Source organism: Anabrus simplex, chromosome 3, assembly GCF_040414725.1.
Source record: "Anabrus simplex isolate iqAnaSimp1 chromosome 3, ASM4041472v1, whole genome shotgun sequence".
Lineage (NCBI taxonomy): Eukaryota > Metazoa > Arthropoda > Insecta > Orthoptera > Tettigoniidae > Anabrus > Anabrus simplex.
Window position 1 is genome coordinate 329,836,768 of NC_090267.1, and position 495,345 is coordinate 330,332,112.

The 495,345-nt window shown below is 40.2% G+C and overlaps 1 protein-coding gene across 1 annotated transcript; it reads left to right on the forward strand.

Annotated features, from left to right (window-relative positions):
• Nucleotides 1–104,631: 104,631 nt before the first annotated feature.
• Nucleotides 104,632–486,941, forward strand: LOC136866796 (uncharacterized). Its single transcript, XM_068226847.1, has 30 exons — nt 104,632–104,775; nt 137,943–138,105; nt 196,941–197,147; nt 253,817–253,881; nt 264,247–264,250; nt 270,889–270,939; nt 284,065–284,151; nt 293,594–293,847; nt 309,203–309,431; nt 309,789–309,889; nt 318,590–318,668; nt 320,601–320,758; nt 331,722–331,852; nt 341,270–341,448; nt 354,951–355,259; nt 364,054–364,154; nt 364,235–364,400; nt 381,210–381,414; nt 385,102–385,127; nt 404,021–404,248; nt 404,370–404,519; nt 419,978–420,128; nt 420,237–420,377; nt 438,360–438,502; nt 459,613–459,810; nt 460,095–460,301; nt 467,331–467,590; nt 476,002–476,116; nt 486,332–486,491; nt 486,606–486,941. Exons 1-30 carry the CDS (start codon nt 104,632–104,634, stop codon nt 486,640–486,642), a joined length of 4,449 nt encoding a protein of 1,482 aa, XP_068082948.1. The 3' UTR covers nt 486,643–486,941.
• Nucleotides 486,942–495,345: the final 8,404 nt, after the last annotated feature.

Genomic DNA, 495,345 nt, shown 5'->3' on the forward strand with positions numbered 1-495,345 from the left:
CGCGTGACTTGCCTGTTGTCAACGGAAAGCTATTCATTCGCAGAACGAGGCATACTACCTATTCTAAAAACATCATATCACTTTGCTCTCGAAAATAACTTCCGCGGATTACTAAAAGTTTGATATATAGTGGTTCGTCACATCGTTCTCTATTGCTACAAGAAATATCTGCACGTATACACCTAACACCCTGTATAACTTCTCAGCCATTACAATGTATGGTAAGAATATATCTATTAAATTACTTAATTCTATTCCTTTCTTTACAATACTTCTACCGTTCAACACTAACATTTTTATGTCATCTCTATTTGACTTCCAGATCTCTGTACCCTTATCAACGCTCCCTACACCACCCCTTTTCCCTGATGTATCTCCCTATTACCCTTCCAAACAAATTCCCTAACTTATACGTACCACTGCGGTTTAAGTGAAGGCCATCTGAGCGCAGATTCCTATCTCCTACCCACCCAATAGGATCTAGAAATCTCACTAAAATTTTCCCACATACCTACTCCATAGACTCATTTAATTCACCAATCAACCTCCAGTCAGTATCCCTCCTACACAAAATTCCACTGATAACAATCTTTGCTTCCTTAAACTTCACCCGTGCTGCATTTACCAGTATCCACACATCCCCCAGTATGTTGGTACTTATACCAGCTTGCCTTACGTTATTTGTACCAACATGAAACACTACCACCTTCTCCTTCTCCTCATCCTTCTCTTTTACTTTCCTCAAGATCTGCCTCTACCTAATTCCTGGATAACACTCTACCCTGGTTCCCTTTCCTCCATACACTTTCCTCACGTGTCTAACGATGGAATTCCCCATGACCAGAGCCTCAACCCTACCCACCACATTTGATCATTTCCCCTCCTGGTCAGCCCTATCTTTCCTGATAGCTGCAGAAGCTACTTCCTCCCCCCCTTTCCCCCTCCCCCCGTACCCTGTTCCACCTGTCTTTTCCTATCCTCTACTCTACATTTCCCTTTCCTACCTTTTCCCTTCCTCCTACTTCCACACATCTCAGCAACAGTTCCCTGTTCCTCATCATCCCTCTGTTGTTCTACCTGGAGTGACTCGTACCGACTTCTCACAGACGCCTGTCCTGAATTCTGATCCTGAATAGAGCCCTTAGCCTGCAATCTCCTTCGCCTTAGAACATCAGACCACCTGTTTTCTACAGTTCCCTCCTTTCCTTCCCATCCCTCTTTTACACCAACTCTAACCTGTACATTGTTTGAGGGAGGCCTACTTTCCTTTTTTGTTGCAGAAAACTTGGCGGGCTTTATTGGACTAAAAGTTCGCACAACGTATTCACTCTGAAGGTTTCCGAATGCAAAGATTTCCCGTTTTACTGTACCGTTTTTAAAGTCACGTGCTCTCCTGATTATCTAGCATGATCATACAGTGTGAAAGGGAATGTTGCACCCCGATCATACGGGATAGCGTGGAGTGATATTTGCAAGACACATATGAGAACCATTTTTAATTTACGAACTTACTGTAGGCACTGTAATGTACGTTTTATAACACAGTGCTTTTATATAAGGTAATACAATTGGTAAGAACGGACGCCGTAGGACAGTGACTTGCTTCTGTATGTTGTGAGTCACTTCAGTCACAAGAGTAAGCGACCTGTTGTGACAAACGCAACACACCTGGACGAAGGTCAGAGTAGTAGAATGAATGGCAACAATCACACGAACCGGTTATGCAACTTGATGTTTACAAACACTCGCTGTGATTCATAGACAAAGACACCAGTGCCGTGATTGTCTGACGGTCGGCCGTGTACAGTGAGTAGGCCTACATGTGTGTTTACAAACACTCGCCACGTGTCCGACGTAAAGCAAAATGGAAAACATTCACTTTTGTCCTTCTGGACAATAACAGAACGTTGGCAATGATACCATATTTTAACAAATATACTCCCTAAACATCCCCTCATATTTCCAGCATAACTAACTCATACACACTGTATATATAGCCTAAGAAATGAAATGGTGTATGGTTTTCAGTGCCTGGAGGTATCCGAGGACTTCGGCTCGCGAGGTGCATGTCTTTTGATTTGATTCCCGTAGGCGACCTGCGCGTCGTGAAGACGACACATACACCCAGTCACCGTGCCAGGGGAATTAACCAATTATGGTTAACATTCCCGACCCTGCCGGGAATCGAACCAGGGACCCCTGTAACCAACGGCCAGCACACTAACCATTTAGCCATGGAACCGGACTATATGCCCTACAATCATCTGGAAGACATAAGCCCTGCAATAATGAAATAATTACTGAAATCGGTTGAGTGGTTCCCGAGGTTACCCTCCCAAACAAACAAGCGTTTCTCTATTTGCAATATTAGTATAGATTTTCACCATGTAATAGAAAACAACGTTCAAGAATATGAATCATTCTGAACTCATTTTGAATCAAGCTGTGATTTATTATTGTCTACTCTTTTCATCTGAGGCTATCTCAAGTCTCTGATCTACAAGCAGTCGCGGTTATGTTCCGCAATATAAGTTTACATTCCAAACCAAATGGTACAACGCTTCCGATAAAAAGGACAACTGGCTCTTAAAAGACCATTGTATTTACGAGCACATTTATAGCCAGCATTGCAGTAGCTTTTCTGATAACTGTTAAAACTCTGAGCTAAGGACGTCACTCACTGCAAGTTTCAACTGTACCAAGGGGGAGAATCAAAGCAGACATTCCCGGATTGAAATAAGTCGGATGATTTCGACGTTTGGACTTTAAAAGCAATAACCATCAAATTTAGACAACAAAGTTGCCTTTTCATTCAGTGAATATGATACTCACAGTATTACGGAGAGTGAATTCATCCCAGAATACCACGTGTCAAATTGTGAACCTTGTGTTCGAACACAAAACCAATGAAGGGCATCACATAAATGTGAAATAATTTCATGTCATCGGGCTCGCTACAAGTATTATTTCGTTCCTCGCTGTATTTTTCAACATCTTTCGTTACAGGAAGGATCATTTTGTTGTATATATTGAAACCGTACAGCAGCCTGTACAGCTCATTGAAATCATAGGTGCCTTTCTACCCTATTAAAATCAGTTCAAAAGTCGCGTCATTTGTAGGATGATGGGCGAGGGGATCGAGGAGCGTGTGGCCAGAACAAAACCCGCGAAAGATCGCCTGGAAAACAAAGGAAAGTTTGCGCTGGAACCAAGCCCTCGTGAAAAAGCCCTCTCAACTTGCAGACAGAGTTGGAGATACGACGCGATGCTACGGTAGTCTAATACGCCCGGAGGTGTGTCCTAGTTTCCCAGGGTTCCACCCTAACAGAAGGAACTTCCGGTTTTTATGCACGTTCCACGGATGCCAACGTCGGATTTTGGTGCGTAAAAATGATATGATATTTTGATCCAGACATGGGAAAATTATGGGAGGCACACCAATGAATAGAGGTGAATTTTCTGCGTATCCCAGACTGAAAATATGGAATACTTTATTCAAGGGGCGAAATGGATTTCCAGCTGTAATGTATTACTAACACATGCGAATGTAGAGCGTCACCTAAGTTAAGAGTCGCGCTCAAAGATGACTCCACCCACCAAGGGACGCTAATGAAATAATTAATGGTGGGAGCCTAATTACGTGAGAACTGCCGATCACAGTTCGATCACACCTGGCTCAAATGAAAGATGGAATAGAGGGTTACAATACGCACCATTTAAATGTCTTGAATTCCCGGGATGAAAGGAGCTGTTGTCCTTAATGAACCGTGACATGTATACGCCCCCAGTCTTCCGGCGTGAAAATAATAAAGGCTGGGCTGGCCCTCGCTTAAGACAGTTCCTAGAGGGTCGTTGAGAGAGGACAGTGTGTTACATTGTGTTCCAGTTTTTATAGTTACCGTCCGCAATCTATTGACCGCTTACTAAGACAGAGTTATTGTGTCCGTCGCGGCCGTGAATTATAAAAGCCTTGTGAAGTGTGGATGGGAAGTCAAGTAATAGCCAAGCGAGCCTAGGAAAATGTACCAGTGCCGCGTGTCAATTAATTAAGCTGCGAGCATAATTTATGAACGAGTAGTGAGAGTCGGCTATGAACAATGCCGGCCTAAATGAGTACGTGGTATCAATAAATTGGTATCATTCAGATCGCTACTCTGAGTCAGGATTCTCAAGTACTGTGAGCCGCCCGATTCATGCTGTGAACGCGCGCCGCGTGTGATTAGAATGACCTGCCTGTTTAAGAAAATACATTGTGCAAATTCTGTCTGTGTCGCTGTAAACAGAGGAACGTGTGACGAGTTGTGGAGTTACACCCTTTTGGATTACTTTAAGATTGTAGCAGTGAACGAGCCACCCAGGATGACGGACTTATGCAGACCAGGGTCGAAGGACAATACGCTCGTCCCCAGCGCCGAGGGCATGCAGCAGTAAGCTCCAACATGGGTCTCCCGGTGGAAGAAAAAACACGACGACCAGAGAAATGAGTTGATGTCATATATAATTTCTTAGCACAATAATGTATAACCGGGGTCATGCGATAAGCTTTTCTTTCGTAATACCTAAATGTTGTAAATAATGCATGTCCTAATATGGAATTTTTCTTGTTCTTTATCATCATAACGTAAATTCAAGGGAGCTAACTCCCCGGACGACCCATTTCCTCCTTAGTGATTAGTTTTTCGTGAGGAGTTATTATTAGTAATATGTATAATATCCTAGCAAGTATGGGAAGCAAGGATAGAAGAGTATTTCGAGTTCCCCTTGGGGTGGTTGGAACAATAGTGCGATGAGCAGGGAAGACCATGTCAAAAGGTTGTTAGTTAATGTCCAATATGGCTATTGTATATGCTGGCGGAGCTCATGGGTCAGTTAGACGATGCATGTGTAGCTTATACGTATAATTACGGCATGTGCAGCAAGAGAGAAGAAGTCCCGACTGGGAGAGGTACAGAACTGTGTTATTTAGGTAAATTGTGTGAGGGACAATTTGCAAGTTTCCCGTGATTCTTGATTATTTGACCGGAATTGTCTGAAGTGTTTTTTTTCTAATCTGTAAACTGGGTGAGATACAGAGAGGCCGGGGTCTTTAATGTATGGTCAAAATATAAAATATACATACTTTTTTTGCGATGAGCGAAGAGAATGAGAAGGGTCGACAGAGGAATCATGAGAGTCCTATGCCCAAGGAAAGAAGATACGCGATATGAGACGTAATGAGAGGGCCGAATGCCTAGGTAGTTTTACGATGAGATAATTCGGATGTGATGTTGCCCCATGCGATAAGAATGAGAGGGTAGAGAATAAATGAGTATTTCTTGGGAATTCTCCGGGAAATGAGAGCTTGTCGTTGTAATTGAGAGGGGTCAGGAATCCTCCGTAGCCAATGAATGAGTGACAGTAGTAGCGCGAATGACCTTCCCTTTTTATGCTTCTCTCCCCTCGCAACAAAGCGGCCTTGCCGTGTTACAGTAGTTAAAGACTCGGGGCTCTGGGTTTCACACCGTGCCTGTTTGTTTTAAATGGTTCGGCTAAGAAGACTTGTGTAAATGATAATATCACGGTGATTTAGAAGGTAGTTAATAAGTGGTTATGGATCCTCCCCAATATCCGGTAGTATGAGACCGTAGATAATTTAGGGATTTGCAGACATGTACCTCTCAGTCGGAAGGCGTCCAGTTCGAGCCCAGGTCAGAGTACGCCGCCTTGTGCGAGCTTCTATTAAGCTTGCGCTGGGGCAGAAGATGTTGATAACTATGTTTTTCTTGCAGGAATGGCCCCATTTTATACATGATGTGTATATATGATTGTGTTTAATTTTAGTGTGTATTACTTTGAATTTAAATAGAACGGACGTCCAACGTTGTCGTCTTGGTGCCAGATTAGGGAGTCCGGGAGTTCAGCTCAGTGGTATGTGTGTTTTTGTCTGTGTGTTATGTAAATCTCTGTTTTATATGTCAATTATGTAGCGTAGGGACCGGTTAATTACGTGCTAAGAATATAATGTATTATGTAGGGGGACATCAGCTCATATTACACGGTGTGATCGACAGAAGAATAAAATTAACGACAAAGGCACGAAACTAATGAGGGAAAGATAGACGATATTGGTCGCAAAACCTCAATTATACCTTTGTGCAGATGACACCCTCAGGCGAGTCAATTTGAAGTGTTAATTCCTTTCTTTTCCTCCCGTATGCGGAGAATTTATTGTATAAGGTTGTTTTCTTTATGTTATAGTTCTGAATAAATTAGTCTTTGTACCCCCATTACATGATTCTTGATATTTGTAGTAGTGCTTAGCAGTATCCAGTAGATTTGAACCCAGAGATCCTACTTTCGTATTATATAAGGCTCCATCTTAAGTATTTGTTTTTCTTCTTGCGAACGTACCACCCCTCAAGTGCTCGAGTTGCCGAGGCCAGCACAGAAAGTAGGAGGGGAGCGGTTCGAAACTCATTATGCAATTCGGGTCGCTCTTCACTCTAGTCTCATCCGTGGTTGTTACCAGGTTACGCGGAGGCATTATTATGCGTGGGTCGTCCATTCGAGGCTCGCACGGGTACAATAGGGAGAATAGTCCAGCACTTGTTTATATTTTTTGACTGTGTTTATTTCTTGCATGTTGATGAAGTGCTCATGGCACTGATGAGGGTCATGCCAGAATACAGTTAGTATTTTAAATTAGAGAATAAGTTATTAGGCGCAGGTCCTACCTGTTTAATCATTTTCAGAGAGTTAGGTAAGACCCTTAGTAGATGTACCAATACGTACCTTTATGTACACGTTCTGGGAGTGAAGAGAAAAATTTCATGCTCTGCCAAAATTCGACGGATCCAAATACATTGATGGTTCTTAGGGTCCATACTGCTCTGCTTGCTATCTATCTGTCAGCAACATAAAAGGAGCCCACCCTGCACAGGAAAAACGATTAGATGCAATCTTCGCGCCAAAGATAACGGCCCATTCCACAAACATGTCATTTATTAAAAGCATTCAACTTTCTTTTTTGTGCGATTGGTTTTACGTCGCACCGACACTGATAGGTCTTATGGTGACGGAGGGAGAGGATAAGGCTAGGAGTGGGAAGGAGGCGAGCGTGGCCTTAATTAACGTACAGACCCAGCATTTGCCTGGTGTTGAAATGGGAAACCACGGAAAACCATCTTCAGGGCTGCCGAAGTGGGGTTCGAACCCACTATCTCCCGAATGCAAGCTCACAGCACGGCCAACTCGCTAGGTATTCAACTCTTTAGGCCTTTTCAAACGTGCAGGTCGAGGACACAAACACCTGTGTTATTGAAGTAAGGCAAGGCTATGTTCTATCTCCACTCCTCTTCAATATCTACTCCGAAAAGGTATTTTCTGAAGCACTGGAAGGGAAACAGGAAAGCATCGGGATCACAATAAATAATCTGCGATATGCAGATGATACTGTTCCGCTCGCAACAATTACTGAGGATCTGCAGACATTACTTAACTATATGGTCAAACACAGTGCTGCAGCAGGTCTGCGTTTAAACACGAAAAAAGGCCAAAGTATTGGTCATAAGCATTTACCATAAGAAACTTCATCTTGATTTACCCGTATTGAACTGAGATTACAATTATAAAATCTTACAGGTTCCACCTTTTTCAGTACTAAAACAATGTTGTCAGATGTTTTACAACATATCTTTAATTGCAGTGCTAGTTTCGGCGCTAATTACGGCGCCATCCTCAGCTGCGTGACAGTAAAGGGGTGTAGAGAGAAACTTGGCAATGCACATATTCATACAAATAACTCCTTAATATCTTGTGTTAAATTGTGTTAAAAATTACCCCAGATTAGTACAAGTTAACAACTTGTGGGTCAAAACATTAAAAATATAAGTGAAAAATCTCATATCAAGATGATGAGTTGGTTTGCATTATTTAGTAATACTTAATACTGTTTACGCTCTGTATATCAGTTCGTTTGGATTGAACACCAAGGTCAAATACAACATTAGAGTTAAACAGGATAGATCTAAATTCAAATTTATGGTTTTAAAATGTTCATTCCACGGGTATAATACTTTAAAAATCTTATGCCTATGAAACTCGTTGTGTTTCGTTATTTGTGTTATAAATAGTCATAAGTAAACATGTCATTCAACAGAGCAAGTCCACCGCTTTAAGTATCTCGGCAGTGTACGTGATCACAGCTGGAAGAATGCTGTTGAAATTAGGTCCCGGATTGAGCAGGCAATGACTGCATTCAAGCGAATGAGCAAACCTCTCTGTAACAAGGAATTTAAGATCGATCTCCCTTTCCGTTTACTTCGGCGTTATGTATTTTCTGTCTTACTTTATGGTGCCGAGACTTGGACCCTAAAAGAGAACACCACCAAGAAACTTCGATCCTTTGAAATGTGGTGCCACCGTCGCCTGCTCAGAATATCATGGGTTGACAGAATTCGTAACACTGAAGTACTCCAACGATTTAACAAAGAGCTACAAGTCATGCACAACATCCAAAGGGGATGTACTTTGACCATACCATTGGAAATGATAAATATAGACTCCTTCTGCTTATCTTATAAGGTAAAACTGAAGGAGGGAGGAGTAAGGTAAAGAAGGAGACTATCTTGGCTACGGAATCTACGAGCCTGGCACGCGCGCAGTACCCCCACTCTTTCCCGAGTTGCTGAGAAAAGAATCACTTCGTTTTGATTACAGCCGACATCCGATGGTGATATGGTAGGTCTACAAAAAAGAAGAATCATCACCGTGGAATTGTCAGGGTTGTGCCTCAGTAGACCTAGAGTGTGAATGCTTTTAATATTTACAATTAATGAAATTATTAAGCCTCCGTGGCCTCTCACCGCTGGATACCGCGGTTCAAATCCCGGTTACTCCATGTGAGATTTGTGCTGGACGAAGCGGAGGTGGGACAGGTTTTTCTCCTTGTACTCCGGTTTTCCCTGTTATCTTTCATTCAAGCAACACTCTCCACTCTCATTTCATCGTACTAATAGCCTATATATGATTCATTTCATTACATCCCTGACCCGGTCAATGACTGGAAAACAGGTTGTAGGTTTTCATTTTCAATGAAATTATTGTCTTCTTCTGAGAATTTATTTTGTTGATACAAATGCTATTTACTGCTAGCTATAATAATACATGTCCAAGTAATGCGGTCAAGTGAATAAGTTGTGCGAAGTAATATATTGCGGCAGTGCTAAATAAACGTTATAAACCACGAAACAGACGTATAATACGGAACATTAAAAGTCAAGGTTGAAGGAACATGCGTTTTACTGTAGCTCTTGTACCCTTAAGTGTGTTGGTGGTGGTGATTATTGTTTTAAGAGGAAGTACAACTACGCAACCATCCTCTATATAACACTAATCAGAGAGAAAAATGGAAAGGATTCGATAATTCGATAAATGAAGGTATCGGTCAAAGAAATACAAGGGCCACGAAGGGCGTGAAAATGAAAGACTCCGTAGCCCTCGTGAACCTAATAGCGTCGGGGTCGGAAAAGAACGAGTTGACCAAGGGAGGTCGGATAGGCTAGATGAAAGTGAGATGCCTGGCACAAGTAAGTGGAAGCAATGCCAGGACTCAGCTGAGGGCCCCGTGGTCGCCAACCTACGCTCCAAAGTTCAGAGCCCCTGGGGCATTAAGTGTGTTGCCTTTGTAGCGGGATATGTATGTCACCGCTCGTCTTTGAGATATGAATATCGATCATCAGTTCTATCCTATGCAGGAACTTTGGTAGGAATTCATAGTTTCATTGGACAGATGTATGACAGAGCACAAACCACTGAAACGATAAAGCCAAAATTTTTGTTATTTTATGTTACATTAGACTATCTTATTAAGTTTTGTATTTATTTATCGGATGGCTTTTAGTGCCAGAAGTGTCAGAGGACATGTTCGGCTCTCTTGGTGCCGATCTTTCTATCTGACTCCCATGGGTGACCTGCGCATATGGGTGTGAGATGATAAGGTTAATAAGGTGGGGAGAGGTTGAAATCCGGTGTCAGAATATAGCCTACTCTTGTCGAATAAAACCAAGGGCTTTGCTCAAGGCCTAACCTCTTTATCCGGCGGATGAATCACCATCAAATGTCATCATTCCATATGAAATGTCGTATGGCTTTTAGTGCCGGGATATTCCAGGACGGGTTCGGCTCGCCAGGTGCAGGTCTTTCTATTTGACACCCGTGGGCGACCTGCGCGTCGTGATGAGGATGAAATGATGATGAATACAACACATACACCCAGCCCCCGTGCCATTGGAATTAACCAATTAAGGTTAAAATCCCCGACCCGGCCGGGACTCGAACCCGGGACCCTCTGAACCGAAGGCCAGTACGCTGACCATGCAGCCAACGAGTCGGACATCATTCCATATGAACACTGTGGAGAGATTGGAAATGAATCCAGGCTTTTGGCACGAATCTAGTGATGAGACATTGTAAACCACCACCTGCCTTACCCTGTCGGCTAAAATTTCGATGGAGAAAATACTTTCCACGAACGGGACTCGAACCGGCTAACCAACTTTTCCGACCAGAGAGACTTGACGCCTTAACGATCATGGTCACGAGACGTTACGTTACGTTGCGTTGCGTTACGTTACGTTACGTCACGCGATATGAACTCCACACGTTCGAATAAAGTTCGCAACACAAAACTTATTCACTCATTCATTTAAGCAGTGGAAGGCAAAATACGTAAGTGAGGAGTGTCTGCTCAAAAGGTGCTATTTACACTTCAATTTTCTTTCTTTCTTTCTTTTCCTTTTTAGTATTTCGTCCACATGCATTACAGTAGTTGATTTTTTTGCTAGTGGCTTTACGTCGCACCGACACAGATCGGTCTTATGGCGACGATGGGACAGGAAAGGCCTAGGAGTTGGAAGGAAGCTGCCGTGGCCTTAATTAAGGTTCAGCCCCAGCATTTGCTGGTGTGAAATAGTAGTTGAATACAATACTATCGAATGCCATGAGAAAGCCAAACCAGAAACATGTAATTACTTAAAAGTAGTACCATACCAGAACATGGGTACGTTCCATGTGCCTTTTATTATACGTTTCCTTGCGTTTTTCCACAACTTGTTTAGGATAGAAATAGCGCCTTTTGAATAGACACTCCTTAAATATTGAAGCTTAGAAACAAGTATAAATAAATGGTGATACCACATCCACAGCAGCAGAGGGTAACAAAAAGCTCGTCACTCGAATATGCCCGTGAACGGCCTGGTTTCGAACTCCTAGTGGTGCATGCTTTAGAACTGGCATGGAGTCAGAATTTCGCTATGTTGTATCTGTTCGTAGTCTTGATGTGCCTTCCTGAAGTAACGTAAGTGTTATTAGTGGAGATCGGATTTTTAGACAGTAATAGGTTAGAATGCAAACTTATTGAGGCGAGGAACACGTATAGTCTAGCCTGCACAATGATTATGCTATAACTGCTACTAAATGCTTGTATTCCTTCCCTGAAGGGGGAGGCGGGCCTACTAGAAGGTGACGCCATCTCTCAGGTCAGAAAATGTGTATCGGAGAAGAAGTGCGGAGAATGTGAAAGGGTTGGTGACCGTGACCTGTACTAGAAACTGTCCCGGCATTCGCCTTAATTCAAAAGAATGGAAAACCACGGCAAACCATTCTGAGGACAGCCGACGGTGGGGGCCAGTCCCTCTCCGTCTCCACGGTAGAGCCACGGTAGAGCCCTGGCCACCCGTGCTCTGCTCGGTTGACCGGTCGGAGCGCGGAGCTGTCGGACCACGATCCACCCGTGGCCACTTTTGGGCCGAGAGCCACTCTGCATCCACCAACCCTATGCTATGATTTTAGGGGTAAAGCCCATCACAACCCCTACTCTCGCCACATTATGGAAGAGCGAACTAGACGACACTTCCTAATAATTAAGTTTGCAATCTAACCTTTTACTGCCTAAACATCCGGGGTCTAGTTATTGGCAGCTGTGGTCGCTTCATAAAGGAACATGCACAACGAAATCCGTACCTGCATAGACTCAGATTGCTATATACCGAGTTTTTCCGTGCTGATGATGATGAAACAGACCTTCAGGGGTGCTGGAGAAGAGCACACCTATTAATTTTAGATAGGAAACCCCGGACCGGAAACACCATAGTCACATAGTTTGAGTAAAATGAAATGGCATATGGCTTTTAGTGCCGGGAGTGTCTGAGGACAAGTTCGGCTCGCCAGGTACAGGTCTTTTGAATTGACACCCGTAGGCGACCTGCGCGTCGTGATGAGGATGAAATGATGAAGATGACACACACACCCAGCCCCCGTGCCAGCGAAATTAACCAGTTAGGGTTAAAATTCCCCACCCTGCCAGGAATCGAACCCGGTACCCCTGTGACCAAAGGCCAGCACGCTAATCATTTAGCCATGGAGACGAACATATGAACGTTGGATGATACAGATGATATGGAGGACTGCATCAAACCAAGCTATGGACTGATGACTTAAACAACAACAACAACAACAACAACAACAACAACAACAACCTGCACTGCATACGAATGCTACGAAGATATTTACAAAAGCTGTTCAGAACGGCGAGATCTAGCTTCCATGCAGGCATGACAATGTTGCAGTAAGTTCTAGGACTTTACGAATCTTTGTGTGGAGATTAGGAAGTGCAGTCTTAAAGGAAGTAGAAGAGTATTGTGCTTGCGTAGTAAAATTACTAATGATGGTAGATGTAAGGAGGACATACAATGCAGACTAGCACAAGCAAGGAAGGCCTTTCTTAGGAAAATACATTTATTCACTTCGAACATTGATATAGTTTTTGAAGACTTTCGTCTGGAGCGCGGCATTGTATGGAAGTGAAACAGGGTCGATAACTAGCTCAGAGAGAAAGAAAACAGAAGCTTTAAATGTAGTGTTACAGAAGAATGCTGAAGGTGAGATGGGTAGATAGAATCAAAAATGAAGAGATACTGAATCGAACTGGTGAGAGGAGATCGATTTGGCTCAATTCGACCAGAAGAAGAAATAATAATATAATTTCGTGTGGCTATTTCTAGCCGGGTGTAGCCCTTGTAAGGCAGACCCTCCGATGAGGGTGGGCGGCATCTGCCATGTGTAGGTAACTGCGTGTTATTGTGGTGGAGGATAGTGTTATGTGTAGTGTGTGAGTTGCAGGAATGTTGGGGACAGCACAAACACCCAGCCTCCGAGCCATTGGAATTAACCAATGATGGTTAAAATCCCCGACCTCCGGGAATCGAACCCGGGACCCTCTGAACCAAAGACCAGTACGCTGACCATTCAGCCAACGAGTCAGACACAGAAGAAGAGATAAAATGATAGGACGCATATTAAGGCACCCAAGACTCACACAGCTGGTTTTTGAGGGAAGTGTAGGTGGTAAGAACGGTAGGGGTAGACCAAGGTACGAATATGACACGCAGATTAGAGCAGATGTGGGATGTAGTAGTTGTGTAGAAATGTAAAGGTTAGCACTGAATAGGGTGTTATGGAGTGCTGGATCAAACCAATACATGGACTGATGATTCAAACAACAACAACAACAACCTGCACTGCATAAAAATGCTACGAAGATATTTACAAAAGCTGTTCAGAACGGCGACATCTAGCTTCCATGCAGGCATGGCAATGTCGCAGTAAGTTCTAGGACAACCGGTCGGAAACCATGACGTTCTTCTGGCGATGTCACAGTTAGTGGGAATTCTTGGGACGAGCTCTTCTCTCTTTACAGTTGTCTCATATACACTATTTTTCACATGACCCATTAAAAGGAAATTAAATGGGGCCAGATCAGGCGAACGAGCTGGCCACAAAACAGGATCTCCTCTTCATATCCGCATGTTCAGTAGCGTCTGATGAAGGTGTTCACAAGCAGCATATGAAAAGTTCGCTGGGTTTCCATCATGTTGAACCCACGTGCGTTGATAAACCTGCACCTACAGAAAATGACTTTGGCATGAAAGGTGTGACTGAATCGTTTCCGGACCGGGATTTGCTATCACAGTTTGTTACATGTGCCCTTCTCCAGCATCCATGAAAATCTGTATCCCCATTACGGGAACATCCTGCATACGGAGAAGAGTAGAATGGTTCATCAATTGGAATATAATCATTCTCCAAGGAAACTCGCTTCAGTTTGAAGTTCTGACGTTAGCTGCCAGTCAAAGAAAGTCTGGAAACGGTTGCAACAGTGCTGTACAAGAGTTCGATACCGGTCACATCAATGATTTTTGCCGAAATCTGAGGTCCGCTCAACCTGTGTAAAAATAATTGAGGAGCTATTTGACAGGGAGATAAGGGCGCCAATAATAGCAGCCGAGAGGATTCATCACTCTGACCACGTGTCACCTCGTAATCTGCAGGCCTTCGGGCTGAACGGTGGTCGCTTGTAGGAAGGCCGATCAGGAATGTAGCGCCATGGCCTGGGTGCATAGAAGAGCTGCATAGGAGCTATATTCATTTCACGGATGTTCTCTCCTTGGGAAAGCAATACTTGTGCAAAATGTGCATCTTGTATTTGACCCCAAAGACAGATATACTTTCAAGTCAGACAGTTGGAGCTCAGAAACCAATCCTGATTTATATTTCGTTAGAAGTGACGATCAGTGTAACAGACCCTGTTATACGTAGTGTTCGCAAGATTCTCACCCAGTCAACACCGCCCGGTTCTTCTAAAAACTGGAATGCAAATACCCGTCATCAGATCTTCACCACTCCGTCGCTGGAACTCCATAAGACTAACTGAGACAACTTGACAGTAATATACGAAGGATCCCTCCACTTGTCAATAACTACTGCGGATTCGAATTACGAGGAAACATATTTCCCAGGGAGTGAGAAAAGAATGTATGCCAGAGTGCAATGAAGCATGTGTGAAGCTCTACAACGACTGTCAGCAGAATGGTGGAATTGACGTAGCTGATGAACTCCTTCATCAATTAATTGAAGCCAGACGAAAGAAATGGACAGAAACTGTGGAGATCCTGAACTTCAAACACTCCGACAGAAAGGCTTTGACCGAGCGAGTGGCTGCGCGGATTGGGTCACATAACTGTCAGCTTGTATTCGGGAAATAGTGTGTTATAATAGGCGCAGCAAAGTTAAAATTCTAAATAAATGTCTCCCTTAAAGTTCTTCTTAATCTGTTTACCCTCCAGGGTTGGTTTTTTTCCCTCGGACTCGGCGAGGGATCCCACCTCTACCACCTCACGGGCAGTGTCCTGGAGCGTGAGACATTGGGTCGGGGGATACAACTGGGGACATTGACCAGCACTTCGCCCAGGTAGCTTCACCGCCTATGCTGTACAGGGGGCGTTAGTGGGGGATGGGAAGACTGGAAGGGATAGACATGGAAGAGGGAAAGAAGCGAGCGTGTCCTTAAGTAGCATCCCGGCATTTGCCTGGAGAAGTAGGAAACTTCCAGGATGGCTGAAGTGGGAATCGAACCCACCTCTAATCAGTTGACTTCCCGAGGCTGAGTGGACCCCTTTCCAGCCCTCGTACCACTTTGTAAATTTCGTGGCATAGCCGGGAATCGAACCGGGCCTCCGGGGGTGGCAGCTAATCACACTAACCACTACACAACAAGGGCGGACCTGCCTTAAAGTTAAAATTCTAAACAAAGGTCTCCCTCAACGATCAGAGCTATATCCGCTGCTGTTAACCTCTACTGTATATTGCAGATATGCCTAACACCATCTCCCGAAAGTTTGCTTATGCTGACGATCTAGAATTAGTCACTCAACACACTTGTAAGAATGTGATAGAGGAAAACTTAAATACAGATCTTGCATCTCTAATTGAGTACTTCAGAAAGTGGTGCTTAACACTGCGCCGTTCCCGCGTCCAGGTCGAGTCACAAAAAGATCCAGACTAGCTCAATGTTATCATCAACCATCAATTTAATATCGATTTGGGGTCGTAAGTTCTAAGAAAAAGTCATCGGATGTGTCAAACGGATAAATTTGTATCATATCAGCGCGTTGGACGTCTCCATCTCGCGAATATTTCATATCATCATACATTTCTATCATTCTTAACCTATGGATACTTACAAGTACTTATCTAACCTAAGATACTATTAAAACATAATTAAATAAATTCATCTAACATCTCTTTATTACATTAAAAGGTCTTGAAAACAGTGTGAAAATTGAATACCTTGAAGAAAATCTAGTTATCTCATCACCTAACTAACCCAATTAATATGTATATGGAATATTTAAAGACCTTTGATATCAACGAAAAATATAAGTCCTTGCTATATACATCATTTCTCTTGAATATAGAAAATGATTCATAGATACTCATCGTTTAAGATAAATTATTATATTAAAATCACGTTTCTCACTCTTTCTTTGCTTATACACAACATAATTCCTTACTTCTTCTCCTAAAATTTCTATACAATACATTGCAGATCTATTCACAAGTTTTCAGTTTCTTTAGCCTGCATCTATCCGTCAACATTTCATAATTGCAATCATATCACGTTTATTAACCTTTCGTATAAGGAAAGCATTCGTTTTCTCATTCATTTTTGTATCGAGTATTTCAAATTATATATTTTTTATTTATTCATGTACACAAGGAAGAAAATATAAAGATAAGTCATTGAAACATTACTTCATTCTCAAATAATAGAAAATTATCATTACTGATCATTATTTAAGTAATTCGTCAAAAATAAAATATAAATTTCCAAAGTTAATTTAAGTGCCAATTATATTTACCATATGTGATCTGATATCTAATTCCCTCCATGGGAATTTAGAATTTTCCATCTGTCATCAATAACACCTGATATCTTATTTAAGGTTATTTCTGGAAATTCTGTGGTCTGACATCTAAGAAGACTCTAATAACCAATGTCATCATCCAATTACGGAGAACCTCTTTAGTGATACCATTTAATATGAGCAAGCAAGCCTCCTAACTCTATTCATTTGAATAAACACATTTGTGATTAAGAATTCAGGATAATATGGGCTAATTTCACTTTCACTTCCTTATATGATTTCGTTTTTGATGATCTACAGGTATCTAACCGACATATGCAAGTTACATGTATCCTATTTAGTGTTAAATATGGAATACTGAAGGATTAATATACGTTATGGAATCAAATACATTTACTCTTAACCTCCATTTACTCTTAACCTTAAATCGCGTCAACTAAATATCATCAATAAAATATATCCATCTCTTCCATCTCGATGAAAAAATGATCACCACCATCATTCTTCTTATTATTATACGACCATTATTCATATATATATCATCTGCTTCACATTTCTCATATCATATCTCATCCTTCATTAAAATAACCGTAATAATCTATCATATCTCATCCTTCATTAAAATAACCGTAATAATCTATCTTAACTTGACGCATATGACTTCATAATTATTATTCATCGACTTATATATTCCATTTCCTTCTCAATTTTCTTCAGATTCCTCTCATATTCTTCATATGTCTTCCTGTGATCTCGACATAACCTGTATATGGCATTACATTATCTCTATTTCGTGGTATAACATCCTAATATAATCATAACACTAACCACAATGTCGTATCATATTAGCAACTGAACCTCTCTATTCAATATAGACAGCATTACGAACGCATAACCTGGTTATCACTGATTAAATACATCCTAATCCAAAGGATTTGTCATTCTGGTTAGATGACTACCTATCATCCTCCTATGTTGTTAAATCAATTGCCTTTCCACGTGTAACATCACCTCTCTTGAATATAAATTCATGACAGCACTGCACATACATATTACATACAAATAGAAAACGGCACTTTTCAAAAACATGTTAATTAAATTATTTACGGTAATGTTATTTCAATAAACTTATCTTTTCTTCCCTGTATTCCCTCGCTGGTGTGTGTGCCCAAATGCTTAGGACATCTCGTCAATACGACTGTAACATCGTGCTAGTCTTTGGGAAACATCTGGGTAGGTCTTTCCTCCTTCTCCGTCATCTGGGGATAGGTTTGCCGGCTTCAGGTTGCCATCTGCAGACAGCCTTGCCTCGGCCTTCTTAGTGCAAGGTGCTGACCTTTTCTTGCGCAGTTAGAAAAGAAATATAAATTAACACGGTCAGTTTCGTCATCTTAGTATTCAAAGCCTTCTATGATTTATAAGTACAGTAAATTGAGAATAATGCTTCTTCATTTGAATTGTGCTTATGTCTTGCAGACTACTAATATGGCTATAAAGATTCCAAAGATTTCAATTATAATCTGATTTAAGTTCCTATAGTTTGTTTCCTAATTGCTGTAGTATTTCTTATTTTCTTGCGAGTAGCTTATGATGCTATGTGTTTCTCTCGCTTGGTATCTCGTGAAGTAGCTGGTTACGTCACGATTCTGACCAGTCGTTCTAATTCTTCAGCTTATTAATACGCGAGTATGCAGTATTTCCGTGGTCTCGCTCAATTTTCTTGACGTTATTTCTGTTTTCTTTTCAATTTAAACCTTCTTATATGAACGTCGTCTCCTTTACGTGTTAAATATATCGTAACGATCTGCTTGCATTGGTTTCTTCTGGAATGATTTTTTGTAATAATAAATTTGTAACAATCTTCTATCTTTCATTCTTTTTCACCGCCTTCTAGATGGTATTTTTCGGCTTATCCCTGATGAAAATATAATCTTCTCGACATTTACGGTTAGATTTGCGTCTTGTTTTTGATGTTCCCGCGGCATAGCGTCTATTTTTATTCCACTATGTTCACTGCTAACTGTGAAATGGCACAACTCCAAGTACCAGTAAAACAGAAACCTAATTTTTCCACCTGGACAATAGACAAGCATATCCTAAACTAGTTGTTTCACTCAGCGCCATTTCTCTGCCCCATAACACCAGTCCCAGGTACGTTGGAATAATTCTTGATAGGAAGTTTGTCTTTCAACTAGTATCTTTCTAACAGCGCTGCTAAACTAAGGACAAGAAAGAATACACTACATAAATTTGCTGATTCCACAGGGGGAGTTCCTGCATCCGCCCTACGTACATCAGCTTTGTGTTTGGTATATTCCTCAGCAGAGTATTGCTCTTCAGTCTGACTAAAAAGCCCTTTGATATAGTTTTCAACCAGATCGTGCGCATGATGTCTGGCTCCTTCGCTAAATGGTTAGCGTTCTGGCCTTTGGAAACAGGAGTCCCGGGTTCGATCCCCGGCAGGGTCGGGAGTTTTAACCATCATTAGTTAATTTCGCTTGCATGGGGGCTGGGTGTATGTGTTGTCTTCATCATCATTTCGTCCTCATCACGACGTTCAGGTCGCCTACGGGAGTCAAATCGAAAGACCTGCACCTGGCGAGCCGAACATGTCCTCGGACACTCAAAACCATACGCCATTTCATTTTCATCGGTGGTACTGTTAAAACCACCCTTCCCCACTGGCTACCTGCGCTGTGTCACACACCGTAGTACCCCCAATCTGGTGCGGTAGTATGGTAAAATATCAATGAATCGGGTTTTCCCATTCCCGGTGATATGGCTGTGGGGTTTCAGCGACTGAAATCTATCAGTCCGAATAGCATAAGAATTGATCTCCAGAGATTTCAGTGCGGTAGCTCAGTGGCGTTTGGAATGGCGCAGTGAGAGTTCTCAGGACAATCTCTGTATGCCCAAAGGATTTGCCCTCAAAAGAGTCTGAACAAGTCATGAAAGTTGTGGCTCTTTACTACATTAATGAGCCATGCGACCTTTCCTTACATGTGACTGTGTGACGCGAATCAAACAATCCAACATATTGTTATGAATTGTACGAACAGGTCATTTTCAGAATTTCAGAGAGCTTCGTGAGAGCTTCTGAACAGGCTATACAGTGGCTGGACAACTTAGATTTGATATTCTGACTCTCCAGTGATTTGCTGGATGTCAGTTATGACGTATCTGTTTATATAGATGTCTGTAAATGTAAATATTTCTAAATGCTCATCTGCATTTATGTGGTGCAATGATCTAAACAGAAGAAGAAGAAGCACCTCTGTGATGTAGCAGCTAGTGTGATTAGCTGCCACCCCTGGAGGCCCCGGTTCGATTCCTGGATCTTCCACGAATTTTGAAAAGTGGTATGAGGGCTGGAACGGGGTCCACTCAGCCTCGGGAGGTCAACTGAGTAGAGGGGATTCGATTCCCACTTCAGCCATCCTCGAAATCGTTTACCACGGTTTCCCAATTCTCCAAGCACATGCCGGGATGGTACCACGACCGCTTCCTTCCCTCTTCCTTGTCTATCCCTTCCAATCTTCCCATCCCCCACAAGGCTCCTGTTCACCACAGCAGGTGAGGCCGCCTGGACAAGATCTAGTCCTCCTCCCCACTTGTACCTCTCGACCCTAAGTCTCACGTTCGAGGACACTGCCCTTGAGGCAGTAGAGGTGAGATGCCTCGCTGATTCCGAAGGTAAAACCAACCCTGGAGGATAAACCTCTCAATCTGTCGTCGCCAGAAATGCCCGTTTCTACCCCACCTACAAAGGAGATGAATTTGGCCACGTGGAAGCAAAAACCTCTCCACGGGAAATATCCCCATGAAGTGGATCAGCCTCATATCGACAAACCTACATCGCACGCTTGGCTGACCTACTCTGGTCTTTTCCCAGAAACAGAAGAATTTGTTCTGGTCATCCAAGATCAAGTAATTGCTACACGGAACTACCGTAGATTTATCATGGATCCAATAGTTTTCTCAGACAACTGCCACCGCTGTTCCGGAACTACAAAGAGCATACAGCACGTCATCTCTGGCTGCCCATACTTGGCCAACACCGATTATAAGCACCGACATGATCAGGTAGCAAAAATCATTCACCCGAAACTTTCTGTAAAATGTGGATTTCTTCAAACATCAACTGCATATTGGAAATATACACCTCAACCCGTTCTCGAAAACTCTTCATACAAACTACTATGGGACCGAGAAGTCATAACCGATGTCACGCCCAGCAAAAATAGGCCAGATATTATTCTAATCGATAAATCAAAAAGGTCCGCATCCCTTATAGAAATTGCTTGTCCAAACACCTCCAATCTGCAAACAACAATAGCCACAAATATATCAAAATACACAGAACTGGCAATAGAAATACAACGCCTGTGGAAACTAGAATCAGTCACCACAGTTCCAATAGTGATATCATGTACCAGTGTTATTCCAAAAATTTTGCACAGCTCTCTGGCCGCATTAAACCTGCATCATCACACATACGTTGAACAACAGAAAGCTACCCTCCTGGGTACCTGCCACATTGTGAGAAAGTTCCTAGGAACGACTTTTCCTCTGACTCACGACAAACAGCATGAAGTTCCAGGCCGCAGTTCCAGTAATACTGAAGAACAGATTCCCAAAACGGGTAGATAAGAAGTTGTTTGAAGTTGTTTGTATTTATTGTATAAATGTATATGCTGTAATTATTTCTGTTGTAAATATTTGTAGATGTATGAACCTATAGTTTCATAATCAAGAGGGTTACTCCTTGCTTAAGCCGAGTCAGCCCATTATGTTACCGGCACAAGCCGAGCCTTCCTAAATTGATATTATAATAATAATAATAATAATAATAATAATAATAATAATAATAATAATAATAATAATAATAATAATAATAATAATAATAATAATAATAATAATAATAATAATAATAATTGTACCGGGCGGTACACCTCCACGCCGCTAATTCAAAAGGTGCGCCAGTTGAAACTCCTCTGCTGGAGGAAACCTGAACTTTATTGACGGTATTAATTTTCTACTTCCTCAGAAGATGTCACTACCTGTAAATTTCGGAGTTTTAGAACTGTGTCATTTTTGATGTGTTTTTGTTTTGCTTGAAGTAAGAAGTGTGAACTTTCTCTTCTAGAGGACACTACTGAAGAACTACAATAGTGCACCCTAGTGCGAAGAAAAAGAACTGTTCTTTGGAGAAATTTTTATTTCAAAAGTTTGTTTCTTGTTAAATTTCCTTCTGTTATGGTTTAAGTTGGCTGTATACCCCTCTCTTTCTCCTTGTATTGTATTCAACCAATCCCGAATTTCTTAACTTAATTATCCACCAATAATGTGTTTCTTCTTCATCTTGTGTAGGGGTTTCTCTTTATTCTCCAATAAAGTGATTGTGGGCGGGTGTTCTCATTCCCCTAACGCCTAGAACCTTCCGCGAGAGTATATAAACTGCTGATTTTAGGGTCTCTGCGCCACTTCTGTTCCATCTTTCAGTGTGTAAAGTACATAGCAGGGGGCGGGAAGCGCCTCTTTCTTCGGCAGCGGTCAACAACAAGGTAATGGCCAATTAATAACTTCTTTCTTTGCTAGCTCAGCAGTTTAACTCTCGGGGCGGGTCCGAAGTTTTTCCGTTATGTAACCTTCCTTAAAAATGTAAAGAATCTGGTATCTATTTTACCTTTTAAACTACGTATTGGGATAGAGAGTGCTTAACCCTCTCGATCTCCCACTCATATTGTTTTGAGGTGAACTTTTTTCTCAACCTATTCTTCCTTAACATTATGTAAATTTGTTTCTTTTCTAAAGTCACCTCCGTAGTATGGGATTAGCCCTTGCATCAGTGGCCTAAGAGCCAAATTAGGTTTTAAAAACAAAGTGTATTAGGAGTGCCGATCGCCTCCTCTCAAATTGTTATTTTGGAGGTCATGTAATCAACCTTCTTTTCATTTAATAGACCTCAGTAGGTTGGGTATTTTACCCCTGTGTCTATGTCCAGTGAGGACAACTCGAAGGTGGAGTTTGGTGTGGCCTTTGAGAGGCTTAAAGTTGAGAGCGAGTGGCTCTTTTTGAAAATTGAGTGTTGTATGCCTCGTGGAGGCTTTTCAGTGTAATTTGGAGCAAGGGCTCCTAGGCATGAATGGGGTTTTCTGCCCCTCTGTTGAAACTTGTGTTTGGGGTAAAACTGAGCTGATTGCCCAAGCATTGTGAAGTCAGGGCGCGAAGCCCAAATCCTGTAAATATTGTAACTACCCTTTTGACTTGCTACTTTGTACCTGCCATGCTTGTTATTTCCTTATTTTGAAAAGAAAATATAACCTTGTTAAATTTTAAATTAATTTTACTTTCGTAGTTTGAGACCCGTTCACGCCCGCACCTTCTTTCACCTCTACCTACCACTAAAACACGGTAACAAGTGGTAGCAGAGCGTGGTTGAATGGGTCTCATTTTAGCCCCTTTTGACGGCTAAATATTGTTCTGTTCCGAACTCTAACCATTTTCTCAGTTGCTGGAATTTTTTGAGGTTTTCAAAATTGATCTGTCACCATGCCCGGCCCTCGCGATATTCTCCATCTTAACTATTTGCGCAAGGAGGAGTTGATCTATGAGTTAACTATCATAAATGTACAATCTGGAGGCACGGTTGCAGTAGACACAAACAAGCTTAGAGAGTCCCTAGATTTGCCCATTTCCATCCCCAATTTGGGAGAGAAAGAAATTGACGACTCTCTTTCCACGATCACGGAGAATATTACTGGGCTAGCTTCTGTAGTTAGTTTTTTTGATGAAAATGATCCTTCTCCTAATCAAATTAAGCGTGTGCAAGCTAGGCTGTTTCATTTTTCAAATAAAGTTAACGATCTGTTGTCTCTAAAGTTGAATGACGTTCAGAAGAAGGAAGCTAGTACGCTGCTTGAAAATATGTCTGAATTATCTAGCAAGGTCACTCAATTGTTAACTGGGGAAGTTCCTCCCAAAACTGATCAACCCGCCACGATGAATGCTGGGAGTGAGGAAGAGCCCCCTAAGGGAGAAGTCAAAAGGATAACCGTTGCTGCTCAAACTATCTCTGCCCCATTAGACAACGAGTCTGAACGTCGTAACTCATTGACTAATGTACGTTCTGAATTAACTTCTTTGCCACTTAAACCTTTACCGACTATGTCACCCGGGTTTAGCAGCTTGCCTCATCCATTGGCAATGTTGATCAGAGGTATCTCTAAGTTTTCCGTTAATACCACCAGTGAAGTAATTTCATTTTTAAGATTTCTAGTTGAATTTCAGGATCATGCCCTTGTGTTTTCTCTTTCTCCATGTCAAATTTTGCAAATTATCTATCCTTATGCAATTGGTATTCTCTCTGACAAAATAGTAAGAGCCATAGCCGAACAGTCATCTATTGAAGATTTTCATGCACACCTGCTTGCAAATTTTATTCCCGCCCGCGCGAGGTCATCTCTGATTCAGAAGTACTATTATCGTGTACAGCGTTTGGATGAAAACCTGGCTGACTTCATCCAAGATATTAAATTCTATACTAGGGTGTTTGCTCTTCACTTTCCGGAGGATCAGATTGTACAGGCTATTGTAGAGGGAATTTCACCTCCCTATAGGTCATATTTGTGTTTCGCGGCGTGCCCGCAAACTTTCTCTGAACTTGAAGCATTGGCCGTCTCAGCAGAAGGAGTTAGATACGCCGATTCTTTGCGTGTAGCGAAAGAACCCCCGCCTTCCTTTAGTAATACTCGGCCTCCACCTCGCCGATCAGTCACCCCTCGTAAATGTTATGCTTGTGGGTCGCCTGACCACCTGCGCAATAAGTGTCCACTGATCAAGTCGAGTGGGACAAGGAATGGGGCTGGTTCATCACAAGGCTGTTTTAAATGTGGGGCTTTCTCACATATCGCCAAGAATTGCCCAAACTCAAATAGCACCACCTCCTGCTCAACTTCTGGTGCAAATTCCACCTATGCCAATAATAAAAAGTGACTAGTGGCTTCGGCTGAGTCGACTAATCCATCTTCCCGAGACTCAGCCCCTGGTAAACAGGTTGTAAATTCAGGGAACGAGCAGTCTTCAAATTCATCTTCTGAATGCCCTAAAGAATGTCTTAGGATTGCGGCGGATACCCCCGCACCTATTCCTTTTCTTAAGATTGAGTTAAATAACGAGCCTATAACCGCTCTATTAGATTCAGGTAGTGTTTGTTCAATTATTTCGGACCAATGGTATTCAAAATTTAAGTCTGTTTGTAAACTACCTGACTATGTCTCCTCTCCTGTTCAATATGTTTCGGCTAATTCATCCCCATTAGAAATTCTAGGTTCCTTACTGGTCAAAATTCGTATTTTTAAATTTACATGGAAAACCAAACTGTTTGTGGCTAAGCACTTGTCTTGCCCCATCATACTGGGAGCGGACTTCATTTCTCACACTGGTCTTGTGCTCGATCTTCAGAGTGAGTCGTACACATTCAAATTTGCGTCCAAATGTAAAATTCCCTTGTTAAAGTGTAATTCTGTGTCATGTTCATCTATTTCGCCTACCCAGGATGAGATGTTGTTAGACCTTAGACATCTACCTGAGGAGCAGGCTGATAGTATTCGTAAATTATGTCAGTCATTTCCAGAGGTGTTCTCTGATACTCTTGGTGTTACTGACCTTATTGAATACAAAATTGAGGTCACGGATTCGATTCCTGTCCGTTTTCCACCATATAGGCTATCTCCACCTAAAATGAAGGCATTGAAAGAAATCATCGATCAAATGTTGAAGGATGGTATTATTAGGCCCTCTAAGTCGGCGTATTCTTCGCCTATTTTTCTAGTCCCGAAGCCCCAAGGAGGCTTCAGGCCTGTCATTGATTATAGGGCTCTCAATCGGAAGGTGGTGTTACAATCTGTGCCCCTTCCCGACCTTCATTCTTGTTTTTCATGGTTCCGTAAGGCCAAGTTCTTTACTATCTTGGACCTGAATCAGGCCTATAATCAAATTCCCCTTGCCGAAGAGTCTAAACACCTCACAGCGTTTGCCACGGACTGGAACTTATACGAATACAACCGCGTGCCTTTCGGGCTCCCCACGGGAGCAGCTGTACTCACTAGGCTACTAGATAGGGTCTTCTCCGACATCAAATTTGAGTACTTATATCACTACTTGGATGATGTCGTCGTATTTTCAGAGACTTTTGAAGAACATCTAGATCATCTGCGAGAAGTTCTCAATCGCCTTCGTAAGGCTGGGTTAACTGTTAAGTTATCCAAGGTTGCCTTTGCTAAGCCCTCTATGTCATTCCTAGGGCATATTGTATCACCTGATGGTGTAGCAGTCGATCATTCTAGAACACAGGCCATCCGTGATTTTAAACCTCCCAAGGACATTAAAGGTATCGCCAGGTTCATTGGTATGGTGAATTTCTTCAGGAAGTTTATTGCTAACTTCGCTAATAGAGCGGCGCCCTTAAACCTTCTTCGTAGGAAAGGCATCAAATTCGAGTGGGGACCTTCTCAACAAGCCGCTTTTGAAGATCTTAAATTAGCTCTCTGTAATGCCCCTGTACTTGCTATGCCTGATTTCCCGAAGAAATTCATCGTCCAAACCGACGCGTCGTCGTCAGCAGTAGCTGCAGTCCTTCTTCAAGAGACTGAACTAGGGAGGCGACCCATCGCCTATGCATCTAGGACTCTATCGGCTCAAGAAGCCAAGTATTCCATCTATGAGCTCGAAGGTTTGGCAGTCTTATTCGCCTTAGAGAAGTTCCGTCTCTATCTGGAACACGTCAAATTTGACCTGGAGACAGATAATCAAGCCTTAAGCTGGGTCTTAGGTAGGCCGCGTCGTACTGGTCGTATAGCCCGTTGGGCCATCCGTATTTCTGCCTTCCAATTCGATGTCAGGCATATCAGAGGTACCGAAAATATTGTTGCTGATGGACTCAGCCGTATGTTTTCCAACGACGTCGAGACCCATGAACCGGTCGATAGTTCATCACCTTCCGAGTCCATACTATCTGATGTTAATGCCATCTTAACAGATGTTCCCATGCTCTTTAGGGATATTGAGAAATACCAACGTGAAGATCCGACGCTGGCTCCGATAATGGAAACCCTTTCTTCTGGGGAACATGTCGTCCCTTATGTTCTGAGGAATGGTGTTCTATGTTGCCCCTCGAGGCATGATAAGATGATGAAAGTTGTCGTTCCAGCTGTTCTTGTACCTATGATCTTCAAGTATTATCATGAGACCCCATTAGGAGGGCATCTTGGAATCTTTAAAACTCGTGAGAAGATTCGTGAAATGCTCATCTGGAAAGGTATGGACGGTGAAATCCGTGAACTAGTGAAGGCTTGCAAACCCTGTTTGCTCAGTAAACCAACCATGTCCACCAAGGTAGGCCTTTTGTCTTCTCATCAAGCGTCGCGCCCCATGGAACGCCTGTATATTGATTATGTAGGACCCTTCCCCCAGTCTAAGGGAAATGCCAACAAGTTTATCTTGGTATGCGTAGACGGCTTTACTAGATTTTCCTGGTTATTTCCGACTAAGCTGGCTACCGCTCAGTCTACCATTACTTGCTTAAATTCTATTTTTGCCTCTTTTGGTCCGTGCCAATATATTGTGTCTGATAATGCTAAGGCGTTCACATCTAATCTTTTTCGTAAATTCTGTTTCGACTTGTCCATCTCTCATGTAACTACTTCTGCTTATTACCCTCAACCATCTCTGGCTGAACGGGTTAACCGTAATCTCAGGTCCGCGCTTATTGCCTATCATCATGAAGATCATTCCAGGTGGGATACGTCCCTGCATTGGTTAGCTTTTGCTTTGAATTCGGCGGTTCATGAATCACATAAATTTACTCCAGCCTCTTTGATGTTCAAGTTTGTTCCCAACACGCCGCTCTCTAACCTCTGGTCTCTGAGTGACATTCTACCCGAGACAATAGATCCGGACATCATTAAAGATCTTTGGAAGAAGGCTAAAGCCAATCTTAAAGTCTCTCATGAAAAGGTTAGGGAAAGGTATGATCGTGGACGGAGACCCACCCCTTTGAAAGTAGGTGACCTAGTTATGGTCAAGAATTTTGTTCCCGCGGGCAAGCTTGCCCCCAGATTTCATGGGCCATGTGTCATTCTCGATTTTCTTACGCCGGTTACGTTGTTATTAAGTAATCCAGCCACCGAGAGGATATTTAGGGTTCACCTGTCACAGGTGAAACCAGTGTAAATTTTGTGTCAACTTGCTTCATATAATCGTGAAAGGAATATGAAGGTTATATTTTTTTGAGTTTCACCTTTAAGGCTTTCTGCCCCTTCTATAAAATTTAGTTTCATATGTAAGTATTTTTGTAAACCCTCCCCGCACCGTTAAACTGCCATTCTGTCCTTACCACGGCCATTACCACGCTCCCGTCTCCTGCTATACACACTGTGGCTTGATTATATTAAATGTCATGGATATCTGCACGCCGCTGGCCCCTCAACCTCTCCACCAAGCCTGTGCCCTCAAAAAATGATGATGGTCCAACAATATTCTGCCGCCTAGCTTTAATGTTTCAGTGCCCCCGCAGCCGCGCGGCGCTGTGCCGCGACTGGGCTTGAGGAAGGGCCCCCTCGACCCCAGCGAGGACGACATGTGCACGGCGAGCCGGAGCTCTCCTCCCGGCCAAGGCTGATGTGCGGCGCACGACCTGCTACTTGCCCGCAGCCTGTATATGTTCACCGCGGGCGCGGCGTGTTTCAACACCACTGCTCCCCTCATAGTGCGGGCGAGCGGTATCTCAGGGTACTTGAGGGGTCCGAGCGGCCTCCTCTGGACGCAAGCTGCAACGGCCGGTCTGGCCATCCAACTTAATCAACATCAACTACATGGACAGTTACTATAAGAGATGACTACACTTGGGAATTCAACAACAAAATCTGGTGGACTTAGAAAATTTTTTCCTCGATTCTAAAACTAAAGTTTTCCTTCTTAATTCAACTTCTACAAACATAAAAACTTTACTTCTCCAGTTACAACAAAAATGTTGAAACTGAATCAAACCACATTAAGAAAATCTTATAAATTTTTCGGCAATTAATCTCCACATCTACATCAAAACTTGGACCTAGTTTTCAAACAAATTTCATGTGTCACCCCTGGAGGAACATTTGGGGGGGGGGGGGGAGGTCTGTACCGGGCGGTACACCTCCACGCCGCTAATTCAAAAGGTGCGCCAGTTGAAACTCCTCTGCTGGAGGAAACCTGAACTTTATTGACGGTATTAATTTTCTACTTCCTCAGAAGATGTCACTACCTGTAAATTTCGGAGTTTTAGAACTGTGTCATTTTTGATGTGTTTTTGTTTTGCTTGAAGTAAGAAGTGTGAACTTTCTCTTCTAGAGGACACTACTGAAGAACTACAATAGTGCACCCTAGTGCGAAGAAAAAGAACTGTTCTTTGGAGAAATTTTTATTTCAAAAGTTTGTTTCTTGTTAAATTTCCTTCTGTTATGGTTTAAGTTGGCTGTATACCCCTCTCTTTCTCCTTGTTTTGTATTCAACCAATCCCGAATTTCTTAACTTAATTTTCCACCAATAATGTGTTTCTTCTTCATCTTGTGTAGGGGTTTCTCTTTATTCTCCAATAAAGTGATTGTGGGCGGGTGTTCTCATTCCCCTAACGCCTAGAACCTTCCGCGAGAGTATATAAACTGCTGATTTTAGGGTCTCTGCGCCACTTCTGTTCCATCTTTCAGTGTTTAAAGTACATAGCAGGGGGCGGGAAGCGCCTCTTTCTTCGGCAGCGGTCAACAACAAGGTAATGGCCAATTAATAACTTCTTTCTTTGCTAGCTCAGCAGTTTAACTCTCGGGGCGGGTCCGAAGTTTTTCCGTTATGTAACCTTCCTTAAAAATGTAAAGAATCTGGTATCTATTTTACCTTTTAAACTACGTATTGGGATAGAGAGTGCTTAACCCTCTCGATCTCCCACTCATATTGTTTTGAGGTGAACTTTTTTCTCAACCTATTCTTCCTTAACATTATGTAAATTTGTTTCTTTTCTAAAGTCACCTCCGTAGTATGGGATTAGCCCTTGCATCAGTGGCCTAAGAGCCAAATTAGGTTTTAAAAACAAAGTGTATTAGGAGTGCCGATCGCCTCCTCTCAAATTGTTATTTTGGAGGTCATGTAATCAACCTTCTTTTCATTTAATAGACCTCAGTAGGTTGGGTATTTTACCCCTGTGTCTATGTCCAGTGAGGACAACTCGAAGGTGGAGTTTGGTGTGGCCTTTGAGAGGCTTAAAGTTGAGAGCGAGTGGCTCTTTTTGAAAATTGAGTGTTGTATGCCTCGTGGAGGCTTTTCAGTGTAATTTGGAGCAAGGGCTCCTAGGCATGAATGGGGTTTTCTGCCCCTCTGTTGAAACTTGTGTTTGGGGTAAAACTGAGCTGATTGCCCAAGCATTGTGAAGTCAGGGCGCGAAGCCCAAATCCTGTAAATATTGTAACTACCCTTTTGACTTGCTACTTTGTACCTGCCATGCTTGTTATTTCCTTATTTTGAAAAGAAAATATAACCTTGTTAAATTTTAAATTAATTTTACTTTCGTAGTTTGAGACCCGTTCACGCCCGCACCTTCTTTCACCTCTACCTACCACTAAAACACGGTAACAATAATAATAATAATAATAATAATAATAATAATAATAATAATAATAATAATAATAATAACTTGTGCCGAGCTCCTGCTTTTCTTATTTCTGTCACATTTTCAATCAATCAATCAATCAATCAATCAATCAATCAATCAATCAATCAATCAATCAATCAATCAATCAATCAATCAATCAATCAATCAATCAATCAATCAATCACTACTGATCTGCATTTAGGGCAGTCGCCCAGGTGGCAGATTCCCTATCGGTTGTTTTCCTATCCTTTTCTTAAATAATCGCAAAGAAATTGGATAATTATTGAACATATCCCTTGGTAAGTTATTCCAATCCCTAACTCCCCTTCCTATAAACGAATATTTCCCCAATGTGTCCTCTTGAATTCCAACTTTATCTTCATATTGTGATCTTTCCTTACTTTTAAAGACACCGCTCAAACTTATTCGTCTACTGATGTCCTCCCACACCATCTCTCCACTTGGAACGTACCACTTAATCGAGCAGCTCGTCCCCTTTCTCCCAAGTCTTCCCAGCCCAAACTTTGCAACATTTTTGTAACGCTATTCTTTTGTTGGAAATCACCCAGAACAAATCGAGCTGCTTTTCTTTAGATTTTTTTTCAGTTCTTGAATCAAGTAATCCTGGTGAGGGTCGGATACACTGGAACCATACTCTAGTTGGAGTCTTACCAGAGACTTATATGCCCTCTCCTTTACATCCTTACTACAACCCCTAAATACCCTTGGAACCATGTGCAGAGATCTGTACCCTTTGTTAACAATCATATTTATGTGATTACCCCAATGAAGGTCTTTTCCTATATTAACATCTAGGTACTTACAATGATCCCCAAAAGGAACTTTCACCCCATCAACACAGTAATTAAAACTGAGAGGACTTTTGCTATTTGTGAAACTCACAACCTGATTTTTAACACCGTTTATCATCATACCATTTCCCACCGTCCATCTCACAACACTATCCAGGTTACCCTGCAGCCGTTCACAATCGTGTAAATTATTTATTACTCCGTACAAAATAACATCATCTGCAAACAGCCTTATCTCTGATTCCACTTGTTTACACATATCATTGATATATATATGAAAACATGAATGTCCAATAATGCTGCCTTGAGGAATTCCCCTCTTAATTATTACAGGGTCTGATAAAGCTTCGCCTGCTCTAATTCTTTTAGTTCTATTTTCTACAAATATAGCCACCCATTCAGTCACTCTTTTTTCTAGTCCAATAGCACTCATTTTTGCCAGTAGTCTTCCATGACCTACCCTATCAAATGCCAGTCCATTTGGCCTCCTGAATCTAGGATATCTGCTATATCTTGCTGAAATCCTACAAGCTGAGCTTCAGTAGAGTAACCTTTTCTAAACCCAAACTGCCTTCTGTCAAACCAGTTTTTAATTTCGCAAACATGTCTAATATAATCAGAAAGAATGCTTTCCCAAAGCTTACATGCAATGCATGTCAAACTGACTGGCCTGTCATTTTCAACTGTATGTCTGTCACCCTTTCCTTTATACACGAGGGCTACTATAGCAACTCTCCATTCGTTCGGTATAGCTCCTTCAACCAAACAATAATCAAATAAGTATTTCAGATATGGTAATATATCCCATCCCATTGCCTTTAGTATATCCCCAGAAATCTTATCAATCCCAGCTGCTTTTCTAGTTTTCAACTTTTGTATCTTACTGTAAATGTCATTGTTATCATAGGTAATTTTCCTTGGCCAGTTCTTTTTTATTTCTGACCCCGTCAGTGTTGCGTCACGAGGCTTGGGGTTTCGTTAATCTCCAGGAATACCGAGCTCGATAGCTGCAGTCGCTTAAGTGTGGCCAGTATCCAGTATTCGGGAGATAGTGGGTTCGAACTTCACTGTCGGCAGCCCTGAATATGGTTTTCCTTGGTTTCCCATTTTCACACCAGGCAAATTCTGAAGTTGTACCTTAATTAAGGCCACGGCCGCTTCCCTCCCACTCCTAGCCTCTTCCTATCCCATCGTCGCCATAAGACCTATCTGTGTCGGTGCAGCGTAAAGCAACTTATAAAAAAAAAAAAATCTCCAGGAGTCAAATAGTTTTTCTTGTCTTTTCTTTTCTTTACTTCAGAAGGATGATATTCACTTCGTTTTCCCCCTTAACATATAAATTATCATCATCGCCACCACCAGACTCGACAGTGAAACATCTCGAAGATTGATTATGTTGACGAATGCCATGGCTCGAATCCGGTCAGGAAGGATGGAGAATCTCATATCGCTCATCTAGCACCGTCACAAGGTTTCACTCTAGTCGTACGAGACGAGCACGAACCTTCACCAGTGATCTCCGACCTACAGCAACCTTCTCAAAAATGGGGCGCTCCTCAGTGTGACGCGATAACGATGGCCCGACAAGGTCACCGTCGTTTTGAGATATGGTTAAGAAATAAATATAAGACTATGAATAATGAATTTTCACGACCGCGTTGTAATCGAAACCGACTTTCAACCTATTAGGTCGCGTTACGTACATTTAGTACGTGTTGAAGTGATGTTAAGTACAGAACAAAAATGGCCAACCAGACACCAGTGAGATCCGACGCGAAATCGGGAGATTGTGGGTTCGGATCCCACTGGTGTCTGATTGGCCATTTTTGTTCTGAACTTAACATCTGTTCAACACGTACTAAATGTACGTAACACGACCTAATAGGTTCAAAGTCGGTTTCAAATATAAGACTATTTCCGACATTTTAGGATTATTTAATCTGTCAAAGTCGCATTGGTAATAGGATTGAACGCAAACAGATCATCCTTGGGGGAAGCCACTCACGTTCCCTAAATTTTATCGGATTTATGGAAATGTTAACGTACTACTTGCACATGTTTTCTTGGGCTATCGAAATGTGGAGAGCTGTATGTTAATGTTCACTGCCTACGGTGGAACCAACCATCAAATTTCGTAGGTATTTACTTAATATGGTAATATAAGATAAAGGAGGATAAATATAATTTCATATACCCAAATCATTTGGTAAATATTTGTTTATTTATATATACCGAACGATTTGGCCGTGCGGTTAGGGTCACGCAGCTGTGAACTTATATTCGAGAGATAGTGGGTTCGAACCCCGCTGTCGACAGCCCTAAGATGGTTTTCTGTGGTTTCCCACGTTCACACCAGGCAAATGCTGAGGCTGTACCTTAATTAAGGCCACGGCCGCTTCCTTCCCGCTCCTATCTGTCCCAGGGGCTCTGAACTTTGGAGCGTGGGTTGGCAACCACGGGGCCCTTAACCGAGTCCTGGCATTGCTTCCACTTACTTGTGCCAGGCTCCTCACTTTCATCTATCCTATCCGACCTCTCTTGGTCAACTCTTGTTCTTTTCCGACCCCGACGCTATTAGGTTTGCGAGGGCTAGGGAGTCTTTAATTTTCACGCCCTTCGTGGCACTTCTCTTACTTTGGTCGATATCTTCATTTTTCGAAGTGTCGGATGCCTCCCATTTTTCCCTCTGATTAGTGTTACATAGAGGATGGATGCCTAGTTGTACTTCCTCTTAAAACCATAATCACCACCACCACCACCCGCTTCTATCCTATCGTCACCATAAGACCTATCTGTGTCGGTGCGACGTAAAGCAAATTGTAATTTATTTATTGTTTTGCTACTGATTTAACGTCGCATATAGAAGATTTTTCGGCGGTGCAGGGATAGGAAAGGGCTAGGATCGAAAATATAGCGGCCGTGGCCTTAATTAAGGTACAGCCCTAGCATTTTCCTGTTGTGAAAATGGAAAAAGGTGGACAACCATCTTCAGGGTTGCCGACGATGGGATTCGAACTCATCATCTCCCTGATGCAAGCTCACAGCTATGCGACTCTAACCACACGACCAATTCGTTCGATCTAAACATTAACAGTCTTACTCAATATTTGAATTCACTATAAATTCACTAGGCCATCCCCGTTGCGTAGGGGTAGCGTGCCTGTCCCTCACCTGGAGGCCCATGTTCGATTCCCGTCCAGTCCAGGGATTTTTAATTCTGGACTGAGGACTAGCGCTTCATTTTAACCATTTCTTCTTCTCTTACCTTATCTGAATTTGTCTTCGTTTTTACGAACTGAGAAGTGAAGAGATTACATTTAAACTGTGCCACAAACTGTTTTTGTGTGTAATCAATCATATTAGGTGCCGCGGATATCCTTTCCAAATTTATATATGGTTGTAAAAATGGTCTTGATGTCCGCCTCTGTGGTGTGGCGGTTAATGTGATTAGCTGCCACCCCCGGAGACTCGGGTTCGATTCCCGGCTCTGCCACGAAATTTGAAAAGTGGTACGAGGGCTGGAACGGGGTCAACTCAGCCTCGTGAGGTCAACTGAGTAGAGGGGGGATTCCCACCTCAGCCATCTTGGAAGTGGTTTTCCGTGGTTTCCCACTTCCCCTCCACGCAAATGCCTATTTCGGGCATTTTAGGATTATTTAATCTGTCAAAGTCGCATTGGTAATAGGATTGGACGCAAACAGATCATCCTTGGGGAAAGCCACTCACGTTCCCTGAATTTTATCGGATTTATGGAAATATTAACGTACTACTTCAACATGTTTTCGGGCTATCGAAATGTGGAGAGCTGTATGTTATTCACTTAACTTAAGGCCACGGCAGCTTCCTTCCCTCTTCCTTGTATATCCCTTCCAATCTTCCCATCCCTCCGCAAGGCCCCTGCTCAGCATAGCAGGTGAGGCCGCCTGGGCGAGGTACTGGTCACCCTCCTCAGTTGTATCTCCCGACCCAGAGTCTGAAGCTCTAGGACATTGCCCTTGAAGCGGTAGAGGTGGGATCCCTCGTTGAGTCCGAGGGATACACCAACCCTGGAGTGTAAACAGATCAAGAAGAAGAAGAAGAAAAATGGTCTTGAAGTAGAAGATAAAGCATTTTGTAAATTTCAGTTTTGCGGCAACTGTAATTGTGACCAAGTGTTTGTGCGCGCGCGTATGTTGGCAATAGCTATGGTTATGTATGCAAGCACGTGTTACGGCACCGTTCTTATTAGTTCATTTGAAGGTGTCGTTCGAGGGTTTTGGAACAAATACTTTTGATTAGTAGGCCCTACATACGTTTTCTTCATAATATTTTTGTCTGAGAGGTTGTTAGCCTAATTTAAAGATAAAAATTTCATAATGTTCCGTATTGAACTGTATCACAATTAAATTGAAACAAGAAATTAAGTGGTCCAACCTATTCAATACAAGTAAGTACGAAATGTAGTGTTACATTCTTAATTGGTTAAAAGCGGTACCGGTTTCGACCACCGATCTGGGTCATCATCAGCCGATTAAAATACAAAAACAATGCATAGGAAAACAAAAAATTAAAGAATATTTCTTTCACAAAAGCAGTTCAAGGAGCAATATAAGACAATAGGGGTTAGCACTGCGCGATTTTAAATCATAAAATCCAGAAGAAGTCGAAGATTAGTCACTTATATGCGGCAAGTCGCAAGTCCCTAAAGAGTAGCACAACATACGCAATGTCCGGCACTGTTGGGCTGATCTTCAGGAACCAGCGTCTTACTTTATTTAAGCGACTTGTCTTCGACTTCTACACCATTTTAGGACTTCAAATTTATTAAATCGTGTTGTGACTTCGCGCCAGGCAGTGTTTGCAGGCTTGTTCAATGAGCTGTTCGCCTCTTCTCGTAAATATTTTAAGGCACAGTGCCGGACATTGCGTGTGTTGTGCTACTCTTCACGGACTTGCGCCTTGCCACATATAAGTGACTGATCTTCGACTTTTTCTGGATTTTATGATTTAAAATCGCGCAGTGCTAACCCCTATTGTCTTATATTGCTCATTGAACTGCTTTTGTGAAAGATATATCCTTTATTTTTTTGTTTTCCTATGCATTGCTTTTGTATTTGTAATCGGCTGATGATGACCCAGATTGGTGGTCGAAACAGGTACCGCTTTTAACCAAATAAGAATGTAACACTATATTTCTTATTTACTTGTACTGAATAGGTTGAACCACTTCATTTCTTGTTTCAATTTAATTGGTTGTTAATTTGTTCAATAATCTTCTTAAACCTAGAATTTTAAGAAGAACTCATGTGGATGTAAGTAAATATTTATATTAGTTTCCCAATGTATACATTCATTTCAATTGATACTTCATTAAAAGAACGGTCTTGTACAATAGCACAGTTACATAATGTGATTATCATGTAACCTATAGCATAGTAAAATGTACACTCTCTGTACTTGCAACTTCGAAAGATTTGTTTACAAATTTTGAATTTGCTGGCACCACATATAGAATAAACACCATACGCTGCTCCCTTTCATCATGATAGTTTTCCTTCCCGAGATTTCACTACTGGCAAACAGTACATCGAAGTCTCTTTCTCGTAAAAGAAGCGGCCTGTCTGATATCTACAAGTAGCAGATTTTCTTGGGAAGTTCGAAGACCTTGGCTGTGAAAAGCTTTGTTTCTTCATATGTCATAACACCTTCATTCTTTGACTGGTGTCTAAGGGCTGCCACATTACGGTTTTATTTGACAGTGCAAAGTGCCAGTCAGGTAGATTTATTTTTCTGGTGGAACTTTTTAATCACATACACTGTCGGAAACAAACCACATGTAACATCCTCAAGGACAAGGTCATTTTATCACAAGCGATGTGACAGGAAGTTCATCATTGCAGGAGTATATGATAACACATTCAGACCAAATGAAACACACATGTCACAGTAAAGGGTGTCCAAACAGTCACATCAGTACACACTGTAAACCCGCCCCCCCCCCCTTCCCAAGGTGGCAATGCAGGCGTGTATTCGCGCATGCTAAGGATCATAAAACTGCCAAATGGCATCCTGCGATAGATTGTCCCAAGCATCTTGCATCTTTTGATGCAATTGAACTATGGTTCTTGCAGACTCTGGAGAACGCGTAAGTTCTCGCTTCATCATGTCCCATACGTGTTCAGTTGGTGAGAGATCCGGTGGTTTTGCTGGCCATGGCAGTTATTGTACACCACGTAGAGCACGTTGTATCACAGCAGCTGTATATAAACGTAACTGATGAAGTCTGGAGTGGGACCTGGGTGTCGTGGGCGAATGCACTTTGGAATAGGCCATTTACCAGGTCTACGCCGTACACGTTTACGTACGTCCATCGCTTGCATACAGACAGAACCTACTCTAGTCACTGAAGACAACAGAGCATCATTCCCCTCTCCAGTCGACTGTTTCACGACACCAGAGTAGCCATGCTTAGTGCTGTCGAGGTGGCAGTGGTAGCTTGGTCAGAGGCGCACGTGATCGTAAGCAGACGATTCCCAATGGTCCTTGGTGACACAGCAGGTACAACATGTGACCGGATTTCATTCCTAGATGATGTTCGGTCCACTCACACATGCGTCGATCTTGACGTGCGTCTGTACTACATGGACGTCCGGAGCCTCGTCTACGGGCGTGGGAATGTTCCACAGACCACTGTTAAAAGCAGCGACACACCACCGATACATTATGCCTAACACGTGCAGCAGCTTCCCCCAGGCCCACAATGCGACCCTGTTCAACAGGAACACTTACTCGTCGGCGGGGTAAGATTGTACCCTAGAATGAACGTTGAAAACAGAGTTCACTTCTAACCTCAGCACATTTACTGCCTGCAGAGTCAAAACAGAGTGCTCACGGACAGGCCTCTTGAGTGCCATCTGATCGCCGATGTCCGTGACAAATGAACACAACAAGTGATTGTAGGATAGCTCTATAAAGACTATGAGACAAAAGTAAGCACTAATGTAACTTAGGGAAGGTAAAATACAGGTTTTTCCTGGACTGTATAAATCTGTTAATGTCTAGGAATTTTTAAAAAAAGAAAACACCTACAATTTAGAAACTTGATTGTAATAGTTAATAAGTTTAATTGTATTGTTGAATGTAGTGGTAGGGAAAAGAAGGCATGTATCAACACACATTTTGGATTACAATAAATAATTACTCCCTCCCCGATTTCAGGTGATCCGAATCTGGGGAATAGGAGTATTCTATTCTATTCTGTTGACTACCACAACAACCTCTCAGCATGCACATATTATATCCTGATGCCACTGAACACAGTCATAGAGGATGTTGCATGGTTTTTCTTTTTGGCAGTGTATGGATATTAAAGAGAACGGTTTCTTATTTGCAGCACACAGAGCGTGTTAGCGCGAGGATGCATGTAGACGATGATCCCTAAATGGTTGTGACGACGAATTTATAACATTTAACAATCTTAAATTAATCTAAAGTTGCTGTAGTTACGGTAAATATGTACGTTAGGATTCTTCTCCAAACACGACGCAACAATGCTTAAAACATTCAACGAGCAAGTTCAAACAGAGTAATTAGACATTTAACCCTCAAACACACGCGTATGGGGTGGAATCCACCCCAGGTCATTTTATTTCCTAATGAAATGTACAAATAACTTTTCTGTGCTCTCCCCGCTCTTGTACCTTTCTGGCTGGATCCCTGCATAAAAAGTTATTCTTACATAATCTATCTTAAAATCTCCAATTAATACAGTAATTCATATTTTACAATACAATGATATGCGGGGTGGAAAGTACCCCTACGCGTGTGTCTGCGTCCTAAGATCTGGCGCGTGTGCTTGAGGGTTAAGTTAATGCACGAAAAATCCGTGTCCACAATCAAAGATTTCTCCTTACAACAGATCATGGGTTTTACAATATACCCCCTCCCCTCTGGTCAGTTATCTACTGCATGCGTATTTGTACCCACCCGTCGGTTCAAAACTATATCTAATCCACACTGATTCATAGTTGTTACAATTCGATATTCCAGGTGTAGAAATAAAAAAACAAAAAGCCATAAATCTTTGCAAAATTGCACGATTCACCCATCGAACCACGCTTTGAGAAAAGGCGTCATTCTAAGCCGCTATCTCACCGTCAGATAGCTCCTCAATTGCAGGCTTAATGTTGAAGTTCTCCCTATGGTTGCACACCGGTTTCTCACAAACAAGTCTGCAGTGCAGACTGTATAACACCAGCATTATTTTAGAGGCTTGTGAAGCTATTTATCAGTCAATGAAAGATGAATTTGTAAAGAGGTAAGGTAAGGGTTATTCTGTCCGAAGGCAGGTCCGAACCTCCGCAGAGGTATTCCTGAGCCGGAGTTTACGTGCGGTAGGGTGGCCAGTTCCTTTCCGCTCCACCAACAGCGCGTGGCAACCCATCCAACTCCTGACCACGCCCAATGTTGCTTAACTTTGGAGATCTCACGGGATCCGGTGTTTCAACACGGCTACGGCCGTTGGCAATTTGTAAAGAAATTCCATTAAATTTGTTATATTTTCCTCCTTTTAAAATAGAGTAAAATTATAACTCATACTCTTAAATAAGCAATTTGATTATATAACAACATACCAGCTAATGCTGAAGCTGTACCTTAATTAAGGCCACGGCCGCTTACTTCCCATTCCTAGGCCTTTCCTATCCCATCGTCGCCATAAGACCTACCTGAGTCGGTGCGACGTAAAGCAAAATAGCAAAGAATAAAAAACAATATTCCAGCTGAAGAAATTTTATAGAAGTAGGCCTAACGTTCATATACTGTCATATATTTTACAAAAAGCTCTTTATCATTTTACTTTTATTGTGTATTTGCAATTGCAACAGTAAGGGGTTGGAATAATAATTTATCAAGGGAAATTTCAATAAATTTCGAAGTTGTTTGAAAACATTTAAGGATACCCTAGGTTAATAACTGACACGAAATCTGCCACCTGGGTGACAGCCTTAAATGCATATTATTGATTGATTGATTGATTGATTGATGGCAGCATATAGGGACAAAGCAAACCTCAATTAACAGCAATAGTCCATCAGTAACTTATAACTTTGTTGTTGGTATGTTTTAGACCATCATACGTTTTCTTTCGGCCCACACACCTCTTTTATGATTTTTTCCTTCATTCTACGAGAGATCGTTCCATCCCGCCTTCCTTCTCATTTCGATAGTTATCTTCCTGATGAATAGAGGCTAATGACCGCAATCACGACAATAATCACCTTCGCCAGTTAACTAGTTACCAGGGCGACTAAACAATATTTCGACGTGAGTGATGTTCGATGTTGATGGATTTGGAAATAAAAGTCTAAATTCGTGAATATCTCCATTATTGTAGCTTTTACGACACAAAATTTTCATTATGAGGATTAGAAAAGATTTTCTGTAATATTTGTTATGTACAGCCGCTCAGGGAAGGATGAGTACATGGTACTCTGTAAGTTCCTCGCAGATACACTTTTCTCAGAAACAATTGAACCCAATTGTTTGTTGTGGGTATGCATAGGGTTTATCATGAGAGGCGAGTTGTAACACACAATACTATGTACTCATTCTTTTTTAGTGACTATACACTTTTAAAACTAATATTTCCGGAGATATATCTTTGTGAAAAGTAACAATCACAAATACCTCTGTTATTATGCCTTGTACGTTAAAAACATATCAAGCATAAAGAATCGAAAATAATGTTTTACAAAGATTTTGTTATGTTCAGTTTTTCGATACAGCTAATATTTATTTATTTCTTAATCCGTTTACCCTCCACGATTGGTTTTTCCCTCGTTTTCAGCGAAGGATCCCAGCTCTACCCCCTCAAGGGCAGTGTCTAACAGACTTTGGCTCGGGGGATACAACTGAGCAGCACGACCGTACATCGCTCAGGCGGCCTCACCCATTATGCTGAACAGGGGCCTTGTGGAGGAATGGGAAGATTGGAAGGGATAGACAAGGAAAGGAAGGAAGCGGCCGTGGCCTAAACTTACGTACCATCCCGGGTTTTTCCCGGGGGGGGGGGGGCGGCCGAAGCCCGCTCACCCTGCGTGACCATCAACTCAATCTACATGGCCTCCGACATGCTATTATTTCTAAGAAGAAAGATATAGCAGGGAAGAGTGGGAAGTGATACAAGGAGTATCTGCCGGTTTCCGAGTTAGACTCGATACCACGGCAAAAGTTTGTGCTGGTATTGAAGAGTCAGGGAAAAACCACATAGGCAGAAAAGAAAAGAGCCTACATGTAAAACCTGACATCTTATGATAGCACATGCAAAGATGTGGGCTGGATAGGTCCAGTGGTAGTGTTAGTTGAGAAGAGGTATCATGCACCACCCATGATCCATCGTCTCGCCATTCCATCTGCCAGGGGATCAGTCCGTCTGGGCACTGCCGTGACTAGCGCGGGCCTTGCCGGCTGCGGAGCCATGCATCGAATACCACTAGGGCCCGCCGCACAGCGCCACATCCTTGGAGTCCCTCGTACTCAGTCTTCGATCCCGAAGAATGAGGCCAAGCCCGCCGGGGTGGGGGTCTCCTGAAAGGGGGTGGGTCATGACGCCGGGCCTCCTTCCTCTCTGCCCGCGCCTCTTTACGTGCTGCGCAGGCCGTGTAGTGGTGATCACCCCCACAACGGTTGCACCTTACTAAGAGCCCACAACTCTCCCGCCGGTGGCTCCACCTAAAACAGCGGAAACACTGCAAGAGCTGTTGAGGGGGACGTTTAGATCTCACCTGATAGCCGCTGAGGTCCTCTCCTGATTGGCTCCTCGCTCGGCTGCTGTCCTGGGAGCAGTCCTGGGTTGCGGCTGGGCGGCCCTCTCTTGGTGGGCCAGCGTCTTCTTCTTCTTCCTCCTAGTCCTGGGGCGGCGTCTTCTTTCCCTCGGGGATCTCTTCTCGGCAGGGGAAGAGGCCTCTTCCTGGTGGCCCTCCTCCCGCCTGGTGATCCCGGGGTAGCGGGTGGTTCCACTGCGTAGCCGTCTTCTTCCTTCTCCTGGCTGGCGGCGGCGGCGTTCGTCGGTGCTAACACTCAACTGCGTTCCCTGTCCTGTGGAGCGGACGTCGACGTCTGCAGCTAGACAGTCGCACTAGCAGGCTGGGCCTGGACAGCAGCCTCTGAACGCCAGGGGGCGTCCTCCTCCACTGCTGTGCAGCCGTCCACCGTCCCGGGCGCTTTCCTGGATTGTACCCGGGTAACAGGCCCTTTCTGGTAGGCCTGCGTCTGCGTCCACTTCGCCCTGGCAGGTGGTCGACGATCCTGGTTGGCGGCCTTGTTGGTCTGCGTGTACTTCGTGAAGTACAGCGGACCAACTGGGGGCGCGCCGTCGCGGAAGACCACTGCCCAGCCAGGGATCACCTCGCCGATGAGCTCCATGATCGACTCCTGTCCGATGGACTACGCGATCGCAGTTAGGACATCGAGTATGCGGAGTGTCTCACGTTAGGTGTCCTCCCCCCATCGGTTGTACACCCTCAGCGCCGGGAGTCTAACATCCGGGGCGGGGACGACCATCGAACTCAGCACCCTTTGTAGTCCCTCGATGGCTCCCTCGCAGTCGCAGTCGGCCAGCTTCTCCGGCATGTTTGGCTTCTTCATCCTGGTCCTCCTGAAAAGAAATCCTGAAAGAGAACTGAAAGCGAGCACTGAGAAGTGCTCATCTCTGACAAATGCTCCTTCGGAAAAGTACTAATAAGTACAGTTGCCTGGCTTGCACTTAAGAAGAACAGATCTCCTGGCAAGGAGAGGGACAGCGGAGCGAGAGACACGTACGTGTTCTCGCTAGCACAGTCAACCTCGTCCTCTACCATCCCGACATTTACCTGGAGAAGAAGCGGGAAAGCGCCGAAAACCACTATGAGGATGGCTGAGGTGGGAATGGAACCCCCTCTACTCAGTTGATCTTCCGAGGCTGACTGGACCCCGTTCCAGCCCTCGTACCACTTTTCCAATGTCGTGGCAGTGCCGGGAGTTGAACGCGGGCCTACAGGGGTGGCAGCTAATCACACTAACTACAACACTACAGAGACGGACACAGCTAATATTAACGGATACATTTGATATTTCCTGGTTTTGCTACCTTCATATTACTACGCCACTGCAAACTATACTGTATAGCCTACAAGCCGACACCCTCTTATCTAACAGATTCTTCTCAATTGCTCTCAACCATTCATAACACCCCGACCAGAGCTGCAGCTAACGTAACCCTCAAAATACCAAATCACAGATCCACCCTCTCCAATATTTTCTTTCTTTTTTTTTTTTTTTTTTTTTTTTTTTGTCAGTACAATTCGAACATGGAATTCGTTGCCCAATGACCTGAGGGACACCCTATCTGAACCAGTATTTAAAAAGAAATGTTGGCAGCGGTACTTGGACGGATCAAGGTGAGTGTAAATACATGAATTCTACCTTTCTGTTTTATTATTTCATTCCGTGTGACACTTTTACTAATTTTTTTTATTGATGCATAAGGCCAATTTTATTTATTCTGGATTATTTTAGATACTTTTATTTTTCTTTACTTTAAGTTTGTAAAACCATGTGTACAGACATGTTATAGGCTTTTGAGTTTATGCCGTGTCAAGAAAATAAGGTGAAATTCTTTACGTTTCGCAGAGAACTGTGCTCTGCGTCATCAGAAGAAAATCTCGACTGTCCACGAGAAAGGCTCTCTGCGAAAGTTCTCTGCGAAACGTAAAGAATTTCACCTTATTTTCTTGACACGGCATAAGCCCAAAAGCCTGTAACATGTCTATAAGTACGGGCCGTGAAAGCTCAATGGCAACCATGTGTACAGTTTAGTATTATAGTGACCGAGCTCGATAGCTGCAGTCGCTTAAGTGCGGCCAGTATCCAGTATTCGGGAGATAGTAGGTTCGAACCCCTCTGTCGGTAGCCCTGAAAATGGTTTTCCGTTGTTTCCCATTTTCACACCAGGCAAATGCTGGGGCTGTACCTTAATTAAAGCCACGGCCGCTTCCTTCCCACTCCTAGCCCTTCCCTGTCCCATCGTCGCCATAAGACCTATGTGTGTCGGTGCGACGTAAAGCAACTAGCATAAAAAAGTATTATAGTGTGTGTGTTTGTGTGTGTAATATATTGTGAACTGTATGTACATTGTAAGATAGGGTCTAGCAGAATAGCAGGTTTCATAGTCTGAGTTACGCCATGGAAATAAATAAATAAATAAATAAATAAATAAATAAATAAATAATATGTACCCCAATGCACAGTTCGGCTTTTCAGAACCTAAAAACCGAGTTTCGAAAAATGCCGTTCAGCAGGCTTTCCGTGATGACGACAAGACCGACCGACCGACATGCATATAAACAAAAATTGAACGGAATATATTTTCAACTCTTCGTACCTAAGCCGAGAGACGGTGTATGACGCAAACATTTGGAATGCACAGACTTAATTATATTTATAAGTTACCTGCCTAAGGAGCTGGACAGCCCTCTCCTTATCTCTGTATTTTTAAGCGTGTTAAGGTGTTCGTTTGAGTAATTATTTAAGCCCAGGATTAGAATAAATCTTGACCCGCCTGTGGTGGGGGCAGTAGAATACATCCACGGCATCACCTGCGTCTTTAAGAGGCGACTAAGATTGAGTTCTTTATTTATTTGTTTATTTATTTATTTATTTATTTATTTATTTATTTATTTATTTATTTATTTATTTATTTAAGCCTTTGTGTGTGGCAAAGTTACAGTTCACGGCCATCTCTTACACTTAACCATAACATGTAGTACACAGTCACATAATTTGAAAAACAACACTGTATATAGTCTCCAAAAACTACCTAAATCGATGGAGTAAAAGAGTATTATAATAGTTATTTTGTAAATTATTAATATTATCTACCTGCATTACCTAACAATAGATCTAATTCATACTTGCACTCATTCACTTTAAAATTCATATAAGCTATTCACGTATTTAAGAAGAAATCTCGACAGGACCGTTTAAATGAGGCTATTGAAGTACTATTACGTATACTGATAGGGAAAGTGTTCCATAGCCTCTCAAATTGGGAGCATGGTTTGGCGACCATAGACCTCTAGCTGAACCGGGCATTGTTTCACCCTACCTGTGTCAGGCCCCTCACTTTAATCTTTTCTATCCGACCTTCCTTGGTCCACTCTTGCGACATCCACGATATTAGGTTTACGAGGCCTAGGGAGTCATTTTCACGTCCTTCGTGGCCTTTCCATTTATTTTACCGATGCCTAGATTTATCGAAGGATTGTACTCACTTTCCTCTCTAGTGTTAATAAGAGGATGGTTGCCCAAAAATACTTCCTCTTAAAACAATAATCACCACTCACCCATTTTGGTATGAAGTAATTATCAAAATGTTTGTGGAGTGAATGCGAAGAAATGCTGCAGAGGGCTATTCCATACACATCTGGTTCAATAATAATAATAATAATAATAATAATAATAATAATAATAATAATAATAATAATAATAATAATAATAATAATAATAATAATGTTATTTTTACGCCCCAATAACTACTTTTGACGGTTTTTGGAGACGCCGAGGTGCCAGAATTTTCTCCCACAGGAGTTCTTTTACGTGTCAGTAAATCTACCAATACGAGGCAGACGTATTTGAACACCTTCAAATACAGTACCACTGGACTGAGCCAGGAACAAACGTTCCAAGTTGGAGTCAGAAGACCAGTGCCTCAACCGTCACAGTCACTCAGGCTGGCACATCTGGTTCACTGGGTAGCGAATCAAACAACTCTGACCTCTCTCGTCGAACAGAGGGACATACCCTGGCGCGCTCAATAATGCAAAGAGTAACATAGAATCATAAACAATGAATAAATGCCTCATTACTCATCTGAGTCATCATCTTGGTCTTCAATTTATATCTCCATAATCTGCTTGGCAGCTGAATTATTCCTCCTTATAGAGTAAGCCTAATGACGTTATAACAGAGCTTCTTTCGGGGACAGGTGGTGTGTGTGTTCGTGTGTCCGTCTGACTGTATGACATCATGCTGGGGGTTCCCCAGTATTGAAACTGGTAAGCAGGAAATCCCATAGCACTCGTTATGCACAACTGACGCTTCCCTTCAGGTGCTGGGGATTATTCTAACCTTATTATAATTCTACATCAATCTTCAACCTGCCAGGAAGGTACTACTACCATACCCAATAATAATAATAATAATAATAATAATAATAATAATAATAATAATAATAATAATAATAATAATAATAATAATAATAATAATAATAATAATAATAATAATAATAATGTATGTGTATGTTCAGTCTTCAGCCCGAAGGCTGGTTGGATCCTCTCCACCTCCACCATTAGCTGTCATAATCATAGATGGCCTAGGTATCACTGAAGATGCGTTTTAGGGAAATGAGGAGTGATGTAATTTCTCGTTGCTTACCTCACTGAGCCAGAAGTTGCTATCGCATATCAGTCTACCAAGCCCACTGACGGACCCTATGAGCAACATTTTCACACGATTCATAGCAGGGACTGGCTGCGTAAGGAATAAGTCCGAGTCCGAGGGAAAAAACAACACTGGTGGGTAAACGGATTAAGAAAGAAAGAAAGAAAGATATTGTTGTTATTATTATTAAGTGCTTTTTATGGTGGTATGCAATGGTACGCATTACCGGCAGCTTTCTTTTCGAAAAAAAAAAGGTATTGGATATTATTCGGAATATTCCGATCACAATTTCTATAAGCTTTCATTCTTAATCTGTTTACCCTCCAGGGTTGGTTTTTCCCTCGGACTCAGCGAGGAATCCCACCTCTACCGCCTCAAGGGCAGTGTCCTGGAGCGTGAGACATAGGGTCGGGGGATACAACTGGGGAGAATGACCAGTACTTCGCCCAGGCGGCCTCACCTGCTATGCTGAACAGGGGCCTTGCGGAGGATGGCAAGATTGGAAGGGATAGACAAGGAAGAGGAAAGGAAGCGGCCGTGGCTTTAAGTTAGGCACCATCCCGGCATTTGCCTGGAGGAGAAGTGGGAAACCACGGAAAACCATTTCCAGAATGGCTGAGGTGGGAATCGAACCCACCTCTACTCAGTTAACCTCCCGAGGCTGAGTGGACCCCGTTCCAGCCCTCGTTCCACTTGTCAAATTTCGTGGCAGAGCCGGGAATCGAACCCAGTCCTCCGGGGGTGGCAGCTAATCACACTAACAACTACACCACAGAGGCGGACTTCTATAAGCATATGGATCAAAATCAAGCTTCTTTGTCTGATTTTGTTAGGTTTTAATATAATGTAAACAAGCATGATAGAAGTTTCTCTGAACTGCCGTTCCAAATTTCTCATTCTTGTCCTATTAACCATTTCGTGCTGTTAGTTCGGAGTTAAAGAACATTAAGAGAGAGGCTTCATCTTGCTCTACCTTGTCTTCACATCTGGTGGCATAATGGCTAAATGGTTAGCGTTTTGGCCTTAGGTCCAGAGATTCCCGGGTTCGATTCCCAGCCGGCTCGGAGATTTTTAACTTTAATTGGTCAATTTATGTGACTCGAGGTCTGGGTGTGTGTACCGTCTTCATCATTAGAAATCATCGTGGGTAGGGATCAATCTTCATAGCCATGGAAGGCACCTATAGGCCGCCACTCGAAAAAGACCTGCACCAGGCTTCTCCGCAGGCCATACGTCATTATTTTTGACTTACATATTTTTGGCCATTGGAATACAGTAGAGTAGGAGGTTAGTTTTCTCACCAGAGAAAACTGTTCTGGTTAAGGACAATCTAACGGTAACCAAGTGCCGTTAATGCTAACGTAATAACAAACAAATTGCAAATAGCTAATCAGCATAGTTAATCTGGGGCTAGTGTATGTATAAATGTTTAATTCGTTGTTTTAATATAATCTGAAAACCAAGAAACCCTCGGTTTGTGTTGCTAAGGCAGGCGAGTTCATAGTTGTTTAGCAGGAGCAAGGGGTGCACATGGTTCATGCTCTCCATAGCAGCTACATGAACACCGGTTCTACCAAAAGTCTGTTGAATATCAACTCACACGACTGCTACACACTTGGCTCGACTCCAGACAAGACCGATAACTTGTAAAATCAACACACGTGTCTGAAGCACACACACACACACACACACACACACACACACACACACACACACACACACACAAAATCACTCAGTACGTCTCACTTGGTAGAACGAATACACAACACAGCTCAACACCAAACACTAAGCAACGACAATTGCTCCAACACTCCACCACGATGGCACTTTCTCTACACTCAACGTTCTGCTCCAACAACACAATATTACTGCATTATGACGACATTCTCTCAACACTCACTACTCCAACAACAACTCCTGTTCACTGCGTACCTGCGTTTAGTGATGAAGCACTGGAATGTTCATAGTGCGGTCGGAAGACGAACATTCTAGTTTCACCTTCCAGAAAGTGCACGGAGACGCAAGAGAAAAACACAATACATACAGAGGCCATCACATGCCCTCAAGCAGGCTGAAAGCTCCCCGACCAGACTCACTCATTCCTTCCAGGAAATACCGAATGGAGCTTCCTCAAAGGACTGCCAATCGCATGAGCACGTAACAATATTACTTTTTCTTAGTACCAAGTAGCCTAGTTTTACGTGAAATGTATGACCTACTGTACGACTTATAATCACGTAAAGCTACAAGCTTTCTTTGAAATATGAAATTAAGAAACAGGCAATGTGTTATATATACATATTCAGTTTAGCTTTCAAAGAAATGTCGGAGCTCGCGAAACAATACTGACTCTAAATCTGAACGTAGAGGATTGAAGTAAGGAAAACGTGCACACATACCTGGCATATGGAGATCTATTTAAGTGAGGCAGGGTTGAAATTCGTCCCCACTCCTTTTCAAAGCTAGGGCTATTAGAACATGCGTACAGGATATCAAAGAGGAATTTGGCAAATTTGGAGATAATCGAAACACTGAAATATGTTAATGGTATAGTTATTTTATCTTAGTCTTTGTAAGATTTGGAGAAATTAGTGAATCCACCGTTGTTTCTAACCCGCCAGAGGAGGGATTCACACTGGGACTACGTATAAATAGCGTAGTTTCAGCTTCACAGAATTTGCCGAGCTCAGAATATTTTATGCCTGTCTAAGGAGTCCCACTTTCATTTGACAGGCGAGGGACACTTGGGAACAACTGGGCGAACAAAATGGAATTCGATGAGGAGCTATCAATACCAACTGGGGCTCATGGAAGGAAGTCAAACTGGCTGAGTCAGCAAAGATCATGCGTCTGGATGTGTTAGGGGTTAATGATATTCAGATAATGGGAGATAACTAGGAAGAAATAAGAGATTAAAGTATTCTTAACAGGAGTTAAAAACGGAAGGGTAGAGTGTGGAGTAGGACTGTTTATCAGGAATACTACTGCATGGGAGAGTTGGAAATGTGAAGGATTTGAGAAGGTGATCAGTAAATGTGAGGAAGATATGGAAGTTAATAGGAAAGGGGAGCGTTTACTGGACTTCTGCGCTAGTGTGGAAATAGCAGTTACGAATACATTCTTCAAGCATAAGGCTATTCACCGCCCTTCATAAAAAAAAAAAAAGTAGAGGCACCATATCCATAGACTATATCACAACCGAATTTGAATTCATGAAATGTGTTTTTGAGGGGAAGAGTAGTAGGTAAGAACATATGTGTTGTATGTTGGGTATTCAGCCCGAAGGCTGGTTTGATCCTCCACAGCTCCACCAACAGCTGCCATAAACAGCCTAGGCGTCACTGAAGAGGCATACTAGGGAAATGAGGAGTGATGTAGTTTCCCGTTGCATAAGGAATGGTATTACTAGCATCGCTCATACCTCAGTCACTTTCATATTGTCAAAGCCAAGGATGAGACCGAGACAGGGCAATGAAAGTAACAAATTTATTCTAGCCCATACCAGAAGACATAGTGCACTGTAAACACTACATCTCGCCAGTTAAGGTGACGAAAAAGGCAACATATACAGGAATTAAAGACAAAGTTCAACTTAAAAGTATCTTCAGTATATCTGGGTTAACCAATACTCATATCTGTTTCCGTGGTATTGACTCGAACCACTGACCTTCCGAGACTCCAAAAACTGAGCGACACTAGTGCACATCCCATCCAGCACGAGAAGATAATAGCCTCTAATGTTCCTAAATGACACAACTCGTGTTTTGCTCGTCAAGTGAACCGCTCACTTCCTTCTCATGGTCCATGGCACTAACTAACCGTTAGACTAACGCTTCCGTGTTGACGACCGTTTGCCCTTGACAGACACTGCACTTTTACCCTCATTAGAAGAGGATCGGGTATCGAGTTAATTTCTATTAGGATCACTCATTCCTATATTCGTAAGCGTAAAATTATTGTTATTGCTTCAAATATGGGACTAGGAATATCGTATACTTAGTGCATGTGAGGCGGTCAATGTTTAACGTAGAATACGGATTTTGTGGAGTACTTTCTTGTTCAGAAGTGTCACACGGCCAGCGTTATCAACAGCGTAAAATGCATGCGTGTAATCTGTTATGGTCATACAGTAGTTACTACGAACCATTGTAAAAAATGTAAGCCTATTTACGTTATAGATGTTTCGTTTATCTATTTGTGCATTTAAAAATGTGTTGGGGTAAATAATGGTTGTCTAGTAGAATAGACTTGTAATAATTTTGATATACATGTAAATGGTTACGTAATATTAATAAAACAATAACCTCCGTGCTTAAACCCTTGGTAGTTGGTGCTTGAGATGAGCGAAAGTTCCTCTGAAAAGAAATGAGTAAAGTTGGATAATAGAATTACATGTTTGCGTCGCTGTTTAACATTAATTGCTAGTGGTTTAATGTCGCTAACTCAGGAAGATTTCCGACGACGATTGGTCGGGAAAGTGCTAGGACTGACATGGAAGCGGCCGTGGCCTTAATCAAGGCCAACCACCGTCTGCATTTGCCTGGTGTGAAAATGGGAAATCACGGGAAACCATATTCAGAGCTGCCGACGTGGGATTTGAACCTACCATCTCCCGAATGCAAGCTTACAGCTACACGGTCCGTTCCACCCAGCCAACTCACTCGGTGTTTATTTATCCTAGATTCAAACCTCGAATACTACTACTACCCCTAATAATAATAATAATAATAATAATAATAATAATAATAATAATAATAATAATAATAATAATAATAATAATAACCGGGCGAGTTGGCCGTGTGGTTAGAGGCGCGCAACTGTGAGCTTGCATCCGGGAGATAGTGGGTTCGAATCCCACTGTCGGCAGCCCTGAAGATGGTTTTCCGTGGTTTCCCAGTTTCACACCAGGCAAATGCTGGGGCTGTACCTTAATTAAGGCCACGGCCGCTTCCTTCCCATTCCAAGGCCTTTATTGTCCCATCGTCGCCAGAAGACCTATCCGTGTCGGTGCGGCGTAAAGCAAATAGCAAATAATAATAATAATAATAATAATAATAATAATAATAATAATAATAATAATAATAATAATAATAATGTTATTTTTCCGTTTCACTAACTACTTTTGACGGTATTCGGAGACGCCGAGATGCCGGAATTTTGTCACGCAGGATTTATTTTATGTGCTCGTAAATCTGCTGACACGAGACTGGCGTATTTGATCATCTTCAAATTCCACCGGATTGAGCCACGATCGAACCTGTCAAGTCGGGGTCAGAAATCCAGCGCTTCAACCGTCTGATCCACTCAGCTACTACTACTACAACACAACAACTAAAGTCGGGTAGACGAACTGTTGTAGAGTTCGCGCAATGCAGAGCTATTTTAAACTGTGTTTCCTCGAATCAAGCCTTTGCGGAATTGACCCTTACTGCCCGAAACGTCTCATATGATGTCAGGGTGATGAAGAAGTTAAGAACTCGAATGCTATGAGTGAGGGTGGTAGAATCCATCCACGGTATCATCAAAGAACTCTCAAAGTGGGAGCCAGAGTTGGCAACCATACGGCTTCTAGCAGAAACTGTAATGTCTTACATTTACTTGTGCTAGCCTCCTCACTTTCATCTTTTTTTTCCGACCACCTTTGGTCAACTCTTGTCTACTTCTGTTCCCGACTATATTTTACATGCGAGGTCTATGCCATTTTCCATTTTCGCATTATGAAAGAAAAAAAAGGATGGGGGATGTTTTTGCGCGCGAGCTATTAAAATAACTACTGATGCTTTTCTGTTTCATAAATACATTCGCAGGGAGGAAGCACAATAGCGGGAACAGCCATCGCTTTGTTGCCTTCCTTCCTTTTCCTTTTGAGTTGCTCTGGTACATGCAACGCGCAATCCATTACGCTGTGAATCGCCGGCAGCTTATCACTGTTGTAAAGAAGTCGTCTATTTATTTGTGTGTTCTTATTCTTGTACTGTACAGCAGTTCTTACTGAAGATTGTGATGCTGTGGTGTGCAGCGATACATCACGGCATGACTTGTACTGATACAGAAATTCGCTACGATTTTTATCTTGCTTGGTTTTGTTATTTAGCTTTTGTTTCTTAAGCGCATTTTATTTTTGCCATACTTCTACCACTTTTTCACAAGCGCATTTAATTGTTACCATTCTTTTTGTGGGGCGATAAGACGGCACAGTAGTACCCGGCGTTACTTGGGAAAAATTATTAAATGCAATTAACTGAATCCCCCACCCCGAGCCTATAAAAATGATCTGTTGTCTATTTTCTCCCCCCCCCCCCCTACCGGGCGAGTTGGCCGTGCGCGTAGAGGCGCGCGGCTGTGAGCTTGCATCCGGGAGATAGTAGGTTCGAATCCCACTATCGGCAGCCCTGAAGATGGTTTTCCGTGGTTTCCCATTTTCACACCAGGCAAATGCTGGGGCTGTACCTTAATTAAGGCCACGGCCGCTTCCTTCCAACTCCTAGGCCTTTCCTATCCCATCGTCGCCATAAGACCTACCTGTGTCAGTGCGACGCAAAAAAAAAAAAGATTTCTTCTCAATCCAGCTAGTTCTTGTCATCTTCCTCCATAGCCACATTTCCACTGCCTCTAGTCGTTTCACGTCCTCCTTCAAGAGAGTCCATCCTTCACAGCTATATAGCAGCACACTCCAAATTAATGTTTTGATAAACAATTTATTTTGTTCATTATCTTAGGATTTATTAATTAAGAGCATCCATGCTTTTGAAAATTGCTAGAAGGATAAAGAGCTACTATGAAAGTGCCGTGGAGCTCAAATACATCAGCCTCGTGTCTGTAGATTTGATTATGATGATGATGGTGATGATGATTGTTGCTGTTGTTGTTTAAAGGGGCCTAAGAGCTAGATCATCGGCCCCTAATGGTACGAGGTGCAACGACATGAAACGACAGTAAAACTTCAAAATATATCAACTGACTAAAATCTACAACGAATGATGATGATGAATCCAAAACAATCAGTGGATCCAATTCACAATACCTCCTATACTGAGATGCTGCTTGCTGTCCAAAGGGGTCCAAAATCTACGTCACCGGCCCCTCATAATTATACTAATCACTGGTAAAGCAGAACCACGGTGATCCTCGCACGGTGGTACTAATCACAGATAACATAGACTCCTGGTGTTCCTCGCATGGTGGTACTACGAATCACAATCGTAATCACATGTAACGTTGGCTCATGGTGTTCCTCGCATGGTGGTACAAATCACAGGTAACGTAGACTCATGGTGTTCCTCCCATGGTGGTACAAATCACAGGTAATATAGACCCATGTTATGTCACACACAATGGTACCACTCACAGGTAAACACAGACCCATAGTGTTCCTCACATAAGGGTACTAGCAACGCAGGCTCATGGTGTTCCTCACCTAGTGGGACTAATCACGGGCGCCGGTATTCCCGTGGTGTTCCCCACGTAGTGGAATTAATCACAGGCCACGTATACTCGTGGTGTTGCTCATATAGTGGTACTAATCATAGGCAATGTAGACCCACGGTGTATCGCACATTATGGTACCACCCAAAGGTAACACAGGCCCATGGTGTTGATCACATAAAGGCACTACTCACGGGCAATGTAGACCCATGATGCTCCGCATGTACTGTAGTGGTACTCATCATAGGTAACGCAGACCGGTTCTGAATACAGGAGAACCAACGCAATTCAGCGCGTTGCACGGCAGCTCCTCCCACATGGACGCCAGTCCATGATGGCACGCGCCCGCTTCCCCGTCTCGGTGGAATGCACACGATGGTACTAATCACAGGCAACGCCCAGACCAATGGTGTTCATCATACAATGGTTCTAATCGCAAGTAACGTCGAACCATGGTGTTCCTCAATTGATGGTACTAATCACAAGAAATATCATGGTTCCATTTCCTTCCTCGCTTGGTCGCCCCTTTTAGTCACCTTTTACGACAGTCAGGAAATACCGTGGGTGTATTCTTCGCCTGCGTCCCCTATCCACAGGAGGTTTCGATAGATTTACTGGCACGTAAAAGAACTCTTGCGGGAGTAAATTCCGGCCCCTTGGCTTCTCCGAAAACCGGAAAAGTAGTTGCAGGTCGTAAAGCAAATAACATTATTATTAAAAATTCCGTACCGGGCGAGTTGGCCGTGCGCGTAGAGGCGCTCGGCTGTGAGCTTGTATCCGGGAGATAGTAGGTTCGAATCCCACTATCGGCAGCCCTGAAAATGGTTTTCCGTGGTTTCCCATTTTCACACCAGGCAAATGCTGGGGCTGTACCTTAATTAAGGCCACGACCGCTTTCTTCCAACTCCTAGGCCTTTCCTATCCCATCGTCGCCATAAGACCTATCTGTGTCGGTGCGACGTAAAGCCTCTAGCAAAAAAAAAAAAATATATATTCTGCAAGGGTATTTTAACAGAAGGCTTATTATTGGACAGGAAGTGCCGATAGGTAAAATGATGACTAACTGACCCGTTTAATTAGAGCTTCCGTAATAATGATAATATAATCAAAATAATAATGGCTTTCACGTTCCACTAACTACTTCTTACGGTTTTCGGAGACACTGAGGTGCTGGAATTCAGTCCCGATGGTGTTCTTTTACGTGCCAGTAAATCTACCGACACGAGGCTGACGTATTTTAGCACCTTCAAATACCATCGGACTGAGCCAAGATCGAAACTGCCAATTTGGGGTCAGGAGGTCAGCACCTTACTCCGCGCGGCACCAATCATCTTGCCTGCACGGTTGATCGGTGTAGCTTACCAGGAGTTCCTCATAGGTACGTTATTGGAGCTTTCAGAGGACGCATCGCTTCGACTACGCAGAACCATGTGCTTTTTACACGATGGTGCACCACCTCATGTAAGCCGCTTACTGCGTGATCGTTTGGATCAGACATTTCGTCGATGGTGGATAGGACGACGTGGACCCATCAGTTGGCCCGCCAGATCGCCAGACCCTAATCCAATGGATATTTATGTCTGAAGTAACCACTTCGGATGACCTCCAAGAACGTATTTTTCAAGCAGCAGATGGTATTCGATACAACCCTGTTGTCTTGGCTCGAATGCGTCGCGACTGGATTCGGAGAAGAGAAGCCTTCATAGAACAATATTGCTACGAGTTTCACTTTGTTATGTCAGATGTTACCCCATTTCTGCAGCATATTGGCTTGGGAGTACAGTACAGAATCAATGTAGTATTTTGAGTCTCGATAGTTCGATATTCCCATAAATCCGAACAAAAAATTGAAGTAACAACAATTATAAATCGTGAGTTACAGTGAACGAGTGCCTTGTACGTGGCGAAAGCTAAACACAACACACGGAAGATGTGCTTGTTAAAACGCTAGACATTGACCTTGAACGCAGGTCGGCAGTTCCTCAATCCTACCCTGCACGTTGCTTGGGTTCATTACGTGTGTTCGAGCAGTTTATATTTATTTTTTCATTATGAATTAAAACAGTATACATTTTACATTTTTAAGGGCCGATGACCTTAAAACAGCAATCATCATCATCCCCAACATCATCATTATCACGTTTAAAAAATTTAATAAAATGCTTGTTTTCATGTTCACCACTACTGAAATAGGAACTATAACGTTTAACTTATGCAGGTTGCCTAGAGCTTTTTTAATTTACAAAAGACATTTTTTTGTGTAAGGAAATCTGTATGTTTTTGTTTTCTAAGTTACTGTGCTGTAATGTTTAACATAAGTAAATTTTTTGTGTACACAGATTTTTCGTGTAATGCTAGGGCTGTACCTTAAATAAGGTCACGACCGCTTCCTTTCCTCTCCTAGGCCTTTCCTGTCCCATCGTCGGCATAAGACCTTGTTTATGTTTCTCAGATTTGTTGATGTGTATGTTTTTCGTATTTATGCACAAAACCTGTTTGTCACACTTCTTCCTCTCGTGATAACCACAATACGAGGAGGTTACACCTGACTTCTCCCCAAGAGTTTTACCTGGTTCTGGTCTTACGCATAGTATTCTGTAGTTAACTACTACGACCAATGTTGCCACGTGTGACGTACATTTCATCTTATTTCTTCCTAAACCACGCATATTTTACTATTTTCTTCCCTGTATTTCAGCTTTTAGTGGCATAATAATAATAATGTTATTTGCTTTATGTCCCACTAACTACTTTTACGATGTTTGGAGACGCCGAGGTGCCAGAATTTAGTCCCACAGGAGTTCTTTTTACGTGCCAGTACATCTGCCGACACGAGGCTATCGTACTTGAGCACGTCCAGTAGGGACTGAGCCAGGATCGAACCTGCTAAGTTGGGACCAAGAAACCAGTGCTTTAACCGTCTGAATACTCAGACTGGCAACTTTAATTTTGGTACGTTTAATAAGCACTGTAAACGCAGCAGTAAGTTATAATGCTTTATTTTACCATAACGCATGTTCTTTTCGTTTGGAAGCACGAAATGAATGTGAGTTTACTTTGTTTACTTTTATAACATGTCCATTATTGGTATAAAGCAAAACGTTCGATGTGCTTCAACAATTCAATTCCGATACTACTCATTTGGGCATAATATCCCGTGCATTATTTCGTTGACGTAAGAAACTTTGTTTACGTACACGTCAACACGATTTTGCTTTGTTCCTCTACTTTTACGCAATACAAAACGGGAATCGTACCATATTTCACGTCCCGGACCGCATATCCCATCCTTACGCTCGAATAATTAAAATACCACGCAATCGTACAGATCCCGTACGTCACAGATTGCCAGGTCATTTTCACACTCATTAGATCATGGGGCATATGGCCACATACAGAGTGGGTGGGGTGTACCTAGACAGCCGCGAACACACGATACCCCAGGTCAGTAAGAGCTAAATTACGCGCAAATCACATAGTGAAATGTGCGTGGTTTAGCGGGGAAGATGTTTTGCTTATGGTATTTAGAGATGTCTAGCAGACTAACCGGACGTCCTATAGGCTTTGTGTTTGCGCTATGTTGTGCATTATAACAAAATGAATAAATGAGGTCTGGGGTGTTTCTGCACATGCGAGTAGTTCTCCTAAAAATCCATGATAATTAAATCACACTGTAGGAGAACATTCAACGTAAGCAGTTCGGCGATAGCACTAGAAGTGTCGCGTGCCAGTTCCGCGCCGTGCTGTTCCTAGCGACGGAGATGTGGTTAGACGGGTTCGCGTCACCTCCATGAAACCGGACTACAGTTATCAGCTGGCTGCCTGCCTGGCGTTCACCTGAATAACAGCTGTCAGAGAGGCGAATTATCGCCCGTTCGTACGCGAGTTACGTATTAGTAATATTTAAATAATGCCAGTGTATGAAAACCACGAATACCTTGATATGCTGCTAGCGTATGGTGAGGCACAAAGTATACGGGTTGCGCTCCGCGAATCTATCGGGAAAGGTTTCTGAACAGACGGGTGCCGTATCCAGCAACGGTACTTGCTGTAGTACAGCGTGTTCGCGATACTGCTTGTGTTACACCACGCTATGGAAAGCGAGGGCCTGAATGGCCACGAGCAATCCTAGACGCGGAAGAAGACATTTTGGCAAAGGCAGACGATGATCCCGGGCACAGTACGCGTACGCCATTGGTGTCCCAACTTGGGCAGTGCGTAGGGTACTGCATGAAGAGCGAATGCATCCTTACCATATTCAACGGGTGCAGTGTCTCTCACTAGCTGATTACCCATTTTTATTTCTTACAAGTTACTTTACGTCGCACCGACACAGGTAGGTCTTATGGCGAAGATGGGGCAGGAAAGGGCTAGGGTCGGGAAGGATGTGACCGTGGCGTTAATTAAGGTACAGTCCCAGCATTTGCCTTGAGTGAAAATGGGAAAGCACGGAAAACCATCTTCAGGGCTGCCGACAGTGGGTGTTCGAACATACCATCTCCCGAATACTGGATACTGGCCGCATTTAAGCGACTGCAGCTATCGAACTCGGTGATGATTACTAATTAAGAGTGGATTTCTGCCACTGGTTAATTGATCTAGCACGCAATCCAGACTTTCTGTCGAGTGTATTCGTGACAGATGAGGCAATTTGCACCCGACAAGAAATGTTTATAATGCACAACACTCACTCATGGGCTGTGGAACATCCCCACGTAGTGCGTCAAGGCAACTTCCAGCAGCGGTTCTCAATTAATATCTGCATGGGTGTAGTAAGAGGTCGGTTACTTGGACCGATAATCTATATATTAAAGGAGCTTACAAAAATCATCTTTGGCAAATCCGTCCGTCCGTTCTACTGGACCGATTTGATTCATTTCTGTTTTATTCTCTCAGAAAATACCTGCGGGTGAATCATGATACATTGATAGGCCTCTATGTTCAGCCAACTTTTAGTAGGTAATCATAAAATCAAATAATTAAATTATCACTCCAATAATTGCAGGGGAAGGCTTACCCTAACCCGCAAGACATTCTGTAATTAGCTGGTTAATATTCTGATATGTGTAGTTTTCATCCTCAGTAATGTCATTGCATGTAGCCATGTTTGATTAATACTTGTTAAGTCAGAGCGTATACACTTTCCTCTGATCACGGAAGAATACTATTTCCTGCTAGATACTCTTTGATTCTCTAACCTTTCCTGGCTTCCAAATACTGTATATTCAACAGATGGCAGATCGTTCGTAACAACTAGCTGCTGAGGGAAAATGTCTACGTACAAACAGATCCCAATATGACATATGCCTTAGACATTATCTGGGAAAACCTATTGCATGACAATCTAAGCTGCACTAGAAAGAGTGAAGACCATGTTTTAAAAATATTCTCTGCCTGGCAAAAAAACGCTCCTTCGAGGCTAACCTATGAGCTCACAACACAACCGTCCTACAGTACATAGAAGAACTGCGATTAAAAACACAACTGCCTTTTACGACATTTTTTTTTTTTACTAGTTGCTTTACGTCGCACCGACACAGATAGGTCTTATGGCGACGATGGAACGGGAAAGGGCTAGGAGTTGGAAGGAAGCGGCCGTGGCCTTAATTAAGGTACAACCCCAGCATTTGCCTGGTGTGAAAATGGGAAACCACGGAAAACCATTTTCAGGGCTGCCGACAGTGGGGTTAGAACCTACTATCTCCCGAATACTGGATACTGGCCGCACTTAAGCGACTGCAGCTATCGAGCTCGGTCTTTTACGACACAATACCAAGCTTTACATGAAGAACTGCAGGATAAAAAGGCGAATGTATGGATAGATTTTTACCAAACAGGCGGCATGATAACGTCAGAATGGATGAATTCTGACTACGAACGGCGGCGTACCATAACGTGCTTCTTATTAAATGTTCACAAAAGCATTGAAAGGCCAGGCAAAACAATACGAGTACGACAGGCGTATCAAGTAGTGTTGGCTACTGAATTTGAACTGAATTTGAATTTATTGATCATGATTTACATGCCACTGAGGCTGAAAAGCCCCTTTATGTAGCGTCTTCTTATAATACAATACAGATTTATGGTCACAGTAACTACATTTTTATAATATTAAAGTATTAAACTAAACATGAAACATTAAAAAAAAATTAAAATACAGATACCAAATCCAGTAAGGTTAAGACATACAATATGTAATAAGTAAGAAATTAAGTCATTAAGCCCTTCTGTTATTTTGGACTACATGGATTTAAAGAATATAAAACTAAGGCAGAGAAACAATTTTCTTCGAAATATACATATTTCTGATTGTTCGACACAAGAATGCCTGATCTCAGCCTCTTGCGTACTCCTCCAGAAAGATAGATGTTAAGAACTGCTTTAGTTGTGTACAGTTAGTGTTATTTGCGAAACGGTGAAGATTAAAGACGTTAAAGATACGCGATGCAGTGCAAACAAAGGATTTGTTAAATCTAGTGGTACGATGAAGGGGAATTTGAAGGGTGGTTTTTGTAAACCTATTATCTCTGTTATGTACCGACTCCATAGGTTTAAATGCATTATAAAGGTAGGATGGTGTCTTCAGTTTGAGAATTTTCTGCGTGGCAACAGCTACTGAGATTTCTCGACGTTCATGGAGTTTCAACCATTGTAGCTGTATGTAATAGGGTGTTATGTGTTCATCACGCCTGGCATTTGTAACGTAACGAACACATGCGTTTTGTAACCTCTGTAGTTTTATGTTCAAAGTTTCAGATAAGTCGTTGTATACGACTGCACCATAGTCAATTATTGGAAATATAAGACTTTGAACAAGTAGTTTTCGCATGAAAGGTGGTGTACATGACACGTTACGTTTCAAAATATGCATGGATGACACAACTTTTCGGATTACCTTTGACGTATGATCAGACCAGGATAAGGTTCTGTCGAAAATTAGACCTAGATTGTTAACGGTGTCACTATAATGAATATCTGTCTCTAGAATTTTTATTGCTGGGAGGGATTTGAGGTCAACAGTTTTCAGGAGTTTTGTGTAACCTATGCAAATAAGCTGGGTCTTAGCCACATTTAATTGGAGGTTATGATTTGCACTCCATTCAATCAACCGAGAGATGTCATGGTTAAAATGCGTTATACAAGAAGATGCGTTAGTGGGACAAAAGTGGAAGTAAGCTTGTAAGTCATCCGCATACATGTGAAAGGTACTGCTTTTAAAGACTTCAGATATATCATTAATATAAATAGGAAAACATAAAGGACCGAGGACTGATCCTTGTGGTACGCCACAGTTTACTGATTTCCAGCTAGAGAATCGACCGTCAACGAACGTGACTCTTTGTGATCTATTTGACAGATATGATTCAAACCACGACAGAGCACTCTGGGAGAAGCCAATTGACTTCAGCTTAGCAAGAAATAACTCATGATTAACAGAGTCAAATGCCTTAGAGAAATCAAAGAGACATAAGATAGTAAGCTGCCTCTTATCGGTGGCCGCGCGAATATCATCTGTAACCTTCAGAAGAGCAGTAGTAGTACTATGGCCCTTCTTGAAGCCAGATTGGTAGGGATTTAGAATGTTGTATTTAGACAAATATTCACATATCTGCTCATGAACAATTTTTTCTAGTGCCTTACTAAGTGCACAGAGGATGTTGATATGCCTAAAATCACTACAGACTGTTGGTGTTTTCTTTTTGGGCACAGGACGTACACTGACTGACAGAGCAAATGCAACACCAAGAAGGAGTGGTCAGAACTTTATGCCAATTGCAGGGTAGACTGACGTCACTGAGGTATGCTCATGATGTGAAATGCGCCGCTGTGCTGCGCACGTAGCGAACGATAAATGGGACACGGCGTTGGCGAATGGCCCACTTCGTACCGTGATTTCTCAGCCGACAGTCATTGTAGAACGTGTTGTCGTGTGCCACAGGACACGTGTATAGCTAAGAATGCCAGGCCGCCGTCAACGGAGGCATTTCCAGCAGACAGACGACTTTACGAGGGGTATGGTGATCGGGCTGAGAAGGGCAGGTTGGTCGCTTCGTCAAATCGCAGCCGATACCCATAGGGATGTGTCCACGGTGCAGCGCCTGTGGCGAATATGGTTGGCGCAGGGACATGTGGCACGTGCGAGGGGTCCAGGCGCAGCCCGAGTGACGTCAGCACGCGAGGATCAGCGCATCCGCCGCCAAGCGGTGGCAGCCCCGCACGCCACGTCAACCACCATTCTTCAGCATGTGCAAGACACCCTGGCTGTTCCAATATCGACCAGAACAATTTCCCGTCGATTGGTTGAAGGAGGCCTGCACTCCCGGCGTCCGCTCAGAAGACTACCATTGACTCCACACCATAGACGTGCACGCCTGGCATGGTGCCGGGCTAGAGCGACTTGGATGAGGGAATGGCGGAACGTTGTGTTCTCCGATGAGTCACGCTTCTGTTCTGTCAGTGATAGTCACCGCAGACGAGTGTGGCGTCGGCGTGGAGAAAGGTCAAATCCGGCAGTAACTGTGGAGCGCCCTACCGCTAGACAACGCGGCATCATGGTTTGGGGCGGTATTGCGTATGATTCCACGTCACCTCTAGTGCGTATTCAAGGCACGTTAAATGCCCACCGCTACGTGCAGCATGTGCTGCGGCCGGTGGCACTCCCGTACCTTCAGGGGCTGCCCAATGCTCTGTTTCAGCAGGATAATGCCCGCCCACACACTGCTCGCATCTCCCAACAGGCTCTACGAGGTGTACAGATGCTTCCGTGGCCAGCGTACTCTCCGGATCTCTCACCAATCGAACACGTGTGGGATCTCATTGGACGCCGTTTGCAAACTCTGCCCCAGCCTCGTACGGACGACCAACTGTGGCAAATGGTTGACAGAGAATGGAGAACCATCCCTCAGGACACCATCCGCACTCTTATTGACTCTGTACCTCGACGTGTTTCTGCGTGCATCGCCGCTCGCGGTGGTCCTACATCCTACTGAGTCGATGCCGTGCGTATTGTGTAACCTGCATATCGGTTTGAAATAAACATCAATTATTCATCCGTGCCGTCTCTGTTTTTTCCCCAACTTTCATCCCTTTCGAACCACTCCTCCTTGGTGTTGCATTGTCACTGTCAGTCAGTGTACATTGGCACGCTTCCACTCTGAGGGATAAACTCCATGCTGCAGAGAGAAGTTAAATAAGTGCACAAGGGCAGGAAGAAATATGTCCATGCAGGTAGAAATCATGGATACTGGAATATTATCTGGACCTTTAGCTTTAGTTCGTATTGATCTGACTGCTTTTTCTACCTGTGAAGGGTGTACGTACATGAAATAGAATTTATCTCTGTTACTCGGAGTGAGACGTCTATAATGTTTGGCAGTCTCTGATACTTTCGGAGAGTTGGAGTTAGAGGCCGATGTCATGTAATATTCACTTAATTCAGATGGAGTAACAGGCATCTGGCTATCTAGAGAGTGACAGACTCCAATACCAAGAGATTTTGCAGCACGCCAAGAAGCTGAGGTGCTCTTACAATTACGGAAGATGTTGTACGTATACTTCACTTTAGTGTTCCTAATTACTTGTTTTGTCTCGTTACGTAAGATCCTGAATTGCTCGTAATCATCTGGAAGTTTAGTTTTAATAAATTTCTTCCTGGCTCTGTCCCGTTTACTTATCAATTCCTTAATACGCTTATTGAACCATGGTGATGACCGGTGTTTTACGAGAATTCTTTTTTGGGGCGCATGCTTGTCATAGAGTGAAAGTACAAAGCTGTTGAAGAGAGACACTTTTTGATCTACGTCATTAGGCTGAAAAAACATATTCCAGGGTAGTAATGCAGCGTCAGCACGAAGATTGTTCACGTCAAATTTACTAAAGTCTCGAACAAGAATAGTTTTAGGAATTTGTTTTGGCGTGGATAAAGTGAATACAGCATACAGCAAGTCACGACCAGAAATACCGGCAGCTGGTTACTGTCCGTATTCCACTACCAACTCATTGCAGTTCGACGAGATTATGTCGAGAGTGCTATCGAAAGTGGCAGTATGAAAGGTTGGATTGAATGGAAGGCAGTCAAGGTTAAAAGCGTTGAGCACATTACGTATATTTTCGCTTTCAAACGTCCCAGTTCCGAACCGAGCATTAACATCGCCCACAACGAATATATATTTATAATTAATAACATGAGAATACATATCATTCAGGAATGTATCCATGAACCCTACTTTTGGTGGACGATATATACAAGCGAAAAGAATTTTAGTATCTGAAAGGGCTATATCAAGGATTATGTACTCAGGTTTCTTACTGTACTCTCCAGGAGATTTACTAAGTACACTACATTTTATGCTATTCTTCAAATAAACTGCAACACCACCAGCGGCTCTGTTTAATCTGTCGTTACGGAAAATATTATACCCATCGAGACAGATGGCAGAATCTGGTACTGAAGGTTTAAGAAATGTTTCACTGACTGCGATAATATCAAACGAACTCTTGCCGAAAATGTGCCGGAACTCAGATATATGGGAGGACTCGACAAGAGACTGAGAATTGATATGAATGACTTTAAGATTTATTGTGTTTCTCACACTAACATCGTATAGTAAATCAGATAAGACACACTCATTACTTGTCATGAGTACAATATGGTACAAAGGGTTCAATAGCAGATCGTTCAAAGAAGTACGATGATTTTAGTAGCCTATACAAATATAAAATAATTTTAGGATTTAGAAATTATGTGATAAAGTGAGAAAAATAAATGAGTAGAAAATTGGTTATAAAATGAATCGCGTTAGCAGATATTTCTAAGTATTAAAAAACTTATAACTAATATACTACGCTAAATAGAATGGTTGCGAAAGAGTGACTTTTGTATTGTTAGCCTCGCCAGAATTATCTCTACTTCTCGTCCTATGTATTTCCAGTAATAGAGTGATACACAGGAATACAAAGTATCTCACCGCATCATTTCAGTGGAGCTGGGTAGCGTTTCTTCAGTTCCTCAAGGTCACGTTCCGTCTTCACTCGATGTTTCACATCACCAGCGCGCACCATTATAACACCATCCATAGTCCACACTGAATTTAGTCCGAAATGGCTCACAGCACGTTTGAGAATATCAGTACGGGTCTTAGTTAGGTCCTCCCGTATAGTTATACCGCTGTTCTTTAACAGCCTCTTTGATTTGAAGACTGCATTTCGGTAGGCGTATGAAACAAATTTCACAATGATGGGCCTGGTTTTGTTGTGACTTCTGGCACCAACTCTGTGTGAACGGTCGATCATCGCTGGATCAAGTGGAACATTGATCCGCCTGGCCATCTCCTGAATGCGCTTGTCCGTGTCTTCCTTGCATGATTCGAAGCAGTGTATCGATTCATTCAAGTGTCCGAGTGAATCGATTCACAGGAACGGCGAGCTCACGGCACACGATTAAGCTTACTCCCAGCGGACAGTGCTGAGTGGCGCACTCACTGGACGTTGACGGGGAGCCGAGCTTCCGCTGCAGCGAGACAGTGAATCATGGCACATCGAAAGAATCGTGAACAAGCGCGGCTCAGTGAGACACAAGATACACACGGCTCCTTATCGGCTCACTGGACACTGGCGGAGAACGGAGCTTCCGCTGCAGCGAGACATACAGTGAGCCATGGCACACCGAAAGAATCGTGAACGATCCGGCTCAGTGAGACACAAGATACACATGGCTCCTTATCGACTCACAGGACACTGGCGGAGAGCCGAGCTTCCGCTGCAGCGAGACTTACAGTGAGCCATGGTACACTGAAAGAATCGTATGCTATAATGTGTAACTTCTTTATGACTACTGATAAATAAATATCATGAATAAATATATATATAAATAAAATTATGTAAATAAATAACAGTACTCAAAAACTTAATAAAATTAATAAACATAATGAACCGAAATGTCTGTAGTATGGGCGCCATAGTTCACCAGAATGGATCCCTCGAATTTTGATAGAGCATGATAAACTTTATATCCCAGGGCGTGTACATAATGCTGCGTACTGGTACATCTGCTGCAGGCCTTACCTAACCTCCTGAAAACGACTAAATAGGTAGGAACTGCACCTAGGTTCATCAATAACTCCACTGATTCTAAAATAGCTAACTATATTCTTAACAAAATCCGTGCATGAGCACCTCATCAACACACAAAATTATACAACACATAAAATATTGCTGGAAGACTCCATATTTACAACAACAACAATAATAATGAAAACAGTGGGAAAACGAAAGCGACAACTAAGCTACCATTTGTAGATAGTCCGATGAACAATGTACATGTATGAAGATAAATACCCTTCACTGTCTCTATATCAATTCGACTTACCGATTCTCATAATCGGCAGTTATCACATCACACAGATACTGTACCTTGTAATACTGTGTTCACATATTTTAACACTTGTAAAGATATATACATTTTAGTAACACACGCTTGTCGATCCTCAACATAATTTATGGAAAGTCTGAGATAGCTTTCACCAACATATAATGTTAGACCTCCACAAGTACAACACTTAATGCGTACGCCCTCCACAATTTTTTGATCAGCCACTTTCCACGAACATAACAAGACTACGTTCCACGAACGTTTGAAGTCCAGTCCATTGCAGCCGTGTCACTGCAGTACCGTGTATCAGTACCACTTCCTTCCCGTATAGTGTGTCAGTTGTGGATCTCTTCCGTAGTGATTGGTTGTCGTTGTCTTCCTTCTCGTTCCTTTACAATGTCCCTGGTTGCCGCCGTATGATCAACCTTTATAGACATCAACATCCCCCTTCTCTCAGATGATACGTCTGGATTGGTGCTTGCCAGCCAATCATGAGTGAACTCTAGTCAAGACCAAGCCCTGAACTCATACTTGGTCTCAAGACAATAACAAACGCTCGGGTATATCACATGAGTCATACAAATTTTCCTAGTACCACAACAAGCTCATCTCCTCAGACTGGGATATATACATGACTAATAGAACTTCCCGACGACAACAACAAATACATCTCATAAGACACTGGGGTAGCCACATGACTCATCCAAATTACCAGAGTTATTAAAGCAATGTTTTCCCACTCGTGCAAAACAAATTACTCATACATACGTATGTGGATATCTTCCAGCTTACAAATATAAATGGCAAAATATACAAATGAAATACTGATAATAATAATAATAATAATCATAATAATAATAATAATAATAATAATAATAATAATAATAATAATAATAATAATAAATCGAATACTGTTAACAATATCTCTAACGTCTACATACAGTGCGAGGGTGTGATATATTGTGACTGTTCGCTCTCCTCATCAAGACACTTGGGCAGATGAAAGTTATTACCTTGGGACACATGAATATCAAATAAACTATATGTGGCTTGCCCGTAAATTGCCACGGAAATAGAAACAATTAACATTCCATGGTTTCCCATTTCTCTATGTGATGTTTGGGCGCCAGGGTTACAGTTTTAAACAAAACTGTAAACCAAAATTTATATTTACTAGCATAGAGACTTATACTTAAATCACAGGGGTAGGATTTTAAGTAATTAACCATTAAGTATCGCTTAAGAAAGAAAATTAACGCAATATAAAATACAAATGTATTTATTATACAAAAATGAGATGAATCGGAAAAGTTCCTTAAAGCGTGGAGGAATTTAGAATTTACTTTACTGAATTTACTAATTGCTTGCTTTATCTAATTGAAGCTCACCAATTGCAGCTTCCGCTGAAGTCATCTGGTTTCCGTAGTTACTCGTTCTCTTCTTCTCGATGTAGAATTTGCTCCATGGACATCCTTCTTTCCTTCTCTGATATGGTACAGGCTATCTGGACTAGCACTCCCTAATTGCCTTGTTTAAATTAGACATTGGCCCTATACTTGTAAAAGCTGATCAGCGTTGATCGTATGAGGAGAAAATTCAGAGATATGAATTTTTCCATATTAGTAGAAATCTCAATCCAACTGAGCTATACTGTTTATACGGTACAGACTTGTACCAAATTCCGTAGACTTGAACTAAACATAGTTCTTCGTCCAGAAGATTTACTGAAAACAACACAAGCCGTAAGCTTGTTTCGTCTCACGCAGATCCGATAACTTAACCGCAGCTAAGTACTGTATCGAAGCGATAACACATTGTACAAAAATAACTATGTCGCGGAGCGACCACACACTGTTTCAAAAATCAATAACGTCGTTCACAGTAGATGTTCTAATAGTAGTTCGGATGACAGCAGAAGTAGTAGTTAGGATCCCGTTCTCGTGGTGAGAATCTCTATATATCCGGGCTCACCCCCACTCTTGGTAACAGCTCAATCTCAAAACTCATATACAACGAAGTATCTGATTCGTAGATCGAATTATCAACTCCCCTTCTCTTATTTCTTGACAAGTCCAGTAGGCGTGGCGATGATGTAGCTGACCAGCTTGCAAGCCTCGCGCGCGGGTCGCTGTTTACTTCTTGGTGCTCAAGAGTTAAACCCATGAGTCATGTAATTTTCCACGCTATAAGAATAACCTTCTCCGTATACACAAATATGAGATGAAATGACAACAACTATGTCTCAACATATTAACCAAATCCAATACATAATAAATTCCTATCTTTCATAATATAATAATAAATAATAAATGATGTTATAATATATAAAATATGATTGCAAAAACCTTATTTACAAATGCTTGACGTAGAATACATATGTTATTACGAATAATTGCCGATGGCGGATAAACTTGATATCAAATGATATGGCGTAAAATGATATTATATTACATTTTTTTTGCTAGTTATTTTACGTCGCGCCGACACAGACAGGTCTTATGGCGACGATGGGGCGGGAAAGGCCTAGGAGTGGGAAGGAAGCGTCCGTGGCCTTAATTAACGTACAGCCCCAGCATTTGCCTGGTGTGAAAATGGGAAACCACGGAAAACCATTTTCAGGGCTGCCGACAGTGGGGTTCGAACCTACTATCTCCCGAATACTGGATACTGGCCGCACTTAAGCGACTGCAGCTATCGAGCTCGGTTTATATTAAATTAGTAGGGCTGGAGAAGCCTGGACGGTTACAATATGTACTATCCGAAATGGACTCTCGAGCTCAGCTCATTTGAAAATAATGCCCATTTGCATGCACTGTCCTCTTCTTAGAGGGAGGTTTAAATAACAGATGTATTTATTTTCAGTGTTAAAAGAGGTAGTCAAAACATAATTTTGAAGTAGCTAGTAAGTAGGTAGGCTATTAGGTTATACTATTTATTATTTTAATGAATCTTAGTATTATAACTTAGTTGACATTTGACAATTAATTAAACTCGACTCTAGCCTGCCTATGACTATGAGTCATGCTCATGACCACTCAAAAGTACCTGTTTTATATCGGGAAGAACGGCTCAGTATTGTCTCAGTTCGTATGTCACATCGTTGCACAAGACTTCAATAATATGTGGACAGTAAGTGAGCCGACCGACGCAATAACTTAACCAACAGTATGTTGAATCAGAAAACCAGTGGGCTACTGTACATCTCGGGTAGCCTATACAAAATAGGACCATTTAAAAAAAAAATCTTCTGCTGATAGAGAAATACAGTACATATTTTCAAAAATGACTTAGCGAGTTGGACGTGCGGTTAGTATCGCGTAGCTATGCGCTTGCATTCGGTGGATGGTGAGTTCTAATACCACCGTCGGCAGCCGTTAAGGAGGTTTTTCGTAGTTTCCTCATTTTTACAGCAGGAAATCCTGGGACTGTACCTTAATTAAGGCCATGGCTGCTACCTTCCTAATCCAGGACCTTTCCCATCCTGCGTCGCCGGAAACCTTCGATGTATTAGAGTGAATAGCATTTTTTTTTCTAAGAAAGGAGTTCATAGTATGAAGACCAAATGGCAGCAGCGAACAATGAATGCTGTTGCTGCTGTCTTATCATTACATACTACACAGATGCAGTAGGAGCAGTGACTCTAATGTGCCGTGAATCGGATCACTGTATCGATTCAGTAACGTGAACGGAATCAAATGAATCGATTCAGTAAAACGAATCGAATGTCCCATCACTAGTATCAAGACGAGTTGTCTGAGCTATCTATAACGAATGCTGAGGCGCAGCACTAGTCCTCTAGTCCTTTTTAATGTTATTTTGCTTTACGTCCCACTATCAATTTTTACGGGATCTGAGACGCCGAGGTGCCAGAATTTAGTCCAGCAGGAATTCCTTTACGTACCAGTAAATCTACCAACATGAGGCTGACGTATGTGAGCACTTTCAAATACCACCGCACTGAGCCAGGATCGGGTCAGAAGGGCAGCACCTCAAACGTCTGAGCCATTCAGCCCGACAGGAAGCACGAAATGTAGGTACGTTTAATGTACTTAGTTCTACAAAAAATCCTCAGATTCTATTAAAACACTTTTAACCATGCGTATAAAGCTCCCCTAATGCTCCGTCACTACACTGTCCTATAAAGAAGGCTTGCAGTGGTGTCTCAAGGGCGCACTAGCCGTCAGCGTCTTGGAATGATGTGGCAACCCAACTGATGAGCCCACTGCCACATTGGAACGAAACGCTGGTAATTTTACGATTGAAAGACGCCTAAAGAGCTTGAATATTTTAATATTCGTAATCGATGAAATTAAATAGTGGTTTTCTTCTGGGAACTTCGTTTTTGATATAAAACCCATATTGTATTCTATCTGGGTCGCTCAGACCTAAATCCTCGAATAGACCGCCTACGTTGGTGAGTTTAATGGTTACATCCAAAGGAACACAACGTGGCCTGGTTCAATTCTTGTGCAAAGAAGGTGCTTTCACGTGGAAAACTCATGTAGTGTGTTTGTACTAACGTATGTCAACACAATGTCACGCAATGGACAGTCGGCGTTGTTTTCGCAGGTATCTTTATGGATTATTATTATTCGCTGTTCAGCCAAGATCTCTCCCCTTCCCACGGTCAAGAGTAGGCGTTCCATCACTGATCAAGCGGTCCTAATGCTATGGAAGAGTGGTTCAACCAGCTTCCCGCGTCGTTCACTGCGCAGGGTAGATTATAGTAGTTAAACTTGTTCATCGTTAAGACAGGTACCTGAACTGGTGGTAATGGTGATTATTGTTTTAAGAGGAAGTGCAACCAATCAACCATCCTCTATTAACAGCAATCAGAGGGGAAAATGGAAGGAGTCCCAGACGTCGAAAAATGAAGGCATCGGCCAAAGAAAGACAAGGTCTACGAAGGACGTGAAAATGAAAAAAACTCTTTGGGTCTCGCAAGGAGGGGTCGGAGAAGAACAGGAGTTGACCAAGGCAGATCGGATAGGAAAGATGAATACGAGGAACCTGGCACAAGGAAAGGTGCCTAAAAGTGAGAGTAGTTACCTGTAGCCTTTTTCGAACTAGCATCCTTAGGTTTTATAAAAGCAACTTTGGTATAGTGATATTCGCTCACTACGGGAAAAAAGACCATCATTGCCCGAACTCGTCACCATGACAATTATTGAACAATGTTTCCATTTAAATTCATGATTCTCTTATCATAGCCCGTACGGTAAAAATATGGGACATAAATAATCGGAAATTGGCAATACCGTTTTTCGTGCCAACATTAAAGCTGATATCAATAGACCCAAACAAGCAGTTATTTATGTGAAGGTTGCAGATTTCAAGACCACAATTTGCTATTACTATAAGTAAATCTCAAGGCCAGACTTTTAGTAAAATGGAACTCTATCTGCCTAAGCCCGTTTTTACTCAGGGGCACTTGCTCTGCTGAAGAACTCCTCACTGAATAGTTTGGTCCCATTAAATATGAGATGATCTTCACTGTCATTTAATCAACCATTTGCGAAGCTTAGTCTTCGGTTGAAACTTCTTCACTAACATTTATGATCATGATTTGCTGCTCTTCGAAACCATAAAAGTCGTTTGTGAAGCATAAAATACTAACCCAGAGGGCATAATGCAGATCCCTAAACTGTAATTCTGATACGTATTTTTTAGAATAAAACTATTGAAAATCCATAGCCTGTTTCCAGTCATTCACCGGGTCAGGAATGGAATGAATGAAGGCCCCGTCTAGCGGCGAGGATAGGAAATGTGCCGGCTGCCGAAGTCTGTCGCACTCCTTGGGGGCGATGATAAATGACTGACAGATGAAATGTTAATGGAGAGTATTGCTGGAATGCAAGATGACATGGAGAACCGGAGTACCCGGAGAGAAACCTGTCCTGCCTCCGTTTTGTCCAGCACAAATATCACTTGGAGCGACCGGGATTTCAACCATGGTATACAGCGGTAAGAGCCCGGTGCCCTGCCACCTGAGCCAAGGAGGGCAATAAAACTATTGTTAATCTTAAATCATGATTTATGCTTCTCCTTCGTTTGAACACTGGTTATACAACTATATCCTTTTCTCAGCTGTCTCTATAAACCTCAGGAGTTGTAGAAAGTAGCTGAAGACTAGAAGAGTGATGTAGCTAAGAGTGAGTGTGGCCAAAGATGGTAAAATAATTTAATGTATGTGTAGAAAGTGGGGGATAGAAGGGAGATTATGTAGTGATTAAATGTGATTTTGATGGGTGTGATGATAGACAAGTAGACTTGAATTATATGAGTTGGTATTTTGAGTGATTGTTGACAAGAGTGAGAAGGGTCAAAGATGGATGGATAATTGAATGCGAATGAGTTGATGGTATATAGTAACTGAGTAGAAGAGTTGAAATCATTGTGAGATTAGGGTGGGTAGATTTTCAGTTGGTAAAGTTGGGCGGCCAAGCATGATAAATTTATTTAGTTGGTAATAAGTAGGGTAAGTAAGTAAGTAAGGGTTATTCTGCCCGAAGGCCGGTCCGAACCTCCGCAGAGGTGTTCCTGAGCCGGAGTTTACGTGCGGTAGGGTGGTCAGTTACTTTCCGCTCCTCCATTCCCTTACCCCCCACCAACAGCGCGTGGCAACCCATCCAACTCCTGACCACGTCCAATGTTGCTTAACTTCGGAGATCTCACGGGATCCGGTGTTTCAACGCGGCTACGGCCGTTGGCAATAAGTAGGATGATGGTTAAAATTGATATGTGATTATGGGTAGTATAAACAGAATGTGATTGACAGAGAGATGTAAAGGGAGCTAGTAACGCATAACGGGTTTGGTATTATGGCAGTAAGTTAGGTAATTATGGTATAGTGAGTAATGAAAGGTAACATGAAAGCAGAACAATGCACAAAGTAGAAACATGAAGATAATGTAAGACGCAATCTCAGCAGTGATGTAACATGATGACTGTACAACAAGTGATAGTGGATCGTGTGAGGAGAGGTAGAAGTGGAATGTTATGACTTGCTGTGTCAGTCAGGTGAGGTGAAGGAGGGTACTGTCCTCCATATGGATGGACTTGCGCCAGGATGCCAGTGTGCCGTACTGCCTTATTTCATTTTAATTTTTCCATTTTAATTTTACCTTTTTGTTTTAAATGTAGTAATATAGAAATTGCTGTATTAAGTAAGCTAATGAAGGGGAAAATACATGTTGTCCTAAACTATATAATATTGTTAACGTCTAGGACAAAATAGATTATATTTAGTACAGTAATAGTTAAATAATTGTGAGAGGGAAATGTAAGTCATGTATCGAATTTAATGAACTGCAATAAACGGATGCTCTCTCCCCAGTTTCAGGCGACCCAGAACTGGGAGACGAGAATATTCTATTCTATTCTATTCTGAAGACTAGGAGTAGCTAAGCAATTTCCCACATTGATTAGGATGTTTTGATAGGTAAATTTTGGAAATAACAATCTACTCCATAACGTGAGAAAAGTTACGTCAGTAATTACCTCATCATTGAGCCTTTCGTTCTTCTAGATGAACAGTATTATTTCTTCTACTTAACATAACATACTTTACGCATTTTCAGTGTTATGCTTTTAAGCGTTCAGTCTGCAAGTATATGTGTATTAACTAAGTGTTTCCCCAATCTTCTATTTGCAACTAGCTCTATGGCCTCGTTTAGATGCACACCTTCAAGTCATTAAAGACTGAGTCTAACCATCGACGCTTTTGTCTCCCTTTGCTTTCCTCACACTCCATGTGGAGCCCTTCATTCTTCCACAGTCCAATTGGCCTATACACAGTCGCGAAGCTCGGCTGATTTTTTTCCATTCATGCGATTGCAGCGCTCCAAGCGGCTGGTCTACTGGGATGTGTAAGTTAGTATACAAGAGTGTGGTAATTCCATTATAGATGATTGGTTTTCTATTAAATTAACAACGTATTTACGAAAGGAGATATGTGTGGCGCAATAAACTGCTCAATTACAAGAAGACACCAGAGCTATCCTTCTTTAGGTTTCCTAAAGATCCTGTACAGTTAACCTTGAACTACTGTCTACATTTTCGGATAATAGAACAATATTATGAAGATTCAGAAATGTAACTTCGGATAAGTAGATATTCGTTTATCAATGATTCAGGAATTAACTCAAAGGGAAATCCATCCAGTTATGAAATTAAATAACGTTTTAACACAATCGTAACATCTAACACATAGCGGTGTTTTAATTTTCAATTTTCAATTTTCAATTTTGGCTTTGCTGCGTAAACAACAACAGTACAAGTTCCGGTACGTAAAGTGTACGTCAGATGTCTCAAGGAGATTCACAGTTTGTGTATCAAAGGTTGCCAATACGAATCTCGAAGATAACCGAGGTCTACCGATTCAGCACTAGGGAGAGGAAGTATCACTAAAAGTTTCGCGAATAATATATGAGATTCTGATTATCCTGGGTAACTTTGCCGTATATGACTCCACCACCAAAGGCGATTTATACGCACAACTTAAACCATCGATTTCATTTCTAACTCAGCCTTCATCTCCTCACTCCGAGTACCCTCCTACCATTATTCCTGACTGCTTGTACGAGCAATCATTCTCGCTGCTTTCACGTCTGTTAACTTCCAATCATTTATGAATAAGATCCATTCAACGTTCACTTCCGTGGCTCTGAAAACAGACCGATGCTATTATTATTATTATTATTATTATTATTATTATTATTATTATTGTTATTATTATTATTATTATTATTATTATTATTATTATTATTATTATTATTATTATTTTGCGAGAACTCACTCCCTTCTTACAGATTACCTCTGACTGCAACTGCGAATTCACAGCATTAGCCTTGAGCTTTGTTACACCTCACTGGGCATCAACTAGAAAGAGTTTCACTAGGTCTCTCCGGAAACCATACACTATTTTAGAATTTAGGTTGAGTTGTTTAGACGTGACCAAGTGAGTGGCTACACGGTTTGGTCACATATCTGTCAGCTTGCATTGGGAGATAGTGGGTTCGAACCCTGCTGTCAGCAGACCTGAAGATGGTTTCCCGTGGTTTCCCATTCTCACACCGGGCGCCGGGACAGTACCTTAACAAAGGCCACAATCGCTTCCTTCCCAGCCCTAGCCCTTTCTTATCTCATCGTCACCACAAGACGTATCTGTGTCAGTGCAACGTAAAACAACTAGTAGAAAGTAGTAGTTTAGACGGTAGAACACCAGCCTTCTGTGCCCAGCTTGGTGGGTTCAATCGCGGCTCAGTTCGGTGGTATTTAAACTTACTCGAATACGCCAGCCACGTGTCCGTAAAGTTATCGGCACGTAAAAGATCTCCTGAGGGATAAATTTCTAACCCACCATCTCCCGAATGAAAGCTTACAGTTACGTGGCTCGTATCACGCAGCCATCTCGCTCGGTGCTTGACAGCATTTAAATTCAAAATAGGCCAATTGCTAAACGTTACTGATGATCAGCACTTTCAGATACTTTGAGAATACAGCAGTAGGATTATGATCAGCAATATTGAGGATGAAAACAATGCAATTCGCTCCACTACCTAAGGTATATAATTTAAACATGACCGTCGTCTCATCATCATAGTTAAACAAATTTGAACATCTTGTAAAAAAATCAGTATAATTCATTTCTATCGAGCTGTTTGATTTTCATAGATCCAGTATCGGGAAATTCATGGAGTTTGATCCTTAAAATTACATTCATCAGTGTAAATACGTCTAGGAAAGGTCTGCACTTCGTTCACTTGTAAATAAGGCTTTCCTTTGGTAGTCACTGTTAGATTCAATATATTGGCATTGTGCAGTCTTTGCACTCAACTTCCTCGACCTTGTAAGTCTGTTCGTATGCCTTATACAAAGCTTCTTGCATTGAGATTCATAAGCCATGCTCCCCGAGCCTTACACAATGGCAGGCAATTTTTATTGCTCTATTGTGTGGTCACGCCGTGAACTTTATTAACGAGTCGATCTGATAAAAGCATTCCACAATTTATATCACAGAACTTATACCCCTCTTTTAACTTGGCCATACTGCTTTAAGGTCTAAAATATGGTAAAAAATAATTACAATTATTTATCTACTTATTTACATTGTTACGCAGCAGGGCTAATTGTATTCGCTTACAAAGTATCTACAAAATGACAGCCGGGCTGAGTGGCTCAGACGATTGTGGCGCTGGCCTTCTGACTCCCACTTGACAGCTTAATCCTGGCTCAGTCGTTGGTATTTCAAGGTACATAGTACGCCAGCCACGTGTCGGTAGATTTCCTGACACGTAAAAGAACTCCTGCGGGACAAAATTCCGGTACCTCGGCGTCTCCGAAAACCGTCCAAAGTACAGTAGTTAGTGGAATGTAAAAGCAATACTTGCACTCTACTAACAAACATGCAATTAATAATAATAATCACAATAATAGACTGATAATAATAATAATAATAATAATAATAATAATAATAATAATAATAATAATAATAATAATAATAATAATAATAATAATATCACACATGACTTACAGAGTAAGCTTCTATGGACCCTCCTCTACGCAAGTACCAGCTGATCGGATACACAACTTCAAGTCCAGTCCTCGAACGACCGTCTTAGCCAAAACACCATTTCAACAGCAAAAAGACTGAATAAATTGAGACCAATCAGAATGATGATACTCTTCAAGTTAATGGTGGGTATCTTCCATCACATAGCAAAACATTTTAGGCCTAAATCCAAGATACAACGCACTGAACTCCGTCCGTTCGCGCTGCATGGATCACAATGTTGGCCAGCAACGAAGTATTAGGGCACTAACTCCACGTAATGAAAATCCGAATTCTTCGGTGGAGCATAGAAATGGCACGATTCAATCAATCAATCAATGATCTGCATTTAGAGATGTCGTACAGGTGGCAGATTCCCTGAGTTGTTTACCTAGCCTTTTCTTACATGTTTTCAAAGAATTGAAAATTTATCGAACATTTTCCTTGATAAATTGTTCCAATTCCTTACTCCTCTTCATAGGTAGGTAAGGGTTATTCTGCCCGAAGGCAGGTCCAAATCTCCGCAGAGGTGTTCCTGAGCCGGAGTTTACGTGCGGTAGGGTGGCCAGTTCCTTTCTGCTCCTCCATTCCCTTACCCCCCACCAACAGCGCGTGGCAACCCATCCAACTCCTGACCACGCCCAATGTTGCTTAACTTCGGAGATCTCACGGGATCCGGTGTTTCAACACGGCTACGGCCGTTGGCACTCCTCTTTATATAAATTAATATTGCCCCACTTTATTTATTTATTTATTTATTTATTTATTTATTTATTTATTTATTTATTTATTATATATGCCTGTAACAGAGTTGTACTCCAATTACAACACGCATTACATAGTTTGTCCTTTTGTATTCGAACTTTATCTTCATTTTATGATCATTCCTACTTCTAAAAGTTCCACTCATCCTTATTCGACTCCTGAGGTCATTCCACGCCATCTCTCCACTGACAACTCAGAACATGCCACTTAGTAGAGTACGTCTTCTCCTAACTTCCAAGCCTTTCCGTCCCAAAGTTTGGAGCATTTTTCCTCACACTAGGCTTTTGTCCGATATCACAAACAGCAAGTAATGCTGCTTTCTTTAGGATATTTTCCATTTTTTGTATGAAGTAGTCCTAGTGCGGCTTCCATACATTGGAACCATACTCTAATTGAGGTCTTACCAGAGACTTATTCGCCCTCTCCTTGACATCCTTACTGCAACCCTAAATACCCTCAAAACCATGTGAAGAGATCTGTAACCTGTCTTTACAACCCCGTTAACGTGATTACCCCAATGATATTACCATTCCTTATATTAACACCTACAGTAGGTACTTACAGTAATCCCCCAAGTGGTGGTATACAATCTCTAATCACTAGATTGCGTGCCAAAAGCCTGGATTAAATTCCAAACCTCTCCGCAGTGATCATATTGAGTGAGGGCATATGACGCTGTTGATGGTGATTCGTCCGTCGGATGGAGACGTTAAGCCTTGAGCAGACCCCTTGGTGCTATTCGACAGGAGTAGGCTATGTGCCAGCACCGGGTTTCACCCTCTCCCTTCCTAATATCGTATATCACATCGTTAATTTCATTTGATCTCATTAATTCCTCTGGTGAGGTTGACGTCAGAAGCGGCACCCGGTCGTAAAACTCGCTACAAAGATTCTTCTCGCTTCATATCCGGCCAATCCTCTGAGGGTGGGAGTGGTAGAATAACATCCACGGTGTATCCCCTGCCTTTCGTAAAAGGCGACTAGAGAGGGTCTCAGGGGCTCTTAACTTGGGAGCGTGGGTTGGCAACCACGGGGCCCTTAGCTGAGACCTTGTATTGCTTCCACTTTTTTGTGTCAAGCTCCTCACTTTCAGCTATCCTACTCACCCTCTCTGGTCAACACATGTTCTTTTCTGACCCCGACGGTATTAGGTAACGAGGCCTAGGGAGTATTTCATGTTCACGCCCTTCCGAGTCCCTTGTCTTTTTTTGGCCGACACCTTCATTTTTCTAAGTCCCTTCCTTTTTTCTCTCTGAATGATGTTAATAGAAGATGATTGCCAAGTTGCACTTCCTCTTAAAACAATAATCATCACCACCACAATCATAACCGACCACATAGAGAAACGGGACTAGAGTTAGACACACACGTAATGAAGTGTGAAAATGTCGGAACAGGTTAGTTTCTACGCGTACTAGGCTCATCAAACCTCGAGGCACTACAGGAATGTATGTATCGCCTAACATTATGGGCAGAGAAGAATAAGCTAGAGATAAATGAGCAAAAGACAGTCCATATGATATTTAGGAAGGGAGGGAAAATAAAGGCCAAAGACCAACTGTTCTTCACTCCAAACCAAGAACCAATCAAAATAGCAAAGGAATTTAACTATCTCGGAATGACACTACAGACCACTGGAACGACCTACACTAAGCACATCAGGAATAGAGCAACTGCAGCCATAATGGCCATCAATGACATCCAACTCCTGCGCAGACTTCTGTACCCACTGCCATAAAGATCTTCAACACCAAGATAATGCCCATAGTGACTTACCTTGGAAGCCATCTCTCGACATGTGCAAACATTGATTCAGAAATCCAATATCGTTTAAGATGCGCTAGTGCGGCTTTCGGCCGTCTCCTAAGAAGAGTGTTTGACAATCATGATATCAGTGTGAGAACAAAAATGTACGTTTACAATGCTGTTGTAATTCCTACTCTTATCTATGGTGGCTGTGAGCTTGCATCCGGGAGATAGTAGGTTCGAATCCCACTATCGGCAGCCCTGAAAATGGTTTTCCGTGGTTTCCCATTTTCACACCAGGCAAATGCTGGGGCTGTACCTTAATTAAGGCCACGGCCGCTTCCTTCCAACTCCTAGGCCTTTCCTATCCCATCGTCGCCATAAGACCTATCTGTGTCGGTGCGACGTAAAGCCCCTAGCAAAAAAAAACTTATCTATGGTTGCGAGACCTGGACAACCTACAGGAGAAACCTAAAATGCCTGGAAAAATACCATCAACGATGCTTGCGGAGAATACTGAAAGTTAAATGGCAAGATCGTCGAACGAACATTAGCATCCTCGAGGAAGCTAACACTACAAGCATAGAGGCAAAGATAGTCAGGCATCAGCTACGCTGGGCTGGTCATATCGTCCGCATGCCAGATACACGCCTCCCAAAGAAAATCTTGTACTCCCAACTAAAGAATGGCCAGCGTAACCATGGACGGCAGCTTAAACGATATAAGGATGTTCTAAAGTATAATATTTAAAGATGTCATATTGATACGATCAACTGGGAAACTACAGCCGAGGATAGGCCCAAATGGCGTAGCATTGTATACAATGGAGTTGAACATCTAGAAAAAGATAGGAGAAGATTAGAAGCTGAGAGGAGGAACCGCAGGAAAGAACGAGCGAATGCGAGGGATGGCATTCTTCCACAACCATCTGCTGCAACTGCTAGTGTGTGCTGTCACTGCAATAAAATCTGTACTTCCAGAATCGGACTGTTCAGCCATCTGAGACGACACAATTAATATGGCCAAATGACATTGTATTTATATACTATATATTCGTTGACGAATAAATGCCTATGATGATGACGGACTAGAATTAATATGGACACATCTCACCAAATCAAATCTCAAAGACATCAAGCAGATCAAAGCAACATATCTTAAGAGGCTATTATATGTATCGAAATTCACTCCCTCTAGACTAACATACGAGCTCGTCGGAGAACCTTTCTTCATAGAACAATTAAGACAGAAAATGCCCCTACCATCCACAAAGGCATATCAGGAACTCTTAGAAGAACTTCAGAACAAGAAAAAAGAGATATGGCTGGAATTCTGCTCGACCGAAGCAATGATGTCTACAGTCTGGAAAGGTGCGGACTACGATCTGTGCCACATGCTGACGCGATTCGCACTGCACGGGTTCCACCATCGCGTATGCAAGAAAAAGGGTTTCCACACTCCGGATGAAGTATCGTGTGTATGTGAACAGTGCGATAAACAGTGTGATCGATATCATGCGCTATGATCCTTGGTATCACCAGAGACGTGTATCCCTAACACAACTTTGTAGCGACTAAATTGCTATATGCAGAACATCTATGCACGCTGTGCGCTTTTCTCTTATTATTATTATTATTATTATTATTATTATTATTATTATTATTATTATTATTATTATTATTATTATTATTATTATTATTATTAAAATGTCGTGTAGATAGTCTAAAAATACAGAATATATACATTCCAGTGTGGTATCCCCTTAATAGCAATTCTTTATTGTTCTGTATGCTTTGGTTTTTCCCATGGCAAGGTATCAACTAAAATATGTCAACCTCAGTTTTACTACTACTACTACGACGCTAAAAAATCTTGTCCAGATATTGTAGCTCGAACAAGAATCTTTTACCGTTCATGATCCTCTGCCTATAAAGGAGTCCATGCTATGCGTTGGTATTTCTTAGGATTCAGATGTCACATACTTTCCGTGTTAAATGTATGCCTGATTATGTCTGGAACACCAGCAAATATAATCAAGTAAATCCTACAATCACAACTCTAAGCACCAAACTGTCTACTATGTTATGATATAGGCCCTAAACATTGTGTTAGATAGTTATATCACTTTACATCATCATTTTTTAAACCCGCGAGTTTTGATCGATTTCCTCCCAAACGTCCAGATTAATTTTGAAATCCCGAAGTATAAATTTTATTCATAGTATGAACGGTGCCTTCTTTACTATATGTCTACGCCATCTAAAGTTGTTCTATGAAATTATTAAAATATGTCACCTTGAAGCTAATTTTCTCTCCTTTTTTATCATCTGTGGTGTAATTTTAGTTGTTGTTTTTAGTCAATCGAGACAGAGAAGGAATGACAGTAGGAAAATATTTTCATTAATTTGACGAAGAATTAGGTCAAAGTGTCCTCCGCTATATATTTTCCGTGTGTTAGCCTATACTACAAATATTCCATTCCTGATGACGTTTGAACGCATGGGTTATGGATTAACTCTGGTTGTTATAGGCCTAACCTTGTTATTCAACTTATCATTACAAATAAGTAAGTACATAAACTTCTCTTACATGCTATTATGCTTACAAAATCATTAAAATGGTATGAATCCTAACTATGGAATTCACCCCATTACTACCCAGTTGTAGTGAGCTGAACATAACCAAATAACAGAGTGCGGTGAAATTGTAATCTGTAGGCCTCTTTTCAGCATATATGTCGAGCGATTCTTTTAGTACGTGTGTTTGTGTTATGTCTGGCTGCTTGGCTGAATGGTCAGCGTAGTGGCCTTCGGTTCAGAGATTCCAGGTTCGATTCTCGGCCGGGCAAGAGATTGTAATTGCGTATGGTTGATTCCTTTGGACTAAGTGAGTAGCTACGTGGTTCGGGCCATGTAGCTGTCAGCTTACATTCGGGAGATAGCGGGTTTGAACCCCACTGTTTGCAGCCCTGAAGATGGTTTTCCGTGGTTTCCCATTTTCACGCAAGGAAAATGCTGGGAATGTAGCCTACCTTAATTAAGGCCACGATCGCTCCTTCCCGAACCTATTCCTTTCCTACCCCATCGCCGCCATAAAAACCTATCTGCGTCGGTGCGACATAAAGCAAATTGTAAAAATTTTAAAAATCAGGTTCGAGGACTGGGTGTTCGTCTTAACCCTTTTATACTCATGTACATACGACACACTCAAATTGAGCAGTAATTTCATTGAGTCCCAGTACCGGTTTCGCTTTAGTGATCCTCACCTGCGTTGTTTGGAAAATATGTATAACAACAAGAGATAAAGATTGTTGTTAATAATAGTAATAATAATAATAATAATAATAATAATAGTTGTAATTGGTGTATTTACATTCATATGAGAAGGAATATTAATTTACGATTTGAATTCACACCGTGGTTGGCCATGGCTGTTGTGTTCGTTTTTCCTGATTAAATGCGTTTCAGTGATAGGTGGTAGGCCTGGGCGGTTACCCATCCACGAAATGGCCATGCCCGACATTGCTTAACGGCATGTGTGGCTGTGTCAGCTTCAGCGTGCCCTATATCTGTTATCTTACGAGGATATTGATAATCCCCGGGTGTCAGATGTTATTGACACTGTTAATTTTTGTGGAAAAAAGTAAGCATGTGGAAGTGCATCCTGTATTTGGGCCCGCCTCTGTATCCGGATGGAGTCCTAGGCCTTGGTGATGTGCCTCTGTTGCCTGGAAGTGAGGACTGTGTAGGTATATGGATGGGTGTTGGGAGTGTATATTAGTAAAATTGTGGCAAGTAGGGAGGGTGTGGGGAGGGGGGGTATAATGTTTGGATGCAAAAACGGTCCTTATCCTTCGTGACGTTTGTTCTGTTTAGTAATTAATGCCTTCGGTTATGGTATAGTGGCTTGTAATGGGCATGTCTTTTTTGAATGTCCCGTCGTTATTAGTCAGGGTTACATAGTATATCTTTTATGAGGAAGATGTATTTCGGTAGGCAGTTTAGTTTATCTAGTTTATCTCGGCGGTCTGGTTCGTATTGTCCAAGCGCTTTAATTAGTGGGTTGGTGTGGCCTTGTGTTTGATTGTAGAATTCGGTGGCCTGTATCTCGGCGAACTCTAGAATATATGGAATTTTAGTGACATCGTGTATGGTGTTGATAGTTGCTTTATACAGTAAATATGTTGGAAGATGGTCCGCCTAGTCAATACTATTTATTTATTTACCTTTCACTTTAACATCTAGTACATTTATTCTTGTACAAATCTAATTGAACTACGCAAGATAGTATTACAATTCCAAGGACACCGTAAATCACATCATTATACGACGCTGTGTCCAATATTTTAATTTAAATAGACATCATTTTAACACCCATTAACGGTGGATATCGGCAGGACTTCAAGTTTTAATGCAATTTCATTCATTCCTAACTCAACTTTTTTGAACTACGCAAGGCAACTTCAAGGATATTGTGAATCATATCATCACAAGACGTTGTGTTTAATTAGACATTACTATATTGTGTTTTTAGTTTGTACTTGACAAAATGGGATTTTAATTCTATGTTTGTACCATCCAAATTTTTAAGTGTTACATTGTAATACTCATTGTTTTGAATTTTTAATGGGGGCCCCCCCTATTTTAGTCAGGTCTTATTGTATACTGAATTTTAATCCACTAGCTGAGGAAGAGAATGCATAATATTCTCGAAACATGTACTAGATGTTAAGGTGAAAGGTAAATAAATAAATAGTATTGACTAGGCGGACCATCTTCCAACATATTTACTGTTACTAAGTCAATACGTATCCAATCCCGACCATCACCGTCAAGATTATTAATAATAGTTGCTTTATAGTCTTTGACAGCCAGTTTTAGTGTCCAGTTGTGAATGTATTGTAGTTTTTGAATGGTTGTAATTGATAGGAAAACGATAGCAGGGAGAGCATTTGTGAGTATAGGTAGAATAAATGTTGTGTATATGAGTTGTACGTTTTTTGTGTTTAGTGTGCTGCGGCAGTTTATTAATGGTTAGAGGATTTTCACCCAGCTCGATAGCTGCAGTCGCTTAAGTGCGGCCAGTATCCAGTATTCGGGAGATAGTAGGTTCGAACCCCACTGTCGGCAGCCCTGAAAATGGTTTTCCGTGGTTTCCAATTTTCACACCAGGCAAATGCTGAGGCTGTACCTTAATTAAGGCCACGGACGCTTCCTTCCCACTCCTAGCCCTTTCCTGTCCCATCATCGCCATAAGACCTATTTGTGTCGGTGCGACGTAAAGCAACTAGCAAGAGGTTTTTCATTTGTTTTCACTTTGTTAATAGTCTGTTGTATATGTTCCGGTAGGTTCAGCCGTTTATCGAGTTCGATTCCTATGTATTTATGTTTTGTTACCCAGTAAATGTTTTGATTGTGTAATATGAGGTGTCGGTGCGGGTGATGGCGTCTGCGTGTGAAGAAGACTGCTTTGGTTTTCTGGATATTTACTTCTATTTGCCATTTGATGAGCTAGGGTTCGAGATTCTGTAGGTGGTTTTGTAAGTGTTGTGTGGCTAGGTCTGGGTCTCTACTTCGGGCTAGCATAGCTGTGTCATCGGCGTAGATGGCTGTTAGGGTGCGTGTGGTGCGGGGAATATCATTTATATATTGTAAAAAATAGGATTGGGCCAATAATGCTGCCTTGAGGCACGCCCGAGTGTATGTCTTTAATGATTGAGTTTGTGCCGTTTAGGCGTGTGAAGAATTTTCCGTTGGTTAGGTATTGGTTAATAAGTTTAATGTATGTGGGGTGCAGGTTAAGTTCAATTCGTTTATAAATGAGGTTTAGGTGGTGAACTCTATCAAAGGCCTGACTGTAGTCGAGTAATATTGCTGCTGTGCCTTGGTGGTGTTGGAAGCCTTGAGTAATGTGTTCCGTTAACTCTGAGTAGTTGTTGTGTAGTAGAGTGAAGGGGTCTTAAACCGAACTGTTCGTTAATGAGGTTGCTGTTTATGGAGTCTTTAATGCGGTTGTAAATCAGCTTCTCGAATATTTTAGAAATGATGCTTAGGAGGCTTATTGGGCGATAGCTGGATTTTTAGTGTCTTTATTGGGTTTAGGGAAGCATATTACTTTTGCAATTTTCCATTATACTGCTAACCACCATATAAACGCGCAATAGCGAATACATCCTTCCATATGCAGGAGGGCTGGAGTCAAGAATTGCATCCGGCTGTAAAAACTAGGCCATATCCATATAAACTTCCAACCCCAATAAAAAGGCTGGCAAAAAAGGGAAAGGATGCTGCTGCAGCTGACGACGACGCGTACAGGTCCCATTAACACTATTCGCCTGTTTACAGCATTTATGTCGAGTAAAACAAATCAGAAGGGGGTTAGACTTCGTTAAGACGTGTGTGTATTCATTTATCACTATTCACTCACTAAAAGAGGTAAGACTACGTTCAAGTGTACGTTCATATCTAAATGTTACCTTTGATCGAGATCGGTGATCAATGGTCGGGATGCCAGTGGCACCCAGCGTTCGAGAGCTTTGCCGCGCATTGTTAGGTCTAATTAATTCCGAGCACAAAATGTGCAAACACAATTATATTAAGAGATGTACCTGCCAAGGGTCCCAGCACCAAATTTTGGGGGAAAAGATTGCAATACAATACAAGCTCATTACATCTGCGCCAATCACGATATGACAAACGCACCAACATCAGCAAATGAAATGACTGTACTTATAAGTTTTATATTATTGATGTTTGCATGTTAATGAATACATTTCGTCTGACTTCAGATTACTAGTATATTCACTGACATGCCGAAAGTAGGTCTTTCTCTAGCTCGGCGAAGTGCAGCAACGTGTCACCGAACACTACTGGACGAAACACCTATAGAGAGATGTTGACCCATGTTGTATAAATAGCAACCCACAGCTCCCTGCTATTTGGAGGTCTAGGATCTTGATGGCGAATAGACCTCTCGACCTTGCCTATTAATGCTTCATGGGGTTCATACCGGGTGAGTGAGGTGGCCACAATAGTCGTTGAAACTTTCCACAATATTCCTCGAATCAATTCTGGACCGTTTGGGACCGATGACAAGGTGCATTACCCTGCCGAAATATCCCATTGTTGTGGTTGTACGTGAAATCCATGAAGGGCAGCAAGGGATCACCAAGCAGTTCACGACCCGTTCAGGTGGACACAGACCATGCGACGTGACCACGCCTCTTACCATTACGGAGTCACCACCAGCGTGTACGGTGCTTGTTATCAACTGGGGTCCATAGCTTCACGGGGCCTGTGCCACATCTGAACCCTACCGTCTGTCCAACACTTGTCCCGTTTCTCTACGGGGTCGGGCATAAAGTGAGGTGAAACTTCGTAACGATTTTACGACCGGTTGCCCTTCTTGACGTCAACCTCAACAGAAGAGTTAATGGGATGAAATGAATGAGGTGATATACGATATTAGGAAGGGAGAGGGTGAAACCCGGTGCTGGCACATAGCTTATTCCTGTCGAATACCACTAAGGGCTCTGCTCAAGGCTTAACGTCCCCATCCGATTGACGAAGCGTCACCAGCGTCATAGGCCCTCACTCCATATAAACACTGTGGAGAGGTTTTGGAACTGAAGCCATGCCACACCTGGACTCTACAATCAGCCGGGAACAACCGAAACCGTGACTCGCCGGACCCCGCCACATGTCGCCAGTCCTCCAGAGTCTAATTAGCATTTCACGCACCCAGGTGGGATGCTGTGTCCGGTGTCGTGGTGTTAACAAGATTAATCTAATGGGTCGTCTGCGTCCATATCTCATGGACGCTAAAGAGCACTGCACTGACCTACTGGATATGCGTCTATTATAAACACATGTGACATCATCGATAGAAGAAAGTGAAATATCTGCACACCTTCGGCAATGGAATGTACCATTCGTCTGGACCCCACTATCATGTACCATTCGAAACCCAGTAATTCACTCGTTTTGCCATGACCAGGACAGACAGTGTTTACACTCACTCTTGTTGAGACGTCAGATCAAAACTGACCTGGGCGGTATGGTGGTGCCACCGATTCTTACCTTTACATACTGCTATGATATGACTTGGCACGATAGTGTACTGACACTGATGCTCGTCGTCACCCACACATACAGAAAGTGCCATCTATTATTATATTAAGTTGTTCATCGTATAAAAATCTTGGCTTACATTACTTTGATCTGCTATCATAACAATTTCACAATCGATATCGACATACACAAATTGCTCATTATTGTTGATCAGAGTGTTCATGTTTTTCAATATTATAATAAAACCTGTAATTTATCAAAGCTTGAGGAACAACAGGAAGTGATTTCCTTCTTTTTCTATGCATAGACGTTAGGACATTCAAAATAGCTTTCGAATTCTATGAAGTATTGTGCACCAAGCTCTGAAAATGACATTGCGCTTTTGTTATTATATCATAGACTCTTACGTTAGCCCTTATAAACATGGTTGGTGCAAAGGCATTTCACCGCTAATCAACACGGGCTTGTGCATAACTCATTCACTCGTTCTTACTTTGCATAACTCGATGTGGTTTTGTTCAGTTTTGCATTGAGATCATATATGCACGAATTCATGGGTTCGTTGTAGAGTTCGAGGACCGAAGGCCAAGAATCTGATTGCTCGGACAAATTCGTGTCGTCTTCCCGAGGTGGTTTCAGGCAGCCCCTCAATGGAGGTGACAGCAAATACCTTTTGAACCAAATACCAGCCCTCCTGCCTATCTTTTCTTTCTATCAGCATCGATATTGAACCCGGCAGCTAATAGTGCCGACAGTTCGCTACGGAAAAGAACGTTCCTCCGCTGATTGTCAAAGAAGATATTTCTCTCTTTCCAGAGGCAGCTGATCACGTGTCCACAATACAGTAATTTACAGTTTTGACCAGAGCACTCACTCTCTCTGAATCCCCTCCTCCCCCCCCCCCCCCCACGATCCATTGACCTTTTTGCTATTTCATTTACGCTTGGTGCTAAGTGATAAATCTCATCATTAGTTAATGTCCTCATACAAAGACAATTGAAAGGGTATAATTTCCCAGTACCAGGTCACTAAAAATAGGAAACTGTCGTCTACTTTCTAATATACATGTCTTACTTACTTGGGTCTAGTATAAGAGGATGTCTTCTGTAGCTTTGTACAAGGTTAAAAATCACTACCATGACAACACAGGAACTTTGTGCTCGAGAAACACAAACAAGGCCACGAACTTGACAACTTTGCGAAGTGATAAAAGGAAATTAGGTTATACGAAGTACAAGGTCTAATCTGAGCGATTATTTTAAAGCCAGACGGAATGAAGGGCATCGAGAATATTTGGCCTTTTTTCTAGAAATTATGAATACAATCCAACCACCACACAGGCAGACATATTTCTTGAGTAAATACCATTTGTACATCACCTGTCGGTGACAGTGAGAAAAGAATCTCTTCTTATTATCAAGTTATCAGGTCAACGGGATAAACAGATCCGGAGAAGTCTCCGAAGTTGTATGGTATTGTGTGATAGATAGTAGGACGAGTGATAGCGTTTACATAGTTTTCTGAGGAAAATGTGATAAATAGCTCACTAGTGTACCTTCTCAAGTGTTCCAACTTGTGTTTGGTGAATTTTCCGACATCCATGAAACAAAAGCAAAGGAATTTATGCAGGCGAAAAGGCTGCAGTGGGAATAAATAATGGTAGAATGAGTTATTGATTAAAGGAGTTAGACAACGCTGCAATTCTTTACCTTTGTTGTTCATACTACACGTGGATCATTTACTGAAAGTATAAAATGGCAGGAAGGAATTCAGTTGGTTGGAAACGTAGTGAGCAGTTTGACCTATGCCGATGGCGCATGGCCTTGATGGCTGATAGTTGTGAAAGCCCTCAATTTTAGAGCTTATAAAGAGGTATAGCGAGGTAAGATATGAAAATTAGTACATATCTCCCAGACTAGAGTGATGTCAGTAGGAACAGATTGGAAATACGAAACTGCATCAGGTATATCATTATCCCAGGATGGCAGTATACTTACAAGGAAACTCTTCCAACTGTAAGTCTCCGATTTGATTAAGATTGGGTACAGTGATTTCATTAGGAATGCTTTATTCCGCCATATCAAAATTAGATGCGCAGTCTTATATTTAGCACATGTTTTGGGGCGACAACGTTTGCTCATTTAAGCACCGCCTATGCAGAAGTGAGCGGCGGGAAGCAGGTAGAGGTGAGGAAGTAATGTATGTGCGAGAGAGAATTGGCCGGCCGTCCCACCTCTAACTGCTTCCCGCCGCTCACTCCTGTCTATGCGGTACTTAAGTGAGCAAGCTTTGACACCACAAAACAGGTGCTAAATATACGAATGGACATCTAATTTTGATATAGCTAAATGAAGCATTCCTACTGAAGTTGTGCCACATCTTAATCAGACTGGAGACTTATAGGTGGAATGCTTTCCTTGTAAGTGAAATTGAATCAAGGTGCAGCATGCCTAATGCAGTTACGGTCTACATTATTCTGTAAGAAAGAAATCAATTCTCGGACGAAATTATCTCTACATAGATCTGTTTTCAGACTAACTTTGTTGTACGGGAGTGAAAGCTGGACAGACTCGGGTATGTTATTTTTAAGCTGGAGGTAATGGACATGAAAGTAGCGAGAATGGTTGCTGGTACAAACAGGAGGGAACAATAGCAGAAGGGTACTCGAAATGAGCAGAAAAAAGGTGAAGTTAGGAATAAATTCCATGGATGAAACAATAATCTACGCATAAAGCGACTTCGGTGGTGAGATCATGTGAGGCTAATGGAGACGGGTAGGTTACCTAGGAGAATAATTGACTGGGCCTTGGAGGATAAGAGAAGTAGAGGGAGACCAAAGCGACAGTGGCTAGGCTCTGTTTTTAGTGTTTTGATGGTAGGGGGTGTGGAACTAAACGAAAGCCACAGAGATAGTTGCAAATAGAAGATTGTGTACGCGCGTCATAACAGCTACTGTATAATGAAGATGCGAGCGCGCGCGTGTGTGTGTATGTACAGTATGTATGCTTGTAGTTAAACCTTGGAAGATTTCACTTTCTAAACTCCCATAATCGTTCCCTCTCTACACCCTGTGAGAGGAGGAGGTAGAATACATTCACAGTAAATCTTGCCTATCGAAAGAGATGACTCCAGAAAGTTGGCCACTACAACTCCCCTATTTGATTCTAACATCGCTTCAACTTACTTGTGTTAATTTTCCCACTTTCATCTTTTCTTTCCGATCTCCCTTGACCAACTCTTGTTCTCTTCCAACCCCGAGGGTATTTGGTTTGCGAGGCCTCAAGAATCTTCCATTTTCACGTGCTTCGTGGCTTCTCTTTCTTTTGGCAATGCCTTCTTTCTTCGAACAAACGGACGTCTTCTTTCTCTCTTCTGATTAGTATTAAGAAAGGATGGTTGCCGAGGAGTACTTCCTTTTAAAACAATATTCACCACCACATCCGAACTTCTCAACTTGAGAGTGTGAAGTGACGACTACGGGGCCCCTTAGCTGAGTCTGGCTCGTTTCATAATTGTGTCATCTCCTCATTTTTATTTTTACTATCCGATATCTCTTGTTGACTCGGACGTAATTAGGTTCGCAAGGGACGAGATTTTCATGGCCTTTCATGGCCCCCTACCCCTTTCTTTCACTGATATTATTTGAAGAGCCATACTTCTTCCTCCTTCTATGATAAGAGGTGAGAGGGGTTCGCTATCTGTTTGTACGTCACAAGCTGTCTGATGATAAGAGTCATTCATTTTTTTTTTTTCACATGGTTAACTTCCTTTGTATCCACTTCGTTTTAACGACCAATATTCTCGGTAAATCTGCACTTTAAACAGACTTGAGCGTCGCTTGACCTTCAATAGCCTGTTCTTAGATACAACCTACCTTTCTTGAACACCGAGCTCGATAGCTGCAGTCGCTTAAGTGCGGCCAGTATCCAGTAATCGGGAGATAGTGGGTTCGAGCCCCACTGTCGGCAGCCCTGAAGATGGTTTTCCGTGGTTTCCCATTTTCACACCAGGCAAATGCCGGGGCTGTACCTTAATTAAGTCCACGGCCGCTTCCTTCCAATTCCTAGGCCATTCCTATCCCATCGTCGCCATAAGACATATCTGTGTCGGTGCGACGTAAAGCAAAATAGCAAAAAAAAAAAAAAATAGCAAACGTAGATTGTCTGGTTTCTATGTTCTGCATAATAATAATAACAATGATAATAATAATAATAATATATAGCGTATGGCCTCCGGAGAGGCTTGGTGTAGGTCTTTCGACCTGACGCCTACGCGTGTGTGTGAATGGAACTCTACCTATGATGAATTTATTCTAATGATGAACACTGCACACACACCCAGGCCCCCGAACAGTCGGAAATAGCCAATGAGGGTTAAAATCCCTGGCTCAGCCGTGAATCGAGTCCGGGACGCTTTGGACCAAAGGCCAGCACGCTAACCATCATAATAATTTCTTCTCTCCAGTAAGTCGGGTGCGTTTGTATACGAATCTCTTCCAGTTTGTCCTGTCCATCCACAGATGTTCATATCTGCTACGCTAGTTACGTCGCTAATTTTAAGATCCTTGAAAGCTTCTCCCAAACATAATGAGGTCTTCCTCTCGGTCTCCTCCAAGGAACACTGCGGTCAAGTATGCTCGAGGAGTCCTGTGGGGAGAGATTCTTTTTATGTGAACATACCATTGCAATTTCTTCTGTTCTAGGGTCTCCACCAGGCTTCTTTCCAATCCAGGCTGCTGTTGGATATTAACATTCCTTATTGTATCCATGTTTGTTTCTTGTAGACAACAACGCAGGACCTTAACTTCTGTGCCTGAAGATGACTCTTTGTTGATCTAGTAAGTGTTGCTGCGTCCAGACCATACGTCAATATTAGGCACCAGCAGTGGCGGTTCGTGCATGAAGGGCTTTTGGGCGCCGTCCCGCCGCCTTATCAAAAACATTTAACGTTATTTGACTCCGTAATTGATTACATAAAGAGATGGACAAATGTAGCGAAGCCGAACTTATGTGCATCATCATCATCACGAATTTCTTCATAATAATTTTATACCCTAATCAATCAATCAATCAATACTGATCTGCATTTAGGGCAGTCGCCCAGGTGGCAGATTCCCTATCTGTTGCTTTCCTAGCCTTTTCCTAAATGATTTCAAAGAAATTGGAAATTTATTGAACGTCTCCCTTGGTAAGTCATTCCAATCCCTAACTCCCCTTCCTATAAATGAATATTTGCCCCAGTTTGTCCTCTTGAATTCCAGATATTCAGTTATACATTGTCATCTTTAGTATTTCTGCTGCAAACATTTTGTTTTCTATTTTCGAGAAAATGGCATTTTCAGACTGTGGCTGCTGTCCAGCAAGCAGATGTTTTCTCTTTAGTCGTGAGGCGCTCGGACTGTGGCAGCAGAACCCTGAGTAGGTCTCTTAGCAAGTGTGCGGGGTGCGGGAGGAGCCTGGAAGGATAATATGGGCTTATCAGGGGAAGGAAGAGTGCAGGCGAGTGTATGGTCTGTCCGACAGAGCCCTCAGTAGGTTCCAAGAGTTAGCAGGTGAGCAGGGTGCGGAGGAGCTTGGATGGATGATATGGGCTTGTCAGGTGTAAGAGGAGCGCAAGCGGGTGTAAGCGCTGAACGGCGGAGCCCTCAGCAACATCCCCAACCACTTTACAATGTACCTAGGCTTTTTTCCCACGTCTTATATTAATTGCTGTTGAAGATTAATTCCAAAACAATGAATTCCATTATACCCAATATTTAAACAATTCATTTCTAGAAAGAAGCTAAAATAAAGATTCAAAATGTAACCATAACGTGACGAAACTATTTGGTGGTAGTGGTGATTACTGTTTAAAGAAGTACAATTAGGCAATCATCCTCTATATAACACTAATCAGAGAGAAAAAATGGAAAGGATCCGACACTTCGAAAAATGAAGGTATCGGTCAAAGGAAGACAAGGGCCACGAAGGGCGTGAAAATGAAGGCCTCCCTAGGCCTCAGTACGTAATACCATCGGGGTCGGAAAAGAACAAGTGTTGATCAAGGGAGGTCGGATAGGATAGATGAAAGTGAGGAGCCCAGCACAAGTAAGTGGAAGCAATGCCAGGACTCAACTAAGGGTCCCGTGGTCGCCAACCCACGTTCCAAAGTTCAGAGCCCCTGGGGCCCTTTCAGTCGCTTCTTAGGACTGGCAGGAGTTACCGTGGGTGTTATTCTACCGCCCCCACCCACAGGGGTCGGCACTATTTGTAGGGTGATGAAATTGTTAAATACGTTGTCATGCTTTGAAATTTGACCAAGGAGAGAGAAATTCGGGAGTGCACTCTTTATTTTTTTCCATGAATGTTGTTATTATCACTTGTGATTGTGATCAGTGAAATAGTGCAGTGCAGAGCCCTCTACATTTAAAGCCGGAAGATACGCTTGGTAACGCTGTACCTATCTGTCAAGCAGAGACCGAGAAAAAAGGGGGCGTGCCCGACTTTGAATGATTTCACACAATTCACTACATTTAGACCAACACGGTGATTATGACAAATGCACACTCTTCGTAAAATGATACTAAGAAACACACACATCAGTAAATTCATTCACTGAAGTTAGAAATACATTTTACGTGAATGAAAACAAAACACTTAAGAATAGTACTCACAAGCTCATTACTACGGAGCTTTGATTGCTTCCTCAGCTTATTATTTTTATCCTCACTGCAGACACAACTCTTGTTCTTCATCTTCTTTCTATAATTGTTTAACACGACTTTTACAAATGTTGACAATAAACAACGTAGAGACCATTACTGTCACACCCACAATGACCACGTTCAAACCATAAACTGTTGATTTTTCATCTCTTCCTAAAGCAGCTCTGGATAGAGAGATGAGAAATTCTTGCTGATTTTCAAAATCCAGGTAGTCTCCGTTGTAGTCTTCACATACCAGCAAGGTAAATATTCTTGTCACTGTTGCGCAGACACACACAACACAATCTGATCGCACTATTGACCCACCTCTCTGAAGTTCTTCAAAACAGCAGTCATCTGGTCATTACTCTGCAGGAGACCTAAACATGTGTCACATCTTATCCTTCTTGATATTGTTCTTACTGCATACACAGAAATGTATATCACCCCCTGACATCTCAAAATAACAGCCAAAAAATTCACATGATAAAAGTGAGTAACTTGTTTACTACTTCCATATTGGGCCTCATATCACTTGTCTTGATGGGATCAGACATTGCTAATTGGCTACAGCCAATTTGCACTTTCCCATATTACCACCACTGCAAGCCCAGAACACCCTTAATCCTAATTTTCATCTCACTTACTAGGACTTAAAAACCACAGTAACATTGTAGTTACGACCAGTAATCCATCGGCACTGACCAAACCTTCTTTCTAAGTTATCACTTTGAAACGTCCTTAAAAGTAAATAATTTGCTTTCACAGTTGCAAACGAAAATTTTTGAGTAATTCATTTTCCTTTTAGTGTAAAGTTCGAATTATTCCTTTAAAAATATAAGGTAGGACAAAGATTCTGTGCTTTCACTGCCTACCTCAAGAAACTCTACGATCTTGTAAAGAATTGTTAACACATTTCTTTGTATACATTCAACACTAATACTACTAGCAGTGGCTCCTGTATAATATAATAAATGTTAATTTCGTTGAGACCATTTGGATATTTCACCATCAGATCAACCTGTCATTTCTTTTACCGACACCAGATAACTATCAACATATACAGAGACATTCATATTGTACCCTATCCAAGGTTCGAGTACATGAATAAGTTACTGTAGCCCTTGATCATGACACCAGAGTGAAATAAGTCAGATGAGATCTTCGAACAGATCACAACGTCGAAGTCCCATCTCCCCTACCAGAATAGTATGCTAGCTGAATCGGTAGAGCATTACATGTCTGGTGGACTGTCCTGAAAGGGGCAATAAACTATATATATATTAGGGGAACATTAATTGTGAGAGGAATACTATTTACCTAAGAAATGAGAAGAATTAATTCTGCTTTTTTCACACACAATTTTAATAGCTGAAAAAGCACATGGCCATTATTTATACGGATATGCCCCCATATTAAAAACATGAATTATGTACACTACGATTTTCTTGAGGATCCAATGTCTCTCTAGTCTTTTATCTAGAATCCATTTCACTCTGAAAATATGCATGACTTGAGAAGTCGTGCCTTCCCTGACCAGTTAAGCATCGAAAACACCCATCACTTTATACACTTACATCATTACACACAGAAACAATCAAATGAAGGCATATCTTGCGTTATTTTCCTGGTTTAGACATTAATTTATATGTTCAAATGATAGATTGTATCGCCCTAGCGTGTCAAGTGAATCGAAGCGTTTGACATATTTATTTAAGAGCACATTTCAGAACATACGAAAGTCGCATCGCAATATTTACTTGAAAACCCTATCTGACTATCTCAAAATTGAACAAATATTACATGACGCATGTTTTATTGGGATATCACTTAAATACTATTTCACAACCAGACATCTGAACAACGATGTTTCCTGTAACAACACATTTAGCGGACCAAGGACCAATACCATGCTCAGTAAATATCAATCCCTGGAATAAATGACAAATAATAATGCACTTCATGTTTACACATTAAATCGTGGACGATATGATCCGTCCATAGTTGCAACGGTAGGCATAGCTACCTCCGGTGCCGCTTGGGCAAGAACTCAGGTTCCTATGACAGTGTGGGTGTGGACTCCATCTGAATTCCCTAGACGACTTCATTTTCGTAAATAAATGGAGGGAATTCTCTCATCTAGATCTATCCAACGGTGTTACTCTCTAAATTATTGTATGAAATTCCGATACCGGAGACGAAAGACGGGGCCTTTGCAGTACGCTTTTCTGAATGCGGTAACAACATTATACCTCTTCCGTAGCCTCAGCAAAGCCATAAATCTCACAAGCCAGCTGCCTGCTTCGCTCTCTTTCCAACTTTCCCTTTTTAAACATAACGGGACTCCACGGCTCGGCTGGCGAACTATCTTGTCACTCATTATTAAATCCCATTGATTTCCCAGGATGCTATTATCATTAGTAACACATATCAGCTCTCATCTAGCCTTTGTTCATATTCTCAGCGCGGAATTTATGCATCGCGCGTATTAACCACTTATTTAGGGAAAGTTTCATATTTCATTAGCATCGAATTTAATACCACCATCATCTGCTTGAAGAGCTCTGCCCCCATCTCACGGTATACCCAATACATACATGTTACAGAAGAAAAATATTCTATCACTCCATTCGCGATCTAAATAAAACACACTCACGGTCACGTCCACTGTCATTTCTCTGCTTTCTGGATCATTATCCTTAAATAACATGGGAGGGTTACCTGGCACACAGGTGAAGCACAAAATGAAAAGTCTTAGAATCCTTTGAAGACTCATAATGGTTATGAACTGATGATGACTGGAGTGACTTTACTCGAATATCAAAATCCCTTTAAAGTATATATGCTTCACAAGCCAACGGCCGTAGCCGTGTTGAAACACCGGATCCCGTGAGATCTCCGAAGTTAAGCAACATTGGGCGTGGTCAGGAGTTGGATGGGTTGCCACGCGCTGTTGGTGGGGGGGGGGGTAAGGGAATGGAGGAGCGGAAAGGAACTGGCCACCCTACCGCACGTAAACTCTGGCTCAGGAACACCTCTGCGGAGGTTCGGACCTGCCTTCGGGCAGAATAACCCTTACCTACCTACTACATGCTTCACAATTAATTTATTCTAATTCTAATTAATTCTGTCACTAGTCCCCATAATAGAAGTGAAATAAAATACGGTTATCCAACCGTGAAGAAAAATCAATGCAAACCGTAATAAGTAACTATTACCATCCCTTTGAAACTGCGAGATCCTACACTACACTTCTAAGGAATTTACATCATCATCATCATCATCATCTGTTTACCCTCCAGGTTCAGTTTTTCCCTCGGACTTAGCGAGGGATCCCACCTCTACCGCCTCAAGGGCAGTGTCCTGGAGCTTCAGACTCTTGGTCGGGGGATACAACTGGGGAGTATGACCAGTAAGGAATTTACATGCTATTTACATATTTACATTTAATAGGAACTACGGCTTTAAAATATTATAAATGGTACTCAACACTCGTCTGGATGACACCCACAGCTCACTCGGGCAGGCACATACAGGGGTTTAACCGGACATCACGGCTGCATCAACAGCAGGGAGTCCAGAATTCGGCTGCAGTTGAGTCGATCGCATGTTGGCTTGTTTCACGTACAATGTGGGATGATCTCGACGTTCTACGACGTGTTGAATGAGTACAAGCCACCTGTACGTCGGTCTTCTTCCTCGGGCGTTGGCGTCACTGGCACACAAACACAAGTGAGGGGATCTGACTTACAATTGTGTTCAGTTACGACACATTATAACTATGGAGAACAGAGAACTCATAAACTCAAGCTCTCTGACCGAGCAGCGGTGTTGTCCTGTCGCCCACTACTTCACCCCCATTTGCCTGTCTAATCCACTATCAGCAGTTTAGGCCCTGAATCATGGGCGCCCATATGACAGTTTGTAAGGGGGCCTAGACCTGGGGGTATGTAGTATTTTTAATATTTTGGAAGATGAATGGCGATCTGTATTCCGCGCTAGAATAACACCCACGGTATCCCCTGCCTGTTGGAGGGGGGCGGTACTACCTTTTCTACGTAATGCCGAATTTTAAATATATTTCTTGAAAGAAAAACACCTGACTACATTAGATTTTTGCCTTCCCCTGAGAGCTAGAGAGGGGCCACGGCTCCCCTTGTCCTGAATTACACACGTTTGGGATTGCACTTTCACTGGATATCTAATACTGTCATAACACACGCGGCTTCAACTCGGCCTGATTCAGCACTAGTTTTAGGTAATGTAGATACCGCACTCGGGGTTGTCTAGCAGATACCACCCTTTTCAGTCTCATTACCTATGAGCCGCTCTTTCTTCTCCCACTTTATTATTCAATATCACACAGTCAATAGAGCTCCTATATTACTCACTTGGCATTAATAAATTCATGTACTGAGTTATACGATGGCGTAGCCTACTAGCGTTCGACTCACACTTACTTCACTCCCGTACAGCTTAATCAATCATCTCACACGTTGCATAAATCGTCATTAGTACTACTCAGATGCCGTCTTCTGTTAACAGCGGCGAACCTTACACGCTCATTACTGTATAATTATATCACTGACAGTATTTCGGCTTTATAGCCACTATTTAATAAAATCGAAGTACCATTTACTTTGTAGCACTGTAACAAACAATACCATTGGAGAATCATTCACGGCGCGTAATACATCACCACACGACTGAAAAATCAGAATACCATTTACTTTGTATCACTATGACAAAGAATACCATTTAAGAATCATTCGCGGCGCGTAATACATCACCACGCGACTGGAAAAATCAGAGTATCATAGCTTGCTTTGGTTCGCACCTCTTCAATAGTGAGACCGTGTTAGGCTTAATGGAGAGGATAAACCCCGCCTCTTCGCTAAATTCACTCCGCTAATAGACAAATCTCAATATCGGTTGAGGTGTCAAATTAAAGCTTGATCATTCCAGTTTCCACTGATCGGTTCCCATCAAGATCGCCTTGTGCGTTTTTCGGTAATCTCATAAGCGTCCTTTGGTAACCCAGTGTGGGTGGAACCTAAGCTCCGGGAACTTCTGACTTCATTCTCGCCGAGCGCTCTCACCATCTGATCCGCATCTGGCTGGGTGTTTGTTCGCTGCGCATTTGGTCTTATTACAATTATGTAAAATAGTTCTTAGTGTATAAAATTCGCTGATTCTCATGAGTCTTAACTCATGGAAATCCGTCATGTATTACGCAACTTCTGTTATTATTGTTCTTGAAAACAGTTGAAGTTTGTGGATTGGTAGTAGTAATTCTGAAGGGAAAGAACGAAGAAATAATGTTTTCAGGGTTGAACGCAGAGCTCCGTGACCTACTTCGTCCAGCCTGCTTGGCGTGGCTATCCTTTTCTCTGTCGCACAAAGAGAAAGCGCTTTTCGCTTGCGAGCGAGAGTATGATCTGTTTACGCTACGTACGCTTAATTAGAGCTGAGCCTCTCGGACTGGCGGCGCGCTGCTTGAGCCGCGGGAAGGGTGAATTTGTGCTAACTTGGGCACTAATTGACGTAGAATAGCGCGGGAAACGGCATATGCTATCTACAGAGTACCGTAATATACTCTTGGTGACGCGATGAACGGTCACAATATCTTGGTGAATTTTGAGTAATTGGCTTACATTTGGCGAATCATCCATCTTCTTGTTTTCCTTACTCTTCATTTCAAGTCTCCTACCTTCAGGATCTTTCCTCTTAACACTTTTCGATGACAAATATTTTGGCAAATTTGGGAAAATAATTGACATGCATCAGGAAGAAGCCCATAAGGGGTAGATGGTAGTGTAGTTACGTTGTCATTACTATCACAAATTATATCCGCGATTGAAAAACTTTCGTCTGTGAAATGTCTTATGCACACGACTGAATCCTTCCTAGGTTCCCCAATTATCCCATTTAAAGTGAAAAAAACATTTTTGTTTCAATTCCTCGTCTGAAAGAAACCTAAACGAGGTAACAAGACGGTATTTATGATATAGTTGCTACGACACAAATTCGGTCTGTGCCTTCACAAATAATAATGTTATTGATTTAAAGTCCCAATAACTACTTTTACGGTTTTGGGGAGACGCCGAGATGGCGAAATTTTGTCTCATAGGAGTTATTTAACTTGCCAGCAAATCTACGGACACAAGGCCGACGTTTTGAGCAGCTTCAAATACCACCGGACTGAGTCAGAATCTAATCTGCCAAGCTACACAGGCCTGCTGCGCCTTCACATAAGCTGATTTCGATAATAGATTCTACGTATGCTAAATCAATCACTTACCTTGTTATATGTACTCGAACATATCCGTGAACAATAAAACGAAACACAAGACGAAGTTCACTACGCATCAACATTCACGGATAGCTCCCGCGCTTCCACTTTGGCCTCCGCTGCACGTTACCAAACTTACATGATTCCGGCTAGTAACTGTAGTCGGCTATGGTGCAGTGCCATAGTATTCGGGATTGCATTAGCTGTTAGCCTGTTAATGTGTGCATAAAAGCCATTGTAGTTAATTAATGAATTAATGTTGTAGTGCAAGGAGATTTCCATTCAGCTAGTGTCATCAGATGATTATCTAACTCTCTGATAGCCTTGTTGAAAAGAGAGAGGTGGTCAAAATTAATGGAAGAATTGGATATGACGCAGAGCAGACAAAAGGCCTGGAGACTCCTAAAGAAGCTGAACAGAGATCAACCATGAGTAACACACATTCTTCTGTTACAGCCAATCAGATTGCCCACCAACTTCTCATGAATGACAAAATAAAACAAGAAGCTAAAACCCGGAGAGCTATGTTGAAGGTACCTGTAGGTATGGATGAAATAACATCTGAGCTCATGCAACATTTCAATTTCACTGAGTTGGAAAATGAATAATCAAGTGCAATTCAGGTAAAGCTGCGGGTTTGGATGATATGCGAGTTGAGCAAATAAAGAACATTGGAAGAAACACGAAAGAATGGTTGCTACAGTTTTATTATAACTGCCTACAGATGTCCAAGATTCCAAAATAGTGGAGCAAAGCACGTGTTGCTGTTCTAAAGCCTGAAAAGGACAGCAGAGACCCCAGGAACTACAGACCAATATCTCTCCTGTGCCACCTATATAAGATTTTCGAAAGGATGGTAACACACTTATTCAGACTATCAACAAAAACCTCATTCCACAACAGGCAGGCTTTAGACCAGGCAAGAATGCTGTTGCACAAGTTTTCAACCTCACGCAGTACATTGAGGATGGTTTTGAAAAAAGACAAATTACAGGGGTGGCTTTCATTGACCTCAGTGCTGCATATGATACAGTGAACCACCGTTTACTGCTTCAGAAGATCTTTACACTAACGAAAGATTCAAAACTTACCAGATTGATATCAACCTTGTTGCAGAACCGCAGGTTTTTTGTTGGTGATCACAGAAAAATGGATTGCCCAAGGGAAGCGTACCGGCTCCATTGCTATTTAATAATACCAATGACCAACCACTCCTTAACAAAACAAGAAATTTCATATATGCAGACGACCTTGCACTAGCCTGCCAGTGTGCAACTTTTGAAGAGGTAGAACTCACTCTTGGCAGCGCTCTGAAGGAATTAGGCACATATTACAAGGCTAACCACCTAAAGCCGAATCCGTCAAAATCTCTGCTTTGTGCTTTCCACCTCAAAAACAGAGAAGCATCAAGGAAATTACATGTCTCCTAGAATGGAACCCTCTTGGAACATTATTTCACCCCAAAATACCTAGGGGTAACGCCGGACCGCTCTCTCACTTTTAGAAAACACTGTTCCAACATCAAACACAAAGTCAGTGCCAGAAACAATATCCTGAGGAAGCTGAGAGGTACAAACTGGGGTGCAAAGGCACAAGTTCTTAGAACCACTGCATTGGCTCTGTGTTACTCTGCTGCAGAATACGCATCCCCTGTGTGGTATAGATCATCCCACGCCAAGACTGTAGACCCTGCCCTGAATGAAACTTGTAGATTAATCACAAGATGCCTGAAACCTACCCCTGTTGAGAAGCTATACTGTCTTGGTGGCGTTGCACCTCCAAGTATTCGTTGAGAAGTCGCTGCTGATCAAGAACGACTGAAGGTTGAGAATGTTGAAGCTTACCCGCTGTTTGGTCATCATCAATCTCAATCTAGACTGAAATCCAGGAAATGTTTCCTCCAGACATCAAAGCCCTTGAAAGGACCACCAGATAAGGCAAGACTTTCCTTGTGGAAATCTAAGCAGCAAGAATGGATGGAGCCGCATGAACATCTTCCAGATGGCTACAATGAAGACTGGAGTGTTTGGAGGTCCCTTAACCGATTAAGAACTGGTGTCGGCAGTGCTAAGTACTCACTTAAGTTGTGGGGCTTCACATCAGAGGATAGCAAGTGTGACTGAGGTGAAGAACAAACAGTGAACCACATGTATCAATGTCCTCTCTGCCCATGTTCATGCTCAGAGCAAGATTTAATGCTTGCTGATGACAATGCCATAGGTGTGGCTCAGTTTTAAAAAAACACCACCTAGATGTACAGTAAATTTGGTCAATTTCCCTTTGTTTGTTAATTTTTGTAATTTTTGTAAATAGTCTAATTATTACTTTTCTTTAGCTGTATAATTAAGTATGCTTCTGACACGAGTAAATAAATAAACAAAATCAGATGATTATGTCCGACTCGTTGACTGGATGATCAGCGTACTGGCCTTCGGTTCAGAGGGTCCCGGGTTCGATTCCCAGCCGTGTCGGGAATAACCTTAATTAGTTAATTCCAATGGCTCTGGGGCTGGGTGTGTGTGGCGTATTCGGCATTAGAAATCATCCTAGGTAGGGCCCTCACCTTCACAGACATGCAGGTCGCCTAATAGGCCGTCTACGAGATAAAGAACCGCACCAGGCCTCTCCAGAGGCCATACGCCATTATTATCGGATTATTATTATTATTATTATTCATCTAAAAATATCGTGGTGCTGGTCGATGAAACTGAACCGATTGGGGAGGGGAAAGAGATGGCGGCACAGCCCTGCCAGAGTAAAATGTCACGAACAGCCAATGGGTACCAGACATACAGTAATTTGTACAAGCTGATCTTGGAAACTAACGGAAATGTTTCATCCCAAAATATTTGACGTCCAACGTGATAGAATTTTGCAGCTTTATGCATTCTGTTGCGAATATCTTAATGTATAGTATTGTCTGAGGACAGAACACTACCTAAGTACTGGAAGTTGTCTACAATATCTATCTCCTCATCTCCAGTTCTTAGATGAACAGTTGTGGAGTTTCTATTCATCTAGGGACTCCTTAGAACAGAAGAGATTGCAATGTGTTGGTTTTGCTGCTTTTAAGACCTAAGGTTGTAAAGGCTTCATGCAACAGACCTAGTCTAGCTTGTACTTCAGCTTCCGTCTCACCCCATACCATTACATCGTCAGCGAAAACCAGGGCATTAGTTGTTGCATCCTTTCTTTTAACTGCTTTGGAAACTTCCATTCTGATTATGAAGTGGAGTAGTGAAGGACAGCTTCCTTTCTCTTCGTTTCGAACCAACCTGACCATCCATCCTGGACCTGAACTCTTGGTTTCATTATATAGGCTAATCTTTGTAATCGTGCTATGTTGTCATCGGTATGCCTGCGTGATACATGGTCATATGCTTTCTCGATGTCCAGAAAATCAGTTATAAGTGGTTTACGTTTCTTCCAATACTTCTCATAGAGCATTCTGGTAGTAAAATTAAGGTCTATAGTTGATCTACCAGGTCTAAATTCATGTCGTTCCTCCTCAAGTGTAGGTTCAACATATTTTCTAATCCTGCTCTCAAGGATGGATTCGTAGATTTTTTGGCCACGTGACAGTAGAGTTACACCCCTGTAGTTGGTAAATTTATTCCTATAAATATAATAATAATAATAATAATCATAATAATAATAATCATAATAATAATAATAATAATAATAATAAAATGTATGTCTGAGGTTTGTGGACAGTAATCACAGGACTATGCTTATGGCTCTCTGCAGCCTGTGTGAATAAGCACAACACTCACCAAAGCGAACGTGAACGTCTACACGGACGCAAACTGTCTGACACATGGATTTAAAAGCTGTGCCACGCATCAGACGGCGAGCAATTCGTATGGGCATGTAAGCTGTGTGGTCACAGTACGCGATCAGTCGGACAGATCGTGCAGGTCGGGTTCTTCGACCACGTGCGTTGATGTTTTAACTTCCTTGTTTCACTTGTATTAGTATCATGGATCCGAAAACTACACAAAATCATATAGAAGCAGTTACAACGAAAGAAGTACTTTACGACATGACAATGGATGGCTCCAAGAATAACAATAAAATCAGCGTTCTCGCTACATCAGACTGTGATTATTTCCTTTTCGTCGTCCAAGGCTACTGCGAGGAGAATGCATTCTTCTTCAGACGGGAGGAAGTTATGTCCTTGCCAGCAGTAAGCATTGACTCAATGAAAATAGATAAGAGTTTCTTTTAACATTATTTATTGTCGCTTTAACTTAGAAAGTCATATCGCGACATTCATAATTATACATAAAGGAATAATTACATTGATTACAGAGAACTACAACTGCAAAAACAACAATAGTACATATTGATCAGATAGTGATTACATGTCTTTGAATAGATTTGTTTGTCTAAAAAACTTAATGATGTTTTTACACTGAGTATCTTTGTTCAAGATGTCACATACACTATTGAAAACCTACAACATGTTTTCCTGTCATTGACCGGGTCAGGGATGTAATGAATGAATCATATATAGGCTGTTAGTACGATGGGGTCGCCACTCCCAAAATGATTTAGTATATCAATCAATCAATCAATCAATCAATCAATCAATCAATCAATCAATCAATACTGATCTGCATTTAGGGCAATCGCCCAGGTGGCAGATTCCCTATCTGTTGCTTTCCTAGCCTTTTCCTAAATGATTTCAAAGAAAATGGAAATTTATTGAACATCTCCCTTGGTAAGTTATTCCAATCCCTAACTCCCCTTCCTATAAATGAATATTCGCCCCAGTTTGTCCTCTTGAATTCCAACTTTCTCTTCATATTATGATCTTTCCTACTTTTATAAACGCCATTCAAACTTATTCGTCTACTAATGTCATTCCACGCTATCTCTCCGCTGACAGCTCGGAACATACCACTTAGTCAAGCAGCTCTTCTTCTTTCTCTCAATTCTTCCCAACCCAAACATTGCAACATTTTTGTAACGCTACTCTTTTGTCGGAAATCACCCAGAACAAATCGAGCTGCTTTTCTTTGGATTTTTTCCAGTTCTTGAATCAGGTAATCCTGGTGAGGGTCCCATACACTGGAACCATACTCTAGTTAGGGTCTTACCAGAGACTTATATGCACTCTCCTTTACATCCTTACTACAACCCCTAAACACCCTCATAACCATGTGCAGAGATCTGTACCCTTTATTAACAATCCCATTTATGTGATTACCCCAATGAAGATCTTTCTTTATATTAACACCTAGATACTTACAATGATCCCCAAAAGGAACTTTCACCCCATCAACGCAGTAATTAAAACTGAGAGGACTTTTCCTATTTGTGAAACTCACAACCTGACTTTTAACCCCGTTTATCAACATACCATTGCCTGCTGTCCTTCTCACAACATTTTCGAGGTCACGTTGCAGTTGCTCACAATCTTGTAACTTATTTATCACTCTATAGAGAATAACATCATCCGCAAAAAACCTTACCTCCGATTCCACTCCTTTACTCATATCATTTATATATATAAGAAAACATAAAGGTCCGATAATACTGCCTTGAGGAATTCCCCTCTTAATTATTACAGGGTCAGATAAAGCTTCACCGGGCGAGTTGGCTGTGCGCGTAGAGGCGTGCGGCTGTGAGCTTGCATCCGGGAGATAGTAGGTTCGAATCCCACTATCGGCAGCCCTGAAAATGGTTTTCCGTGGTTTCCCATTTTCACACCAGGCAAATGCTGGGGCTGTACCTTAATTAAGGCCACGGCCGCTTCCTTCCAACTCCTAGGCCTTTCCTATCCCATCGTCGCCGTAAGACCTATGTATGTCGGTGCGAAGTAAAGCCCCTGGCAAAAAAAAAAAAAAAAAGATAAAGCTTCACCTACTCTAATTCTCTGAGATCTATTTTCTAGAAATATAGCAACGCAGTCAGTCACTCTTTTGTCTAGTCCAATTGCACTCATTTTTGCCAGTAGTCTCCCATGATCCACCCTATCAAATGCTTTAGACAGGTCAATCGCGATACAGTCCATTTGACCTCCAGAATACGAGATATCTGCTATATCTTGCTGGAATCCTACAAGTTGAGCTCCAGTGGAATAACCTTTCCTAAAACCGAATTGCCTTCTATCGAACCAGTTATTAATTTCACAAACATGTCTAATATAATCAGAAAGAATGCCTTCCCAAAGCTTACATACAATGCATGTCAAACTGATTGATAGATGCGATGAAATGAGAATGGAGAGTGGGATGAAAGACGACAGGGAAAACCGGAGTACACGGAGAAAAACCTGTCCGGCCTCCGCTTTGTCCAGCACAAATCTCACTTGGAGTGACCTGGATTTGAACCACGGTATCCAGGGGTGAGAGGCCGACGCGCTGCCGTCTGAGCCAGGGAGGCTTACTCACATACACCATTATTCTGGTTTAAATTACACAATTGTCTTTGTTGGTCGTACAGATGGCATTCTAGTAAAATGTGGTCAACAGTTTTTCTTTTTTAACAGGTGTAACATTGAGGAAAGCAACGGGAAACTACCTCACTCCTCATTTCCCTAGTATGCCTCTTCAATGACGCCTAGGCTATGACAGCTGTTGGCGGAACTGTGGAGGATCAAACCAGCCTTCGGGCTGAATACCCAACAACAACATATTGGTTGAGGTTTCTTAGAGAAGATATGTGCATTAGTCAGTTTGCTATGGCCTATACGTATTCTAGTAACGAACACTTGTTCTCGAAGCTGAAGGAATGAAACATCAAATTTGTCTGTAGGTCCACGCCTAATATCATGGAGTCTTGTGAGTTGTTCCCGTGTCCAGTCAGTTAACCATGTTTTCGGATCTTTGTAGTAAGAAAAGGAGCAACATCGGTGTAGGAAACTAGAAAGTTTGGATCATGTACAGGAAGACGAGTTGCTTCTTTAGCTGATAAGTCAGCCTGTTCATTGCCTTTTATTCCCTTATGTGAGGGAAGCCATATTATGGTAACTTGCTGTCCTTTATTTTTCACAGTATTGTAAGTCTGTAGTATGTCTTGGAATAGTGTATTTAAGGATGATGCATTTTGAATTAGTTTTACTGTTAATAAGGAATCACTAAGGATTTTTTTTGTTAGTGGCTTTACGTCCCGCCGATACAGATAGGTCTTATGACGACGATGGGATAGGAAAGGCCTAGGAGTTGGGAGGAAGCTAGGGGCTTTACGTCGCACCGACACAGATAGGTCTTATGACGACGAGTTCGGAGGAAGCGGCCGTGGCCTTATTTAAGGTACAACCCCAACATTTGCCTGGTATGATAATGGGAAACCACGGAAAACTATCTTCAGGGCTGCCGACAGTGGGGTTCGAACCCACTATCTCCCGGATTCGAGCTCACAGCTGCGCTCCCCTAACCGCACGGCTAACTCGCCCGGTGTATATGAAATTAAATACGAACTAATATGTGTAAAATACATAACTGTATCTGACATAAAAAGTAGTGGATTGGTCGTTCTGATTGACGGGTAACGTTCTTCAAATACTTTTTATAGTGGTGCCAACATGAACTACAACTGTCAAGTGCAACCTCGTACCAGCCCACCTAAACGATATAGCCTGCGTGAATTATTGCAATATGTTCCTTTACTGTGGAGCCAGTTTTCTGTCAACATCATCAATGCCCAAACTCAGGTAACATAGAAACAAGAACAAGAGATTGAAGAAAAACGCCTCATGTTATCTATTTCCTTAATTCGCCATTTTCCTTAAGATAAGTTACACTGGGGTGGATCGGGTAATCTAGCGGGCAACAGGCTACAGCTCACCACATGGTCACGAAACACCTCAACTAAGTCAGCAAGTTGTATTTCTAGCAGTGTACACTGTTAGACCGTTTGGCTGAAAACAATTGTAACGTTTCCCTTTACCAATAAGTCCTGGAGAAATTATACAAGACGTATCGTCAAGAATTGATAGTTCTATGGAAGAAAACGGGCTCAATGATTCTCGAAGCACCGCTCACACACCAAAACACCTACGTTTAAGTCATGCAACGGCAACTAAAGGAGAGTGCCTTGTTCTTCCGAATTCCAACGTTAGCTGTTTTGAACGAGAAGACGAGTTAAATGAAAATGAGTCGTGGATCTGCAAAACCTAAAACTTGGTCTACCTCTGAAATTTGTACAACGATGTTATTTTGTATGATTTGATCTAAAGTTACTTTGTTGCTTTCACGCTGATGTATTAGAAATGTCTGCTGGCTTAACTTAGTGATTTCTTGGTGATTGTTTGAGCCGAAGGGCAACATCGTCAATTTTCTTTACCGTGAGAATGCAACTAACCGATGATCCTTCAAAAAAGACTCCCGTTCGTCTCTACTTTTTAACTAGAAGCAGACAGTAACGCGTCCGGATAATTTTGCAAAGAAGTTTATTACGACATTCCACGCTCGCACAGGCATGTTTCAGAGGGATCCGCGTGAAAAAGTACGAGTATTATGAGCATAGGACCTGTATAAGGTATTATTAGCCAAGTTTAGTAAAAAGCAATCCTTATATTCTTTAAAATCACGCGTTTTTATTTGCAGAAAAAAATATTCTGCATATCTTGGATTTATTTTCACATACATTGATAAATATTCTCCGTAGCATAATGTACCATAATTCATTTTTGGAGCAAAGAGAAGGTAGGGAGTTACAGTATATTGCATCATTGAAAGCATAATATCCTGTGAAGAACTCGTATGTCCAACATGTCCCCAACTCATCCGACAATTTTCCGCGGGTTTTTCTTCATCCATCGGCCTTGGCACGTGTCGCTAGTTCGGGAGTCAGCCGCAAATTCTTCTCTAGGCTTAACTGCATTTATTTTTACCCTGGGGGTTCTGTCTTCACATAGGGTTTAAGAATAGATTCTTTATTCCTGGATTTACCATGTCGCCAAAATCTCTCGTTATGAAGAATTTCTTGAATTTTGATAAATTGTTCAATATTCGAAGTCCACCGAAGTGTCCCGGCAATTCACGAGCTTGCGGCTTGCTTGACACGGGGAGCTCGTTACCACGAAACAGCCAGACTCTTGAAATAGAAAAATGGCTGCTCTCAAAAAGTAGTTTGTAGCTGAAATAAATATTTGGAATTAAAAATAATTTTCTCATCGAAAGTTTAAATACTGTGTTAATATTCTTTGAGATATTGTCCAAATTGAGTAAAATTAGGAAGGTGATAACGATAACGTAGTCGTGGTGAATGTCTTAATTTCGAATATCGTCGGAATTCAGAAAAAATTGGTCGAAATAATAATAATAATAATAATAATAATAATAATAATAATAATAATAATAATAATAATAATAATAATAATAATAATAATGTTTACCGCGGGATAAAAATTTTCTATGTTAAAATTGGATTTAACAGGTATGTTCTACAAGGTTTGCGGGTGTCTAGAAAATTCCAGTGAAATCCGATAAAGTTATGTTTTATTTATGGGAAGTAAAATTTTGTGACATCGTGTATGTCGGTGATATGGAAAATCACGGTGTGTTGTTGTATTCTTGAGGTCCGAAATTTGTAGTAAAAATAAAATAAAAAAGTATATTTTGTAAAGGTTGTTTGTCACGAGAGGATTGAGGTTTGAAAAGTCTTGAAATATGAGAAAAGGGTTTGATGGCGAAGAATTTTGATATGTTGAGATAAGAGGTATAGATGTTGAAGGCAAAGGGAGCCTGTATATTTCGTATAATGCCGCCGTGAGAAGGCGATGAGAATGAGTTTTTGAGACAGGCTATATTTGCTGACGGCGAAGAATTTTTGAGACAGGCTGTATATTAAATGTGATATTTATGTGGCAGGCTGTAGTATATTCCGCTAACAATCCGAAAACTGTGACCTGGAGAAGGTTGGTTCGAGATTATTATTGTGTGAGGCACAGTAAAATGTCAAGTTAAGATCCCAAGTGAAAAACAATTCCTGGTGAAGATTGTAACTCTTGGTAGTAAAAATCAAGTGACTAGTTACGTAAAGTAAGTATAATGAATATTATAGTAATATGACCTCAAGGATAGAAGAGCATTCTGAATACACGGTTGGTGTTATTTGACTGTAATGACAAGTTTCCAATCAGTAAATTTCATAAATTACGAGACGGTAATTTATCATTAAATCGGAAACATTGTGGGATGACATATTGGACGTTATTAGAGCGATATGTTTGGCTGTGTAGATTCATTGGGTTTCGTTTCACTGGATAGCCATGTATATGAATATTTGGAAAATGACGGTAGGCGATTTGAGGGCTTCACCCTAAAATTACAGTGTGGATTTTTGCGGTGGTGATTATTATGGTTTGGCGATAGTCAAGTAGTGTTAGACGTGTGTTGGAGTTCATTTTTATTTTTCCAAACTTCATTGTGCATGCTGAGATCGTGTTTGAGTTGTGGATTGCTTACCACGGGTTATTTATTTTCAATTTCACGGTTTAGTAACAAGATAGGGACTTAGTTGCATTTCCCGACTTGCGATCATTCTGTGGCAAGATTTGTTTCATTGTGTGCTATTATTTTTGACAAGGTTTACAGCTAAAATATCTAAAAGTGTGTTTGAGGTTATGATTTCGCCTGATATGCTTGAGGAAGCGTACACGACCCAATTTGCGCTCGACAATAGATTTAGAACGTCACATGTTATCCTAGGAGTATACTGATGATGAGACGTCGAAGTTCACGCTCAACGACAGGGTTAGGAAGGTGTGTGTGTACATAGAGGTTAGTGTTAGGGTGTGCAGACATTAGGTAAGCCCGACGATAGGTCTGGGATGTCAGCTGTACATACTCAAGTCTTAGATTAGATGTTTTTGCGAAGTGACTTGAGCGATGGTAGTGTCTGCAGTAGTGTATGCAATGCGAAGAGTGTTAGCTCAGTAATATGGATGCCAAGCTTGCGCGCAGCCCTTTACCAGCCGGAAGGTGTTTACCTAAGATTATGGAACCGCTAACGGCATATGAGGGCTGTCCAATATTGGATACTGAGTTAATGGTGATTGAATATTTACTGCAGTTCGCCATGCGTGTTTGAGTTCAATGAACTTCAGTATTTTATTTTATTTTACGGACTTATTTGTTTTGTCGTTCTGACGTCCGTTTTTCTTTGGTAGGGTGCGTGTTGACACTCAGCGTATGTGTGTGAGACTTGAGTTACGAATGCGGGTTCGATTCGTCAGCCGGTAATATATTTTATTCTCAATTTTTGTCGTTCTTTCACTTTTATACGTAATTGTGCGTGGTTAATTGATAACTTGTAGGTAGTGTGTTGGGACAAACAATAAGTAGATGGATCTGTGATGGTAGTCATTGTTAATAAGGAAAGAATTTTGTAATTTTGTGTTATTTTACCACGTGGACTTGTAATTTTATTAAGCGTAACGTAATCATTTATAACCTGAAAGTCGGTTTTATAATAATATTTTTCAAGTGATTTACCACTTTTTATTTAACTTCAGTGTTTGGCGTTTCTTCTAAATGCGTGATGAATAAGTGTTTCCTGCATTTCGCAATTTTGTTCCTTCAGAACGACGTAACGTAAGGTTCTGTCGGATCGTGTTGTTGTTGGTTCCTTCTGAATAGCTGTTTGGGTGATGCACGTTTAGCATCGGGATTATTTAATAACTTAAGGGTGTCATGAAATGACAATACGTGGTGGAATTTTGTTTCAATTGTGAATGCTGCTGTTAACTGGTAGTGAACACCATGCTTTCCAATTATATTTCGCAACCTATCCAAAGCAACTGATAGTCAATTTGGTTCGATTAAGGGTCCATTCGGCGGGTGTTCCGTATCCGAAAGGGTATTCGACTGGTCGATAACCTTAATTAAGAGAAAATCAGGCGTTCTACTTGTTGAAGGTCAGATTTTCCACGGATCGTGTGGATTAATTCTCAGTTATCGTTTGGATTAATAGGTGCGCGATTTTTCAGTTTCGCTGTCCACTTATTTATGAGATTCCTACTTTCTTCGAAGAAAATTCTTCGATATTATAATTAATGAAAATAACGTTATACAATGTGACTGCGTTTGAAACATTAAATAATTAAATTTTTCTTGATCAAGGATTTTATATAAATGATTTTTTTGTGCAGTTAATTGATTCAATAAAAGTTAGTAAGCACATATTTGCCCCTCATTTCAAGTAGTTAGGCTCTCTTCTGAACCCCATCGTTTGGTTAAGATCGTGACCGAATTATTCCCGCAACGACCCCAAGACTTAAGAGTTCAATATTGCTCTACTGTAGCCGACCAACGCTGGAATGGTAAGTTAAGGGTTCAACACCCCCCCCCCCCCCGTTACTCATGAAGATGAGACCTGAACACTCAGACAGACAGACAGACAGACAGACAGACAGACAGACAAGAGGAGAATAGAGACCTTTAAGATGTAGATTTACTGAGGCATTCTCTGCATTTCTTGGACTGAGCATCCTATCAGTACGTTCATGGTGAAAGAACTAGACGCCCTGACTAGACTTCTCAAGTGGATCAACTAGGCTTGCCTCCGATTCTTGAGACTCATCACCAGAAGAAAGGGCACCTTGGAAAAGCTTGTGATGTAGGGAAAGATTAATGGCTAGAGACCCCAAGGAGGGACAGCCTATCACATAGGTGGACCAGCTGCAGCCCCAAGTGGGAAAAATCTTTCCGCGAGGTTACCCTTATGGCATGCCTTTGCTAGTGTTTACAGTGCACTATGTCTTCTGGTATGGGCTAGAGCAGTTTTGTTACTTTCACTTATTTGTCTCAGTTTTATCCTTTGCTTTGACAATATGAAAGTGACTGAGGCATAAGCGATGCTAGTAATACCATTCCTTATGTAGCCAGTCCCTGCTATGAATGGTGTGAAAATGTTGCTCATAGGGTCGGTTGGTGCATGTATTTCAGTAGGCTTGGCAAATTGATATGCAACAGCAACTTCTGGCTCAGTGAGGAAAGCAACGGGAAACTATCTCACCATTCATTATCCTAGTACGCCTCTTCAGTGATGCCTAGGCCATTTATGACAGTTAATGACGGATCTGTTGACGATCCAACCAGCCTTCGGGCTGAACATACAACACTCTTATAGCGACGGATCACCAGACTTAGGGAAAGCAAATCAGGGTAGCAAAACATGCAACGGCGCCATTCTCTGTCAAGACCAAAGTAATGAAAAGGAGCAAGAACTCTTTTAAATAGTTGTGTATTCAATAAATTGAAGAACAAAGGTTCTCTTTCATTTCATTCCACTCTCACATCTCACAAAACTCATTTAATTTTGTCTTTTGAATTCAGGTGGTTGACTAGTTTACATTTCCTTGATTGCAGAAAACATTACTGACGTTCGCTTGTGTAAAGTAACTCATAACGGGATGGAGTACGCTGGCACAGTCTTCAGAACAGAGTCGGGAAAGCGCTGCCAATTTTGGGAACCGGTCGATCCAGTACATAAGGTGAGATCAATGAAGGTGGTATCGCATGACTCAGAGCTCTTAGTTTCATAATACGCAAGTTACATAGGATATTCTAAACGGTTCTTCGGTTGGGATGGATATAAAAGGTGTATCGGAAGTGACTCATAAGTGGAAACGCAGCAGTAGCGGCGATTGGGAATTAGAAGTTGGAGGTGGGACAAAAATGTACAGATAACAAAACGAACCCGGGTTTGTGGATATAGCGGAAGGGAGAGGGGGAAATACATTAAAACTGAAAATAAAATTAAAAAGCTACAAAATGGTAAGTTTTTAATGCTCTCTGAACGAATTTCGACAGAGAGGTAAAGATTGACAGTTTATCAACTTTAGTTGGGTAATAATAGTTTTTTTAAATTTTAATTCAATACAATACAATAAAACTTTCACCAAAGGAACAATATTACACATGTATTACAATTAAATAGAACAGGGCGTGATTATACAATTGAAAATAATTTAATATTTGACTACACACTTCTTCTTCTTCTTCTTCTTCTTCTTCTTCTTCTTCTTCTTCTTCTTAATCTGCTTACCCTCCAGTGTCGGTTTTTCCCTCGGACTCAGCGAGGGATCCCACCTTTACCGCCTCAAGGGCAGTGTCCTGGAGCTTCAGACTCTGGGTCGGGGATACAACTGGGGAGGATGATCAGTACCTCGCCCAGGCGGCCTCACCTGCTATGCTGAACAGGGGCCTTGCAGGGGGATGGGAAGATTGGAAGGGATAGACAAGGAGGAGGGAAGGAAGCGGCCGTGGCCTTAAGTTAGGTACCATCCCGGCATTTGCCTGGAGGAGAAGTGGAAAACCACGGAAAACCATTTCCAGGATGGCTGAGGTGGGAATCGAACCCACCTCTACTCAGTTGACCTCCCGAGGCGGAGTGGACCATTCGTCGTCATAAGACCTATCTGTGTCGGTGCGACGTAAAGCAACTAGCAGAAAAAAAAAAAAATAGCTGAGTGGACCCCGTTCCAGCCCTCGAACCACTTTTCAAATTTCGTGGCAGAGCCGGGAATCGAACCCGGGCCTCCGGGGGTGGCAGCTAATCACACAAACCACTACACCACAGAGGCGAACTGACTACACACTACGAAACTAAAAGACACAAAAATGACTGCCAGATTGACGAATGCGCGCGGCAAGCGGGTAAATCATACTTCAGTGTCCATGACCTTGGAAATATATACAGTACACACACACACACACACACACACACACACCTGCTACCCTTTCTCACAACACATGCAAAGTGTCCGCTACTTGCTGTGGCGCTATACAAATCGACTAGCCGTGACGAAGGGCATTTTTTGAGTATTTCCGCTAATCAACTTGGTAACATTTAAAGAAAATAAAGAAATTAATTAGCTGGTCCTACTCGTTAGCTGAATGGTCAGCGAACTGGCCTTCGGTTCAGAGGGTCCCGGGTTCGATTCCCGGCCGGGTCGGGGATTTTAATCGCTTCTGATTAATTCTTCTGGCTCGGAGACTGGGTATTTGTGTCCGTCCCAACACGCCTCTTCATATTCACACAACACGCAACACTACCAACCACCACAGAAACACGCAATAGTGATTACATCCCTCCATATAGGATTGGTGTCATGAAGGGCATGCGGACGTAAAACAGGGCCAAATCCACATGTGCGACGCAGTTCGCTCCCGCGAACCCACAGGTGTGGGAAAAGCTGTACGAAAAGAAGAAGAAGAAGAAGAAGAAGAAGAAAGTAATTAATTAGCTGATAAGACAACAGGGCTTGCGCAAATTGCTTGTTAGTGTAATTCCTAGTTTCAGCCGGATAAAATGGAATAAAAGTGAAACGCTTTCTTCCCCTAATCTCCGCTACTGAAACGCAGGACCATACACGATAGGAGAAATAAAAACGCCTCAATGAGCATGGAGCCACAATTGAAACCTTCGTGAGATAATGGCGGATGTATGTTGACACTGTCAATCGTCATGATTGCCTGTACATATGAACACATCGTGAGCGTCACGCGTTTGTACACCTGGGGCTGCCGTCCTAGTTAGTACCAAATAACAGAAACACATCGTTTACATTAGCTTTCATGAAGCATGATGTCTAGTCCAGAACTTTGAAGTTCGAAATCCAGTCAATCCTGTATTGAGATTTTAAACTTAAAATTCTCACGGCGTCAGGAAGGGCAGCCGGCATTAAACCTCTGGCCAAAGCCAAAATGAAGCTAGGTGGCTCCAGAGACCCTAGACATAACTGGGATAAGCTTAATAAAGTAATGTCTAGTCTAGAGCTTTGGATAAGGAAGTTGTTGTCCAGTTCCGTGGCTAAATGGTTAGTGTGCTGGCGTTTGGTCCAGGGGGTCCCTGGTTCGATTCCGGGTCGGGGATTTTAACCTTAATTGGTTAATTCCGATGGCTCGGGAGCTGGCTATGTGTGATGTCTTCATCATTAGAATCATCACAGGTAGGGACCCATCCTCATAGACTCGTAGGTCGTCTGTAAGGCGTCAACTCGAAACACCAACAACAGGCCTCTTCGGAGGCCACACGTCATTAATTAAGAAAGGTGTTGTGTGGCACAATACTTTGACATTCTAATAATAATAATGTTATTTGCTTTACGTCCCACTAACTACTATTACGGTTTTCGGAGATGCCGAGGTGCCACAATTTAGTCCCGCGGGAGTTCTTTTTCGTGCCAGTAAATCTACCGACACGAGGCTGACATGTTTGAGCACCTTCAAATACCACCGGACTGAGCCAGGATAGAACCTGCCAAGTTGGGGTCAGAAAGCCAGCGCATCAACCGTCTGAGCCACTCAGCCCGGCACTTTGACATTCTGACCACCTCCTATAACAGATACGAGTGTACAGTATTTTATTGTTCAATTTATTCTAAGCTATAGGGCAGACAGTGTGTTTAATAGAACCTATTGTTAACGAAGTGTAAAGCGTGCTTTGATTATTTCGTCATAACCAGGACAACACCAGGTGTACAAACGCGTAAAGCATACAATGTGCCTGTCGCAGGATAATTGTAACTTCGGCCTTTTTGTAGAAAAAATATCGGTTACTCAATTAGACTAGAAATTCTTGGTCTTTTTAAATAACAAGCCTGATGCATTGCAGCCTAATTGTAGAACGAACAAAAACGGCGAACACAGTCTCCAGCCATTTTATAATTATCCTGATACGCCTAGCCAAACTGTAAAATGTTATTCCTCTTCTTGTCTGCACGTGGTGCTTCACAAGAATATTGTAGTAAAGGTCGTAGATTTCAGGAATAGAATGTATCAAATATTTTTGAATTATTAAAAACTGGGTTCCACGCCACGAAATATTTGGCTGCACTGAACTCAGGTACTATATTGAACAACCTATTTCTTTTAGAGAGGTAATATCAAGCAGTCACCATTCGGTGAACAAGGTTTTCAAACGTGTTGCTGTAAACCTGCTAAAAATCAATGTCGAGCAAATCGATGTACTTGTTTCAAAAATAATACCCAGTGTAACTTAAAATGTCATTCCTGTTAACATGTGTTAATAAGTAGCATTTCAGAAAATTATCGTAGAACTCACTATTATTTTCATTTAAAAACACTATGCCTAAGTACTATTCTTAATTCGGATTGTGTTACATCCATCTTCTTTTTCCTATCTGTAGAATGTGTTTCAAAGTGAATCTAGGCATGTGGGATATGTCATGGTTGCTCATTTCTTGAAGTGTCCTTTAATTAATAATAATGCAACTTATATTCTGGATTAGTTTCAATAGAAACCTGTCATTTGCTACTCATTTTGTTGTTTTGAATTTAATTTTCTTAACTCTTTATTGAACCAACCAATCATTAACAATCACTACTGATCTGTATTTAGGGCAGTCGCACAGGTGGCAGACTCCCTGTATGTTGTTTTCCTAGCATTTACTTAAATGATTGCAAATAAATTGGAAATTTATTGAACATCTCCCTTGATAAGTTATTCCAATCCCTAACCCCATTCCTACAAATGAATATTTTCCCCAATTTGTCCTCTTGAATTCCAACTTTACCTTCAAATTGTGATATTTCCTAATTTTAAAGACACCACTCAAACTGATTCGTCTACTAATGTCATTCCACGCCATCTCTCCACTGACAGCTCGGAACATACCACTTAGTCAATAAGCTCGTCTCCTTTCTCCCAAGCCTTCCCAGTCCAAACTTTACAACCGTTTTGTAACGCTACCCTTTTGTCGGAAATCACCCAGAACAAATCGAGCTGGTTTTCTTTCTTTTTTTCAGTTCTTGAATCAAGTAATCCTGGTAATCCCATACACTGGAACAATACTCTAGTTGGGGTCTTACTAGAGACTTAAATGCCCTCTCCTTTACATCCTTACTACAACCCGTAAATACCCTCATAACCATGTGTAGAGATCTGTACCCTTTATTCACAATCCCATTTATGTGATTATCCCAATGAAGAACTTTCCTTATATTACCGTAACACCTAGATACTTATAATGATCCACATAAGTAACTTTCACCTCATCAACGCAGTAATTAAAATTGAGAGGACTTTTCCTACTTGTGAAACTCACAACCTGACTTTTAACCCCGTTTATCATCATACCATTGCCTACTCTCCATCTCACAATATCGAGGTCATTTTGCAGTTGCTCACAATCTTTTAACTTATTTATTACTCTGTGCAGAATAACATCATCTGAATAAAGCCTTATCTCTGATTCCACTTCTTTACTCATATCATTTATATATATATCAGATTATATAAAGGGCCAATAATACTGCTTAGAGGAATTCCCCTCTTAATTATTACAGGGTCAGATAAAGTTTCGCCTACTCTAATTCTCTGAGAACTATTTTCTAGAAATATAGCCACCCATTCAGTCACTTTTTGTCTAGCTCAACTGCACTCATTTTTGCCAGTAGTCTCCCATGATCTACCCTATCAAATACTTTGGATAGGTCAATCGCGGTACAGTCCATTTGACCTACTGAATCGTTGCCTACGACTGAATCCAAGATGTCTGCTACTACAGTATATAGTACTGTATATACAGTATATCTTGCTGGAATCCTACAAGTCGAGATTCAGTGGAATAACTTTTCCTAAACCCGAACAGCCTTCTATCGAACCAGTTATCAATTACGCAAATATCTATATATCTGTATATATAAAATAAGAGTTATGTCTGTACATTCCTCAGAATTTGAAAAGAATGGTATTTCTGTATCGATCATGTCCACAGTAACAAGGAAATGAACTTTTTACTTTTCCGTAATGTCTGTCTGTCTGTCTGTCTGTCTGTCTGTCTGTCTGTCTGTCTGTCTGTCTGTCTGTCTGTCTGTCTGTCTGTCTGTCTGTCTGTCTGTCTGTCTGTCTGTCTGTCTGTACACGCATCACTAGAAAAAGAACTTAATGAAAATCGATATGCAAAGTCGGGGAATAAGTCACTACAATCTAGGCTATAAATAATTTTATTCACGCTGAGTGAAATGGTAGTTTAGGGGTAGGCCTAAAACTTAATTTTCAAATATTTATGTTATTAGTGGTCCTATCTTAATAAAAATTGGTATACAAAGTCGGGGAAAAAGACGCTACAATATAAGCTATAACTAATTTTATTCACGCTGAGTAAAATGGTAGTTTAGGGGAAGGCCTAAAATTAATTCTTAAGTATTTACATTATTAGTGGTCCTATTTCATTGAAAATTGGTATGCGAAGTCAGAGAATAAGCCGCTACAATCTATCCTATAAATAATTTAATTGGCGCTGAGTAAAATGGTAGTTTAGTGGAAGGCATAAAATTTAATTCTCGAATATTTATATTATTAGTGGTCATATTGATAAATACTACATAATCAAAGTTATAAAGAAATTAAATTTCCGACCATTTATATAATACATTTTTACCGTACCGGCTATGATAACACAGATATTCATGAATTTGTATTTTTGTTACCAAGTCCGTATCAACGCCGAGCCACGAGAAAATGGGTTAACAGAATTGAATGAAAATCGGTATATAGAGTCGGGGAATAAGAAACTACAGTCTAAGCTATAAACAATTTTATTCACTCTGGATGAAATTGTAGTTTAGTGGAAGGCGCCTAAAATGTAATTTTTAAACACCTATGTTATTGATCCTATCTAAAAGTACTACATAACAAAAGTTATAGAGAATACAATTTCCGGTCATTTATGTTTTATTCAGTTTTAACGTACCGACTATAATAAGATTGGTATTTCAGAGTGAGAAGAAAACTAAATGTGAAGGCCTACAATATCGAAAGCGCATAACATTGATCAACAATAACATTATATTGAACCCATGACCTTTGTGCCCTAAGAACATTATGCATAGTGTAACAAAATAATTAAAAGTTGGATTCTTGATAGCATGGATTTGACACGTGACGAGGGGGTGATTACCTTCGGTCCCACGCTCTGGAGTACGTGACGTCAACCACACGTGTCGACGGCGGAAGAATCTCAAGTAATTTTTATGAACTATTTCAAAGCGCGTGTACACGGCGTGACCACGCCAAGTCAAAAAATATAGTGCCTATCAAAGGGGGTCAATCATCTCACAAATCGAACCCGTAAAAATTTTAAATGTCCATGAACACTACCGCCAGAAATGTAGCAAGCATGTAGTCACTTTCAAAACTCTTGAAATTACAGTTTAGGTAAGTCAGAAAATTTAGAGAAATTTTCTTGGCGGCAAAGGGAGAGATCCGAAGAGAGGGGGTAACTGCTATAAATATGAAGGGACGCCATGACGAAGCTTCCTTCTCCGGCATTTGTGATACAAAGCGGACGAAATTGTTGAGCTGCTCTGCGAAATCAAATCAACGAAAGTAGACTGAGTTCGGCTGCAGATTTTAGCCATTGCGGCTAAGTCTTGACTCCATGAGGAGATAGTTTTCTTGAGTGAAATAACTGTACCAGATAGGACGGTCAAAGTACTGAAATATTCTAATGTGATTAAGTAATTCGTGTGCGGGAATAATTACAATCCATCGTGTGCGCTCCGCAAACAAGTGAAGGGTATTTCTTTTTTTTTTATGCTTTATTCCAGGAAACCTGAAGAAACATAATGAGATGTACAGCCATGAATGTAAAGATGGCTAAATAAAATGCCAGGGTCACAGGTGAGCCCTAAGATGAATACTGGCGTGACGACATGAGGTACGTGACCTCCCATCTTACTACCTCTTATATCTCGTATCGTGATTTCTAAAAGTGTATTTGAATGGGGATATACGACGCAGTGGTCGCCCTACTAAGTTTTGTAAATGTGAGAGTACGACTAAAAGAGTCATTGGTTTTATTTTCCACTTGGATAAATTTTGAAGTCTTGCGAAAGCCGTATAATGTTGTAAAAAGTTATTGAATAGGGTTCTGAAGTGATATCACGTCCAATGTAGATCGTCATCCGTGTGAGTGTACTGCCTGTATTTTGTGATGTCGAAGTAAGATGTTCATTCGATGTAAATTTCTTCTGTCTGCAATTTGACGTTAATAATAATAATCCATGGTTACTCATTTTCAATCGAGTGGAAGCGCGCTGTCGGGTGAGAGCCAAGGGAGATGAATTTGGTCACGGAGAGAAACGTTTTTCTATGCCCATTTTAAACTGTGTCTGACTGACAATAAAAAGATCTAGTAGAATGTTTCAGTCATTTCTCGTAAAAATCAAGTTATTAAATACGATATCATTTATGCGAAGTTATTCATGAGTAATGCATTGTGCGATATTAGATGTCGGAATTTCTAGGGAGGATTTTATTCCAGTTCTTTGTCGATGATAATTGTGGAGCTGGGAAACAGAGGTTAGTTTTGCGAAACAGGTTGGACCTGTCATTGAAGCCGGGACCCGGAAGCCCGAGGAGTGTTTTATATGAGTTGAGATGAGATGTGCGAATCAGGTTAGAGTCCTGTCATTGAAGCCGGGATATGATAGCCCGAGGAATATTTATAATGTTGAGAATGGAAAGAAATTCATAGAAATCCATAGCGGTATAATTGGCGACGCGTATAATTAGTGTGGGCATCTTGAAGCATATCTGTGCATTTTGTTGGTTAGAATATCGTATTTGTTGAATCATGTCGGCAGAGTTTAAAGGGAGCATTTTGAGAAGTCAGTCATCTGTGAATAAACCAGGTGGTTCCTGTAACTGCCAAGCGAGCATGGGGTGAGAGACCTAAGCGGACAGCGGGGATAATAACGGGAATAGGAGTGGAGTCGTGATTGTACGGTAATTCTCGGCTAGGGGAAACGTTAAAATGCTGGATTTAGTTGAAATTTCATAGCCGGTAATGATCTAAGTATTGTGAAATACTGTAATTGGGGACGTAATGAACATTTGAAACCATGAACTTCGAGTATAAGGAACAGAGTAACCCAATTTCAGGGTTGTCCAAAATATAGAGCGATGGTCGTGATGATCGATTTGTCTGTGAGGGGTGTGCAAAATTTCATAATGGTAATGACGAGATATGGCATCGTAATTATATGGCGAGTTGTTGGTTTGTACGTAGATTATTAGGATATCCAAGTGTTGATAACGGTTAGGATTAGATTAGATTTTAAAGTTTGATATCACGATACGAGATATATATAGCTGGACATGAATGATGTAACAAATTCTTTTCCAGCCAGATAAACATCGCAATATTGAATTCACATCACAGCTGCGTAGAAAGTTGTGAGGAAACCAGAGTCCGCGGAGATAAAATTTACTGTTCTTTAACATTTCGATAAATCATTTAAATTTATTAAATTATTAAATTCAGTGAACCGCATTTTGAAATAACTTTAATCAGCGAATAACTTGGAGATGCATTCTGGAAATTTTAATTTGTTGTCTGGGGAATATTAAAAATAAAGTAAAGATTAAAGGGACATATCCGAAGGAAATGGATTTTACTGCCACAAAGTTTGTGAGCATTGCTATTGTTGTAATTATTGAACTTTGATTGATTGAGCAGTGAATGTGCTGAGGATAGTAAAGTGGAAACTTTGGTCATCAACCGATGTAACTTAATTGTGTTTAGCCTTCAGCCTAGAAACTTGGATGGTCAAGGGGTCATCAACCTCAGTGACTTAGATTAGGGCCATATGCCATCGTAGCATCATTTCCTTGCGGTCATCATCCACAATGACTTTAAAGTAACTTAGAAGATTAGATGTCGGTCCATGACATAGACGCAGGTCACATCGATTCAATTAAGGGTCCATGCCGTAGAACCACTGTGTGGCACACACCGATTGGACGGCCTTAATTATACTCAGAGTCCAGAGTTCGTGTTACGAGGGCTGGACCATAACGAATCACTATGATGGTACATGTGGTCTCACATGGAAGCCGAATTTAAGGATTTCAGGACTTTCCTTTCTTAAATGATTAATAATTGAGACAATGGTTTCTAGTAAGAATGCCCATCAGGCAATTACGTTAAAGTCTCACACCAGTGTTCTGACCATTATGTAAAAATGATTGTGGTGTCCAGTGGATACAGTTGACTTCTATGATACCAATGACAGATTGCTTCAGAATTTCCTGAATAAATAGGAATCTTTTAAACAGACCTTTCATTACAGTAGATAGATTAGAATTAATGAACCCTACCTTTACCTCAGCAAGTGACGAAGAACCCGAAACGACCCAAGAGACAGATCTCATGAACTTTGCTGATAGGTAAGGAAGGTAGGTATCCCTCAATAAGGACCTCAAGGGTTCATTAAAATGGCTTCCAACGTGGTGGCATCAGTCACTTAACGATGGGGCATTAGTCACGATAACGATGAGGGAACCTGTCACGATAACGATAAGGATATTTTGGAAAGATCGTGTACTAGAGGAAATGAGAAATAATGTTGAGGCTATGCCACATTATGGATGATAGAATCGTGCGCCAGAGTTGATAGTGAACTCGAAGAAATAGATAAACGCCCGATGAGTAAGGCTAGGAGATACCACTATGAGAATAATTTATCTACTGAATGAAAGGTATAATTTAAGTGTGTTAGTGTAATTTCCCAAATTTTTGAATACTGGTTTGAGTGTTTTGGCTGATCACTTTGATCGAGTGAACATTGAATTTCACATTTTATTAAATAAAATTTTAGAGAATGTTGCATTAACAGTGTGATGTGTTAGATAGGAGGATGTTGTGATGTTTATCGTTGTAGTCCTATTATACGCCGTTGAAGTCTCGGGCTCACCGATGACCTATCGTTTTCTGTTAAATACAGTATGTTTATGCAGGAGGGAGAATTGGCCCAAGGGCAGTTGGTCCAAATGATCAAGGACTTAAGTGAGGATATTAAATCTATGAGTGTAAGGTTGGAAACAGTGGATAATAAGCTAGAGACAGTGGACAATAAATTAGACAGTGCAGATGTAGAATTAAAAGGTATGAAGGAAGTTGTTCAAAATGTTGACATTAAAGTGCAGGACACTCAGGATAGTTGTAAGGAAGCTAGCGTTGATATTAGGAAGGACATTGGTGACTTAAATGTGAAGGTGGAGCAGAACACTAAAGCACAGGTTGACTTTAAACATGAAATAAATCAGCAGTTCATGGAAACTCGCGAGCTACATCGTGTTCTCAGTGAAAATCAGGACATAATTAGAGGGGACCTCGATAGGCACGTCAACGAAAGTAGGGAACTACATCAGCAGTTGATGTCAGATCAAGCTGAGCTTAAGGCCGATCTGAAGACAGAGGTAGAGAAGTTCAACGTCATGCGTGAAGACGATAAGTCAAAGGTCTTTACAGCAATGAATGAACATAAGGAAATGTTGCGTAAAGAGATAGCCGTCGTAAATGACAAAGTAGACCAGGTAGCCGAAGACGTCAAGGCAACTGTAGACCAGCGTATTGAGGCCATTGACTTTAAATTAATCCAGATGAATAAAGAGGATATGAGAAAATTAGGTACAACTCAGGAAGAAACGGCTAGGAGTATTGAGGAGGTACAAGCAGATATTGAGGAACTAGGAAAGGATCTAGGCGATACAAGGGTAGACCTGTCGAAACAACTTAAAGATACCCAAGATAAGGTCATAACACTGAGCGACGAGTTGACATCTGTTCATGAGGCTCTTAAGGGGGAAGTTAGTGCCCGGAAATTGGAACTGGATGGGTTAGTGAACAATATCGTAGGAGTCCAGGCCAAGATAGAGGAAGTGGTTAGTCAATCTCGCCGCACCTCAGATATGTCGTTCAGTTGCCCTAGCAACGCTAGTAGTCCCATACATCCTGCAGGGAACGGACACTTTGACAATTCTACCCATTCTCAGGGGCAAAACGTCACTAATGTTATAAACATGATTCGTCTTAAGGAAGATCAGCCTAAGAAATTCGATGGCAGTGGTACCCAGACGCCAAAGGGTTTTCTTAGAGAACTTAGAGAGTATATTCGCGATAATAGGATACCTGAAGAGAGGCAACTAAGGACTGTGGAACGGTACCTAGACGGAGTTGCGTCGCTGTGGTTCAAAGGTTTCCGATATAGCTTTGACACGTTCGAGGAATTTCAGACCGCATTTTTGGGCAAATTTTGGAATTCTGAGATTCAGCAGAACCTAAGGCTAGAGTTATATAGTCGCCGGTATAACACAGCAGGACCGCCGAAATTTTCGCTTTACTTTACCGAACAATTAGTTAAGTTCAAGGAACTGGAATCAGCCCCAAGTCAGCAAGAACTGGTTCAGGCTATCCAGAAACAGTTCCCACCGGATATCCAGAGAATATTAATTGCTGCGAAGGTCGAAACCCCGATGCAGGCAGAATTGATATTGCGACAGCTGGACCAGACCCATTCGCATCAATCAGCCCCGCGAATAGTCAGGCATTCAGAGCCCCAGGTGAATGTCGTAAATCACAGCCAGGAGAGCGCGCCAGATAGGGAAGTTTCCCGAGCTCCGAGATATGAGAATGAGGGGCGGCGGTTCGACACCAGGCCATACCAAGGTAGGAAGAACTGGGAATAGCCCAGATACCATCATGAAGAGTGGGACAGACGCCGAGAGCAATGGAGAAGAAACCAGGGTCGATACCAGGGGAACTCAGATCTAAGACGAAGGAACCCACGCGGGAATGAAGGCAACAGAAGAGGGGACGGTTACGAAAATTCCAGACGTTCTGACCGTTGGCACGGGCCTGAAGAGAGAAGGAGAGAAGGGGACCAGTATTTGAGAGAGCTGAGGTCAGGTACCGGACAGGACAAATGGAAGGACAGCATCCAACGAAGGGAAGTCAACACTGACTGTGTAGGAGCTCAAGACATGTCCCATACTGGAGCTATCCGAAAGACCTACCACCAGGATAGGGAATTAAACCCTAACGCGCCTCATTTCGACGAAAATCTGAATTCGTCAAATGAGCGGGGAAAAAAAAACGCCAAATTTCCAGTAGTGGTTACGAGACAGGATTCCCACACACAGCCTGAATATGTTTCTCGCGACGGCTGGATAGTAGCCCAGATTGACTCCTGGATTATACAACCAGATGAATTAGTGGAAGACCACCTCAGACAGGAGGTTAGGAAAATAAGAGAGCTACCAATCATTAATGTCAGGATATGCAACTTTAAGGTGAGCTGTTTATTGGATACAGGCGCCAGCATCAGCTTAATTTCACAAAATTTCTTTAACGAATTGTCTACTCGGAAGAAATTGCCAGAAATTCCTGTAGCAAATATCAAAATTAGAGGAGTCATTCCCGACAAAACTGCCATTTGTAAAACGCAGACATTTTTGGATTTGCAGATAGGAGACATGACATTTTCGCATCCTTTTGTCATAATTTCAAAGCTGCAGTATAATGTTATTCTGGGAGCAGACTTCATTTGTGAAAGTAATGCCGTCATCGATTTAGGAAGGAGAGAGGTGAAATTTAGGAAGGATGACGGACCGGAATTAGTAGCTCTAAACGAAGAATCATTGGGTCAGACTGGGAGAAGAATGTGTGAGGAAGAAGTCCATTTCACTACCGTTTCTAAGGAGACAGAAGAGGAGATAGAACAGGGAACAGAAGAGGTCAACCAGGAAGAGTGGGATGTCCTCGAGACTGAATTGGGAAAGGCTGTAGAAGATTTAATAAATCAGAAAGTATCAGAATGCCCAGGGACGGCGGAAGAGAAGATGAAGTTGAGGGAACTACTTCTCAAATATCAGGATGTATTCGATTCAAAGCCAGGATGCATTCCAAATTTCAAATATGTGTTGGCTGTAAACAGTTGGGAGCCGTTCAAACGTAGGCCGTATCCCATTCCGGAGAAACATCGCCAGGAGGCTGGAAAAATTATTAAAGAGATGGAAGAAAGTGGGTTGATTTCCAAGGCAAATACACCATTCGTTAATTCCTTAGTTACCGTTCAGAAGCCCGACGGGTCCCTGAGGGTATGCTTGGATGCAAGGGTCGTAAATGACAGACTAATCCCTGAAAATGATAGAGCTCCTCCCATCAAAGAAGTTATTAGGAGGTTTAGGGGCAAGCGCCGCTTCACTAATATTGATCTGACCTCGTCGTATCATCATATAATGCTCGATGAGAAGTCAAGATTGTTTACTGGATTCCTGTATGACCAGCACACGTATGTTTTTTACCGTCTCGCGTTTGGGATAAAAAACGCCGGTGCAGCTCTCATACGCGCCCTAGATCGCAACCTCACCGAACAGGTTAAGGCCATAACTACGCGCTATGTCGATGACATATTGCTTTCGTCGAAGGATTTCGAGGAAAATCTTCATCATCTCGAGTTGCTACTCGAAAATCTCAGGGTGGCTGGTTTTAAGATCAACTTGAAAAAATCAAATTTCGGACAGGAGGAAGTTCTCTTCTTAGGACACATCATTGATGGTGAAGGAGTACGCCCTAACCCAGTGAAATTGCAGGCAATTGACAACTTTCCAAGGCCTATCAAGGTAAAGAACGTCCGACAGTTCTTGGGTATGAGTCAATTTTTCAGTGATCATTGCCCAAATTATACGGAGGTTGTGGCTCCATTGCAAGATTTGCTAGTAAAGAACAATCGATGGAAATGGTCTAGGGAACATGAGATTTCTTTTCGGGATACTAAGGAGATGTTAGCTAGAAGTGTGAAGCTAGGGTACCCGAATTTCGATAAGGCCTTTATCTTGCAAACTGATGCTTCCACCGTAGGGATTGGTGCAGTTTTATACCAAGAGGAAGGAGAAGAACCCAAGAAGAAGAACTACTTGGCATTCTTTAGCCGTAAACTTAGGAAACACGAGCTAAAATACAGTGTCACTGAATTAGAAATGCTTGCAATTGTTCAATCACTACAGCACTGGAGAAAGATGATTTTTGGATTCCCTATAACCATTAGGACGGATCACAAGGCCTTGACCTTTGTGATGAAGACGGTAGTTGCTAGCGAGAGAGTAGCTAGGTGGGCACTGTTTATTCAGCAGTTTGATCTGACCATCGAGCACTGTTCAGGAATGTCAAATGTCCTGGCGGATGCCCTAAATCGAAACCCAAACGATAACGAACATGAGGTGAACTTCGTGGAGTTAACTGACGAGGATAGAACCTTTCTAAATGAGCTGACACGCTTGCCAGAATGTCAACGACAGGACCAGTTCTGTGGCAGGTTGATTTCGTTGTTGAAGGGAGAACTTCCACATGACGACCCAGGACGTGGAGAAGTTGAGAAGCTAGCTGAGAGCTATTTGTTTGTCGACAACACCTTGTTGAAGTTCGTAGACCAGGATCACACTAAATCTCGAATTGTGGTACCACCACCACTTAGGAAGGGTCTTATATGGCATACCCATAGGATAACCGGTCATGGTGGGATTGACAAGGTCACCGCCACCCTTCAGGAAACGTTCACTTGGGTTCATCTACGAGAAGACGTGAGAAGCCTTGTAATTACATGTGACACATGCCAGAGGGTTAAGGCGAACCCGTACCTCATTCGACAGGCGCCGATACCTCTCTTACCAGCTAAACCTCGTGAATTGTTCGCGATGGATATTTACGGAGTCCTTCCCAAGTCACGTAGAGGGAATAGATACGTCTTGGTAACCGTGGACGTATTCTCTAAGTTCACATCGTTATGTCCATTACAGAAAGCAAACACTAAATTGGTATTAAGAGCTATAAATAGGACCATAATTCCAGCTATGGGGAAGCCCATGTTTTTATTAACGGACCACGGCACACAATTTACCTCAGCTCAATTTAAACAGGAGTTGCAAAGGCTTGAAATTCGACATATTCTTAGTTCAGTTCGCCATCCGGAGGGAAACCCGTCAGAGCGAATTATGCAGGTCATCGCGAAGTTCTGTCGGATCTTCTGTGCTCAAGAGCATTGGAGATGGATGGATGTGTTACCTATCATAGAAGATTGCGTGAATAACACAATCCACGAATCTATAGGGTGCGTCCCAAATGTGGTTCATTCCAATATTTATCCTCTGAGACCATGGCACGCAGTGGTGAAGTGTCCGAGCGACCCACGGCCGACTCAAGCGATGCGCATTGAAGAGACAGCTAGGCATCTTCGTCAGCAAGCTGACCGACGTTTGAGACGCGTCAAAAATAAAAGATTTCATCGGCCCTTGAAAGAAGGCGAATATGTGCTTGTTCGTAAACCCGCTCTTTCAAAACCTGAGGACAAGTATTACGCGAAGTTTGCACCGTTGTATATGGGTCCATTTAAAGTCATCCAGAGTTTCCGAAATAATTCCTATAAAATCCAGTCGTTAGATGGACGCTCTGAGGCTATTTTCAATGCAGCCAACTTGAAGGTTTATCGCAAACCTGAAGATATGGCGGACCAGGAAGTTAACCTCATTGAATCAGTGGTGGATCAAGGTGTGGAACCGCTCGAAGAAAAGCAGGATGACCCACTGAAACGATGTAGGGAATGCAGGCAAGTCCCAGACTCTGTGATATTGAGAGCATTTGAGGAGTATCGGAATCTTACAGAGAAAATCTCGATAGAACAGGGAGAATTTGAGGAAGGTTCTGAGAAAGAAGACTTTGACAGCGAGGAGGACTTTGACGGCGAGGAAGGGATAAATAGCTCGGTCGAAAATTCAGTGGAGAACTACCAGGAAGCTGAAGGCATCAACCAGTATCCGCACACCAGAAGATGACCAACTGCATAAGAGAGAAGAAAGGAATTTACGTTCAAAGGTCATGTTTCATCAGACGTCAAAATTAGAAATTTCGCCATCTGGAGTATTTAAAGGAAATTCCTTGTCACTGTGCGAAAGGAATTCGTGTCTTGGGGGAAATATGAACCCATGACCTTTGTGCCCTAAGAACATTATGCATAGTGTAACAAAATAATTAAAAGTTGGATTCTTGATAGCATGGATTTGACACGTGACGAGGGGGTGATTACCTTCGGTCCCACGCTCTGGGGTACGTGACGTCAACCACACGTGTCGACGGCGGAAGAATCTCAAGTAATTTTTATGAACTATTTCAAAGCGCGTGTACACGGCGTGACCACGCCAAGTCAAAAAATATAGTGCCTATCAAAGGGGGTCAATCATCTCACAAATCGAACCCGTAAAAATTTTAAATGTCCATGAACACTACCGCCAGAAATGTAGCAAGCATGTAGTCACTTTCAAAACTCTTGAAATTACAGTTTAGGTAAGTCAGAAAATTTAGAGAAATTTTCTTGGCGGCAAAGGGAGAGATCCGAAGAGAGGGGGTAACTGCTATAAATATGAAGGGACGCCATGACGAAGCTTCCTTCTCCGGCATTTGTGATACAAAGCGGACGAAATTGTTGAGCTGCTCTGCGAAATCAAATCAACGAAAGTAGACTGAGTTCGGCTGCAGATTTTAGCCATTGCGGCTAAGTCTTGACTCCATGAGGAGATAGTTTTCTTGAGTGAAATAACTGTACCAGATAGGACGGTCAAAGTACTGAAATATTCTAATGTGATTAAGTAATTCGTGTGCGGGAATAATTACAATCCATCGTGTGCGCTCCGCAAACAAGTGAAGGGTATTTCTTTTTTTTTATGCTTTATTCCAGGAAACCTGAAGAAACATAATGAGATGTACAGCCATGAATGTAAAGATGGCTAAATAAAATGCCAGGGTCACAGGTGAGCCCTAAGATGAATACTGGCGTGACGACATGAGGTACGTGACCTCCCATCTTACTACCTCTTATATCTCGTATCGTGATTTCTAAAAGTGTATTTGAATGGGGATATACGACGCAGTGGTCGCCCTACTAAGTTTTGTAAATGTGAGAGTACGACTAAAAGAGTCATTGGTTTTATTTTCCACTTGGATAAATTTTGAAGTCTTGCGAAAGCCGTATAATGTTGTAAAAAGTTATTGAATAGGGTTCTGAAGTGATATCACGTCCAATGTAGATCGTCATCCGTGTGAGTGTACTGCCTGTATTTTGTGATGTCGAAGTAAGATGTTCATTCGATGTAAATTTCTTCTGTCTGCAATTTGACGTTAATAATAATAATCCATGGTTACTCATTTTCAATCGAGTGGAAGCGCGCTGTCGGGTGAGAGCCAAGGGAGATGAATTTGGTCACGGAGAGAAACGTTTTTCTATGCCCATTTTAAACTGTGTCTGACTGACAATAAAAAGATCTAGTAGAATGTTTCAGTCATTTCTCGTAAAAATCAAGTTATTAAATACGATATCATTTATGCGAAGTTATTCATGAGTAATGCATTGTGCGATATTAGATGTCGGAATTTCTAGGGAGGATTTTATTCCAGTTCTTTGTCGATGATAATTGTGGAGCTGGGAAACAGAGGTTAGTTTTGCGAAACAGGTTGGACCTGTCATTGAAGCCGGGACCCGGAAGCCCGAGGAGTGTTTTATATGAGTTGAGATGAGATGTGCGAATCAGGTTAGAGTCCTGTCATTGAAGCCGGGATATGATAGCCCGAGGAATATTTATAATGTTGAGAATGGAAAGAAATTCATAGAAATCCATAGCGGTATAATTGGCGACGCGTATAATTAGTGTGGGCATCTTGAAGCATATCTGTGCATTTTGTTGGTTAGAATATCGTATTTGTTGAATCATGTCGGCAGAGTTTAAAGGGAGCATTTTGAGAAGTCAGTCATCTGTGAATAAACCAGGTGGTTCCTGTAACTGCCAAGCGAGCATGGGGTGAGAGACCTAAGCGGACAGCGGGGATAATAACGGGAATAGGAGTGGAGTCGTGATTGTACGGTAATTCTCGGCTAGGGGAAACGTTAAAATGCTGGATTTAGTTGAAATTTCATAGCCGGTAATGATCTAAGTATTGTGAAATACTGTAATTGGGGACGTAATGAACATTTGAAACCATGAACTTCGAGTATAAGGAACAGAGTAACCCAATTTCAGGGTTGTCCAAAATATAGAGCGATGGTCGTGATGATCGATTTGTCTGTGAGGGGTGTGCAAAATTTCATAATGGTAATGACGAGATATGGCATCGTAATTATATGGCGAGTTGTTGGTTTGTACGTAGATTATTAGGATATCCAAGTGTTAATAACGGTTAGGATTAGATTAGATTTTAAAGTTTGATATCACGATACGAGATATATATAGCTGGACATGAATGATGTAACAAATTCTTTTCCAGCCAGATAAACATCGCAATATTGAATTCACATCACAGCTGCGTAGAAAGTTGTGAGGAAACCAGAGTCCGCGGAGATAAAATTTACTGTTCTTTAACATTTCGATAAATCATTTAAATTTATTAAATTATTAAATTCAGTGAACCGCATTTTGAAATAACTTTAATCAAGCGAATAACTTGGAGATGCATTCTGGAAATTTTAATTTGTTGTCTGGGGAATATTAAAAATAAAGTAAAGATTAAAGGGACATATCCGAAGGAAATGGATTTTACTGCCACAAAGTTTGTGAGCATTGCTATTGTTGTAATTATTGAACTTTGATTGATTGAGCAGTGAATGTGCTGAGGATAGTAAAGTGGAAACTTTGGTCATCAACCGATGTAACTTAATTGTGTTTAGCCTTCAGCCTAGAAACTTGGATGGTCAAGGGGTCATCAACCTCAGTGACTTAGATTAGGGCCATATGCCATCGTAGCATCATTTCCTTGCGGTCATCATCCACAATGACTTTAAAGTAACTTAGAAGATTAGATGTCGGTCCATGACATAGACGCAGGTCACATCGATTCAATTAAGGGTCCATGCCGTAGAACCACTGTGTGGCACACACCGATTGGACGGCCTTAATTATACTCAGAGTCCAGAGTTCGTGTTACGAGGGCTGGACCATAACGAATCACTATGATGGTACATGTGGTCTCACATGGAAGCCGAATTTAAGGATTTCAGGACTTTCCTTTCTTAAATGATTAATAATTGAGACAATGGTTTCTAGTAAGAATGCCCATCAGGCAATTACGTTAAAGTCTCACACCAGTGTTCTGACCATTATGTAAAAATGATTGTGGTGTCCAGTGGATACAGTTGACTTCTATGATACCAATGACAGATTGCTTCAGAATTTCCTGAATAAATAGGAATCTTTTAAACAGACCTTTCATTACAGTAGATAGATTAGAATTAATGAACCCTACCTTTACCTCAGCAAGTGACGAAGAACCCGAAACGACCCAAGAGACAGATCTCATGAACTTTGCTGATAGGTAAGGAAGGTAGGTATCCCTCAATAAGGACCTCAAGGGTTCAATATTGATCATTGTTTGTTGTGATGTTCTTTGTCTCTTACGCTGCCTCTCAACTCCGATAGATGGGATTACTGTTGCGTACCGAGTATAATAGCCTGACTGAATATTGGAGGAAAATAGCCGGGGAGTTATAAAACTTTCTTCTTTAGCATGCCGTTCCTCTGGTTCATACATTTTCTGATACAGTTGGTACGTAACACACTGGTTCATCATAGGATTCCAGCTATTCGATCTCTACTCTGACGCGCTGTTTTGAATGAGCAGTGGGCATACTTAAGGCAGAGGCTCACTTAGTAGAGTAGAAGTAGTATGGTTGGTCTATAATAACAATTAGAGCTATTCCAAATTATAGCACCACAATTCACTAAATAACTCAAAATTCAACCCTGAAAAAGGCCGTTTCTTATGAAAAGCTTCTTCCTTTTCATTTTTATTAAATTCTACATTCATTTTATTCCAAATTAGCAGTAAAGGTGGGGTTTCTCCTCTGGTTTGGAGGAAAAATTTGCCTCCAAGTCAGATAGATTTTTCCGCTGCCAGTGTAGTGAATTGATACTTTCAGACTCATCGGGGTATTCCTAGGAAACAGGTTAGTAAAAGGGCATAGTTTTTGCCCTGGGAGTCGCCACTATTCGACCCCCTCCCTGCAGAAAGGGGAGTGTTCACGGCTCACGGCAGCCTGCGGCCTGGTCATTCCAGCTTTGGAACTTTGGACTGTTAGATCGGCAGCTTAGTCCTGTTCGTTAAAAGTGAGAAAATGTGTGGTTTTTCATTTGATCGAATGTTTCATATGAGAGCACTGCTTTTGATCGCTCCATTCCTACTGACGTCATTGTAATGTATGTTAATTTCAGTTGGGAAAACATCTTTTGGAGGATGTAAAAAGGCAGTTGGAGCGTACGTGTCTACCATTATAATGAAATCTCCCCAACCTGGTTGTGACTGATGGTATGCACGCGGGTTTACCATTACAGTGAAAATTCCTTAACTCCGTCTTCATACGAGAAAAGATGTTTCGTGACTTCCCCGTCGCATTTCTAGGGTAACGTTAAGAACTATGCAATTTTATACAATCTTGCTCACAACGTGTACACTACCTAACCTAGAATTCTGTATACAGTGTAGAATTCCGTAGCGAAGCACGGGTACATCAGCTTCTTCTTCGTATTTTCCCGTTCTGAAAAAGTCTCTTTCATTTCTCTCTGTCCCAAACGGCGTTTTCTCTTAACTTCTTTTACCCGAGACCCTTACCCTACCTCTCTCCCTCCTACCTTCCACCTCCATGTCAAGCATTCTCCTTCCCACATAATTCTCATCCCTACGCTTAACGTGGCCATACCAGAATAAGCGTCTTTCTTGGACCTTCCTATAGATATTTCAGTCACTTTAACGCTGCCTCGAGTATACGAGTCCTTGATGTGGTCTTTAATCGTAAACCCACACATCCATCTCAGCATCTTCATTTCATATACTTCCAGCTGTTTACATTGTGACTGCACTGTTGGTCAAGTTTCTGCACCATTAACATTACAGGTCTCACCGCACACTTATAGGCTTTCCTCTTTGTTCGGATATTTAGTCTACTGTCACAGAGGACAACAGACAACCTTTTCCAGTTAGACTAGTCAGCCTGGATTCGGCGTGTAATTTCTAGATCTAGATTACCATCAGCAGACATAGTGGCTTCTAAGTATTTGAAACTGTTCCTTACATGCATTGCATGTAAGCTTTGGGAAAGCATTCTGATTATATTAGACATGTTTGCGAAATTAATAACTGGTTTGATAGAAGGCAGTTTGGGTTTAGGAAATGTTATTCCACTGAAGCTCAACATGTAGAATTCCAGCAAGATATAACAGATATCCCGGATTCAGGAGGTCAAATGGACTGTATCGCGATTGACCTATCTAAGGCATTTGATAGGGTGGATCATGGGAGACTACTGGCAAAAATGAGTGCAATTGGACTTCCCAAAAGAGTGGCTGAACGGGTGGCTCTGTTCCTAGAAAATAGAACACCGAGCTCGATAGCTGCAGTCACTTAAATGCGGCCAGTATCCAGTAATCGGGAGATAGTGGGTTCGAGCCCCACTGTCGGCAGCCCTGAAGATGGTTTTCCGTGGTTTCCCATTTTCACACCAGGCAAATGCCGGGGCTGTATCTTAATTAAGGCCACGGCCGCTTCCTTCCACTTCCTAGGCCTTTCCTATCCCATCGTCATCAAGGAGCTGATTTTCTTAGATTTTCAGATGAAATGAAATGACTTATGGCTTTTAGTGCCGAGATATCCCAGGACGGGTTCGGCTCGCCAGGTGCAGGTCTTTCTATTTGACTCCAGTAGGCGACCTGCGCGTCGTGATGAGGATGAAGTGATGATGAAGACGACATATACACCCAGCCCCCGTACCATTGGAATTAACCAATTAAGGTTAAAATCCTCGACCCGGCCGGGAATCGAACCCGGGACCCTCTGAATCGAAGGCCAGTACGCTGACCGTTCAGCCAACGAGTCGGACAGCAGAGCATAGATAATATCACAGTAGGAGATCGGCAGCAGTTTTACACAGATGGGGAGGCTGAACTCATGGCTCACTTATTATTATTATTATTATTATTATTATTATTATTATTATTATTATTATTATTATTATTATTATTATTATTATTATTATTTTCAGATAGAACATCCATTGTCAGTTGCTATTATGCCACCAAAATGTAAATCTCAGAAGTCTCTAGTTTTGTTGCTAAATCGAAATACACCAACAAATATGTAAAAAATGAATGATACAATGTATTTTCATTAACTTACGTATTTGATTCCATGCCAGAAATGCTATCTCGGTAAGAATCCACGCACTCTGCAGTACTGGGGTTAGACGGACTTGGGAATGTCTGCAAATACTTCCCACCTGTTTTTACTAGCTGAAGCACATGTGAAAGTTCGTACAAAAGACAGTATTTTCCGAACAACTTTAACAAATTTTGTGCTATCTGTACAGCATTTAAAGTGCTGAGTCCTAGACGATTTCGAAATTCTGTTTTTACAATGTACAATTACTTGAAAAATATGAAAACTATTAAAGTCGCTCGCTACTTTTGTCGTTATTTTTCCATTTTTCTCATAATGTCGCTAGTTTTCTTGCTAGGCGCTAAAACTTATTTTTAAACATTTCAAACTCTTGTCGCTGAGTTGGAAACACTCAATAAACTGGTCAGGAAAGTGATCGTCACATTACGACTTGTCAAAACTTCCTTTCTTTATCATGAATTCCTGATTCCTGATTCCAGAACTGGAAAAGATCCACCAGAAAGAGCACGATTTGTTCCGGCCGATTTCCAACAAACGAGTAGTGTTGCAATCTTTGGCTGGGAAGCTGGGAGACGAGCTGCTTGACTAAGCGGTATGTATCGAGCTGGTAATGGAGAGATGGCATGGAATGACAATAGTGGACGAATAAACTTCACTGGATTTTTTTAAAGTCGGAAGGATCATAATTATATGAAGATAAAGTTGGAACTCAAGGGGACAAATAGGGACAAATAATTGTTTATAGGAAGAGGAATAATTTGGGACCGGAATCATTCATCTAGGGAGATATTCCATTAATTTCCAACTTCTGAAATTATTTAGGAAAAGAACAGGTAAACAACTGACCGGGGATCTGCTACTTGGGAGATAGCCCTAAATGCAGATCGGTAGTGATTGATTGATTGATTGATTGATTGATTGATTGATTGATTGATTGATTGATTGATTGATTGATTGATTGATTGATTGATTGATTGATTGATTGATTGATTGATTGATTGATTGATTGATTGATTTTCATTGATCTGACGCCTAAGGTACGAATTTGTATTTGTAAGATGACACACTCAATTCTCTCATCACCAGTTCCAGGGATATCTTGCATACCGTACCATAGTTTGTTTCACTAACGACCCGCCATTTTGTTTTCTTCACATTATTTGATTATAACTCGAAACTGGTATTTTTCGTTTGTAGTACAAGCGGACTACAAAAGTGATGCTCGCCTAATTTTGCTTTGCATCATTTGTTACACTCTGCCAAAACTTCTTAACTGTTATTTAGCATGGGCTCTCCTAATGTCTTAAAATTCAATAAAAGAGGATATTTTCATTTTCTTTCAAAACTACCGTGTGTTATCTTCCCTTTTTCTGTCTTCACAGGTACCTGAAAGTATAAAAGATGCAGATTTTCCTGAGAATTCGAAGCGAGACGCTAGAAATTTCTGCCGCAATCCTACAGGTGAAACTGAGGGCCCTTGGTGCTATACATTGGATGAGGAAGTAATGACCGATGTGTGTGATGTGCCCATTTGTATGTACAAAAGTAAGTAAAATGTAATTTATCATCTCCTTTCACTATCAGAGACATCTTCTAAACAAGTTGTCAGAAGAAAAAAAAAAAAAAAAAAAAAACCAGGTGGGGCAGGTGAGAGACTTCTGCTGGATTTCTATGACAACATCGCACTGTCTTGTTTGGCTGGTCGCCTAGCGATTTACTGTAGAAGGGCCGAAAATGCGCGAACTGTCCTATCATTTGATATCACTCCGTGCCACTTGGCGCGTGCGCTTGTATAAGTCGTATGATTCCGTGCGGTTAGGATTCGTGATGGTGAAGTATAAGAAAGTCCGACTCCTTGGCTGAATGGTCAGCGTTGAGGTCTTCTGATCAGAGGGCCCCGGATTTGAGTTCAATTTCCGGGCTGATCGGGGATTTTAATCGCGTGTGATTAATTATTCTGGCCCGGGAACTGAATGTTTGTGATTGTCCCAACCCTGCCCTCTTTATATTCAGACAACACACTACATTACCAATCACCAGATAACACGCAGTAGTGATTACGTCTCTCCACATAGGCTTGATGTCAGGAAAATAGGGCAAACGCAGTTCGCACCCGTGAACCCACAAGTGTGGGAAAAGTGGTGGTAGATGAAGAATAAGAAGTCTGGGGAAACCAAACCGAAGGTCAGCGTGGCCGAGGACAAGGAAAGTGTTCGTGGATGAGAAACTTAAAAGACTGGTCAGAACAACATTCCCATGCCCTTCTGACGGCGGCAGATGATCGTGCAGATTTCACCAAGATTGTGTCCAACCTTCACTGATGTAGAAGGCACTAAAAGAAGAAGCAGTAGTCTGAGAAGAGTTATGATGACACATTTAAACCTCATTCCAATTCATTTTTCCAGTGATGCCGAACCAGTAATGTTGTAAAATATGATTTTCCGTGGTTTCCCATTTTCGCACCAAAGATACCTTAATTACGGTCACGGCCACTTCCTTTCCACTCTTAGCCCTTTCCTGTCCCAACGTCGCCATAAGACGTATCTGTGTCGGCGCGTCGTAAAGCAAATTGTAAAAGAAAAAAAAACTGAATCTCTTACGAGGGGCTGTTCTTGCTGAAGTAGTAGGCCTACTCACCGCCTTGCACTAGACTTGGGATCATAAGTGTCTCTTGAATGAGACGTTTCCCGCTTTGATAGCCAACCAGTATTTTATGGCGCATTAATTCCGGCAGAATATATGTGATTCAGAACTGCATGTTGACTTCACTGGAGATAATGGTAATGGGTCACTGAATACAAAATGACTGTTCAGAAATCTCAAGCCGTAGAGTGAGGACAGATCTCATAGAACCTATGCTAATTTTATTCCAATCTAACGACACTGTAATATGCCTTAACAAAAGATATTACTCACAGTATGAACCGTAATCCAATATCCATCGAATTACAGTTCGATAGAGGCTCGGTAATTTGTAGGGATGAGAGCCCAACACTGTTTGAGATAACAGGCGTGAATTCGAGAGATAGTGTGTTCCAACCCCAAGTTGACAGCCCTGAAAATGGTTTTCCGTGGTTTCCCATTTTCACACTAGGCAAATGCTGAGGCTGTACCTTAATTAAGGTCACGGTCGCATCCTGCCCACCCCTAGCCCTTTCCTATTTCATCGTTGCCATAAGACCTATCTGTGCCGGTGCGACGTAAAGCAACTTGCAAAAAACACATTAAAAAATAACAGGCTTCTTTAGAAGTCGTAATTTTCAGCGTTTCCTAGTGTGAAGTTAAAATAATAACTATGGCCTTTCAATCTATTAACACGTGATAAAGTTCCAAATGTGTAAAAGTTTATTTATCATACTCTGTTAGAGAAGTGTACAGATATTGTACGTGCATAGTTTCATATTCCTAGCGCATCGAGAAGTTGGTGACAATTCTCGGAAGACTCACAGCCAGGCAGAAAGTGTCATACACATATAGTATGTTCCCAAACATGCGGGAATTAATCGAGGAATGAATTATGGAAATAATTGCCAACCCGTGTTTTATGTCGCCTTAATTCCGGCAGAATATATGTGATTCAAAACTGCATGTTGACTTCACTGGAGATAATGGTAAGGGGTCACTGAATACAAAATGACTGTTCAGAAACCTCAAGCCGTAGAGTGAGGAAAAGTCTCATAGAACCTATGCTAATTCTATTCCTATCTAACGACACTGTAATAAGCCTTAACAGAAGATATTGCTCACAGTATGAACCGTAATCCAACATCGATCGAATTACAGTTCGATAGAGGATGCTGCGATAGTTCCTGGGAGTCATAATGCTGGATTATACAGGATTATTTCCGTATACGTATGCCACTTTGTGCCTGGTTGTGAGTACACCCCAAAACAACACAACACAAAATGTTCCTATGAACATCTGCCCTACGGTCGATCTTTCACGAGCTATTTTAGTTATTAGATAGAATGTAGGTAGAGTTCGTATGTAGGATTAAGTTTGGAGGCAGGCATGCCGTTACGGATATTCGATCCTCTGTGGGTGGGGGAGGTAGAATAATACCCACGGTATCCCCTGCCTGTCGTAAAAGACGACTAAACGGGGCCCCAGGGGCTCTGAACTTTGGAGCGTGGGTTGGCGACCATGGGGCCCTTAGCTGAGTCCTGGCTTCCACTTACTTGTGCCAGGCTCCTCACTGTCATCTCTCCTATCCGACCTCTCTTGGTCAACTCTTGATCTTTTCTGACCTCGACGGTATTACGTATGGACGCCTAGGGAGTCTCTCATTTTCACGCCCTTCGTGGCCCTTGTCTTCCTTTGGCCGATACCTTCATTTTTCGAAGTGTCGGACCCCTTCCATTTTTTCTCTCTGATTAGTGTTATATAGAGGATGGTTGCCCAGCTGTACTTCCTCTTAAAACAATAATCACCACCACCGCCACTTATGGATATTCGGCAGCGTGTGGAACAAGGTTGCCATCGAATACATGCAATGCTTGCAGTGTTCGAACGTGTCCGACAAGAAAATTAATGAGGTGGCATGTTCAGGTGTGCATTCAGGCGCTTGGTGGACATTTGACTATTTCTTGTATTAGAATGCAGTATCGCCACTGGCACACCAACATGGCGACAGCTACTCGACGTGGATGTGTGTGCCATGTAAGGCTTTTACCAATACTTCTCGTACAAAGTTTTAAAGTCTGTAACGCGTAAATTGATCGACGTCTGGTACAAGGTGTCCTCGGTTTCCATAGGATTCCGTTGGGCTTGAAATCCAAAGCAGACCGCTCGGTCGTGCACACAGTAGCACTGCATGGGGGTAAGATGTTAGCCTATGTACAATAAAATGGCATGAGCACATGAAGATGCTGCGATAGTCTCTGGGAGTCATAATGCTGGATTATACAGGGTTATTCACCTAAGCTCTTACACTAAAATAACGTCTAATTCGCTGAGGATGTCCATATTCTGTTCTCATGTTTTTAAATAGTATTAAGGGAGTCATGCAACATTGTGCTATATGTTTGCGTGGAATCATTAATAACGGAGATATCGACACCAACTTTGTTTTCTTAAATATAACTATAGTAATTTTTGCCGCTAACAGAAAAGTTCGAACTGTTACAAATTCAGACATGCAATTAAATAGTACATGGGACAGTAATCAAGAGCATTTTAATCAAAGGCCACTACGCTGACCATTTTGCCAAGGAGCTGGACTGGTGTTGGCTTTGTAAGCAATGCAATTATTTCTACTAACGTGTAGGAAGCTGAGAATGTTCTGTGTTACTGATCATGTCTTCTACCTGCTAGTTTCTCTGAAGCTCGACAGTGCACATATTAGCGATTCTTCGACTGCTTACATGGCCGCATGGCGTGTATAATGTTCTTACGTGGTTATGTGACTGTCAACTCTCTTGAAGCCCTCATCGGTAGTTCCTCGAAGGGCTGAGTCAGACAGACTGGGGTTGTCCCTTTCGTTTGGTGTCTCCATGAATTTTTTGGAAGGCCGTACCCTGAAAATACTATAACTTCATCATCAAGTATATAAAAGCAGGCTCTCCTCAGAGAGGTTGTTTTGTCAAGATAATGGTAATGGGACACTGAATACAAAATGACTGTTCAGAAACCTCAAGCCGTAGAGTGAGAACAGGTCTCATAGAACCTATGTAATTTTATTCCTATCTAACGACACTGTAATATCCCTTAACATATGTGTGATGAGTAGTCAGTTACGAGTATTGAGCTGAGAGTTCAGTGTGCAAAGCGGTCACGTGAGTTGATTGAGCGAGTTATCGGTCTTGTCCGGTGTCGAGCCAGGGTTACAGTCGTCATGCGTTGTAATAGCCAACAGACATTCAATCGAACCTGACTACAAGGAACAAGTAGTGCGTGACGTGACTGTGGTGCGTGTGTAGCGAAGTGAAATTAAAAGGTGAAACCTGTCAGTCAAGGCTACGGAAGATCGCTCGTTCCAGGTAAAGATTGTCAACCGAAGACTCGCTGTGAGGACAAGAGCATTTTGTAAATAGCCAGTAATTAATCACGCGTTGTCATTCATTTTCGAGAATAAGTGTGTGTGTGTGTGTGTGTGCGCGCGTGTACACTGAGTGGGTCATCCTCGATTAAATTAGTTCAATAAAACAGTCAGTGTAAAAATGTTATAAGTCTAGGGTTTTAGTGTTTAGTGAGTGCAAAACTGACGAATCTCATTGTGTTATAGAACAGTTATTAAACATTCTTACGGCAACCGAAATTACAACCTAAAAGAGGAAATTGTGATCTCGGAAGACCTGCTCCATCGTTACTAAATTTAACCAACGAAACAAAAGCATGTGTGGGACATTTTAATGTGAAGTGGTATTCAAATGACGCGTGACTTCTTGTCTGCATAGGTTAGCCGCCCTTTTCAACTGGTCGTGCCTGCTATTCTCAAATAAACATAAGGTTTGGACAACTAAATGGGTGGGTGACATAAACGATTACCATATCTTTTGAAAGGTGTGGGAATCCAACTGACGACTCCATTGGCACACGGGGGCAAAACGCTGGTAATTTCACAATTGAACAAGCCTAAGGAGCTTGAATATTTTAACATTTGCAATCGATAAAATTTAATGTTTTCCTTCGGAGGATTTCATTTTTGATATAACCAATATATTGTCAGCTGTTTAATAGATGCCGTGCGTTTTCCGACTGAGCAATAACTCCCTTTCTGTGGACACGAGAAAAACAGCGACTCGGAGAACCGCAGACGCAGGTCCTGGACAGGGTAGATGTGGTTGACATCTGGAGGTTGATCCCAGACAGCTATTTCTTGAGGATTGATGGAAGCCCATTACTCCCGAAGTGTTGCCTCCAACGTGGGGACGGGTGCGTAGGCGACGAACTGCCTGGTAGGAGGTGAGGAAGACCGCTCGTTCCAGTGTTGCAGCGGCACCCCCCCCCCCCCCCTCCGACCAGGGGGCCCTATGCACCCAATGATGTGGCCGTGACATGATGTTAGTGGTCCATATTATTGTGACCACCCGTGGCCTCTGCCGCTTGCCGACTGTCAGCCCCTCTCGGGGTGAGCCTCCTTATATAGTTGTAATGTGATGAGAAATTGTCCAGCACTTTTATGCGGTGGCGATGTTTGGCATAACATCCGTATTCCATTCACATGCGTATTAGTGATATAACTTCACGCCTGATGAGTTTGATGCTGGGAAACCACGGTTTTGCAAGAATATTGGCTTGAAGTGAAGCATAATCTTCCTTTGTGAAGATCTCTTGTTGTCCATACCGTTGACCAATTCTCGCGAGCTTCTTTACGGTCAATGGGGAAGAAGTTTACATACGGAAGTAGGACTGTTTGAAAGTGAGCTTCGATTATATTTTGTTTGGCTAGGAGGTTTACGGTTCCGTTATGTTAAATTTCGGCGTGCCCCTTGATCCACAAAAATGAATTGTTGTTCCTCGGAGTTCTGTGTTTCTCACTAATTGTGGAGTTTCGGAGATGTACTTACTTTTCGTAGTGATCTACTCAGGGGGGAGGGAGGGTTCCCCCCACCGACGATTGTATCTCAAAGACTCATCCCAACAAAAATTGCCCCGGGGGAATTCTTTCATTATAAAATAATGAAGAAAATCTAGAACACATTTATTACTGAAATTATTTTATATTACTTTGCATATTTTCATAAAAACATCAGCCATAATACACATAATATAGAAATAATGGAATGACTGTCAGACCTTGAGCAATAAAGCGACTTAGCGGTGACAACTCCGCACCTGCAGCCTATTTTTCATGTTTCACTCTGGCATGTCCACCTGAAACCCACGAATACTTTTCCAATATTTATCATTCTTGTTATAACAACAGACTTCAAACAAACAAAATTAAAATTTACATTTTTCTGGGGGAGGGTGTATATAAGTAAATTGGGTATTGCCTGAAATGAATACTAGCAGTTAAGCCCTACAATCCTTCCCCCCCCCCCCCCCCACCATTTGTCTGATTTCGCACCCTGGCTCTAGCCAGGGTGTTTTAAATGTTGTAGCTGAGGTAGCCTCTTAAGAGGAGAATTTTCTGGAAGAGATCTGAGCCGCTTGAATTGCTAGCATTTCCGCTGTGTAGACGGAAGTTGGCTCAGGGAGGCAACGTTGTTCAGTAGTTGCTGTTAATGGGCAATAATAATCATAATTATCCTCCTTCTGAAGTTTTGGAGCCATCGATATAGATGTACGTGAAATCTCGCCAAGCTGTCTGTAAAAAGTGCCGAGAATGTAGCGTCCATATTCGTTGCTGAAGTCGTTGCATCGGATATAGGGAAAGTGTTCGGTGGTGATGACGTGAGCTCGTAGTCGTAGCAAAAAACAGGCATTTAAGCGTCTTTGGGCCGTTTTCCCCAAATGAGTTTAAACTAGGTTTATTTTAATCTGGTTTAAGTCTGAGTTTAAGGGCCGCCTCTGTGGTGTAGTGGTTAGCGTGATTAGCTGCCACCCCCGGAGGTCCGGGTTCGATTCCCGGCTCTGCCACGAAATTTGAAAAGTGGTACGAGGGCTGGAACGGGGTCCACTCAGCCTCGGGAGGTCAACTGAGTAGAGGTGGGTTCGATTCCCACCTCAGCCATCCTGGAAGTGGTTTTCCGTGGTTTCCCACTTCTCCTCCAGGCGAATGCCGGGATGGTACCTATCTTAAGGCCACGGCCGCTTCCTTCCCTCTTCCTTGCCTATCCCTTCCAATCTTCCCATCCCTCCACAAGGCCCCTGTTCAGCATAGCAGGTGAGGCCGCCTGGGCGAGGTACTGGCCATACTCCCCAGTTGTATCCCCCGACCAAGTGTCTGAAGCTCCAGGACACTGCCCTTGAGGCGGTAGAGGTGGGATCCCTCGCTAAGTCCGAGGGAAAAACCGAACCTGGAGGGTAAACAGATGATGATGATGATGATGATTAAGTCTGAGTTTAAACTAACATTCATTTTCCCCATATTGGTTTAAACTGTGTGTCAAGTTTAAACCTGGCTCAGAGTTATATTCAACCTTCTTGACATTTTATTAACGTATCTGTGATTTTCCTAATCGAAGGGTTAGTTTTGACTACCAGTACTGCAGCACTTTAATGAAAAACGTACTAAAATTATAACCTAGTATTAGCATTAGAAAAAGTCCGCCTCTGTGGTGTAGTGGTTAGCGTGATTAGCTGCCACCCCCGGAGGTCCGGGTTCGATTCCCGGCTCTGCCACGAAATTTGAAAAGTGGTACGAGGGCTGGAACGGGGTCCACTCAGCCTCGGGAGGTCAACTGAGTAGAGGTGGGTTCGATTCCCACCTCAGCCATCCTGGAAGTGGTTTTCCGTGGTTTCCCACTTCTCCTCCAGGCGAATGCCGGGATGGTACCTAACTTAAGGCCACGGCCGCTTCCTTCCCTCTTCCTTGCCTATCCCATCCGATCTTCCCATCCCTCCACAAGGCCCCTGTTCACCATAGCAGGTGAGGCCGCCTGGGCGAGGTACTGGTCATTCTCCCCAGTTGTATCCCACGACCAAGAGTCTGAAGCTCCAGGACACTGCCCTTGCGGCGGTAGAGGTGGGATCCCTCGCTGAGTCCGAGGGAAAAACCGAACCTGGAGGGTAAACAGATGATGATGATGATTAGCATTAGAAAAATGGGAGAATTTATTGAAGTCTTTGGTTAAATAGGAAATAATTTTGATGTGCAAGAGAGGTTAAGAAGCCGCGTTCCAACAAAAGTTTACAATCTTGGAAAATCGGATGTAACGGAGTTCTTTGATGGATTTATAATTCATAAGCGAACAGCAAGGGTTGTCTAGTATCGAAGAAGGATTCATTTAAAACGTCAACTGCACGAAATAATGCTATTTCGCTAGAAGCAATGATTCTGGTTGCTTTAAGATATGATGCGCAGGCATTTTTTTCATTAACAACGGGGACCACAGACCTTAAATTGCAGTCTCCTTATAATATTATATACTGTAAAATACTGTTCGTGGTATGAATACTGTAATGTGAAGCATACAAATATTCCTACATAAGTCGTGTAATACGTCCGCTCTTCATGCGGTACCTGGTGGCTGTGGTCGCTAAAGCGTGAAGTCAGCATCGTCCGAATCCGTGACAAGGCGGTTCGAATCTAATTTGTCGAAAATATTTTTACCATCGGAATGTTGACCGGCACGGTAGGAGAGGCGGTGTTATACAATTTCTAATCGCTAGATTATATATTTATAGGATCAGAAAAACAATAAAGTATTTCATGCTTGCTAGTAAACTTGTAATAGAATAGATTATAGTTAAGAATGTTTCATCGTATCTATTGCCAGCATACCAGCAATAGAAATATTAATGCTATAGGGAGAAGAGTATTATGCATACAGTACGACATATCGCGAACTTGGTTATGTTATAAACGAATATGGAATCAAGTAATATATTTCCAAATAAAATACATCCTCAGTGGTCTGTCTGCTGGATCCAAGGTTTGTGAGATTGATCCCGGCCGAGGGCGATGGATTTTGATAGGAGATAGATCCCGAGCATGCTTGGAATTTGTTTACTTGAAATTCACATAAATGTTGATTTTATGAGGAAAGGAATACCGTAGGCCTATTGCTGAAAGACCAGGATTTTAATATTTCAACGTTCCCGTGTGTTCCGTAAGACAATAGTCATCAAAAGACACGTATTAGGCTCACGGTACTTGTTTATGGTAAAGCATGACAGAGAAAAATAAGAAATAAAAGTGCGTTCCAATAAATTGTAGACAGCAATAGGTAGAATTATATGACACAACACTTCGCACAAATGTAAACAATTTATTTATCAGTAAAGCTAATATCCCGCCGAATTTGTTCTTTATTCACTACGTACGATAGCATTAATTCGCCACAAACAGCTGATATTATTACAAAAATGTCGGTCATTGAATTACTTGGCTCTGATTGGCCAATTCCAATCGACCATGCCTTCGACTATTCCTTCAGTGCAGCCAACGTTAGCGCCAACGGCAGCTCGCCCGTTTAAACTAAACGAGTGTCAGAAATTGGTGGAGAAAATGGACGCAACTTTAAACTAGGTACTAAAGTTAAACGGGTTTAATTTATACCAGGTTTAACTCGATTTGGAGAAAATGGCCCTTTGAGTACAAGGAGGGAATTGTACCGTAGCTCGCAAAAACTCGTCACAAGCAGTGGAGTTCGACGACTTTTTAAGTGCTGACACACATCTATTAACCTACTCAGGGTGCATATTTTTGTAGAAAGAGGATGGTTGATCCGGGTAGCTCGACGTAGGAAAAATATATTTGATAATATCTGTTGTCTGATTGGAAGTGGCATTTCCGTGACTTCGACTAAGAGAGCGATCGTGGATGAGGTGTTCATAGCTCCTAAATGAGCTTGATAGCTAGATACTAAATGGCGACAAGTTTGCAAAGAACATATTGTGGTGCGTTGTCGAAGAAAATGCTTCCGTAATCCACGACTGGTCGAAAAAGTGCTAGATAGAGTGTAAACATTGTGGATGGGCCTGCTCCGCACCACATGCTAGTAACAGCTCGAAGAAGATTGAGCATACGTCCTAGATTTGTTGTTACGAGGTTCACATGTCGACTGCACGCCTGTCTAGATTCAACCCCAATAGTTTTGCTGAAGAAGAAATGAATATGGGCCGGGTCGGATGAAAGGTGATGCAATCGACTGCTGTTTAAAGACGAATAATGCCACTGAAGATTTAGCTGCCTAGAGAGTGAATTCATTTTCAGATGTCAATGTGGAGGGAGCCTTCGTGCATCGTCCAGGCACAATCGAGTAACCCAGAAGCAGGATAAGTACGCATAGATGCAGATATCGTCCGCGTACTGGAGGATCTTAATGTTTGATTCGTATGGTACCTAGGCCGGCCGTATAAAGAGCGTATAGTAACGGACTGAGGATGGTACCTTGTGGTAGGCTTTTCATTACAATCCGTGGTCCGTAGAGTGACTTATCTCGTCGACGGATATATATCTTGCGTTCTTGAAATAGAGCGCTGGCCTTCTGAACCCAACTTGGCAGGTTCCATCCTGGCTCAGTCCGGCGGTAATTGAAGGTGCTCAAATACATCGAACTCGTGTCGATATATTTACTAGCTCATAAAACAACCCCTACTGGACAACATTCCAGCACTTCGGCGTCTTCGAAAACCGAAAAAATGTACCTAGTACGACGTAAAACCAATATCAATATCATTGTTATGTTCCATCCACCACACTAGTCTAAATGTTAATAACCTTTCAAAGACAGACGTATGATGACAGAGCTATCGCTCGATAGGAAGCAGCTTCCTGTGGATCCTTCTCTGTTTTCAAGATTGGTACAATGATCTGTGTAGTCCAATCATCAGGAAAAATGCTTTGCGACCATAATTCCATAAATAATTGCAATATAATAATATTAGCATTTAATGGTAGGTGTGCTATCATGGCGACAGATTTGTTCATTTCCTGGATAAGTATTGGATGTACTTTTAAGGACCGCTATAAATTCTCGAAGGTTGCACGAGAGTGTAGTGTGGTGGTTGTGAAGACCCTGTAGGTGGGAACTTCAGTGTATCAAATTATAATACAGGTGGGGCAATATAATCGGTGAAGTCTTCAAGCTAGCATTGTAGTGGCTGTGAGGTGGTGCGATTATTTTTAAATCTGTTTATCATGGATCATGCTTCGATGAGGGCAGTATCTTTATTATTTCAATTGCTCTTCTAACTATTTCTCTTCTGTAATTTTAAGAAACGTTTCAATTCGGAATCCGTTTGCCTGTAGGCAATGTAGTTATCTCCCTTTGGGTAGCGTTTATAAGTGCTAAATTAACGTTGTCGTCTGACGATCATTTTTGAACGTTCTGAAGCCCACCACGAAACTGGTACCTGCTTGGAAGGGTCAACTGGCCGTCGTGGGATAGCTAGTGACGCTGCTAAGGTAATGAGGCGTATAAATGATTAATATCCTTGTAATGGATCTGGAATGCTAGTTACAGCATCTAAATTAGCCTCTATACTGTACTATTTGTGTATTTAATCCGATCTGCTCGTTGAACATTCCACTTTGAAGTAGGTTGATGTAATGCTGGTGTGTGTGGCTGTATAATAGAAATTTCTAATGGGTGATAGTTGGAGCCCATAGCATATAGTAGGATTTTCCACTGATAATCTGTAGTATTGATGAGGAGTAAAATGTAAGATCTATTGCAGATTTTTTGGTCTGGGATCGATACTAGTGTAGGCGATTCGTAGTTGAGGATAAGTAAGTTTTTATCTTCAATTAGATATAAAAGAGTGTTACCGTTGGCCTACTTACTCTTTGGCGCTACCATTCCCTGAGAACCTTGGCCTCCTTGATCACAGATTTCTAATAGACATTATCTTCTGCAGCGCAACACTATATTCTCACCTCAATAGATCTGAAGTCCACCCCCACCTCATCCGGCCATCCCACACGGGGCGGGGTCGAGCTCTCATTCGTCTACCACTAGGATGTCCTGTTAGAGCCTTTTGGGGTATCTTTCTACTTCCATCCATTGTGCATGCCCTAAGCATCTTATTCTTCCCATTTTGACTGAGGCTACCATGTCAAGCTCTTTATGCTGTATAAGACTCTTAATCTTCGTTGGTTCTAATTCTCCACCTATCTCCATCTTTCACTGGCCCAAATATCACTTTCAACACTTTCTCAGACATTCTGTTTCTTCTACATAGCCTCAGTCAGTACCCATGCCTCACTTCCGTATATTACGACTGGTTTGATCGCTGTTTTATAGAGCCAGTTCTAATTTCCTGCGTAGATTTTTACTGCCCAGGACAGATGACAATGCTCTATATTCTCTACTGGCAGCTTTAATGCGATTCGTTATATTTTTCCCACTTTGATTTCTTATGTTACAACCAAGCCAAAATATATGAAGCTGTCTACTGCTTCAAAGGTGTGCCCTCCAACATGGAGACTCCTTCTATATCTTCTTGTCCTTTCAGTTACCATGTACTTAGAGTTTGGTTCATTGATCTTCAAACAAGGACTTTGGCAGCTGTTTCAAACTCTCTGAATGCTGATTTAAGTGCTTCTGTACTTCTGGAAGTGATCATTATGTCATCTGCATAGGCTAGGATTTGTACAAGTCTACTGTACACTGAGTGCCCTAAAGTCACGGGAAGGGGTGTCCCATTAGAAAATATGCCGTGTATGACCCCTGAGCGCTGCGAATAGCTTTCGGAGTAACTGATCAGTCTGTCACAGACACCAGTGTCGTGAAGATGGCAACACGTCGCAAATGAACCGACTTTGAACGTGAGATGATCATCGGCGTACAATGTATGGATCATAACATTGCGGAGATCACACGCGAATTCGGGTTTCCGAGGTTAACAATGTCAAGGGTGGATCGTAAATATCGCAGAGAGAATGTTATTAACCGCATAAACCACCGCGCGGGAAGACCACAGGTGTTTAAGGAATGAACATCACATCGCCTCCGCAGAACAATACTGGGCGTTCGACGGGCTGCTGTGAGTCCGAACACCACCCAGTTGAATGTTGGGAGTCAGGAAACTGTAAGGAGACAACTGCACCGCATAGGCTTCACCAGCCGACGACCAACTCGTGTCCATTTGCTGACATCTCGACACAGAGCTCAACGACATGCATGGGCCCACGAACATCGGCAATGGACCATGAAACAGTCGTGGCGTGTGGTATGGTCCGATGAATCCTGGTTTGAGTTGTAACGAGCTGATGGGCACGTGAGAGTGTGACGTATACGCCATGAAGCTATGGAAGAATGGAAGGGAAAGAAGGTACTTTTAATTTCATTCCTTTATTGACGGCAAAGTCAAACAGTATCCTTCCATTTTCATTTGTTTCTACGGATTTGCTATGAAAGCCTGCAACAGGTTGATTTTCTATCTCTTCGCCCACCTTGGCATTACAGTCCCCTAGGGAAATTTTAACATCATATTTCGGTAACCTATCATACATTTGTTCATCAGTTGAGTCCTCTGTGGGTGCATGCACACTGATTAGCGAGGTGTTAGAAAATGTCCCTCTTAGTCATAAACAACATGTCCTGGGGTTTATTGTTTCATATTCCATCATGCTATGAAGATCATGCTTCTAGTTTATTTTCTTCCCGGCTATTGATCAATATATAATGTCGCAGATCTACGAGCTCTGTTTTCTTCAATCTTATCTCCTGTAGTGCTACTACCTCCATTCTGTACTTCAACAGTTCTTCCTCCAATTTTCTGCTGGCACCAGCCTGGAAAATATTTCTCACATTCCATGTTCCCCAATAACAAAAACTTTGCTGCTTAACATGCACAGGTCGTCGTAGGTATAAGAGAGTCCGGTTCTCCCTGTGATTAGGTTTCTGAGCAACAAAAATTTTACGGTTTGACCTGTTTGGCTTGAGGGGCCCTACCATTAGCTACGCTACCGCCGGCATACTGTAGCTCTCAGAATCATTTGACCACACAAGCCCCACCACCACGACAAGGTGCGGATACCAATTAACTGTGTTTCCCTAGACATAATTTATTTCACATTCCAAGGCATTCTCTTGCGCTAATTATTGTTCTTGGGGGACAGTATATTGAAACTACCGTGAGATGTCTCTGGAGCACTTCAACTTGGGTTGCAACTGCTTGAAAACTTTTTATTTTTACATGATCGATTGGGATGTTATTGAATGATATTGCAGATTGGAGAAGCATTATTACGCCTCCTTCTGAATCTTTTCTATCGTTCCGTAAAATGTGGTTCATGCGTCTATACATCTATACTTCACTACTCCAGGCCGAAACGAGGTCTCACTGTTATGAGCAATTTGAATGTTCAGGGTGTTTAACTCTCCCTGTAAGTATTCTCGATTTGTATTAGCATATCGTGCATTCCATTGTAAAAATGTAAAGACCATCTTCTGAGTTGAAGACGTTAGTGATCATCTGACGCATTGCATTTGGATGTAAATGACTCTACATGGGATAATATTATGATTACTGTAACAAATGTTCAATTAGTTGAAAATACTTTTGGTTGGGTGGAGTATGCTTGAGGTGCAGTGCTGGAGGGTAGGGATTGTGAGAGATTGGCGTTACTGGAAGGTGTACGTTCAGAGATTGAAGGAAATATTAAATAGCGTACAGCAGGCTGAGCACAAACAGGTCACCGTGGTTGTTCGATAGAGTCAAGCAAGGTAATTTGATCTTTTTTTTAGCCTGTGCTGAGGCAGGCACGTGGGCTGGTATACTAACAGCTTGCGCTGATGCTGTATGGCCCGTACTATGCAAATGCTGTTCTTGGTTGGGGAGAGAAGCATTATAGCTGCTTGTATAAGTATTCGTCCACGCACATCACGTAAGGACAATTGCCAATAGCACTAATATCATAAAGAAGTTAATTGTAAACAAATAATACACTCGGCACAAAAATTAGGGGAACAAATGTTTGACATGCTGGCAAAGTTTATGTCGTGGAGCATGAAACATGTACAGGTTTATTCAAATTGCTACACACCATAGTAACGCAGTTACGGTGGTTTAATTGCGTGCATGTTACCCTTTTCGACATGAACATGCTTCCAGTACCGTCGAGTCTCAATACAAAGTAGTCCGTAGTATTCTCGCCACACAATTGGTGACGTTGATACGCATTACTCGACTATGAGACAATCAGCATGAGACATCTAAGCGAAGCGGAAGTGTCCTGAGCTGTTGCCCTACGTCAAGAAAGGAAAACAATGCGGTCTGTGGCTAACGAACTCAAAGTGTCTCCATCCGTTGTGCACTGGCTCTGGAATCATTATGCGAAGACAGAAGGGTATGTGAGAAGCCGTGAACAAGGCCGCAAATGGAAAAGTACTGCACAACAAGACAAACTCATACTGTTATCAGCACTACTCCGACCCTCCAGTAGTGCCAGGGAAATGCGAAGCGACCTTACAAGAGCCCCCTGGCGTTCAGCTGTGTGTTCAGACCATACGCAATCGATTAAGAGAGGATAACATACGTTCTAGAAAACCTGCTCGTGTAACTCCCCTCCCTAGGGAACACTGTAGAGCTCGTCTTGCTTTTGCCATCGAATGTCGCCATTGGCAACTGAGACATTGGCGTCAGGTTATGTTTACAGATGAGCCCAGGTTTACCTTACGTGGACCGCATGGCCGTCAACGCGTGTGGAGACGACGAGGACAGCGATTCGTTGAAGATCTTACGCAGGAAGTGGACAGACATGGTGGTGGATCGGTCATGGTGTGGGTAGAGATCATGATTGATTATCGTATGGATCTTGTGGTGATACCTGGCTGTCTGAATGCTGCGGTATACAACAGAGACATCGTGAACAATTGTTTCTTGGGTTGTTCTGGTTGTTCTTACGATGACGGAGAGTCGGACTAGGCAACTGAGATTGGGTGTTATAAGGTCTGGCGCTAGAGTTAGAGAGCTAGAAGTCGAATAGAGTAACATTAAATCACTTTCGTTATTGTAACAAAAACAGTCATATGGGGATCAAAGTCACCTTGATCGATTGTTTTCGATACATGTGTTGTTAGTGACTGTACTGGTGGAGTATTTGAAATACACGAACCTGGTCCATATGTCAAGTTGCCTTGGAGCTGATGCTGTCGATATTCCTGCTGCTGTGGCTGTTGCTGTTGTTCTCTGTATGGGGTTGCAGTTGGTTGGAAGTTGATGAGATCTTGTTGAGAGTCTTCATAACAAGTCTGTAATGCCGTCTTTAAAACTTGGCTGGTATCAGGTGGTTTCCCCATTGTTCGAGTTGAGTGAATAAATGGATTATAACCCTGTTTGAGTACACTCGTTATAGTGGCATTTGATATTGACTTTAAATGGTCACACACTCTCTTGTTCACACACGTTCACCGGGTCGCTCCGCTAGAACAGGACGACGGGCGTGCTAGCTACGGCTGCTTAAGGTAAACTACGCCTCTACTTATTGTATGTGTGAAGCCAGTGTAAGGTTACACGTTATTGTCCACTGAAATACTGTGTACTGTATTTTTCATCTTGGTAAGGTTCCTCTCACTCCTACGTTTCCTATCATAATACGTACACAGAAATTTGGATGAGAAGTTCATATGTCTCTGTACGCTACGAAGAAGCATCTTCAGAGTTCGTTTCTCTGCGGATGGCCTTACTATTACTAGTACTACTACTACCACCACCGCCAACACCACCGCCACAGGGCGAGTTGGGTGTGCGGTTAGAGGCGCGCGGCTGTGAGCTTGCATCCGGGAGATAGTGGGTTCGAACCTCACTGTCGGCAGCCCTGAAGATGGTTTTCAGTGGTTTCCCATTCTCACACCAGGCAAATGCTGGGGTTGTACCTTAATTAAGGCCACGGCTGCTTCCTTCCCATTCCTAGGCTTTTCCTGTCCCTTCGTCATCATAAGACCTGTCTGTGTCGGTGCGACGTAAAGCCAATTGTAAAAAAACTACTACTACTACTAATAATAATAATGCTAGTGGTGGTGATTGTTTTAAGGGGAGTACACTTATGCAAACTTCCCCTTTACTCCTTTTCTTCACCGCAGTCCCATGCCCTTGTGGGGTCGCGAGTGCGATGTGTGCCGAACATGTGGATTTGGCCCAGTTTTACGGCAGGAGGACCTTCCCGATTTCAACCCTATGTGAAATGCTGTATTCATTATCGCGTGCTTCAGTGGCAGTGTAGTGTGATGTTTGTGAATGAAGATGTGTGTATTAAGAACATAAAGACCTAGTGTCCAAGCCATAGCAATTAACCAGACACGGCTAAAATCCCCGATCCGGCCGAAAATCGAACCCGGCATTGTTTGAACCGAAGACCTCAGTACTAACCATTCAGCCTAGGAGTCCGGCTCCATGGCTAAATGGTTAGTGTGCTGGCCTTTGGTCACAGGGGTCCCGGGTTCGATTCTGGCAGGATCGGCAATTTTAACCATAATTGGTTAATTCCCCTGGCAGGGGGACTGGGTGTATGTGTCGTCTCCATCATCATTTCATCCTCATCACGACGTGCAGGTCACCTACGGGAGTCAAATCAAAAGACCTGCACCTGGCGAGCCGAAGTCCTCGGACACATCCCGGCACTAAAAGCCATACGCCATTTCATTTCAGCAAACGAGTCGGACAAAGCAACCACCCTTCTTTAATATTAATCAGAGGGAAAATGGAAGAGTTCTAACTCTTAAAAGAACGAGAGTAAGGAAAGACTCCCTATACCTCTCAAACCTGTTAACGTCGAGGTCAGAAGATAACAAGAGTTTACCAAAGAAGGTCGGATAAGGAAAGATGAAAACGAAGAGGCATTACAAGTAAAGTGGACGTAATTCTCGATGCAGCTAGGGGCCACTTGGTCACCAACCCATGCTCCCATATTGACAGCTAATGAAGATCACCCTTTTACGACCAGGGGACATCGCGGACTTTTTCTACACCCCACCCGCAGGACGGGACTACTGCCAGAAGTTAAAATATCCCAAAATTTGCTAAAGGTCATAAGAAATAGATAACCGAATTATACCAGGCTTTTAAACATGGTCCACTAGCTTTCTAAATCTATCGATGTTCCGCTACTACCAAGGTTCGCAGACAATGGCCACTGAACTCAGTTTTCGGTGAAACGCCGGGAGCTTGAAAACCTTCACTATCGCGACCTACACGGCCGAGGAACTTCCATTATTAGCAACATGCGACAGGCAGCAGGGAAAGTGGATCCTTATAAATGCCGAACACTATTTTCAATGAAACACCGGAAGCTTCAAATCACTCACGACCACAACCTACAAGCACGAGAAACTTATATACGGTGTTAACATATTACAGACAACAAATAACAAAGAGTTCGGGACCTTGAAATGAAATGGCCTATGGCTTTTAGTGCCGGGAGTGTCCGAGGACAAGTGCGGCTCGCCAGATGCAGGTCTTTTGATTTGACACCCTTAGGCGACCTGCGCGTCATGATGATGAAATGATGATGAAGAGGACACATACACCCAGCCCCCGTGCCGACGAAATTAACCAGTTAAGATTAAAATTCCCGACCCTGCCGGGAATCGAACCCGGGACCCCTGTGGCCAAAGGCCAGCACGCTAACCATTTAGCAATGGAGCCGGGCATCAGGACCTTGAAAGTGTCGAACACGATTTTTGGTGCAACGTTAGGCTTCAAATCCCTCACGACCACGTCCTATAAGGAAACTTCTATTTTCAACACGTTACAAACAGCAGAGCTATTGCAACATTGAAAATGTTGAACATGTTTTCCGACGAAGGATCGAGAGCTCCACATCCCACACGAATACGATCCACAAGACTGGAAAACTTCTATAATCAGCATACTGGAAGTCGTGAAAGCCGAAGCTGCTACGTTAGAATTCAGAGAATTTGTGCAATAGCACCACCAACAAGAAACTCCAGGGCACACCGCTGTCACTGATCTTCCTCTGAATATTTTATTATAGAATAGCTGTTGTGTATCCGTCGCTGACGCGTTAGTTTCCGCAACTGCATCCGTAAATCACTACCGAAGATGTCACACCCAAGAAAATGCAGTGAATACAGCCTTATAAGTCTAATGAGCAACATGTGACGACGTTTCTGCATATTATACATGCACGAGGCTTTGTTCAAAATCAATGTTTTCCTTCAAAGATGTCCAGAACAATGCAAAGATGTATTTGTATTTTTCGTTGACTATGAGATGGCATTTGACAGAGTCGAACACGAAAACTGATCGAGATCCTCCAGCAGAAATGATTAAACAAGATATCCGGATCTAACACCACCTTCACCGTAACTAACGAGCTACAGTCAAGATTGGACGAACAATAACTTCAGAGAAGTACGCCAAGGTTGCATACTTTCTTCCTATTTATCTTCTGTGTCGACCTTATATTCAAGGAACCCTTGCATGCTACTGATTTAGGTATGAAGGTAAAATAAGTCATCATGAACAATACTAGATATGCAGATAACGCCCAGTTGTATGTGACACCATTCAAAGTGTTCAAGAGCAGCTCAGTAGAATTCATCACAGTGGATGGTCTAAACACTAGTACCACAAAAACTAAGTTATTAATGATATTTGGTACAAGCAACCATTTAGGTGCCTGTATTTCATTAAATAATCAATATACAGAGCGAGTGAGTTAGTTTACGTAGGGTACCTTAGGAGCACAATAACAGACCACCTGGATCCTGGACAGGAGATCAGACGCCGTATTAAGAATTCTAGATAATCTTTCCAAAGATGAGGCCATTCTTTTGCGATGATAGTCTACACTTCAGACTCAGGCAAAAAATGTTGAAATGTTATCTTTGGTCGAGAGACGTGGACTGTCAAAGTTTCCTGCAAGAACAAATTAGATGCCTTTGAAATGTGATTACAAAAGAGAATGCTCAGAATACTCTGGACAGATTATATAACAAATAATGAAATGTTAAGAAGAGCTGGAGCTGGCAGACACCATCAAATCCAGGAAAATGACTTATTTAGGCCATGTTCTACGAGGTAGAAAGTATAGTCTACTGCACCTGATATTACGAGGCAACTAAATGTAGCGAGAAGCTGGTAAACACCGATGTCATGGCTCCAAAACATCGAATACTGGGTCAGCATCAACAACTTCAATCAACTCTTCAGATTAGTCAAAGAAAGAGGTTCTTTCTCCAGGGTGATCGTCAGCATCTAGAGGACTGGATATGGCACTTGAAGAGGAAGAAGAGGACGACGAAGAAGTAATGCTATCTAGCGGAGATGATGGGTAGCAAAAGAGGCAGAGCACACTTCAGCTAACATTTATATTGGGTCTGCCATCTTACAACGTTTCCTCCACTTCAGTCGATCCATAGAGTCCCGGGGACTGAGTTTTGCGATCCACATGTCTCTCACCCGGTCCAACCAGCGTGTTTGAGGTCGCCCGACAACCCACCTCCCACGTTCAGTTGAAGGGCAGTCTTTGCAACTGAGGTTTCATTGCTACGCAGTACAAGCCCATATCATCGCAAGCGTTTCACGCCTTTTCTCTGTGATTGGGGTATTTTTTCCGTCACATCATCGTTTCTGACACGGTCTAGTCAAGTCAAGCCATTGGACCATCGCAACATCTTCATTTCCATTGCACGATGTGCCTGTTCATACTTCGATGTTGTAGGCCAGAATTCAGCTCCTTAAAGGGCCACTGATGGAACTACTCTGCGGTAGACTTTAAATTTTAGATGCACGGGAATTTTCTTCTAGCACAGGACTCCAGTAACTTAGAGCCATTTCATCTATGCGGCACTGACTCTTTGTCTTGATATCGAGAATCGTACTGCAGTCCGAGGTGACGCATGACCCTAGGTATTTGAATTGTGTTACTTTATTGAGCTGAAGCCCGCACACAGTGATCTTGCAATCAGTTTTGGTCACCGTATTCCAGGTATCCGTATTCAGATTTAATTCATCTCAAATTCTTTGAGACTCATCTTTCACTCTTCCACAACAATAGTCAGTGATATGTTATTGTTGATCATTTTGAGGGCTTACGACATTTCAGGCCACCGTATGTTGTCTAGTTCCACCTCACCGCATTTGGATTTTAGAGGCTTTTGCGTCCAACCCCACCACCCGAGTTTTAGAACTATTTCTCCCCGTATTCCCCGAGGAGTCAATGCTATCTAGCGGAGATGAAGGGCAGCAGAAAAGACGGAACAAACTTCAACTAACAACAATTGTCATCATCTTCTTTGCATTACCCATTTTATGTGGGGTCTGCCTCATTTCGATAGTCATCTTCATCTTCTCATCAATAGGGGCTATGATTCTCGAGCTTACAAAAACAATCAAGACAATAATCACGTCCATCGTCAGTTGGCTCGTTGCCATGACGACTGACTAATACTTCTAAATCAGCGAAGCTCGCCTTGATAGACTTTGAAATAAAAATCCAAATTCGTGAATGCCTCCATTATTATTACACGATAAAAGTGTGTCAGGTGTAAATGATTAGGAAATGGATTATCTGTAATTTCTATTATGCACTTTTTCTAGATATGACTAATAATAATATTGGTTTTACCCCCATCGAAGGGTCTGCCTTACAACGGCTGCATTCGACTAAAAATAGCCACACGACATTATTATCTACTGACACTAGGCTGACGTATTTGCGCACCATCAAATATCACCAGACTGAACCGGGATCGAACCTGCGAACTTGAGCTCAGAAGTCCAGCGCTTTACCGCCTGAGCCACCCAGCCCGGCAGATATACTGTAGTAATATATCCGGCATATTTGGAAGTTTGTGAAAAATGTAACAGTCGCGAATAATGCCGTAATTGTTTCTCACACTGTACAAAAGTATCAGATATAAAAGATTGAAAATTAAACGTCCGCCTCTGTGGTATAGTGGTTAGTGTGATTAGCCTCCACCCCCGGAGGCCCGGATTCGATTCCCGGTTCTGCCACGAAATTTGGAAAGTGGTACGTGGGCTGGAACGGGGTCCATTCAGCCTCGGGAGGTCAACTGAGTAGAGGAGGCTCGATTCCCACCTCAGCCATCCTTGAAGTGGTTTTCCGTGGTTTCCCACTTCTTCTCCTGGAAAATGCCGGGATGGTACCTAACTTAAGGACACGGCCGCTTCCTTCCCTCTTCCTTGTCTATCCCTTCCACCCCCCCCCCCCCACCTTCCATAAGGCGTCTGTTCAGCTTAGCAGGTGAGGCCGTCTGGGCGAGGTACTGGTCCTCCACTCCAGTTTTATCCCCGACCAAATGTCCACGCTCCAGGACATCGCCCTACCGGCGGTAGAGGTGGGTTCCTTCGCTTAGTCCGAGGGAAGAAGCCAACCCTGGACGATAAATGGACGAAGAAGGAAAGAAAGAAAGAAAGAAAGAAAGAAAGAAAGAAAGAAAGGAAAATTATATTTTATACAACTTGTGTTATGTAGTTTTCCGATACAGCAAATTATATTTCCTGTTTTAAATACTGAAATTGGAGAAATTATGTCAAGCTTTTTTCCCCCTCTGCCTGTGTGTATATGTATCTTTGTTGACTATGATAAAAATAACGCCTCGGTATCACAAAGACCAGATAATATATAATCGTCTATGAAATACTGCTTTCAAACGTAATTCAACCATACGTATGACTTCATTGCCGATGCCGCTTCTAGAAAGAGAACAAGTCCAATTGCCAGATGAGTCAGTCAGCTGTCTTGTATATAGGATAACAGCACTGGTGTTGTATGGCTTTAAGTAATGTCAAGGTCGCCACTGCAGCTGTTCGTCTTGATAAAGTGATGGCAGCCGAGAATATGATTAAGTTGGGCTGGCAGGGTCAAATGCCCACACCTCCTGACAGTCCACTTTAGTTGTCACTGAATTTAGGACATGGTGGGTTTGAAACGTACCTACTGTCAGCAATTACGCAATGGATTTCAGTGGTTCTCAGTTTTTACACCTAGCAAATACCGAGAGAGTTCGTCCGACTCCTTGGCTGAATGGTCAGCGTTGAGGCCTTTGGTTCAGAGGGTCCCGGGTTCGATACGCGGTCGGGTCGGGGATTTTAATCGCGTGTGATTAATTCTTCTGGCTCGGTGACTGGGTGATTGTCCCAATACTTTCCTCTTCATATTCAGACAACACACTCCACTACCAACCACCAGAGAAACACGCAATAGTGATTACGTCCCTCCAAATATTGTTGGTGGCAGGAAGGGCATCCGGCTGTAAAACAGAGCCAAATCACCATGTGTTACGTTGTTCGCACCCGCGACCACACAGTGTGGGAAAAGCGGTAAAAGAATAAGAAGAAATACCGAGAGAGTTTGACAGGAATGAGATGACACTGAGAAATACAGTTATGTCAAACCAGAACTTATCGTAAACGCACAACATATCTTTAACTATTAATAAGATATTCCGATATTAAATCTTATGATTAGGAGAGAAAAAGTCCCTTCATATTTGTAGTGTAACTTGAAGGAAGCGCAAAGGTAATTTTCAGATTTAAATTGCATTTACATATATTTCTCTAGATTGCCTAATTTAATTGTCTGAATGAATGAATTGTTATTTAAATATTGTCTTAGTGAATGAAAGAGGAATGATTCTCTTCCGGCCCCTAAACTGTATTAGGTTTGCGACGCCTAGATTGGCTTTCATTTTCACATCCGTCGGGTCGCTATTCTTCCAATCAATCAATCAATCAATCAATCAATCAATCAATCAATCAATCAATCAATCTGCATTTAAGGTTAGGAGGCAGAATCCCTATCAAAAATGTTTACCTAACTTTTTCTTAAATGCTTTCAAAGAACTTGTAAATTTATCACACATTTCCCTTATTCCTCATCCTATAAATTAATGAAAATGAAAAATGAAAACCTACAACCTGCTTTCCAGTCATTGACCGGGTCAGGGATGTAATGAATGAATCATATATAGGCTATTAGTACGATGGGGTCGCTACTCCCAAAGTGATTTTATTAATGACTGATAGATGCTATGAAATGAGAATGGAGAGTGTTGCTGGAATTAAAGATGACAGGGAAAACCGGAGAAAAACCTGTTCCGCCTCCGCTTTGTCCAGCGCAAATCTCACATGGAGTGACCGGGGTTTGAACCACGGTATCCAGCGGTGAGAGGCCGACGCGCTGCCCTCTGAACCACGGAGGCTACTATAAATTAATATTTGCCCTCATTTGTCCTCTTGAATTCCGAATTTATCATCGTATTATGATCTTTCTAGCTTTTAAAAGCTCCATTCAAGCTTATTCAACCACTGTCATTCCACGCCTTCTCTCCACTGGCAGCTTGGATCGTACCACTTAGTCGAACAGCTCGTCTGCTTAGTCCCATGTCTTTCCAGCCCAAAGTTTGCAACATTTTCGTAACGCTATTCTTTTGTCGGTAAACACTAGACATCGGATTTATATACTGTATAAATCACCAATATAAGCATGCAACTATGCTGCAAAATGTGGTGAAATATGCATTTAAGTACCTGCACTTATTTTCATGCTATTAAACACTTGTGTGAAATTCCTTTCTAGACTCACGCGGTTCATCCACACCAATACATAAAATCATGATCATGGAAAAAGAACTGAATGAAAAAACAAAAACACACTCTGTTACAACTGCGGCTGTTCCACTCGTACAAACAATCCATGTATAGATTGTGAGACGTATTACTCTATCAGTATTCCCTGTTAAAAAAATATGCACTCATTTCCTAGATAAGACACAGCGTGTTAAAAATGGCGTATGGTTTTTAGTGCCGGGAGTGCCCGAGGACAAGTTCGGCTCGCCAGATGCAGGTCTTTTGATCTGACGTCCGTAGGTGACCTGCGCGTCGTGATGAGGATGAAATGATGAGGAAGACGGCACATACACCCAACCCCCGTGCCGGCGAAATTAACTAATTATGATTAAAATTCCCAACCCTGCCGGGAATCGAACCGGGGACCCCAGTGACCAAAGGCCAGCACACTTTTACCATTACCGAGCTCGATAGCTGCAGTCGCTTAAGTGTGGCCAGTATCCAGTATTCGGGAGATAGTAGGTTCGAATCCCACTGTCGGCAGCCCTGAAAATGGTTTTCCGTGGTTTCCCATTTTCACACCAGGCAAATGCTGGGGCTGTGCCTTAATTAAGGCCACGGCCGCTTCCTTCCCACTCCTAGCCCGTTCCTGTCCCATCGTCGCCGTAAGACCTATCTGTGTCGGTGCGACGTAAAGCAAAAAAAAAAAAAACCTTTTACCATGTAGACATGGAGCTGGACGGCGTGTTCATTAATACATATGATAAATGAATTAGTAAGATTGTAAGACAAACCGTGTAAAAACACAAAGGTGAGGAAACACTAACACACATTCTTTTTTTATACTGCACACCCTAGTTTTCCTGTCCGTAATTTGCTTTGCAGCACACTGCAGCAGTCTTCTCCAAGGTTTTCTGCTTTTTTTTGTTTTTTGTTTTGGTGTTGGTTAAATCTGGTTTCAGTGCGGAGAATGATCTCAACATCTACAGATGTGACAGGACAGTACTGGAATTCGGGAGCGAGCGTAGGTGTTAAACATTCTGGAAGATCCACGTTATCAGTACCAGCCAAATATTTGTTTACAGCTACCATGATGTCGTAGCCCGCATTTCGTTTAAGGTCGTCACGATATTCTGTTTGCAAACGGAATCCGAGGTTTCGTGGGATACCTTCTCCACTTCTCCATGATGTCCAGCGAATCACCAAGACGGCAGCCCACGTGTTTCTAGTTTCTTGATTGATTCTAGCGGGTATGGCTTGGAAGTGTGTCTTGATAAGTGCCAGTCCCCTTTGAACCGTTTCATTGCAAAGAGTTCACGGCATTAATTACTTTGCATTTTCTTGCAGCCTGCTTGTAAAAAATGTTAAAATATGCATAATAAAAGTCGAAAGTATGCACAATACATCCGAAATTTGAAACGTATGCACTAATCTCAAATATATGCAAATATGCATATAAATGCACAATTACACTTAATAACTTGTCCAATTTCACCTTCAAACGCACTTCCTTGTCTGTCTTGTAAGTTTAGTCTACATACCAGGAAACAAAATATGCATTTGCATGCAAATACGATGTCTTCCAATAACAAATTGTGCTGCTTCCATTTGGATCTGTTCCAGTTCCCATATCAAGTAATTGATGATGGGGGATCCCATACACTGGAATCATACTGTAATTGGGGATTCACCCGAAACTTATACTCCCTCTTCTTCTTCTTCATATCCTTGCTATAACAATGTAAATACTCTTAGGCTATAACCATGTGAAGAGATCTGTATCCTTTCTTTATGACCTAGTTCATGCGGGTTACCCAATGAAGATCATAACTTATATTAACAGTAGGCTCTTACAGTGATCCCCATGAGGTACTATTATCCCATAATTTACTGTAGGTGAAAGTCACAACCTAACTTTCCATCCTGTTTACCATCATACCATTGTCTGTTGTCAATCTCACAGCATTGTCGAGGTCTTTTTGTCGTCGGTAAAGATCCTCTGGCATATTTTTTACTCTATACAGTTTAACATCATCCGCAAATAGCTTTATTTGAGATTCCAATTCTTTATCCATACTATTTATTTATAAGAAAGCATTAAGGCCCAATAATACTGCACTGTAGGACCCTAATGTTAATCATTACAGGGTTAGATAACGCTTCACCTTCTCTAATTTTCTGACTTCTATTTTCTTGAAATTTAGCCACCCATTCAACCATATTAGTCCAGTTCGTCACTAGTCTCAATGATCTACCATATCAAAAGCCTTGGTTACGTCAATAGCGATATATTCCATTTGACCTCCTGAATTTAAAACATCTTCTATATCTTGCTGGAGTCCTACAAGTTAAGCCTCACTGGAATAAACCGAACTGCCTTCTGTCTGCTATCCCTGAGCTTGTTTTAATTTTTTATATATAGATATTTGTACGTGGCGTCGGCCTCTGTAGATCTTTTGCCACTACATTCACCATATGAAATGAACCTGCGTGTAAGTGGAGTTATTGAAGTATAGAGTGTTGAATGCGGGGAAAGGAACGTTAAGGACGACACAAACACCCAGTCCCCAGGCCAGGGTATTAATCATTAACAATTAAAAACCCCTGACCCGGCTGGGAATCGAACCCGGGAGCACCGAGTGACAGGCAGACACGTTGTCCCCTACACCGCGGGGCCGGACATCCCAGAGCTTACTAATAACACGTATCAAGCTGACTGGCCTGCAATTATTCACTCTATGTTATTACATGGGTACTCAAATTGCGCGGAGTTGCATTCTGAACAAGAATATAGAAAACCATCGGGGACAATCTGGGAAAAAGCTAAATTTTTTTAGAAATATTACATTGGATAGGCCTACTAAAATCTTGAATGTGATTACCTACATACTATTTAAGAGTCTGCATAGGCTGCCAGCCATGTTGGATTTACTACCATAAGAACAATGCTATATAGTGTTACAATTGGCACCGTTATTAATGGTCCAAAATTTGTAATTGAGGCGATTTAACTCAAAAACCTTTGAACCGATTGAGCTGAAACTTGGTATGAAGGTAGATACTAAATATAACAGTTCTTTTAAATTCTCTTTATTATTATTATTATTATTATTATTATTATTATTATTATTATTATTATTATTATTATTATTATTATTATTATTATTATTATTATTATTATTATTATTATTATTATTATTATTCTTGTACCGGGCGGTACACCTCTACACCGTTTATTTAAAAGTTGCGCCAGTTGAAACTCCTCTTCTGGAGGAAGGTTGAACTTTATCTATTCTATTAATTCTCTACTTTCTCAGAAGATGTCACCACGTGGAAAATTTTGAGTTTTTGAACTGTGTCACTTTTGATGTGTTTTTGTTTCGCTTGAAGTAAGAAGTGTGAACTTTCTCTTCTAGAGGACACTACTAAAGATCAACAATAGTGCAACCTAGTGCGGAGTCAAAGAACTATTTTGTTGAAGAAATTTTTATTTCAAATGTTTGTTCTTTGCTAAATTTCTTTCTGTTATTGTTTAAGTTGGCTGTATACCCCTCTCGTTCCCCTTGTTTTGCATGTAGCCAATCCCGAATTTCTTAAATTAATTTCTATCCAATCAGATGTATCTTCCCCCAACTTGAATCGATTGCCGGGTCCTATCCAATAAAAACATTGTGGGCGGGTGTTTTCATTCCCCTAACGCCTAGAAACTTCCGCGAGAGTATTTAAACTGCTGATTTTGGGGTCTCCGGGCCACTTCTGTTCCATCTTTCAGTGTATTAAGTACATAGCAGGAGGCGGGAAGCGCCTCTTTCTTCTTCAGCCGTTCAACACCAGGTAATGGCCTATTAATAACTTCTTTTCTTGCTAGGTCGGCAGTTTAACACTCGCGGCGGGTTCGAAGCATTTCCATCATGTAACCTTCTCCTACAATGTAATTACTCTTTTCATCTTTTTCTTGTAAAGCTACATATTGGGATAGAGAGTGCTAACCCTCTCGAGCTCCCACTCACATTTGTTTTGAGGTGAACTTATTTTCTCAAACTATTCTTCGTTTATGTAATGTAAAGTGTTCTTCTCTAAGTCACCTCTGTAGTATGGGATTAGCCCTTGCGTTAGTGGCCCAGAGCCAGATTAGGTTTTAAAAACAAAGTGTATTAGGAGTGCAAGTTCGCCTCCTCTCAAATTGTTATTTTAGAGGTCATGTAATCAACCTTCTTTTCATGTAATAGACCTCAGTAGGTTGGGTATTTTACCCCTGTGAAAACGTCCTTAGAGGACAGCTTGAAGGTAGAGTTTGGTGTGGCCTTGTGATAGGCTTACAATTTTGAGAGCGGATCGCTCTTTGAAATTTGTTTCTGTATGCCTCGTGCAGGCTTTATGTGTAATGTTTGGAGCCAGTGCTCCTGGGCATGAATGGGGCTTTCTGCCCCTTGGCTAAAAATTTTTTGGAGTAAGGCGGGGCTGATTGCCCAAGAGTTATGAAGTAAGGGCACTGAGCCCGAATCCAGTAATATTGTACCTACATTTTTGCTACTCTGTACCTGTTATGATTGTTATCTCTTGTTTTTGAAAAGAAAATATAACCTAGTTAAATTTTAAATTAATTTTACATTGCACGTTAAATTCGTAGCTTGAAACCCATTCACACCCGCACCTTCTTTCACCTCTACCTACCACGGATATCTCCGTAACAAGTGGTAGCAGAGCGTGGTTGAATGGGTCTCAATTTAGCCCCTTTTGACGGCTAAACATTGCTTTAATTCGAACTCTAACAATTTTCTCAGTTGCTGGAATTTTTTGAGTTTTTTTTTAAATTGTTCTGTCATCATGTCCGGCCCTCGCGATGTTCTCCTCCTTAACTATTTGCGCAAAGAGGAGTTGATATACGAGTTAACTATCAGAAATGTGCAATCTGGAGGCACGGTTGCAATCGACACCAACAAGCTTAGAGAGTCCCTTGATTTGCCCATTTCCATCCCCAATTTGGGAGAGAAAGAAATTGATGACTCTCTTTCCACGATCGCCGAGAATATTACTGGGCTAGCATCTGTAGTCAGCTTTTTTGATGAAAACGATCCGTCTCCTAATCAAATTAAGCGTGTGCAAGGCAGGCTGTATCACTTTGCAAATAGAGTTAATGATCTGTTGTCTCTGAAGGTGAATGACGTTCAGAGGAAGCAAGCTAATACGCTCCTTGAAACTATCTCTGAATTGTCTAGTAAAGTCACTCAATTGTTAACTGGGGAAGTTCCTCCCAAATCTGATCAGCCCACCATAGTGAATGTAAGTAGTGAGGAAGAACCTGCTAAGGGAGAAGGCAATAGGATAACCGTTGCTGCTCAAACTATCTCTGCCCCATTGGACAACGAGTCTGAACGCCGCACATCGTTGAACAATGTACGTGCTGAATTAACTTCCTTGCCATTGAAACCTTTACCTACTATGTCGCCCGGGTTTAGCAGCTTGCCTCATCCATTGGCAATGTTGCTCAGAGGTATATCCAAGTTTTCCGTTAATACCACCAGTGACGTAATTTCATTTTTAAGATTTCTAGTGGAATTTCAGGATCATGCTCTTGTTTTTTCTCTTTCGCCATGTCAAATTTTGCAAATTATCTATCCGTATGCTATTGGTATTCTCTCTGATAAAATCGTAAGAGCCATTGCCGAGCAATCATCTATTGAGGATTTCCATGCCCATTTGCTAGCTAACTTCATCCCGGCTAGGGCCAGGTCCTCCCTGATTCAGAAGTACTATTACCGTGTACAGCGCTTGGATGAAAACTTGGCTGATTTCATTCAAGATATCAAATTCTACACTAGGGTGTTTGCTCTGCACTTTCCTGAAGATCAGATTGTGCAGGCTATTGTAGAAGGTATTTCGCCATCCTACAGGTCATATTTGTGTTTCGCGGCGTGTCCGCAAACCTTCTCTGAACTTGAAGCATTGGCCGTCTCAGCGGAAGGAGTTAGATACGCCGATTCTTTGCGTGTCGCGAAAGAACCCCCGCCTTCCTTTAGTAACACTCGGCCTCCACCTCGCCGACCAGTCAATCCCCGTAAATGTTATGCTTGCGGGTCGCCTGACCATCTGCGGAATAAGTGTCCTCTGATCAAGTCAAGTGGGACAAGGAATGGAGCAGGGTCATCACAAGGCTGTTTTAAGTGTGGGGCCTTCTCACATATCGCCAAGAATTGCCCAAACTCAAATAGCACCCCCTCCTGCTCAACTTCTGGTGCAAATTCCAGCTATGCCAATAATAAAAAGTGACTAGTGGCGTCGGCTGAGCCGACTAATCCATCTTCCCGAGACTTAGCCCCTAGTAAACAGGTTGTAAATGCAGAGAACGACCAGCCTTCAAATTCATCTTTTGAATGCCCTAAAGAGTGTCTTAGGATTGCGGCGGATACCCCCGCACCTGTTCCTTTTCTTAAGATTGAGTTAAATAACGAGCCTATAACAGCTCTCTTAGATTCAGGCAGTGTTTGTTCCATTATTTCGGCTGATTGGTATTCTAAATTGAAATCTGTTTGTAAACTCCCTGACTATGACTCATCTCCTGTTAAATATGTTTCGGCTAATTCATCTCCATTAGAAATTCTAGGTTCCTTACATGTCAAAATTCGGGTTTTTAAATTTACATGGAAGATCAAATTGTTTGTGGCCAAGCGTTTGTCTTGCCCCATCATATTGGGAGCGGACTTCATTTCTCACACTGGTCTTGTGCTCGATCTCCAGAGTAGGTCGTGCACATTCAAATTTGCGTCCAATTGTAGAATTCCCTTGTTAAAGTGTAATTCTGTATCATGTTCATCTATTTCGCCTACCCAGGATGAGATGTTGTTAGACCTTAGACATCTACCTGAGGAGCAGGCTGATAGTATTCGGAAACTGTGTCAGTCGTTTCCCGAGGTGTTCTCTGATACTCTTGGTGTTACTGACCTTATTGAATACAAAATTGAGGTCACGGATTCGATTCCTGTCCGTTTTCCACCGTATAGGCTATCTCCACCTAAAATGAAGGCTCTGAAAGAAATCATCGATCAGATGTTGAAGGATGGTATTATTAGGCCCTCTAAGTCAGCGTATTCTTCGCCTATTTTTCTAGTCCCGAAACCCCAAGGAGGCTTCAGGCCTGTCATTGATTACAGGGCTCTCAATCGGAAGGTGGTGTTGCAATCTGTGCCCCTTCCCGACCTTCATTCTTGCTTTTCATGGTTTCGTAAGGCCAAGTTCTTCACCATCTTGGACTTGAATCAGGCCTATAATCAAATTACCCTTGCCGAAGAGTCTAAACATCTTACAGCGTTTGCCACGGACTGGAACTTATACGAATACAACCGCGTGCCTTTCGGGCTCCCCACGGGGGCAGCTGTGCTCACTAGGCTACTAGATAGGGTCTTTTCCGACATCAAATTTGAGTACTTATATCACTACTTGGATGATGTCGTCGTATTTTCCGAAACCTTTGAAGAACATCTAGATCATTTGCGAGAAGTTCTCAATCGCCTTCGTAAGGCTGGGTTAACTGTTAAGTTGTCCAAGGTTGCCTTTGCTAAGCCCTCTATGTCATTCCTAGGGCATATTGTGTCACCTGATGGTGTAGCTGTCGATCATTCTAGAACACAGGCCATCCGTGATTTTAAACCTCCTAAGGACATCAAAGGTATCGCTAGATTCATTGGTATGGTGAATTTCTTCAGGAAGTTTATTCCTAACTTCGCTAATAGAGCGGCGCCCTTAAACCTTCTTCGTAGGAAAGGCATCAAATTCGAGTGGGGACCTTCTCAACAAGCCGCTTTCGAAGATCTTAAATTAGCTCTCTGTAATGCCCCTGTACTTGCTATGCCTGATTTCTCGAAGAAATTCATCGTCCAAACCGACGCGTCGTCGTCGGCGGTAGCTGCAGTCCTTCTTCAAGAGACTGAACTAGGGAGACGCCCCATCGCCTATGCATCTAGGACTCTCTCGGCTCAAGAAGCAAAGTACTCCATATATGAGCTCGAAGGGTTGGCAGTCTTATTTGCCTTAGAAAAGTTCCGTCTCTATCTGGAACACGTTAAATTCGACCTGGAGACAGATAATCAAGCCTTAAGCTGGGTCTTAGGTAGGCCGCGTCGTACTGGTCGTATAGCCCGCTGGGCTATTCGTATTTCCGCCTTCCAGTTTGATGTTAGACATATCAGAGGTACCGAAAATGTTGTGGCTGATGGACTCAGCCGTATGTTTTCAAACGAGGTCGAGACCCATGAACCGGTCGACAGTTCATCACCTTCCGAGTCCATACTATCCGAGGTTAATGCCATCCTAACCGATGCTCCCATGCTCTTTAGGGATATTGAGAAATACCAACGTGAAGATCCTACGCTGGCTCCGATAATGGAAACCCTTTCTTCTGGGGAACATGTCGTCCCTTATGTTCTGAGGAATGGTGTTTTATGTTGCCCTTCGAGGCATGATAAGTTGATGAAAGTTGTTGTTCCAGCGGTTCTTGTACCTATGATCTTCAAATACTATCATGAGACCCCATTGGGGGGGCATCTTGGAATCTTTAAAACTCGTGAAAAGATTCGTGAAATGTTCATATGGAAAGGTATGGACGGTGAAATTCGGGAACTTGTAAAAGCTTGTAAATCTTGTTTGATCAGTAAACCCACCATGCCCACTAAAGTAGGCCTTTTGTCTTCTCATCAAGCGTCGCGCCCCATGGAACGCCTGTATATTGATTATGTGGGACCCTTCCCCCAGTCAAAGGGTAATGCCAACAAGTTCATCTTTGTGTGTGTAGATGGTTTTACAAGATTTTCCTGGTTATTTCCGACTAAGCTGGCTACCGCTCAGTCAACCATTACTTGCTTAAATTCTATTTTCGCTTCTTTTGGTCCGTGCCAATACATTGTATCTGATAATGCTAAGGCTTTTACATCTAATTTATTTCGTAAATTCTGTTTTGACTTGTCCATCTCTCATGTAACTACTTCCGCTTATTACCCTCAACCATCTCTGGCTGAACGGGTTAACCGTAATCTCAGGTCCGCACTTATTGCCTATCATCATGAAGATCATTCTAGGTGGGACACGTCCCTGCATTGGTTAGCTTTTGCTTTGAATTCGGCGGTCCATGAATCACACAAATTTACTCCAGCTTCTTTGATGTTCAAGTTTGTTCCCAACTCGCCGCTCTCTAACCTCTGGTCTTTGAATGACATTCTACCCGAGACAATAGATCCGGATAACATTAAAGATCTTTGGAAGAAGGCTAAAGCCAATCTTAAAGTGTCTCATGAAAAGGTTAGGGAAAGGTATGATCGTGGACGGAGACCCACCACTTTGAAGGTAGGTGACCAGGTTATGGTCAAAAATTTTGTTCCCGCGGGCAAGCTTGCCCCCAGATTTCATGGGCCTTGTATCATTCTCGATTTTCTTACGCCGGTTACCTTATTGCTAAGTAATCCAGCCACCGAGAGGATATTTAGAGTTCACCTGTCCCAGGTGAAACCGGTGTAATTTCTGTGTTAACTTGCTTCATATTATTTTGAAAGGATATGAAGGTTATATTTTTTTTGAGTTTCACTTTTAAGGCATTCTGCCCCTTCTGTAATATTTTGGTTTTAGATGTAAGCCTTGTGTAAAACCTGCCCCGACCCGTTAAACTGCCATCCTGTTCTTGCCACGGCCATTACCACGCTCCCGTCTCCTGCTCCACCTTACACTGTGGCTTCATAATAGTAAATGCCATGGATATCTACACGCCGCTGGCCCCTCAACCTCTCCACAAGCCTGTACCCTCAAAGAAGATGATAGTCCAACACAATTCTGCCGCCTAGCTTTAATGTTTCAGCGCCCCCGCAGCCGCGCAGCGCCGTGCAGCGACTGGGGAGGGGGATGGGCCCCCTCCTCTCCAGCGAGGACGACATGTGCACGGCGAGCCGGAGCTCTCCTCCCGGCCAAGGCTGATGTGCGGCGCACGACCTGCTACATGCCCGCAGCCTGTATCTGTTCACCGCGGGCGCGGCGTACTTCAACACCTCTGCTCCCCTCATAGTGCGGGCGAGCGGTATCTCAGGGTACTTGAGGGGTCCGAGCGGCCTCCGTTGGACGCAAGCTGCAACGGCCGGTCTGGCCATCCGACTCAATCTACATCAACTACATGGACAGTCACCATAAGCAATAACTACACTTGGGAATTCAACAACAATATTTGGTGGACATTGCAAAATTTTTCTTCACCTTTAAGTATTAAAAGTTTATCTTCAGAAATTCAAATTCTACAAACATAAAGACTTTCATTCACCTGCAACAACAACATTTTGAAACTGAATTAAGAAATCTTGTAAATGCTTCTGCTATCTATCTTCGTATCAACATCATTACTTGGACTTTGTTTCAAACTGATTTCATGTGTCACCCCTGGAGGAACTTTTGGGGGGGGGGGGAGGTCTGTACCGGGCGGTACACCTCTACACCGTTTATTTAAAAGTTGCGCCAGTTGAAACTCCTCTTCTGGAGGAAGGTTGAACTTTATCTATTCTATTAATTCTCTACTTTCTCAGAAGATGTCACCACGTGGAAAATTTTGAGTTTTTGAACTGTGTCACTTTTGATGTGTTTTTGTTTCGCTTGAAGTAAGAAGTGTGAACTTTCTCTTCTAGAGGACACTACTAAAGATCAACAATAGTGCAACCTAGTGCGGAGTCAAAGAACTATTTTGTTGAAGAAATTTTTATTTCAAATGTTTGTTCTTTGCTAAATTTCTTTCTGTTATTGTTTAAGTTGGCTGTATACCCCTCTCGTTCCCCTTGTTTTGCATGTAGCCAATCCCGAATTTCTTAAATTAATTTCTATCCAATCAGATGTATCTTCCCCCAACTTGAATCGATTGCGGGGTCCTATCCAATAAAAACATTGTGGGCGGGTGTTTTCATTCCCCTAACGCCTAGAAACTTCCGCGAGAGTATTTAAACTGCTGATTTTGGGGTCTCCGGGCCACTTCTGTTCCATCTTTCAGTGTATTAAGTACATAGCAGGAGGCGGGAAGCGCCTCTTTCTTCTTCAGCCGTTCAACACCAGGTAATGGCCTATTAATAACTTCTTTTCTTGCTAGGTCGGCAGTTTAACACTCGCGGCGGGTTCGAAGCATTTCCATCATGTAACCTTCTCCTACAATGTAATTACTCTTTTCATCTTTTTCTTGTAAAGCTACATATTGGGATAGAGAGTGCTAACCCTCTCGAGCTCCCACTCACATTTGTTTTGAGGTGAACTTATTTTCTCAAACTATTCTTCGTTTATGTAATGTAAAGTGTTCTTCTCTAAGTCACCTCTGTAGTATGGGATTAGCCCTTGCGTTAGTGGCCCAGAGCCAGATTAGGTTTTAAAAACAAAGTGTATTAGGAGTGCAAGTTCGCCTCCTCTCAAATTGTTATTTTAGAGGTCATGTAATCAACCTTCTTTTCATGTAATAGACCTCAGTAGGTTGGGTATTTTACCCCTGTGAAAACGTCCTTAGAGGACAGCTTGAAGGTAGAGTTTGGTGTGGCCTTGTGATAGGCTTACAATTTTGAGAGCGGATCGCTCTTTGAAATTTGTTTCTGTATGCCTCGTGCAGGCTTTATGTGTAATGTTTGGAGCCAGTGCTCCTGGGCATGAATGGGGCTTTCTGCCCCTTGGCTAAAAATTTTTTGGAGTAAGGCGGGGCTGATTGCCCAAGAGTTATGAAGTAAGGGCACTGAGCCCGAATCCAGTAATATTGTACCTACATTTTTGCTACTCTGTACCTGTTATGATTGTTATCTCTTGTTTTTGAAAAGAAAATATAACCTAGTTAAATTTTAAATTAATTTTACATTGCACGTTAAATTCGTAGCTTGAAACCCATTCACACCCGCACCTTCTTTCACCTCTACCTACCACGGATATCTCCGTAACAATTCTGAACACGGGCGGACAGTAGTTTTAGGGATCGCACCTCACATGGGGTCTGGTCATCCGCCGGTGTGAGGTGTCATTTAATAAGCTAGAAGTTTAGAGTAAGTTATAGGGATTGCGCTCACAGGAGGCTTTTCCGCCCATGTGAGTGAACACACAGTAGACTCAGTATATATATCTTTTTATTTATTATATTGTTTTTGTATTTATTAAAAATATTTGTTGTTGTTTGTAAGAAGGGTAGAGGGGGGGGGGACGTCATAAGAAGGAGGGATAGGACGGTCCTATCCCTAGTGTGGTTGACAAGTGGTAAAGAGAGAGAGGCAGGATACATGGGGGACTGGGCGTCAGAACCCGTGTGATCTGCCACCAAACGGAATGGTGAGAATCTAACTCTGTCAACTGCATGGGGGCCGGACGTGTTGTTCCAGGGAGGGTGGTTCCTTTTTTTCTTCACCAGGGTGGAGCAGCACGCCCGGCCAGTAGCTATAGTTGTGGCGCCTCACGTGTGGATTGGTTACCACATGTGTGAGGGGTCACAAGATTAAGTTAAGATATTTGGAGTTATAGGGGTGGTGCTCACATTAGGCACGGTTTTCTGTCCATATGAGTGTCCACATAGTAGATTTAGACTTTTATTTTATTTTATTTTATTTTATTTTATTTTATTTTATTTTATTTTATTTTATTTTATTTTATTTTATTTTATTATTTGGTTTGAATGGGAACATGTATTTGGGCGGAAGCCTGTTGTGTTCAGCAAATAAATTGTAAAAAATTGTAAATATACCAGTTCAACCTGAGCGAGCAACCAGTGTAGACGTGTGGAGTGGTGAGTGCGGAGAGAGACATGGTGGGCATTGAGCAACACTGGGCAGCGATTGGGAGCTGGCAGCGAAGGCTGAAGAAGATGGCGGGGTGGCCGACGAGCAAGGGAGTGCAGGGGAAGTTGGGTGAGGTGTTATTGGTAGCGGCGGTGATAAGTGATAACCATTCTACTAGTTATAGGGGGTGTAGTTGAAACCCGGCCCAAACATGAACTGGGAAGACTGGGAGAAGAATAAGGAGTTGATAGGAGAAGCTGTTAAAGAAAACGCCGGAGTCGAGCAGGTAAAGGAAATGAGAAAGGACCAAGCTAAGGGATTCGAAAATATAAAGGTATGGTTCCAAGAGCAATGGGGTGACACAATAAAAAAGGTAGAAAGTAATGTGATTGCAACTGGAGTGTTTAGGGAGAAAGTTAAAAACCTGGAAAAGGAGATGGTATTTTTGAAGAAGGAGATGGACAACATTAGTGAAGAAAGGATGAAGAAATGTATATTCATATATGAGTTGCAGGACGAAAGGAGTGAGAAGAAAGTGAACATTATATACAAAGTGGTGGACGTCGTCCAAAATAAAATGAAAATCAATTTCAGCGAAGTGGACATTGACGATGTTGAAAGGGTAGGAAAAGCGAAAGGACGGAAACCAATTAAAGTGAAGTTAATATCAACTCTGATGGCGGACATAGTGCTAAAAAAACGCAAGGAACTTGCAAGGTGAAAAAATCTGGGTCAAGAGAGACTTGGGAAGAGAAGGGAGCGAGAACTTGAAAATTCTGAAGAAACATCTAGGGAGAGCTAGGCAGCAGAGTCTTAGGACATATATAAAGGATCAAAAGCTGATGGTATCTAATGGTAATGGTGGCGTGTATGGTCTGTGGCCAGACTGAAAGTCATAGAGGAGCAGCTCAAAGAGGAAGAGGACGTAACAACACGGCAAAATGGCAGGCAGGAGGCCGTCCAAAAAGAGGGAGGAAACGTGGTAAGGATTAATGAAAAGTCGAGTCAAGAGGACAGTTCAGTGCAGTGCAGCGAGATTGGAAATTTAAAACCGCAGGTGCAGGAATTGCTATTAGATAATGTGCCTAAAGAAAAACAGATACAGTGATTGATGATTTGTGGGAGGAAAAGAGCCTTGACGACGTGGGGGCAAAAATAAAGATATCGAAGAAAAGAAAAAGAAAGATTAGTAATAAAATGTCAAAGTACGATGGAATGGAGGTAGAAAGAGAGAAGGAGATAGTGACGAGAAGCAAAAACAAAGATAGAAATGGGGAAGACAGGGAAAAAGCTGTAACTGGACTGGAAGATAGCCTTTGAAAAAATTTAAGGTTTATTGGGCAAAATAGGTAATATAGAAGTGAATAATTTAATAGAAACTCTTGACATTGTAGCACTCTTGGAAACATGGCTAGAGGTAGACAAGGAAATAACTTGGGGGCGGGGTTACAGTGAGGCACAAGTCAAGAAATAATTGAATAATAAAGGGCGTTTGCCCGGAGGAATAGTTGTGCTAGTTAAAGAAGAGATCAATGAATTAATAGAGGAATTAAGAGCGACCTGGAAGAAGTTATGTGGATAAGATTTAACATGAGTAGGGAGAAAGGGTGAGAAAAATATGTTTGCTTGGCTTTTGCCTACTATCACCCCAAAGGATCCCTATATGCAAACGGTAATTTGTTTGAGGAATTACTACTAGAAACCAGTATCATTAGAGGGAGGTATGATGAGGACGGAATATTATTACTTGGTGATTGGAATGCCACAATAGGTGAGCGAAGTCCAATGTACAGTAAGGAAGACGGATGATAATAGGGATAGGAAGAAGTCTGATAAGGACATTAATAGTTACGGAGGAAACTCGTGAAATTCGGCGAAGTAGGGATTTTTTCATCTTAAATGGTTGTTGTGAGGGAGTCAGAGAAGGTAAAATGACTTATATTACTGAACGGGGGGGGGGGGGTGTTTATCGACTTAGTAATGAGTTGAGAAGACATGTTAGAAAAAATATAAAATATAGGGGTAGGTGATTAGGTTGAGTCGCATCATGCACCAGTATGGGTGAGAATAGTGAGGAGAGAGAAATTAAAGGAGGGAGACAGAAAAAGTTCCTCAGAGAGGGGTAGCGGCTATACTAAATATAAATGGACAGATAAAACAAAACGGGAACTAGACGACCTTATGGAAAATGAGATACAATTAATTAGACGTTGGTGGGAAAGAGCTTTTGAGGAAAATAACATCGATAGAGCGCTGGAGTTATAGAATATCCTATAAAGAGGGTGGCAAGTGCAGTGCAAGGTAGGTAGAAGGATAACATGGATCGTGGAGGGTGGTATAACAGAAATGTGAGGCTTTTAGAAGAGTAGTGATGAGAGCGTTAAAAGATTATAGAGTAAAAGGAGGGAGCAAAGAACGAGAAGTCTTTTGTAGATTAAGGAAAGAGTACAAACTTAAAATTGCTAAGAGGAAGAAGCTATGCATAAAGGAACAATCAGAGCTAATAAATAGGGAATGCAGGATGAATCAAAATGAAGAATATGGGAAAGAATATAATTAATAAAAGAGGTAAGGGATAAAAAACGTATATTGATTACGATCAGTGGGTGACATATTTTAGCGAGTTATTACGAGGAAAAGAAGAATGGGGGTATAAGGAAAGGAGGCAGGTCATATGGAGCAATATGGAAGTAAGTATATATGAACTAGATAAGGAATTTACAGTAGAAGAAGTTCAGGGGGTGATAGGTAAACTGAGGAGGAGATCGGCGGGGGGAGTGGGGGGCAGAGGAATGGTATTAGCAATGAATTTTGGAAATAAATGAGAAAATACAGTCAGATGGGGGAGGGAATTGTAAAATTATTTAACAGGATTTTTAATGGGGTATTTACCAAACGAATGGGAATATGGGGTTATTTGCCCAATATATAAAAAGAAAGGGAATAAAAACCTCCCGAATAACTACCGAGGGATAACTCTCTCAGACTCACTGAACAAGATCTACACAGGAGTCTTTGCAAATAGGTTAAGAGATTGGTCTGAAGAGAATGCTATATTATCCATATTCCAAGGAGGGTTCAGGAAAGAGAGGCAAACGGAAGATAACATCATGACTGTGAAGATGATAATAGATAAATACATGTGTAGGGAAATAGATAGTGTATTTGTAGCAGCTATTGACTTCGAGAAAGTTTTTGACACGGTGAGTAGAAGAGCGTTAACACAAAAATTAGGGAGGTTGGAAGTTTCTAGAAATTCGAACAATTGAGGCGTTATACCAGAACAAATATTGCAGTGTCAAATTAGAGGAAAATTTAATTAGCTGGCCGATAGAATGCAAGGTTGGTCTAAAACAAGGCTGCAGATTATCGCCAATATCATTCTTATTATTTATAAATGATATACTGGATGGGCACGGAGGAGCAAATTGGGCTGTACGGGCAGTGTACAATTTAGAGATTCCAGGTTTGATATTCGCGGATGATATATTTTTAATGACTTTGTCAAGGGGGATCGCAGAGAAGTATTAATAAATTAGCGGAATATGCAAAAAAGTGGTCATTAAAATTAATTACCGAGCTCGATAGCTGCAGTCACTTAAATGCGGCCAGTATCCAGTAATCGGGAGATAGTGGGTTCGAGCCCCACTGTCGGCAGCCCTGAAGATGGTTTTCCGTGGATTGCCATTTTCACACCAGGCAAATGCCGGGGCTGTACCTTACTTAAGGCCACAGCCGCTTCCTTCCACTTCCTAGGCCTTTCCTGTCCCATCGTCGCCATAAGACATATCTGTGTCGGTGCGACGTAAAACAAAATAGCAAAAAAATTAATTGTAACGAATCGGAAGGTGTTGATTATACGTAAGAGGAAGAGGACGAAACATGGAATGAAATGGATGATACAGGGGGAGATAATTGAGGAAGTTGAGAGGTTAGAACATCTAGGAGTGCTGCTAAATAGCAGAGGAGGATGGGATGGTCACATTAAGAGGGGTAAATTGAGAGGGTTTGCAGCTCTCGCAGCGGTATAAATTCTAGTGTCTAAATACCCAGGGATAAACTATAAGTTACTGAGATTAGTGTTAAAGACATTAGTACTAAGTAGAGCTCTATATGGGGTAGAATTATGGGGACTGGAGAAGAGGGACATTCTGAACTAAATCATACACAAATTTAGTAAGATAGGTATGAGACTACCGCAATGTACAGCTAACGTGGGGGCGTTAATAATTTGCGAGGAGTATTTAGAGGTGGAATGCGTTAAAAGAGTAGTGAATTATTGGATGCGACTCCAGCGACGAAGGAGGTATTGTGTTACAGGAAGCATTCAAACAAGAATTGAAAGGTATGTATGACGATAGTTGGTTAGCAAAAACTAAAACCTACGTCGTGAATCTGGGTATGGGCTATATTTGGCGAGAGATATGGAAGGGAAAATATAGTATAAGCCATTCCATATATTCCATAAGGTATGCCAAGTCTCTAAGTTAAACATAAGATTTGGGGATAGAAGGAGGAAAGGCGTACTTTGGTGACTTATGGGTTTGTACAGAAACAAAGGATGGACTAGGAGCAAAAGAGAGCTCTCAGTGTATCCTATATGTGGGAAAGACTGATGACATGCATTTATGAGGCTTTTGTAAAGAAGCAGCGGAAGTTGAGAGCATTGTTTCCAAGCTCGAAAGAACAGGAGTTGTGCAAGCAAAATGGTGAACAGAAAATGTTCGAAACCTCTAAACGGGCAACGTCAGGAACACCACATTGATGCTTACTGTTTCGTCCACGTGTTAAAATATTATCTTTGGACTGAATTGATGAATAACACTTTTTCGAATACTTGAAAACGCACACCAACGTCACAACACCACTTTTCGTCATTCTTAACTTTTGGTGTTCATAGCCTTCATGGTAAACGCACTTCTTTCCCTTAGATGTCCGATCAAATTCTAACTCCATAGTAGTCACGATGCTAACACGGCAAGAATCAACACGGCAATACCAGTAGACTACGTAGATACTTGCATCCCAAAGAATTTATACCTGCTACCCCAATGGCTAATCTATAATATGGAATGTGACCGCATAATCCAGGAATCCAACAACAACAGGTCACTGCCCCAAGAGGGTAATCCCACAGAGCGTAGAATGACCAGAGCGGCATACGGCGGTGGCGTGCAAAATGCGCTATACCTGTACACTTCACAGGCTAGTATGCGGAGGAGCGCTTGGAAATTTCTCATTTTTAATGTATTACTACACATAATAATATATAGCTGAAGAGTATTAAATAAATGCATCAAATAATGTATAATAAATGTTCGGGAAGTGGATGGTAGCATTTTAAGTTTTTGTTAGTCTTTGGAGCGGGGTGTGTGTGTGTGTGGAATTTTCACTCGAGATTATTTCTGAGTAATTAATAAGGTAGCCCCGTGCAAGGGCTGTGGGGAAATGTCAGTATTTTTTGCAGTGTGTGGAAGTGTCAAAACTGTCCAGACACCATTTGTAACTCGGTCGGCTAGTGGAATTGCACGTAAACATCTTTGCTGCATAACCTCATATTTCGGAAACTTAAATACATGCACATTGTTATCACTGTCGTAATTCCCCTTACAGTTGGTTACACAACACTTCAGTACCATTGTACATAATGGTATTATGAGTCGGCACGATTAAACGAATTAAAACGCTTCTAATTACACCGTCACATGGCCAAAATCATTGCTTTCTTATTACTGAGAAACTCAAAGCTTGCCTCCCGATGCTGACGTCATGGTACATTTCCGGAACGGTTGTGAGGCCTTATATCTAGGAGATGCTGGTTCTGAAGGGTTAAAACATTCTGTTTGTTGACCTTAAGATAGTTATTTGGTATAACAGGGTTGTAGTCAACCTCAGTGAATCGTTGCTTACGAGATGTGTACGCAGTGGCTGAACACTTGTCAACAAGCGAGTTAAGATTTAGCGAACCGGGAAGAGAGAGGGTTACGTCTCAAAACTCACGGGCTAAAATTAGTAGCAAATAGTATCAAGACTCACGACTACAAACTAGTAGCCGAAGTAACATTCTAGTGAATCTCAAAATTCACGACACCGGGCAGCAGGTGGCTGCGACGACCGCAGGAGGGATGAGGTGCGCGGTGATTCACGCACCAGGCCTCGCTGGAGGTCACACGAATACGTCCAAGCATTGCTTCCACTCACTTCTGGCAGGCTCCTTGTTTTCATTTCCAACTTTCTTTAGTCAACTCTTGTTCGTTTGCGACCGCAACGATATTAGGTTTCCAAGGCCTAGGGTGTCTTTCATTTTCACACCCTTCGTGGCCCTTGCCTCTCTTTGTCCGATACGGGGGCGTAACGTTAGAGCCTGCAGAGCCTGCATTGCGGGCGGGCCCAGACCTTAAAGGGGCCCCGCAGACTCCTCGCAAAATAATTTAAATGTCACTCTGCACGGAAATGTTGAGGAGATCAGATCACGACGAAATAATTTGCTTTTACAATTTGTATGTTGAAGAATTGGCATGTGCTTGCATCTAAAAGCTGTTGTGTTGAGTGTAACACAGCACAGCTGTCCTTGCAACACCGCGACACAAAAGACCAAGACTAAATTATTCAAAAATAAAATAATTACAGCAATGAAAATGGATACCAAAATATCATATTTTTAGTTAGAAAATGATGTCTGCCTCTGTGGTGTACTGGTTAGTGTGATTAGTTGCCACCCCAGAGGCCCGGGTACGATTCCCGGCTCTACCACGAAATTTGAAAAGTGGTATGAGGGCTGGGACGGGGTCCACTCAGCTGAGTAGAGAGGGGGTTCGGTTCCCACCTCAGCCATCCTCGAAGTGGTCTTCCGTGGTTTCCCACTTCTCTTCCAGACAAATGCCGGGATGGTACATAACTGAAGGCCATGGCCGTTGCCTTCCCTCTCCCTTGTCTATCCCTTCCAATTCCCCCCCCCCCCCCCACAAGGCTCCTGTTCAGCATAGCAGGTGAGGCCGCCTGGACAAGGTACTGGTCCTCCTCCCCAGTTTTATCTCCGACTCAAAGTCTCCCACTCCAGGGCACTGCCCTTGAGGCGGTAGATGTGGGATCCCTTGTTGAGTCCGAGAGAAAAACCAACTCTAGAGGGTAAACGGATTAAGAAAGAAAGAAATTATACTTTTTTGAAGTGTAGTGTACCTGAGATCGTATTATGCACAACTTTTGCGTATCATTTAGCCGAACTTTTTCACACAATTATTTGAAAATAATGTATAAATCCAACAATAACGTGGTGTAGTGACAGTCAACTCAGTTTCGAACAAGTTCGCTAGTGATGGGATAATCAAATACAAAATAATAGCTTATTGGATTATTTCATTGTATTCGATTATTCGATTATATTTCCCATTCGATTATTTTTCGATTATTTATTCGCGTAAATGAGGCAATCGAATAGTGAATATATTTTCCATTCGATTATTTTTTGAATATCCACCCGAAACCCGTTAGAATCTATGACGCAATCGAAAAGTGAATTTCTCCATTCGATTATTTTTTCGATTATTCATTCAGAACTGTATTCGAATGAATGAGGTACTTGAATAGTGAATGCTTTCGAAATAATCGAAAGAAAAGTGATGTTATTAAGAGAGTTAATTTACTCATTTAATTTCAACATTTGGAGATACGTTTGGAAAAGGGCGTATTTCTATTTTCATAAGAGTTCATCTATTCACTTATTTCAATCGATTATCCATCCAACACACTTAAACCAAAAAATTGATTCATGACGCATCCGAATATTCTATGCGATACAAATGAATGATATTTGAAACTCGTTCGATTATTTGATTATGTATTCGATATTTAAATAATGGGATGTAAGTTATTCGATTATTAACATTATTCGTTTATCCCATCACTAGTAGGATCAACTCTTGTTTTTTTACCTACCCCGATGGCATTAGGTTGGCGAGGTCTAGGGAGTTTTTCATTTTCATGCCCGTCGTGGTCCTTGTCTTTCTTTGACCGATACCTTCATTTTTTGAAGTGTCGAACCCCTTCAATAATTTACTTCTGATTAGAGTTATATAGAGGATGGTTGCCTAGGTGTACTTCCTCTTTAAACAACAATCACCACCACCGCCATGACCACGCCCCGCCGCTCATCTAAAAGGACGTTTACTAAGTATGACTATCTATACGAACTTTAAAACAGAAGTAAAGGATTTTGTTGTACGTTACGCGAATGACACCATTTCAGCAACGGAAATTTTCTGAGATCATGTCGAAAAATTCGAGAAATTACTCACGAATTTATATGAATCGGGATTCAAAGTAAATTTGAAGAAATCAAGGTTTTGTCAATCGGAAATATTATTTGTATGACACGTAATTGATGGAAATGGCGTAAAACGAAATCCCGGTAAAATTCAAGCCGTAAGTGAATTTCCCAGACTCAACTGGATTAAACATACTCGGGAATTTCTGGAAATGGTACAATTTTTCGTAGAACATTGTCCAGTTTCATAGCCGTCTACAGTACAAGGCCGCGGCGTTAAAACTGGCAACGCCGCCTTGCAGTTGCCTGACGTGATAGAAGAAAACGAAAAGCCATGCGCTCTTTGTAACGTTAAATCTAAGTGATGGTGATTATTGTTTTAAGACGAAGTACAACTGGAAACCGCCCTCCGTGAAATCTTAGTTTGAGATTTATTGCTAATCTCTATACATTATGAAATCAATAATACGTGCATATTTCATCATTCAACTTTTATTAAACATTAAAAAATGGGTGAATAAGTAAAGGAAGTATAATATTATTACTTCAACTTTGTTACTTTAGGCTACAATAATCCCTTTTCCTATTGTTGTTATATGTTTCAACAGACTCAATTCTTTTCTTAGAGTAATTATTTAGTAATACATTGCTGATTATTTTTATTGCATCCTGTGGACAGCAGTGGGAATGGATTGAAATTTCTTATTTTATTGTATTCAAATTTATTTTCTTGTTGTATACAATTTCATTCAGTTTGGACTCTTGGACTTGAAGAATTGTTCCGATCTTATGAACCTGGATATATCCAGATCATTTTATATCTGTTTTAGAAACTCCTATTTATTGGTTGTATCAAAATTATAATTTTATATGTTAATTTTAATATTTTCATTTTTGTCGAAATTTGTGAAACATACTATACCACACGCGCAGTTCTGGAAGCGCGTTTCCTGTTGCGTAAATGAAGACTTTTCTCGAATATTTATTATCACTGTGTCAGCAAGAAAGAAGACACTTGAGACTACTGATTGGAGAAAATAAGAATAAATGTAATTGGTGAATATGAAAGTCGAAGATGAATTCTGTATTCTGATTTGTTTCCTTTGGTGGTTGCACCATTTCCTGTTTCTCGGTCTTACTCCGCTTTCTCGGTGGGAGCGAGGTAGAGTCTGTGTCTTTTATCATCTGACCATCTTAGCGAGCGGACGTGCTCATCCTTCGGTCCCCTTGTGGGAAACCCGGTCTTGGGGTAAGCACTGTTTCTGCCTTTATTTCGGTCTTTAACTTTATCTTTCTCTTACGCAGGAGTTTGTCCTCGAGTTTCACGTTCACCGCTAAATTTGTTGAACGACAGCTTGTCAGCTAATATCATATAATACTTGTTATACACATTATACTTTGTATAATCTTGTAACTATCCCTCGCATTGCCTCCCGGTATTTCTGTGTCATCTTCCTTCAGTACTGAAAATCTGTGCACATTACGTGAAGAGTTTTAGATAATGATGCAAGTTCACTGTACCTCTGTGTTTTTTTCTTTCTATATTTGTGTAGATTGGGACTAGCCCTAATTTTAGTCAACAATATCGTGGGATTAGTGTTCCTAAAGATTCAAATCAGTGACATTTCTTTAAGCGCACCGCTTATGTCTGTAGATATATCTTATAATTAGGGCCCGGATTAAAAAAAATGCATATGCGCATATGCAAATGCATATTTTGAACGTTAGTGCATATTATAAATGTTAGTGCATATAAAGATATATTTCTCCTCGTATGTGCGTTCGATTGTAATCTAAGATTTCTGGACGAAATGAAAAATCTAATGAACTCTATATGTTGTACATCCTTTAGCAACACGAGAAGCTTTCCCTGATCAAGGAAAGTGCTTTCTGTGTCGCAATAAGAGCAGGTAGACGAATAATGATCCTTTTCACGACAGCTATTTCCTTCTTTCTGACATTCCTTTCTCCTTACAGTAGCCTCCCAAGGTTTGCTTAAAAAAGTGCGTTCATCTGTTAACTTGCTCTTCATCTATTGCAGTTTTTTTACCAGATTAAACTGTAAAAATGCCTAAAGATAAGAGCTATAGGTATTTTTTTTAAAAATTAAACAGTGGATATCAGGCAATAGTACCTATACAAGTGACGGTGATGTAATGTACTGGCAAGTGTGCAACAAGAGTGTAAAATGCGATAACAAATTTCAAATTGAACAACATTCGAAAACAGCTTCACATATCACATCAAAAGAACAGAGTAAGAATATGCAACAGCTACTTTTAACCGGCGTGAAAACACAGTGTGAAGTTAGTACATTTTCCCCTAAAAGCTTTTGTATGCAGCAACATTCCGCTGCATAAATTGAATAATCCACATCTACGCCCGTGTCTGGACTGTGCTAATCAAAGAATACCCTTAGGAAGAACTATTTACCTTCACTCCACGCTTCTGTCGTGAATTCGACACGATCTGACACTAGGGGAGAACTGTTAGTACGTTTACATGCAGGATTCAGATCGATCTGAGTACACTTCCCGTATTGAAAACGCCATGTAAGCGAGGACTCAGTTCGGATTGAGTCTCAAGGTCGATACGGTAAAATCTGGGATCGTACCGTACTCGGTTCGAATTGAGTTCCATGTAAACGTGGATCGTACTGAGATAGTATTGAAAACGACTGCGCACACACTCCATGTTTGTTCTGACAAGATCATCATCATTAAAGTTCTGTCGAAATAACAAATATAATAAGCCAGTAAATATATTTACCTGTATAAATGATCAGCAACTGCAATCATATTATAAGACGGCCAGCCCTGGCTGTTAAGAAAATCACGATGACCTTCTGTTGGGGGTAAAATTGGAATGTGCGTTCTATCTATTGCACCAATTACATTTGAAAGTTATCTCATGAGCTTCTACTTCATTTGGCGTTTTTAAATTCTGCATCGTCTGTATACGTCGGTGTTGCCTGGCGGATTCAAGACGATACTCAAATAGCCTACCTACTACATGTAAACGGGGATCGTACTCAATACGGTAAGTGTACTCAAATCGAACTCAATCCCCATGTAAATGCACTATGTGTCTGGATAACGGTAAATGAAACAACCGATTCGTGCGGTCGATACATTGCGAACTTCATAGTGGGTAAATTATGCCCAGAAGAACCGACAAACCTCATTTACTTTCGTGCAAAATTCTAGAAAAAGACAACTACGCTACATTTGCAATATTTGTTAACGATTCTCTGCAACTCCTGTGACCTAGTGAATCGGAGAGTGATTGTTACAAAGTGCCGCCTTTTAGTCATAGATACAGCTTCGTGTATGTTGAAAGCTGGTCAGTCTATTCGAGTATTTTTTTTTTCCCAAATCTCACCCATGTCACATGTTTGGCCCATGGATTTCATTGTATTGCAGAAGAGATACGTACCCTCTTTCTATCTGTCAACAAATTAATTTCAAGTGGGAAAAATCTGTTCCTAAAAGCACTAGCCCGTGTACACTTGTACAAAATTCATATGCCTCAGGTTACTCGCCGGAACCTGTTCTCATAACATGGGGAACATATCCGCAGTAACGTTATACCAGGAACTTTAATCAAGTGAAAGATATAGTTAAAAGTATTGATGATAGTCATACTGCGTGTGTTCGTGAAGCAAAGTGCACATTTGAATCGGAAACTGTATATAAAGATATCAGTTCCATCCATGTGCATTATTCATCAATCATCAGTTTATAAGACGATTAAGGGCCTAGAAACTCGAGGTTCGCCCCTACACGAATCTCTTCAGTTAATTCAAAACACCATTAGTTCTTTAAATGGTGTATCTGATGAAACTGAAGAAAAAGTTAAAAGGAAACTCAATGCGGTGTTGGACTCAAAACCAGGACTGAAGAAGATTCAATCCATAAGCAACTACATAAAAAGTAATAATAATAAATAAATAAATAAAAAATAAAATAAAGTGGAATCAGGCACTCTTTGCCAGAGGGATGTTCCGAGCAGTCAGTGCCAGTGTACAAGTATTGCCCAGTTACGTCTGTCGACGTAGAATGATCTTTTTCAGCGTATAAATTAATTCTGTCGAACAACAGAAAGTGATCGACCCCTGAAAACATTTAAAAAATGTTGGTAACCTACTGGCAGGCATCATTTTGCAAGGAATTAAACATGTTTATCAATTTAATACTGTCCGGCTCCATGGCTAAATGGTTAGCGTGCTGGCCCTTGATCACAGGGGTCCCGGGTTCGATTCCCGGCAGGGTCGGGAATTTTAACCTTAATTGGTTAATTTCCCTGGCACGAGGGCTGGGTGTATGTGTCGTCTTCTTCATCATTTCATCCTCATCACGACGCGCAGGTCGCCTACGGGTGTCAAATCAAAAGACATGAATCTGGCGAGCCGGCACTAAAAGCCATACGCTATTTCATTTCAATTTAATACTGAGTTAAAATTAAATAGGCCTAATGTATTTAGTGTCGGCCCCGTGGTGTAGGGGTAGCGTGCCTGCCTCTTACCCGGAGGCCCCGGGTTCGATTCCCGGCCAGATCAGGGATTTTTACCTGGACCTGAGGGCTGGTTCGAGGTCCACTCAGCCTACGTGATTAGAATTGAGGAGCTATCTGACGGTGAGGTAGCGGCCCTGGTCTAGAAAGCCAAAAATAACGGCCGAGAGGATTCGTCGTGCTGAACACAGGTTACCTCGTAATCTGCAGGCCTTCGGGATGAGCAGCGATCGCTTGGTAGGCCAAGGCCCTTCAAGGGCTGTAGTGCCATGGGAAAAAATGTATTTAGTAAGTGTATTTTGTTTTATTTTTAGTGCATATTTTCATGCATATTTTCAACGTTTTTGTGCATTTGTGCATGCATATTTTTGCATATTTTAGTGAATATGAATACGGGCCCTACTTATAACATATAATTTCCCTTGTATCGTGTCTAAGGACTTTTAGCTTTTGCGTTTCTGATTTTTTTTCTCCTAAAATAAATGTTGTAATCCAAGGGCAATTACCCTCTCCGTTTTCTTTCATAGCAAAAGGCTACGATTACCTCTCAGGGTTCCATGCCGCTTTCCACATCCATTCTGTAGTTGTCGTGTTTCCTAACCTGTTTGTTTACATTTTGTGCTGCGATGCTTTTGTTGGATCTAAGTTTTTATACTAAGCTTTAAATTTCATTATTTAATTTATTATTATTTATTTGTGTAATCAGCCAATAACGGTTACACATTCCTCCCATCATTTAAACGATCGCTACAACAACAACAACAAGATTCTTGAAGCAAACTCGTTAATATTTCATCATTCTGGACTCCCATTTCACTTAAATGGCGAAGAATGTATGTCTGGTTACATACAGCCAAAACCTTACTTTCATACTTCACCGATAGAAGAGTTTGTGCAACTCCCACTACATGTTTTGCGATTAACAAAATAACATCAGATGGCACCGGAAGTCCTCCCCTGTTCAGTATCTGAAAATGCTCATCTTGATAGCCCTTATAGGTCTACTAAATTTAAATTTACAGCAGTAACTACAACTTATATTTGCAGCAAGCTTAACATCTACATAATCACAAATATACAGAAAACTAGACTTATCCAACTCAATACTTTCCACATTATTCTCTTCCAAAACCCTTAAGAACGTTTCACATTGATCTACGGCTAGAGTTTCAAACCTAGTTATCATTACGCTCAGTGGATTCAATACTATCTACTGAGAAGGTAACAGCTCCATATCTCCGCAGAATGAAGGCCAAGATCACTTCAATTCTTATCTTATTTTCTGCTTCGAGAATTTGGGTAATTGTGACATTATAACTACTTCCGGCTACTTGTCTATACTGTCCAAATCTCGATTCCAAATTGTCACTTTCAAATTTCTCTGGTAGTACATTCGATACATTTAACTGACTAAGAGCAAAAACAACTTTTTTTTTAATTGCCATGGTAGAGTGTATTGTAAGTATCCGATGGAGAATTTTCTTTAGCAAGTTGATTCCATTGTGTAACGCAGGAAAGCAAGTTAGATAAGTGTGGCTAGTGTATTTCAAGGGGTAGCTAGGAGGTAAAGATGATCGTTCTCAATGCGATTTTATTTTGGTGTCAATAAATATCACACGAGATACGTTCACTTTCTTGCATAAAACAACGTTATTGCCGCTACGTCTATTCCTTAACAACGCACAGTTATACACAACGCTAAACTATTAAGAGAAACACACTGAAACCATTCACTGTCGATTCTGTCACGTACAGATATCAACAGGTCCTCACTCCTCACATTGATCAGTCCCTTCACCATCACACAGTCGATTCTGAAAAGTACAAATATCAGCAAGTCCATACACTGCTTATCTACTTTACCATCACAAGGTAAAACTGACTACCCTGTCACTCAAGTCGATTCTGACAAATACAGATATCAACTCACTCTAACCCACACTCTACATCAGAGCCTCTCAAACGCCCAAAATCTTACGCGTGCAAATCGAGGTGCAAGAGCTCCGTGCACTGTGCATCGGTCCCGCTCGGACCAACTCTTCGTCTCTAGGCTACTCGGCTAAGCTCGGCTCTACTCGGCTCAAGTCAGCTCGGATTTAGAGCGCTACGGAGCAAGTGTGGTAAAGGGAGACAGTGGGAGCGAGCGAGACAGGCGTGAGGAAAGAGAGAGTAAGCGCTGTTGCTCCAAATCGAGGAGTGGGTGGTCTGCACTCTAGTCAACCAAGGGAAGTCGTCTTTTGCACCGCGCACAGTGCATGCACCAAGCGCATGCACCCTGAGAGACCCTGCTCTACATTATCTTACTGCACGGTGCACCCCTACACGAGTCTCTTCAGTTAATTCAGAACACCATTAGTTCTCGGTTATTTTCGAGATTCGTACTGACAACCTCTGACACAAAAAATATGAATCGAGTATGCATCGCCGTGAGACATCTGGCGGTATAATTGCAACACTTTAAATGCTATTGTTATTTACACAGCAAAGTCAAAATATAGATGAAGATTGAACATGAGTGAAGAAAATCAAAGTACATCACAGGAACAACCTAGAACACCTACACGGAAACGACGGTTTAGAAAAATTCATATCGATCGACCATACCATCGATTTAATTCAGATTTCATTTCCATTTACTTGGCAGTATTACCGGAACCATGAATAAAACTGAGACTGGCATACTTAGACATGTAGATATCATCCTGCCTGTTCTGGATGATGCAATAACTACGGATGAAGTATTAGACACATTGAAAAAAGGAATGGGGGAAAAATCAAGTGCTCTCAGTGGAATTACGTATAAATTCTGGAAAGAGCTAGGAAATAACAATCAGATGTTAGAAATATTAACTCAAATATTTAACAACATTTTTGATGGTAGGATAGTCCCAAGTGTTTGGAAAGAAGGAGTAATATGTCCGATATACAAAAGGAAGGGGTAAAGATCAAACACAAATAAATATAGCGGTATTACCTTGTTGGATACACTCAGTAAGTAAGATGTACGGGGTGTATCTGTGATGATGTTACAAACTTTCAGGGATGATGGAGCGCGGCAAATTGATCAATTTGAGATAAGGAACCGTAGTGCTTAAATGTTCGAGTCAAAAGTTGTTGATAATCCAAGTTGTTTAACGTCCGTATGCCGAGGAGGACGACGAATTACACAGACTCCTGACTTAGAAGATGCAGTGCTTGCTTGCGTGGATGAGGCGCCTGCAATCAGCACTCGAGCAGTTGCACATGAAATGCAGCTACACCCCCAACATCCACAGAAAATGCAGGCTTTGAGTCCTGCTGACTTCGTACATCGAGTCGTGTTCAGCCAATGGGTCTTGCAGCGCCTTGCAGTCGATCCTCACTTTTCACAGATAAAGCCTGTTTCACCAGAGACGGAATGCTAAATAGTCACAATCGTCATGTGGAGTTGTGAAGAACCATCAGCTCCAACTTTCAGTCAACGTGTGAGTAGGCATAGTCATTGATTACGTAATTGGCCCGATTCTTCTTCCTCGCCGCCTAAATGCAGCAGTGTACACAGTGGTGCTCAGAGAGGCACAACCCACGTTCCTGGAACACATCCCACTTGCCCTTCGTCAACGGATGTGATTCCAACATGATGGATCCCCACCTCACATTGGACTGAGGGTTCGTGAAGACCTGGATTAGACATTCCCTACGAAGTGGATAGGAAGAGGAGGGGGTCCTGTTCCGTGGCCCGTTCGTTCACCTGATCTCACCCCATCTGATTTCTTCTTGTGGGGTCATGTGAAAAGTCTTATGTAAGAGACACCTGTCGAACTGAAGAAGTTCTCTTGGCAAGAATTCTCGCTGCCTGAGACGCTGTTCAAACGACACCGGGGATATTCGAACGGGTACGACAGAACTTTGCGCGACGATGCCATGCCTGTATTGACGCAGGGGGACGCCATTTCGAACATTTGTTGTAAACGGATCAGCTTGTGAAACTTGTGCAGGTAAACGGACTTAATGAGTAGAATTTTGCTTATCCTTTGATTCGATCGTTTCCGGAATCTGGTTCGTTATCTCAGATTGATCCATTTGCCGTTCTCCATCATCCCAGAACCTTTGTAACATCAACACGGATACACCCTGTACACGTCGAGTGTACCAGTGAGGATTTAGGAACGGAATGACAATCACGCATAATTTATCTATCTATCTATCTATCTATCTATCTATCTATCTATCTATCTATCTATCTATCTATCTATCTATCTATCTATATGTATGTCTCGAACGGACTCAAAAACTACAGTACCGATTTCGCTGACATTGTCACAATTTGTTCTTATTACTCCTGGAAGGGTTTAAGAAGTGGTTTGAACGAAATCCGATGAGTAGTTATTTTATGATGAGTATTTTATATCATTAATTTTATTGTTGTTGTTAAGCCGCACCAAGATTGGGTCGACTTGATGGACAGATTGTCGCTAAGCGACAGCAGCTTACGATGTATCATAATACGGTAAGAAATGCTGTGCATAGGAGAATGGGAACACGCCGCCAAGTTTTATAAAGTACATTTCTTTCAAGGAAGTTGTCCGACTCGTTGGCTAAATGGTCAGCGTACTGACCTTCGGTTCAAAGGGTCCCGGGTTCGATTCCCGGCCGGGTCGGGGATTTTAACCTTCATTGGTTAATTCCAGTGGCCCGGGGACTGGGTGTTTGTGCTGTCCCTAACATCCCTGCAACTCACACACCACACATAACACTATCCTCCACCACAATAACACGCAGTTACCTACACATGGCAGATGCCGCCCACCCTCGTCGAAGGGTCTGCCTTACAAGGGCTGCACTCGGCTAGAAATAGCCACAAGAAATTATATTATTATATGCTAGGAGGTTCATGAACGTGTCTGTTATTTGGAAATAGCAATCCAGCATGCCGTGATCGAGATATATACTTTCATGTCATATGACCAACTTTGATAGGTCTGCCCTGTTTGAAGAATGTATTAGGTGTGAAAAAATATTTTAGAAACTGTAGAATATCAACGGTGGAATGACACGAGTTATCACCCACACCTAACGAAGATCAACTGGGGATTCCCAACCAGCAAAGGCAAGTCTAAATTATATATACTGTACATATATATAAATGTCATTGTATGTATGTTTTTGCCGGTTGCCATTTCCTGATGGATGCAGTACTTTTGTACCTGTTCCTTGGCACTGGCCAGAGCAAAGTGTAGCTTCCACTGAAGACCCAGCCTCATCCATAGCTGTGACAATATGGAAGTTGCTGGGGTATGGGTGGTGCTGAATAATGACATTCGGAACACAAATAGTGTCTGAGTGTTATGAAAAGTGCTGCTCATAGGGTCAGTCATGCTGCAGTGGCACATTCTGGCCCAGTGAGGAAAGCAATGGCACTCCTCATTTTGCCTAGTACGCCTCATTTGGGCTCTGCCATTGGTTTTTGCTGTTTCCCTATGACTGCATAGCCTTTGGTAGTGCTATTTGAGGATCCAACCAGCCTCTGGGCTGATGACCTAACAGACAGACAGTATGTATGTTTGCGTGTATGTGTTTCACACCTCCTCCTAAACCACTGGAGCGATTTCAACCAAACTTGGTACACTTATGACTTAGTATCAGGAGACAAACCGCATGGGGGTAAGATACCCCAAGCACCCTTAGAGGTGGGTGGCGATGAGGGTGAGGTATAAAAATAATTGAAAAGAGTGTTGAATCCATAATTTTCGGGGTCGCTGAGATGAATAGTGACGCTCCGGATTTTTTGAAGTCCAAGTTCAGCCCCATTTGTGGTGGGGGGGGGGGGCGAGGGGGAAGTGAGATATAAAAAAAATCGAAAATAGTGTCCAATCCATAGTTTTTGGGGTTACTGAGATGAATAGTGACACTCCAAGTTCAGCTCCCTTTGGCATAGGAGTTGAGAAAGTCCTGTTGGGGGTAAGAGACCCCTAGATCACCTAGGGGAGGGGGTTAAATAAACATATAACTAAAAACGATAGATATTAGTAGCGGACCATAGTTTTCAGGACTACTGGAGCTATTTCAATCTAACTTGGTACACATACCACTTACTATCAGGAGTAATCGCGTGGGGAGGTATGAGATATGAAAATCTAATATAGTGTCGAATCCATAGATTTCGGGGCCGCTGAGATGAGTGGTGTTACTCCGGATTGCTTTAAAATCCAAGTTCAGCCCCCTTTGGCATAAGGGATGAGAACCTGTGAAAAAATAAAATAACCAAAATGGACTTATGTGTTGATTTTCCAGCATAGCTGTCAACTAAATTTGGTGCAAATATTACTTACTATCTGTGAACAATGCTGTTGGGGGCAAGACACCCCTAGAAACCCTAGACCTATCTGTGTCGTTGCGACGTAAAGTCACTAGCAAAATAGAAAAGAAACCCTAGGGGAGAGGGTAAAATACAAATATAAATGAGAAAGAACAATAACAGTGTGAACCCATAGTTTCTGGAGCGATTTGAACCAAACGTGGTACACTTATGACTTACAATCAGGAGACTAACCTCGTGGGGGTAAGATACCCTTATCACCCGTAGGGGCGGGGTTGAGGGGGGTTGGAATATAAAAATAATCAAAATCAGTGTAGAATCCATAGTTTTCGGGCTCACTGAGATGAATAGTGACACTCCAGATTTTTTAAAATCCAAGTTCAGCCCACTTTGGCATAGGAGTTGGGAGAGGGTAAAAAATAAATTGTCCTAAATGACCGAGATAATGGTCGTATGCATGTTCCAGCGTAGCTATCGACCAAAATTGATACAAGTATGACTTATTATTTGGAAAAAGTACTGTGGGGGGTAAGACACCCCTAGAACCACCAGGGGAGCAGATGACATATATATAAAACATAATTATAAACGACGAATAATAGTATCGAATCAATAGTTTTCAGGAGTACTGGAGCGATTTCAACCAACCTTGGTACACTTATGATTTACTATCAGAAGATAAACCGCGTGTGGGTACAACCTTAGCACCCCTAGGAGTGGGGAGGTGGTGAGATATAAAAATATTCGAAATTAGTGTCGAATGTGTACAGTAGTTTTCGGGGTAGCTGTAATGAATAGTGACACTCCGGATGTCGTCAAAGTCCAAGTTGAGCCCAATCGGCATGGGGGTTGAGAAGAGGTGGAAAAGAAAATGTCCATAATGCCCGAGATTATGGATGTACGTGCGTATGATCCAGCACAGCTCTCAACCAAAGTTCTTACACATATTTCTTACTATACGGAAGAATTCTATGGGGGTAAGACACCCCTAGCACCACTAAGGGAGGAGATGATTTGTAAAAATAAATCACTAAATTCGTTTTGAATCCGTAGTTTTCGGAGTCACTGAGATGAACTGTGACGCTCTAGGTGCCGTTTACGTCCTGGTTCAGCCTCAGTCGGAATTCGGGTTGAGAAAGGCTGAAAAAGATGTTCAAAATTCCCGAGATTATGGATTAATGTTTGTATTCTCCAGCATAATTCTCAACAAAACATGGTGCGTGGAAGATTTACTATTTGTAAAAATATGCTCTGGGGGTAAGGCACCCCTTAGCAATCCCAGGGGTGGAGGTGACATAAAAATAATCGAAAACGAACAATTGCATTGTAGAATTCATGGTTTGGGGGGTTAATGAGATAAACAGTGAAAATCCCCATGCCGTTTACGTGCATGGGGGTGAGAAGGAGTGAAGGAAAATGTCAAAAAATACCGATATTATGGATGTACGTGTGCAATTTGCAGAACACCCCCCACTCAAGCATAGTACACATTAGACATTATCGGGAAAAAGATACTATGCGCTTAGGAACCCCTAGCACCCTTAAGGGAGGGGTTGACATGTGAAAATAATCGAAAACAACCAATATTAGTGTATAATTCATAGTTTACGGGGACGCTCAGATGAATACTGATATTGCGGATGTCGTTTAAGTCAAACGTACGACCCCCATCACCATAATGAGAAGTGATAAAGAAGAAAATGTTCAATCTGGCCAAGATTTGTGTTGAATCCACAGTTTTTGGGGTCGCAAGGCTGGTTGATGAAAGTCTCAATGACAATAGAAATTTTGTACATCATATCTACAGCGATACGGGAAAATACATATAGTTACCACTTTTTTTAAAAAGGATCAGATACTTCCCAGTCAATTTAGAGCTTCCACACGGACAAAGCTTTACTCGAAAATTAAATAATCTGAAACGTGAAATCAAACACATCTAAATAATAGCTCATAAAATATCAATTAACATCTCAATAAGGAATTCTATAAAAATTCACTTCACATATAATTAACAGCTAATACAAATCTTAAAGGTAAATATTCAAGAACTATCCGGGCAACGTCTGGTACTAGAACTAGTATATCCATAATTAAAGCAATAATAGATAAATACTTAAAGAGAACAGATGGTAGATCATACATTGCAGCTATATACCTGCAAAAAGTTTTTGATTCGGTGAGCAGGCGGGCTGTTGTTGCGAAGCCTATGTCCTAATTCTGATTTTATGATTAATAGCTGAGGATGACCGCTATATACAATCGAAACTAGTACTGTTTGAGAGTTAACTATGCATTTATTAGCTAAATAATAAACCGAAGTTTATATATGTATGTAGCTAAACTTATTGGACTGCTAGGGCTTACTGACATTATAGAAATGGAACTCTTCCAATCACTTCCTCTGATGATAGCACATACCTGTCGTTTTTTAAAATTATTTTTGATGTGATTTTTTCTATAAAATATTATTCTAAGGATAGAACAATTCTTGCACAGACTGTCGCCTGACTGGTCCCGGGGTGGAGTACAGCGGTGACATAAAGAAAACTGGCACTGACGAGGATTGCAACAGCTGGGGCAAAAAGAATGAGACGGGTTTTCGTTTCTCCTACAAACTATTTCCCGGTGAGTCACGCAAAGACTCCAAGAGCTACTGCCGCAATCCAGATGGCGACCCTGGAGGACCTTGGTGTTTCGTTGACAGTTCTGAGAAGAAATCTTATCGCCGGCGGTATTGCGACGTCCCATTCTGTGAAGATCTAGGTAAGTTATATATGAATAATTTTACATATTATCGTATTATTGTAAAGCTTCCGGCTCCATGGCTAAATGGTTAGCGTGCTGGTCTTTAGTCATAGGGGTCCCGGATTCGATTTCCGGCAGGGTTGAGAATTTTAACCACCATTGGTTAATTTCACTGACACGGGGGGCTAGGTGTATGTGTCGTCTTCATCATCATTTCATCCTCATCACGATGCGCAGGTCGCCTACGGTAGTCAAATCAAAAGACCTGCACCTGACGAGCCGAACATGTCCTCAGACTCTCCATAGGCCATTTCATTTTTTACTCGGATCGCGAAAGATAGGGTGGAGATCTAACATGGCGTGGCTCGGCTTGTCACAATGCGCTAAAGCTATGCTCGACTTAGACAAAACTTGAATTAATGAACTCTGTATCATATTTTTGCTTGCTATGGGGACTGGACTATCCTACAAATAAACAAGAAGTGACAGTGGTGACTGCTTTGATTAGGATCGGACCCAGACTAACACGGCGAGCAAAGGGGTCGTGGGTTAGTCGCCACAAAGTGGCGTACAGCCCTCTACAGTTCAGAAAGTATAACTTCGGTCGCTTCTCACCGTTACACTGATTTGAACAGCCCGTCATGATTGTTAAGGCGTCAAGTGTACAGTATATGGTCTGACACCGTGGTTAGCCGGTTCGAGTCCCATTGGTAGAAAAAAATGTTTCACCATCAGAATGTTGGCCGGCAGGGAAGGAGAGGTTGTGGTATACAATTTGTAATCACTAGATTGGGTGACAAAAGCCTGGGTTAATTTCCAAACCTGTCCGCAGTGTTCATATGGAGTGAGGGCTGATGACGCTGTTGATGGTGATTAATCCGTCCGTGTTATTAAATAGCAGTAGGCTACGTGCCGACACTGTTTCACCTTCTCCCTATCCCATAATCATCATCATCCCACATCCAAACGTGCAGGTCACCTAGGGCCTGCACCAGGCGAGTCGAAGATGTTCTCGGACACTCCGGGCACTAAAAACCATACGATAAATTAAATTAAATTAAATAAATAAATAAATAAATAAATAAATAAATAAATAAATACTGATTTGAACGCAAAGCTCGGTCTTAAGGTCACCAATCACGTGACAACAGCGCGCAAGATCCGCAGTGTAGCCTCGTAGATATTTCGATTACGGGAGACTCAAAGCCAACTCTACAGCACTCACAGACAAGGTTGTGTCTTCCCCATTCCATGCCTTTCTTAACTCTGTCAATGCCGGGAATCGAATGCAGGATGCCTTAAGTCAAATTCTAAAATAAGGAGACCTCTTACCGGAGGCCCCGGGTTCGATTCCCGCACAGGCCAGGGATTTTTACCTGGATCTGAGGGCTGGTTCAAGGTACACTCAGCCAACGTGCTTATAATTGAGGAGCTAGCGACAGTGAGATGGCGGCCCCGTCTAGAAAGCCAAGAATAACGGCGGAGAGGATTCGTCGTGCTGACCACACGACACCTCATAATCTGCAGGCCTTCGGGCTGAACAGCGGTCGCTTGGTAGGCGATGGCCCTTCGGAGCTGTTACGCCATGGAGTTTGGTTTGGAACAGTGAACAGAGAAGGAAGCGACAGCCCTGCAAGGCTCTCTAAATTCCAGCTATTTCTTTCGTCCGATCTCGTGCATTTAGGACAGTTGGAAAACGTACGCCTTAATAAATGCTCCGCAGAAAACCTCTGTAAAAATTCTAACTGCATCTATTTATAATAATAATCACAAACGCCTCCTTTTCATGTGGCTCAGTTGGTTGAGTCACTGTCCTTCTGAGTCCGAGTTCGCAGGTTCAAGTCCCGGCTTAGGTCGGTGGCCCTTAAAACGGTGTTGAAAAGGCAGTAGCTCCATGTCGTTGATTACTGGCACGTTAATAAAAAGATATAACTGTGCGCTTCCCGCCGCTACACTGCGGATCTGCACGCTGTTGACACGTGATTGGTAGTCACCTTCACGGGACGTGGTACCAAAGTGGTTCCTTGTTTTTTTTAACAACACAAATTAAATGAAGATTCTACTTCCTCACAAACGAAGAACGATATTATTAATTTTACGAACAGTTTCAATAATGCAGCCGGTTTAAGTTAAGAGTACAGAAGCTATGATTGTACATGGTAACAATCAAAACCACCAATATGTACCGAAGATCCGTCACCGCACTCTGTAGGACCGGCTTTCTTTTCATATCCATCGGGCGAGTTGGCCGTGCGGTTAGGGGCGTACAGCTGTGTACTTGCATCCGGGGGATAGTGGGTTCGAACCCCACTGTCGACAGCCCTAAAGATACTTGTCCTTGGTTTCCCATTTTCACACGAGGCAAATGCTGGGGCTGTACCCTAATTAAGGCCACGACCGCTTCGTTCACACTCCTAGACCTTCCCTTTCCCATCGTCGCCATTAGATCTACGGTGTAACGTAAAGCAAATTCTAAATAAAAAATAAAAAATCTTTTCACAGCCCCTTCCAAGAAAAAGTTATATTCACACTACTGGCCTGGACTTATACCCCACCCACTGAAATTATTTTGTGGGTACGCCACTGCATCCACTCACCATTTAAGGTACAAGGTAAGCCCGAAGAATGGTTGGATACTCAAAATACACCAACAAAAATGATGCGGTTATGGCTCAAAAGTTCTAAAGAAAAGGGATGGAATCTAGTGTTTTAAGTAGAATCCGAATCAATAGAACGTGACTTCCCATTTTAAATTATTTTCATGCATCGACTGCGATTCAAACCTCGGGCGTCTTGATGAGAAGATAGAACCATTGGAACTGAGTTATCACGCCCGCTAATTACAAAATAGTTACCCGCACTTTCGATGGTGTCATTTGAGGTTCGTATGAGTCCACAGACATTTGACAAAATATATAGGCCTACCTATAGAATTCAGGCACGCATCCGCGATCTGTCCGGCCACTGTTAGAAACTTACCGAGGATGCACATAGTTTTGGCTTCTTAGTAACAGAACGGTCCATCTTCAAGAAAAGTTTTTTATGTGGCAAAAAATGAGTCAATAACGTGCAGCTCACAATCCTGTCACAGTCTTCCCAACGCTGCAACTTAAACACAGCACATCTCTCAACCACGGTACAACCCGATGATTCCTACGACATTGTTGTTTCCTGGAACCGATGTGCAAAAGCTGACACGATGTTGTAAGCTTGCAACTGTTTCTGGCCGTGGACCCCCTTATCTCGGTGGTCACCTTCCGGCCACCTACTGAGTAATCCCTTGCTAATTGCCCTCTTCCTCATCTCTTGACATTTGTCAACACACGGTTACATTCCCAACACTGAGGCCTCTACAGAGAAATATCCTTGCGCATCACAATCCTAAGTGTTTTCCTTTCATCCAAGCAGTACAGATATGGAGAATTATGTATGGGCCTATTGAGCCTTGCTAGTAGATTCTTTGTTGCAACGTTAACTTAACATTTCGGCGTAAGAAGTTGTTCGTACCGTACGTAAAACAACGGCTGATCCTCGCTCTAGTTTCAGGAAATATTTTGGTGGGGCCCAGCTCCCGTGCCCCGCCCCCTTGGCTACGCCAGTGATAAACAATAACCTGAACCACAATACGAAACAAACTGAAAAAAGTAAACAATACTCTGTAACTTGGGATAAACTTACCAATTAAGGAGAGGCCTGGGCCTTCGCTTGAAGTGACAGTGTTGAAATGTCTGGAGACGGATTTAACACAGCCACCCTCAGAATGAAGTGTAGGTGTTCATTACTGATCCGGGAACGTAATTTTCATTTTATAAACTTCAATTTTGAAAATGTTTGTTTACAAATGTAAGTACTCGCAAACACGCACACGAATTTCCTCGCAAATTTTAAGAAAGCCGGATTTTTTAAAATTAATAATCGCCCTGTAAAAGTTAATAAGATTTCCTTCCGCGAACTTGTCCCTTAATTGAGAACAACTCTGAAGTTCAAATAATTCGATCTGTAGTTGCACAAGCGCATCACCGACATCAACTGCAAATAGATTTTCGAACAAACTAATTTTCTCTTCATTCACAGAAAGGTCTTTAAATCTGGTTTCAAACTCATTCTTCAGTAGGTCAATCAACTTAATAAACCGATCATATGGCACTAAAGTGTTTGAGTTCGCTTCTTGAGCTTCAAGTACAACATGAAAAGTGTGGGACCGTGCCCTTCTCTCATATTTCTCTTAGTAAATTAATTTCTTATTCTTCCAATCAATCCAGTTTTGAACCACTCATATTCCTTGCTCCATCTGTTGTTATAGCTGCCAATCCATTCCGTCCTAAATCGAGATCCTTCAACGTTTCACTCAGTTGGAGAAATAAATCCTCGCCTGTTGTAGTTCCATGGATGCTTTTTAAAGACGCCAGCTCCTCAGTTATTTCATACGCCTTGTCAATCCCACGAATAAAAATTAAAAGTTGTGCTGTATAACGGACGTCATTACTTTCATCCAAAGCCAAGGAAAAGCACTTGAATGATTTATATTTTTCGCGTAGTTGTGAGCACAAATTAGCCTCTAGTTCTTCTGTTCTTCTCGTAATTGTGCTGCGCGATAAGCTAATCGAATTCATCAGTTGTTTCATTTCAGGACAGATTTCTTCTATTACAGAAAGTATACAGTTCTTCACAAACTCCCCACCAGAAAATGGTTTCCATTTCGCGGCTAATAAACGTGCAACTTTATAACTAGCGTGGACTGTAGATATATGCTTCGATCTGTTTCGTAAACATCGGTTTTTGAGCGGTGAGAACTTTCGTTTAATTTGAAATATTTTCCTTCCGTAATACTCCATCGTATTTATTATATACAGATTTGTGCTTCGAATCATAATACCGCCTGATGTTGTTTTCTTTAAAAACTGAGATATTTTCCTTGCATAACAGACACATTAATTTCCCATTATTCTCAATACAAAAATAGTCGTCAGTCAATTTTTCTTTAAAAATGCGGCAATCACTATCCACTTTTCTACGTTTGGAAAGGGACATTCTTGTTCACAAATAAATTATTAAAACTACTTTGAATAACTGTAGTTCGTAAAAACGCTATTTCACAGTCAAGTAGTAACCCACAATGAACCTCTCAAAGCACTTTCCGGGTATAAAATGGCCATTTCCTGTGGATCTCCCAAGATAACTGAAGGGCCTACCTATTTAATCCCCCGTGGAATGCATCTTAGAGCTTTTCTACAGCACAGTAAAAGAAACATCATGTCAAGAAAAAACTACGATTAATTCAAAGATTTTTCTTATGGTTTTATCCCCTTTCACCGTATTACCATAAAGTTTTTATTGTCTAGTTTTTCCGGCATCTACGAAAAACATAAATTATAAAAACTCAGCCAGAGCCACATAAAATGCCTCCGCGGGCTGAGTGCGGCCCGCACATCGACCACCCCTGGCCTAGATTGTAGCGGCGCATTCCCCGAATTCATATACCGATTTTCATTAAATTCTCTTCAGTCATTTTCTCGTGATGCGCGTACGTAAACATACATACATACATACATACATACATACATACATACATACATACATACATACATACATACATACATACATACATACATACATACATGCATACATACATACATACATACATACATACATACATACATACCGTGACAGTATGCTTCTTCCCAAATGACCAAGGATTACTTTATTCAAGTGTACAACACCTGGCTTCTCTTTTGTCAGTGTGACACGTCTTCTTATTTGTCTTATTGGAGAGGCGAAATGTTATCGATCGAGAGGGGACAGACCAGCCCGACACAAAAAGAAATACGGTAAATAAGCCATGCACCCTAACAGCTGACTCTCATCTAATAAATGAAAGGGTAATGTAAGATATCACCGGGAAGAGTTAACAGCGCGATCTACCGTAATTACAAATGCACGTGTTAATAGGAAACTAGGTCATTTACTGATAATGAAGTCATATCTAAATTACAACATTAATAATATAATTTATACTTTATTATCTGACAACTTACGTGTGACTTTAGTGCTAAATAAATCAGATGATTATACAAGAATTCAGTATCTGAATTGGACCTGTATTTCCGATGACTAGTGGGGGAAGGTACTTTACTTAAACGAAGCAGTACATGTGCTCATTCTCATTCTGATCTAGAACGTCGCTGCGAACTCTCACTTCGATTCCGAACGTCAAGTACAAGCTCTCATTCCGACCCTGACCGTCGCAGTGGACAATGAGGCGACCCGTTCGATGCCAGACGGGAGCTTATAGAAGTGTGCTTGCTTCCACAACTTAAACATAACGCTACTTAACCAACAGACATCGAATGTGATTAATTATTAGTAAGAAAGCACGTATCATTCCATAATATTGAAAGGAACTGTGCCCAGGATTAACAAGTTTCAGTGAATTACGACGGAACTGCGGCCGTGAATAGGACCTCTACAATCAGCAGAACCCAAGGATGGGTTTCATCGCCGTGTTCAACATGTATTCCACTATGAGCTGCTAAATCATCCGACCGTCGCCAACGGAGAAGAAATGCAGGGATATCCACCTTCAACCTGTCAATTAAGGACGACTTCCCACCACTCAACATGAAGTCTACAGTTTAAGTCGATTACACCTTATACTAGATATCTGTTCTATGTATTAGTCTATTACTTCTTTTTCTTGTGGTGTGGTCTTGTAGCTTATTTGCTCTATGTCTCATATTTTTCTATTAATTACTCTCCAGATGAAATGTGTTGAAATGTAGATTTCCGTTTTGGATATTTGAGTGATAGGGAATTGCAGGTTTTTCTAACCACATGTTACGTATTTATGACAGTGGTGAATCATTGAAAGTTTATCCGTGTGTTATCAGGATCATCCTTAAGCATTTAAATAATATAATTTTTGTGAATTGACATGTGTAATATGAATCTAATCTGGTAATATTTTCCATTTTCGATCAATATTTCGGTAATATTTGGAGCTTACGTTTATACCTCGTGGTGATTGAACTTAGTGTCATTGGGATATTAATTCAGAGATCCGGTAATATTTTAATTTATGAGTACTTGAGTAAAAGTATATGATTACGAGTGTTAGATTTTATCTTCGAGATCGACTTCGACAAACTGAGGCTTGTTTCTTGTGTGATACTTTGTGATTTTCCTGACCACGTGTTTTATGTGAGATACTGTAATGGATTACAGTGGTCGATACTGTGAGTCTTTTGAGTGGACTTATTGAATTAATGGATTATTAATGGATGTGAAAATAGTCCTCAGATAACTGAATTCTGACAGTTTTTAATGACGTGATATTAGATGATTATTCCACATTTGAATGTCAGAAGTGATAAATAGTAGTGTCTTCGTGTACACGTGATCGCAATAGTAAAGTCTTTTAATATTAATAAGTCTTGCAGTTGTACTCCTAAATCCTGAATTCGTTACTGTGAAAATGAATTTGTCCTGATGTGAAGTTATTGACAATTGTCAAAATTTACGAGTTTATTTGTTGGCTATTTACCGAGGAATATTTCTATTATGGCGTAGATTCTTCCATGATTAATAACTTAAAACATGTGTTAGCTCAATTTCAAGCGAACGTAATTCATGATCGCACGAACCCAGGACTACGTGTTAAATTTCACGTTTATCATTTGCATAGACACTTCGAAGTTATGTTGATTGGAGAGTGTGAGTACTGATTCATAACTTGTAGATATTGTAGATAGCTCTTCTGTACAGTATCCTTAGTAGTTAGATTGTAGAGTTGAGATATATTTGTAGTTATTGGAGATTCTTGGATGTGTGATTTACACTGACTGACAGAGCAAATGCAACACCAAGAAGGAGTGGTTCGAAAGGGATGAAAGTTGGGGAAAAAACAGAGACGGCACGAACGAATAATTGATGTTTATTTCAAACCGATATGCAGGTTACACAATGCGCACGGCATCGACTCAGTAGGATGTAGGACCACCGCGAGCGGCGATGCACGCAGACACACGTCGAGGTACAGAGTCAATAAGAGTGCGGATGGTGTCCTGAGGGATGGTTCTCCATTCTCTCTCAACCATTTGACACAGTTGGTCGTCCGTACGAGGCTGGGGCAGAGTTTGCAAACGGCGTCCAATGAGATCCCACACGTGTTCGATTGGTGAGAGATCCGGAGAGTACGCTGGCCACGGAAGCATCTGTACACCTCGTAGAGCCTGTTGGGAGATGCGAGCAGTGTGTGGGCGGGCATTATCCTGCTGAAACAGAGCATTGGGCAGCCCCTGAAGGTACGGGAGTGCCACCGGCCGCAGCACATGCTGCACGTAGCGGTGGGCATTTAACGTGCCTTGAATACGCACTAGAGATGACGTGGAATCATACGCAATAGCGCCCCAAACCATGATGCCGCGTTGTCTAGCGGTAGGGCGCTCCACAGTTACTGCCGGATTTGACCTTTCTAAACGCCGACGCCACACTCGTCTGCGGTGACTATCACTGATAGAACAGAAGCGTGACTCATCGGAGAACACGACGTTCCGCCATTCCCTCATCCAAGTCGCTCTAGCCCGGCACCATGCCAGGCATGCACGTCTATGCTGTGGAGTCAATGGTAGTCTTCTGAGCGGACGCCGGGAGTGCAGGCCTCCTTCATCCAATCGACGGGAAATTGTTCTGGTCGGTATTGGAACAGCCAGGGTGTCTTGCACATGCTGAAGAATGGCGGTTGACGTGGCGTGCGGGGCTGCCACCGCTTGGTGGCGGATGCGTCGATCCTCGCGTGCTGACGTCACTCGGGCTGCGCCTGGACCCCTCGCACGTGCCACATGTCCCTGCGCCAACCATCTTCGCCACAGGCGCTGCACCGTGGACACATCCCTATGGGTATCGGTTGCGATTTGACGAAGCGACCAACCTGCCCTTCTCAGCCCGATCACCATACCCCTCGTAAAGTCGTCTGTCTGCTGGAAATGCCTCCGTTGACGGCGGTCTGGTATTCTTAGCTATACACGTGTCCTGTGGCACACGACAACACGTTCTACAATGACTGTCGGCTGAGAAATCACGGTACGAAGTGGGCCATTCGCCAACGCCGTGTCCCATTTATCGTTCGTTACGTGCGCACCACAGCGGCGCATTTCACATCATGAGCATACCTCAGTGACGTCAGTCTACCCTGCAATTGGCATAAAGTTCTGACCACTCATTCTTGGTGTTGCATTTGTTCTGTCAGTCAGTGTATTTCAGATATGTAGGCAGATCATTTGTGTTTTCATGTGTAGGATTATGATCTACTTTGCTGTCCATATTCCAGCGTTGTTGATTCATTTTGTGTTTTTGAAGAAGTGTTATTTATTGCAGTTTATTTCAACTGACCACTTAACGTTAAATGATTAATTACGTAATTATATAATTGACAATGATTCGGAAAAGATATATAGTTGACGTCTCGATTTAATTTTGACTGTTTTGAAAGCATATTCAAATAAAATAAAAATTATAATATAATTTCATTTGTAAATTCCCACGATGTAATTTCAATCTAAATTTCATCACAAGAAAATTCAGTTCTTTGAATATTTAAATACTAGCAAGATACCCGTGCTTCGCTACGGTATTATACTGAAATTTATAATTGAATGCTTATTGTTTTAGATATATAATCCGCCAAAATTCGCGGTCTGACTCGTTTTCTGCGAGAATCCACCAAAATTCCTGATCTGACTCGTTTTCTATTAGATTACGGCATGTTTCCTCCCATTTTTCAATATTCTTTTCCAGCAATCGATTTCGTTCTTCCCGGGCTAGGCTCAGGTATTCCTCCCGGTCAGTTGGGTCCGTAAATCTTTGTCATCTTTTCCTATAATCATTTTTAATATGGATAAAATCCTTCAGGAGACCCGGCGTGGTGTCATATTGGGTGCCTAGAAGGCACTGAACCCGCGGCCGGACTGCATTCTTAGTCATTACCCGTCCAGGAGCCGTTTCCAGCGCGGTCCGCACATTTGACGACGGTCCGGAACATCATTATTATTATTATTATTATTATTATTATTATTATTATTATTATTATTATTATTATTATGTGTTGCTGGAATGGATGATGACAGGAAAACCGGAGTATCCGGAGAAAAACCTATCCCGCCTCCGTTTTGTCCAGCACGAATGTCACATGGAGTGAACGGGATTTGAACCACGGAACCCAGCTGTGAGAGGCCGGCGCGCTGCCGAGGATCCTTATAAGTACATTAAGAACAGTAAAATCAATTGGTCTCACCTCCTTCTACACCCCACCGCCGTTAAGTTTATTTACCGGCACCCCCCCTCCAAAAAAAAATTAAAAGAAGGCTTGTTTCTTATGTTTAAAGATGATTTCAAACACCAATATTCACGTCTATTACCTTCAGTTTTGAGATATAAGTATCCCCATAAAAATAATTTACTTTTTTCACTTCATTTCACACTACTCCCCTCCCCCATAAGTGAATTTTCCCGCAAAAAATACTTGTTTCTTTAATAGTAAAGGATCTTCTAAATACCAATTATCACGACTCTAACTTCTTCAGTTTTTGATTTATGTGTCCTCATGAAAGGAATTCAACTCCTTTACACTCCCGCCCTCCAAGATGGTTTCCCCCCAAAACGCGTTTTTCTTTGTTTTTAAAGGAGATCCAAATACGAATTTTCACGTCTGTAACAACTTTAGTTTTTATTAGATGTATGTATTCTCATTCAATTAATTTAATTAATTTTTCAATTCTTTCGCCCCCCCCCCACCTCATTGGATTTTCCGAGAATACGTGTTTCTTTATTTTTAAAGCAGATTGCAAATATCAAATTTCACGTCTGTAACATCTTCATTTTTGAGATATCAGTAGCCTAATTAAAAGAATTCAACACCATTTTCAGTCACTTTTACCCCCCCCTCCACCCAAGTGGTATTTCCGAAAGCTAAAAATACACGTTTCTTTATGTTTAATAGAGATAAAAAATACCATTTTTCACTTCTGTAAAATGTTAAGTTTTTTGAGATAAACTGTAAAAATTCTCATTTTAAAATTTCACCCCTTTTGAGTTCCCCTTAAGTGGAGTTTCCAAACACAAATCACCTATGTTTCTTTAGATTTACAGGAGATACAAACACCCACTTTTTACGTCTGTAACATTTTACGTTTCCAAGATATTCTGTAGATATAGTCTTTCAAAAATTCACCCAAATTTTCACTCCTGTTTAACCGCCATTAATTGGATTTTCCAAAACTAAAAAATACGTGTTTCTTTATTTTTAAAGGAGATCCCATATACAAATTTTCAGTTCTGTAATATCTTTCGTTTCTGAGATATATGTATCCTCATTCAAGGCATTGAACCCATTTTTCACCCTTTTACACCCCTCCTATTGGGATTTACAGGAAACAAAAAATACGTTTTCCTTTATTTTTAGAGGAGATTCTAACTACCAATTTTTACACATGTAAATTTTAAAGTTTTAAGATGTATACACACTCATTTTAAAAAATTTACCCTCCCCCCTTTTTACCCCCCAATAATTGGATTTTCCAAAAACGAAAAAATACGTGTGTTTATTTATTTTTAAAGGAGATTCTATATACCAATTTTCACATATATAACCTTTAAAAATTTTGAGATAGATACACTCCTTTTAAAATATTACTCCCTTTTCACACCCCCCCTAAATTGGATTTTCAGAAACAAAAAAATACGTGTTTCTTTATTTTTAACGGAGATCCCAAACCCCAATTTTCAGGTCTGTAATATCTTCAGTTTCTGATATATAAGTAGCCTCTTTAAAGGCATTCAACCACTTTTTAGCCCCTTTTCACTCCTCCTATTGCGATTTTCCGAAAACAAAAAAATACGTGTTCCTTTATTTTTAATGAAGGTTCTAAATACCAATTTTTACATCTGCAAACTTTAAAAGTTTGGAGATATAGATTCCTTCATTTTAAAAATTCACCCCCTTTTCACCCTCCCATTAATTGGATTTTCCAAAAACAAAAAATTACGTGTTTCTTTATTTTTAAAAGAGATCAAAAGTACCAATTTTCAGGTCTGTATATCTTCAGTTTCTGAGATATAGGTACCGGTATCCTGATTAAAGGCATTCAACCCATTTTTCCCCATTTTCACCCTTTTTCACCCCTCCTATTGGGATTTTCTGAAAACAAAAAAATACGTGTTTCCTTATTTTTAAAGAAGATTCTAAATACCAATTTTTACATCTGTAAACTTTTAAAGTTTTGAGATATAGAGCAACTCATTTTAAAATTTCACCCCCGTTTTCACCCCCTTAGCGAAGGAATATCCAAATATCCTCTCTTAGCGAGCACCTACGTCTTAATATGAATATATCCCCAAAATTTCATCTCTTTATGTCCAGTAGTTTTGGCTCGGCGATGATGAATCAGTCAGTCAGTCAGTCAGTCAGTCAGTCAGGACAAGTTATTTTATATATATAGATTTTATATTTCAATTTTCTGACTAAAATGCAGTGTATTTTCAGATTCTTTCGGAAATTTTACCTCGACAGCCTCGTTTTTCAAGGCTCAGCTAATGTAATTGTTTAAAATATACTAAAACGAAATTGTGATTATCAATCAATTCCGTTAGAATGATCAGGATAAATAATTTTGCCTGTACCATCCCCTTTGTTTGGAATATATTTATGTTACTTCAAGAGCCTTAGTAAAGTCAAAATTAACGTAGGGGTCATATTCATCATCGCAGTTAGTCAGGATGGCAAGAAATTTTTCCTTTTCTATTAATAAATTATGTTAAATTTCTATTGATATCGACGGTTCTTTTTATTGCCGGACCTATCGTTATTCTGCTGCCACTTGTGAATACTATGGCCATTTATGCAAATCCTTACTGACCACTCCTGGGGTGTCTCCTGCTCTCCGCTATCCCTAAACGGGCGCAATGCATAAATACAGAGATGACGGAAAATTCTTCAGCACAGTCACAGCTTGGAAAAGGTCAAAGATCGATCTCCATTCGTCGGGAGTCTTAAAAGTCCATTCTTCATTCCAGATTCGCAGTCCACAGTAGTTTTCGTTCATCAGTTTTTGAGCCAGCGGGAGGAGAGTGTGTCTGAATTTCAGTCAGACTGAAGCAATTCCTTGGATGTCTTGGTGAACTGGAAGTGATTTATTGGCCTGTATTTAATTGAATTTTATTTTATTTGTGCGGCTAAGGGAATGGTATGTTAGCCATATTTATGACGTCACACAACACGTGGTTAATATACCCAAAAAAGTAGCCATATTGTTCTTCGACGTCACACATACATTGCAAAATGTAAAAAATAGATAGGCCTACTCAATATAGCCTAAAACAAGTTAAAAACGTTTTAAAGCAATTTAATCTCCCACATAATCCTCTAAAATAATATCGTGACATCAGAAACTCCCTGCAGAAATACTGACAATCCTACTTATATTCAGAACAGTCCAGAAAGTAAATAATACAGAGAGATGCCTTGGAAAGTGAAGCCCAATGACGGTACTCTACTTAAGGGGCGTGGTCATTTACAGGAGCGAGAACGCATGTTGTTTTTGACAGTCAAACCCATCACAGCTCATTTAAATGAATACGGTGAACTCAAATTTTAATTTCTACTACTACTACTACTAAAACGTTTTGATTCCTCTCCTGAAGGGGGAGGCGGGCCTTTTAAACGGTAACGTCGTCTCCCAGGCCGGGAGATTTGTTATGGTGAAGGAGAGGCACGGACAAGATGAGGGAGTTGGCGGCCGTGGCCTATTCTAGGATCTGTCCTGGCATTCGCCTTAGTGCAGGAGAATGGAAAACCGTGAAAAACCCTTCTCAGGACAGCCGACGGTTGGGATCAGCCGTGAGGTCCAGCCCTTTCCCGCCTCCCGAATACAGAGGCATAGAGCCACGGTAGAGCCGTGGCCACCCCTCCTCTGCTCGGTTGGCCGGTCGGAAGGTAGAGCTGTTGGACTACGGACCAGCCGTGACCACTTGTGGGCCGAGACCCACTCTGCATCCACATCCATTGTTCATGTGCTAGTATTTCGGAGTCCTGCAAGCACCGTCCAAATTTCGTTAAGAATTTTTAGGTTAGACTTACCTACCACCTCTGGAATATGTATCCCGTGGTGGGTGGAGACGGTAAAAAAACCACGGTACCCCTGCCTGTCGTAAAAGGCGACTAAAAGGTGCCCAACGGGCTCTTTGGGAGTGTGGATTGGCAACTACGGGAAACTTAGCTGAGTCCTACATTGCTTCCACTTGTGTCAGGGTCCTCACTTCCATCTATCCTATCCAAATTCCCTTGTCGACTCTAGCTCTTTTTCGAGCCCGATGGTATTACGTGTGGAGGCCTAGAGAGTCTCATTTTCACGCCCTTCGTGGCCCTTGTCTTTCTTCGGAAATACTTCCATTTTTCGAAGTATTGGGTCCCGTCCATTTTTCCCTCTGATTAGTGTTAATGGAGGATGGTTTACTTGATGGTTGTACTTCTTGTTAAAACAATAATCGCCACCAACACCACTCTAAAATATGTAGTAAACATTGTTGTTAAGCCCAGTTCGGTGATTTACTGCACATTCCCCTCAAGCATTCTGATTGCGATATGCCGTTATTATTAGCCTACTCCTTGTCTTTACCGATATCTGGTGAAGATTTACATCTGTTTTCAAGATACTCAATTTATAGTACCGATAGTCAACTAGCGAGAGAGTGGATTTAAGCCTGCGAATCATGAGAAACACTTCTGTAGAGCTTAGTAATAAATCATTAATAGGTCTGTTGGCCAGAGAGTTTTGTTGCAGTTAATCGCCGTGTTATTTTGAAACTGATTATACATGATTATGCGATTTCCCTACTCCCGAGAAAATGCTTGAGTTTGTATATTATATCCACAGCGTAAGAACTGCCATGTTTTGCTCTATATGGCGCGGGGGGGGGGGGGGGGAGGGCGTTGGCTTCAAGCAGTAGCCACAGAGAGTAGTGTAGCCTGAGAAAATTCCGATTTCTTAACCAGAATTATATATCGGTACTTAAAAACTGGGAACATTACTACTTACGATTTTCGTACGTAACACTGTCAGAAACGACTTGAGATTAAGAATAGCACTTCTAAAACACATGGTAAAACTATTTAAATTGTGATATAATACTCACAATGTACTACATGTTTGGATACTTGTATATTTCTTTTTTGAAAATGCAATTGCCCAATTTTCTCTCCCAGTGGACAGTTACACTAGAAACACTCTTTCTTTTCATTTCATATGTGCTCTAACCGGCTCCATGGCTGGACTTTGGTCCCAGGGATCCAAGGTCAGGGATTTTACCCTTAATTGGTTAATTCCTTTGGTTTGGCTCGGGAACTGGGTATTCGTGCCATCATCAGCATTAGAATTCAATGAGCAGATCGCCTATAGGCAACGAGCTAGAATAATACATACACGTAAAGATGGCGGCCGGTGCAGTGTGAATGTTAAGTGCTCTCTGTTATATCCTACGAAAACAGTAAGAACAACCGCATCTAGGTACGAACTCTATCACGGAAAACATTTGTACAGTGTTCTAGTGGAAATATATCACTAAAACATGACACTTAAAGAAGCTAATCAAAGAATAACTGTCTTTGAAAGTCAACTGAATGACTTCCAAGCCAGTGTTGCCAACTTAGCGGATTTTCCGCTAAATTTGGCGGAATTAGAAGACTGTTGGCGGAGAAATATATCATTTAGCGGATAGCGGATTTTTGGCGGAATTCTAGATTTATTATAGCGGAATTTAATGTTTTATCCATTTCACTTTATTTAAAAAATTGTACTCCAGTCTGTCTCCGAGCTAATCCGTATTTATTGTCAGGAGTTAGCAGTCACATGAGGAAAACATGTTAATTGGATTTGATGTTATGAGATCATGGTATCATAAATTTGTAATGCGTGGGGAAAGGTTACTTATCTCTTAGTTGACGAATGACGACAGATAACGAAACTGTGAGAGAGTAGCATTTATATTTATGCTATGAAGGAAGACCGTTTAATGCACTGGCCTGTTCTGTGTGTGGCCCTTGAGGTAGGGGATTCACATAGATTGCACCCGGCAGTAAAACGCCCACAAGTTTTAGCTCGCCGGCTCTTAGGCAGGGGGTTAATCCCAGTGAAACTCACAGATCAGGTGAGTGCAGACATTTACTTTTATTATTATTATTATTATTATTATTATTATTATTATTATTATTATTATTATTATTATTATTATTATTTGAGACTGGATTTCTTAGCGGAATTTAGCAGATTTTTAGTAGTATTTAGCGGATCTTGAAAATATAAGTTGGCAACACTGTATCCAAGCTCGCCTAGCAGCAGCGACCACCAGTGCTGGCGACACTACTACCAACCCACAAGAAATACAGAGCCTGGCTGCCGACTTTGAAACATTCAAAGACCAAGTGACCACTGAAATTGCCGAACTAAGGACTAAGAAATCGACGATGGACGAGACTTTAACCCGTCATGAAGAAATGATTGACGATTTGGCTCAGTATAGCCGTCGTAACTGCCTCCTACTGCACGGTGTTGCCGAGGAACCTGATGAAGACGTGTATAAAAAAATTACGGAAGTAGTATAATACAGGGATTCAGCCGCCACCTCCACCTCAGGCTCCCAGTGGCCACCTCCACCTCCACCTCAGCCAGAGGCCTCCCAGTGGCCACCTCCACCTCCACCTCAGCCAGAGGCCTCCCAGAGGTCCCCTCCACCTCCCGCGGGAAATTTGAATTTGTAAACAAAGCCACGTGCTTTTTGACAGCTGTCATCGACAACAACGCATCGCTAACCTCAGTACTGCCATCTTGACGGGCCTAAACCTCAGTAGTGCCAACTTAACCTAACTAGCGCGAGGTAAACAAAGCCACGTGCTTTTTGACAGCCACGTGCTTTTTGACAGATTTGTAAACAAAGCTACGTGCTTTTTGACAGACAACAACGCATCGCTAACGTCAGTACTGCCATCTTGACGGGCCTAAACCTTAGTGGTACCAACTTAACCTAACTAGCGCGAGGTAAACAAAGCCACGTGCTTTTTGACAGCCATGTGCTTTTTGACAGATTTGTAAACAAAGCCACGTGCTTTTGACAGCTGTCATCGACAACAACGCATCGCTAACCTCAGTACTGCCATCTTGACGGGCCTAAACCGCAGTAGTACCAACTTAACCTAACTAGCGCGAGATAAACAAAGCCACGTGCTTTTTGACAGCCACGTGCTTTTTTGACAGCTGTCATCCGCCATCTTTAAACTACAGAGCACCGTGCTGCCCTCTTTCGTCACCTGTCATCAGCAGTGCTGCCATCTTGACGGGCCTAAACCTTAGTGCTACCAACTTAACCTCACTAGCTCGAGATAAACAAATCCACGTGCTTTTTGACAACCACGTGCTTTTTCGATAGCTGTCATCCGCCATCTTTAATCTATAGAGCACAGTGCTGCCCTCTTTAGCTACTTACCTTTGAAATGTGGTGGCGGATAATTTGAAAAATGCTTTTCGACAAGCAGCCATCTTTAATCCAGAGAGAACCGTGCTGCCCTCTAAGTGGTGGCGGCAAATTGAAAAATTCCACGTGCTCTTGTTTGAAAACAAACTCACATGCTTTTTTTGACAGCTGTCATCTGCCATCTTCAATCTATAGAGCACAGTGCTGCCCTCTTTAGTTTGAAATGTGGTGGCGGTAAATTCCACGTGCTCTTGTTTGGAAACAAAGCCATGTGCTTTTTGACAGCTGTCATCCGCCATCTTTAATCAACAGAGCACCGTGCTACTATCATGCGGGCAATTTCATCACCTGTCATCCGCCATCTTTAATCCACAGAACACCGTGCTGCCCTCTTTATGACTACTACCTTAAGCATGTAGTAGCGGGCAATTTGAAAAGTTCTGTTAGCTATCATCCGCCATCTTTAATCAAGAGAGCACCGTGCTGCCATCTTTAGCTAGATACCTTTGAAATGTGGTGGCGGCAAATTGAAAAATTCCACGTGCTCTTGTTTGGAAACAAACTCACGTGCTTTTTCGACAGCTACCATCCGCCATCTTTAATCAACAGAGCATAGTGCTGCCCTCTTTAGTTTGAAATGTGATGGCGGCAAATTCCACGTGCTCTTGTTTGGTAAACATAGCCATGTGCTTTTTTGACAGCTGTCACCCGCCATCTTTAATACAGAGAGCACCGTGCTGCCCTCTTTATCGTAGTAGATGTAAATTCGTCACCTGTCATCCGCAGTGCTGCCATCTTTAGCTAGATACCTTTGAAATGTGGTGGCGGATAATTTAAAAAGAAAAATTCTACAGCAGCCCTCTCGACGCTAATTGCATAAGATGGCGGCTATACATGACTCCTTAAGGGTGCTTACGCAAGATGGTTGCTATACACAGGTTCTTATGAGACGCCCTTGGGATGCTTGCTCAAGATGGTAGTTATACATGGCTCCTTATGAGATGCCCTAGGGATGCTTGCTCAAGATAGCGGCTGCTCTTATGGGACGGCTTAAGTGTCCTTGCACAAGATGGCTTGAGACGCCCTAAGGATGCTTGCGCAAGATGGCGGACACAAGATGGCGGCTATACAAGTCTCCTTATGAGACGCCTTAAGGGTGCTTGCGCAAGATGGCTGCTGCTCTTAGCTTAGAGGCTAACGTGTCGTGATAGTTCGATTCATTAAATTTAGGGCTTAAATGCAAAATGTTAAATATCTCGAAAACGGTGCATCGTAGAGCAAAACGGACAACATTTTTCTACCCAATACCTAGGTTCGCAGTATGAGGAACAAGAAAATCATAGTCTAATGATGGGATCAACGGTTCGGTTCCTACTTAGGCCCTTTGGCATTTGCTCTGTTTTAGCTTGTATTGAAGCGAGTCTTCGTAACATGATCAGGTCTAGCTATGGTAGAGAGTATAACGTACCGTGCAGGTTCGATTCATTAAATCTGGAGGCTTAAATGCAAAATGTTAAATATCTCGAAAACGATGCATCGTAGAGCAAAACGGACAAAATTTTTCCGCCTAATACGTAGGTTCGTAGTATCAGGAACAAGAAAAAACATAGTCTAATGATGAGATCAACGGTTCGATTCCTACTTAAGCCCTTTGCCATTCGCAGCTATCTATTTCTACAAGATGGTGGCTGCTCTTATGAGAAACAAGATGCCTTGAGACGTCCTAGGGATGCTTACGCAAGATGGCAGACAAAAAATGGTGACTATACATAGCTCCTTATGAGACGGCCTAGGGGTGCTAGCACAAGATGGCGGCTACTCTTATGAAGAAAGCTAGCTTAGAGGCTACTGCGCAAGATAACAGCTGCTGTTATGCATGTGGTGGAGGGCAATTTGAAATTCTATGTGCTTAATCAACAGAGCACCCTGCTGCCCTCTTTAGCTGAAATGTGGTGGTGGATAATTTGAAAAATTCTTTTGACAGCTATCATCTTTAAAAACAATGGCGACTATACATAGGCTGTTAAGGCCTTATCATTCTCCTCCTCCTCCTCCTCCTCCTCCCCCTCCTCCTCCTTCTCTACCTCCTCCTCCGCCTCTTATGTCAAGGCATAGCTTTATATCGAACAAGTTTAAACCTGCATCGCGAAGGCAAGCGTGTGCAGCGATAACATTATTGTGCATGTTTAGACTTTCGAAACATAAGAAGAGTAGAATCAAACGCTGTACTCGATACGACATGTGATCAGAACATTGATTGATGCGTTCAGAAAACAAAATAAGTGATCAAGACTAGAATCGAACAATGTACTCAATACATCATGTGTTTAGAATATGTCAGGGGATACGCTTGTTCTAAGAAGATCAGATTGAAACATAACAAGACTAGAATAGAACACTGTAATCGATGTTGTTAACTTCAACATGTGATCAGAACATTGATTGATGTGTTCAGAACACAAAATAAGTGATCATGACTAGAATCGAACACCGTACTCCATACAACATGTGATCAGAACATTGATCGATGTGTTCAGAACACGAAATAAGTGATCAAGACTAGAATCGAACACTGTACTCAATACAACATGTGTTTAGAACATGTTAGGGGGTACCCTTGTTCTAAGAAGATCAGAATGAAACATAACAAGACTAGAATCGAACACTGTAATCGATGTTGTTAACCTCAACATATGATCAGAACATTGTTTGATGTGTTCAGAGCAAAAGTACAATTTTGATGATTTGCTTAGTGTAAAATCAAAAACTATGGAAACACACTGTGCACATATCGCGTAGCTAACTCGCTCAGTAAGCAATATTGCAAAACTACAACTTCAATGATTTGCATAGTGTAAAAATCAAAAACACACTGTACCCATACTGCGCAGCTAACTCGCTCGGTAAACGATATAGCCAAAGTATAACTTCAAATTATTTACCTTCCATCATTCGTCTTGTGTGTAAAAATCAGTCGAACAAGTTATCGCATAAACATAGCTGAAAAAAAATCGTGATAGGGTATGGAACCCAGGGGTTACATCTTATCAGAAGGGCAAAAAGGATGAAAGGACTCTTCCTCCTCCTTACCGCACATTCCTTGTAGGGCTAATTGGCTGAAGGGCTAATGGGCAAAAGGGCTAAAGGGCTAAAGGGCTAAAGGGCTAATGGGCTAAAGGGCTAAAGGAGCAACAACCTCGTCGGTCGCTATCAGCAAGAACGCTTGTACTTTGTTAAGTGTAGATAATTAATCTTTATTTGTAAATGGTTTCATGTTCAGAACAAGGAATGGAACCTAGGGGTTACGTCTTACGTAATAAAATCCCCGAGGTGCGATGAGTTACGTTTTTCGAACTAGTGTTTGGAACACTGAACTTTTCAAGATGATAGCAGAGAGTTTAGCAATGTTCTGTTGTTGGATTTTAAATTCCGCGCTACAACATGCATAAGGTGGTAGCCTTGAGGTTTACCGCCGTAAAGATGGCAAGAGTGAGGTTAACAATGTTCTGTTGTTGGATTTTAAATTCCGCGCTACAACATGCATAAGGTGGTAGCCTTGAGGTTTACCGCCGTATAGATGGCAAGAGTGAGGTTAACAATGTTCTGTTGTTGGATTTTAAATTCCGCACTATAACATGCATAAGGTGGCAGCCTTGAGGTTTACCGCCGTAAAGATGGCAGCAGTGAGGTTAGCGACGCTCTATTGTCCTTCAAAGTGAGGTTAGGGTTCGTCAAGAAGACAGCTGTCAAAAAAGCACGTGGCTATGTTTACCAAACAAGAGCACGTGGTCGTGACGTCACGGTCACGTAGTATGTTGCCTCAGCATGTAAAGTTCAATGTCTACACCTACGTAGTTAACACTCTGCTATGTTCACAAGATTTTTTACACATAACTATTCTTTATGCTTTAAGTTCATGCACATAGGCTATGCTAAGATAGCAGTACAAACACATGCGAACTTTGTACATTCTAATGGAATAAGTTTAGTACTGTGAGCATCATGGATACATGATGTGTGCACGCATTTAATCTTGACTATACGTAATGCTGCTGCTTTGTTTACAAGATTTTTATACATTGCTATTCTTTATGCTTTATGTTCGTGCACACACACACAAGCGATACTCGTACGCTCTAGCAGGAGAAGTTTAGTACGATATTCGATACATACATTATCGATAGGTGATGTGTACACGCTTTAGAACATAGCTCATCTTTATGCTTTAAGTTCGTGCACATGGGTTTGGGATACACAAAAGCGATTGCTACATGCTCTAGCGGAAGAAGTCTAGTACGATAGTCGATGCATGTAAAATCGATAGGTTATGCTAAGATAGCAGCACACTTACATTATTTTAGCACAATCTAGTGGGAAAAGTTTAATATGATAGTCGTTTCGTGCAAAATCATTAGGTAATGTGTAAACGCTTTCGAAACAAGGCTATTCTTTGTACTTTAAGTTCATGCGTACAGGTTATGCTAACATGGCAGCACAATCTAGCGGAAGAAGTTTAGTACGAGACATGCAAAATCGATAGGTGACGTGTACACGCTTTGAAGCATGGCTATTCTTTGTACTTTAAGTTCATGGGTATAAGTTATGCTAAGATACCAGCACAATCTAGCGGAAGAAGTTTAGTACGAGATTCGATGCATGCAAAATCGATAGGTGATGTGTATACACTTTGAAACATAGCTATTCTTTGTACTTTAAGTTCATGTGTATGAGTTATGCTAAGATAGCAGCACAACCTAGCGGAAGAAGTTTTGTACGAGAGTCGATACATGCAAAGTCGATTGGTAATGTGTACACGCTTTGAAACATGGCTATTCTTTGTACCTTAAAGTCATGCGTATAGGTTATGCTAAGATAGCAGCACAATCTAGCGGAAGAAGTTTAGTACGATATTCGATACATACATTATCGATAGGTAATGTGTACACGCTTTGAAACAAGGCTATTCTTTGTACTTTAAGTTCATGCGTCTTAGTTATGCTAAGATAGCAGCACAATCTACCTGAAGAAGTTTTGTACGAGAGTCGATACATGCAAAATCGATAGTTGATGCGTACACGTTTTGAAACATGACTATTCATTGTGCTTTAAGTTCATGGGTATAGGTTATGCTAAGATAGCAGCACAATCTAGCGGAAGAAATTTAGTACGAGATTCGATGAATGCAAAATCAATAAGTAATGTGTACACGCTTTGAAACATGGCTATTCTTCGTACTTTAAGTTCATGTGTATAAGTTATGCTAAGATAGTAGCACAACCTAGCGGAAGAAGTTTAGTACGATATTTGTTGCATGCAAAGTCGATAGGTAATGTGTACACGCTTTGAAACATGGCTATTCTTTATACCTTGAGGTCATGCGTATACGTTACGCTAAGATAGCAGCACAATCTAGCGGAAGAAGTTTAGTACGAGAGTCGATGCTTGCAAAATCGATAGGTAATGAGTACACGTTTTGAGATATAGCTATTCTTTGTTCTTTAAGTTCATGCGTCTTAGTTATGCTGAGATAGCAGCACAATCTACCTGCAGAAGTTTAGTATGAGAGTCGATACATGCAAATTCGATAGTTGATGTGTACACGCTTTGAAACATGACTATTCATTGTACTTTAAGTTCATGGGTATAGGTTATGCTAAGATAGCAGCACAATCTAGCGGAAGAAATTTAGTACGATATTTGATGCATGCAAAATCAATAAGTAATGTGTACACGCTTTGAAACATGACTATTCTTTGTACTTTAAGTTCATGTGTATAAGTTATGCTAAGATAGCAGCACAACCTAGCGGAAGAAGTTTAGTACGATATTTGTTGCATGCAAAGTCGATAGGTAATGTGTACACGCTTTGAAACATGGCTATTCTTTGTACCTTAAGGTCACGCGTATAGGTTATGCTAAGATAGCAGCACAATCTAGCGGAAGAAGTTTAGTACAAGAGTCGATGCGTGCAAAATCGATAGGTGATGTGTACACGCTTTGAAACATGGCTATTCATTGTACTTTAATTTTATGGGTATAGGTTATGCTAAGATAGCAGCACGATCTAGCGGGTGAAGTTTAGTTCGATGGTCGATGCATGTAAAATCGATAGGTCATGTGTGCACGCTTTGAAACATAGCAATTCATACTGCTGCTCTGTTCCCAAGACTTTTAAGCATAGCTAACCCTAATACTGCTCTTAACGACGTCGAGCTAAGGATTGATTACGTGACCGTGACGTCACGACCACGTGCTCTTGTTTGGTAAACATAGCCACGTGCTTTTTTGACAGCTGTCTTCTTGACGAACCCTAACCTCACTTTGAAGGACAATAGAGCGTCGCTAACCTCACTGCTGCCATCTTTACGGCGGTAAACCTCAAGGCTGCCACCTTATGCATGTTATAGCGCGGAATTTAAAATCCAACAACAGAACATTGTTAACCTCACTCTTGCCATCTTTACGGCGGTAAACCTCAAGGCTACCACCTTATGCATGTTGTAGCGCGGAATTTAAAATCCAACAACAGAACATTGTTAACCTCACTCTTGCCATCTTTACGGCGGTAAACCTCAAGGCTACCACCTTATGCATGTTGTAGCGCGGAATTTAAAATCCAACAACAGAACATTGCTAAACTCTCTGCTATCATCTTGAAAAGTTCAGTGTTCCAAACACTAGTTCAAAAAACGTAACTCATCGCACCTCGGGGATTTTATTACGTAAGACGTAACCCCTAGGTTCCATTCCTTGTTCTGAACATGAAACCATTTACAAATAAAGATTAATTTTCTACACTTAACAAAGTACAAGCGTTCTTGCTGATAGCGACCGACGAGGTTGTTGCTCCTTTAGCCCTTTAGCCCATTAGCCCTTCAGCCAATTAGCCCTACAAGGAATGTGCGGTAAGGAGGAGGAAGAGTCCTTTCATCCTTTTTGCCCTTCTGATAAGATGTAACCCCTGGGTTCCATACCCTATCACGATTTTTTTCAGCTATGTTTATGCGATAACTTGTTCGACTGATTTTTACACACAAGACGAATGATGGAAGGTAAATAATTTGAAGTTATACTTTGGCTATATCGTTTACCGAGCGAGTTAGCTGCGCAGTATGGGTACAGTGTGTTTTTGATTTTTACACTATGCAAATCATTGAAGTTGTAGTTTTGCAATATTGCTTACTGAGCGAGTTAGCTATGCGATATGTGCACAGTGTGTTTCCATAGTTTTTGATTTTACACTAAGCAAATCATCAAAATTGTACTTTTGCTCTGAACACATCAAACAATGTTCTGATCATATGTTGAGGTTAACAACATCGATTACAGTGTTCGATTCTAGTCTTGTTATGTTTCATTCTGATCTTCTTAGAACAAGGGTACCCCCTAACATGTTCTAAACACATGTTGTATTGAGTACAGTGTTCGATTCTAGTCTTGATCACTTATTTCGTGTTCTGAACACATCGATCAATGTTCTGATCACATGTTGTATGGAGTACGGTGTTCGATTCTAGTCATGATCACTTATTTTGTGTTCTGAACACATCAATCAATGTTCTGATCACATGTTGAAGTTAACAACATCGATTACAGTGTTCTATTCTAGTCTTGTTATGTTTCAATCTGATCTTCTTAGAACAAGCGTATCCCCTGACATATTCTAAACACATGATGTATTGAGTACATTGTTCGATTCTAGTCTTGATCACTTATTTTGTTTTCTGAACGCATCAATCAATGTTCTGATCACATGTCGTATCGAGTACAGCGTTTGATTCTACTCTTCTTATGTTTCGAAAGTCTAAACATGCACAATAATGTTATCGCTGCACACGCTTGCCTTCGCGATGCAGGTTTAAACTTGTTCGATATAAAGCTATGCCTTGACATAAGAGGCGGAGGAGGAGGTAGAGAAGGAGGAGGAGGGGGAGGAGGAGGAGGAGGAGGAGGAGAATGATAAGGCCTTAACAGCCTATGTATAGTCGCCATTGTTTTTAAAGATGATAGCTGTCAAAAGAATTTTTCAAATTATCCACCACCACATTTCAGCTAAAGAGGGCAGCAGGGTGCTCTGTTGATTAAGCACATAGAATTTCAAATTGCCCTCCACCACATGCATAACAGCAGCTGTTATCTTGCGCAGTAGCCTCTAAGCTAGCTTTCTTCATAAGAGTAGCCGCCATCTTGTGCTAGCACCCCTAGGCCGTCTCATAAGGAGCTATGTATAGTCACCATTTTTTGTCTGCCATCTTGCGTAAGCATCCCTAGGACGTCTCAAGGCATCTTGTTTCTCATAAGAGCAGCCACCATCTTGTAGAAATAGATAGCTGCGAATGGCAAAGGGCTTAAGTAGGAATCGAACCGTTGATCTCATCATTAGACTATGTTTTTTCTTGTTCCTGATACTACGAACCTACGTATTAGGCGGAAAAATTTTGTCCGTTTTGCTCTACGATGCATCGTTTTCGAGATATTTAACATTTTGCATTTAAGCCTCCAAATTTAATGAATCGAACCTGCACGGTACGTTATACTCTCTACCATAGCTAGACCTGATCATGTTACGAAGACTCGCTTCAATACAAGCTAAAACAGAGCAAATGCCAAAGGGCCTAAGTAGGAACCGAACCGTTGATCCCATCATTAGACTATGATTTTCTTGTTCCTCATACTGCGAACCTAGGTATTGGGTAGAAAAATGTTGTCCGTTTTGCTCTACGATGCACCGTTTTCGAGATATTTAACATTTTGCATTTAAGCCCTAAATTTAATGAATCGAACTATCACGACACGTTAGCCTCTAAGCTAAGAGCAGCAGCCATCTTGCGCAAGCACCCTTAAGGCGTCTCATAAGGAGACTTGTATAGCCGCCATCTTGTGTCCGCCATCTTGCGCAAGCATCCTTAGGGCGTCTCAAGCCATCTTGTGCAAGGACACTTAAGCCGTCCCATAAGAGCAGCCGCTATCTTGAGCAAGCATCCCTAGGGCATCTCATAAGGAGCCATGTATAACTACCATCTTGAGCAAGCATCCCAAGGGCGTCTCATAAGAACCTGTGTATAGCAACCATCTTGCGTAAGCACCCTTAAGGAGTCATGTATAGTCGCCATCTTATGCAATTAGCGTCGAGAGAGGGCTGCTGTAGAATTTTTCTTTTTAAATTATCCGCCACCACATTTCAAAGGTATCTAGCTAAAGATGGCAGCACTGCGGATGACAGGTGACGAATTTACATCTACTACGATAAAGAGGGCAGCACGGTGCTCTCTGTATTAAAGATGGCGGATGACAGCTGTCAAAAAAGCACATGGCTATGTTTACCAAACAAGAGCACGTGGAATTTGCCGCCATCACATTTCAAACTAAAGAGGGCAGCACTATGCTCTGTTGATTAAAGATGGCGGATGGTAGCTGTCGAAAAAGCACGTGAGTTTGTTTCCAAACAAGAGCACGTGGAATTTTTCAATTTGCCGCCACCACATTTCAAAGGTATCTAGCTAAAGATGGCAGCACGGTGCTCTCTTGATTAAAGATGGCGGATGATAGCTAACAGAACTTTTCAAATTGCCCACTACTACATGCTTAAGGTAGTAGTCATAAAGAGGGCAGCACGGTGTTCTGTGGATTAAAGATGGCGGATGACAGGTGATGAAATTGCCCGCATGATAGTAGCACGGTGCTCTGTTGATTAAAGATGGCGGATGACAGCTGTCAAAAAGCACATGGCTTTGTTTCCAAACAAGAGCACGTGGAATTTACCGCCACCACATTTCAAACTAAAGAGGGCAGCACTGTGCTCTATAGATTAAAGATGGCAGATGACAGCTGTCAAAAAAAGCACGTGAGTTTGTTTTCAAACAAGAGCACGTGGAATTTTTCAATTTGCCGCCACCACTTAGAGGGCAGCACGGTTCTCTCTGGATTAAAGATGGCTGCTTGTCGAAAAGCATTTTTCAAATTATCCGCCACCACATTTCAAAGGTAAGTAGCTAAAGAGGGCAGCACTGTGCTCTATAGATTAAAGATGGCGGATGACAGCTATCAAAAAAGCACGTGGTTGTCAAAAAGCACGTGGATTTGTTTATCTCGAGCTAGTGAGGTTAAGTTGGTAGCACTAAGGTTTAGGCCCGTCAAGATGGCAGCACTGCTGATGACAGGTGACGAAAGAGGGCAGCACGGTGCTCTGTAGTTTAAAGATGGCGGATGACAGCTGTCAAAAAAGCACGTGGCTGTCAAAAAGCACGTGGCTTTGTTTATCTCGCGCTAGTTAGGTTAAGTTGGTACTACTGCGGTTTAGGCCCGTCAAGATGGCAGTACTGAGGTTAGCGATGCGTTGTTGTCGATGACAGCTGTCAAAAGCACGTGGCTTTGTTTACAAATCTGTCAAAAAGCACATGGCTGTCAAAAAGCACGTGGCTTTGTTTACCTCGCGCTAGTTAGGTTAAGTTGGTACCACTAAGGTTTAGGCCCGTCAAGATGGCAGTACTGACGTTAGCGATGCGTTGTTGTCTGTCAAAAAGCACGTAGCTTTGTTTACAAATCTGTCAAAAAGCACGTGGCTGTCAAAAAGCACGTGGCTTTGTTTACCTCGCGCTAGTTAGGTTAAGTTGGCACTACTGAGGTTTAGGCCCGTCAAGATGGCAGTACTGAGGTTAGCGATGCGTTGTTGTCGATGGCAGCTGTCAAAAAGCACGTGGCTTTGTTTACAAATTCAAATTTCCCGCGGGAGGTGGAGGGGACCTCTGGGAGGCCTCTGGCTGAGGTGGAGGTGGAGGTGGCCACTGGGAGGCCTCTGGCTGAGGTGGAGGTGGAGGTGGCCACTGGGAGCCTGAGGTGGAGGTGGCGGCTGAATCCCTGTATTATACTACTTACGGACTTCATCAGGGATAAGCTACAACTGGACATCTCACTAGGAGACATTGACCGCTGCCACAGGCTTGGTGAGCGGAAACGTACAGCAGCTGAAGCCGTAGTGACGGGAAAACGACCGATCATCGTGAAGTTCCTTAGGTTTCAAGATCGTAACCGGGTTTGGAGAGTTAAAAAACTTCTCAAAGGATCTACATTTCTAATAACTGAATCGCTTACGGGTATCTGGAAACAGATTCTAAACAGAGCTAGGGATATCTTAGGGCAGGGATGGCAAACCTTTTCCGACTAGTGTGTCAATTAAGGTCTTGTTTATTATTTTTTACTGCCTAGTGTGCCATCGGTTATTTTCATTTAAAATCATCATGAAACTACATTATTTGACTTCGTTTAGGTGATAGATTGCATTATCAATATATGTACAAATGAATGTTTGTTTGTTTGTATGTATGTCTCCAATGGACTCAAAAACTACGGGAGCAGGAAGTGGTTTGAACGAAATTTGAAGGGTAGTTCGCCATACGGGGTGAGAAGGGCGGAAAAATATTAGGGAAAGGTAAGTAAACCGCATGACAAATCTGATCAGTGGGTTGCCTAATCAACAGTATATGAAGATTATGATGTCTTTCTTAAAACTTATTTTATTTTTCTTCTTCTATAAACGGTATATCAAAATGAAAAGTCCAGGTTCAGTCCCAATGGCATAGAGGGTGAGAAGGAGTGAAGAAAGAAAATGTCGAAAATGACATAGATTGTGTATGTATGTTTTAGCATAGCTCTCAACCACTCTAGACACACATATAACTTACTATTTGGAAAAAAATACTCTAGTGGCAAGAAACCCCTAGCACCCCTAAAGGAAGGGGTGAAATCTAAAAACCGAAAAATTGTCCGATGTTAGTGGCGAGTTCATAGTCTATGGAGTAGTTGAGATGAACCGTGCCACTAGTTGCCATCTGAGCCAAAGTTCATTTCCAATCGGGATGGGAGTTCGAGGGGGTGAAAGGAATGTCCAAAATGACCGAGATTATGGACGTACGTGTGCATGTTCCAGTCATAGCTCTCAACCAAACATGATACTCATACGACTTACTGTTTGGGAAAGAAAACTGTAGGGTAAGACACCCCTACGGACGGGGGTGGAAAGGGGGTGAAATATTAAAATAATAGAAAACGACCAATATTAAAAGTGAAAACGATGTATGTTAGTAAATATAGTTTTTCTTTTGCATTTTATTAAACGGTTTAGAAACATCTAACGCTGTTGAATTAATAAATGCGGGGGAAGCCGCCGGCAACTGTTATCTATATATTCTATATAATTATATAAAGCAAGATGTCCTGACTGACTGATAATCAACGCACAGCAAAACCTACCGAAGATAACTGCATGAAAATTTGAGAACATGTTTCTACCATAGCTTAGATGTGCACTGAGAAAGGATTTTTAAAAATTGCTATTCTAAAGGGGTAAAAAGGGTTGATATGTGATTGTACTTTTTTGTTGAATTTCTCCGTTTCTGTGAAAAATGTTGTACTTATATTCAATCAGATATTTATTTTCATATATCATAAATACTATTTTAAAATAAATTGTTAAAATTCGTATTTTAAAGGAGTGAAAAGCGGTGATATGTGGTTTTACATTTGTGCTCAATAACTCCGTTTTTTTTAACAATATTGTACATATATATTCATTCAGTCTTCCAAATCGTCTCAATAGTACAGCAAAAATCTTGCATTTATTGAAAAGTCAATGGAAATATATTTATTTTCAAGATTTTCCAGATGAAATAATCCCTTGCGCGCATGAATCTTTGGCTTTTGTCAATTAAAAATGGCCGCGGCACTTTCCAATATATAAGTGTACGCGCCAATTCACTCCGCTTCCATGTATTTTAAGATGGTAATAAACCAAATCCTTAAAGAAAAGAAAATACAATTAACAGTATATACGCCTACATATATGAATGTTTGTGAGTGAATTCAAGAAAAGTTCACGCTGCGCTGATCGCGCAACGGTGAAGTCAACGGACTACAGACTGCAAGAATGCAGGTTCGAATCTGCCTGTTGGCGGCCTTTTTTTAACACAGGGATATTGTTTTATTAATGAGATTTATTACAGTTTTATATTTTGTTAGTGAGTTATGCAGCCGTTTACAGTTTAAATGAATTGTTTCATCCGTACAACTGGTAAAACAGGCTAGGCGAAAGCAGTACCAGTTCGGCGCGCGCCTGCGTCATCAGCAAAGCTGTCTATGTTTCGAAGATATGTCATTCATATTGACTAACTAACTAACACTGCTTTCATTCCCCACCCTGAAGGGGTAAAGGATGTGAATATGTAGGAGATGGGAGGAGAATTGTACCTATGCCTATGAATGAATAAGTTAAGGAGTTAAGGATGTGTGGGTTATCTAGAGCTTTATTGACAGATTTACAAATGGTATATACAATGCTGTGATTACAAATACATGTGTTATCAAGTTACAGGATATGCGTGAGGAAAGAAGTGAAATGCAAGGGAGGAAGCGGAGCTTAGAAGGAAGTGCCGGGGTAGATGTGCAAAGTAAGGAGATGGAGGAAAGTGGTTAGATGGGTAAGAGAAGTGGTGAGAAGACGGAGGAGGTCAAATGTTGGAAGGGGAGAAGGGAAGAAGCCGTGAGAAGAGGGGGTGGGCATACTGGTGGAGGTGGAAAAATGGGAGGAGGGTTTGGCCGGGGGCGACGAGATGGGCAATCTGAGGGTTGGCGACCAGGTGAAGGCGGAGAAAGAGAGGGCTCTACGCGATAAAAATGGTCGTGAACACGGGCACCGGTGGCGATGAGCTGTTGGACTGCTTCGGGTGTAGTCAGCTGGAGGCGTACCATAAAAGTTGGGCCGGAGGCGTTCCGGATCCGAATGGCTCGTCGGACGTGAACGCCGGCTGCACGGAGTTCTTGGAGGACGTCCCTGTCGGAGAAGTCTGGAGGGTTTCCTCGGATCACACAGCTGTACACGGCAGAAGTGGACGATGAAGGCGGCTGGGTCGATGATGACTGCTGTGTGTTGTTAGCCGGCGGAGATGGCGGTGGCGAAACTGCGACAGACGAGGCCGGCGGGTTAACAGGTACTTGCTGAAAGGCAGGGGGCGCATAAATAGGGAGAGAGGACGACATAACAGGGGAGGGATGACAAGTGGTAACAGTCTTGATGGGAAGTGAGGAAGGGAGAAGAACGGACGGTGTTGTGGTGGTAATTGTGGTGGTTGTCGGGTTGGTGAGAGTTGAGGGCAGAGGCATCGTCTGAAATGGAGGCTCATGGACAGTTGGGACAAGGGTTGGGTTGGCAGAAAGCTGGTCTTCAATGTATGGAGGGGTTGGCACCACTGCATAGATCTGAGAGTGAATCGTTGCGCCCGAAGTGTAGAGACGTTGAAGGGCGGCCTCGTCGCTGAGATGAACCAGAATCTGTGAAGAAGGTGCGGAGGTGATGCCACCAACCAGTCGATAGACATTGTGGACCGGAAGGCCAGCGGCACAAAGGTCGTCGAAGATGTCATCTTCAGGGATGGCAGGATCCAGGCCGGGAATTATGCAAAAGGCCATGGTCGTGGGGAAGTCGACAGCCGACGAGGCGTCAACTGTTTTGCTAATTGAGGTTGGCTGAGTAGCAAATATAGGTGAAGACCCGGCCGAAAAAATAATGCTGAAAAGAAATCGATGCCCACTTGAACGTAATTGTGTCCTGGATGTGTGTCTGAGGTCGTGCTGTAACGTGTGTGAGGTCGTGGCGAAGGAGAGACCGGAGGCAACTTACATAATATTGTCGGCCAGTAATCAGGTGAGTGTGATAGAACTCTTGAGCAATAAAGGTTTGAACCTTGTCAATCCTTGCTAATAACTAATCCTCCCCGGAAGAGTATCAGCATTTCATATCAGAAGATTCAACGTACTGCTGTGTGATATTTCAAGGAGACAGCTAAATAACAGACTGCAGCGTGAAAACGTCTTTTTCACGCACACAGCATAATGCCAGTAACTTATCTATACATTGATGGTGAAGTGTTGCCACATAACATTGTTTCTATTGTAGTTGACGGTGCGTGCTATTTAGATTTCTTTCTTACATTTTATATTCTACTCAGTTACGGCACAATGAGTTCGTGAAGCTATTGTTTCGTAAGTTGTCTCAATTTTGTCCGAAAATCATCTTGGTAATAACTATTCCTCTTCAGAATAGTGCCGACTTTTCGTGTCAGAAGATTCAACTTATGGTGGAACATGTGAGTTGACGGCAGCAGGCAAAATATTTCCATTCCGCTTTGAAGTTTATCGTGATCAAAAGTTATACTGGACATTTAGTGATGAAGCTAATCCCGTAAAGAGATTGCGATTTACTGGTAATCTCTCTAAAGGACATTTTGAAGTAATGTATATGAATGTCTGTGCGAAGAAACAAGTGCTATATTCGTTGTTACAAAAGTTTTTGAAAACCGTCGTCCTCGATACTCAAATGCTACAAGAAAAAAAATTTAAAAAAGCAGCAGCCACATTTTTACAGAATAATCCTTCCGCACATACCATTGCTGGAAGTAAATACCAACAGAAAAATCCCGAAGTCAATACAGCCGCAGCGGACACGTACCAGAAGAATAATCTCAAGGTTCATAGAGCAGCGGCAGTCACGTACCAGAAGAATAACCCCAAGGTTCATAGAGCAGCTGCACCGACATACCAGAAAAATAATCCCGAGTTTCATAGAGCAGCGGCAGCTACAAACCAGCAAAATAATCGTGAATATCACAGGACAATTCAAATGCGATATGAGCAACATCACCCTGGGGTCCGAAAAGAAAGACGATTGCGTCCATGTAAAATTAAGTTTGGTTCCGGGATGTCTTACGATCCTGAAATTAATTAGGAAGATAACAGCTTGATAACCACTGGTACAATGATCCATAAATGCCAATTCTGCAATGCTCTCAAGTGGAAAGATGAAACACCAGGCATGTGTTGCGATTCTGGCAAGGTTCAGCTGCCACCACTCTAATCTCCACCTGAACCATTATACAGTTACTAATGGGTGCCCATCCAGATCATGGTCATTTTTTTTTTATCGAATTAGAAAACATAGCAGCTGTTTTCAAATGACATCTTTTGGTGCTAACCAAGTCATCCAACCCGGCTTTATGCCAACTTTCAAAGTAAAAGGTCAAATTTAGCATTCCATAGGCAGTCTATTGCAAAATGCTCATCAAGATCCTCGATTTTTGCAGATTTACTTTAATGAGACGGCTAATGAATTAAATGAAGCATTGCTTACATATTTTGATGCAGAAGAATTAGAGTATAAATCGGTCGACACGGTATTACAAACGAACGATGCTGTCAATTATCCAGTAGAATTCCTACATACTATTAATCCTCCAGGATTCCCATCTCACAAACTTCGTTTGAAAGTAGGAGCACCTGTAATATTGTTACATAACCTCAAACCACCTAAGTTGTGCAATGGCACTAGATTACGTGTGACGGAGTTTAAAAAAATAATAGAAGCTACTGTTATTACAGGAGAATTTCATTTAACAGCGAACTCGGAATACACGTGAAACTTTTCAATTCCGGCCGAAGCCGGGACGGAAAAACACATCATTTACGTTCATGTCTTACATTTCTTACGAAATTCGATGAAGGCATAAGGTTGGTTCAGTGGACTTCAAGAGAAAATGGGAAATAAAATAATATAATGGGACATAAGTCAATTATGACGCGAGCGAAGCCGCGGGCAAAGCGCTAGTAGGTTAGTTACATATAAATCTATTAGAATGTTTCATTATTTTATTTTGCAAACATCAATGAAAATTACATTTATATAAACAGGTACATTTTAAGAATAAGGTATATTTTTGCTTTAACTTAATAAAAAAGTATAAATGTACAAGTTGCTTTACGTCGCACCGACACAGATAGGTCTTATGTCGGCGATGGGACAGGAAAGTGCTACGAGTGGAAAAGAAGCAGCCGTGGCCTTAATTAAGGTACAGCATGGTGTAAAATGGGAAACCACGGAAACCCACCTTCAAGGCTACTGACAGTGGGGTTCTAACCCACTATCTCCCGAATACTAGATACTGGCCGTTCTTAAGCGACTGCAGCTATCGAGATCGGTAAATTTGTAAATTAAAAAAATGTGACCACAGAATTAATTTTGACATACAGTACATCTTTATTAACGCGTAATGTTAAAATATGCTATGTTGCTAGGTTTTCAGCCTATTTATTACATGTTTAAAAAATTAAAATATGTTAGTATGTTGTACGGCGTGCCAGAGGAGTCGTGTTCGCGGGTCACCTCGTGGCATGTGTGTTATAGATTCGCCATCCCTGTTCTAACTCGTTGCCTATAGGCCTCTTCGGTGCCCGCACGTCAACATGTAATCTACATGCATTACACCACACAAAGTTACGTATTTGAACAAATAACAAACTGACATGCGTAAATCAGTACCGACAGTAGCGGTACTACTACACGAACAGTATTCAACAACAGGTTTTCATGGTATTTCAGTAGTTCAGTCATTATTAAGGAAGTGCATGCTGGCAACCGTGTTTATGACGGAAATAAATATTAATTGTCAACTGCTGAGTTTAAAAACATTTATAAAATGCTTCTAACTCACGAAAGGTTTTTGTTTTGTTGTTCCTAGTGAACTGCTTCTTCTTCAAAAAGGCGAAGCCGTCCCTTTGTAGCCATATTTCCATTCCCCATCAATGTTTTTCAACTCCAAGTAGGAAGAACACCCCATATCACTGGCCATCCTTCTTTTTTAAGATATTATTTGTCGACCTCTTGTTTTGTACCCTAAGATCCTGCTGTCGAAAATTTTCGTAAAAGAGTATCATGTCTAAGTAAGTGTTCAATGAGCTTTGCTTTGTGTTTTCTATACTTTAAGCAGCTGTCTTCCGTCTCCTATTTCTTAGAGAACCACCTCATTCCTCTTCCTGTCATTCCAGCTAGTTCTTGCAATTCTCCTCCAAAACCGCATTTCTGCTGCCTCAAAACGAGCTTTCTCCTGTTTTCTAACGCTCAGTTTTGTTACATATAATATGCTCACTGGCATATCAGGTTCGATTAAAATGAAATAATCATATTCAGTCAATTCAACATAGCTTTAATTATAGCTTTAGTTTGTGGTTAGCTCATTATTTTTCAAATGAAACTGAATTAAAATATTTATGAAATAAAATACTCAATCGTCAGACTATGTATTATCTCCTCGTACTTACCTGATTACTTACACATACAATTGTTAATGGACGCCAGCTACAAATAAATGTGACGATAATAGAAAGAGAATCTTCAATATCTTGGGTGTGAGGTAATAAGCTTACTTTGCCAGCATAACATATAGGTTCTGGGAAAATGGCATTGTCGTTTGGTTTCCCAATTAAAATTTGAGGTTATGTGATCTACCATTGAAATAAAACAATTCATTCATTGTATTTGATACCAAACATAATATATTCTTTAAATGTATAATTTTAATGCCGAGGTTTGCTGCGATGATTTAGATGATAATATAAAACTCTGACATTACAACTGAAAGAAACTCTAGATATTAAATTTGAAATCCTCTTGACCGGACATTTAAAAGTTGTACATGAAATTTATCCCTCACTGGTTCACTTAACAGTACCTTCAACACTTTTGGTTATTACGACGTATTCCTTTGAGTTGGTATCAGCTGTAGGTATCTCAAACCTAATTTGGTGATGTATCCTTTTAGTTTCACAAACGAGATGTAGCATGGCTTGAAATTATATTCACACTTCAAAATCAACTTTACAAGTAATTCACTGATAACTGTTAGTCTCAATATGACTCAATATTCGGCTGTCACCGAACTGACACAAGAACTTGACCGAACAGATACACGACACACACTCCGAACATATAATCTATTTGGCCAGTGACGATTTCGTATCTATGTGACTGCTTCTTGTTCATCTCACTGACCAACTGTGGCCTCACTCTCCATACGACTGACTATCTCACTGTTCGCCATCTGTCTCTCTGACCGACTCACTGAGTGTCCACTTCCATCTGACTAGCTGCTATAGGATCCAGCTCTTTTTATAGTCATTAGTTGTCACATGGTGTAACACCCACGTCATAGTTAAAAACATCCATGATATCACTCCCACCCAGCTATCAAGTGTTACAGACTGTGTTGAAATAGTCTCAGGAAAATAGGAATTCCCTAAATTATCTCATAATTCTAAATGCATACAATGACAGAGCGATGACTCGACAGTTATAGTAACACAATTCCACCATATGTTGTAATGTCTTAAAAGTAGTTTCACAAATAATATATCCCTATCCGATATTAGGCAGCAACTCTCACTCTACATTACTTTAATGCTAACACACACACACACACACACACACACACACACATACATAATATATATATATATATATATATACATAGTAAATTAAATACAATGAAGCAAGCGATAATTAATTAATACATAGCGAAATCAGAAAATAGAATTGAATCAAACGATAGTATTAATAGTAATAATAATAATACTAATAATAATAATAATAATAATAATAATAATAATAATAATAATAATACAAATATGATAAAATACAGATAAAAGCTTGTAACAGGATTTGAACCGTTACAACTCGCCTCCCTCATAAATAAATCGAAGAACGAAGAATCGATTGATTTATGAACAACTCAGTATACCACTGAAATTGACACATACACTTTTAAATGAGTATACAACATTTTTAACATATCAATACGTTTTATAAAATTTCACTTATATGAGAACTTTTCTCGCACATTGTCATAATAAATGACCGTTAGTGTCCCGTTCTCTCCTTCTCATACAATTCACAACAATATAGCACTTATTTTTCCATGTACTGGAGTTCAGTGCACCAATACGACACTTGATTCACACGCAAATTCACAGAAGTTACAGTTATTTTGCGAGCTTCTTACAAAAAAACCAGTCACTTTACTAATATCTGAACAACTCTCACGTGACGTACTTCTTTAAATTTCTGATGTTAAGTACCGACAATATTCCCCTCCTGATTTTGTAAGGAATATGCGCACTCCCCGATACGGTTCACAATCGTGAAATACCCCGGATACAAAAGAAAGAATTTATACATATTTCCTGCCTCGACTGGTGATGGAAATGTAAACCTGATTAGCACCTTGTCACCTAAACTGGATTCGTCCAATTTTGCACTTATTAACTTTCATATCTTAATAGATCTCTTCTTACGTCTAGCTTACTATTACCATGAATTACTTTATTAACTATGACTATTTCATTACTTAAAATATATCACTTAACATTACTTAGGTCACAATCACACTGTTCTCTTCAATCTACTTTCACTACAAAATTATTTACACTACTTACCTGTTCATTTTCTACCTTTGGCCTGTCCACGTGACCTACTTTATCCGATCCATTGAGAGTTTGAAATACACTGCCTCGAAGACGACTCCTGGATACTATTCATATTCGGCCTATCATTATCTCTCTGATAATTAAATTCTTACGCCTCCCATCTTCGGATTGTCTCTGGTCACTCTGCTGAACCCTATCGCCATTGAAAATTCTATTAGTCCTCTGATACTTGTCTGACATGTTTGCCCCTCCCTCTACTGCTCTATTTTTGCCAAACATAATACGTTCTCTCTCGCGACCTTGTATATATTCATTCCAAAACTTGTCAATTAACTTGTCTTTAAATTCTCCTAAATTTGACATATTATTGCGGTACATCTGAAACCATATTTTACTTTCACCGATAACAACATTCGACAATATCTCCAACACGTATTCTCATTCAATAATATTTCCTCAACTTACTTGCAAATCTTTTCTCAACTAGTTTTACATATTCCATAGGATTGAACTGTTTTCCAGAAAACTTCGGTAAATCTTGGTCCCTACCGACAAAAGGTGCCTAACATACAATAAAAAGTACGAAAAAACGTGTTTAATTCAGTAGTTAAAGCAAAGGTATTGTATAGAGCGGAAATATAGGGAGTAGAACATGGAATTGTAGCCCAAGATGGAGTCGTTAGTAAATTTGCCAAAATAATCAAGGGATTGCCCAGCTGTACTGCAAATCGTGGAGTGAGAATGGTGTGTGAAGGGGTGAGTATACGGGCAGATATTGTGAAACGAATAGTCAAGTATTGATTGAGATTAAAAACGGAGGAGGAGTTGAAATTCTAGGCATAGCATATCAACACCAAATGAAACATCTAAGTGAGGGCTACTGGGTGGATGGGGTGAAGAAGCTGCCAGAAGACGTAGGTATGGGAAGATCCATTAACAGAAATATGTGTAAGAGAGTTATCTTAAACGTGCTTCCACTCCCTGTGATGTCAATTCAATGTGTAGTCTTTATGGTTATATTAAATCACTTCAAGATCACTTAAAACATGTTGGGCATGACATCATCGCTCCTACATCGCCCTGCAAACATGGGCGACATGTACTCTCGAAGTTTTATATCTCAGGAAATTGTAAAAGAATGCAGTATTTTCGCACCTTATTTCGTTCCTCTCACCTTATTGAATATATCTAATAACATTTAAAAGTGCCTATGTGTGAACTGGCAACGGTCCGCTGCTTTACCATTATTAAATTTTGCAGTATGTTTCAAGCTTGACAAGAGGCGATAACGGCTGTTTACCTGCCTCAGTGATTCCTGTGCTTGATGTTCTTGTTTCAGTGGAACTCAGTACTTCAAGCGATACCACGAAACATGAAACGTTTATTGCATTTTAACGGCTGGTAGTCACACGTCGACCTTAACTTTACGACAGAAAGATAAGACATAGTATATCGCAAAATATTCCTGGAATTTCACCATTTGTTGATTGTTGTTTAAAGTGGCCTAACATTTAAGTCATTTGCCCGATCTCACCAGTTACATAAGCAGGATCAAATTACTCCTAAATAATACCCTGCATTCATACATTTTCTCCACTACACGGAAAAGCATAGAATCGTGGATTTTTTGGGCTTAGAAGACGAGAGAACGAGTGCAGATTCTTTGGTTGTTCTCCTCGTACGACATGTATCTTTTGACTTCACCCTCAGTGGAAATAAAAATGAGTGTATTCACAAAAGACTGGTTGTTGTTGTTGTTGTTTTTGTTTGAGTCATCAGTCCGTAGACTGGTTTGATACAGCTTCCATGCCACCCTATCCTGTGCTAACCTTTTCATTTCTAGATAACTACTACATCCTATATCTGCTCTAATCTGCTTGTCATATTCGTACCTTGATCTACCCCTACCGTTTGTACCACCTACACGACCCTCAAATCCAACTGTACAAGACCTGGGTGTCTTAAGATGTGCCCTATCATTCTATCTCTTCTTCTGATCAAATTTAGCCAACTCGATCTCCTCTCACCAATTCGATTCAGTATCTCTTCATTCAGCATTCTTACAGGATGGTAACGCTCATGAATTGCGAGAAAATGAAAGACATCATAGATCTCGTAATTATTTATTTATTTCTTCTTCTTCTTGTCCGTTTCACCCTCTTTGGGGTACGATAGATCAATCAATGGTTAGTGAGTCGTGTTTTCCTGTCCTCCCAGTACTTTTTCAATCTTTCAGATCTTGCCTTCCTCTCTTTTTCAGAAATTCTGTATAGTCGCTTGGGCTTCACCCTGTCCTGAAACCTCATTTTATCTTTGGTTATTTTCTTTGCAGATCCATCTACAAGCATCTCTTCTGTAATTTGGAATTCTCGTAGGTCCTTCTCAGTTTCCTTAAACCAGTTCGGCTTGGTTTTCTTATTACGGAAATAGTCGAAGATTCTTTTAGTTATCCTTTTCGGATCCATTCATAGGATGTGGTCATAGAAGTCAATTCTCCTTTCCCTTATTGTGTCGGAAATCCTTTCTGATTTCCTATACAGAGTTTCATTGCGGATGTGTGAAAGTTCGTTATTATGAAATTTGGGGCCTAGAATTTTTCGTAGAATTTTCCTTTCCTTTATCTCTAACTTTTCCATTGGACCATGCATAGTTATAGATAGAGTTTCTGCAGCATACAGGGCTTCAGGCTTGACTACTGTATTATAATGTCTGATCTTGGAGTTCCAGGAAAGGGATTTTTTGTTATAGGTGTCTTTCGTAAGCTGGAAAGCTGTTTCTATTTTGGTTCGCCGAGATTCCATTGCTTTCTTCTCAAGACCATTCCAACTGATCCATTCACCAAGGTATTTGAAATCTGTGACGATCTCTATTTTTTGTTCCCCCACTTTCAAATATTTATTTATTTATTTATTTATTTATTTATTTATTTATTTATTTATTTATTTATTTATTTTACACCTGCATTGGAGCACTTAAATCAAACCATATACATGTAAGTCTTCAATGAATTAACTGGAAATTTTGCTTACATGAACTTCCTCCTTTCCCAAAACCTCTTCAATCTTTCCAACCTGGCTGCCCTTTCTTCATCAGATATGACATACAAAGTATTGTTTTCGTTGCAAAGTTTTTAGTTTAAGTCGTGAATGTTTGTACTTCAGAATCCTTTTCTCTTCTCTATTTGCAATTTGTTGCATTCGCCGGCTCTATGGCTAAATGGTTAGCGTGCTGGCCTTTGGTCACACGGGTCCCGAGTTGGATTCCCGGCTGGCTCGGGAATTTTAACCATCATTGGTTAATTTCGCTGGCATGGGGGCTAGGTGCATGTGTCGTCATCATCATCATTTCATCCTCATCACGACGCGCAGGTTACCTACGGGCATCAAACCAAGACTTGCACCTGGAGAGCCGAACATTTTCTCGGACACTCCCGGTGCTAAAAGCCATTCGGCATTTCATTTCATTTGTTGCAATGTATTATTCAACTCTTCTAAATCATCTTAGACTTCTTTGAACCAATAATTTTTTGTTTTACTTTTCCAAAAGTAGTTAAATAGTTGTTTCAAAAGCCTGGTTTCATCTAATCCTGATATATGACAGAAAAAGTCAATTCTCCTTTTTCTCACTGTGTCTAAAAGTGTACTTCCCAGGTACACTACTGCATTAGGCAATAATCTCCATTGTCCATCAACCTGCTGCTTTTTATTAATGATTGTTCTGAGATTCGTTCTGTCAACCTTCTGCAGTCTGTGTTGTTGATTTGGTGTTCAATTTAAATAACTTGTATTTCACTAGCGTAAGTCGCTTCGGGCTTAACGACGGAATAGTAATGCTGAAATTCGGCATTCATCGAAAGATATTTCTTATTATTCTCTACCCTGTGGTGTAGAGGTAACGTGCCTGTCTCTTATTCTAAGGCCTTGGGTTAGTTTTCCGGCCAGCTCAAGGATATTAATTCTGGACTGAGGATTAGGACAGGGTTCACTTGATAGAGATTTTCTCAAGCTTTTACTTACAGGAGAAAGCGCACAGTAATAATTTCAAGGCCCTAAGTTCGTTTCACGGTCAGTTCAAGGGTTTTAATTATGGACTGAGGAGTAGAGCAGGGCTAGGAGTGGGCAGGAAGCGGCCGTGGCGTTAATTAAGGTACAGCCCCAGCATTTGCCTGGTATGAAAACGGCAAACCACGGAAAACCATCTACAGGGCTGTTGACAGTAGGGTTCGAATCCACTATCTTCCGAATGCAACCGCACAGCTGCGCGCCCCTAACCGCACGGCCAACTCGCTCGGTGGTCTACAGTCTGTCAATGAATATGATTTCTTCCATTCTGAGATATTATTATGCGGTATGAATAATAATTCTTCGCTGATACTTTTTATTGAGTTGTTTACCTGTAAGAATAAAGAGAACGAAAGATATGAAAAATGTAATAATAATAATAATAATAATAATAATAATAATAATAATAATAATAATAATAATAATAATAATAATAATAATGCTATTTGCTTTACGTCCCACTAACTACTTTTACAGTTCTTCGGAGACGCCGGAATTTTGTCCCGCAGGAGTTCTTTTACGTGCCAGTAAATCTACCGACACGACGCTGACATATTTGAGCACCTTCAAATATCACCGGACTGAGCCAGGATCGAACCTGCCAAGTTGGGGTCAGAAAGCCAGCGCCTCAACCGTCTGAGCCACTGAGCATGAAAAATGTCAATTACATTTACGAATAATGCAAAGTTAAAAAGAAATGTATATTTTCATTTGTAAAAATGAAATAAAGATATCTGTAGTTACCTGTAACTGGATTCGTTTGCATAATATTGAAGTGATATCCGTACTACCCTTCCCATAAAATTATGATATACTGCAGCGCATCGTATGATCAATTTGTTTCAGCGACACGTTGAATTGTATTATTCCGTCGCTGAAGAATTATATATATATATTTTTTTTGCTAGTTGCTTTACGTCGCACCGACACAGATAGGTCTTATGGCGACGATGGGACAGGAAATGGCTAGGAGTGGGAAGGAAGCGGCCGTGGCCTTAATTAAGGTACAGTCCCAGCATTTGCTTGGTGTGAAAATGGGAAACCACGGAAAACCATTTTCAGGGCTGCCGACAGTGGGGTTCGAACCTACTATCTCCCGAATACTGGATACTGGCCGCACTTAAGCGACTGCAGCTATCGAGCTCGGTGAGAATTATATTACACGTATCACTATAACACTTGCTACTTCATTGATGGTGGGTGCGTTGTAGCGTCCGGGATGCTGTCCGAGTGGTGTCCGACTTCATGGCTAAATGGTTAGCGTTCTGGCCTTTGGTCACAGGGGTCCCGGGTTCGATTCTCGGCAGGGTCGGGAATTTTAACCATCATTGGTTAATTTCGCTGGCACGGGGGCTGGGTGTATGTGTCGTCTTCACCGTCATTTCATCCTCATCATGACGCGCAGGTCGCCTGCGGGAGTCAAATCAAAAGACCTGCACCTGGCGAGCCAAACTTGTCCTCGGACACTCCCGGCACTAAAAGCCATACGCCATTTTTTTTTTTCGAGTGGTGTTTTGTCGGCTCGTATTTGAATTGCGTAATTATCCGCCGGTAAGTTGTCAGTTGTAGTTTTGAATAATGTTATGAATGCATTGTGTGGGTGGAAAAATGTTTGCAAATCGAATATAATGTGGCGATGTGATCTTGAGATTCTGATGCACGTGAATTTTCAGTTCGTAAACGATCTGCTCCATTGCTCACTTGTCTTTCCCCGTTCGTTTGAGAAGCTCGAATTCTCTTATTTCTACGTACTGCGCTGGTAGTTCTACTAAGTGACGAACGTTTGAGAGACTTATGTTTTGATGAAGCTATGTAATACGATATAAGCTTATATAACCTAACATATCGTCGTTGATTCACTTAAGAAATAGAAAAAATTACTGTTTGCACCGGAAAATTTCCATTAAATATGACTTACCGTACATTGATCGACGTCGATAATAATAATAATAATTATATTTTGTATGTGGGAGGATGAAATAATGATGTACAAAAACACAACTCAGACGTTACTATGTACTTATTTTCATATAGCCTATTTTGTTGCTATAGGAAAGGTATACCGTAGTGAAGATCTGAACTTCATTCCGGAAGTGAGTATCGTGGTGCTACATCTATAAATTTGCCACGGTTCATCTCAGCGACCCCGAAAACTATGGATCGACAGTAATATTAGCCTTTTTCGATAATCTCGGTCATTTTGGATATTATTCTTTTCCACCCCTTCTCACGTCCCATGCCGGTGAGAGATGAATAACGTGTATGACGAATAAAACTTAGTGAAATGAGCATTATGAAGCAGTCTGATAGAACACGTCTGATCGTATTCCTGTAAATGAGACATTCTGTAAAGGCAACTACGACAACGTAGTGATAAGAGTATGGAGATGTGGGTCCAGTAACTGTATCTCTCGTGGTGCTACATCTATAAATTTGCCACAGTTCATCTCAGCGACCCTGAAAACTATGGATCGACACTAATATTGGCCTTTTTCGATAATCTAAAATCCATGATTTAACGTTGCCATGATTACGGCGGGTCACTAATTCAGCCGATTCCTAGAGCTGGGGTGCTTAGGTGGCAATATCTCAAAAACGGTTGGTTTTAGGGCCTTAAAATGTGGTTTTCGGGGCCCTAGGAACGTACTGAGGTTTGTTCCTCGCATCGCGAGACTTCAAATGAGCTTTGTCTCGTCCTTGTACGACAGATTCGACATTTCGCCTATATTCGCATATTGTGATGTGCCAAAGGGCCTAAATCTGGGGAATGGTGAGGACTTAACATGGAAAACCACTTCCATAACCCTCCCAGTAGTAATAAGAACCAAGTATGAAATTTTCAGCGAAACCGGTGGAGTACTTTTTGAGTCTATAGAATACGAACAAACATTCATTTTTATACCGGCACCGGTTTATAAGAAGATAAATATCGACGGTTTTTTGGTTAGCTTCAATTCGGTTTTTCCAGTAGCGTAGCCAGGATCGACCGATGGAAGGGGAGGGGGGTATAGCCACAAAATGATGACAGAACATAATTAAGTTGCTTGTGTGTGTGTGTGATACGCGCATGCATAAGTGTTATTTTAAGGATACTGATACAAGTGAATTACTGTATGTTGATATTCAGATTGCCGTGCACTAAAAAATCTTACATTAAAATGCAGAATGAGAACAATATGATCAAGGTCAGTAGTTTTACAAGGACTTCTTTGTTTAGGTAACAATCTAAAATCAACTTTTGAGGCTTCTTAGAAAATAGATCCGAGAGATTTGTTGGATTTACAATTATGTCTCTGTGAATGTTCGAAATAGCCAACACTTTGAGTCAACTGTCACTTGTTTATTGTCACTTTCTGTTCATGTTCTTTTGTAAAAATTCTATGGGGTGGAGGTCTAACCCCTAGTTACCCCCACCCCTCCCCTTGGCTATGTCCCTCGGTTTTTGGTTTGCTTTAATTGTTCTTGTTGCTAATTTCTAGCAACTTTCTTCCAACGCATGTAGTAGGCTGGTCATTCTGAAGTTCATATCGATTGTTTTGCTATAATTTTGATTGTTTTCTTAGACGGTTGTGAAGTAAACTTCTCCTTGTTATGTAGTATATTTATTTTATTCCTCTTCTACGGACGTTAATTCATATTTGTCATAAGAAGGAGGGTGTGTAAGATAACATGAGTGAAACGTATTTATTACAACGCATTATTATTATTATTATTATTATTATTATTATTATTATTATTATTATTATTATTATTATTATTATTATTATTATTATTATTATTGTTCCGGGGTATTTGTGGACCGCAGAGGTGAAAGAAGGTGCCGGGATGAATGGGTCTAACTACTGAACCCGAGTGACTTAGGCACATAATCAATCATGATTTGATCGGTAAAATAATATGGTACATTTATTGAAATACAGAGGAGTGTATTTGAAAATATTTCGTTTAGGTAATGTCGAAATCAGAGCGAAGGAAGGACGACAGACTGGAGCCTGACGGATTAGCTCAACACGACAACTTTTAGCTACTTCACAGCAGGGAATATCATTAGTTGGCGTACAAGTAAATACAGAGTCCACAAATAAGTCTTGGTCAGAAAGAGGAAGGGTGAGAGTCATACAAAGAAAACCCACCACATGAGTAAGACCTTGGGATATTTTTGGTAGGACGGAAATTCCATGACCTCATGGAAAATTACAGCGGCTGAGTGTACGTTCGCTAGCCTAAGTTCGAGCAGGTGGAGATTTAAATCACGTGACCGCTTGCCGGCCAATAGTAAAAATTTGATGGGAGACTCAGTGATACCATCTTAAGGAATGAGGGATGAGATATTTTCGTAACTACAAAAGTAATCAGTAATAAATTAATATGAGTACGCGGATGGATGTAATGAATTTATTAGATGTCACGCATGGAAAAATAATCAATACTTATTGGCAAATTAATTAAATTGAAGGCTGGATTTCTTGGAAACCGGACAGCTTGAATCTCATTGGCTGAAAGAAGACCACGTTGTCAGAGACGCTTACGAAGGCGCGAAATGTGAGGAGCGAAATCCACCCATATCTCCTAAATCTGTGATCACCAGGAGTTCATATTTTATCCAGCAGATATGCTAGCGGAGTGGATTAATTTGATGTAAATTTTAACTTCCAATTCGGAGTGCAAGTACCGATATTAAAAATCCACCCCCTCCCTAAGGGGTATGACGTCAACGAATCCGCGGGAAAAAGGCTTCATCCATATATACGGAGCTGAATTGACGGTCGCCAGCCACTTGTCTTGAATCGTTGGAGCTGAATTGACGGTCGCCAGCACACGTGAATTGAATATCGGGAGCTGAACTGTTGGTCGCCGGTAACTTAGAATTCTACGGACGTACAGTCATTTAATGGCGCGAGCATCCGCCAGTGTTTGTAAAGTGTGATCGCGCTCAAGCAACATGTTAAATCTGGAAATAGTTAACGTAGGATAGTGTTTGTTATTTATGAATAATCAGTGACGTAAAGTAATTATCCTGCAAGAGAGTAGTATAAAATATATCACCATAAGTACGTACATAATAGACTGTGTGACGAACAGTACTTTAAGGAAGTAGTAGCCTGTACTTAGCTATACCGAACCGATGTAATGAACACGTCAAGAATGCCGTATAAATCGGGCGTATCGCGACGGGCGAAATAGTTGACACCTCGTCGTACGTGTCCAGGTCCATTGTGCGGTAGGTGGACGAAGATTAAATAGTGTAAATATATTAAATTCTTGGGTCTAGGATAGAAATTTGTTGTATCCAAATTAAAGTATACAGTGTTAACGTAGTAAATGGTGAAGGTTTGTGGTAATCAAGATATGAGTGTAAAATAATAATAATGTGCCAGGAAATCTTTTGTGAAACTACGCCATCAAGGATGGAGGAGTAAAACGCAGAGAGGGGCTGGATGGAGCCTCTCGTCTGCAAAGCTGCAATGGAATACCGATAACTAAGATGAGTACTAAACTGTAAAATATATTTGGGAAATGTTATCGTGATGGGAAAAATGGGAATAATTTGGTCATACTTGGTTACCTTCTGTAACAAGATGGGTCGCTTAACGACCCCATCCTAAATTTGTAGCACGGACAGTAGTAAATCATAATAATGTAAATAATCGGGTCTTTTATGTATTCAGTTTGTTGGAGATGTAAATTTGTATATATAGTGTAGTACGTTAAGTCATGCATGCATTCATATTTTCTTTGTAGTCGATAATTTCTTTACATTTGATTTTGATTATGCTAGTTAAATAAGACCCGATATGTGCTTTTATGTTTTGTCATTTTAACGAGCCATTTAATGACATGGAAGGAAAATCCAGCTTCGCCATACCAAGAGTGTTTTGTTGAAATTAATATGGTCATATTTTCAAAGTGAAGTTGTTAAATTTGTGAGATGCGATTAATATAATATTTCCAAGTAAATCATATCTGGAGTGATTAGTGCCAGAATAAATTGACTTTGTACAAGGGGTTATGCGTTAAACATAATAAGAGTGGACTACCGTATTACAGGCGAAATTATTATTTTTTTAAAATATTAATAATAATAATAAATAAATAATATAACTATTTTTTTTAAGAAGATATTTCTTTTTTAAATATGATTTGGAGATAATAATAATTTATGTGATCAAGTGTTGAGTTTATTGGGAATCATTTAATGACGGGAGGTCGTTTTAATTTGGAATTAAAGTGCGTGATAACTTAATTTGATCGAATAATAATATTGAAATGTAGATCGGTGTTAATAATCCGTACATGTTAATGAACGTGTGGTTTAAATTACGGTCCAATATTTTTTTTACGTATAAATGTCGCGTTTTGAAGTTGCGATTCATTAGCCGGAACATGTAGTGCTAATATTACGAGACCATGATTGTCAAATTTTGGTAAATATAATTTCAAGATGTTACGATTATTTGTGGAGAATGAACTAAGGCATAGATCCAAATGAGATAGAAAATGTGAAAGAATTTGCAGTCAGATAATAAAAGGTCGTACGATGTCCGAAATGAATAAATAAGTCCGTTGATAATTCTGTGAGGAATAAATAAATGAATCGAGGAATATTGAGATAGAGAGGAAAATAAATTCCGTACGAGAGACACTTAGGATATTGATATGAGTGTAAAATGTACGGGCAGTGTCACAGAGAAATACTGAGTTACGCAGCGGGTAGAATTCGAACCCGTGACAGCATGTACGAAATAAATAGACTGCACAGTTATTCGTTGAGATACAACGGATCTAAGGATAATGAGAGTTCAGATTCCACAGAAATGGTCGTATATTGTATTCATGGTAATAACGAGTGAGGACAATCATGATGTCGTGATAATAATAATAATAAATATTGCAGATAAAGGATTGGACCGCCTTAATTAATTGAGCGTTGATGAAGATGTTAAACGGGAATCTAAATGATAATATGCAACCGATAATAATAATAACAATGTAAGGACGATGTTAAATCACCGCGGTCGGATTAAGAATAATTGTCATAATAATAACTGTAGTGATGTCGTTGGTTGATCAGTGAATTAATTTGTAATTGCGACCGATATCTTAATATATGTTTTGGCGTAAGTGACCGGTTCATTAATGATAATAACCTTTTTAAGTGACGTGAATAATAATAATATCTTGAGTCACCTATCAATTAATAATAAATATAACCACGAGAGGGATATAATAATAATAACAGTAATAACCATTTGTGTTTGCATCCCGCATAATAATGACGATATTAATCAACGTGACAGTGCCAGGAACCGTTGCATAATAATAATAATAATAATAATAATAATTTCGAGGATGATAATTTCGTGGATTAAATTATTTGGTGACAACATCCCTCTATTCGTATGTTTGAATAATGAGAGTGTTAATATTAGAATCATTTGGTTGCCTCGTTTTTGTACGGTTTCGTATGGGACGATGTGACAGTCATACTTGCGTGTTTGTTTACTTCGCTCGCGATGCGAGGGGGGCCATGGCCACGGTATTTCCCACCGCTTCTCGTTATCTCATCTGTGGCAGTAGTCTACTGAGGCTAACTGGTGACAATTCAGATCACATGTAAATAAAAGGCAAATGCTAATTCATTGGTATGGCATCAGCTGGATATCGTAAGATAGGGACTGTCCGTGGAATCCAGTTTTCGCACTTCACGAGAAACATTACCCAGTCCGAGTACCGGTCTCGGAAAAATGTATATAGCCGGAGTACACCATCTTAGTTAAATCGGGAAGCCGACCGTAACATGGGTTATGCTCGGGCTCCCGATAGAAGGAAGCTATATCTTTGAGTGACGGTTCGATTCAAATGGAATCGATCCGTAAATTATACCTCCAAAATGTCATTTTATTTCAGAAGCAACGCAGCAAGATATTGATACCACTTGCGGTATGGCAAGTGATTTATATATGTAACATGTGTGTAAATTCAAATATTGATGCCACGTGTATCAAAGTTTTATACGTCAAATGGCGTAATAAACCGCTCCTTCTGGCAAATTATTTCAAAGGAAACCACTCTCATAATCTTTTTATTGTAGTTAGATGATGCCCTTTTTAAAGTAACAGTCACTTCCTAGTCCTATCATGGAGTCCTTAAAGTCAAGTTACAATCGAGCCTTCCCCCTTTTAATTTTAAGTTGCTCCGTTCATCCCCGTGTTCTATTATGCCGTTATATTTATATTTGATGATTTAAATAATGAACCGACACCCCTGAGATAAATGCTAGTCTGGGACTCGGGAGGTGGACGGGTGCAAAATGGCTGGCCCAAAGTGGGGCTTTAAGAACGGCAACGTGTTGCTTTAAGAACGGCAGAGAGGCAAATTTTATTGCTAATCAATTTTTATATTTTTATACTTTTTTTCAAAATTTTATATTTTTAAATTTTTGATTTTTATTAATTGATGACCGCATCACGGTCAAGTGTGTGTTCACTTGTAACGTAATATCATGCTAGAGTAAGGTTAGTTTCGAACGGAGCTAGATCTGACTAGTGTATTATTATAATCCATTGCTAATCTCTTCAAGTTTGGCAATGATTCAAAATTCAATAAGCTCGAAGATTTGATGTTTCTCTTTTCCCATATGAAATTTAATATTATTTTGGTAATTCAGGACTCCATTTAAATGTCATTGGACATGAGATGAATATTATAAACAGTTGTTTAGGAAGGCTTGAAATGGTAAAAATATTACTGAGCACCAGTTCAAGTTGTTATTTAAAAAAGAGGTTGAGATGGTATAAATTAAAATTAACGTATTTCAGGGCAGGAGATTTCCAACTTCATCGTTTTTTTTATGTTGTTGTTGTTGTTGTTATATTGGAGCGGTTTATTGTGAAATCTTAGGCGCAAGCCAGCATTCAAGTTGAATGACCGGCAAATGTAAACAAGTTTTAGAGTCAAAATTTTTTTTTGTTAAATGAAAGTTAGTGTAGGGGTATAATGTCATAGGATAGGGCCTAGACCCAGTAGCGTATTCCTTCGTGTGCAGCAAGGCGAGAGGCCGATCGGCCCTTTTGCTTTCTCAAGAAAAGTTATAATGTCTGACGACGGTGGGGAGCAATCCCAGGACATATTGGTAGAAGGACAGGGAGAGGTGAAAGCTCTCACGTTAGAGGACTTAATGCAAGCATTGGCTGCAAGTATTGGTCCAATGGAACGTAGGTTAGATCAATTACAGGCCGATAGCGTTTCAGTTAAGCAGACAAATGACAAAATCATAAATAAAGTAGACCAAGTACAGGCTAATAGTGTTTCATTAGAAAATAAAGTTGATCAAATGCAGGCCGATAATGTTTCAGCTAAACATGAACTTGTTGACAAAATCGACCAAGTACAGGCTGCGAGTGTTTCACTAGAGAATAAGATCGACCGAGTACAGGCTGCGTGTGAAATAAATAAATCAGAACTCAAGGCACAAATAGATGCAGTTCAGGCCGCGAGCGTAGCGATGGGACAGGAACTTAGGGACAAATTAACTCAAGTCCAGGAAGCATGTCACTTCGCGAAAGACGAATTAAAAGTGCACATGGATGCGTACATTACCATCGTTAATGAAAAGGTTGACCGCGTTAGAGATGAGGCTCAAATGGAACGCGCAGAAATTAAGGAAAAATTGAACGCTAGTGTCAAGGAACTCGCCGCTCTACGATTAACTGACAGAAAAGACATAGAATCACACATAGAGGAAATTCGGGATGAGTGTAGGAAGGAGAATGACATTGTCCGGGGACAAGTAGAAGAAAAATGCGCGCAGATAGCTGGCACCTTGGACAAGCATGACAAGGGCATGAACGAGTTACGTGGGGAAGCCGCACGTACACTTGTCATCGTAGCAGGACTGAAAAACAAAGTCGAAGAACTAACTATAAATTTAGAAGACCGTAGCCAGAGAATAACTAAGTGCGAAGACGCAAACTTAGCGTTATTCCAGCGGACGGAAGATCTAATCGAACAGGGCCAATCATTTGCCGACACGGAAGTTCGCCTATTAGAACAATGCAAGGCGTATAATGGGCAAAATTCCGGCACAAAAGAAATAGCCAGTTGTAATCCCGACGGAATGGATGACATCCGAAAAGACTTGGAGATGTTGAAGGCTAGGTTGGAACCATCAGCGTCTAGCCAAGATTTTAACCTCCAATATCGCGAATACGAACCCCATGATAACCAGGGGATTCATAAGAAAGGAGGCCTATCCCATGCTGATACACACGGTTTCAAGTTTGAAAACAGAGATGGGTCGTCTACGTCATCAAGTGCTATCCCGACATCGGTGGTACACGTCATTAAGATGTCTGATGACAAGCCACCAAAGTTCGATGCCCGTGGGCATGTCACCCCGAAAGGTTTCATCCGGGAAATCGCCGGTTATATAAATGAGAATAAAATACCAGTAGAGCGACAACTGCGAACGGTCGAGAAATTCCTAGACGGAGCACCAGCTGTATGGTTCAGGGCTTTCTTGTATACTTTTGAAGATTTTGAAGGATTTCGGCGGGCTTTTCTCCAAAAGTTCTGGAGTATTCAGGAACAGCAGGAGTTAAGGCTGGAAGTATACTCCAGACGATATGCAACATCTTCACCAACGAAATTCTCTGATTACTTTGTGGCACAATTTCACAAGCTACGGGAGCTTGATAATCCAATGAGCGAAACAGAATTGATTAGCGCCATTGGAAAGCAATTGCCATTCGAGGTCCAACGAATGATGATAGCGTCAAATGTCCAGACAGCTGTCGATGCGGAGGCTTTATTACGTCAATTAGACCTCACAACGCATCATTCGAACCCAAGACAAATTAGGAGCAGGGACCAACAGGTGAATAATATCGAACGGACAATCGAACCGAAGACCACTAGTACGAAGAACCAGGGAACTAGTACTGATCCAGAACCTCGTCGAGCATATAATACGGAGTGGAAGCCGCGACAATGGACGAGACCAAGGAATTTTGCGGAAGGCAACCGGCAAACAAACCAAGGGAATTTTCGAGCCGACAGGGGATACCGTGGATTCCAGAGAAGTAATTATAGGCCGTATCCAGCTAGGAATCAAGGGAACCCGAGATATTACCAGGGAGGATCTCGTCAAGAGAAGGATGACAGATACCAAGAGTCTAGGCGGTACATAGAAGAGCTGAACAAGAGAAAATGGAAGGAGGCGATCCATGATCGAGGCCGTGATGAGGAAGCGACAGGAGCGGAGAGCTTGCAATTCCAAAGAGCAAGGAAAGGGGGCAGCGACCTAAACCCGAATGCACCGACGTTCGAATCTGAAGAACGGCTCGGGGCGAAAAAAAAAACGCCGAATTTTAACTGAAGAATGGATCATCGCAGAGGTCGATACATGGGTTGTGACCTCTGACGAATTAATTGACGATCCCGAAATCCAAATTTCCAAGGAAATTAAGAGACTACCCGTGATATATACTAGGATCAACCACGTGAGGGTTCGATCACTCATTGATACAGGCGCCAGCGTATCAGTAGTATCCCAAGTTCTGGTAAATGAACTACAATCCAAAGTAAACATCCCGATTATCCCAGTTTCAAATTTGAAGATTCGTGGAATTATCCCGGATAAATCCGTCATATGTAAGAACCAGGCATTATTGGACATCGAAATTGGAAATTCAAAATTTGCTCATACATTTATTATCATGAATAAAATCAACTATAACTTGATCCTAGGGGCCGATTTTATGACTGAATACCAGGCTGTGATTGATATGGGAGATAACTCTGTCAGATTTAAGCACAGGGAAGGTATTGAGGATACAACCATGAACCCTCAGTCGGAGATAGGAGAACATGAAGAAATTTGGAACACCGAAGTCGTGAATCCGCTTAGGACGGACGAAAGTGTCATGAGTGAGACGGATGATCATGTGACCTCTGATGATTATAAACTGTTTGCGGCAGAATTGCAGGAAGGTGAAATCAACTGTGGGAAGGTTATAGCAGATAAAGTTAATGCAGCTGTAATAGGTCCCGAGGGGAAGGAAGATTTATTCAAAATTTTAACAAAGCATAGCGACACGTTTGGCTCAAAACCTGGAAAAATTGAAAATTTTGAATACGAATTAAACGTGAATGATTGGTCCCCGTATAAGAAGAAATTATATCCAATTGCCGAGAAATTCTATCCCCAAGTCCGCGAAGCTATTAGAGAAATGGAAGCAAGTGGATTGATATCGAAGTCACCGACGCCATTTTTGAATCCTTTAGTGATAGTAAGGAAACCGGACGGATCAGTGCGCATTTGCCTTGATGCACGTGCTATCAACGAGAGATTAGTCCCAGAGTATGAGCAGGCCCCGCCTATTAAAGAGATCTTGAAGAGATTTAAAGATATGGAATATTTTACCACTTTTGACCTGACGTCATCGTTTCATCATATACTGTTGGAAGCTAAATCTAAGTTGTTGACGGGATTCTTATTCGATCAACAGACTTATGTCTTTAATCGTCTCCCATTCGGTATTAAGAATGCGGGTTCGGTTCTCATTCGAGCTCTTGACCGCAATCTAAGTCCAAAGGTCAAAGAGGCGACTATCATGTATGTGGATGATATCTTGGTAGCTACAAGAACACTTTCGGAACACTTGGAAAATATTAATGAAGTCCTCACCGATTTAGGAAGGCATAATTTCAAGGTCAACCTATCGAAATCACATTTTTGTCAGAAGGAGGTGTTATTTTTGGGTCACCTTGTAGATGGAGATGGTGTGCGACCAAACCCAGTCAAAATTGAGGCCATTAGGATGTTTCCTAAGCCTACTAAAGTAAAACATGTTCGGCAGTTCCTTGGAATGTGTCAATTCTTCGCTGATCATTGCCCTGATTACACAACCGTAGTAGCACCATTGCAGGACCTGCTTAAGAAAAATAATCGATGGAAGTGGGACCATACTTGTGATGAGGCATTCGCTCAGACCAAGCAACGATTACTGCATAATGTTAAGCTCGGATACCCTGATTTCAGCCTCAAATTCATAATTCAAACAGATGCCTCAACCATAGGTATAGGAGCCGTATTACTGCAGGAAAACCCCGATGATCCAAGCATAAAAACCTATATTGCCTTCATGAGCCGGAAATTGCGGAAGCATGAGATAAAGTACACTATCACAGAATTGGAAATGCTGTCTATCGTGAGCGCTTTGCAGTATTGGAAGAAGATCGTGTATGGTTTTCACATTGTTATCCGTACCGATCACAAAGCGCTGACGTTCATTATGAAAACCAATATGGCAAGCGAGAGGGTTAGCCGTTGGGCATTATTTATCCAGCAATTTGATCTAACAGTCGAACATTGCCCCGGGAAACTCAATATTTTGGCAGACACATTGAGTCGACATCCAAACCCGGAGGAAGTCGTAATCCACCAAATTGAGTTGATAGAAGAGGATCAGGAAGTCTTAAGGAATCTGAAGGACATCGGAGCGATACAGAAGAGAGATGGGTTCACTAACTTGATGATAGAATTTTTTAACAAAACATTGCAGCCAGACAATCCACAGTATGACAGAGCTAGTAAATTATCAGCGAGCTACCATTATTTGAATGGGGTTCTTCATAAGTTTTTGGATGAGGAACACACGAAACTTCGCATAGTCATACCATCTGAAATGCAAGTACCGGTAGTCAACCATGTACACCGGGTCATTGGACACGGAGGTATAGGGAAGGTCTTGGCAACTATCCAAGAGACATTCGTGTGGGCCAAGATGAACCAAACAGTCCGAAATGTACTACGATCATGTGACGTCTGCCAAAGGATTAAACCTAATCCATACTTACTTAAGCAATCTCCGCGCCCACTGTTACCTACTGAACCCCGCGAGATATTCGCAATGGACCTGTACGGACCACTCCCCAAGGCCCGTAGGGGAAATCAATTCATCCTTGTTAGTTTAGATGTATTCTCTAAATTGGTAGCCTTGTATCCGCTGCAAAAGGCAAATTCTAAAACTGTACTACGAGGAATTACTTCACATATCATTCCACAGATGGGGAAGCCTAAGAAGATCCTTACTGATCATGGTAGTCAGTTCACATCTGCTGCGTTTGCAAATCAATTACGACAACTAGACATTCAGCATGTACTTAGTTCGATTCGCCATCCCGAATCGAATCCATCAGAGAGGATCATGCGAGAGATTGCAAAATTCTGCAGGATCTATTGTTCCGAGGCACATTGGCGGTGGATTGACGTGGTGCCCATTATAACTAAATGTATTAACACCACGATCCACGAAGCAACAGGACAGATACCGGAAGTGGTCCACTTTAACAGATATCCGGCCAGGCCATGGCACGATGCAGTAGCATGTCCTGTAGATCCACGCGTATCCAGCGAAATTTGTATCAGAAAGACACGGGAACATTTGGAGGCACAAGCAGAACGACGATTGAGAAGGCTGAGGAATAAGCGATTCCACCGTCCGTTGAGGGTTGGCGAGCTCGTTCTAGTGAAGAAGCCTAGTGTATCTAACCCAGAGCAGAAGGTGTACCACAAGTTTTGCAAATTGTTCGTGGGACCTTTCAAGATTATACAAACTTATGACAACAATGCTTACAAAGTTCAGAGCTTGGATGGAAGTTCAGAGAACATCTATAACGCTGCAAATTTAAAGCTTTACCACACGCCAGCAGACCACAGGGAAGCAGAGGATGAACGAGAGGAAGCAGATGACGAGCCGGAAGAAGATGATGTCGAAGAAGAGGATGAAGAAGATGACGGAAGGGAAGAAGAAGTCCAAGTAATCCATACACCAATTGAAGCAAGGCCATGTCCAGAGTGTGGAGAGATAGACAGCGACGTGCAGGAATTTGTCAATACAATCCATCAAATCGAAAGACAGAACGAGGAGTTAAGGGTCAGGAACCAGATGTTGAGAGACGAAATCAATAGCCGTCGCAGAACAGAGGATCCGATGTCAAATCATGATAGTGATGATATGGACACATCATAAAAAAAAATCTCATGATGCTCACTAGATTTTTTTTACCTGGGCAAGAGGAAGATGAACCCGAGTGACTTAGGCACATAATCAATCATGATTTGATCGGTAAAATAATATGGTACATTTATTGAAATACAGAGGAGTGTATTTGAAAATATTTCGTTTAGGTAATGTCGAAATCAGAGCGAAGGAAGGACGACAGACTGGAGCCTGACGGATTAGCTCAACACGACAACTTTTAGCTACTTCACAGCAGGGAATATCATTAGTTGGCGTACAAGTAAATACAGAGTCCACAAATAAGTCTTGGTCAGAAAGAGGAAGGGTGAGAGTCATACAAAGAAAACCCACCACATGAGTAAGACCTTGGGATATTTTTGGTAGGACGGAAATTCCATGACCTCATGGAAAATTACAGCGGCTGAGTGTACGTTCGCTAGCCTAAGTTCGAGCAGGTGGAGATTTAAATCACGTGACCGCTTGCCGGCCAATAGTAAAAATTTGATGGGAGACTCAGTGATACCATCTTAAGGAATGAGGGATGAGATATTTTCGTAACTACAAAAGTAATCAGTAATAAATTAATATGAGTACGCGGATGGATGTAATGAATTTATTAGATGTCACGCATGGAAAAATAATCAATACTTATTGGCAAATTAATTAAATTGAAGGCTGGATTTCTTGGAAACCGGACAGCTTGAATCTCATTGGCTGAAAGAAGACCACGTTGTCAGAGACGCTTACGAAGGCGCGAAATGTGAGGAGCGAAATCCACCCATATCTCCTAAATCTGTGATCACCAGGAGTTCATATTTTATCCAGCAGATATGCTAGCGGAGTGGATTAATTTGATGTAAATTTTAACTTCCAATTCGGAGTGCAAGTACCGATATTAAAAATCCACCCCCTCCCTAAGGGGTATGACGTCAACGAATCCGCGGGAAAAAGGCTTCATCCATATATACGGAGCTGAATTGACGGTCGCCAGCCACTTGTCTTGAATCGTTGGAGCTGAATTGACGGTCGCCAGCACACGTGAATTGAATATCGGGAGCTGAACTGTTGGTCGCCGGTAACTTAGAATTCTACGGACGTACAGTCATTTAATGGCGCGAGCATCCGCCAGTGTTTGTAAAGTGTGATCGCGCTCAAGCAACATGTTAAATCTGGAAATAGTTAACGTAGGATAGTGTTTGTTATTTATGAATAATCAGTGACGTAAAGTAATTATCCTGCAAGAGAGTAGTATAAAATATATCACCATAAGTACGTACATAATAGACTGTGTGACGAACAGTACTTTAAGGAAGTAGTAGCCTGTACTTAGCTATACCGAACCGATGTAATGAACACGTCAAGAATGCCGTATAAATCGGGCGTATCGCGACGGGCGAAATAGTTGACACCTCGTCGTACGTGTCCAGGTCCATTGTGCGGTAGGTGGACGAAGATTAAATAGTGTAAATATATTAAATTCTTGGGTCTAGGATAGAAATTTGTTGTATCCAAATTAAAGTATACAGTGTTAACGTAGTAAATGGTGAAGGTTTGTGGTAATCAAGATATGAGTGTAAAATAATAATAATGTGCCAGGAAATCTTTTGTGAAACTACGCCATCAAGGATGGAGGAGTAAAACGCAGAGAGGGGCTGGATGGAGCCTCTCGTCTGCAAAGCTGCAATGGAATACCGATAACTAAGATGAGTACTAAACTGTAAAATATATTTGGGAAATGTTATCGTGATGGGAAAAATGGGAATAATTTGGTCATACTTGGTTACCTTCTGTAACAAGATGGGTCGCTTAACGACCCCATCCTAAATTTGTAGCACGGACAGTAGTAAATCATAATAATGTAAATAATCGGGTCTTTTATGTATTCAGTTTGTTGGAGATGTAAATTTGTATATATAGTGTAGTACGTTAAGTCATGCATGCATTCATATTTTCTTTGTAGTCGATAATTTCTTTACATTTGATTTTGATTATGCTAGTTAAATAAGACCCGATATGTGCTTTTATGTTTTGTCATTTTAACGAGCCATTTAATGACATGGAAGGAAAATCCAGCTTCGCCATACCAAGAGTGTTTTGTTGAAATTAATATGGTCATATTTTCAAAGTGAAGTTGTTAAATTTGTGAGATGCGATTAATATAATATTTCCAAGTAAATCATATCTGGAGTGATTAGTGCCAGAATAAATTGACTTTGTACAAGGGGTTATGCGTTAAACATAATAAGAGTGGACTACCGTATTACAGGCGAAATTATTATTTTTTTTAAATATTAATAATAATAATAAATAAATAATATAACTATTTTTTAAGAAGATATTTCTTTTTTAAATATGATTTGGAGATAATAATAATTTATGTGATCAAGTGTTGAGTTTATTGGGAATCATTTAATGACGGGAGGTCGTTTTAATTTGGAATTAAAGTGCGTGATAACTTAATTTGATCGAATAATAATATTGAAATGTAGATCGGTGTTAATAATCCGTACATGTTAATGAACGTGTGGTTTAAATTACGGTCCAATATTTTTTTTACGTATAAATGTCGCGTTTTGAAGTTGCGATTCATTAGCCGGAACATGTAGTGCTAATATTACGAGACCATGATTGTCAAATTTTGGTAAATATAATTTCAAGATGTTACGATTATTTGTGGAGAATGAACTAAGGCATAGATCCAAATGAGATAGAAAATGTGAAAGAATTTGCAGTCAGATAATAAAAGGTCGTACGATGTCCGAAATGAATAAATAAGTCCGTTGATAATTCTGTGAGGAATAAATAAATGAATCGAGGAATATTGAGATAGAGAGGAAAATAAATTCCGTACGAGAGACACTTAGGATATTGATATGAGTGTAAAATGTACGGGCAGTGTCACAGAGAAATACTGAGTTACGCAGCGGGTAGAATTCGAACCCGTGACAGCATGTACGAAATAAATAGACTGCACAGTTATTCGTTGAGATACAACGGATCTAAGGATAATGAGAGTTCAGATTCCACAGAAATGGTCGTATATTGTATTCATGGTAATAACGAGTGAGGACAATCATGATGTCGTGATAATAATAATAATAAATATTGCAGATAAAGGATTGGACCGCCTTAATTAATTGAGCGTTGATGAAGATGTTAAACGGGAATCTAAATGATAATATGCAACCGATAATAATAATAACAATGTAAGGACGATGTTAAATCACCGCGGTCGGATTAAGAATAATTGTCATAATAATAACTGTAGTGATGTCGTTGGTTGATCAGTGAATTAATTTGTAATTGCGACCGATATCTTAATATATGTTTTGGCGTAAGTGACCGGTTCATTAATGATAATAACCTTTTTAAGTGACGTGAATAATAATAATATCTTGAGTCACCTATCAATTAATAATAAATATAACCACGAGAGGGATATAATAATAATAACAGTAATAACCATTTGTGTTTGCATCCCGCATAATAATGACGATATTAATCAACGTGACAGTGCCAGGAACCGTTGCATAATAATAATAATAATAATAATAATAATTTCGAGGATGATAATTTCGTGGATTAAATTATTTGGTGACAACATCCCTCTATTCGTATGTTTGAATAATGAGAGTGTTAATATTAGAATCATTTGGTTGCCTCGTTTTTGTACGGTTTCGTATGGGACGATGTGACAGTCATACTTGCGTGTTTGTTTACTTCGCTCGCGATGCGAGGGGGGCCATGGCCACGGTATTTCCCACCGCTTCTCGTTATCTCATCTGTGGCAGTAGTCTACTGAGGCTAACTGGTGACAATTCAGATCACATGTAAATAAAAGGCAAATGCTAATTCATTGGTATGGCATCAGCTGGATATCGTAAGATAGGGACTGTCCGTGGAATCCAGTTTTCGCACTTCACGAGAAACATTACCCAGTCCGAGTACCGGTCTCGGAAAAATGTATATAGCCGGAGTACATCATCTTAGTTAAATCGGGAAGCCGACCGTAACATGGGTTATGCTCGGGCTCCCGATAGAAGGAAGCTATATCTTTGAGTGACGGTTCGATTCAAATGGAATCGATCCGTAAATTATACCTCCAAAATGTCATTTTATTTCAGAAGCAACGCAGCAAGATATTGATACCACTTGCGGTATGGCAAGTGATTTATATATGTAACATGTGTGTAAATTCAAATATTGATGCCACGTGTATCAAAGTTTTATACGTCAAATGGCGTAATAAACCGCTCCTTCTGGCAAATTATTTCAAAGGAAACCACTCTCATAATCTTTTTATTGTAGTTAGATGATGCCCTTTTTAAAGTAACAGTCACTTCCTAGTCCTATCATGGAGTCCTTAAAGTCAAGTTACAATCGAGCCTTCCCCCTTTTAATTTTAAGTTGCTCCGTTCATCCCCGTGTTCTATTATGCCGTTATATTTATATTTGATGATTTAAATAATGAACCGACACCCCTGAGATAAATGCTAGTCTGGGACTCGGGAGGTGGACGGGTGCAAAATGGCTGGCCCAAAGTGGGGCTTTAAGAACGGCAACGTGTTGCTTTAAGAACGGCAGAGAGGCAAATTTTATTGCTAATCAATTTTTATATTTTTATACTTTTTTTCAAAATTTTATATTTTTAAATTTTTGATTTTTATTAATTGATGACCGCATCACGGTCAAGTGTGTGTTCACTTGTAACGTAATATCATGCTAGAGTAAGGTTAGTTTCGAACGGAGCTAGATCTGACTAGTGTATTATTATAATCCATTGCTAATCTCTTCAAGTTTGGCAATGATTCAAAATTCAATAAGCTCGAAGATTTGATGTTTCTCTTTTCCCATATGAAATTTAATATTATTTTGGTAATTCAGGACTCCATTTAAATGTCATTGGACATGAGATGAATATTATAAACAGTTGTTTAGGAAGGCTTGAAATGGTAAAAATATTACTGAGCACCAGTTCAAGTTGTTATTTAAAAAAGAGGTTGAGATGGTATAAATTAAAATTAACGTATTTCAGGGCAGGAGATTTCCAACTTCATCGTTTTTTTATGTTGTTGTTGTTGTTGTTATATTGGAGCGGTTTATTGTGAAATCTTAGGCGCAAGCCAGCATTCAAGTTGAATGACCGGCAAATGTAAACAAGTTTTAGAGTCAAAATTTTTTTTTGTTAAATGAAAGTTAGTGTAGGGGTATAATGTCATAGGATAGGGCCTAGACCCAGTAGCGTATTCCTTCGTGTGCAGCAAGGCGAGAGGCCGATCGGCCCTTTTGCTTTCTCAAGAAAAGTTATAATGTCTGACGACGGTGGGGAGCAATCCCAGGACATATTGGTAGAAGGACAGGGAGAGGTGAAAGCTCTCACGTTAGAGGACTTAATGCAAGCATTGGCTGCAAGTATTGGTCCAATGGAACGTAGGTTAGATCAATTACAGGCCGATAGCGTTTCAGTTAAGCAGACAAATGACAAAATCATAAATAAAGTAGACCAAGTACAGGCTAATAGTGTTTCATTAGAAAATAAAGTTGATCAAATGCAGGCCGATAATGTTTCAGCTAAACATGAACTTGTTGACAAAATCGACCAAGTACAGGCTGCGAGTGTTTCACTAGAGAATAAGATCGACCGAGTACAGGCTGCGTGTGAAATAAATAAATCAGAACTCAAGGCACAAATAGATGCAGTTCAGGCCGCGAGCGTAGCGATGGGACAGGAACTTAGGGACAAATTAACTCAAGTCCAGGAAGCATGTCACTTCGCGAAAGACGAATTAAAAGTGCACATGGATGCGTACATTACCATCGTTAATGAAAAGGTTGACCGCGTTAGAGATGAGGCTCAAATGGAACGCGCAGAAATTAAGGAAAAATTGAACGCTAGTGTCAAGGAACTCGCCGCTCTACGATTAACTGACAGAAAAGACATAGAATCACACATAGAGGAAATTCGGGATGAGTGTAGGAAGGAGAATGACATTGTCCGGGGACAAGTAGAAGAAAAATGCGCGCAGATAGCTGGCACCTTGGACAAGCATGACAAGGGCATGAACGAGTTACGTGGGGAAGCCGCACGTACACTTGTCATCGTAGCAGGACTGAAAAACAAAGTCGAAGAACTAACTATAAATTTAGAAGACCGTAGCCAGAGAATAACTAAGTGCGAAGACGCAAACTTAGCGTTATTCCAGCGGACGGAAGATCTAATCGAACAGGGCCAATCATTTGCCGACACGGAAGTTCGCCTATTAGAACAATGCAAGGCGTATAATGGGCAAAATTCCGGCACAAAAGAAATAGCCAGTTGTAATCCCGACGGAATGGATGACATCCGAAAAGACTTGGAGATGTTGAAGGCTAGGTTGGAACCATCAGCGTCTAGCCAAGATTTTAACCTCCAATATCGCGAATACGAACCCCATGATAACCAGGGGATTCATAAGAAAGGAGGCCTATCCCATGCTGATACACACGGTTTCAAGTTTGAAAACAGAGATGGGTCGTCTACGTCATCAAGTGCTATCCCGACATCGGTGGTACACGTCATTAAGATGTCTGATGACAAGCCACCAAAGTTCGATGCCCGTGGGCATGTCACCCCGAAAGGTTTCATCCGGGAAATCGCCGGTTATATAAATGAGAATAAAATACCAGTAGAGCGACAACTGCGAACGGTCGAGAAATTCCTAGACGGAGCACCAGCTGTATGGTTCAGGGCTTTCTTGTATACTTTTGAAGATTTTGAAGGATTTCGGCGGGCTTTTCTCCAAAAGTTCTGGAGTATTCAGGAACAGCAGGAGTTAAGGCTGGAAGTATACTCCAGACGATATGCAACATCTTCACCAACGAAATTCTCTGATTACTTTGTGGCACAATTTCACAAGCTACGGGAGCTTGATAATCCAATGAGCGAAACAGAATTGATTAGCGCCATTGGAAAGCAATTGCCATTCGAGGTCCAACGAATGATGATAGCGTCAAATGTCCAGACAGCTGTCGATGCGGAGGCTTTATTACGTCAATTAGACCTCACAACGCATCATTCGAACCCAAGACAAATTAGGAGCAGGGACCAACAGGTGAATAATATCGAACGGACAATCGAACCGAAGACCACTAGTACGAAGAACCAGGGAACTAGTACTGATCCAGAACCTCGTCGAGCATATAATACGGAGTGGAAGCCGCGACAATGGACGAGACCAAGGAATTTTGCGGAAGGCAACCGGCAAACAAACCAAGGGAATTTTCGAGCCGACAGGGGATACCGTGGATTCCAGAGAAGTAATTATAGGCCGTATCCAGCTAGGAATCAAGGGAACCCGAGATATTACCAGGGAGGATCTCGTCAAGAGAAGGATGACAGATACCAAGAGTCTAGGCGGTACATAGAAGAGCTGAACAAGAGAAAATGGAAGGAGGCGATCCATGATCGAGGCCGTGATGAGGAAGCGACAGGAGCGGAGAGCTTGCAATTCCAAAGAGCAAGGAAAGGGGGCAGCGACCTAAACCCGAATGCACCGACGTTCGAATCTGAAGAACGGCTCGGGGCGAAAAAAAAAACGCCGAATTTTAACTGAAGAATGGATCATCGCAGAGGTCGATACATGGGTTGTGACCTCTGACGAATTAATTGACGATCCCGAAATCCAAATTTCCAAGGAAATTAAGAGACTACCCGTGATATATACTAGGATCAACCACGTGAGGGTTCGATCACTCATTGATACAGGCGCCAGCGTATCAGTAGTATCCCAAGTTCTGGTAAATGAACTACAATCCAAAGTAAACATCCCGATTATCCCAGTTTCAAATTTGAAGATTCGTGGAATTATCCCGGATAAATCCGTCATATGTAAGAACCAGGCATTATTGGACATCGAAATTGGAAATTCAAAATTTGCTCATACATTTATTATCATGAATAAAATCAACTATAACTTGATCCTAGGGGCCGATTTTATGACTGAATACCAGGCTGTGATTGATATGGGAGATAACTCTGTCAGATTTAAGCACAGGGAAGGTATTGAGGATACAACCATGAACCCTCAGTCGGAGATAGGAGAACATGAAGAAATTTGGAACACCGAAGTCGTGAATCCGCTTAGGACGGACGAAAGTGTCATGAGTGAGACGGATGATCATGTGACCTCTGATGATTATAAACTGTTTGCGGCAGAATTGCAGGAAGGTGAAATCAACTGTGGGAAGGTTATAGCAGATAAAGTTAATGCAGCTGTAATAGGTTCCGAGGGGAAGGAAGATTTATTCAAAATTTTAACAAAGCATAGCGACACGTTTGGCTCAAAACCTGGAAAAATTGAAAATTTTGAATACGAATTAAACGTGAATGATTGGTCCCCGTATAAGAAGAAATTATATCCAATTGCCGAGAAATTCTATCCCCAAGTCCGCGAAGCTATTAGAGAAATGGAAGCAAGTGGATTGATATCGAAGTCACCGACGCCATTTTTGAATCCTTTAGTGATAGTAAGGAAACCGGACGGATCAGTGCGCATTTGCCTTGATGCACGTGCTATCAACGAGAGATTAGTCCCAGAGTATGAGCAGGCCCCGCCTATTAAAGAGATCTTGAAGAGATTTAAAGATATGGAATATTTTACCACTTTTGACCTGACGTCATCGTTTCATCATATACTGTTGGAAGCTAAATCTAAGTTGTTGACGGGATTCTTATTCGATCAACAGACTTATGTCTTTAATCGTCTCCCATTCGGTATTAAGAATGCGGGTTCGGTTCTCATTCGAGCTCTTGACCGCAATCTAAGTCCAAAGGTCAAAGAGGCGACTATCATGTATGTGGATGATATCTTGGTAGCTACAAGAACACTTTCGGAACACTTGGAAAATATTAATGAAGTCCTCACCGATTTAGGAAGGCATAATTTCAAGGTCAACCTATCGAAATCACATTTTTGTCAGAAGGAGGTGTTATTTTTGGGTCACCTTGTAGATGGAGATGGTGTGCGACCAAACCCAGTCAAAATTGAGGCCATTAGGATGTTTCCTAAGCCTACTAAAGTAAAACATGTTCGGCAGTTCCTTGGAATGTGTCAATTCTTCGCTGATCATTGCCCTGATTACACAACCGTAGTAGCACCATTGCAGGACCTGCTTAAGAAAAATAATCGATGGAAGTGGGACCATACTTGTGATGAGGCATTCGCTCAGACCAAGCAACGATTACTGCATAATGTTAAGCTCGGATACCCTGATTTCAGCCTCAAATTCATAATTCAAACAGATGCCTCAACCATAGGTATAGGAGCCGTATTACTGCAGGAAAACCCCGATGATCCAAGCATAAAAACCTATATTGCCTTCATGAGCCGGAAATTGCGGAAGCATGAGATAAAGTACACTATCACAGAATTGGAAATGCTGTCTATCGTGAGCGCTTTGCAGTATTGGAAGAAGATCGTGTATGGTTTTCACATTGTTATCCGTACCGATCACAAAGCGCTGACGTTCATTATGAAAACCAATATGGCAAGCGAGAGGGTTAGCCGTTGGGCATTATTTATCCAGCAATTTGATCTAACAGTCGAACATTGCCCCGGGAAACTCAATATTTTGGCAGACACATTGAGTCGACATCCAAACCCGGAGGAAGTCGTAATCCACCAAATTGAGTTGATAGAAGAGGATCAGGAAGTCTTAAGGAATCTGAAGGACATCGGAGCGATACAGAAGAGAGATGGGTTCACTAACTTGATGATAGAATTTTTTAACAAAACATTGCAGCCAGACAATCCACAGTATGACAGAGCTAGTAAATTATCAGCGAGCTACCATTATTTGAATGGGGTTCTTCATAAGTTTTTGGATGAGGAACACACGAAACTTCGCATAGTCATACCATCTGAAATGCAAGTACCGGTAGTCAACCATGTACACCGGGTCATTGGACACGGAGGTATAGGGAAGGTCTTGGCAACTATCCAAGAGACATTCGTGTGGGCCAAGATGAACCAAACAGTCCGAAATGTACTACGATCATGTGACGTCTGCCAAAGGATTAAACCTAATCCATACTTACTTAAGCAATCTCCGCGCCCACTGTTACCTACTGAACCCCGCGAGATATTCGCAATGGACCTGTACGGACCACTCCCCAAGGCCCGTAGGGGAAATCAATTCATCCTTGTTAGTTTAGATGTATTCTCTAAATTGGTAGCCTTGTATCCGCTGCAAAAGGCAAATTCTAAAACTGTACTACGAGGAATTACTTCACATATCATTCCACAGATGGGGAAGCCTAAGAAGATCCTTACTGATCATGGTAGTCAGTTCACATCTGCTGCGTTTGCAAATCAATTACGACAACTAGACATTCAGCATGTACTTAGTTCGATTCGCCATCCCGAATCGAATCCATCAGAGAGGATCATGCGAGAGATTGCAAAATTCTGCAGGATCTGTTGTTCCGAGGCACATTGGCGGTGGATTGACGTGGTGCCCATTATAACTAAATGTATTAACACCACGATCCACGAAGCAACAGGACAGATACCGGAAGTGGTCCACTTTAACAGATATCCGGCCAGGCCATGGCACGATGCAGTAGCATGTCCTGTAGATCCACGCGTATCCAGCGAAATTTGTATCAGAAAGACACGGGAACATTTGGAGGCACAAGCAGAACGACGATTGAGAAGGCTGAGGAATAAGCGATTCCACCGTCCGTTGAGGGTTGGCGAGCTCGTTCTAGTGAAGAAGCCTAGTGTATCTAACCCAGAGCAGAAGGTGTACCACAAGTTTTGCAAATTGTTCGTGGGACCTTTCAAGATTATACAAACTTATGACAACAATGCTTACAAAGTTCAGAGCTTGGATGGAAGTTCAGAGAACATCTATAACGCTGCAAATTTAAAGCTTTACCACACGCCAGCAGACCACAGGGAAGCAGAGGATGAACGAGAGGAAGCAGATGACGAGCCGGAAGAAGATGATGTCGAAGAAGAGGATGAAGAAGATGACGGAAGGGAAGAAGAAGTCCAAGTAATCCATACACCAATTGAAGCAAGGCCATGTCCAGAGTGTGGAGAGATAGACAGCGACGTGCAGGAATTTGTCAATACAATCCATCAAATCGAAAGACAGAACGAGGAGTTAAGGGTCAGGAACCAGATGTTGAGAGACGAAATCAATAGCCGTCGCAGAACAGAGGATCCGATGTCAAATCATGATAGTGATGATATGGACACATCATAAAAAAAAATCTCATGATGCTCACTAGATTTTTTTTACCTGGGCAAGAGGAAGATGAACCCGAGTGACTTAGGCACATAATCAATCATGATTTGATCGGTAAAATAATATGGTACATTTATTGAAATACAGAGGAGTGTATTTGAAAATATTTCGTTTAGGTAATGTCGAAATCAGAGCGAAGGAAGGACGACAGACTGGAGCCTGACGGATTAGCTCAACACGACAACTTTTAGCTACTTCACAGCAGGGAATATCATTAGTTGGCGTACAAGTAAATACAGAGTCCACAAATAAGTCTTGGTCAGAAAGAGGAAGGGTGAGAGTCATACAAAGAAAACCCACCACATGAGTAAGACCTTGGGATATTTTTGGTAGGACGGAAATTCCATGACCTCATGGAAAATTACAGCGGCTGAGTGTACGTTCGCTAGCCTAAGTTCGAGCAGGTGGAGATTTAAATCACGTGACCGCTTGCCGGCCAATAGTAAAAATTTGATGGGAGACTCAGTGATACCATCTTAAGGAATGAGGGATGAGATATTTTCGTAACTACAAAAGTAATCAGTAATAAATTAATATGAGTACGCGGATGGATGTAATGAATTTATTAGATGTCACGCATGGAAAAATAATCAATACTTATTGGCAAATTAATTAAATTGAAGGCTGGATTTCTTGGAAACCGGACAGCTTGAATCTCATTGGCTGAAAGAAGACCACGTTGTCAGAGACGCTTACGAAGGCGCGAAATGTGAGGAGCGAAATCCACCCATATCTCCTAAATCTGTGATCACCAGGAGTTCATATTTTATCCAGCAGATATGCTAGCGGAGTGGATTAATTTGATGTAAATTTTAACTTCCAATTCGGAGTGCAAGTACCGATATTAAAAATCCACCCCCTCCCTAAGGGGTATGACGTCAACGAATCCGCGGGAAAAAGGCTTCATCCATATATACGGAGCTGAATTGACGGTCGCCAGCCACTTGTCTTGAATCGTTGGAGCTGAATTGACGGTCGCCAGCACACGTGAATTGAATATCGGGAGCTGAACTGTTGGTCGCCGGTAACTTAGAATTCTACGGACGTACAGTCATTTAATGGCGCGAGCATCCGCCAGTGTTTGTAAAGTGTGATCGCGCTCAAGCAACATGTTAAATCTGGAAATAGTTAACGTAGGATAGTGTTTGTTATTTATGAATAATCAGTGACGTAAAGTAATTATCCTGCAAGAGAGTAGTATAAAATATATCACCATAAGTACGTACATAATAGACTGTGTGACGAACAGTACTTTAAGGAAGTAGTAGCCTGTACTTAGCTATACCGAACCGATGTAATGAACACGTCAAGAATGCCGTATAAATCGGGCGTATCGCGACGGGCGAAATAGTTGACACCTCGTCGTACGTGTCCAGGTCCATTGTGCGGTAGGTGGACGAAGATTAAATAGTGTAAATATATTAAATTCTTGGGTCTAGGATAGAAATTTGTTGTATCCAAATTAAAGTATACAGTGTTAACGTAGTAAATGGTGAAGGTTTGTGGTAATCAAGATATGAGTGTAAAATAATAATAATGTGCCAGGAAATCTTTTGTGAAACTACGCCATCAAGGATGGAGGAGTAAAACGCAGAGAGGGGCTGGATGGAGCCTCTCGTCTGCAAAGCTGCAATGGAATACCGATAACTAAGATGAGTACTAAACTGTAAAATATATTTGGGAAATGTTATCGTGATGGGAAAAATGGGAATAATTTGGTCATACTTGGTTACCTTCTGTAACAAGATGGGTCGCTTAACGACCCCATCCTAAATTTGTAGCACGGACAGTAGTAAATCATAATAATGTAAATAATCGGGTCTTTTATGTATTCAGTTTGTTGGAGATGTAAATTTGTATATATAGTGTAGTACGTTAAGTCATGCATGCATTCATATTTTCTTTGTAGTCGATAATTTCTTTACATTTGATTTTGATTATGCTAGTTAAATAAGACCCGATATGTGCTTTTATGTTTTGTCATTTTAACGAGCCATTTAATGACATGGAAGGAAAATCCAGCTTCGCCATACCAAGAGTGTTTTGTTGAAATTAATATGGTCATATTTTCAAAGTGAAGTTGTTAAATTTGTGAGATGCGATTAATATAATATTTCCAAGTAAATCATATCTGGAGTGATTAGTGCCAGAATAAATTGACTTTGTACAAGGGGTTATGCGTTAAACATAATAAGAGTGGACTACCGTATTACAGGCGAAATTATTATTTTTTTAAATATTAATAATAATAATAAATAAATAATATAACTATTTTTTTTAAGAAGATATTTCTTTTTTAAATATGATTTGGAGATAATAATAATTTATGTGATCAAGTGTTGAGTTTATTGGGAATCATTTAATGACGGGAGGTCGTTTTAATTTGGAATTAAAGTGCGTGATAACTTAATTTGATCGAATAATAATATTGAAATGTAGATCGGTGTTAATAATCCGTACATGTTAATGAACGTGTGGTTTAAATTACGGTCCAATATTTTTTTTACGTATAAATGTCGCGTTTTGAAGTTGCGATTCATTAGCCGGAACATGTAGTGCTAATATTACGAGACCATGATTGTCAAATTTTGGTAAATATAATTTCAAGATGTTACGATTATTTGTGGAGAATGAACTAAGGCATAGATCCAAATGAGATAGAAAATGTGAAAGAATTTGCAGTCAGATAATAAAAGGTCGTACGATGTCCGAAATGAATAAATAAGTCCGTTGATAATTCTGTGAGGAATAAATAAATGAATCGAGGAATATTGAGATAGAGAGGAAAATAAATTCCGTACGAGAGACACTTAGGATATTGATATGAGTGTAAAATGTACGGGCAGTGTCACAGAGAAATACTGAGTTACGCAGCGGGTAGAATTCGAACCCGTGACAGCATGTACGAAATAAATAGACTGCACAGTTATTCGTTGAGATACAACGGATCTAAGGATAATGAGAGTTCAGATTCCACAGAAATGGTCGTATATTGTATTCATGGTAATAACGAGTGAGGACAATCATGATGTCGTGATAATAATAATAATAAATATTGCAGATAAAGGATTGGACCGCCTTAATTAATTGAGCGTTGATGAAGATGTTAAACGGGAATCTAAATGATAATATGCAACCGATAATAATAATAACAATGTAAGGACGATGTTAAATCACCGCGGTCGGATTAAGAATAATTGTCATAATAATAACTGTAGTGATGTCGTTGGTTGATCAGTGAATTAATTTGTAATTGCGACCGATATCTTAATATATGTTTTGGCGTAAGTGACCGGTTCATTAATGATAATAACCTTTTTAAGTGACGTGAATAATAATAATATCTTGAGTCACCTATCAATTAATAATAAATATAACCACGAGAGGGATATAATAATAATAACAGTAATAACCATTTGTGTTTGCATCCCGCATAATAATGACGATATTAATCAACGTGACAGTGCCAGGAACCGTTGCATAATAATAATAATAATAATAATAATAATTTCGAGGATGATAATTTCGTGGATTAAATTATTTGGTGACAACATCCCTCTATTCGTATGTTTGAATAATGAGAGTGTTAATATTAGAATCATTTGGTTGCCTCGTTTTTGTACGGTTTCGTATGGGACGATGTGACAGTCATACTTGCGTGTTTGTTTACTTCGCTCGCGATGCGAGGGGGGCCATGGCCACGGTATTTCCCACCGCTTCTCGTTATCTCATCTGTGGCAGTAGTCTACTGAGGCTAACTGGTGACAATTCAGATCACATGTAAATAAAAGGCAAATGCTAATTCATTGGTATGGCATCAGCTGGATATCGTAAGATAGGGACTGTCCGTGGAATCCAGTTTTCGCACTTCACGAGAAACATTACCCAGTCCGAGTACCGGTCTCGGAAAAATGTATATAGCCGGAGTACATCATCTTAGTTAAATCGGGAAGCCGACCGTAACATGGGTTATGCTCGGGCTCCCGATAGAAGGAAGCTATATCTTTGAGTGACGGTTCGATTCAAATGGAATCGATCCGTAAATTATACCTCCAAAATGTCATTTTATTTCAGAAGCAACGCAGCAAGATATTGATACCACTTGCGGTATGGCAAGTGATTTATATATGTAACATGTGTGTAAATTCAAATATTGATGCCACGTGTATCAAAGTTTTATACGTCAAATGGCGTAATAAACCGCTCCTTCTGGCAAATTATTTCAAAGGAAACCACTCTCATAATCTTTTTATTGTAGTTAGATGATGCCCTTTTTAAAGTAACAGTCACTTCCTAGTCCTATCATGGAGTCCTTAAAGTCAAGTTACAATCGAGCCTTCCCCCTTTTAATTTTAAGTTGCTCCGTTCATCCCCGTGTTCTATTATGCCGTTATATTTATATTTGATGATTTAAATAATGAACCGACACCCCTGAGATAAATGCTAGTCTGGGACTCGGGAGGTGGACGGGTGCACTACAATGTCAAGAAAAGAATTCAAAACTTAAACTGAAGGTTATATTTTCTTAAATTCTACCTTAGCAAATTTTCAGAACAACGAAACGTCAGGTACAATGACAAATTTTAGACAAGAAAAGAAAATTCAAAATTTAGTAACAGTTTAAGAATCTGGGCTTCAAGCCCCTCGCTTTACAATTCTTGAGCTCCTAGCTCAAATTTACAAAAGAACACAAATTTACTCAAGGACAGAAATCCCTCAATGCATGGAGCACTTGCTCCCAACTTACAATATCAAGCCTCCCAGAGGCGCTTTTACAACACTTAAAAAGAGCTAACGTGCTCTCAGTTTTCCAAGCCTACTCAAGGCAACATAACAAGAAAACCTAATAATCACTGGCCTTACAAGGCACTATTTACAATTAGAATTTTATTACACAGAGGTATCTAGTACCCAACCTACAGGGCCTTAGTAAAAAAGAACAGGTTAAATAAACGGCCCGAATACAACTTGAATGAAGTCGCAGATCGAGCTCCAAAAAATTTAAAGACCTATAGGGCACTTGGCCGACGAAACAGGGGCTAATCCCAAACTACTGAGGTTGCTCGCATGGAAATAACTTTAATACATCGCAGAAACAAATGTGGCACCTCAAACCAAGATGAAGGGGAGCTCGAGAGGGTATATCACTCTCTATCCCCGATTTACCATGAACGTTTTATGAAATTTTTACATTAGCCGAAAGGAGATTTACATTTTAGAGAAGTTGGTTACAGTTTCGGACCTTTCCCTCGGGTTAAACTGCGGAGCTAACAAGAAATAAAGATGTTAAGTGGCCATTACCTGGTAGAAGTTCTAGCAGCTGACGAAGAGGCCTCCCGCCTCCTGCTTGACACACACACTCAGTAAGATGACGATCAATTGGCAAGAGACGTGAAAATCCGCAGTATATAAACCCTCGGGGGAAGTTCGAGACCATTCAAGATTAAACTAGCCACACCCTCTCGTTTTTATTGGTGAATTTGAAAGTTACACTGAAAATTGAAGAAGAAGAAGAAGAAGATGATGATGAAGAAGAAGAAGAAGAAGAAGAAGACTGTGATTGGTAGAAAATTATATACAGAAATTAGGGATTGGCTAGATTCAAAACTGGCGGAAAGTAAAGGTAAATATTGCCAACCCAAAAATAAATGAACATCACTTAGTAAAAAAAAATTATGAATACAAAACTTCTTTAAATCAAAAGTTCTTTCACTTCGCACCAGGGTGCATGATCATAGGTCTTTTGTAGTGACAACTATGGAAGAATGTTCAAACTTCTTGATAAATCGAAAACAAAACAAGTAGAAATTCACACAGTTCAGGAAACTTCACAATAACAAAATTATTTCAGATTTTAGTGGTGACATCTTCAGAGTAAAGTTCGAACTTGTATTATTGGTTTCACATTTGATAGATAGAGGAGTTCTTTTAGGCGATCGTTTTGAACGCGCGGCGTAGAGGTGTACGAGGTACAATTATTATTAACTCTGCAAGTGATAACTTAACACAATTCATCATAATGATTGGCTACATTAGGAACGGCATCACTATAGGCTTCAGAATCAACTGATGCTGCTAGTTGCTTTACGTCGCACCGACACAGATAGGTCTTATGGCGACGATGGAACAGGAAAGGGCTAGGAGTGGGAAGGAAGCGGCCGTGGCCTTAATTAAGGTACAGCCCCAGCATTTGCCTGGTGTGAAAATGGGAAACCACGGAAAACCATCTTCAGGGCTGCCGACAGTGGGGTTCGAACCTACTATCTCCTGGATACTGGATACTGGCCGCACTTAAGCGACTGCAGCTATCGAGCTCGGTGATCAACTGATGAAATGGAATTGAATCAGTAGGCTACATGTCGAGGAAAAATGTGGAAATTCATGGAGTCCCAACAGTACAAGGTGAAGATATAGTTCTTCAGAACATTGGTAAAGCCATGGGATGCGAAGTGAATAAAGCTGATATCATTATCTCTCACAGAGTTCCTTCTATCAACAAAAGTATTCTGCGATCTATCATCGTGAAATTTTAATTTTAATTTTTTTTTAAAAAAAATTTTTGGTAGTGGTGTTACGTCGCACCGACACAGATAGGTTTTACGGCGACAATGGGATAGAAAAAGCCTAGGAGTGGAAAGAAGCGGCCGTGGCCTTAATTAAGGTACAGCCCCAGCATTTTCCTGGTGTGAAAATAGGAAACCACGGAAAACCATCTTCGGCGCTGCCAACAGTTGGATTCGAACCCACTATCTCCTGGATGCAAGCTCACAGCCGCACGCCCCTAACCGCTCGGCCAACTTGCCCGGTGTGAAATTTACAAACCGGTGGAAAAAAGCAAGAACTGATGGTAGCGATAAAGCAGATTAGATGACTGTACTCTTCGGAAATTGGTGTGAATGCTTCTAACCAGCTCGTCTACATAAATGAACACCTTACTCCCAAGTCGAAAGGTTTATTAGTGTCAAAGCTAAAGATTTGACTGAGACTTGTCAGTGAGGAAGGAGAAACCTTGTTTAGGCCATACCAGGATACATAGTACACTAATAACAATAATTTCATCCCCGAGCCAAGGGAATAAACCATTTAAAATTGCCGAACCGGCAGAAATCGAACCCGCGACCCTCTGAACCGAACGCCACTACGTTCACCATTCAATCAAGGAGCCGGACATATACTAACCTGGAAACACTGTATCACATCAGAAACGGATCTGGGCAGGTGTCTTGAGTTTGGGAATGAGCAAATTGTCAACGGCTACTTAAAAGTCCAAGCTTGCAGCCGACTTTTCAAAGCACTAGTTCGCTGGCACGTCTCTAGGGTCTCTAGAAACCTGTACAGACCGAACCCTGAGGTCATCCATTTCGTTCCAGCTGGAAGATGTTTCATTGTCAGTGCAATTCATAGGCGTGAATGAGTCAGACAGAAAGGAAACCTCTAAAAAACGACAAACCACAAACCCCATTGTGATAATGATGTTTAATCCGTTAATTCTGTGAACCTAGAGCTTCCAAGGAGTAATGCCAGCGAATAAGTCGTATCACACAATAAATATCATAAATGAATTGCTCATTTCCTGTAGTGGTTGATAACGATTACCGTGGTTACATTCCAAACAGTAGTCGTGGTCTTGAATTTATTGTTCGTAGCTATGATTCATTTCCCATTAATGTATCGTTTAGAAGAAATAGTTCCCGTGATGGTGGGTAGTAAAATAAAGTAGTGTTCTCATCCTTAGGTGCAGCTCTTTTCAGGTACACCTCCAATGAAGATGAACTGCATGTATCATTTTAACTACATACCAGCCCTCCTGCCATTCTTAAATCTCTAGCAGTACCGGGAATCGAGCCCGGCAGCTGATAATTCTAACCGTTATGTTCCATTCAAACCAGAAAACCTACCTGGCAGACTGGTTTGTCAAAAATGCAGGCACTTCTTATTTTCGGAAACAGTAACAACAAATTACTTCATTCAAGGTAAGACTGTATTTCCGACACATCTACACTGACTGACAGAGCAAATGCAACACCAAGAAGGAGTGGTCAGAACTTTATGCCAATTGCAGGGTAGACTGACGTCACTGAGGTATGCTCATGATGTGAAATGCGCCGCTGTGCTGCGCACGTAGCGAACGATAAATGGGACACGGCGTTGGCGAATGGCCCACTTCGTACCGTGATTTCTCAGCCGACAGTCATTGTAGAACGTGTTGTCGTGTGCCACAGGACACGTGTATAGCTAAGAATGCCAGGCCGCCGTCAACGGAGGCATTTCCAGCAGACAGACGACTTTACGAGGGGTATGGTGATCGGGCTGAGAAGGGCAGGTTGGTCGCTTCGTCAAATCGCAGCCGATACCCATAGGGATGTGTCCACGGTGCAGCGCCTGAGGCGAAGATGGTTGGCGCAGGGACATGTGGCACGTGCGAGGGGTCCAGGCGCAGCCCGAGTGACGTCAGCACGCGAGGATCGGCGCATCCGCCGCCAAGCGGTGGCAGCCCCGCACGCCACGTCAACCGCCATTCTTCAGCATGTGCAAGACACCCTGGCTGTTCCAATATCGACCAGAACAATTTCCCGTCGATTGGTTGAAGAAGGCCTGCACTCCCGGCGTCCGCTCAGAAGACTACCATTGACTCCACAGCATAGACGTGCACGCCTGGCATGGTGCCGGGCTAGAGCGACTTGGATGAGGGAATGGAGGAACGTCGTGTTCTCCGATGAGTCACGCTTCTGTTCTGTCAGTGATAGTCACCGCAGACGAGTGTGGCGTCGGCGTGGAGAAAGGTCAAATCCGGCAGTAACTGTGGAGCGCCCTACCGCTAGACAACGCGGCATCATGGTTTGGGGCGCTATTGCGTATGATTCCACGTCACCTCTAGTGCGTATTCAAGGCACGTTAAATGCCCACCGCTACGTGCAGCATGTGCTGCGGCCGGTGGCACTCCCGTACCTTCAGGGGCTGCCCAATGCTCTGTTTCAGCAGGATAATGCCCGCCCACACACTGCTCGCATCTCTCAACAGGCTCTACGAGGTGTACAGATGCTTCCGTGGCCAGCGTACTCTCCGGATCTCTCACCAATCGAACACGTGTGGGATCTCATTGGACGCCGTTTGCAAACTCTGCCCCAGCCTCGTACGGACGACCAACTGTGGCAAATGGTTGACAGAGAATGGAGAACCATCCCTCAGGACACCATCCGCACTCTTATTGACTCTGTACCTCGACGTGTTTCTGCGTGCATCGCCGCTCGCGGTGGTCCTACATCCTACTGAGTCGATGCCGTGCGCATTGTGTAACCTGCATATCGGTTTGAAATAAACATCAATTATTCGTCCGTGCCGTCTCTGTTTTTTCCCCAACTTTCATCCCTTTCGAACCACTCCTTCTTGGTGTTGCATTTGCTCTGTCAGTCAGTGTATATACGCAACATAACCATAACTTGAAGACTGTAACAAGTGACTGTCTCGTGTTAGTGAACCAAAGCCCGTCAAACGTAAAGTTATTTCACTCGGCTAGATCTCTACAAAAGGACGGAACGTGACATACCTCCCACCTTGATTTTTTGTTATACAATAAAATCAAAACGATCACCCTAAAAAATTATCGTCATTAGATTACTCCCTAAACCGAACTGGTATATTTACTGAACGACCGGGCGAGTTGGCCGTGCGCGTAGAGGCGCGTGGCTGTGGGCTTGCATCCGGGAGATAGTAGGTTCGAATCCCACTATCGGCAGCCCTGAAGATGGTTTTCCGTGGTTTCCCATTTTCACACCAGGCAAATACTGGGGCTGTACCTTAATTAAGGCCACGGCCGCTTCCTTCCAACTCCTAGGCCTTTTCCATCCCATCGTCGCCATAAGACCTATCTGTGTCGGTGCGACGTAAAGCCCCTAGCAAAAAAATCACTGAACGCCCACTCCTAGTCTTCAACACTGAAGGCTCCACAGCTGGAGTATCAGTTCTCAGGTTGACATCACTATCTCTTTCCAGATGTGGTACATCCTCTGGTGAAGACACCTCCAAGGAAAAAATTCGCTGAACAGGTCTTATGATATCTCTTCCTGCAACTCTAACTTTCACTACTCTCACGTGACTATCTTGTCCTGGGATTACCTCTACCACTCTAGCAACAGGCCATTCCAGTCTTCTTTTATCATCAGAACCAGCCAGAACTATATCACCGACCTTCAAAGGTTCCTTGTGTTCCTTCCCTGTCTTCTGCTGCACCAGAACACTCAGATACTCCTCCCGAAACCTTCTCCTCAGCTGCTCCCGCAGATGTTGGACGTACTTTGCTCTCTTCCTGATATCTATAGCATCCAGGTGGTCAAGGTCTGCCACCCCAACTGAAAGATTGTCCTGCAGGAACATTGCAGGGGTCAGTGGTGCCAAGTCATCTGGGTCAGCTTTATCCTGCTCCTAATTGCTCATAATACAGGCCGATACGTTTCAATTTGTGAAAATATCCTTGGAATAGTTACTTGTAAACACCTGTATTGTCGCTGTAACTGTGATATGCGTATTTCATGTTGACTGTAAAATCTTAACATAAAAGCAGCCTTTAAACTTGATTACTGGATACGAATTTCAGAGTTCTGATTGTTCCTTCGCGTTCCGTGCAGCTTTATGCTGGCTATAACTTCACACAGCTCGCCCGGTACAGGCACTTTCCAGCTGATACAGAGCATGGAATGTTGCTTCACAAAGTTATCTCTTCCGCACTGTTACAATTCCATGTGTCGTGTGCTGGCACAGTGTACTGAAACAGTCCACCTCAAGCTCTTAATGTTTCGGAACAGCTGACTGTTCCGGTCTGCCCAACCCTACTACACATTTCTGCGCGCGTCTCCACTATTTGCTGTGGTGCTGTGCATATCAGTTAGCTGTGTTTCCATAGGGAACGTGAAATATTTCAAATATCTATATCATCTGATGGCTTAGCAGGCATCATTTTTTGTAAATGAGACAAAGCCTGTCATAGTGAATTGATACTGCCTGTGGCTCCAAGTAGCTTACACAGTGGTCTCCACTATATGCACTAGCCATGCATCTTAGTAGGTGTGCTAGTTACCAACTGATGAGATAATTTGACACACTGGGGCAACCAGGAATGAGTCAGCTGGAAAATTTATGATGTCCAGTAACAGACCCTTTATATTGGAATTACAGAACCATCTCACTAATAAACCATGACAAGAGTGCTTGAAGTAGTATCTCCTTCCTCAAATAATGTCAGAGCAAGCAGGTTTTGCACAGGACGAGGAACAAGAGAAAATATAATAAATATGTGGCAAATGATAGAGAAATCAATGTGCTAGCAATATTCTGTTTCCTTGATTACCCTAAAGCCTTTGGTAATGTTAATTGGAACTGTCTTTGGGACGTGTTTGAGGAAATGGCAAAACCAACTCATCTTATACAACTGATAAAATTATGACATACCAACAACAAGGCAAACGTTAGAATCGATAGGAAGTTATCAGAGCCCTGTAAGGTCAGAAAAGGCATCAGACAGGGATATGTTTTGCCACCACACCTATTCAACACCTATGGGAATGGATCATCAAAAAGGCCACAGTGGACTGGAAAGGTGAGGTTCAAATAGGCGGCAAGAAAATCTCCACTGCGCAGACGATACTACATTACTGGCTAGTTCGGAGTAAGAATTAGCAGAACTTCTACAACGCACTGAAAGTTTGAGTGACGAAGCAGGTTTTAAATTAAACTGAACCAAGTGTTGCTTGCCAGTAGTGGGCAGACTGGTTAACAATTTTCCAGCTTATACAGGATATAAATTTGAAGGGAGAAATAGTCTACTTAGGGATTCACATTTCCAGAAAAGGAAATTGTGAAGGTGAACTCAAAAGAAGAATAGGTATGGCTAAGACTGTATTGTCTAATCTAACAAAAATATGAAAAGATGATCATATTACCAAGGAAACAAAGAAGCGACTGGTCAAAGCTTTAGTATTTCCTATCGCCATGTATAGCTCTGGGTTCTGGACTATAAATGTTGCATGCTGTAGGAGAATTGAAGCCTTTGAGATGACATGCTATCGAAGAATACTACAAATATCATGGGTAGTAAGAAGAATGAATGACTCCCTTCTGTAGGAGCTAAGGATTTCCCTTAACGCATGCCTACTTCCAAACATCCAAATGCATATTGAAATTTTTCAACATGTCGTCTGAGAGACGGCATTGAGAAGCATTTCATTCAGGGCAAAGTTAAAGGAAAACCGATGACGGGATGTTCCCCAAACCGATACATTGATCAGATAAAAAGCTCGACGAATCCGCCACTTGAACGAATAATGCATACAGCTAAATATTGCGGTATATTGTGGAGCATGGTTCATAGAATTGTATGAAGAGTCATGACATTCAAAATCAAGTCCCAACCAAGAAGAAGAATATTTTGGTCTCTGTACCGGGAGGTACACCTCTGATTGAAATAATAACATTAAGTTATTTATTAGACCACCTAATCAATACAAAATCGTCTTGGATGATTTACATAAATTTGTTAGCTAATAGTGGTACATGTTTCGCCTTCCCTGAAGGCATCATCAGCCATATTCTTAACCTTAAATTAAAAATAAGCGTCTAAATGACATGTAGTAATGCATTTTAAAATCTTGAAGAGATTTGAAGTAAAATAACATTAAAAATAACAATGATGGTTTGAAAATACAATGTGATGAGATATAATAGTGGAAGTATTAACAAAATTAACATTAGAAGGCTGCTAAAATAAGTACAATGGATAAAACAACAGATTGTTATACAACAAGTAGTAAGATTGCATAAAAGTAAGGTTGATAGTCTGGCGGTTATAATTAGACGATGGCGAAAAATCGTATATAATCAAAGTAACGAAGAGAGAATAAAAGTCAAAGTTGGTCGAGAGATCCGAAGTTAATCATGATCTTGAAGATAAAAGACGAAAGTCAGATGCATATGGTGAAGTTGTAGAACACGTTGAGGATATGAAGTTGGTGAATAGAAGTTGAAGAACAGTTTCAAATAGGATCACTATGGACCATCTCAAAATTTGAAGTGATGTTCAAATGTTGTAAATTGTGAGTTTGTAGATATTCTAGTTGAAAAAGCATATAAAAGTGGAATCATTTGACGGTGACAAAGATAGCTTGTAACATTATGAGTTAGAAGTATTTGCAACAGTAGACTTCTTGCTAGTAGCATGTTATTTTGATTATATACGATTTTTCGCCATCGTCTAATTATAACCGTCAGACTATCAACCTTACTTTTATGCAATCTTACTACTTGTTGTATAACAATCTGTTGTTTTATCCATTGTACTTATTTTAGCAGCCTTCTAATGTTAATTTTGTTAATACTTCCACTATTATATCTCATCACATTGTATTTTCAAACCATCATTGTTATTTTTAATGTTATTTTACTTCAGATCTCTTTAAGATTTTAAAATGCATTACTACATGTTATTTAGACGCTTATTTTTAATTTAAGGTTAAGACTATGGCTGATGATGCCTTCAGGGAAGGCGAAACATGTACCACTATTAGCTAACAAATTTATGTAAATCATCCAAGACGATTTTGTATTGATTAGGTGGTCTAATAAATAACTTAATGTTATTATTTCAATCAAATATCATCAATACGGACCAAAAATGATATTTATTACATGTAAGGTACACCTCTACCGCTCATTCAAAAGAAGTGCCTTAATGAACTCTATCTATCCAACAAAATGTGAAACTGTTACGGCATGAAGTTGGGACATTAATCAGAAGATGTCACTACTGAATAATTGAGAAATTCGTCATTTCTAAGTTTCGTAAACTGATTGGATTTATTTTGTTTTGTTTTGGTGTACATCAAGAAGTTTGGACATTTCTCCATAGATGTCATTACAAAAACTGAGGTCATGCACTCTGGTGCAAGGTAAAACAATTTGTTATTGAAAGAAATTTTGTGTTTATGGGTTTTCTCAAGTAAATTTACCTTCATTTATTTTTTATATATATTTCAAAGTTTGCAACACTTCTTTCTCATCCACCAGTTTTGAATCTGGCCAATAGGAATTTCCTGTAATTATTTTTCAACCTACCACAGGCTTCTTGTTAGTTTTTTGTGTGTAACTTTTGATTCTGCCATTAAAATTGAGAGGGTATGTCCGGATTAGTCCAGAACCCTCTAGAACCGTCCCCTCTCATATATAAACTGTGGATTTTCTGGCTACCTTGTCTCTTGATCGCCGTATTTCTGAGAATGTGTGTGTGTTAAGACAGGCAGACCATCAGCCAAGGTAATGACCACCAGACTTATTTTTCTGTAGCTATCTCTGCAGACTTACATGAGGGGAAGGTCCTAATTTCTACTATGTAACTTGTTTTCTTAAAATGTAAATTTCCTTTCAGCTAATGTAAAAGTTCATAAAGTCTTTAACTGCAGTTCGGGCCCAGATGTTGGGTAAAATGCCAATGTTTTATTTTTACAAATATATATCAAATGATTTAATATAAATTAATTTCATGCTCTTAAGGTTGTATGCAGCAGAGAAAATTTTGCTTATTTTAATACATAATGCCTATAACCATCTAGTTGCCTCCTTTTTAATATTATATATTATTTTTGGGTTGACAATATTTATCTTTTCTTTCCGCCAGTTTTGAATCTAGCCAATCTCTGATTTCTGTAAATAATTTTCCGCCTATCACAGGCTTCTTCCTCGATTCTGAGTGTCACTTTTGAATTTAACCAATAAAATTCTGTGGGTGTGTCTTGATTATTCATGAATGATCTTGAACTTTCCCCGAGGGTTTTTAAACTGCGGCTTTTCTCGTATCTTGGCCATTTGATCATCATATAACTAAGTGTGTGTGTCAAGCAGGAGGTGGGCGGCGCCTCTTTCATCAGGCAGCAGTTCTTCAGCAGGGTAATGGCCACCTAACATCTTACTTTCTTGCTAGCTCCGCAGTTTAACCCGAGGGAAAGGTCCAACTCATTAACTATGTAACCTACTTTTCTAAAAATGTAACTTTCTGCCGGCTAATGTAAAAACTTCATAAAATCTTTAACTGTAAATGGGAGATAGAGAGTGATGTACCCTCTCGAACTCCCCTTCATATTGGTTTGAGGTGACTACGTTTTGTAACGGGTTTTCTTCCTTTCTGTAATGTCTTAATTTATTCTTATACGAGTCACCTCCATAGTTTGGGAATAGCCCCTGTTTCATCGGCCTAGTGCCCTTTAGGTTTTAAGAATTCATTTCTAGGAGTGCAAGTACACGCCTCCATTCAATTTGTGTTTTGGGCCATTTACTTAACCTGAATTTTTCCACAACAGCCCAATAGGTTGGGTACTAGATACCCCTGTTTCAAATTTCGTAAATTGTGCCTTGGTGGCGAGTGATGGTAATTTTCTGATATTGCTTTGAATAGGCCTGGAAAACTGAGACCACGTCAGCTCTTTTCAAGTGTTGTAAAAATGCCTCTGGCAGGCTTGATGATGTAAATTGGGAGCAAGTGCTCCATGTATTGAGGGATTTCTGCCCTTGAGTAAATTTGTGCTTTTTGTAAATTTGAGCTAGGAGCTCAAGAACTGTAAAGCGAAGAGCTTGAAGCCCAGTTTTTTTAAACAGTCACTAAATTTTGGATTTCTTGTCTTGTTTAGAATTCGTCAGTGTACTTGACATGAAAATTTGTATGAAGATTTTGTTATTTAAGAAAATATAACCTTCAGTTTAAGTTTTAAATTCTTTTCTTGACATTGTAGTTAGACCCATTCACCCCGGCACCTTCTTTCACCTTTGCGGTCCACGGGTAACCTTGGAACAAGTGTTAGCAGAGTGTGGTTGAATGGGTCTCAATCAAGCCCCTTTTGACGGCTAAACATAGTGTCCACACCGAACTCTAAGAATTTTCGCGGTCGCTGGAAATTTTCTAAATTTGTAAATTTCTGTCATCATGTCCGGCCCTCGCGAAGTCCTCCACCCCAGCTACTTGCGCAAGGAGGAATTAATTTATGAATTACTTATTAGAAATGTTCAGTCTGGAGGTACGGTTGCGGCAGATACCACCAAGCTTAAGGAATCCCTTGAATTGCCTATTAGTCTCCCAACTTTGGGAGAGAAGGATATTGATGAGGCTCTCTCCACTATCACTGACAACACCACTGAGCTTGCATCCGTAGTTAGTTTTTTTGAAGTGAGTGATCCTTCTGCAGGCAAGACTGTTCCACTTTCATAACAGGGTGAGCGATCTATTGTCTCTAAAATTAAAGGAAAATCATGCTAAGGAGGCAAGTAATTTAATTGATCATCTATCAAGAATGTCCAGTAAAGTTAGTCAATTGTTAACTGGGGCAGCTACCCCCAAAACCGATCAGGCCACTGTTGTAAACATTGTAAGTGAGGAAGATTCTTCCAAGGGTGAAGAAGGTAGAAAATTTGTGGCAACTCAACAAACTTCTGCCCCTTTAGGAAATGAGTCTGATCGCCGAACATCCATTCCACCATTCTTTTTAAATAATGCTGTCTCTGAAGCTTTTTTACCCCCTAGGCCGTTACCTACTATGTCAGCCAGGTTCAGTAGTTTGCCTCATCCTTTGGCTATGTTGCTAAGGGGAATTTCTAAATTTTCGATTAATTCTACTAATGATGTCGTTTCATTCTTAAGATCACGCTCTAGTATTTACTCTTTCTCCTTCTCAAATTCTTCAAATTATTTAGCCTTATTCCATAGGTGTCCTCTCGGACAAAATAGTCAGAGCCTTAGCTGAACAATCCTCTATAGAAGACTTCCATGCACACCTTTTGGCGAATTTCATTCCGGCTCGAGCAATGTCATCATTAATTCAAAGGTACTATTACAGAGTACAGCGACTGGAGGAAATCTCGCCGACTTCATCCAGGACATGAAGTTTTATACAAGGGCATTTGCTCTTCATTTCCCAGAAGATCAAATTGTTCAGACCATTGTGGAGGGCATCTCCCCACCCTATAGGTCGTACTTGTGTTTTGCGTCGCGTCCTCAAACCTTTGCTGAATTAGAGGCTGTGGCGGTCTCAGCTGAAGGAGTTAGGTATGCTGACACCTTACGTGTCGCTAAGGAGTCCCCTCCGTCCTCGAGTAATTTTCGGCCTCAACCTCGCCGAACCTTCACCACCCGCAAATGTTATGCTTGTGGGTCGGCAGATCATCTCTGTAACAAGTGCCCTTTGATTAAATCCAGTGGGACAAAGAATGGAGCAGGTTCATCACAAGGATGTTTCAAGTGTGGCTCCTTTAATCACCTTGCCAAGAATTGCCCTAAAGCCAATAGCACCGCCTCCTGTTCAACTTCTGGTGCAACCTCTAACAACTTGAATAATCGAAAGTGACTAGTGGCATCGGCTGAGTCGGCAAATTCATCTTCCCAAGGCTCAGCCCCAGTTAAAATCACCGAAAGCTTGGAACAGGGTAGAAGTTCTTCTAACCCCGCAGTTGAATGCCCTAAAGAATGCCTTAGGATTGCGGCGGAGTCCCCTGCACTTGTACCTTTTCTCAAGATTGAGTTGAATAGTTAACCCGTTACCGCTCTATTAGACTCGGGGAGTGTTTGTTCCATTATTTCGGCAGAATGGTAATCAAAATTAAAGTCTGTTTGTAAATTTTCTGACTATTGTTCATCTTTGGTTCAATGCATTTTGGCCAATTCCTCTACCTTAGTAATTTTAGGTTTCATCTTTGCCAAAATTTGGATTTCTAAATTTACTTGGAAAGTAAAACTGTTTGTGGCTAAGCACTTGTCTTGCCCCATAATACTAGGAGCGGACTTCATGTCTCATACCGGTCTAGTGCTCGAAATTCAGAGCAAGTCGTGCACTTTCAAATTTGATAGTAACTGTAAAATTCCTTTGCTCAAGTGTAATTCTGCATCATGTTCATCTGTTTCACCTACCCAGGATGAGATGTTGTTTAGACCTTAGACATCTACCCGAGGAGCAGGCTGATAGTATTCGTCAATTGTGTCAGTCGTTTCCGGATGTATTTTTGGATACTCTTGGTATTACTGACCTTATTGAATACAAGATTGAGGTTACGGACTCAATCTTGGTTAGATTTCCAACTTATAGGCTATCTCCTCCTAAAACGAAGGCTCTCAAGGAGATCATCGATCAGATGTTAAAGGATGGTATCATTCGACCCTCTAAGTTGGCGTATTCATCGCCTATTTTCCTGGTTCCAAAACCCCAAGGTGGCTTCAGGCCTGTGATTGACTATAAGGCTTTAAATTGGAAGATGGTGTTACAAGCCGTGCCTCTTCCTGACCTGCACTCTTGTTTTTCATGGTTTCGGAAAGTTCTTCACCATCTTAGACCTTAATCAGGCGTACAATCATCCCTCTAGCAGAAGAATCAAAAAATCTCACAGCTTTTGCCATGGATTGGAACTTGTATGCGTACAACCGCGTGCCTTTCGGGCTCTCCACGGGGGCAGCTGTGTTAACGAGACTGCTAGATAGGGTCTTCTCCAACATCAAATTTGAATGCTTGTACCATTATCTTGATGATGTCGTCGTATCTTTGGAGACCTTCGAAGAACATCTTGATCATCTAAAAGAGGTCCTTAATCGCCTGCGTAAGGCAGGGTTAACTGTGAAGTTATCTATGGTAGCTTTTGCTAAACCTTCCATGTCATTCCTAGGTCATATTGAGTCGTCCGATGGTGTTTCTATTGATCATTCTAAAACACAGGCCATCCATGATTTCAAACCTCCTAAGGACATCCAAGGTATTGCCAGGTTCATCGGCATGGTGAATTTCTTCAGGAAATTTATTCCCAACTTCGCTAACAGAGCGGCGCCCTTGAACTTACTTCGTAGGAAAGGCGTTAAATTTGAGTGGGGGCTGTCTCAACAAGCCGCTTTTGAAGATTTGAAATTAGCCCTTTGCAATGCCCCTGTCCTTGCTATGCCTGATTTCTCGAAGAAATTCATCGTTCAAACTGATGCCTCGTCGTCAGCGGTGGCTGCTGTGCTTCTTCAAGAAACTGAACTCAGAAGGCGACCCATCGCCTATGAATATAGGACACTATCAGCTCAAGAAGCCAAATACTCCATCTATGAACTCGAAGGTTTGGCAGTCTTATTTGCATTAGAGAAGTTCTGCCTCTATCTGGAACATGTTCAGTTTGACCTGGAAACAGATAACCAAGCATTAAATTGGGTCTTAGCTAGGCCGCATCGTACTGGTCGTATAGCCCGTTGGGCCATCAGGATTTCTAGTTTGATGTTAGGCATATTAGAGGATCTGAAAATGTTGTGGCGGATGGATTAAGCCGCATGTTTTCTTATGATGTGGAGACCTCAGAATTGGACGATAGTTCGTCTCTTCCCACGCCCATACCTTCGGGTGTAAATGCCATTCTAACTGATGCCCCCATGTTGTTCAGGGATATTGAAAAATATCAACGTGAAGTCCTGTGCTGGCTCCGATTATTGAAACCCTTTCTTCTGGGGAAAATGTCGTCCCTTATGTGTTGAGGAATGGGGATTTATGTTGCCCGTCGAGGCATGATCAAAAGATGAAAGTTGTGGTTCCAGCTGTCCTTGTACCTATGATCTTCAAGTACTATCATGAGACCCCATTAGGGGGGCATTTAGGCATCTTCAAAACTCGAGAAAAGATCCGAGAGATGTTTATTTGGAAAGGTATGGACGGTGAAATTCGTGAATTGGTAAAGGCTTGTAAATCTTGTTTGCTTAGTAAACCCACCTTGTCCACTAAGCTAGGTCTATTATCTTCTCATCACGCGTCGCACCCCATGGAACGCCTCTATATAGACTACGTTGGGCCCTTCCCCCAATCAAAGGGGAACGCCAACAAATTCATTCTTGTGTGTGTAGATGGTTTCACTAGGTTTTCCTGGTTATTTCTGACTAAGCTGGCAACCGCTCAGTCCACTATTGCTAGTTTAAATACCATCTTTGCTTCTTTTGGTCCATGTCAATACATAGTTTCTGATAATGCTAAGGCATTTACACCCAACCTCTTCTGTAAATTCTGTTTTGACTTGTCTATATCACACGTAACTACATTGGCGTATTATCCTCAACCATCTATGGCTGAGCGGGTCAACCGTAATCTTAGATCAGCGCTTATTGCATTTCATCATGAAGATCATTCCAGGTGGGATACATCCCTGCATTGGTTGGCCTTTGCTTTGAATTCAGCAGTTCATGAGTCCCATAAGTTCACTCCAGCTTCTTTGATGTTTAAATTTGTGCCTTACATGCCGCTCTCTAACCTTTGGTCACTTAATGATATTCTACCAGAGACAATAGATTCCAATAATATTAGAGATCTATGGAAGAAGGCTAAGGCCAATCTTAAGGTTTCTCATGAAAAGGTTAGGGAAAGATATGATTGTGGACGGAGGCCCACCAATTTAAAAGTAGGAAACCAAGTCATGGGTAGAAACTTTGTTCCTGCAGGCAAGCTTGCCCCCAGATTTCATGGGCCGTGCATCATCTTGGATTTCCTGACTCCCGTTACATTATTAGTGAGCAATCCAGCCATGGAGAGGATCTTTAGAGTGCACCTCTCACAAGTAAAACCTGTTTAATGGCAGTATCTTGTTGCCACTAAAATTTAGCAGGAGCTTTGAAGGTTATATTTTTTAAAATTTAAGGCCTTCTTCCCTATGGTTTCATTTCTTTATGTGTATGATTTGTATGTACAATCTTCCCGTCTGGTTTTCCTGCTGTCAATTCCTGAGTGGCAATTACCAAGCCCCCGTCTTCTGCATATCCACACCATTGGCATAAAAAAAGTCTTCCACGCCGCCCGCCCCTCAGCATCACCAATAAAGATCGTACTCTCAAATCTCCAACAACACCTTTCTGTCGCCAAGGTCTTACTGTTCCAGTGCCCCCGCAGCCGTTCGCCGCTGTACTACCACAGAGGTGGGGTACGGGCCCACACCACTCCTGTGAAGTCTACTTGTGTACGGCGCACCGGAGTCCATCTCCCAGCAAAGGCTGAAGTGCGGCACCCCTGCCGCCAACTCACCTGGGGACTGGAGATATACTTCTAATCTGCTGCGTCCTTCACCACGACTACCCCTCTCATAGTAGCGGGAGAGGTGTATCTGAGTGTACTTGAGGGGTCCGGGTGACCTCAACTGGATATCGGCAGCAGTGGCAGTACTTGCCGTCAAATTATCAACATGTAGGTCATATTCTACTACAACAAAGACGTTCTAAAGCTGGAGTTAAACTACCTTCTACATATCTACTTCAAAAAAATTAGAAAATTTCCTTCAACTGGAATTTTTTTTTTTTTCAAAATTCTTCTGTGTCACCCCTAGGAAGGACATTTTGGGGGGGAGGTCTGTACCGGGAGGTACACCCCAACGCCGCGCATTTAAATCTAGCGCCCAAAGGAACTCCTCTACTGGAGAAACCGTGAACTTGAAACTATACCTACTTAAAACTTTACTCACAAGATGTCATCACCAATATATGATATAATTTTGTTATTGTGAAGTTTCCTGAACTGATTGTATTTCTACTTGTTTTGTTTTACATTCATCAAGAAGTTTGGACTTTCTCTCATAGATGACACTACCAAAAAACTATGATCATGCACCCTGGTGCGAAGTGAAAGAACTTTTGATTTAAAGAATGTTTGCATTCATAAGTTTTTTTATTGATTGATGTTCATTTATTTTTTGGTTGGCAATATTTATCTTTTCTTTCTGCCAATTTTGAATCTAGCCAATCCCTAAATTCTGTAATTAATTTTCCACCTATCATAGGCTTCTTCCTCGATTCTAAGTGTCACTTTTGAATTTAACCAAAAAAATTCTGTGGGTGTATCTTGATTATTCATGAATGATCTTGAACTTTCCCCAAGGGTTTTTAAACTGCGGCTTTTCTTGTATCTTGGCCATTTGGCCACCTTGTTTCACCTCTGTAGTCCACGGGTAACCCCGGAACAATAACAATAATAACATTTTCGACACTCGATGACCACGTGGTAGAGTAGAGTTCATTTTAACCCAAGTATTGTGCATATTTATTGTTTCTACCCAGTCTTCTGAATGATATAAATGATATTGGAATATACCATCATTGTAATGTTAGAGGAAAATTCAATTAAGTGATAATTTAACAGGTCATCAATCGATGCAATCCAACCTTTTTCCCATAAAATTCATGACTAAAAATAAAGCCTAGGTTTTGAATATAACCTTGTAAATAAATGTCGAGTATCCTGAATGCATGGAATGAATGTGGCTGTAGTTAGAAATACTTTTTTTTTTCTATTTGCTTTACGTCGCACCGACACAGATATGTCTTACGGCGACGATGGGATAGGAAAGGCCTAGGAATTGGAAGGAAGCAGCTATGGCCTTAATTAGGGTACAGCCCCGGCATTTGCCTGGTGTGAAAATGGGAAACCACGGAAAACCATCTTCAGGGCTGCCGACAGTGGGGCTCGAACCCACTATCTCCCAATTACTGGATACCGGTACTGGCTGCACTTAAGCGACTGCAGCTATTGAGCTCGGTGAGAAATACTTTTTAGTGTAATTTATTTGAAATGTGGATCCTAATCTGACCTTGTGTTCATCACAGTATGCCAGTGTCAGTGCTTTTGTTCTTTTACTGAGAATTGTTTGTTTATTTCTTAAGATTGGTGACAGGATTAATCCATTTATTATGTGAATTAGTTTGAACTGAATAAGATCGATCAATTTTCTAAAAATGAGCAAGTACCAGCAAAGGAAATTATGATAATGTAAAACCTCATGAACATCTTGTACCGGTAAGGCTTATTTAAATTCATAGTCAACTCAAATATTCAGATATTTTTTAAAGGATGTTTAAGACTCAAATATTAATTTGAGTTGAATAAAAAAACTTGATTCAGTTGAGACTGTATTCATTTCAGTGGCGTATGCTAAGTCCAAGACGTGGACTTCCATTAGCCTTGCTGTTGTCAAGCGCTTCACAAGCAACTGTCCTGGCCTCTGCTGCTGTCAATATTCAACACCTGATCAGTGGATATGGTAGCCTAAGGGTTAGCAAATTGAAGTCCGGTTTTGTGGCTAAGTGGATAGAATGCTTGTGTTTGGTCCAATGGCCCCGGATCAACCTCCTCATACTCTTAATTCCCCTGGCTAGGGGACTGGGTGTTTATGACGTCTTTGTCATTTATTTCATCCTAATTAGGTCACCACCAAACCTATACAGATGCCATGCACCATTATTATTAAATACAAAATTTGAGTTTACAGCATTGCCAGAGGTTGTACATACACATTGTTCTCTGGTTTATTAGCTTCCTCTGGAGATCAGTGGTAGTGACCGACCCATGATCACCGGTTCGATTCCAACCAGCTTAAGAGAACACTAAACCTGAAAGATTGCATTTCATTTAAGATCTACCTATAAAGATAGGTTTTATGGTGACAATGGGATAAGTAAAGCCTAGGAGTGGGAAGGAAGCGGCTGTGGCCTTAATTAAAGTACAGCCCCAGCACATGCCTGATGTGAAAATTGGAAACCACAGAAAACCATCTTCAGGGCTACCGACAGTGGTGCTCGAACCCACTATCTCCTAGATGCAAGCTCAGAGCTGCGCGCCCCTAACCGCACGGCCAACTTGCCTGGTGTATACTCATTTAAAGAACATTCAATTATGATGCTTAGATGATGTCAAATGTGCCTAGAAAATCATCGACAAACATAGACATGTTTTTCTCTGTTAACATGGTGAACAAATTAGGTTTATGGATAGCATGGTGATCGAACACGTGTACAAAGTTGGACATGTAATTCTTTTGCGAAGTAATGCAGCTGGTATTATGTTTAAAGACATTGAAATGACAATTTATGGGATAATTTATTAGGATAGATCAATTATCGAAGGATAAGAAGGTAGTTCTTCCATTTACTTAATTTTGTGCAGCCACAATATATGGCTAATTTTATTATTTACTTTCTTTTTTTTTTCCAGAATATTCCTGATACATCATCATCATCATAAAAAATGCAGCAATTTGATTTTGTAAAAACAATTTTTTGAACTTGTAAATTCATGAGTCATTCAGGCAACATCTAGCAAGAGATGATTTTTTGTTAAATAGATGGTTTTTGTTTTGTGCATATCTTGAAATAAACGTCAAGCCTGTTATAAATTGTTTTCTTTTGTGTTGGTGTCAACCCTTATCCTTTAAATGCCTCTAAAATTGGGACAGTTAGCAAACAAACAGTCCACCTTGAGATCTCTTGTATGCTCCCCGAGTTAGGCCGGGTAAATAGGGGGCAGTACATATCGAGATGGCCATAGTCATACTCATACTGATATGTTGAAGTGAGTTTTGCCAATAAATCATTCTCCCTGAATACATAATTGTAGGCCTCTAATTCTATGCATTCAAAATATGGTATTTAAAATTGTGTATCACAAAAACAAATTTTTCACTGATTCAATGTTTAAATGATTATGAATCAGTCCATTGTGCAGGCATTGTAGAAAACAAGCTTTCTTCATTAGTATTATGACGTGATATGGGAAACGAATTTGCCACAATATTCATGAATTCAGAGTATTGCTCAAAATTTGTCACACTTTAAAAAGATATTTTTCATTTCCTTTCACATATCAAATTTGTAATTTTTTTTTTTTTTTTTAAATGTGTAGTCTAAACTTTCATTTGAAAAAAAAACACTGAATCAAGATGTCCTGAAATGTAGGACATTTTGGCACTTTTTCTAGGCTAAATAGATGGTTTTTGTTTTGTGCATATCTTGAAATAAACGTCAAGCCTGTTATAAATTGTTTTCTTTTGTGTTGGTGTCAACCCTTATCCTTTAAATGCCTCTAAAATAGTGCAGAAATATAGGATATGTCACAAAAATGTAAGATGTCTTGTTACTCTGCATAATACATGCATATAGAATGTTTTATAGCATGTTTATAGCAAGTTTTACGACCGGATGCCCTTCCTGATGTTATTTTTATTCCTACAACATCAAATAACACCATAAGGAGTGACACTGAGTAGATATGTAGTAGTTACAAAAATAATACAAGAAGCAGGAGATATGTACGCAGACTGCCCCAATTTGCAAACTAAAGCAAGACCTACTGTATTACCAACTTTAAACTAAACATTAATTTATTGTTATTAATAATTTCTGAGGCATATTCATTGTTAAGTCCTTTTTAATTTAATCTGTTAGTAAGGTTTTTTAAGTCCCTAATTTGTATTCTCTTCCTTTTACTCTGTTTCTAACACCTAGTGTTCTTCTACAGAGTTGCCGTTGGCTGAATGGTCAGCGTACTGGCCTTCGGTTCAGAGGGTCCCAGGTTCGATTTTTGGCCATGTCGGGGATTTTAACCTTCATTGGTTAATTCCAGTGGCCCGCGGGCTGGGTGTTTGTGCTGTCCCCAACATTCCTGCAACTCACACACCACACATAACACTATACTCCACCACAATAACACGCAGTTACCTACACATGGCAGATGCCGTCCACCCTCATTGGAGGGTCTGCCTTATAAGGGCTGCACTCAGGTAGGAGTAGCCACACAAAATAATTATTATTACAGAGTTGCAATTGCTTAATTTTTTCTTTCTAGATGTCACTCACTCAAAATTTCAACTTGTTTTCTGAGACTATGTGCACTATGATCAGAAAAAATGCACTCTGTATTGACAGGACTGCTACATGGACTGAGGTTGTTGGTGTCATATTTATGGCAGTGGTAACTGCTTTAACAGGAACTAAAAATGGGCAACCAACTTCTTTTAACACTGTTGTCTAATTCTAGTCCCTTTTCTCCATGCAGTCAGGTATGTAGCGAGATGAATCTTTATAGCAAGTTTTTACAACCAGTTGCCCTTCCTGATGTCAACCTCATCAAAGGAGTTAATGAGATGAAAAGAATGACGTGATATATTATAGTAGGAAGGGAGGAGGTGTAACTTGGTGTTGGCACATCGCCTACTCCTATCAGATAGCACCAAGCGGTCTGCTCAAGGCTTAACGTCCCTATCCGACGGATGAATCCCCATCAGCAGTGTCATATATCTTCACTACATATGAACACTGCAGAGAGCTTAGGAATTTAATTCAGGCTTTTGGCACACAAACTTGTGATTAGAAATTGTATACCACCACCTCTCTTACTTTGCCAGCCAACATTCTTATGGAGAAAATGTTTTCCACCAACAGGACTTGAACTGGCAAACCATGGTGACAGACCATTTACACTTGATGCTGTAATGATCATGGCCACCAGATGGAGTCCATCTTCTTGTAACACTAATTAAAGGGAATATTTAATAGGTTGGACCCCTTCAAAGAATGAGGGTATCGCCACAAGAAGAAAAAGAGCCATGAAAAGCATAAAGAAAGACTCTCTAGGACTCACAAACTGTCAGGATTGGAGGAGAACAAGTTTTGATAAAGGGTGGTCAGACAGGAATGATGAAAGTGAGGAGGCTGGCAAAAATGGAGTCAATGACACTCATTTGACCTATGGTCACCAACCCACACTCAAAAGTTGACAGTCCCTGGGGATCTCCTTTTTGTTGCCTTTCATGACAGGCAGGTGATATTATGGATATGTTCTACCATTCCTACCCATAAGAGGTATTGATGTTATTTTGATGACTTCATCTGGGGATTCAAACTTTTGTCTAAAATCCTACGAGGTGGATTTTTGATGAAAAAGAAAAGAAATATAATTTTCCACTGGGATGGCTATACAGCACTGTTTAGGCTTATGTAAAAAGGAGAGATAATCACCTTATAACTAGTTTCTTCTTAATTATCATCATTATTACTTTTATAAACCCCACATGTTCTTCACATTAAATTTGAAGTGTTTTTTGATTTTACCATGAAATGAGCATTATGGTTCATGTCAGGAAAAGAATAAAAGAGGTTGAACACAATGCTCTAAAAATAGGAATGTCATAGTTAACAGGTACACAGGTACCTATAGCAAATACTTATCCAGAATAACTGATTACTTGTTAAGAATTACAGTATTTGAGCTTAACATTCAAAATGTCATGCCCACAGGTCCTGGTCTGCATTTAGGGCTGTTGCTCAGGTGCAGATTTCCTATCAACTGTTTACCTAGTCTTTTCTCAAATGATTTCAAAGAGGTTGGAAATTTATCAAACATTTCCCTTGGTGAATTACTCCAATCCCTACAATACCTAATTCCTCTTCTAATCAACATTTTCCTTCAGTGCACATGGTTATGAGGGTGTTTAGGGGTTGTAGTAAGGATGTAAAGGAGAGGGCATATAAGTCTCTGGTAAGACCCCAACTAGAGTTGGTTCCAGGGTGTATGGGACCCTCACCAGGATTACCTGATTCAAGAACTGGAAAAAATCCAAAGAAAAGCAGCCTGATTTGTTCTGGGTGATTTTTGACAAAAGAGTAGCGTTACAAAAATGTTGCAAAGTTTGGGCTGGGAAGAATTGGGAGAAAGAAGACGAGCTGCTCGACTAAGTGGTACGTTCCGAGCTGTCAGCGGAGAGATAGCATGGAATTACACTAGTAGATGAATAAGTTTGAGTGGCGTTTATAAAAGTAGGAAAGATCACAATATGAGGATAAAGTTGGAATTCAAGAGGACAAACTGCGGCAAATATTCATTTATAGGTAGGGGAGTTAGGGATTGGAATAACTTACCAAGGGAGATGTTCAATAAATTTCCAATTTCTTTGAAATCATTTAGGAAAAGGCTAGGAAAACAACAGATAGGGAATCTGCCACCTGGGCGACTGGCCTAAATGCAGATCAGTATTGATTGATTGATTGATTGATAAGCAACCACTTCTGAATGAAATCCCACCATATACTTTTGTATCCTTAATTGTGTCTAAATTATTTCCTTCATAATTTATGTACGTTCCTTTGATGCAGTATTCCCATATGCACGTGACTGCCAGAAAGTGCAATAGATGGAAACATCATTCATCCTTAAGGTTTACTTACCAACATACAAAGTTTCAGTGTTACTTGCTTAAATACTCGGAGTCCTAGGAAACTGTCATCCTCAAATATATCTGAAATACAGTATGTCAAGTTCAAACATGCAGCTAACATAACCTCAAACAAGCCCCCAATAGAGACAGTCTATTTGTAAGCTAATATTATTGCTAGCCAGAAGTGGTGTAATTTCTCTTTTCTGTCCAGATTGTATGCAGTACTGTGATGACAGTAAGAAACATCTCACATTCACACACTTCACGAGTCTCAACACTTCACTCCGTAACTTGACTTTTGCACTCAAATTATGGCATCCTGGGAAGTGGCGTGGTGCTGAGGCTCGCCTAGTACTAAGTGTGTTGGCAACCCCTGCTACAGGAGAAAAAATGATACGCTGGGGAGCTGCCGTGGAACTAGTCATTGGCAACGTTCAGACGGGCTTCATTGTTGGAGGTGAAGAGGTAAGGTTTAATGAAACTAAATTCGTTTGATCTCGCTGATCCAATTTTGAATCAAAAGTTTTGAATTTTGCTGCAGGTAGGTATTTAAATTTTTCAAGGTTTGTCACATAAAATGGTTTTGACAAGCTCCAACTTTCATTTGAAATCTAATTTGTTCTTGATAGCATACTGGAAGGTACATAGCTGATGTGTAAATTTGGTCTTTTTTCCTTCAAGACATGGCAGGAAGGGAAAGGTAAGGATATTTCATCATAAACATTAATATAATTTGTTAACCCGCAAGTGGTCACTATATGAGATTTTCTCTCACATTATTTTTTATTGTGATATTACTTCACAGTGATGAAAGAGAGATGACTGTTCCCTCTTCTAGCTGAGCTTATAACTGTCATGAGTAGAGTGATTCACATTTGAAGGGTAAGCACCCCCTCCCTTAGTCAGAACAAAGGTTCCTATGTGTCCGTGCAGGCTGCGTGGGAGTTTCTTTCATCGCACGACTAATGATATTGGTGTTATGTTGAAGTGGAGCGGGAAACTTACTCCTGTTGTGCGCATTAGTATTTGTATTATGAGCACTTCTTGTTTTTGAAAATGTTATTGTGTTCAGAAACCTTGCTTTGTACGTAAATATTACTAGATATAATGCAACTTTACAACTTCAGGATGGAAGTTATTTTTATGTACATTGCATACGTTATTTTAAGTAGTAATTTGTGTCTTTAATAAACAGCTAATCATTTCATTTTGATCTAAAATATATAAGGTAGAACTTTCATTTCATTTCAGTAGTAAATTTTAGCCTTCACAAAATTGTGAAAAATGTCATATTTATTTTAATGTGAGAGAAAGTCTCACATGCGACCATTCACGTTACATTTTGGCTAGCGATAACTCACGGGTTAATGTACTTTCATGATTGATAGGACAAATATATATATTTAAAATGTGGTAACTCCGTATTTCATTATTACTAACAATTGCCAATAATGCAGTAAAATTAGATGTTCCATTTTTGGAACAGTGTGATTGAATGGGGGCATAGAAATTAAGGTACGTTTTCTCTTTCCTTTTCTTTTAGGTTGACTATTGGTGAAGTTTTAGCTATTTTAGAAGATGAAGGTGACTTTTGTAATGCTGATATTTTTATTATGCCTCTTGAGAATCTGTGGTAATCAGATGAAGATTCTGGTGATGAACATGACACTGGCATAAATTGTCTAAAGAGCAACCAACTGAGATATGCAGCCGAAGCAAGAGTGACCAAATATGTTAATGGAGAAACTATTACCCAGGGGATTGGGCCAAAAGAATCAAGTGATCCGACACCCTCAGAACCCTTAGTTCTTGTAACACAGGCTAGTGGTAGTAGAAGAAAGAAGGCTGAAAGGAATTAGACTGAAACTGACATAAGTGAAGGACAGGTGAAAACTTGGGTGCTGCCAGAGTTTTTAGAAGAAGACCCGTCGCCAGTACAGCTATTTGAACTTCTCTGTGATACGGCTGTAGTTGATATGTTAGTTGATTTTACAAATACCTATGCCCATCAGCGTGGATATATAATGTTCCATGTAACAGATGACAAGATTAGGGTATTACTCGCAACACTTCTCCTGACAGGCTATAATCCACTACCGAGATATAGAATGTACTGGGAAATAAGCGAGGACTACCACAATTTAGCTGTATCGAAAACAATGTCAAGAGGAAGATTTGAGAAGAGCATCAAGTATTTACATGCCTGCGACAACAACAATCTATCACAAACTGATCAGTTTTTTAAAGTTCGACCACTTTGGAAAATGTTGAATGATAGATTGTTACAAGCTTTCAACAATGAGAAACTGTTGTGCATTGACAAAACATGATCCTGTATTACAGCAAGCACGGTACCAAACAGCACATGGCAGGAAAACCAGTGAGATTTGGCTATAAAGTTTGATGTCTATGCACATGGCTAGGTTACCTAATTCAAGGCGAGCCACACCAAGGTGTAACAACCGGTAACACTAGGCCTGAGTGCAGTGTAAGTGGTTCACTTGTTTTGGATTTAGTGTACAAACTTCCTGCTGAAGATATAGTTTGATAATACTTAACTGCCCTTGCTGGACATATTAAAAGAAAAGGGCTGCACTGGAACTGGTACAATTCCATGAAATAGAATTGAAGTATTCTCAACAGATTGAGAAGGAAATGAAAAAGGAACAAAGAGGCTTGTATAGCCAAGTGAGCGATGAAAAGTCAGATATTACTCTCATTCAGTATCACGATAACAGCATTGTCAATATCACTTCGAACAGAAAAGGTGTATGACCTAACGGAAAATCAAAGCGATATAGCCAATGTGAATGGAGATACAGTAAGATAATTACACCTGGTACAATTATTGATTACAACTGTTATATGGGAGGAGTTGATAGACCTGCTGAGAATGTAGGAAACTTCAGCGTCAATTTAAAAAAAAAGTGGTACTACCAGCTGCTTGCTTTTCCTTTGAATGTGTCAGTTAGCAATGCATGGGTATTGTACAGATAAACTCCATAGTATAAGGAAAATCCTTTGGATCTATTAGGTTTCACAAGGTATGTGGTGAATAGTTATTTCCAGAAATACGCAACTTGGCCTTCACCAATGAGAAAGCTGAAAGCAATACATAAGAGGGTGCAGAATGACATATGGTAAGATGGAAAAAATCTGATTTTGCCATTAGGTAAAAAAAAACAACTAAGATTTGGCCAGTGCAAGAAAAATACAACAAAACAATGCAAGAAACGTAAAGTCCCTCTCCACGCTAACTGTTTTGTTCAATTCCACTTACATTAATCCAGAAAGAGTAAACAAACAACGCAATTCAATGTTTGCATGCTTTCCTTTCTAAGATAAATTTTACAATACTAACAAGTTTTTTGAGCATATAAGAGATTGCATTACTAGAATACTATTCTGAATATGTATAGTGAGCAAGGAAATATATAAATGACCAACTGTTTATTTTGTGGGAAATAAAAAACTAACCTAACTTAACCCCATGGCGCAACAGCCCTGGAAGACCATGGCCGGCCAAGCGATCGCTGCTCAGCCCGAAGGCCTGCAGATTATGAGGTGTCATGTGGTCAGCATGACAAATCCTCACAGCGGTTATTCTTGGTTTTCTAGACCGGGGCCACCATCTCACCGTCAGATAGCTCCTCAATTGTAATCATATAGGCTGAGTAGACCTTGAACCAGCCCTCAGATCCAGGTAAAATTCCCTGACCTGACCAGGAATTGAACCTGGGGCCTCTGGCTAAGAGAAATTTTGTTAGAAATACTACACTTATTTACCTGCACCCACTTGCTCCCACTGTTCCAATTTTGGATCATCCGTTGGTAGATACTAAATGCATTGTTAACAATGTGAAACTAATGTGTGTGTGTGTATGTGTGTGTGTGTTCAATGTATTCCATAACCATGGAATAGATTAACATTTAATTAAAAATAAGTGCCAAGTCACCTTGGAATCAAATGGGTTAACAAATAATACCTTTATAAAGGACAGTACAGTAAGTTTACATAAATAGTCCTATTAGCCCATATATAAAAATTAAGTTCCCAGAAGGAAACCATAATTCAATTTCACTGATAGCAAAGTTAATTCAAGCTCTTTAGGCCTTTTGAATCATGAAATGATCAACATTTTGCCCCAGTTTGGTCGTGGGTTCTTCAGTTGGATTGCCACACCTTTCCAACACTGTAGTCATTATTAACGAAGTACAGTACTTACAATTCTGTCATTTGTGTTTCCCCTCATTCAAACGACTTCATGCATAATCCTGTCGGCTTCTGGGAATCATGCCAGTTTAGGTTTGTATAGGTTACCTGTTGTTGCACCAGATTTCTTGCTTTTTAACATTTTTCCCAGTTCCGGAGTGTATGCATTCCTAATTGATCATATTTTTACCTTAAATTCGACCATATTGAATCCATCAGTGCCCATTACATTTGAGATCTCTTGATAAACATCTATATGAGCATCTCTTTTCTTATACAGACAGCAATGCACATCACAAAAGCAAGGATATTGTTCATGATAAAACCTTCACTCAAAAGAAACTGCAACATATTGATCCCTTGATAATCAATAGGGAAATTTCTTGTTTACACATTGCCAAGGGTTCTCCTCTGGTGTGATAAGCCATCATTGGCACAAGAAAAGTTGAAACATGACAAGCTTTTCAGATCCATGCCTGCATTTTTTGAACTTGAACGCCAGTTAAGGTTTATTGTTTTAAGTATTTTTTACTTTCATACCAAAAGGTTCTGGTACCATGGATTCTATGCACTTGTAAACCCACCTTAGTAGAGAATCCAACAGATGATGTTATACTGTATAGATTAAGAAGTTACAAGATTGTGAGCGACTGCAAAAGGACCTCAACAGTATTGTAAGATGGACAGCAGGCAATGGTATGATGATAAATTTGATGCAAAGTCAGGTTGTGAGTTTTACTGAAAGGAAATGTCCTCTCAGTTTTAATTACTGTGTTCATGGGGTGGAAGTTCCTCATGGGAATCACTGTAAGTACCTAGGTGTTACTTTAAATATTCACATGACTCGCTAACATAACCCTGCAGCCAGTACACTTGAAAAGTGGAAAGAAATGGTTGAATTGATAGCTGAGACAGAACAAGTTCTTTCAAACATTGCAGTAGTTGAACAAGACACAGTAAGACCTGAAGCTTATAAAAAAACTTTCTAAAATGGTAGAGTATAATGATAAAAAAAAGCTTTTATAATAAAGTGACATTAGTGACTTAATGAGAAAATATTGTAAAAGATAATATTATTGTTGCAAAGGCAGACTATAGTTTTAATGGATAAGCAAGAGTAGATTGACAAAACAAGTTAATTCCTAGCTAATGGCAGTTTTAAATTTGCCAAGAAAGATCCCACCAATATAATGCAGATAAACTTAAAAAATGTTTAATAGCTTAAGTTGATTGCTTGATTCTAAAGATACTAAATGTTTAATGAACATGAACCCAGGTTTATCTGTTTTGCGAGCATTACCAAAAATTCATAAGCAAAACATTCCCATCAGACAAATAGTAAATTTCAGAAGTAGCCCAACACACAAGACAGCAAAATTTATACAAAGATTTCTAAAAGAGCACTTTAATTTTACGACAATGCTTAGTAATACAATTGACTTTGTAACAGAACCAGTGATGTTAGATTAACTAATGATTATACAATTTGTCGTTTTGATATTAAGGATATGTACTCCAATATACCTGTTTGTAGAACACTAGAAATTATAAGAAAGTTTTTGACAGCGTATAGTGAGTTAAATAAGTTAGAAGAATTTATTAAAATTGTAACTTTTACTTTGGATAACAATTATTTTGTTTTTAATAATAATATTTATAAATAAAGTAAAGGCTTGGCTATGGGTTCACCGGCATCTGGTATACTGGCAAATATTTATGTGGATTTATTAGAATCAGGTAAAATACGATAATTAACAAGATACAGGGATTGAAATTGTGGTTAGATATGTCGATAATGTATTCATTATTATCAATGAACAAGAATTAAAACCTGATAAACTTTTAGATTTATTGAATGAATTAGATATGAATATTAAAATCACAATGGAATCTGAAAAGAATAAAACTATAAATTACTTGAACATTACAATTACTATAAATGTTAACTGATTCAAATACCAAATATTTATAAAACCTATACAAACTAATACTATTATTATAAAGGATTCTAATCACCCTGGTCAACATAAAACAGCAACTTTATAAAGTTGAATTAATAGAGCTTTTTTTAAAAATATATATATTTGTTCATGGCGTCGACCTCTATAGATCTTTTGCCACTATTAATAGACATACATACCCACAGAAAATCATTCATAAAGAAATGAAAATAATTCATGAAATTACAGAAAGTAATTGGTAAGTTATTCTAAATAATACATCAAGAGAAAAAATAATAAAATTATGAACAGACCTAAAATAGCTGTACCGGTACTTAAAGATCAGAAAGAAAAAATAAATTTTGCAGTACTCACATATTATAATAATAAACACTCATATGAATTGTCTAAGATTTAAAAAAAACATAACATTAAAATAGCTTATACGACAAACAATAATAATAATAATAATAATAATAATAATAATAATAATGATAATAATAATAATAACAATAATAATAACAACAACAACAAAGTCTTATTCGATTCACACAAAATTGATAGAATCAATCAGTATCATAGATCAGGTGTTCATAGCTTGACCTGTCAAGAGTGTTAAAAAGAGTACATTGGACAATCAGGAAGAAGTTTAGAAATTCAATATAAAGAATCCATGAATGCAGTAAAGCACAAATGATATCACAACCCAGCATTTTACATTTTTCCTTTGCGGCAAGAGGTGCGATATGCGATCTTAACTAATTTGGGATCACTGAACACGAATCCGTTGTCTGTTTCTATGTATCATGTCATGTTTTCTTGCAATAGGTATATCAAAATAAGAGATATACCTGAATATTGCAAGTAAAAAGTACCGACAAATATTGATAATTTTGGAAATATTTATAATTTTTTATATTATTTATATTTTGAAATAGTTGAATATTGAATTATTATATACAATTAATAATTATTGAGTATAAAATTAAAGTGAAATATATAGCATTTATTGTAATATAATACTGATTTACACAAAAACACGTGAACAACCCTGAGTCAATGACACTTCAGCAATTTATTTTGACAATTCAGTGTGATTTACAAGCAAAAAATATAACTTTTATTCAGTATTTTTATGAATTCATAAATGTGGAAAAATTATTTAGCAGTCCTAAATGTCCCCTTGGAATGAACGCTTGGTTCCCCAGCATCTGACTGCATCATGTTTGTCTTCTCTTTTCAAACACCAACAGTAGTCGGCCATCATTGGTACATGCCACCTCCCATGGTATATTCTTTCTGCCTCCTTGATGTCCTGGTAGAACCTCTCTCCCATCTCTTCACTAACAGCCCAAGATTTTCTGTTAAGTGATCAAGATGAGAATGAAAGAAGTGCAGTTTCAGATTTATTCTATACCCCAACTCTTTCATGTGATCCAACATAGATTTTACTATTGTTTCATATTGCTCATCCTTTACATTTTCTAGGAACTTTGTCATGATGTCCATGCAGCATGCGCTCTCACTCGGGCCGGATGAAGTAAAGAGAACTGTGTGGTGTGATTAATGAAGAAGATGGATAGAATGATGCGAAGAATTAAGTGAAGGGGAAGATGGGGCCTCTTGGTTACGGTGATGGGAATGATAGAGGATGTGCACTAGAAGTGAAATTTAAATAAGGGTAGCAGATTAGAGATGGAGAGTTAGGAGGTGCAGAGACGTAGTGATATTGTAGAGGGAAGATGTTAGGAATCGTATGATTGCAAGCGTCGGAGGTAGGTAGGGGAAGAAACTAGGTGGGGGAAGGGGTGGACTGATGGATTGACGAGGTTGAAAAGGAGTGGCTGGCTGGGTGCAACGGTGAGTATGATTGGTGGGGGGTCGAACAGGTTGGGGTGGGGAGATGGAGGGCTCCACTTTATGGCGGTGGTGAAAGATGTAAGCTCCATTGTGAATAAGGTGTCGGACAACTTCGGCGCTCGGGACGTGGATGCGTACCATATATGTTGGGCCGGAAGCGTTCTTGATGCAGAAGACACGACAAACTGGGACACCTTCAGCTTGGAGTTGATGGAGAATGGTTCGTTCTGATAGAGCAGGATCCACACCGCGGATCACACAGCTGGACATGGCATGAAGAGGTGGTGGTGGCTGCATTATCCTTGGTGGTGCGGAGTCTGCTGTTTCGTCGGCAGGTGAAGATGACGAAGGCAGTGCTGTAGCTGTAGACATGGTTGATTTGACAGGTAGGTGCTGGTGTTGAGGTTGTTCAGAGGTAGAGAAGAGAGGGAGGGAAGAGGTGAAATGAAATGGCATATGGCTTTTAGTGCCGGGAGTGTCCGAGGACATGTTCGGCTCTCCAGGTGAAGGTCTTTTGATTTGACACCCATAGGTGACCTGCACGTCATGATGAGGATGAAATGATGATGAAGACTACACATACACCCAGCCTCCGTGCCAAAGAAATTAACCACTGATGGTTAAAATTCCCGACCCTGCAGGGAATTGAACCCGGGATCCCTGTGACCAAAGGCCAGCACGCTAACCATTTAGCCATGGAGCTGGGCAGGGAAGAGGTAATGAGTGGTGAAGGATGGCACATTACAACAGTTGTGACAGGGACCTGTAAAAAGGTTGGGGTAGATGTCAGGGTGGTCGTAGTGACGGTAGTGGTGGTGGTAGTGGTAGTGGTGTTGTTGGTGATGATAATGGGAGGAGGGTAGAAATGAGACGAAGATTGTTATTGTGGTGTCCATTGTAGTCGTGCAGTTGCTGCGTCGTCAAAACACAGAGGACTGGGTTCTACACGGTGTCGCTGACCGTTATGGTAGACTCCGTTGTTGATGATTCGCTGAAGGGTGCCTGGCCTATAGAGAGGATCAAGGACCCGATGTGTAGGAATGAAGTCCCGCAGTATCCTGGATATGCTGTCAGCTGGGATGCCTTTCTGTTGGAGTTGTGTGAGGATATCACGGTCGGAGAGGGCGGGATCAACGTCATGGAGCACACAGCTGGACATGATGGGAGGCTGACTTCCAACTTGGTGTCAGCCTATGTGCTTTGTTGGAGTCGGCGAGGTAGCAGATTTTAAAGATGGCGAGCCACCCAGCCGAGATAAAACTAAGAGGAGTTGCTTCGGAGGATTGCAGTCCTGCTTAGAGAGGTCGATGAAAGACCCCTGTGGAGGCCACTATGTAGGCTACTTGGAACCACCGGCAGTGCCAATACACTACGAGAAACTTTGTCTCATTTCCAAAAATTGATGCCTGCCTGGCCATCAGATGATATAGATGTTGATTCCCATAGGGAACCTGCAATATTTATCCCAAATGAATAAATTTATAATACCAATATAGTTGGTACGTTATTGGACATTATAAATTTTCCAGCTAACTCATTCCTGGTTGCCAGCGTTTCACCCCAGTGTGCTAAGTTGGGCTCATCAATTGGTAAATAGCACACCTACCAAGACACATGTCTATTGCATACCGTGGAGGCTTTTTTTCTTTTCCCCTATGTTTTCATTCCCTGCAGGGCGGGGCAGGCCCCCTAGAGCATTATGCACTCTCTCGGGCCAGGAGAGGTGGAGAGAACAATAAGATGTGCGGAATGAAGAAGGTGGGAAAAGCTGCAATAATTTGATAGGGAATGTGTGTGAGGAGTGAGGGTTTAGATGAGAGGGCTAGGATGGAATTGAAGGGTTAGAAGGTGTAGTGTTGTGGTTATATTGCATAAGGAGGTGGTGAGGAGTCTGAGGAGTTCAAGTTGCGGAGGAGGTTGATAGAAGAAATTAGTTGGGGGTAGGGGTGGACAGACGGGTTGGCTAGGTTGAAATGGAGGACTGGCTGGCCAGGGGCGACGAAAGGGAGTGTTGGAAGTATAGTGAGAAGGTTGGGGTAGGGAACGAGAGGGCTCCACTTTGAAGCGATGTTGAAAGATGTAGGCACCAGTGTTGATAAGTTGTTCCACATCATCTGCGGTGGGAAGGTGTATTCGGACCACATATGTAGGGCTGGAGGCACTGTGAATCTTGAATGCACGACGAGCAGGGATGCCTGCTGCCTGGAGTTCCTGGAGAATGTCCCGTTCCGAGATGGTAGGTTCTACGCCACGGATGACACAGCTTGACATAGTGTGGAGAGATGGTGGTTGCGACGGTGGCGATGATGTCGCGGCGGCTGCTGTGGTGTCGTCTGGTGGTGACGTGGCGGTGGAGTCTAGGATCTTGTCAGGGATTTGCTGGGGACAAGGTTGTGCAGAAGTTAGGGTAAGAGGGAGGGATGATATCATTACAGGCGAAGGATGGCATGACGTAATGGTAGTAACAGGAATATGTTAAGGGGTAGTGGCTGACATCATAGTGGTAGTAGTGGGAGGTGTGTGATGAGGGGAAGAGGAGGGCAATGTTTGTTGTAGCAATGGCCTGGGTTGAGGCACGTTGATGACGGGCACTGTAGTGGGATCTGCTGTAAGCTGAGCTAAGATGGGTTGACAAGTAGGTTCCACTTGGTAGTATCGGTCGTGAATGTTCACTCCAGTGTCAAGGAGGCGCTTCCAGTTGTCCAACGTAGGTAGATAAAGAAGAACCTGCGATGATGGTGATGAAGTGGAGGCGTCCAACATCTGGTAAGTATCGTGGACTGGGAAGCCAGTGGTGCGGAGTGCGCAGTAAATGTCATCTTTGGATACGGCAGGATGAACATCGGGAATGATGCAGGTGTGCATGGTGTTGAGAAGGCTGACTTCCAACTCGATGTCAGGCCTATATGCTTTATTAAGTCCAGGGGGAGCTGAATGAAAGATGTAGAGCCACCCGGCCGGCAACAAAAATGATGAGGAGAGTCTTCGGAGATTTATAACAGGTCGGAGCTGTCCGTATTCAGAGCGATCGATGTATGTGTTCGTGATCCTGTTGTGCAGTGTGTGTCGGCCCGTGGAGGCCACTGCGTAGGCTGCTTGGAGCTCCGGCAGTGCCAATGCACTATGAGAGACTTGAATATTGAATTATTATATACAGTGAATAATTCTTGAGTATAAAATTACAGTGAAATTTATAGCATTTATTGTAATATAATACTAATTTACACAAACACACAAACAACTCTGATGAGAGACTTTGGAAATGAGACAAATGCTGGCAACCAGGAATGAGTTAGCTGGAAAATTTATAACGTCCAATAACGGACCAACTAAATTGGTATTATAAATTTACTCATCCAGGATAAATATTTCAGGTTCCCTATGGGAATTAACATCTATATCATTCATAGTCTGATCAAAGTTTCTGTCTTTCGGAAGCTTTCTAATTTGTCGTCCTTTAAAAATGCCTTCCTTGACCTTTGCATCAGATAAATGTGGAAAATTTCTTGCAATGTACTTGAAACAAGGGCTTTTTTGTCCAAGGCCTTAACAAACTGCTTCATGATTCCCAGTTTGATGTGTAGTGGTGGAAAAATCATTTTTTGTGGGTCAGCTAAGGCAGTATTTGTAAAAAAAAAAAAAAAAAAAGAAATTACACCAGGTGTCAAAACTTGTCTCTTGGGCCAGGGAGGTGTAAATCAGTGTTTGTCCCTCCTAGTCCTGCTTTCACATTCACATAAATAAGAAGGGAATTTAGTGAAGCCTGCTTGTTGTCGTAATAGAATACCACAAACCTTCAAGTCACTACACACATCTCACCAGTGCTCATCCCACCAGTGCTCATGATATTTGATTTTATCTAAAACAGTTTTAATTATGATACCGTATAACTTTCTTTTAGTGAAATGTGCCACAAGAATTGAAGCTAGAATATTTTCATCATGAAGTAGTGCAGCCTTTAAGCTCCTCTTAGAAGAATCCACAAACAATCCCTATTCTTCAGGATTGTAACATTCAAGAAACCCATACCAAAGATGAACAGGATCTCCAGCATAGAGGACGAATACCCGGTTATACACTGATCAAAGCTATCCACCATCCACAATATGGAATAGCCACTTATGTGAAGTCATCTTTAAATGGAGTGCAAGTAACTGGTTGCACTGAAGATGGTTACATTTATACTATAGCAATTCAGATAAATGACTTAAAAATTTTCAATTTGTACAAGCCTCTGTGTGTGAATTGGGCTCCTACAGTACTGCTGGCTTTTGATCATCCTTGTATATACACTGGAGACTTCAACAGGCATCACACAAAGTGACAGCATGACACTGTGGATGTGAATGAGGAGTCTCTAGTTCTATGTACAGAAACTAACAATGTGCATTTGGTTTTTGATGTAAAAGACAAGGGAACCTTCCACTCCGTACGCTAGAACAAGGATTATAACCCAGACTTGACATTCGAGTCTAAAGATCAACTAGACCAACCACTCAGCACCACTCGCACTGTTCTGTCCAACTTCCCAAACAGTCAACACTGACCTGTTATGGTGGAAATCGGTTTGAAAATTCCCCTTGTAAACTCAATGCCCTTACCCAGATAGAACTGCCAATGAGCCAACTGGGATCGATTCACAAAAGACCTCGACTCCAGTCTAGCTGCGGAGAATCTTCAGCTGACAGCAAATAACTATGACAAATTTATTAAACTAGTTATCAAAGTCCAACATTCCCAGGGATGTACCTGGATGGAATGAAGATTGTGAGGTTTTATACCAAGAATACCAAAGTTCTGGAAATCAAACAGTGAGCTCACAGCTACTCCACTCTTTAAATAAGAACAGACGAGAGAAATGGGATGCTACACTCAAAGAAATGAACTTCGCAAAGTCAAGCAGGAAAGCTTGGAGAATCTTGAATGGGCTAACTGGCAAGCAACAATCCAAAAAGCTGCATCCTAAACTGAGTCCTGACATTATTGCCAACAGGATTGTAGACCTCATAAGGACAAAGAGGGACAAGAATCATACCAGAATAGGATAAAATGTAATCTTTCTGAACTCAAGCACAGTGCAGTGCTCCAAGAAACAAGCCGCTTTTCAGACCCTTTTCCACAGTGGAAGTAGAAAATGCAATTAAACAACTGAAAATCGGTAAGGCTCGACAACATGTATAATGAACTTTTTAAGAACATGAGCCCGCATTGTATATACTGGCTCACTTCTCTTACATACTCCAAGAGAACAGATAGCCCAAACAATTCAAACTGTCAAAAGTTATAGCCATTCTCAAATCTGGCAAATTTATCGACCAATAGCACTGCTTAGTTTCATATTCAAGCTTCTTGAATGAATCCTCCTAACCAGAATAGCACCGTTCATTGAAGCTGTTACTCCTCCTCAATAAGCTGGATTCAGATATGGATGCAGCTGCACCGATCAAGTTCTTGTCCTAACTACACATATCGAAGCTGGTTTTCAAGGACAACTAAAATCAACAGCTGGTTTTATTGACTTGACAGGTGCATATGACACTGTTTGGCGACAGGTACTTATCTAAAATCTATTGCAAGTTGTACCAAGTCGAGAAATCATGGATCTAGTATTTAGCATGCTTAGTGAAAGACAATTCAAAGTGTTTCTAGGCAACACTAAAAGCCACAAACGAAAACTAAATAACGGTCAACCACAGGGATCTGTTTTAGCACCATTGCTATTCAATTTGTACATTTGTGATCTACCAACCACAACATCAACCAAGTTCATATATGCTGATGACATCGCACTGGTAGCAGAGAGTAAGAACTTTGAAGACAGGGAACAAATTCTTTCGGAGGACCTCAAGAAGATGTCAACTTTGTTTAAGACCTGGAGGTTGATCCCCAGCACAGCAAAAACTGAAGTGTCTTGTTTCCATCCAGCAAATCATGCTGCAAACTACAAACCAAGAGTTCTTCTCAACAGACGAAAGCTGAGGTACAATCCTTTCCCATAATATCTTGGAGTCACTTTAGATAGAACCCTGAGCTACAAAGAACACATCATTAAGCTTTCTTATAAAGTCGCCACAAGAAACAACATACTGCATAAGCTCTGTGGTACCTCTTGGGGAGCGTCTGCTGAATGTCAATGTTTAACTGGCATCAGCCTTGACTACTCAGATGCTGAGTACTGTGCTCCTGTCTGGTTGGAAAGTGTACACGTGAAGAAGGTAGACACAAAATTGAATGATACAATGCGTTGCATTACTGGTACCATCAAATCAACTCCATGTCACTGGTTACCTGTGCTGAGTCACATCCCTCCACCTCACTTAAGGTGGAAGCAAGCTCTACTAAAGGAAGCTAAGAAAATCTTTGAATCACCCTATTTGCCACTGCACCAAGAATTCTGATATGAGACTTCCACGTCAGATTCTGTTTGGTAAACTCTCTTCTGGCACCAGATCTCATGGAGGTCCTAAGAGGTGCTATAAGGACCAGTTTAAGCATACTGTGAAGTTGACAGGTCTGAATCCACAAACCTGGGAAACGCTTGCTGAAGATCGTTCAACCTGGTGACAGATAATCCCGGGCGCTGTCAAGACATTTGAAGGGAAACAGCACAGTTACGAAGAGGCCAGACGACGAGCACGAAAAATCAAGGCAGCTCAACCACTCCCTCCACCAACAATTCTGTGTGATCTGTGTGGTCATTTGTTCCATGCTAATATTGGACTGTTTAGTCACCGTAAACACATCCACAGACAGCCTTGAGTTTGGAGTGAAGTGACACGGAAGATTATACTCAGAAACGAGTTAAAGCTGACAGTGTTTATCTTGTCCTCTTCTTTTTGCAAGCCCAGTATATCTGATCCAATCTGAGCATTAAAATCTCCCATTACTATAAAATTTTCACTATTCATATCTTATTCCAAGTTGATCAGGAGGGCTTCTTTTTTCTCATTTAAACATCCTAATTGTGGAGCATTGAACCAGGTGATACGATAGGATATTTATCTTCATTCCACTTTACTGATACTTTAATTATTCTATCACTGACAAATTCAATCTGGCTACAAACATCTATATCTTTATGAAGTATAAACCAACTCCATTTATTGACTCCAAGTTACTTCCAGACCAGTACAGTTTATAGTTTAGCCAGAGGTGTATTATTCCTGTTGCCTTCTATTTTATTTCACTCATCCCCGTGATGAGAATTTTTCTCTTCTATTTTAATCGTCAATGATGATACTTGATGAAGCTTTTTGTTTAAAGGGGCCTAACATCAAAGGTCATCGGCCCCTCAATTGTCAGTGTTAGAATAATCAAGATTGCAATCCGGCAACAGGGACTTGATTTAAGTTTTGTAACTGGTGTTGTAGTCTTGAGTTCTTTGATCTGAAGTTCATACTTGTCTTGAAATCTTGCTTAATTCACCATTGACCAGCTACGCCTAACATGGTTCCTATACCAGAGCCCTGTCAGCTGTCACTTTTGAGATTTCCCGTAGGACCTTCACAGCTTCCGTAACAGTCAGTGAGCATATAATCCTCACTCTACTTTGGGCCTACAGGCAATCCCCTACTTCATGCCCTTGCCCCTCTCCCATGATGTGGACAAGTGGTTGGATGGATTTTTGGGAGATCACAACAAACAAGTAGAAAGAGGTTTCCTTTTTTGTATGAGTAATGCTCGTATTATTTCTGTTGGTTTATTTTTCATTTGTCTTATTACCAAAGATTAGTTGGTAGCCAGATTTCACAAATGCTCCCCATATGATGATATTTTGAACTAATATTTTGTATGTAAATTGCTTCAGATAGATATGATTCCAACACCTGGATTAATCAAAGGCACCCACTGGTCATGGTTCTGGCTTAAATGGGGTGGTGGCTTCATATCTGTTGGGAAGGAAGGCTCCACTAAGTCCATCATAACAGAGCAGTATAAAGAAGATGGCAGACTGTTAGGACTGGAGCCAGACACCTTTTATTACTACTCATTTCTGGGACCTGGTATCCTTTGGAACGTACCTCTTTGTGTTGATGGTAAGACAATTATAAGTACTCTTGTATATAGAAGTAATTCACTGTTTCATCCTACTTTGTATTTCCAGTGACGATTACTGGTATTATCAGTAATGGTTCATGATAAAATGTCTGGAGGGCATAAAGAAAAAAAAAAAGAAATGAATTATACTGATTGATAAACAAGTTTGAGAGTTGGTACATGATGTAAAGATCTATATGGTGATCATCACTTATTTGTTGCTGATCTTCAGAAGAAGAAAACAAGGAAAATGACTATTGCTGTTGCAAGAATACCAGAGAACAAATTATGGAAAATCTTTGAATCAGATGGAAGAGAGAAGTAAATAAGAGTCAGATCATTACTGTACCAGTTAGAACAACAACAACAGCAACAACAACAACAACAACAACAGCAGCAACAACAACAACAACAACAACAGCAACAACAACAACAAGGAGGAGAAGAAGAAGAAGAAGTTACATACTGGTAGTTATTCTGGTGCAGGTTCCTCGCATTGCCTGGGAAGCCAAAAGTTGTAGGAACTGGCTGAAAGAATCTTGAATCTTGTTGTGTACTATCATTAAGTTACTTGACAATATCAGAAAAGGTTTAACACCTTTCCGTGACATTCTGGTCAGTCCCTAAAGTGACCGAGGCAATGGATAAATCTTACCAATTTATAACAAGATTATACCATAGTGTTTGTCCGTATATTTTTGTTTGTTTTGTTTCAATGTTGAGATGGTTGATATTATATACAATGTGAAGATGATATCCATTATTTCTGAAACTTCTGTCTGCCTGTTTAAAATGAATAAACATGAAAACTTTAAACCAGTTTTCATGGAACTTGCCTGTGTTGAAATAGAGACATCAAGAAATTCCCTCTACTTGGTTTGTTGCATGACTATTCTCAGTTATTTTCTGTGGGTTAATATTATTTGTCACCACTAGAATTTCTTGTTGATTATGGTGTTATCTGACCACTCTCATAAAATTTTTATAGTTCGTTTCTCTGCACACCTATTATCTTCTTTCTGAAAATATTCAACTTCTTTTACAAATCAATATAAGCCAACATGTTCCAATATTACTAAAAAATATTGTACACATTAGGATTTAGGATTCCAATGTTCCTCAGCTCTATAAATTGCCTTAAAATTAATTCCCATGCATGCAAAGCTGCAGGAAAAGCTAGTTATCTATGGTGTTAATAAAAATCAGATGGTGTCTGCTTGTTTGTTTTGGATAGGTTCAAAAACTACTGGAGCAATTTAGTTGAAATTTAGCAAGGATATAGCTTTCAATCTCAAGCCATGCAAGGGATATTTTTGATTCTTATATATTTCACCGTTTTGGACTAGTGGGGAATTTTACAGGGTATGTTCCAAATTTGGGCATTTTTTTCCCCTATATAAACTAAAATAACAGGTAACGGGTTAGCCCTATCAACAATCTTTCATTTACTGCCAAAAACTCTAGTACATCACCTTTGGCTTGTTTTCGTACTATAAATGCTACTACTCCTTCTTGTGCATTCCTTGACTTCCCACTACTAAATATTGTGTGGGTTTTGGTGTCCCAGATTTCATCTCTTCCTGACCATCTAGTTTCTTGTATGGCTGCTATGTCCACTTTGTTGATTTCTAGTTTCTGCGTCAGTACTTGCAGTGCTCCAGCTCGTAGAAGTGTGCGCACATTCCATGTACCAATTGCATAGTCCATTGCCTTTAGCTTAGCTCGTTGTCTGCTTTCAAGAGAATTCAACTTTCCTGTGTTTTGGGCTGTGGTTACCTTCTAATGATTGGGCTACTCATTTCACGCATAAGTAGGATTCACGGTGAAGCCATGTTCGCATTATTTGTGTAAAGTAATTGTTCATTTGTTAACAGGCCAGCTGAAGAATGAGCATATCATTCTGCGGAAAGCTTTTGGAGACTACATTTGTATTGTTGAGAGTGCTAAACATGACATGCTTATCCATATTTGAGAACTGCTGTGGAATATAGTTTATTTATTCAGCCATTTTCATTATCATTGTCATCATATTATATTTATATTCCATGTTTCTTTTTAATATTATGTACATAGGTTTAAGATTCATATTTATTGAGCTTATAATACACACTTCATTTTGCATCATTAATCACTTTAATCATTGCTCATAAATCCATACAAATAATGGGTACTTTAGCTAGTTAATAATAATGGCAGTGGTAATACCGGTACGTGACAATTTTAAACATTGCTTTACCATCCAGATGTCTTTATTCAAGGCAGTTGATTGTGCACATTATTCGATATGTCAACAAACAATGATTACCATAGTTTGAAGCTCCAAGTACAGTAGATATGAAGAAATGTACAATAATTGTAGGATGAGAAATCTTATGATTAAGAGGTACAATATGAACAAAATTAATTTATCTTGTCAGGGAAAACAAAATGTTTTTTACATCATGGATTCTGAGTTGTTTGATGAAATTTATTGGAACCAGAGTTGGAATTTACTGGAAAAGATGTTTCTGATTGGTTGACATGAAGGATGAGACCATAATAGTATTGATATGGAATTAGACCAAATTGTTGTTGTTTGTATGGCAAGAAGAAGAAGAAGTCGTCTGGCATCCCAGTAGAGCTGGTGATGTTTCTGAGCCTTTGCTGATTGTTATTGTAGCATTTATTTCGAGCATGTACACAAATAAATAATAATAATAATAATAATAATAATAATAATAATATGAAAATAATTAAATAATAATGACTGAAAAAAATGAACTCGGAAAATAATAAAAATTAAAAAAGTAGCGTCGGATATACATCAAAGCTGGGAAGCGTGACGGATAACTTATCAAGTACTCAAAATTAAACCAAATCAAGGAAACACTTAACAGGCCTAATAATGACAACTAAGAAGGATCGTGGAAATGTGAAGGGGCCCTATTGAGGTCCATGAGAAGGTATGACATTATGAAGAAGAAAAGGTTTACGATAACTCACCCTTGACTAAGTATATTGAAAATAACAAATAAAAAATTACAAGAAAAGAGTTAAATGACATCCCAACTGATACTTAACTCACAAACCAATGATGTTTAAAAGACTTTAACAAAATACAGTTCCACGAAACCGAAATCAAGACATACTTAAGTATTTTAGTGAAAAACTCGGTTTAACATAGAAAGGTGATGCTGCATTATAATGTATAGTTTAAAAGAAATTTAGGTGAAAGAATAGATATTAGAACCAACAGGAATCTAGGGCAAACTCAGACACATTGAATTTAAAACTTAGAAAATTACATTAAGCAAGAAAATACTGAAATGCAAAAGGAATTAAATGAAATCAAACAAAATCAGAAAACATTGAAAATAACACAGAAGTAGCACTTACCCATCAGGGTAGGGATTCCCGAGGGGAACCCTCGAGCGCGACCGTTCTCGAGGATGGTCAGATGGAATAGACGTGGCCTAATCGCCAAACGCATGCGAAGCGGCCCGAAGACCGGAAATGGCCCGATCACAAACAACCAATCGGATGTAAATTCCACTAGATTCCCGTTCTTTTTGCCAATTGGAATGACCGTTCTTTTGGCCAATCCAATTGTATGACCATATATGGTCATTTCCTGACTTGCTGAAGCAAGAGTAATTGCATCACCTAAACTCTCCATGTACAGTACCCACTGGTCCAAAAGTTATGCACCGCATGTGTTTAAAGCACACTGTTACAATTTTGACATACAGAATTTTAAAAAATAATTTTCAAATAATTCTTCAAGAAATTCTTCAAGTTAAAATGTCCCAAATGTCTTTTCTTCACACTTGCTGACATTAATTTAATGATCAATTACATGAAATTTACATACAAAGAAAAATCACTTCAAAAATAATCCTCGCATCTTGCAATGTTCATTTATATCTTGATGTTTCCCTAAATTACATATATTAAAAAAATTCCAGCAGAGTCGAGAGTTCTTATTTCATTTTCCACAAACAAAAATATTACAGACAAAAAATGAAATCCTGCTGTCCTTTCTTGATGACAAAAATGCAATTCTGCTGTTCTTTCTTGATGATGTACCTGTCACAGTTATCAAATTCTGGACATTGGAGATGATGTTCCTCATCCATTATTGAATCAGGAGCCTGGGATAGTGAGCACTCACTGGCCTCATAAATGCCAATTCTTCTTAAATGCTCAGCAAGGCAGTCATGTTCCATCCTGGGCATAAAATTTGCTATTACTACCTTCCTGAGTTTTCCTTTGTTTTCTTCCCAATTTTAATGGATATTCTTCCATTCTTTTGTGGCAGACTTTTCAGTAACTGCTTTCTTGTACATTATTATTGCATTTTGTGCCAAGAGATTTTGTCTGGTAATGTATTAGAGGTATGGTCTCCTTTGTATGTTTGTTGGTGCCTTTCTTAGCCAATGCATCTGCTATTTTATCTCTCTCCTTTGTGTGTTTCTTTGTGCCTTTCTTAGCCAATGAATCTGCTATTTCATCTCTCTCTAGTTGACTTGGGAGTGAATCCTCTGGAATACAAGAGTTTTTCCAAGTTCCCTTTGGTATTCAAGAGCTTTTCTTATGGTATACATCCTTATTGTTTTATGACACTGCTTGTATTGCTACTTTAGTGTCAAACAACATGTTGATAGCTTTCTGTAAAGCCTCATGTCTGTAGAACCTTGAAATTAGAAAAATTCTTCCACGAGATTTTCGTAATCCTTTTGGTAGTCTATTTCTGCCTTTGGTACTGTCCAGATTTCAGAGTCGTATAATGCAAGAGTCCATAAAGATGTGTGCAGCTTTCATTTACTAGTACAAAGTAGTGTGTTTTTCTGTATGAAAGCAGCCTTGGCTTGTGTAATGTGGCATTATCCATTATTGAATCAGGAGCCTGGGATTGTTGGCACATACTGGTCTGATAAATGCCAATTCTTCTTAAATGTTCAGCAAGAGAGTCATGTCATGTACTGTGCCTAGAATTTGCTGCTACTTCCTTCTGATAGTTTTCTGTGTTTTCTTCCCACTTTTTATGGATGTTCTTTCACTCTTTTGTAGCAGACTTTTCAGCAACTGCTTCCTTGTACATTATTATAGCCTTTTGTGCCAAGAGATTTTTTATGCTAATGTTTCAAAGGTATAGTATCCTTTGTATGTTTGTTGGTGCCTTTCTTAGTGATTGAATCTGATATTTCATCTCCCTCTAGTCCAATTTGGGAGTGAATCCACAAGAGTACAACAGTTTTTCCAAGTTCCCTTTGGCATTCAAAAGCTTTCCTTATGGTACTATTATATATCTTTATTATTTGATGACATTTACATCATCTGGAAAAGTACTGTATTCAAAATGGGTTGAAACTTAATCATGAGAAATGTAAAATAATATCGTTTTTGAAAAACAAGAAGAAAATATCATTTCAGTACAAATTTAGTAATAACAACATTCTAACTCCTGTTTCACAAGTTAATGACCTTGGTGTTTTATTCAGTTAAAACCTATCGTTTAATGAACATATTGAAAATATTTTTAAGAAAGCATTTCAAAGATTGGGTTGCATTACTAGATATTCTAGAGAATTTTCAAACTTAGCTACCTATCGACTGCTATATGTGTCTATGGTATGCTCTATACTAGAATACTGTACACCTGTTTGGAACCCTTCTCATCAGACCTCTATCCATAGATTAGATTCAGTACAACATATATTTCTTTGTTTATATTCATTTAGAGCAGGATTCTCATATGATAATGTTGATTATACATCCTTACAATGGTCCTTAAATATGCATAGCCTGTCACAACGTCGTGAATTATTGGATACACTCTTCATTTTTAAATTGCTTCATTCCTTGGTGAATTGTCCACAACTCCTTGCAAAAATTAACGTACATGTACCAGACAGACGCACAAGGTTCAAGAATACATTGTCTACAAATTGGCATAGAACTAACTACGCATTCAATGGGCCAATTGAACAAATCTCAAGATCTCTAAACAAAGTGGATATTGATATATTTAACTGCTTATTGTCAAAATTGAGAAATCACTTACATAATCTCCAGAATTGACTATTACTTTCCTGTGATTACTTGTAATATAACCTGTGTATATATCTGTACATATTTTTCTACTTATACTCCATTGAACTTTCTTTTTAGTGTGTTTTGTTTTGTTTATTCTTCTCTACTGTTATGGAAAATGGTATTACCGTTAATAAAGTATTAATTACTGCTTGTATTGCTACTTTAGTGTCAACCAGCAGAGTTAACAGTTAACAGTGTTAACAGCTTTCTGTAAAGCCTCATGTCTGTAGGACATTATAATTAGTGATCTTATCCTCCTACAAGATTTTTATAATCCTACGGAAGCCCCATATTTCAAATCCTTTTAAGTGGTCTATTTCTGTCTTTTGTATTATCCAGGTTTCAGAGGCACATAATGCAAGAGTCAATACAGATGTGTGTAAGAATCTTGTTTGTGTGTACAGCTTTAATTTCCTAGTGCAAAGTGTGGCAGTATAAAGACAGTAGTGGGAACTGATTGACATTTCTTAATTTATTGTTTTAAAAAGTTTTTTTATTTTTGTTTTTTTGTTTTTTGTTGTATAAGAGTTTGTTCTGTTTGGACCTTTGGACTTCAAAGAATTGTTTCAATCTTGTAAACCTGGATCTATCCAGATCATTTTCAATTCTGTTTTTGAAACTCTTATTTATGGGATGTATCAAAATATCATTTATCTGTGAAATTTTAATATTTTTGTTTTTTGTCCAAACTTGTGAAACATCCTATACTGTTAAAAATTAAATAATTGAAAAAGAGGTTCAACCTATTCAATACATAAAAGAAAGGAATGTAGTGATTACATTCTTATTTAATAGTGATTAGAAATGGGACCGGTTTCGATCCTAGTCCAGGTCATCGTCAGCCGTTCAAAACATAAAAAACAAGAAAAACAATGCATATGAAAAAGAATAAGTGAACTCTGGATCGGTATAAGATGAAATATAAATTGATGATGGGGGTTGTGACTTTACACCTGACAGAGTGTAAAAACTGACCCATTTGACCGTTCTCCACTATTCATAAACATTGAGAGACTTTACTTATCATTGCGTGTGCCGTACTACCTTTCATAATATTACGTAATGTTTTATTTCAAGTGACTCACAATTTCTACCCCCATCATCAATTTATATTTCATCTTATACCGATCCAGAGTTCACTTATTCATTTTCATATGCATTGTTTTTCTTGTTTTTTATGTTTTGAACGGCTGACGATGACCTGGACTAGGGTCGAAACCGGTCCCATTTCTAATCACTATTAAATAAGAATGTAATCACTACATTCCTTTCTTTTATGTATTGAATAGGTTGAACCTCTTTTTCAATTATTTAATTTTTAACGTTAATACTTTCAATACGGAACAATGAAATTTTTATCTTTAAATTAAACATCCTATACTGCACGTGCAGTTCGGGAAGCACGTTTCCTGTAGTGTAAATGGAGACTTTTCTCAAACATTTATTACCACTGTGTCAGCAAGAACAAAGAGACTTTTGATTGGAGAAAAGAAGAGTTAATGTAATTAGTGAATGTGAAAGTCGAAGGTGATTTCTGTATTCTGATTGGTTCTCTTTGGTGGTTGCACCATTTCCTGTTTTTTAATCGTACCTCGCTCCTTTGGTGGGAGTGAGGTAGGATCTGTGTCTTTGAACATCTTAGTGAACGGACATGCTCCTCCTTCGGTCCCCTCCTGGGAAAACTGGTCTCAGGGTAAGCACTGTTTCTACGTTTATTTCGGTTTTTATTTCATTCAAATGTGATAATTACCTTATTTACATAGGAGTTAATCCTCGAATAGCACGTCACTGCTAAATTTGTCAAAATAACTTAGCTTTTCAGCTTTTGTTTTGGAGGCAATACCCTTTTTCTTAAATTTGTAAATTATAATGTAATTATCACTTGGATTTGCCTCCCCGTATTTCTATGTCACCTTGCATAAGTATGGAAAAATCTATGCACATTATCTGAAGTTTTTAGATAATGATGCAAGTTTTCTGTACGTCTGTGTTTGGTTTTATTTATGTATTTGTGTACATTGGGATTAGCCCTCATTTTTATCATCATGTACAGTTGGATCGGTTTTCTTATGGATTCAAATTCAGTGATTAAATTTCCTTTAGCACAATGTGCAGGTCTACAAGCGTGGTTAATAACTTTTCATTTCTCTTTGTAAAGATCTTCTATTTTGAATTTTTGATTTGTTTCCTTTTAAAATAAATGTGAGTAATCCCAGGGCAATTACCCTCTCCGTTTTCTATCTTCGCAAAAGGCTACATTCCATTAACTCTCAGTGTTCCATGCCGCTTTTCACATCTATTCTGTAGTTGTCATGTTTACTAACCTGTTTGTTTATGTTTTGTGCTGTGATGCTTTTGCTTGAACTTTAAGTTTTCTTTTACTGTGTTTAAAATGTTGTTGTTGTTATTATTATTATTATTATTATTATTATTATTATTATTATTATTATTATTATTATTATTATTATTATTATTATTATTATTATTATTATTGTCCGACTCATTGGCTGAAAGGTCAGCATACTGGCCTTCGGTTCAGAGGGTCCCGGGTTTGATTCCCGGCCGGATCGGGGATTTTAACCTTAATTGGTTAATTCCAGTGGCCCGGGGCTGGGTGTTCGTGCTGTCCCCAACATCCCTGCAACTCACACACCACACATAACACTATCCTCCACCAAAATAACACGCAGTTACCTACAAATGGCAGATGCCGCCCACCCACATCGGAGGGTCTGCCTTATAAGGGCTGCACTTGGCTAGAAATAGCCACACGAAATTAAAATTTATTATTATTATTATTATTATTATTATTATTATTATTATTATTATTATTATTATTGTTGTTGTTGTTGTTGTTGTTGTTGTTGTTGTTGTTGTTGTTGTTTTATTAGTGTAATTAAGCCAAGTGAAGTTACACAAAGTAGTGTGTGTCTCTGCATAAAAGCAACCTTGGTTTGTGTGATTTGGTACCTACTTAACTTCTATAGCATATTTACCACCATCAGTAAGGCATGCCAGAGAACAGATTAAAGAAGGTTTATGGGAAACTCATGACACTTCTGATTTTAATTTTTATTGTCAGCTTGATTTCCAGTGTCAGACCATAAAGCAAAGCAAAGCCATTTCTGTACAAATTATGAAGGACCTTGGAGGAGTAGAAGGTAAAGTAACCTCAAGACTAACAATAAGTGGGATAAGTGGTTAGCTTTATGCCCAGCCACCTTTCCTCCAGGAATTTATCCGGTACTCTTTGCTGTAGGCTGTGTGAGCCCCAAGGGAGGGCCACTCTAGAAATGGTAGTCTTATCTCTGTTTCAACTTCTTGATGTCGAATCGATCGAACCCACGTACTTGTAAGAGAATCCAACATGTCTTTTCTGCCTCAGCTAGGCAGCTTCCTAATTTCAGACTGAAGGTTATGCAAAAATACTTTATTAAGACCTTCTGACTCTCTAGCCTCACATATCTGAGATAGTAGAAACACTAAGACACCACAACTGTCCGTTCTGGCTACAGTACCTTTGATTCTCTTTCAAGCAGGTATATGCATGTGGTAATTATGTATGTTGAGTATCCAACCTAAAGGTTGGTTGTATCCTCCACAGCTGTCATAGATGGCCTCGCTGAAGAGACATACTAGGGAAATGAGGAGAGTGATAGTTTCCCATTGCTTTCTTCACCAAGCCTGAAGTTGTTATTACATATCAGTCTGCCAAGGCCACTGAAATGACGTACTAACCAACTCTATAAGCAACATCTCATACAATTCATAACTGGGACTGGCTGTATAAGAAATAGCATTACTAGCATTGCTCGTACAGTTCCTAAGTCACTTTCATATTGTCAAAGACAAGGATGAGACAGAGACAGATCGTTGAAAGTCTCAAATTTGTTCTACCCCATACCAGGAGAAGTAGTGCACTGTAAGCACTCGGTCTCACCAGCAAAGGCAGACACACTTAAATGTAAAAAGAAAATTCATTGTTTTGTGATTAATCTACAGGGTGACTCAAAGGCCACACTGAAACTGAAACAGCCCCTAGAGAGGTTGATTACAACAACCTTCAAACAGGAATTCACAGTCTAGGACAAAACTCGGCATTAGAGTAAGCCTGGGAATCTGAGGAGCGACACAATGGACAAATCATTTACACTTCCAAAAAAGCTCCATACTGACAGTTAAGTCATAATGTAGATAGATAGGAGGAACAAAAAATGGAACACAAAATAGAACAAATATAAAGGTAGGTTAGTGCATAAAGAGGGAGCAACAGAAAAAGGAGACAGGAACAAACATGAAAACACAAAAGGACGAAGACAATCTCCACATCTTCAAACACTGCTGTCAACAAATAGATAGGCTCTCTCCTCATCATTCCCAACTAATCTTCATTGAAGTAACTGAATATGGCGGGCAACAGATCAAACCGCTCTGGGAACAACATTCAGTGCCTAACTTCACTGTGTGCTCAAATTACTATCACTTTGTTGACTGTCAGCTACACACTGTCTAGGAATACAAAGCATTCCGGAAAAATAAATAAAATAAAACTGTCTGCCATGTAGTTCCCAACCCTCCAGGCCTGCCTTGATACAGGGCTTCATCTCATACCACATGCTCCAACTCGAGAGCTGCTGCATTCGTAACGGACTGGCCCTGGTTAATTCATCTCCGGTGATTGTTAAAACTGGCATATTTATGTACCCAATGAAATATTGATTTGTAGATAGTAAGATGGTCCCAAGAAGTGTTGATAGATGCAGAATGTAGCCATCTTCACATTTGGATATATACATATGGTTACAGTCCTAAAATATCTCCATGTACAATATAGTGCCATACTTCGTTTCCTCTACCCAATGCATGCAAAAGTTTGCTCTCAGGTAGTGTCACAGTTACTTTTGTGCTGCTGTTACTGCCCTTATCTATTGCAATTACAATTAATTTAACATACTTAGAATTACAATTAATTTTTGAATGACCACTAAATCAAGAGCACTGTTACTTCTGTCTTGTTAACTATTACAACCATCTTACTTACCACTACAGAATAAAGATACTGATGCATTCATTTATATTATTTTTCTGTTCAGATTGTGAAGTCCATACTACTGGTCGGTTAGAATTTCAACGTTTCTTTCCGATGCGCGAAACACCAGTGGGTCATGATGCTCATTTTTATGTGCGAGCATTTCATTCTGCATGTGTAGAATTTAGAAAGTCACCAGCCATTCCATATCCTAATGTAAGGGTAAGTATACAATTACAAATTCCAATTTAGATAGGCTTATATGAATTTTGGGTAGGAAAGGGCTAAGACTGGACAGGCAGCAGCTGTGACCTAAATTAAGATTCAGCTGCAGCTTGTATCTGGTATGAAAGTGGGAAAGCGTGGACAACCATCTACAGGACTGCTGATGGTGGAGTTTGCACTAGTGACGGGCGGTCTGAGATGGGATCTGAAGATTTCTCGAGCCTCTCACAATGATCTGGTGCTCACGAGAGGTATTGAGAGGTCTCGAGTGTGTTGTATGCGCAGAGAGCAGGACATAATAGGCCCGTGACTAGGCGGAGCTGAAGGTTATTTGTGATGTGTATGTAAGTAGTCAACCAAGAGCCTTATCCATTCCATAAATACAGGGTGTAACAGTAACATACGGACAACGTTAATGGACAGCATTTTGAACATTTCATGTAAGAAAGAGTTTCCTGTGGTATGCTGGTACGTTCTGTTCCTGTGTGTTTTCCTGATTAATGTACTAGCCTACGTAGAGTTGTAGAAAATAAGTTCCAACATGGAAATAAAATGTTTCCAGACCCAAAGAGTTCAGGGAGGAATGCTTCTCTGCGGAAGATAAAATCCTCTTCTGCAAAGTGTGCAAAGTTAAAGTAAGTGCTATCAAATATTTTAATATCCAGCAGCATAGCATTACTGCTAGACACTATTATTATTATTATTATTATTTAGCGTATGGCTTATACAGACATAATCAGTAATATACATATTTACAGCTGAGAAACAAAGCAACTTGTGCCTCACAATTGAATGTCTAATTCTTCGATCCAGCGTGCAGCATCCGGAGTTAGCAGCAGGAAGTCATCCTCATCACCGTGATAGGCTGGAATCCTACATTCCCTGACAATGTGACGAACAGTCTGGTGTGGAGCTCCGCAGTCACAGTCTGGATTAGGTAGCTTTTTCCACTTATGGAGAGCGGCTCTGCACCGACCATGTCCTGTTCTGATTCTATTCAGGGGAGTCCACGTCTTGCGTGGTAGGTGGGATCCACTTGGAAGTCTGGGACATGAGAAGAAGGTATGAAGGCGCACATCCGTTGCTGCTTCCCACCTACTTTTCCACTCATCAAGAGATTTAAAATCCTTAGCATTCATGTTAGAGGCATCACGCAGAGTTGGATGGCGTGATTTTAGCTTAATACCACAATGCGCATCATATCTGGCACAATCACATCTACTCCAGTTCATTGGCTTCCACTGCTAACTGGTATAATGCCACCTGACCTACGCCGATCTAATGCCCTTATGATGGAATTTCACAAGATCTCAAGAAATCCTAGTCTACCCATGAATAGTGACCTGCCACTTCTGAATCTTAACTGCTAGACACTAAAATGCTGAGATGAATGGGGAATAAGAGGCATGTATTTTTGTCTAGATTTTACTTTAATTAAATATCTTGTGCTCACCTATGACTGAACTCTTGTAATCCAGCAGTCAAAATACAATTTATGAAAGTGGTGTTCCAGAATGATGATCGACAAAGATTCACCATTTAAAGATAAAAATTTCATAATGTTCCGTATTGAAATGTATCACAATGAAATTGAAATAATAAATAAGGTAGTTCAACCTATTCAATACAAATAAATATGAAATGTATTATTACATTCCTATTTAATTAAAAGCGAAAGCGGTACCAGTTTCGACCCTAATCTGGGTCATCATCAGCCGAATAAAATGCAAAAAACAATGCATAGGAAAATAAGAAATTAAAGAGTGAGTCTTTCACAAAAACTTAAATTATATTAAATTGTATTATTTATATATATATATATACACACACACACATTTTCGCAACCGAAGCAATTACAGACTGGTTCGTCAAGCTATTCACCGAGTTCAGTCAGCATTTGAAAGCACAGTGCCGGACATTGAGTGTGTTGTGCTGATCTTCAGGAGCTAGCAATTTGCTTCTATCAAGTGACTCGTCTTCGACTTCTAAATAAATTTTGGGACTTCATATTAATTATATTGTGACATCGCGCCTCATTCGCTGGCTCACTCAACTTTTCACCTCTTCTTGTAAACATTATGAGACAGTGCTGAAATTTGCGTGTGTTGTGCTACTATTCAGAAGATCGTGCCTTACTTCTTATAAGTGACTGACTTTCTACTTCTTCTAGATTTTATGATTTAAAATTGCACAGTGCCAATCCCCATTAACATATTTTGCCTCTTCAACTGTTTTTGTGGAAGACTCACTCTTTAATTTCTTATTTACCTATGCATTGTTTTTTGCATTTTATTCGGCTGATGATGACCCAGATTAGGGTCGAAACTGGTACCGCTTCCACTTTTAATTAAATAGGAATGTAATACTACATTTCATATTTATTTGTATTGAATAGGTTGAACTACCTTATTTATTATTTCAATTTCATTGTAAAGATTCACCATGTTGTCACATGCACCCACATCTGGCAATGATGGGTGATGGTCTGCCTTCCCTGAGTAGATCTTCATATCATAAACAATCCCAGAAAAATGGACAATGGCAGATAATACCATACAAAGTCATGTACAAAGAGCTAGAACCCATTACAGATACTATGCGTAAGAGGAGACTGGGATTCTTTGGACATATCATGAGGATGCAGGATTCAAGACTTCTGAAACAACTAGTACAACACAATCTTGTCTCAAAAAATACCACAACAGGAAGTAAATGGATCAGAGAAGTAAGAGAGGATCTGAAGGAAATAGGCCCTACAACAGAAGACACCACAAATAAGATAAATTGAATACAAAACTCAATAATACGAACCTCCGCTTTACCCTTACAGGAAACAAACCAACAACATGCATATTTTCAACCGGAAGGGGCATGAAGATCGGAACGTCTGAAGAAGTACTGGGAGAACTGCAAAGCCCGAACAATCCCTTCAAAGAGACCTGAACGATGGACTGACTAAAGTGATCCTATGCGGTCATAAAAGAAAAAGAAGAAGAAGAAACAATCAATCCTTCAAATAACACAACAAAAAGGCTGTATATCCCCACTTTGATTTACCTTTCACATACTGTTGACCTTTGCATGGGATCATATGTATATCCACACAGAACTTCTCACCAATTGGTACTTTATTAAACTTTTCAATGAGGGGGTTGCCAAAGGAGCCCGACTTTATACGGTTTATCATTTGGATCTAGTTTCGTGTTACTAAAGTGAAGTCCTAATTTTATGGCTTCGCACCTGTTTCTACTCATTGTGTCAGCAACAACTGGAACTCAAGTTTTAGTTTTCCAATAGAAACAGGAGCTCGGCAAACCACAAATTGATATATGTAGACAACGCCCCACCAAAACATATTCGATTTCATGTTTGTTACACTTATTGGTTTTGCTGGATTCCGTTGAGTAGAATACAAATTTATTTGTTCCACTGTTGATTCCAAGATATTATTGTCAATCAGTTTTTTTTTAAATAAGGTATATCAGGTCCAGGTGGTAGGTGGCATTACAGCAGTTGTGCTACATGTGCTAACCTCCTTCCAAACAGTATTGTTTCCTCCACTCACCCTATTTGATTGTATTGTGCTGACACAACTAGATGCAACTTCTTGATCAACACTGATACTAATACTGGTACTCGCTGAATTCTCAGTTTTTGCTGTGACATCAGTCTCTGCTGACATGCTGTCGTTGCCTCCACCTTCATCTTCACTTTCGGGAATACCGGTACTGTTAGTATTGAAAAGCCTAATTCATCATCAGAATCAGATAAGGGAGAATCTTCAGAATCATATCCATTTATTTCCCTTAAATTGGCCATATTATCTGTTCCTTTACTACAGAAATGACTGGGATCCAACAGCCTGCAGCAAAATAAATAAATAAAAGCATGATTGCAGTTCTCCATTGCATAATGTGCCTTTCAAGTTATAAAGCAAACTTTATCGGTAAAACTAGGTGATGTACCCGTGCTTTGCTACGGAATTCTACATTGTATACAGAATTCTAGGTTAGGTAGTGTACACGTGAGTAAGATTATACTAAATTGCATAGCTCTTAATGTTACCCTAAAAACGCGATGGGGAAGCCACCAAACATCTTTCTCATGTGAAGACTGGGCTAGGGAATTTTTGTTTTAATCAACAATCAAGTTGGGGAGTTTTCATTATAATGGCAGACACTCACTCTCCATCTGCCTTTTTACATCCTCAAAGTCCGTCTTAGTGATTTTCCCAACTGAAATCAACATAGGTGGAATGTTGCGATTTAAAGTAATGCTATCATATGAAATACTCGATAAATGAAAAACCAGATATTTTCTCAAATTTTAATGAATAGTGCTACGCTGCCGATCTAACAGTCCAAAGTTCTAGAGCTGGAATAACTAGGCCACAGACAGCCATGAGCCATGAACACTCCTCTGACATATTCCGTAAAGAGTGCATACTGCTCATTCCAGTCAGTGCCTCAGAGTAGGGATCGAATAGCTGAAATACTATGATGAATCAATGTGTTACATACCAGCAGTATCAGAAAATGTATGAGTCAGAGGAATGGCCTGCTAAAGAAGAAAGTATCTAACTCCCCAGCTATTTCCTGCCAATATTCAGGCAGGCTGTTATACTTGATACGCAGCAGTAATCCCATCTATCGGAGATGAGTGGCAGCATACAGTAAGAGGCAAAGAATATCACAACAAACAATGGTCAATGTACTGTTATTGTTGATCAATTTTATGAGCTTTTGATATTGAAGGCCTTCACATTAATTTTAGTTTTCTTCCGACTGTGAAATTCCACTCTTATCATAGTCGGTATGACAAAACTTAATAAAACGCAAATTATCAGAAAATGTATTCTCTGTAACTTTCATTATGTAGTGCTCTTCGATAGGAACAATTAACATAAATACTTAAAAATTAAATTTTAGGCTCTTTCCCCTAAACTACCATTTCATCCAGGATGAATAAAATTATTTGTAGCCTAGACTGTAGTTTCTTATTCTCCGACTCTACATACAAATTTTCATTAAATTCTGTTTACACATGTTCTTGTGGCTTGGCGTTGATATGGACTTAGCAGTAAAAATACATGAATATCTCTGTTATCACAGCTGGTATGGTAAAAATGTATAAGACATTAAGGATCAGAAATTTAATTCTGTATAACTTTAGTTATGTAGTATTTATTGATAGGACCCTAATAACATACATATTTGAGAATTAAATTTTAGGCCTTCCGCTAAACTACCATTTCACTCAGCGTGAATAAAATGATTTATAGCCTAGATTTTCATGACTCATTCCCCGACTTTATATACCGATTTTCATTAAATGCTCTTCAGCCATTTTTCCGTGATGCATGATCATACATACAGATAGACAGACAGACACAGACATTACGGAAAATTAAAAAGTGCATTTCTTTGCTACTGTGGAGTCGTCCGATACAAAAATACCATTCTTCTTAAGTTCTGAGCAATGTACAGACAAAACACTTGTATTATATAAATAGATGAATAAAACTTACACATTATTATACAATACCTGCACATAGAAACATGTTATAAAGCTTTCCTTTGCTTTATGAAATTGTGTTTCTCATGGTAATTGTTAGAAAATGGAACCATGAAGCATCAATCCAGAAGAAATCCATGAAAGCAGGTTCCCAAAATAGCTGACATCTAGTGGAAAAGATCTGCACTACTGTAGCTTAGCAACCAGAAATAAGTGTAGCCATGCTGTGACTTCAAAACCATGGTGATTCAAGATGGAATAACAGTGTGCATACTTAAGATGTGTGTATGTCTAACCCATGTCCCATTTCTCTGTGGGATAGGGTATGAAGTGAGATGAATCTTTGTAGCAAGTTTTTGAAAACGAGATGCCCTTCCTGATCTCAACCTCATCAGAAGAATTAATGAGATGAAATGAATGATGTGATTTATGATATTAGGAAGGGAGAGGCTGAAACCTGGTGCTGGTTCATAGCTTACTCCTGTCCAATAGCACTAAGGGGTCTGCTCAAGGCCTAACGTCTTCATTTGACGGACAAATCATCATCAACAGCATTGTATGCCCTCATTCCATGTGAACACTGTGCAGATGTTTAGAATAAATTCAGGCTTTTGAGTGTGCATACAAAGATAATAAGAAAAACATGGTCTGTGATTTCAGTGTAACACTGGACAGCAAAGTTTTAAATTTCAGAAATGTCAATTAATGATATTCACCCAAATTTCACTGAAATCTGTCTGGTCCAAACCAAACTCTTCCACGGTGTGATAAAGCACTGGGACATCATAATCAACCGGATGAGTCCGGAGATGGTTGGTCTTCCATTCTCAATGAATGGAATAGATGTATGTGCAAGCAGAAAGAAAGGTTTTAGGAGGTCTGGTTTACCCCAATCAATCCATGAGGCAGATAACACAAAGAACCTTTAATTTATAGTGGATGGAAAGAATCTGTGCCCTTCTGCTCATAATTTATTGAATGTAATAATTTTAGCACCACATTTGTGGCTACCAAAAGGAAGTCTTGGGTCTGGAAGCATTTCACAGAAGTCATAGAAAATGAAGTGCAAATAAATTCTCAAACGGTATTGCGTATGTGTTATGAATAATTAACCAAAAATGTGATTCTTGAAAACTTAAGAGTCCCTCTCTTTGAGAGAAATGTTTACAACGTACTGCAATTCACACGTGAGCACAGAGAGCACAGCGCTGTTCACTCTAACTTAAGAGGAGATTTTGGCTGCCAGTTATGAGATTCTAGAGGGAGAAGAATTCCTGTAAGTCATTAATTTGGCAACCAACAACATTTATTTTTACATTTTAGTTTCCTATCTTTTCACTGAATTGTAATGAAAGATTTCTGACCACTGATGATCCTAGAGGAGAAGAATTCATGTTAGAATCCTGAAAATGACTTTGATTTTAACTATTGTGGTTTATATAGATATAGAATTGCCAGTCCAGCTCCTTGGCTGAATGGTCAGCATACTGGCCTTCTGTTCCAAGTGACCTAAGTTTGATTCGTGGCCAGGCCAAGGATTTTAACTGCATGTGGTTAATTCCTCTGGCTCAGGAACATCACACCACACTACCAAGCCACCACAGAGACATTTAATAGTGAATACATCATTCCACATAGGAATGGCATCAGGAAGGGCTAGTGCCTGTGAAAAATTCTTTTTTTCCTTGTGATGATAAGGCACCTCACCTACTAGCCCATTATTATTATTATTTTCCAAAATTGTGATACAAATAGAGCTTTGTATGAATAAGATGATTATTTTATAAAATCAATATATACATTGGAGAATGTCCTTTGGCTAATAATAAGGCCTGTAATTTCACTAGCACTATGTGTGAACATCAAATTAATTAACAAGATCACAACTGAATTAAATAAATACTGCACTTCCAATTTGATTCATGACAGCAGTTTTACCCATCATTATCTTGAAATAGATTAACATGTAGGCAGAGTTAGGAAGTAATTGAATGACTTGTAGCAAATACTTTTTTTAAAAAGCATTTTGATTGTAACCTTTTACAAAATGAAATATTTACTCATAATTTCTTCTTAAAATAGAATTTTCATCATTTTTATCATTGCATTATAGTAATCATAAATTCTAGTAATCGATATACACAGCACAAAAGCAGAAACGGGGAAAAAATAAAGTGATGATGAAGATGGCCATTTCAGTTCTACTACAGCAGAACCAGTAGCACTGAGTGAGGTGTTCTGTTAGGAATGTGTAGCTGTGAGTTTGCATTCAGGAGATGGTGGGTTCAAATCCCACCAACAGTGGCCCTGCAGATGCTTTTCCATGGTTTCCCATTTTCACACCAGGCAAAAGCAGGGCCTGAACCTTAATTAAGGACATGGCTGCTACCAGTACCTTCCCAATCCTAGATCTTTCTCCCTGAATTGCCAAAAACCTTTGATGTGTTAGTGCAACATTAAACTACTAGCAAGAAAGAAAAAAGAATCAGTAATTTCATCAGTGTTGGATGAGGTACTTTCTTATTTCTGCTGTCTTTGGACATTAAACTAATCCTACAAAATCTGTTACTGCTTGAAATGTTCTTAAAACTAAAGAAGTGTTTTCCTTCAAATGATCCTCTTGAGCGTCTTTTCAACGAATGCAAAGATGTACTTTGGTTTAGCAATAATAATTTTAATAACCAATTATTTTGTAAAATAAATGGCAAATTATCTGAAATACAGAAGTCAGTAAAGTAAAAATTACAGGAAAAAATCATTTTGAAAGTTCCACTTGGTGATGATAGCCACTTAGTGTCTTTATGCTAAAGAAACATTAAATTAAGTAATATCTTTACCTTTGAAAACTGTGATATCATTTCAGCTCCATGCGCAAAAAATATCCATGATTTCCGTAAGACTGGTGTGTGAAGTAATTTAATTGTACTTATAATTTTATTGATTACTTGTTGAAAAAATACCTGTAATTGTAATTGAGTAAAATATTTCTTGGGTAGCTGTAATTCTTTATTGCTAGATTTTTAATGCCGCGTTAACACAATGAGGTGGAAACAGAAGAGAGAGCACAGGAATATCGGACCAAGAAGTTGGCTGTAAAAAGACTAATAAAAAAAAAGTGCTGGGGATGACTTTACTATCACAATAGAGGAAGACTGCCAAGAAGTAGGAAGCTTCTATATAAAGTAGTGAAAAGTAAATGAAGTGAATATGGAAACATCCTTGTGCTGGAAACAAATGATGTTAGTTTGATAAAAACATAACAAGGGATCAGAGATGAAATGAAGAGGTACTTCAGCATGTTGTTAAATGGAGATGGAACCACCACCACCACCACCACCACCACCACCGCTGCCGCCGCCAACTGTAGAATAGATGATATCCACAAAAACCAACCTCCATGAACATAGCTTGAAGTCAAAACAGCACTACAGAACATTTAAAATGGAAAGTCCTCAAGCTTCGATGGTCTGACATCACATATGACAAAGGCAGCTGGAATACCAGGCTTAAATTAGCTATGGTTATACTGAGTGCTCTCAGTGATCCTGGAAGAAAACAAAATCCCAAAAGATTCGAGAAAAGGGAATCATCCCACTGTTTAAAAAGGGCAACCGACAGAAATAAATGTGGAAACTATAGGGGCATAGCGTTGTTGTCACACATCCTGAAGCTGTTGGAAAAGATCACCGAAATGAGATTTAAGAAGATAGTGGAACCTTTGCTTGAGAAAGAACAAATGGTTCAAGAAAGATCAAAGTGCTATGGATCTCATTTTTGCTACAAGAATGCTTACTGTAAAGTACTGGGATATGGAAAGAATCTTGTGATTACATTTCTGGACACTGGAAAGGTCTATGACAGTGTCCCTTGGAACAAGATCTGGAGTGGTGTCTCAACGGTGCACTAGCCGCCAGCATCTCAGGAAGGTGTAGAAATCCAACTGATGAGCCTACTGCTACAGTGGGGCGAAATGCTGGTGATTTTATGATTTTAAAAGCCTAAAGAACTTCATGATTTTAAGATCTGGGAATGTCTAGAAGACCTCAAGATGCCAAAGTACTTCACTAACAAAGTAACGATGCTATATGAGAATTGTTTCAGCTGTGTTCAGATAGGCAATGGATAATTAAAACGGTTTGAGACAAAGAGAGGTGTCCAACAAGGAAGTGCCCTATCGACACTCTTGTTCAGAATAGTTAATGGACAAGATCATAAAATCTATCCAGAAAATGTACAGCAGACCAAATGCTCTAATATTTGCTGATGATGTGCTGTTAGGGGGAGAAACTGAAGCTGAAGTACAGAAAAAACTGACTGAATAGAATAAAATGTTCAATACATTTGAGATGAACATAAGTAAAACAAAGACTGTAGAAATGACTATCAACAGGAAAGGAACAAACTCAAACCTCTTTTTGAAAGAAGCAAAATTAGAATCAGTTTCTCACTTCAAGTACTTCGGATGCACAATCTTCAAAGACAGCACTGTCAAACAGGAAATACTCAGCAGGACACAGAAAGCATCAAACTTTTACAATCAAGTCAGAAATCTACTCTGGAACTGCAAAATACCTCAAAAGAGCAAAAAAACCCTCTACCATACTTACTTTATACTGGTTCACACATATGGTTTGGAGACATGTACTCCACTAAACAATGACTACAGCAGAATTCAGGCAACAGAAATGAATTTCTTTAGAACTATGAATCAAACTACTTGAAAAGACAAAATCAGGAATGAAGTAATCAGGAAGGTAGCTGGCATTGAAGTCCCTATTTCCAGTGTAATAAAGAAGTGTAGATTTCAATGGTGTGGGTGCATTTTGAGAACGAAGAGCAAAGACCTGCCAGAAAATACTTCAAACTTACTGTCCAAGGTAAAAGACCAAGGGGAAGGCCGAGGAAATGCTGGATAGACATACTGAAATCAGATGTGGAGGAGAAAGGTCCCAAATGGGCAGATGTCCTGGAAGAGAAGATGTATACAAACAGGAAGAGATGGTGAGCGCTTGTACACTACACCCAGGAAACTGAAGTTGGAAAATGATGATGATGATGATGATGATGATGATGATGATGATGATGATGATGATGATAACACATTGAAGGTTTTCAACATCACAAGGTTGGGGGAGTGATAGGATTGGCATGGCAGTGTCCATGGCCTGGTATGAAAATGGGAAACCACGGAAAACCATCTTCAGGGCTGCCAACGGTGGGATTTGAACCCACCATTTTATGAATGCAAACTTACAGCTACACTACCCAAACCACACAGCTGAGTTGCTCAGTTAGCTGTAATTCATCTGAATTACTTTTTTCTTGTACTTTTCCAATCACTGCATGCAGGACATAAATTAAAACTGTAAAATAACAGTCTTTGTAAAAGGAATTCAAAATTTTTCTTTTTAATAATACATTTTCTAATGAGCTCATTATCTTTCAGGTGATGATGGACAAGGATAATCTGACATTTATCAGTCTACAGACACATGAGAAGCATTCACGTGATGTTTTGCAAGAAGTGAGTACAGAACATCTCCTGTCCTATTGGGAATGGCATGAGTTCACCATTAGGTGAGAATGAATGTACAACATTTACAAAGTAAGGTTATATGGTTTTCTTAATGGAAACAGAAAATTTTAGGGTAGCCTAGAGCAGTACCTAGTTGCAGCACACAGGAGAATGCTCTACTTCTCTCATAGCAAAACTTTTGAGTGTCACACTATGAGTCAAGCTCGTGTTTGTTAGGATGGTTGGTTGTTTGAAAGTATACATACGGAGGCAGTAGGCCAAATACACTACCTTCATAACACACATATACTTATAACACTTATGTAAATAAAAAATAATAGAAATAGAAAGACCGAGCTCGATAGCTGCAGTCGCTTAAGTGCGGCCAGTATCCAGTATTCGGGAGATAGTAGGTTCAAACCCCACTGTTGGCAGCCCTGAAAATGGTTTTCCATGGTTTCCCATTTTCACACCAGGCAAATGCTGGGGCTGTACCTTAATTAAGGCCACAGCCGCTTCCTTCCCACTCCTAGCCCTTTCCTGTCCCATCGTCGCCGTAAAACCTATCTGTGTCGGTGGGACGTAAAACAACTAGCAAAAAAAAAAAAAAAAAGAAAAAAAATGAAAATATGTCAAGGATTTTTCCATACTGTAATTATTATTATTATTATTATTATTATTATTATTATTATTATTATTATTATTATTATTATTATTATTGTTATTGTTATTATTATTATTATTATTATTATTATTAAAGTCACTTAATAGTGAGAAAACAATATGTATGTTTGAATTATACAATCGGACCAGAATCATCAGTTATATTTGGTGTCCATCAAGGGTCAGTACTAGGACCAATAATCTTTCTGATATTTATAAACGATAGGTATAGAAAACTGTCACTATTTGGTAAATTAATGTTATCTGCAGATGATATTTTCCTTTTTTATGAAGATATCACTGAAGAACAAATAATGGATAAACTACAAAGGGATTTAAATACTCTCCTACAATGGGTCACTGAAAACAATCTTGTTTTTAAATGCTTCTTAAACATTTTTCACAAGTCATCTTGCACAACAACCTCTTTAAACAGAATAAAAATTAAGACTCAAATAGCAGAAAGAGTAAGTTCATTTACATACTTAGGTCTTATTCTGAACACAACTTTATGCTGGAAAGAACATAATATATCCAGCATAGAACATAAGATCACTACTGTTATAGAAATGTTAAAAAGATTACAGGACATAGGGTTAACTACACAGTAACTCAGAAGCATTTATTTCTCTCTTGTTCACATGCATCTACTTTTCATGAATGTAATTTGGGGTTTGTCCAATAGAAAATATATAATTAACTTGAAATACTTCAAAAAAGGGCTTAAGATTAGTTTATAAATACAACATTTTGAAATACTCCATTGAGATATACAAGGACACAAACATCTTACCCTTCAGGATGCATAAGACATACACTGAAGCACTACTCATGTACAAATTTAAAAGTGGTATATCTCCTTAAACAAAGAAATGAGGTACAGAAATGAAATGGTGTATGGCTTTTAGTGCCGGGAGTGTCCGAGGACATGTTCGGGTCGTCAGGTGCAGGTCTTTTGATTTGATGCCCGTAGGTAACCTGCACGTCATGATGAGGATGAAATGATGATGAAGACGACACATACACCCAGCCCCCGTGCCAGCGAAATTAACCAATGATGGTTAAAATTCCTGACCCTGCCAGGAATCAAACCCAGGACCCCTGTGACCAAAGGCAAGCACGCTAACCATTTAGCCATGGAGCCGAACATTAGGTACAGGAAAGACATTCATAACTACATGAGATATGCACTGACCATCTATCTTCTTCAAGGTATGGAATAAAAAGTACAGCATATTCTGCCTCAGCATCTTATTAACAAATTGCTGACTGAGTTAAGGAGTATTAAATTTTTTTCACTATTTAAACTCCGTTTTTAGATATTTGTCACAAAAATATATATAAATGTTTATTTTATTTTATTTATTTATTTACATTTTATGGCCTACATTGGACCACTCTAGTCAATTATACAAAGGATTTCGGGCTGATAGGAAATCATGGCAGTGTACAAGGAATGTTGTAGTTGCATGCAAACAGCAAAAGCAGCAGTTATTGAATACTTTCTTATCGCCTTTCTTGAAAATTGGGATGATTATTCCTTTTTGTTAATCCTCAGGGATCTGCTTATTCTCCTAGACAATCCTGAGAGCTCGATATGTCCACTGCAGGCATACAGCTCCAGCTGCTTTTATCATCTCCACTGAACTGGGCGAGTTGGCCATGCAGTTGGGGGCGCGCAACTGTGAGCTTGCATCCGGGAGATAGTGGGTTCGAATCCCACTGTCGGCAGCTCTGAAGGTGGTTTTCTGTGGTTTCCCATTTTCACACCAGGAAAATGCCAGAGCTGGACCTTAATTAAGGCCACGGCCACTTCCTTCCAACCCCTAGGCCTTTCCCATCCCATCATCGCCATAAGACCTATCTGTGTCGGTGCGACGTAAAGCCACTAGCAGCTCCACTGAAATTTCATCTATTCCAGTAGTTTTTCCATTCTTCATCTTTCTAACTGCCATTTCAATTTCATTCATTGTAATCTATCCCTGGTGGCGGATAGTGGGTCCTCACTGGCTTGCCAGCAGGCTTGAGCGAAATAAAATAGCTCTTGCGGACCAAACACACAGCAACCTCTGTGGTTAATAACCATAGATGTAAATCGAAGCTTGCTCCACTTAAGGTTCATTACCTTCGATAGTCAATATGGCAGTCTTTTAAGAAAACTGCCAGGGATAGATAATCCCTGTCCAATTCTTTTTCACACCAGACTGTCCCAAATTTTAGTCCTGGGGACACTGTCATATGCCTTTTCATTGTCAATGAATGTCATCACCATATCATTCCCACACTCCCATTGCTTCTCTATTAGTTGTCTCATAGTGAAAATGGGCTCTATTGTTGACCTTCCACTTCTGAAACCAAACTGATTTTCCTGTATCTGATTTTCAACCCTCAACCTTATCCTACTTTCCAGTATCCTCTCCATTATCTTAGCAACATGGGATATCAGAGTAATTCTACTGTAGGACAAGTTGGTTCAAAATCATAAGTTGGCTGAGACAGGGATATGTTCTATCACAAATCCTGTTTACAATAGTAATGGATGACATCATGAAAACAGGACCACCAGGAAAAGCAATTAGTTGATGAAGAAATGGATAAAGAAATGGAGCTGTAGGCCTGCAGTGGACAAAATACTTAAAAGCAAAAAGAATAATAATTAGAACATGCATAAATAAACAGTATCAAGTTAATGGACAAGGGAGAATAGCATCAAATAAACCAGTTTATAAGGAAATTGAACCAGTATTGAGCACGATTAGGAAAAAAATGTGTATCATTCTTTAAACATCTTATCAGAACACCTGACACCAGAATTAGCAGCAGAATAATTGAAAAATTATTGAATAGCAAGACCAAGATTAAATGGATCACGGAAACTAAGAAGGATATTAAAGAACTACAAATAACAATAGACGATCTCAAAAACAAAACAAAAAAAAATGAAGATACTTCAAGACACACACATGGCTACAGACCAAGATCAATAAAAGGTCTAATGGGAGGGTATTTTCAACAGAACAAAGGAACGCAGCATCTCTCAGAATGAAATATAGTCTACATTGGTATAAGTGCTCCATAGCTTGCTCAACTCCACAGTCGCAAAAGGATGATGAGGTGGTGTAACCCCATTTCTGAAAATTATCTTTCGACCGCTGCTGTGAGCCTATTCAGAGTTTTCCACACAGGCCATTCTTCAGTGAAACAGGCAGCTAGATTTTCTCATGTGTCATCGAATGGTGTTCAGATCTCATCTTCCACAAAGATAATTGAGAAAATTTCTGTTGACCAGTATTATCTGTTTTTCTCAAGAAACTTTTCCTGGATATTAGTCTTGAAAGAAAGAGGAGGATGATAACCATATAATGGTTGTTTATTTGAGCTAATAACCTTATGCCTTTCTCTGTATGCAGCTGCTTCACACCTGATCTCTGGAGGAGCAATTCCAGCCAAATAGAGTGTATCCCCCGGTTTAGGTCTATATAACTCATTAAGAGTGATATCTACTTATTTAGCATGAGTGGAATTATACCACACTGGGCTGGCATATTCACCTGCGGCATAACACAGAGATAAAGCTGTAGTTTTAACTGCTTTTGCTGCTGCACCCCAGGATGTTCCAGTAATTTTGCATGATATGTCATTTCTTGCAGATACTTTTGGTTTCACATTCAGGCAGTGCTGCTTGAAAGTCAATGCATGATCAATAGTGACCCCAAGATATTTAGGTTGAAAACAGTGTTCCACATGTACTCCTCTCCAATGAACTTGAAGCTTCCTGTGAGCCTATCTATTCCTTAGATGGAATGCACACACTTCAGTTTTACTGGGATTTGGTTTTAACTGATTCTTACAATAGTAACTACCTAACTCTTCCAGAGCAGCATTCAGATTTAATTACACTTGTTCAAAGGTCTCACTCTGAGAAGAGAGAGCAAGATCATGAGTATAAATAAAAAGTTGTGTGTCTTTTGGCATAGGTTGATCGTTTGTATAAATGTTGAAAAGCAAAGGAGCCAAAACACTGTTCTGTGGTAATCCATTCTTTTGGATCCTCCATCGACTTCGCTGACCTTGAAATTCTACAACCGAGCTCGATAGCTGCAGTCGCTTAAGTGCGGCCAGTATCCAGTATTCGGGAGATAGTAGGTTCGAAGCCCACTGTCGGCAGCCCTGAAAATGGTTTTCCGTGGTTTCCCATTTTTACACCAGGCAAATGCTGAGGCTGTACCTTAATTAAGGCCACGTTCGCTTCCTTCCCACTCCTAGCCCTTCCCTGTCCCATTGTCGCCATAAGACCTATCTGTGTCGGTGCGACGTAAAGCAACAAGTAAAAAAAAAGACAAAAAATCTACAAAAGAAACTTTTATTTGAAGATCTTGAATCATTCATGCTAGATCATGGTATCTTTAGTCATACCATACATTTTACACTGGAGCATTTGGTGATTGTGTTGTAAGCTGCTGTTAGATCAATAAATGATATCGCAGTGACTTTTCCAGTTACAAAACTATCTTCAATATATATTGAGTTTGGTTGAGTATCTGTGCTGTACATTTCTTACCTGGTCTGAATCCAGCCTGTTGTGGAATTAGAAGGGGTTCAACTGCTTCTAATTGTCTACTATGAATCAGTCTTTCAAATATCTTGTAGAGGTGACAAAGAAGAGAAATTGGCCTATAACTCTTTGGATCATCTACTTGTTTTCCCAGTTTTAAAATGGCAACTACATGGGACTTCCTCCGTAACTTTGGGATCTGGCATCTGCTAAGGCATTTATTAAAGAAATATAGAAGCCAATCCTTCATTTTTGAGCCAAAATGTTTTATTTGTTTGACTCTAATATTGTCTAAGCTTTACCAACTTCAGCACTTTTTATTGCTCTCTCTAGTTCTTCTTGAGTAAATGGTTGAGAAAGACTGCTCAAATTTATGATCTTCAAAATCTTCTCTTGGCATGGCTATGATGCCTTCCAGCTGCTGGCATTTCTCACTCTCCATTAAAATGACATTGATCATTGTTTTAGTCTTACTTTCTCCCCATCCATACCTAGTTATTTTTTCTGAACCATGTATTTATTGCAATTAGACCATAATATATAAATGTACGAAAAACCTTATACTGAATGAGTTGGCTACATTGTTCAGGTCACATATCTCTGAGCTTACATTCAGGAGATAGTAGGTTCGATGCTCACTGTCAGCAGCGCGAAAGATGTTTCTCCGTGGTTTTCCATTTTCACACTATGTAAATGCTGGGCTACCTCCTTCCCAGTCCAAGCCCTGTCCTATCTCATCATCACCAAAAGACCTAACTGAGTTGGTGTGCCATTAAAACACTTGCAAAAGAAAAAGAAAAAACACTACATAGCTATGTATTGTCCCCTTCAAAATTGGCAAAATCATTTATTGGAAAGCATTTATTTCTACTGTGTGTTAAAATATTATTTTATGAACAAGGAAGGGAGTTTTATCACGTCGAGTTGACTGAGCGAGATACGCCAGGTGGCTGGGAATTCCGCTCAAGGCCAGGCGAGGGGAGAACGCAGAGACAGCTAGCCAAATAACCTTGGAATCAGCCGTGAATGACACGTGACCAGGCTGAATGTGTGTCAAGTGCTCGATCGATAATTGTGAAGGTGCATGACGTCTGACTATGGCAGCCAATCAAGCGATTAATTTGGTGCTAAGTTAATAAATTAACCAATCGCTTATGAGGAAAAGACGCACCCCTGTCTTAAGACAGTGAATAATGGATTTTCCTAGGGAAAATTTACACAGAAATTTCTACCTCTGAACACGTCTTGTGGAGGATTACTCTAGCTTCAACAGCGGACGGAAGAAGACGTATTTCGCTTACTGAGAAGAATTACTCTAGCTTCGACTACGGGCAGAAGAAGACTCACTTCGCTTACCAGGGAACTTCGTCATTCAGAGTCTACAACTGGTTACAACTGCAGTTCAGATGTTTGCGGATTCCATCTATAATTCAGCAGACTTTAAAAGTTAAGTTTCCTTGTCATCTTATCAGATATCGGTGTGAGTTTTGGACTTTGTCTTAGACGTGATTTTTAGTTTCAGCTTCACAAGATTTCCAATGAAGAGGTCACCGGTTCGAGTTCGAGTCAGGATGTCAGTCTTCTTTCTTCGTGAACGGTGTGATTTCCAGCGCGCCAGCATGTCTCCAATGCACGAGTAAAATGTAAGGCAGTCCAGACGGGCGTGACGAGGATCGATGGTGCGTAAGGTGATAATGCACTAGGTCATCAGCCCGAGTTCTACAACCGACAGTCACCACCAAGTAATATTTAAACTTTGTTATTCTTTCTTTCCTTTTGTAAAGTAATTGTAATGACATAGCCTCTACTTATTTGTTTAGACATTTTCTATTAGTTAGAATTTTTCCATCTCTTCTTTCTTGGTGATGGTAGATTGAGGATGAGTGAGTATTTGAACCTATTAGTTTGTTTTGAGTGGATGTCTTCGAGAAGTGTTTCAACTGTCCCGAGTTTATTGTGGCAGGAGAAATAAGTGTAAATTGACCCCAACGTTAAACTTGAACTATTTGAATATTTTTGACTTTTAATGAGATCAAATGGGACAGAAATTCCGTGGATACTATCATGTCAGAGTTCATTCTTCAATTATGCGACATATGGTTGAGTTTTGTGTGCAATAGAGTCATCTGAAATATTATTGTGTAGTAGCTTCCGCACGTATGATCTTGCGCGGCCAGTAATAATAATAATAATAATATTAAAAATAATTTAACTAAATTATCGCGTAAAGGAACACCTAAGGTCATGAGCATAATATTAGTTATCATTGAAAATGGTTGATGTGCGCTCATTATTGTAATTTAGGCCTGGGAAATGGCAGTATCTGACCGATACAATTTGTTATGTATTTGCTGTGCTGTGATGATTAGTTGATTGATTGATGGATATTATTGAATTCAGCAGTCGAGCTGTGCATCCATTAATGAATCAATGATGGAATAAATATGTTACTTGATGTAATGTCTTCGTTATGAGTGCAGATTAATCGAGAATCACAATTATAGTGGAGAAGTAAAAATAAATGTCGTAGCTCATGAACCGCGTGCGCGGAATGTTTATTCTGGCCTATGTTTAAGCGGTTTATCGATGATTTTTTGGATGATTTTGTGTTCGTAAATTCCTCTAACGTTGTCGTATAACTGTGTTCTATAATTAAGTGATAATCCTTGCTCTGTCACATTTCCCAGTTGATGAGAGGAGGTCACCACGATAGTGTCATCGTGATAATAATTTTCCTAACTTTGTCTAAACATAAAAATTAATAATCAAGGGCTAGCGCTCGTGTAAATATGTATATAATATTTCCGTGTATCCTTGTGTGAGTGTAGTATGTGTGATTTGACTGTGTTTTACTTAATGTAAGTTTATAATCCATATTTGTGATGATGCTCTTCATTATCTTGTGGAATTTTCGGCCTAATTTACGCCAACTTTAGTGGTTCACCATTTGAATGAATTCAAACCTTTAGTGAATTTTATTCGTTTTTAAGGAGGAATAGGATCTTATTTAACAAATACACATGAATAAGTATAGGCCATGTCAGTGGATTGAACTCACAAAGTCGAAAATTGTAAGAGTAATTTAATTAATTGTTTCGAGTAACGGATAAATGTAAATTGACATGAGGTCAAGTTCCGAGCTATTATGTGAAAAGCAACTGCTAAATAATTATAAAGTTGAGTTTATTAATTAATTTAAAGATCAAGGAAGACGACTTAACTATAATTTTATAAGAGAAAAATTTTTATTTAATTTTCAAAGAGAAATGAAAATGATCATTTTCAAATTTGTTTAAAATCAAATCCATGAAGGAAGGAAGTTTATTTTCAAATTATAAAATTATAAATGAGAGAGATCATCTCAAATTAATTATTATTAATTATTTAATTAATTTTTCACTAAAAATATGAATATTATATTTGCAGATACAGGCATTTCCTGTTTCGTTTACCGATGAAGTATCTATGTGACTACGACGTAAAAGAAGACAATCATATAAACAGAATACCTAGATTTTGTTAATTATTGTATAATTTATGAAGAGCAGTAGTTATAATAAATGTCTAAAACCTATTTAGCTTTCTCTCATTTGCCACTAGTTCATTATCTATCCCTGCACTTTAAAATTTTCGCACAGCCGATAAGCGAACGATCTACACCCTGGAGATCTTCGCTCACCGGCCGAGCTGAGCCCGGCATGACGGGTGCAGTATATATACTTACAAGAACTTGTGGCAGAAATAAATTTATTTATTTATTTATTTATTTATTTATTTATTTATTTATTTATTTTTGAGCCAATATAGGACTACTTAGGTTAATGGAAGTTTTTCTTCTTTTTGTCAGCCCACTACTGTTTCATCCTTTCTTAACGTAATTTTCCTTCTGCTTTTGGAATCACTTTTCCTATTTTCTGCTTGTTGATTTTTGTCTGTAGTCTAGTGTGTTTATCTTTCAATATTTTGAGTGTATTGGTTTTGTAGTTTAAATCTTCTATTTAATATGCAACTCTCTCTTGTCTTCTCTAAGTTCTGTGATCCATCTAATATTACTCTTACTCTTACTTACTCTTCCATGATTTTTCTATTATTTTTCTACTGATTCTATTTTCTGGTGACCATATTAGATGGCCTAAGAATGATATATTTATTTATTTATTTATTTATTTATTTATTTATTTATTTATTTATTTATTTATTTATTTATTTATTTATTTATGTTTAGTAAAATTTATGTTAGTTCAGATTTTATATCATTCAGTACTTATCTGAAAGATGTTTACAGTATATTTGGAGACCAAATTCAAGTGTTCATAAATGAAGCAATGGGAGTGCGGATGTTACTGGATGGAACTCATGATGTGATTCGAGAACTTCGATGGTTTTCAGTTGCGTCAAGTCTCTCTATAGCGCATTGGACTATATTCTGCATACCTTCAGGTACCAAATGCAGCAATAAGCAAGTGTCTTTATTTGTCATTTGAAGTAGCATGAGAAGGGATATTACATCAGGTATGGTGCATGATACTGTAATGTACATTAACTGTGGAATTCATAATTGTACTCATAGATAGGAGACAGGAATGCAAAGAAATTCAGCAGAATACAGTAACTGTTTATAATTTCAGGTTTATTATGGAAGAGATTTAGTTTAATTCATTTGTTTTAATTTAGGAATGTTTCAAAAGTATTGTTGTATCTCTAAGAGACCTGTTACCTGATATGCCCTACCCTTCCTCATGAAATAAATAAAAGATCACTCGTACACTATTTTCTCCACATATTGTAATGTAAGTTCCATCCGTCACACCATACTTCATAACATTCCCTTCAGTTTGGAAATGTTTAATTAGACTGAATTTAATTACTTCCCATTTTATTGATTTCCATTGTAACAAAGCATACCATACACACTAGAAACACAATAGCTTTACCTTTACAAGTTTTAAATATTTGAATGCAAGCCTTCAAAAAACTATTTTCAGCTTATACATTCAGGTTCCTCATTTCCATTACAGATCACACGGAATTCATTTGACGGTTGCACTTACCAGAATTAACATTACAACATAGCAACTAACTACAAATAATAATTAAAACCTATGTAACAATTCAACTATACCCAAAGGAATGACCATGTTTAACACATTTGACCACAGGAGAAATAAAAGACGGACATTACAACATATATTAAGATGTCATTTTACACGCAGGCAAGAGGCTGTAACTCACAACATTACTTTTATTACACTTATACTAGTAGGCCATATGAGTTGACACATAGATAGAATTATGTAAATAATTTTAAGAACTATGAATGTTTAGCGATATACTCTATAATGTTTTCTTTTTAAAAAATCCACTAGGGATGACTCAAATAAAATTCAAACATGTTTGGGAAGAATAAAACCTTCATTTCAGGAAATGTAAAATGTATTTAATACAAGGATATAATAAATGTTTATATTATTGTAAAAAAAAAAAAAAGCTTTACCTGTCAACATAATACCTTTGTATTGAGAATTTTGTTTACTATATCATATTTGTGCCATTGAGTAATGGATAATTTATTCTTTCCTTATTTGGAAGTTCTTTGGTCATCATCATCATCATTTCCTATTATCCAGCTGTTACCGGGTAGGGGCAAATACGGTTCCTCTCCACTTTCTTTGGTCTTTCCACCACTCCTGCTCCAACACTGTGTCCCAGTCCAGGTTTCTTTCTCTAATACTGTGTTGGATTGTATCCTTCCATCTCAATTGTGGTCGTCCACGGCCTCTTCTTCCTTGCATTTGCATTTCCATCTCCTTTTTTGGCTTTCTTTCTACACTTATTTTCTATCCACATTCTTTGATCTTCCCATTCACCACATCCAACTGTTCTCAAACCTACATGTCATCTTCTCCCCACATCACAATATCATCTGCAAATAACATGTTCATTTCTCTTCCTCCATATGCTGCTTTTGCTGTTTTCATGATGTTATCCATTACTATTATAAACATGATTGTAGTAAGGAATGATGTAGTTAGGAAGGAAGCTGGGATTGTTACATAAATTTTAAATGGGGTCAACATGTCCAGACTGAGGTGGTTTGGGCATGTAATGAGGATGGAACCAACAAAGACAGCATATGTTAACTTGGAGAGTAGGGTTGCCACCTGTCCCGCATTGTACAGAACATACCGTATTTGAGGTGAAAATTTTGCGTCCCATATTATGAACTGTTGTCCTGTAAAAAAAAAAAAAAAAAAAAAAAAATGTTTGTCTTTTTTTTTTTTTTGTCTCTAAATATTTTAAAATCCGTATTTGATTTGAGCACCATTGAAGTTCAACGTAGCTCCATTTATTTTTCCCTTTGGAGCCTCAGAAGAAGGAAATCACATGATGTCTCGCCATTTGCTGGTTAAGGCTGAGCATGCTGGGTTATTTACCTTGTCTACTGCAGCGTATTGCAAGATACTGCAGAGTACTTCCGTTCATCTTCCATTCCAATTTCCAACGTGATTGTTCATGCTGTTTGAGACTAAATCTAGATAGGCCTAAAAATTATCAAAGCTCATCGAAGAAATCAGTGTTAAGATATCAGATGCATTGTACTGTATGTACTGTTAAAATTGTGCAAGTTAGTTTCTTTTACAAATTTCAATAAGTATCTGATTCTGTTAATGAAACTAATTACTGTATAATCTATTTGAAATTGGTACCTAACATTTGATTTTATAGTATTTATGAACTGTCCCTTATTTTTGTGAAAAATCCTGTATTTTTTAGGTAAATATCCTTTACTTTTTATATCAAAAAGTGGCAACCCTATTTACACATGGCAGGGAAACAGATGGTGGGAAAACCAAGAACCCACGGGATGGATATCGTAAAGGTGGACATTGCAGATTGGGGAAGGACACTGGAGGATGTCATTAACGACAGAACATATCTCAATAAGACAGAATGGAAGAGGCTCACCAACAGTACCTGAGAAACTGGAACTGTAAAATGATGATGATGATGATGATGATGATTGGTGATAGAACACTTCCCTGTCTCAGCCCACTAGTGATTTTGAACCAAATTGTCCTGCTGACTTGTGTTTGTTAATATTTAGAAATTTCATGATCCGTATTGAAGTGGGATTACAATAATTGACTTGTGTTTGCACGCAACTACAACATTCCTTGTACACTGCCATGATCAATTTTATTAATCCCTGTCCAATTCCTTTTTGCACCAGATTGTCCCAAACCTTAGTCCTGGGGACACTGTCATATGCCTTTTCATTGTCATTTTCAATGTCAGTGTCTATGAATGCCAACACCATGTAACCGCTCCGGGACACAGGACAAATACGGTTACACATAATAATAATAATAATAATAATAATAATAATAATAATAATAATAATACCAGTAGAAAATAATATAATACTTAATAATATGACTAAGGAAATTGTAAATAACGCAGAGGCGGAGTATTCGTATCGAAACGTGACAAGTATCCTACGATACGCAATATTAAACCAAATACAGGGAACACTTACAGGCCTAAAAATGACACTAAGAAAGGATGTGGAAACTGCTTGGAAACCCTACGAGGTCTATGGAAGGTATACGTTATGGGAGAGAAAAGACTTACAATAATGCACCCAACAGACAAATAATTTATTAAGGAAATGAACATACAATTATAAATGAATAAATAAATGAACTGCAGATTAACTGATACTTGAGATACAAAACAAAAGATGTGTAAGTGAAACAATTAAGGTCTTCGATCACAAACAAATTTTGACATAAGAGTTTCAGGATTTACAGAATGAAAAGAGGCAACCTCGAACAAAACAAAATTAATTACACAATTCGAGAAAGTGTTACAGTTACTACAATTACAACTAGAGTTAGAAAAGAAGGTCTGCCTCATAAAACAACGTTGCGGACTAGCATAAAAGCTAAGTCATATAAATGCTCTATTTTGGAAAATGTGGAAAACTAGAGGAAACTCCGGCACACGAGATGAACTTTACATAATTACTGAAGTTACGTTAAGTGAGAATAGTCTGAAACATAAGAATGCATTAAAATAATGTAAGGCGAAAACAAGCGCTTACCTTTGGCGGCTGACGACCCATTGCAGGACGTACGCAAAACGCGTCCGCCCGCTGTATTGCTCCAAATTCAAAGACACGGACAAAGTGACTCACACACGTGAGGAGCCACAAACAGGAAATAGAGTGATAATAAATGACCAATAGCAACACTCCAGTTTGCCACATTCACCAATAAAAACACTTGTACTTTTGACCAATGACAATGATGTTCTAAAATAATGCTTTCTGTAGAATTTGCATCTTTGCGGATATTACAAAACGACAGGAAGGGCCACTTACACGTGGCACACCCTGCCTCACAAGTCATGTATAAAATTTCCACATCCCTTTCCATAATTAACAAAATAATACAATTTAAATCAGGAAATGTAAATACCCAGGTCTCTTTGAACATAAATCTTCATAGTCCATTTCTTCATATGCCTAAATGTGTAATAATTTTTAAATAAGAAAGCTTCATACAATAATTTGCTTTGCACAAATTCTTCAGTTTTTTAAAATGTTTTTGTTTACCTAAAATGATGACAAGACAAAATTTACATTTACATAATATTACATAATAAGGACTTCTGTTGCTTCACTGATTTCTGCTCACCAACGGCCACAACCATGTCATTGCTGTACTCCCATTGCTTTTCCATTAGTTGTCTCATAATGAAAATGGGCTCTATTGTTGACTTTCCACTTCTGAAACCAAACTGATTTTCCTGTATCTGATTTTCAACCCCTCAACCTTATCCTACTTTCCAGTATCCTCTCCATTATCTTAGCAACATGGGATATCAGAGTAATTCCCCTGTAGTTCTTCAATACTTTCTTGTTGCCTTTCTTGAAAATTGCAATGATTATTCCTTTATCCTTGGATTTATTGGGGCTACTTGTTCAGCTATTTGTTTCAATTTGGGATTTGTTTCCTCTAGATCATCTGTTATTTTTAAATCCCTAGTTCATTCTTTGTATTCCTGGTTATTTATCCATTTATGAGGGTGGTAAGTTCTCTTCTTTTTGGGGTGGGATTCTTTCTTTGTAAATGGGGTAAATTTAATTTTTATCAAGTAATGATCTGATTTGGTATCTGCCCCCCTCACGACTTTCACATTGTAGATTTCCCTGTGGTAATTCTTATTCATACAAACATGATCCAGTTACCATTGTTATGGTGTTTTCATGGCTCACAGAGGTAAAGGAAGCACCTGGGCTGAATGGCTGGACAAAGAATTACTTAGAACAGTATTTAACATAACACATTTGGAAATTTTTCTTCTTTCCTTTTTTAAAACTGAGAGATAGAAAATTTGAATGAATAACAAAGAATAGAACAGGTTATTAATGAGCTTATCAGCTTTAACAATATCAGAGACTTGGAAGTCCGGAAATCAGGTACAAAACTTGAAGTTGTTAATTTACATAGAGAAGAGCATTAGTGCTCTTAACAGGTACAATATTTTACAAGACCTAGATTTGCTCCGAGCAGGTACACTACACAGGAGGCTGAGCTCCAAAATACTATAGTGTAGCCTCAAAGAGTCAATCAGTTTCTTTTGTTACACTTAAGTTACACTAGGCAACCCATCGAGTGACCTCACTTTAGAGTGTTCATACACGGTTGCCTCATGTTGGGCTTATCAATTGCTCCACAATAAGATTGATCACTGTTCTTAAAGGGAATCAAAATGAAGAAACAATTTAGAAATACACTTACCAAAAGTATGGATCTTATATTTAATGATGTAATAACCAGTATCTTGAATACAGAGGCTACACCTCTTTTAGGTATTCAGCCTTTTAATCCTCTTCAGATTCCCCTCTTAACACCACAATTCTTCTCGCCTCAGAGGTGAAATTGGATTATTTAACAGATTAGTTGCATGATCTTGAGTAACTGAAGATCTTCATAAGTTCCCTCTCGTGTAATATCACGCCATCATTGAATTGTCGTTAAGGTAAGGGAACCAAAATTTCATCAAGCAGAAATGGTCTTAATAGTAAAAAGGAAAGGTTGCACATAACCAGCCAAAAACAAAAGGCAAGGAGGAGAAACCCAGCACTCCTTATAGAAATTACTAGAAATCTAAGTGGGCTTACAGCCCAAAGATACAGAGGCTAATCCCATATTACAAGGGGGTGACCAAAGGAGGAACATTTGAAGCTAAGACAATATATACAAAATTTTGAGGTTGAAAACTTTAGTCACCCAATACAAGGTTGAATGGGAAACGACAGAAGGACACCACTCTTTGTTCCCTTACATTACATATTTCCCAGTAGGGAATAGAAGCAGACATTGCCAATAATCCTACAATTAAACTACCAGATTACACAATTACATTAAAAGAAAATGGCTGAAACCTTCCCCTGAAACTACCCACAGGTGCTATCACATGTTTAGGTCAATTCTGCCAATACCTTGTATTCCTGGATGTTTTTCAAGCAGACTGCGCTCCTGCCTCTTAGGCCTATATCAAGTTGCACTCCTAAGCACTGGAGGAATTCAGAAAAGACGGCCCTAAAGTGCCCTGCTTTTATAGTTCTGTAAGGCGAAGCTTCCAGAACTCTTTGCTGATAGGCATGATTCCTGTACACACCCCAGTTTTGATAGGCTAGAGAACATATTTACAAGCATCTGATAGATAGATTACAATCAAGGAGGAACCAGCTGAAGTGTTGACAACTTTGGTACATTAAAAAAAATCAATCCTCAGAAAAAGGTTTACCAACTCCAAAAATAAATATTACTCTATCAAGTAGTTTGTTTGTAGTCTGGGAGAGTCAGCTAACAATTTGACGGTAGAGCCATCTTACTTTAGAAGACAAAATTCTTTGGGAGTTTAAAAGTTCAAGTCCTTTGGCATAGATGGCCGTAAAGAAGGCAGGCAGTTTAAATAGCCAGAGAAGGTGTACCCCTAGTACAACCATTATCCCTTTTTATCAGTCTGGATGTTTCCAAGTTTTGAGCTTAATTGGTCATCTCTTGAAGTATGTTGACTTTGAGATCATTTCATGGTTTCTACAGAATTCCACCAGCCTTATGCCATTTCTGTTTATTTTCTTTGTGCTGGCCGCTTCTCTATTATCTCTATATCTCTTTTCCCTTCATAACTGGGCAATAAAGTCTCCAATTAAAATTTAGGTGTAATTTTTATTTATGTTTGTCATTGTCTGATCTAGAAGCTCTCACAATCCATCCACCTCTTCTCTGTGTTTTTTATTATTAATTTTATCATTAGTTAGGGTGTGGGCATTTATTATTGTGTATGTTCAATTTACAGCTTTGATAGTTAGTGTTGAGAGCCTGGAAGATTGTGCTTTGAAATCTATTATGGATTCAATTATTTTGAGATTGACCACAAATCCCGTTCCAAACTGTGGACATTGATTCTTTACTTATATCATTTATACCGTGTTATTTAGCCGCCCCTTCCAATATAATTTTATGCAACCCAACTAACACGTGACATGGTTATAAGGCAGCTATTCCCCTGCAAGCATACTGTATGGTACTAATGTCCAGAGAACACATTTTGCACATGATTCTGAACCCTACCGACAGGTTATAACGTCATGTAACGATGCCCTTTGACCATGTAACTATGTTAATGTGTTATGCCACATGACCAGCTGTAATGAAGAGGGGAATCAGTGCAGAAAACCAGGTAACAGTGCAGTAATTAACGTTTTAAACACTGAACTGGATGGTGTATGTACTCTACTCTCGTCATACTACCTGCATGTTCCCAGCAGTGTAGCGTAGCAGATGTGGTTAGGCGTTAGCCTAGTAATCGATGGAATGTGCCATTGGTGGTTTGAATCCTGCATCGTTCAAATATTTTTGCACCGGTATGATGTATGTAAACACAGGCCCACATTTGTCATATTCAAACAGTAGAATGACACTGTTATTCATCTTGTGCCCTATGCATACTTTGCTGTTTAAGGACTCAATGTATGTTATTAAAGTATGAAGGCTTTCACGGCCGGTGTCAATATAATAAAATTCTTCCGGGCTGTTATGCCGTGGTCCACTCCTCTCGCTTCTGCCTTCTGCGAGAGGAGTGGACCACGGCATAACAGCCCGGAAGAATTTTATTATATCAATGTATGTTGTCATTTGGCATGTTTTCCACAGAGGAATACATTGACATGCTCCTCATTATGGAGAAGCAAGACATAATGCGTGCAAGGCACTACGTCTGTACCAGGAATGATATCCTGACAGGCAATATCTGGCTGCTATGACATTCCACTGTGTTGAAACATGCCTAAGGACAACATGCGTGATTTCCAAACAGTCACCAGTCCACAATAGGCCCGTTATATTGGGTGAAACAGAAGAGGCTGTTCTGGAGGCAGCTCATAATAATCCACACACCACTTCAAGGGCGATTGCACAACAGGCGAACACCAGGCAGCCGTTTGTCTGGTGAATACTGCATGAACATAAATTTCACCCATACCATCTTGAATGGCACCAAGAGCTCCATGGAGTTCTGTACGTGACTTTTAGGCAGGCTGGACAATGATGCAGTATTTGTTTCGCACATCTTGTTCTCAGAAGAATCGCACTTTCACAATAATGGGAACATCAAACGCTACAACATGCACTATTGGAGTCCAGACAATTCTCTTTGGGTGCGAGAGGCAGCCCATCAAGTGCGATGGGGAGTGAATGTGTGGTGTGGAATCTTGGGGGATCATCTGATTGGACCTTATTTCTTTGAGGGTCATTTGGACGGGCCCACGCTACCTGCACTTTCTGTGTCAGGAACTCCCACTCTGATGGAGGATATGGTTGCAACAGGATGGAGCTCCACCACATTCAACTTTACCCGTTTGTAACCATCTGAACGAGGAACTGCCAGGGAAATGGATAAAACGAGGAGGCCTTGTTTCTTGAGCTGCCAGATCACTAGATTTAACGCCGTTAAACTTCTTCTTTCAGGGGCATTTGAAGAACGTCATGTACACTCAAGAGTCAGATAACCCTGACCAGCTCTGGCAACTCATCACAGATGCTTGTCAAGCAATTACACTTGGACTGCTTCAGCATGCAAGACGATCTACTGGACACCGGGCTCGAATGTGCATAAATCAAAACGGTCATTACATTGAGCATTTGCTGCAATAAAACATTGTCAGAAGAGTGTGTTTCTATTATTTCCAGTCCATAGGTGTCCAGCCTGCTAACTAATTGGCCCTTCTTAGGGTCACAAACACATTCATTCACACACAATTTGCATGAAAGCAGGTACTGAATTTGCATTATGTGCAGTATGTATTAAATAATTAAAAAATATGGTATCTTTGCCCCAGACTTGAACCTTCCACCTCATACGTAAGTCCTCTCCAGCGCGCCTTTACCAACTATGCTATGATTCCGTATGGCACACTGTGCAGCTTATAGCATGTATTTGATTTACTGAGGTCATAATATCAATTTATTGTTTCACTGGCATGTCAGGTACATCTGATCTTTCCATTTGGTGCCAATTATGGATTGCCAAACAGAATAATAATAATAATAACATTTTAATAAAACTGAATAAATCTTTCACATGAAAAAGTTCAAAAAGTTCTTTTTGTTTATCTGACACTAATTACATTGGTAGACAAAATAATCCTCATTCTAATTGGCAGAGATAAAATTTTACTTTTCTAGTCCAATTTTTCATATAGATTACATATATACCTTCTGTTTCATTGTTGTTGTTGTTGTATCTTATGGCTAGCCCGGATTCCAATCCATCAGCTTTCTTGCGTTCCAGTATAGTTGAACGAGATTTCTTGAAGTTCTGGCTGTCACATCAAGTTTGTTGCAATGTAGCAGGTGTTCCTTATCCATTTTGCTTTCAGGGTCATGGCAAAGTATGCATCTTTCAGATTTCAGGGCATTATTCTGACACCTCTCAAGGCGATCAATGTTTGATTGGGGTGCTGTAGTAAGTACTTCACTATTTTATAATAGGTTTGATGTAAGTGTTGAAGGTTCTGTCGAGTGTGTCTTGAGTGCTCCCCCTAGTATCTCCTGCTAGTCTCTTCAGCAATTTCATCCATTTGTTTACTTTCTCCTCCACATGTTGCATGTGTTTAGTCCAGTTCAGCTTCTTGTTCATGATGATACCAAGGTACTTGGTGCTTTCACTTTTTGGAAGTTCATGTCACATACAGATTTTAGATTATATATAATATATTAAATACATTACATTGATGGATATACACATACATTTAACTGTGATCAATACAACAATACACTTATTTCTCAAGAAAATAAGACCAAACATGCATGCATGTTGATACTTATAATAATGATCATTGAAAACAGAATTGGAGGCTAGAAGTGTTTAGCAGACGATTGTCTCTTACACTCTTTTTCTGAGTCATTACAACATAGCATCCAACAGTAATCTGACATCTTAATTCATTCCAGAAGCTCTGGTAGCATTCTGCCATCAATTTAATATCTTGGTGAAACCTTTGAACCCTCTTGTTACTGACATCACCAAGGTTGGTTGGGAAGAAATCTAAATGTGAATGTAAGAAATGAAGTTTAAGTGACATGCAACCCATTCTTTTATTCATATCCATAGTAGCATAGCCAGGATCAACCAGTGGGGGTGTTTTTGTAGTTATAAAATGATGATAGATCACAATGAAGGTGCATGATTGACTTGTCATTATAAAGACACTGATATAAGTGAATTACAAATCTGTTGGTTCTACAATTATGTCTCTGAACGTTTCTTTAGTTTATTGTATATTGTCAGTTTCTGTATATTTTCTTTTTTGTAAACATTCCATGGCGGGGTGGCATATCCCCCAGTAACAACCCCCCCCGCCCCCCTGGCTACACCCCTGTATCTCCAGTAATTCCTGAACTCCTTGTCTGTAGTCAGGCGACTTTGTCTTTCTTAAGAAGTTCATATTCAGCCAAGCTATCACATAGGTCTCATCCAAATTTTCTTCAAATTTTTGATCCTGCAAGAGCTCCCTGATCTGTGGGTCCACTAAGACACCCACTTGTAGTTCAGCAGCTTATTTTATTATTTCACTATATGGCACTCAGATACTGGGATCATTTGAAATTTTTCTTCTAAATGTCTTTATAAAGGTTTTTGCTAAGCCAAGCTTTATATGGAGAGGTGGGAAGCAGTACTTTTTTTGGTCAACTAGTGGGATGTGCTGGGTATTTCCTTCCCCTGGGTCATAAGAGCTTCTAGATTTCCACTCTCGTTTGATATAATGTTCACTAGAATTTGAACTGTTCCATGCAAAGGAAGTAGCAGAATTTTGTAAATCCTCCCTGCATACCCATCAACATGGTAATGACCAGATTTCCATAAATATGCTGCTGGTGAAATTGAATTTATTTCAGTACTACGTTCATATTTTCATAGTTTTGTTTTAAATGAACAGAGTGAGCAATGGGTACAGAAGGCTTTAAATATTGCCATTATGCAGAGGAATGGCCTTCAAACTTTGCTTGGAAGAGTCAATAAACAGCCTCCAGTCTGATGCAATATATTTTTGTTTTAGTTCCTCAAACAGACCATGCACATTGTTGCAGAAGACCATTGGACCATCTAATGAAAATAATTTTTCTAAATACAGTACTTTGTTTTCTGTAATGGCAGATTCTGGTATCATCTTCAACAAGGTGTTTCTCATCAAGCCCGGAAGCAAGAAGTTCTGCTTTACCTTTTGGGAGTGAAAAATCTCTAATGAGATCATTCAATTCATGTTGGGTAAATTGCTGTGGTTCAGAACTAAACACCTCAGGAATTAATTCAGGATCAGAAACACATTCTAATTTTCCACTATCAATACCTAAGTCACATTCCATTTGCTGGAAAATTTCATTTTCTGTAGGTTTTGGAATTGATATTTTCTTTGCTAGTTGTTTTATGTCGCACCGACACAGATAGGTCTTACGGCGACGATGGGACAGGAAAGGGCTAGGAGTGGGAAGGAAGCGGCCGTGGCCTTAATTAAGGTACAGCCCCAGCATTTGCCTGGTGTGAAAATGGGAAACCACGGAAAACCATTTTCAGGGCTGCCGACAGTGGGGTTCGAACCTACTATCTCCCGAATACTGGATACTGGCCGCACTTAAGCGACTGCAGCTATTGGAATTGATAAGCTCATCATGCAGGACCAGCCTCCTTGCAGATTCCATATTTGGGTATATGATTTTTCATGTTTGTTTTGCTGAGAAACACTTAATATTTACAACAATCATCAGTGTAGTTTAACAGTTCCTGCTAGGTCATTGGGATGGAAAATGGCAATGGCATTTTGTTCTTTTGTACGCAATTCCCTAAGCACATCGAACAAGGTTTACATATGACATGTGGTGCCAAGACGATCACCAACTGGTACAGTTTCTGAAGCCGTGGAGTAATTGTACACTTTTGTGATTTTGGAGTGAAGGAACCGCATATGTAGCAGAAGTTGGGATGATTTAGACATTTTCGGGGCATGATTCAATCTGCAATAGAATGAACCCTATTGGTACTGGTACCTATTTTCCTGGAATTTATCCAAATAAATTACTTTGTTTAGAATCTCTAGGCACAGGCTTGAATTAAAAAAGTGATAGAGAAAAAACTACTACTTGCACTAGTTTAAGGTACTGTACTGAGCCTCCCACCTTATTAATTAGATGTAAATTACACAGCACCACAAACTCTTTATATCACTATCATACAATATTCACAAGATGTGTTGCATACAATATTCAAACTGTAACTGAAGGAAACAATTCCATGTGGATACAAAGGGCGACATAAACTTATCTGTGACAAGAAGTTGTGCATCAACAGAAGACAAGATAAGAAAGAAATAAGAGTCCCATGAGTGCTGTACAGGGAAATCATGTGCCCAGCTACATGAAAATAAAGCACAAATTACAAATAAATGGAAACTGTATGTGATAGGGGAATAGTGAAACCAGATCTGAAGTCAGCACATAAATCTCTGCATTACAATACATTTACTTCCTACAGCAAAAATTCATCATTGACCAATGTTATATTAATACTTTTGGAATACTAAAAGGGAAAATGGAATGTTGGGTAGCTGCCAAAAAAATGTCAAGTTATAGTTGGGGACAAAACATGACGACCTCAGTTCCTAGAAGCAAGCTGGAAGCCAGTAGTCAATCACACCCTGCACCCTGCTGAGTTAACGAGTTCTAAGTGATCCTTGTTTGTTTTGGAGAGGCTGCCAAACCACTTTCTTCCTCACTCTCTGTAGTATTTACCCTTTCTTTGTGTAGAGTGCAGTAGCCGATTTGGCAACTCTGGCTGCAGTAGAGGTAGTAAATCCTATAAGTCGCTAATAGACACCGAGCTGCCACTGGAAAGTAGTGGTGTGAGGCGAGGTCATCATGATTTGTCCCCAACTAAACCAACATTAATAGATTACAGATTATGAACATTCGTCCAACACTCCATTTTCAAAGGAATAGGTTTGGCATTTTTAGCATATAACTTAACAATTTTACCTGACACTAAAAGTGTAGACAGGCAAGCAAGTTTGTAGTTGTACATGATTTTTGATGTCATGATCATTTTATGTGGAATCCAAAGCACAGTGATGTAACATTTTATTTCATAAATTTCCCCTGAGGAAATGGAGTAAGATTTTTGCACAATGTCAAGTTTTCCAGCAGTCTGTCTAGTTTTATATGGCATAAAAGCTCAAAAGACTATCATATCTAGCAACTATTTTGTAAAGGCATATTTGTGTGTTCTTTTAGAAAGAAGCGTCAACATAGAACCCATATCATTGTATTGATATATTTCCAGAAGTTATAAAATGAAATGGAATGGTTTTGTTCTAGAAGATAATGCTGTTCCCGTTGCTCTGCCCCCTGAGTGTGCTGGGTCCCGAAGTATGGTGGACTATAGTGGCTCTCAGTGGACCACTGCTACAGGCTTGCCATGCTTACCTTGGGTGGATGACGATGCAGTTCCTGCTGAGTTTACTTCAGATAATTTGTACATAGATGGAACAAGACTGAAGGCCAAAAATTATTGTCGCAATATTGATTCAGACAAAGATGGTCCTTGGTGTTTTACCATGATATTCCATGATAACCAGTTCACTGCCGAGAAGAGGTACTGTCACCCAAGACAATGCCAAACTTCAGGTAGGTTTGGAGCCAGTAATTTTTACTACAGCCAACATCTTACGTACGGTAGTAAATAATTCTCATTATCAACGATACTACAGTATAATTTCTGATTAAGGAATTTGGAAGTAAACCGTATTTCAAGCTTAACAGTCTTTGTTCATATAGGCTAATTTCTCCTCTATGACATATATATACAGATAGAGATTGAAGCAATCAAGACAAAAGGAAGAGAGAAGTAAACTAACTTTCAAAAAAAAGTGCTTGGATGAGAAAACTGAGAAGATTGATTTATGCTGGGTGGCACATGAAACGTCATACACTGTACATTTATCGTATAGTTTACAATTACATCACAAAAAAAGTATTTTAATACTGTTTACATGTCTGAACACATTAAGTCACAATGTCAGATTGGTACCTCTTATATAATTAACACCATTTTGAGTAGCCATCAGGAACTCGGCTGGATCTCCTGAGAAGGCTGTTGGAGGGCATTCTTGGATAATATGCTGAACAGTTTGTCTTTCAGCACCACAACTACACCTGGGAGATGGACTATAATGGCCTGCATTTTTGTTTAATTTTTAGGTGCTAATCAGATTATTGTTTAAGATTTCCACATTTTTTTTGGAATTTTAAATAATTTTATTATCACACTACATATGTACATAAGTACATACATACATGCATCATCAATATTATGCCTTTCAGCGTTCAATCTGCAAGCCTCTGTGGATTTACTAAATGTTGCCACAATCCTCTATTTGTAACTAGTGCTGCGGCCTCATTTAATTCTATACCTCTTATCTTTAAATAATTAGAAATTGAGTCTAACCATCATCATCTTGGTCTCCCTCTACTTCTCTTACCCTCCAGAACAGAGTCCATTATTCTCCTAGGTAACCTTTCCTCCTCCATTCGTCTCAAATGACCCCACCACTGAAGCAGGTTTATACATACAGCTTCAACCATCAAATTCATTTCTAACTTAGCCTTTATCTCCTTATTCCGAGTACCCTCCTGCCATTGTTCCCACCTATTTGTACCAGCAAACATTCTCGCTACTTTCATGTCTGTTACTTCTGACTTATGAATAAGATATTCTGAGTCCACCCAGATTTCACTCCCGTAAAGCAAAGTTGGTCTGAAAACAGACCAATGTAAAGATAGTTTCATTCAGGAGCTGACTTACTTCTTACAGAGTACTGTTGATCGCAACTGAGAGCTTGTTCTATTTTTCTACATCTTGATTCAATCTCACTTATTATACTACCATCCTGGGAGAACACGCATCATAAATACTTGAAATTATCTACCTGTTCCAGTTTTGTATCACCAATTTGACATTCAGTTCTCTTGGATTTCTTACCCACTGACATCAATTTAGTCTCAGAAAGGCTAATTTTCAAACCATACTCATTGCATCTATTTACAAGTTCCAAGTTTGTTTCGGACAACAACTATTTATTTCACTCTGTTTCTTTCATCTATGTACAATTCCCTGTTTGCATCAGGCTTTCACCACAATCTGCCATTAAGACCAAGTCGTCAGCATAGGCCAGACTGCTTAATACATTTCCACCTAACTGAATCCCTCCCTGCCACTTTATACCTTTCAGCAGGTGATCCATATAAACTACGAACAACAAAGGTGAAAGTAACAGCCTTGTCTAACTCATGTAAGTACCTTGAACCAAGAACTCATTCTACCATCAATTCTCATTGCAGCCCAATTGTTGACATAAATGCCTTTGATTGATTTTAAAATCTACTCTTAATCCCAGAGTCCCTCAGTATGGCAAACATCTTTTCCCTCTGTTCCCCATCGTATGTTTTCTCTAGATCTACAAAACATAAACATAACTGTCTATTCCTCTCTTAGCATTTTTCAACTACCTGGCACATACTGAAAATTTGATCCTGCGCCTTGATTCAATCTCACTTACTATACTACCATCCTGGGAGAACACATATCATAAATACTTGAAATTATCTACCTTCTGAAACCACACTGGTTTTCATCCAACGTCTTCTCAACCACTGACCACACCCTTCCTTCCAAAATGCCAGTGAATCCTTTGCCTGATATACTAATCAATGATATATCTTGATAGTTGTTGCAATCCTTCCTGTTCCCTTGCTTATAAATAGATGCAGTTACTGCTTTTGTCCAGTCTGAAGGTACTGTACCAACACTCCATGCTAATCTTGTTACTCTGTGAAGCCATTTCATCCCTGCCTTCCTACTATACTTCACCATTTCAGGTCTAAATTAATCTCTTCCTGCTGCTTTATGACAATGTAGTTTATTTACCATCCTTTCCACTTCCTCAAGCGTAATTTCATCAATATCATTTTCCTCCTCCCCATGAGCTGGTTTTCATCCAACTTCTTCTCAACCACTGATCGCACCTTTCCTTCCAAAATGCCAGTGAATACTTTGCCTGGTATACTACTTAATGATATACCTTGATAGTTGTTGCAATCCTTCCTGTTCCCTTGCTTATAAATAGATGCAATTACTGCTTTTGTCCAATCTAAAGGTACTGCACCAGCACTCCATGCTAATCTTGTTACTCTATGAAGCCATTTCATCCCTGCCTTCCTACTATACTTCATCATTTCAGGTCTAAATTAATCTCTTCCTGCTGCTTTATGACAATGGGGTTTATTTACCATCCTTTCCACTTCCTCAAGCGTAATTTCATCATCATAATTTTCCTCCTCGCCATGAGCTCGGTTGTTTGCGACATTACCAGGAATATTTCATTTTACGTTGAGAAGATTTTCAAAATATTCCTTCCACCTGTCCAATGATTCCCTGGAATCTATTATGAGTTCATATGAATTACCCAAAACACTATTAATTTCCTTTTTCCCCTCCCTTTCTAAGATTCTTTATTAGTGTCCAGAAAGGTTTCCCTGCTCTTTTCCAGGTTATTACCAAAATCTTCCCAAGACTTCTTTTTGGATTCAACAACTATTTATTTGCTCTGTTTCTTTATCTATGTACAATTCCCTGTTTGCATCAGCCCTTGTTTGGAACCATTTCTGATAAGCCTTCTTTTTATGTTTACAAGCTGCTCTCACTTCATCATTCCACCAAGATGTTCGCTATTTTCCACCTTTACACACAGTTGTGCCTAGGCATTCTCTTGCTATTTGTACTACAGCATCCCTCTATGCAACCCATTCTCCTGAACCTGCTTACTGTCCACTGTTCGGAACTTCTCGCTAATCATATCCATGTACTTCTAATTTCCTCGTCCTGGAGATTTTCTACCCTTATTCGTCTGCAGACAGATTGCATTTTCTCTATCCTAGGCCTAGACACTTAGTTCACTACAGATCAGGTAGTGGTCTGTATCATCGAAAAATGCCTGGAAAACCCGCACATTCCTCACAGATTTCCTCAATTTAAAGTCAGTTAAGATGTAGTCTATTATGGATCTGGTACTCCTACTCTCCCATGTGTAGCAGTGAAAAGCCTGATGCTTGAAGAATTTATTCATAACTGTTAAATCCATACTAGCACAGAAGTCCAGCAAATGCTTGCCATTCCTATTAGCTTCAAAATCTTCCCCACATTTACCAATCACCCTTTCGTATCCTTCAGTTCTATTTCCAACTCTCGCATTGAAATCACCCATTAGCACTATCCTATCCTTGCTACTGTCCCTGATACAATGTCACTCAATGTTTCATCAAACTTGTCATCTTCATCCTCATCTGCATCCTCATCTGCATCCTCACGTGCTGAATACACTGAGATAATTCTTGTCCTAATTCCTCCAACTGGCAAATTTACCCACATCATTCACTCATTTATGTGCCTAACAGAAACTATGTTTCTTGCAATAGTATTCCTAGCCCTACCATGCACTCTTCCCTTCCCTTTTTAACACCAATCAAGTACACTTTATAATCTCCTATCTCTTCCGTGTTATCTCCCCTTACCCGAATATCATTTACTTCTAGCACATTCAGATGCATCCTCTTTGCTGACTCACCCAGTTCTACTTTCTTTCTTCCAAAAGCCTCATTAATATTGATAGCTCCCCATCGAATTCCATTTCATTCACCAAGTTGTTTCCAAGAAGTCCCTCACTTGTCAAACGATGTGGGACTCCATTACTCCCATAGGTCCGAGGTCTGCTTAAAATGTTCTGAGCTCGTTAAATTCTGTGAAGCAGGATGCTACCCTTACTTACACATAGTCCAAGTGAGGATCTCTCCTCTAACAGGTTAGGGACCACTGGTGGATTTTATAGTCCTAGCTGTCTGAGCACAAGTGGTGTCATGACTCAGAATATGTCCGAGATGCCCACTCCCGTTCCATAGCAACTGGTATCCCGACTCTCAGGTCCCCTTACTAAACCACTCAGCCATTGCCCGTAGTTCACGAACTAGGACGTGACTACAGTAACCCACACCATGAACCATATTATCATATTTTGGAATTTTAAAAGTACTTTTTCATGTAAATTAATTATCGAAGGACAATATGGAGTTTTTATTAAGAAACACATTTTTATCATTCAATTATCACTGAAGAAGGCATAATATGAAAGAAAAATACATAATATTCTTTTTTCTAACTGCCAAAGGAGAACTTAATAAATTTCCTGTTGCAATGCAAGTCACTCAAAACTCTTGAGTAGCAAGAAAAGAAAATTTCACGGTCAACATCAGCACACTGATACCACAATGACTGACTGTTAAGTCTCTCACTGAAATTAATGATCATAATACCATAAAAGAAAAGTTCATTATGTTGGGTTTCCTAACTGTCAAAGGAGAACACTGCCATAATGTTTGCATTTTCTTCTTTCATGTTGCAATGCAAGTCACTCAAAACTCCTGAGTATCAAGAAAAGAAACATTCACAGTCAACATTAGCACATGGATACCACACTGACTGGAGAGCTCTGACACTAAACACAGGATATGACTGTCAAGCAAACTAATCAGAACTTTCACAATATTTATTTCTCCATCTCACAACATAATTTGATTGGTTTATTCTTGAAGTTCACTGCACCCTTTTGTGACCACTAAATTATTCTCATTTTTAAAGAATGGAATAGACTTCACTTTTCACTAGTGCTGAATCAAAATTACTGTTAGTGATGAATACTGGACTAAACACTTAAAGTGCTGAATACAGTTCATTAGCAGGGTCTTCAAACATCAGTAACTGCAATTTTGTAAATGCTAATGCTGGTTTTATTTGGCTTTTTTGTTTTCAGTGCTGGTCTAACATCTCCTTGAATATCTGCACTTCCAATGCAATTTAGCTTTTCTTCTGTTTCGCTATAAAAATTCCCTTCTTCTGCTACTCTGAAATTTTACAATACAGTATTTTCCTGAGTTCTCCATAAAGTGCAGGACTTGTTGGATATGAAGATCGGTCTAGTTCATGACGTATTCCGCTAAATCATTGGCATGTTCCTTGATGAATGTTGCCTCTGCTGAAATTATACTTACTTCATCATTTGTCAGTGAATTAATGAAGTCAATACCAGCATTGCTGATAATCCAGATTTTCTAACTGCACAAATTCAATTATATCACAAAGATGCTTCTCAATGTAGAAAATGGCCTCGAACCAATTATTCCATCTTGTCAGCAATGGTACTGGAAACAGTTCAGGATTCTCAGGCAGATACTTTTTTTTGGGGAATTGAACAAACAGGTGTTTTCTCTTTCTTGTATTGAGAAACACAGCTTTAACCTTAACACCGCTGCATTAAGTTTTGTCAGTTCTTTGGTAAATATGCATCCCACCAAATTTAGCCAGTGTGCCCAACACTGAACGTAAACTGCATCCTCTCCAAGGAAGGCACTCAGGGAACTGAAACACTTTGACATGTATCTTGCACTGTTGCTTACCAGTCCCAAATTATTGTTGTAGTTAAATGGGGGAACAAGTTGACCTTGTAAGACTGTAATGGACATTATAGTCTGTTCTGGTGTGGAAAAACACTGTGAATTTATATTATTATGCAAATAAAATTGATAAAATTGATATATTCATGTTATTGTCTCATTTCATTATATTTCATGAAATAAAAGTCTAATTTTTGAATTGTTAGCAATGTTATGTATAGGTAACTGTTTCCCAAGCATTTTGGGAAATATTTTTAAAAAGTGGGTGTTATCGCAAATGCAAAAAATGCATGTCCCTACCTGTAATATGTTTAAAATATTAGATATTCTGTGTATTAAAATATTTACTGGAATGTGTATGGTTATACAGTATCAACCTTCTTGGTGTAAAACCTCTTTGAGGTGAACCTTCATTTTTGTAACCACATTATGATACAAGTCATTTACTAACCCTCAGATAAAAGACACAATGCCCACTAACAACTACAGATCATTTTGTGGTTTGTGGCAGTCTCAAATATACCCACAGGAAAAGTTTCAGAGATTAATATTGGGGCTATGCAGTGGCAAGATTGAACTGACCTGAAAACCATGTGTTGTGTATCACAGCATCACCTTCTGCAATATTTCAAGCAGCAAACTGCACTCATGGTTCCTTGTCATGTGTCATCAGGTTGTGAGGTCTTGTCGATTTATAAGGGGAAAGTTAATATTCTCTGAATCAAACAATGAGAGATGCCCAACTCATGGGAAGCTGTTCTGGTAATTTTAGAAGCACTTTGATCCAAAGCCACTCACATATTTGCAATCTTCTATGGTGACCGAACAGGTTTAGTATGGGTTCGTTTCCTGTCCAAAGTACTGCCATCAGTTTCAAACGTGATGGTTAGTCTACACACTGTCTCCCTGCAGGGAGCCCACCACATACCAAAATAAACACAAAAATGTTCTTGACTCTGGGTTACACTCTTTGTCTCCACATAAGACACCACCATTTTCAGCTTCTGTTTGTACATCAACTGAATCTTTTCCGCTATATGTGTGCATGTGTGACATATACCACCGTATATGGGGCCATGCATGGACTAAGGTTCCTCAACACAAAATGAGATAGTTCTGAATCCAAAATTACTAATTTTATAAACATCAATCAATCAATACTGATCTGCATTTAGGGCAGTCGCCCAGGTGGCAGATTCCCTATCTGTTGCTTTCCTAGCCTTATCCGAAATGATTTCAAAGAAATTGGAAATTTATTGAACATCTCCCTTGGTAAGTTATTCCAATCCCTAACTCCCCTTCCTATAAATGAATATTTGCCCCAGTTTGTCCTCTTGAATTCCAACTTTATCTTCATATTGTGATCTTTCCTACTTTTATAGACGCCATTCAAACCTATTCGTCTACTAATGTCATTCCACGCCATCTCTCCGCTGACAGCTCGGAACATACCACTTAGTCTAGCAGCTCTTCTTCTTTCTCTCAATTCTTCCCAACCCAAACATTGCAACATTTTTGTAACGCTACTCTTTTGTCGGAAATCACCCAGAACAAATCGAGCTGCTTTTCTTTGGATTTTTTCCAGTTCTTGAATCAGGTAATCCTGGTGAGGGTCCCATACACTGGAACCATACTCTAGTTGGGGTCTTACCAGAGACTTATATGCACTCTCCTTTACATCCTTACTACAACCCCTAAACACCGTCATAACCATGTGCAGAGATCGGTACCCTTTATTTACAATCCCATTTATGTGATTACCCCAGTGAAGATCTTTCCTTATATTAACACCTAGATACTTACAATGATCCCCAAAAGGAACTTTCACCCCATCAACGCAGTAATTAAAAGTGAGAGGACTTTTCCTATTTGTGAAACTCACAACCTGACTTTTAGCCCCGTTTATCAACATACCATTGCCTGCTGTCCATCTCACAATATTTTCGAGGTCACGTTGCAGTTGCTGACAATCTTGTAACTTATTTATCACTCTATAGAGAATAACATCATCCGCAAAAAGCCTTACCTCCGATTCCACTCCTTTACTCATATCATTTATTTTTATGTTTATGTCATTTTGTGTACCATCCTGTATATGCAGGAAAGAGCAATTTACCAGGCAACTTACCAGAGTACACATAAAAAGAAAGAAAATTGCACTGCAATGGATTTTCTTCGGTTGTCCATCCAGTATAGCCTATTTGTATGGAAATAGGAATTATTTGATACCGGTACCCTATTTTATTGGTGAAGTCTTTGTTAGTATGAGTAAAGCTAGTTATTTGAATATACATAGATAGATACGCTGGGACAAGAAATTAGGTACTCCCCCAGCATTTTTCTGAAGGAACTATGGGGAAAATCCTAGGGTAAACTGTAATCAAGATAGTTGTGGTTAGAGATGGGATTCAGTCCTTGAATATATGAATGGTGCATCAGTTTAGTTCTATTGCACAGCTATGAAGGTGGGTAGAAATGTGTTTGAGTTGGTCAAAGTTGATCTGGGATGGATCCAAAGCGTTCTTTTCTTTCTTTTTGCTAGTGGCTTTACATCGCACCGACACAGATAGGTCTTATGGTGACGATGGGACAGGAAAGGGCTAGGAACAGGAAGGAATCGGCCGTGGCCTTAATTGAGGTACAGCCCCAGGATTTGCTGAAAATGGGAAACCATGGAAAACCATTTTCAGGGCTGCCAACAGTGGGATTCGAACCCACTATCTCCCTAATGCGAGCTCACAGCTGCACGCCCCTAACCACACAGCCAACTCACCCAGTAGGGTTCTTTTCTAAAGCTCGGTTTGAATTTTATGAATAATCTTGACTATGAATTCCTAACTTAGCCTTTATTTCTTTAATATGAATCTCTCCTGCCATTGCTGTCACCATTTAGTTCTTCTTCATTTCTCTCCTTTTTCAGAGTGTCGTATGTCAGGTACAGCAAATGATTTCATTGGCAAGTTGAATATTACTCGATCCAACAGGACTTGCCAGATGTGGACTGAAAATTCACCCCATATGGTAAGTGATACAGAACAGTGGAAGTAATATGCAATGAATGAAGATTGGCAAATAATTGATGTATATCTGATATGTTACAGGTGAACAAAACTTATCTCAATGAAACACTTTTTCCCGAGCGCTCTATCGACAATGCTACTAATTATTGTCGGAATCCATCAAAGAATATAGCTGGAACATGGTGCTACACGACAGATCCTGATGTACCAACAGATCTATGTGATGTTTATGACTGCGTCAAGCCAGGTTATGTATTTTACACAAACAAAATCCTTCTTTAATATAGATATACTTTTTGGGCTGGGATTCTGCCTGGAATTAGTATCATCAAGTTCTCAATACCATCACAACCATGGTAATCAGTGTTCATCAATGCATACTGGGTCAGTAGTGTCATCTTCTCACTGTGTGCTTTCTTCCTGTAACTAAGAGCTTGAGAAAATCACGTGAACTCCATTCTACTTCTCAGTTCAGAATTAAAATTCTTGAACTGGCCAGAAGACGAACCCAGGAATTTGGAAGAACTATAAACAATTTGAGATATGCTGATAATAATACTTTATTAATGGTAATACCATTTTACACACAATAGATAAAAATAAACAAAACAAAACACACTAAAAAGATAGGTCAGTGGAGTATAAGAAGAAAAAGATGTACAGATATATATATATACACAGGTTAGTAATAGTCACGGGAAAGTAATAGTCACTTCTGGAGATCATGTAAGTGATTTCTAAATTTTAACAATGATCATTAAAATATATTAATACCCACTTTGTTTAGAAATCTTGACATTCGTTCAATTGGCCCATTGAATGCAAAGTTAGTTCTACGCCAATTTATAGATAATGCATTCTTAAACCTTGTGCATGTGTCTGGTACATGTAGGTTAACTTTTTCAAGGAGTTGTGGGCAATTCACCAAGGGGTGAAGCAATTTAAAAATGAAAAGTGTATCCAGGAATTCACGGTGTTGTGACAGACTATGCAGATTCAAAGACTGTTACAGGGCTGTATAATCAACATTTTCATATGAGAATCCTGCTCTAAATGAATATAAAGAAAGAAATTTATGTTGTACTGAATCTAATCTATGGATAGAGGTCTGATGAGAAGGGTTCAATACAGGTGTACAGTATTCTAGTATAGGGCATACCATAGATATATACAGCAATCGATAGGTAGCTAAGTTTGAAAATTCTCTGGATTATCTAGTAATGCAACCCCAGTCTTTGTAATGATTTCTTACAAATATTTTCAATATGTTCATTAAATGATACGTTATAATTGAGTACAACACCAAGGTCGTTAACTTGTGAAACAGGATTTAGAAAGTTGTTATTACTAAATTTGCACTGAAATGATATTTTCTTGTTTTTTAAAAATGATGTTATTTTACATTTTTCATGATTAAGTTTCAACCCAATTTGAATACACTACTTTTCCTGATGATGTAAATCTTCTTGACATTTTAAACAATCAAGTGGACAATTAATTTGCATAAAAACTTTTACAACATCAGCAAACAAAAGTAATTCAGAATTCTTAAGTATATTTTTAATGTCATTTATATACAGAGTAAAAAGTAAGGGTGCAAGGTGAGACCCTTGAGGAACTCCACTGGTAATAATAATAGCCACAGAAAAATTATTCCTTATTTTAACAATCTGCAGGCGATTTTTAAGATATGATTCAAACCAGGAGAGGAGAGGCCCATTAATTCCATAACCTGTTAGTTTTTGCAGCAAGATATCATGGTCAACAGTGTCAAAAGCTTTTGAGAAGTCTGTATAAATGCAGTCCACCTGAGAGTGGTTCTCTATTGCATCCAAAAGGAACTGATAGAATAAAAGAACATTGCTACAGGTTGACCGTCCTGAAAATAATCCATGTTGGTCATCAATAATGATATTTCTAAAAAGAGGTGTGATCTTGTCAAGAATTATTGAGTTAAAAATTTTGAAAATATGAGAAATTGTAACTGGTATATATTGTTTTATGTCAGTTTTATCATCATTTTTGAAAACTGGACTAACAAATCCTTTCTTCCATTCCTCTGGGAAAACACCTTGGTTTAATGATAAGTTGAGCAGATAAAAGAGTGCTTCACATAAAATAAATGAGCAGTACTTGAGCAGATAAGTTGAAACACCATCAGGTCCGAAAGTTTTCTTTGATTCCAGAGATATCAGTTTTTTGTAAACTTCTGCCTTACTAATGTTTATAACTGACTGATTGACAGAGAAAGGATAATCATATGACTTACTATTCTGATAAGAAAGAATAAACAGATGAAAAGTATTTAGCAAAAAGACTGACAATGTTTTCTCCATTATCTGCTGTAACTTCATTAGGATGCACTGTTGAAGGAATATTATTACATGATCTTTTATAGAACTTAGATATTGCCAGAATTTCTGTGGACTGGAAGTAATACTTTGTTCACAGTTGGAGACATAGTTTGTATAGCAAGATTTGGATTCAGACTTGCATTCATTTCTTAATTTTGAGAAAGGCTGATAATCACTGTTGAGACCTGATATTTTGTACCGCTTGTGTTCTTGCTTCTTTTCAATAATCAGTGACTTCAATTTATGACTATACTGCTTTGGGAATTTGGAAGTCTTAAAATTCCATATAGGGATGTAAAATTTCATACCATAATGTTTTTATTTTTTTAAACTTTATTTATTAGCTGAGGCACCTGAGCTAAAGCTCGCTGTGGTGCAGTACATTCTCATATTATGGCTTCAGAGTATTTATAAAGTAAATTAATACACTCCAGTAATACAAGTTTGATACATCAAATCAGTTAATAGTAATTTTGGTTACATGAATAGAGCTAAGTACTACATATCACACATATGTTACGTTAGTTTCATAAAATATTAATATACCCTATAAAATAATCATATGTACCGGTATATGTTTTGTTTTATATAATTGAATTGTTTCATAATGATACACTGTAAGAGTAAACAAGCAGTCACACCAACTACTAAATATACACAAAAGAAAAGGTAAAAGTCAGTTTCAAAATTCGTTAAATTTACATTTTTTTCTACTTAAGATAATTATTTAACTTCTTTTTGAACATTTTTATTGAAGAGGCGTTCTTTATATCTTCCGGCAGTTTATTGTAGAGACTAACAGAATAATGCCATATGGAATTAATTCCATATTTATTTGAATGGATGACAGTGCAGTGGATATTATTAGCATTCCTTGTATTATAGTTGTGAATTACTGAATTTGTTTTACATGATGTATTTGAGTATGCCAAATTACGAATAATTTTATATATCATAATCAATGAAGATTTCTGTCGTAGGCTATCAAGTGAGAGAACATTACACAGTCTGTACAATTGTTCAGTAGGAGTTAACAGAGGCAATTTAAAAAGTATTTTCAATGCTCTTTTATGCAGCATAACAACTCTAGCGAATAATTCCTTAGTACAACATGCCCATACATGGATCATATAAGTAATATGACTCTCAATTAGCGCTTGGAAAACACTTTTCAATAAATCATGAGAAACTTTGTATTTCAGTCTATTTAAAATGCCAATAGCTGGGATCAGTTTGTCACAGATAGATTCAACATGATCCTTCCACGTTAGTGATTCGTCAATAATTAGTCCAAGAAATTTAGCAGCCTTTACTCTAGGCACTGATTGCCCAAAAAACGTCAAGTGTAAATCTAAAAAATTATTACTTTTAGGTTTATGAAATAAAATATAATTGGTTTTTGTCAGATTGATTGTTAATTGATTTTTACAGAACCACGTTTCAATTAAATTTGCATCATACTGCATATTTTGTTCAAGTTCTTGAATGGTATCACCGGTATAGAATATATTGGTGTCATCTGCAAAAAGTGATAATCTACCTCTGAGATGTAAGTTACCAATATCGTTAATAAAAATAAGAAAAAGTAACGGTCCTAACACTGAGCCCTGTGGGACTCCGACTGAGATAGTTTGGTAATTACTGTTGGTATTCATACAATTCACAAATTGTTTCCTATCTGTGAGATAGTCTATAAACCAGTCTAGCGCAACACCCCTTATGCCAGCTGCTTCCAATTTATTGATTAAAATACCACAATCAACTGTATCAAAAGCTTTCTTGATATCTATAAATATGCCCGATGCTAATTGATCTAAATCTAAAGCTTCTTGTAATTTAATGACAATATCTTCAACAGCATTGTAAGTGCTTGAATTTTGTAAGAATCCATATTGATATTTATAAAAGAAATTATTATTATCTAGAAATTTCAATAATCTCTCTTTAATTATATGCTCCAAAATTTTTAGCAGGATAGAAATGATAGAGATAGGCCTATAATTATTAAGTTCAGTTTTGTCCCCTCCTTTATAGATAGGTAAGACCTTAGCTATTTTAAGTCTTTTAGGGACTTTACCCTCTTGTATAGATTTATTGATTAATTTAGTTATATGAGGAATTAAATGATATGCCAATTTCTTAATTGTATTGTTGCTAATACCATAGCAGTCTTCACTATGACTATTTTTTAATTTTTCTATTATATTAGCAACTTCATTTTCATTGGTTGGACTCAAAAACAAAGAATTACTCGATCCACTCCCTAAATTAGGAGGATCATTAAATTGGATATTGCTGGGCATATATTTTGCTATACTAGTAAAATATTCATTAAATGTTGTAGAAATTTCTTTTGGATTTGTAACTAGTTCATCATGTATTCTCAAATGAATATCCTTACTTTTGTTAGTATTTCCTGTCAATATCTCATTTATAACTTTCCACTGATTCCTTGTGTTCCTTAAATTATTAATATAGTATGAGTTCTCTAATTCTCTCTTAAGTTTGGTAACCCTGTTACACACCAATGAGTAATCTATCTTCAATTGTTGTGATAAATAACCACATCCCATTTTTAATCTAACTTGTTGCCTCTTAATTTTACTGTACAATTTATTTTTCTGGTTAATAAGATCTAAAAGTTCAGGAGTTATCCATGGGCAAAAACGTCTTGTCCTTTTAATATTTTTCTGCCTATTGTTTTGATTTGTAGCCTCTGTACTAGCTTTTGTTATATACTCAACAATTTTGTTAACTATGGTATCACAACAATCGTCTTCCGTAATCGTTAATGAATTTTTGGACATATACTCATCCACTTTATTAATATTAGTTTTCTTAAATGTTATGAGTTTTCTAGTTACGTTAGTGTTCGGTAATATCTCTAAGTAGTATCTCTATGTAGTACTGAATAGAAGGTTTCTACTGCTTTATCAATTGATACATTCTGAAACATCACCTTCCAGCTAAACTGTGACAGATAATAATTTAGTCCATTATAGTCACCATTTAAGAAGCCAAAGTAAAGTCTCTCAGCAGGTAAGGAATTGTATAGCTCATTTATAGGCAAAGAAATCTCTAATGCTGGGTGGTGTCTATTGAGGGGGGACAATACTTTCATTACTAGATTTTACTTTAGTGGAAATGGAGTTACTGAAAACCAAATCAAGAAATTGATTTAGAGAATTTGGGATATCATTAAACTGATTTAAACAGAGATAAGAAAATGTGTCTATAACTAAACTGGACTGCACTGTGTCATTACCTACTGACACAAAGCCAGAAAATGTTTCATTTACTATCCAATTAAGATGTGGTAGATTGTAGTCACCAACAAGGAGCAATATATGGCTGTCAAGATTTGACATAATTTTTTTCAACAGGAATGCAGCGTTTGAAATATTTTTGGACAGGAGACCTGGGTGGAATGTATATGGCACCAATGATTAATTTTGTGGTGTTAAAAGTCAGGGACACAAACAACTGTTCAACTGTGCTAATGCACGGTATCAGAGTAGGCATAAACCTCTTGCTAATACAGATCGTTACACCCCCATGGGATGCCTTCATACTCGTTAAAGAAGACCGATCACATCTGAATATTGAATATGTTTCGAGTCCGAGTTCCTCATCACTAATTTCATCATTTAAGTTTGTTTCGGTTAATATCATGAAGTCGTAGTCAGCTAAACATGAAGAAATTCTAAGCTCAGTTAGTTTGCTTCAAAGTCCATTTACATTTTGATAGTATCCTCTAAAATGTTCAAATAACCTTTCTATAGATGTCTTTGGTGCTTTCTTAGTATTGTGTATCTGACCTTTGTGAACCGATTTCCTACCTAGATGTTGTATTTCATTCCTGACATAGGTTATACTTTCTAAATCATTTAATGTATCACTTAAGTTTTGACTATTAGGATTTGCAACCCCCCCCTCATTTTCTTAATTAGTTTCCCAAGAGCATTCTTCTAGATATTCTATTGAGAAGCTTGCCAAATTTAGAGATACCTTTTCTATTAAGTGTAGCCCATCCTTTCCAAAATCACTGCCTCTAAGCCAACTATTAGCATCGACAAAAAGGACATCTCCATTATGCCATAACCAGTCAAGAGTGGAGTTTACAGCATCTATATAACAATGTTGTTGTCTGTTAGGTCATCAGCCCAGAGGCTGGTTGGATCCTCAAACAACACCACCACAGGTTATGCGGTTATAAGGAAACCCTAAAAACCAATGGCAGCAACAAAATGAGGCGTATATAACAATAATCAACATCATGCCAATATAAAATGCCACAGAGACAAAGCTTTGCCGCTGGAAACCTTCCTTTTATCACAGTAATAAGTCTGTCAATCTTGGCCATTATGTCACTGGGTGCTGACAAATTGTAAAGATCATTTGTGCCAATATGAACAATCAAGGCATCAGGATTTTCTGTAATACTACCACTATTCACATGTTCTGCAAGTTGACCCACTCATATGCCTGGATAGCAGTATGCAATACCCTCTTCAACTTCGGGACCAACATTTTCTTATCACTGAGCCCCCACTATTACTGTACGGGCTTGTTTCTGTTCCTAGCATGAATTCTACAGTTTAGCTTTGCTGTGTAAACAACAACAGTACGAATACGTAAAGTTTATGCCAGATGTCGCACAGCGATCATAAGCGATTTTTAGTTTGTGTTTCAAAGACTGCCAATACGAATCTTGAAGGTAACCAAGGTCGACCGATTCAGCACTAGGGTGTCCATCTATCACTAAAAAGTGCACGTACAATAGACCACTGTTTACCACCATGCCTGCTGGCAGAAACAGAAGAAGATCTAAAGCTTTTAATTTTCTGCCTCAAAGATGAAAGTGAAGAAAATTGTTTCTCTCTCAATACTAAAAAGACCAAAGTTATGACTACGGATGAATGTGGTACAGTTTGTCTAAAGCTAAATGGGGAGGAGATAGAGAGTGTGGGGGATTTCATCTTCTTTAGAGCTAAAATCAGTTGAAGTGGAGATTGCGGTCCTGGTAACAAATGACTGTGTCCCCAATCTGGAAGAGCAGAGATATCAGTTTGGCTACCAAATCCAGATTAGTCATTGCGATTATATGTCCATTGTTCATATATGGATGTAAGAGCTGGATGCTGAAACAGGCAGACAAAAGGAAGATCAATGCTTTTGAGCCCTGGTGTTGGCAAACACTCTTATGAATACCATGGACTGAAAAAATCACCAATAAGGCAGTTTTTAGAGTGCATCAAGCCCCGTACATCATTGGTTGGTAAGATTATGTAGCTGAGACTAGCATACTTTGGCCACGTTATGTGATCAGATTCAATGGAAACAGCCATCATAGGAAAGATCAGAGGTACAAGAAGACCAGATCGCGAGAGGACTCATTGGTTAGACACCATTAAAACAGACACCACCCTCACCCTGGAACAACTAAAGGAGGCAGTGTGGAACAGGACAACTTGGAGAGTGCTAATTCATAGAATCGCCGATGGTTGGATTTAACTGAACAGATGACATCATCATGACATCTACACTACAGGGCTGGCTAATAATAATTATTAGATTAGTATTATATTTACTACATCTAGAATGTCTTTCATTTTCTCACAGTTCATGAGCCTTACCATTCTTTTGTAGATGCTGTACACTCATTTTTCTTTGTATTTATCAGAAATCTTTATCTCCCCTATGAGTGGAGTGAAAGGATGCATCCCTGTACCCCTGCATGTCATAAAATGCAACTAGGAGGGGAACAGCCAAATATACGTACTCATTCTCTCGTCTTCTAAGGCCAAAAGCATATCCGTAATGGTTTGCTTTACCTTGTAGCAGAGAAAATGTAAGAGTACACTAATGCAGTTTGTAGGAATCATAGTTCAATCTGAAGACTGATCGGCATCTCAGGTTTCTTCAAAGTCTCGCACCCCAACTAGGGAAGTCAGTAGGGTAGAAAATAAAGGGTATTCCAGGTAGGGAATATTAAACTTGAAGAGATGGATCATTTTAAGTATTTAGGTTCTGTATCCTCCTCTGCGAACCATGTGACCTTGCCGCGGTGGGAAGGCTTGCGTGTCCCAATGATGCAGATAGCCGAGCCGCAGGTGCAACCATATCGGATGGGTATCTGTTGAGAGACCAGACTAACGAATGGTTCATCGAAAGGGGGGTAGCAGCCTTTCGGTAGTTGCAAGGGCGGCAGTCTAGATGATTGACTGATACGGCCTTGTAATAATACTCAACATGGCTTAACTGTGTTGATACTGCTACATGGCTGAAAGCAACAAGAAACTACAGCCGTAACTAACTCCCGAGGACATGAAGCTCTCTCTATATGAATGATGTACTGATGATGGCTTCCTCCCGGGTAAAATATTCCGGAGGTAAAATAGTCCCCCATTCGGATCTCCAGGGGAGATGGTTGGATTTAACTGAACATGGCTGAAGGAGAAGTGCAAAGATGTCGAAGGCTGTATGGTCCTGGGAAAGGTAGATGCTGCATACAGGAAAATCAAGGAAACCTTTGGAGAAAGGAAATCTAGGTGTATGAATATTAAGAGCTCAGATGGAAAGCCACTTCTAGGGAAAGAAGACAAAGCAGAAAGATGGCAGGAGTATATCCAACAGTTGTATGAAGGTAAAGATGTAGATAATCAGGAAGATGGATACTGACATTCTGCGAGTCAGAGCGTGGAATGTTAGAAGTTCGAATCGTTGTGGTAGGTTAGAGAATCTGAAAAGGGAGATGGATAGGCTAAAGTTAGATGTAGTTGGTATAAGTGAAGTTCGTTGGCAGGAAGAACAAGATTTTTGGTCAGGCGACTACCGAATTATCAACACAAGATCAAACAGGGGAAATGCAGGAGTTGGTTTAATAATGAATAAGAAAATAGGGCAGCGGGTAAGCTACTACGACCAGCATAGTGAAAGAATTACTGTCGTCAAGATAGACACCAAACCAATGCCCACCACAATAGTGCAGGTCTATATGCCTACTAGTTCAGCGGATGATGAAGAAATCGAAAGAATATATGAGGAGATAGAAGATTTAATACAATATGTAAAAGGTGACGAGAATCTAATTGTGATTGGAGACTGGAATGCAGTGATAGGCCAAGGAAGAGAAGGTAGTACAGTAGGAGAATTTGGATTGGGACAAAGGAACGAAAGAGGAAGTCGGCTGGTTGAATTCTGCACTGATCATAATTTAGTCCTTGCCAATACTTGGTTCAAACACCACAAACGATGGCTGTGTACGTGGACGAGACCTGGAGACACTGGAAGGTATCAAATAGACTTTATTATGATTAGGCAGAGAATCAGAAACCAGATGTTGGATTGCAAAACTTTCCCAGGAGCAGACGTGGACTCTGACCACAACTTGTTGGTCATGAAATGCCATCTGAAGCTGAAGAAATTGAAGAAAGGAAAGAATGCAAAAAGATGGGATCTAGACAAGTTGAAAGAAAAGAGTGTGAGGGATTGTTTCAAGGAACATGTTGCACAAGGACTAAATGAAAAGGCCGAAGGAAACACTATAGAGGAAGAGTGGAAAGTAATGAAAAATGAAGTCAGTAGGGCTGCTGAAGAAATGTTAGGAAGGAAGAAAAGATCAACTAAGAATCAGTGGATAACTCAGGAGATACTAGACCTGATTGATGAACGACGAAAATACAAGAATGCTAGAAATGAAGAGGGCAGAAAAGAATACAGGCGATTAAAGAATGAAGTGGTCAGAAAGTGCAAGGTAGCTAAGGAAGAATGGCTGAAGGAGAAGTGCAAAGATGTCGAAGGCTGTATGGTCCTGGGAAAGGTAGATGCTGCATACAGGAAAATCAAGGAAACCTTTGGAGAAAGGAAATCTAGGTGTATGAATATTAAGAGCTCAGATGGAAAGCCACTTCTAGGAAAAGAAGACAAAGCAGAAAGCTGGCAGGAGTATATCCAACAGTTGTATGAAGGTAAAGATGTAGATAATTTGGTTCTGGAACATGAAGAGGCTGTTGATGCTGATGAAATGGGAGACCCAATTTTGAGGTCAGAGTTTGACAGAGCTGTGAGTGACCTCAATAGGAACAAGGCACCTGGAATTGATGATATTCCTTTTGAATTACTGACTGCCTTAGGAGAAACCAGCATGGCAAGGTTATTTCATTTAGTGTGTAAGATGTATGAGACAGGAGAAGTCCCATCCGATTTTCGGAAGAATGTTGTTATACCTATTCCCAAGAAAGCCGGTGCTGACAGGTGTGAAAACTACCGCACCATTAGTTTAGTATCTCATGCCTGCAAAATTTTAACACGTATTATTTACAGAAGAATGGAAAAACAAGTTGAAGCTGAGTTGGGAGAGGATCAATTTGGCTTCAGAAGAAATGTAGGAACACGTGAAGCAATCCTGACCTTACGTCTGATCTTAGAGGATCGAATCAAGAAGGACAAGCCCACGTACATGGCGTTCGTAGATCTAGAAAAGGCATTCGATAATGTTGATTGGACCAAGCTATTTATGATTCTGAAGATGATAGGGATCAGATACCGAGAACGAAGAATTATCTACAATCTGTATAAAAATCAGTCTGCAGTGATAAGAATCATCGAGGGCTTTGAAAAAGAAGCAGCAATCCAGAAAGGAGTGAGGCAAGGCTGCAGTTTGTCCCCTCTCCTTTTCAATGTTTACATAGAACAGGCAGTAAAGGAAATCAAAGAGAAATTTGGAAAGGGAATCACAGTCCAAGGAGAGGTAATCAAAACCTTGAGATTTGCCAATTTTATTGTTATTTTATCTGAGACTGCAGAAGATCTCGAAGTGCTGAATGGTATGGATGAAGTCTTGGGTAAGGAGTACCAGATGAAAATAAGTAAGTCCAAAGCAAAAGTAATGGAGTGCAGTCGAATGAAGGCAGGTGATGTAGGAAACATTAGATTAGGAAATGAAGTCTTAAAGGAAGTAGATGAATATTGTTACTTGGGTAGTAAAATAACTAACGATGGTAGAAGTAAGGAGGACATAAAATGCAGACTAGCATAAGCAAGGAAGAGCTTTCTTAAGAAAAGAAATTTGCTCACTTTAAGCATTGATATCGAAATCAGAAAGATGTTTTTGAAGACTTTCGTGTGGAGCGTGGCATTGTATGGAAGTGAAACATGGACGGTAACTAGCTCAGAAAGAAAGAGAATAGAAGCTTTTGAAATGTGGTGTTACAGAAGAATGCTGAAGGTGAGATGGATAGATCGAATCACGAATGAAGAGATACTGAATCGAATTGGTGAGAGGAGATCGATTTGGCTAAATTTGATGAGAAGAAGAGATAGAATGATAGGACACATCTTAAGACACCCAGGACTTGTTCAGTTGGTTTTTGAAGGAAGTGTAGGTGGTAAGAACGGTAGGGGTAGACCAAGGTATGAATATGACAAGCAGATTAGAGCAGATGTAGGATGCAATAGTTACGTAGAAATGAAAAGGTTAGCACAGGATAGGGTGGCTTGGAGAGCTGCATCAAACCAGTCTATGGACAACAACAGGTTCTGTATTCTCCCAGGATGGTAGTATAATTAAATTGAAGCAAGGTTCTGTAAAGCAGTTGCTATCAATGGTATTCTGTAAGAAAGAAGTTAGTTCTCAGACAAAACTATCTTTACATCAGTCTATTTTCAGATCTACTTCGCTGTATGGGAGTGAAGCTGGGTGGACTCCAGATATAATATTCATGTTAAAGGTAATAGACATGAAAGTAGCATGGAACAAACAGGTGGGAACAATGGCAGGTACGTACTTGGAATGATGAGATATAAGCTAAGTTAGGAATAAACGCGATGGATGAAACTATGCATACAAATCAGCTTCTGTTGGGTGGTCATGTGAGGAAAATTAGTGATGATAGGTCACATAGGAGAAGAGGGTTGCTGTATGTTCCAACTTGGCTGGGACAGTCCCAGATTTGAGACCCTGTCCCTGCTGAGTCATAATTTTGTCCCAGTTTTTGTTTTAGTTTGCCATTACTAAATAGCTCTACCAATAAAATGAAGAATTGTATATTCTTCATCAATATACTAATCAATCCTGGCCAATGTTAAGTTGTTTGCTAGGGAATCTTTAGTACTAATTACCTGCCATCCGCTATATTATATGCTTTGTAAAACTTTTTGTTATGGCTTTGACTAGCTAGTATCTATTCAAAGCATCCCTGCAAGCATAACTATGAGATCTGGAAGAATCTGATACTTTTTTTTTTTCTCTTCAAGAGTTATCTGCAGGAAACATTGTCAATGTACTAAGTCAATATCTCAGCAGCTGCCTGCCAGTTGTGATGTTTCATTTTTATCTGGCAAGAAACTTTATTAACTGCACTGTGTTGTGCTCATGTATTTTCTTTCTTAGTAATCCGTGAAGCCAAAACTCACCTGCAAATTAATGAATGAAATACAAAAGATATCCAGTTTTATAAAAATTAGGTAATAAAGAAAGTGAGCCTTCATGGCTCAGATGGTAGCACATTGGTCTCTCACCGCTGGATACCGTGGTTCAAATCCCGGTCACTCCATGTGAGATTTGTGCTGGAAAAAGCTGAGCCGAGACAGGTTTTTCTCCAGGTACTCCGGTCTTCCCTGTTATCTTTCATTCCAGCAACACTCTCCATTCTCATTTCATAGCATCTATCAGTCATTAATAAATCACTTTGTGAGTGACGACCCCATCGTACTAATAGCCTACGCATGATTTATTCATTACATCTCTGACCCGGTCAAAGACTGGAAAACAGGTTGTAGGTAGGAAGAAAATAGAATTAGCTGTTATCATTATGGGAGTGTTCTTTGTAACAGACCCTGGACAATCTGATATCATAGATCATATAAAGAGCGGGGAATACCGAGCTGCTGTATCAGTAGCAGCTAGCTCAAATATTACATCATATTTCATGAACAGGGATGTTCAGGACAAGGCCCTTACATTAGCTGCTAAAGAAGCTACTCTTGCTTATCTATCTATCACTGTACACAAACATGCTTAGGATATACATCATTTATCAGAATAACAGTGTTCTGTGTCATTTTCATGCAAAATGGTGCATTCTACATCAAGAGACATTTGAATAATCATATATTCAGTTCCTAAGAGAAGAACTTGGGTAATGCAAGGAAACATAATATTTAATATAATACGAGAAAAACCACACATAATTAATGCCATGAGTGTATATTGTAACACTATGAACTGTAGATATTTAAACCGAATCCCTCAAAAACGCTAACCAGATTAACAGAAAATTTCATGAGTAGGCCTATTATAATTTATTCCATTCTCAATCTTTTAAATGCATGTAAACTTTGTAAATCTACAATTTACATGTACAAATTATTTCTTTCCAGGCAGATGTTATAAGTAAATTGTTTAAAATATTTAGATATAAGTTACTGTATAAACGAAAACCAGAGTCTTGCTATTAGGAGGAAACAAGCTCAGTATTACAGTATGAAAGCACTTGCACAAAATACTGAAAAATTAAAATAATAGGAGTAAACAATTAAATATTTCTCTTAGAGCCCTTCTACAGTTTATTTTAGTCTAAGATTGTTTTTAAGCAAGTAATTAATTATTTTCTTCAATCAGGGAAATCGCTCCCCACCTGGAAGTGAGCCGGAGTATACCAAGCTCCCCATTAAAGGGGGTTAATAATCACTGTCAGGTACTAGTTTTGACATACTACAGAGAAATTCTAAGTTCCCATGGAGAGAATTAAATATTTTTCCACCAACAGAGCATATAAAAAATTAGATCAACAATTAGAAGTATGGCTTTTCAGGCGTTTGCTCTATTAACCAGCGTTTCGTCTTAGGTCTGACACTAGACTCTTCAGAGTGGGATGTGTCAGATCCTACCCACTGATGCTGGGTCTGAAGAGTCTAGTGTCAAACCTAAGACGAAACGCTGGTTAATAGAGCAAATGCCTGAAAAGCCATACTTCTAATTGTTGATTTAATACTACAGAGGTCATTCTCAATCATTGACAAAAGTGAAATAGACAACATGGCAAGATCTAGAATAGTGAAAACTTCAAAATATGTGTAAAGGAAAAACAGCTATAATATGGTAAATGGTTCACAAGCATTTAAACTATCATAATTAAAAGTTGATAAAATAATCTTGCAAAGATTATACATCAATTTAAGTTATATAAGAAAATATTAAGCATAAATTGTGGGTTCCAATATACATTTTAAGTCTTGAAGTGTTGTGATTGTATGTTAAGATGCCTGTATTGCAACAACTTAAAAACAGCTAAAAGGCACAAATACAGATTTATAAAAAACAAGTACAATAGTTTAATCAGTTGTTATGAATGAGGAGTAGGCTGTTATTAAGTGCTGATTATGTTAAAATATTAATATCATTTCATTTCATCTGTCATTCATAAATCAGCGCCCCAGAGGAGTTCAACAGGCTTTGGCAGCCGGCACAATTCCTATCCTTGCCGCTAGATGGGGGTTTCATTCATTCCATTCCTGACCCAGTTGAATGACTGGAAACAGGCTGAGGATTTTCATTTATGTTAAAATAGTTGTAGTAATTCACGACATATTCATCATAGATATAAACATAAATGATCCATATTGACAAGGTTCACAATGATCCTGATACAGGGTCAGGGATGAGGTGATATGAAATTATATGGCATGATTTTATGGCCAGATGCCCTTCCTGATGCGAACCTAAGTTGAGGAGCTAATAAGGATGAATGATGGTGAATGAAATTGGGTAAGGAGGTGGAAGAAATTGGCGTGTGGCCCAGGAATAGGCACTGTTCCAGCATTTGTCCAGAGGTGCAAACCACAGAAAACCATTCTGAGGACAGCCAAGGGTGGGATACGAATCCACTTGTCTCCCAAATGTAGAGTTTGGCTCTATAGCCTTACCATTAACATTTGCAACCACTCCATTCGGTGTGAATGAAATCAAATATTTTATATGAAATGTATCTTAACTTATCCCATCTATATTTAATAATTTCATTTAAGATTATGCATTGATCCCCAAGAATAGAGACTGCAACATAGTCATATCCATTAAATTTCCTTCTATAGTTATTAATAAGATATCCTTTACTTTTTGTTTTGTTTACTTATGCTACTTATATGCTACCGGTACTTACTTATATGCTAAGTTTTTCTTTGTAAATAAGTAGCATGATATTTAAATGTAATGCATTAAATATCTCAAAAATTATATCTGATTAAGTGTAAAAAAGGGTCAAGAGCCCTAAATTCACTACTTTCTTATGAATCCATCCATCCATCCATCCATCCATCCATCCATCCATCCATCCATCCATCCATCCATCCATCCATCCATCCATCCATCCATCCGTCCGTCCGTCCGTCCTCCTTTATGTTTTATAAGTTGCATGATCTGAAATAGATTCCACAAGCTTTCAGCACATACTTCTAAGTTTATATGATACCACACTCCAGTTAAGACTTTCATGTGTATTTTTGTGGAACAATCATGGTTTTTGAGTCTCTGTTTGCCAAAAACACACATATGTTCAATAGGATTAATGTCAGGTGAGTTCCTAATTACTTTCGTATATGAATGTTGTTTTCACTGAAGAATTTCTTCACTTTCCTTGACAAGGAACTAAGTCTAGCTGAAAAATACTATCACCATCTGAAAACCATTTCCGCAAGTCACAAAGAACTCTATTTCACAATATTTTCATGTACCTGTCACTCTTTATCATGCCATCACTAAACTGTCCCAGACCTTTGTGAACACCCTAAAAACATCTTCAAGGGGTAGTTTATGGTCTGTTGCAAATGTGCTGAATATATTGGTGTATTCTTCGCTTGACAGATGTACTGAACTCCCAATCGCTGTACTTCAAAATGACTTTCAACACAAAAAATAACTTTCTTCCAGCATTTTAATATCCAATCCTGCTGACTTCATGCCCACAAAAGAACCGTCCTATGCATATCTCTTGTTAGTGTTTCTTTGGAGGTTTGCAGATTTTCCTTCCACCTGCTTGAAGTCTATGATGAATGTTGGTCACGTACAGATTTATTTCCCTGTCACCCATTTCGTGAGCCAAGTCCAGAGTGAAAAGAATGAGGTTTATTTTGCTTCTCTCAAATGAGAAAGTTGTCGTCAGTTGCCATAGTTTTCCTCTTCCTGCCCCAGTTTCTCTTTCACTTAATTTAGTTCAGCCAATCTGTTTGTGCTGCTGTATAATTTGCTTTACAATGTCTACACTGAAACAAAACTTAGAAGCCCTCTCTGTATCCTAGAGGCATTCTGCAGTAATATTACAATTGTGCTACACTTCCTGGGAGCCATATTCATTGAAGACAGATATTACAAATTTTACAAGGTAACCTCAAAAGTACAACACATGCAAATAAATGCACTTTTTGCCAAAAACAGTCATCACACAGGCAATAATTCATGATAATGTATACAAGTGTAGGATCTAAGAATAAGTTGTGTGTAACGCACTGCCACCAACTACTGGGAAAATTATAAAAAAAATAAATCTTATTACAATTAATTTGCATGGGACTGTAACTGTAAGACTGATTTTAGCACAGTTTTCACATGAAATTCCCCTTCTTCAAAATATTCAGATTATTTTTCTGTGTTATTTTGTTTATTTCACATAAATATACTGATATACTGATATTTTACTACACAGAGGAGTGCATAGCTTTAACAAGAGGTGTTGGGTATGGTCGTTTGGTTTACATAATGCCCCATTGGAGAAGAAATGGTCTTCATTTTGCACTCAAAGAATGGGACCCAGACCTTAGTGATGCTATAGTCTTCAGACTATACCCTCTAACAGGAACCAACTATATCAAATTGATTATTGGAGCATTCAAGAATGAAAAAATATTACTTCTGGAAGGGAGAGATGAAACTGGAATGAAAGGTTTGTTTAGTTGTCTTGCATTTTTATTCATTTCTAATGTGTAATGTTTTATAAGAAAACACTTAAAAGTGCACTAGAGCTCCTTTCATGTATAAAGGTAGTTAAGAAGATTGGTTTGGTATAAATAGATACGAAGGCAAGTCAGATGAAAACTTAAATATTTTTTCAATTTATTTTATTGAGCGAAAGTGGTACATAACTGTATCATTTTTCTATATAATTTCCATTACATTCAGTTCAAGTTCTTCAGCACTTACAAAGTGCATGATTTCCTCTAGAAAAAGTATCCTTTCATTGTCTCTGTAGCCACATGTGCACTGCCTGAACAGATTATCTTTGTTTCCATTGCCCCAAATATGACAATCATTAGGGGCACAGTCTGTTGAAAATAGTGATGTAGAAAACACTCAGAATGAAGGTCTTATATGGTTGCAACTGCTGCACGGGCATTATGCTGCTGAGCATTGTCATGTTGCTGCTGTGACTAACATGCATCATCATATTGAATTGTCATTTTTTGATGAATTTGAATAGGTTTCATACCTTCACTACTCAGAAACTGAATAACAGACTGCTGTTCTTCTATTGTTCTCGTCTGAGGTGAGGGTGGCCATTGTTACACTGGTACTTTGATGGTGTTTGCTTGCCTGCACAGTGCTGCCACCTATAAGATATTCATTAAAGCCTCTGCAACAGTAGGTACTGCCAACGGACAAAACCTTTGCGCGATACTTCAAATTTTAATACACTTCCAATGCTTTTACTTGACTCGTCCTCGTAGATAAACAGACAGATACTGATAGGATTTGTGAGAGGAAGTATCCTTGTCATACTCCAGTGGTGATTTCAAACAAGGCTGTATGGTACAGTATGTTCCATATTGTCTTCATACAACCTAAGAGAGTGAGATTCAAGTTTCTAAGGAAAGTGTTAAAAGCCCATGGCATTCTATAAATTTTTAGGATCACCCACAGTGACTCATGATTAGGGCCCGAAAGTTCATGCGCCAAATAAAACAGGAAATATGCATGCACATATGCTCTTAGAAAACTGAAAATATCCCCATAAATATGCACTATTTTAAATTGAAAGAATTAATGTCACTTGGCAGTAGAAAATATAAGTGATCCCATTTCCAATGTTGACTGATGAACTGAATCATTTATTTTAGAAAACTTTGTAAAAAGACTGTGAACTCAGATGAAACAAGTGGAAGGGGTGTTTGCAAGGAAGAAAATTTTCCTTTCAGACTCAATGTTCAAGAAAATGTAAATACAATGAAGCTGAACAAGGAAACATAGTTGCTCAGTATTTTATTAACGGTTTTACATTTTTAACATTTACCTTGAAAAAGTATGACACACACTTTTAAAATTTTACAAATACTTTTCTGAGACCTTCTCCGATTGTTTAAAAATTTATCCCATAGCTATCATCAACAACAACTACACAAATATTATTTTTGTGCATAAACAGAATTTTAACAGAAACAATTAAAGAGTATTGATACAGTGCACAAAATACTAACTTGTTTGCCCTTTAAGTCTGTGATCTACTCATCTTGGTATTCCTTGTCTATGTTGCTCTCCACTTCCATAATAGACCACTGGAGGATAGTGTCATAGAAAGCTTCATGCCCTGTGGTGTATTTGCTAAGCTTCTTCAGATCATTAATCTTTATATTGATTGATACTCTTCCAGACAGGCATGCTTGCATTGTTGGGAGTTCAGGAACAACGTCATACTTTTTCAAGGTAAATGTTAAAAATGTAAAACCGTTAATAAAATACTGAGCAACTATGTTTCCTTGTTCAGCTTCATTGTATTTACATTTTTTTTAACACTGAGCCTGAAAGGAAAATTTTCTTCCTTGCAAACACCCCTTCCACTTGTTTCATCTGAGTTCACAGTCTTTTTATAAAACTTGGGCCACCACATATTAAAACTGTAGATCATCACACTGGTTACTTGGTGGACAGTAGAACGCCATTTTACTGTCTTTAAGAATCATCTCAGCATACTGATCTGAAGTGTATACTCTGTCCACTTGTCGCACAAGATGTTTTATACACCCAAAAATCATGGTCATATGGTAGAAAGGAGTGTCCCTGATGGGGAAGTACTGAGTCACAGCCTCAAATATTCCCCTGTCATGAAGGTTCATTAGAAACCACACAACAGTGATTTTTATTTTGGCCGGATGGGTCATCACTGAAGTTTTGATAAGTCAAAACGAAAATGAGGTACTGCCAGTGAAGGTAAATATAAATGTTGTGTGATATGAAAAGGTGAAGTATAACAACCAGGGGTACAACAAGACGAACATGAAATTTTCTGCAGAAACATGCCATGTGATGTTGCTTGGCAGATTTCTAAACTAAACTCAATATTCTGTGTACAAACAAACTGATACAGAGACTTGACAGTTGATGGGCTTTTTCCTTAAACGTGTGTGTTCAGCTTATGGCAAATGATTCATAATATGTGTAAATCTAATTTGCGATCAAAATGTCACTTGATGATGAAGTTGTTGATTCCCATAGGGAACCTGGAACATTTGATGGCCAGGCAGGCATTAATTTTTTTAAATGTCACTTGATGGGTTTCTGAAATAAACTATGCAATTGCAGTTTACTGTAAATTCATCATTTTTCACAAATTTTCAATTGAATACTTTGTCTGTTGTCTCTCAGAACACTTTTGAAATACCAATATTGGTTGGTCCATTATTAGACATTATAAATTATCCAGCTAACTAATTCCTGGTTGCCAGTGTTTCACCCCAGTGTGCTAAGTTGGGCTTATCAGTTAGTAAATGGCACAAGACGCATGGCCAGTACATACCATGGAGGCTTTTTCTTTTCCTAAGTTTTCATTCCCCTCCTTGAAGGTTACGCCTACCTGGCCAGGAGTTTTGGCAGGTTGGGAAAGGAGCAAGGGCATTAGTAAGATGGGAATTTGAAATGAGGAAGAGGGAAGTGTGCATGGGAATTTTCCCCTTCTTTTTTATTTATTTTTTATTATTTTTACTTTTAATTTTTTCTTTGAATTTTATAAATACAAGTGTGTAATAATAGAGTAACACATAACAGTTCTTCTGTTGTAAAGATGTAAGCCCAGACTCATAATAAGTTTAATAATAATAATAATAATAATAATAATAATAATAATAATAATAATAATAAAGGCAATAATAATTTGATTTACAATACATGAACATTCTCAGTAATAGATGCACATAACTTTTAAAATATTATTTAACAAGTATAATATTATGTATTAGTATAACAACAAAAAAGAAACAAGAATAAGTTCATAATATAATTTAGCTGACTGAGTTGAATACAGAGAGTGATGGTATAGGAGGTGAACGGGAAGGATGACATCCTGGACCCCTACGCTTATCATAAGTGCTGAGTGTGACCTGGAGTATGAATGCTATGAGTAGGGACAGGTGGGTAACAGTTCTAAGGTTCCCGTCATGGTCTTTGCGTAGTCACCACCGTAGGGTGGGAGGGGAGGGAATGAAAAGGTGATAGGGGGTCAGGATGAAGTGTGGGGAGGGAGCAGGTGGACCACGGAGGAGCTGGTTTAGGAGGGGATGATCACGGGCTAGGCTCATTGGATTGCTCGTTGGAAATGGGTGAGGATGTAGGTATCTAGTTTCGGGAAGGGGAAGATGTCGTAAAGATCCAAAGTGTGGTAGGTGAATAGAAGGCGGAGGGCATGGTGGGCGGTATAACATTCGATGGAAAGGAAGGGGCGGAAAAGATTGGGGTGGGAATGGGCCACAGCTGCCCAGGCGGTGAGGCTGTAGATGACAGGGGGTCGAACAAATGTCTTGTAAGTAAGGAGGAGGAGGGAGGAATTCAAACCCCACCGGGTGCAAGCCAGGCGACGCACCAGGCGAGCATGGGTGGTAGTCTTGGTTTTGAGGTGAAGGAAATGGGGGCGGAAGGTGAGGTGCTGGTCGAAATGTATGCCGAGGTATTTATGGATGGGTTGGGTTCAGATGGGTGTGTCGCGAATGAGGAGTTGAAGTTGGTTAGGGTCACGGATACTAAGGGACATGCCACAACAGTGACAGAAGAGAATGGCTTGGGTTTTAGTAGGATTAAGCTTGAGGTGCCATTGGTCACACCAGGATAGGAAGGAATTTAGGTAAGGTTGGACTTTGCAGTTGATTACTGAACAGAATAGAGAGGGGCAAGGATGGCAGTGTCATCAGCAAATAAAAACAGATGAAGCAGTTGAGGAGGTTGGGGAATATCGGCGACGAACAGTATAAAGAGGAGGGAGGAGAGCGGAGAATCTTGGAGAACACCCAGGGTGAGAGGAAAGGGTGAGGACAGCTGGTTATTGATGGAGATCTGAGTGATTTGGATGGAGAGGTAGGATGAAATGAGCCAGACGTAGGAAGTTGGGATAGCAAAGAATCAGAATTTGAACAGGAGTGCAGGGTGTCAAATGGAGTTAAAGGCAAGGTGGAAGTCAAAAGTGATGAGGAGTGTAGGACGGGCACAGTTGAAATTATTCAACGTGATGTGGACAAGGCATAGGAGTTGGTCATTTGTGAATAGTCCAGGATGGAACCTGAATTGGGAGGTGGGAGAGAGCAAATGGTTATTTTGGAGATGAGGGTGGAGACGATGGATTAGGATTTTGGCAAGGACAGTGATGAGAATGATGGGGTGATAGGAGTCAAGTGCAGAAAGTAGTTTGCCTGGTTTTGGAAGGAGGAGCATGGTGGTGTGTTTTCAAGAGGTGGGATGAAACCTAGTTCTGAGGATGGAACCATAAAGGGTAGCCAGGATGGATAAAAGGGGTAATGGGGCTTGACGGATATGAAGGTAATGGGTTTTGTCAGGTCCTGGGGTGGTGTTCCAGGATTTAGAGAGGACAGATTGGATTTTGGATGGTGTGATGGGCGTGTCTAGGGGGTGGTTGGAAAAAGTATGGGAAATGGAAGGAGTGAGTGGTGGGGAGGAGACCAGGGTAAGGTAGAGTTGTGAGTCGGAGTAGTCAAAATCGGAATCTAGACATGTATTGAAGCGGTCGTGAAAGTGTTCGGCAAAGATCTCCAGGTTTTCCATGGTGTTGGCTGGAGCTATGCCGTGATTGAGAATCGGGTATAGGTGTGTGGACTTGGAGCCTAGGAGACTATTGAGTTTTCACCAGTATTTAGAGGGATGGGTGTGAAGAGAATTGAGGGTGGTACAGGTTTGGGCCCAGGAACGGCAGGAATGGGCAGCAAGGTAGTTGCAGATGGATCAGAGTGTTTGGTGGTGAAGATGAAGGAAATACTGTATGGGTCACGGGAGAATGTGAATTCTTGAAGATAGGACTGGGAGAGCTTTTGTAGGTGGACAAAGTGCAGTGGAAGTCTGGGCTGTGATGGGGATCTGAGGGTGGTTGGGATACTGGAAGCAGAAGCAGAGGAGATAGCGGAAAGGATGAATGTGTTGAGGTTGTCGACGGATTTCTGGTTGGAGAGAGGAGGAGGAGGAGGAGGAGGGTTTTCTAGGGCTTGGGACAGATGGGTATGGTAGGATGGCCAGTCTGCTTTCAAAAAGTTAATAATGGGGATTGGTGGTGGAGGGGAAGGGTGATTGTAGGTGGAAGGTATCTGGAGGAGGGTGGGAAGGTGATCACTGCCGATGCTGGGTAGGAGTTGGACTTGCGGGAGGTGAACGAGGGAGTTGTGGGTTGTGATGGCATCCGGTGTGGTGTTGGAGGTGGGGCAGGTATGGCCTGGTATGGGGACGAGGGAACAGTCTCTGTCACTAAGAAGGGATTGTAGGTCATTGAGTTTGTGCCAGGATCGGTAGGTGAGGTTGAGATCAGCGAGGAGCAGGAAGTGGGGGAAGTTGTCAGAGAGATAGGTGAGGTAGTCGAGAGGTAGGGGAATGTGTGACTGATGGTAGACGGTAGTGAGATGAAGGATTCAGGATCAGAAGTAAACAGTTACAGTGATGGATTCTGGGAAGGAAAGGGGATGAGGAGGGATGTGGTTACGAATAGGAAGGGATGAGTGGGTGGCAATAACTGAGCCCACATGGCCTACATTATGGGTGTGGTCAGCACGGGGAAATGTAAAGCCGGGGAGGTGGGCAAACTGATAGGGGCCCAGCATGGTTTATTAAGGAGGAGGACATGTGAGGGGTATTGGGTGGTGAGAGCTTGGAGTGAAAAGATTGGAAGATGATGGAGATGGGTGTACGGGACCTGTTTCTGGAAGGGACTAGGGCAATGATCAAACTAATATTTCGAGGATGGTGAAGTTGAAATGGGTGTTTAGGCTAGAGTGGGATGTCTGGAAGTGCATGTTGAGGGATTGGTTAGCAGGGGCCTTGAAGTTGTGCAAAGACTAAGGGGCAGTGACAGGGATGGATGTTAAGGAGGGAGATGGTAATGAATCAGATGATGTCCTCAAGGGTTGGGGGTGGAAAGAGGAAGCGGGTTGATTGGGTGGGGGTGTCAACGGTGCGGACAGGTGCAACCAGTTCAGGACGGTTGTCAGGTGGTGCAGGGCGGGACTTACATCGGTGGGGATAAGTGGCATGGGATTCCCCACAGGTGTTACATTTAGGGGGGCGTTGGGCATCAGGACAGGGGGATGTGGAATGAGCTTCTGAGCAGTGACCACACACCGGATGGCCAGCGGTACAATGCGCAGTGGTATGTTGGTTATAGGCCAGGCATCTTTTACACCTTATGGATTGGGGAGCTGAAACTCAGGAGGGTCCCACTCTACAGTGGTTGCGGAAGATGGATACTCCACTGTTCAGGATCCGGTCGACATCCTCAGTTGTAGGGAGGAGGATCCATACCATGAAGGTGGGCCCATTGGCGTTCTTAATGCGGAAGGCTTTCTGAACCGGAACACCCTCCGCGTTGAGTTCCTCAAGATTAGCCTCATCTGGATAATAGGGGTCCACACCACAAATAACACAGCTAAAAAGACTGTGACGGGGAGGGGGTGGTGTTTGATGGTGGGGGAGGAAAGAGGTTTGAGCGATGAAGAAGAACCTAACTGAGTAACTCCAATTGAGTGGGTGAGCTGGTGTGCGGCAAGAAGCAAGACCGCTACTTGGCGGTAAATTACATCTGTTGCCATTGTCATTGCTGACAATGTGACCAGCACTATTGTCGCGCATAGGCAAGTGCACAGGATTTCTGGTGATACGAATTATATACTTCCGTGCATTATTGATCTTATTATAGAGGTGAACAATTGCATGGTCAATATAATTCCTATCGTTTATTTCAAATGTGTTTAAATTTTTATTTGTATGCCAGGAGAATTTACAGTAATCTAACTTTAAGTTCTCCAAAGGAAAAGATGGCTCTTGAAAACAAACCCAGGAAAGATTAAAAATGATTGGTTTATGATCAGAATCAAATACATTATGAACAGTAAAATCAATTGGTCTCAACTCCTTTTTTCATCCCACCACCGTTAAGTTAATTTAACCCCCCACCAAAAAATAAGGCGTTTCTTTATGTTTAAAGGAGATTCCAAATACCATTGTTCAGTTCTGAGATATAAGTATCCCCATAAAAAGAATTCACACTCCCCTCCACGATAAGTGAATTTTCCGAAAAAATACACTGACTGACAGAGCAAATGCAACACCAAGAAGGAGTGGTCAGAACTTTATGCCAATTGCAGGGTACACTGACGTCACTGAGGTATGCTCATGATGTGAAATGCGCCGCTGTGCTGCGCACGTAGCGAACGATAAATGGGACACGGCGTTGGCGAATGGCCCACTTTGTACCGTGATTTCTCAGCCGACAGTCATTGTAGAACCTGTTGTCGTGTGCCACAGGACACATGTATAGCTAAGAATGCCAAGCCGCCGTCAACGGAGGTATTTCCAGCAGACATACGACTTTACGAGGGGTATGGTGATCGGGCTGAGAAGGGCAGGTTGGTCGCTTCGTCAAATCGCAGCCGATACCCATAGGGATGTGTCCACGGTGCAGCGCCTGTGGCGAAGATGGTTGGCGCAGGGACATGTGGCACGTGCGAGGGGTCCAGGCGCAGCCCGAGTGACGTCAGCACGCGAGGATCGGCGCATCCGCCGCCAAGCGGTGGCAGCCCCGCACGCCTGTGCAAGACACCCTGGCTGTTCCAATATCGACCAGAACAATTTCCCGTCAATTGGTTGAAGGAGGCCTGCACTCCCGGCGTCCGCTCAGAAGACTACCATTGACTCCACAGCATAGACGTGCACGCCTGGTATGGTGCCGGGCTAGAGCGACTTGGATGAGGGAATGGCGGAACGTCATGTTCTCCGATGAGTCACGCTTCTGTTCTGTCAGTGATAGTCACCGCAGACGAGTGTGGCGTCGGCGTGGAGAAAGGTCAAATCCGGCAGTAACTGTGGAGCGCCCTACCGCTAGACAACGCGGCATCATGGTTTGGGGCGCTATTGCGTATGATTCCACGTCACCTCTAGTGCGTATTCAAGGCACGTTAAATGCCCACCGCTACGTGCAGCATGTGCTGCGGCCGGTGGCACTCCCGTACCTTCAGGGGCTGCCCAATGCTCTGTTTCAGCAGGATAATGCCCGCCCACACACTGCTCGCATCTCCCAACAGGATCTACGAGGTGTACAGATGCTTTCGTGGCCAGCGTATTCTCCGGATCTCTCACCAATCGAACACGTGTGGGATCTCATTGGACGCCGTTTGCAAACTCTGCCCCAGCCTCGTACGGACGACCAACTGTGGCAAATGGTTGACAGAGAATGGAGAACCATCCCTCAGGACACCATCCGCACTCTTATTGACTCTGTACCTCGACGTGTTTCTGCGTGCATCGCCGCTCGCAGTGGTCCTACATCCTACTGAGTCGATGCCGTGCGCATTGTGTAACCTGCATATCGGTTTGAAATAAACATCAATTATTCTCCCGTGCCGACTCTGTTTTTTCCCCAACTTTCATCCCTTTCGAACCACTCCTCCTTGGTGTTGCATTTGCTCTGTCAGTCAGTGTACTTCTTTCATTATTAGTAAAGGATCTCTAAATACCAATTATCACGACTGTAACATCTTCAGTTTTTGAGATGTGTGTCATTAAAGGAATTACACTCCTTTTCACCCCCACACCCCAAAGATGATTTCTCCCAAAAATGTGTTTTTCTCTGTTTTAAAGGAGATCAAAGTACCAATTTTCATGTCTGCAACAACTTTAGATTTTGTTAGATGTAAGTATCCTCATACAATTAATTCAATTAATTTTTCAATTCTTTCACCCCTTCCTTCATTGGATTTTCCAAAATCAAAGGAATACATGTTTATTTTAAAGCAGATTCCAAATACCAATTTCTCCCCCCTCCCCCCCAGGCCCTCCAAGTGGATTTCCAAAAACAAAAAAATACATATTTATTTTAAAGGAGATTCCAAATATCCAACTTCTAATAAAAAAAATTCAACCCTAAATTCAAACCTAAGTGGTTTTTCCAAAAAAAATATACATGTTTCTTTATTTTTAATAGAGATTAAAAATACCATATTTCACTTATGTAACATGTTAAGTTTTTGAGATATACTCTAGACATGCTATTTTAAAATTTCACCCCCTTTTTAGTTCCCCTTAAGTAGAGTTTCCAAAAACAAATCACCTGTGATTCTTTACTTTTACAAATACTCATTTTTATTTCAGTGAATGGTGTCAAACTCAACAATTTGCACTACGCAGATGACACAATTGTCTTTGCAGATACGATGGAAGGGCTACAGAAGTTGATGAACAAAATTTCTGAAACAGGCAAGAGATATGGTCTGGACATCAACACTAATAAAACAAAATTGATGATCATCAGTAAGAAGAACATCCAAGGCGTGAATATGTTCCTCATTGGAGCAAGTATAGAGAGAGTTTCACAGTATTCGTACCCGGGTACCATCATTAATGAAGCATGGGACAATTCGCAAGAGATAAAGTGTCGCACTGAAAAAGCGAGAAGTGTTTTCAATTCAATGAGCTCAACCTTCAAGAATCACGACCTTACCATGGATACCAAAATGCAGCTCCTTAGGTGCTATGTGTTTTCAGTTCTCTTTTATGGTGTGGAAACATGGACGCTTACAAAAGCCACCACTGCTAGACTGGAAGCATTTGAACTCTGGCTATACAGAAGAATTTTGAGAATATAATGGACTCAGAAGATTACAAACGTTGAGGTTCTATGCCGAGCTAACAAGAGACCAGAGCTGATCAACACCATCAAGTGTCGTAAACTACAATATTTTGGACACATCATGAGGAATCAGAAAAGGTATGAGCTGCTTCAACTTATCCTGCAAGGGAAAATAGAAGGAAAAAGATCTCCTGGGAGAAGAAGAATTTCCTGGCTCGACAACCTTAAAACCTGGTTCAACAAAACATCTGCAGAACTGTTCCGAATTTCCATGGATAAAGCCCGAATAGCCATGTTGATCGCCAACGTCCGAGGCGGACAGGCATGCTAAGAAGAAGAAGAACATTTTACGTTTCTGAGATATACTGTAGATATAGTCTTTCTAAAAATTCACCCCATTTGTCACTCCTGTTTAACCCCAATTAACTGGATTTTCCAAAAACAGAAAAAAATGTTTCTTTATTTTTTAAAGGAGATTCCAAATGCCGATTTTCAGGTCTGTAATATCTTCAGTTTCTGAGATATAAGTATCCTCATTAAAGGCATTCAACCCCTTTTTCACAATTTTCACCCCTCCTAGTGGGGTTTTCCAAAAACTAAACAATACATGTTTCTTTATTTTTAAAGGAGATTCTAAATACCAATTTTTACATCTGTAAATTTTTAAAGTTTTGAGATATAGATAAACTCATTTTTAAAATTCACCCCCCTTTTCACCCCCTTAGCAACAGAATGTAAAAGAAATCCTCCCTTAGCGAGCACCTACATTGTAATATAAATGTATCCTCAAAATTTCATTTCTTTATGTCCAGTAGTTTTGGCTCGGCGATGATGAATCAGTCAGTCAGGACATGTTCTTTTATGTATATAGAAAAAAACTGCCTCCCAATCGATCGTTTCATCAACAGACAACCAAACGGATTGATATGCTAGTTCATTTCTATAAATTTGAGGTTACGTTATTGTAACAATGTTGTTGTAATGTGTGGTTATTAATTTTCCACAACGGAATATTGGCAGCTAAAAATGCTTGGCACAAGTCATAAGAAAATTCTGTAACCAACACCCTACTAGTTGTTTTTGAACAGGCTCTTTATTTGCAAGTTTTCTGGTTAAATTCTCCTTATGCTTTTCTGTGTTTATGTGCTGAACTACTTGAAATATTTCCTCATTGGTTGCATTTTTTTCACCTGCACCACAGAACAGTACCCTATTATCTCTAGATATTAATAAACCTGAAAACTCCTTCTGTAAATTAGTTAATCTACCGCTCAAAGTTGGTCTTACTTTAGGCATTTAAAGGACTTTTATGCTCAATGATGCCAAAATATAATTATTATATGCCAGAAAAATGAATCTTAATGAGGCTCATTATAGTTCAAGTTTCATTATGATACAGGTTCTCCACCAATCAGAGTTCAGATTTTCATTATGATACAACTGTTTGACCAATTAGGTAAGGATAGCAACGCACTGGTGCTCAACGCACTAGCTTCGTGATTGTTTACAAAATCAAACATGTTGGACACACATATTAACGTCAATGCACCTTCTACTTCCAATATTCCACAACAATCAATCAATCAATCAATCAATACTGATCTGCATTTAGGGCAGTCGCCCAGGTGGCAGATTCCCTATCTGTTGCTTTCCTACCTTTTTCCGAAATGATTTCAAAGAAATTGGAAATTTATTGAACATCTCCCTTGGTAAGTTATTCCAATCCCTAACTCCCCTTCCTATAAATGAATATTTGCCCCAGTTTGTCCTCTTGAATTCCAACTTTATCTTCATATCGTGATCTTTCCTACTTTTATAACGCCATTCAAACCTATTCGTCTACTAATGTCATTCCACGCCATCTCTCCGCTGACAGCTCGGAACATACCACTTAGTCGAGCAGCTCTTCTTCTTTCTCTCAATTCTTCCCAACCCAAACATTGCAACATTTTTGTAACGCTACTCTTTTGTCGGAAATCACCCAGATCCCACAAATTCACTTCATCAACTGTACAATAAATAATTTGTATTTGAAATAAAGCTAGCTTATGATAACTTTCTATTGAATCTAAGCTTTGAAAACATATGACATTATCAAGGTCTCTGATCCATTCAGGGAAAATCAATAATCCAGCGCATGCGCTCTGCACTCTGTTCAGTAAACTCAACTGTCAAGCAACATCTCGACAGATCATCATCATTTAAAGATAAAAATTTCATTGTTCCATATTGAAAAGTATCACAGTTAAATTGAAATAATAAATATGGTAGTTCAACCTATTCAATACAAGTAAATAAGAGATGTAGAGATTACATTCTTATTTAATTAAAAGTGGAAATGGTGCCGGTTTCGACCCCAATCTGGGTCATCATCATCATAACTCGAAAAACAATGCATAAGTAAGAAAGAAGTTAACCGTTAAGTCCACACAATATCAGTTGAAGAGGTGATATAAAAATGACGGGGGTAGGCACTGTTAAATTCAGACGAAGTGGAATGTAAGACACTTAAAAGAAGTAATGCGTAATCTTCTGAGCATAAGCACGGCACACGCAATGTTTGGCACTGTCTCACAATGTTCACGAAAAGCAGAGAACAGTTAAATGAGCCAGACTGCATACACTGTCAGGCACAAAGTCACAACACAATCCAAATATGATGATCTAAAGTCATGAAGAAGCCGAAGACGAGCAGCTCAACCGAAGTAACTTGCAAGCTCCAGAAGATCGGCATCATCATCATCATCATCATCAATGTCCCACTCCAGTCGCCCGGGTGTGGTTAACAAGCCTCCTCCACTCCTTTCTGTCCTTCCACTTTTACTGCTCCATTACTTCCGCCACATTCAATCCAGCTTCTTTAATGTCCTTCCAAATCTGATCCATCCACCTTCTTCTCGGTCTTCCAACTGGTCTCTTTCCCGTAACTTCCCTTTCCAATTCCCTTCTTGATACCTGTTCCTTTCCCATTCATTTTACATGTCCGAACCATCTCAGTCTTGCTTTCTGTATGTTCTGTACTAACGGTTCTATATTTAGCTCTTAACTGATTTTAATATTTTGAGTTCTATCTCTTCTTGTCTTTTTAACTAATGTTCTTAAAAATTTCATTTCTACTGCTTGGATCTTACTATCTTGTCTCATATTAGTTACTAGCATTTCTAGTCCATATGTTACAATTGGTATGAAATACTGTTTATATAATGTTAATATCGTTCTCTTGGGTACATTGTCATCCCATAAAACCTCTCTGACTTGATGATAAAATGTTGTACCTTTACTTAATCTGTTATTAATTTCAGGGTTGATTTCATTAGTTTCATTAATGCTACCCAGATATGTACACTGTTCTACATTCTCTAACCATTCTCCGTCTACATTCACTTGGTTTCTCTTTTTCTCTTTTCCACAGTGCATGACTACAGTTTTCTTTTTACTAATTACCATTCCAAAACCTTCAGATTTTCATTCCAAATGTCCAGTCTCCTTTGTACTTCCTTTTCTCCCTTTCCCCAAATCATCACATCATCTGCAAATACCAAAGCATTCACTTCAGAACTACTGACAACTCTGTTTTACATGTTTTTTTGTTTTTTTTTGCTAGATTGTCAATCTTATGTTAATTTTAAGGACACTTCCTCTAAAGCATTACTTTGTCAATTTTATATATTTTTCATCTAAACAGTGTTATGTGGCTGAAGATGTTGATAATATACGAAACATGTACCACTTTTGACCATTAAAAATTGCCTTAAGCAATCATTGTATCGACTAGGTGGAAAATAAATTAAATACTTAATTATGAACAGATAGGTCTTACGGCGACGATGGGATGGGAAAGGCTTAGGAGTTGGAAGGAAGTGGCTGTGGCCTTAATTAAGGTACAGCCCCAGCATTTGCCTGGTGTGAAAATGGGAAACCACGGAAAACCATTTTCAGGGCTGCCGATAGTGGGATTCGAACCTACTATCTCCCGGATGCAAGCTCACAGCCGCGCGCCTCTACGCGCACGGCCAACTCGCCCGGTGTTTTACATGTTTTATGATTTCATCCATCAATATAATAAACAGTAATGACAACAGTACACTTCCTTGCTTGAGATCTTTTTTTTTTTTTGTATAAAATGTTTCAGAGTCACCACTCCCCACTTGTACACTGCTTTTACTCTCATGATACAACAGTTTTATACGGTTAATTAATGATTTTGGTACATTCCTTTTCCATAGGCATTCCCATACATGTTTTCTCTTAACTGTATCATAAGCTTTTTCCAAATCCAAAAAATAAGATGATTTCGTTGTTCCTTTCCAGATGTTTTTGCATTATCGTTCGCACTGTAAATATTAAGTCTATTGTTGATCTATCCAGTCTAAAACCATATTGTTCTTCCTCTAACTGTGTTTCTATTATATCCCTCAGTCATTTGTCTATGACTTTCTCCATTATTTTTAGCCCATGTAATAATAGGGTTATACCTCTATAATTTTTACATTTCTTCCTATTTCCTTTTTTGAACACTGGTACAATGCTTCTTTGTTGCCAATCTTAGGTATCCTTTCATCCTTCCATATGGCATTGAGGGCTCTGTATAACCACTGTGGTCCAATGCTTCCTGCTGCCTTAATCATATCAGCATTGAATTTGTCTTTTCCACTAGCTTTACCTTTGGTCATTGCTTTCACTGCCCTTTCAAAGTCCAACCATGTTATTGGGTTCTCTTCTTTTTCTCCATCTATTATTTCCATTTTGTTATCTCCTTCTTCCTCCGAGCAGTCATCCTCATTATAAAGTTTTTCAAAATACTTTACCATCACCTTTTGAAGACCCTTTTTGTCATGTACTATGGATCCATCTTCCCTCTCTAATACCTTGATTTTTTCTTGATTTATTATTTTCAGTTTTATTACTCTGTATAATAGTTTCTGATTTCCTCGACTATCTTGCTCAATTTTGTTGGTAAACTGTCCCCAGCATTTCTCCTTTTCTTCCTTGATACTCCTCTTTAGTTGTAGTTTGAATATTTTGTATTCCACATGTAACCTTTCTATCTTATTCTCTTCCGTCTGATACATTTTTTGCTTTTCCTTATCCATTTCTTTCTTCACCTTGTTCCTTTCTTTTATTTATTTCTTTATTTTGTCTGTCCACCATCGTGTCTCCTTTCCCTTAACCTTAACCTTTGCTTTTTTTTTTTTTTTTTTTTTGCCGCATACCTCAATTGCTGCTTCCACAAATGTCTGTCTTAAATTGCCCACTTCGTATTTCCGTGTTAGGCAACTTCCTTTTTATTCAATCTTGGAATGCCATTCTTTTATCCTCTTCCTCCAATTCCCAAATCCTGATCTTTGGTTTCTTCTTCAATACAATTTTAGGGATTTTTACTTGCTTTAATTCCACAGTCAATAATCTATGATCACCTTCCATACTTTCACAGGGGATTATCTTCATATTCATGACATATCTTCTCCATTCTCAGTCTGTTATTATAAAATTGATGAGTGTTCCATACTGTCCATCCCAACTCTATCAGCTGATTGTATGGCTATTCCTCTTCATAAACCAGGTGTTCTTTATCAACAGGTTATTTCTGATACAAAAGTCCAACAGTTTCTCTCCATCTTCATTTCTATTGCCATACCCATGTGGCCCAGAACATTCTCTTATCCCATTCTATCAGTTCCCAGATGAGCATTCAGATCTCCCATTATCATGATTCCATCTCCAACAATATGTGTTTCCACTTCATTGAGGAACTCTTCTTTTCTTCCAAGCTACATCCTGTCTGTGGAGTATACTCCTGTATTATCTTCAGTAGTTCCTTGTTTTCATGTACTGTATGTGCATTATTATAATTCTTTCATTTACATACTCATCTTCAGCTATTGGTTCAACATTTTGATTCACTACAAATCCCACTGCATTTCTTTTCTCTTTACTGTTACCCATCCAGTACAAGGTGTACCACTTTCTTAGTTTCTTCATTCCTTTCCCTTTCAATTTTACTTCACTTAATCCTAGGATGTCGAGTTTTCGTCTCTCCATTAGGTCAATCAATTTATTTTCCTTCCTATTCATTGTTAAAATTTTATTGTTCCAAATCGGGTTTTGTTCTCTGATCTAACACTTGCACAAACATCAGCATTACCATCATACTGTGCAACTGGAATCAGAGACTTGTCAATTCCATTTCCATTTTTAAACTTCCATCCAAGACTTGTAGTTGAAAGCAAGTACAAATTTACTCATCTGCTGAACTTCTAAGCATAATGCATCTGAGGATTTCCTTTCAGGGCTTACTCCCTTAGCCTTTGAAGATCCCTCTTCTCCACAAGGCAGATCTCGACAGATATTTATGAATATAAAAAAAAAAGACAAAGTACATGGAGTACCGAAATCAGGGAGAGAAAAGCATTGAAGTGAAGTGCGGAAAGATCAGAAGAGTAGAAAAGTTTAAGTATTTGGTAGAACTGATCCAACTCAATGGACTAGACAAGGAGGCAAACAAGGAAAGAGCTAGAAAATTGGAACTGGTCTACAGACTGACACAGAACAGGTACAATAAACGGGCAATATCCTACAAAGCCAAAATTAAACACTACAACATTGTTGTAAAACCAGAGGGGCTGTATGCTTCAGAATGCCTTATCTTAAATAAAAAAGGGGAACCGAAAGAAATCGAGAAGAAGGAAAGGAAAATTCTGAGGAAAATTCTTGGACCTCAGAAAACAACGGATGGGACATGGAGGAAAAGGAGAAATGAGGATCTCTTCAAGTATTATGGAAAGATCATGGACACAATGCGGAAACGAAGACTGAAATTTTACGGACATCTCGTCAGAATAAATGACAACCGCCTAACTAAAATAATTTTTAAATATATAACTGGATTGAGGAGGACAACAAAACGGGTAGAGGAGGTTAAGAAGGATGCAGAAGAAATTAAAATAACACCAGAATTGATCCTCAACAGAAAGAAGTTCAGAACTTGAGTAGATGACCACAAATTCCATGAAGAGCATCGGAAGAACAGGCCCAAATTTGTAATATCTGAGGAGCAGAGAAAAATAAGGAGTGAACGAATGAAGAAGTTCTGGGAAGAGAAAAGAAGAAGACTGGCCATAAAGCATTAAGTTTCACGCAGTCCACAGTTGGCCAAATTTGGAAGCAAGAAGAAGAAGAGTTATAATTATCGCCGAGCATATACAGTCGTTTGCAACTCGCCTATAATGGTAATTAAGACATGAACATGTTTATAAAACGAGCGAAGCGAGTTGTATAATTTCCATTTGAAGGATGCCATTACAGGCTTTTTGTATAATGTACTATTAACACAAACTTTATATGCGTAACTTAATATCATTTGTATGGCTCGGAACCAGTTCACATATCACCACTACAAGTTACAACACTACTGCCAGTGGCCAGTGAGGCACCAACTATGCACAAAGCATGGAAGAATGATGGAACAGGAGATTCACTACATGACATAATCACATCAGCATTACTCCTTTCCACATGACAAGTTGCTTCATTATGTGTTACGTTACTGACAATATGATCCAGATGAAAAGGAATAATAATAAAAAATCCTAAAACTTGTTAAAATATGCCATTAGAGACACTAAAATATTGAAATATGATAAATTTATCAAAATCACAAAATTAAAAACCTTAAAACTCATTCATTATCATCATCTTTCGAAGTATTGGGCCATGTGGCCCATTACAGTCTTACATTTTCTTTCCATCACTTCATTGGACGTCCTACAGTTCTGTGTCCTCTTGGTTGCCATATATGCAATAAAATATTTAAAATAATGCATTTATCAAAATAATAGAAATTTTCAATTATATGCACCATAAAATTATGTTAATAACTGAAACTTCCATAATTCATGCAAATAATGTATAAGCATACATTTTTAACGGTAAAACTTACAAGGCCCTAAGCTTGATGGATGCAGTCAAATCCTGTTTTGAAGTCTGCAAAAAGTTTTGAGAGCAGTGTAAGTTATAGATGAATTATAATTATATCCTTTGTTGTCAAAATATATAAAAATACTGTCAAAAATTAGAGAAAAAGTGGAAATACAACTTTTAGGAAGTACAGTTTTGTTCCAGAAGTGGAATATGAACATTGGAGTTCATTTTCATCACAAGGCAAAATATGGAAAAGCATTGCAAAGATAGGAAGAATATGATAACTCAGGAACTCAGAAACAGATTTTTATGTCAATAAATATTTTAAAGTGTGATGTGGGTTACTGTAGTCACATCCTAGTTCGTGAGTCACGGGCAGTGACTGAGTGGCCTAGGAGAGTCGGGATACCAGTTGCTATGATGGGAGTGGGTATCTAGGACATATTCTGAGTCATGGCCTAACCCGTTAAAGGAGAGATCCTCACTGGGACTATGAGTAAGTAGGGTTCCATTCTGCTTCACTGAACTTTTATCAAGCACATTCAGAACGTTTTAAACTAACCTTGGACCAATGTGAGTAGCAGAATCCCACTTCCATTGACAGGTGAGGGACTCCTTGAAAACAACTTGGTGAACAAAATGGAATTTGATGAGGAGCTATCAATAGTAATGGGGCTTATGGAAGAAAGTAAAACTAGCTGAGTCAACAAAGAAGATTCATCTGGATGTGTTGGAAGCTAATAATATTCGTGTAAGAGGAAGAGATAGAAAATTATAAAATGTTCTTAACAGGCATTACAAAGGGAAGGGCAGAGTGTGGGGTAAGACTGTTCATCAGGAATACTATTGCACACAACATAGTTTCTGTTAGGCATGTTAATGAGCAAATGATGTGGGTAGATTTGGCTATTGGAGGAATTAGGACAAGAATTGTCTCAGCGTATTCATCACATGAGGGTGTAGATGAGGATGAAGTTGACAAGTTTTAGGAAGCACTAAGTGACATTGTAGTTAGGGTCAAGAGCAAGGATAGGATAGTGTTAATGGGTGATTTCAATGCAAAAGTTGGAAATAGAACTGAAGGATACGAATAGGTGATAGATAAATGTGGGGAAGATATGGAAGCTAACAGGAATGTGAAGAGTTTACTGGATGTCTGTGCTAGTATGGGATTACCAGTTGTGAATACATTATTCAAGCATAAGCCTATTCACTGATACACATGGGAGGGTAGGGGCATCAGATCTATGATAGGCTATATTATAACCAACGTTCATGCTTCCAACTGGCTAACACTAAATTGAACATAAGCTTCTGCAATAGAGTTCTTCATCATAATTAGTTTCCTAAATATCTAGGCATAACCTTGGATCACACTTTATCATTCAAGCAACATCTATTGAACTTATCTAAGAAACTGAAAACTCGTAACAATATTCTTCAGAAGCTGTGCAGGACAACTTGGGGATCTATTGCAAGCACTCTCTGACATTCTGCCCTTAGTCTGGTTTATTCCAGTGCATTGTTCTCCTGTATGGCCTAATAGCCCAATATACCCAATAGGTTGACGCACAACCGAACAACAGCATGCGCCTTACTTTGGGCACGATCAGATCCACGGCAATCTATTGCTCCTGCTGCTCGTGGGAATAATGCCACCTGATCTACGCAGAGCAAATGCCCTCTTAAGAGAGTACTGCAAAATTTGCAAAAACCCCCAACTACTGGTACATGAAGACATCCCCGCACTCAATATTCAAAGATTGAAATCACGCCATCCACCTTTGCGTGATGCTGCTGACATGATCCACAACAACTTTAATGCTGTGAAAGTTTGGAAAGACCCTGGGAATCTTCAACAGACTTGTCGCTTCCTAACGTGTTTTCTGGTGCGCAAATTATTAGTGGATTTTATCTACTGTGCAGACAGTGGGTCACTCTTAACAGAGTTCAGACAGGCCATGAAAGATGCAGGGACTCACTGTACAAGTGAAACTGCATAACGTCACCAGAATGCGACTGTGATGTCGCACAGCAAACCATCACTCATATCATTGGAAACTGCAAGCTACATGCTTACTTGGGTAGCTGGACTGACTTCCTTATACCATCAGAAGCAGTGCTAGAGTTGATGGAAGGGCTGGACATCCTCATATGAAATTGTTTTCTTGTTATTGTAATATATTCAATTGTATACCTGTAGATTTTATGCCATACGCTAAATAAATAAATACCAATGTTAAATTCAGGAAGTCTGTTAGAAATGTGCAGACCGGGCGAGTTGGCCTTGTGGTTAGAGGCGCACGGCTGTGAGCTTGCATCCGGGAGATAGTGGGTTCGAATCCCACTGTTGGCAGCCCTGAAGATGGTTTTCCGTGGTTTCCCATTTTCACACCAGGCAAATGCTGGGGCTGTACCTTAATTTAGGCCACGACCACTTCCTTCCAACTTCTAGGCCTTTCCCATCTCATTGTCGCCAAAAGACCTATCTGTGTTGGTGCAAAGTAAAGCCACTAGCAAAAAAACAAAAAAAGAAATGCGCAGGTATTCTGGGGATTTTTTGATGATACAGGCCACTATCTGATCTGTAGTGAACTACGTATCTCTAGGCCTAGGGCAGCGGCAGTGAAATCTCTCTGCAGATGAGTAAGTGTAAAAAAAATCTCCAGTATGAGGAAATTAGACAGTACATGGATATGATCAGTGAAAAGTTCCAAACAGTAGATGGTAAGAAGTTTTAGGATATGGAAAGATAATGGGTAATATACAGGGATGCTGTAGTAGAAACATCAAGGGAATGCTTAGGAACAACTGTATGTAAAGATAGGAAAAGTAAACATCTTGGTGGAATGGTAAATAGAGGGCAACTTGTAGAAGGTGTATCAGAAATGGCTCCTAACAAGGACTGATGCAGACAAGGAATTGTGCATACATGAAAGAAACAGAGCAAAACAAATCATTGTTGAATCCAAGAGGAAGCCGTGGGAATAGTTTGGTAATAATCTGGAAAGACTAGGTCAAGTGGCAGGGAATCCTTTCTGGATAGTAATACAGAATCTTAGAAAGGGAGGGATAAAGGAAATGAATAGTGTTTTGGGTAAATCAGGTGAATTCATAATAGATCTCAGGAAATCACTGGACGGGTGGAAAGAATATTTTGAAAACATAAAAGGAAATTTTTTCTGGTGATGTCACAAACAGCTGAGTTTTGGGGAGGGAGACAATGATGTTGGTGAAATTACGCTTGAGGAAGTGGAAAGGATAGTTATACAGTAAACTCCATTGTCATAAAGCAGCATGAATAGAGCAAATTAAACCTGAAATGGTGAAATATAATGAGAAGGCAGGGATAAAATGGCTTCATAGAGTAATAAGGTTAGCATGGAATGTTAATAAGGTACCTTCTGATTGGACAAAGGCAATAATTGCACCTATCAATAAGCAAGGGAACAGGAAGGATTGGAACAACTATTGAGGTATATCATTGATCAGTATACCAGGCAAGGTGTTCACTGGCATTTTGAAAGGGAGAGTGATCAGTGGTTGAGAGTAATTTGGATGAATACCAGTATGGTTTCATTCCACAGAGGGGCTGTTAGGATCAGATTTTCAGTATGTACCAGGTAATTGAAAAATATTACGAGAGGAATATAGAGTTATTTTTGTAGATCTCTAGAAAGCATAGAGTATGAAGGGAAAATATGTTTGCTGTACTGGGAGACTATGGGATTAAAGGTAGATGATTAAAATCAATGAAAGGCATTGATGGTGGAATTCATGCACTCTTAGTTCAAAGTGCTTACAGGGGTTTGACAAGGCTGTAATCTTTTACCTTTGTTGTTGATATTTTACATGGATCATCTGCTGAAGGGTATAAAGTGGTAGGGAGGGATTCAGTTAGGTGGAAATGTAGTAAGCAGCTTGGCCTATGCAGACGACTTGGTCTTAATGGCAGATTATGCAGAAAGCCAGAAGTATTGGAACTTAAAACTAACTGCATTGAGAATGATATGAAAATTAGCTTTTCCAAGACTAAAGTGATGTCACTGGGTAGGTATCTTTACAAAGCTCTGATTGTGGTGTTGGGCATGTCTTTTGTTATATGAGCTTTGTCTGTGTGTTTACTCTTTGCTACCGGTTTTGACAATTTCGGGAACTGGTGGTGTATAATGGAATAAGCTTGTGCTTCTTGTAATACATCTTTGCAGCCACCAATTTATATACATTAAATTAACTTATGTTGCTAGCTTTCATATGAATGCACTTCCTTTAGAGAGAATATCACTCTACACATAGTTATCATAATCTATTTCAAAAACAAAAAGTGTCCAAAGATACATTTTACCAAAGCACATACTTTTATAAAATCTTTTGTTCCTTTGGCTCCTACTGTGTAAATTAGATTATTAATTTGATAGATCTTTATCAAAAGTTAATTAAAAGATACCCTACAATAGCATTATTACAATAATTAATGGCCATTTCTCTTTGAAATGTTGAAGGTGAAAAATTGTTGAAAGAGAAAACTTTCCCACACTTGATACCTATTGGAAGATGGGGAGGATTTTGGATCAAGATGCAAGATGGGAAACTCTTGATGGGCTATGAAGGAATTGGCAATGCTCTCTTTGAATGGGTTCATCCTGAACCAGAAAAAGCATACAATCCAATGTTCATGTCCTATACTTCTTTAATAGGAAATACTATTGGAGTTGCTTTTCCATGTGATGGTAAGCATCTTGATGAATGATCAAGAATTGACTCTTAACATTATATCTGTTGTATCTCTCATCACTATGATATGAAATGTAATATAATATGTTCAGCTTCTCCTCTTATGTTTTTGCACAGAATGTCATATTGAGAAAACATCAACCTTGGAATTCACAAAGATCTTGCCAATAGGATTGTGGTCCAAACATCCAGGAAGTCACTACAACAATCTTACCTTGTATTTACGAGGTACTGGATTAGCTGTAGTACCTCTGATCAAATTACCAGGTAATATTACTTTCACATAAGCATCTATAAAAAATGAAACAAGAGTTATGTCTGTACTTTGGCCAGAATTTTAAAAAATAGGTATATACAGTATATGTTCATCATGTCCAGAATAAGAAGGAAATTTAATGTTCCATCATGTTTGTACATGTGTACATATTTGCATGCACATCACAAGAAAATGGCCAAACAGAATTTAATGAAAATTGGTATTTTAGGTTAGGGAAGAAACCTCTACAATCAGGGCTACAAATAATTTTATTTACGTTATATGAGATACTAGTTTAGGGGAAGGTCTAAAAATTAACTCTCAAATAGGCCTACTTCTGTTAATATTGCACCTATTGATAAATGCTTCATAACAAATATCATCAAAAATGAAATGGTATAGAAATAAAATGCAGAGATTTTTCCTGTCTTCAGTGTGTTTTCTTTCTTCTCATACAGACCTATCATTGTGTTTATTCTGTTATGTTCCTTTCTATATATGACTTGATTTATCACTTGTTTGTCTCTTTCTATTACCTACTTATATGACCCACTGGGTTACTTTTCAACTGTCTTTGTCCTGTGTTTCTAGCATTTTGCCACCTCTTTTCATTTTGTCTCCTCCCTTTTCTTGTGTTTACCTAGTTTTCCTCTTATTCCACACTTCCCACATCAAGACTGAAGACCTAGCAAGATGACTTCTCAATGACTGTTAACAGAAATGGAAAAACCATTATAGGTAAATGGTGGATAATAGTTTCTATGGGCCTGAGAAAAACACACTACCTTGCATTTTTCATGTGTCACGTCTAACCCATGGTCTTGGAACCAAACAGACATAGCCTGGAGTGTAATTTAAGGCTGTGTAAATACTATCGATTGAGGAGTGGCTCACATATATAACTAAATCATCTGCAAATTGCAAAAATCGTACCTGCCTAGTTATGATTCTCTTGCCTAGTTATGATTCTCTCAAACGAATGTGAATACAGTGTGAAAAGAATCGGACTTAAAATATCACCTTGCGGCAAACCACGCGAGGTCGAGCACTCCTGAATGTCGGTGAAGTATTTTAATTTGACCATCTGCTCCACTAAAATGTTATAAAGAAGGGATATGAACGGCAGTGAAAACTGATCAAGTAGTAGAACATGAATATTAATATTGTCACTCCATACCATTACATCATCAGCTGCTTTTAAAACTTCATCCATTATGATTATGAAAAGGAGGGGTGAAAGACAACTACCTTGCTGGACTTCACTCTTTGTTTCAAACTAAACTGACCTTCCACCCTGGACCTGGACACAACTCTTGGCTTCATCATAGGGTCATTGTACTTGTGCTATGATGTCATCGGGCACTTTCCTATGTCTCAAACATTCCCATATACAGAATGTTAGGGGTATAAGGCCAGATATTTCTTGTAGCAATACTTTCATGAACAAAGGGATATGATGTTTTTAGAATAAGTAATATGCCTTGTTCTTGTGAATGAATAACTTCCTTCGATAACAGGCAAGTTACGTGCCAACTTACCAAGCTGGTTTCTGTTTCTGTTTAAGAGCAAATGTACCATTGTAACAGCTGACTGCTACCGATACAATGTCACAAGATGTTATGTAACATTCTTGCCAAACTGGTTTTATGTTTAAGAGCAACTGAACTATGATTTCAGCTGAATGCTGCTCCTAGGTTATGCCACGTTACGTTACATTCTCACCAGGCTGGTTTTGTGGTGGTTAGTACCTTGTTTCCATCTTAGGGACTTCAGACACACCAGGTCATCGATTTCAGGCACTGGAAATGTATCAAATTGTCGGCGTTAATGCTGGTTCTTTCGCTGTTACGTCCTTTAGGGGATTAATACATCTGTGGTTATCAGCCCCGTGCTATCTAGTGAGTATGGAACTGACCTAAAAACCTGTGTCTGTGTGGGGTCTGTACGAGCGTGTGATATAATTATTTGAGCGTAAGGTTGGGATAGGTGTTCTGGGATGTGAAGTATGGTACGATACCCGTTTTGCATTTTATAAAGGTCAAGGAACAAGGCAAAATCATGTTGACTTGTACGTAAACAAAGTTCCTTATGTCAACGAAAGAATGCATGGAACAGGATGTCCAAATTAATAGTATCGGAAATGAATTATCGAAGCACATTGAACATTTTGTTTCAAACGAATAATGTACATGTTATAAAACTAAATAAATGAAACGTATCTACATTTCATGCTTCCTGCCAGGCTGAGTGGCTCAGACGATTAAGGTGCTGGTATTTTCACCCCACCTTCGCAGGTTCAATCCTGGCCCAGTCTAGTGGTATTTGAAGGTGCTCAAATACATCAGCCTCATGTTGATAGATTTACTGACACATAAAAGAACTCCTTCTAGACAAAATTCTGGCACCTCTGCATCTCCAAGAACCATCAAAGTAGTTAGTGGGGCGCAAAAAAAACATTATTATTTTGTGCTTCCAAATGAAAAGCATATGTGTAATAGTAAAATAAAGCTTAATGCTGCTTTTGCAGTGCTTATTAAACATATCCAACCGGGTGAGTTGGCCGTGCAATTAGGGGTGCGCAGATGTGATTTTGCATCCAGGAGATAGTGGGTTCAAATCCCACTGTTGGCAGCCCTGAAGATGGTTTTTCGTGGTTTCCCATTTTCACGCCAGGCAAATGCTGGAGCTGTACCTTAATTAAGGCCATAGCTGCATCCTTCCAACTCCTAGTCCTTTCCTATCCCATCATCACCATAAGACCTATCTGTGTCGGTGCGACATAAAGCCACTAGCAAAAAAAAAAAAAGTATCCAAATAAAAGTTGCCAGTCTGAGTTGTTCAGATGTTTAAAGCACTGGTTTCTTGGTCCCAACTTAGCAGGCAGTAGTTAGTGGAACATAAAAATCATTATAATTTTTATTATATTATGATTATTATCAATATTATTATGGAAGCTCTAATTAAACAGGTGATTTAACCTATTGGCACTTCCTGTACAATAATAAGCCTTCTATTACAAATAGCCTGTGGCACTTTTAATAATACTGTTATTTGCTTTACGTCCCACTAACTACTTCTATGGTGTTCGGAGATGCCAAGGTGCCAGAATTTACTCCCGCATGAGTTCTTTTATGTGCCAGTAAAACTACCGATACCCCCTGTGGATGGGGGATGTAGACAAAGAATACACCCATGGTATTTCCTGCCTGTCATAAGAGGCTACTAAAAGGGGCGACCAAGCGATGAAGGAACTGGAACCATGAGATTACTTGTGATTAGTACCATTAAGTGCAGAACACCATGGGTCTATGTTACTTGCGATTAGAAACATTATGTGAGGAACGCCTTTGGTCTGGGCATTGCCTGTGATTAGTACCATCGTGTGCATTCCAACCGAGGTGGGTGAGCAGGCACACGGCATCACGGACTGGCGTCCGTACGGAAGAAGTTGCCGTGCACCATGCTGAAATGCATTGGTCCCCTGTATTCAGAATGGGTCTGCGTTATCTATGAGTAGTACCACTAAATGAGGAGCACCATGTGTCTGCATTGCCTGTGTATAGTGCCTTTATGTGATCAACACCAAGGGTCTGTATTAACTATGGGTGGTACCATGATGTTCGATACAATGTGGGTCTACATTGCCTATGATTAGTACCACTACGTGAACAACACCATGAGTATACGTGGCCTGTAATTAGTTCCACTATGTAAGGAACACCATGGAAATACTGGCGCCCGTGATTAGTCCCAGTAATTGAGGAACACCATGAGTCTGCATTGCTTGTGAGTAGTACCCTTATGTGAGGAACATCATGGGCTGTGTTACCTGTGAGTGGTGCCATTGTGTGTGACATACCATGGGTCTAAATTACCAGTGATTTGTACCACCATGCGAGGAACACCATGAGTCTATGTTACCTGTGATTAGTACCACTACATGAGGAACACCATGGTTCTGCTTTACCAGTCATTAGTACAGTTATGAGGGGTCGGTGACTTAAATTTTGGACCCCTGTGGACAACAAGCATCATCTCACAATATGAGACATTGTGAATTGGATCCATGGGTTGTTTTGGATTCATGGTCATTTTATCATCATCGTTCATTTTAGATTTTAGTCAGTGAATAAATTTTGAAGTTTTAATTGTCATTTCATTTTGTTGCACCTCGTACCATTAGGGGCCAATGATCTAGCTGTTAGGCCCCTTTAAACAACAATCATCATCACCATCATCATCATCATCGAATGTACAGACACGAGGCTGATGTATTTGAGCACCTTCAAATACCACCGGACTGAGACAGGATCGAAACTGCCAAGTTAGTGTCAGAAGGCCAACGCCTCAACCATCTGAACCACTCAGCCTGACGTGGCTCTTTCATAGTAGCTCTTTATTTTTCTAGCAGTTTTCAAAAGCATGGATGCAACTAAAGTCTTTGAAATTTGTGGCATGAATAACAATTTCATTGAATCTATGGATAACATTTTTCTCAGTGTCCACCATTCTTTCATTGAACTGAAAATATTATGAAAATAGTGTAAACAACTCGCATGGTCTGTTATCAGAAATTCAACATAGAGTGACACAATATTAGCACTGAAATCATAATTCCACTGTTCATTAACTCATTAACTATTTCCCTTCATTTTTGTCAGCTTGGATCACTAAGTAATGTCACTGTCTTATAAATCACACACCACTGCACAACACTTGATTTGCACGTATGCACTAGTACGGATATTCCATATCACATACTATTTTAATTGTCATAGTCTATAGTAAAGACTGAATTTCTACCAAACATAGTCCTGAAGCTTACCTTAAGTAATGTTAATGAATTACGTTATAAACACAGTTCCATTTCAACCAATGAATATGTCCATACAAATCCAAATAACACAATAATTACATTATAGAAAAAGATTTCTACGAGTACAAAATAGCACTCGGTGGCAACATGAGAAGGTACAAGAGTAGATACATTGGTAAGGATAATGTGTACTTCTCACAGAGTGCCCTAGACTGGTTTCCGAGTACAGGAAGCAGTCTGGTATTTGCTTCTACAACTCCTATTTGCCCAGAGGTTAGGGGAACGCACAGCGACATGTGTTGGCCTTCGATAACAAACAGGTTCAAAAACCCCTATACTCTGCTACTGTACTCTACTACACGAGGGCAGTATGATATAACCGGCGTTTCCTACTACGGCCATTAAAACACAATAGGTCCTGAAATATTTGGCTCATTTATGGGGAAACTAATAGGACAAGGTAAAAAGTACATAGCATATGTTCTGAGATGTATTTTTCTTTACCGACTAGCAAAATATCTGCACGTATACCCCTAACAGCCTGTATACCTGCGTGGTACGTGATCATATGCTTTCTCAATGTCCAGAAAAACAGTTATAAGTGTTTTACCTTTCTCTCAGTACTTCTCATAGAGCATTCTGGTGGCAAAAATTAGCTCTAATCTATAAGGTCTAAATCCATGCTGTTCCTCCTCAAGGCCAAGTTCAAAATATTTTCTAATCCTGCTCTCGAGGATAGATTTGTAGATCTTCAGGCCATGTGCCTGTAGATTTACACCTCTGTAGTTGGTACATTTCTTCCTATCACCCTTTTTCTGCAATAGTATGATGACTCCCTCCTTTCAGTCATTGGGTATTACATTCTTTCCAAATTTTGTTCAGTACTCTGTACATCCACTGTTGTCCAACCTCTCCGAGTGTTTTGATAATCTCAACACTAAATTCATCTGATCCAGTTGACTTGTTTTTCAGTTTAGATACTGCTATCTCCACTTCCAACCATGTCAAACTATTGGTATTTCTGCTGCCAAATAATAATAATTTCGTATGGCTATTTCTAGCCGAGTGCAGCCCTTGTAAGGCAGACCCTATGGTGAGGGTGGGCGGCATCTGCCATGTGTAGGTAACTGCGTGTTATTGTGGTGGAGGATAGTGTTATGTGTAGTGTGTGAGTTGCGGGGATGTTGGGGACAGCACAAACACCCAGCCCCCGGGCCATTGGAATTGACCAATGAAGGTTAAAATCCCCGACCCGGCCGGGAATCGAACCCGGGACCCTCTGAACCGAAGGCCAGGATGCTGACCATTCAGCCAACGAGTCGGACGCTGCCAAATCATAAGGTGCATTATCTAAGGGAGTGACATTTCCATCACACAGTTCAGTAAAGTTTCAAAGTGCCTTTGGAACTCCTGTAATATTTTGTTCTTATCCCTAGTCACCTCACCATAAGGTATACAGATTGAATAGATTCAGTACCAGTTCTTCTACTCTTAACTATTCTGTATCAGGAGCGGCTTTTCAGGTGAAGTAGGTGAAATGCCACTTCACCACTTATTTTTACCATAATGAATTACTTAAATTTATTTTTCTTATGACATTTGTTGGTTTTACGGAAAGAAAATGTTTTATTGTACGGCGTTTGGAGTACCACATCACCTGATGAGAACCAGGGAAACTCACGCAAGCCCCGGCTGTCGGTCACAGTATGGCGCGTGAGACTTGAGTGAAGACAAGAGATTCCGCAGCTGCCTCTACCTCCCAAGTGCTCCCTCCTAGCGCTTGGCCTTGGCGGTTGCCATGACAACCGTGACGTCACCCGCGTACTTTCCACATAGCGGAATGTGCTAGTGAAGTTGTCGGAAGAGCAGAATGTTTCGTCTTCCCTGCGTCATCCTGTGTGAAGTACGAGTACTTACGCATCGTGGTTCATTTGTAGTGTTGTGCTGTTTTATTTAAATATGTATCCTATTTATGACATTTATTATAAACACCATTTTCATGTTGGAGAAACGAAGATCAGAATGAAGTTCTACGTTTTGATCGGCCTACTGAATCACTGCAAATTTGTGTTACAAGAGAAGTGAAACATTCTGGTAAATCTTACAATCTTAGTTTCAAACGATCGTGGTTTAAGGAATTTCCATGGTTGTGCTGCTCTCCAGCTCTACAGAAGTTGTTTTGTTGGGCCTGCTTGCCTTTTATCAATTAAAATAACATTTGGAATAAAGAAGGATTTTCAGCCCTTTTGAACATAACACGTTTTTTACATAAGCACTCAGACTCTGCAGAACATAAAATACGGCAGCTACATTTCAAGACATTGGAAACAAACCAAAATACGATCTCTGATGTCCTGAAGGAAAATGGCAGACTGTATATTGTAATTGTACAGTTCAGTGAAAATGTACATTTAAATAGGCTTTTTCTTCAGTTGGTAATTGATGCAGTGCTCTATTTAAGTAAGCAAGAACTAGCTTTTCGTGGTCATGACGAAACATTAAATTCAATAAATCGTGGTCACATGCTGGACCCTCCGCCAATCACAGGTACGAGTACAAAACAACCAAAAACAACACGTAGTTCCTAATCTTGTCCTCCTCTGTAGTGTAGTGATTAGTGTGATTAGCTTCCACCCCAGAGGCCCGGGTTTGATTCCCGGCTCTGCCACGAAATTTGGAAAGTGGTATGAGGGCTGGAACGGGGTCCACTCAGCCTCAGGAGATCAACTGAGTAGAGGTGGGCTCGATTCCCACCTCAGCCATCCTGGAAGTGGTTTTCCGTGGTTTCCCACTTCTCCTCCAGGCAAATGCCGGGATGGTACCTAACTTAAGGCCACGGCCGCTTCCTTCCCTCTTCCTTGTCTATCCCTTCCAATCTTCCCATCCCCCACCAAGGCCCCTGTTCATCATAGCAGGTGAGGCCGCTTGGGCGAGTTACTGGTCATCCTACCCAGTTGTATCCCCCGACCCAGCGTCTGAAGCTCCAGGACACTGTCCTTGAGGCGGTAGAGGTGGAATCCCTCGCTGAGTCCGAGGAAAAAACCAACCCTGGAGGGTAAGCAGATTAAGAAAGAAAGAAAGAAAGAAAGAAAGAAAGAAAGAAAGAAGTTCCTAAATCTGTCGCTCGAAACCAAATGGGTAATAGCTCTTCACCATACTTTACAGCCACGAGCTGCCACTGTTCTGTATAACAGTTTCTTATTCCCTTCCTGTGTTATTCTGGTAGCTAGATCTTGTATTTCTGCTTTTCAGCTATAACTAACTGTTTGACATGTAATTCTCTCTCCCTGTAAACTGACAGCTTCTCCTCTATTACACAATGATTTTTCCATATTCTTGCTCTTCTTGCATGGTTTCTGTCATTGATTGCCTTTTTAATATCATTCCCCCAGGCAGTTTGTTTAGGTTTATGTATTTTGGCTCTGTAGTCTACATTCTTTCTCTGCTGTACTTACCACAACCTTCTTTACAGTGTCCCATTTTTCATCTACCAATTTCAGTTGTTCTCTCTGCAACAAGTTGCGGACACCTTCCCTGAATTCTTCCTTTACATTTGACTCAGTAAGTTGCCAAGTTTTTATTTTTGGGTTCTTTTGTTACAGACTCTGGAAGGTCTTTGCTCTGCAATAACTGCAACCAGCAGTCTATGACCTCTGCTAAGGTCTTAACTTGGAATGATCTCGACATCATTCACATTCTTCCATACATTTTGATCTCTCAGAAAATAATCTATTACTGTTCCCTTTTTTATCATCCCATCTATATCTTATGATTTTATGGGCATCCCTTTTCTTGGACCAAGTACTACTCACTATCAGGTTGTTTCTCATACATAGTTCTAGCATATATTCTCCCTCTTCATTTCTATTCCCCATTCCATTAGGGCCCAGTGTGGATTTATATCCTGTTCGTAGTGAGCCAACTTGTAAATTAATATCACCCATTACAATTAGATTTTCATACTTTTTGTGTTCTTTCACATCACATTGTATTTTTTTCCTTCTAAGTTCACAGATAACTTAATTATCCTTTCACTAACAAACTCTGCTTGACTACAAGCACTTGTGTCTTTATGTATTAAAAATCCCACTCTATTCTTAGACTCTACTTCATTTCTAGACCAGTAAAGACTATAGTTCAATCTTATATTTATTTTCCCAGTTTTCTTCCACTTTGTTTCACTCAACCCTTTGATCAGAAGTTTCCTCCTTTCCATGAGGTCGACCAGCTCTTCAGTTTTCTTTGTCAATGTGAGGATATTTAATGTTCCCACTCTGATACTTTGTCTTCGTTTGGTTTGGGTAGCTGGTGTAACATCAGGCTGTAAGACATCATTCACATCAAACTGATGTCGTGGTTGTGTATTTCTAGATCCAAGGCTCGTATTAATCTGGAGAGCAACTTCCTCAATAATCCCTCTGTTGACCTGCTGAGCCTAACACAGAGGGAGATTTTCTTTCAGGGTTTTCTCCGTTAGCCTTTGATGTCCAGTCACCTCAAACTTCAAGGCAGCAGGTTGTACTCATATTAACCCCTGAATACAGGACTGCCTCTTCCGAAATCTGCACCATATCAAAGTACACCTTCTTTGCTGTAGATGTCCTTGAGGTTGTCACTCGTAACCCTGAGCTGGAACCTTTACCAGATGCTACAAACCGGACCAGTGTGCTCTGGGACTCATAGGCAGGGGCGCCACTCCCTGAGTAGGACTGCCTCTGAAAAGGGTCCCTACCTGCTCCTAAATTTTGAATTATGAAAAATGAACTATTAAAAACATGGTTGTACACTTATTACTACCAAATGCCTAATATGTAGCTTAGCAGCCAAAATAAAGTTTGTTGATATTTTTTAATACACAAAGTGTCCTAGAGATAGAAGTACTGTACTTACTACTAACTGCATAATTATTTCAATTAAAGGTTGATCGATTATTCATTACCTCATATTAATAAGTCCAATGTTATGTAGTTTGCATCTAAAGTAATATACTGTAGTATGAAGTTTAAATGTTTCAATTAATGTTTTTATTATGGTTCACCAATGGCATCTTAGTAACTCACAATTAACCAGCATGTTTGGTTCAATTAGAAGATGGCTCCCTATTTAGAAATGCATTATTATCCTTAATAAGATAGATACACAAATCATATAATATAATTCATAATATCATTCATATAATATTTCTTGTAAACCTTCGGAGATACATTTGACATCTGATTAGGCCCTAATGTAACACTCACCTTATGTCGTGCAAACTTCATCACAACATTCCCACGATGGATGCCAGAATAACAAAAGTAAAAGATTACAGCCTGTAAGCAACTTGAACCAACAACTCATTCTATCATCAATTCTCACTGTAGCCCAATTGTTAAATAAATGTTACTGAGTGCTTATATTAGTCTACATTTAATCCCATAATCCCTCAGTATGGCTAAAATCCTTTGCTTCGGTACTCTGTCATAAAATTTCTCTAGATCTAAGAGACATAAACATAACTTATTATCTCATAGCATTTTTCAGTTACTTGGCATATACTGAAAATCTGAACCTGACGGTCCCTCTGTAGTCTGAAATCACACTGGTTTTCATCCAACTTACTCTCAACAATTGAATGCATCCTCCCTTCAAAAAAAAAAAAAGTTAGTAAACACATTTCCTGATTAGTAAAATACCTCAATAATTGTTGCAATCCTTCCTGTTCCCTTGCTTAGAGGTATGTGTATTTAAATATTGAAGGAGTATAATATACATGTAATTAGTGAGTTGCCTATGCTGTTTGTGTTGTGTAGCTGTTACCATAACTTGCATTCAGGAAATAGTAGATTTGAACCCCACTGTTGGCAGATCTAAAGGTAAATTTCTGAGCTTTATCCTTTTCACACCAAGCTATTGATGGGGGATGTACCTTTTTAAAGGCCACAGTCACTTACTTCCACCTCCTTGCCCAGATTCATTCATTTTTTCTCTCATTAACAACTCTGAAGATTGGCGTTGGGAAGAGCAACATCATGATCGTAGAAACTGATCTCACCTCATCTCCAATCCCATAGAAACAGAAATAAAAGAGAGTGGAAATTAATTTATTCATTCAGTAGCTTAATGGTAACCTATAGGGACAAAGTGTTGAGCAGTTCCCCTTGGTGTTACTCGACAGGAGAAGGCTATGTGTCAGCACCGGGTTACCCCTCTCTTCCCAGTTTTATTCACTGTTATTTATTTCATCCTCATCTGAGATTGGCGCCAAACAGTCTGCTATTATAAATTCATCCCACCTCATCCTGGATCTGGGACTGAGAAGCAGGAATAATACAGTATTATTATTTCCCTTCTTTCCTTGAGCTAGGCCAAACCCAGATGACACAAATGTATCTCAGTTAAATTGAAATAATAAATATGGTAGTTCAACCTATTCAATACAAGTAAATAAGAGATATAGAGATTACATTCTTATTTAATTAAAAGTGGAAATGGTACCGGTTTCGACCCCAGTCTGGGTCATCATCAGCCGATTATAACTCAAAAAACAATGCATAAGTAAGAAAGAAGGTAATGGTCAAGTCCACACAATATCAGTTGAAGAGGCGATATAAAAATGACAGGGGTAGGCACTGTAAAATTCAGTTATAATCGGCTGATGATGACCCAGACTGGGCTCGAAACCGGTACCGTTTCCACTTTTAATTAAATAAGAATGTAATCTCTACATCTCTTATTTACTTGTATTGAATAGGTTGGACTACCATATTTATTATTTCAATTTAACTGTGATACTTTTCAATACGGAACAATGAAATTTTTATCTACAAATGTATCTCTCGTAAAATACTTTTTCTATTTTGTTCTCCTTCAATAAACCAACAGATTTGTCTTTAAAAAATGAATTATTATTGTTTAAATTCTGGCGTCAAAAATAACATTCAACCATAAAAACTGCATAACTCTTGGAGTGATACAGACAGGATTCAAAGTGTCTGGCTCCATGGTTATTTAGTTAGCATGTTGGCCTTTGGTTCAAAGGGCCCCAGGTTCAATTCGCGGCTGAGCCCTTAAATAGTGAATAGAAAAGAAAAATCATAAACAAGGAAAGAATCAGAAAATAAGAATACATCAGTAATTTAAGTTGTTTTGGAAAGAATATCAGGTATGAACCAAATTTATGCAAACACACAGCTCAAGGCCACTACAAGCATGTATCAGTGCAGCAGAATGTGTATAGGAGTCATACGGTTTGACCATACAACTGGAAGTGAGTGACCAAGCCATCTTACACCTCCTGCTCTCCTGTTCCTAACGAGCCTTAGTTCCCTCACTTCCAGAATTCAAGCAGGCCTGTGAACCAGTTTCATTTTCATAGTTCTTGAAACTGGGGTCAAAACCGTTGAATTGCAGGTAGGAAGTGGATTTATGCAATAGAGCTCAAGAAACTGACAAATCTCTATTACCAACAGAATAACAGTTTAAAAAAAAGTCATTATGCTGACCACACGTTGTTTCATGAGATGCAGGCTGGGAAGCGGTCACTTGTTTGGGTGAGCAGACCTGCACATACCCTGTTGCATTATACCCAGGTTAAAGCACAACAGCCTGGGCTAGCCACCAAGCAAGAGTTGTCGACTTACCATCTCCCGAATATAAGGTAACAGGTACACAGCCAGCAAACTCTGAAAGTCGTAAGACTCCATGTTCCCAAATAATAGGTAGAATTCATCAACACATCACAACTCCCTTACTCTGTACAGCAGACCTTGCATTTGTTTTTGGTTGTAAAGGAGCAAGCCACCTCAGACCTCCTGATTCACTGTTACTAATGTTCTACCTCCAAATTTCAGGTGGACCATGCTGTGTCATCATAAAACCAACAACCTCACGTAGATCTAATCACTGGATAGGAAAAAGCGAATGTGTGTCAATCCTTGATGTCCTGATTAACAGCTGAGAAGATTCGACATGCACAAGTCACCTTGTAGTCTGCAGGCTCCCAGGCAGTAAAACTAGTATCCCCATTCTGTCGTAACAAGCAACTGAGATGAGTTCCAGGGACTATCATTTTGAGAGTGTGCGTTGGTGACCACAGGATCCTTAACTGAGCTTAACTTTGCTCTTTCTTACTTACTCACTCACTTCTCCTGGACCCCTCATCCCTCCTCTGGTTAGCTCTTGTTCACTTCCAACTCCAACAGTATTTATTAGGTTTGCAAGGTGTAGACAGAGACTCCAAACCCTGCCCTCTCTTCATAATAGGGTAAAGAGGTTTTGTCATGCTGAACACATAACACCAGGTAATCTGCAGACACTTATGCAGGCTGGGTACAGGCCCCATATTTGAGAGAAAGCACAGCGCCTATACTTTTCACCAAGCAAGGAGTTGATGACTGTTAGCTACACAGCCCCCGAACTCCGAGGATTTTCTCTACAACGGGGTCCTAAACCTCCATGTCTCGAATTTAATCTAACAGCTACACTGCCTGACCCTAAGGGTTGCCAACTGCTTAAATCTAACCTCCCTTCTCATGAACAACTATACAGAACTCCTGCCTTCCCCCCCACCCCCCAACCAGTGTTGCCCCATAGAGGTAACACAGAGGTATGAGACGGTAACAGTAGACAAGAACCTCACTGCATAAATACACTGCATACTGCTGGTGTCTATTGTTAATATAAATAACCAAATCATTCCACCACCAGACTCCCCCCCCCACTATATAATCGCCACCTCTTCCAACATATCCCCACCATAACAGCGGGTATATAAAAGAGTGAACGAGTTCAGTTCATTGTAAACTGTTAACTGTAGCATTCAGCAGTTCTCCAGAGGAGAACTGCTGAATGCTCACTTATCTTAGGAGAGGGGTAGGGTGGTCTTAACTTCACCCATCCCCTAAAGCCAATAATCCCTGTGACAGGTTTTAAGTAGACTGGTCCAGTCTTAGGAGAGGGATGAGGTTGTCTTAGCCTCATCCAGGGGGTCAACACCCTCCTCCTAAAGCCAGTGACCCCCCACCCCCCTGTAACAGGCCGGTCTGACACAAGTACCAGTACTGATGATGTCATCTCCAAGGTCAATGACCTTAACGGAACTTCTGTTTCCGGGGTCAAAATGGCCTTGGCGTTGACCTTATGAATATTAATGATATAACTGTACTTGGTCGAGAACCGGTGGTAAAAATGAAATGGCGTATGGCTTTTAGTGCCGGGAGTGTCCAAAGACATGTTCGGCTCGCCAGGACCAGGTCTTTTGATTTGACTCCCATAGGTGACCTGCAAGCCTTGATGATGATGAAGACAACACATACACCCAGCCCTCGGGCCAGCGAAATTAACCAGTTAAGGTTAAAATTCCCGACCCTGCTGGGAATTGAACCCAGGACCCATGTGACCAAAGGCCAGCATGCTAACCATTTAGCCATGGAGCCAGAAGACCGGTGGTAGTTCTTTACTAACTGTTAGACAGAATCCTTAATGTAAAGCTAACAGAACTTAGAGATTTCCCTACGGTATTTTTTAAATGTGGCAATATGGCATCTTAACTTTTCATCTACATGGACACCTAAAAATGTTGTGGTCAGAGTCTTTTCAATTGCATTTTCATTTAATGTAAGGTTCTAATTTTTAGCAGTTTTGTCATGATAGTTTGAAGCCTTGAATTCCATGAATTGAGCCTTTTTGAAATTCATTGTCTGTTTTTACTTAACCATGAATCTAATCAAGACAGGACTGCATTTGATGTAATTTCTGCAGCTGCAGGAACAGGATTATTAACAATCATTTTTGTGTCATCAGCATACAGAACTACAGTTTTTACTTGAATATTGTGAGGAAGGTCATTCACGTAGCTTAAGAAAAGAAAAGGTCCAAAAATACTATCCTGCAGTACATGTAAGTCTATGTTTTTCATGTGAGAGTGATAAACCTTGTTATGTGAAATTTCAACAAACTGGGATGATCTAAACCAGTCATTAACAATTCCTCTAATCCCAATCTGATATATTTTATGCAATAATATTTTATGATCAACTGTATCAAATGCCATTAAAAGATCTAGAAATAGACCTATCACCCTTCATCATTATCAAGAGCATTTACGACTAACTAAGTAAGATGTGATAAAGCAGACAAAGTACTTGTGCCAGCTCTAAACCCATTTGGTCACATATCTCCTTTTATTCTACCAGTCTGTCATTCACTCATTCCCTCACTTCCTTTTGCTCTACCAGTCTGCTATTCACTCATTCTCCCCATGTACACATACATGCAACAGTTCCTTTAAATGTACAACTTAACTTTTGGAAGAGGCAAGTTCTTGGTATCTCCTGACAGTGAGTTCCATACCTTTATGAAACACCAATCAAAATCCTTCTGGAAGACAGTGTTATGGGAAAAAGGTGGCAAAAGGGTAATTTTTCCTCTCTGGAAGGAGCAATAAACAAGTGATAGATGTTGAAAGGGATCAATATCTATAGATGAGGGAATGGATTTCCGGAGGAAGATCATGTCTGTCTGTCTGATTATTGGTTCACTGGAAAGTAACTGTATTGGATGGGAGAGGGAGATACGGTTAATTACTACAGTAACTTGATAGTCTCATGGGTATAATATGTCATGTAAGTGAACCAAGCTCTGTTGATATTCTCAATTGCCTTTCTTTCACAGGACTGGGTGATTATTTTGCCTTGTTGTTGGGAAAAAATGGGAACGAAATTCTGTTAATGCACCAGAAATCTGGGAAGGTCACCTACCTAAGTGCTGTCAGATTAACAACTCCTGTTTTGGATGAGAAGAATTGGACAAGGATTATAATTTTGTATGTAACATTGAACATAATATTTTTATATTTCATTACAGTAGATCAGATTGCTACTCCTGGTATGTGTGTGAGCTGTTAGTGAATTATGCACCATAATTGTTCAAGGATTGTTCAAGTGAATAATACAGACAAAGTTGGCAACACTGCAAATAACGAACAGGATAGCCAAGAGTTGGCAACAATGCATGGTTTGGTGTGTGTAACAACAGCTCCTAATGTGGTCAGCCTGAGACATGCATCCCCTAAGTAGATGAAAAAGTTGAAGAACATTTGTGTACAATAGGTGTGATTCAATTCTTGAGCAAAGTTGGTGCTTTAGACTAAGAAAACTGGTACAAAGTGTGCTTGTGTTCCATGGTAATGCACATCAATATGCTGCCAATGCAACAATGGACAGTTGACACTGGTCTTATGGATCACTTGCCTTGCAGCCAAGATCTCTCGCCTTGTGATAGTCACGTCTTTGGTATGTGCAAGCAAGCCCTGAAGAATAAGCATTTCCTGGTACTGTGGAAGACTGGTTCAACTAACAACCAGCATTCTTTGCTGTGGAGGGTATAGAAAATTGCTCAACATTGGGACAGGTGCCTGAACAGTGGGGGGGTTATTATCTGTAGATACTCTCAAATAGTCGTCAGTGTGTTGTAGTACTGTAATGATAAAGAGACCGGGCGAGTTGGCCTTGCGGTTAGAGGTGCGCGGCTGTGATCTTGCATCCGGGAGATAGTGGGTTCGAATCCCACTGTCGGCAGCCCTGAAGATGGTTTTCTGTGGTTTCCCATTTTCACACCAAGCAAATGCTGGGGCTGTACCTTAATTAAGGCCACAGCCGCTTTCTTCCAACTCCTAGGTTTTTCCTATCCCATCATTGCCATAAGACCTATCTGTGTCGGTGCGACATAAAGCCACTAGCAAAAAATTATAAAGAGCAGTGGAGGACAGGAAGCACAGCAGTGATGTCACTTCACTCCACTGTACATGCTCGCAGTAAAGACGAGTTAAGCCGTGCAATGTCTTCACGCTTTGCACTGCTTTCTTGCAGGCGCAGGGGAAGGTTCGAGGCATGTGGGATACAGTGATGAAGGAGAAACAGAAAACAGATCTGGTGTTAATAACAGAACTAACATCTTGGATGGTGGTGGTGGTGATTATTATTTTAAGAGGAAGTACAACTAGGCAAACATCCTCTGACATCTTTGATATTGTAATGTTAATGCTGACTCTTTGAATTACACCATTAGTCACAGATTATAAACAAATTTTAGCTCTATTTTATGAGAAAATATATAAGGTTCTAGTTTATGTGAAGGACAGTCATGTTATAACATAAAAGGAACAGAACATTGTATAATTTTCTCTGCAATTTAAAAGAGCCATACAGAACAATTACATGGACATTTTCCTGCATTTTCTGTTTTGGTTTTCTTTAATTAGTATGTCAGTGTTGGGACGTAATGTCTGGGCAATTTATAATTGAACACTGCATGTACTTAGGGATTTGGAATCGGCAAGTTTTATAACAGAAAATAATTATTCGCACACATATGTCGAACTGAACATACATAATATTATGCAGCAAAGGCATACAACCTCAAGTTTGGGGGACATCCTTGTAAAAATCAGCCAAGTCCTTCATGTGTTTGTATTTGTCCTTCAACAAATCATCACAGTGTAAATTAAACAGATCCATTTGGTACCTGGTAGGAACCTTGTTGACATCTACTGATAGAGGGTTGCAAAGAGCCGAAACATTCTGCATTTCATGTTACCTCGACTCAAACTGGTGAAGAAAATTTTGTAGAATTTGCATATATTCTTCAGAGAGTCTAATATCAGGAGCACGTATGTTATTGTCATTGACAGAGTTATAGCTGATTAAACTCTCCTGTTCCATACTCACAGTGCCACTTGTCTAGGCAACATTATATTTCTCAGCTGACACTGCACGAACTGACAGGCTTGCTCTTTGTTCCAATATGTCATACCATCTGAAACTGTCTTCCTCTGATATAGTGTATGATATCCAATATATGAAATGTCTGTTTCTAGACACTAGTTTGAATTTCATTTCAACAACCTTTATACATGACAAGGGCAATTTTAATAAATATTTATACTGTTAACTAATATCAGGCATATTTTCCTTCCATTTGACATATATGCTGTGATGCTGCAATTATTCATTTTTCAATGTTCTCTTAGAATTTCACTTTATCTATCAAGCAGGAGAGACAGAGACTTACAGTGTAGGCATGCATTAATAGAGTACACATAAAAGAAAGACAAGGATCCAAAATTTTTGTTTGCAGGTTTCATCAGTAGAGGATAGAGTAAGAACAGTGGTGATCGTTGTTGATAAATAGATGCTGTTGTCTAGGAGATGGGTGGAAAACGAGAGTGGTTATCTGATGTATATTAAGGCTGGATGCTTCCTTAGATTTGAGCACCAGTTGATTTTCAACTAAGGCAAGAGGTTGGGAAGATGGGAGTAAATGTTTAAAGACTTTAACTGTGAAACAATAATCAAATGTGATTTTATGGAGTCAGGTATGAATAGGGAAAGGAAAATCCATGTTACAGTTTTTGCAGGAACTGCAGTGGACACATCTTTGTTTGGATATATTTTTGCTAATGAAATGAAATGGCATATGGCTTTTAGTGCCGGGAGTGTCCAAAAACATGTTCGGCTCGCCAGGAGCAGATCTTTTGATTTGACTCCCGTAGGTGACCTGCGCATCGCGATGAGGATAAAATGATGATGAAGACGACACATACACCCAGTCCCCATGCCAGAGAAATTTACCAATGATGGTTAAAATTCCCGACCTTGCCGGGAATCGAAACCGGGACCCCTGTGACCAAAGGCCAGCACGCTAACCATTTAGCCAAGGAGTCAGACATTGTTGCTAATTAAGCCACAGTAGTAAACTGTGCAGAGTCGGCATTGAGGCTGATAGATGATGTTAGATGAAGTACAGCTATGATGACCTTGTATGAGGTCAGTCTTGTTGGTGATGCTGCTGGTGTAAGTGGTGCTGGGTATACAAGCAAGTTTTGCAGTGGTTGTAATCACAGGGAAAAGAACCAGAACTGGGTGGAACTTGGTGTAATTCTTAGCAAGTGAGAATGTTACTGAGATTTAGTCAGTGCCTGATTTTAAGTTAAATTTCTGTGCATGATTACTTCTTGATCTGTCATAGAAATATCATTACTCCAACCAGCAATTTAGATTACCAGTATAAACAATTTCATAACCAAGTTTCCTAATCTTTATCTGTAATAAACTTGGGTGGCTGAGATTAAGTGATTCAACCTCAGGCTTTTGGAAATTATTCTGAGTGTATTATTTAATTATTTAATCATAGTAGATTGTGAGCTAAGACTAAAGTATCCTCAACATCAGTTATCGAATTCCAATATGCAGACAAAAATGTTGCTCTGACCAATACAGAGGATGACTCACTACAATGAACGCACTGAACCAAACATACATAGTGGAATCCAGTGTTGGATGTGCTAGTGAATGGTCAGCAGTTGATGGTGCTCTGTCTTTTAGTAGTGAAAAGGTAGTTCTTACATAGCATAATAGAAAAATGTGGTATGTGAGTGATCTAGTTAGTGGAATAAATAATTTGTGTTTGGCGTTTGTAGGAAGTAATCAAAATTAGTGTTTATTTTTTTAAATTTAATGTTGAGTAGTTCTTTTGATGTTTGGTAGATTACATACTGTAAGTTACATAGGTTAGTTTTACTTTCTTTTGTATGTGGGTTAGGGGAAATAGAAAATAATATTCCATTTTTGTCTGTTTTGTTTAAATATCTGTAGTTTTGTTGGTAGGATATCTATACCTAGGTTATTATATGGAGCTGTACCTTCAGCAGTTTCTACACTTATATTCATGTTGGTACTAGACATGATATTTCGTATAGCACTTTAAGGTCCATTGCACATATCAAGAAGGAACAATTTCTTTAAATAAACAATACAATACCTTGGCATTGTAAATTTAGTTAAAGATAAGAATAAGACTTCAAGAGAATATACAGTATTTCACTGACAAGAATGCATTGTTGGTGATTCTTGCTGCTCTTCATATTAAAATATTTGACCGTTGGCATACACTCAAAAAGTCAGACGATTTGTATATTTTTATATTTGTAGTTGTATATTCTTTAGTTCAAGTCTCTGGCATAGTTTCAAGAGAATTTATTAATTTATAACTGTTAGGTTCTTCAGTCTATCAAAACTAATGTATAAAGAAATTTAGAAACTACCTGGAAAAAGAAAACATATGATAGTAGAGTGGTGGTGGTGGTGATTATTGTTTTAAGAGGAAGTACAAGGCAACCATTCTGTATACAACACTAATCAGAGAGAAAAGAATGGAAGGGATCCGGCACTCGAAAAATGAGGGTATCGACCATAGGAAGACAAGGACCACGAAGGGCATGAAAATGAAGGACTCCCTAGGCCTCGAGTGCTCTAATACCGTCAGGGTCAGAAATGAGTTGACCACGGGTGGTCGGATAGGATAGATGAAAGTGAGGAGCGTGGCACAAGTAAATGGAAGCAATGTCAGGACTCAGCTGAGGGCCCCGTAGTCGCCAACCCACGCTCCCAAGTTCAGAGCCCCTGGGGCCGCTTTTAGTAGCCTCTTACGACAGGCAGGGGACACCGTGGGTATTATTCTACTGCCCTCACCCACAGGGAGAAATATGATAGCAGAGTTAAACCTGATAAAGAAATACTTAATCAATCAAGCAATGCTCTGCATTTAGGGCTGTTGCCCAGGTGACAGATTCCCTATCAGTAGTTTATCTAGCCCATGGGTTCCGAACTTGGGGGTAATTACCCCTGCGGGGGTAAAACAGCTATTCTGCATTGGTAATATTTATGGTAATTTTTGGTATGTGGATAATAGAATGACAGATCAGCGCCACATAGCTTGCGCTCTCTCATGCTGCATGTAGACCTACACTAATAAAAAGCGGGGTGATGTGTGTAGGTAGGTAGCCTCTGACCGTGTTCTATCACCGTGCCCACTTTCCCGCATGCAGACAGGGACGAGGGTGCACGGAGATGGACAAGGATGACTCCGTTTCAATTTACCCAAGCACTAACTTGCACGTTTCATTTGTTTTGCATTGTACTTAGTATCAAGCTGTACAAGTGTACACACTGTTCTAAATGATCCTACACCCTGTTCTAAAAGATATCTATGTATTATTTGTAGGTAAGTGCAACAATAATAATTTTCACTTCTTTTGATGTGTTTTTTTCAATAATGTTATTAATAAACCAATTATTTTGCATCATGAGAGGTTATTTTCATGCAACATTGTGAATGCAAACTCGTGTCCTCATTCCGAGGTGGTGCAGCTCTTTTCAGGCACACCCCCATTGGAGGTGAGCTGCATGTACCATTTTAACCACATATCAATCCTCCTGCCATTCTTAAATTTCTGACAGTACTGGGAATTGAACCCGGGCCCCCGAGGACGGCAGCTAATAACACTAACCATTACGCTACGGAGGCGGACACATAGTGAATGATAGAATAAAAGTCATTAGCCAGTAGTAAGTAGTTCATGAATTTTTGTATTGTCCGTTCATTTCATAACAGTGTTTAACGATTGTATTAAGTGAGATAGCTTCTACATCCAGAAAAATGCACTTGTATAAAGAAGCATTTCTACAATGGGATTTGACGAATCTTGTTGACAGGACTATAGAAAAGCCTCAGTGTGTTATATGTAATAAAGTTCTTAACTGAGCAAATTGAAAGAACATTTCAAGAAAGTTTACGAGGAGTTCTCAGGTAAATACATTGAGTTGTTTTTTTTTTAAAGAGAAAAGAGTGTTCTGAAGTCTTCAAAATTGGATTCCATAGGAAACATATAAAAGGCAACCGAGTCATTCTTTAAGCTTTGTATCAAATTGCTTATCGCATTGTTAAGAACAATAATCCGCACACTATAGGAGAGGAACTCATCAAACCTTGTTTGTGTGATGCAGTGTCGCTCTTTATTGGTGAGCAACACATTGCTAAGATTAATCAAATATCTTTCTCCAATACAACAGTTCAAAGTCGTATTTTAGTGATGAGCAACAACATTTTGGTAATCGTTAATTCTGAAATTAAAGAAATTACTATGTTTTTGCTGTAATTGGATGAGTCAACCAATATAGCTTCGCGTTTGCAATTACTGGTATTTAGTCGGTGCATTAAAGATGACCGTGCAAAAGAGGAATACTTGTTCTACGAGTCTTTGCCCACCACTACTCATGGCAAAGATGTATTCAAAACGCTAAAATTGTTTATTGAGAAAAAAGGACTGGACCGGTCAAAGCTAGTTGGCATTTGGGCATGATGGTATTCTGGATGTCAAGCACTCATGAAACAAGTGGCTCCTCAAGTTTTATCTTCTCACTGCATGATACATCATTATGCTTTGGCCGTTAAGATGATTCCTTCAGATTTACTCTAAGCACATTGAGAGACGTAGTAAAATTGTGAATCATATCTGTGGCAGCGCTACGAATTCCAGATTATTCAAAGTTTTGTGCAATGAAGTTGGTGCCGAATATAATGGTCTTTTGTACCACACAGAGGTACACTGGTTGTCGAGACAGAAAGTTTTAAAAAGGGTTTATGAGCTCCATGAAGAAATAGGATTGTTTCTCGAAAACCAGACAACACGAAAAGAAGCTTGTCTCCGAATTGGAGCTGTGCAAAATGACATTTAGACTTGCTCAAACTCATTTACAAGATACTTCCCAGAAAATTCACTACCCTTGTTACAAGAGCAGCCTGTGTATGAGCAATTCTCTTTTAGAAATGTCAGCTCGAATGAAGTTAACCGTGTGATATACGCTATAACATCTAATGCCACAGGTAATGATGACATTCCTATATCGCTTATTAAGGATATTTTAGGAGCTGTTCTGCCAATACTAACTCATATATTTAACTACTGCCTGACAAACAGAGTTTTCCCAGATGTTTGGAAAGATGCACTAATTAGACCCATCCCGAAGAGCTCCAAGTTGGATTCTCCTTCAGATTATCGTCCAGTATCCATTCTACCACCCTTATCCAAGGTGCTTGAACGTCTAGTTCATACACAAGTTACTGAATACCTTACCAAGCATTCCCTCTTGAATCCCTTTCAATCCGGCTTCAGGAAAGGACATAGCACTGCAACAGCTTTACTACGAGTGACAGATGATATCAGACGTGCAATGGACCAACGGGACGTGACTGTATTGACATTATTAGATCTCAGTAGTGCCTTCGACACTGTTAATCCTCAGTTACTACTGCAGAAACTTCGAGAGCTAAATTTTAACAGTGTATCACTTCGTTTCTTTTTATCTTATCTTGAAAATCGCCGGCAACGTGTAACAGTTGGAAATTTGAGTTCAGGATGGCAAAGGAAGACCCTCGGCGTCCCTCAGGGGTCGGTTCTTGGACCACTGCTATTTATCATCCAAATGAATGATATATCAAAAGCTCTTAAATTCTGCAAATTGCAAGTGTACGCGGATGATATACAGATTTACTATCTTTCAAAACCGAGTGATATTGATACTGCAATTACTAAAATAAATTCTGACCTTCAACATCTTAGTGACTGTGCAAATAAAAACAGTTTATTAATGAATCCAAATAAGACTCAAGTTATTATTATCGGTACCAGTAAAAACCTTTATTCCCTCAAGCAACAGAACATCCCCCCAATAATTTTAAACAATAAAATCATACCCTACTCTACTTCAGTGACCAACTTAGGAATTATCATGACTGAGACTCTAAACTGGACTCAACAGGTGATAAGCACATGCAATAAAGTACATAAAAGCTTATATCCCCTGAAACGGTTCACTAATATATTCTCTGTTCGACTTAAAGTACAAATAATTCGCTCTCTTATACTACCTATATTTGACTACTGTGACACTGTGTTGACTGGAATAACCTGGGACAGTAACAAGAAACTGGACTGGAGCCTGAACAGCTGCATAAGATATATCTTTAATCTGCGATATGATGCTCATATATCACCTTATTATAAGGAGCTGTCGTGGCTTCGAGTGCACCAGCGCCGTGAACTTCACATGCTATCGCTTCTGCACAAAGTTCTTTCCACTAATACTCCTGACTATCTGTCTTCATCTTTTTCTTACCTCTCGTCCTATCATGAACACAATACAAGATCTGGTTCCTCTCTTGCCATACCTATAAACTGTACTGCTGTGTACAACCGCTCCTTCATAATCTCTGTGTCTAGGTCATGGAATTCGCTACCTGCGAACATTAGAGAAAATCCTTCTCATCGCAAGTTTAAAGTGGCTTGCCGGGAGCATTTGCTGGGTAGATCCTGCTGACTTGCTGGATAATTGTTGAGTGAATGAAGGAATGAATGGGATGAATGAATGGATTACTGCAGTTAAATAATTTAAGTGTACGTTATTTTGTGTATTTTAAAATTAAGGATTCTTTCATTATTATTATTATTATTATTATTATTATTGCTATTAGTATTATTTGTTTTATTTGTATTCGAAATTATAAGTTATGTATATGTATACTCATCTAGTGGTTAAGTGTAAGAGAGGGCCTTGAGCCCTAACTTCGCCACCAATAAAGGCATTATCTATCTATCTATCTATCTATCTCAGTCTAGACTTGTTCAGAGCTCCCTGCTCAAGCACTGTCTTCAGTGAGTGTTTGGAAGGTCCAAACTCTAAAAGCTGCTCAGCTTCACTGAACAAATGAATCTATCCAATTGCCCATGTTGTGTGATCACAATCAACACAAATAAGTCTGGACAGATTGAGCGGCTAGGATACTCAGAAATTCAAGTGACAGACTCGTGGTACACTCTTGCCATAAGCATTGGTTCTCCAAATACGTTCCTTGTACAGCCACTGCATATAACACACACAAGAAACATGCATGAAGCAGAAATACAGCAACAACTCACAGTTTGAGCACCCACTAAATGACTGAACAACTGAGTGGACTGGTATAATGAGCCTGCTATCAAGTTTCAAGCATGAGTTGACTCTTAACTGCTCACTGTTCCAATATCACCCATTTCAACTCAGCAGCAATGAGTCTGATTCAAGTCTGTTCAGATTCGTTCAATTATGAGTCTTCAACATTTTTACCATACCGGCTATCATAACATTCATGAATTCATGGCTAAGTCCATATCAGTGCTGAACCACAAGAAAATGAGCAAACAGAATTTAATGAAAATTGGTGTGTTGCTTGTTGTTTAAAGGGTGCACTACAGTTTAGGCTATAAATCATTTTATTCACACTGGATAAATATTAATTTAGGGAAAAGTGCCTAAAGTTGAATTTTAGAATACCTATGTTATTGCTCCTATCGAAAAGTACTATATAATGTAAGGTATAGAGAATGTAATTTCCTATCATTTGTCTTATACAGTTTTACCGTTCTGACTATAATAATAGAATTCATGAATTCACATTTTTGTTGCTCAGTCCATATTGTGACGTGTGCTGCAAGAGTTTATATACTTAGACTTCTTCAAGTAAAGTCTTTATCATTTAAAATTATATACAATTTATTACACGTCATAATTCTCATGTTAGGTCCATATTGAAATGTACGTAAATACAAAGTATGTTACAAGTGTTTTTTTTTTTAATATCCACCTATTCAATACAAAGAGATCATTTTTAGAAATTAAGTATTATTATAAAACGTTAAGGGACATGTTTCGCCCATATTAAGGGCATCATCAGCCTCAAACTCAAACCTGTATGGTGAAAAATCAGGATCCTGATTGTTCTTACAAGTCATAAAAAGAGGATATCAATGTATGTTTTGTCTAAACTTAAAAAATATTAGAATGTCCTTGGTTAAAATCATAGTATCAAGATGCATGTCATAAGTTCACACGATTATACTTTCCGGAGCGTTGAGTCGATGCGCCCAAACTACTTAAAGAAGACTGTTATCTTATCGTAACACATTTGACTTTCACTCCTTCAGCCATTAAATAAGACTATAGGCAGCTGAACAGCCACTTAAGAAGATTGTTGTCTTATCTTAACATACGAAATTAACATCTTTAACAGTCTATCAGCTTTACTTTTTCTTATCCTCTAACAGGAGTATTCAAGGAAACACATTTCTGTTTCATTATAAAGATTGAGCTGTTTATTGCTCTACCCCCAGCAGGTTTTATTTGAGGCTGATGATGCCCTTAATATGGGCGAAACATGTCCCTTAATATTTTATAATTATATTTAATTTCTAAAAAGGATCTCTTTGTATTGAATAGGTGGATATTAAAAAAAATAACACTTTTAACATACTTTGTATTTATAAATTTATTGTCAAACATTTTGGTACATGCTGTACCGCATGAACCGATTTTCTGGGATTTGCACATTCGAGATCTTTCCAAGGACAAGACAAGAAGCATCAAATAAAAATGTTTAAATTTGATTGGGTTAGATTAATCAGAAGAAAACTCCTGTGCGCTCATTGGTCATTAATTTTGCTGTGGCATTTCCGGTTGCACAATCCAGCACGAGCTACCTTCGGGAAGCGCGTTGCAGGGTGGTTGGATTTCTGTCTTTGGCTTGGCATCATGTAGAGCAGACGGCTTGTCCAGGAGCTCTGCACTCCAAGGAAGCTCTGGCTTCTCTTGGGGTAAGCACATCTTAATTTCCTAATGTAACTTAACTTTATTTCATTTCACCCTTCTTAATTTGTCACAGGAGTTTTCCTGTGGATTCTTCTGCAAGTAAACAAATGTGAATTTCTGATGGTGTAAAGAAGGCTTTACATCCATGTCCACTTTGCTATGAGGCAAGTCTTTTATAACATTTTCGTAACCTAAAATTAATTTGTCATTAAACTTGGCCTCAGTAGTTCTGTTTCCTTTTATTTTCTTTTGACCTGTATTTTTGGTGAAGGTGGTCGCTTCACATTAAGGGTATTTTCACTTGAAGTTTTAGTACCGACAAGATTATAGGACTGCAACTTAATTACTTCGGAGTTTCCTTTTTCTATTTAGTATTTTATGTTAATTAAAGTGTTCACCTTTTATTTTATGTTAAAAGTTCATTATTCTGTTTATACTACAACTTCAGTGTTTGCTTTCCTATTTGGGTATTTTATGTTAATTAAAGTGTTCACCTTTTACTTTGATCTGTGTTTATAATAAATCTTTAGGATAAGTAGATATAACTAAATTATTCTTGTTTGAAGTTTTGGCCACAAAAGTCCTTCGATTTCACAACATTGTAGCGTTCCTTCTGCCTTCCCCATCCTGCCATTAGTTTCCGTGTATTTTACCTTGTTTAATTTTGATTTTACGAGATGATTTTTTTTTTTTACTATTCTTAAATTGTATTTAATGTTTCCAAATTAACCCGCTACACATATCAATAATACCAATATAAATGGTCCGTTATTGGACATTATAAATTTTCCAGCTAACTCATTCCTGGTTGCCAGCGTTTCGCCCTCGTGTGCTAGGTTGGGCTCGTCAGTTGGTACCTAGCACACCTACCAAGACGCATGGCTAGTGCATACCGTGGAGGCCACTGCGTAGGCTACTTGAAGCCACCGGCAGTGCCAATGCACTATGAGAGACCTTGTCTCACTACCAAAAAAAAGATGACTGCTTGGCCATCAGATGATATAGATATTGATTCCCATAGGGAATATGAAATGTTTGTCCCGAATGAGTAAATTCGTTATTGGACATTATAAATTTTCCAGCTAACTCATTCCTGGTTGCCAGCGTTTAGCCCTCATGTGCTAGGTTGGGCTCGTCAGTTGGTACCTAGCACACCTACCAAGATGCATGGCTAGTGCAGCTGGAAAATTTATAATGTCCAATAACGGACCATTTATATTGGTATTTTAAATTTACTCATTCAGGACAAATATTTCAGATTCCCTATGGGAATCAATATCATCTGATGGCCAAGCAGGCATCTTTTTTTTGGTAGTGAGACGAGGTCTCTCATAGTGCATTGGCACTGCTGGTGGCTTCAAGTAGCCTATGCAATGGCCTCCACGGTATGCACTAGCCATGCATCTTGGTAGTTGTGCTAGGTACCAACTGACGAGCCCAACCTAGCACACGAGGGCGAAACGCTGGCAACCAGGAATGAGTTAGCTGGAATATATTGGTATTATAAATTTACTCATTCGGGACAAATATTTCAGATTCCCTACGGGAATCAATATCTATATCACACATATCAATGCCAAGCATTGCTAACATGGAAATATTCTTCAATCGTGTTAACTGGTGATGGTTATGTTATGACTGTCTTAAGGTTATTGGTCCATATCAAATTGTGAAGATGATTAGAAAAAATGAGAAAATATCATAAAGGAACGATCGCTTGAGGAATATTACAAAAGGGACTCGTGAAAGAAGGACTTCCTTTACATTAGATGCCCTAATATCACAGTCTTTGAAGAAAACTAAATGTGAAGGCCTACAATATCGAAAGCACATAAAATTGATCAACAATAACATTAAATGGACTATTGTTAATTGTGATGAGCTTTGTCTCTTCTGCTGCCATTCATAACTTTGCACATACTACAGCTAGTAAGAAATATTTTTTAAACATTCTACCAATAGAACAAAGCATTCCTCCATTACTGCTCAAAGTACACGGTCTAAATTTCAAGGTTGGTCGCTTCAACATCCTAGATGTTAAATAATATCAGATTTTGAAACATTCCAATTCAACTGTAGAGGGAGTGAATGAGTGTTAGATCTGAAAATAAATAATAATTCCCCCAAAATTATTTGACATACGAACTGAGGTTGTATTTTCCAGGCTCAGCCAACAGTGGACTCTCCAAAATTTATAACTTTGAAAGATAATTTCAGTTGAAAACCATTGCAAGGCACAGTTATCTTGCTAATAATATACCGGGTGGTCCACCAGCCTCTTGTAATCCAGTTTTATGCATCCTTCACATTCACTACAATTCTGAAAGACATTGTTCCCTCTCCCTAAACAGGGGTATTATAATGAGATGTGTGTTTACGGACTAGAAGACAGCAGGAATCGTGAGCACCACTATTAATTCCTTATGGGTACCTTGAATTAACCCGCAAAACAAGTAGGGCAAAGTATGCCCCATTGGAACAATAACAACATGTGATGGCAGGTAAATATATAGCTGTGCGAACTCTCCTCCTTTGAAGTAATTCACAACATAAAGTTTATTCACTGCCTTGAGATTTATTCCAGCGATGAGCTAGACAGAATGCATACCAGGAACAACACCTGTACCAAGAACGCTAACTGGATAGACTAAAACCGACGGGCATAACATTTTGGAGTGTGGAAAGACGCCTGCTGGATACTGCATCGCTGGGAAAAACATGGCCTATTCAAGATCTCGGGCCATTGCACAGGAGACGAACATCAGCCGAGTGTCTGATAAGCGGATATTGCATACCCACCAATTTTACCCGTACCATCTGCACTTACACCAGGAGCTTGATAGTCATGATTTCGATGCCGGGTGGCGTTCTGCCAATGGATCCTACAGCACGGGGACACTGATCCTGCTTTTCTAGTGACTCTCTTATTTACAGATGAAGCACGATTCTACAACAATGGAACCGTTAATTGCCATAATATGCAATACTGGAGTGTGGATAATACCCATTGGGTGTGACAGACAGCTTTTCAGGTACAGGTGGGCGTGAATGTATGGTGTGGAATCATGAGTGATCACCTCATCGGTCCCCATTTCTTTGAGGGCCATCTAACCAGCCAATGCTTTCTGTGGTTTCTCCAAGATGAACTACAGCTCATCACCGAGGCATGCCAATTTGTTTCGCCAGAGATGTTGCAATGGGCCAGACGGTCCTTACAACATCGCACGCAGTTCTGTATCGACCACGGGGGTCATCAGTTCGAGCAGGTGCTGCGTTAAACAACGTGGATAACTGAAATCCTGTTGTATGTTTCCTAGCCTCTATCAACCCAGTTCTATACCAATGGCCCTTTTCAGGGCCAAATAAACAAATCAGTCTGTGAAAAATCATCATCATCATCCTAAACCATCTCCAGTTTCCCGGGTGTGGTATATGAGCCTCCTCCATCTCATCCTGTCCTTGTACCATTCTTCCTCCACCAACTTGTCCCAATCATGACCTCTCAGCAGTACATCACTCTTAAATATCTATCCATTTCCTTCGTGGCCTTCCCACGGGTCGTCTTCCTTCTACCTTTCTGTCAAATTCCTTCCTTGCAGTTCTGTTTACTGGCATCCTCTTCATGTGACAAAACCACTTCAGTCTTGATATCTAAATCTTATTGAGGAGAGAATCATATATTCCTACTTCTTCTCTAATTTTCTCATTCCTAATCTTGTCTTTCCTGGTTTTCTGGATCATAGTGCGTAGGAATTTCATTTCAGCTGCCTGAAGTTTGGAATTATCTCTATTGGTCAGTGTTGTGGTTTCGAGACTGTATGTAAGAATTGGTGTATAATAGGACTTGTATAATGTCATTTTTGTTTTCATGGGTATTTGCTCATCCCACAACAGGTGTCTTACCTGGTGGTAAAATTGTGTTGCCTTATTGATTCGATTGTTCACCTCATGTTTTGCTAGGTTTTCATTTGATATAATGCTACCCAAGTATTTGAAAACTGGAACGCTGTCCAGTTGAGCTTCATTTAACATGACTATTGGTTCTGCTCCTTCCCCATACACTTTCATCACCACCGTCTTGGTCTTGCTGATGTTTAAACCATATTTCTTAAACTCCTCATTCCAGCTTTGTATTCTCTCTCCCAATTCCTCTTCTGAGTCACTCCAGATCGCAACATCGTCTGCAAATGTGAAGGCTTTGATATCTCCATGTTCTTTCCTTTTAATAGATTTCATTACTACATCCATTACAATAATAAATAGAAGTGGTGACAATGAGCTGCCCTGCTGCACTCCTCTTTTTGTTTCAAACCAGTCCAACAAACCACATCCTACTTGAATACAGCTTCTGTTCCCACTATACAACATTTTCACTTTGTCTATGAGGCTGTCTCGCACTTGAAGTTCTTTCATGCATTGCCAAATTCTTTCCCTTGGTACACTATCGTATGCTTTCTCAATGTCCAGAAATATTAGAAATAAAGGCTTGTTCTTCTCCCAGTATTTTTCCATTAGCATCCTAATTGCAAATATAAGGTCTGTAGTTGACCTTCCTGGTTTGAAACCATACTGCTCTTCTTCCAAAATTGGTTCAACAATATCTCTGATTCTGGTCTCTATTATTTTTTCCAATATTTTCAGGACATGAGACAGTAGTGTGATACCACGGTAATTAGTACATTTTTGTCGGCTTCCTTTCTTGAACAGAGGTATAATGATGCCCATCTTCCAGTCCTCAAGAATAGTATTTTCCTCCCATATCTTGTTGAGCAGTCTGTAGAGCCATTGGATTCCTGGAATTCCCGCTGCTTTCAGCATATCTGCACTTAGTTCATCTATGCCCACTGCCTTTCCTTTTTTCATGCTCTTAAGCGCATTTTCAACCTCAAGCCATGTAATTGGTGGTTCAGTTGTGGTTCCTCGACTTGGCTCTCCTCTATCCATTGTTATGTTTTCTGTATCTCCATTCAGCAGCTTTATGAAATAGAAATGAAATAGAATAGAAATGATGACCGTAAGGCTGATGATATACAATGTTCTGAAAGGAAACCCCAAATAAAAAAGAGACCCAAATACCGAATTGGAACTATGAACATTCTATCATTAACTGGAAAGTTAGAAGAACTGCTAGACATGATGGATAGAAGAAAAATATCAATATTGGGATTAAGTGAGACTAAATGGAAAGGGATTGGAAGTAAGACACTTCGTGGAGGTTATAAATTATACTGGAATGGACAGGAGAAAGTAGCGAAAAATGGTGTTGGATTCTTAATTAACGAAGGGACTGATGCTACAGGTGAAGTTATCTGCAAAAGTGATAGAATCATTAAAATATTCATGAAATTGGAGAACACTAAGTACACCATCATACAAGTGTATGCCCCACAGACAGGCTGCAGTGAGGAAGACAAAGAGAAATTTCGGCAAGACCTGGAAGGTACAGTCAATGAGGAAAATGTTATTATTATTGGAGATCTAAATGCGCAAGTTGGGGTAGACAGACTTGGGTACGAGAACATCATTGGTCCACATGGATTTGGACAAAGGAATCCTGAAGGAGAACAACTATTAGATCTGTGCAGAAGAAATGATCTTATAATCAAAAATACATTCTTCAAAAAAAGAGACAGTCACAGAATAACAAGGTACAGTTGGGATGGCCAGTATAGAACATTGTTTGACTACGTAATCACAAACAAAGATGGTGGCAGGTACATCACAGATGTAAAGGTCATCCCTAGTGAAAGCATGGACAGTGACCACAGATTGTTGGTAGTAGACTTCAAACATAAGACAAATGAAATGCAGAAACTTATTACGAAAAAACCAAGGGTTAAAACTTGGGAGTTGCAAGAAGTCCAAATAAAGGAAGAATACAAACTAAGGATTCAACAGAGTTTGCCAAAGTGTGAAGTAACCAGCGTTAATGAAGAGTGGAAGGCCTTCAAAGACACCTTTGTGGGAGAAGCCAAAAACCTATGTGGAGTTACAAGTTCTATCAAAAGAAAAAAGGAGACACCATGGTGGAATGATAGAGTGAAAACAGCGGTGAAAGAAAGAAACCACATAAAGAAGGCACTGGACAAGGAAAAACAAAAACAGGGACAAGAACGAAATGGACAAGAAATACAAAGATTTCAAGGAGTATACAGGAACAAGAAACTTGCTGTAAAGAACATTGTAAGGGAAGAAAAAGAGAAGAAGTGGAATGAGTTTGCAGACAAACTGGAAGAGGACAATAGAGGAAATATGATATTGCTATACAGAGTAGTGAAAAACAAGCGAAGGGATCGAGTCTGTGAAAAATACCGGTATTAATTCTACAACCTTGCCACATCCCAGGCAACTGGCTTAAAAAAAAAATACTTGCACGGGACTCGAACCTTCTAACCCTTGAGCACTGTTAACTATCATCTCCATATCCTTGTCCAATCCAGCACCATACCCAATGCAACGATACATACGGCCTTTTACAGGGTCAATTAAAGAAACCAATCCTTGGAAGCTATCAAGAATGCAACCTTACTACATCCCAGGCAACTGGCTGTTAAAAAAAAAAAGTTCTACTGTGGGATTTGAACCCCCTGCCTCAAGCACTGTCCACTATCACATATCTCCCCACTCGCTTGCCATGTGAGCATCTGCGACACTTGACCTACGGCGCCCACTTCCCACCCTATACAGTACCATGTTCCCGGTCTGAGCATCCACCTCCTGTTTTAAAGTACGTGTTCTGCGTATCTGTACTGATTTTATGGGTTCATTCGAGGTACCGATAATGAATTAATAGTGGCGCTCACAATTCTGCTCTCTTCTTGCCTGTAAACACACATCTCATTATATTATCCCGGTTTAGGGAGAGGGACCAATATCATTCAGAATTGTAGTAAATGTGAAGGGATGCATAAAACTGGATTGCAAGGGGCTGGTGGACCACTCGGTATAAGATTAGACAGTGTTGAAGAAACATGAAAATGAATTTGTATAGCCAATGTATGTTAAATACTAGAGTAACTATCATAAATTAATAGTTAAATATTGAATGTCATATGTAAATGTATGATGAAAACTAATTTAGTGGGTTCTCTTTAAAATAGATTACCAAGCAAATTAGCCATGCAGTTAAGGTTGCAGAGCTGTGTGCTTAGATTCAAACCCCACTGTTGGTAGACCTGAATATGGTTTACCATGGTTTCTCATTTTCACACCAAGCAAATGCTGGGGCTAAAGCAACTTCATTCTGACTATATAGCATCGCAATTTGAGCATTGCACAAAAACAGTAATTGCTGCATTTTACTGCTTGCGTGTGGCACATACTAGCCTGTGTTTAAGTATTAAGGATTCATAATGATGTAAAAGAATTGTATAATGTAGGATTCAAACTATCAATATTATGTTCTGTTAATGGGTAACATTTGACTACATGTGCTTCATCACAGGTTTGAGAAAGACTTGTATTAACAATTCACCTGATTCACTTGGCATGTGCCAATATTTCTATTAGGATTCTTAGGATCTACTGTTTTTCAGCTTTTCAGAACACAATTTCACTCTTCACTGGCAGCATATGGATGTAATGACATACACTCACACCAGACCTCTGCTCTTCTATTGGTTCACTCTATCAGTTAAGAAAGGAACAATCACATGGACAGCGAACTGTGAGCCAGTTGGTAAGATTTGATGTATGATGTAATTTGCTTGTTGCTTAGTAAACAGTAATTTCTAGCACCAGAAGAAAATATTTTCAAATTACACAAGAACGTCATTTATCTGGATTAAGGGGGACTGGAACTGATCCGGATTATCAAAAATCCAGATAATTTGAAAAAAAAAAAAAATACAGTACATGTTATATAATCTATTATCATAAGTTTTGCAGTAATACCTATTTCCAATGGTACAAAAAACGTAAGAACATTTTTTTTTACATTTACAACTCTGTTTTATGTACTAAAATAATGTGTGAGGTTTTTCTGTTTTCTATTTGTATAGCATTTGCGTGCAGCATGATCACAAAGACATTTTACTAACAACAGTTCTGCCAGTGTGATTTCAGTCAAGGATTCTAAATAGGTCTTCAGTTTGTTCAGCTGCATTGTTGCCTCTCCATGAGTCATTGTTTCTTCTGATGGAGCACCGGTTTCATTTCCAAATTCACCATCAGTGAATTAGTAGTGCGTTGCATTCAGAAGAGCGTAGGTTCGAATCTCAGCTCGGCAATCCTGAGAATGGTTTTCCACAGTTTCCCATTCTCAATTCCAGGCGAACACTGGGATGGTACCTTTGATAGACCATGGCCAAATTATTTCCAATTCCTGTCCTTAACTATCCTTGGCAGAAAAGACATTCAAGATATACATTTTTATTATTTTTGATCTGGATAAACTGGAGATCTGGATTAATGAGGGCCAGATAAATGGGGTTCTTATGTACATAACTTTTGAAGGGATATCTTACGATGTGAATGAGGGAAGTTTCATACTGCATTTGTCCACTGGCAGTGATTCATGGAACAGGTAATACAGGGAGAAAAGGAATGTTGTACCACATTCATACAGGATAGCAAAGAAAGAAATTTGCAAGCCATACAAGGAAACCATTTTTTATTTCTCGGACAAACTAATGGTTGTCAACAGGAATTTTCTTGGTGGGCGGGGCAAATGAACAAGTTTGGCTACTACTGCTACTACTACTGCTGCTACAACAATCATCATCCAAACCACTTGATTTACTGTAGCAGTCATGGACCTAGGCCAATAGATAAATACTATACAATAGTTTATGAAATGTCTTCAGGAACTTCAAAAGTATGGAATATTTAACAATTTCAATACCTGTAATATTAACTAAAAATTGCATAGAATTACTTGTACAAGAACAGGAAATACAAAATTTAATTCAGCATTGCTAGGAATCTCTACTGCTCTTTTCACATGGAACAACTCAAAAGAAACTGGAGTAGCTTGAATACCAGGAAACGGGTGACCAGGCAACATTGCTAGTGTATTTCAATGGCAGTACTCACATGGCACTACTGGAGTCTGAGAGACTGGAAGACTGAACCGACCGAGTATCCGCGACGCAGCATGCTGGTCTCCTTGCTAATCCACTCTTCCAGTGTGTTCAGTAGCGCGACTTGAACAAAATGCCGGAGCAAGTTTTCAACCTGAAATTCATGAGCGAAGTTGAAAAGCATCCTGTGTTGTATAATTACACAATGAAAGGGTACTCAAGACAAGATGTTACTAACAGAGCTTGGAGTGAGGTGTCCAAAGAAGGTCAACTCACAGGTAAGCATTCACTATCTTCTTTATTAGAAAGAGTGTAAACAAGAAAGGAAAAGAAAGTGAAACTATAAAAAATATTATTATTATTATTATTATTATTATTATTATTATTATTATTCATATATTGTTATTATTTATATGTCTATTTTTTATTTATACTTAATTTTTATGGGTTTTTTTTTGCAGTCAGTGAGTGCAAGGAGAAGTGGAAGAATTTCCGGTCTGTATTTGTCCATAACATGAAACCCACTCCCAGTGGTGCAGGTACCAAAATTAAAATTCAGTATAATTGACAGGAGCATTGCAATTTACACTTGCATACATCAAAATGTTGGGTACACCAATTGGAAATCTACCCTGAAACCTCCCACCAAACTATTATATCAAGTTGGAACAAGATATGCCTGACGTAACAGAAAAAATAGCTGACGTACCCGAAGAGGAAGAAAGTTCTCAATCAGTAGATAATCCATCACACCTTTTCCCCTTCCCCCTACCCCACAGCCAATGACCTCATCACAAAGAGAAGAAGCTACTCTTTCTCAGGAAATATCTTGAGTGGTACTCTCTATCCCCGCCCTCGCCCAAACTGCTTGAAGTCTCAGAAATGAACCATCACTGATGTGGACAAGTTGTTTGTTGAATATTTATAAGAAAAAAAAAAAAAAAAAAACCAAGACTTCTGAAGAGAAACCAGAAGAAGAAAAAGAAAAAGAAAAGAGATTGTATTTCTTGACTCTGCTTCCAGAGATTAAACCCATGACGGAAAATCAAATGAAGTTATTCAGGTATAGGGTTCTGCAGCTTATTGATGACATCATCACTACAACTGATTATGTGTCTCCCAACCTACAAACCCATAAACACACACTAATAACTGGCTCTTCCTCTTCATCAAAGTCTGTGGAGTCAGGACAGACCATGCTTGTGCAAGGGTTTCCCTTCTGAAAATCAAATGCCAGAGGGGCACCTACAACTTCCTACACTACAATATTATGGAGGTGTCTGTGAGGTTTTGGAACACGAACACTGAAAAACACTGAAATATTATGGAATACCTAGGTAGTTTTATTGTGGCTCTACGCACATTCTGCTTGATCCCTAGTTACTTATCGAACATTTCAATTTTGTCCTTACTTATGTGTGTGTATATTCAGCCCAGTTCACAATAAATAATTCAATATAAAACTATTAATATATAATTTTAAAATATATTATGAAAGTTGGGATGATGGAATTATGAAATCATAAATAGTATTAGACCCTATCATCATCAATCATCATCAACATCATCATCATCCCTCAGGGTTATCAGTAGTCCCTCTTCACAACTCACGCATTCCTTCATGTTGGTGTCCCTGTAATTTATGGCAGGAGTAATCTGTGTTAGTTCTAGGAATGTCTCCTTCCTCATTCTGTAGAATGCACGAAATTTGGAATCCGTTTCTTGCAATTCTTTCGCAGCAATGCATAATCTACAATTCTTTCTTCTTCTTTTTTTTTTTTTTTCAATGTACAATGGATCCAGAATCTTCCTTTACACCTCCTTCTGTAGTGGTTGTAATAATAATATTTTAGGATAACTTCTTCTTCACTACTAGAATCAGACATTTTCACGTGTATATCATGTGGTGGCTACTCGAAATTGCGTAGGCCGTGTGTAGAGAACGGACAACTTGGGTAACCTAGTCACTCAGTCTCCTGGTATCCAGGCTACTACAGTTTCTTTTGAGAAGTTTCATGTGAAGCGGGACTACCTGGCAAATTAACTTCTCGGATAATTTTTTTTTCTTAATGAATTTTTCTTGATGCAAGCTCATCATACAGAGGCCATCAAGTCTTTCATCAGTCACAGTTGCACCTAAGCACTTTTTCACACACCAAAGTGCATTGAAGGGCCTGTCCACCATGCAAGTTGTTGTAGGGAGGGCTATTGCAATTTTCACTGATGTAGATGTGGCTGGGAAAGAGAGTTTTGTTTCTTGTGGAATGGCAGTGTATTGTATTACCAGCTGAACCACTACTCACTTTGTTTTTCCACAGTTCATACCAGCACTTGGCTTCCTATACAAGATTATCAATGCTGTAAAATGTTTGAATATTTAAAATAATGCCATTAAATGAGGACGAACTTATGGATTTCATGTTCTCAGGATGCAACTGCAGTAAACTATAAATGACACTGCTTTCCTCTGAAAAATGTGATTCTAAAAAGTTGTTAGGGAATCCAAACAAAGTGTGTACAGGGAGAGACAATAGCAGTCTTCTGGAACAACTGTTGTCATGTTTGCTCTACATGTCTATCAAATGGTTTGCCTGGGAACAGATATTTCAACATTCACATGCAACACAGTTTTGTATACATTTTTCATAGTTTGTTGAAATCATGAATCTGCTTCACATCTGTACTTCTGAAACAATGAAATAAGTTCCTGTATGTGAGAGTGCACTGCACTAGAGCCCTGCATTGAAGCATTTTGCTCAAGCGTGAGCAAGGGATCACTTTGTTGGGTAGTATACTACTAGATGGAGCAAGTATGTGAGACTTTATTGCCCACCAGTGAACTAGGAGCTAAAGAGGTGGTGGAGGAAAAACTTGTAAGTCATGAATATAGTTTAAGAAAGCCAGAAGGCTTCAGAAGTAAAGTGTGGAGTTTTCTATTGTTATCAGTTAGTATGGTAAACAGGTAGGTTATCTTTCCTGTGAACAGTGTTCCAAGATGTTCAACCTCTTGCCCACACTAAACACTATAGTTCTAGGATTATACGGGAAGCTGTGGAAATACATAAAAACCTAACAATTTCAACAGGGACATTGACTATCAATTAAGTAATACGTGGTTGCAGCCATTAAGGATTTATGTAGGTAGTTCTTTTCCCTGTCCTTTCTATATTGTTATTTCATTTCGGTGTTTTCCAAATTCGTATATCCGTCATCACCAGTTGGTTCATTCCAAGTTGTGTGGTAATGTCATACTTTCATATGTGTATACACCGGGTATGCACCCCCTTCACATCGTCTCACATCATCTGCTGGTTTTCTCCATTTACTTTCTTTCTGTTCTTCAGCTCTGTTCTATTCTATCCTGGTGTCTTTTGTTACTTTTATTTGGTTAGTTTTTATTTTTTTCTACCACATTCGTCCCTGATTTGTCTGATGTCCTCTCTGATACTTCTCAAGCACGCACGGTGTGATAGAACATCTTAACTGTCGTCAGCTCCTGCCTGGAGCATTATGCCAGCATACAGCGAGCCACCTGGTGATGAACGAGCGTACCACTACTATTCTCCAACGGTAAAATATTCTTAAATTCGAACCCTCATTATTATAATAGAAGACTTCCTTGGGAACAGTCAAGATTTTCTTCTCAAGTTCTCTGCGAAACAGAAAGAGTTTCGCCTTGTTTTCTTGACACAGCATAAGCCCAAAAGCCCATATCATGTCTATAGTGTTCTACACTGTTAACATGCAATATAAGACTACAAACTACACATCTGAGGTCACACGTCTGTAAAGTAAGTGTCAACAAAACACAGAGTACAATACCACAAGCTGTTAAAAAAGTAGTTATGAAGTGTAAAATTGTGCACTGCTGACTGACATCTGTTCAATGTCGTGTCAGGTGACAGCTTTCATGAGATGTCTCAAGAACTGGTAAATATTGGCACACAGTATAGTAAAGAAGTTATTATATTAATAAAAACCACTTTTCCAATACATGACAATCCTTTATATGTAGGGTAAAATCATAATAGATATTATACTTAGGACATGTTCAACACATGCTTAGTGAGCATCATCAGTTAGACGTAACTTAATCCAAGATAGGTCAGGGCCCTCATCCTGGAATATTTAACGAAAAAAGTCTAATAATACATCGATAAAATATGAATTTTAACAATTTAAAAATAATTTAAAATTTAAACAATTTAAAATTACATTTAAAGCAATTTTAATGGTCACTATTTGTTTCAATAGACATAATATAATCTTACTGATTATTTTTATATTGTTAAAATTCGTATTTTATCAATGTGTTATTAGATGGTTTTTTTTGTTATATGTACCGGGATCAGGGCCCTGACCTACCTTGGATTAAGTTACTTCTAGCTGATGATGCTCACTAATCATGAGCAAAACATGTCCTAATTATAATATCTATTAATGGTTTCGTCCTAAATATAAAGGACTGTCATATATTGGAAAGGTGGTTTTTATTAATATATTAACTTCTTATTCTGAAATCCAATATGGTTTTATAATGAGATTCATAACTTGCAGTATAGTAAATGTTGATGATGTTCTACCCCATTCTACAACCATCTCAAGTATCATACAAGCAGAAGCCGCTGAAATAAGAGCAAATATAATGTCTGACATTATTCATGCCATAGAAAACCGTGCCTGTGCCTGTACTGCAGATTTGTGAAGGGGCACATGCAAGAAAAGTTATTTCCTTTGTATTACCGCTCACTACAGTGATCCTAAGTGGATACTAAAAAGCCTTATCTTAACAACATCCGTGTTCCCAGACAAGAGAATAACTGGAGAAAATATTAGAGAGGAAATCAAAGACAAGCTCATTGAACTGGGAATAGAGCCTGAACAATTAAAAAACATCTCTTTCACAACTGACCGACGATCAAATATCTTGAAGGCTCTTGAACCTTACCGTCATTGCCCATGTATTGCACGTTGGTTGAACACAGTACTGAAGCACATTTTTGATTAATTTTACCTAGAAAATGTCACAACACAATAATTGCTACAAAAATGTTTGTTCGTTTCATGTAGAAAACTGATTACGTTTACTTCTTAGAAACAACATTAAAACAAGAAATCAAAAAACTAGATGGAACAGTCTGCATACTACGTTGAATTCAGTTTTTGCACAATATTATAAAGTTAATGAGTTACTAAATGCAAAAAATGCCTTAGATAAGCTAGAAGTCTATGATAATAACCCGGTAGGACATCCCATCACTTTTCTGAAATCCTTTAAAGAGGCAAGTGGTGCTCTTGAAGGGGATACTTATGCGACAATTCAGTTGGTGCTTCTGTGGGTTCATAAGCTTAAATCTCACTGCAGACCAACAAATGAAGACATTAAGGTATGTTTAATCTTTACTGGACACTTATTAAAATAAATGTGTGTTATATTACTCTACTAAGATCAGCATTTTTCCGCACAAGTTTATTACATTTGTTACTATTTTTACACCCGACTCATTGGCTGAATGGTCAGCATACTGGCCTTCGGTTCAGAGGATCCCGGGTTCAATTCCCAGCCGGGTCGGGGATTTTAACCTTCATTGGTTAATTCCAGTGGCCCGGGGGCTGGGTGTTTGTGCTGTCCCCAACATCCCTGCAACTCACACACCACACATAATGCTATCCTCCACCACAATAACGCGCAGTTACCTACACATGGCAGATGCCGACCACCCTCATCGGAGGGTCTGCCTTACAAGGGCTGCACCCAGCTAGTAATAGCCACATGAAATTATATACTATTTTTACAGGAGATACAGAAACTTAAAGGATGAGCACTCCACTACTTGCAAGAGAAATTAGCGATTGACGAGGGGCACAAAAAAGGTTCCTTTCTGTGGCCATCTTTTCGTAAACTAAAACTTCTGCTCCAAGAAGAGACAGAATATTTGTTTGATACCATAAAGCATAAGTGCTGTGAAATCCCCTGTTGCCAGTTGTTTCCTGCGATTGTCCTTCTCACAAGCATAGTTCGTTTGTCAACACAGTTTCAAGCGCTCCCTGCTCGGGGGAAACCCACTCAAGTTGAGGACCTTCAAACAAATACAAGTGAGTGAAAAACATACAGTGCACTGCTCAGACACTCTCTACGGAATGTTTGTAACTGTCTTGAGAATGGCACTTTAACTTTGCTGTAATGTGAAGAACTGCAATGAAGGTACATAGTAGTAGTGGCACAAAGAAGCTGATGTATCCATTGCTTTGTATTTGCTGGGCTGAGTAGCTCAGCCAGTAGAGCGTTGGCCTTCTGAGCTCAAGTTGGCAGGTTCAATCCTGGCTCAGTCCGGTGGTATTTGAAGGTGCTCCAATACGTTAGCCTCATGTTGTTAGATTTACTGGCACATTAAAGAACTCCTACAGGACAAAATTCCAGCACATCTGTGTCTCCAAAAACCATACACGCTCAACATCGGCACTGTGTCTGGGCGGTTACTGCAAACTGTTAAAGGCTCTTGAAAGGAGACAGGTAGATGCCTGTGCAGTGCAGGAAACATGATGGTGTGGACAGAAGTCGTACATCAGATGTGGTTACATGCTGATATACAATGGTACTCGAGGAACAACCAGTGGCATTGGTACTGTTGTGTCAGCAAAGTTCATCAGCTATATCCCTGATGTGCAGCAATGTGATGACCATCTGATGAAGACTATCTACATTGCAGATGGAAGAAAAGTACACTTTTTTCAGTGCATACACCCCACAGACATGTTTGTCTGGAACAACAAAGGATTTGGAGATGCTTGAAGAGAAGACGACTGAAGTACCTCTAGAAGACTACCTCATTGTCACTGGTGATCCAAATGGACATGACGGTGAGGGCCTGCCGCAAGTGACAAGATTCAGATATCTTGGCTCCACGATCACTGAAATGAAATGTCGTATGGCTTTTAGTGCCGGGATATCCCAGGACGGGTTCGGCTTGCCAGGTGCAGATCTTTCTATTTGACGCCCGTAGGCAACCTATGCGTCGTGATGAGGATGAAACAATGATGAAGACAACACATACACCTAGCCCCCGTGCCATTGGAATTAACCAATTAAGGTTAAAATCCCCGACCTGGCTGGGAATCGAACCCGGGACCCTCTGAACCAAAGGCCAGTACAATGACCGTTCAGCCAACGAGTCAGACTCCACGATCACTGATGATGGTGGACTTGTTGAAGAGGTCAATGCAAGGATACCCGCAGCCTGGAAGAAATGGAGAACAATAACCGGCGTCACTTGCGACAGGAAGATGAAAGATAATCTTAAATCAAAAATCTATCGCTGTCATTTGACCTGCTCTACTATATGGTTGCGAATGTTGGCCAACTACGACTGAGACAGAGTGTCAACTGGTCCTTACGGAGACTAAGATGCTGAGGTGGACAGCTGGTGTCACTAAACTGGATCGCATCTCCAGTGAATCCATCAGGGAGAGATTTGGCGTTGCACCGATTCAAGAAAAAATGCGCGAGAATCATCTATGATGTTTTGGACATGTACTGAGGGCAGCGGCTGTCACTATCGCAAAGACGGGTTACGTGTTAGAAGTCGCCGGTAGGAGACCAAAAGGACAACCAAAACAGCGATGGGCCGATACCTTTCACAAAGATCTCAAGAGCATCATTCTCAACCCTGACATAGCTCAGGAGAGAACTAAATGGAGACAACGAATCCATGTGGTGGACCCCACCAGCAGGAGGGACACACGCTGAAGAAAAAGATGTTTGAGTTGCCATTTACTGCTAACTTTTCCAGGACTGTCATAATTTGTATGTAATTTTCTGCAATATTCTGATGCTTTTGTGTTTAACAGACCATTTAGATTTACAAAATAATGGACTTTTGGGAATCAGTTTTCTTTGGGTAGTGCTTTCTCAGAAGAAAACAATGATCTCTTTTATTGTAGTGCAGAAATTCCTTATTTCCTGTACTCCATATGAAGTTTATATCCTATCATTACACAGCCAACCATGCGAAACAGAAAGCCTATTTATATTTAGGTCTTAAAGTCAAAATAGCCAAATTGGACAAGGACATGAAATTTCTCAAACAGTGTATAGCTCACAATTTGAAACCCAACTTTCTTAAACGCAATTTTAAGAGACATCATTCTATGATGGCTAGCCAAGGCTGAAACTATTTCCTAGATTAGAAATGTAATTTAAACATTGCATAATATAGTATTGAAAAGGTGGACCATTATGACATAAGCTTAATTATTATGGCAATCATAATTCAATATGGATCAAAAGCATGAAGTTTATATCCTATGATTGACCAGAACACCAGCAATAAAGGTTCTTTCTTTTTTTTTTTTTTTTTTTTTTGCTATTTGCTTTACGTCGCACCGACACAGATATGTCTTATGGCGACGATGGGATGGGAAAGGCCTAGGAAGTGGAAGGAAGCGGCCGTGGCCTTAATTAAGGTACAGCCCCGGCATTTGCCTGGTGTGAAAATGGGAAACCACGGAAAACCATCTTCAGGGCTGCCGACAGTGGGGCTCGAACCCACGATCTCCCGATTACTGGATACTGGCCGCACTTAAGAAAGGTTCTTTCTAGTGTCATTCGCACAATCTTTGAAATTTTCCAGAACACCAGAAAAAAGGGTTTCTTCTGGCACCAGTAGGATGTGAGAATGAAATAGCCAGGCCTGCCATAGGGTGTTCAAACAGTCTTCATCACCATTTTACAGTATAGAGTCAGATTCCATTTCTTTATAATAATAGTATTAAAAACTGCAGAACAAAGATCCCCCCCCCCCTTTACACACCCTGCATATGCATTTTATAAACTGGTACAGTCACTATCCTAAAATGTTGCCAAATTTCTTCATTTTATCTCATTTCTTCCTTTCTCTGAGGAAAGTGTGCTTCTAACAGTAGTATAGTGGCTCTGGCATTTCTTATATACATCAGCCATTGGCTTTTGTATTATTATGTCACAACAAAGTGTTTCCCATAAGGAATAAAAACTTTTCAGTGAGACTGGACACATTTCTTTATTAATACAAGTGGAGGTGCATACTTACGCCTAGTACACCATACCTGCATTGTCCCACATAGATGGCTTATAGTGGTGTCTCAATGGTGCACTAGCTACCAGCATCTTGAAAAGTTGTGGCAATCCAACTGATGAGCCCACTGCCATAGTGGTGTGAAACGTTGGTAATTTCAAGATTGAAAAAGCCTAAAATTGAATGTTTTTAATGTTTCTTTTTGTTTGCAACACTCTTGATAGCAGTGGTATACTTTAACCTTTGAATCTGAAGAAGGCAGAAGGTTATTAGTCATTTTGCTGTGAGTTGCCTGTATACCTGGAAGAAATAATCTATTTTGAACTGCATCATTTCTTATGAAGCTACCCACACTTCGTGTTTCTTGAAATGAGCGTATCTTTGCTGACGGGGTTCAACTTGCGTTGCTGGGCTGAGTGGCTCAGGCAGTTGAGACGCTGGCCTTCTGACACCAACTTTGCAGGTTTGAAGAACCTGGCTCAGTCTGATGGTATTTGAAGGTTCTCAAATATTTCAGCCTCGTGTTGGTAGATTGACTGGCATATGAAAGAACTCCTGTGAGACAAAATTTTGGCACCTCAGCATTTCTGAAAAATAGTAAAAGTAGTTAGTGGGACTAAAGCCAATAACATTGTACCGGGCGGTACACCTCTACAACGCAAGTTCAAATCTGGCGCCAATTGAAACTCCTCTACAGGAGAAACTCTGAACTTTAAAAACAGAATCAACTCAACTGTTTATCAGAAGATGTCACTGGGTGTGTTTGAACTGCTTTTGTTGATCAAGAAGTGTAGACATTCTCTAACAGATGTCTCTACTAAAAAACTATGATAATGCACTCTGGTGCGAAGGAATGAACTTTCTTGGAGAAATTTTGTATTCATAAGTTTTGTCTTTACTAAATTTCGTTCTTTCATTTGAGGGTTGGCAATATTAAGCTTTCTTTCCGCCTGTTTTGAATTTAACCAATCCTAAATTTCTGTAATTGATTTCCCACCAATAAGGTGTTCCTTCATCGATTTGTGGGTAACTTTTGCTGTTAGAAAATAAACTTTTGTGGGTGGGTCTTAATCATTCATGAAAGGTCTCGAATTTTCCATGAGGGTATAAAAACTGCTGATTTTCTTGTATCCGGGCCACTTCAATAACATATAGCTTCGCGTGTGGATATGTAGCAGGGGGCGGGAAGCGCCTCTTTCTTCGGGCAACAGATCTTCAACAAGCTAATGGCAATTTAACATCTTTTCTTGCTAGCTCAGCAGTTTAACTCGCAGGGAAGGTTCGAAACCTTTAATATGTAACCAACCTTTTTAAAATGTAAATCCCATTTCAGTCTATGTAAAAACTACAAATCTCTTTAACTGTAAAGCGGGGATAGAGAGTGCTTTACCCTCTCGAGTTCCCCTTCATTTTGAAGTTGAGGTGACTACGTTTTCATAACCGTTTCTTCTCTTCCTTAATGTATTAAAGTTTTCTCATACAAGTCACCTCCCTAGCTTGGGATTAGCCCCTGTGTAATCGGCCTAGCGCCACTTAGGTTTTAAAATGTGTATTTAGGAGTGCTAATGCACGCCTCCATCCCTTTTGCGTTTTGGGCCATTTAAATTAACCTAGTATTTGCCCACTAAGGCCCAGTAGATTGGGTACGAGATACCCCTGTTTCTTTATAAGTTGTGCCTTGATGGCAGTTTAGTGTAATAGTCTGTTATTGCCTTTATAGGCTCGAAAGATTGAGAGCGGGTCAGCTCTTTATGGTGTTGTGGTAAAAGTGCCTTAGAGAGGCTTGAGATGTGAAGTTGGGAGCAAGTGTTCGACGTAATGAGGGGTTTTCTGCCCTTTGGTAATTTGTAGTTGTGAGCTGAGAGCTCAGACTTTGGGGCTCATAGTCCAGAATTTGTAATATCCTCTTAACTTGTGCTTTCGTTTGTAAAGTTGCATTGTACCTGATTTTTCTTTGTTATTTCACCTAGTGAAAATTGTTAAATCTTGTTATCAGTTGAAAATATAATCCTTTATTTAAATTTTAAAATTCATCTTTCGGACTTGTAGTTAGACCCATTCCATCCCGCACCTTCTTTCACCTCTGCTGATCCACCAAAACCTCGGAACAAGTGGTAGCAGAGCATGGTTGAATGGGTCTCATTTAGCCCCTTTTGACGGCTAAACATTGCTTTACTTTGAACTCTAACTATTTTCTCAGTCGCTGGAATTTTTTCGATCTTTCTAAATTTGTAAAGTTTTGTCATCATGTCCGGCCCTCGCGATGTCCTCCATCCCAGCTATTTGCGCAAGGAGGAATTGATCTATGAATTAACAATTAGAAATGTTCAATCTGGAGGCACGGTTGCAGTAGATACCAATAAGCTTAAAGATTCCCTTGATTTGCCTATTACCATCCCAACTTTGGGAGAGAAAGATATTGATAATGCTCTCTCCATGATCACTGATAATGCTACTGAGCTAGCATCTGTAGTTAGTTTTTTTGAAGGGGGTGATCCATCACCTAATTAGCTCAAACGTGTACAAGCTAGATTGTACCATTTTTCCAATAGAGTTAGTGATCTATTTTCTCTTGAGTTGAGCGACATTCAAGGGAAAGAGGCTAGTGCTCTTCTCGAAAACCTTTCCAAATTGTCCAGTAAGGTTAGCCTATTGTTAACTGGGGCAGTCGCTCCCAAAACCGACCAACCCGCTATGGTAAACGTAGTTAGCAAGGAGGATTTTCCCATGGGAGAAGAAAGTAGGAAATCTGTAGGAGTCCAACAAACTTCTGCCCCATTAGAAAACGAATCTGAATGTCGTACCTCGTTGAATAATGCACCTTCTGAAACAGCTTCTCCGCCACTTAAGCCTCTACCTACTATGTCACCTGGCTTCAGCAGTTTGCCCCATCCTTTAGCAATGTTGCTCAGAGGTATTTCTAAGTTCTCCGTCAATTCCACCAGTGATGTTATTGCCTTTCTAAGATTTTTCATTGAGTTTCAGGATCATGCTCTTGTTTGTTCTCTTTCTCCACGTCAAATCCTTCAAATTATTTACCCTTATTCCATTGGTCTCCTCTCAGACAAGATAGTTAGGGCAATTGCTGAAAAATCATCCATAGAAGACTTCCATGCCCATCTGTTAGCTAATTTTATTCCGGCCCGAGCTAGGTCATCGCTAATTCAAAAGTACTACTACCAAGTACAGCGTCTGGATGAAAACCTTGCAGACTTCATTCAAGATATCAAATTCTATACTAGAGTATTTGCCCTCCATTTTCCAGAAGATCAAATTGTACAGGCTATTGTGGAAGGAATTTCCCCATTTTACAGGTCATACTTATGTTTTGCGTCGCGTCCGCAAACTTTTGCCGAGTTGGAAGCTATGACTGTCTCAGCCGAAGGGGTTAGATATGCCGACACCTTACGTGTCACGAAGGAGCCCCCTCCACCTTCGAGTAATTTTCGGCCTCCACCTCGCCGAACTCCCCCCAATCCGCAAATGCTATGCTTGTGGGTCGGCAGACCATCTACGTAATAAGTGTCCATTGATCAAACCTAGCGGGACAAGGAGTGGAGCAGGGTCATCCCAAGGCTGTTTTAAATGCGGCCCTTTCTCCCATATTGCCAAAAATTGCCCGAATTTGAATAGCACTCCCTCCTGCTCAACTTCGGGTGCAACTTCCACCAACAATCAAAAGTGACTAGTGGCTTCGGCTGAGTCGACTAACTCTTCTTTCCGAGGCTCAGCCCCAAGTAAACCTGCCGAAAACTCAGGGAAAACTCAGTCCTCTAATTTATCTTTTGAAGGTCCCAAAGAATGTCTTAAGATTGCGGCGGATCCCCCCGCACCTGTTCCATTTCTCAAAAATGAATTAAATAATGAGCCTGTAACTGCTCTTTTAGACTCAGGCAGTGTTTGTTCCATTATTTCGGCCGAGTGGTACTCTAAATTAAAATCTGTTTGTAAACTTCCTGATTTTTGTTCGTCTTTGGTTCAATGCATTTCGGCTAATAATTCCCCGTTAGAAATTTTAGGTTTTCTGTATACCAAAATTAGAATTGCTAAATTTACTTGGAAAGTTAAACTGTTTGTGGCTAAACACTTGTCTTGCCCAATTATATTGGGAGCGGATTTCATGTCGCACACCGGTCTAGTGCTCGACCTTCAGAGCAAGTCGTGCACTTTCAAATTTCAAAATCCCTTTACTAAAATGTAATTCTGTATCATGTTCATCTGTTTCGCCTACCCAGGATGAGATGTTGTTAGACCTTAGACATCTACCTGAGGACCAGGCTGAGAGTATTCGTAAGTTGTGTCAGTCGTTTCCAGATGTTTTTTCTGATACCTTTGGTGTTACTGAAGTTATTGAATACAAGATCGAGGTTACGGATTCGATTCCTGTCCTCTTTCCACCTTATAGGCTATCTCCACCTAAAATGAGGGCTCTGAAAGAAATCATAGATCAGATGCTAAAAGATGGTATTATTCGCCCCTCTAAGTCGGCATATTCTTCGCCTATTTTTCTAGTCCCGAAACCCCAAGGTGGCTTCAAGCCTGTGATTGATTACAGGGCTCTCAATCGGAAGGTGGTGTTACAATCTGTGCCCCTTCCCGACCTTCATTCTTGTTTCTCATGGTTTCAGAAAGCTAAGTTCTTCACCATCTTAGACCTCAATCAGGCTTATAATCAGATACCTCTGCCGGAAGAATCTAAACATCTTACAGCGTTTGCCATGGATTGGAATGTGTATGAGTACAACCGCGTGCCTTTCGGGCTCCCCACGGGAGCAGCTGTGCTTACAAGACTGCTAGATAGGGTCTTCTCCGACATCAAATTCGAGTACTTATATCATTATCTGGATGATGTCGTCATATTTTCGGAGACCTTTGAAGAACATCTAGATCATCTGAAAGAGGTCCTTAATCGCCTTCGTAAGGCAGGGTTAAATGTGAAGTTATCTAAGGTTGCCTTCGCTAAACCTTCCATGTCATTCCTAGGGCATATTGTGTCACCCGATGGTGTCGCAGTGGATCATTCTATAACACAGGCCATCCGTGATTTCAAACCTCCCAAGGACATAAAAGGTATCGCCAGGTTCATTGGCATGGTGAATTTCTTCAGGAAATTTATTCCTAACTTCACTAATAGAGCGGCGCCCTTGAACTTTCTTCGTAGGAAAGGCGTCAAATTTGAGTGGGGGTCGTCTCAACAAGCCATTTCTCAAAGAAATTCATCGTCCAAACCGACGCGTCGGCGGCGGTTGCAGTCCTTCTTCAAGAGACTGAACTAGGGAGGCGACCCATCGCCTATGCGTCTAGGACATTATCGGCTCAAGAAGCCAAGTATTCCATCTATGAACTTGAGGGTTTGGCTGTCTTATTTGCATTATAGAAGTTCCGCCTCTATCTGGAACATGTCAAGTTTGACTTGGAAACAGATAACCAAGCCTTAAGTTGGGTCTTAGCTAGGCCGCGTCCTACGGGTCGTATAGCCCACTGGGCCATCAGAATTTCTGCCTTCCAATTTGACGTTAGGCATATAAGAGGTACTGAAAATGTTGTAGCGGACAGACTAAGCCGTATGTTTTCCAATGATGTAGAGACCTGTGCTTTACCCTCTCGAGTTCCCCTTCATTTTGAAGTTGAGGTGACTACGTTTCCATAACCGTTTCTTCTCTTCCTTAATGTATTAAAGTTTTCTCATACGAGTCACCTCCCTAGCTTGGGATTAGCCCCTGTATAATCGGCCTAGCGCCACTTAGGTTTTAAAATGTGTATTTAGGAGTGCTAATTCATGCCTCCATCCCTTTTGCGTTTTGGGCCATTTAAATTAACCTAGTATTTGCCCACTAAGGCCCAGTAGATTGGGTATGAGATACCCCTGTTTCTTTGTGAGTTGTGCCTTGATGGCAGTTTAGTGTAATAGTCTGTTATTGCCTTTATAGGCTCGAAAGATTGAGAGCGGGTCAGCTCTTTATGGTGTTGTGGTAAAAGTGCCTTAGAGAGGCTTGAGATGTGAAGTTGGGAGCAAGTGTTCGACGTAATGAGGGGTTTTCTGCCCTTTGGTAATTTGTAGTTGTGAGCTGAGAGCTCAGACTTTGGGGCTCGTAGTCCAGAATTTGTAATATCCTCTTAACTTGTGCTTTCGTTTGTAAAGTTGCATTGTACCTGATTTTTCTTTGTTATTTCACCTAGTGAAAATTGTTAAATCTTGTTATCAGTTGAAAATATAACCTTAATTTAAATTTTAAAATTCATCTTTCGGACTTGTAGTTAGACCCATTCCAGTCCGCACCTTCTTTCACCTCTGCTGATCCACCAAAACCTCGGAACAAACATTATTATCAATTTGTGGTTACTCAGATGAAAGCAAGTTGTTTCTGTTTTGGTTGTGCTAGGTGTCAGATGCAACTTTTGAAAGAAATTTGTCAGTAAGCACAGATTTTTCATTAGCATGTCCTCAAGGCTGTTAAATATTGTGTATTACATTGCTATGCAGGTATCATCGGCATAAGCAATTGTCTTGACACCATTTCTAGAATGTCTGCAAGATAAACACTGATAACAGAGAGGCTAATATAGAACCTTGCAGGTGTCCATTGTTTAGTCTTCTTTGTTTGCGCAGGGTATTGTTCATGACCACTTGAATTATTCTACCTGAAAGCATGTGATTGATTAAATCTCTTTTGATTTTGTACTGTAAGGTTTCTAGGTGTTTATACATTAGCCCGTCCCTTCATTCAGTATCAAAAGCAGCCGTGAGATCTATGAACACTACACTGGTTTTTAGCTTCTCTTCAAATCCAGCTTCACTGAATGCTATCAAAGCAAATACTTCATCTTTGCAAATTTGTTCTGGTCTAAAGCCTGTTTGTTCTGTGGGGAGGATCTTGAAAATGGTTGGACTGATTCTGTAGCAGATCAGTCTTTCCAGTAGCTTGTAGGTATACCTTAAGCAGTTTTCAAGGTGCCAAGAAAGCAATGATCTTTGATCTCTTGAACTCTGGTGGCAGTTGTCCTGTATGTCAGGTGGATGAAAAGAAGTCATCAAGCCATTTCCTAGCATTTTTACCACAGTGAACAAGAAACTCATTGTGAATGTTGCCAAAGCCTGGGGACTCACCCATTTTGCAGCTTTGAAAGGCCATTGTAACTTCATCTATGGTCATGGTGATGCTAGTTCCCATATACAGGAGCTTGTTTTTCTTAGGTTTTGCAGGTTTCTTCTGATTACTTTGGAGTGTGCTTTGTCTGATTTAGCCCTGGACATCTGAATGATTTGGTCTGCTACTCTGTCTGGTTTGACTTCCTGAGGTGCCTGTGGTTTGTGGGAATGGCTTTCTAGCTTCTTTAGAAAGCTCCAGGCTTTTTTTACTCGAATATTTAAAATCTAGTTCCTCAACCGTTTTTGTCCATCTTTCCCTTCTGTCCTTATCCAGACTGCAAATGAGATCATCTGCAACTTCTGTCTGACCACTCTGTAGAAAATGTTTATATAGAAGCTCACTAGTGTCCTTCAGCACAGTAGGTATTGTTTCCAATCCTGCCTGGGTGTGTGTTTTTTAGCATTTGAGATTACCATCCTGATGAATTTCTGGTAGCTACCAGGGGTGGGACTGATCCATTGGATATTGTTGTCAAGATCTTGAGAAAATTGGTCCCAGTTGACTTTGGAAAAATTCCATTGCAGGTATGGTGAATTTTCAATGACTGATATCAGCATTTCTACTTCTAGGATGATGAGATGTGTTGACTGTGTGAAAATTTATCAGAAATGCATCTGGTGGCTGGCAGAGGTAGATCTGCATCATCATTTGTACCAAAGCTCATGTTAAGATTAATTTCATATTTCCATCTGGCTGAACGGAATGTGCGTTTATCTTTAGGATCATACACGAGGTGTAGATTGTGTGTTTTGGCCCAGCTGATCTCTTCAGTAACTTGTGAATTAACTTGTCTGTTTTCCCAGGTGGTATGATGATTGTTGAAATCACCAGTAATGATAGGTGGATGTGAGATGGTTGGCAGAAAACCATCAAGCCATGAAGCATTGGGTGACTAGTAGATATTTATAATGCTTAAGTTGCCCATTTTGATTGTTATATAGGTAGCTGTTCTGTGTTGGTCATAATAAGTGGCAGCTATCATATGAGATCCAGGGACTGAACTGTGTGTCTGAAGTTGGTCTGCGTTGCTTGCGTGTGCTTCCTGCTTTGTGAAGGATCTTGTGTAATATTTCACATTTTGTTCTGCTAATACTTTTGATGTTGAGATGGCAGATATGGAGAGCTCCTCCAGGGAATCTAGCCTTTGAAAAAGCCTTTGTGCAGCTCTCATAAGAGCCTTTGAATGAGTGTGGGTATTGCTTCATCCAGGAGGTCAAGAGACAGGTCCAGATAACCAATGCTGCAGAGTGCCTTTTGTTGCAGAGCCTTTGAGCCTGTAGTGACTGTTCTTTAGGACCACCCAGGAGACGTGTAGCTTAAGAAATACTACAGAAGCAAAGAGTCATTGTCTCCTATTGATTTAGGAAACAAAACAGAAAAAAACTGGTTATAAGTATCTGTAATCAATTGGAAGTATGGAAAGAATACATTGAAGATCTCTTCCATTATGGGCATCCTGCTGTTCATGGGAGATCTGAGTGCTCTGAAGGACCTACAATCTTAAAATCAGAAGTACATCATGCAATAGAAATTTTGAAAGATATAAAAGCTGGTGGGATCAGATGAAATTCCAGATGAGATCCTAAAACTCTGTGACAAAAATAGTATTGGTAAAATAGTAAAAATTTTCGATGATGCATATGACACAGGAGAAATTCCTGAAGATTGGGTAACATCAGCTTTCATTCCTCTGCCTGGAAAGTTACATGCCAAATGTTGTAATTAATATTGACTGACCAGTTTATTGAGTCATCTGCTAAAAATATTTCTCAGAGTCATTCATCCTAGAATAAGAAAGACATGTGAAAAACATATTGAAGAATCAAAGTTTGGAATTAGAAATGGTTTTGGAACTTGCAAAGCTCTTTTCACATTAGCAGTCACAAAAATGCCAAAAACAACAGAAAGATGTCTGTGCCTGTATCATACATAATGAAAAAAGCATTTGACAGAGACAGACATGAGGAATTTGTGAAACTGTTACATGGAACTGCGATAGATAACATAGATATCAGAGTCATCGAGAGCCTATATGGGAAGCAAAAAGCTGTAGTTAAGATAGAAGAAGGCGTAATGATGCTTGTTGTTTAAAGGGGCTTAACATCTATGTCATCAGTTGAAGAAGAAGTATCAAATTACCCCAATATTCATTGAGGAGTCAGGCAAGGCTGTGTGTGATCCCCATTACTGTTCAACCTATACTTTGATACTATTTTCTGAAAATACTAACAAATATGGAAGTGGGAGTAAGAGCCAGTGGTGAAATTGAAAGCACACCATGATATGCAGATGATACAGTAATCTTTAGTGAGAGTATTGAGAACTGTTAGTTACTTCTAGACAAGCTGAACGACATCGGCAAAGAAATGGGCTTAAATATAAATGCTGACAAAACAAAACTAATTGTTTTTCAGCAAAATGAAGAACAAGACTGCCACTTGAAAACTTAAACAACATGCAATCCAACAAGTAAGCAAGTTTAAGTAACTTGGCTGCTTGGTTACTGATGCCCTAGATCCTGATATAGTAACCATTGTTGCGCAGTAATGTGCTGAGTTTAAAATTTCAACAACATATGATAAACCGCTATGTGTGGTCCAGCTTGCTCTATGGTGTTGAGACATAGACTTTGAAACAGCACGCACTTAAGAAGTTCAAAGACCTCGAAATATGACTACACAGAGGAATATTATAAGTCTCCTCATTAATTTATGTCTGTTCACATGTACTACATGGCAAAAAAGAAGGTTCTTCAATTTATTTTGAAGGGCAAAGGGTAAAAGAGAGAAGATGAACATCCTTCCTTACCAATATTAAAGAGTGGACTTTTATACAGAGTATTGAACAACTGTACTGTGTTGCAGAAGACAGAAAAGCATTAGTTGTAGTGATCACCAATGTCCAGGAGACTGGGCATGACAGAAGAAGAAAAAGAACAGATATCACTGGCCTCTTCTTCAGTGTGAAGAGGCAAAAATATAATTTTCCAAATGTCTTTCAAGAACAAATTGTCATCTGCATAATGAAGTATTTGGTAACAATACTTCAGCATCATTTATGTAGTCCACATGGCTCTTAGGAAGATTGTTCTCCAAGCTTGCTCCTGTTTGTAATGATAACCATTTTCTAAACATATTTATATTTTATAATATTTTATAATGCAATTTGTGGGTTATGGTGAGTCATTTGGCAAACCTAAGATGTTAGATCAGATTTTTTTTAAATCAAAATTTATACATGTGTTGAAGTACAGTACATGTTCCTTGCACTTTTGGAGAAAATGTTTCTCACTGGGTGAAAAACTTACGCTTGTGTATTTTTTGCAGTTTTGCTCCTGAACCCCAATTTGAAATGACCTCCTCCCCAAGAGTTTTGGAATTGTTTTAGGGATCTTGGGGGTATCAGATTCTCTGATACTAAGTTTTAACTTTCTAATGTGCCCAAAAGTGCCTCATTAATTTATGTCTGTTTACATCTTATATTTGCCTTTATAGAACGTTACACTTCAAATTATTAGTACAGATATTTCAATAATAACTGATTCACATTATCCATTCTCTGCAGATCTTGATGGCCCTCCAGTAAATGGTGGATGGTCAGAATGGGGTCCATCTATCTGTAGTGTGACATGCGGTGGTGGGAAAGGAGTACAGACTCGCACTTGTTCCAACCCCAGGCCAAACATATATGGCAAGGACTGTGAAGGAAGTTCAACATTGACAGGAAGATGTAATGAGTACCCTTGTGGAGAGTTATCACCAGGTAACATTAGCCAAATATCATTATACATCAACTTCTCAGTGAGGAAAGCAACAGGAAACTACCTAGTTTGCCTCTTAAGTGATGCCTAGACTATCTATGACAGCTGTTGGTGGAGCTGAATACCAAACATACATACACACAAAATGGTATGAATGGTTAAAAATTTTCAGCACACATTTCTTCCACTATTCCAAAAGCTCCAAATCAGGTTAAATATGAAACAGTATATCATTGATGATTAATTAGTGCATGTTTTAAGACTTATCTTCTGCTGTTTTATACAGATACAGTAGAATTCCTGAAGAATAATCTACAGAGAGAGCACTTCAGTATAGAAATGATGGAGGGAGACAGTGTCTTACTTCGTTGTAACCAAAAGGCTCTGGAACGAATTGATAAGGAGTCTCCTGATGCTGAAATAGAATGGACAAAAAATGGAATGTATCTAAGTAAAGTAGATATAAGGATACATGAGACTGAGGAGCAAGTAGGTAAGAAAAATCCCTAATGCAGTGAAAAAATAACTGTGAATATGTGGAAGAATCAACCAGGGAGTGAAAGGATGTGTAAATGAAAAATACGTATACACGAGCAAGATATCTGTGCTTCGTTATGGTTTTAAATTGAAAATTATTTTTCAAAATTTTACATTTTGGAGAGTCTACTGTCAACTGAGCCTGTAAAACACACCCTCAGTTCGTACATCAAATAGTTTGGGTTTTTTTTGGTGGGGGGGTGATTATTCATTTTCTAACATGCTTTTGAATCCTGTACAGAAAAAATGGAATGTTTTTAAACATTATCTTATTTAACATGTAGGATGTAAAAGCGATCAAGCTGCAAAATTTAGATGTTGTACGTCACACAGTACTAGAAGAATGAATGTTATTCAGTGATGAATGTTTTAAAATACACTGACTGACAGAGCAAATGCAACACCAAGAAGGAGTGGTTCGAAAGGGATGAAAGTTGGGGAAAAAACAGAGACGGCACGGACGAATAATTGATGTTTATTTCAAACCGATATGCAGGTTACACAATGCGCACGGCATCGACTCAGTAGGATGTAGGACCACCGCGAGCGGCGATGCACGCAGAAACACGTCGAGGTACAGAGTCAATAAGAGTGCGGATGGTGTCCTGAGGGATGGTTCTCCATTCTCTGTCAGCCATTTGCCACAGTTGGTCATCCGTACGAGGCTGGGGCAGAGTTTGCAAACGGCGTCCAATGAGATCCCACACGTGTTCGATTGGTGAGAGATCCGGAGAGTACGCTGGCCACGGAAGCATCTGTACACCTCGTAGAGCCTGTTGGGAGATGCGAGCAGTGTGTGGGCGGGCATTATCCTGCTGAAACAGAGCATTGGGCAGCCCCTGAAGGTTCGGGAGTGCCACCGGCCGCAGCACATGCTGCACGTAGCGGTGGTGGGCATTTAACGTGCCTTGAATACGCACTAGAGGTGACGTGGAATCATACGCAATAGCGCCCCAAACCATGATGCCGCATTGTCTAGCGGTAGGGCGCTCCACAGTTACTGCCGGATTTGACCTTTCTCCACGCCGACGCCACACTCGTCTGCGGTGACTATCACTGACAGAACAGAAGCGTGACTCATCGGAGAACACGATGTTCCGCCATTCCCTCATCCAAGTCGCTCTAGCCCGGCACCATGCCAGGTGTGCACGTCTATGCTGTGGAGTCAATGGTAGTCTTCTGAGCGGACGCCGGGAGTGCAGGCCTCCTTTAACCAATCGACGGGAAATTGTTCTGGTCGATATTGGAACAGCCAGGGTGTCTTGCACATGCTGAAGAATGGCGGTTGACGTGGCGTGCGGGGCTGCCACCGCTTGGCGGCGGATGCGCCGATCCTTGCGTGCTGACGTCACTCGGGCTGCGCCTGGACCCCTCGCACGTGCCACATGTCCCTGCGCCAACCATCTTCGCCACAGGCGCTGCACCGTGGACACATCCCTATGGGTATCGGCTGCGATTTGACGAAGCGACCAACCTGCCCTTCTCAGCCCGATCACCATACCCCTCGTAAAGTCGTCTGTCTGCTGGAAATGCCTCCGTTGATGGTGGCCTGGCATTCTTAGCTATACACGTGTCCTGTGGCACACGACAACACGTTCTACAATGACTGTCGGCTGAGAAATCACGGTACGAAGTGGGCCATTCGCCAACGCCGTGTCCCATTTATCGTTTGCTACGTGCACAGCACAGCGGCGCATTTCACATCATGAGCATACCTCAGTGACGTCAGTCTACCCTGCAATTGGCATAAAGTTCTGACCACTCCTTCTTGGTGTTGCATTTGCTCTGTCAGTCGGTGTATTTCTCAACATCAAGAACACAGAAGACCACCTTTCATGTAAAATTTTGAGATCGTGCCTGAAACGGTTTCAGAAGAATGTATATTGTGTTTTTGAGAGTCAACCACCATCTAAACCGCTTAGAGGAGGAATATTTTGAAGTATAGTCTATATTTTACATCTAGGACATAAACGAAGAACCTTCTTGTAAAATTACAAATTTGTATGGGTTGCTAGCCTGAGGGAATTATTATTATTATTTCTACTATATTCGTGAGCATTATATAAACAATATAATTGTACTAGGCCATAAAGAAGCAGGTAGTAATGTTTTTCAGATGAGTATAATATACGCGTTAGTTGGTTTACCTACCTCTGAAAAAATAAGGGGCTGGTGAACCACCCGGTATATAGATAACGAGATAGATAGCTGCTGTCCTTTACCCTCCTGAAGTGCTGCATGATTATTTTCAATGACCATCCTTTGCTTTTTAGCTTCTTCTTCACATACAGTAATTGAAAGGAACATAGTCTTCAGATACATCATCATTCAAAGGCTCAATAACAGGTTCGACATCAGTAGTTTCCTTGGATGGCATTTGCGCTAATTCTTCATCCTCCAGCATTTCAGTGATAGTGACATCTTCAAATTTCTTGAACAAACGGAAAATAGTGTTTCTGGTTTCTCTTTCCTTCTCGTGTACTTCACGTGAAGAAGACGATAATTCAGTCTGGTGTAAAACCTTCAGTACCTTATTTAGGTCAATTCTCATTGTAGAAGATACAAACACAAGTGCACAGTCTCAAGAATTCACTAATTACAAATCACCACAGTAACCTCTCACAGATATAAACAACTACTCTGGAGTCAGACAAAATAGTGTTCTAATGCACTGGCACAACTGTATGGTACTGTATGCATGAATTACATCTAACTTCTTATCTGTAGCAAACAAGTCATTATGGGCAGCTAAAATATGAGCTACTGCCATCTAGTTTACCATTTGTATATATTTACAAAAGATGAGATAATACCTATCAGGCAGTTCATGAAACTTCCTTGTTAGGAAAAAACAAAAACAAAGTGGACCTTATTCCCTGAGTATGCCACATCTACTTTAAATACATATTGAGGAGCAATTGGGCCGCTACCTGGATCTGAGAAAAGATGTGGGGAAAATGGAAGGGTAGGATGTTCTCTAGTAGCATCGTTAGAAAACGAATCACTTGAGGAAATGGGGAGGAGGCAAAGGTGGGAAGGTCTTGAGATAGGACTGTGACAATGGTCTCTGGTTTGTTAGGCTCTGGTACAGGTTTTGCTTTGCATTTGTAGCTGAAGGCTAGGTGGTTCAGATTACAATTAATACACTTGGGACTGGATTTATTAGGGCAGATGTTAGTGGGATGCTCTAACTGGAAGAAATGTCACATACCTGAATACATGCAGAGTCAAGCAGGTGATTGAAGTGTTGGCACCCAGTGGACCTAAAAAAAAATGGCATGTGGCTTTTAGTGCTGGGAGTGTCTGAGGACAGGTTTGGCTCGCCAGCTGCAGGTCTTTTGATGTGACGCCTGTAGGCAACCTGCACGTCATGATGAGGATGAAATGATGATGAAGATGACACATACACCCAGCCCCCGTGCCAGCGAAATTAACCAATTAAGGTTAAAATTCCCGACCCTGCTGGAAATCGAACCCGGGACCCCTGTGACCAAAGGCCAGCATGCTAACCATTTAGCTATGGTAATTTTCTGGGGTTGGAAAGGATCTTGAGGGCTCCACCCTGTGGCATTTAGCATAAACCATGGTGCCATGTTACAGTAGAGTGTCCAGGGTTGCTATGCCCTGCGACAAGACATGGACAATGCATGTTGGTCCTTGCGTTTTTCCATATCTAGACCACCCATTAGATTTGGTGGCCTTCCATCTGAAGTTGAACAGCCACTGCATCCTCAGTGCATTCCCTGTTGAAGGTGCATGTGACTGAAGACAAGATGGGCATTGGGCAGGAGAGCGACTTCAGTCACCTGGCTGGATGGTGGCTTATAACATTGGTTGCTTGGGCATAGGGCCCAAACTGGTGGGCTTCGATGTTCACCATTACGTGATTACAAAACGGCTTCTCAGTCTTAATGTTGTAGCCATCCCTTGATCTCTGAATTTCCAGTTAGTAGTTATTTAAGTTTGGAGTGAACCATGCAACTGACTGGTAGATGTTAGTTTGTTTCAGATGGGTTGATATTAGGAAGTTTCACTAGATAGAAGTTTGACACAAGGAGGCGACATAATGATGACGCTGTGCTGTAGTATGTTCAGGGCAATGGCTGGATTCACGGCCGCTTGAGTGTAGCTCTACATGTTACATGTATGGAGCTGATGCTGTCGGTGGACTGGATATCTGCAAAGTGGTTGTAATATTAACTCCCAGAGGTGCAGTTCCCAACAGTGATGTTGACGGAGATCCTAGATAATCAATAACTGAACTACGTGACATGTTTGTAGAGCCTGTTGTAGCTTCAGACGACGGGTGCTGGTACTTTACTTGCAACCCCTGTCTGGAATGGTGGGTCTCTGTTTCTGCACGTTGCCTACCTTGTTTAGCCTCTGTCTTAATATGTGGCTGGTGACCTGGACGGTGAATGACAGGGAGTAGACAGAGATGATGTTGGTTGGCTCATAATGGATGTTTGATGGTCATAGCTTACTGGTGGGTTCTGGATGTAGTTGTATAGTTAATCCTTTATAGTTCTGTCACTGTCCACAGATTATTATAAGCTATAAATGTCATTTTTGTTCTGTATTGAAGTGCAATTATAAGAAATAAATTGACAAGAGGGTCCACTTTTTCAATAAAATATATCAAGTAAATGATATTACATCATTTTTGGGACTATTTTCAGCCATTTAGTGGCCATCTTCAGCCAAATAAAAATTAAACAGATTATGTGTTAACTAAAACATATGTATACCAGACAAAGACAATGTTGCAAAAATAATTATAACATTAAAATACATATAATAATAAAAATTATGGTTATGATCTTCTTTTCATAATATGATGTCTTTAAGTTGACTTAGGACCTTGGGCTTAGAAGTAAATCTGGAAATGATAGCCAGAATTAGGAATTAATAAACGTACAGAGAAAAATTCTTTATGAGACTCACTTCTAATGTCTGATGTAGAACAAGTGGATAAGGAGAGGAGGGGATGGGGTAAAGAAGGGATGGGAAGGGGAGGGGTAGGGGAGTCTTTCTTCATCCTTCAGCCCCATCTTAGACACCCCTTCTCTCCTTCTCCCCTCCTTTCTTTACCCCCTTCCCTCATCTCCTTATCTACTCCTTTATTTACATTATCTGCTTCCTCCAGCAAGTAAGTGCTTATTCTACATTAGACATTAGAGGTGAGTCTCATAAAGAATTTTTCTCCTTTTTAATTTCTTTTCTGTATGTTTATTCATTCCTAATTATAGCTATCAATTCCAGGCTCACTTCTTTGCCTGAGGTCCTAAGTCAACTTAAAGACATCATATTATGACAAGAAGATCACAACCATAATTTGTGTTATTATATGTATTTTAGTATTATAATTATTCCTGCAAACATTGGCTTTGTCTAGTATACATATGATTTATAACTGTCCACAGAGTTCACTATAGACTGAGTGCAGATTGTTTAACAATTTTGCCAAGTTAGCAAATAAGGACTCTAACCTGCAAAACAAGAAATGATGCCTCATTTTCAAAAATTTGTCCTCCCCATCAAGGTACAATATCGATTAAGGCTTTATGGCTACAGGTCAGAAAATAACAAGAATAGACTGAGTTATTAGGCCATGTGTATGTAGCATTGACTGGCATGTATGGAGCTGGTGGGCTCAGATTTTCACTCTTAAGTGATTATAAATAGCTTCATAGTCTTAAGGTTGTAGCTGTTCCTTTGAATGTCCAGTTGGTAGTCTTTTAGGTGTGGGGTGAACCATGTAATTAATTGGCGTGTTCACGCTGTCTAATAACCCAACTCAGCCTATTTTGTTATTCAAATGCTATTTCCTTATTAATTTTTTTTACTGAAATCTGGTCATATTCTCATCATCTCCTTCCAAATTTTTATTAGTTGATCAATCTGTTATTACCCTCCTTCTTATCTTGCTTGTAAATGACAAGAGTTTTCCTTCTGTTATAACCTTTCACACCAAAGATTCTCGTGCTCTTTCTCCTCTTAATAATCATAATAATAATAATAATAATAATAATAATAATAATAATAATAATAATAATAATAATAATAATGTTATTTGCTTTACGTTCCACTAACTACTATTTTAAGGTCTTCGGAGACGCCGAGGTGCCGGAATTTAGTCCCGTGGGAGTTCTTTTACGTGCCAGTAAATCTACCGACATGAGGCTGATGTATTTGAACACCTTCAAATACCACCGGACTGAGCCAGGATCGAACCTGCCAAGTTGGGGTCAGAAGGCCAGCGCCTCAACCGTCTGAGCCATTCAGCCCGGTTTTTTTCCTCTTACTGATAGAGCATTATTCCTGACTTGCCAAAATGAAAACGCTCTCATCTTTTATTCTGTACTTCCTAAACAGATTGGTACTGGTAATTATTACAAAAAATTTTCAGTGTTCTTAGTTAAGTCTTCTATTACTACATCATGCTTGTTTTCTCTGTTAGTGAACTTAGTTCTCACTGATTTTTTCTACACTTTGGCTGGGACGGGCTTAGTTTGCTGCCATTTTCCTCAAGATAGTAATATAACTAATTCACTCGTCGAATAATGTGTAAAACCTGTATTTTTTTACATATAAAATAAATGTAATTATTTCCTTGTCATATGTTTGTTACAGTTTATATCATTAAATAATTTACCTATAAATTTTATAAAACTACAGCTTATAATTCAGTTTAGAAATATTTGACAGTCAACTTTCTATATGCAACAAAATAAGAACTAACTGTTTGTCTATATACAGTTGCCTGGCTTTATCTAGAAAATAAAATGAATATTAATACTGGCATCACAAGTTTCCCTAAAAGAACTGACAGTAATTCTCAGGGTGACCCAGAAAAGAAAAAAAATATCATGCTGCATTAATCATATTATTTCCAGGATTGTATGGATATTATATTAGATACATAAGTGAGATGTAAGTTCTCTTTATTGTGTTGCACTGGTAGTGAATCAATTGTCTCTTACAGCAATAAATGATACTGAACCAGAAGATAGTGGTGTTTACATCTGCTCTGTTCTACGAGTGAACAAACTTCGCACTGTTGTGCGTGTGATCTCACTAGCTGTAAAGCCAAGGCAACCAACTGTTATCACTCGGGAAACATTCTCTGTTCCCTTACACTGCAATAGCCACATTCTAGGTTACATCTACTCTGACATGAGTCAGAAATGGGAGGTCAACAACCATTATGTGTGGAAGGATTATGGTATTACAACTTTGGCAGCTGTAAGTATACTGATGAAGAACTTGTGCCTATCTATCTATCTATCTATCTATCTATCTATCTATCTATCTATACACTATATTGTTTTCTATACTGAACTGGATAAATAATGATCAGGTCAGCCATTTTTGTCTGTTACAGTATCATGGGAAAACTGAAAAGTGGATTTTCATGAAAATTGGTATATTATTTATTACTAAGCACAATGTGCATATATATTGGTTCTTAAATATCCTCCCTGGTTACACATATCTTCCTGTTGAACCTATGGACACTGAAGCATGTGCATATGTGGTGTAACTTGTAGTTAGGTCCTCCTTTGATACTGGTCTTCACTACTTCTGTATTGAGAACTCTCCAGAAGAGCTATCTGTTGTCCTTTTCCTAAGAAGTCCAAAATGTGGCCTTATGTCCTCTAAGAAGAATGACTCATTTCAGGTATCTAACCTTTATGTTTACAGTCTTCTTAGTTTTGCTCGGTCAGTTTATGCTATATCAACTGGATACCATACATTGCATTGGGGGTGATTTTAAGCTTAAATAGAGCCATTGCAGTACCTGTTGAGAGGTTCCTTAGGGATCTTGTATATGGCTTTGGTTGCTGCAGCTGCTTTTCTTGTATGTACAGCGTGAAAGTTGAGCCCATAGGAAGAATGATTCCTAAGTATTGGCTACATCAGGGATGGTGAACCTTTTCTAACTAGTGTGCCATTTTAGGCCTGGATTATTATTCTCAACTGTCTACTGTGCCACTTGTTATTTTGGTTTGTAATGGATACAACCCTCGCCCACACTCACCACCGCCACCACCAACTTCCATCCCTAATTCCAAATTATGTTTCGTAATACGTTATTATATATATAATATATTGTAAAATACCAAACACATGTGATTGCATGTTTCATGGTCGCATTTTGCGAATACCGCAAAAATACTTAGTAGGTTTGTCATTTGTCATTTGTCATAACTTGGGCTTCACAACGTTCATTGTAGAAAATAGCTGCTTGCAGGCGTATGATGACCCAAACAAAGTCAGTAGCGCTATAGCAAGTTTCTTCATGGCCGAAAACTTTTGTGGGAGGCTGTTCCACTGTTCAAGTATTAAGTTCTCTGGCTTCTGGAGAGAGTATTAACCATCAACAGCACACTCTATTTTCACTAATGCTTCATCAAGTTGTACGAAATTTTTCACCCATACATGCTTTCTTAAAATTCAGTCAACTCTATTTCTAAACTGTCAATATCTAACCATTCAAAATAACCTCATTTGTGCAATATGAAGTTTTGAAATAAAGTGCGATAGTTTCTCCAAATCTTGAAATTTGGATAATTTCTTGTGCTGAGAAACATCCAGTGATCAATCAATCAATCAATCAATACTGATCTGCATTTAGGGCAGTCGCCCAGGTGGCAGATTCCCTATCTTGGCAACTATTTGTCTTGCAAAATTCACAACAATAAACAGTTACTCACTAAGAATAATTATGCAATGCTGGCAACCACACACAAGCCAAACTTCACTAATTCATTGATGTGGGTGAGCGAATGGCTCGTCGGCCGCATCTGACATTTATTTCACTTGACTTCCGGACCTCTCAGTGTTGTAGTGTTGCCATAATGCACTTTCGCACGGAACTAGAATTTAGATTTTCGGTATTTATTTCTTAAACCTGAAGCACTATGACTGTGCAATGTACGAGATATGTAAAGTCTACAGTACAAAACGTACATAAAAATTTTAATATGTGCATGTGGTGTGCCACCGAAATCATCTTCGCGTCATCACGCGTGGCATAGGTTCGCCATCTCTGGGCTACATCAAATATAAACAAGAATTTAAAATGAGCAGCTCTGGTAGCAAATGGAAATGGGTGAGGCTTTGAGAGGATGTTTGTGGAGAAGTCTGGAGTAGGGGTCTTGATGGGTCACTCACCACAGAGCGACCACTTGCTTCAGTATGCCACGAGCGAGCAAGAGGTATGTATGTCCATTGCACAGTGCATCATCATCAAGTTTCTGACGAAAGAAGGAATCAAAGCTTCGGAAATTTTGAAAAGGGATGCAACCCTTTCAAAGACCCAGGTGTATGAATGGCACAAACAATTTTTAGCAGGACGGGAATAAGTGAAAAATGAGCCCCACCAAAGACGACCGTGGACAAGCATTACTTCAGACAACATTCGTGCTGTACATGACCCGATTGAAGAAGATCGGCATATAAACATTTCTAAAATTGCTTAACTTGTAGGAATAAGATTTGAGGTGTTCAGGCCATCATCAATGATGAACTCAACCTTCAGAAATTGTCTGTCTTGTGGGTTCCTTGTCTTCTCACCCAGGAACAAAAAAAATTCCGCCAGGATGTTTGTCAGAGGCAGCTGAGTTAAATTAGAGGCATCTGAATCGCTACGAGGAGGAAGGATATGATCTTTTGCATTGCATTGCGATTTCTGATGAATCTTGGGTTCGTCATTACACCCCAGTGTCAATACAAGCAAGCATGGGGTGGCGGGAATGAGGTGCAGCTGCCCCAGTTAAGACCAAAATGCCTTTCTGCTGGAAAAATGCTTGCAACTGTTTTTTGGTACTATGCAAGCATTTTGCTTGTGGATTTACTGCATGAACAAAGGACAGTGAATGCAGCTTATTACTGCTGTATTTTGGTCAAGACAAAAGCTGCATATCGCAACAAACATCGCCAGCAACCGATCCAAGATGTTCTTCTTCTGCACGACAATGCAAGGCCACACACTGCTGTTGTAACACAGGAGAGCTGGAGGAAATACATTGGACACCTCTGGAGCACCCTCCTTACAGACCAGATTTGTCACCTTGACTACCAGTTGTTTGGACCACTGAAAGAAGAACTGAGAGAAAAGTAATTTCATGCGGATACAGCGGTAGAGGAGTACGTGCACAACTGCAGACACGTACTTCTACTTTTTTCATGGACGGCATTAAAAAGTTGCCAATTCGGTGGCAAAAATGTATGCCAAATTCAGGAGACTATGTAGAAAAATGAGGTGCTTGTTGTGTTTTTGTTGGTGGATTCAATAAAATTGTAAAAAAAATAATTCCGCTTTATATTTGATTCACCTAGTATTTAAACAGTGGTACAATTTCAAGTTGTTCACAGTCCCAACTAAACACATCAGTAGTCTGCAGTTTTCATCCCTTTCTGAATTTCATCACCTTTGTTTTAGCACTGTTAATACTTAGCATATTACTAATCATCCCATCTCTGGAGGTTGCTGAATGCTAACTGGATGATGGTAGGGTCTCTGGACCATAAATCCATGTCATCTGCATACATTTTAAGCTTTGTCTCTGTAACCTGGAATGCTCTTGTCATCAGATTGAATAGTAGAGGGCTCATTGGATCCCCATGCAAAACTCTCATCTATGTTAAGAGATGTGCTAGAAATTCCATTATAGATTTTTTACATAGTTTACATCGAGTATGGCTTTTATTATTTCCACTTCATGCTCCAGGTTGTTAAGTGTTTCCTCTTGTTTCTTAACAAGTAGCTTCCTGTTGATACTGCCAAAACCATTGTTCATCTTTCTGGTATTTTTTGTTGATACAGATCCTTGCAATTCTTCTTTGGATCTTCTGGAGTCTGTCAGTCTTTGATTGTTTGTCCTTGACACCTGTAACATATAAAATCTAAATTGCTGTTGAATCATGTAGAAAAACAACTTGACTGTCATATTGAGAATACTAAGCAGGGTTTAGAAAAGGAAGATATTGTGCATGGCAAATGAAGTACATCCTCAAACAACACTGTACGGCATTTTTTTTTCTTTTTGTGAATTTGAGTTTTTAATGTAATATGCCACAACTAATTTTTAAAGTGATAATCCATTCTGTGCAGCTTCTCCAAGGTCTGAAGCCTCCCTGGTATTCACTTAATTCTCACTCTAGTTGTTCTTTAGTCCAATAGGATTCTGGAAAGAATCTTGTATGTGCAATCCAAGAGAGATATACCTCTGTAGTTATCTGGATTGCTCATGGAGTGGGCGGATTATAGCTATTGTCCTATGTTCAAAGAATTTTTCTGTTATCTAAATTTTTGATATAGTCATGAGTAGGGAGATCCGAACTGTGTCGCTGGCATATTTCCACATTTCTGCAAAAATTTGGTCTTCTCTGCTGACCTTATAATTCTTCAACTCCTTGAGTGCTGTTTCCACATCTTGGGCTATTGGGGGTTTATGTGTTCAGGTATGATCTTTATTGGGGAGTTTGTGTTAATATTTAAAAGTTCCTTGGGTTTTTCTCAGTTTAAAAGTTTAGTGAATGCTTTGGCCATGAATTTGGCATTTTCCTTGTTATTATGTGCCATTTTTCTGTCTTCATTTTTCAGCATTAATATGGTGGGAGGGGGGAGTCATATTTTTGTAGTAGTTTTCCAAAGATTTTGTAACAGTCTCTAGAATTGGTTTCGTGGTAATGTTCTCCTACTGAGTTAATTAGATCTTTCTGAGATTCTCTCTTAATTTTCCTGATAATCTGATAAAACTTTTTCTGATATTTTTGAGGTTGATGGCATTTTGTTGATTTGATATTTTAATAATGCCTGGTTTCTTTCTTCATGAATTTGATCGCATTCTGATGTCACCCAAGCATGTCTTTTATGTGGGTTTAAAGGTGTTACATTTTTAGATTCTTTTAATTGTTAATTTTAACAATTGAATTTTATGGTTCATGTAGTTTCTTAATATTTGTCTTTTCTGATTAATTGGTGGGGGTCATAATTCCTCTTTTAGTTGTTGGATTTCTGTTTCTTCTTCTTTTGAGGTGTGAATTTAATTTGATTTTTACTATATAGTGGTCTGAACCAGTGTCCATTCCTCTTAATACTTTAACATTGTAAATATTTATGCAAAAGTATCTGTCTATGTATACATGATCTAGCTGCCATTCCCCTTTTCTCCAATCAGGATGTTTCCAAGTTTGAAGTTCATTTGGCTTCCTTTTGAAGTATGTGGATTTGGAAATGAGATTGTGCTTGCTGCAGAGTTCAACAAGTCTTTGGCTATTCCTATTTGTATATGTATGTGGAGTCCATTTCCTGATTATATCTTGGTATGGTATTTTTTCTCTTCCCAAAGCCTCTGTGGCTCAGGCGGCAGTGCATCAGCCTCTCACCGCTGGGTTCTGTGGTTCAAATCCCGGTCACTCCATGTGAGAATTGTGCTGGACGAAGCAGAGGCGGGACAGGTTTTTCGTCGGGTACTTCGGTTTTCCCTGTCATATATACATCATTCCAGCAACACTCTCCAATATCATTTCATTTCATCTGTCAGTCATTAATCATTGCCCCAGAGAAGTGTGACAGGCTTCAGCAGCCGGCACAATTCCTATCCTTGCCGCTAGATGGGGGCTTCATTCATTCCATTCCTGACCTGGTCGAATGACTGGAAACAGGCTGTGGATTTTCATTTTTCATTTTTTCTCTTCCCAGCTGGGCACTGAAGCCCTCTAATCAGATCTTAACATTGTTTTTATGTACTTGGTTTACTGTTTTTTTGAGGAGATCCCAAAATTTTTCCATTTCTTTCCTGGACTTGGTTAGAACATTTTTCTCATTGGTTGGGGAATGGATATTTATGATGGTATAAATTTTCTTTGTTGTTTGTAAGGATAAAGTTGCGATTATTGGTGAGTTGGCTTGAAAACCAATTATAGAATCTATTATTTTTACATTTAATGTACATCCTGTTCAATTAGGGACATTGCTCATGACCTTTTGTTATTATTGTTATTATTATTATTATGTTGACAGTAGGTTGTTACATACTGATATTTACCTTAATATTCATGTTAAAAATAAGGATACTCAATCTTGATACACGATTTACATTTGAGATGCTTGGGTTTTTGTTTTTTTTTTCATAAATTTTTTAGTATTTTCATAATATACTGATAATCTTTATATTGACTTAATTGTGCTTAAAGAGGCAATGAAACTGCTCATCTATGAGAATTTGCTTTAATTTCAGACTCGACTGTCACAGGAAAGCAATGAAAAACTACCTCACTCCTCACTAAGCCTTGCATGCATCATTTTGGCACTGTCATTGGTTTTTGCAGTTTCCCTACACCACATGACCTTTGGTGGTGCTTTTTGAGAATCTAATCAGACTCAGGCTGAAGACTTAATAGGAACACTATCACAAAGATTGATTGAATTCTCTGAATATCACATTGTAATCAGTCCAAGTATATTCATACGATGTTTCATAGATTATGGCAATAGTATAATATCGTTCAAACTTGTGGTACATGTTAATGAAGGCAACTAATTGATTGCATCTGTGGGCATGAGTTGCTACGTACCAGTATGTGATAAAATCATTGTGGATCCTACCATGCTCGAAGAAGGATGTAAGTAAAGTGGGACAGCAGTCATGTAAAAACTGCAGTTCTCCATGGTAGAAATACTCATCAGTGTCATGCAGAACTATGAAAATATGTCAGTGATAGGCCATTGCCATATCAAACTCTTGCACATTGGGCGATGGCCTTCAATTGTGGATCATAGCAACTAAGGACCGGTGCATTGGACATTCCGTGCTTATGACTGTTGTCGAATAGTGCTTAACAGAAGACCAACATTGGTCTGTGCAGGAATTATCCACACATACCTATGCTTGGGTCAACAGTGTTCCTAATTTTACGACAGGACTTGTAGGTATGCAAGAAGAGTTAACAGACTGAACACAATTTGAGATATGTATGTCCATCTGGAGCAATTTCAGTGCAAAGGGAAGGACATGCTAAGTTTCATTATTGCAATTAAAATGAAATCTAGGCTTTAGTATACAAACCAGAACTGAAGCATTAGTCAGCTGAATGTCATCATCCAGCAACATCACGTTAATATAAGGTGTGATACAAAGGTTGCACAGAGGTCATGCTCATTTTGGCATATGACAGCCAAGGCGTTCTCAAGTGTCATCCTGGTTGTGACGGCCACACTGTCATTGCCCTGTTCTAGCACACATTTCTACAGAGTAACTTGCATCGTACACTTAGGTGGAAATACAACCTGTGTCTGAAAAGTTCGGTGAATGGTCTCATGAAATAAAGACAACGTAAGTTACACACAAAACTCCTTTACTGGCCTTTAAAGTAATCTCCGTTAGCTACAACACACTTTTGACATTGACTGTAAAGCTGCTGAAAGCTGGCAGCAAACGCTTCTTTTGGAATCTCCCGGAGAACCCTTGTCACGCATTGTTCGTGAACAATGGTCCTTACACTGTCCTTGCCTACACCCACTTCATCTGCTATCATTTGTAAGGACAGTCGCCGATCATTCGCAAGTATCTGTCGCACTCATTCGATGTTGTCTGGAGATGTGCTTGTGGTTGGTCGACCCGAATGCGTCTTGTCCTCAACACCTTCCTTTCCATCTCGAAAGCGTTTAAACCAGTCAAAAACACACTTTTTACTCAGTGCTTGAGCATAGTAAACTTGCACTAACATTGCGTGTGTTTCTGTTGCTGTTTTGCCTAGGTGGAAGCAAAACTTCATGTTAACGCATTGCTCCGTTTTGCACTCCATTGTGCAATGACACGAGTCCTCACACTGACTCTGTGCGATGTGTTGCAGCGTTCAACTCCATTTAACTGTGTTGAGTTAACTGATAGGGGGCACTTGGTGTCATGTCTCGCAGTGCGTATGCGCGAGCGCATCGCCCGAACTAGCATGGTGTACAAACTAGGCGACCATTCACCAAACTTTTCAGACACAGGTTGTATGTTGGTCAATGGTGCTCTTCAATAGTAATGCTACAGACCACGCTACAGCTCTCCTTAAGGACCTTGTACAGTGGTGAGGGTGGGAGTTCTTAGAACAACCTCCCAATACACCAGATTTCACTCCATGCAACTTCAATCCCATTTTGAAACTGAAGAAGCCATTGCATGATATGCATGGCCATCATAATGGAATATCGGTGACATATGGTTGCACAATGATGCAATCAGCAATGCCACTGTATTCAGTGCATTCCCCATCTTTAGCAACAATGTGCTGACACCTTAGAGACTATTTTGAAGGACATTTGTGTTCAGTTTGTGCATAATTAAACACTAACACACAGCATTTTATGAATGCATCTTGCGAATGTTCTCTCCCATACTACGACCCCATTTGATGCTAGCATTGAGCCATGCATAGCTTCGGCCTTCGATGCACGTGCTCGAAGAAGGATGTAAATAAAGTGGGAAAACAGTCTTGTAAAAAACTGCAGTTATCCATAGCAGAAATATCCATCAGTGTCATTCGGAACTATGAAAGGTTGTCAGTGACAGGCCATTGCCATTGACAATTTAGCACTGTTGTCATGACTCATGAAATGACTGACATAGAATTGTTTCTACTAATTTTATTCCTTTCAGGTGGATATGGATACCATTCCAGAAATAAATGCATCCCACATGGGAGAATGGAGGTGTATAATAGAACAACAAGATCTTGGCTTCAAGTGGGTAACTAACTGGATTATTATCCATGGTAAAGTTGACAAAGATTTTCTCTTCATTAGAAAATTCTAGGCTTCTCCTAATCCTCATCATTATACAGAAATTCTTTTACATGCTAGTATATTCCTTAATGTGGGATTCTGCTAATTAATTACATACATGCCAAGTGACTTTGGCAAGGTCTAATTTTTAAATTTTCTTATTAAGAACGAAGCCATACTTTCCAGTGTCGACTTAGTAAAATGTAACATAAAAACTTTCCAGTCTGTCAAACACAAAAATTTCAAATAACTTATAGCACTATAAACATACCTGTAAACACAGACACACTATTATACAAAGAATGACATATATCATTCTACAAGAACATCCTCGGATTCAATCAAATCACTTAAATCATGCATATATTTTATTTTTTATTTTCAAAATCTTCCTCCACTCGGAGGCTGCCTAAGACAAAGAATATACATACAATTTCATTCAAAAATAAAAAAATAAGTAAATAATGTCTCAGTCTGACAAATACAAGTGGTGTCTGAGTATCAAAAGAGAACCCCTGAGCGCTTTCAGCCCCGAGTTGATGAACTCCTTGGTACTGATGTTGAAGGCTTTCGTCAGCTATATCGTCTTCTTAGGTACTGTCCCTCTCGTCCCTCACTTCTATGTTGTCCAGTTCGTATTCCTATAATACGGCACTGTAGACAGGTAGATAGACTTCTTTTCTCAGTCCACTTCATCTGGCTGGTCGGAGTTAGTTTCAAATCTTACTGTGGGGTCTAATATATATATCCTTTCTTCCCTTTAATTGTGATTATATCTATCCTTCTTGTGCTGCCATTTACTCTAATGCCATGGACTTCCTCATGCACTTGAAATCCTTTCTCACGGAGCGTCTGTGCTATGGATGACAGTATTGTTTACATTGTGTAAACTTGTCAATGATAGAGAGTTAGGTGATAATATGAACAAGTATTAAAAAAATAATGATCTTAAAAGTATGAAAATCTTCTGTACTTATCTAGACTGCCGAAGTTTAGTCTGTTGTCATCAAACACTATTTCAGGACTGTGGTCATAGAGAAGCTATTGGAAAGTTTGGGCATAGCATACTGTTCCGCAGAGAGGGTAGGGGAAGCAGGGGAGGAGCGAGTGGAATGTTGTGGATACTTCCTATTGGATAGGGGAGAGCAAGTTAATTCCTTCTCCATATTATAATCTCGCATATTGTACCATGAAGAGGGGATGGGGAAGGGGCAGAGATGGAGCATTGTGGAACCTTCCCTCATCTACTGGAGAGGGGAGAGAAGGTTATTAACCTGCTTCATGTCATAATGTACTTTATGTAATATGGATAAATGCAAATGAATGATTTTGAATTAAATAAAGTATGGAATTGAACTAGAGAGTATATATTAGAAGTTATTTTTTATGATAAATCGTACTCTATAGGTTGTTAAGCACTTATTTAAAGGGTAGGTGTTGACCAGATGTTGTTCTGAGGTGCGAGATTATATAACATAGAGAAGGAATTAACTTGCTCTCCCCTGTCCAATAGGAAGGATCCACAACAGTTCACTCATTCCTCCCCTGCTTTGCTTCCCCTCTCAGCGGAACAGTATGCTATGCCTAAACTCTCCACTAGCTTCTCTATGACCGCAGTCCTTATATAGTGTTTGGTGACAACAGACTAAACTTCAGCAATCTAGATAAATACAGAAGATTTTCATATTTTTAAGATCATTATTTCTTAATACTTGTTCATATTATCACCTAACTTTCTATCGCTAACAAGTTTACACAATGTAAACAATACTGTACATATATATGCATGATTTAAGTGATTTGATAGAATCTGAGGATGTTCTTATAGAATGAAACATGTCATTCTTTGTATAATAGTGTGTATTTTTTTACGGGTATGTTTATAGTGTTATCAGTTATTTGAAATTTTTGTGTGTTTGACAGACTGGAAAGCTGTTATGTTACAAGGTCTGATCCAGCAACTAGTGCACAGGGAGGATGATCACTTTTTTTTTTTGCCATTTGCTTTACGTCGCACCGACACAGATAGGTCTTATGGCGACGATGGGACAGAAAAGGCCTAGGAGTGGGAAGGAAGCGGCCATGGCCTTAATTAAGGTACAGCCCCTGCATTTGCCTGGTTTGAAAATGGGAAACCACGGAAAACCATCTTCAGGGCTGCCGACAGTGGGGTTCGAACCTACTATCTCCCGAATACTGGATACTGGCCGCACTTAAGCGGCTGCAGCTATCGAGCTCGGTGATGATCACCTAGATGTACTTCCTCTTAAAACAAAAATCACCACCACCACCACGAGTGCATAGGAGGCAGGTGTTTACCAATTGAGCTGTACAGCTGGCAAGTATTTTTTTCCCTTATGGAATGGAATAATTATATTTCAGAAATTACAATTGAAATTCTTGTGAAACTTTCATTCATCACCAATGAAGATAAGCTAAGTGCCTGATCCAATCTTGGATGTTGGTGACCCAGTCAATGCCCCCAAGTAAGCCAGAAGCTATTGATCAGGCATCTGAGGCAGAATTTACTTGAAGTATTCAATGCCTTCCTAGTTCAATACTTCTCTTCCTCTAGCCAGCAGCATGTGGGCTATCATCTAAGTGGTGGCCATGCCCAAAGTTGCATTAACTTAGGATACAGGGTTTCAGAATGGCTATACCATAGGCTCAATGAAGGTAAATTTATTGAAAAATAATCTACAGTAGTTGAAAAACTGTTGTTACGATATTTGAAAAAAAAAAAAAATCATAAGAAAATCGTATGTGGTGTTCGATCAAGAGACTAGACAACATTCAAATCTGTCTCAGTTCTTTGTTATGGGCAATTTGGAAACTAATAACATTTGTTGAGAACAGAGAAAGAAAAACAGAAACTTTCATGAATCTAAATTCAAGTCATTATAATCAAATGAGGCTCAGAAGTTTCTTGTATCTGTTGCTTTTTTTTTTTTTTCAAAGTAGGCCTTGTGTGTTCATGTCGGAGTCCCTTTTAACATATAATCAATGCTCTTCGGTCACAATATTCTCAATATACCGGGTAGTTCACCAGCCCCTTATTTTCTCGGAGATAGGCAACCCAGATAATGTGTATAACCTAGAGATCCTTATAATTTAGTTTTATGAACACCAAATAACTTGCAATTTCTTCTTATGGTCGATAAGGCTCTCTGCCATCTGTGTGTCATCACTGTAAATTGATCCATGGACCTAGCAAAGGAAAAACTACTATGCACAATTCCGTGCCAAATACTAAGGACCATTCTGCAAATATACTATGTGATCAAAAGTATCCGGACACCCCCCAAAAACATACGTTTTTCATCTTAAGTGCATTGTGCTGCCACCTACTGCCAGGTACTCCATAGCAGCAACCTCAGTAGTCATTTGATATTGTGAGAGAGCAGAATGGACTTCAAACGTGGTCAGGTGATTGGGTGTCACTTGTGTCAGAAGACTGTACGCGAGATTTTCACACTCCTAAACATCCACCGTTTCTGATGTGATAGTGAAGTGGAAACGTGAAGGGACACATACAGCATGAAAGCATACAGGCCGACCTCGTCTGTTAACTGACAGAGACCGCCGACAGTTGAAGAGGGTCATCAAGTCTATCCAGACCATCACACAGGAATTCCAAACTGCATCAGGATCCACTCCAAGTACTATGACAGTTTGGCGGGAGGTGAGAAAACTTGGATTTCATGGTCGAGCGGCTGCCCGTAAGCCACATATCACGCAGGTCAATGCCAAACGACGCCTCACTTGGTGTACGGATGATTGAACAGTGGAAAAATGTTGTGTGGAGTGACGAATCACGGTACACAATGTGGCAATCTGATGGCAGGGTGTGGGTATGGCGAATGCCCGGTGAACGTCATCCGCCAGCGTGTGTAGTGCCAACAGTAAAATTCAGAGGCGGTGGTGTTATAGTGTGGTTGTGCTTTTCACGGAGGGGGCTTGCACCACTTGTTGTTTTGTGTGGCACTATCACAGCACAGGCCTACATTGATGTTTTAAGCACCTTCTTGCTTCCTACTGTTGAAGAACACTTCGGGGATGGCGATTGCATCTTTCAACACGATCGAGTACTGTTTATAATTCACGGCCTCTGGCGAAGTGGTTACACGACAATAACATCCCTGTAATGGACTGGCCTGCACAGAGTCCCGACCTGAATCCTATAGAACACCTTTGGGATGTTTTGGAACGCTGACTTCGTGCCAGGCCTCATCAACCGACATCGCTACCTCTCCTCAGTGCAGTGCTCTGTGAAGAATGGGCTGCCATTCCCCAAGCAACCTTCCAGCACCTGATTGAATGTATGCCTGTGAGAGTGGAAGCTGTCATTAAGGCTAAGGGTGGGCCAACACCATATTGCATTACCAATGGAGGGCGCCACAAACTTGTACGTCATGTTCAGACAGGTGTCCGGATACTTTGGATCACATAGTGTATGTGATTTATTGTGCCTTGAAATAAAACAGGTACCCATAACACAATCGAATTAATAGGTTATGCAACGTGTTCTGTTATGTAAAGAAGTTGAATGAATACTATAAAACATCATTGAATACTTTGACATGGATCTTAACTTTCGAGGTGGAACGGGCATACTTAACAACTATGATGTATGTTGACTTCATGGCCGAATCGGTTAAGCGCTGGAGCACAAGGTGTGTGAGTATCGGAAGCGTAGTGGTTTTTTGAATGACACAGCTGCTCCATTTACGGGGTATACAATAATAATCAACATTTTTCCTATTACTTTTAAGGGATGTAGTGGTTAACCTGATTAGCTGCCACGCCTGAAGGCCCGGGTTCGACTCCCGACTCTGCCACGAAACTTCAAAAGAAGTACGAGGGCTGAAACTGGGTCCACTCAGCCTCGGGAGGTCAAGTGAGTAGAGGTGGGTTCGATTTCCACCTCAGCCATCCTCAAAGTGGCTTTCCGTGTTTTCCCCACTTCTCCTCCATGCAAATGCTGGGATAGTACCAAACTTAAGGCCATGGCCGCTTCCTTCCCTCTTCTTTCTCTATCCCTTCTGAACTTCGCATCCCACCACAAGGCCCCTGTTCAGCATAACACGTGAGGCCGCCTGGACAAGGTACTGGTCCTCCTTCCCAGTTGTATCCCCGACCCAAAGTCTCACACTCCAGGACACTACACTTGAGGCGGTAGAGGCGGGATCCCTTGCTGAGTCTGAAGGAAAAACCAACCCTGGAGGGTAAACAGATTAAGAAAGAAAGTTTTAAGGAATGCGCTCTGATTTGGCTTCTTTCCCTTAAGGATAGGTGGGGGAGGGGTTGGAAAGGAAAGCGGCCTTGGCCTTTTACTAAGGTATCATCCCAGCATTTGCCTGGTGGTGGAAATGGGAAACCGAGGATGGCCAGCATGGGATTCAAACCCACAACCTCCCGAGTCCAACGCACACAAATAATAATCCACATCTACATGGTCATATCACAGCACTTATTAATTTCCTCATGATGTATTCCGATGAAGAATACGTTGAGTTTTTGCTAAGTTATGGAGAAAGTATGGTCGAATTACGAAGTGTGTTTTTTAAGTAAGGTCCGTTTTGTTGTAGACACTAGTAGTTCGCGCGCATATCACAACGAACGCATGCGTTGTGAACCGGCATGCCTCAGGAACAACTGTCCTCAGTTTCAGCTCTGTAGCTAACCTGTACGGTTCTGTTCTGTGCTTTCAAAATGTTTAAGACTATCAACTCACCCGCCGCATGTGAGGTTTGGTCAGTGATACGGTTTTTGTCAGCAAGGAACCTGTCTGCTGCAGAAATTCATCGACAGATTTGCGAAGTGTACAGTGATACTGTTATGAGTGAAAGCAAAGTGTGTAAGTGGGTACGACAATTCAAAGATGGCCGTGACAACGTCCATGATGAAGACCACTCCGGTCGTCCTTCTTTGATTACAGACGATTTGGTGGCTTCAGTTGAAGCAAAGATTCGTGAGAACAGGCGCTCCACAATAACAGGTCTCTCAAACAAATTTCTTGACGTGTCGAGATCAGTGCTTTACAACAATGTTTCTGAACACCTAAAGTTTAGGAAACTGTGCTCCCATTGGGTCCCGAAACTCCTAACAGAGGACCACAAAAACCAAAGATTTGAGTGTGCAATGCAGTTCTTGACTCGTTATGATGAAGAAGGTGATGGCTTCTTGAGTCAGATCGTAACTGGAGACGAAACATGGGTTTCGCATATCACGTCCGAATTGAAGCAACAGAGCATGGAATGGAAACACACACTCACCTGTAAAGGTGAAGGCCAAACAGACTCTGTCCCAGCGCAAAATCATGGCGTCGGTGTTTTGGGATAGGCATGGTGTTTTGTTGGTCGATTTCATGCAACAAGGGACCACTATCAATCCAGAAGCACACTGCCAAACCCTGAGAAAGCTACGCAGAGCAATTGCAAACAAAAGACGCGGCATGCTGATAAAGGGAATTGTCCTTCTCCATGACAATGCAAGACCTCACACTGCAGGTCAGACCCGCGATTTATTGGACAGTTTTGGCTGGGAAGTTTTAGACCACCCACCCTACAGTCCTGATCTTGCGCCGAGTGATTACCATCTGTTCCTCCACCTCAAACATCACCTCAGTGGCAACCATTACAATGATGACGACAACGTGAAAACGGCAGTGAACTCTTGGTTATCGGAGCAGGCGGCAAGTTTCTATGAAGAGGATATTTTAAAATTGGTTACGAGGTATGATAAGTGTTTGAACAAACTTGGCAACTATGTCAAAAAATAGAGTGAAATATGTACTTTCTGAAAATAAATTTACTTTTTTGAAATAACCTTTCGTTGTATACTTATTTTCAAACGGACCTTATTTAAAAAACACGCCTTGTAATATGTGTGCTACGTGCTCCGTAATGGTAAAGAGTTAAATGAAAACTGTAAAGTGGTCAACATTTCGAACATGTGTTACTCTAAGTAAGCAGGGTACCCTACTTCCTACCTACAGACCATCATGTCATAGTCCAACCTGGCTATGTAACATCGGATAAAAACGGTCCTTTTCAGGACCAAATAAAAGTTCACTCTATGGAACTGGATGTAATGTGTCCATATTACAGTCACTGTAAACGGCATTAATAGAAAAACAAAGTTTAGCAGCCTGTGAATCGAACCTACTACCAGACAGCTTGGCTGATACAACAGCAGTGATTTGTGATTTAGCCACCTTAGCTACTGCAAGCCGCGGTGCACAGCTGGCACATAGCCCCTATGACACTTTCTGTCCAAACATAAGATAGTGTTATTCACAGCTGTGATGTTTTACACATTCATTATACTGTAGTTTAAATAATACAAATAACACTGCCGCTAATGCTTTCTTCCATATTCACGAGCATTATATAAACGGCATAACTGTACCAAGGCCATAAAAGAGCAGGTACTAATGTTTTTCAGATGACTATGATATGCACGTTAGTTGGGGTACCTACTTCCAAAAAAAATAAGGTGCTGGTAAACTACCCGGTATAAAGTACAGTACCAAGTGGAGTAGCTGTGCGTGTTAATGCGCAACGGCTGTGGAGCCAAGCTCCGCAATCGGGAGGCAGGTGGGTTCAAAACCCACCATCAGCTGTCCTGAGAATGATTTCCATGATTTCCCATTATTACTTCCAGACAGATACTGGGACAGTTCCTATTCATAGACCACAGCAATTCCTTTCACCTCCTTACCCAATTTCATTCACCATCATTCATTTCATCTTCATTATCTCCTCAGCTGAGGTTGGCATCAGGAAGGGCATCTGGCCATAAAAAGCATGCCATATGAATTCATCTTATCTCATCCCCGACCTCATATCACGAAATGGGACTAAGGGATAGACAAACGACCAGACAACCATTTTTATGTGATCCTTGTTTGAATTCCGGCTTTCTGGATACTTTTACCGCTCCCTTATCCACCCTGCTTCCCTGAATGTACCTCCCTATAACCCTTCTAAACAAACCGCCTACCTTATACGTACCACTGTAGTTCAAGTGAAGGCCATCTGAATGATGATCCCTATCTCCTACCTGTCCATTAGGATATACAAATCTCACTCCAATTTTCTCACATATCCACTCCATAGTCTCATTTAAATCCCTGATAACCTTCCAGTCAGTATCCGTTTTACACAGTATTCCACTGATAACAATCTCTGCTCCCTTAAACATCTCTTCGATCCTACACATCCTGAACTGTATTGGTTCCAACATAAAAAACTACCACCTTCCCCTTCTACTTTCCTCAACTTCTACCTTAACCAAATTCCTGGTTAACACTCTACCCTAGTTCCTTTTCCTCCACACACTTTCCCCGCATGCCTAAAAATTGAGTGCTCCATGCCACCAAAACATCAACTTCACCTACCTTGTTTGATTCCCTAATGACCGAGTTGGCCGTCCAGAGAGAGGCGTGCAGCTGTGAGCTTACACTTGGGAGATAGAAAGTTCGAATCTCACTGTTGGCAGCCTTGTTTTCCATGGTCTCCCACTTTTTCACCAGGCAAATGCTGGAGTTGTACCTTAATTAAGCCAAAGCCACTTCCTTCCTCACTCCCAGCCCTTTTCTATCCCATCATCTCCATAAGGCCTATCTCTGTCGGTGCGATGTAAAGCAACTTGTAAAGCAAAACAAAAATTAATTTTGATTCCCTCCTCTGCTGGTCTCCTCTATCTTTACTGATGGCTATGCAACATATTTCCTCCTACCCTTTTTCCCTCCCATGACCCTGGTCTATCTCCTGTTTCATATCCACTATTCTACATTTCCCTTTCCTACCTTTACATTTCCTTCTATCTCTTCCCTCCTCTGCTACAGTTTCTTCTTCCTCATCTTTCCTCTGCTGTTCTACATGCAGTGAATCACACCGATTTCTCACTGCCCCGGAATAAAGCCCTTGGCTCTCAGTTTCCTCCCGCTTAAGATATTAGTCCACCTATCCCCTACAACTTCCCTCTTTCCTCCCCATTCCTCTTGTAAACATGCTGTATCCTGTACATTGTTTGAGGGAGACCTACCTTCATTCCTGTTCTTTTTGAGAATCCTAATTATCCCCCTCTCTCCAGGCTACTACACAAGGATCTCATGATGATAAAGTAGGCAATATATAAGTACTAATTAATAAAATAACTAAAGTACAGTACTGCTTAGGCAGGTCATAATTAATAAGTATCATTTTGTCCTACTACACACTAACAAAAATTAAAACTGACATTCTATGCTGAATATTGAAAGGATTACACAAGATTTACACAATACAGAGAGTAAAAGTGAAATAGAAAAACATACCTACAGTTCCAGCATTTATTTAGCCATCATTCAGCTTGAGATTTGTATTTTTTAAAATTTCTCATACTTTTTGAGAAAAATGGATACAAGTCAATAGTAAAGCAAGCAAGTACTATATCATAAAATAGCTACCAATACCTACAATTCTAAACTGCATTTGTATCTTAATTTCAACAAGTAGAAATGTGGTTACAACTAAATTATTATTATTATTATTATTATTATTATTATTATTATTATTATTATTAATTTTTTCCCCCTGCTAAGCATGATGTCAATCAAAATTGTCCTTAAATGCTGAAAAAAAAAGAAAAAAGGAAGATGTCTAAAATAATTTCTCAATAGCTACCGGTACTCTCAAAACTACACTGGAGACTTGGAATACAAGTAGCAGTTCATGGTTTTGAAATATATTTTTTTCTTGTCAATTTTTCCTGTTTCCACCCCAAACTTCATGTATTTTACCCCAAAGATTACAATGGACTGTGATGGGTGTAGTAATATACAACAATAAAAGGCAATGACAAACTGGTCTCTTCTCCAAACTGTTTTACAATGAAATTAAGTTTTAATCAAGTTGTTAGCTTCAAGATGTACTATAGAGAGTAAAAGTGAAATAAAAACCATAACTACAATTTCTGCATTTTCAGCAGTTACTTAACCATTGTTCAGCTTGAGATTTATATTTAAAAAATTTAACATCTCATACTTTATGAGAAAAATGGATACAAGTCAAATATGTAAGGGGTAATTTGTATTTTATTATTTCTGTTATAAACTAAAACCTTAAAATGACCTATTTTGTAGTTGTTTCTGTATGTTATTGTCTTTAATATATAACTAATATAAAAATAGATGATTATTATTGAATCCTCTGTTAAAGTGAAACATGCTCCCACTTTTCTCACACATCTCATGGAGGACAAGGCAACAGCTCCATTATTTGGTCGCTTTCAAAGTGAACAAACAGTTCTCATAATTCTGATCAGCATTGGAGTGTTTACTGTCATATTTGTGGTTATTGGAGTGATTATCTACCTCAAGTAAGAAACATTTCTCTGTTTTCATTATAACACCTAGGTCCTGAAAAATTAATATGAACTCCATATCATAAGTTGTACAACAATTTATTTATAAAATTAATTTTCTTATTACAGATTTTGCACGCTCCCACAGCGTCAAGTTAGAACATAACATGAACCAGTTAGCATCTTCCTGTGAAGATAATTTTTGTCCTGTGTAGCTCATGGAGTACTCTTTAGTATTACTAGATACTAAAATATATTGATATGGCTCAGTTTATTAATTGTGACAGATTTCTCTAATGGACTGATAAGAAGAATACAGAATGGATTAGTAGCTGTTTTAATTGTGTAATATCTAGAAGGAAAGTCTCCTTTTATATCCTCTATTACACTCTGAACTAAAAACTCAATTGGTAAGAACATAGTATGAACTACTCTGTGTATGTGAAAGTATGGATAAATACAAAGGTGTGGTTTAATAATTCTGCTCATATCAGCTTATTTTAATAGATGCGTATATGGTTGGTAAGATTCTCGTTTAATATCTCTACACTACCGTTATTCTTGGCTTCTAGACCGGAGCTGCCATCTCACTGTGAGATGGCTCCTCAATTGTAATCACGTAGGCTGAGTGGACCTCGAACCAGCCGTCAGATGCAGGTAAAAATCAATGGCCTGGCCGGGAATCAAACCCGGGGCCTCTGGGTAAGAGGCAGGCATGCTATCCCTACACCGCGGGGGCAGCGTGAAGTGTTACCAGGTCGCACAATAATTATACTGTACAATAATTCTGAATCAAATTTGATATGGCATTTATGGTATGCTAAACACACACAATTCTGAGTACCCAGGTGAGAATTTCTGAATGAATATCAGTGTTATAATTAAGAGACTTCTAAGTAATGGAAAGGAACAAACAAACTTGTGACAAATTAGGTAATGCACAGAAAGATAGAAATATAAATAGGGACCCATAATAACATAAACACAATGACAGGTCAGCATGGGAAAATGGAGCAACAATCAAGAGACCAGGACACACATGAAAACACAAAAGGACAAGTACAATCTCCACATCTTTATATACTTCCTCTTTCTGTTGTTCCCTCTTCCATCACTGATTTGTCATTATGTTTATCCTATTGTGTGTTCCCTTTCATATTTTGAGTCTTTTTAAGAATGAAATCTGTCTTTGCTCTTGATGTACAAATGCTGCATGTGATAGGGTATTTTCAGAAAATGCTCATTGCAAGACAAAGATTAAAAATTAGACTGGAGACAGAAACAGTTAATAGACTACTGCTCACTCCTCAGTGTGCCCTGTAAGGTGGTAATTTGTCCAGATTCAAGGTCACACCCACAACGTTGAATGGTAAAGAAACATTTATCCATCATCATCATGAGTGAGAAAATATGATATAAGGATAACAATTATGTTCATGCTATAGTGGTGTAAAAAAATAAACTAAGATATATTTTGTTTATTGTATATTTACTGACAGTGATGATATTCAATGCTATCTAAAATTCTTGGTAGACCGGGCGAGTTGGCCGTGCGTGTAGAGGGGCGCGGCTGTGAACTTGCATCTGGGAGATAGTAGGTTCGAATCCCACTATCGGCAGCCCTGAAGATGGTTTTCCGTGGTTTCCCATTTTCACACCAGGCAAATGCTGGGGCTGTACCTTAATTAAGGCCATGGCCGCTTTCTTCCAACTCCTAGGCCTTTCCTATCCCATCGTCGCCATAAGACCTATCTGTGTCGGAGCGACGTAAAGCCCCTAGCAAAAAAAAAAATTCTTGGTAGGCATATGATACAGTGTGAGGGGTGATAATAATAAATATATAGTCATTCAAAACTCTGATTACCGAGCTCGATAGCTGCAGTCGCTTAAGTGCGGCCAGTATCCAGTATTCGGGAGATAGTAGGTTCGAACCCCACTGTCGGCAGCCCTGAAAATGGTTTTCCGTGGTTTCCCATTTTCACACCAGGCAAATGCTGGGGCTGTACTTTAACTAAGACCTATCTGTGTCGGTGCGACGTAAAGCTACTAGCAAAAAAAAAACTCTGATTGTTTTGTTTACCGAAGTGTATTTTGCTTCTTGACAATTAATACAAATGTAGGGAAAGCATTCTTTGTGATTATATTAGACACGCCTGAAAATTTAGTAATTGGAAAGGTTATTCTAGTGAGGTCCAACTTGTAGGATTCCAGCAAGATTCAGGAGTTCAAAAGGACTGTATTGCTACTGACTTATCCAAGGCTTTTAATAGGATCATGGGAGATTACTGATGAAAATGAGGGCTATTGGACTAGACAGAAAAGTGGCTGAGTGGGTAGCTACATTTCTCGAAAATAGAACTCAGAAGATTAGAGTAGGTGAAGTGTTCTGATCTTTTAATGATTGGTTGGGGGGGGGGGGGAGGGGGAGGGTCCCACAGGGCAATATTATTTGTTTTCTTATATATATATATATATAAATGATATGAGTAAAGGGTTGTGACATGGCTAGCAGACAATGGTATGATGGTGAATGGGAAAAAAAAGTCAGGTTGTAAGTTGCGGTTGTAAGTTTCGCCAAGAAGAAAAGTCCTCTGAGTTTTAATTACTGTGTTGATGGGGATCACTGTAAGTATCTAGGTGTTAATATAAGGAATGATCTTCATATCACATGGTTATGAAGGTATTTAGAGATTACAGTAGGGATGTCAAGGAGAGGGGATATAAGTCTCCAATTAGAGTATGGTTCCAGTGTATGGGTCACACACCAGGACTACTTGATATGAGATCTGGAAAAGATCCAAAGGAATGCAGCACGATTTGTTCTGGGTGATTTCCGACAAAGGAGTAGTGTTACGAAAATGTTGCAAACTTTGGGCTGGGAAGACTTAAGAGCAAGGAGATGAGATGCTCGACTATGTGGTATGTTCTGAGCTGTCACTGGAGAAATGGTATGGAATGACAGCAGTAAACGAATAAGCTTGAGTGGAGCTTTTGAAAGTAGGAAAGATCGTAACATGAAAATAAAGTTGTAATTCAAGAGGACAAATTGGGGCAAATATTCATTTAAATGTTTGATAAATTTTTCAAGTTACATAGGTAGGTTTTTAAGTTTTGGCAACCATGCTCCAGCACAGCCGTGCAACGGGCTCTGTTATTCTTACCGAACTTTGTGGACCTGTATCCCTTTCTCCAGAGCACATGATCTCACCCTTCCCCCTCCACGTCTGTTTACAGTGGTCAGGTAAAGATGAGCAGTTGTGAGCAAGCGCTCGTGAATGACCGTCGCCATGTTTTCCAAGCATGAACAGAGAAGCTGGTTAAAAATTCAGTGTGCTAGAGGTCGCAACAAGGATGCGAGCGTGTGTTGGACATGTCTCGATCTGGTCACTCTCTAGTAAGTTACGAACATGTACAGACTGTATCCGTATTAATGGAGATGCATCAGATTGATTTTAAGGCATACCGTGAATGCAGCGTATTAATGTTAAATTTTTGTAGAACAATCTGTGAGCAGCTCTGAGAATAAAAAGCACTTCACCGATAACCCACCCATCGTTCTGCATGACAATGCTATGGCACACACAGCAGGAGTTGTGTCTGAATTGTTCAATCGCTGGGGGGTGCCCTATCACTCCCCTTACTTTTTGGATTTAAGTCCCTGTGACTTCGATCTAATTCCTGAGATGAAGGAGACACTACATAGGAAGCGCTTCTGTAGAACTGACGACGTTTTGCACGCCACCGACCGCTCTCTTCGCACCGTCGACAGAGTGGGCAGTGCCAGCGGGATCCAACAGCTTTTGCATACCTGGGAACACGATGTATGCAACGCTGGTGACTACATCGAAGGCCTGTGGAACGTAGAACCATGTATGTATGCTATGTATCAATAAATAAGATAGTTACCAAAACTTAAAAATCAACCTTTTGAAAATATTTAAGAAAAGGCTAGGTAAACAACTGATGGGGAATCTGCCACCTACGCAACAGCCTTAAGTGCAGATCATTGAATATTCCTATTTCTGAGAACCATCATTGAAGAATCAGAGTTATGAAGAGCAGTAAGGTAGTACTGTTTCAGATTTGTTACTGAACTTTCACACAATTTCATATTTTTGTATGAAGAGCATGCTTGAAATAATTATTTCCTTAGTATTAAAATAAGTATTGTAACAACGAAAGCTGAGGGTGGAGGGGGTTGCAGAAAGCTATAATGCATGCAAGAGGCAACACAGAGGCCCCATAATGAACAAATGAATATATCACCTGGAAATTCCTGAGGCTTGCAATACAAAGCTCCTTAGAAGAAGCTGGAAGTTGATTAACAATTGAGAAAATGCCCAGAATTATCAGGAAATGGAAACTGTGCTGGCCTGTATACGGAGCAGAGCCAGCAAATGCTAGCAAGTCTTGAGCCAGTTGCAAGTGAATGCAAGCAGTTATGGGATGGTGGGGAGTCAGCAAGAAGTGTTTCAGTGTTGCAGAAGGCGCTAGTTGATGCAGATCTCTTACATTTTAGCTACTGATGGCTATTGGGGTTTGATCCCAAGCATAGAAGGTGAGTTCCTGATCAATTACATTATGCAGCTGATTAAGAGAAGTTTTGATATTCCAAATTATAAATGGCAATGAAAAAATATTAATTCATAGTCTAGGCAGTTGAAATTATTTTTCAAGGCTATGTTATTGACCTGACAACATCTCTCATCAGTGTGCTTTATAGGAACCAGTTGGCAGATCATGTTCACCTCTTTATTTGACTCCAGCACCCTGGACATGTCCTGTACCAACAACAAGACAATGCTCCAGCCCATCGCTCCTAAAATGTAGCCAACTGGTTCGATGAACACTCCATGGATGTGAAGATGTTTGCCTGGCCCCCAAGGAGCACCAATCTCAATTTTCGTAGCTTTTGTTTTACCAGTTTTTCCCATATATCTATGCCGTATGCCAGTAGTGGTAGTATTTTAGCCTCAAAGATTCTGACTGATGTTTCTATGGAGATGTTTCTCAGGTTCTGCATTGTGAACATACGCTTTATAGCTGCTCTTTTTTTTTTTCTTCTCAGTTATGTGTATTGTGAATGTTGTTACTGTTGATTGTAAAGTTACTCCTAGATTTGTAGTGGTTTGTTGTTTTGATGGAGTTTCCTTCAAGTGTAATATGTTCTGTCTCCCCATGTTCCGTTTTATTCAGGTTTATGGTGAATTTATTGTCTTTGGCCCTTTCTATGAAAGTGTTGACTGCTTTTTGTAGTTGTTCTATGTATTTTGTTCATAGGGTCATGTTGTCTTTATACATTATCTGTTGTACATCCTTGTATTTGTCAAGTTTTTCTTTGAGATCCGCTGTTGCTACATTGAACAGTAACAGGCTTAGTGGGTTGCCCTGTGTAGTACCCAATTTATTGGAATGATTTCTCCCAATTCAGTGACTGCATCATTTATTACTACTTTGTTGCAGTTCATTTTACTTTATACTATATTCAAGATTTGGTTTTCATCATTCCTAATTTTCTTTAGTTTTATAACCATTATCTTCCTATCTAGGAAGTCAAATGCTTTGTTATAGTCAGATAATACTGCGTGGTATTCCCAGCTTTCCCTTTTAGTGCCTCTTCCACATCTTCTATTAACACAGTGATGGCCTTAAAAGTGGATCAGTTTGGTCAGAAACAAAACTGGTTTACTGGAATTTGTAAGTCTATTTGAGGTGTGATTATTTCGGTTATTATTATTATTTTTTTTTTTTTTTGCTACTTGCTTTACGTCGCATCGACACAGATAGGTCTTATGGCGACGATGGGATGGGAAAGGCCTAGGAGTTGGAAGCAAGCGGCCGTGGCCTTAATTAAGGTACAGCCCCAGCATTTGCCTGGTGCGAAAATGGGAAACCACGGAAAACCATTTTCAGGGCTGCCGACAGTGGGGCTCGAACCCACGATCTCCCGGATGCAAGCTCACAGCCGCGCGCCTCTACGCGCATGGCCAACTCGCCCGGTGGTTATTATTTTAGTTAGTAACTTGACCATGGTATTGTTCATTGCCACTCCTCTGTAAGAGTTCAGATCTGATGGATCTCCTTTCCCTTTGTATAGTAATTCTAAATAGAACTTCCTCCATGCATATGTTGTTCAGATTCACCAGTATTTCTGTTATACTGTTTTTTTTTGCTGTCTTCAAGTTTCATCGTATATTCCGTCTGGTCCTGCTGCCTTATTGCTTTTCAATCTTCTTATGGCAGTGTCTACTTCCGATTGTGTTATATGCAGATGTTCTGCTGTGTCTTTGTTTTCATCACTGGAATCTGCCTGTTCCTCTCTTGCATGATTTTCCTGAAGTGTTACTCCCAGATTTTCATCTCCACTCCTATCATGCATTGGTTCCTTGTGGTTCTGTTGCAATAAAAGGGTCCTTTTCTGCTGCCTCTGCAACTCGCTTGCCTTCACTCTCTATATAACTTGCCCTGGTTTGCTTCAATTATCTTTTTGTATTCTCTGTGTAATCTCGTAGGTGTTGCATCTGTTGTGTTTTCCTTGCTATGTGTAGTATGTCAAGGGTGTACTTTCTCTGTTTGTAGCATTCCCTGTCGAACCATATTTTTGCTCTTCTGGCTGTGCTTATTATGGGTGCTTCCTGGAGAAATGTTGTAAGTCTTTCTGTTGCCTATTGAATTTCCATTCCTCCAGGGTGCGTTTGGCTTCATAAATGATTTTGTTGTTGAGTCTTCTTGTTCTCAGGGGGATTCTTTTGTTTGGTTTTTCCTCTGTTCCTCTTCTGTGTAATAGTAATTTCATTTCTAAGGGGATGTGTTTTCTCAGTGGTGCTGGAGCAGCCTATTGCACTACATCCATCTGATACTATGCATACGTGATCATATATCTTCTGTTTACCAGTTGGAATCCCTCTTCCTGTAATAAGATTAGTACTGCTTGTACTTTGCATCTGTCTTGTCTAGCCTATAGTTTAAGTCACCTGCCAGTATAGTAAGTTGGCTTCTCTGGGTCTAGTTCACTGATTGAGTTTGCTACTTTTTCTATTGTATCATCTATGCTGCTGTGGGGGCATGTACAAACTTATTTCCAGTTCTGTTGTTGTTGTTACTTTTATCGCTAAACATAGGTTTAGAGATATTGATGTTCGAAGTTTGCATGTCCATAAACAAGATAAGGGTGAACCCGCCACAGACATCTTTAAAATAAACATACTCCGGAAACTGAGGTATGGACACATTTATTTAATTGAAGGGCTGCCCGCAAAAACGTATAATCCATTTTTCCGGAAATTAAGTTACGAGTGAAAGAACAGTGTTTATCCGAAGCTGGATATGTCACATAATGTAGGGATCGTTATCGGCAGTATAGTCGCTGTACTCGAAGCTTTAACATCGAGCTCCGTGTGATAATGTTGTTTACCCATCCAATATGGCTGATGTGGAAGTGAGTAATGTGACAGATGGCCAACTGAATCGTTTAAATAGAGGTAGAAGGAGGTCTATTAATGTTACCTCTTGGAAGGGCAATGTGTGAAAAGCACTGCAGAACAGGGGAAAAGCATACACAACCACAAAAGGTTGCTCAAACCTGGGAAACGTCCTTTCATTCAGGTGAGTACAAGAACGTTGCATATCCAAATGAGGTGTTCTTGAATGCTATAACATGTCTCCTTTGCACGTGTCTATATGCGCTGATAATGGAAAATAGAGTTTCGTGAAGAAGAGCAGGATGATATTTTAAGGCATCTTTAGGTTAGTATTTGAGAGCGACAGGTCTCATTTTGTCCTTTTAGAGCCAAGTTTGCACATGTTTGTGGAGTGATTGCAAACACCTCACTCTTGAAATGAAGAAAGAAAGTTTCTATAAATTTTACTGCAAGAATTATCATGGATAGTCAATGTTTCTAGCAGAAAATATGGGAACAATCGAACCTTAGTGCTGGAGAATTGATGAAGCTATCTCACATAAGTCATGTACTTTCAAGTATTACTTTGTAGTTAAAGGAAAATGTTTTCATGTCTGCCAGAAAACATTTTGTGATTTATTACAGATAACACCCAGGAGAGTTCAAATGAAATGAAATGGCGTATGGCTTTTAGTGCCGGGAGTGTCCGAGGACATGTTCGGCTCGCCAGGTGCAGGTCTTTTGATTTGACACCTGTAGGCGACCTGCGGATCGTGATGAGGATGAAATGATGATGAAGACGACACATACACCCAGCCCTCATGCCAGCGAAATTAACCAATGATGATTAAAATTCCTGACCCTGCCGGGAATTGAACCCGGGACCCCTGTGACTAAAGGCCAGCATGCTAACCATTTAGCCATGGAGCCGGACAGTTCAAATGATACAAAATAGAATTAAAAAGGGAGACACCGAATTTAAAGATTGTCGTGACACCCAGAAAAAGAGAAGGAGCCGTACCCCAGAGGAAGACAGACAAGTAGTAAATGACCACATAAAAAGCTTTGCATTCCAAGAGAGTCACTACAGTAGAAGAGAAAATAGTAGGAAATGTCTAAGTGCAGATTTAAGTGTTGCTGCTATGTTCAGATTGTTCTGGAAAGAAAACCCAACCTCAAAAGTGTCTTCAGATTTTTATTGTGATATCTTCAATGAAAAACATAATACAAGATTTGGACTTCCGAGATCTGATAGCTGTGACACATGTAATAAACTGCACATAATGTTAATTGCGGCACAGTCAGAGGAGGAGGAAGAAAAGATATGACTTCAGAGTGAATTACACCATCGTAAAGCCGAAAAAGCTTACCCAGCAATGAATGACGACATTGTTTTGGTTAGAGAAAATGATAGCTTTGTTGTGTTGTGTTTTGATCTTTAACAGGTATTGTTCTGCGCAACTCTTACA

Coding starts and splice junctions, on each gene's coding strand:
- LOC136866796 (XM_068226847.1), top strand. CDS start 104,632: ATGACAATGGATGGCTCCAAGAATAACAATAAAATCAGCGTTCTCGCT. Junction 420,378..438,359: donor CTGAGACATGCATCCCCTAA/GTAGATGAAAAA, acceptor ACTGTTTTTCAG/CTTTTCAGAACACAATTTCA. Junction 438,503..459,612: donor AGCGAACTGTGAGCCAGTTG/GTAAGATTTGAT, acceptor CATTCTCTGCAG/ATCTTGATGGCCCTCCAGTA.